General features: G+C 46.1%; 3 protein-coding genes and 1 pseudogene across 4 annotated transcripts; 3 read left to right on the forward strand and 1 right to left on the reverse strand.

The window, feature by feature from the left end:
- Positions 1 to 9,331: 9,331 nt before the first annotated feature.
- On the forward strand, positions 9,332 to 36,253 carry Ppp1r2 (protein phosphatase 1 regulatory inhibitor subunit 2). Of its 2 annotated transcripts, XM_059277866.1 has the most exons (7): positions 9,332 to 9,432; positions 10,803 to 10,972; positions 20,643 to 20,750; positions 23,883 to 23,960; positions 24,535 to 24,629; positions 31,752 to 31,922; positions 35,540 to 36,253. In XM_059277866.1, the coding sequence occupies exons 1-7, from the start codon at positions 9,430 to 9,432 to the stop codon at positions 35,584 to 35,586; spliced, it is 672 nt and encodes a 223-aa protein (XP_059133849.1). In that variant the 5' UTR covers positions 9,332 to 9,429; the 3' UTR covers positions 35,587 to 36,253. The 2 variants fall into 2 exon arrangements, with proteins under 2 accessions (XP_059133849.1, XP_059133851.1); XM_059277868.1 differs by lacking the exon at positions 9,332 to 9,432 and having other exon boundaries at positions 10,575 to 10,972.
- A 46,177-nt stretch (positions 36,254 to 82,430) lies between these two features.
- Acap2 (ArfGAP with coiled-coil, ankyrin repeat and PH domains 2) lies at positions 82,431 to 203,404 on the forward strand. Its single transcript, XM_059277763.1, has 23 exons — positions 82,431 to 82,818; positions 126,623 to 126,680; positions 135,197 to 135,316; positions 136,074 to 136,127; positions 148,561 to 148,619; positions 150,665 to 150,848; positions 153,842 to 153,886; positions 157,976 to 158,071; positions 160,412 to 160,486; positions 165,768 to 165,880; positions 174,849 to 174,900; positions 176,823 to 176,923; positions 178,124 to 178,229; positions 182,205 to 182,413; positions 182,750 to 182,819; positions 183,726 to 183,817; positions 185,246 to 185,406; positions 186,300 to 186,392; positions 188,649 to 188,836; positions 189,705 to 189,814; positions 191,793 to 191,903; positions 193,793 to 193,854; positions 199,306 to 203,404. Exons 1-23 carry the CDS (start codon positions 82,766 to 82,768, stop codon positions 199,404 to 199,406), a joined length of 2,313 nt encoding a protein of 770 aa, XP_059133746.1. The 5' UTR covers positions 82,431 to 82,765; the 3' UTR covers positions 199,407 to 203,404.
- LOC131922829 (zinc finger and BTB domain-containing protein 14-like) lies at positions 131,274 to 133,625 on the reverse strand (annotated as a pseudogene).
- A 4,633-nt stretch (positions 203,405 to 208,037) lies between the features above and the next one.
- Xxylt1 (xyloside xylosyltransferase 1) lies at positions 208,038 to 349,113 on the forward strand. The gene is made up of 4 exons (XM_059277542.1): positions 208,038 to 208,538; positions 241,478 to 241,625; positions 290,728 to 290,860; positions 346,274 to 349,113. Exons 1-4 carry the CDS (start codon positions 208,038 to 208,040, stop codon positions 346,668 to 346,670), a joined length of 1,179 nt encoding a protein of 392 aa, XP_059133525.1. The 3' UTR covers positions 346,671 to 349,113.
- Positions 349,114 to 576,716: the final 227,603 nt, after the last annotated feature.

Below are 576,716 nucleotides of genomic sequence, written 5' to 3' on the forward strand. Positions count from 1 at the left end.
ACCAGAGAAACTTCAGGCTACACAGATAGAATCACCACAGACCACATCAAGGAGCTCAGGTTTCAATCTGAAGGTGGAGAGTGGTTCAAGGATTTAAATCTTGGGGGGAAAAATTAACTAGGATTTAAAAACCTGAAATACTAATTTATGAATTCACATTGAAAAATTAAAAAAAAAAATCTATTCCTACTCAGCAAGTCAAGAGTCTAGTGTCCTCTGGGAAGCAAACACTTGCCCTCAGGGATGGCTGCTTTGAAGAGGGAAGGCTGTTGGGTGTTCAGCAGACCACGAAGCCACCTCACTCGTCACACACTGAGGAGTCACTCACCGCTTGGCCAGACATCTCCCCCGGGGAAGACAGTTCTGAGCTGATAATACTGAGCGACTGCAGCAGAAATGGATGCAGGAGGGACAGGAAATGATGGGACGTAAAGCTGGGAGGACTCAAGAGGAGGCCAGGACACTGATGTGTTACAGTGTGGAGCAGAAAAAGCAAAGGCTGGGTCTAGGAGATTTTCAGGAGACAGAGCTATGTGGATTTAGTGATGGGGATCAGGAGTCTAAAATGACCACTTGGGCGCTCAAGAATGAGATTCCAAGGAATGCAGGCATTTGTGTGGGGAGGTGGCTAGCTTAGGACCTGGCTCTGGACGTAGTTTATTGCTGTTGAACATAGATCCTGTATACCCACCAAGCTGAGACTCAACCTGTTGCAGTCCCCAAAGGGGCCACCATCTCAGTCATCACTAATCCAGTTGCATGTGTGGCTCTAGATGACATGGCTCCTCCTCAATGTACATGATGGTTTCCATTTGCCTGCTCTTCACATCCTATCCAACGGTTAGGGGATGAACAGCGTCCTCCTAAAAGATATATTGCAGCCCTCATCCCCGGCGCCTCTGAATGTGGCCTTCCTGGGGTCTTGGCACACTGAATCAGGTTGAGATGAGGCTATTAGAACAGGCCCTAACTCAGTCTTACTGATGTCCTCACCAAAGGGGAAACACCACACGAAGGCAGAAACACACAGGGAGAATTTTACACAACGATAAAGGCAGAGATAACAACAAGGCATGTGCCAGTTCAGAAGTGACGGGGATCTGTGGTCACCCCCAGGAGAAGCTGGGAAGAAACAACAAAGAACTATACCCAGCCAGTCACGGTGACACCCATCCCAGCACTTGAGGCAGAAAGATTTCCAAAGGTTCAAGGCCAACCTGATCTATATAGTGAGTTCCAGACCAGCTAGGGCTATACGGTAAGACCCCTTTTCAAAAACCAAAAATAAAACAAAATAATAATAATAAACCATCCAGGAGTGTGGCCCACCTGCACTGTTGTGGAATAACTGTTTTGTACACGGTGATGGGAGCTGGCTGGCAGGACAGAGTATTCTGCCTACGCTACAACCTTGATTTCAGGGAAGCCTTCAGAGCTATGAGGGATGGCGTTTATGTTTTTAAAATAATATTTGCATTTTTTGATATCATTTATATCATTTCCCCTTTCTCTTTCCTTCCCCAAAAAGCCTCTCATGTACCCTATCTTGCTTTCTTTCAAATTCATGGCTTCTTTTGCTTTGTGCGTGTGTGTGTGTGTGTGTGTGTGTGTGTGTGTGTGTGTGTGTATGCGTGTGTGTGTGTGTGTGTGTGTGTGTATGTGTCTGTATGTCTGTGTGTGTGTGTGTGTCTGTATGTCTGTGTATGTGTCTGTATGTCTCTGTGTGTGTGTGTGTGTGTATGTCTGTGTGTGTGTGTATGTGTCTGTATGTCTGTGTGTGTGTGTGTATGTGTCTGTATGTCTCTGTGTGTGTGTGTGTGTCTGTATGTCTGTGTGTGTGTCTGTATGTCTGTGTGTGTGTGTGTGTCTGTATCTCTGTGTATGTGTCTGTATGTCTGTGTGTGTGTGTGTGTGTGTGTGTGTGTGTGTGTGTGTATGTGTCTGTATGTCTGTGTGTGTGTTCTCAGGGCTGACCTTTGCTATTGAACAACCAGCTGACATGCTCTTCCAAGAAGAGACTATTTCTTCTGCTCTCAGGCTTCCTTAGTTGCTGCTGTTTCTCGTATAAGGTTGAGGCCTCTTGAGGCCCTCCCATCCTCCAGCACGTCTGTCGTCGTCCTTGTTCAGCTCATGTTTAGACAGCCACGTTGGTGAGACTTCACAGGCATAGCTTCTGTTTTGTTTTTTGTTTTTTTTTTAATCAGAATGCGTGCTTCTTAACCTGTAATAAAGTTTGTTAGCTGTTGCTGTCTTTTGTGCCCGAGATCTTTCTTGTCTTTTAAGTCTTTAATTGGTGGAGAAAACAGACTGGGTCAAGACCCCTACACAAAAACAATACCACACACACATCTTGTAGGAAATCACTCGACACAGTAGATAGTCAAAAATGTTTCTTAAAAGGAGGGAAATAAAAAAACAAAAACAAAAACTTTAACTAAAGTTCTTTTGGGGGACTGGAGGGTTGAGACAGGGTTTCTCTGTGTAGCCCTGGCTGTCCTGAAACTCAACTCTGTAGACCAGGCTGGCCTTGAACTCAGAGATCCACCTGCCTCAGCTTCCTGAGTGCTGGGATTAAAAGCATGGACCTCAAAACATGCATCTGCCTGTCTGCCTATCTGTCTGCTGTCTGTCTGTCTGTGTCTGTGTATAAATGGACATATGCATGTAGGTGCCAGAGGAGGCTAGAAGATGACATCAGAGCCTCTGGAGTTGAAGTTACATGCTATTTCAAGCCACCTGATGAGGGGCTAGGAACTGGATTCTGGTCCTCTGGAAGAGCAGCAAGTGCTCTTAGTCACTGAGTCATCTCTCCAGCCCTGGAATTCTGTTGCCTTTTAAATGTTCTCCATCATTCAACCACCCCAGGATCTCCCAGAAAATCCCCCAAATAAAAGACTAATACCTGGTACATACCTACGTGAATCACACAACCCCATATTTATACAATGGCTACTCTCTGATTGGTTGGTGCCAGCCCATACCACATTTATTACCATATATTCTGCACAGTGTCCCCCATAGAAGTAGTCTGGTGTTGAGGAATGGAGCCAGAATGTGCAGCAGAAAGGGCAGAGGAACATGGAGATGCCTGAGGATGATGGTAGGGACAGAGGCTGCAGTCCAAGGTGGGCTGGAGGTGACAGGATGGGATGTCTAGTAAGTGAATCCTGCTTTAGGAGTGAAAGGACTTGTCTACCACACCACCTGACTCCTAAGAGCTAGCCAGGCTGGTCTAACCGCTCCCCAAGGCAGTTGTCTTAGGAAGTGCTTGGCTGGGTCCCAGAGCCTGGAAAGATTGAAAGAAGAGTTCAGTGAGTGTGGTGGGGGAGCCAGAAACACTTGTGGTTACACTCTGCTTCAAGCTCTCACAGCATTGATTTAATTGAATTATATTCTAATTCATCAAGAAATGTAATTTCACACTTAAGGATGCTAACTCGATCCTTGGTTCTTCTGAACCATGGCCAATGGAATTGCCACTAACCAGCACAGCTGAACAGTGTGTCAAGAATTCAGAACAGAGGCTAAGGACATGTTAGCAAAGTGTCTTCTACACGAGTATGAGGACCTGAGTTTGGACCCCCAGTATCCACGTAATTCTGTAACCCAGTGTTCAGGTGGTGAGCAAAGACGGGCAGATTCCAGGAGCTCATTGACCAGGCAGCCTAGCACAATCAATGAGCTCCAGGATCAGTGAGCGGCCATGTCCTAGTTAGGGTTACTATTAGTAACTATTAGGTAACTATTAGTTAGGGTTACTATTGCTATGATGAAACACCACGACCAAAAACAACTTGGGGAGGAAAAGGTTTATTTAGCTCACATATCCCAAGTCACACAGTCTGTTCAGGGAAGCCAAGGCAGGGACCATGGATGCAGAGCCATGGAGGGATGCTGCTCACTGGCTTGCTCCTCATGGCTTGCTCAACCTGCTTTCTTAGAGAACCCGGGACCACCAGCCCAGGGTGGCACCACCCATGATGGTCTGGGCCCTCCCACATCAATCATTAATTAAGAAGACGCCCTGCAGGCTTGCCAACAAATCTGATCTTATGGAGGCATTGTCTCAGTTGAGATTCCCTCCTCCTGGGGGACTTCAGATTGAATCAAGTTGACATAACACTAGCCAGGACAGACCTTGTCTCCAAAGATAAGGTAGAGAGTGATTGAGGAAGACAACCAGTGTTGTCTGGCCTCTACAGGCATCATACGTATGTGTACTTACATGTTCATACATACTGATATGAGCGTGTACTATACCATATACCTACACACACATGCACACAAAAAGTTTGCCAGAGTATTAGGGGTGTGGTAGACTTTCACAAAATTAAGGCAAAATTAATGTTGACTACAGGTCTATCTTGGACAGAGTTAGGCTCCCAAGTAGGGGATCTGTTAATGACAGACAGCTAGGAGGAATAATCTGATTGCCTTTGAGATGGTAGTACAGGTGCCATGTTATTTCACATGGGTTTCTTTTTCAGGGGAGGTGCTGGATATTAAACCCGGAGCCTTGTGCATGCTGAGCATGCATTCTACTACCAGGACACACCCTCAGTCTCCTTTGGCCTCAGTTTTCATTCAAGACACCGGAAAACTTCCAAGTATAAGAGACAGAAAGGTCAGTTCTTCTGTGCCCTGGAATGTTCTGGAGATATGAGAAAGATGTATTGGAAGCCATTATGGAGAGGGGCTGTTGAGATAATTTATTAATTTATTCCCCCAATTTCCTAGTACTTATTGAGAACTTCTGTGGCAGACATCACGTTCATGAAGTTTGTCTGTTGGAGAATAATGGAAGACAAAAAGGCCACTGAGAGAAATGGACTCCAACAGAACGCTAACAAGAAAGATGGAGAAATGCAGATAGTTCCTGGGGATCTCATGGAGGCAGAACCAACCTGGCTCCTGTGGAGTCGGAAGGAAGTGACTCTTGAATAAGGTAACCCTAGGGTGGGAGCTGGGGACACTATTTCATATAAACTAACAAGTTGCTCCTTCACGGAGGAGGTGATGGACAGGGGGCTTCCGTTCTCTTCCTTTTAGGTTCGGAACCCTCTCTATAAGGGCGCATTTGACAGACAGCACAGACCACTCACTTTTGTGTATCTCGCATTTGACAGACAGCACAGACCACTCCCTTTTGTGTATCTCTCCTGCCTTTGTTTACTACGTTTACAAGTGTCTTTTCTCATGTCAGCCAGGTGGGGGCTTTGTTCTGTGTTCTTTGTTTTGAGAAGTGGGGTCTCAGGCTGGCTTCTCACTCCCTGGATGAAGCGGTCCTAATACCTCGGTTTCCCTCCTGCTTAGGCCTGTAAGTGTACACTATCACATCTGGCTCAGTCAGGTGTTACTGAGAGTGTTACGTGCTCGATAATGGATTCAAGACCTTCTGTGTTTTGGGGTACTGGCACCTTTTGAAGGAGAACACAACCAGTGCAGAGAACACAGGGAAAGGAAGTGTGCACTATAAGAAAAGAGTCTGGGATGGTTAAAAACAAAGGAGAGAGAAAGAGGGAAAAAAAAAAACCCAGGAAGTTGGGCGGGTCGGGAGTTGGGGGTGGATCTGGAAGGAGTCAGAGGAGAGAGGGAGGGAGGGATGAATATGCTCAAAATACATTGCATAACATTCTCAAAAATTAATAAAACTATTGTTTTAGAGAAGAAGAGAGGAGCCTGGAAAAACGCATGAGGCCGGGTTGGAGGGGGGCCCATGGAGTTTTGACGTTAGCCCATGTGATGAGCAGCCGCTAGAAGCTTAGTCCTTGAGCAAACAGAGGAGGCAGAAACTGGTGGTCCTGACCTTTAACACGTGTATGGGGAAGCAGTTAATTTATAAAAATCCTTTTGTAACCCAGTTTCTTGAAAAAATACGAGAGTAGCATAGAAACAAATGAACCAAGAGGCGGAGTGTCCGGACCTCACAAATGATCAAATAAAAGAATAAAATTACATATTTGAGAAATTTCAAAGCAGGACAAATGCAAGCACCGTAGCTTTCCTTCTATAAACAATGACCACATGGGCTTCAAAGCATTTAATGTTCTCCCTGAATTATTTAGACCCACATCACATGGATTCTGGGGGTTGCTGGTGTTAATTTTATTGTGTGTGCACACGTGTGCTCTCGTGCACACATACATGTATGTCATAGCACGCATGTGGAGGTCAGAGAACAGCTGGTGGGAGTCAGTTCTCTCCTTCCACCATGTGGGTCTCTGGAGTCAACTCAGGCTTGGTGGCAAGTGTCTTAACTCACTGGGCCCCTCACCCAGCCCTGTGACTTTCATGTGAGGAGGTGGGAAGGGTGCCGGGGATGGAACCCAGGGCCTGGTCTGTGTTCAGAACACGCCCCCCATCCCCAGAAACACCCCAGCCTCTGTGTTTGGAGTCATAGTCTACTCCTTATCCCATCATGAGTTTATAGAATGATAAAATGCAACTGAATCTGGCCAAATTGACGCAAAGAAACTTTGCCTACTTTTTTCAGGAATTTACAAATCAAACCAGTGAACAAGTATGGAAAATTTTCAATTACAGAAAAACAAAATCAATCCAAAAAAAAACCAAAACAACAACAACAACAACAACAAAAACCCAGACCGGAGTGATTTCCAGCCAGCACAAGATAAATTCAGTGTTGCCAAAACACAGATTCCCATCTCTTGCTAACCACTCCCCAAGTCGCCGTGGCTTATTCTTCCTCTTTCCAGTTTTGCTCTCATGGGCCTTGAAAAAGACTGCTTGTCCCGATTCTGGGGACTTGGCTCCTTTTTGATGGGTCAGGAAGCACCTAGAGATTCCTGAAAGCTGTGTCCTGGCCACTCCCAAGCTTCTGCGGCATTCTGTCTTTGAAGGGCAGCAAGCAGGGTCTCACAGAAGCACATCAAAGCTATTTTTCAGGCAGAGAGTAATTAATCTTTGTTCTTGGCACCCTTTGGGACTCTGTCTCCCTTTCTAATACTTTTTGTATTTTGATCAGATAATGTTGCCCCTGCAAAATCTGTGATCTTCCAGCCCAGGGAGGAATTACCTGAAGAGAAAAAGGACACTATGCTATTCCTGGCAAAGAACCACTACTGATTCAGTGGTCATTAAGTCATAACCTCTGGTATTTTTCAGAGGCTGGGATGGGGCACTCTCGTGGACCTGGGGTAGATGGCTTAGGCTGTCAGGATGGAACCAGCAGCCACTGGAGCCATTTCCAGCTTTGGAATTTAGGATTCTGCTCTCAGTGGCAACTCCAGTGCTGTTGACCTTAGCAGTCCATTCCAAGACAGAAAGCCGACCGACTCAGCCACGTGCTAAGGGGGTTATTAAAGTTAGAGCTCTTCCCCTCCCATGAACTGCCTCGGGTCAAGCAACCACCATAAAATCTTCAAACAAGAGCAAAAATGACGGGCAGACAGTCCTGTCCAATGTTTATTTTTTAAATTACATTTCATTTTGTGTGTGTGTGTGTGTGTGTGTGTGTGTGTGTGTGTAGGTCAGAGGACAATTTGTAGGAGTTGGTTCTCTCTTTACCATGTGGGTCCTTGGGGATCAAGCTCAGGTCAGGTTTGGCAGCAGGCACCTTACCGGCTGAACTGGCCCTAATTTTTTCTAAAATGGTGTTTGTGATTTGCCTTGAGCTTAAAACAAGAAACAGAATCCAAACTGGGAGATTCCATCTCATGGCCATCCGGCAGGAAATGGAACACAACTACTATCAAATGTGGCACTTGTGCTGTTTGGTCCAGGTGACCTCCAGGTGACCTCCTCCAGGAGCCACCTTCACAGGAGGGGCAGGGAGGGAGATCTTTTGGCTACACTGAGGAATAAACTCAGTCAACTGAAGAACCAAAGCACCTCCATTTCAAGCAAGCCCCTCACCCCAGCTTGAAACAGGCCTGAGTTCCAAGATTCTCAGAGCTGCTGACATAAGTCCCAGGACAAAGTCAGGATGTTTGAAGAGCCATCTGGTAGCAACTGACTAACCATAGAATGCCCCAATGCCGGAGATGGTCAAAGTACAAAGTCAGGATGTTTGAAGGACTATCTAGTAACAATTGATTAACAACAGAATGCTCCAATGCCGGAGAGGTAATCTATAAAGTTTGACAAACAACCGGTTAAAACTACAAAGTAAGATAACACAGAAATTCTGAAAAGCCCCTAAAACTTGAGCCAATCAATATTGTACCCATACTTGCACCCCTAAATGATGTAGCCTTGTGGTTTTTGCCTTTAAAAACTGAGCTTGCAGAGGGGCGGGCACTTCCTCCAGCCTCCACTGTGTCGGGGTGCTCGACCGAGGTCCCTGCTGAGGCTTGAATTGAGGTAAACCTTGCTTTTGCATTTTGGTGAGTTCGTGTCTCTGGTGGTCTCTTCGGGGGTCTTGCACCCAGGGCACAACATCAACCATTCTAAAATACGAAGAAAATATGCACGGGTGCTCATCATCTTGTAGCCAAGTTTCCATGCTGTTTTCCAGTTAAGGAACTTTCATCTGTATTCACTTTTAGTGGAATCAAGCATAGAACAGAATAAAGCAAAAGTCTAACTTTGATGAGGGGAGGATTTTCCAAGTCTCCACAGAGAACTCGCCTTCCAGTCCAGTGGCTTTTAGCTTACTGTAATAAAACTCATTATGTCTAGCTGTGGTAGCCCTGTTCATTAAAGGGCTTCCTTTCTCCAAGCCAGGCAATGCTTAATTATGAGCCCAGTCAGTTCAGTTTGGTCAAGCAGGAACAAAGCGAATGACCCAATAATTATAAACATGAAGAAAAGTTTTGTGTCTTCTCTTGAAAACAAGATCATCATTGCTGAGCTAGGCTCTGACAGACAGGAGGGGCCATGAAAGTGCTAGAAGGGGAAGACACAGTATGCTGCCTCCCAGGCTGGAAACACTCTTGCCCCTCCCTGGTTTAGACCCGGCTGGCAGGCTCTACTGGGCGATCTCAGTCTAGGAGGGAGGAGGGAAGCAGGAATCATTGGACTGGGAACAGAGGTGGGCCCCAAGCCAAGGACTGCCGCCATAGCTTTGCCTCAGAAACCCCAGGACACACTCAGCTCTATGACCAGCAAAGCCACTTCCCTCCTGACCTGCCTGCACACTTCCCTTCCATTATCTCCATCTGCATCCCTTCCTTTGCTGAGGCCTTCCTTCCCCTGGCAGGAACTCAGCTGGGGCCAGCCTGGAAAATCTGAACCATTTTAGGAAACCTGACGCTGTTGTCAGGAACAGAGTCCCAGAGACAGCAAGCTGAGTATTGTCTCCCGGACGCCAAAGCTGGTCTCATTCTGACATTATTACTCAAAGTAGAACCCTGCCTCTCCCTCCTCAGCAGACAGAAGTTTCAGGAATCCCCTCTGTCTAGGCTTCCTGAGTCAGAGTTGGGGGCAGGGAGGGAGTTCTGGCTTCTCCAGTGGCTGGATAACCATGTCATGGTATGGGCATCCCCGTGACAAAGTCCCTACAAGACACCTCGTAGTCTCTGAAGGTCCCATGGGGTGGGGTGAACCTGATGAGGTGGCACTTCCATGCGCCTGGGTCTGCTCTGGCCTGTCACAGGTCAAGGTCTGATCAGCAGAGAGTAGAGTGAAAAACAGCTGGATGGTGATGGAGGTGGAGAGTGGAGGAGGTGGGACAATGTGTCACACTGAGAAGCTTTTAGTAACAGCTGTGTACTGGGGGCCTGAATTCTCAAACTAAGTGCAGGAGACTGGGGTCTCTCTGAGGGCACTGAGAGTTTGAATCCGGGGCAAATGGCTCCTCTGACTTCTGGCACCCTGTTGCTCCTTGTCTTGTAGAGGCAGCACTCCAGGCTTCCATTACCTTTCTTGTGTTCTTCATGTCCTACAGACAGGCTGTGTGGAAGCGGCAGTGTTTATTTCTTCTCTCTGTCCACAGCTTCTCCAACGGTAGAGAGGGGTCAGGTCATTCCAATGTAGGCGTTCTATGATGCCTTAAAAGTGACTATTCTGTGGTTTCATAATAGGTCTCTGAGGGCCATTCCAATACTGATATTCCATGATTTTATAATACGGAGTTGAATTATTATGAAGGACTGGGTGTGGTGGCACAGGTCTTTAGCACTCTGGAGACAGAGACAGAGGCAGGTGGATCTCTATAGGTTCGAGACCTGCCTGGTCTACATAGAAAGACCCTGTCTCATTAAAAGAAAAGAAAAAAAAAGAAAGAAAAGAAAGTATTACAAAGGTTAAACATAAATGGAAGCTACATCGTTCACAGTCAGCTAACGACTCTTATCTTTGGGGAGTGAGTCACCGTTGAGTCTCAGTTTTCTGGTATAAAACAGAAATAGCAACAAGGCCTCATAAGGCGATGGCGATGGGAGAGAGTGCCTGACCGCCCTGCAAATCTGTGCAGCAGCCAGTGGGACGCTTTGCTGAAGATTTACACACTCGCTGTGCGCTGGCAACCAAGCCCGGCGAGCACAGAGCGGCGGGGCGGGGCGGGGCGGGGCGGGGCGAGAAGGGGCGGGGCCGGAGGGCTGGCTTTGTTCTCGCCCCGCCCCGCTCTAGATATCGCGAGAGGGCCGGCCGAGCTCGGCTTGGGCGTCCGCGTCGCTCCCGCGCTGGGGCACTCGTCCGGCCTCGTCCGCGGGCCGCGGTCTGCTGTGCCGGCGGCTGAGGGCCGCCCGCCGCGCGGCGTCGGCTGTGGCGTTGCGGTCATTGTGTCGTGACGGTGACGCCCGGTAGTGGTTTCCGCGACAGCGGGTGGCGGCTGCTTTAGCCCGGCCTGGGCTCCGCGGCCGCCTGGAGGGTCTCTGCAGCGCCCACCCCTTCTCCTCCAGGACCCCACGCCAGCAGCGACCCTGAGCCAACAGCCGGAGCGACCGGCAATGGCGGCCTCGACGGCCTCGCACCGGCCCATCAAGGGAATCCTGAAGAACAAGACCTCTGCGGCTTCCCCGGTGGTGGCCTCGGCCGAACAGCCCCGCCGGACCGTCGAAGAGGAGCTGAGGTGAGAGCCGGGAGGCCGGCGGACGGGCGGCGGACGGGAGCCGGCCTCGGCCCTGCCCCTCCGGCCGCGGGGTCGGGGCGGGGGGGAGAGGCCGGAGCCGGCAGAGGCTCGGTCGGCAGAGGTGGCGTTTGTCGTGTTTTTATTTGTTAAGTACATGGGCACGTTGTAAACCTGGCTTTTGAACTTTGTGCCCCTGGGGACACTAAAGAAGCAAATTGAAGTTTCAAAGCGTTAGCTGTTAAGCTTTTTATGATTCGGTACCCTAAGCCCAGGGGAGCTAAAATTCTGCGGCAGAGGAGTTACTTTCTTGACCCTTAACTTTCAGTCTAGTGAGGCTAATGAGATCAAAACAAAATTTTTTAAAAAACCATAAACACAAACCCCACTAAGCATCTTCTCGCATTCGACTTCCCAGTTCCTGGTTTATCATCTCCGCACTAAGTGAAACCAAAAATTTAAAAGTCACTGATGTAGATTTAATGGAAAGTTATTACTGCGAAGTATTTTTGTACCTGAAGTTAGAGTTTTGGTGCTTTCTAGTTTTGAGTCCAGTCCGGCGTATCTAAACTCTGAACTGTTTCAGAGAGAAGCAACTTAGGATGTTGACGGAAAGCATTGTGTGTAATAGTAAATACCTGGAAACCACCCAAGGTCCATTAGTGAGAACTGGTGAATTATTAATTATGGTACATTGTATAATGGAACAATATACCAGCCTGAAAAAAGGTGTTTTGGCTACAGAGGAAACTACCCAGGCTTCAGTGCTCAATGAAAATACTGTTACAGTACAGTGTCTAGGTATAACTATACCTCTGGGTCAGGCGGTAAGGGGACTTGGATAGTATGTATGAGTTACTAAAAATGTGAGTAAGAACTCTTGCATTCGGAAATAAAGCTTTAGGAAAGTTACTGAAATTTGTAGTAGTAGCATCCTAAAATGAGGATGCTGATGAAATCTTAAGTCTATTAGAACTAGGGCATTCCTGTAATAAGGATCTAATTTAGAATCTTAAGAGTGAGTAGCTGGGAACAGATTTTAGGAAGTTCAGTTTAGGATTGTGGCCTGCAGAAACTAGAAAGGGCCTCTGCCTTGCCCGGCAACACCCCCACCTCCATTCTTTTGGTTTGACTCTTAGTTTTCTTTCACGTGCAACTCCCAACCTCTGCTTGGAGTAAGCTGCTTTAACAGGATTTGACAGTGGTTGTAGGTTATTGGAGAAAAAGAATGCCCGAAACATAACAATAGCAAGAAGATCAAGGTGTTTAAAAATAGCCACAGCTTGAATATTAAGCAAGAGGAATGGGGTTCTCCTTGACTTTCATGTTATCCAGGTGAGCTTTTTTCCAACTACCAAGTGTCTTTTTTTTCTGCCCACTTGACTTCCATGCATTCTTAAATGTGATGTACTGTAATCTAGAGCACCGTGCTATAGGTTAGCCTCCCCTGACTCCCATGGTTGCCCGGGATTTGCATTCAGATCCCCCTCTCCCCCCATTCCACTAAATGAGACTGATTCCATTAGATAAATTGCTTCTTCTGAAAGAGTTCCTGGCAAGGCAGGTTCACTTAAAAAGGATTTTATAAGCTAGTTGATTGCCTTGACTGTAGTTGTAACCATATCTTCAGCAAGAGCTATCAAACTCGAATTCATTGAAGTTTATGGTATATGGTTCCAGCTGGTAAAAGATAAGCCTTTTAATAATCACTGTTGGAAGATTGTAAAGCAAAAAAAACAAATTATAGAACTGTGTTATTGTCATAATTCATGCAAGCAATATTAATAGAGTCTCTTAACAGAAATAATATTATAATTTGAAACAAACTTTTTATGTTTATGCTTAATTTAGTTAAAATCAATACCCCCAGTCTGATATTTAAAAAGAATTAAAACAAGTGGCTCTTGCAATTGTGATATACTTAGAATCCAGAAACATAAAGGTCGCATATCAGTCTAACTGGAAATGTTAGAGCAGTGTATAACACAGATAGCCATCATATTAATGTGGAAACAGCCAGAGATCTAAGTTGATTGCTGTTACTCTAGTAATTTTAATTGTCCCACAGATGCTAAGCATTGTTGCAAGCATTGAGTCTTTGATCCTAAGGAAAATAAGGGGTTATGTTCTCTCAAGCCTCTGGTCATAAATTGTCATTATCTGATCATTACTTAACCTTGTTTTATGTGTTTCTACCTAAAGACACCTTATTTAATATATAGTGTTTATTAGCTTTGAATTCATGGCCAGTAGCACTCATGCCCAGATGAAGTTTATCCATTGTAAGTGACAGCATGGCCTTGTTGCACTTAGGGACACTGGGCAAAACTTCACATTCGGGAGCCACTCACCAGCAGAAATAGTCAAGTTCATAGTACTAGGTAGACCAAAAATGCATACTTGTGGCTAGGATGTAGCTCAGTGGTAGAGTGTGCCTCACATATGCAAGACTCTAGGTTTGAGCCCCAACATGGAAAGAGAAGGGAAAAGAAGATACACACTTGTATGAAGTATGAGCAAAGCATGTGATATACATGTATCCAAAGGTCAGTGAAACCCATCCTTTTGTACAGGGAGTTGAGGAATGTATGTTAGTAATTAGAAAAAACAAATAACACAGAATGAGAGCTGACAGCAGCAAGCAGAGCCTTTCCATATTTGGCCACAGCTGGCAACATGTTCTGTGGACAATTCAAGTTTTTCCTACTCTGCCTATGTCTGTGAGCATCCAGGAAACCACCTTCAGTATTGTTCAGATTATATATAGATGGGTTCCAGTAAGGAAATTCCCAATTAGAGAGCCTGCAAGTAAGAGGGAAGCCTGCCTTTTGACATGCTTGTATCATGTAAAATGCAATCGCTTCATCAGTATCCCTCTCACCTGCCCCTAGTTACTGAAGGATATTATTTTATATAGCAGTTAATTACTGAGAGCATAATTCATACTCACATGCATACTATTATAATTCTTAAAATGAATATAGGGGTTGAGGAAGATGGCTTAGTGGGTAAAGCATTTGCTGTGCCAGTGTGAGGACCCGACTTTGAATCCCCAGCACCCATGTAAGAGCAGACAGGAGAGCATGCTCATTTGTAAGCCCAGTGCTTATGTAGGGAGATGGGAAGCAGAGGAAGGAGAACCCTGGGGTCCCTAGAAGCTTGAGTTTCAGCCAGCCTGGCGTACTCTGGGAAAAAAGGGTGCCATCTCAAACAAGGAAGGCCAGGACTGACACCCTGCTTGTCTTCTGACCTTCACACACACACACACACACCACCCGTACTCAACAGCTACAAAGTTTTGTTAAAAGGACAATGTATAAGTAAAGTGAGGTTTGTAAATTTTACGTTGGGATTTCAGAAATTTGGTAAATTCAACTTTTAAAATAGTCTTTAGTATTTTGATTGTTTTTATTCAGTTCTTTTCAAGACTGATCAAATCATTATTTGGAAATTTGTTTGTTTTTAAATGATTTATTGCATTGTTTTTAAAATAAGATCTCACTATATAAACCCCAGGCTACCCTTGGAATTGCAGTTCTCCTGCCTTAACCCCCAGAGATATAGGATAACAGGTACACATCAACATATCTGACAGGTGTTTTTATTTTCTAGTTCTAATTGAATCAATAACTTATTTCCTGTAAGTGGTGACATTTGTCAAGTATTAGTTAATTAAAAATGGATACACTCTACAGTTCCACGTATTTAGGCAAGTTAAGTACAAGCACATTGCAACATGGCACCACACTGCTCAACTGTTTTGAAAGCCGCTGTCTTCTCCTCTGACTGTGGAGTTCCCATGGTTGTTTTCAGGATACTTCCAATGTATGCACAAAGGCCTAACCTAACATCTAGAGCAAATGTATATGCAGTTCATTGAAAACATTGCCCCACTGAGTCCAAGAAACTCTCACCAGGAAAAGAAAAAAGTCCCTAACTGTGATTATAAGATGCTATTCATTGTAAGGTATATTTTTCAGATATGAGTGAGAATGTTTGTTCATAGTTATTAAAAGTGTGTTAAATGTTACTATATCCTGTCTTAGGGAGAAACTGTAGTTTTGCCTAATCTGAATCCTGTCTGCTACTATTCATTGATTTTATTAGTTCTGGCTATCAATGAATTACACATTTTATCTGTACATTAGTATAAATCTTAAATTAGTTAAAATACTGACCAGGACTTTAGTCCTGTCTTGTTATAGAAATGTAGAATCTGATTTTTCATGCCTTTTGGGTTCTTTTACATAGTCTGCTTCAGAGTTTGCTAGCCAGCTCAATCCAGACTCTATTGTAGATCTGGTAAATTCAACTTTTCAAAATTGTGCTTGAGGGAGGGATAATGACCCATACACATAATCTCAGTACTTGGTGGGGGGGTATGAGGAATGAGAGTTCAGGGTCATCCTTAGCTACATATCCATTCAAGGCCAGTCTAGGCTATGTGAACCCCCTATTCCCCAAGGTACTGGAATTCCATTGCTATAATTTAAGATACAATTATGTCCTGACATTGTCTTTCTGTCTATTCAAGTATGTGGAGTGTTAAAGTCAAAGCTTAAAATTAAAAGGTTGTTTCCTAAAAGTTGCCTTTTGTTTGCTTCTGCTTGCTTTATTGTTAAGTCCTAGTATAATTTCAGTTGTGATATCAGGCTTCGAAATCTTGAATCTTTTCTAAAAACACCACCAGCAAAATCAAACAAATAAAAACCTGTTTATTAAAATTTGAAATTAAAGTTTAACACTTTGAAGCAAAACCTGGCTTGCCACTCTGAGCAGAGCCAAAAGTATCAAACAATCAAGCAGAAACAACAAGTATTTCTGGGAGGCCTTTGAGATGGCAACATTTGAACTAACAAAGGAAAGAAATGGCTGTTACAGGGTAAGATTTCAACAGTCTGCCAACTGGTCACCCAAGGGCACGGAAACCAGCAAGTTTAGCTACCACAGCAGATCTGCCATGTCCTGGTACCCTGGTTTTTATCTGGAATTTCTGACAGAAAGTGTCCTATAGTTGAGGATGATATTTTAACTGAATCCAGATTTGCTCCTTGGGTTTTTATAGTCTGCCACTAACATTAATTCCACTGAAACCTTAGTAATGCTGATTTCCATGCCCATGTCTCTATTGACAGTTTCTTCTCTTCATTTGTTTTCTACCTAAGAATTCTTAGCAATTTTGAGCTTGTTTTACAGTCTTAATTTTAGTGCGTCCCCCCCACTTTAATTTCAAGATAGGCTTTCTTGGATTTGAATTTGAGCATTTCTAAAGATTTTTTTTCTCCTAATTTTGTACTGAGGAAATGAAGATGAGTACAGCTTTAAATATATAAGACTTTCAATTCCATTTACAATAGAACATGATAAATGGAGACAGACAAGAAAAAGTTGGGATTCAGATTTATTATAATTGTAGGTCAGGTAAATTCAACTTTCATGTGTAATGTGCTTTTGTTAATCTGAAGAACTTGGAGTTGCTGTACAAAGGATGTAAACAATTCATACAAGTAAAGTAAGCATTTGTCGTTAGATAATAAGAGATAAGTACAAAACAGCTTTTAAACACTACCTTTTTTTTTTTTTGGTTTTTCGAGACAGGGTTTTTCAGTGTAGTTTTGGTGCCTGTCCTGGATCTCATTCTGTAGACCAGGCTGGCCTCAAACTCACAGAGATCCGCCTGGCTCTGCCTCCAGAGTGCTGGGATTAAAGGGGTGCTCCATCACTGCCTGTCTAAACACTACTTTATACTCAGTAAAGTTAGAAAAGTACAAATACCCAGTCTTAGAAATGTTTTGGTAATGATTGGTGACATTATAAATGGTCGGTTTTTTTTATTTGTTGGTTGGTTTTGTTTTTTTGGGGGGGGGTTGTTTTGTTTTGAGACAGGGTTTCTCTGTGTAGCTCTGGCTCTCCTGGAACTCTCTTTGTAGACCAGGCTGGCCTTGAACTCAGGTCTACCTGCCACACCCTCCCAAGTGCTGGGATTAAAGGCATATGCTGCCACCACCTGACATAAGTGATCTTAAAAAAAAAAAAATTTTTTTAAACTTTTTTAGATGCCAAATACCTAGAATTGTGACTATTTAGAAGGCTGACATAGGAGGGTCACTTGAATCTGTCAGTTTAAGACTAATGTGCATAGCACAGTAAGAACCCATGTAAGAGCGGGCGGTGGTAGCACACGCCTTTAATCCCGGCACTGGAAGGCAGAGCCAGGCGGATCTCTATGAGTTTGAGGCCAGCCTGGTCTACAGAGCAACATCCAGGACAGGCTCCAAAGCTATTCAGAGAAACCCTGTCTACAAAAACAAAAACAAAACAAACAAACAAACAAAAAGAACCCATCTAAAGAGAAAAAGACTATTTTAGCAAATTATCCTAAAATCATCAGCAAGTAGAATGTATGAAAATATATGTTTTTGTCTGTTTTAAATAAGAAAGTGTTAGATTACATCTAAGTACCTAACAGCTAGCTTACATCAAATATTACTCAGTTATTAAAGGCAAAAAAATTAGCTTATTATAACACAATATATATAGTTTATATATTAGTATATATGTGTTTTTAAATATATATTATACCAACTTGTATTTATATATTATTTAATATATAGAATGGCAAGAAAATGCAAAAATCCAAATTATTAATGGCTTAGGGTACTGAGATTATACTTACTAATTTTATTCTAAAATTTAAGAAATATAATTTCCTCTTGTATTCTATATTTTTCTTTATATCATCATACAAAACAAATTTACAGGGTGTTGGTATCTCTTCCCTCAGATTAGATACACCCTTTAAACGCCAAATATCCATCTAAATTGCATCTTCTTTTAAAAAATGTGTGAGAGTATTTGTGTGTGTGTGTGAGAGAGAGAGAGAATGCATACCCACGCTTGAGCATGCATGTGCAAATATCACAGTTTACAGGAGTTCATTCTTGCCTTCCACCTTTTTGAAGTGCAGAGTCAGTTGCTCTTGCTTCTACAGGTTCGTTTAGGAGATTCTCCTGTCTACATCTCTTGTCTTAACGTAATGCTGGGATTACAGATACCTGCCACTGTCTCTTTTTACATAGTTCCAGCATTGAATTCAGGTAGCTAGGCTCATGAGGGCTAGTGTTTTACCTACTGAACCATTTCCTTGCCTCCTCCTTTCTCTTTCTACCCATGTAAGATGACGTTATATTTAGTGCAGCATTGTTAACGTCATTTAGGAATACCTTGTTTTGTTTTGAGATTAGAAAGCACCCAGCTAGATTGTTAATGTTTTGTAAAAATACTTTTTAAATATATTTAATCATAATTCACATCCAGAAAATTGTTTTAAATGTAAACTTAGAGCTTAAGAAAGTACTGTACATACCGGCAGTAATCACGCAGGCCTTTGATTCCAGCGCTCAGGAGTCAGAAGCAGGCGGATCTTGTGAGTTTGAGGCCAGCCTGGTCCACAGAGCTAGTTCCAGGACAGCTCCCATGAAAAGGACAGAGTAGTATGTGTCTATTTTCATGGTGTTGAGGTGGAGGCGGAATGGATCCCTTGAGCTTGCTCTTCAAGTGTAAATCAATTATTTTTCATTATTAGTAATAAGGAGCTACTCAATTGTTTTTCTGTCTTAAATCTTTTTAATTAAATTTATTTTAGATTTATTTTTGTTTTTCAAGTGTATGGGTGTTTTGCCTGAGTGTTTATCTGTGCCATGTGTATGCCTGATGTCTTTGGAGGTCAGAAGAGGGGGTTGGATCCCCTGAAACTGGAGTTAGAACTGAGCTACCATGCTAGGAATAGAACCTGGGCCCTCTGGAAGAGCAGAAAGTCATCTCTCCAGTCCCTCTGTGTAGCGGGCTTTGTTGGACTGCCAACCACCTCCCAAATAAGACACGGAGACTTATTATCAATTATGAGTGCTCAGCCTTATCTTATGCTTGTCCCACTAGCTCTTTTAACTTAATTTAACCTGTTTCTCTTCATCTGCATTTTGCCTCAGGGTTTTTTACCTTTCCTTCTGTATGTCCTACTTTTTTCCTGCTTCCTCTGAGACTGGCTGACTGGCCCAGGGCATCTCTCTTTCTCCCTTCTTCTCTCTCTCTCAACTGAGCCTAGATTCCTCTTCCTACTTATTCTCTCTGTCCACCAGCCCTGCCTATCCCTCTACTGCCTAGTTATTGGCTGTACAGCTTTTTATTAGACCGATGAGGTGCCTTAGGCAGGCAAGGTGAAACAAATGCAACACATCTTTACATAATTATCAAATACAGCATAAACAAATTTAACACACCTGTACATAGTTAAAGTAATATTCCACAACTCTGTCTTAATTCTTTAAAAGTATGTTTCTTTTCACTGTGAGCTTCCTTGGAATGTGTCCATGAACCGACTGGATTATTTGCTTCCTAAGCAAATAATATTTAATGATTTCTAAACAGAAATTTGTAGATGGTAGTTCTATTTAGCAAAATAAAATTTCTGGAAATGCAGATTTACCTAGAAGTAGAAAGCCAATGTAATTGCTTCAAAAGTATTTATTCTTGAACTGGAGATGGCTCAGAGTGAAAGCAGTTGCCATGCAACCCTGACAGCCCGAGTTTCCCAAGTTTCCTCCCTTAAGCCCACATAAAAGATGGAAGGAGAGGACTGACTTCTTCAGCTTGTCCTCTGACCCCTCACTTTGCCCCCCATTACATATGCACACAGTAATAATAATACAGTTCTTTTTGTTGTTGTTGTTGTTTTCAAGACAGGGTTTCTCTGTGTAGCTCTGGCTGTCCTGGAAATCACTCTGTAGACCAGGCTGGCCTCAAACTCAGAAGATCCTCCTGCCTCTGCCTCCTGAGTGCTGAGATTAAATGCGTGTGCCAGATACTCAGCTCCAGCCAAATATTTTTGAAAATTGAGTCCTCTTATAGGACAAGAGTGGATGAAACTGAGCACGAACACAATTGACACTTCCTTTCTAAACTCATTCTCTACTATCTTGTTTTAGAATTCTCAACCAAAGATTTTAGATTTTAAAATCATAAACATTGTTTTTATTTTCTGTGTGTGTTTGCTTCCATGTATGTGTACTGCATGCATGCCCTTGGAGGTTTTCTTTATTTGTTAAAAATTTTAGCCAGGCAGTAGTGGTGCATGCCTTTAATCCCTGCACTTGGAGGGTAGAGGCAGGTAGATCTCTGTGAGTTTGAGGCCAGCCTGGTCTACAGAGCAAGATCCAGGACAGGCTCCAAAGCTACACAGAGAAACCCTGTCTTGAAAACAAAAAAAAAAAAAAAAAAAAAAAAGAAAGAAAGAAAAAAAGAAAAATTTTTTATAGCAGGGTATAGTGTCATAAGTCTCTTATTCCAGCAGAGGCAGACAGCTCTCTGTGAGTTGTCTGTGAGGCCAAACTGCTATACATAGCAAGTTCCAGGTTAGCCACTCCTACATAATGAGACCTTGTATCCAAACACACATACACTCATGTGTATATATGTGTGGTGTATGTGTATAAGCACTTAACTACAAAGATAGGACAGTGAGGAGGCTTTTGTTTCAGTTGTTACTTTTTATTTCTATAGGCCAGTTAAAGACTAAGTATGCCATAGTATAATAGTATTTGGAGTGCCTGATAGAAATTATGAAACTTTATTTTTAATATGGACACTAAATGCTTTTTTTCCTTTTTAATTTCAGTAAAAAGTCCCAGAAGTGGGATGAAATGAACATCCTGGCAACATATCACCCAGCTGACAAAGACTATGGTTTGATGAAAATAGATGAGCCAAACACTCCTTACCACAAGTAATGTGACATAGACATCCTTTCTTTCCGTGGCTTGTTTCCGTTTGCCTTGGTACAATTTCTAAACAACAGAAACTGTAAATCTGTTTTAGTTGTTGCCAGAGTGCTAGCTAATGGTCTACCTGTTAATAATGTGTAACTGCACACTGTTGTAGTAGTGAATATTATTGCACCTGGACGGTGGTTAGCTGCTAACACACACACATTAGTGAGTTTTGTGTTCTCTTTTCATTTCTGTTATTTATGTGGACCTGGAGCTGGAGTAGAGGTGGTGTGAGCAACTTGATATGAGTACTGAGACTTAATCTCAGGTCCTGGTGAGCAGCAAATGCTTTTGACTGCTGACCCATCTCCAGCTCCAAAGTTTGTCCTCTTTGAAAGGAAGATGAGACTTGAGGTTTTTTTGCTCCCCAAGTAGAAATCAGAGGTTTTCTTTGCAAAAAGGGGAAAACTACATGGAAGACAGATAGTTTGGTATAAGTCTCAGAATTTTTATTTTGTATTTATTTTGAGATATGATCATATATTGTATTTCAGGCTGGCCTGGAATTTACCATATATCTCAAGCTGGCCTTGAAGTCAGAGTAGTCCTCCTGCATCAGCCTCTTGAATGCTGAGATTACAGGGGGTGAACCACCAGGTCCAGTTAGAATTTTAAACTACAATTGTAAAATGATATTATATAGCAATACCCAAAACGAGACAAAAATAATTGTAATAATAAGCATTATGAGACAATACAGATTCTAAATAAATAGGACACTTAATTAAGATTATGGCTTAATCTGTATTGTAAAATTAAGATTTCCAGGAATAAGATATTTTATCAAAGTAAAACCACATAAATCTCTCTAAGTTGTGTGCTTTTATTCTAACTATTGATAGAGTTTCATGTAACCTAGGCTAGCTTTGAACTTGCTATGTAGCCGAGGAAGATTTTGATTTTCTAATCCTCTTGCCTACATCCATAGTAGTAGAATTACAGGACTATGCCCAGTTTATATGTTACCATGTGATTAAACTCAGGGCTTTGTGAATGTCAGATAAGAGTTACATCAAAAAAAAAAAAATGTTATCTTTTAAATTAACAGAACTTAGGGAGATAGTGTGATGCTAACAAAAACAGTACGAATACACATAAAAATGTTAAAAGTCTGTGACAGAAAGAAACAGTGAAACAGAAGATACAGATAATAAAACTAAATAGTAGTGAGATTGGAGGAAAGGAGTATGTGGAAGTTTGTGCCCCTTTTCCTCTTAATTACAGGGTATACTTTAATTTATATCTCAAACCCTTTATCAAACCAGACTCCAAAGTTGGGATTTTCTTCCTTCTCAGTCAAGCTGGTAGCCACCCCTCACTTCTGTTAATAGAGGATAGTTGTCCTAAACTCAGATCAGACATGACTGGGGGGTGGAGATGGGGGAGTTTTTTGTTTTTTTGTTTTTGTTTCCTGTTTCCTGATAACATTTAAAATGTAATAAATGTGAATGGTAGACATTTGATGTTGCATTTCATTTTGTTTTCCCTCCCCCCATATATCCTTAGTGTCGAGCTGCAGAAAGGTAGCTTGGTCACTAACAGGCTTGTGTATACATAGAGTGCTTAGTTAGCTTTATCAGTTCAGCACTCAGTGTTACCATAACTTCCATGAGATTGTTTTTTATCTTAGAAATACGCACAATTCATTTGTAACCTAGAATTTTCTGTTGAACATTGCTATAAGTCAACAAAGTATATTTCTTTATCCTACTCTACTTAAATCCTAAATGTTCATGGGTTTATTTTATGTTTCCTTGGATAAATATATAAACCAGCAGGTTTTTATTAATTAGGTCTTTAGGGTCTGTATAAGTTTGCTTTCTCTTTGCTGTGACCAAGTACCTGGTAGAAAAAAAACTTAAGAGGAAGGATTTCCATTTCTCTTGATTCGTAGTTTCAAAGGGTCATAGTGTCTGTCCATGGTTGCTTGACCCCATACACTCTGGCCAGAACATCATCACAGAGGGAATGTGTGGTAGAGAATTTTAAAAATGTTACTTCGTTTTTTGGGAATTCCATGTGATGTATTTCGATCATATTCTTTTCCCTCCTTAATTTCTCCCACTTCCCGACTCACCAACTTCATGTTCTTTCTTTAAAAAAAAGAACAATGAAATCCAGTGACCTTTTTCCTCAACTAGGTCCTACCTCCTGCCTTGCACAAATTTCTAATAATGCCATCCCCTGGGCATTTTGTTTTGTTTTGTTTTTCTCCCATAGATTCGTTCGTATATCAGCTATTCAGTGAGACAGTTGAAGGGATAGGAACAAGCTACAGATGAGCCCACTAAAAATCTCAGAGTAGAAGCTTGTGTGCACTGGGCACTCTTGATTCTGTCACACTGTACAAGAGGGATAAATCCTGCATCCTGCTCTGGAAGCTCTTTGGGAGCCTTTCCACAAAGGAGAGGCCACTTGGCTCTGTTTCTATGCATTTCTTAATCCAGTGAAGTAGGCAGTCAGAATTAACCACCAACAGGATCTGTTTATTTTTCCTAGTCTTATGTCTGTGTAGACCATTTCTTCCTTAATGGTGAGATATAAACACAAATTCTAAAACGAGCTCAGCATTTTCAGTGCCTAATTGTAATTCCAGTAATCACAAATTTAAGACCAGCTGGGCTACACAGCAAGAATGTTCCGTCTCAAAATATTAAAACCAACAAGTGGGTTATTTTGCATTATTTGTCCATCTGCCTCATTGGATAGAAAAATTGACCTTTTTTTTAGGTCCCCCCCTCCCCCCGATAATTTTGAGTTTTCAGTATTTTATGGTTGCTTTGTTCTTTTCTTGTTAAGCTTACTTTATCATCTTTTATTCCTGAGAATTGAACTAGGGCCCTTATACATGTCTGGCAAAGACTACCACTGAGTTATAGTCCCAGCCCAGTGCTATGTCTAACTACATGTATTGAGTAGAAACTATTTTAAAGGTAAATTTCAAAGATGACAACAAACTTCTAAATAAGTTGTTATTTTAATTAAATAATAAAATTGTGTTTTCAATCTTGGTTTTCTAGCTATACAATTTTATTTCATGTATCAGTTTTAATAATGTGCTTATTAATAGAAAATGCTTGTCATCCTAGTATGATAGGTGATGATGAAGATGCCTTTAGTGATTCGGAAGGCAACGAAGTTATGACTCCAGATATCTTAGCTAAGAAGTAAGTACTAAAGCATTTCCTTTAGAGGGAGTTTTAATTGTGCTAAGTCAAAGACATTTGCTGTGTCCTGCTTGTATATTTGTAAATGAAAGGCTACGCTTACCTATGTTTGGGGGTTTATTGACAGTTGAACCCAGGGCTAAGTGTTAAATACTTGCTGAGTAAGATTCCTGGCCCCTAACTAGATTTGTATAGCAATTATTACATTCTTGTTTCTTAATTAATATCAATCTAAGCAGGAGGTGGCAAGGTTAGAATGCCTGAACCTGGGGATACTTCCATCTGTTTTTCTCTTGTGGTGATGTTTTTAAACACCCTGACACCCACATGGTAAAGATGTGAGAAAGGCAAAAATAAGTTCCTGTTGTGCACTGATTTCTAACAGCCACTCTGCTGTCCTTGTTGCTTACTGGTCTCTACATCCATCCTACATTCTCTTGTTTTCTTCATCACTTACAGCTAGAATATTTGTTGATTATTTTGGGTTATTTTTATGACTCAAGTTGAATGAGACGTTTAAATAGTACAAGTACGTCACAGTTACTCATTTCTTCTCTTCATAAATATTGTGTAGATTAGCTGCTGCTGAAGGCTCGGAGCCAAAGTATCGGGCTCGGGAACAAGATAGCAGTGGAGAGGAGGATAATGACCTCTCCCCTGAAGAGCGAGGTAGGTTATGCCTTCAGCATGGTGCTAATAATTGTGTTTGTTTATTTATTTATTTATTTATTTATTTATTTATTTATTTATTTATTTATTTATTTTGTTTTTTGAGACAGGGTTTCTCAGTGTAGCCTTGACTGTCCTGGAACTCTGTAGACCTGTAGGCTGGCCTCGAATTCACAGAGATCCACCTGCCTCTGCCTCCTGAGTGCTGGGATTAAGGGTGTGTGCCACCACTGCTCAGCAATGCTAATAAGTTTTGTTAAAATAAACCTGTTTGAAAGATTGGAAGATTACTTTCATATTTGGGAAGTGGTGGACAGGGAATAGAAAGCAATAGAAAAAGAATCTGTAATTCAGATTCTACATATGTGAGTTTTTCATATAATAGTTTTCCCCCCTGATTAGAAGAAGTTGGAAGAAATACTACAATTTTTCAAATACTTGCAAATATTCCTTTCTTTGTATTTTTTTAGTGCCCGATAAAAAGAAGGTATTTATTAACTACTTATGAAACTAATGCTTTTAGCGTCATTGAGTATTTGAATGATCTTCAGGTGGATAGGTTGATTGCCTTGTTGTTTATGCCTTTTCTGTTTTAAGATAGTAATGCAGGGCTGGGGATATAGTTCAGTTGGGAGAGTGCTTAACTAGTGTGCACGGAGTCCTGAGTGTGAGCCCCGGCGTCCAATAAACTATGTTGTCTGTAATCACAATACTAGAGAGATAAAGGCAAGAAGATTTAAAAAAAAAAAAAAAAAAGACAGTGAAATTGATGCAGAAAACCAAGATGATAAACTATAGAATGAAAATCTGTATAGGTCTCGTGAAGCACATAGTAGTGATATCTTAGAAGAAAAGCTTGAGAAGCCCTCATTGCAGGATGGAAGAGGTTCTTGTGCTCCAGAAAGAACATGCCTTTGTGTATTTTTGTTTGCATGCAACACTGGTCAGATAAGAATATGTTTTATCTTGCTGTTTTTTTATACTTTTTGAGCCATATGAATGTATCATCTTTTCAAGATAAAATTGGGCTGGAGAGATGGCTCAGTGTTAAGAGTGTGTACTGCTTTTCCAGGGGACCCGAGTTCAGATCCCAGCACTCATGTCACATGGGTTACAACTGCTGTTAACTCCATCCTTGGGCACACAAACCCAATTTAAAAAATAAATCTTTTTAGTTTTTCAAGACAGTTTTTCTCTGTATAGCTCTGGCTGTCCTGGAACTCACTCTGTAGACCAGGCTGGCCTCAGACTCAGAGATCCTCCTGCCTAGTAACTGGGATTAAAGGTGTGTGCCACCAACACCCAGCTAAAATATAAATATTTAAAATAATATAAAATACCCAGTTGGCCATTGGTGCCTGCAGGTTCAACACCTGCAGATTTAACCAACGATGATTCAGAAACATTTGAGAGAAGAAAAATGAGCCCATATTGAACAAGGATAGACATGTCTTTCTTGTCATTATTCCCTGACAATATAGCACAGCAACTATTTACATAGCATTTAACCTAGAAATGACTGAACATAGAAAGTATGTGTGAAGGTTGTATGCAAATATTACACCATTGTACAGGAAGCATTTGAACATCCATGGATTCTGATGTCCTTAGTGTCCAGGATCCAATCCTTCAGGTACTGAGGAACAACTTATACATAGTTGTCCCATTCTCTCTTTTTTGGGGAGTTGGAGGGGGTCAAGACAGGATTTTTCACCCTGACTATCCTGGAACTCACTCTGTAGACCAGGCTGGTTTAGTGTGCCACCATCGCCCTGTGTGTCCTATTCTCTTTGAAAAGAAAATAATCAAAAGCTGGGGCTGTAGTTCGGTGGTAGAGCCCTTGGGTAGCACTAGTGAAGCCTGTTTGGCGGACTCTCACTCAGCCCAAGCCCATTATCAGCATTAACGCGAATCTGACAATAAATAGCACCATGGGCCCTTGAAGAGATTTCAAATAAAAATTTTTAGGTTTTTCCATATTATTCTCCCAAAACTTTTATCTATTAAGGGTGGGGGTTCTATTAACCTACATTATCAGTCTCATTTAGAGTAATTATCCATCAGTTTGTAATTCCCTGAGTCAACCTGCAGGGGGTACCATTTGACCTATTAATATAATTTTATTAAGTGATTTCCTACTGGTAGAATTACTAAATTATAGATGTTTTTCACTTTAAATAATTACATGTCTGAAAAATATTTTGAATTTATAGATCTTTTTGTTTGTTTTTTGAGACAAGGTCTTACACATTAGCATAGTCTGGCCTTGAACTTACAGTAATCCTCTGCCTGGGCCTCTCCAGTACTGGGCTTATAGCAGACAGTAAACTCTACTTTTTACACATATATTTGCTATTTATGTGTATGTGTGGGCACTTGAGCCAGCACATGGGAATGTCAGAAGACAGCTAATAGGAATCAGTTCTCCATCATGTGGGATCTGGGGCTTGAATTCAGGTCATTAGGCTTGGCAGCAAGCACCTTCACCTGCTGAGCCGTTTAACCAGCCCAGATATTCTTTTTTATTTTTGTTGTTGTTGTTTTGTTTTGTTTTTAAGGCAGGATCTCACTAGATAGCGCTGGCTGTCCTGGAACTCATTCTTTAGACCAGGCTGGCCTCAAACTCACAGAGATCTGCCTGCCTCTGCCTCCTGAGTGATGGGATCAAAGTGCTCCACTACACTTGGCTAGCCCAGATATTCTTAAGATAAATAAATCTAATATATAACACAGTAATTCAGATTATTAGCTGTGGATTCTGAGAAATACAATTTTATGCTCCAAGTCTGATACTTTAAGTTGCCTAATTTCCCAGAGCCTCTAGTTCTTATTTCCTAAATTGGGAAATATTAAAAAAAGATTTTTTTTTTTAGTTCTGTGTTTGGCAGTATATGCCTATGGTACTAGAAACTCAAGAGGCTAGGGCATGATGATCTATTGAGCCCTCAAGTTCAGGACCAACTTGGGAAATTTAGTGAGACACCCCCCCCCCCCCCTTGCCCATCTCAAACAAACAAACTTTAAGCTGTTAGTGATTTTTTTTTTTTTTTTTTTTTTTTTTTTTTTTTTTTTTTTTTTGATTTTTCAAGACAGGGTTTCTCTGTGTAGCTTTGCGCCTTTCCTGGAACTCACTTGGTAGCCCAGGCTGGCCTCGAACTCACAGAGATCCGCCTGGCTCTGCCTCCCGAGTGCTGGGATTAAAGGTGTGCGCCACCACCACCCGGCAATAATAACTCTTAATAAAGTGAAATACACAAGATAGTCATAAAAGTAGATATAAAAACAATAATAGCCTTGTTGAGTTCATATAGTTCATAAGACCTAAATGTGCTTTTATTTTTTGTATTGTATTGCTTTGCCTTATAGAATTGCAAAACTAATATTAATAATCAAATGAGAATTAAGGGATTCAGTCCCCAGTACTGCATAAACTGGCCGTGGTGGCACAGGCCTGTAATGCCCAGCTCTAGAGAGGTAGAGGAAAGAGTATCAGAAGCTCAAGGTCATCTTTGCTTCCTCATGTATTTGAGGCCAGCCTGTCAAATAAAGAAGAAAAAAAAAGGATTGAGACCACTTATGTTACTTTCTGTGAAATGAGATTTTATAGATTGTGTGTGCATATGGGTGTCTGGGGAGATTGTCACTCTTCAGGAGATACCCACCTTATTTTTTGAGAGGATTTCTTACTGGGACTGGGACTCACTAATTAGGCCGAGCCATATGACCAGATTCTGCCTATCATAGCCGCCTAGAAGTAGGGTTATGAATGTGCAACACCATGCCTAGTTTACTTGGGTGCTGGGGATCAGATTCCTGCTTCTCTGGTGAACAGTTTACCTATTCACGTGACTTCTCAGTTCCTATTTTACAGAGGCCTTTGTTTGTTTTTTATATGCTTTGCCTATATTTATATATGTGCACCATATAGAAGGCATTAGATCCACTGGAAATGGATTACAGACAGTTTGAGCCACCGTGTGGGCTCTGCAAGAATAGTAAATGCTAAAAACCAAGATATCTCTCCATCCTCTGTACAGATTTTTAAATTATATAACTTAGAATAACAAAATTCTTTGACTTTATATAGTTCACAAATAAAAATACTACAATATTCGCCTAGGAATAACAACCTAGGAATTAAATATATAAGCATTATGGAAGCTGAGAGTGGTGGTGAACCTTTAATTCACAGTACTAGGGATAATCCCCAACACTTGGGAGGCAAAAGCAGACTGATCACTATAAGTTCAAGGCCATGCTGGTCCAGATAGAATTCTAGGCCTGCCAGGGCCACATAATGTGAGACTTTGTCTCAAAAAAAACAGACCAAGCAAAATACCATTATGAAACGTTCTCTTCCTGGTCACTCACTGTTAAGACTGTTTGCCTGATATACTTGAGCCCAGAAGTCAATCCCCAGTACTACAGAGGTGGGGGAGGATAATTTTATTTTTAGTGTGAATATGAAAAAGTAGGCTACTCATATTCTCTGGATGGTCTGAGAACTGTTTCAGGCATTTAAACGTATTACCAGGGCCTACTTAGTATATATGTACATAAAATTACAAAAATAAAAATATCACAACAATTACTTGCCTTTAATGTTTGATGATCATTATAACTTATACTATGTATTTCATCTTTTTAAATATTTTGTGTCTTATAAAGAGTAATATGCATTTGTAAAACAGATTTATATTGAAAAAATAATAATAGAATACACAAAAACTGTATATAAATTATATCATAAAAAAGTTGACAAGATAGAAATCAGAAACCTTTGGCTCAGAGTAGATAATTATATCTCACTACCTTGAAACTAAATTTTTTGTTTTGTTTTGTTTTGTTTTTCGAGACAGGGTTTCTCTGTGTAGCTTTGCGCCTTTCCTGGAACTCACTTGGTAGCCCAGGCTGGCCTCGAACTCACAGAGATCCGCCTGGCTCTGCCTCCCGAATGCTGGGATTAAAGGCGTGCGCCACCACCGCCCGGCGAAACTAAATTTTTTGCAAAGTTGAAATGATCACTGAGTCTGTCCTGGATAAACTTGGATATATGATCGTGTTAACAACATAGGAAGTGCAGAAACAAACTTACTTTAAATGTGATTCATTTTTGCAAAAATATATTTTAAAAAAAAGTCTAGCTAAAAAATGTTAGTAATCTCTGGCTGTCTTGCTTTGTTTTATTGTGGTCTGAGGATTAGATTAATGAGTACTGGGCAAGGAACCTTGCCACCTCTGTCTTCCATTTTTGAATGAGAAAATTGGAGGTAATTTTCTTTTAAAATTTCTGAGTATGTATTACTTTGATGAGTAAAGGTGTGGGTGAATATTAGCTTTGTCTTCATATCATCTGGATAGTTAAAGATGTCTAACTGCTCTGGTAAATGCCTGCATACCTAGCTACTAAGAAAGCTGAGATAGGACCAATGGGCCTACGGTTTCCAGATCAATCTGAGCAATGTGGGGAGATGACCCCCATCTCAAAAGTGGTTCGTTGCCGGGGTGGTGGTGGCACACGCCTTTAATCCCAGCACTTGGGAGGCAGAGCCAGTCGGATCTCTGTGAGTTCGAGGCCAGCCTGGACTACCAAGTGAGTTCCAGGAAAGGTGCAAAGCTACACAGAGAAACCCTGTCTCGAAAAAAAACGGGGAAAAAAAAATGGTTTGTTGGTTTTGGGTTTTTTTTTGGGGGGGGTTGGGGTTTTTTGTTGTTGTTGTTCTTGTTGTTTTTGAGATAGAGTTTCTTTGTGTAGCCCTGGCTGTCCTGAAACTATTCACTCTGTAGATCAAACTAGCCTTGAACTCAGATCTGTCTGCCTCTGCCTCCCGAGTCCTGGGATTAAAGGTGTGTGCCACCACCAACTGGCTCAGAAGTATTTTATAAGTAGAGAAAAAGAAGTAATGATGTGACAAGATCTTGGTAATAACACTTGGAGGAATTGGATTATAAGAATTTTGAATATTCTTATTCTGGTGATAGCTGTGCCATTTTGAGATTAAAATTGTTAAAGCAAGGATGATGGAATTTTAAGTCTTTTCATTAACAGCTTTATTAATTCATTTTAAAGTTACTTTTACATGTATGATTATTTGCCTACATTTTATATGTGTACTACATGTGTGTCTGGTGCCCAAAGAGGCCAGGAGAGGGCACTAGCTCCCCTGGAACTGTGAAGTTACTGATGGTGTGAGCGCACATGGTGGGTGCTGGGGACTGAACCTGTCTCTGTAAGAGAGAGCAAATGCTTCTAACCATGGAGCCATCTCTCCAGCCCCTTTAGCTATTTTTTATATTTGTGTTTCAGTGTAAATTTATGCATGTGCCTGCTATAAGATGTTTGACTTTTTATATGGGTGCTTTAGTTCAAATCTTCTTATTTCTTTTTTTCTTCATGAACAGTTCAGTAAAATTCTGTTAGTAAAATGTGGCAGTTGTGTTGAATTGCTACTAATTATGTTTCTAAAGTCATAGGAGTTTTTTAAACAGATAAGGATTTATAAAAGGATTTTTTTCTTAGTGAAAGTAGAAGTCATAATCAGGTGTGATGTGTGCCTATTTTGTTTGTATTGGTTTGTTTACACATTTTGTTTGTTCTGTGCTCAAGTGTGTGCTTGCTCAAGTGGAGGGCAGAGGACAACTCCCTTTGCCATGTGGACCAGATGTGCTGCTGTCTCTCCAGCCCTGGTGCAGGCCTATAATAATAGCATTTGGGAGGCAGAAGAATTAGGAGATGTAGGGCATCCTGGGCTGAATAGAGAAACCTGGGGGTTTGTGCATTCTTTGTACTTAGGATTATAGTTTACCTTTTGCCTCCCATTCATCTATTGCTACAGAGTTTTCTTATGTCTTTAAATTTTCTTCACAGAATTTCTAATGACTTTTCCATTCCTATTCATCAATTGAGGTGTATACTTGAATCATGAAGTAAATATTTTAGATTTTGTGGGTTGTATACTCTTAGTACAGACCACCTGACTCTGCCATTTGAGCACACAATTTAAGTGAATATGACTTAAGTTATATTGGGTCTTGCAATAAGACCCATTGACACAACAGGCCTGGACCAGTCCCAAAGTCGAGACCTTCTAAGCTCACAGTGCACTTTCAAATCTTTTCTAGAAAAGAAACGACAGTTTGAAATGAAAAGGAAGCTTCACTACAACGAAGGACTGAATATTAAATTAGCTAGACAGTTAATTTCAAAAGACCTGCATGATGATGAGGACGAAGATGAAGAAATGTCAGAGACTGCGGATGGAGACAGCATGACTATTGAAGAGCCAAATCAAGGTCAGATGCCTTAAACGTGTCACTCTCACTGGAACTGTGCTTCTCTGGGCCTAAGATAGTGAGTGGGCTTCATTTGTCGAAACTTCTGGAAAATTCTTCAGAACATTTTGCTGATTTACTTTATAGTGTCAGTGTTTCTACAGTTTCAATCCTTGGACCAATTTCAAAATGAATTTTATGCATAAAATTAATTTGATAAAACCATATATTATATTTTTTTCTTATTTACTTGGCTTTAAGTAAGGATATTTTGCTTGACTGTATGAAGTCATGTTTAGTTTAACAAGAAAATCTCAATTAAAGCTTAAAACTTCTTACCTGTTTTTGTTGTTTTGTTTTATGGTGTTAAAAATTGAATCCAGAGCCTCACACACACTTTTAGAACTCATTTAAAGAAAGCAGTTTTTGTTTTGTTTTGTTTTCTGTTGAGTGCTGTTTATGGGTATTTTATGTGGGTTTTGGAGTTTTGCTTTGGGTGAGATGGTCTTGTCCTGTGACACAGGCTGGCCTTGAAATCACAGCAGTCTTCCTGTCTCAGTCCCGAGTCCTGGCTGACAAACATTAACCCCCATGTCTTGCTCAGAAGCCTGTTTTGATAGAAAAGGTTGTTTTGACATTCCTCCAGGTATAAAAGCGTGTCATCTTTGCAGTGTTGGTGGTGATTTACGACACTGACTAGTTTTGATAGAAAAGGCTGTCTGGACATTCCTCCAGGTATAAAAGCGTGTCATCTTTGCAGTGTTGGTGGTGATTTACGACACTGACTAGTTTTTTAAATTTCCTTTTGTTTCCCCTTAAGTTTAAATTGAGATAGAGCCAAGCGCTGTGAAGCCCACAAGAACTTCACTCCACCTCCCTTGGCCCAAGCACTGGGTCCAGGTGTCCACCATCACATCCAACTTTTCCTTTTTTCTCTCTTTTTCTTAAGTCTTAGACTGCTTTCTGCAGCCTAGCAGTAGCAGTCGTAGGAAATATATTTTATTTCATTTGTCTTTGAGGTATACGATCAAACCCAGGGTCTTGTGTATATCTACCACTGAAGTGTCCCCAGGCCCTAGTTCTCATCAGCTCTTATTCTGTGGACAAAGGAGAGCCAGGTACGGTAGTGCACATGTGTAATCCAGCACTGACGTTGGCTCCAGGATTATCGCTGAGGGTTCAGACCAGCCTGGATTCTAGAGCGTGGCTGGTCTCAAAAGTGCAGTGACTCTTCTACCCCATTACTGAAGATGTTGTGTGTATTCACTTCCTTTTCTTCGTACTGAGAAGCTGGTGAGTTTTTGTGTCAAAATAGGAGTAATTCTGTGATAAGAGATGGTAAGTCATTGTCTCGTTATAGTGTCAAAATAGGAGTAATTCTGTGATAAGAGATGGTAAGTCATTGTCTCGTTATAGTGTCAGGATTGCAGTGTTTAACTTGAACAAACTTTATCCTAGTAACTTAAATTTTTCTATTATCTATTTTTAATTGAGCAAATAATAGGGGCTGGGGTGTACTTCAGTGGTAGAGCATTTACAAACATATGATGTTTCCTAATTGCCATGAAGTCTTTGTTTCCTGCCCAGTCCATCAAGTACTCTGGTAACTTCTCATCAGCTTCATTCAGACATTAACTTTTGCTGTCAGCTCTCAGTGTGTGGTAACAAGTTAGGAATACTCATTTGCTGCTGAAATTCTCTACCCAACTCAACACAGTAAAGACAAGTCAATCTCTCTCTCTCTCTCTCTCTCTCTCTCTCTCTCTCTCTCTCTCCCTTTCCCTCTCTCCCTCTCCCTCCTTCCCCCTCTCTCCATAGCTTTTTTTTTTTCTTCAGAAACATTTTTAATTTATTCTATGAGAATTTTATATGTATTTTGGTCACATCAGCTCCCCAAGTCTTCTAACTCCTCCCGGACTACCTCCAGCCACATCCCCTCCCAACTTAATGTCCTCTCAACCCACTGAACCCAGTTAGTGCTGCCTACGTGTGCATAAGTGTAGGGTCATCTCTTGGAACATGGACAACGTGTGAGATCCCACATCTCTGAAGAAAACTGACTCCTCCAGCAGCCATCAACGGCCAGTAACTCCTCTGTTGGGGTAGGGGGTCTTGTGACCCTCCTCCATCCACACTGGAATGTTGACTGGCTTGATATTGTGCAGACATCCACAGCCGCTCGAGTGCCTGAGTCTGTTGGCCCTGTCAAGTCCAGAAGAGACTATTCACAGCAGTCCTCCCCAGCTTTTAGTTCTGGCCAGTCTTCTGTGTTCCCTGAGCCTTGAGGCAACAAGATGTCCCTTTTAGGGCTGAGCACTCCGTGGTCACTTGCTCTCTGTACTTGGACAGTTGTGAGTCTCTGTATTAAGCACTCTCTCCTACATAAGGAGGCTTCTCTGATGAGGGTTGAGGGCTGCACTAACCTGTCTAATGGCTCTTGAGAATTAACTGCTCTTTTGTTTATCTCTGCTTAGAAGACATTAAACTTCATAGGTTATATATGTAGGTTATTTTCCCAGGTAAGTATACCAGAATATAAAGTTTTGTGTTGGTTCCTGAGTTTTCTGAAGTAGTAACTAAAGTACCCTCACATGGGAGTGTAACTTTATGGCATCGTAGAAGTACACAAGGATGGGGAAAACTCTGTAGTAAGGCTCAGTGAGACAAGGTTCTTCCCTTCTCCTCTTTGGCTCTTAACACTTCTTAACCAACCGTTAGAGCCTCCATGTTCTGTAAAAGGTACTCCTTTTTAAACGTGGGCAGCTGCCTTCATCTTCCCTCCATTCTTCTTTTCCCTCTTCTTCCTTTTTTCTTTGTCCCTCTGTTTATTTGTTCCCATAAAGAGAGAACTGTGTAGACTCTGAAGTTACTAGTTTATAATTATCAGGTTACGTGAATTTTTTAGTATCAGGTAGTTAGTTGGAGCTATAAAACTTAACTTTCTTCCTATGATTACACACCAGTGTCCGTTCTGAAGCCTATTTGTCCTGCCTCCACATATATTCCTACTTTTATAATATTCAATGGTATGTTTAGATTCTTCCAGATCAGTCTCATTTAGCCTACATGAAACACACCTTTACTGAGCTGTTTAGTTTTTATATTTGCGCAAGGTGGCAGTGGTGGTGCACACCTTCAATTCCAGCACTCGGGAGGTAGAGCCAGGTGGATTTCTGTGAGATCCAGGACAGGCACCAAAACTACACAGAGAAACCCTATCTCGAACAACAAAAATAAAAATAAAGTTTTTATACTTGTTTATTACCCATGCCAGGGGAAGAGTTTCAAATTGGGTAGTTAATTTCAGAATTTGTCATAGTTTTTCTTTGATAAAACCTGAGGAAACAGCCTAAGAGGATTGCAGGGAGGGGATCACAGTCTGAGTTTTCAGTGCATGTGAGTAGACTATCCCATGGGCCTCTGGTGAGGCAGAGCGCATCACGGAGACCAGGAGCAAGGCAGGCCAGGGCCCGGTGTAGCTACTGGGATAGTGTCCTGCTCCTCTAGCTTAAGCTCGGCCTCCTTTCTAGTACCTCTCAAAGTAGACTCGATCCTTCAGCACATGAGCCTGTAGACAGTTCATATTCAAACCATAATAGCAAATTATACTGATTTTTTTTCTCCTTTTATCTTTGCAGGATCTACCACAAGTGACCATCTGCAAAACAAATCACAAAGTTCATAAAAGAAATGTGTTCAGCAATGCAGTCGTTTGTCCAATACAAACCTTGTTACTATACTACACTGCTTCTTGTTCTCTACAATTCGTGACTTATGTACCAAAATACACACCAGTTACATATTGCCAAGAATTAAGTTATAACCATAGAGACTGATTAGATGGAAAATGCCTAATTAATACATATATTCTTGTGCCTCATAATTCACCAGAAATACAGTGTAATGTCATTAGTCCAAAACTGCTTTACTTTTGTAAGAACACTGGTTAATTTGTATATGATATTATATAGCTTTTTATGCTTTAGAGATTAAATAATGTCATTGGGGGAAGCTAATTTATTTTTGTCACTTCTAGATGAAGGTACCTCTTATAAAATGTTTGAAGGTTAGTTTGATGTTTTTTCTTCTTTCAATCAAAAGCCTACTGGTACAGTGGGATATATTGGTAGATAAATATTTAGGCAGAAAGATATTTTTTGACATTTATCTTTAGCTTGTTTTGGCTAATTGAGAAGGAGTCTTAAGAGTTACTGTTCATTTTCTGATTGATGACCTTTAAAATTCCTGTTGATTTTCTTTGTTCTCGAAAGCAATGAACTTCTTTTCATTCAAACTGGTTTCCCCCACTCCCAACCTCACTCAAATAAATGACCAGGTTCAAGTTGCACTGACATCTGCTCTGCTTGTTTGGGTGCGCTAGGCAGACTTCAGATGAGGTTTTTATACCATGTGCTATCCTAGCCATCCCTTTATTTATAGACCTGTCTTAACCTGCTCTTGTTCCCTACGCCCTTCTGCCTGTGCACAGACAGTTGTAAAGATTGTATTCTGGGATGGCAAAGGCTGTTGGACATGAGAAACTCTTCTCTCACATAGTCTGTCATTGGCTGCAATAATGAAGTCTCACTTGGACACCTGCTAGTTCTAAACATGAAGGAATAGATGAAGTAGCCATACCACGGCAGAAAGGACAGCTAAGCAGCCTGGTCTCTCTGTACCTCTCTGACAGCTTGGTCAGGAAATTGTTAATATTAGTTCATTTGACTTTAGACCTTAGAAAACAATTAACTGAGGCTCTTTTGCACGATGAAAGAATTATATGTAATCAGAATATGATTGTTCCTGAATGTACAAACAGAATTATGCCTGAACGTTTTTAAATTTAAAGGTTCTGAGGAGTCCCTGCTTTAAGGGACTATGATAATGCACACTGACAGATGAACTTGGTTCCTCTAACATGGTAAAAATTATTTGGATTTTTTTTCCCCTGAAAGGAAAAGTGTAGTTCCTGTGTGTCTTGGTTTAGTGATGATTTTCTTTGTAGTCATTTATTTGTATCGCAAGTTTTTGGTAGCACCAAATGAATCTGTTGTATGACAGACTTTTAAAATAACTTCTGTATATTATATATATGAAATGGCTTTTATTGAACAGCTATCTTCCACTTTAAATTTATGGAACTATCATGATGTCAAAATAAAAAAGTGGGAAGAGTCTTTGCTGTTAGAAGGATATGCTTATTTGGAATGTCTTTTTTCTTTTTTTAATGGAATCGAACAAGAGTAGCTCTGAAATGTTAGTACAATATTCTGACCTAACATTTTAGCTAGTGAACTACTGATGTACACACTAAGAAATGTATACCTCTTCTTTGTAAATTAAGCCTGTTTGTGGGGTGTGGAAATTCAGTCTGTATATATGTATGTGAATATGTTCATGTACCCAGACCTCTGCTTTTAGTTTGATCTTTTTGTGTTCCTTTCAACTTGTTTTTATTTGTGTGTGTGTGTGTGTGTGTGTGTGTGTGTGTGTGATGGGGAAGGGGGGGCTGTGCCTACAATGTGAGTCTGTGCTCCACTTGCAGTCAGTGCCTCTGGGAGCCAAAGGAAGGTGTCTGTCAGATCCCCTGTCACTGGAGTTAGAGACAGTTATGATCTCTCAGGTGGGTGCAGGGAATTGAACCCTGGTCCTCTGGAAGAGCAGCCAGTGTTCTTGATTGCTGAGCCATCCCTCCAGCCTCTCCCTCTTATTGTGCACTTAGAAAGTATCCACCTACTCTTTATATCTGTAGAAAAGGCCTGTTGCACAGTGAAGAAAAGGTGAAAAGGCTTAAACATCTGATTCTTCGTGTTTCTATAAACTTCCGTAACTTAAAGTAAGATTTCTGGTTTCCAAAGATAATTACTCAGAGGCTCTAATATAATAGCATGTCTGTAAGATTTTAGGTAGTCAAATGCAACTAAATAAAAAATGTTTCTCCGGGGAATTAGAGAGATGGATCACTCAGAGTGCTTGCTATGCAAGCATGACCTGAGTTTGGATTCTCCAGCACCCAAAAAGCTGCATATGGTCGTACATGTCTAATTCCAGGGCTAGGGAGGCAGAGATTGCTTCATCCCTGGAGCATGCTAGCCAGCCAGCCTAGCTGAATTAGAGAGCTCCAGGTTCAGTGAGAGGCCCTGTCTCAGAAGATAGGATTGAGGGTGATTGAAGGGACACCTAGAATCCATCTCTGGACTCCATGAACATGAACACAAGAGCATGAAGACACACACCACAGAATACTCAAATCAGGTCATTAGTTCTAGTTGACACTGTGCTGGACTGCTGAAAACATAATGAGTTTTCATAGGCTAAAGGTGGTGCTGAAGGGGATGAGTATCCGCCTAGTGTGTTTAAAGTCCTGGCTTTGATTCCCCATCACCAGTGGAGTGGGGGTAGGGGCTGGCCTGTAAGATAGCTTCAGTGGGTCAGAAAGCTTGCACATAAGCCAGATAACCTGAGTTTTATCCCCAGAGCCATGGTTGGAGGAGAGAACCAACTCCCAAAAATTGTCCTCTGACTTCACATGTGCCCATGTGCCATGGCATGCAGCCTGCTTGCTGGGTCACAAGAGTGCACATACATGTACTCACTTGCTACTGGGTGTGTAGTTTTGTAAATTTTTTTAAACTTTATTTTTACTTCCTCTACTTAACACTTTTTTTTAATCACCTCAGTGTAATTGTTAACCCATCACAAAATCAGTTGGGACAATAGTTTAAAACATGGGCCATAGTAGTGTAAATGGATTGTTAATTTAAGAGTAACTCTTAAGTTGAAGGTATAGCAAAATGCTATTTCCCCTAAACTTTCATTTTTAAATATTTCCTCTTTGTTGGAATGCACTATACATATTTTAATGACAATAATATAAGATTGGCCTGTGTGTCGATTTTTGTTTGTTTTGATGCAGGGTTTCTCTGTGTAGCCCTGGCTGTCCTGGAACTTACTCTGTAGACCAGGCTGGCCTCTAATTCTCAGATCCACCTGCCCAGTGCTGGCATTAAAGGCATGCACCACCACCACCACCACCACCACCACCACCACCACCACCACCACCACCACCACCACCACCACCGGCGCCCACCCTGGCTAGATTTTCTTTTCTTTTTAGCCAGCTATCTTGATATCATAGTCCCTTAACCAAGTTTAGTAGATACAGGGTAGATCTTGGATAGTGGTGGTGGTGAGTTTGTTCAGTTGTAGAAATGATACCAGGAGTTGGGTATGGTGTTACTCCCAGCTACTTGGGAGGCTGAGGTGGAGGATCACAAATTCAAGCCTAACCTGGGCAACACAGACTATGTCTCATGAAGAAAAAAAAAAGTTTGAAATTTTTTAAGAACTACCAATTATATGAGAACCTGTTTACTCTTGCCCACCATTGCATTAGGCTCCTTATTTCTTTTCTTTTTTCTTTTTTCGGTTTTTCAAGATAGGGTTTTTCTGTGTAGCCCTGGCTGTCCTTGAACTCACAGAGATCTGCCTGCCTCTGCCTCCTGAGTGCTGGGATTAAAGGCATGTGCCACCACCACCTGGCTAGGCCCCTTATTTCTAATCCTCAAAACCACAGGACGCAGGCATTCTACCCTTTGTAAGTGAGGAAAATGTTCTCATTAAAACTATTCAGTTTCTGACTCTTGTCTCTGCCAAATGGCAGGTTTCAAATCCAGAGCTAACCAAATTTTATGATCTCTGGGATTGCACCTTACAAATAACCTTAGGTCATTGGTGCAAGCTGTCTCCTTTGGGAGGAATGTTTCTCAAGTAGTTTTGAGTGTCTGTGTTTGGGTGGGTGAGTGTGTGTTCCTGTGAGTCTAGATGCTTGTTCACTTGGGCATGTATGCGTGTAGAGACCAGAGGTCAGTTATGAGTGCCATTCTTCAGGAGCCATCCAGGTTACTGAACTGGATCTCACAGAGTAGGTGTCTTGGCCAATGAGCCCCAGGGGATTTGTAGGCTCTCTGTTAGTGCTGGGCTTTAATAGTGTATGCCTAGTGCTTGGGCTCTCTCTCGCTCCCTCTGCTTCCCTCCCTCCCTAATATGGGTTCTATAGCTCAAACTCGGGTTCTTGTGATTGCAAGTTAAGTATTTCACCCACTGAGCTATCTCCCTGATGGTTTTTTAAATCTGAAAAATAGAGAATTTCTTTAGTAGGTGTGTATATAGGAATATTTAGGACAATTGGAAACATGTATGTGTGGTGGCTGACATGCCTGAAATGCACTTACTGTTGTTGTAGTCCACATACTTTTTAACTATCCTGTTTCAGATCACTCAGAACCATGACTTCTTTTTCCATAGAACCAGTATTTTAAATTCAGGTACCATGTTGGCTTACAAAAATTAACATACAGGGCTGGAGAGATGGCTCAGAGGGTAAAAGCACTGGCTTTTTTCCCAGGGGTCCTGAGTTCGATTCCCAGCAACCACATGGTGGCTCACAACCATCTGTAATGAGATCTGGTGCCCTCTTCTGGCCTGCAGGGATACATGGAGACAACACTGTACACATAATAAATCTTTTTAAAAATTAATGTAGCACTTTTCAAGTGTATTTTACAAAAGCCCTACCCTGCCTTGTCTCTCAGGTAACATCCCAAGCAAAGGGCTGGGCTCTGCCGGGCTTCATAGAAGAGGAAAGTGAACTTCAGGGGAAGGGTGGTCGGCTTACATGTAGTTTGCCAAATGTAAGACTTTAGTTTTCTGTAACTTAGGCAAGAAACTGTAAAGTGGGTTTCTGGGAAGGAAGGGTGGTCGCTGGCTGGTTACAGCCATTGTAGTTTAGTGCTGGGGACCATGTGCTACTCACTGGGAAATCATGAAATGGCCAGGTTCTCTGCGGGTGATACTCCTAAGCCTGGTTAGTTGGACTTTTAGCTCCCATATTTTAAAATTGGGTTTGACTCATCTTGGTTTTTATTTGAGGCATTATTGGGGGAGGTAATGATGAGACTAGGTAAGTGAGGGTGGATTTGGCAACTGTTCAGGCAGCATTTTATCACAGCTGCCCAACCTGAGATTATTTTCAGTGTGAGTCTGCCAAGCATTTCAGTTGTTAGCAATGGGAGTTACTGAAATTAGAAAGAGAACTGTAAATTATTATTCCCCTATTTAAGTCTTTCTAGATTGATGACAGTGTTGACTAGAAATAGATTGTGCACGCTGATTTCTTTTTTTGTATCTTTATGTCACTTGACCTCATCTTTAAGAAAAAAAAATATCAAAAGCTTTGCGGTATGTTCTGTTTAAATAAAATAGTTCAATGAGAAGTGTGTTACCAGGAAAGAACTAACAAACATGAAAGCGTAGATGCCTTCATTACACTCTAAAGTATTCCTGGCATAAGCAGTTGCATAAAGTATTCTCGTGTCTCTATGTAGAAGGGACACTGAGTTGAAAGCTAAGCACTTTGCCTGTTGTGGTGCACCGTGTCGAGCTAAGTGGAGAACTAGGGTTTAAGAGTCGTCTTAAAGGTTCTCAAGCTTACATGTGCATCCCTGGCAAAGGGAGGTGTGAGCACTTGCTCACTCTTGCAGCCTTTTCAGGCTGCTTTTTCAACTTGGTCGTCATTGTTTGGAGTTTTCTGTTGTTGTTTTGTTAAGACAATCTCTTAGCCTTAGCTGCCCTAGAGCTTGCTATGTAGACCAAGTTGGTCTCACTCATTGAGATCCTCCTGCCTCTGCCTTCTGAGTACTAGGATTAAAGGCCTGTGCCGCCACATTCCAGCAAGATGGGTATTTTATAATTAGCAAGACTGCTACTTAGCAGATTTTCATGCAGATTTCCTTAAAACTAAATTAAGATATCTTTAGTCACCTACCACAAAATTGTTACTAAGCAAAAGAGAACATTACCATAAAAATCAAAAATTGCAAGTCATTTGTTAGTACCACTGCCTTATATAAAATGTTAGATCTCAGCAGTTAAAGTACATTTTGGATTGTTGCCCATAAATTTTCTGTCTAATCTCTAGGTTGGGTTATTGAGGGCCAGGAGGTTAAGAAGGGGGTCTTGGTCAGGGCCACAACATGGAAGTCCATTCTAGTTTGGAACAAACTTTTCTAAGATAATTTGGAGAAACAGTACCACTCCCCAATGAAATGACTATTTTTCCTGGCAAATTGTAATGTCTGTAATCAAGTATCAGAAGTTGTCATCCTGCTTTTTCTTCTTCCTTTTTTTTTTTCCCCCTTCCTGAGACAGGATTTCTCTGTGTAGCTCTGGCTGTCCTGGAACTCGCTCTGTAGACTAGGCTGTCCTCGAACTCAGAGATCCACCTGCCCCTGAGATTAAAGGTGTGCACTACTACCCTGGCTTGTTATCCTACTTTTAATCTAAAAGTATCCAGGGGTGGTGGGGGTGGCAGGTGACTGAATTGTAGCATGAATGGATCTAAAGTAGTACGTACAGGTTTTTATTTTTAGTTATGTGTCTGTGTATGTGCCAGTGAGTGCAAGTATGTGCCCTTGGAGGACGAAGGAGTCACCTGGAGCTGGAGTTAACAGGCAGTTGTGAGCAGCCCACAGGTGCTGGGAACTGAACTGGGGTCCTCTGCAAGAACAATTAAAGCTCCTAACCACTGAGCTGTCTGTCCAGTCTCATTTTTATTCTAAACTTTAAACTTAGAGCTAAACCAGAGTTATGTAGAAATTTATGTTTTGAAATAGCAACACAGGCATAAAGGTCTGAGGAGAAAGGATTTTAGTTTGGTTTTTCCCTTTTGCTACGTTTATTTGGAGGCAGACATCCAGTGCATTGTGAAGATCAGGGAACAGTTTAGTTCTCTCCTTTCTACCATATGGGCCCTGGGTATCAAACTCAGGTAAGCAGGATTTGGTGGCATACACTTTAGCTGCTGGGTCATTGCACCCAACCCCGTTTTGTTCATTTTTGACCAGTCACTATATAAGCCAGGCTGGCCTCAGACTCACTTTCCCACCTTAGCACCCTAAGATAATACATGTGAGCCACTATGCCCAACTAGGAAGTTTGTTTTTAAGAACACTTAAAAATGTTTATTGAGGTACAGAATATGTGCTGGGAATTTTACTAGGCTGTGTGTATACCGTGGTTTAAAAAAAAAAAGTTGGTTCTTAAAAAAACATATACACACATACATACGTAAACATAATTACTGTGAGCAAAGGCAAAGTACTACATAAAGTATACTATATATACTATATATGCTGTATATAGTATGTATACTATAAAAGGCTATACAGGATGGAGGGCTAGAGTTCTGTTGCTTCCATAAGTCATCTACTCCCATCACCGGCACCATGTCTCAAAATGAGCTTTCAAATTATTGACTGCCTTGTCCTTCTGTACCATTGTCCCAAAATTAGTAACTTGGCACTACTAATTAATATTCTCAGCCTTGACTCATTTTTCCCTCAAATATGCAAGTGAAATTCATGAGTAAGCCTTAGTAATTCTCCTGCCATCATATATCCAGATTTCTCCTCCCATCTGCTGTGGAGTTCTCAGTCAAGCTGCCGTCATACTTGTCTCCATTCCCATGATAACTTTCTGATTCCCCCACTTTCTATTCCTCTAGTCCACAGAGCAGGTGTTGCCAAATTAATCCCTTCATAACTGGTGGAGACTTAAGATAACAAACTACCACCCCCTCTTAGGTGTTCAAGACTCCTGTCCTACTTAGTAATGATTTCTGCTTTTGTCTTTAGTTTCTCCAGTTCCCCAAGCTTTCCCTGTCTCGGGACCTTTTAAGGTCCCTTGCCTGAAATAGTCTCTATTTCCCCCCTAATACTTTACTTCCTGAGGTTTAAATATAACTTTCCCAGAGGGTGACATGCCCTATTACCCACCTCCCACCTAGAAATATCTTTCCTACTGATCTGCTTGGTTGTTGCCTGTCTTCCTTACCAGGTAGAAAGTCCCCCAAAGGCAAGGATTCGATTCATTTACTTTATTCTTTACTGTCCAAGCTTTGTATGGCTCAGCTCAGTTAAGTGTCTTGTTCATATGGAACAAGTTAAGTGTCGAATGCATGAGATGATATTTGTTTGTGGTTTACATTTCCCTTCCAGTTGCCCTTTCGTTGTTTGATTTGGGAAATGACTGATCAGATTCCCTGACCCTTTACAGGCGGCACCTCAGGTAAAAGGACTACCATGTTGGTTGCTGGCAGAAGAGAGACTGGAATCCAGGCACCTGGACTCAGATATTGAGCCACTGTGGCCCTGTCCACGCTTGTTGGTTCTATTTTATTCATAGGAGAGAATTAGCAATAATTGTGTGTACCTGAAATTCTAGCACTCTAGAAGTAGAAGATCAGAAGTTCAAGGCCAACCGGGATGACATCACACAGCCCTATTTCAGTAAGAATTGACTCATTCAAGCTAATTCCACCCAGGGAAAATTTCTCAGAACAACTGAGACCTAGAACTAAAACTTGATTGTCAGACATGAGAGAGCGGCGTTTCTCAGTATTTGCAAGCCAAAGGACTGCAGACACGGCTTTTCTTGTCGACTCTGGTTTATTCTGAAGAGCACTATTTTCTACATGAGATGCAGACTTGATCTCAAGAGCCCGTGGAAGAGATTTCTCAGATGCAAGCGCTGAGGATAGTCACTGGTTTCTATCTGTGGGCTTTGTGAATATTTTTCTTGGTGCCAAGAGGCTTTCCTTCCGTTTCTTTTGTTTCTGGCTCTTAAAATTGCCAAACCTCACATGTGTGAAAGATTGTTACGCACATGTAACATCCTTTGAATTTTGTTCAGTCTACCTGTCTTTGGAAGGCCCTTAGCACTTTTTAAAATTTGTGTGTGTGATGTGTGTATGAGTTTGTGTGTATCACACGTGCTGCAGCTGCACATGCACACAAATGCACATACTTGTGGAGACCAGAGATCTGTGCCAGATGTCTTCCTCAGTTGCTCTCTACCTTTTTATTTTATTTTGAGACCAGGTCTCTCACTGAGCCTGGCACTTACCAGTTCAGCTCATCTGACTAGCCAGTGAGCTCCAAGGTTCTTGTCTCCACACCCACCATAGTACTGTAGTTATAGCTGCCCAGCTTTTACATGGGTACTCAGGGGAAATATTAAGTACTATATAGTCCCAATAGAGCATTCTAGGAAAAACAAAATTAGGCAAGCAGTTAAAGGTTGGTGGTCACAAGGATTCAGGGGAGGATGAGTTAGTGGTGTGTAGAGGATTTCTAGGGCCATGAGATCATGCTGTGTGATTCCGTGGTGGTAGATACATGTTGTTTTGTGTTCCTCCGAAGACCATTGTTTTGTCTATTCAAGTTTGCTGTGGGGCTAATGTCTATTCAAATCATAAATCCCCCCCCCCCATACTCAATGGTACTATGTTTAGAAACTGGTCTTTTCTAAAAAACGCTAGGGGCTATTGGATGCTCTTTTCTTAGTGTGCGCTGTGTGCCTGTCTTTTATGGCATGGTAGCTCATTTCTTTTCAGTGCTGAATATTTCATTGGATGATGGACCAGAGTTTATTAATGGCATCTTGGCTGCTTCTAGGTTTAGATGCTTAGGAGTGAAGCTGCTCATAAGTATCTCTGTACAGGGTTGTGTGGCGTGTAGGTTTTGAACTCCTTTGGGTCAGTGCCAAGGGGCACAGTTACTGGATCTCCTCACCAGCCTTGCATGGTCATTACAGTGGCCCCACGTCCTTGCCAGCTTTGGTGTTGGCAGTGTTCTGGATTTTGACTGATCTGTGGATGTGTAGTGATGTTTCATAGTTTGTGTTTCTGTGATGACATCCTGTGGACCATCTTGTTACATTTGGTTTTGTTTTTAAGCATGAAGATTCCATATAGGAATTGTTGGTGAGATGAGTGTCTTCATGTTTTGGGCCAATCTTTAAAGTCAGGTTTTCTTATTGGTAAGTTTTAAGAATTCTTCATAGATTTTGAGTAACTTGTTTTCCAGATAGGTCTTTTTCCAGAAGTATTCTCCTAGTCCACAGTTAGTCTTTAATTCCTCTTGAATGAACTTTGAGAACCATTAGCACAAACACTGGCTTTCTCTTTTACCCAATACCTGAACATAGGTAGCATCACCTGTATTAATGATTCTGCAGAAACAATAAAGACAGGAGGTAATGTGTTGAGGTGATGCAAAGAAAGGGGACCGTGTACAAACTGTTGGTGGGAGTGCAAATTAGCATAGCCGTTACGGAAAACACTAGTTTCTTTCAAAATTTAAAAAGTAGAACTGCCATGTAATTCAATGGTTCTATATATCCAAAGGGAATGGAATCTGTGTGGTGAAGAAAAATGTGTCTCTGGGCCAGTGAAATGGCTCAGTAGGTAAAGGGGCTTGCTGCCAGGCCTAACATCCTAGGTTTGAGCCCCAAGACCCATATGATGGAAGGAGAGGACCAACTCCCCCACCTTGTCCTCTGACCTCCACTGGTTCAAGTGGAGGTGCATGCCTACACACACACAAAAGAATAAATATAAATTAAAAGTTAAAAGAGAACCTGCCCTCTGGTGTTCATGATAGCATTTTTCACAATAGTCAAGATATGGAATCAACCCACGAGTCCATGTACAGAAGAATAGATAAAGTGGTGTGTGTATAAAATGGAATACTATTCATTCAGCCTTTTAAAAGAGATCTAGAACTGGGAGTGTAGCTGGAAGTAAAGTATGGGGTCCTGAGTTCTGTCTCCACTGCTGGGGTTGGTGGAGGCAACACCATGAATTAACCTGAAGTGTGCTAAGTGAAATAAGCCAAGACAGACAAATAGTAGGTGATCTCATGTCTATAAAAATGTCAAACAGAGAGTAGGTAGAATGGTAGTTACAAGAACCTGGCATATCAAAGAATACAATGGAATCTTCACCTCCTTCCTTTCCCTCTTTAAAGGTTTTTTGGTACTTTTTTTTTTTTCTTTTTTAAAGATCCATATATACAGTGTTCTGCATGTATGCCTGCATGCCAGAAGAGGGCACCAGATCTCATTATAGATGATTGTGTGCCACCATGTGGGTGCTGGGAATTGAACTCGGGACCTCTGGAAGAGCAGGCAGTGTTCTTAACCCCTGAGCCATCTCTCCAGCCCTTTTTGGTACTTTTATTCTACATGTGTGCATATGTGTACACCACAGACATGTGTGGAGGTCAGAGAACAACTTAGGGCCATTAGTTCTCTCTATGCATTGTATGGGTCCTTGGGGCTTGAACTCAGGTCATCAGGCTCAGTCACAAGCACCTCTACCTGCTAAGCCACCTTGTCACCTCCACCCCACCCCCGTTTAGAACAGGTTCTGGCTGTTTTCCCAGGGTTCCTGGAACAGCAGTTGCATCCCATTCCACCTGGCTTTCATACAGATTTTAATTAGATGGAGGAATATGTTCAGGGGATCTATTGTACAACATAGCTAACATTAATAATATTTTATATGCTTGAAATTGCCAAGAGATTATAGCAGTGTTCTCAGTGCACACACACAGACACACACACAAAAGATACATGCAGTAATGGCTATATCAGTCAGCTTGATTTCACTCCACACTGTATACATATATAAAAATCATGTATAACGTAATCATAAATATATATGGTTTTCTTAAAGAACATTTTACTCATTCTTTTAGATTGTCTTCTGGATTTGTTATGTAAAAGCAAAGGAATAGTAAAAAACACATTGGCTTTGCAATTACTTTAAATAAGATCCTTTGGCAGCACTTGGGAGGCAGAGCCAGGGGGCGCTCTGTGAGTTTGAGGTCAGCCTGGTCTACAGAGTGAGATCCAGGATAGGCACCAAAACTACACAGAGAAGCCCTGTCTCGAAAAACCCAAACCAACCAAACAAACAAAGATCCTTTGGTGGATTTCTAGCCAGAGGATGTACTTAGGCCAACGAAAGATGTAAATTGGGAACATAGCTCAGACATTCGGAGGCTTTCCTGAGTGTTGGGTGAAGCAGGTTAACTGCCCTAACAATAGGGCCACCACAAGTCCTCAGCACACTTGGGATGACCCAGGCCGGCTGTGACCTTGCTGAGAAGGACTTCACTGGCATTGAAAGTAAAAAAGCCAGATTGCAGGACAAGAGGAAGCGTATAGAATGTGAACACAAAGATTGCAAGGGTGGATAGCTTTTCAAGAAATTCAGTTATAAAAGCCAAGATGGGAACAGTAGATGGGGGGTGGGCTTGTACATTTTTAATTATATTTTAGAACACCCTTGGGAAGTGGCTCCTCTACTTTTGTATGTAGTTATAAGATAGTGTTTAAATATTAATCACCAACAATAAGCATTTGAAAGGAGACCTATGGAAGTGCCTAATCAATAATCCAGCCCTCCCATCCTTTGAAGTAGCTACTTAGTGAATATCTCATTGAGGCATCGATCATTTAAGCATGTTCTTTCATCTAAATGCAGTACCTAAAACACATCATTGTTTTCTATAGAGTGGGCTTATGAGATTTATATTAATATTTTCCATTATTTCCATGTTATTTACCTTCGAAAGATCATCTATTTTTAAACCTTTAATTAGTCTCCAGGCAGATGGCACAATGGCTAAGAAATCTCTCTCAGTCACAGGCTTTGGTGTGTATTATGTTCTTTGTTCACACATCTTAAGTTCCTGCATTCTAATTTTAGTTGCAATACAAATTAAAATGTCTACTGTTGTCAAAAAAAAAAAAAAAAAAGCTTTTTAGAAAAACATTCAAAATTACCCCCCTTTTTGTTGTTAAGTTTTGGACAGTAAGATGGCAAGGCTCACAGAAAGTGGGTATCCCAGGGCTGCCTCATGGAACATTTGAGCACAGAACTAGACAGCTCAGGCCTAATTTTGGAACACAGCAGTCAAAGCAAACTCGTTCAAAGGCTGTCTGAGAAAAAGCAGGTCTCGAGTTCACATTCTTCTGTTTACCAGTGTGTCCAAAACTCCAGCCTTCCACACCAAACAGTGCCGCCATCCTGTAGAAGAGTGACTCCCCGACTCCCTGCCAGCATGCTGCATAACAAGCCCTTGATGCTCTCCCTTGACCCCTCTACTTACAACCCCTGATAAACTGTCAGTCCCCTCAAAATCTCACCCCAGAGCCCAGCAAAATGCCCGTGAAGTAAAGATGCCTGCTGCCAAGCTAGCGGCCCTCTCACCTCCACGTGCGCACTTTGGCACATTACACACACACACACACACACACACACACACACACACACACACGCACACAGTTTTTATTTTAGAGTCTCTCGAATCTCCTTGTATGGCTTCTCTGTAGCTCCCCTCCCTCCGAGCCTTCCACCTTCCATTACTCTATCCCTCCATCTCTCCTCTGCTAATCTTTACCATCTATTCCTGGATGGTAATGACCTTGTTAGAGCAGATACGATCATACAGTCAAACATTCCCAGGTTCAAAGCTCCTGGCTCCCTTAGCCAGCAGAGTACAATAGAAGTCCCTTATACCCTGGCTTTGGTCCATCTTTCTAGTCCCTTTTTTCTCCTCTCTCTGTGTCCTCTGAGTTGGAGAAAGCTCAGCTGTTCTTCTTTTCTGTAGCATAGCCCAAGCCTTCTGTGTCTGAACATCAACCCTCTAACATTCTGGTCTTGTAAGTCAGATTCCACCTCCTACATTCAGCCTTTCCATATGTGAATCTTGGTTCCTTTGAGTTCCTGCTACATTATGCTTATTTCTCCCATTTCATGTCGTTCTCTGCTGCTTGTGTTCCTGCCGTCTCTTTCCTGAGTCTGTCTTAACTTACTCTTAACACATGGAAAGGTAGACAGGGAGTGTTGATATTCTCAAGTTGAGGTATATTCATGATTAAAGCATTAATATGTGGTTCTGATCTATAAATGATGGAGCCTCGTTAGCAGTTTACAACTGCATGTAGAGGGTCAAGAAAAAATTTTGCCAAGATTATTGTGCCTTAGACCTATTTCTGGACTACATGTAAGAAGACATTCTAGGGGCTGGAAAGATTGCTCAGTGGTTAAGGGCACTGGCTGCTCTTACAAAGGACCCAGGGTGCAGAGTACCAAGTACCCATATATCAGTTCACAACCATCTGTAACTCCAGTTCCAGAAGATCTGATACCCCTCTTCTGGCCTCTGTGGGCACTAACATGCACATGGTGCACATACATGCATTCAGGCAAAAATACCCATACACAAAAATATTTGGAGGAAAAAAAGACAACATTGTTCTTCTTTCTCTAGTCTCTAGATCTGGGCACCAGGCAAAATCCTGGATTGCCGAGCTATGCCAAGCTGCTTCAGATCCAACAGAAGCACCCATTCAGTTCTATTCCAGCTGAGTTTTTCCTCCTCAGGCAAGGCCTTACAGTATTCAGAGGAGGACAGGGCCTAGTGATGCATGGCTCTCTGCTCAAGGAGGACTGGAGTAGGTTTGGCTTGAAGAGCTGACTGCTTCCAAATGCTGGTCAGCAAAAACACAATGGTATTTTTCTGTTGCTCAGTGACATGTGGGCCCATGGAGATGAAAATGTTCATTTCAGTAGATGTGTGGAGTTTTCAGAAAGAAAGGTGTCAGAACACTGTATCTTCACTCAAAATAGCTTTCTGGAGGCACTGAGTGCCTGGATTTAGAAAGGTTAAAAATAAAAAAACAAAACATTTTTACATCTTTTCAAACAGTGGTTAAAATAGACTACTCTTTGAGGCTCGGCACAGTAGCTCAGGCCTATAATCTCAGAACTGGGGAGGCAGAGGCAAGAGGATTACCTACAAGATCCAGGCCAGCCAGAGCTACAGAGTGAGACCCTGCCAAAGAGAGAGAGACCCTGCTTGTCACGAGGACTTTGCACACTGTTCGAGATAGTTTTCTTTGTAACCCAGAACATCAGTATGTCGTGTCCTCCGTTTGCATAAATTCCTGGGAATTTTTCATCTCCCTTTCTCAAGTGATTGATTGATTGATATTGGAAGGCTTGTTCAGCAGTATTTTGTTATCCACATGCATCTTGAGCTGGTTCTGAAGAGAATTTGGTTTTGGCTGGTATTCAAAGAGAAGGCTGGGATGTGGAGCACACGCCTTTAATCCCATCACTTGGGAAGCAGAGGCAGGCAGATCTCCAAGTTTGAGGCCAGCCTGGTCTACAGAGTGAGTTCTAGGACAGCCAGGGCTACACAGAAACGTGTATCAAAAAGCCCAAAAGAAAACAAACTAACAAACAAATTCTAAGAGAAGAAATAGAAAGAAAGGTGAGAGAGTGTCTGGGCTTTAGAAGGGCTTTGTTCTACTCTGCTTCCTGCTCTTTTTGAACAATTTTATTATTTATTTCACGTGCATTGGTGTTTTGTCTGCATGCACGTCTACAGTTGTGAGCTGCCACGCGGATGCCGGGAATTGAACCCAGGTCCTCTGGAAGAGCAGCCAGTACTCTTAACCACTGAGCCATCTCCCTAACCCTGGTTCTTGCTCTTACACATTAATTTCCTTATTGTATTCAAATAGCAACAATAATGCTCTGCTAGCTAGTGTGAGAGAGAAAACATCCGCAAACGGAATGGAGTGGATTGCAGGGATGTACTCACTTGTGAAGACAGTGGCAACAGAAGTGGGGCCGCATGTTACCACATGAAACAGGCTCCAGTGCTGAAATCATCTTCCATGAAAACTAGCACAGTAAAAGTGAAATATGCACAGGCCCTTTCGAGGGAGCCAATAGGCATGGGACCCCGCCCCCTCTTCACTTCTTACCTAAACTCCATGAATTAAGAGTGAAAGGGGAGGAGCTTCATCCCTAGGGAAGGGCAGTTTGCTCACTTTCCATGTGAGCACCTTGGTGTCTGAAACTCTGGGGAGGCTTTGTTTACTATTTGAATTCCACGACACGACGTAAAACTATTCGTTAGCCTTTCCATTTAAAGAGCATTGCCAGGCATGGTGGCACACACTTTTAATCCCAGTACTCCAGAGGGAGAGGCAGGTGAAGTTCTTAAGTCTGAGGCCAGCCAAAGTGACAGTACTAACTGAGGAGGGCTGGAGAGAGGTTTCAGTGATCCTAGGAGCACTTACTCTTCAGAGGGCCTCAGCTCAGTTCCCATCACCCACATGGCAGCTCACAAGTGTCCCTAAGTCCAGTTCCAGGGGATCTGATGCTCTCTCCTGACTTCCATGGGCACCAGACCCACACATGGTGCACAGACATACATCCTAGCAAAAACACTCTTATACATGAAGTAAATATAAACAACTAAGGGCCCCGAGCAATGGCTCAGTTGGTAAGAGCACTGGCTGCTCTTCCAGGGGATCCGGGTTCAGTTCTCAGCACCCACATGGCAGCTGAAAGAGATAAATAAAAACATTGTTCTTTTCTTTATATTGCTATATAAATTATACATTTAAAAGTGAATTGCATGCTCTGAAATAAGCCCACATTAATGAATTCAGTTCACTGAACATCAGTTACTAATAGTAAATGGCTAACACTGAGCACTTTTTTTTTTTTTTTTTTTTTTTTTTTTTTTTTTTTTTTTACTTTTTCGAGACAGGGTTTCTCTGTGTAGCTTTGCACCTTTCCTGGAACTCACTTGGTAGCCCAGGCTGGCCTCGAACTCACAGAGATCCACCTGGCTCTGCCTCCCAAGTGCTAGGATTAAAGGCATGCGCCACCACCGCCCGGCTAACACTGAGAACTTTTGTTCCAGAATTTGTCCTAAAGGAGACACACACACACACACACACACACACACACACACACACACATTTACGCTCCAAAATAACCGGAATAGAATAGGTTCTATTATCACCACTATTTTACAAACAGGGAAGCTGAAAATGTGTAAATAACCTGTCAAGGCCACGCACAGTAAGTAGCATATCCACTACTCCAGCCCAGAGAGTGTTCCGGGGTCTGTGATCTTGGCACAGGTGGACCATACTACTGCCCAAGTCATCACCGTTACAGCCGCCCATTCTCTGTGGCTGCCTGTGTTTGTTCCCACTGTGTTCTCACAGAGAGCACACGCCACGCCTCTGCTTGATGTGCCCACCAGCGGCATCTGCCAGTGTTGCCACCCACCATGCTTTCTTCTGCTCACTTCCTCTTCTCCTCCTCCTCCTCCTCAGATATCCCAAGCTCATCCCCTCCTCGGCAGTAGAAACACCCCATCTGGGCTGCCCTGTTCTCCAGTTACTGTCTAATCTGCTCCCTCAATCTATTCACTGTTACCTCCTTTGTCGCTTAATCTCATGCCTCCTGCTTTGTTTTCCTATGTAGTATATTATTATTATTATTATTATTATTATTATTATTATTATTATTATTATTATTTTGAGGAAGGGCTTCATGTAGCCTCAGTTGGTCTTGAACTCATCATGTAGCCAAGGCTGAGCTTGAACTTACGGATCCGTGTCCAGTTTCTGCAGCGCTGAGGATCAAAGGCCAGCACTCCACCAGCCGAGCTGTATCCTATTTTTGAAATGACTTACTGTTTGTTTTTGCCACTTTCTGTGAGAAGGCAAACCAGGCAGGTGTGTGGAGGGGGGGTGTTCCTCATGTGACTAGAGCTAGGCAGCTCGCAGATGTCAATCAGATGAATAAACTTTGCTTTTTTTTTTTTTTTTTTAGGAATCCAGAAGTAGACAGTGTTGTGTACTTTTTATAGTTGAGCTAGTCTCTGAAAGATGAAATCAATACCTCAAATGTATTGACTAATAGATGGTTGGGACTAAAAGGGAAGCGCAAGCCCCTCCCCCTCAACCCCAGGCCTGGCCTGGCTTGCCTGATGTCATCTGTTTATTTCTTCCTTGCCTTTGGGGCGGTTACAGACTCTCTCTGAAACTGCCCTCTGCTTCAGTCTAGCAGCCAAGCCACAGCGACGCTGGATCTTAGAGTTTGGAATTTTTAGATTAGTGTGGCTCTAACTTTTTTGTTGTTTCAGAGCCCAACATGTTCTTAATCTGTGGCTAAAACCTTGAAATATACAAACCGGTCATTTTCTCATGCCCTGTGTGGCTAGAATATTTAGCTAAACCCAAATGTCCGCTTCATCTGAATGAATTCATTTTCCAGTATGGGATGGAGTTCTGAACGAGTTCATCTTTCTGGGCCTCGGCTTCCTGATTTTGAGGATACTAATAGTCACTACTTTAGAAGACCGTTCTGATGGGTAAATGAGATTGTGGGAAGCGCCTGATACATACAGAAGACGCAACACAGTGCGTCTGAGCTCTGTCTCTCCACTTGTGCCGACACCTGGTCAAGGCCTTGACCCACTCCCACCCGGGGCTACCCTTATCTCTAAACTGGTCTCCCCATGAATACTGTTTATTCCCCACAAAGGAGCAATAGTAGACCCCTTAAAACTTAAGTCAGGGAGCTGTGGTCTCAGGTACTGTTAAGCCAGGATGCTGAAGTGGGAGAATCTCAAGTTTGAGGCTAGCCTGGGCTACATAGCTTTTAGCTCAGAAACAAAGATCATTCCTCCTGGTTACAGGCAAAGGAATCGAACCTGGATCCCAAAGGTGCCATGCCCTAATCTCTGGAAGCTACCAATGTATTATTATCAGTGTATACTAGACATCACTTGACCACTGAGCGTTATCCCGGCCTCTGAGAGTATAACCTCATATAACCGAAGCACTTTACACATGTGAATGAGAGTCGGGGGGTAGGGAGACTATTGCAGTTCATTCAAGAGGTTCTTCTAAGTGGATGAGCCTTCCTGACCGTGGTTAGGAGGAGCTGTAACCGAGCTCCACTGTGACTACCTCTAAAGATGGAGGGAGGGGACCCCTGGAAGCTGAAAAAGCAAGGAGGCAGATCTTCCCCTTGGAGTCCAGAAGAAACACGGCCCTGTCAATGTGCTGATTTTATCTCCGTTAACTTCTGACCTCTAGAATTGGAGAATAAGTCTGTGCTGTTTTAATTCACTAAATCTGTGCTAACAGCAGGAACAAACACCTAATGTCCCCATCTCCTTCAGAGCCCTCCGGTGGCTTGCCAGATCATACCGGCTTTTAAAACTATGACCTCCAGTGCCCCAAGTCCCTGGCTTCATTTTCACCGGGGCATCCTTGTTTCCTCTGCTCCAGTCACACTGGCCCCTGGCTGCTCTCGACACTCTTAGAGGTTTCCACTCAGGCTCTGTGCACTGGCTTCCTCTTCCTGGACTGATTCAGCCCTGGGAATCCCAATGCTTCCCTTGATTCCTGCTGGAATGTCACTTCTATGAGCCTGTTCCCTGCCTTATAATACAAAATAGCCACTTGTGCCTTGTTCTGTGACGTGTCCTGCTCACCGCCCCCCTTTGTGACTGAACCATCATTTAGTTCTCTCTGCCTCCCCCTTTACAATCTCCAAGCTTTTGGAAGCAGAGATCTTGCTTCCTATGCTACTCTATCGCTTTGCATCCTAAGTGCTCAGTAAATAATTTATTAAGGGGATTGAATGGGTGGATGAGAGAGACAGGAAGAAGGGAAGAGCATTGTGGGAACACAGGATAGCTTGAGGGGAGGGGTGAGAGACCCAGGAGGAAGACCAAAAAAGCCCAAATGGGACTTAGCTGAGTGAAATGAAGACAGTAACACCACAGACAGAGGAAACTGCGTGTGTGAGGCCATTTCAGTGTCCAGAAGGCCGGAGTACACAGGGCAGTATGATGAGGCTGTGTGACACTATTTTTAAAAGCTGGAGTGTGGATGGAAGAGTGACTTCCTGGCCACCAGGGCAGGCTGTGGATCTGCTTGGGCTCAACCCTGTCCCTGCCCCTTCCATGCTGTGGGGCCTTCAGTACTTACCTGCCATCTCCGTCAGGCGGGGATGCTGGTGACCCTGAATGAGTAAAGCATGAGGTCTTAGGTGCATGCTGAGAGAGTGCTATAGTGTGAATTTACCATCATGGTTATTGCAAGAGAGATGTTGATGAAGTTAATGGTTAGGGTGACCTGATAGGACCTAAGGGATTGATTTGTTTCTTGTTTGTGTTGTTTTGTTTTTCGAGATAGGGTTGCTTTGTGTAGCCCTGGCTGTCCTGAAACGAGGTAGACCAGGCTGGCCTCGAACTCACAGAGATCCGCCTGCCTCTGCCTCCTCCTGAGTGCTGGGATGAAAGGCGTGCGCCACCACCTCTGGTGGTTTTGTTTCTGGTGTGTATGTATCTGTGTGTCTGTATGTCTGTGTGTGTCTGTATGTGTGTGTGTGGTTTTTGTTTGTTGTTGTTGTTGTTTTAAGTCAGGGTCGTGGTACACAGCCCAGGCTGACTTCACACTCACAATCCTGCCTCCAGATCCAAAGTGCTGAGACTCCAGTTTTAAAGGCTTAATAGAGCTTCAGAATGGAGAATGGCAGGGAGGGAACGTAATTGGCGTCTGAAAAGAGCTTTGCAAGGACTATGAGTTCATCTTTGAATAAAGAATGATGAGCTCCGTTTTCAGAAAGTCTCACTACAGAGCTGGAGGTTTGATGGTGCCGTGTGAAAGAGGACACGAGCCTTTCTGATGTGAATGGTGCTTGAAAACCACAGGTTGTGACTCATGGGCCACAGACCAACTCGATGGGTCAAAAGCAGCTTGGCAAGAGCAATAACAGAAAACAGAGCATGGGGTTTGGAAAGAAAGTCCTGTGTCTGGCATCTCTCTGTCCATCCGCATGCCTGCATTTCTCCTTATATATGCATATATTGCACCTGCTCTCGTGGGTCACTGGGATGTGCATTTCTGGCCAGAAGCCGAGGTTTCACAAGTGTGAGAAACACTGCTCGAGGGAACCTGTTCTGCTTCTTGTCCTGCAAGCTGGCTGCGTCACCAGAGTCTTTTCCGGGATCTCTGACATTCTTGCCATTCTGTGAAATGACGATGGAGCTGTAGGAAATCTTCCCTCCTTGGGCGTCGGGCCAGATGTCTTGCCAGGGCCACAGTGAGTTAAGAGACAGAGACCAATCGCTCCTCGAGGGTTGGCCGTGGGGACGCACCGGCAGAGCACAACCCTCACGGCACAGCAGCCGAGGGAGGCAACTCCAGATTCCAAAGTACTCTGTGTTTCCAGAGCAGGGAGTGGGAGGAAGGATGGGGAGGTGTGAATCGCTTATCTCCATAGTGCCACCCACCCCACTGCCTCGGAGAGTCACGCAGTTGACAAGCTGCCCACCACTCGTTGGCAATGTCCCTGTCTACCTTGCCCCGCTTCAGCTGCCAAGCATGGAATCACCTGGGACGGAAAGCCTGGGAAGGAGTTGCAAGGTCCATCAGAAAGGGGAGTTCCCCACGTACTGTAGTCTGTGGAGGGAGGGATGACTCTGCCTAGTCCTTTGCAGCGTGGTCCTGGTGCCCCCCACACCTGTTTATTTAGGACAACACACCACTGGCACTACCTCGCCTATTTATTTCACTCTGATACATCTTCTAGTTCCCTGAGAAAGGCAAGAGAGCCAAGCCTCAGGATTATGAAGGACCAGAGCCGTTGGTAGCTGGGACCAGAGGAGCCGGCGAATTTGTTATTTGAATCTAGTATTTTCCTTGTGGTGTCTGGTCAAATACCTGTCAGATACTATTTAAGAGAGAAGGGGTTGATTTTAGCTCATCACTTAAAATGATGCTGTGCATCATGGTTGGGAAGACATGACAGAGTTCACAGAGGCGGGAACTCGATGCAGAGCGGGAGTCCAAGAGCTCACTGGAACCAGGGCTGGGTCATAACCTTCAAAGCCCTACCCTTAGTGCCCTGCTTCCAACAGCCAGGCTTCACCTCTTACGGGTTCCACTGCCTCCCAAACCACAACCACCAGATAGGGACCAAGTTTTCAAAACATGAGCCTGTAGGGGACATTCCAGATTGAAGTGATGTGACCACAGGCAACTTGGAGGCATAGGGGTCTAGGGTGACTCCTATACCTCTGGTCATGTTTTCCCTGACAGTTTATCCCATGTGCTCACTGTTTTTACTAACTGGAAACATCTCCCTTCCCATTGCATCCCAGAGCCCACACATCTGCTCTTCCAGATGTGCAGTTTTGGGCTCAAAGTATTTTGGCAAGTATGCATTTTGGTAATGTCAGCATTTGAAATGTCAGCATTAGACTGTTTTTAACCGAGTACGGGTTTCTGCTTCAATGTCAAGGCATACACCCCTACCCCCAACACACACCAAAAACAAAGGAGTCAACATAAAGAAAATAGAGTGTGGGGTCTGGAGATGTAGCTCAGTGCGATAGCATTTGCTCAGCAGACATAAAAAGCCTTGCATCTCATCCCCAGCCCCACAAAGGAAAGCAAGTAAATAATTAAATAAATAAATGCATTTGGTGTTTACTCAAAAGAAATACCCAAACGTCCCCGTGACCGTGCTCCAAGGTCTTGCACAAACATGCTCCAGGCCACGGATTCAGCATAAACACTGGGTTTCTGCGGAATTGCAGCCTAGCTGAAGAAGAGTTACTCAAGAAAGTGTTTTCTTCCTTCCTGACAGGCTGCTAGGAGGTTTCTCCTCAGTTAAGTTGAATCATTGCACACATTGTCTTCTCTTTGTCCAAAATGAAAGCAGAAAACAAGCCAAGGGCCTTGATATAACTTTTAACCATTTCTCCGCATCATTGTTGTAAATGCTTATGATATTTGATTTTTAATTTTTTAAAATTTGTTTTATCTATTTTTTTTTGTTTTTTGTTTGAGACAGGGTCTTTCTATGTAGCCCTGGCTATCCTAGAACTCACTATGTAGACCAGGCTGGTCTTGAATTCACACAGATCCATCTGCCTTTGTCTCCTGAGTACACCACCACACTGAGCCCTTTTAAATTTTTTAAAGATTTATTTAGTTTAGTTTATGTGTATGAGTGTTTTACATGCATATATGTACACACAACATGTACATGTCTGGTGCCCTCAGAGGCCAGAAGAAATCATTGAATGCTGTGATGGTTTGAATAAGAATGTCCCCATAGGCTCATGTAGTTGAATGCTTAGTCGCCAGGGAGTGGCGCTATTTAAAAGGATTGGGAGGTGTGGCCTTTTTGGAGGAAATGTGTCACTGAGGGTGGGCTTTGGGGTTTCAAAAGCCCATGCCTACAGATCAGGATGTAGCTCTCAGCTACTGCTCCAGCACCTGCCTGCATGCTACCATGCTCCCTGCCATGATGATCATGATCTAAACCTCTGAAACTGTAAGCAAGCCTCCAAGTAAATGTTTTCTTTTATAAGAGTTGCCTTGGTCATGATGTCTCTTCGCAGCAATAGAGCACTGACCAAGACAAATGTCCTGGGACTAGAGTTAAGGGTTGTGAGCTGCCTTGTGGGTGCTGAGAACTGAACCTGGGACCTCTGGAAGAGCAGTTAGTGCCCTGAACTGTCAGACCTTCTTTACTTCATATTTTAAAATTCATGACATATGCAGAATCTAAATGGTGAAAATAGATTAACTTAAAAACTCTGTGATCCGCCAGGCGGCGGTGGCACACGCCTTTAATCCCAGCACTCGGGAGGCAGAGGCAGGCAGATCTCTGCGAGTTCAAGGCCAGCCTGGTATACAGAGCAAGTCTAGGACAGGCACCAAAACTAAACAGAGAAACCCTGTCTCTAAAAAGCAAAACAAAACTCTGTGATCCATATTTATTGGAGTAATAGTTTTAAAAACTTTATCAGTTGAAAATGTTTGCTCTTATTATAAAAAGTATTGTGTATGCAAAAACAAAACAAACAACAAACAAAAAACAAAGAGACATGCTAGGCATAGTGTAGCATGAATCCTAATTGGGCTTAATAAAAACCCAGAGCCAGATATCGGGGTAAATGCTGAAAGATCAGAGAGACAAAGGAACAAGCCACAGCCACCTCTCACCTCACCAACTCCTCTGCTGAAAAAGCAAGAGCTCCTGTCTCCTCCCACCTTATATTCCTTTTCTCTGCTATATCACTTCCTGTCTCAACCTCCCTAGTGCTGGGATTAAAGACATGTGTGCCTCCCAAGTACTAGGAACAAAGGCATGAGATCCCAAGTGCTGGGATTAAAGGTATGTGCCACCACTGCCTGGCCACTATGGCTAACTAGTGTCTGGCTTTGCCCTCTGATCTTCAGGCAAGCTTTATTTGTTAGAGCATACACAGAATATCACCACAGCATAGCAGCTCATGCCTGTAAACTTGGTCTTCTGTAGAAGAGGCAGGCAGATCATGAATTTGAGGCCAGCCTGGGCTACATCACAAGATCCTTAATAAGTGTTAACACTGCCCTCTAGATGGACAAATAACATAAAGTAACATAGTAACAAAAACAAAATGACATATCATTCCTAACATTGAATTTATTTCCTTCTCATTTCTTTTCTAAAAATAATAATAGGCCACAGGCCACTCTATGGCTGTGCTGTGATTGTCTTTGAGGCTGAATCTAAGGCCTTGTGCCTTTGGTCTCTAGCACTCCACTAGTCCTGCCCTGAGAGACTGGATTAGCGACTATATTAGAAATTTAGCATCCACCCCTTTTCTCCTTTGTTAACACCACGGTAGCATATACTTATGTATGTTTGTATATCCTTTTCTTAGGATAAATTCAAAAGACATATATACATTGCTGGGGAATGTCTTTCTGTACACTGTGAATAATTGTTGTTCCCACTGATAAATAAATAAGCTGCTTTGGCTTATGACAAGGCAGCTTAGAGGCAGGTGGGAAATCCAAGGAAAGAGACAGGAGAAAGGCAGAGTCTAGAAAGACACCAGCCTGCCATTCAAAGAGCAACATGCCAACAGATGGGTAAAGCCATGGGACACATGGCAAAACATAGATTAATAGAAATGGGTTAATTTAAGATATAAGAGCTAGCCGGGCGGTGGTGGTGCACACCTTTAATCCCAGCACTCGGGAGGCAGAGCCAGGCAGATCTCTGTGAGTTCGAGGCCAGCCTGGGCTACCAAGTGAGTTCCAGGAAAGGTGCAAAGCTACACAGAGAAACCTTGTCTCGAAAAACTAAAAAAAAAAAAAAAGATATAAGAGCTAGCTAGCAAGAGGCCTGCCATAGGCCATACAGTTTGTAAATAATATTAAGCCTCTGAGTGATTATTTTATTTTTATAAGTGGTTGTGGGACCACAGGGCTGGGTGGGACTGGAGAAAACTTTCAACTACAATACATATTCTGAGGTTTTGACATACATCACCAATTTGTTCTTAGGGTCCTGTGCTGCCCGAGCCTCGACCTCACCAGTGTTTGATGTTTTTGCCTGTGGTGTGTCCTAGAATACAATCTATCTTCTCACGTCTTAGAACTTTCAGGACTGCCTAGGAGTCAGGCTCCTCTTCCCAAGCCAAGCCCTTCTTCACCTCTTTGCTCTGTGTGTGAGAAGGAAGTCTAGGGGCTTGCATTGCCTGCCCTGCTTTGCAATAAGGAAAGCATGTATGTGGCCGAGGTGCCAGTTGGTGGCTAAATGTGATATGGTAAAAATGGAATTGTCTGCCACACCCTGTGCCATGTGGTAGGAACAGTGGTGAGTAAAACAGTCCCTGACCTCAGGAACCTGATAGTCTCATGAATTACAGTTTGTCATTTTTTAAAAAGTGCTTTTCCCATATCATGTACAAGAATCAATTCTAAGTGGGATAACATTTTTAAGAGAACATAATTTTTAGGAGAGTAACAGAATGTTTAGGGGAATGTAAAAAGGAATGTCTTTGAAGCTAGGTGTGAGGATACACACTTGTAACCTCAGCACTGAGGAGGCTAAGACAGGAGGACCTAGAGATTAGTTCAAGTCTCAAAAAAAAAAAAAACAAAAAACAAAAAAAAACAAACCAGAAGCCGGGCAGTGGTGGCGCACACCTTTAGCCCCAGCACTCAGGAGGCAGAGGCAGGTGGATCTCTGTTTGTGACCAGTCTGGTTTACAGAGTAAGTTCCAGAATAGCCAGGGCTACACAGAGAAACCCTGTCTTTAAAAAAAAAAAAAAAAAAAAAAAAAAAAAAAAAAAAAAAAAAAAAAAAAAAAAAAAAAAAGAGATTCAGCTGCAGGGGCACAAATCATAAAGGAAAAAGATATTTTCGTACATCCAAATTAATTATCTCTGGTTACCAAAAGGTACCCTAAAATTATTCGCAGCTAGAAGAAGATATTTGTACCATATGTAATTGACAGGAGGTCAACACCTGGGACTTGGAATGGGGCTTAGTGGTCGAGCACTTGCCCAGCACATGGGAAGCCCTGAGTCAATCACTGGCATTTCAAAATGAACAACAAAACCAAAACAACAGAGAAGGGATGATGTCAAGGACACAGAAATGTTCTACAAATGGAGAAAAAACCACAACTGTGCCAGGTGTGGTGGCGCACACCTTTGATCCCAGCACGTGGAGGCAGAACTACATGGAGCTCTGTGAGTTCAAGACCAGTCTGGTCTACATGGTGAGTTCCAAACTATCCAGGGATGCCTAGTGCTACTCTGTCTCAAACAAAGCAAAATTTCTAATTTAAGGGGCTGGAGAGGTGGGTCAGCAGTTAAGAGCTGGTGATGTTCTTGCTGAGGCCCTGGGTTTGGTTCTAAGTACCCACATGGCTGCTCACAACCATCTGTAATTCCAGTTCTAGGAAATTCGTCACCCTCTTCTGGCCTCCAAGGGTACCAGACATGCAGATGGTGCACAGAAATACATGCATGCAAAACACTCATACACATAACATACATTTATGTACACACACACATACACACACATACACACACACATACGCATGCACAAACACACACACACACACATATATATGCCCTTTACTTCTCCCTTTCTTTTTCTTTCTTTCTTTCTTTCTTTCTTTCTTTCTTTCTTTCTTTCTTTCTTTCTTTCTTTCTTTCTGATATAGAGAGAGCACTTCCTTAGCACACATGAAGCCCTGTTTGATCCCCAGCACCATATAACTGGAGCATGGTGGCATACATCAGTATTTCTAGCACTCTGGAGGTAGAGGCAAAAGAATCAGAAGTTCAAGGTCATCCTCAGATATGTAGCATCTTTGAGGCCAGCCTGAGATTCATAAAGACCCTGTCTGGAAGAAAAGAAGAAAGAAAGGAAGGAAGGAAGGAAGGAAGGAAGGAAGGCAGGAAGGAAGGAAGGCGGGCAAACAACTGGGTCAAGAAAGTGTTAAGCTTGAGACCTGAGTGTGGGTCCCCAGCTCACATTAAAAGCAGAACATGGTGGCATGCACCTGTAATCCCAGAGCTGGGAGGGCAAAGACAGAAGGCTCCACGCAACTCCAGAACCAGCAGCCTAGCCTCATTCAGGAGTGCCAGGTCCCAGTAAGTGGCCCTGTCTTTAAAAGGTCAATGTAGATGGCTTCTGAGGAAGAATACCTGAGATTGACCTCTGGCCTCTGTGTGCATATGTATGACACACACACACACACACACACACCCGAAGGACAGAAATAGCTATTTCACAGAAACAACACAAATAACCAACAAGCATTTGGAAAGGTTTTCAATCTCATTGATATTTAAGGAACATACATTATAAAATCAGTATCTGTGATATATGTTATAAGATGTAAACTCAACACTATGCTTTTTATACATGAGATGGGTGAGAGTTAAAACATCTGACAGCACCAAGCGTTAGTGAGCATCTGGAGTGACCTGAATTCACAAAGTGTGGACTGAGTGCACACTGCTTGCACACTCAGCAAGCAGACAAGCTGCCTTCCTGAGGACATGACCCGGAGATGCTCTTATAAGTGTGCTCAGGAGACGTGGGCCAGAATGCTGACAGTAGAATCGTTTCTGAAGGGAAAACTAAAAATAAAATACATTCAAATAGCAGGGAAGAGTAACGGGAAGAACTCATCTAGGAGTCAATCTCACGAACACGATTTTGACTGCAAAGCATAAAGTTATAGGAGAATGCATGAAGCCCCGGGTCCCTCCTACAAAGTGGAGAAGTGGGCAGAAACAAAGAATACACAGATATCTTTTATGCACATGTAAAAGTAAAAACAGGGGCTGGAGGTGTAGCTCAGTGGAGTTGGGGGTAAGTGAGGGGAGGGGAGAGAAGGAGGAGGAAGAAAAGAGAGAAAAGGAAGGCGTCTTCTATTACTGTAATGAGACTTTATGACCAAGGAAACTTATAAAAAAGGAAGTGTTTATTTGGGGCCATGACCATCACAACAGGGAGCATGTGGCTGGCAGGTCCACCTGGTGCTGGAGTAGAAGCTGAGAGCTCGAATCTTGATCTACAAACATGAGGCAGATAGAAAGACACTGGGCCTGGCCTGGGCTTTGGAAACCTCAAAGCCAGCCCCCAGTGACACACCTCCTTCAACAAGGACACACCTTACTGTGGGATGTCTTTCTGTATGTTGTGAATATGTGTTGCTCTGATTGGTTGACAAATAAAGCTGTTTGGCCAATGGTGAGGCAGAATAAGGTTAGGCGGGACAATCCAACTGGAGAGAGAGAGGGGAAGAGGAAAGGAGAGGTGGAGGAGATGCTGCGAGCCGCCGCCAGGAGAAATAAGATGTAAAAGTAAAGTACCAGTAAGCCGTGAAGCCACATGGCAACTTATAGATCAATAGAAATGGGTTAAGTTATAAGAGCTAGCTAGTGAGAAGCTCGAGCCATAGGCCATCCAGTGTGTAAATAATATAAATCTCCGTGTGTTTACTTGGGACTAAGCAGCTTTGGGACGTGAGTGGGAGAGATTTGTCCCGACTGTGGACCGGGCAGGACACAGGAAAACTTCTGACTACAACACCTCCTAATCCTTCCCAAACAGTTCCACCCACTGGGGACCAACTATTTAAACCTATGAGTCTATGGGGGCCATTCTCATGAAATTACAACCAGTGAGAGGGCTCAGCAGAAGATGCTTGTCATCCAGCTTGATGGCCAATGTGGTAGAAGGAAAGAACCGACCTCTACAACCTGCCCTCTGGGATTGCAGGTGCAAATCATGACATGACTCCCCCAGTAAATAACACGCAATTTTAACAATCAAAAGAAGAGAAAGAGAAAAGAAGGATGAATATAAGACAATAGTTAGCTCCCAGGGCTTGGTGGGGAGAGGGGTTAGGGAGGAAGTCATGGAGAGGTTCAACAGTTGAGAAGGTTCTACTATACAAGCTGGGTGGTGGGAACAAGGTATGTACTATATTACTCCTATGTACACACACACACACAAAAGCACTGAGGATGAACACAGTACATGTGGGAACCTCTAGACTAGTGGTTCTCAATCTTTCTAATGCTGCAACTCTTTAATACAGTTCCTCCCTCATGTTGTGACCCCCCAAGCATAAAAGTATTTTATTACTAATTCATAACTGTAATTTTGCTATTGTTCTAAATCCTAATGTAGCTGGGTGGGAGTGAGGAGCCTGCCTGACTCCATTTTGAAGGCAGGAGCAATTATGCTGTGTTTTTAAAAATAAATTTCTATTTACTGTGAGTAACAGAAAGAGTTGAGTTGCTCTCTGTTTCCTGAAACCTGACCTTCCCCAACTCATGACCTTGATTTGTTTTTGAGAATACCCATATCCTCCCTGACCCCCTAGCCCCTCCCTAATCACATGGTCGGTAACTACATGATGTCTTTTTTTATATTTTTTTATTGCCCCATTACCTCCCTTCTGTAAAACTACTCATGATTTTACTCCTTAAAAAGGGCCCAAGAGGTGGATTTGAGGCTGCTCTCTTTAACCCAACTTAGGAGGCAGTAGCTGGCCAGCTCTTGGGTGCATCCCAATAAAATCAAGCTTGTGTCAAAATTGGCTCCAATTGTGGTAGTGGTCTTATTCTTGTGTTTGGGGTTAACAGTAGTGCCACATGGCTTTAATCCCAGCACTCAGGAGGCAGAGGCAGGTAGATCTCTGTGAGTTCGAGGCTAACCTGGTCTACAGAGTGAGTTTCAGGACAGCCAAGGCTATACAAAGAAACCCTGTCTTGAAAAACCAAAATAAATAAATACCCCCCCAAACAACAACAAAAAATTAATTGTAGTATAAATATCTGATATGCAAGATATCTGATATGAGACCCCTGTGAAAGGGTTGTTCAACCCCCAAAGGGGCCATGCCCCACAGGTTGAGAGCTGCTGCTCTAGACAATTACTATTTCCTGATAAAAAAGGAATGGCAAGAAACCCTAATACATCTATGACATCTACTTGCAACCAGGCCCTGTCTACACACAGGGCACAAAGACCAGTGTCAGCATCTGCCCTTGAATTCACAGTCAAGGAGGACGGTGTGGTCAGAGTCGCGGAAGCTTACCCAGGGACATTAGGAGGGCAGATCGGATGCCCGAACCCGGAAGGAAGGTCTCCTGGAGAAGATCCTGAAGTGGCCTGAGGATGAGCAGCGGGCATTCTGCTGCAGAGCTATGTTATGGGAAGCAAACCTAGGCCTCAGACATGCCAGGCAACCACAGCTTCCCAAGTTACCCCTGCAGCGCAGAGGTCAGCGTTTAGAGAGAGAATTTAGGTTGAATGAGGTCACAGGGTGGCGTCCTAATCCTAAATGACTGGTGTCCTTATAAGAGGAGGAAGGGCTGAGCCACAGAGGCATGCATACAGGAAGGATCACTTGAGGATCCAGCAGAGGCCATTGCAAGCCAAAGGGAGAGGCTCAGGAGAAATCAAGGTTGCCAAAACCTTGATTTTGAACTTCTGTCCTGCAGAATTAGGCAATAATTTCTGTTGTTGAAGCCCATCTGTGAACGCCCTTTGAATGCCCTAAATATTCAAGGAGTCCTTCAGGTCACCTAGCCCAGTTTCCTTGACTCTACCAAGCCAGAAGATGACTGCCACTCTCCCTCTCACCCTCTCAGACACAGGGAGAAGTGTTTTCCCTAGTTATGTACTTGGCCATAGACAAGAGCAGCAGCAGCAGCAGCAGCAGCAGCAGCAGCAGCAGCAGCAGCGACAGGATCCCCCTGGGGACAGGAGGGGCAGCTGCGTGTTGGTTCCTGAGGCTGTGGCAGCGCTGGGCAGGTTGTGGCGTCTGGAGCAGGTGGCGGAGGCACAGCGTCCTCAGGAATAGCTCTGGTCTGTAGTTACAGGCTGCCACTGCCTCCCAGGACCTCAGACCCAGATCTCTACCCTCTGATGATCGTTCGTAAAGCTTTAAACATTTACGTTAATTACATGTTTTACATAAATTAAATTTACCCTATTTGAAGTTTGAAGTCTGATGAGTTTTGACAAATGTCCACATCTGATATTTACCATCACAGCCAAGATATAGAACATCTCCATCATCCAAAAATTCCCCTTGTACCCTCATAGTCAATCTTTGCCCACTCTCCATCTAGACAACATCCTCTGACATGTTTTTAGTTGCTATAGATTAGTTTTGTGTTTTCTAGAATTTCATAGAAATTAGATCCTCAAGTATGCACTCTGGCTTCTGGCTTCTTTCATTCAGCATAACATTTTTGTAATTCATCCATCTTATCCCACTTAATGGCTGGATAACATCCCACTGTATAGATGTACCACAATTTGTTTATCCCTTTGTCTGTGGATGGGGATTTATCCTTCAGCTTTTGATGTGGTTGTTTGGTACATCTGTAGGCCACGGCCACAGAGGTGTGAGGTCTGTTGGTTGGAAGTGGTGGTACAAGAATAAAAGTGGGACAGTGTGAGAGACAGACCAAACATAACTGCTGTGTGCTCTGCTGGGAAAACAGTGGGGTGATACCATGGTGAGCTTTGGCGTGATGGAGAGATCAACTTTTAAGATAGCTTTTACTAGCAGAGCAGTGGCTAAGTTGGAGAGTGTGAGATCGACCCAAGGCGATGCTCCTGAAGTTGGAAGGCAGGTGTCAACAAAGAAGAAGCTATGAGGATCTGAAGACTGGTTAAGTGGGGCAGTTATGGGTGAGGGAGACTTCTGGAAGAGCAGCTAGAGAGCAGACAGCAGCCAGATGGAGAGAGGAGGAAGTGGACTGACAGTTGTTTCCCGTGTCACAAAAGCAAACAAAGAAGGAAATTAGGGGGCGAGTCCTTGGAAACGGGGTGCCTTGGAGCCGTGGAGCTGCAGTTGAGCAGAGAGGGAATTTCCTTCCGATGTACTGCCAGGAAGGTGTTTGAGAGGAAGTAGGAACAGCCATGTTTGCTCGGTATGGGCCCCACAGTAAGAAAGAGAGCCAGAGTCAGTCAGTGTTCAGTCTGGGCCCTGTTACCCTGGGCCTGCTTTCCCACCTCAGTCTCTTGGCTTCCATGTCTTAAACACTGGATGTTTCTTTCAGTTCTGGCCTCTAGTTAGTGAGCACCTAGTACGATTAGGCTTCTACCAGGTCCTAAAAGGACCTGTAGCCAGCCCTTGGGTTTCAACTTGGAGGCTGTTCATTCCAGTCTACTCTGAGTCTCGTGCCTAGGGTTTGGCCCTGGAAACTCTGATTCAGTAGGTGAGGCTCTCACATCTGTACGAAGACAAAGGAGCAGTGGGTCCAGTAAACAATACAGACGATTCTGTTACACAGTCACGCATGGCAGATGAACAACACATTGTTTCTTCCATCTTATTTAGTTGTCTCTCTCTTCCTGGCAGACTGGCATCATTAGCTGAGTTCATAATCTGGTGGGTAAACACATACAAGTGCCTGAGTAATGACAGGGATTTGGATGAGGAGGATATCTCTGGGGAGGACCGTCCCTGATTATTCCATTCTTTCAGTGTTTACTATGCCCCTAGTAAGTGAAACCCAAGGGCTGGCAATATTCAAGAGCTCAATGTAAAAATAGTGTAATGGTAACACCGCCAAGCCTAGAGCATGCAGGACATGTGAACCCAAATCTCATTACTTATTGGGGCAGGGGGGCAAAGGGTTTATTTGGCTTATGTATTCCAGGCCACAACGCGTTGAGGGAAACCAAAGCGGAACTTAAGACAGGAACTTGGAGGCAGAAACTAAATCAGGGGCCATGGAGGAATACTGCTTACTGTCTTGTCTCCTAGCTGGTGTGGTTTGCTTTCTTAGGTACCCCATGACCACCTGCCCAAGCACGGCCCCGCCCACAGTGGGCTGGGCCTTCACATCAATCAAGAAAATGACCCACAGATTTGTCCACAGGCAATCTGACGGAGAATTCTTCCTTTTTAATTTACTTTTATTTTATATTCATTGGTGTTCTGCCTGCATGTATGTCTGTGTGAGGGTGTCAGGTCCCCTGGAACTGGAGTTACAGACAGTTGTGAGCTGCCATATGGGTGCTGGGAATTGAACCTGGGTCCTCTGGAAGAGCAGCCAGTGCTCTTAACCGCTGAGCCATCTCTCCAGCCCCATGGAGGTATTTTCTTAATTGAGGTTCTTCTTCCCAGATGACTCTAGCTTGTGCCTAGTTGACAAACAACAACAAAACCCAGCCCGGACACTAGGTAAGTTCTCTATATTACAGTGCATCTCCAGCTCTTAGTTTTTCTGAGACGGGGTCTCATTTTGGAGCTCAGGCTGGCTTGGATTCCCTGTCTAACCCAGTTAGCCTTGCTTGGATTCCCTATCTAACCCAGTTAGCCTTGCATTCTCAATCTCCTCGCTTCCGACCTCTCAGTACTGGAATTACTGGCATGTGCCACCACACCCAGCCTTGACTAAGTTGATGGCTAATACTGCCCCCAGAGAAATTCAGAATTTAGGCCAAGAGATAAAACCTGTTTCCTCTGGTTGGCTGGGTAATCTTGGGGATGGCTCCGGCAAAGTCAGACGAACTGTGCAGATGAAGCAAGCCACGACGATGTGGAAAAGGCAGCCAGAAGGGAACACCTAGCCTGGCTTTACAAGCCTTGTTACCCAATCCTCGGGGTCCATGGAAAACCTGCCTTCCCTGTTCTGGAGGCTACCTCACCTATCATGGACCTTTTGTTTGGGGGTAACTCGTAACTAAACAAACCTTTTCAGGACAGATGAAACCCCTTTATTAGGGATAACTCACATGAAAACAAAAGTCTTTCTGATACAGATGCATGATTTAATCACTCATGTCTTCAAATAAAAATGGCCAGCTGAAGTGCAAGTTGGAAGATGCAGGGCAAGAGCGGATAGTGGACAGCTATTCTCAGACGAGAATGGAGGGTGTGGTGTTCTGAGTTAGGAGCGGCAGGAAGATCTGCGCTTTCCTCCTAGACAGCTGGGCAACAAGTACGGAAGACGGGAACGTAAATAGGCACGTGGGCCGGGGAGCCACAGAATGCTCCTAACGACGACCAGTCACGGGTGTCTACAGACCAGGAGAGGAGTGAGCCATAGTTCACAGGAGGCTTGAGGAGAATGACAACACATTTTGAGAAAAGCGCCTTCCCCGGTGCACCACGGATCTGGCCACAGATCAGAGAGCTAGCCAGAGCAGCCAGCATCCTGTTCCTAGTGGTGAAAGCAGTGACGGCCGGCCCGGCCGCAGCTCCCACAGCCTAGCGACCCTGCCTGTCTACTCTCTTAAAACAGAGCCGAAGAACTGCAGAAATAGCCGGGGTGCGCAGCTCGGTGGTGGAGGGCTCGCCTGGCGCGTGCAACACACGAACATCCCTCCCACCTCGCCCCTTCCAGTTTTGTTTCGTTTTCACTGAGTAGAAATGGGCAAAGCTGAAGGAAAAATGGACTGAGGCAGAGTTGGGTGTGGGAAATGACCCAGGAAATGAGGCGGAGTGGAGGACAACAAATCCAGAGGGGCTGAAAGAGAGCACTGGTGGGGGAGGGACGGGGGCGGGGTGGGAAGGGCACCCACTGGGGGAAGAACTTAACACGGGGAGGTTGAACTTCTGTATGGAATGCTTTAGGTGCAGCAGGGCTTGAGGTGGGGACATTTAAGGCTCCTCTGAAGTGCATATTTGGGGACAGGAAGACCATCTCTTTCCCACCTGCTCATCCAAACCGGAAACTTGGCGTTGTCTTCTTTTTTTGGCTCCTCCCTTGGACTCAGCATTGGACCCTTCTGATGGTCCTTCCCAATGGCTCTTGATTATCACTGTATTGGTTGAAAACCTCGGAATTGTTTACTTACCACATTTCATCTCTGCCCTAGGAACCCTGTCCCCTCAGCCCACTCGCCTTCAAGCTGGGATCAGACTAAGTGACTCTGCTTGTCTCTTGAGTGGCTTTTACTCAGAAGGCAAGGCTCCTGTTTCCCTCTCCAGCTTCCTTTCTTCTTCCCCAAAGGCGAGCGCTCTATTTATAGCTCCCAAAGACCATGTGCACCCCCCTGCTTCTGGGCTTTAGTCACATAATTCCTGTGACTGAAAGTCCCTGAGGGACCTGCCTTGTCCTCCTCCATTCTTACTTTTACAGGATTCCTTGTATCTGCAGATAAGTGAGCACCCCATTCCTTTCCCCAGGAGACATTTCCTCAGCGTTAGTGTATAAGTAGCCCTGTGTATACTCTGGGCGGAGAACTCACCAAGGCCTGTAAAGCTCTGGGGGGGTGGGGGAAGACTTTATTTCACACAGAAAACCCAGAACTTGAGGCTGGAGAGATGGCTCAGCAGTTTAAAAAGCATTTGTGGCTCTCCCAGAGGATCCGAGTTCAGTTCCCAGCACCCACATCAGGTGGCTCTCAACCATCTGTCACTCCAGCTCCGGGGGATCCGATGCTTCTGGCTCCCGCAGGCACCTGTACTCATGTGCACATACTCATGTCTAGGCGCACATACCTACACAGAATTTAAAATAATAAAAAAAAATTAATTCTTTAAAAATCCCCAGAGTGCTGTGCGGTGGTGGCGCACACCTTTAATCCTAGCACTTAGGAGGCAGAGGCAGGTGGATCTCTGTGAGTTCGAGGCCGGCCTGGTCTACAGAGAGAGTTCCAGGACAGCTAGGGCTACACAGAGAAACCCTGTCTCAAAAAACAAAAACAAACAAACAAACAAAAACCAAAATATCTCCAGAATTTAAGATTAAGTCGGATCAGAGAACACGCCCAAGGATGTTATGAAATGAGAGAAAGAAGGAGAAGATGCCGAAGTTACCTTGGCTGATGGCAGGAGCTGAGGTGGAGCGCTGTGAGTCAGGGGCCGAAGTCCTGAGCACGGGTGTTTACTAGCTGTTTTACAGATACAGCTGTCAACATTCTCTCAGAGAAATCACCCTGTTAACCTCTCACCTGCCCTTCAGCCCTAAGCCCTACCCCCTATATGAAGGATTAGTTACATGATCCCATTCTCTCTTGGCTTGCCAGGGACTGGCAACCCTTTGTGGCCTGATGCTGAAAGGTGAGCCACCCTGCTGGGATTTTTCTCTGGAGATCTGGACATTCAGCAGCAGACTGAAGTGCTGAACACCGCTGGGAGAAAGGGCTGAGAGGCCGAACCAGGAACCCAAACACCTAGAAGTTGCTAAGTGGCCCTGAGACTTATTTGTATGACCTGGGCAATGTCTTCTAATAGTTTAAAAGGGCTGTCAACATTTGAAAATAGGGAGTTAAAACCTAGATATTTGGTATCTTATATAAAATCTGAACGTCTGGTATATTAAACACTGATGCCAGGTGGTGGTGGTACACACCTTTAATCCCATCACTTGGGAGGCAGAGGCAGGTGGATCTTTCTGAGTTCAAGGCTAGCCTGGTCTACAGAGCTAGCTAGGGCTACACAAAGAAACCCTGTTTCAGAAAACCAAAACCAACCAACCAAACAAACAACAACAATTAACCACTGACCAGAGCTGACCATACACAGGACACATTCTTTCTGTAAACGTCAGCTTCTGCCATCCTGAACTGCTTATATGAAGCCAACTCCATCCATTCACATTGCCTGTCTGATATCCAGTCTGTGGAGACAGCCAGTCGCAATGATGTATTATATAAAATATAAGTTCAAGGTAAGTACTACCTAAAGAACAGAAAGGAAGGGCCTGTAGAAATGGTTCAGCAGTTAAGAACCCTTGTTGCTCTTGAAGAGGACCAGGAGTCTGTTCTGAGCACCCACATGGGAGCCCAACCATCTGTCACTCAAGTTTCAGAGAATCTGATGCCCTTTTCTGGCCTCCAATGGTAGCAGGTATGCATGTGGTGCACATATATACATGCAGGCAAACATGCATACAACACACAACATAGAGAGAGAGAAAGAGAAGAGAAGAGAAAGGAGAGAGAGAGAGAGAGAGAGAGAGAGAGAGAGAGAGAGAGAGAGAGAGAGAAATTCTTACTGGCCTTAATAATAAAAACCCAGAGCTAGATATCAGGGTAAATGCTGAAAGATCAGTAAAGGAGCCAGCCTCTAGAGAGACTTCTTACCTCTACCCAATTCTCAGCCTGAAAGGGACTGAGCTTCCCCACCCCCAGCCCTGCCTTATATTCCTTTCTCCGCCCAGGCCATATCACTTCCTGTCTTAACCTTCCTAGTGCTGGGATTAAAGGCATGTGTGCCTCCCAAGTACTGGGAGCAAAGACATGAGATCCCAAGTGCTGGGATTAAAGGTATGCGCCACCACTGCCTGGCCTCTATGGCTAAGTAGTGGCTGGCTTTGCCCTCTGATCATCAGGCAGGCTTTATTTGTTAGAGCATATGCAAAATATCACCACAGAGAGAGAGGTGGGGTGTGGAGAGAGAGGATACAGATCCTAGGAAAGAAAAAAATAGTCCCCAGAGGTACCTGGAGTCTTGTTCCAGTATCTGACCACAACCCCCTCCATTGTAACCCATCTTCTTTACATAAATAACAATGCAGCCAGCTAAGCAGAGGCAGCGAGTCACAGGGGATTGGAGGCTGACAGCAGTGAGGAAAGCAAGATGGGGACACAGTCTCCAATGAGAAATTCTTGCATGAAGAGGGGATGTAAAGTGTAAGTTAAGAAGTGTCAGACTCGGGGCTGGAGAGATGGCTCAGTGGTTAAGAGCACTGGCTGCTCTTCCAGAGGTCCTGAGTTCAATTCCCAGCAACCACATGGTGGCTCACAACCATCTGTAATAGGATCTGATGCCCTCTTCTGGCATCAGGCATATATGTAGAGCACTCATACATAAAATATAATTAAATAAAATTAAAAAAAAAAAGTGTCAGACTCTTGCTGCCAACACGTCTGGAACCAGGAACACACCAGGAAAGAGTAAACAACCTCTCCTCAAGCAGATTCATAGTGAAAAGTTCCTTCAAAGGAAACCAGGGGCATTCTGGGAAAGGCAAGCTACAGTGTTCAGGGTTCTAGAGGGTTGGCAGAGAAAAAGACTGAGGCAGTCTAGATGAATAAATTTGGGAAAGGTTTAATGTTTGACTATTTACATCCTTTTATTATTATTGTTTTTGTTATTGTCATATTGATTTTTTTTTGGGAGGGGGACAGGATCTCATAATATAACCCAGGCTATCCTGGAACTCTCTATGCAGCCCAGGTTGGCCTCAAACTCATGATCCACCTGCTTCAGGATCCCATGTTCTTGGGTTACAATCATGTACCATCATATTCACCAACTTATATTTTGATATAGTGTGGATTGGGCCTGGTGACTAACTTTAATGGTGTGTTGGAAAGAGAAGGGAAAAGACTCCTAAGGAGATGAAATTTGAGCCATGTGATTTTATTGGTGGTCGTGGTGGTGCTGGGTATCTTACAAGGGGCCTGGTGAATGCCAGGCAAGTGTCATACTGCTCTGTCCTCCCCACTGATACTGCAGAAGCAGACAGCCGCAGTGCTAAGCAAGTTCTCAAGGGAAGGGCTGGCAGTTTGTAGTTAAGAGTTTGGCATTATGGAGCTTGTACTTGGTCTGAGTCACCTGGAATGTTATTTTTATATCTTGGGTGTTGGGGAATATTATTTTAATGTGTGTTGCTTTTGTTTATGTTGCATTTGTTTAACTCTGTGAAGCTGTGTTACTGTGCCTGTCTAAAATATCTGATGGTCTAATGAAGAACTTAACAGCCAATAGCAGTGCAGGAGAAAGGATAGGTAGGGCTGGCAGGCAGAGAGAAGATATAGAGGGAGAACTCTGGGACGAAGGAGCAAGAAGAGAAGGAGGAGGACATGAGGGGCCAGCCATCTAGCTACACAGCAAGCCACCGAGTAAGAAACAAAGAAAGATGTACAGGAATAGAGAGAGATAAAAGCCCGGAGGTGAAAGATAAATGGGATAATTTAAAGTTAAGGAAAGCTGGCTAGAAACAAGCCAAGCTAAGGCTGAGCATTCATAAGTAAGAATTCATCTCCATGTGTATTTATTTGGGAGCTGGGTGGTGTGTCCCCCAAAAGACCAAAAACAAACAACACTACTTGGGGCCTCACTTTCCATTATTATGAGGATAATAATATTGAGTTTCTTCTAATCTCAGCTCTACTGCTCCTACCTTACCCCATTTTTAACATCTCTTCATTTGGGACATTTCTTACTGTTGATACCTCAAAATGCTGGCATGATCACAGTGCAGAGAAAAAAATTGTGACAGTGTTCTCAATAACTGGATATATGCAAATTTAACCTTGTACAGAAAAAGATGTTCATTTGCTAATTAGCTGAATTATTTGCATTTGTGGGATTGTGCAGTTGAAATATCTATCTGTCTATCTATCTATCTATCTATCTATCTATCTATCTATCTATCTATCTATCTCCAACATACAAAAGTAGTGAGTTTCATTGTGACATTTTCATACATGTATCATTTGTTCTTATTCACCTAAACGCCACACCTGTTGCCATCCTTCATTCCCCTCATTCTTGACTCCCCTCTGCTCCCAGTTCCTCCTGCTTTCATGTTACATGTTGTCCTAGTTTGGATCTCTGTTTCTGTGACCAAAAAGCAACTTAGAGAGAAAAGGGTTATAGGTACAGGACCACCTGCCTAAGGGTGGCACTGCCCACAATGGGCTGGGCCCTACCACTTCAATAATTAATCAAGAAAATGTCCCACAGATTTGCCTACAGGTCAGTCTGATGTAGGTGATTCTTCAATTCACATTCCATCTTTCCAAATGACTCTAGCTTGTATTAACTTGACAAAAAAATTAACCATCACAATTGGCCTCTTTTCAACTTGACACACAAACACATCACTATGAAACTGTAACCTTTCTGTGGGGCATACATGGGCTGTAAAGAGGGTGCTCAGAGAAATTCAGATAAATAGAGCTTAAGCTTTAAGGTGTTTACGCAGAGAGTGGATACAAATAGTGAGAAAGAAAGTTAGCTCAAGTTATTTATGCTAAGATAAGATACTAAAAAAACAAGAGATAGTGTCAGGACATAAACAACTTGTAAATAGGGTACCCTTTAAAATGATTGGTTGGTTCCTTCACCCCCTCCTAGGATTTGGAGGTTTTCTGGTATAAAAGAAGCTTACTGCCTATCAATAAACCAGTTCTTGCTTGACTTGACTCCCCGCTGTGTCTGATTGTCTCGTCTGATTGTCTCGTCTGATTGTCTCCGGGTAAGAGGGAGGCTGGGAAACGGGCAAACGGGCACTTGCCTTTCCTCAGTTCCAGGCCACCTCTTCACAGGTGAGTTCCCGGTGGGGCAGGTCCCCACACCTTTCCTTTCTTGTTTATTCCCAAGATGTCATTTTTTTGTTTTTTGTTTTTTGAGACAGAGTTTCTCTGTGTAGCTTTGGAGCCTTTCCTGGAACTCACTCTGTAGCCCAGGCTGGCCTCGACTTCACAAAGATCCGCCTGCCTCTGCCTCCTGAGTGCTGGGATTAAAGGTGTGCACCACCACTACCCGGCCCAAGATGTCATATTAATATTGATATCATATTAATACAATATAAACACAGTAGCTTTAAAAGTCCCACCATCTTTAAAATAATTCAAACGCTTTAAAAATTTTAAGTCTCTCAACTTTGGTCTTTTGCAAAATAAAAAATAACTTACTTCCCACTTTCTTAGTCTAAGTGGGAATAACCAAGGCACAATTACAATTAGATACAAACAAAACCCAAGTAAAACAATGTAAACAGCTAAGTGTCTGATGTCTGGAACTCATCCAAGATCTTCTGGGCTTCAGTGAACTTGGGCAGTTCTGCTTCTCTAACTTTGCCAGCCACAGCACATGTGGTTTGTCCCATAAGGTTAGGCTTACTCCACTCCACATGTGTGGATGTTTTTGGTGGTCATCCTACCATCCTGACATCTATCTCCAAAATGCTGAGCATCTCCACTACAGCTAAGGTTGCACCTTGACCACTGGCCTCCTGGCCTCAGTGCAAGCTTCAGCTGCTCTCTACCCTTCAATACTGCAGATCTTACGTCTCCAAAATCAGTACCACATAGGAGACCCTTACGTATTACCAAGTTCGGCTGCCAGCGTGAGATACTGCCTTGCATCTGCCTTGCCTCCTCTGGACCACAGCTGCTGTGTGCTGACCCTGAGGAAATACTTCCCAGAAGATTTTTGCCTCGGGATGCTGCTTCCTTATTAGTCACGATTTTTCAGCTCCACCTAACCAGCATCAGTTGTCCCAGCAGTGCTGGTCTCTTGTAATCACAGCTGATCAGAAACCACAGATTCTTAATTACAATGTATCATATAAACAGTCCTGCTAGGCTCTCTATTTCCCTCTGAAACTCACAGCTAAGTGTTTCTCTCACCTGCATTTTTCTCAACACTATTTATCTTTCAAGGTCCCATAGAATGGCTCATTAAGCTTTGAGCACTAATGACTTTTCTAGTCCAAAGTTCCATACACTTCCACAATCCTCAGCAAAACAATACGGCCGTGGCTGTCACAGGAAGATCCCACTCTCTGGAACCAATTTGTGCCTAGCTTGCATTCTGTGGTTTGGTAGAACACCATGACCAAGGGCAACTTAGGGAGGAAAGGGGTCATGTGGCTTACAGGTTGCAGCCCCCCCTCTCCCGCACCCCCACACTGTTAAAGAAAGCCAAGGCAAGAACCTGGAGGCAGGAACTGAAGCAGAGAGAAGAGAGAACCTTGGCTCGCTGGCTTGCTGTCCAGGGCTTGCTCAGCTGGCTTTCTTACACAACCCAGGACCACCTGCTTAGGGTGGTACCACCCACAGTGGGCTGGACACTCCCCCATCAATCATTAGTCAAGAAGATAGATGCCCCACAGACTCACCCACAGGGCAATCTGAAGGAGGCAACTCAATGGACAGCCCCTCTTTCCAGATGCCATTGGCTTGTGTCCAGTTGACAACAACAACAACAACAACAGATAAACGAACGAACGAAACTAAGCAGCATACATATACTCATTACCTCCTCTTGCTTCCCCTGCCCCTCTCTTTCTCCCCCATTTCTACTTTCTACATATATCAGGTTGGTTTCAGGAAGCACACACACACACACACACACACACATATGTATCTCCAGAAATGACAAGTCTTGACTCACCCCCAGCTGGACTATAGGATTTCAGGTGGTTAGACAAAAGTCAGCATTCCTCCGGTACTTGTGAAACAGGTTCCCATCTGTCCACCATAAAGAGTCATTTCCCTCACCTCTGGCAAAAAGGGACATGTAGTTCCCCATTGACATACCTGTGGCAGCTATTAGCATCTCAAAGTCCATGCTAGCCTCCAGACTCCTATAACTCCTATTCACAAGTACCCGTTATGCATTTCACTGCCCAAGTTAGCATCCGGGTTCCTCTCACCTCTGCACCTACCCTAAACTCCCAGGCCTGCTTCACCTCACAGGCTTCTCTCTTCCCAGAAACCTTCGAAGTTCCAGCTTCCTCTGCCATTCTCCCTTCTCTCGCAGATAGCCCTGGCCATGTCCACTCTGCTGCTTTCTCTCTGCTCTGGACTCTTCCAGACGCCTCTGGATATTTCCCCCCAATCATGGAGTGGCCATTTTTGTGGTTTCTTTACTGTGCCCCCTTCATATACAATATCTAGGAATGTAGATTCTGCCTATGAAAGAAAATACTGTATTTGTCCTTATGAATCTGATTATTTCAGTTCTATACCCCTGAGTAAGTCTCTGCAGAGTAGGATGTTGAGTCCTTTGGGCACAAGCCAAGGATGTTATAGCTGGGCATATGGTAGATTTATTTTTAGTTTTTTGAGAATTTTCCACACTGATTTCCAGAGTGGCTTGCACAGGTTTGCAAGCTCCCCAACGTGAGTCAGAGTTGTCCTTTCTCCATCTCCTTCCCTACATTGGTTGTTGTTTTGTTGATCTTAGCCATTCTGACTGGGGTAAGATCAAATCTCAAAGTTATTTTGATTTGCATTTCCCTGATTGCTAAGGCTGATGAATATTTTTTTTTTGGAATATTTCTTAACCATTTTTATTTCTTCCTTTGAGAATTCTCTGTTCAGATCCATAGTCTACTTTTTTTAAATTGGGGTGTTTGTTTTCTTAATTCTTTGTTTTTTGAGTCCTTCATATGGTCTGGATATTAATCCTCTGTCAGATGCATAGCTGACAGATGGCAAACATTGGCTCCTATTTGTGGGTTTCCTCGATACTTGATCGATTTTTTTCCTTAGCTGTGCAAACATTTTTTTTTCAGTTTAGTGAAGTCCCCCTTGTCTACACCTACATCATGTAGGTGCTGCCTATGTCTCTATGCTTTCCTCTAATGGTTTCAGGTTTCACATTGAGGTCTTTGATTCGTTTAGAGTTAGTTATTGTATAAGGTGATAGGTACAGTCTAACTTCATTTTTAATATAGTGATCTCAGGTCCCATCCATTGACAGGCAAATATCATAATTTCTTCCTTACCCTCGATTCATCAGTTGACAGACCTGGAGGCTAGTTCCATTATCTTGGCTGTGTTAAGCAGTGCCTCAGTAAACATGAGTGTGCAGGTCCCTCTGTGGTGTGCTTACTTAGACTCTTTCGTATGTATACCTTGGAGTGGTATAGGTATATCATATCATTTTATGGTCATATGACAGCTCTAACTTAGTATTTGAGGACCTCCATAATGCCTTCTATGGTGACTGCACCAAGTTTACATTCCCACCAGTGGTGTATGAGGTTCCTCTCCTTCCAGATCCTCAGGAGCACTTGTTGCAGTTAGTTTTTTCTTCCTTTCTCTCTCTCCCTTCCTTTTTTTTTTTTTTTTTTTGGAGACAGGATTTCTCTGTGTAGCTCTGGCTGTCCTGGAACTCACTCTATAGCCTAGGCTGGCCTCAATCTCACAGAGATCAGTCTGCCGAGTGCTGGGATTTAAGCTGTGAGCCACCACACCCGGTGTGGTTGGTTTTGTTGATCATCATTCTGACTCTGGTGAAAAATAATCTCAGTGCAGTTTTGATTTGCATTTTCTTGATGACTAAGGCTACGGAGCACTTTTTTCATTTTATTTCTCCCTTTGAGGAATGTCCATTTGGTCCATTATCCTGTGTATTAATAGAACTTAAAAAAATTTGTGTTTAACTTTTGGAGGTTTTTTCCCCCTTTAATTAAAATTTACATTTCTTTTTTTAAAAGTGTGTGTGTGTGTGTGTGTGTGTGTGTGTGTGTGTGTGTGTGTGTGTGTTGGGGCTAAAGAGATGGTTCAGTGCTTAAGAGTTCTTGTTTTTTCAGAGGACCCACATCAAGTAGCCCACAACTGCCTGTAACTCCAGCTTTGGTGGATCTGACACTCTCATCAGGCCATTGAGGATACCAGAACACAGGTGGTATACATTTACATGACAAGCACACATACATTAAAAAGGAAATACAAATTAGTGTGTGTGTGTGTGTGTGTGTGTTGTGTGTAATGCACACGAGTGTGTGAATATGGACATGAACTTTCGACAGCATGTGTGCAGGTCAGAGCACACACAGCCTTGGTAACTGGTGCTTTCTTTCCACTATGGGATCCAGGATTGTGCTCAGGTTTGGTGGCAAGAGCCTTTTCCTGTTGAGCCGTTATGCTGACCCTCGAGTTCCCCCTTTCTTTTTATAGATTCTAGATATTAATGCTTGTCATGTGTATAATTGACAAAAGTATTTCCCATTCTATAAGCTGTCTCTTTACTTTGCTGTTATTTTTAATTTTTAAAAATAAAAAATGCCATGTATAAGATTTTTGGGGTATGTATGTGGTACATGCATGTATGTTTCTGTGCTCATGTGTGTGTTCATGCATGTGTGCTAGAGGTAAATGTTGGATGTCCTCCCATCTGCTACTCATCTTATATTTGGAGATAAGTTATCACTGAGCCTGGAGCTCCCCAGTTCAGCCTTTCTCCACCCACCAGCCCTAGGATGACAGCACATGCCACCATATTCAGCTTTTCACATGGGTGCTGGAGATCCAAATACAGGTCCTTGTTATTGTGTGGTAAGCAGCTTATGGACATTGCTCCAGACCTACTGTCATTATTTTATATGTAGATGTCCAGGTTCCTCAGCACCGCTCATTGAAGAGGCTGTCCTTTTATTCTAGTATGTTTTTGACATCTCTGCCAAAGATTTGGGAGTGTAGGTATGTGGTTTTCATTCTGGGTCTCGGTGCTATTCCACTGCTCTACCTGTCTTGTTTTGTGCCAGTATCACAGGGTTTTTGTTACTATGTCTATTTTTTTTTTTTTTTGAGACAGGATGTCACTATGTAGCCCAGGCTAGCCTCATACTTAAGATCTTGTGCAGCTGAATTTAATTGGACCCTCCAAATACCACTTTTAAGGGTCTTGCAACAGGATGATGTAACTTACTGTATATGCTGAGTAGTTGCCACAAATCATCAATGCAATCAAATGTAGTATAAACGGCTAATTCTCGGTAAAATTACAATTCCCGAAAAGATTAGCCTGACCAGTTGATATATTTGAGGGCGCTGAACGTTTAACAATCAGTAATTTATAGCTATCAAGAGGACTATGTAGATCAAGAAGACCTCTGCAGATCATAGAGATATACAATTCAATTAAAAAAAAAGAAATAAAATTTCTAATGAAAGAAGAAACATATATAATGCTTGTGTGTTCATTGAAAAGTTTCAGAATTATGCTGGTACTTTCTAAGTGTGGGAAGAGATCAAGGTGCGACTGGAGGTTATGAAAGCTAGCACACCACCACTTTCTAACACAGGCAAATGGTCAAAGGTTATATAGACTTCAGATAGCAAAAGTGAGCCGGCTGAGGCTTGACCTTTGACTGACCTGAAAAGAAGACAGTAGTGTAATTATGACAGCCAACACTTACTGATTACTGTGTGACACTGTGTCAACTGGACAGTTCTTATCAGATCAGCGCTGTGTAACGTGGGAAAGCTAGGAGATAAGACTAGAAGCTGCCTCCAGGTGTTCATAGCCACTGGGTTAAAACATCCAACTTATGCATTTTTACAGATACACCTATACTTTTAAGGGCGATTTGAATATAGTTTAGACATTGTGCTTCCAGGGAACGGTCCCTGATTATACGAAAAAGTGTAATATGGAAAGATGCAAGGAGCAATTTCCAAATTATTAAGCGGTGGACCAAAAATGTGAAAGGTTATCAAAGGTGCCCTCAAGCCTCCCCTGGCCTCAGTTTCTCTAAACTGAAAGACTTAGTCTAGTCTCTTCCTTGTTATAATTTCTACTCCCAGACCTCTACAGATTGCTGCCAAAGCTGCTTTAAAGAGTACATCTTCCTTTTAGACCCGAGGGAGGGCTGGGGGGCGGTGGTGGTGGTGGAGAAGGGGGCGGGGGGAGCGAGGCAGGCCACGTGACTTCCTTCCTTCCCAGGGCGCCTGCGTGGCCGGCCTCCTAGCAACCCGTGCATCCCGCCTAACGACACCCGCGCGCCGCGGTTGGCTGTCGCCGCGGCCGTGCACCTCCCGCGGGCGGTGCTGCCGGAAGCCCCTCCCGTGGCCGCGGCTCGGTGGCTGGCTGGCCGCGGCTGTCACTCCGGGGCGTTTTCCCCGGCCGGCTCTCAGCTGGGGCGGAGGAAGAGGCGGCCTGGGCCTGCCGAGCCGTTGCAGTCTCCGCGGCTGCTATGCCCAGGGTGCGCGGCGCCCTCCGCAGCTCCGCGCAGCGCTAGAGGCGGCCGAGCGCTCGCCGACGCCGCCCGGGATCCCCGGCGCCTCCGCTCTCCCGCTCCCGCAGCTCCCGCGGCTCCTCCGGCGTCGCCTGCGAGGCCAGGCAGAGGCAAAGATGAAGATGACGGTGGATTTCGAGGAGTGTCTGAAGGACTCGCCCCGCTTCAGGTAACCCGCCGTGTCGCCCCGGTGCCTCCCGGAGCCGCCTGTCCCGGCGGCGGGGCGTGAGAGCGGGTCTTGGGGAGCGGCCGCTGACCCCGGGATCGCTCGTCCACCCGGGGAGCATTTGCTGGCTGGCCACGATAGTACTCGCTGGCTGCGGGAGCACCGACTGACCCCGGGAGCACCCACCAGCCCCCCGGCAGCACCCACCGACCCCGGCCCGGTGCATCGTCGGCTCCCGGGTACACCAGCAGATCCTGGGTGCACCGCCGACCCCGGGAACACCAGCCAGCTCCGGGAGCCCCGCGGGCCTTCAGTCCGCGCCTTCCGACGGGCAGGGCTGCAGCCTGTCGCCCGCAGTCCGAGGCGTGGCCGAGAGGGGACGTCGCCTCTTCAGCCTTGGCTCGCCGCCGCCGCCGCCTCTCCCGGAGCCCGGGCACCGCCGCATCGCTACAGTCGCGTCCCTCTCTGGCGCTCTTCCTCTCCCCTTCCTTCCGCCGCGCGTCGGCGCCCACCTCCCCACCCCCTCTGCGCGCCAGCTTTTCTGGGCATCCTTGCGGGTCACTTAGTTCCTCTTCCCGCTTCTCGGCGGCCCTCGGCCCGGGAGGAGGGGGCAGGGGCCCCCAGGGAAGCGTTGGCGGCGGATCCGACGGAGGGGCTGGGGTGGGGGCTTTGAACCACCTATTCTAGCCACCCTTGACCGCCACGGTCGGCTCTGCTTTCCGTGGAAGCTTTTGGAAGAGGTGCGGGGCCGAGGGGCTAGGCAAGTCAGCATTTGTGTTTTGAGAGAACGGAAGTAGGAGGGCCCCAAGATTGCATTTATGTTTCTCTTCCCGCGGCCTGGAGGGCCCTGGATCACAGTCGGATGCTCCCAGTGGATCTGTCACAAAACTGATGTGGTGGCATTTGGATTCACATGGGCTGGCCTGCCTTCCACGTGAGAGGCGGCAGTACTGAGGGGGGGTCCAGAATCTGTGCTGTTTCCTTTTGGAGCGTTGTAGGAAACTCTGGGTTTGGAGAATGGGGCTGTGCTTTACAGTGAATTGGAGAGGGCTGCCCTTAGGCCTAAATGAGACCTTAAAACTTCGGTTACATTTTTTGAAAGCTTCCTCTGAGCATTGATGTGTGTGTGTGTGTGTGTGTGTGTGTGTGTGTGTGTGTGTGTGCGCGCGCGCGCGCCCACCGAGCTCCCTGCCAAGCGTGCATTGTAAATTCTTGCACCCTCCGGGAACTAACTGTTCTGAGCCTTCTGACTGTTAATTTGGCATCCCATTCTCCTCTCCAAGAAGAGGAAGGAGAAGTGTAGAATGAGGGAACTTAGAGGAAATTTAAGGACGCGTTGTCTTTGTGCTTTTCTAGGTGTAAATTTTATTTGAAGCTAGTGCTTGTAAACAAACACAGCCCCGCGCTTGATTTTGTTAATGTTGTTACCATTAGATTTTGACAGTTTTATGTTCTGGTTGAATTGAAGGACCCTGGTGACCCAAATAGATTGTTTAAGGGCAGCCTTGGAGGTTAGCTTTCCTGGCTGGGCAGCAAATGAAGTAATTTTAAAATAATACCTTGGAAAGTTTTGCTTATTGTGAAATTTTTGCTTAGGTGATTCAGGTGTGTGTGTGTGTGTGTGTGTGTGTGTGTGTGTGTGTGTGTGTGTGTGAAGGGCCAGAGATAGTCATTGGGTGTCTTCCTCAGTGGCTTCCCACCTTGTCTTTGGAGACAGTCTCGTCCTGAACCCCAGGCTTGCTGATTCGGCCAGACTGGCTGGCCAGCAGTACCTAGGGATCCTCCCAGCTCTGTCCCCCCGGCGCTCGGATTATAGGTATGGCGGTACACCCGTTTTGTTTGTTTTTCTTTAAACATATGTTTTGGGGAATCAAACTCAGTTCCTTAGGCTTGTGTGGCAAACACTTTCTCCACTGAGCCTTCTCCTCAGCGGTCAGCTGTTTATCTTCACAGGAAGTAACCACAGTATTTTTCTTTTTAGAGAATGTAGCTTTGTGTTTCCCTGGTTTCAGAGAAATTTGATTTGGAAAAAAAAAAAAAAAAGGCAAGTTGAGGGAAGTACTTTGGGTAGGCTTCTAGCCTTTGATGTTGGCCACATGTCATGTGACACTTTCTTTTTTTAGGTAACCATTGAATATAAAAGAAGAATTAGAGATACCAGGTTGTTATTGTGTGATATGGTGAACTTTTTTGTTCACCTTGATTGTAATGTTTGCCCTATTTTATGTAGATAGAGATTTCTAAGATTTCTAGCCTCTGGTATTCCAATTATTGTCAGCTGCAGACTGGGAACGGATACAAGGTTCCAAGAGCTCCAGCATCTTGTATTCATTTTGGGGCCTAGATTAGATTTACAACAGAGAACAATGCCAAGAAGTTGACAGCCCGTCCACATGATAACTGTAGTTTTTCTGTGACTCTGCCGTGGTGTAGATTTGTGCTGTATCAATAGGATATTTCATTAATATCCACATCATGTATACATTGGATAAAGTTGATTTAAGAGTATGTGTGAATTTGGAATGCTATATTGGAACTCATATCAAAATAGAGCATCTGTGAGCTGTGGGAATGGGTGACTGATGTCTATATGTCCATCTACTTAGGAAGGTGAGGCAGGAGGATTGTGAATTGGAGGTTAGTCTGGACAGCAAAAGCCCTGTTACCTGGGCTGAGGAGACGGCTCAGTGGGTAGAGCACTGACTGTGTGATCCTGGGCTGAGGAGACCCCTCAGGTAAAGCACTGACTGTGTGATCATCGGGGATTGTAGTGTGGCTCCACAGCATACTTTAAATGCTGGGCTGGCAACCTCAGTGCTTTGGAGGCGGAGATGGATCCTCTGGAACAAGTTGGCTAGCTGGATTAACAAGCAGGTTAGCTAGACAAGCTGAATCAGAGAGCTCTGGGATCAACTGAGAGACCCTACCTGAGAATAAGGTGGAGAATGATGGAGGAGCATCAACTTCTGGCCTTTATGTGTACATACACATATGTGCGTGTGTGCTTGGACACACATACATCAACCTATGTAAATGTGCATACACACATGCACACCACTCACATATACACTTGCAAACAAAACTCTGTTACTCGCTACTACCAAGGAAAACAGGAGACATTGTGAGGACTGATCTCTGACTTTAATTAATTGAAAACATTTCCCCCCTTACTCACATTGGGGCTTGAGAGACAGCTCAACTGTTAAGAGCACTGGCTGCTCTCCAATGGACCTGGGTTTGATTCCTATCACCTACATGTTGGTTCAGAACTGTCTGTAACTCTGGTTCCAGGGATCCAGTGCCCTATTCTGGTCATGAGGCACACATGTGGTGCACAGACATACATGCAGGTAAAATACCCATACACATAAAATCAAAGTAAAAAAGAATTAAGGGCAGGTGGTGGCAGCCCATGCCTTTAATCTTAGCACTTAGGAGGCAGAGGCAGGTGGATGTCTGAGTTTGAGACCAGTCTGGTCTACAGAGTGAGTTCCAGGACAGCCAAGAATACACAGACAAACCCTGTCTCGTGGGGGAAAAAAAATCAGAACAGAAGTTGTAGAGCCTCACATTAAATTTTATACTTTCAGTATTGAATGTATTTTATGTACTTATCTACCACCAAAACCAAAAGCTTATGATCCAAAATGTGAATTTCAACTGTACAGAAGTTCTTTGAGTTTTGTAGACTTTGGATCCTCTTATTTTGGTGCGTGGTGCTTTTATTTATTTGCAGGTTTTTAAATAATAAAATTTATAAAATAAAAATTCTTTCACAAAATGAATCTTTTTTTGTTTGTTTTGTTTGTTTTTCAAGATAGGGTTTCTCTGTATAGCCCTGGCTGTCCTGGAACTTGATCTGTAGACCAGGCTGGCCTCGAACTCACAGAGATCCACCTCCCTCTGCCTTCCACTGCTTGGTTCACAAAATGGATCTTTTGGCTTTTAAATATGGCATTTTTGTGTAACTACCGTGGATGCTACAGACTTAATGCAAAAGTCAGATCTTGTTGAAGAAAAGATGCGCCACTACTCAAGGTTGAAACATTTATTTTCCTGTTAAATTGCCGAGGAAATAGGAAGGGTTCTATTGAAGTGGGGAGAAAGGATGCTGTTGTGACTTCTGATAGTCTTGAACACACTCGGTGCTTTCTCTTGCATTCCAGTGCTGGGTATTTTGATTTTTGCTTAGTAGATTGGAGGGCACGCTTCATTGTATAATTTTGGGTTCTATTTTTAGCTTTTAAAATACCAGCTTAAAGGTCAAAATCTTGCTATAAAAATCTGCAAGAATGTAAATGTATCCAAGTGTATCTTTTTTTTTTTCAAGAGGGAATATTTGAGAGGCAGAGACGTTTTAATTAATATTTACTGAAGTTTGAATTTGTGCCTGAAATTATAAGTAGTTTCTTGTTTGAATTTTCAGAACTCGTAATCCAAATTGTTTCTAGGCTCAGCATGTTGGTGGCACCACTGCAATTTTCAGTACTCGGTGCCAGAGGCAGAAAGAATGTGAGTTTGAGACTAGCTAGGTCTGTGTAGTGAGATCTTTATGTGTATGGGTGGTTTGTCTGTACGTGTGTCTGTGTGTCACATGCACTCTGTGCTGTCAGAAGAGGGCATTGGATCCCCTGGAACTGAGTTACAGACAGTTGTGAGCTGCCGTGTGGGTGCTGGGAATCGAACCTGGGTCCTCTGGAAGAGCAGCCAGTGCTCTTAACTGCTGAGCCATCTCTTCCAGCCCTCCCAGATGTATTTTGAACATACTTTGGTTCACTTAAGAAGTGAAAACGTTTTTTGAGGTAAAAATTGAGAGGCCAAGAGTAATGGTGTGGCAGGAGGATCTCAGATTGCAGATCAGCTTGGGCCATACAGTAAGACAAAAGAAACAACGTCAGGATTAATTAACACTTTCCGGTTATGAAATATTTATTATTATCCACCTTATGCATAAGGGTGTTTTCCCGCATGCGTGTCTGCACCATGTGCATGCATGATGCCTGTGGAGGCCAGAAGTTGTTGCATCACCTGCAGGTGGAGTTACACACAGGTTTTAGCCACCACATTGGTTGCTGTGAAGAGGGCTCTGGAAGAGCAGTCAGTGCTTTTGACCAACTCTGAGCCATTTCTTAAGCTCCTGTGAAGTGATTTTTTCCTCTGAGTAGTGTTCCTATACAAACATAATTACTTCAGTAAGCTTTTAGACATCAGTCTTTGTGTGATCTTTTAGTCTTTAACAATATCTATTATGCACTCTCCTGAAGGTTTTTGTTTAGAGATTATAGCTCTGATTTGATTCTTGTTCAGTAAACTAGAATAAAAATTTTTTTTTTTCTTTTGAGATAGGGTTTCTCTGTGTAGTCCTGGCTGTCCTGGAAGTCACTCTGTAGGTTAGGCTGTAAATCTGGTGACAGAGATCCACCTGCCTCTGTCTCCCAAGTGCTGGGATTAAAGGTTTGTGCCACCACCATCTGACATAGAACAAACCTTTTAACAGTTTTGGATGAAGTTTTAATGGGTGAAACACGTCGCAACAAAACAAGGCTGCATACACCTTAGTGCTGTTTGCTGTTAGTTAAGCTGGTCTCAATCCTGGCTGATTTGCCATTTTATATCCCGTCTTTATAACAGGCAGACTCCTTGACAACCGGTGCCTTATACAGTAGAAATAGAGTGGACAGAAGGATAATGGGAAATGTGCTTTTTAATCTCAGACGTGGTAGAATGAAATTAACACTTTATATACCAAAGCCATGAACCCTGATGTTCCATATTGCAGTTTCTAATTTTTTCACTCAATTTAATCAACTTAAGTTGACATAAGTACATGCAAACTTTTTGGATATACCAGACATCATTCTAGATCCTTTCATAGCTAAAATATTTCATGCAGTAGAATTATTACTATTATTTTTTTTTTCAGGCAGAGTCTCAGTATGTAGCCCAGACTGCAATTCTCCTGCCTCTGTCTCCCATGTGTTGGGATTATATGTGTGTATTACCATACCTGACTAAAATTAGGAATCATCTTCATTACAAAAATTAAAAAAAATTAACACTAGACTTTAATGTTAAAATGCGTTAAATATTGAATATTTTGACTTTGCTAATGATATGGACTTCTAAAATGATGGCTCTGTGCTGTGGGATGGTCTGTATGTCAAATGTGTTGCTGATTGGTCAATAAATAAATCACTGATTGGCCAGTGGCCAGGCAGGAAGTATAGGCGGGACTAACAGAGAGGAGAATTGAGAGAACAGGAAGCTGGGTGAGGGAGACACTGCCAGCTGCCGCCATGACAAGCCGCATGTGAAGATGCCGGTAAGCCACGAGCCATGTGGCAAGGTATAGATTTATGGAAATGGATTAATTTAAGCTGTAAGAACAGTTAGCAAGAAGCCTGCCACGGCCATACAGTTTGTAAGCAATATAAGTCTCTGTGTTTATTTGGTTGGGTCTGAGTGGCTGTGGGACTGGCGGGTGTCAGAGATTTGTCCTGACTGTGGGCCAGTCAGGAAAACTCAAGCTACAGTTCTGTATGCTAATAAAAATAATTTTAAAAATTGATCCAAGGATTCAGTTATCCTGATGAATCTTGGTCTGGAAAATACTAAATGGGCCAGCTTGATAGCCTAGCAGTAAAGGTATGCGTGTCTGATGACCTGCGTTGGATCCTTGGAACCCATGTAAAGGTGGGAGGAGAGAAGAGAACTCCACAAAGTTGTCTTCTGACTTCCACATGTGTGCCATGGGCACAACAACCCCCCACTGTGTAAACACAATTATAAGAACAATAAAATAGAAAATAATAAATGGAAAATTCTAGAAAATATGGACTAAAACATTTATGCTGTATTTTGATATTTTGTGTGTGTTTGTGTGTTGTATGTGTTCATAAAGATATGTGCATATGTGTATGCATTCAAGGCCATGGTGTTGGAAGCTTCCTTATTAGTTTTTATTAGTATATATTAATTATATGTAATAATGGGTTGTTTCATTACTGTCATACATGTACAGTTATCTTGGCCCGTCATCTGTTTTTACCTTTCCGTATCCCCCTTCACTCTTGCTGATCCCCTTTCTTTTCACAGCCGGCTCCTCTCTACCTTCAGGTCTTCTTCTGGTGACCCTTAGGGTTGGCCACAGGCACACAGCACTGTAGCATAGGCTCCACTGCTGAAGAAAACGTCTCTCCTCCCCCAGAAACCATTAACTGTAACTCAGAGAGTGGTGGGGCCTCGTGAACCCCTCTGTTCTCCGTGACAGTCCCCCTCTTGGGCACATCTTGTGCAGGTCATCACAGCTAGCCTGCATTCACGAGTGGAACACCACACCATGTCCAGAAGTCAGCATTCCATATTACTCTCTCCTTCCTCTGATTCTGACATTTTTTCTGCTTCTTCCTTGAGCCTTAGTGCCGATGATACAGATGTCTCATTTCTGCAAGTTACTTGAATTTTTATCTCTTTGACCAATTATGAATCTCTACAGTTACCACTGACCTCTGCAAAACAAGACACTTCTTTGAGCAAAGCTGATAGTAGCATTATCTGGAGGCGTCAACATAGTTATTTTGATTGGCAACTTGATGGCCACATTGTGTCCGTTTAGCAGACAACAGCAGTAACTCCTCTCTTAGGGCCTCTGGCATCCCCAGCCACAGGCTTTCCACAGTACCAGATAGACCAGATAGGAGTTCCCTCTTGTTTCCTGGGCTTCAAGTCCGATCAGAAAATGGTTGGTTGCTCCGTGACAGACATGCTGTTACTGCATACTGAGAGCAGCTTACTGACTGGTTTGTGGATTAGTAGACTGGTTCACAGCTGAGTAGGACTGTTGAGGGCAATTCTCCCTCAGCTTCTTGCTGGCCAGCACTCTCCAGTCCAGTCAGAGCTTGATTTCTGTTTTGTGACAGGGTGTGTCACAAAAACCACAGACACAGAAGCCAGGCTCACCAGGCTCCAGGTTGAAGGCAAGGTTCTTTGGGGACTTGGCACGAAGGCCATGGAGGACCCAGTCTGCATTTTGTTCATGGTCGGAGAATTAAAGGCGTTGATATGGCAGAGGGAATTCTTCAGGCAGGTTAGCGTTCGGCTGTGGCGTAGTTAATGCTAGCTGCTTTTAGCCAGGCTAAACTTTCCTTACTCACTGTGAAGTGCTTCCTTTAAGGGACAAGGCAGTGAGGGTTGAGCGGAACAGAAAGACGAGACACGTGCGGTGTGGTCGGAAGGCTGGTGTGAACGTGGTGCTGAGGAAGGATGGTTCCTGAAGAGGTTAGGACAGCTGCGAAGCCACCAACCACTCTACACTGGGCTACAGAAAAGCCACCCCGAGGGCTTCCCGGGAATTGGCTAGGACTTCCACCATCGCATGCTCAAGGGCGTAAACAATTAACTCATTAAGAACCTTCCACTTGGGATGAGAGCGTTGCCCAGGCCCATGGCTTGCAAAGAGCAGTCTAGGGAAGTGTTTTCCTGTGTCTCATTTCACTGTTCTCTGCTGCCCAGGAACTCAGAGGCCAGCGCAGCCAGCGTCCAAGGAGGTACCACTCTGGCTGGTCATTATCCATGTGATCCTAGTTGTAGGGTCATGGCGACTTCCAACCAGATTTCACAGGGAAGGCTGGGAGGCCGGGTAGACAATGTGTGGCAGGGTGGGAGTCCACGCAGGCAGATTGTGTGGAGTTGTGAGGGTAAACCCCAGGCTGCAGTGTAGACTCTAGGATGCTGGAGCTAGCAGCATCCTGCACTTGTTCTTTTGAGTAATGTGGAACTATTATGACGCTCGGAGGTAACTGAGTTAGTTCATTTTACATGAGATGGCCATCAACTCTTGGAAGTCAGGGGCAAAATTTTATGCCTGGGCGTGAAATGCCCTCTGGAAGCTTACGGGTTGCATGCTTGGACCCTAGCTGGTGGCAATAAGTTGAGAGGTTGTAGCAACTTTGTAAAGTGGAACCTAGGTAGAGGAAGTATGGGTGTAACTTGGAAGGCTATACCTAGTCCCCAGTTCCTTCCTCTTTGCTCTGCTTCCTGCCACCGAGATGAGCTGATGTGGTGGGCGGAGCTTAAATAAATCCCTCCTCCTCTTGGTGGTTTCACTTAGCTCTTTGATAACAGTACCAAGAGCGGTATGAATGAGTCTTCTAGCTCTAACTTACTTTACTCCCTGTGAAGTGCTTCGTTTAAGTGACAAGGCAGTGGGAATTGCCTGAGACTGTCTGGACTATAGGCACAGAACTGTGCCCAGCTTACAGAATGCTTTTTAAAATAATTAAAACACCTTTACTCTGAAACTGTGAAGGTAAAAATGGTGTGTGTGTGTGGTGGTGGTCAGAACACGACTCGTGGGAGTCAGTTCTCTCCTCTGTATGGGTTCCAGGGATTATGGGTTGTTGGTTATTTTTCACTCTTTGTTCTTTGCTCTTTTGGAGGCCCACTACCCAGCTCCCAAATAATCACACGTGGAGGCTTATTCTTTCTTAGGAATGCCTAGCCTTAGCTTGGCTTATTGCTAGCCAGCTTTTCTTAAGTTATTCAGTCTATCTTTTGTCTCTGGGCTTTTTCCTTTTCTTCTGTAATCTTACTTTCACTCTTACTCTGTGGGTGGCTGGGTGGCTGGCCCCTAGCATCCTCCTCTCCTTGTTCTCTGGCTCCTTCCTCCTTTTCCTCCCAGATTTCTTCTCCCATTTATTTGCTCTGCCTGCCAGCCCCACCTGTCCTTTCTCCTGCCTCTCTATTGAGCATTCAGCTCTTTATTAGACCATCAGGTGTTTTAGACAGGCAAAGTAACACAGCTTTGGAGAGTTAAACACATGCAACATAAAAGAATACAACACATCTTTGCATCATTAAAACAAATGTTCCACAGTATAAACTAATGTAACATATCTTAAAATAATATTCTACAACAATTGCACTCACATTTTTAGGTTTAGTGGTAAGCTGCTAATTTACTTGATGAGAAATCTTGCTGACACTTACTTTGGTTTGTGTTAAGAGTCTCACTCTGTATTTTATGCTGGCCTAGAACCATAGTAATTCTCCTGCCTCAGCCTTTAGTGCTGGGATTACAGATGTGAGCTACCATACCTGGCTAGAAAAAGAATTTTTTTGTGAGTTTTGCTTTCATATCTCACCCAGCAGAAGTTCCAGACATTGGGCTGGTGAGGTGGTTGAGCAGGTGAAGGCGCTTGCCACCATGCCTCACCACCTGAGTTTGATTTCTGAGAACTGGCTCTCCTGACTTGTCCTTTGTCCTCCATATGAGTACATACACATAAATAAATACACGTAATAAAATTAAAGTTATAGACATTATCTAGGTGCAGCAAACACCTAGTTACAGTGGGAGGAGGCTTGTGGGTGGAACTTGAGCAGAGAATGTTTTCTGATGGTTGCAGAGAGCCTGGGCAGACAGTGTTTATTTAACATAGGACTTGAGTGGTAATCCCTGGAAGTGAGTGACACCGAGCCATTTGACTGCAAATAAGAGACAGGCACACAGATTTAGGTATGTGTGAGGACTGAAAACTAAAAATCACCAGAGGCTGCATCTGTTGATGAAGAAACTGTGGACACATTTTCAGTCCCGTTGAAGATACTGGATTAAGGTCCCATCAAAAGCAAGTCTTCAGTGGCGACGCTAGGCTGTTCGGGAAGAAACTCAATAGAAGCAAGTGTTGAGGAGCCTACATTCTTGGCATTTGTTCCTCATATTCACTACGGCACTGTTGTGCCATTCATCTTTTCCGCCCTGGCATGCAGACATTGAAGACCCTCCACACCACAGGAAGCAGCAGGACTACAGTAGGCACTTTGAGAGAGCACATTCATATAACTTTATTTTGTGTGTGTGTGTGTGTGTGTGTGTGTGTGTGTGTGTGCGCGCGCGCGCGCGTGTACCCTGTGCTTGCCTGGTGTCCAAGGAAACTGGAGAGGACACCAGATCATCTGGAACTGGAGTTACAGGTGGTTGTGAGCTGCCGAATGGGTCCGCTGCAAGAGCAGCAAGTGCCTTTAACTGATGAACCTTTTCTCTAGCTCCCATATGACTTTTATTATCATGTAGTGTTATGATCATTCTATTTTATTTATTTTTTAAGAAAGATTTATTTATTATGTATACAGTGTTTTGTGTGCATGCATGCCTGCGCACCAGAAGAGGGCACCAGATCTCATTACAGATGGTTGTGAGCTGCCATGTGGTTGCTGGGAATTGAACTCAGGTCCTCTGGAAGAGCAGCCAGTGCTCTTAACCTCTGAGCCATCTCTCCAGCCCTCATTCTATTTTATTATTGTTATGCTTCTGTGTCTAATTTATAAATTAGACATGCAAGTAGGTGTGCATCGTGGGAAACCATAGAGTACTTGGCGAGTTTGGTGCTGGCTGCAGTTTTAGAGATCCACTGGGGATTTTGTTTCTCTTTTTCTTTCTTTCTGTACTGGAGGTTGGATCTGGGACCTCACACAGGTTAGCAAGTGCTTTGCTATTGAGCCATGCCCTCAGTTCCAGCACTCGGCTCTACTCTCCACTTGGATAATGGAACATAGTAGATTGATAAAATTCCTTCAAGTTGCAGGAGAGCAGTAAAGCTCTTTTTAAAAAGGATTGTGTAAGCTGGGCACAGCTCCCAGTGCCTATAGGAACAGTTACCAGGAAGGTTGGGCAGGAGGAGCTGTCTGAAATGACGTCACAGGGAAGGAGGCGTGACTGGCAGGCATACTTTTTGTTTGTTTGTTTGTTTGTTTTGGTTTGGTTTTTTGAGACAGGGTTTCTCTGTGTAGCTTTGCACCTTTCCTGGAACTCACTTGGTAGCCCAGGCTGGCCTTGAACTCACAGAGATCCGCCTGGCTCTGCCTCCCGAGTGCTGGGATTAAAGGCGTGCGCCACCGCCTCCCGGCATACATGTTTATTTAATGTGTCCGACTAAAGGCAGCTGCTGGTGAGAGCACTAGGAGGAATAGTAATGGCATTTAATTGTGTATTTTACAAATTATGATCAGAGAATATACCGATTTATTTACTCATAGGAAACTAAACTTGACAGGACTAACCATTTTGGTTTTTGTGGCATTAGCCAGAAGTAGGTGTAAGTAAACAAAACTTTTCCTGTTGACATTTTTTCTTTTAAAAATGGTTTTTAAATTACAGGTGTTTTGAGTTACTTTAATTTAGCTTTCTGTTCCATGAGAAGCTTTAATAGTGAGCTGAAAAATCCATCCCTTTGAGTTTTTCTTTAAAGTGTTTATAATGCAAGGAGACTATGTTTTAGAGGTTGTTTTCACGTAGGTGTTGTGTGTGTGTGTGTGAGAAAAACACCATACCTTCCTGCACTTCGTCTTTGCATCAGTATCTTGCTATGGCTGTGATGAGGTCATGTACCACCATGCCCGGCAAAACAAAACGAAATAAGACAAAAAACCCAAAACGACTTGCTTTGGCAGCACTCTATAAATGCAACTCATCCTTAGCCCTTCTCCCTCCATTTTTTGGATATAGGGTCTCCCCGTGGGGCCCAGGACAACCTTGAACTCAAAGTCTTCCTGCCTTTCCCCATCCCCTAACACTGGGATTCTAGGCATTCTTGATGCCATTTTCTTTTTCTTTAAAAAGGAGTTAGAATAGTCTAGGCATGGTGGTACATGTGGTAAATCTCAGCACTCAGGAGACAGAGGCAGGTGGATGTCTGTGAGTTTGAGGCCAGTCTGGTTCACATAGTGAGTGCCAGGCCAGCCAGGGCTCCATAGTGAGACCCTGTCCCCAACAAGAAACAAAACAAAGCAACAACAAAAGGAAGGAAATAGTAGAAAAGGTTATTAAATATCAGTTAGTTCTCTTTCCCACTTTCCCACTATTATGTCTACTGATATTTCTAAATTGTAGCTGTGTTCACAATGTCTGAGCTTAGATAATATGGCGGTTATCGCTATTTTTCAATGCTAAAATGTTTTGTTTGGCTAATAAAATTTCCCTTATATTATTCATTATATATATAATGTTATCTAAAAATTGACAAATAATAATTGTATGTGTCTTCAGGACACAGTGTACACACACTTGTATAAACACACTAAAATTTAGTGATCAGATCAGCGTGGTTGGCATACCCGGCACCTCAGACATCATTTCTTTGTGTTGGGAACAGTTAAAATCTTCCCTAGTAGGTATTTGACACATTGTTTCATGTTGTTCACGCTAGTTGTCCTAAAGCGCAGTAGGACATTCCCCTTACTGGTTAGCCATCCTTTCTCCATCTTGATACATTGTTGCGTTTTAGTAACTGTTTAGGAAATCCAATACCTTTGAGCTATTATCCCTGAGCCACCTGCCTGAATCAGAATAAATATTTAGAGAAAAAAATGTCCATGGACTCATGCTTGTAATCTCTGACCTTGAGAGGGTGAGGCAGGGCCATTGTCTTAAGTTTGAGGCCAACTTTGGCTATATAGTGCGTACCAGGCCAGCCTTGGCTATCTAGTAAGACCCTATCTCAAAAGAGCTAATTCATTTCTTCCCCCGAACACCCCCAGCAAGCTCACAAACAAACACTGAAGAAATTTTGGCTTGTAAGTGACTTTTGAAGACTGGCTGGTCTCAGTAATACACATTTATAATCATAGCACTGGAGAGGTGGAGGCAAGATCAGGATTAAAGTCTGTCCTGAGCTACAGGGTGAGTTCCTGCTCAGCCTCGTGCCCTAGTTTGCTGTTCCCCAGGTGCTGCTTTATGCAGTCCCCACATCAGGGTGGTAGCGCTGTTCCAAGGAACTGTTGATTTGGAGAGGCAAAATCTTAAAGATTAGTACATACTTTAAATCGCCATCTGGTGAGCTGATGTGGTGTTTAACAAATCAACTGAAAGTGTGTCAAAACAACTCTTTTATTTTGCTTATGATTCAGGAGTCAGAAGTTTTGGAAAGAGCCTGGCTGGAGGGTTCATCTCTGACTCATCCCTAACATCCTCTGAGATGGCTGAGGCTGGAAGATGAACCTCAGCATGGCTCCTTCATTTCGTGTGGCTGATGTCCTGGCATTCTTGGATCCCTCTGTCCTTTCCCCACGACATTTCCTTTGTCTCTTTCCATGTACTTTGGCCTTCTTATTGCATGCTATTGCTAGTGTAGCTGTATGTTCAGAGTAGTTTACTTCTAAGGGGTAAGATAGTTAAGCGGTTGAGAGTTTTGCCTGGACCAGCAATGTTAATGTTATCACATTCTCCTAAGGTGCCACCCCGCTCAAGGGGGCAGAGAACTGTAGTCACTTTGTGTATGTGTGATGTTGGGGATTGAACTTCTGGTCTCATGCATGCCAGACAAGTGCTTCGCCAGCAGGTTCTGTCTCCAGGCTTCTGTTTCTACTTTTTATTTTGATATAGAGTCTCATTTGCCCAGACTGGTCTTGAATTTACTCTATAGCTCCACGGGTCTTGAACTGTCTGTCTCCTGAGTAGCTGGGATTACAGACATGTGCCACCAGGCCCTGCTGGACTCTTCATCTTAACTGGGGGTGGCAAAGTCATGTTGCAGGTGGCCGATACTGTTTTCTTGTTGCCACAGCAGAATACCTGAGAAAGTAACTGAAGGACAGAAAGAGGGCTTTATTTCGTCTCACGGTTTGAGAGGACACAGTCCGTCACATGGGGAAAGCTTGGCTGGGGTGCTAGGCGGCTGGTCACGTTGCACCCACGGTCAGGAATCAGAGAGACCAGTGCTGGCATGTCATTGCTGCTTTCCAGCCTTAAGCTACGGTGAGGAAAATTAGACTGCAGTGAGATTGCATAAAGCAGGACAGTTAGTTTTGCCGCTGATATCCCCTTCGTGTTTCAGCGTAGCATGTGGCCCTCACTGGACGGAATTACCATGCCTTTGGACTTGACTTGCAGCCTCTGTAGTGTGAGCCAGACAACTAAAAAACTAAAAAATGAAACTTACGCACACTAAAGGAAGAGGCTTTGCCTATCAAGTTGATGACTTTAAGAGTTCCCAGTATTGCCAGGCATGGTGGTGCACGCCTTTTATCCCAGCACTCGGGAGGCAGAGGCAGATGGATTTCTGAGTTTAAGATCAGACTGGTCTACATAGTGAATTCCAGGACAGCCAGGGCTGTGTTTCAAACAGGACTCTGTTTCAAACCCCACTCCCTTCCACCTCCCAACAAAATAAAACCAAAACAATAGAGTTCCTGGTACTGCAAAAGGTATCGGGAAACGATTCTCACACGGGAGGAGAGAGTGTGGTTTGACAGAACTTTTTTGAAGGACATACCAGTAAAATACCTCATAATTTAATAAAAAATTATTATTGTTATTTGGTGTGTGTGTGTGTGTGTGTGTACACCTGTGTGCACCTGTGCCATGGTGTACATTAAGGAGTCAGAGGATGATTCGTGGGTTCTGGAGGTTGAACTCAGGTCGCCGGACTTGCATGGTGAAGCACCTTTACCTGCTGAATCATTTTGCTGACTCACAATTTAAAGTACATATATTTGGGGCCTGGAAAGACGGCTTAGTGGGTAAAGGTGATTTCCATCAAGCCTGACAAACTTGACATGATCCCTGGGACCCACATGGTGGAACGAGAGAGCTACCTCCTATGCAGGCTGTCCTTTGAACACACACAGACATTTAAAATGAATAAAAAGGACATGTTTTGATTGGTATTTTTATATTTGGGATTACCTTACGAGTAAGAACAGGGTAGGTGTGGCATGTACAGTTAGTGCAAACAAGGATATTTGTGAGAGCATTATTAATCAGGGCAGAGGGAAAATAATGCAAAGTCATGGAGAACGTTGGCAAAGTAGAATAGTATTTAGCTATTAAGGTAGACTAGTGCAAGGCCCCTGACTTGATCCAGTACTGCAAAAGGGAAAAGCAGCAGCAGAAGAAAAAGATGGCTGATATGCATGAAGTTTGTCACGTAGACTAGACCCCCCCCCTAAAGCCCCGTGTTTATTCCTCACAAGCTATTGAGGTGTCTGACAGACAGCCTAGTGTACAGACGTGAGACAAAGGACAGATGTGACACACGGGTTTTAATGAAGTGGTAGAGAGGGATTTTGATTTCAGTTGCCCCTGATTCTGAGTAGAGTCTTACCTCCAGACTCGGCCCCTCGGCCCCTCGGCCTGATGGACATGCAGGGGTCACACAGGACTCCTTTGCAGACTAGCCCAGCTTAGTGCCCTTCTGTCCCTGTTTGGAACTTCTGAATAATTTTTAATTATTTAATTTTTGTATGATTTCTTGAAAATTATGTCACCCATAATTTCTACCCATGAGCTTAGCTTTTACATTTTAAAAAGTTAAAAAAGAAAACTTATGGGGGCTGGAGAGATGGCTCAGAGGTTAAGAACACTGGTTGTTCTTCCAGAGGTCCTGAGTTCAATACCCAGCACCCATATGGTGGCTCACAACCATCTGTAATGAGATCTGGCGCCCTCTTCTGGCCTGCAGGGATACATATAGGCGGAACACTGTATACAATATAAATAAATAAATCTTAAAAAAAAAAACTTATAATCTATGAACACTATATAGAATTTCAGTGGCCGTAAAGCTACATACTTTCTATAGCTACCCCTACCCCTACATTCCCTCCTCTCTCTGCCTCCCATAACCATGAGGTTGAGTGCAGTTAGCTCTCTGTATTTCTGGGTTCTATATGTAAGTGTCTGTCTGTCTGTCTATCTGTCTATCTATCTATCTATCTATCTATCTATCTATCTATCTATCTATCTATCACCACAGAGTGAAGATATCTAGAAGAGAGAAAATTGTGTCTGAAACGAGCATTTTTCTTGTCATTGTTCCCAAATAATATATGACAACTATTTACATATTAAATATTGTAAAACATATGTGTGTGTATGTGTGTGTGTGTATATAAATGTTATATACAACATCATTTTATATCAGGGCCTTGACCATCTACAAAATTTGGAATCTGCAGAGCCAGGATGCCTTTGTTTGCTATTTGGTGCTTTGCATTAACCTTATCAGCTTCTGCTCTAAACCATGCATTGTCACAGTGTTTTTCATGAAAGCGTGAGGATGTGGATCTCAGTTTATATGGAGGATGCACATAATATACAGGAAAAAAGTAGATTAAGTAAAAGAATGCATGATATGACACTCATAGGTTCAAACATATAACAAAAATTGGAGGGAGAGAGGAATGAGAAAGGTTGATCAGGGGCCACTGTGTCACAGTGAGGGATGACATTATTGTGCTGTTGCACAGTAGAGTGACTGAGGACAGTAATGTACTCTGTTTCAAAAAGTCAGGAAGTATTTTGAATGTTTTCAGGATGGAGAAGTGGCAGATGTGTGAGTTGGATCTGTTTAACCTGATGTAAGCACTGAACTGCAGAGGTGTATCAGAAGAGAACTTGGCACCTCTTTTGTACAGCGGTGCTCCTAGTTTATGGTTTACTAGCCCTCGCTGTTCAAACTTGGATCATCATATCAGATCAAGTCATAGCAGAATCATCATTCTTGTCGCTTTTCCCAGCTCCAGCATTGGCCTTTGTACTCCCCACTCCCAATTCTGTTCTTCCCTTTCCTTTCACTGTTTTCTTGAGGTCTTTCTCTCTCCTTCAGACATGTCTTGCAGGTGTGTTTGGGCTCATTTTTATTGGCATGAACGTAGGAATCATAAGTACTGCTGATTGTCTTGCTACCACCAAATAGGTTCTGAATCCCAATCCACAGATGCCACCTGGTGTGTCTTGCACAGTTTGGCTAACTTAAATGTTTGTCTCAGTGCTGTTGCTGGTGGAGGACACTGTGACAGTTTGTTCCCTCTGACGTCGCCGCTTGGTCACGGACTTCCCAGTCTGGTGATCACTGTGTTGTCGGTGATGCCTGTGAGACAGCCGTGTTTGCTTCTGGGGGTCATGTAGCTTTATGGTAGACTCCTGCCAGCACACAGGAGCCTCTGGTGCTCTAGGTTTGATCCCGGCACACCCCATCCCCAAAGGAAAGACCGCTAACATGCTTTATTTCTGAGAAATGGGAGCATGAGTCTGGATGTGTTGTGATTCCTGTCCCATCCTTATTCTTTAATTTCTTGGTGGGGATTGAACCCAGGGCTTGCACATGCTAGGCAGTCGCTCTGCCCTGTTCCCATTTTACAGTCTAATCTTTACAGAAATCAGTGCAGTAAGTAAAAACCAAAAACTTGTACTGGGAGAAGGTGTCCTGTCTGTGTTTTGGGTGTGGGGGTTCTGGATTCAGGTTCTCAAGCTTGTGCAGCAAACACTTACCTGACCCACTAAGCCATTCCCCCAGCCACATGCTGAGGATTTCAGGCAAATTCTTTTAGTGTATTATAGTATGGAACAAAAAGATACAACCTTGAACAAAATGAGTTGTACAAGTACATTCTGAAACAATATGGGGAAGTTAATTATGAAATGGGTATGAGACAGTAAATTATTTTTAATATTGTATTTGTTTTACTGGTTAGTTTTTATCAACTTAATATAAACTATAGCTTCATCTGGAAGGAGGAACCTCAATTGACAAATTGCCTCCATCAGATTGGCCTATGGGCATGCCTGGCATTTTCTTGATGGATGATTGATGTAGGAGGGCCCAGAAGTCCACTGTGGGTGCTGCCACTCAGGGGGCAGGTAGGTGGTCCTGGGTTGTGTGAGAAAGCAGGCTGAGAAAGCCATGGGAAGCAAGCCATTGAGCATCATATCTCTGTGGTCTTTGCATCAGTTCCTTGGCTTCCCTGGGTGATGGATGGTATCCTGTGAGCTGGGTAAACCCTTATCTCCCCAAGCTGCTTTGGTGGAGGTGTTTAGTCCTTGGCTTCCCTGGGTGATGGACGGTAACCCATGAGCTGGGTAAACCCTTACCTCCCCAAGCTGCTTTTGGTAGAGGTGTTTAGCATCACAACAGAGAAGCAAACTACGGTATTTGGGAATAGTGAGGAGATTCTGCTACAGTTTATTTGTTAGAACTGAAAAGTGATACAAGGACCATATGAAACAAGTATAACAAAGTTCAGATAATTGTGACAATTAGGTAAGTACAAGGGAATGCATTGTTACTTCTCTATTTTTGTGTCCTTGACTCATTTTGTAAGGTTACAAAAGACATAACTCTGACACTTCATATTTGACACACAAAAGTTCAACCAGAATGTTGAATTGTATGTGAAGATTTCCCCAAATATTTATTACTTTTTTCCAGAGGAATTTTTTTGTGTGTGTGTGTATGTGTAGGTTGTCAAGATGTATATTCTAAAAGTACTTATTCTTAAATATTTGTTATACAAAGAATTCTCAGCAAAAACTATTTGTTTCTGAATCTTTTGAAAAGAAGCCCAACGTCCAAAGTTTTGGAGTAGTTATGCTCTTATAGTATTTATTAACCCCCTCCCCTCAAAAGACCCATACCCTTTTAAGTATGGCAGAAATCTAGCTGTTACAATAGAAAAGTTCTATATGAGTTACAAACCCATTTAAATCAAAATGCCACTCAGAATTGTAGAACGCCATTGTAGAGGTCTCTTGCTTGTCAATCAGCCATTGTTTGCAGTGTGTAATCTTTTCTGTGATTAGAGCACAGATGCATCGGTGCCGCCGCCGCCGCCTTGCTATGATCCCAGCAGATGTAAACAATAGCTTCTCTTTTGATTGGGATCCAGCAGCTGTACTCTGATCATAGGGGCTGGAAATGGTTATTGAAGTAAAATGTGACAGTATTGTGGAGGTTTATTTGATCCTAAGAAACATAACACGTGGCTTGGTATCTACCCAGGAACACCCTCCACTCAGTATTAAGAATGTTCTTGTATGTTCGTTCTTTTATCCATCCATCCATCTATCTATCCATCCATCCATTCATCCATTTATTGTTTTTGAGAAAGGCCTCTGTAGTCCATGATGGCTCAGGACATGAGATCCTCCCGTCTCTGTTTCCTGTGTGCTGGGATTAACCGGCATGTGCCACCCTACTTGTCTCTTATTTTTGTTTAATGGGTCACTTGAGAAGCCATCCAGGCAGTCAGATAGGCAGTTCTGAGTCAGAGTGTTTGTCAGAGTCATATGGGAAGCTTTTTCCAGAACACTTTGGGTCGATTCAGAGCTACTGAGTCAGAGTTTTGGGGTGAACCAGGCTCGGCACAGATAGCTTGGACAAGCTTTGTAGGTCATTCCGATGTCAGCCCCCAAACACTTTGCTCTATCTATTAACCTAATACTTACAGGAAAAGCATACTTTTCTACCTGCTATTTATACTCTTTTTCTTATCTTGTCACTATAGAACAAATATTTTTCTTTCTTTTTTTGGTGTGGGGGTTGATACAGGGTCTCTCTGTGTAGCTATGGCTGTCCTGGAACTCTCTCTGTAGACCAGGCTACAGATGCTAGGCAGCTCTGTTGTAGCAGTGACAGTGATTTGTTGGTTTTCCTCCTTGTTAGGTCCTAGACAGATGAGTATTGCACATCTTTGAGGTTTGTCCTATGATTCAGCTCATTTACATGGGGACACTTTGACGCTTTAGGGTCATGAATTATTTATATGTTTTTTTTTTTTTTCAAGACAGGGTTTCTTTGTGTTACAGCCCTGGCTGTCCTGTAACTTGCTCTATAGACCAGACTGGCCTTGAACTCACAGAAATCCACCTGCCTCTACCTCCTGAGTGCTGGGATTAAAGGTGTCATGAATTATTAATGTTGGCTGTCACTACAGATTCTGTAGGTATTAACAATGTAATAATGTGATATTATTTTATACCCATATTTATAGTTGATTTAAATATATATGATATGATATTATGTTTATATTCATAATACAAAGAATTTTATGCCTTCAAATTTGGCAAGGTATTAGAGTGTTCCTACAAGTTGTAACTTGAGAAAGTTTAGTCATGAAGGAAAAGATTTTGTTGATAGTTCTATATCCATTTAAAAATGGCATTTATAGTTTAAAAATTAGCAAGCAAGAAAGTAATACCTGGTGCAGATGTGACTTTCCGGGCGAATTCTAACCAAACATTTAATGACACAGTGATGTCAGTTCTACACAATTCAGAAAGCAGATAAGCTGGGAACCACTCCCAACTCTTTCTGTAACGGCTGTAACATTCACAGTTACAAGACAGAAAACAATAGTCCTCACAGCTTTGGAAATTACAACTGAAAACATGTAGAAAGATAGAATGTCCAGTGGGGTTTGCTACAGGAATGTGAGTTGAGTATGAAGTTCAAAGCCAGGTGGTGTGATTGGCTATGTTAGCAGAGAACAGAATCAGATGATCATTTCGTACGCTCAGGAAAATGCCTTTGACAGAACCCACTGTTCCTGATGGAGAAGCTCAGGCAGAAAGAAGTTCTAGTAAATTAGGAATAGAAGAAATTTCTAGCCTGATAAGTGCATCTATGGCACCCGTACAGCTGACATCCCTCTGGGCAGAAACGAAATGCTTTATTCCTTAGCGAGGAACAAGGTTGGTGTGTGTGTTTCCACCACTGAATTCAGCATGCTAGAGGTTCCAGCTGGTGCAGGGGGGCTGGGAGGAAGAGGAGGGAGGAAGTAGGAGTTGTTGTTAGCAGGTGATGTGATTTTATATGTGATAAATTTGATAGAATCTACCAAAAATTGGCGACAAACTCCTAAGAGTTTGTAATAACTAAATTTATGTATACTGGTATTGAATAGTTAGAAATTGAAATGTAAAAATCTCTTCTTGTGTTTCTTAGCTTTTCGTCACTGTAACAAAATCCCTGAGAAAGACAAGGGGAGACATTCAATTTGGCTTATGGTTTCAGAGGTTCCAGTCTGTGTTGTTCCTGAGTCACAATGAGGTGTAGCATCACGTCGGGGCATGAGGAAGAGCAGAACTGCTCACCTCATGGTGACTGGGATGTGTGTCCTCTCTGAGCTGCTTCTGTGGTCTAGTCCACACTTCAGGAATGCCATAAGGTTATGAGTCTGCCAGTGGATCAATCCATTCTTGATGAAGTCACATCCGCAAAGCACTGGGGTCCAGCTTTTAACTTAGGACCTTTTGGGTGGAAATTTAAAACGACATTGCAAGCATGAGGTACAAATGGGTAAGACTTGCAAACCCCAGTTAGAAGCATTGCTGAGAAAATTCAGGAGAGATGCACTATGATTGTGAGTGAAAGATGAAATTTCATTAATGTATCTGTTTTTAAAATTTATTGGCTGGAGAGATGGCTCAGTGGTTAAGAGCACTGGCTGCTCTTCCAGAGGACCTGGGTTCAATTCCCATGACCCACATGACAACTCACAACTGTCTGTAACTCCAGTTCCAGGGGATCTGACATCCTCACACAGACATACATGCAGGCAAAACACCAATCAATACACATAAAATTAAGGAAACAAAAACAAACTCAAGGCACTCATCAACACCCCCCACAAAGCAGAAACCAAAACTTAAATACATAAGCAAAAGACCAATAAGACAAAAAAGAAATGCCCAAAGAGAGCAATATGAGACACAAAGTCTACAAAAATACAGTTGAGTTCATTTAGCCAGGTGATGGTGGTGCACGCCTTTAATCCTAGCATTTGGGAGGCAGAGGCAGGTGGAGCTCCAAGTTCAAGGCCAGCCTGGTCTACAGAGTGAGTTCCAGGTCAGCCAGGGCTACACAGAAAAAAAAAAACAAAACACTCTCTCTCTCTCTCTCTCTCTCTCTCTCTCTCTCTCTCTCTCTCTTTCTCTCTTTCTCTCTCTTTCTCTCTCTCTCTATGTGTGTGTGTGTGTGTGTGTGTGTATGTATATTATATGTATGTATAGTGTATGTATATATGTGTGTGTGTGTGTGTGTATGTATATTATATGTATGTATAGTGTATGTATATATGTGTGTGTGTGTGTGTGTATGTATATGTGTGTGTGTATCCATGTCAGTGTATATATATATATGCAGTGCCTGTGGAGGCCAGAAGAGGGCATCAAATCCGCTGGAGCTGGAGTTACAGACAGTTGTGAGCAGCCCAATGTGGGTGCTGGGAACCAAACTTGGGTCTTCTGGAAGTGCAGGGAGGAATCTCCAGCCCCCAGTGTATCTATTTTCTGAGACTGGGGTGTCGCTCAGTGCATGAGGCTTGATCTACAGAATTGAAAAACATATCAGACCTTCCCAAATTGTTGTGTGTATTTCATGTACTCCAACTTTTTAAAAACAGTAATTAATGAGTAGATTCTGAAATTCACCTAGAATAGCCAAAACACCTTTGGAAAAAAGGAACAAAAGAGTGCTTTCTGATTCTAAGACAGTGTAATACTGTGACAGGGCAGGGGTCAGTGGAGCTGGCTAGAGAACAGAACAGTTCAGACAGTCTATAGAAATGTGACAGGTGAGAACACTGGGATGTTAGATGTTTGCAAATCATATATGAAATCGAGAACTTCCAGAATGTATAAAGACTTCTCAAAATTTAAGAATAAGAAAACAATACAATTAAAAACTGAGCGGGGCTGGGGATTTAGCTCAGTGGTAGAGCGCTTGTCTAGCAAGTGCAAGGCCCTGGGTTTGGTCCTTAGCTCTGGAAACAAACAAACAAACAAACAAACAAAAAAAAAAAACAGCCGGGCGGTGGTGGCGCACGCCTTTAATCCCAGCACTTGGGAGGCAGAGCCAGGCGGATCTCTGTGAGTTCGAGGTCAGCGTGGGCTACCAAGTGAGTTCCAGGAAAAGGCGCAAAGCTACACAGAGAAACCCTGTCTCGAAAAACCAAAAAAAAAAAAACAAAACAAAAAAAAACAAAACTGACCAGAAGTTTGGAACAGGACACTTCGCTGAAGTTCTAAGAACAGCAAATATGTCTGTGAAAACTGTTGATCAACTTTATTAGTCATCATGGATGTACAGATTAAAACCACCCCAAGAGGAATGACCAAAAATGAATTCAGCCTCCTGTGCCAGGCACGAGGGATACCTAGAACTCAGGGATGGTGTTAGTGGGTGTGGAGAGTAGCAAAACCACTTGGGAAAAGCAGTTGAGAGTGTCTTGAAAAATTAGAGCCAGGCCTGAGGATTTAGCTTTGGTGGAATGGTTGCCCAGCCAGTGGGGGGCCTGCGTTAGAACCCCAGCACTGTCCCACTCAGAGATCTCCACTTAAATGATGCATCCACTCTCTTCCTAGCTGTTTACCCAGGAGAAGAGAAATCATAGATCGATGGTTGGGAGATGGCTTAGTTGGAAAGATGCCTGCCATGGAAGCATGAGGACCGGAGTTTGGAGTCCCAGTATCCACATAGAAAGCTGGGTACAGTAGTGTGAGTCTGCAGTCCCGGTGGGCAGAAACTGGCCGCTCTCTGGAGCTCACCAGCCAGCCAGACTAGTGGATTGGTGAGCCCCAGGTTTAGTGAGAGACCCTGTCTCAAATAAGGTGGGAGTGACAGAGGGAGATGCCTGACATACCCATGAAGAAGTACACCTCCCCCCAGAATCATATATCCTGCAGAGATTTTTGTGGGAATGCTCCTAGCAGATTTTTTTTTTAAAATAATAGCTAAAAACTGGAAAGAATGCATGTCTCTGTTGTGTGGTGGATGTATAAACAAATGGCTATCTCCAAAATGGAATATGTCACTCAACAATAAAAGGACATTGTACTGTCTACACAGTGGATGGATGAACCACAAAATAAGTGTGCAGAATGAAAGAACCCCAACCACAAAGAATGCATATTAATTTACTTCTTGAGCATTGTGGAAACTTAAATTTATGTATCCTGGGCAGGGATGGGAGGCAAAGATCGCAATAGGCCTCAGGAAACTTTTGGAGTGATCTAGTAAGTTCATGACTGAATTTTGTGGATTTGTGGATGTATATATATCTAAAAGCTTACCCAATTATACTTTAAACATGTTCAGTTTATGTCAGTTATACCTCAATAAAGCTATTTATTAAAAAGATTTAAAAACCTCGAAGAACGGTAGACTCTGGCTGCCGTGGCCCTCAGTGGTGAGTGTCTAGTCTGCTTTTCTCTTGCTGGAGGGTATTGGTTGTTTTCAGTATTTCTGCCCAAAAGTTTCTCAGCATCCTGGGATGGGACAGTTCCATGGTACAAGCCAGCCTAGGGCAGCTGGTTCACATCTTCCGTAGGAGGCGCTCACCTGGACCCGCACTTCAGACAGCTCAGCCACTTGTGTTTGGAACCCTCTTTCTGCTGTGTGGACCACTCCAGTCAGATGGTAGTCTAGATTTCCCATGTAGAAACAATCAACCCACAGAGTGATCTCTGGAGGATGGCTGTCAGCCTGTGAGATCATGAAGGGAAGGAACCTGTCCGTGTGCTTTAATTTGGGAATGGTTCTGAAAGTTCTATGTAAAGAGACGGCCTCACCCCAACTTCCAGCTCATCTTTGAACTTTCCAAACCTGCCCTGTTCTCATCCTTGCTAAAGAATGGTCTGGGGTGAGAGGTCTGCTGTGTCCTGCTGTGCTAGTTTCATACCAACTGGACGCAAGCTGGAGTCCTTTTAGAAGACGGAACCTCAGCTGAGAAAATGAACCTCAGCTGAGAAAACGCCATTGCCGCTGGATTGGCCTGGGGACAAGCCTCTTGACTGATGATTGATGTAGGAGGGCCCAGCTCATTGTGGGTGGCGCCACCCCTGGGCTGGTGGTCTTGAGTGCTATGAAAAAGCAGGCTGAGTAAGCCGTGAGGACCAAGCCACTAAGCAGCATCCTCCATGGCCTCTGTATCAGCTCCTGCCTCCAGGTTCCTGCTCCAGCCTCCCTGGTTGATTGTCTACTGGCTGTAAGTTGAAAGGAGCCCTTCCCTCTAACGTGCTCTCTGTCATGGTGTTTTATCACAGCAACGGAAACCCTAAGACAGCCGTGAAGCCATGCTCTGCCTCTAGTCATCAGATCTGCTGAGGGCCTCGTGTATGTAGTTTAGCATCTCACTTGGGGTGATGGCCGTAGTTGGTAGAGATTTCCTTGGAGCCTCAGCTAAGGCTGTGACAGACATTCAGTAAGGTGTAACATTAATGGTGTTGATAGGCCCTTCCCGACTGATTTGAAGATTTGTGCTGTATTTGGATCATTACAGTTGTGAGAGCCCCACTTTGGTCTTTTATTTACTACAGTATTGGATGGACATGGAGTCCTTCCTGACGTGCGGGATTGTAGCCAGTTCCTAGTCTCCTAGGAGGCGGCTTCCTAGTCCTGTCACTTTGGTTTTTATTACTGTTTGTCCCCACCCCCTCTTTTTAAGTCGGTGCTGTCCGGTTTACCTTAGGGTTCTGTCTTTTATAAACTTGCAGAGAACTTGAGTCTCAGTAACAACTGTTCTTTATCATCAGAACTTGATTGCTTTCTCCTTCTCCTCCTCTGCTCTGCTCTGCTCTGCTCTGCTCTCCTCTCCCTCCTCCCCTCCCCCCCTCCTCTCCCCCCCCCCCCCCCTTTTTCACAATTCCTTTAAGTACTTGAGAGGGACTACTTTGTTTTTTTAAATGGAAGAGTTAAAATGCTTATTTTTAGGATGCCTCGTAGCTCAGAGATTTTAGGATTCTCAAAACTCCTTTGAGAGAAGTAGGATAGATAACATTTGTAGATGCAATGGATAAGTAAGTCAGATGTAAAGTGGGTGGACCAGTGTGACAGATTCACGACGGAATCAGAACACAGGCAGTATCAATCCCACTCTGTGTCTGGGCACTGAGCCTTAAGATCTGCTTTTCTACCAAGGAATACCATTGACTTATTACTGGGATTATACTGGCAGATATGCAGGAGTGAAGATTATATTAAATCATGTATTAGATATTTATATTCTTTCCTTTATATTATGAAGTAGGGAGTTCTCAGTAATACATTAATCAGAAATGACCATATGCCATATTGTCAGTAAACTTATAGGAACCCCAGGCTAACAGGTTCCTAATTGCGTGTGTGTGTGTGTGTGTGTGTGTGTGTGTGTGTGTGTGTGTGTGTATGTATGCTGTTTTTGAGGGGGACAGGACCTCTCTATGTAGTCCTGACTGACCTGCAACTTACTATGTAGACCAGGCTGACCTCAAACTCACAGAGTTCCACCAGCCTCTGCCTTCAGAGTAACGGAATTAAAGGCGTGCACCATCACACCTACTGTGTGTGCATTAAAAAAAAACAACAACACAGGACGCAGAAATGTATCAGTGTATCTTGAACACTGATGTTTTGAAAGGGAAGTTTGGAGTGGTTGGTTGTTAGGCTTCTGCACTCCTGACAGTGTGAACAGCCTTCACATTGTAGTCGTAGGGAAGCCGGTATGGTGGGAGCCAGCCACATTAACAATTGCAGGTATTATTTTGATCCCGAGTCTCTGAAAGAGTATCCAAATGCCTTAAAAAGGAGAAGTGCCATAGATTAGCATCATAACAGAAAAGTCTTCCCAGATGGCTCATCACTGAATACATTTTCATATTGTGATTTCTTCCAGATTTTGGGAGACTCCTCTTAAAGAAGGTTATATTTTTGATATACGATACCTCTTTTTTGAAATACAAGTTTTGGAAAGATGTGCGTGTTGACTTGTAAGGCAGACTTAGCGTTTGGGAGTTTGGTCAGCAGTCTGTTTTAAGATCAGATGGTGAGAGGAGTGAGATCATTTCCTTTTTACACCTGTCTACAGCTCTCCTCTCCTGGGCTGGTGGCTGTGTAAATAAATCAGTCTCCTGTTGTGCAGACATGGGTTCTGTGTTCTTGGGACATTTAGCTTGTGGACTGTAGTCAGACAGAGATGGGTGTATATTCTGACCCTATTCCTGGGTACCTCTTTCAGTTTGTGATATTGAGGTCTGATTAAGTATAAGACAGATCTAATGAAAAGTAATGAAGTAATAAAAAAAGATCTTTGAATATGTGTGGGTATGAAATAACATTAGTAATTTTCCTGTATGTCGGGAGGAAGGAAAATGTAGGGGAAATCCCACTTAATTAATAACAAAAGATGACAAATAAGTAGAGGCAAAATTAGCATGCAATATTTGAGACGTTCCAAAACAGCTAGAAGTTAACTTGTTGTCACAAGGTAGAACATGACCGAGGAATCATACCTGTTTGTGTAAATTCACCACTGTGGAAGTATAAATCCTTCCTGGATTAATTTGTAATAAGTGTAATAGCAGTGTTCTAGAGTTTAGATGGAGACTAAATATGTGAGCAAAAAGTCCTAAAAATTAACACCAGTGAACACAATGTCCCTAAGCAGATTTAAAATGTGGTGTTAAAATAATAGCAGTGAGCAGTGTCCTTAACCAGATTTTAAATGTGGTGTTCAAGTACAGAACTTGATCACAGAACAGATGAAAGAATTAAAAAACAATCCAGACTAGACAGAATGTCTATACATTTAGAGAATGTTGAAAATAAATGAAAAGGAAAGGTTGTTACTTGGTAAATATGTGAGAGGCGACTGAGTGGGCTTCATGCATTATTCCAGAATGGGTGTTAGATGGAGTAATGAGTTCTGTGTTGAAATTGAATCTGTGAACAAACTGTATGTCAGAACCTTGTGTCCTTAGAATCAGGATAGTTTTCTAAAGCATGGTACCAAAGGCAAAGCCTTGAAATAGATTTGGCTATATCAAAATATTATCCATTTCCTTAGCAAATAGACTATGGGAATTTGGAAAATGTGAAAGATTTAAAATTCTGTATTTTAAAAAAAGTCTTGAAAACTAGGCATAGTGGCTCACACCTTTAATCTTAGCAGAGGGAGGCAGGCAGATCTATGAGTTCAAGGTCACCCTGGTCTACACAGTGAGGCCCAGGACAGCCAAGAGCTACCTAATGATACCCTGTCTCAAAAAACAAAAACAAAAACAAATACAGCAACAACAAAAAGTTGTGTAATTCCAGTTAAATGTCTAGATCTACCAAGACAGAAAACCTGAGGGTGCCTAGGTCTTAGGGAAGCAGGGGCTGAGGGGAAGAAATCCCTCATGGATCTGGGAGGTCTATTTAGGGTTATGAGAATGTTCTAAAATTAGATGGTGGTGGATGATCAACTCTGTGCATATACTCAAAGTTATTGAATTGTATGTTTTAAATGGGTGTGGAATTTGAATTGTATCTCAATAAAGCATTTAAGTTTTCTTAATTGGAAAAATATCACAGATGATGGACTAATATCATAGACAGTTGAAATATCTGACTAGTGAACTAAGAAATGCTTCACTTTTTGTATTAAGTAAACATGCAAATTAAGTCAACATTGAGATGCCATTATTCAAAGTCTTGCATTTGACAGGTGTTGAGAAACTCCTGGGTGTGTGATGGTTTATGATCCCAGCTCTTGTTCCCAGCTAACCAGGAGTTGGAGGTGGGAAGTTTTAGCCTGAACAGTTTCAAAAGAGTAGGACTGAGATGTAGGTCGTTGGTAGGTAGAGCACTTCCCCAGCACTGAATAGAAAATGGCTAATTCTGCTTGGGTGGTGGCACACACCTTTAATCCCAGCACTCGGGAGGCAGAGGCAGGTGGATCTCTGTGAGTTCCAGGCCATCCTGGTCCACAGAGTGAGTTCCAGGACAGCCAGGACTACACAGAGAAACCCTGTCTTGGAAAACCAACCAACCAACCAAACAAAAAAGCCCATCCTGAGTGTCAAAAGTTGAAGACCTTAGCACAGGAGCAAGCCTGTTCTTACGCAGGTGATACAATGTGAATTGACTCATCTGTGTGGAGAGGCTGGAAGGGCGCGGTGGCGGCCTGTCACTATGTGAAAAACCCTTGCAGCATCCGCACTCACGACACAGCAGCTCCACAGCAGGAATGTCCTCAAGGCTGTTTCCCTTCGATCTGCTCAGAGTTCCTTCAACTTAGTTAAGTTCATCGTCTCAATTTCTTTGGCCTGAACATCACAGTGAAGCCTTGGTTCTCAGTACAAACTGCTTTATAGGAATTGGTTTCTTTTTGGCTCTGAGGATCAAATAATCGGAAAGCGCTATTGAGGTGGAGCCCGGCCGCGGCTGCTTTCCCCTTTAAGAAGTTGTTTGAGACCACCGTGAAGATGTGTTCTCAGGCAAGCTGAGCCACAACCCCACGCGGGTTGAATGCCGTTGTTAGGGAACAGAGCATCCAGGCATCATTTCTCATGAGTTCAACATCCGACACGTCCCCTGAGGACAGTGTTAGGTGGAGTTTTGAAAGCAAAAAGAAACTTGCTCGAAATTGTAATTCTTGCTTTTTGAAGAAAATTTAACTCACTAATCCATCAAGCTAGGATTTACCCCTCTAGTGTCGAGCAGGACTCCGTTCCTGTTCTTGTGTAATAAGAACTATGGAAAGGGAATTTAACATCACATTAAAGGGATCAAATTGAAGTAAAAACCTGGATAACGTGGGCGCAGATGAGAGAACCCCCTGTGCTGTGTGGATAGTGGGGACTCACTGTAAGGAGTATTTAGCGGGGCAAAGGTGGTTGGGAATTACCAAGGTGTAGGCTTCTAGTCAAGAGAACGGTAAGTTCAGAGTTGGCCAAATGTAGGGAGAGTGTAGATGGAGGCGCAGTCGTGAGGACCAGCTCGTGGGCTTTTTGAGTCCTGTTGAAGACTGACCTGAAGAGAGTGGAAACCCGGGAAATGTTAAATCTTGGGCAGTCAGGACTTTCTTTTTTTGGAGACAGTCTCACTGTGTAGCCCAGAATAGTCTTGAATTCATGGTCTTCCCTCCTCCGCCCCTCAGCTGGGGTTACAGGTGTAATCTTAATTTGTGCTTTTAAAGAACATGTTGACGTGGTTGCCAAGTGGCCTAGGGGATCAATGTTCTTGTGACTGTGCCGCTGGCCCACACGATGGAGGACAGCCAGCGACTCCGCTTTCCTGTGACCTCCATATGTGCACCGTGGTGTGTGCACACACACACATAAATGTAAAAAAAGTGCAAACAAGCATGTTGATTGTAGTGTGCTGGCAAAATTAACGGTTTGGGGCCAGGAGAGCCTTTACAAGGCAGTTGCTGCAGGTCAGTGGAGGAAATGATGGTTAGCACCTGGGAGAAGTAGGCAGGAAGTAGAGAAGAAGATGCGATGTTGTCGTGCATGGACATCAGCACCATGGAGGAGTTCAGGGCTGTCCAGATTTGTGTCTTGAGCATCTGTATGAGAAGACAGGAGAGCAGGTTTGGAAGCCGGTGTGTTGGCTGTTCTGGGAGGGGGATTTTAGTTCTGCTTTTCTTGCAGGTGAGGAGAATTCCCTTTTACATTTAAAGATTTGCTTTTGCACTTCAGATGCTTCAAGGTTTTTAGCGCCTGCTAAGTCTTTCCTGGAAGAACTGCTCTTTCGTTGGCGATGATTTGTCCTCCACTGTTAAAATAGTGAGAGCTGACGAAGTTGGTATGTGTTCTTTTAGTTCATCTGTTTTTGTAGTGGTTAGGAATCTCTTCTCTGTTTTCTTTTCCTTTCGGGGCTGGCTTCAAGCTCAGTTGTACCAAACTCTCGGCTCTCCTGCCTCTGCCTCCTGAGCCGGGGACTGCAGTCCTGTGCCGCTACACTCCTCTCTGGAAGTCTTTGGGAGGACGTTCCTAACTGTAGAATCTCTTCTCCTGGGGCCATTTAGACTATTCCCTTTTTCTCAGGGAAACGTGGTGTCACTCTCACAGTGTGATAGCCTACAACACGTGCTAACACGACAGGTATAGAGTGGTATTTTACCATTTTAAAAATTGGTTTCTTAACTGATAATAAGGTAGAACATCTTTCTGTGTTATTGTCTCCTTCATGTTCCCTCTTCCTAGGTTGTCTGTTTGGTGGTATCCTGCTGCACTTCTCTTGGCTTGCTTGTCCTTTTCCCTGTGACTTGTGGACACATTGTTCAAACGCAATGCTTTGTCAAAAAAAATCTCTCCTCGGGACTGGAGAGATGGCTGAGCCGTTAACAGCACTGACTGCTCTTCCAGAGGACCCGGGTTCAATTCCCAACACCCACATGGCAACTAACAACTGTCTGTAACTCCAAGATCTGATACTCTTACATAGACATGCATGCAGGCAAAAACACCAGTGCTAATAAAATAAAAATAAAATAAATTAAAAAAAGTCTGTCTTCAAAATCTCTGTTTTGTATTCATTTTTTCTTTTTTTTGGAGCTGAGGATCAAACCCAGGGCCTTGTGCTTGCTAGGCAAGCGCTCTACCACTGAGCTAAATCCCCAACCCTGTATTCATTTTTTATAGTGTCTTTTAACCATAAGATTTCATTTTTCATGGCTTGGAAAAATTAAAATTCTACTGCTGCATAGAAAACATGTTTTGCATGCCTTATTTTTATAAACAAGTTTTCCTTTCATATATAGAAAACTGTCAAGTGAGTAGTATTAAATGAAGTTCTACGTTTGGAAACTTTTAAACATTATAACTGTTGGTGACACAGACGTCAGCTGATGGTTCTCTGGTTGCTCCTTACTCTTGTAAGCAGGGTCTACCTTTGCTGACTGAAGGCAGTGTTTACTTTTTAAATAATGAACTCAATTTTTTTTTGCTAGTTTTTTTGGTTCACTGCAAAATCAAGCAAAAAATGCAGAAAATTCCTATATACCCTCTGCTCCAAAAAAACACACCCTGTGCCAGAGGATACATTTGTTAAAATCGATGAACACTTCAATGTGACCCAAAGTCCATACTTCAAATCAGGTTCACTAATAGAGTTTAGGCAATTTTATAATGGTTTGCATCTACCACTGTGGAATCATACAGAATATGATTTGCGCTCTCTCTCTCTCTCTCTCTCTCTCTCTCTCTCTCTCTCTCTCTCTCTCTCTGTATATATATATATATATATATATGTTTTGCTATTTTTACTAAGTGAAAAATCCTATTTATACCTCTGCTTTATCTCCTTCTCCAACCTCTGCCTACAACTGGTCCTTCCACTGTGTCCATAATTTTACTTTTTTTTTTGTTTCTTTATTTTGTTTTTGAGACAGGATTTCCTCTGTGTAACAGTCCTGGCTGTCCTGGAACTCACTCTGTAGACCAGGATGGCCTCGAAGTCACAGAGATCCACCTGCCTCTGCCTCCCGTGTGCTGGGATTAAAGGTGTGTGCCGCCATGCCCAGCTTCATAATTTTACTTTTTAAAGGAAACGTTGTTTAGAATCTGAAGTATGCATCCTGTCCTCTTTGACTTACACCACAAGTTTGTCTGTGTCTTTTGGGTGATGGTATTGGGGTGTGAACCAAGGGCCTTGCGTGTGCGAGGCAGGTACTCTGAACTCTGTCCTTAGCCCTCTCTTTACTTTGTGTTTTGATAGAGGGTCTCACTGAGTTACTCATTCTGGTCTTGAACTTGCTTTGTAGCCCAAGCAGAATCTGAATTTATGCTCTTGATGTCTTAACTGCTTGAGTAGCTGAGAGTACAGGACCGTGCTGACAGGCCTGGTTCTCTGTGTGTTTTCATAGCTTGCTAGTTCATTTCTTTTTAGTGTGACTCACAGCCCACTGCCTGGGTATTCCACATTTTCCCATCCACCTAGTAAAAGACGTGACGGCCGCTTCACGGTTCGGCACTTTGAACAAAGCTGCTAGAGCATCCATATATAGGCCTTTGATGGGGTGGACACGAGCCTTTAGCTCCATGGAGCATGGTCCCAGCGTTGTGTGAGTGTGCTTGATCTCATTAGGAACTGCTAACTGGATTTCCAGGTCTGTCTCCTCTGTGTTGCCCCGAGCCCTTGCCAGCCTCCGATGCTGCAGTGTTCGGTTTTGATCACTCTCTCTCGTAAGCGTGTTGGAGTCTCCTGGCTGTTGTTTATCATACACTTGCCATCTTAGTATCCTCCTCCATGAGCTGCCCCCTCAGGTCTTTTGCTCATTTATAATTGGACCTATTTTCTCCTTACTGACTTTTAACTGCTTTTTATATTTTGGTTAACATTCCTTTATTAGTTTTTTTCTTTCTTCTCTGTACTAAGGATCTATTGCACACGGCCTTGGGCATGCTAGGCAGTTGCTCTACCGCTGAACTATATCCCTAGATCAAACAGTCCTTTTCCAAATAAGTTCTTTGTAAATATTTTTTCTCTGACTATGGTTTGCCTTCCTGTTCTCTTGAGAAATATTTACTTTTAAATGAATGACAGGTGTGTTTATTTGTGATCATAGTTTCTAATGAATTGATGAATGTTTTTACATAAGAAATCAAGACTGTGTCTGGACATGATAGTTCACAGCTGCCTGTAAATGTAGTGTTTACTATGCAGAAGCAATGATTGCTGCTTTGAAGCTGGCAGGGGCTGTAGGTAAGACCTTGACTCCAGGAAAGTTATTCACCCACTTACCCACCCACCCATCCGTCTCTCTCCATCTTCTTCAGTACGTGGTTTGACCAGTAAGATTTAAACCAGCCAAGAGTCTGTAAAGCTTAAGTAGTAGTTCAGATTTTCCTCTGTGAATTATGTTAAACACAAAATATTTAATCTTATGGGTCACAGAAATTCTTGATGTTTCAGCAACACAGTTAATGTGATGATTGCATGAGGTTGAGAAAAAAAAAATTGTGTGTCCAGTCTAGGCTGGCCTCAAACTCCCAATCCTCCAGCCTCAGCCTCCCAAGTGCTGAGATTATACTCATGTGCCACTACACCTGGCTTATTCTCATTTAGTTTCACGGGCTGCCATAATCTAATTACTATATTTTCTTGGAAACTTTAAAAATACTTAATCTCACCTTAGGAGTACATTTTTGTACTTCTAAGTGGGCCATCAAATACCAGACCCAAAGTGTTTTCCGTTTTGAAAGCTGTTTTTGTAATCATCTTAAAACCCACCGTGGCTGGAAGTGGCGGTGCACACCTTTAATCCCAGGACTCTGGAGGAGAGGCAGGTGGATCTCTGTGAGTTCTAGGCTAGCCTGGTCTACACAGTTCTGAGATAGCTAGGGCTACACAGAGAGACCCCATCTCAACAAACAAACAAACAAACAAACAGCAACCACAAAACCCTCAGGTTAACTTTGTTCCTCCTGTAACTGTGCGGTTTGTGCACATCTGCTTGGCGGCCCCGGTTCCCTTTACTCTGCTGCGCTGTTTTCTCTTCTGCACCACACAGTGGCTTTTTTTCCTTCTTTGTCAGGTACCTTCACATTCTCCCCTTAACCTTTCCTGTCCCCAGCTTTTTTAAAAATTTATTTCTATTTTTATTTTATGTGCATTGGTGTTTCACTTGCATGTATGCCTGTGTGAGGGTGTCAGAAGGCCTGGAACTGCATTACAGACAGTTGTGAGCTACCATGTGGGTGCTGGGAACTGAACCTGGGTCCTCTGGAGGAGCTGCCAGTGCTCCTAACCACTGAGCCATCTCTCCAGCCCCGTATAATTCTTAACTCACATCTCCATCTTAAACATCTTACCTAAGCTCTGGACTCTGTTTTATCTACCTGTTTGGTCTCACCACTTATATACTGAGGAAGTAATTCGGGATAAATCTAAAACTGAGTTCTAGAACTTCTCTCTGAACTGGTGCCACTCAGTTTCCTGGTTTCGTTTGTTTGTAACTCTATCCTTTCTGTTTCTTTAATGAAAGCCTTGTCTCACCCTTGATTATACATTACCATGCACTTGTGCACACATGCATATACTTGTATGTTACACCCAACTCATCAGGAAATCCTCCTTCCTGAACTTTCAGGCGATGCCCAGAATCTGGGGAGTTTCACCATGGTGGGTGTTGGTTTGATCAGCCTCTTCTCTGAAGGGTGTGAGTGCTGCAACCTCCAGCTAGGCTTTTTGCTTCCTATTTTGTTTCTTTACACTCTTCTACCCAACAGCCAGACTGAGTCTTGTTGCCTCTTCCCCGTTCAGTCATGTGCATTCCTCCCTCTGGCCTGCAAGGCTCTCAGTGTGACGGGTTCTCCATTAGCCCTGTGTTCTTCGTTTCTTTCTGTTCCAGCCTCGTTGCCTTCCTGCTCTTCCTTAGACATACCAGGGCTGCTGGATTGGTTGGTTTTCTAACAGCTCTTCTTGATGGCTACTACCTCACCCCAGGCCTTTGATCGAGTGCCACTTTCTTGGGGAAGCATCTAGATTACCCTGTTTAAAACTGGAGCCCAGGCCACTTCTTCTGCTCTGCGTGCCCCAGTTGATTATCGTGCTCATGGTTTCCTGCCTGAGTTCCCTTAGGATGGTGTAGGACGGCAGGGGTCACTGCTGACTTACTGATCCCACTGTAACAAGTGGGCCCTTTCCTTTGCCACCTTCTCCGTGGCATGACATTAACTCCCATGGTGATTAACCTGGCATCGCTCCTGCTGGAATTCACTAACTCCCTGAACAAGAAAGACAGGCTGTTAGGGGAGGAGGAAAACATGCAGATACCTTCCTGAACTAGTATTGGGTTTTATGAGGAGGAAAAAGAAGGTAATCTCATACCTGATTAAAATGTTTCTAGTATTTCTTTAGGTTGGTGCCCTATCAATAATGGATATTTGCCGTTGTGCATGATAAACATCACTGGACATAGCTGCCGTCTGCCACGAAGGGGACGTGCAAGGTTTGGCTGTAGAAGTCCCATGCCTGTCCTGGAGAGGAGTGGAGGCCTGGGGACAAAAGCCCCTGTGTGTCTAGTTCTCCTTCCAGCCCAGCCTGGCTGTGCAGAGTAGAGTAGTCTAGATAATAAACACAAGCTCAGCCTTTATTTTCTATTTTATTTCTTTTTAATTTCGAGTTGGGATTTACAGAGTGGTTGATGCTTGTGTAATGACTTGCGGATGTGGTCCTGTTTACCTACCAACTGCTTGTGTCTCACTCTGTGTGTTGGCTTGCTTGCGGTTTGGATTGTATTCCTCCCCATCCCCTGTGGTTTACTGTGGATGATATTGACAGGGGAGGACTTGAGAGATAAAGAACTATGCTTCATAAATTACAACTGCTTTCTTTTGAAAAATCATTTTTTATTTTGGGGAAGTGACAGGGCATTTTGTAATCTGCATGAAGTACATGATTTCTTCTCCTAAAATGTTGTTGATCAAACAACTTTGAAAAATTCCACCGTTTTTGTATTCCTACGTTACATGATGTACACAGGGGATCCTCTGAGGGAGAATGAGTTGTTAATACAGAAAAGCCTTCGTAATTTATAAGTCGTTTATTTCATTCATTCATCCATCCGTCCATTTGTCTGCTCATAACTAATTCTGTTGAAAGCACAAGCAAGAGCTTGAAGGAAATTTTGCTTGGGAAAAAAAAAGTCAATTTAGGTTTTGGGTTTGTTTTGAATACTGTCGGAGCAGAACGTTAGTTCTTAAAGTAATACAGCAGGTACACCCAGGCCGATCTTCACCTTTTATGGGTGATGGAATGCAGGCCGAAGAGCTTCACATATTTTATAAGTATTCATAGTCGACAGAGTGAAAAGTTGCTTCTCACTTTTAGCTCATTTTCTGTTTGTTTTTGTTTGTTTTTGTTTTTTTCTCATTTTAGAGTTTCTCACGGAGCCTGCAGGTTTGGTTGGTTCCAGTTTGAGGGAATAGGAGTAGTTACAGTCCTAAGATAATGAGGGAAGGCAGACCTTTTAATTCCATTCTCTGGGACTTAAAAAAGGTTTCAGAGCAACTTCTATTATTTTGTAGTGCGTAGGGATCAGACTCGTGTGTAGAGCCTTGGCTTGCTTTCGTTCTGACCCCAGTATGTGTTTTCCTGTGTCTGCATAGGCTCTGAGGGTTTCTGAATGCCATGTCAGCATGTCATGGTCTTCTGTCTGAGACTGAAACTGGAAGAGGTTGGGAGACCTTGGCTGCACTCAACACTGTCATGAAGATGTTATCACCAGCTGCTCATTTCTGAGGCTGTGCTAAAGTTTTCACAAAGTCTTCAAAATCAGCCACACGTTCTACCTTAGACCTTGTTATCTGTAGTTTGTAGATGAAATGGAAGCCTAAATTTAAATTTGTTCATAGAGTTAGTAAGACACAAGTCTGCGTTTATGAAAACTCCGTTCCCTTGCCTCTCAATATAACACCTCACAGAGATCTGGCAGAACGGATCTGGAACTTTATTAGGTATGTAGTGACCATTCGTGATATGAATGATTTAATGAGATTTTTCTTTTTTACAGATGGTTGTGAGCCACTATATTGTTGTTGGGAATTGAACTCAGGACCTCTCGAAGAGCAGCAAATGCTCTTAACCGCTGAGCCCTCTCCCCAGCGAGAGATTTCTTTTTAAGAAACAGCTTTCCAGCCTTTATGCTCACTGTCACGGGGAGCTGTGTCTTGCTGTGAGGACTTTGTGTTAACTCTTTTTTGCCATTAGCCACAGGGCTGCTTTGGATCAGTGAGCTGTCCTTGATCTGGCCATTGTTCTTTCTTTACAAAGAATAGTCCAGTATTGCTCAAGTTGGAAAAGGCTGTTGAGCTCAAAGAGGAAGTTGGCTAGGGATGATATTTAACCATGACACACAGCAGTTCTTTTGAGTATAAATGCTTATTCTGTACATATGTAATTTATTGGAATAGAGCTACTCTATGAAACAAGAACTACAATGTTAGTTTCAAAATCTATACATTATATGCATGCACACACACATACATATGCTACTGGTTTTTTATATGTGGCGTTGGGATCCCATCCAGGGCCTCGCCCATGATTGTGAAGTACCTTATTAATGAGCTACATGCCAGCCCTGTGCAGTGTTTTGAGTATTTATCATTACTTTATGTTTGATAACTCCTTAGCAAGTAGTCAAGGCTTGGAATCTTCCATCTGCCTTTAATTGCTGAAGGACATTTGTGTGCTTATTAGTGATCTTGAATATCTTGTTCCTGCATTTTTTTCATTGCATAATTGTGTGACCTAGTTTGACTAATCCATTGAAAGAATATTGCCAAAGTTGAAGTGAAGGGTGGTGTTAATGCTTTGCCTTAAAATAAATAGCTTTGTGAAAAAACAAAAACAAAAAACTGTGTTTACTTTTTTGTTTAGCCTTCTATGTTTGGGATGGAATCCAGGATCCTTTCTTGCACTTCCTAGCAAACAACACTCTACCCCAGAGCTACAGACCAAGATTGATTGTTTTAAAAAGTGTGAGCGTGTGTGTGGGAGCATGTGCATGTGTATGTAGGAGTGTGTGTATTTGTTCATGTGTGTAGGAGCATAGGCATACATGAGTATGTGTGTGTGTGTGTGTGTGTGTGTGTGTGTGTGTGTGTGTGTGTGTATGTAGGCTGGAGGACAGTGTTGGGTATCACCCACAGGAAAGCTGTTTGCCTCTTTGGAGATAGTCTTTCTCTCTGGCTGGCCAGTGAGTCCCCACACCTGCCTGGCTTTTTTTTTTTTTTTTTTTTTTTTTGATGGCTGCCCTGGATCTTGCTCTGTAGACCAGGCTGGCCTCGAACTCAAAGAGATCCACCCGGCTCTGCCTCCCGAGTTCTGGGATTAAAGGTGTGCGCCACCACTGCCTCTGCCTGACATTTTTGTGTAGGCTTTGGGGATCAAATTCAGGTGTTTATGCTTACAAAGCAACTGCTTTATCAATAAGCTGTCCCCACACGCCCCCTATGGAAGAAATGGAGCCTGTTGTTTTGGCCTTTTTAATGTCTGGCACTTAAAAAGATGTAATGCTTAGCAGTATCTGGACGAGCTACAGAGGAATGATAAGGAAGGCCGTATAGATTTGCTTATTATTTTATGAAGTACATGATTCAGAATGATTCTTTCGCACTAGTGAATAGAAGCAAAAGGAATCAGAGCTCATCTGAGAGCACAGGGCAAGGTGAAGAGAAGCTGCCAGTGTTTGTCACACTGTGACTGATGACAGGGACAGTCTCTTACAGCCCCCTCCCACTCCTTCCCTTCCCCTTTTAGATATGATAGGATGTAAGGGTAGATTATTGAATCTACATTTAAAGAGCAACAATTTGTTTGAAGTGTTTTACATTGCTATGGATTTTAGTTCATTGATACATGATACTTTAGTTTAAAGTTAATTTTGTTATACTATATATACATTTCTACTCTTGTTTAAGGTATTATGTTTATGCAACTCATTTAAAATTGTAATGTATAATTAAGAAATACAGATTAATAATTAGTCATCTATGATAACCAAACTTAGAGTCATGTTAGTTAAGTTTTCTAGGTATACATAGATAAGTTTCAATTAGGTAGGTAATCTTCAAACACTTTAAAGACCTACAGAATATGGCATTTAAAATGTTTTAAAAACTTAGACTTTCTGGAAAATGAGGCATGTCTGCTCCTGGCAGCACCAATTTACTTCAAAGAAGAAGATGGGCATTGAAGACATTCCATATGGAGTTTTCTTCTTGGCAAAATAGTCATTTGGGCAAGAAACTGCTCTTTCCTGGACTGCTTGACAGTATGTTGTATAAACTGGACATATAGGACCCATAGGAAAATGACCACTAAACTTTGCCTGAACAGGGTGAGATGGTCCTTCAGGTTCCTGCTTCACAGAAGATACTGCCAGACACTCTGCAGGACACAGAGGAAAGTGACTGATGGACTTTGCCAATAGGCAAAACAATCCTTCAAATTTCCTGCTTCAAAAAAAGTCTGCCAGAGACTTTAGGCCTGTAGGCTGAAGATGGATGCCCCAATGTTGCAGAGGAACTTTGGGTGATTGTCCAGGCAGCCAGATGTCTTTGTCATTTCTAGATTTTTGGAAGTTGCTTACAATGCACTTCCTGTTTACTTAGGTAATATTATATCCTTCAGGGTCTTTGATGGAGTTGAAGACTAGATAGTTATAGTTTTCCGTAGTTATAAAAGGTAAATTAAATATAAAACTTTAGACTCACAAATATAAGATAGATGATAGAATATTTTCTTTAATTTTATCAAATAGAAATAGACTAGATATTGTAACTGTAATTCTTGCTTGGTAATTGTTTTATTATATATAATTTTACTATGTTAAAGTTAAACCCTTCCTTTTTGATTAGACAGAAAAGGAGAAGTGCTGTGGGATGTCTTTCTGTACACTGTGAATATGTGTTGCTCTCATTGGTTGATAAATAAAGCTATTTGGCCAATGGTGAGGCAGAATAAGGTTAGGCAGTACATTCAAACTGAAGATGGCGACGAGGAAGGGTGGAGGAGTCAGGAGAGATGCCAGCTTGCTACCCAAGAAGCAATAAGATGCCAGCAGACTGGTAATGCCATGGCCGTGTGGCAACATATAGATTAATAGAAATGGGTTAATTTAAGATGAAAGAGCTAGTTAGCAAGAAGCCTGAGCCAAAGGCCATACAGATTGTAACCAATATAAGCCTCTGTGTGTTTACTTGGGACCGAGTGGCTGCAGGACTGGGCAAGACACAGGAAAACTTCTGACTACACCCCCCTTCACATATTTATTTAGTATATTTTATTTTAATGGTCTTGCTCTATTACCCAGCTGATATGGACTCCTGGGCTCTATTTTCTGTCTCACTCTCAGTAGCTGGGACTACAGAACATTCTACCAGCACCAGCCTTAACACTTCTGTGCATTTTATAGATAAATGTGTAGGATTACACAGTGAAGTGAGATTGAACAATATATAAAATCTTATCAATCTGTAAGTATATGTTTAGTAGGGACCAGTGATTTAATCAAATCTAACGTTGCTCATTTTAACAAATAATAATGTGGAAATTGAGTTAAGTTCAAGGTTAAGATGTAGCGAAGCTCCTGAAAATCAGTTAATGTGCTTGCTCCTGGGATCAGCAGGTCTGAGGGGCTGCTCTGCTGGAGGCAGCCCTGGAGAGAAGTGGATAGTGGTAGAGATGTGCTTCAGGGATTCAGGGGACGTTTGTCATGCAGCAGAGTGAGTGAGAGTCAAGTCCCAAAGGAAGCCGCTTCTTGAGGAGTTTTGTTGTCTGAATATAATGTCCCATTGTTGAAAATGCTGAACTAATCCAGGGCTATACTTAGAATGCAAAACCTTCTTTACAATTCCTGCTGTCCAATCCTGGTTCTTCTGCATTGTAGTTCAGATTAGTAAATCTGCTTACAGATAATGTTTTATGTGTCTCAACAGTTTTTTTGGGGGGAATTACATTATCCTAATTCTGTAACTTTCTTCTGTGTCCTTGAAATAATTTAATCTCATGTATATATTTCCCTGTCAGTAAGATGAACTTCATTTGTATATTTTGAGGTGAGGCTGTTGCCCAGGCTGTCTTAGAACTCCCAGGCTCAAGCTGTCCTCCCACCTCAGCTTCCTGAGTGCTGGGATTCCCTGCATGCATTGCAGCCTCATCTAGGAACTTGCTCCCTTACCTAAAAAGAAGACACCATTATTTATCTAGATTTTCTTGATTATTGGGCATCTTAGTTTTCAGTCAATTACAGCATCCTTATAGAGATATATTTATTTACTCTCAGGTGTGAAGTGAGTTTAAATGATGTATAGGTGAAGGAGAAGGGTTATATTTTCCAGGCTGATGGAACAATGTGTAGTTTGAACAACCCTTGAAGACAGTGGCCAGCTTGTCGGCCAGGAAGAAGTATTCTGGCTTCTGTGCTGTGGGTATGCCGCCTCCTGTGTTCTTGAAGCATATGCAAGAAGATCTCATTTATAATGGCACATGCTTGCTGAATAACTTGCATTTTTTTTTTTTAATTTTGAAGATTTAAAAGCTTTAAAATTGTGTGTCCTTAGATGGAGCTGATAAAGTATTTGTTCAAAGGTCACCCAGGGTAGCTATGGAAATAGGAAATAGGGTTTATATCCTGGCCGATTTTGTTTAGTTCATTGCTTGAGAATAGGAAGGTAGTCTCCCATTACTATCCAATTAAAACAAATTTTGGTTAGTTCCTAAAATAACTGTTGGAGAATGGCTAGGACATCACGTGGGTCCATGAGATGGCATGGGGCTGTGGTTGGAGCCCTGTGGTAGAATGTCTCCGTGACATGCCTGAGGGTTTGGATTCCATTGCCAGCACACACAGAGAGCATATGTAACTTACGTTTTATTACACACCACTTTTAGTGTAAAATCTTACCCTTAAGGCATTTTAATGGTAGCTGTCTAACTTCAAACATTTCCAGTTTTGGAGTGTGGCTTGTGGTGGTCTCAGTTGCTCTCTCTTTGTCATTGAGAGCAGCTGCCTTACTGTTTACTTTCTTCTTTTTGTACGACCTGACCTTAGCTGATTTTTCTGTATTAAAACAACATTGACAGGGGAAAATTGTCTTTATGAGTTATCTCTCACAGTAAAGCCTCTGTGATTGTTAGTGCCTTGCTCTTTGGTTTCATATACTTCGCTGTCTACAAATCAGAGTCAGTTAAAGCTCAACTATTAAAATGTTTTACTCTCTTTTTGAAAGTAGGCTTTTGGATGATTTTATTTGATTAGTGTTCTTTCTGTATTTTCTGGTATCTTGCTTACATTCTCTTACTCATTTTTAAAAACACACAAAACCGTTCAGATTACTGTTATTAATTTGAATCATATTAGTGATTCAAAGTGAATTGGCCTGGGGATGGCAAGATGGCTTGGCGTTAAGACCACTTGCTCCTCTTCTGGAGGACCCGGATGCGGTTCCCCACATGGCATCAGAAGCCTCAACTGTCTCACCTCCAGCTTCTGGGGGTCTGATGCCTCTGGCCTGTTTGGGCACTTGTGTATTTGTGCACATACCACACCAGACACACATAACTACATGTAATTGAAAATAAATGTTAAACTACGTTAGCCTATTGTATTCTCTTATTGGTTTAAACTATTATCTGTGCCATTGCATGATCATTACATTTACATAAAGGATACTTTTTAACTATTCATATCTATGTCTTCACTTAGAATGAAAGTTATTTTTCAAGAGTAAAGTATGCCTTTAAAGAAATAAACTAACCTACTTTATATTTAATTCTCCTAGGGCTGCCTTGGAAGAAGTAGAGGGAGACGTGGCAGAGCTGGAACTAAAACTCGATAAGGTAAACTTTGAAAAATATAATTCTTATTTTCCACAATGAAAGGTTCGTGCCCACAGTAGGAGTTGGCTTAGTTGGGGTCTCAGTGTGAGCAGGTGCTGCCACCCTGATTTGACACCCGAGGGGATGAAGCCTGGGGACATACAGTAGCTTGCCTGTTCAGTTAACTGTCAGAACAAGGGTTTGTGTCCACATTGGACTCCAGAAGTCACAGGGCCTCCTTTACAGTGTTGGAAGTCTGTTTCTGTCCTCTCCATCAAAAGATCTCATGTATCATTTTTGATACTTAATGGATTTTATGGATAACCTGACGATCCTTGTCCTAAGTTGAGGTGTGCTCGGTTCAAATACAAATAAAATTAAAGTGTTTATTCCATTTTTAACCTACTTCTAGAATGCTTAAAATACTTAATGGTTATATAGTTATATTTTATGTAAGAGTAAACCTAGGCTGATTCCCATCCTCGCTGTTGTTACTGACAATGGTTTTTGGATGTGTATCCATGAAGCATTATCTGCTGCATACCAGGCAGAAGCGTTTGAGTGAGAAATACATGGCCTTTGACCCATCTGTTCAGACTTTCCTTCGTAACTGCTGTTCGGTGACATCTCTCCAGGTTCCTAGATACAGGCGTATGCATAGATTACATACCTATCCTGACATTGATTTCCTATTGTACAGTTAAACGGTATTGCTGTGAAAAGCAGTCTTTTCAGACCTTATGGTACATAGGCATCACTTGGGCATCTTTTGTCGGGGTGGTGCAGATCCTGATTCAGTCAATCTTAAACCAAAGAACATTCGAATCTTAAATTATCAAAACACTGGGATTCTAGAGTCTTTTTTAACCAAAGGGGACTCAGAGAGTGTAAAAATGTAGCAGTGTTTAAAATGTTGCCCCCTGACCCTTGACTTTCTTCTCAATGATCCATAGTTATTTTCTATGTTTCTCTTGGTTAAAATCTTGACTCATAAAATAAGTGTACCTGTCCAAATCCTTAAGCAAATTCTTGGGGGCTCTGGGTATTACAGGGTAGATCACGAGGCACAAGGGATGGTGATTTTGGAAGAAGAACTTATAGAGGTGGTGCTTTCAGTTCACGGATTCATAATTTTGTGCAGAATAAGTTCCGCTTATGGCAGCACTATAAATCATACCAGAGACAAACCGAACTTGCTCGATGGCTCCGTAGTTCATGTTTATTCTGCATATATTGTATTGCATTTTGTCTTGTGAATAGTGCTCCAGAGTGGCGGTGCTCATGGGTCCATTCATCCGTTCTGCGTGGTGTTCTGATGTTTGCAACATCACAGTGTCTCACAGTTGCCATCCAGATCGGCTCTCTATGTCTACCGCATCTTTTCTTTGGTGTGCTTGGTCCCTGTTGGTGACGTAGACCCCTTTAAACCTCAGGTCAATTTCCACCGAACTTTGTTTTTTTTCCTCTTGCATTGCATCATTTCTTGAATGCACTTTCACTTAAACTACTACAGTATTGTAATTTTTATTTTGTAGCAGAGCCTTGAGCTTGAAAGCACAGAGCCTGGAGCTGCCTAGTTTTGCACGAGGCTCTATCATGTAAGTTACATAGTTTTGGGAAACTCCTCAGCTTTCTAGGCCTTGGTTTCTTATTTTCCAAACCGGGGAGAGTAAGAGTATGTCTCTCTCACAGGTATTGTAAGAATGATATGAGCTAGTTTATCGTGGGTAAAGTGCTTAGCCTGGTTCGTGGGCATGCCTGGTGCATGCTGTTTATTTTTATTTTCTTTCTTATGTGTGTGGATGTTTTAACAGCATGTTTGTCTCTGCACCATTTGTGTGCCTAGTGCCCATGGAGGCAAGAAGAGGATATTGTATCCCTTGGACCTGGAGTAACAGTTGCCACGTGGGTGCTGGGAATTGAATTCAGATCCTCTGGAAGAGCAGCCAGTGCTCTTAACCGCTGTGCCATCCCTCCAGCCCCAACATGGTGAATTCTAAATAAACAATGATAGCCTCAGCAGACAGCTCCTGGGTGATGTAGACAGTCTTAAACAGCAAACAAACAAGACACTCTTCTGGCCTTGCCCTTATTGGGCAGCCAGCCCTGTGTTTACTTAGTTCTGATCTTCAGTACTGTGCTGCAAAGTTGGATTTATCCTCAGTTAAACATGGAGGAGTGAGAGGAGAGAGAGATTACTTACTCACTAGGCAATGAGTTGTTTGTGCTTCTCTCAACTGGCAAATGCCTATGGCACGGTAATCCTTAGTGAAAACTTGTTGGATGAATGAGTTAGGCTCCCAGCCTGACATTTTAGACCAAGTTGATATTTATGCTTAGGTAAAAACTCTCTTTTTAGCTTTTCATTACTCAGTTATATTTTTATCCATCACTGCCATTTAATAGGCAAATCTCTGCCCTTTCTTTCTACATCACCAAGTCAGCCTTCATCCTGGGCAGCTACAGTGTGGTTCCGGCTGTCAGCGTCCATTCTCCTGTGATGGTGACTTTGTGCTGATTGCATCACATATGTCTGTGGCCATAGTCTCTGTCTCACGGCCCGGCTGCAGAGTAGTGATAATCCACGGTCTGATGTCTCCATCTCTTCAGTTCTCAGCCTCAGTACCACTCTGTCTTAGGCCCCCTGCGCCTCTGGTCTTCTAGCCTGCTTTTTTTTTTTTTTTTTTTTTTTTTTTTTTCCCAAGACAGGGTTTCTCTGTGTAGCCCTGGCTGCCCTGGAACTCACTCTGTAGACCAGGCTGGTCTCGAACTCAGAGAGATCTAGCTGCCTCTGCCTCCCAAGTGCTGGGATTAAAGACTTGAGCCAAAATTGACCAGCTGGCGTAGATGCTTTTAATAAAATGAAATTAATATATGTTTAAAAAGAGAACTCTTAAGAACCAAACGAGAATGTTAAAGTTGGCATTTTCTACAAGTGTGTAAATCCTAAAATAACTCACTAGTACCCACAGAGTTCACTAGTCCTTACAGAATACAGTTCAAACAGTTGTTGACATTTCAATAGATTCCTAAGAAAATGGTTAAAAGAACCATTGGTACAGCCACATCCGAAACAAAGTTTATTACTAATTTTTTACTACAAAAAGGCAACCAACTTCTATATAAAACTATATACAGCAGTGAAATATAAACATGTCACATAAACATTTGGTCCAATAGCCTTTAATATTGATTAAAAGTCGATGAAAAGTATTTAGTTCAGTACCCCCCCCCCCAAAAAAAAAAAAAAAGTACAGCTGTCTTTTCCCTGGAATCATTAATACCAGCACTGCTGTTTATACACCTACAGGATTTTTTTTGGTGATTTAAGTAAACGCATTGAACCTTCTGTGTGAGTGAATTGTATGGTGTGGAGCATCCCCAAAGCTTGTGGGTCTGTAAACTGCAGGCGCGTCTGCCCACACATTTCTGTTTCTTTTTTTTTTTTTAAATAAAGATTTATTTATTTATTATGTATACAGTGTTCTGCCTGCATGTGTCCCTGCCCTCCAGAAGAGGGCACCAGATCTCACTATGGATGGTGGATGATTGTGAGTCACCATGTGGTTTCTGGGAATTAAACTCAGGACCTCTGGAAGAGCAGCCAGTGCCCTTAACCGCTGAGCCATCTCTCCAGTCCCCACATTTTTGTTTCTTATCTTAAATTTGATCTTAAATACAAACCAATTTTAGAATCAGTAAGATTTTTGACATAGAAAATCTTGGATTTTTGCATCTGGAAAACCCTTGTATCTGGGACCGAGAGCCCTGTCTCGTCCCCTCCTTCCCCTCCCTCTGGTCCACCCCACAAACGCCTGCTGGTGGGGAATGGTAACACTGCACAAGTGAAGACTCGCAGAACTCAGCCCTAACCCACCAGCATCCTGGTCCCTCTCACCAGTCCTACGGTACCAGTGACCTACAGCCTGTGAGGTGGGTTCAGGGCTGACGCAATGAGGAAGAGCCATTCCAGCAAAGCAACCGTCATCTGTTCTCAGAAGCAGCGAAAAACTGCGGTATAAAAAAGAAATCAGCAAACCAAACATAAAACCAACAGCATCCTGCATCTCCAACCGTGGGCAGTGTTCTTGGTTGTTACCCAGCGTTTTCTGCTTCTATGTGAAGTACTTTTCTCCGGTTATCAAAATGCTGTTCTGACATATGTCATAAACATTGAGAAGATTAGGAAACACCTTGTTCAGTCACTCTGTGATGCACTCACATGCCTGGCAAGCATAGCGGAATTAGGAATGAAACAGGTTGCTTGCTGTGAGCTGGACACAGGAGTTTTCAAGTAAAAGCCGTCAGAAAGAAGAGCAAGAGGGCTGTTAATACTGGGTCCTGAAAGGTCCTGGACCTGTTTGGTGAGAATTTAGGAACGGAATTGCCCTGGGCAGTTTTAAGAACACCTAACCTGAACACTGCCATAGGTGCAGACAGTACAGCACTCCTTCTTAAGGTGCCACAGAAGTGGTCGCAAGTGTTAACTGACTGCAGTCTCTACAACGTCAGTGTCCTGTTCCCTGCACAAGTGTCCCTGACCCGTCACAGCCACAGGTGATTGTCTCCAGCTGCTGCTCCGCTTCAGGGGCCATTGCTGCTTCCAGCAACTGTTCAGCTCTCTCTGGATGGCACCATTGGTCTGTGTCTCCTGTCATGGTCTTTGAGGTGAGATTTGTGTTTGAAGGCTTTGTCACAGATGTGGCATGCAAACGGCCTTTCATCGCTGTGAACCTTTTGGGTTTCTCTGAGTCAGGGACACAGATGAATGACTTCCTGTTCACCTCAGCTATATGGCTTAGTCCCCGTGTAGACTTTCTGGTGTTCTTTTAGGTGGGCCTGGGTAGCGAAACCTTTTGTATGCATTTCACAAACAAATGGCCGATCCACCGAATGGAACTTGCAGACTTCTCCGTCTGCCTTTGTTAGGAAAAGTCTTACCATGTGCCTAGCAGGCAGTTTGCTCCCGATGGCGACCATACATCACATACTCCAAAGAAGTCACTGGCAGCCGCTGTCTACCCTGGAGTCTGACCGTCTTTTCACCTCACTCACCTCATCAGTAAATGCTAAGGCTCGAGGCATCGGGGACCCCAGATCTTTGGATTCTCCTCACTGCTTAGCTCTTTCGGAATTTCTTTTTGAACGCTGAGCATAGTTGTGGGTGACTTGCTGTCCTGACGTGGGGAGGGAGAGTTCCTTCTGCTGTGTCACTGGAGGACCGTCATCCCGCATCATCATCCTGAGCATCTCCAGTGGCAGTTTAGTCGGACCCCATGCCTTGACCATTATCTTTATCCTAGACATAACACACTTCTGAGGACGGAGTTCATCCAAAATCTGGGTACCAAGAATCTGACCCAGTGACATTATCAACATCCTCCTTTTTGTGGAAATCTGTGCTGTGTACATGTATTTCAGGACCTCTTCAAATATATCAGAATGAAGGCAATCTATAGCTAACTGAAGAGTTGCTACCTCAGAAACAGAAGTTTATGATCATCGTCCTTAGATATATGTGTAGCAGGAATCTTAGAGAGTCTTATTAATAAAATCAAACCCAGGGCCAGTTATTGGGGTGAAATGCTGGATGGTCAGAGAGACAGAACAAGCCACAGCTAACCTCACCTGGCCAACTTCTCAGCTGGTCTTGTTTCCTCAGACTGGAAGCTTCTGTGTCCTCATCCCAATGGCTCTCAGCTGAATTGCTGCTCAAAAGCCTGAATGCTTAACCAGGCCAAATGCTTCTAGTTTCTGGTCCTCACGCCTTATATACCTTTCTGCTTTCTACCACCACTCCCTGGAATTAAAGGCTTGCTTTCTGGGATTAAAGGCATGATGAGTCACCATGCCTGACTGTATCCTTGAACACAATGGATTTCTGCCTCTGGATTGCTAGGATTAAAGGCGTGTGCTACCACTGCCTATCCTTTATGTTTAATATTGTGGCTGCTCTGTCTCTGACCCCAGATAAGTTTATTAGCATGCAAAATATTTGGGGGAATACAATACCATATATGCTTTTAGACATACTGATGAAAATCTCCACCAATAATTTAGGCTATTTTGTGTGTGTGTGTGTGTGTGTGTGTGTGTGTGTGTGTGTGTGTGTGTGTGTGTGTTCGTTCCCAGATAGGGTCTCACTATGTAGCCCTGGCTGTCCTGGAACTCACTCTGTAGACCAGGTAGGTCTCGAACTCACAGAAATCCCTGCTTCTGTCTCCCGAGTGCTGGGTTTAAAGGCATATGCCCCCACTGATCTGCATCAGGCTATTTCATTAATACCTTGAACATAAAGGTCTTCAGATCAGAATAACTGTGATTCAGATACCGGATATTTCTTATAAATGGAATTGTGAGTCATTTAGCCGCTTAAGACTGGCTGCTTTCACTTAACGTATGTTGCCAGGCGGTGCTAACGCACACCTTTAATCCCAGCACTCAGGCAGAGACAGGCGGATCTCTGTAAGTTCGAGGTCAGCCTGCTCTACAGAGTGAGTTCCAGGACAGCCAGGCTACACAAAGAAACCCTGTCTCAAAACATCTTCCCACCCCCCAAATGTATGTTTATACTTTTTGATGTTTGAGGCAGCATGCCATTTTGTTGTCTAGGCTGGTTTTGAACTCCCACGCTAATGATTTTCCTGCCTCAACCTCTGAGGGCTAGTACTGTAAGCACCATCATGCCTGGTGGACTTTCCCTTTTCTGAAGCTTAATGATGTTGTCTGCCCCATACCTGGGCTCTAAAGGAAGTGCAGTCTGTTTGGGAAGGCTACCGATTCTTGATGATGTCGTCTGCCCCATACCTGGGCTCTAAAGGAAGTGTAGTCTGTTTGGGAAGGCTCTTGATTCTTGACATGCCAGCTGCCATTTCTTCCCTGCAGATCGCAGGCCTCCTGTAGCCTCCTGTGGCCTCCGCTGTGGCCCTGCGTGGCTGGCTGCTGAGACTGACACATGCCCTTCATTCTGCTTGGTGCGAATGTGTCTCTTTCTTTCTCCTAATCTAGAAACAACCTGTCCTTTTGCAGTAATAAAAGGATCTGTTTCTGTGCAAACCCTCCACGCCTGGCTCCTTTCCCTTCTCTGCCTCCTCTTTGTTTCTTATAAAGCGGAACAGAGGCAAGCAGCCGCCAGGAAGCTTGCTGACAGGGAAGCCGGCTCTGCCGAGTAGTTACCCCGCACCCGGGCTCGCTTGCTGAGGTATTTTTGTGTGCTGTCTCTCGATAGAAGTGTCCTGTAGGCTAGTGCCGTTGTTCTCATTCCACGGGTAGACATACGAGTTTGTTAAGGCTAAGGTCACCTAGACCCACTTAGATGGCATTAGGATTTGAATTTAAATGGGTTGAGCTGAAAATCCTGTTTTAATCATGCTATACTATTAGCCTTTCCTTTTATCTTAATATTTTTGATATTTAATTTGTTGAGTAACATTACCTGCATGGAACAAAATTCAAAGACTAAAGAAGTATACCGAGTGAAAGTTCCCTCACCGTCTGATCCCTTTGCTAGAGGAGTACTCTGACGTAGTTTCTTATGAAATCTTACAGATGTCTTCTAAGCATGCAAAATAATTTACATGTATTTTATTGAAACGTTAGTACTTTTGAAAATCTATTTTTTTTCTTAATCTGTTTTGGATGCTATTAATTTATCACCTTTTGTAGGGCTGTCTTTGTTTTTGGTGCCAGGGATTGAATTTGAGCCTGTTGCCTGCGAGGCGACCTCTACAGCTAAGCTGCCCTCCTAGCGCTGGCCTTTTCTGTGTTTTTATTATATTGCGGGCACATATCACACTCGTATGTCACGTGGATGAGTTACAATGAAGACATAATGAGGGAGGGAGGGAGCAGGGAGAGGCTGATGCAGGCTCAGTCCCGAGGCTGTAGTCAGTGCCTAACACAGGCAGTGGAGGACTGCTTCTTTTCCTAGTAGTTTCCGGCAGAGGCTGATTAATCCTGTCATACGTCGGCTCTGATGGGGTGATAGTGAGCAGCATGACTGACTAACTTACAATACCGGTTTATGCACCTTTACTCTGGTGTACCACAGATAAACGTTTTAGTTAGATTGTCATCACACGGCTGCCCACTTACCCTTCTCTTTCTTCTAGGGCATACTGTGTGTGTGTGTGTGTGTGTGTGTGTGTGCGCGCGCGCGCGCACCAGGAACTGAACTCAGGGCTTTTCACCTGTGAGGCAAGTGCTCTACCACTGAGCTCCATCCCCAGCCCCTCTTCTAGGAGGATTTAATAAATACTATGGGCTTAAATATTACCAATTTGAATTTGACTTGATAAGAAGCATATTGTTATCACACGGCCTCTGGGGCCTAAAAGGTTGATTTTTTTTTTTTTTTTTTTTTTTTTGTATAACTCTTCCTGTGAATTGACCATCTAAGGCAAAGGACAATTCTTTCAACACTTCCTAGTTCTTGATGAAATGGGATTTATAGTGAGTAGGCTAACTCACGTAGCAAGTGCTAACACTTGTTTGACTAAGTCATTTTCCCTCCTGACTCTGTCTCTCTTCCTTTGCAGCTCGTGAAGCTTTGTATCGCAATGATTGATACCGGCAAGGCCTTTTGTGTTGCAAATAAACAGTTCATGAATGGGATCCGAGACCTGGCACAGTATTCTAGTAATGACGCTGTAGTTGAGGTTGGTATCACTGAAATTACAGGCACAGGGATGAGTGTAACAGAACGTCGCATGATTATGCATCCATCTACCTACTGATGGTTCTAGTGAGCTTAACCGGAGAAGGGCTGCCATCCCTTGGAGCCATGCTCCCCAGTTCTGTTTTTTGAGGTAGTTATATATTACAGTTTGATTTGTTGTGGGCATGTGGAGCATCACTGCCTTAACCTTGCTTCACAGGATTCAGGTTTGCATTCAGATAGGTGAGCTGACGCAGCCAGTGGTCAGGAGCAGAAACCGGTAGTTGATAGTGTGGTGAGCAGAATATTAGCCTACTCAGAACAGGACCAGCTGTGTGCTTGGAGCTGTGTGGCTTCTGCCCGGCCTATGGTCCCGAGTTAGCTTGTATTGCTCGCTATACTCTAGTGCTGCTGATGTTTCTTTCATGATGAAAACTAAATTGTGAAGAAACAGGTATATTTGGATATTTGGATATTTGCTAACAGGGGCGCACTATTGATGCTTTCAGACATGTTGTAGATGGGGCAGTACTAATTCTTTGATTTTTCTTGGCCTTAACATGTTCCCACATGTAGACTTGTGGTGGACAGGACCTCTGCAGAGCATGTCCAGTGAGCCATTGAGATTGTCCTTGGAAGTAAATGTTGTTGTTTATAGGATAATTTGATTTTTCTGTCAGAAATGCCAAGTAATATTTTTATGACTACTTTTAGTAGCTCTTAAGTGACTTGATTTTCCTTTGGTTTCTTCCTTACAGACAAGTTTGACCAAGTTTTCTGACAGTCTTCAAGAAATGATAAATTTTCACACAGTAAGTATCAGTACGTAGGTGATGCCATGACTGTAGGCACTCATGAGTGGCAGTCTTTTATGAGATGACTGATTTGATGACTTGATTGGGCTTTATATTGGGGTGGAAATAAAACACCGTATGTGTGTGTGGTGGGGAGGGCCGAGAGTGAATTCACTTTCTTCATTTCCAGTTCTAGTATAATGAGTTTAGTGAGCATTGCGTGTATGACCACGGTTGTTTGCTGGAGCGTGTGCAATTTGCCAGTGGCTACACCACTGAAGAAAAATGATGCTCTCCCATCATAAACTTCGTATCAGAAAATAATACCCACTAAAGTTATTTCTCCACTTTGAGTTCTGTGTAGTTTTTTTTTTTTTTTTTTTTTTTTTGGAGGGGATTGGGTTAATCTTATTGTGGCTGAAGTTATAGACAGTGTTTTTTTTTTTTTTTTTTTTTTTTTTAATTGTAGTTAGCTGTTTCAAAAATTGGCACATGCAACTCTCTGCCTTAAAAAAAGATGTTTTAAGCCGGGCGGTGGTGGTGCATGCCTTTAATCCCAGCACTTGGGAGGCAGAGGTAGGTAGATCTCTGTGAGTTCGAGACCAACCTGGTCTACAGAGCAAGATCCAGGACAGGCACAAAGCTACACAGAGAAACCCTGTCTCAAAAAAAGAGAAAAAAAAAAAAAAAAGATGTTTTATTTCTATTTGTGTTTTATGTGTATGAGTGTTTTGCCTACATGTGTGTGCATGCCTGGTACCTGCAGAGGTCAGAGGAAGGCATCAGACACCCTGGAACTGGAGCTACAAATGGTTGTGAACCAGTGTGTGGGTACTGGGGATCCAACTGAGTCCTTTCAAGAGGCAGCCAGTGCTCTAACCACCGAGCCATCTCTCCGCCCCTGACCCCATCCTGACATAGTAGTCCAGTTCCACAATCTGATTTCTGCAGTCCTAGGAGGTAGTTTGGCTTTAGCGCCTCCCTGGTATCACGGAAGCAGTTGCTTGTTGTGTGTGATCTCCAGTGTGCTGTTGTGTGTGGTCTCTAGTGTGTTTGTTGTGCTGTGTGTGGTATCCAGTGTGCTTGGTGTGATGTGGTATCCAGTGTGCTCGGTGTGCTGTGGTATCCAGTGTGCTCGGTGTGCTGTGGTATCCAGTGTGCTCGGTGTGCTGTGGTATCCAGTGTGCTCGGTGTGCTGTGGTATCCAGTGTGCTCGGTGTGCTGTGGTATCCAGTGTGCTCGGTGTGCTGTGGTATCCAGTGTGCTCGGTGTGCTGTGGTATCCAGTGTGCTCGGTGTGCTGTGGTATCCAGTCTCACAAAAGGACATTGTTTCTTGTCTTATGCTGCAGAAGCTTAGCGCATACATATCTATAGATGTATCTTTTCACCTGTATATCTTTTTGGTATGAATAGTCACTTGGAGTTGAAGTATTTGTCACCATTGATTTATTTAATATCTTTTTGAGACAAAAAGATTCAGTTTGAGGGAGATAATTTTGAACTACTGTATTTGTCTTCTGGGTGTAATTAATGAAAAATTGTTCAATGTGATGCAGATAGACCTGCTTAGCAGGTTGTATGAAATGAATTATGAAATGCAGTAATGCATGCCATACGTCCAGAAGGTGGTAATAGTGTTTGTATGTATGTGCATACAGTTCTATGTTGACATGTTTTAAATAAATTATATTGAAGTATAAAAAATTATTTAGTAAAGAAAACAAAATATTAGTTCACTTTAGTCTAGTGTTATTTGCATGTATGATTAGAAAGTGGAATTTTCAAAAAAGATTTTGAGACTATAAACCTATACTACTAAGAAGATTTAATATGTGTATTTAGTTTCATTTGCTTATGTAACTTTTTCAGTTACTAAAAACAAGAAAGAATGAAACTTTATGAGGAAATGCTTGGGTTAGCTCTCATCCCAAGCCAGGTGAGAATCCCGAGGAGTAACAGCTGACATAAAGACCAGTTCCCTCCGGTAGAGTCACCCAGCATGGGGTAACGATGCCGAGGAGTCAGCTGTGTGCACTGTCACTGTTAGAGGAAATGGAGAAATAATGACAAGCGGTGGTCGTGAGTTGTGACTAAAAAAATTCAAAATGGAAACATGGAGGGAGAAAGGAATATAGCTTTGCCCAAGGAAAAGTTAGCAGAGGAAGTCATAACAACATCAAAACAGAGCTCAGCAGCTGGAAACCCCAGCCGTATCAAGTGGCTTTTATAAAACATAACCATCAGTGTCTTGTGTGGCTGACAGTGTCTCAGGGCGTTTGACCAGCACGCCCTTGTTTATGGGGCGGGATGTGAAGTGGCAGCTAGCCTAGCTTCTGCTCTTGGTTTTGCTGTTGGCTTGTCTGTCGCTAGGGGAGTCGACATGTCTGGTATGAAGACTGGCTGGCATTGGCTGGGTGTCTAGCGCCTCTTCTTTTCTTTTTTTAAAAAAGATTTATTTATTTATTCATTTATTTTATGTATATGAGTGCTCTGTCTTCATGTACACCAGAAGAAGGAATCTGATCTCATTACAGATGGTTGTGAGCCACCATGTGGTGGCTGGGAATTGAACTCAGGACCTCTGGAAGAGCAGTCAAGTGCTCTTAACCGCTGAGCCATCTCTCCAGCACCCCACCTCTTATTTCTTAAGACCAAGGTCTAGAAGTCACATTGCTTCCTCTTCTGCTGCAATCTTTTGATCAAAGCAAGATTCACAGGCAGGCCAAGTTCAAGACAAGAGAATAAAGTCTAACTCTTGGTTGTACAGTGACATGCTTCTGCAGGCATGGGCATGGGAGAATTGTTGGTAGCTTCTGTATATAAAACTGTCTATCACAGTTTTAAACATCTAATGTGTGACATTTGTATGTATGTAGTAAATTGGTCTTCATTTATTAATGACATTTATATCAAAATTCTTTTTTTTTTTCAAGACAGGGTTTCTCTGGCTGTTCTAGAGCTTGCTCTGTAGACCAGGCTGGCCTTGAACTCACAGGGATCCACCTGCCTCTGCCACCCAAGTGCTGGGATTAAAGGTGTGTGCACCACCACCGGCTGAAGCTAGCTTCTTGGTTAAGGATGAGAGTTCACGTCTACTTCCCTCTCTTAGTGCTGGGATCCCATCTGGCTTGGACCTGTGTAGGCCTTGTGCATGCTGCCACAGTCTCTGTGAGTTTATGTGTACATCAGAGATCCTGATTCTTAAATAGTGGTCCCTGGCCCAGCAACCTCAGTATCACCAGCATCACCTGTAAACTTGTTGGACCTACAAAGCCTCGGCCCCAACTCTAGATATGTGTCATCAGAGAAGCCAGCAGCCAGTTAGAAAGTCACTCTTGGAGCCCACTATGGCTCACAGGCCAAATCTATTCCTTGCTTTTATTATTGATTTTTCAGGTCAGGTTTTATTGGAACACAGCTTTGTTCATTTTTTTGAGTTTTACATTTATGGTAAGGTTGGATAATTGTGATAGTCAGTGCATATCTCAGGATTAAAACACTCATGTAGAGCCCTTTATAGAGGAAGTGTGCCTTGTGAACTTGTGCCTTGTGAACCTCTTAATTTTTGTCTCATTCTGGGGCTCTGAAACCCATCAAAGAGGCTGCTTTCTGCATTAGTGGGCATCATTTAGTAATTTAGCTGCCTTTGGTAAACTCTTCTTAGTGAACTCAGGTGTGGGCCAGGCTGCAAACCAGCCTAATTAAGATCGGAATCTCTAGTAGTCAGGACTAGGAATCCAGCAGTGTGTGGCTGGTTTGTCTGACTGTCTGTCTGTCTTTCCTGCTTGTTCTAATCTTCAGTTCAGTGTGGCCATAGAAACTAGCTACCTGGAGACTTCAGTAAATGTAGATTTTGGTCCTTTCTCTTCACTGTTCCCTGTCATATCCTCCCCCTTTCTCTCCCCCTACCTTCCTCCTCCCTTTCCTTTTTCCTTTTCCTTCCCCTTCCCCTCCTTCCTGACAGGGTCTCAGATAGTCCAGGCTAGCTCAGTGCTCACTGTATACGGAGGCTGCCTTCCACTTGTGAGCTTCCTGGTTCTGCCTCCCGTTCACTGCTGGCTCCTAGGCCTGCTCCTACATGCTGGGCAGTGATTCTGTTTCTGAGAAGTCTGAGTTGGTGTTGCACTCTCAGCCAGATCAGGCTGGCCGCGAACTCATGGCCCTTCTGTGTCAGCCTCTCAAATGCTGGAATTTCAGGTGTGTGCCGTCAGGCCTAGCCCTCAAATGTAACCATTTGATTTTAATCCATAACCCAGTAGAGAACCCTTGCCTGAAGACAGAGGACAGGTCTGTAGACACAGGTTAGCATGGGCAGAAGATGTAGAAGAAGTGAAACAAGTACAAATGTTTGTCACCTCTTGGAACTTGTAATGTGAATCTTTGTTGTTAGTCGAATGGATTTTGAGTCAACTAGGAGATACTCCGCTGGGCAGTCTGTAAAGACCTTTTAGATTTAGCCGAGAAAGGAAGGCTCACCCGAGTGCAGGGCTCCTGTCCCTCAGGCTGAGTGAGGTTCTGGACTAAATAAAGAGACAAAAGCAGATGGAGCACCTAGCATCTTTTCTCCTTCCTGACCCAATTGCACCTCACACCCCTGCCACCAGGGGGAGCCACGCATTGCCTCACACCCCTGCCGCCAGGGGGAGCCACCCATTGCCATATCCTGCTTCCCACCAGAGCAGAGTATAAACCCTTCCTTCCCCGAGTCTCGTAGTCACATGATGAGAAGAGTCACTAAGACAGGAAACTAGAAGTGGGACTGATACCTGGAGGTTTTCCTGTGTCCCACCAGGTCCACAGCCGCTCAGACCCAAGTAAACACACAGAGGCTTATAATTAAAACTGCTTGGCCATTAGCTCAGGCCTACCACTGACTAGCTCTGACACTTAAACTCAGCCCATTTCTGTTCATCTATATGTTGCTACGTGTTCCATGGCTTTACCTGTGTGCCATTACATGCTGCTCCCTGGATGGCAGGCTGGCATCTGCTGACTCAGCCTTCCTCTTCCCAGAATTCTCCTTGTCTGCTTATCATGCCTATACTTCCTGCCTGGCTACTGGCCAGTCAGCTTTTTATTAAACCAGTGTACAAAAGCGTTATCCCACAGCAGGGACTGTTGCAGTGAGAAACCTGATCATGTGATTGGTAGGCTTTAGGACTGGTTTGCAGGAGGGATAGGGGAGCACTGAGAACTTCAGGCTAGAGAAGCCACACAAGCAGAACTTACTGGACCTTTCAGAATACTGATCTCGATGTGGACATTAACGACCGTCATGAGATTTCAGAGGGAATCCAGGACTCTTGGGGATTGAGCTAGAAGCCGTTCGTGTTGTATTTTGGAAAGCAACCTGATTGTCCTGTGCCATGTCCTGAGAACGAGAGTGAGACTGACTTAAAGAACAGTGGCCTGACGGGATTGGAGGAGGACATTCAAAACAGCGCAGCATTCAGGCTGTGTCATGGCTCCTATCACTCCTCATTCAAGTTGACGGTGAGAGGGCACACACAGAATGGAAAGGTATGAAAGACGTGTAGTTTGCTGAGAAGTGTAGCAGATTTAAAGTCCTGGATAAGCAGGATGTGGAGAAAGCCCTGTGATTGTTACAAAGATTGGCACAGTCGAGGGGTGTCCTGACGTTTTGTACTGGGACAGTAGGTGAAGACCCCACCATTAAAGGCTCCACACAGCCTGTGGAAAGGAGAAAGACAGCTGAGTGCCCACGAAGGGCTTCCCTGCTTGAAAACAACCTTCGAGGGAAGTGTCTGTTTCCCTAAGCTCAGCCACCCAGGTAGTAGGGGTCCAGCTGTGGTAGAGGGGTCAGACCACATCTTGAGCTGGAAGCAGAGCTTGCCAGCATTGCCCACACGGTGCTGATTTTGTTGGCATGTAAAATCCAAGGATATGGGGTCATGGAGTCTTACAGGGTTCCAGGGAAGTGCTGAAGCAAGGTTGGGTCCCATGCAAGGAGGTCCTTTCAGGGGTGAAGTCTAAAAGTGGAGACCCAGGATGTGGGGGATGCCAGGATCCTGGTACATCAGCAGGAAAGAGCTGCAGGGACCAAGTGGAGCCTCTCTGAGAGAACTGGGGGAGCAGGGCTGTCCGAGGCCACTAAAGCCCCAAAGATGCCAAGAGCCCTGAATATTGTACATGGTGCTGCAGGGTTTTATGTTTCCCCAACTGGATTTTGGTCTGATTTTTCCTTGCTAGGTCCCTATTTCTCCGTTTTAGAGTGAGAATACTTCGTCTCATTACATACTGGAAGTAGTTAACTTGTTTATTCATTTTATAATGTCTCAAAGTTAAGACATGCGTTGAGTCTTACGGGAGAAAGTAGGCTTTTGAATAGTGAGTGTTGGAACTGGGAAGTCTGAGGAGACTTGGGAAGTTAGATGAACGCATTTTGCACTGAGATGGCCATGAGCCTTAGGAAGCTGAGGTGGAATGTTTTGGTTAAAAGTGACGTGTTTGGGTGTCAGGTCACTCCTTATGATCAGCGTGACCAGATCTAGCGTCACATTGGAGGGACTCCTTTGGGCAAGTCTGTAAGGGTGGTTTCACCAAGGATTGAAGATCCGCCTTGAATGTAGGTGACCCCATCCCATGGCCTGGGGTCCAGGAGTGACACAAAGGGGAGAGGAGAGACAGAGCTGAGCACCACAGTTGTCTTTTTCTGCTCCCTGACTGGAGACACAGTGTAACAAACTGTCTCGTGGTCCTGCTGTCATGGCTGTGTCTTAGGACCATGCCTTTCCTGCTGTGATGGAGAGGAAATAAATTCTTCTCTCTTTCAGTTGGTTTTATCAGTTATTTTCTCACAATAATAACAGTACCATAGAACAAGGAACGTAACCACTGAGGATTACAGAAAGAGTCTTCTTGATTTATTTTAGCTCTTTTTATTACAGGCCTAGTGGGATTGCACAGAAGATTCAGTGACCCTACAGGGTCAAAAGCCATTACCCTGCCGCTTCCTATCGATTCTGGAAAGGACGATAATGATTTTGTGTCCTGTAGTCATCAGGCAGGAGTGGTGTGGTCCCTGGATAATACAAATAAAAAAGACTTTTGAACACTTAGTCTCGGAGTCAGTGATTCCTGTGTAAGTGGCAAGAATGGGAAGCAGGTCTCACGCTGCCTGTAGGTTTGTAGACTGTTTCTTTTCTCCTGAAGACTTGCTGAAGTGACTTGTCTACCATCTGTGATGTGCTTCTCAGCGTTCATCTCTTCTTGAGCACAGCGGAGAGAATGTTGTTCTAGGGCCCAGGCAGGAATGCAAAATAGCTTGAGCGTGAGCACTGATTTTCAAGTCCTATGTTATTTTCTGTAGTTTAATGGGATACCGTGACATTTTGTTGGTTATTTGTTGTACACAGTTGCTCACAGCAATAGTGTGAAATTTCTAAAAATGGAAGTGAGCCTTAGCTTTCTCTTGGTGACTCTTGTAAGTTTAGCATCTGCAAAGAAATGTCTACCTTAGCAAGGTGTAGATTAGTGACCAGGAAGTGAGATGAGACTCCAGTTGACTAATTGAGGCAGTTCTTTTGTTTTTGTTTAGTTTTGTTTTGTTTTTCGAGACAGGGTTTCTCTGTGTAGTTTTGGTGCCTGTCCTAGAACTCGCTTTGTAGCCCAGGCTGGCCTCGAACTCGCAGAGATCCGCATGCCTCTGCCTCCTGAGTGCTGGGATTAAAGGCGTGCGCCACCACCGCCCGGCTTTCAAGGTGGTTCTGTACACAGCTCAGCACCGGCAAAGTTCGTCCTTAGGTATGTCTTGACATCGGCAAATAGGAAACAGCTTTATTTGGTTGCCCATGCATTAGCAGCCTGGTCCTCACTGTAAAGGATGAAATACAAATGTGTAGGCCAGCCAGGTGTGATGGCATATGCCTGTGCACCAGCATGTGATGGTGCCTGTCTGTGAGGGGAGGCTGAGTCAGGAAGACTGTGCTTGAAGGCAGCCTGGGCAACAAACAGAATGAATTTCCAGTCACCCCGAATTACACAGTGAGGTCTTGTTTCAGAAAGATGCAAACAAGTGAGGTTAATGAGTTTCTTAAAATACTTCTCCTGCTATTCAAACGCATATGAATTTTTATTTTGGGAATGCAGTGTTTTGGAGGATATGGATGATACGTTATAATTTCGAAATACGTTTTTCCCCTTTGGAATGCGTTTTACAGCTTTGCTGTGGAATAGTATACAAATTGCATCATTATAAATTCTGGTAAGCTGTGACATATTTTGTGCCCCCGAGTTTCCTTTTGCTTCTCTGTAATTCCTTCTCTCTTCCTCCAGCCTCCTCATTCCTGGTCAGTTACTGATCTGTAGTCTATCATAATTGATTAATTTGTTTTCTGCTGTTCTAGTAACTTTCTTAGTAATTTTGAGACTCAGTCATACTGTGTGTGTAATAGTTGATTTCTTGTTTTTGCTCAGTAACATTGTGTCATGTGAGTAAATCACCATTTGTATACCTACCATTTCATGACGATGTTATCTGCTACTGCAATTAACCTCAAACTTAGAGCTTTAGATAACGAACCTCTATTCCTTCATAGTTTTCTGAGTTAGGAGTTTGGGAGAGGTTCACTTGGGTGGCTCTGGCTCGATGTCTTTCAGGAGATGCTGGCAAAGTATTGGGGCTGCGGCCTTAGTCATTTTGTCCTTATGACATCGAGTCTGTTACTCTCCAAATGTGACCCAAGAGCAAGAGCAAAGGAAACATCAGCAGCTTTCATGACCTAGTCCCAGAGGTCATATTGCGCTTCTTTCGTTACTGTTTGGAAGAAGCAAGAGACAGCTTGCACTAAAGGAGAGAAGAAATAGGGTCTGCTTTTGAAGCAAGGATCTCCAGTGAATTTGTGGATGTTCCAGGTGAACTAGTGTGCCCTTTAAACATAGCTAGCTGGGTTGCCCAGAGGGGTGGTGTTACAATCCAATTGGAGGCCAGCCTGGGCATCAGATCTATCTCAGGAAAGAAAAAAAAATGTGCCCCATGTGGTGGCACACACCTCTAATCCCAGCTCTTGGGAGGCAGTGTTGGAGGCCAACCTGGAATATATAATGAGTTCCAGGACAGCCAGAGCTGCATAGTGATCCTGTCTCGAAAGAAAAAAAAAAAATCTTAAAAAAAAATTGTGATCTTATTTCAAGTGTACCACATTGGGCCATTGTATCACTTTTTAGTTTTGGCTATTACATATACAGTTGCTTGGTGCATACCTATCTACCTACCTAAACACGTACATATGTATATATCTGTGTCTGTAGATAAACATACATTGTGTGTATATAAATGTCTAGGGTAGCTGAATAGAGAAAAGGAAAAGGAACATGGCTGCTCCTGGGTATGGTGGAGGAGAAGGATCAGCATAGATATGATGTCAGAGAGCATAGCCAGAGGCAGGGACATCAGAGTCCAGAGTGGTTGTGACTCTGAGCCAGGTGAGGAGAGGGGGAAGGGGAAGGGAGTGGGGAGAGGGGAGCCAGGTGCAGCAGCCAGGGGGCACAAGAAGAGCAGATAAAAAGGACCAGCTGACCAAATGGTGGATTATGTAGGGAAGGGCAGCCAGGGCTGGGCTGGAGAAGTTGAGGGTATGGGGCAGGGTATGCCAGCCAGGAGGGTCCTGTCACAGGTAGAGACTGAGGGATGCAGAGAGAACCTGGAGGCCAGCTCTGCTTTGATATGTGGAATAGGCACCTTGTCCATTTGTCCCAGGTTTGAAAGCTGACAGTGATGTTTCTAGGATGGCATTATGTGAATTATTTCTACATGCGAAGGAATTGGGTGCTAAGAGAAAAACCACAGAAAAGTAATTTCATTTATGAATGTTCATTTTAAATATTAAAATTTCTTTTGCATATTACATTCTTTAAAAGTTTAGTATCATAAAAGCAAGCAAAGCCTTCAAGCTCTGGAGGCAGTTTTCCAGAGTTGGTTGTACCTGTCTCCCGCAGCAGCGGGAGAGCCGCAATGGTGTCGCTCCTCTGTCAGTGTGTTTATTCTGTAGAGTTGCTGGGTGTCGCTTCTTGGCCGTCCGCCTAAGATCAGGTAGAAATGTGGTGGTTTCAAGTTGCTTTTCCTTAATTTCTTTTTTGCTGAAATGTCCTCTTTTGTACTTTAAAGAAATCTCATGCTTTGTCATTTTTAAATTTACGTGTATGAAAACTGATGTCCTGTGGCGTCTGGCTTTAGAGGGTTTGACAGTGTGTACGTTTGTGTCTCGACACTCCACTCTGTCACACATACACCCCAGCACACCCTTATGTTTCCCCTCCTCACTTCCTGTTAACGTACGTTTCTTTTCCCTTCTCTACTAGGAATTGCTGCTCTCTGTTTCTACAGCTTTGCTTTTTCCTAAATGCCGTATAAATTGTAGCTTGTGAGGGGTTGTGATAGGACTTACTTACCTAGCCAAGTGCACCGAGATTCATCTGTTTGTATGCATTTCAGGATGTTCCCTGTATGACTGTCTTAACGTCTTTCCATTTCATGGTGAAGGGCATTTAAGGTGTTTCTGTTTTTGGCAGTTGTGAGTACAGCTGCTGTAGAAATTTACCTGTAGCTGTTGATGTGAACCTACATCTTTCTCTTGGATAGATAGGAAGGATAGAGACTGTTTGGCGCCATCCAGGCCCAGCTTGACCTTACAGGATATGGAGGTTTTAAATTACAGATTTTTTTTTTCCCTAAGTCTGCTAATTATTGATTCCTCTTTAGTGAACTTTGGTAGATTTTGTATTTCAGAAAAAAAAAGTGCCCCTTTTTCTATTGTGTTACTAGGTTTATAATTGGTCCCCAACCACACACATTATCTTCTTAATGTCTTCCTGTGCTGAGGTCATACCCTGCCTCCTAAAATCCAAAACTTGTGCCTTTTTATTTCCCTTCTCATTGCTTTGGCTGTGAGATGTGTTCGTATAAGTATTCACCCTTCAGAGCAGAGTAGAAAAAGAGATTTAGTGAGCCTATCACAGGAGTATAGTGGGTGTAGCATTAAAACAAAAACTGCCTCTTTCTAAGAGACAGTGGGCTGTTGAAAGCATCTCTAGCACAGCTACCTTGCAGTGTCCATCATACATACGGTCCCTTCACTGTGAAGGAGGGCAGTCCTGATCAGCTGCTGTCTGATTCCCAGCAGAGCATGGGTTTATAGGGCAGCAGCTCCTACTTGCATTTTTTAATTGACGGCATCCAGTCACTCTGACATCCCACCTGCAGTTACACATGCTTTCTCTTTAGGGATGCTTTCTTGAGCAGTCTTGTGGAAATTCCCCAGTGGGGGCCTGGTTCCCTTTCTGTTTTCTTGATGTGGCCTTTGCTATGCACTTAGCAGTTTTATAATCACAGCCTTGCATTGGTTTTATTGATTTTTCTTTGTCAATTTTCTATTTAGCTCCATTTTGATTTCTGTTGTTTTCTTTCTTTTGCTTACATTGAGCTTAATAGGATACAGGTGGAAAAAAAAAACATTTTTCTGAAGGAAATTGGGCAGACATAGTAGAATTTTAGATTAGAAAACTCCGTTTTCAAACTCTGAGATTGAAGTAATTCTGAAAATTATGAAAGTACTTGGAATTTCTTTTTCTTTTTTCTCCCCCATTATTGGCTTTCTTTTCTTTTTCTAACTTTATTTTATGTGCATTGGTGTGAAGGTGTCAGATCCCCTGCAACTGGAGTTACAGACAGTTGTGAGCTGCCATGTGGGTGCTGAGGATTGAACCCGGGTCCTCTGGAAGAACAGCTAGTGCTTTTAACTGCTGAGCCATCTCTCTAGTCCCCAGTACTTGGAATTTCTATAGTGAGACCTACCAGTGTTAGGTACGGGGCATCATAACACTGGACAGAATAACTTCTCCCACTGGGGAGTTTTCACAAGACTGCTCAAGAAAGCATCCCTAAAGAGAAAGCATGTGTAACTGCAGGTGGGATGTCAGAGTGACTGGATGCAGTCAATTAAAAAATCCAAGTAGGAGCTGCTGCCCTGAAAGACAGAGATTTTGTCTTCTAGTCACAGCTGTCCCCCGACCCACAAGACTGTGTAATGCTGGATGGAATTCAGTACACCATTGTCTGTCTTCCCAAGTCTTCCCCAGTGAAAACCCCAGCTGGAGGTATCACCAGAGCTCAGCATGGTTTCGCCTGAGGTGGAGAAAGAGAAATTGTTGTACTGTTGCGTTGTCTTCCAAATTTGAAGTAGAATTAAGGAAATTGTTTTATTTTAGTTTGCTTTTCCCACTAAATTTCTTTTCTGTAGTGAAGAGAAGCAAGTTTTTGTTGTTGTTGTTTTGAGACTGGTAGAATCTGGCTTAAAATTGGCTTCAATTTCTTCCAACACTTTCTTTCATATTCTTCACTAAGAAATAAGGAGTTACTGGAAGTGGTAAGGAGCTGTGGTGTTTATGTTTCTGGTTCCTTTCTAACATTGAATGCTATATTTTATCTTCTAGATCCTGTTCGACCAAACGCAGAGATCAATTAAGGCACAGCTTCAGAACTTCGTTAAAGAGTAAGTCAACTGTGGTTCAGAGGGCAGAGAGTAGGCAGCCAGTGGTTGCTGGGGGTGGGTGGGGGTGGGGGTTTGGGGCACGGCTAACGATGCTAAAGGAGAAGGAGATTATTGTCTCAAATTTCTGAAGAGACTGGCTTGTTTGCTTTGGGAGATGTGCTTCATTTCTTTTGAGTTTGTGAGGGAATCAGATTCACTTTCCATGTGTATTTAAATAGCTCTTTTGGTTAGAGTCCAGAAAGTTTTCTAAACATAGATAAAAATGTAATTTAAAAGCTCCAAGGGTGGTTGACATACTTACTGTATTGGAAGGTAGTTGTCTCATCTCAATGTGGTATTTTCTTTGAAGAGAGGATAATAGATGAGAAAGATCCACTAGAAGAGAGTCGTCATGTTTACATAGGAAATAAAATTGAAGTAGAAGTTTAAAAAGTCCAAACTTTTCAAGTGAAGGAAAACGTGTTTTTCACATTCGTAATTAGTTTTCACCTATGATTTCCAGCACAGAGTTTATAAATGTCAGTTCATTTTGGTTCAATATTTAAAGATATGTAAGGGACATTATACTATATGAATAGTGTCGAATATTAACTACTGCTGTTTTGAGTAGTTTTGGGCTTGGGTTTTCAGACAGCGCTGTGGGTGGAGCCCCTGCCGTACATTAGGCCAGGCTCTGCGGCTGAGCTCCAGCCCCAGCCTAGGTTAGAATTATCCTGCAAAGATGGCTCACAGCTCGGGGGTGTTTCTTTTCATTTAATGAGTATTGGTGTTTTGTATGTATGTCTGTGTGAGGGTGTCAGATCCCCTGGAACTGGAGTTACAGACTGTTGTGAGCTGCCATATGGGTGCTGGGAATTGAACCCGGTTCCTCTGGAAGAGCAGCCAGTGCTCTTAACTGCTAAGCCATCTCTCCAGCCCCTCACAGTTCTGTTTTTCAAATTATTTCAGAATGCTTTAACATTCAGAAAGTCTTCTTAGATACATAAAAACCTGTGGGATGTTTTCAATCAATTATACAGTCTTTCTTAGACTATGTATTTTATTATAGTTAAAGGTCGTTTGTCTTTAGCTTACTTTGTCACACTGTAGTAGTAGTGGAGCAGAGAGGTATTGTGTATCCACCTGAGACCACTGCACCTTTTCAGACCGTTACATGGCCTGTCAAGAGCCCTTACTGGGAATTGAACCCGGCTGGCTCTTTATAAATTGGTCTATATGTGTGTTTAAACAGTTTATTTTTATCCTTTGTGTGTTTTACTAAATGTGTTAATTGTTCCTGCTGCTTCCATTTTTTGGGGATTTTGGGCAGAATCTTGCTCTGTAGCCCAGGCTGGCCTGGAGCCAACAGCCCTCCTTTCGTAGCTTCCGAGAGCTGTGATTGCGGGCGTGTTGCCCCGAGGTGGGCTTATGAATGTTGTTTCTTAAAAGCAAAAGTTTGTCTTAAAATACTTCTCATATTATTAGGGTTTATCTGGAAGGTAAATGAATTTTAATCTTTGGTAAGGGCCATTCACATCTGCATCCCTACACACATTCTCCATAGTAAGTCTTACACTGTTGTTTAGAAACCAGTATCGTGGTTAAACCATGTGCATGCTTTGAATTTATCTTTAGAAGAATTATCTTTCTGTTCTGCTGCATTCATTTTTATCATCATTTCCATTTGGAATCATATAGAATAAAATAATGAAACATTAGCTCACTTTATGAGCATCTATATACACAGAATGATGAGTACCTGTAAGCCAAAAATTAGAAATCTGCAGGGTCCAAACCTGAAACTTTTGGAGCTCTCATCTATGAGTGTTGGATTACGGAGCAGACTGGAAGTCTCTATGAGTAACCCTGAGTCATGGAAGCCCCAGATCTGAACGTCCTTTGTCCAGGCATCTCAGGTCCATGACAACAGGAACTCGGGAAGGATGCACACTTCAGCTGGATGAGCTCATGACTGCCAGTGTCTGAGGAAACATAAGCAAAGGAACAGTAGTGTTACAGTCTAAGGTTATTTTGCCAGAATTTTGAAGAAAGTTTTGTTTTTTTAGAGATCTTAGAAAATTCAAAGATGCCAAGAAACAATTTGAAAAAGTCAGCGAAGAAAAGGAAAACGCACTGGTGAAAAACGCCCAAGTTCAAAGGAACAAGCAGCACGAAGTGGAAGAGGCCACAAACATCCTCACGGCCACGAGGAAGTGCTTCCGGCACATAGCCCTGGACTACGTCCTTCAGGTACGACCTCGCCTCGTGTCTTCCAGAGGAGCAGGGCCTTTGAATGATTGTGCCAGGAAGAATAAAGAATGCTTTTCCTTTAAACTTACGATTAAAATATTTTAAATGTTTGTAATTTACTCGTTTTTTGAGGTAGCTTAGCCTCAGGCTCCCTGTGTAGCCTAGGCTGGCCCCTACTTGATATCTTCCTGCCTCAGTCTTTAGAGTGCTGGGCTGTAGTGGGAAGCATGACATTTTATGGAAGACTTTCAGCTGTCTTTGTATGTCTTTGTGCACACACAGGTATGTGGATACAGATCCTTTGGTTCTGGTTCCTTTCTCCTTTTCCCTTAGTTACAATATCCTATACACACTTTATTCTGTGGTGTTTCTAGTCCAGTGTAATTGATATTTGACTACCAGGCAGAAATAGTGCCGGTTTTTACTGGCAACACTGGAAATATCTATCTGCTTTTTCAGTTTTTTCAAAAACTTTTGTTAGCGCTTCTAAACATAAGCCCCAAACAATAACTTCTCAGGAAACCCACTGTGAGAAATGCTTTTCTGGGTGAAGAGCCTGCTTCCCCTTGCCTCAGCAGCCCTCGTGTGAACAGTATGTTTTTAGTGGCACCAGCTTCACAAACTGCCAAAGGTTTCTGGAGTTCATTGGCTGCTTTGGAAGATGAAACCCCAAGACCCTTCGGGGAGAAAGACTGTGGCAGGGTTCCACCCGGCACCACCAGGAGAGACTGGAAATGTGTCTTTATTTATCTTTTTGTATGCATACATTCATGAGTGTACATCTTTGCACACGTATGTGTGTGTACTTTTAGAGGCCACATGACCACTGTAGATGTCATCCTCTGGAATACTGTCCACCTCCTTTCAGACGGGTCTCTCATTGGCCTGGAGCTCACCAATTAGGCTAGCCTGGCTGTCTAATGAGCACCCTCGATTCTTTTTATCTGTCCATTTTTAGAATTACAAATAACTCATTACCATGCCTGGTGCACCCCCCCCCCCCCCCCCCCCCCCGAGACAGGCTTTCTCTATAATGGAAAGTTTCTCTGTAGCAGCCCTGGCTCTTCTGGAACTCACTCTGTAGCTCAGGCTGGCTTTGAACTCACAGAGATCTGCCTGCCTCTGCTCCCCAGTGCTGGGATTAAAGGTGTGTGCCACCGCCGCCTAGCTCCATTATTTTCAAACTTAAACATAATAATTGTGTATTTCCTTTGAGTTTGTCTGACAGTACTAAATTAGCCTCCATGCTCACTCCCTTCTAATTATGAGTATATTTAATTTTTCTCATGAGAATTCTTGGATCATTTTATTTTGTGGCCAAAGTAGCTGTTTCAGAGAATAATAGGTAACAATACCCAGAGTGTAAAGTACTTCAGCTCCTGTAAGCATTTGAGTTGACCCTTTTTCTTGAGTTTGCATTTTTTTTTTCCAAATAGAGAGGAAAAAACAGAAGCAAAGCAGAAGGCCGAGTCTGAACAGGGGCTCCCCTCAGCCTGCGCTCAGCATCTGGGGGTCAGTGTGCTTCTCAGAGCTGAGCAGGCTGTGAAACAGACATGCAGAAGAAACCAGTGAGAGGGAAGGAAGTTAGCTTGAGGGTCATTTTTGGTCTGTTTTTATTTTTCAGACTGTGTTTTACAATTCCCTTATTACATAGACAAAGAGTTCAGTGAAGAAAACATTTGGAAGATGTTCTGTTCTCTTCTGGCGACATTAACAAAGAGTGAAGGGCCTCTTTGGATCAGTGTTTTATTTAAATAAGCTGGTTTTTAAACAACAGCAAAAATATTTGTTAGGAATTTCTAGAATTGCAAAAGATTCTGTTAAAGCTCCCCCCCCCCCCCCCCCCACTATTTAGCCAAGGGTAACTTTGAACTCACAATCCTCCTTCCTGGGGGTTATAGACATGCTCCCTGACCCCTGGTTGGTGAAATCCTGGGGATTTGATCCAGGGCTTTGCTCTTGTAGGCACGCAATCTGCCCACTGAGCTTCAGCTCTACCCCTGAAAAATCTTGTAATTTGCTGGCATTTCAATAAGTTGATCATAATTAAAGTACTTAAATCCATTACTTTACCATATGTTCATGGAGTGCTTACTATATTCTCCTTGGGGACTAGAACTGAGAAGAAGGTCCTAATCTCATGGAGCTTATCTCTTAGCTGTGGAAAAGACATAGTAAGAAAACACAGAGTAAGCACTGGGGAGGGCAGAGGCAGGAGGATCTCTGTGAGTTCAAGGCCAGCCTAGTCTACATCATGAGTTCCAGGACAGCCAGAGCTACCTGGTGAAACCCTGTCTAAAAAATATAAAAACAAAAGTAGTCATAAATGTTATCTGTAAGTAGGACTGATGTACTGGATAGCGAGTCAGGTACTGAGTTAGACCTGTGTAAGAAGATGGTGTGTAGTTGAAGCCCTGGTTAGTAAGAAAGAGCCATAAGTCATGAGGGCAGAGCATCCTGACGTGGAGGCAGAACAGCCAGGACCAAGGCATCTGGGGGACAGCGATGGGTCTGGCAGGGTCTCAGCACAGTGGCCTTTGTCGACATGGTAGGAGGTTGCAGATGTAATATTTATATTAGAACATCACCGTGGTACCTGTGTGGAGAAGAGATTACATGGGGCCAAGAAGGGAAACAGAGGGAGTCCAGGAAAGATAGAAAGTGGTAAATGGTGATAATTTGCACCGAGGCTGTGGGTGAACCTTGATCTTCAGGTAGATGAGGAGGGTGAGGAAGATGGACATGTCACATGTTCAAGTGTGAAAAAGTTCCATGACAACGGTACTGTAATTTGAAGAGCTGGTGTCTGCACTGAGCTCAGTGTGGCTGAGTATTCGTTGGCATGCTTGTCAAAAGGTGTTTAACGAGGGAAAACACAAGCTTTGCTTTCCTTTTGTTCTGCGATCGGTCGGACAAGCATGTTTGGAGTCCTGTATTCCGGGTTAGTGTTTAAAGTAATTCATGGATGATTAATCAAGCTTATCTTCCCTCAGATTAATGTGCTTCAATCAAAGAGGAGATCAGAAATCCTGAAATCAGTAAGATCTTAATGACCCGCTGTTCACTGAGACTGTCTGTGTTTGTGTCCCCCCTGTGCTGTGATACTGAGACTGTGTGTTTGTGGCCCCCCGCCCCCCTGTGCTGTTCACCAAGATTGTCTGTGTTTGTGGCCCCCCCATACTGTGATGCTGAGACTGTGTGTGTGTGTTCGTGCCCCCCCCCCCCGTGCTGTTCACTGAGACTGTCTGTGTTTGTGGCCCCCCCTGCTCCCCCAGATGCTCTGTCCGGGCTCTTGGCTCCCTTTGCTTTCCGTTTCTAGTTCCTGTGTCGTCTGCTTCAAGGTACAACTGTTTGTGAGTCTGTTACTGACGTACGGCCTGCTCCCCGGAGACAGACTCACCGTTGGCTCTCTCCTCTCTTATTCTCATGTCATGTTTTATGTGGTCTCGATACCTAATAACTTCCGGAAAGTAGCTGGAAGTGGTGGCGGGAACCTGTGAGAATATTTCAAGATTGTTTTGAAACTTATCAGATATGATTGTCACCTTGAATTTTCTTTTACTTGTATTTGCTTTTATTTTTTATTTTTTATTTTTTTGTTCCTTTGTTTTCTTTTTGTTTTTTCAAGACAGGGTTTCTTTGTGTTGTCCTGATGGTCCTGAAACTCACTCTGTAGACCAGGCTGGCCTCAAACTCACAGAGATCTGCCTGCCTCTGCCTCCTGAGTGCTGGAATCAAAGGCGTGTGCCACACTGCCAGGCTGTCTTTGCTTTAGATAGTTTCTTTTTAAAAATATTTTTTGGATCTCTTTATTTTATATGTGTGTGTATGTTTTGTACACATGTATTTGTACTACATGCATGCTGGTGCCATCAGAGATCAGAAGAGATCAGATCCCTTGGAACTGGAGTTACAGACAGTTGTGAGCTGCCATGTGGGTGCTGGGAATTGAACTCAGGTCCTCTGGAAGAACAGCCAGTGCTCTTAACTGCTGAACCATCTCTCCAGCCCTTGCTTTTAGACATTGTCTACACAATATCTTTCAAAATCACACACTTCTCTGTGGTTGTGTGTGGTATTTAGGCATTTCAAATGTTTGAGAGTGAGGACTTGTATGAGTCCTATGGTTTGGAGAGTTCCCAGACTGACGGTGGGGCTCTTTGCTGCCTGTTCTTCATGTACAGTCACACAGCTTCTTTCTTTGGAGCTTTTGATCCTGATGGCCGTGTGGTTTTACTTACTATTGGACAATGTACATGCTGTGCATTGTACATTCTCCCATGGCAGAACCTTCAGAGTCGTTTCTCAGATTTTTTGCGGAAGTTTTGTTCCCAGTTGCTGTTGTTGAGTTCTTAGACCCTCGTCTCCACCTTGCTCTTCTCTAAAGCTTTGTTTGATTCAAGTGGTGACTTCGCAGGTAACTGCGTTGTACTTGTTCCATACAAGGTGGCTTCCCTCCCCACCCCAGGGTTTCCAGATGGCCAGTCATGTGGACACAGGCCTATCCTATCATGGCCTCTGTGGGCAGGCTGGAAATAAAGGGCTGGTTGATAAATACGGTGGACTTTGCAGCCCTGTGGTCTCTGTTGTACTTACCTGTGTCCTTGTAATGAAGACTTGTCAATGAGTAAATGATTGGGGCGGGGCGGGGGGGGGGCTGTGTTCAGTAAAACTTTATGCATGAACACAGAAGTTTGAATATCATATAATTTTCACATCACTTTCTTGTGTTTTAAAATTTTTCTCTCTCAGCCATTTAAAAGGTTAAAAATGATTCTTGGCTCATGAGCCATCTAAAAACAGAGGTATAATTTGCAGGTCCAAGCTAGCCAGCCTTGAATATACTGTGGATTGTCATCCTTAGTGGATATTTAAGTAATTTTTCATGCTTTTGACATTACAAACATTTAATTGTAGTGGTCATCCTAATAAATAATCTGATTGCTGCTTTATTTGCATTTATAAACAAAGGATTACTTAAAGAGATGCATTTATGTGTTTACTTATTTAAGTGTGTGTGTCCCCATGGTGGACGTGTGGAGGGTCAAGGGACACCTTTGGAAACAGATTCTCCTTTTCTACCATGGGGGTGTCGGGTCAGTGGCCATCTTCCCTGAGCCGCCTTGCCATGCTAGTTAAAGTTTTCAAATCTGGAAAAGGCTTTAAAAAACACTACAAATGTCCAGGCTTCTGAGCTGTTTCCGCGGCTGTGGTGAGAGCAGTCATTTCTCTGCTGATGTTTCCCAGCCGTGGACATTGTAGTCCTGCCTCCTTCCTTCCCCAGTGGTGTGGGAGACAGAACATGAGCGTTCCAGAGTTTGGTCACCTTTTCCATGTATTTTCCTGGCTACTTACGAGACGTATGTGTGTCCTTTTCTCCTGTTCTGTCGAATCCTTCATTTTTTGTACTGATTTGTGTCATCTTTTATGGATTCACATCACTGATCACTGTGTTTTCCTGGTTTGTTTGTTTGTTTGTTTATTTATTTAGTTTTTGGAGACAGAATTTCTCTGTGTAGCTTTGATGCCTGTCCTGGATCTCGCTTTGTAGACCATGCTGACCTTGCACTCACAGAGATCCACCTGGCTCTGCCTCCCAAGTGCTGGGATTAAAGATGTGTGCCACCACCACCGCCACCACCACCACCACCACCACCACCACCACCACCACCACCACCACCACCACCAGCCTCATTTATTTTTTTTTTAATATGCTTAGTATTTATTTGGATGTATACGTATATTACATTTTAAAAAATTCTTTTAACTTTTATTGATTCTTTGTGGATCTCACATCATGCACAATCCCACCCACCTCCCAGTCCCCTACATTCGCCCTCTGCCCCCACAACCTCTCCCCAAAACAAAACAAAATTTAAAGGAAAAATAAAAAAATCAAAACAAACAAACAACACAAGCAGGAGAAGAGGCTTGTCGAGGAAGCTGTAGTGTGCCCTGGTGTATTTTACATTTTTATATAATCTTACTAATCCCTCTTTATAATTCAGTGATTTGAAAAATATTTTCACACAGTTGTATAATCATTACCATTATCTAACACTATAGTAATTCTTATATGTGAGTTTTTATCGTTAATCTTTGAATTTTATTTAACTAGTTTTTATTTTGAAAACAAAATTTTCTGTGGAGGATTCTTGAGTAACAACACTCTTACAACGTACTTTAGTTTTCAGAATATTAAACAGGTATGTGTTCTTGCTAAAAAATAAAGCAGGTCTCAGGAGATCCTTCGTGTACATTTAATTATATAGAATTCCTTCCCATGTAAAAACTTAACTAATAAAAACAGGGGTGTCTTTTCTTTTGTGGATTAATAAAATACAGAAAAAGCTGGGGACCCCCACCCCATATTTAATGTCAATTTTGAATCTGTGGGATGATATAAAGAAATTCCCAGGGCCACTGAGGTGGCTCAGCAGATGTAGACATTTGCTGCTGAGCCTGATGATCCGAGTTCGGTGGCAGACTGAGAACTGTTTCCTTTGTCCTCCACGCTCCCCAGGCATATGTGAACACACACACACACACACACACACACACACACACACACACACACACACCCCCCACACACACAAAGTTAAATAAATAAATAAGTAATAAATAAATAGCTTTCTAAAGACAGAGGAGTCACTGTCCGTCCCACTTGTATATATTTTTTGGACCAGTGAGAGTTTTCCAATCTCACTGGGGCCTGGTGACCCTGGTGACCCTGGTGACCCAGGTGACCCTGGTGGGTTAGAGTGTTAGCTACTGTTTATATTTCTTGTCTTTTCATGTCTTTTTTGCTGAGGGAGTTGACTTGAAGGACCACATAGACATCTCAGAATGTACTTAAGGATTTCTAGGAAGACAGTGAGGCTATTGAGACTATTATTGAGATCACCCATGTGAGTTACAGTGTAACAACTGTAACTACAGCTGTTCTGTGTCAGACACTGGGTGTTTCTCCTAGAGAAAATGTTATTCTCTTTGTATTTGCAAGTATGCATGAAGTTCTCAAGAAGAAACTACTCAGTTTTAAGTAGATACTTTGGGTTCTCGTGGAGTGATCATCAAGCTTTCTGAAGCTTCTAGCAGTGCATCTGAAGCCCCTCTCTCCCCGCCAGATGCTGTCCTTCATGTACGCACATCTGGCCTTCTTCCATCAAGGGTATGACCTGTTCAGTGAGCTTGGGCCCTACATGAAAGACCTTGGAGCACAGGTAAGCTCTCGAACTGGATTTCTCCGTTCTGTACCGTTTGTCGACGTTTGTGTTTCTAAAGATATTTAGCACATTGGGAAACTGGCTTCTCATTTGCTTAAGGAGTTTGACACTGTAGCACATTTACATGTGGGTTAAATACTGAGCAAGAAGTGGTCTTGAAGGTGCAATGCCTGTGTTAAATGTTGAACGTGAGGGTGCTGCACCTGAGACTTGAAGTAACACTGCTCTCAGGTGTGGGGCATGGCTGTGATCCCAGCACTTGGGAGGCTGAGGCAGGCCGAGGTACAGCCTGCTCTTCTGTAGTGCAAATAGCAGGATTTAGTCCTCTACCTTTTAAATTTGAATAATTGAGTCACTGACCTAATTTGCTTTTAATTAACACATTGCTCTTTTTTATTTTCAAAAAATTATATTGGCTACTTGGGTAATGAAAGTCTTAGAATCCCATGACCATTTATTATTATTTCACAGAACTGTGTTAAAATATGTTTGGAACCTTTTTTTCCCCCTTGGTGACACTGTGGCTCAAACCTAAGGCCTGTACATGCTAGGTGTGTGCCTTACCACTGTCTTGGCCCAAGTCACTTCAGAGGGTGTTTTTTATTGAGTGATGAGCCTTCTTCCTCTTGATTTAATAGTATTACTCTGTAGGTTTTTCTTTCCCAGGGTACTTTCTGAGGTGAGGGATTAAGGAAAAAATTGAATTTAGAGAAATAAGAGAAAGGTAAGAGTGGAATGGGAATACCATTCAATGACCAAAGTGTGTGTGGGAGGCGAGGAGGGATAGAGGATGGTATTGTGTCCAGAGCATAAGCCATGAATTACATGCATTCTGGTTTTTTGTCTCTTGCACTGGACTGCTGTTCATCTCCCTGCCAAATGCTCTGTGTATATGTCAGTTGAGGTTGGGTTTGTTTGCAATCCAGCCTGAGGGTCCTAGGCCTTCTGTAAAAGAATCTTATTTCTTCTGTGTAAAATCAGAAGCACAGGTTCATGGCCATTTGTGTACGGAGTTAGCCTCATGGTTAAAAGTGACTTATCGGCCTTAGCCATCATTCTCAAACTCCAGCTAACAGAAGGGAGGAAAGGGAAAAGAAAAACACGTTGTCTGCCTAAGGACATTTCCTAGAAATTGTGTATGTCCATTCTGCATACATCTAGTGACCTGTGCTCAGTCACTCACCGCAAGGAAACCTGGGAAACACAGCTTTGTTGCCAGAAAATGACCTGGCAAAATTAGGTGTGGGGTGGTTCCCATTGTTAGGGAAGAGGAGGAAATAGATCCTGGGAACATTTGAGCTATTATAGTACAGGAGAGGGTCAATGTGATGTACAAGCATGTAGCTAAGTCTTGGTCCAGGCCTGGTGGGAGGCCTTGTCAGACTTTCCTGTGTTCTGGCACTCTTTGCATCCCATCGTCTTGCATTAGACGTCGTTTATAAGACTCATGTGAATTGAGTTGTAGTTAGCTAGTGGAAATGATTATTTGTTTTTAGGTACTTATTACTTTCAGTTTTGGGTCCTTTCCCTTCTAAACCAAGGGATTTTGCAGGCCTTGAAAAAACATGTATTAAGCCACATTTTCTGAAGTGGTCTGTTTAGATGTGGCCAATTAGGGTAATCTTGTAATAGCTGAGTAAGTAGGAGATAACAGTTGGAACTATGGGATTAATATTCTTTTATTATTTTAATTTAACCTTTCAGAGCCAGGTCTTTACAGTGTGTACCAGTCTGGTCTTAACTCCTGGGCTCAAGCAAGCTTACCACTGCATCTCCCCGCCCCCCCACCTTCCAGCTGTCTTATTAATTTGGCCAGTTACAGATGAGTTTATAACATAAGGAAGACAAGTTGAAAACATGGTGTATGGGGAGAGATGGCACGTATCTGTTGATGTAAGCTTGTGACCTTTGCCCTACCTAGTTCAGCTGCATCGCCTTTTGCTAGTGTTGGAATAAAAACAAATTGTGTTTTTGTGCGGTGCTTTGTTTTGTTTTGATTTGTTTTTATCTTGTCTGCAGCTCCAACATCTTCTAAGTGGGTCAGCAGACACTTTAGGTCAGAGTCATCATTGTCCTCAAGGATAGGGTACACCACTGCAGTGCTCAAGACAAGGCTCCAGCTCCGGAGCCTCCCCTAATTAGGATAGGAGCTTTCCCAAAAAGGGTTTAATACTAGGAAAATGGGAACTTCTACTTGAATGTGTAGCCAAAAATGCCTTTTTAGGTTAACTTTAATCGGGTGATTTATATTTATCGGCAAAATGACTTGGAATATGGTTTTAAGAAAGGCCTTTGTTTCTCTGAATTTTAAGTCTGTCATTTTCTTCCTCCCTTTAGTTGGATCGACTGGTTGTGGATGCAGCAAAGGAGAAAAGAGAGATGGAGCAGAAACATTCTACTATCCAGCAGAAGGTACAGGCAGACCAGACTGACTTCTGTTCCCGGGAATGGTAGTGTGTGCAGCCACCACGGTTACACAGACCCTCCAGTTGATCGTTACAGTAAATCCTCCTTCCCGTGAAAAGTCAAGTGTTGTAGATGTTAATGTGTGCATCTCATTATCTTTTCAGATCAAAACGTTGCAGGCTGTGTTCTTGAACCAGTTTATAAGTACTGCTAATCTGTCAAGAGCTTGACTAAAGGTTACACTTTGTTGCAATTTTGAATATTATTGGTGGTTTCATTTAGGATACAGACAACCACCTGCCAAAGCGTGTGCTAGAGAGAGAGAGAGAGAGAGAGAGAGAGAGAGAGAGAGAGAGAGAGAGAGAGAGAGAGAGAGAGAGGAAGGGGGCATGTGTGTGTGCTCATCTGTACACATATGTGCATGTGGTGGGGAGGGAGAGGGAGAGAGAATGTGTGTGCTCTCTCCCTCTCCCCCCTCCCTGTCTGTCTCTCTCTGTCTCTGTCTCCTTTTCTCTTGGTTACTAACTTCCCAGCTGCACCCACTCCAGGGCAGCTCAGCACATCCCCTTTGGGCCCTCACTGCTTGTTCAATTGCCTAAGCCTAGCTAAACTACTTTTGACCAATGTTTTTAAAAATGAAAATTCAATAGTAAATTTGTACTTATTTCTTCATACAAAAGTTGATTGTGTTGTATCTGAAGCATACCTAATAGGACTTTATCTGTGATAGTCTGATGGATTTGTTCAGTGACCCAAGCATGAAAGGCAAATCAGGGATTGAATAGTTACATAAAGTTGTGACAAAGTTCCATCTGCATGCTCTAAGAAATATCTGTTCTCTTGATAATAAGCAATTGGGTCATCCTTGATTCTAGATTACTTAGATCAGACATAGAAGATGTGAATGGAAAAAAATGAAGCAAAGTCAGTAGCAAGTGTAAGAAAAATTATTAATGGATTATTCATGCTCAAAGGAAAATAACACTTAGAAAAGCAAAGACTTTTCTCGTAGGCCATCTTTAAATCAGTTACTTTTAGTTATTAGAGGATGAGGCTAAGTCCGTATTTCCTTTTGTTTAAAGACGTGATCTTTGTGTACTGCCCAGCCTAGCCTCAGGCCTTCTCTCTCTGCCTCCTGTGCCTGGGATTACAGGTGTGCGCCGCCATCCCAGCTTCAGTTGAACTTACAGTTCATGTCGCTCTCTTCTGCCGCTCTAGCTCTCTTCCCAGAGTCTTACTGTGTAGCTCAGGCGGGCCTTGAACTCATGATCCATCCACCTCAGCCTCCTGAGTACTGGGATCACAGGTGTGCACTACTGTGCCTGGCTCGTCTTCGTGTCTGTGGTATACAACATGGCGTTTTGATGAGTAGCTTGTTTTAATGGCATTACTGTCAAACGATTGCTAAAAGTGGAATCAATCATTTTTTAGTAAAATGACAAATTATGTTTCTAGAAATATGTGATTATTGATTAAATTGGATATATATATTTTAATATCTTTAACATATACATAGTTCAGCGTTCTACTGAAGGCCTCAAACTGGTAACTTATCAAATCTGAGACTGTTTGACTTTCAACAATACACAACTGTTTTCCTTTAAGAAAATAATGCTGTTTTTACTCATTGTGAATCCTTTCTCTGCCCCAAATGCTGACACAGGCTGCATTACAGGTAATAAATAAATAAATAAATAAATAAATAAATAAATAAATAAATAAATAAAGTCAACTAAAATGTAAGGGAAAGCATTTCTGATCTACTTTTTAAGGTGTTTTAACAATTGCATTGATCAGTAGCGGTTGTTAAATAGTGATGCTGTGGTGCCCCTGGATTCCTGCCCATGCCTTTGCGTGTCTTTGGGTAGATGTACACACGAATGGAGTAGAGCTGCTGTGCCCGGCAGTGTGCATGTGCTCACCGTGGCCAGGATGCTGGCGGGCAGTGCTCAGGTTCCCACTGCCCTCACCACTGCACCGTGGAGCTGGATATCACACGGTGGTTTTCATTTATGCATCGTTAGTGGCTAGTGAACTGTCCCTTTCGGTCATTTGTGGCCCCTGTTTGTGAAATGTCTGTTCTTTTTTCTTCCTTTTCACTGCCGGCCTTCCTAACTGACGGCCGAGTTCTTGTATTCTAGATACATGTGATTTAGGTTCTCAGGGTGGCCAGCCTTGGGTCTGGTGCCTTTGTCCCTTGCTCAGCAGTTCCCATCTCAAGAGCATGAGTACCTCTCCCCCGTAGGTTTGCTTTTCACGTTTATATCTTTGCTTGGTTTGTTTGTTTCTGTAAGGGTGCTGGGGATTGAGCCTCTGACCTCCTGTAGGATGGGCAGGTAGGTGCTGTGCCCCTGAGCTGTGTGCTCCTCTGCCCTGGTATTCAGCTCTTTAATCCCCGTGTACCTGGGTTCCTGGGAGAGTGGGTAGAGCATTGCTCTTGGTGAGTTGGTGACCCTCTTCCTCCAGTGCTCTGTGCTGCAGCCTGTGTCACCTCCATCCCTCTGCTGTCCGAGATGCTTTCTGGGCTGTCTTTCCCGTCCCCTGGTCATTTTGTCTTAATTATCAGACACATTGTTGTCTCAGCTGTTACAGCTTTATAGTAACTCTTCATGTCTGAGAAAGCAAAGCTCCCAACCCCTCTCTGTGCAGACTGAGGTTTGTATGCATGGAAACCCCAGAGCTTTCGGGGGACTGGTGAGATGAGCGCTTGCCACGCAAACCTGGTAGTCTGGTTCAGTCTCTGGAACGGAGTTGTCCTCCGCCCTCCATGAGTACTGTGACATTTGTTAGTCTTCCCCCCCCACCCCCCGTCCCACCCCAGTAACACACAGCAGTAGTTAATTCTTTAAAAAAAAAGGGGGGCTTTTGGGATTTTAATTGAGGTTATATTGGATCTGTGAGATTTTATAATGATGTCTACATCACAGTCTTATTCTACCTTCTGTTTAAATTTTCTTTAGTGATTTTGCATAAGGTTCTGTGATTTCATACCTCTGGTTAGACTTATTCCCAGACAGTTACATTACAAATGTTCCTGTAACTGGTACCTTTAGAAAGTCACTGTTCATCTCTGTTGTATTTGGGTGAGATTGATTGCCCTGTAATGATTTTATACCCAGCCATCTTACTAATGCTGTTCCTGTATTGATTTTATACCCAGCCATCTCACTGATGCTCTTGGTACTGATTTCTCTCTGAATTCTTTTGAGTGTTCTGTGTGCAGTATCCTCTCCCTAAGTAATGACAGGACAGTGCACTTCTTTCTTTCTACCCTTCACCTTTTCCATGCTCTGGTTGACTAGGACCTTTGTGATAGATAGTCTTGAATGGTAGTGGTGATACGGTCCCTCTGCTCTCACTTGCGGGTTCAGTGGGGAGGCTTTCATCCACTCCTTTCACTCACTCTTCTTAGTGGAGCCTTCTGTTTCCTGGGCCCTGCAGGAAAGCACAGGTTCTCCTGAGAGGCCGATGTCTTGTTCTGTTGACCTCTGTCTTCCAGTTTTCCTTTTTCCCAGTTGCCTTTGAGTGTTCCTTCCTAACTGTCAGATCATGAATGTGTTCGCAGAGGTTCCAGCAGCAATATCGCATTCGCTATTCCTAGCTCCTTACACATGGAACCTACTGCAATGTGTCACATCTGAGTACTTTATTAAGGGACATCGATAATAGAAGACTCATAAATCTCAAAAAGTAGTTGAGAATACACATTTACAGTGCATTGCACATCCCAGGAAGTTTTGTTTTATGTTTTAGATTATTACTGCTTTGGTGTTGAGAGTCTAACTTGGCCTTGCATATCTTGGACAAGCACACTACCACTGAGCTGTACTCCTAGCCCCATTATTGATGTTCTGAGTATCGTAATGATTACTAAGAGCCTCCAGATGCTACAAACAAAACATTTAGTCCTCCCGAGAAACTAAAAGCAAAACCACCATGTGGACAGCTGTACCACCACTCCTGTACCTCAAGTATATAAGGGAAGCACATCGCAGAGACACCTTCACACTTGAGTTAATTGCTGCTGTTGACAGTGGCCTAGAAGTGGAGCCACCCAGGTGTCTTCACCAAGCATATGGCTAAAGAAAATGTCACATGTGCATGCACGTGTGCACACAGAGTTTCATTTAGCCTTAAAGGAGAATTAAAACTATGTCATTTGCAGGAAGACGGATAGAATTCGAAACAGAATAGGCAAGTATCAGAAAGATAAATAAATTCTTTCTTGTATGTGGAATCTAGTCTGATATATTAATACTAAGTCCATGAAATCTATAGATATGAATATGTCATAATGAAACCTATTCTGTGCTGATTTAAAATGTAAATGTAAAAACAAAATCTAAAAGCACGAGAACCCTTTAAAGACGTTATAAAAGTCAGGGCTGGGAAGACGGCTCATTTGGTAAAGTGCGTGCTGTGTGAGCCTCAGGACCTGTGGTCAGATTCTAGTAACCCTGTAAAAAGCTGGGAGGAGTGACCCACACTGTAGTACTAGTGCTTGGGAACTGGAATGAGTCTTGCTGAATTGGTGAGCTCCAGGTTCAAAAATTGAGGTAGAATGCAACAGGAAGAGACTTCATGTTGACCCCTGGCTTCACACACATATACATGCATGGATGAACTTATACATATGTGTAAAATACACGGATGTTGCAAAAGTCTATTACTGACTTAATGCACTCTGCTGTGCATGATGGCTGGGATATATGTGCTTGGGGCAGAGTACTTGTCTGTTGTACCGAGTTCAGTTTCAATACCATACATGCAAGTACACATGCATGCACATATGTGCACATGCACATATACAGAGTTAATGTGAATTTAAAAAAATAGATGTACATATAGTTTTAATGAAGGAACTAGTGTTTTCTATTTTTTCCAAAGAAAAAGTCTATAGAAATATAATGATTCATTTGTAGATTGGCTTTTTATGTTTAAAATTTGAAAGATACCAAAATTTTTAAAAATTCTTAATTCAACCTATTTCCTTTTCATGTTTCAGCATATTCATGTTAGAAAGCCCTGGGACGATTCTTACTTGCTTTTCCTCAGGGCTGGTTTCTCCCAGCTAAGTGTCATCCGGTCTCTGCAGAAGAGCTGTGGCTTCCAGGGCTGGAGAGGCAAAGTTTGGTTCCCAGCACCCTGAACTGCTAAGACGTTCAATGGTTGTGTCCCTTCCCCTGTTCTTACGTAAAGCTTATGCAAGCGTTGTAAAGCTCTTTTCCCTGGATACGTTTCTTTCTCTGGGAATGCAGTTGTCTGAACTCATGTGTGTCTTGTTTAGGACTTCTCCAGTGATGATTCCAAGCTAGAGTATAATGTAGACGCAGCGAATGGCATTGTCATGGAAGGGTATCTCTTCAAGCGGGCCAGCAATGCCTTCAAAACGTGGAACAGGTAACGGACTTCAAACGTTAGTCTTGATTTTAATGTGTTTGCCATTTTCTGCCTTTCCTTGTAATTGGCAACTCTTTTCCCCCAGAACTATCTAAATTCTACAAATTCCTTATTAACTTTCTTTAATACAGTCCACTGAATCCTAAGAGTCAGGTGAAAAGTGAAAACACAGATTTTTAAATTTGAAACTTAAGGCTTAAAGGAGAAAACTAGAATTTTTAATGCTTGGTCTATAATGACTAAATTCTCATTATATATATATATATATATATATATATATATATATATATATATATATATATATATTTTAAATTAAGAATTTACTTGTAACTGGGTGGTGGCAGCCCATGCCTTTAATCCCAGCATTTGGGAGGCAGAGGCAGGTGGATCTCTTGAGTTTGAGGTCAGCCTGGTCTACAGAGTGAGTTCCAGGACAGCCAGGGCTACACAGAGAAACCCTGTCTCAAACACCCCCTCCCAAAGTAAGAGTTTACCTGTGGGTCTTAGGCCCAAGTGGTCCTGATCTTTTGGCCTTAGTAATAACACTTAAGTAGGATATGGGAAGTCATGGTAGCCAGTATTTCTTTATTATAAATGTAATGGCTAGCAAAAGAAATTTGAATTTCTGCTGAATTATTTTTTTTAATGTCTTAGAATGGAATTATACCCAGCTGTTGTGGGGATACCTGTAATCTTACCAGGAGGCGAAGGCAGGAGGATTTTGAGTTCCTGGCCAGCTTGGGTTGCATAGTATGGCATTATTTCAAAAATTGCAAAACAAAACAAAAAAAGAAAATATAAAATATTTTACTGTATTAATATGGTAAGTGAAATAATTTCACACCTAACAGCACTGACAGGTTGCTTGCCTCAGGGTCATCCTTCTGAATGGTAGTGATTGATCTTTTACTCAAGGATGCCTTTTTTTCCTTCTTGTTTAAGTAAAAAAAGAACAATTTTATATTAATTGAGAAGTAGTGTTTATGTTCTGGGTAAATGACTTGCTGTTGCAGGCTTGGCTGGAAGGTCTGCTGTATTAGGAACAGGTTATGCCTTCACCCAATGACGGAGAAGGTTGCTCCTTAAGATGAGTATGACTAAAATAATTAGGGTCTCCTCAGTAAGTTCATGTGGTGTACGTTTTGTTCATTTAAATGGGAACCTCAATGCTGTATTGAGACGGGTTCTGATGACACTTACTTAGATTTCTTGGTGTTGAAGTTCAAAAACATTCAGTGACATTTTTAAATGTCAGTGGTTTATTGAGCATTTCTCTAGTGTTTGATGTTGTAGAAAATCTAAATGGTATATGGTTTTATTTGAAAAAGATTTTCTTTATCTGACAATGAATAAATGGGAAAGAATTAAGATATTTAATATTAAGCCTTTGAATATGAGAACTTTTATTTTTGGTTGTGAGCCTAGCCTTTAACGGCTGAGCTATCCCTCCAGCCCAATGTAGAACTTTTAAATAAGACTTGGGTGCTGGAGGACCAGCTATAGTAATCTGGGTATCAGTAATGCTTCTAGTTATTATACAGTGAAAATGAGAAATTAAAGTTGTTTCATGAGCTGAAATGTAAAACCGTAGTCCTTTTATGTCCTTGGCAAATTCTGTAGCTAGTGTAGGAAACTAGAAACAACCAGTACATAGTAATTTTATAAGATTATTCAGCCAATGTGGTTTTATAGTATAATGTTAGAGTTGAAATTTAACCTTCAGATCGACACCTCCTTAAAGCTTAAGAAAACGAAAGCCAAAACACAATAAATCCCTAGAAACATAACCATTATGTTAACAAGAGGAGAAATGGATTTCCTTGGACCACTTCGTGAGAAGTATGATCTCAGACCTCAGGCGAAGCACAGTCAGTTTCCGTGGGGAGTTCCATTGCTGTTCAGAGCAGTAGAATAAAACCAATCAAATGTGGACCTTTTCATTTATTATTATTCATCCTATAAATCACATTAACTGGCATTGATACTAAAACAAAAACTAGATCAAGTATGGAGCAGCTGTAGATCCCCCAATGTAGATGTGCTAGGGGTGAGGGATGAGAAGGGATGCAGGATGAGAAGGGATGCAGGATGAGAAGGTGTGCAGGATGAGAAGTGATGCAGGATGAAAAGGTGTGCAGGATGAGAAGGGATGCAGGATGAAAAGGTATGCAGGATGAGAAGGGATGTAGGTTGAGAAGGTGTGCAGGATGAGAAGGGATGCAGGATGAGAAGGTGTGAGGGATGAGAAGGGATGCAGGATGAGAAGGTGTGCAGGATGAGAAGGTGTGCAGGATGAGAAGTGATGCAGGATGAGAAGGGATGCAGGATGAGAAGTGATGCAGGATGAGAAGGGATGCAGGATGAGAAGTGATGCAGGATGAGAAGGGATGCAGGATGAGAAGGTGTGAGGGATGAGAAGGGATGCAGGATGAGAAGGTGTGCAGGATGAGAAGGTGTGCAGGATGAGAAGGTGTGCAGGATGAGAAGGTGTGCAGGATGAGAAGGTGTGCAGGATGAGAAGGTGTGCAGGATGAGAAGGGATGTAGGATGAGAAGAAATGCAGGATGAGAAGTGATGCAGGGTGAGAAGGTGTGCAGGATGAGAAGGGATGCAGGATGAGAAGGGATGCAGGATGAGAAGGGATGCAGGATGAGAAGAAATTCAGGATGAGAAGAAATGCAGGGTGAGAAGGTGTGCAGGATGAGAAAGCGTGTCCTCAGAGACGAAGCTGCTGTGGAAAGGGCTGCCTGTGGCCGTTGGAATCAGCAAGGACATGGAGATTTAGCAAGATGACTGGAGTAAAGAGGGATTTATTTTTCTCATGATTTTATAGTCTGAAAGTTACGGATTGGATGGCTCTGTAGAGGGAGCTTGTGTTGAGGGGATGTGTTTCAGCAGCAGAGCTGTGTGGCTGAGATCTTATTTTGAGACGGGAAGCCAAATGACCAATTCCTGACAACATCTGTACTTCAGGAGACCATCACTGATCTCTTGCACAGGCAGCGTCCTCAATGATGTGGTCACCCAGCACAAGGCCCAGGACAAGTCCCCACCTCCTAAGGATTCCACCATCCTAGTGGTACCACACTGAGCCAGATCTAGTGTAAACCTTTGCGGAGTGGGGAGGTGGGCAGATCATATGCAAAATGTAGCAGAAAGGAATGATGTGAACAGGAGAAGAAAGAGCAGTCAGTAATGAGGCTTATCAAATTTTTTTTTTTTTTTTTTTTTTTTTTTTCGAGACAGGGTTTCTCTGTGTAGCTTTGCGCCTTTCCTGGGACTCACTTGGTAGCCCAGGCTGGCCTCGAACTCACAGAGATCCGCCTGGCTCTGCCTCCCGAGTGCTGGGATTAAAGGCGTGCGCCACCACCGCCCGGCCGAGGCTTATCAAATTTTTAATCTCGGGAAATGCAAATAATTTTCTTTCATCCGTGTTTGGTTTAGTGTCTTCCCTAGTTTCCCATCTAATTTATTCTAATACATTCTGCTCCTCTGAGTAAGACTATATATTCCTTTATATTAAAAACACCTCAGAGGCTGGGCGGTGGTGGCATACACCTTTAATCCTAGCACTCAGGAGGCAGACGCAGACAGACCTCTCTGAGTTAGAGGCCAGCCTGGTCTACAGAGCAAATTCCAGGATAGCCAGGGCTACATAGAGAGAAACTCTATCTCAAAAAACCAAAACAAAAACAAAACAAAAAAAACATAATCTACCTCTTCAGATATTAAACTTTTCTACTCACTGCTTAAGTATTTTTTAAAAAAATATTGTGTGATTAGTTTCAAGGAAAGTTTCCTTTCTGCAGCTACTATAGGCACCAATCATATAATGACGCATTTGCTCTTATGTGTAATTTTATGAAATTATGTCATATTTTCAGTATCAGCTATCAAAGATCTTCATCCTGAGGGATATGTGAATGTGATTAAGAATTCCCAAATGTTAAAAAATCTCCTTCCTGTTTCATAAATTACAATTCCACTTTAAAAGCAGTGTCCAGTCTTGTGTAATGTAGCATGATAATTATGTTTTGTGTGGGAGAGCAGATGGCAGAAGAATGAAAAGTTTATGTCCTGTATACATTGCCAATCATGTTCCTGCTAGATCCTAGATTTCCTGTCTGTGACATCTGAACATGTAAATATATTATACTGTTAGCTCTCTTGTATGATCTCACACTTAAGGACTTACCCAACTGAGAATCACCAGTTTTGGGAAAAAACAACTCTGTACTTAACATGGAGTTGTTGTTGTTGGTTTTTTTTTTTTTTTTTTTTTTTTTACTTGTAATTACTCTTTAAGCAATGCAATGATACTATTCACACAATATTTACATTACAATAGCAGTTGTAAGTAAATCTAGGGCTGATTGAGCTCAATTAATTCAAGGCCCACATGAGAAAATCACCTGAGCCCAGAAGAGGGCAGCATGGCAAGTCTTTCTGTCTTACACACACACACACACACACACACACACACACGCACACGCACGCGCACGCGCACGCGCACGTACACTCACACACGCATGCACACCACACATACGCATACACATGCTCTCTCTGTCTTTCTCACACACACGTGTACTCCCTCCCCCCCCCCTCTCTCTCCCCCTTTCCCTCTCTCTCTCCCCTCCCTCTCCCCTTCTCATCTGTCTCCTTCACACACTCATACTCTCCCATATTGTGATTCTATGCAAACGCTGCATTTATCTCAGAGGACTTGAGTATCTGCAGATTTCGATATGTGTGACTGGGTCCTAGAACCAAGCACTACATGGACACCGAGAGGCTGCTTTGTTTTTCTGGGGGTGCATGTAAGGTCTGCCACAATGCACTTTCTTATTAAGTTATTTTCTTGGTCTTGCAGTTTCAGTTCAGACTTTAAACACTGGAACCTATGTTTCTATTTTGTGTCTCACAATGAATTTGGAAAGGAGGAATAACAAGGAAAATATTAATATAATTTAGCACTAAATTGGAAAGGCCAATAAAGAAGCAGACTCCTTTGTTGGACCAGAAAATATAACCCAGTGCAAAAAATGGATTATACAAAAATTTAAAACAAAATGTTGTATATACTGCTGGTACTAGTAGTACAGATACAAGGTTTTTATTGGCTTTTTTGTCTTAAAGTAAGAAGTATATACGTAGACTAAAAATGAGTCTGCTGGGTAGAGTGTGCATACCTGTGGTCCCAGAACCTGGGAGGTGGAGGCAGGAGGATTAAGGGTGCAAGGTCAGCCTGGGCTTCACAGCCAAGCCCTGTTTCCACCTTCTTACTCCCCTGAAAACAGGAAGAGCCATATTTATGTGTGACCTTAGAGTCTGTTATCATTTGGTGAAGACAGACGTGGGCAGGTGGGAGGTTTATCGGTCACCATTTTATGATGTTTGAAATTCTTAATTAGTAACCCCCCCTTTCTTTCCAAGAAATTTTTATTTGCTTAAGGCTTCTGTAGGTAAACATGTGGTGATGTTCCTCTTACCTTCCAGGCACAGCTTATTAAGGTGTGGCTCGATACTACCTGTATTTTCTAGTTGTGACCATAGAGGCAGATAGTCAGAATAGATGTATAAGGTAATAGTAATAGAGTAATTCAAATACTATAATTTACTATAATATAGTAATTCAAAGTAGTTCAGTTTCTTAAGAGTTGAAATTCTACAAAATGCACATATTTCTAATACATGAATAAAACACACGAATACTTTGCGTTGTTAGTTGTTAGCATAAGCTTGTTTCTTTAATTTTTGTCTCATTTTTGTACCGTGCTGGTCCTTTGCTTATTTGCGCAGTTGCATTTTCTTCCTTTACACCTTTCCCTTTTGTTTTAACCCTGCCCCATTTTTTCACATGACAGGAAAAAGCCCGATCATATCAGGTACCAATTAGCTTCCTGCCCTCCCTTCTCTTATCCAATTTCCTCTGTAGCACGAGAAAGCCTTATTAACCCGTGTTCATTTGGATTACTTGCAATGGACAAAAAAATCTCTTTATGCTCTAAATTGGAAAGAAAACGTAAGTGTTTATTTGAGGAAGAGAAGTGCACCTTTTAACTGCTCATGTTCTCAGTTGATCTGAACTGGGAAAGGACAGTGGATGTGCTCACAGTAGGTGCAGATTTAGTGGTAGGAATGCCCGTGGCTCATGTCTTTTGACATAAGGTAGCAAACTGTGTCTAAGATGGAGCGGCGGCTGGGATGCTTCCTTTGGCAGCAGCTCATGTGTTGAGGGAATCCATCCTGAGGTCGTAGGTTCTCCTTACCACTTTATTTCCAGAGAAGCAACAAACTGAATTGGAAATGAACCAGTGCCTGAGGCCTTTCAATTGTATTAAATGTGTATCTATCTAGCACCTAAATATGAACCTGTAACTTAATGTAGTTTTAGTTATAAAGCTTCTTTAGATTTGGAACTGTGACTTTTACCAATATTTTTGATATTAAGATCAAACATGGTAAAATATGTTTGATTTTTATAAATTTATTTTTCCATTTGGCCTAATTTTTGTCATCTGGAAGTTCTCCTTGATATGTAATAGTATTTTTTTTTAAATAAATGAAATATGTTGGTCTAAATTATACTAAATTGCTTTTGAGACAGATACAAAATGCGTTTTACTTCTCTTATACTTAAGAAATTAGAAGCTGTCTTCTACTTGTAGACCATGACTGTTAGCACGTGCTTTCCAAACCTTGTCTCTTGGCTCTAGTTACATTTTGTAGTACTTTAAATGTATCTGTACCAAGTGCTCCAAATACTAAGTAGTTGTGTGTGTATATGTAATTCATCTAAGAGCTGTTCATCACACTTTCCCTTTCTTGGAGAGAGAACTCAGTCAGTAAAGTACTTGCCTTGCACATAGGAGAACTCGAGTTTGATCTCTTATTACCCACATACAAATGCCAGGTGTGGTGGCGTGTGCTTAGAATCCCAGCACTGAAGAGAGAGAGAGAGATGGATCCCTAGGGCTCGATGGCCAGCTAGTCCAGCCCAGTTTGTGACCGTAAGAGACCTTGTCTCAAAGGAGTTGGTCAGTGCCCTAAGTACGATCCCCAAGGCTGTCCCTGGACTCCACATGCATGTGCATCTGTGGGCGTGCACACGAGCACATACACGCACCCCCCAGATGTGCACGTGTATCTGTTTAGTTACCGTTAGGCACCTGGTTGAAGTTCTGGTTGCTGTTAGATGTGTGTTTCTGATCGTATCAGACAAACACATCTTTGTAATTCATTTTTCCCTGCCTATGATGGATTATGCTTTCTGTAAGGAAGTAGTAAATGAAGAGAAATTTGTACTGTCCTTTCTAGTATTTTACACAACCTGGTGATGTAAGAATGTCATCCAGAAGCAGATAAACCTCAGGGAAACTGAACTTCAGAACTAGATATGCTCGATAAGGTTAATAACTGGAGGGAGCAGTCTCCAATGGAACAGAAGCATTTATTTATCTGGTGTATTAGTAGTAGTGTTTCTAGGGAACACTGCCCTAAGATGGCCAGGTTAAAAAAAATAATTTTTGAGGACCTCAGAAGCATGAAAAGTTTGCATTTTTACATGGATATCTTCCTATTATTTAATAAAACTGTAGTTTTTCTTAAACTGTGTAAGATAACTACTATGATATCCAGCCCATACATTTTTATTAATATAGTTCACCCTCCTCAAATGAATTTTAAAAACAACATTTTAATCAGATCCAGAGATTGTCTCCATTGCATGTCATCCCATGTGGCAGGGTGCACCATTTGGTTTGTGTAAGAATTTCCTCTAACATTTCTAACCGGCTGTCTGTCCCCAAACACGAGCCTTGGACGTTCTTCCTTTTCTGGTCTGTTGATTTGCATTCAGTGGCACCCCACTTTATTTTATTTAGATGCTTATTTAACAAACTCTCTCAATGAAAAAGGTGATACTTTTTAAGTGGCAAGAAAACCCACCCACCCAGTAAAAGGCCTAAAACCCCAAAGGTGTCTTCGGGGCTCTTTCTCAGCTTTGGAAAAATAAGTAAAAATTTAAAAATAGAAATTCAAAACACCTAAATATAATTTCTGGTAATTTGTATTACTGTCAATGAAAAGGTAGAATCTCTATCTGCTAATAGATTAATAACTAATGTTTATATTAAAAAATCATCTCATATAAAACTAATTTAAAAATAACAGCTCAAATACTGTTCACTTTTCGTGCTTGGTGAGAAGTTTTGCTTCCTTTATGAATGGCTTTTGACTGATTTTTTTGTATGTCTTTAGTTCTTTTTATTATTTTAATAAATTAGAATTAGTGCATATGGCTTACATTGCCTAGCCAATTTTGTAAAGAAGATTATGAGCAAATTGTTTTCCTAGTAACTTAACAGTAATGAGGCAAGCCATTTAAACAGTTGAGGGGTCATGTATGGTAATAACATTATTTGACTGAGAAGTAAGAATTCTTACTTATATGAAATAAGGTGTGATCATCTCCTCTTCAATACACTTCTAATGATTAGTCTCTGTTTTGTTGATCAGATCAAACATTTGCTGAATGAATTAGCTTCTGAAGGGTTGAAAATAAAGCCCCTTTTATCATAATGTTTTACTTATATAAACGAACATTTTGTTTGTAGTGTAAGTTTTCTTTGTCATAAAAGTAAATATTTGAGGGAAAAGATATTATTTTGACACCTCAAAAAAACTTGTAAGTTTGTGCTTTTAAAATAGTTATGGTCTTAGCAGGAAAAAAATAAAAGCTTTTTTTAAGATATAAAGTTATGACATAGAATGAACCTAAATACAGCAAATTTATCTTACTACCCTGTGATTTTAAGATGCTTATTCTTAGTTTTCAGTAGTTGTCTCATATGCCTCAGTTTACAAAAGCAAAGTAGTGCACTTCTCCAAAGACTGTCACCCTCAACAGGTGTCCCCTTTCACTTCCCACCGCACGAGAGCCATCTTTAATCTGTCTGTCTTTATCTAGACGCTGGTTCTCCATACAGAACAACCAGTTGGTTTACCAGAAAAAGTTCAAGGTATGTACTTTGTTAAGCAGTACAGTGAAAACTGGTTTCAGTTCTTTATCTCTTTGACTTGGTGAACACTGAAATCCATAAATGTCCATATGCAAAATTCTGAAATTACTGTCTATTGGTTTTATGTTTGAATATGCATAATTTGTGGAGTGGAAGCCATTAACCCTTGATCCTGATTGTGAATTCTTTTTAAAAAAGACTTATTTTCATTTGTGTGTGCGTGTATGTCTGAGTGCAAGTTTGTGCATGAGACTGTAAGTGTCCCCAAAGGCACCAGATTATTTTAAAGCAGGGTCTCCTTATGCAGCCCTAGCTGGCCTGGAATACACTGTGTAGACCAGGCTGGCCTCGGACTCTCAAAGAGATCCATCTGCCTCTGACTCCTGAGTGCTGGGATTAAAGGCGTGTGCCACCATGCCCTGAATTATTTCTATTATTTTTAATTATGAGTATGTATGTATCTCTGTACATGTGAGTGCAGGTGCTCACAGAGACCAGTAGTGTTTGATCCCCCTGGAGAGGGAGTTACAGGTGGTTGTGGGCCAGCTGATGTGCGTGCTGGGAACCCAGTTCTGTCTCTGGGAGCAGAAAGTACCCTTAATGACTGAGACATTTCTTTCGTCCTTTAATCATGAATTCTTCTAAACTGCTCCCTCTTTTTGCTTCTTAGAATGTGTGTGGGTATTTTGCCTGAACAAATGTCTCTGTACCATGTATACAGTGCCCACAAAGGCCAGAAAAGGCATCAAATCCCTTGGAACTGGAGTCACAGATGCTGGGAACCAAACCTGGAAGAGCAGCCAGTGCTCCTAACTACAGAAACATCTCTCTTCCCCTTTTTATAAGGATTTTATTGTTATTCTTAATTATGTATGTCTTGAGTGTGGATTTGGACACTTGAGTGCAGCACCTGTGGAGGTCAGAAGGGGGCATCAGATCCCCTGGAACCGGAGCTGTGAGCTGTCTGACCCAAACTCCTGTCTTGTGCCTGAGCAGCACACACGCCTAACCACTGTGCCATCTCTCCAGCTCCAACTGAAATTTTAATTCCTAGCTTTGAGATGTTTTGTGTACCAAGATTATACCTTCATTTTATTTTATTAAGTCCTTCTGTTAGTTACATGGCAAGAGTAACCCTGACATCCCATAGTGATATTTTGGGGTTGCAGACAGTTTGTCTTTTAGAACACAGTATCTTAGGACCAATGGTGACAGTATAGAAAGCTTTAGAATGACATGTCAAAATGTACGCTCTTAGTAATGTAGATGGGAGCCCTGTGCTTTTACTGCTGTGCTGTGTGTCTGTTTTCTCACCTTAATTCAAAGTGAGGGGGTTTATGCATCGGGACGGAGTGCTTGGGTGGCTTGTGAGAATGGTAGACGCTGGAAAGAGAACCATTTGTTAATTGATAGGGTGCTTTTCACTTAGCCTTTGAGTGATAGATAGTCTGTCAACTGTAACTGTCAGATACCCACTTTGCCTGTGAGATGGCCGCACTAATTACAGGTTCTTGTGAACTTTGGAGTTAATCCATTGGTGCGTTTTTCTGATTTTTGTACTAGCATTTTAATTAGGAAATGATAAAATCTTTTCTCTTTCTTGTAAGAATTTTAAGAAGAAGTTTTCAATTTCTTGTTTCTCATTGGGATATTTAAAACATGATCATTAAAGGCTTCTCTTTGGGAAGAAAGTAGCTTTTCTGTGTGTGGATGGGACCCCAAAGAGTAATGGACATCAGTCATCAGTGGGGTGGAAGAGGTCCAACAGGGAGATGGTTTTTGGTTTTTGTTTGTTTGTTTGTTTGTTTGTTTTTTTGAGTATTTATTAAGTGCCAATTGCGGGCCAGTCCTTCCTCTAAATGATTGCATGGGTTGTTGTGGTCGTGCCAGGTGGTCTCACTGAGCTTACCTCCCTGCTGCAGGACAGCCCCACCGTGGTGGTAGAGGACCTCAGGCTGTGCACCGTGAAGCATTGCGAAGACATAGAGCGGCGCTTCTGCTTCGAGGTGGTCTCTCCAACCAAGTAAGGCGCCTGCAAGATTCGAGAATTGTCTCAGAGATTGTTCCAGATTTGAGAACTCTGATGATTGTCAGTGTAACAGAAGAATTAATGCTTTAAAAATGAATTCCAGTAGCAATTACAAATGTTATATCCAAGTGTTTAGATAACTTCTCTCCGTGTATCATGTTCTTTAATATCTGTAGAGATTACTTATTTATTTACTTAGTGGGGCCGTGAGCATGTTAGGTGTGCACATCTACTGAGCTCTGTCTTTCCTGTAAACATATTTATGTGCCCCTTATGGAAACATATGGAAACCTGGTACACTTTTTTGTTTGTATCTTGGTGATAGTGAGAATTGAACTCAGGACCTTAAACTTGTCATTCTCCTGTCTCAACCTCTTGAGAGGCTGAGATTACAAGCCTATGGCACCAAACCTAGTCCATGTGAAAATTTTTTAGATATTACGATGAATTGAAAGTGTATGACTTTCAATTTCAATTTGTACCCCACTTTAAAAAAAAAAGCAATGTTCTGCTTACATGGTGGGGGGAAAAGGGGGAGAGAAGGAATATGAGAGAACATTCCTGCACGCGCGAGTGCACACACACACACACACACACTTTTCCCTCTTTGAGAGAATGTCCTTATGTAGTCTAATCTGACCTCACACTTGCTCTAATAGCTCAGGCCTGGGACTCAACATTCCTGGCTTCAGTGGTGGTATTGCAGGTGTGTACCACTGTATGTGGCTCATTTATAGTTTTTAAGTTTTGGGATAAGTGGTTGTTTCTAAGAGGCAATTTTTTTTTTCCATTTGTGCCTTGATCTTGTCGCAATCCTACTTTGTCCTAAAGATGGATGAATGTTGAAATCTTCTTTCAACTAAAATTATTTTTTTGCTAAAAATCAGTACTGGGCAGCTAGAGAGATGGCTCACTGGTTAAGAGTACCAGCTGATCTTCCAAAAGACCAGGGTTCACTTTCTAGAACACAGATTGGTGACTCACAGCTGGCCGTGACTGGAGGCCCTGCAGGTCTCACGCGCTCTTCTGGCCTTTGAGGATATCACACACACGGTCACAGACTTATATTCAGGCAAAACACTAATACACGTTAATTTTTTTAATGCACTGAACAGCACAGTGAGACGAAATGAAGTGTGTGGATGTTTTTCCTTCTGATTTGTTGTCTGACAAAGCGATGCTGTTTCCTCATAGAAGTTGTATGCTCCAGGCGGATTCCGAAAAGCTTCGCCAGGCCTGGATTAAGGCAGTTCAGACCAGCATTGCCACTGCTTACAGAGAGAAGGGCGATGAGTCCGAGGTCAGTAGAAGTGCTGTCAGTATGCTGGGCTGTGATGCTAAAGGTTTTAAACTTCACCTGTAACATGCTTGTGGCATCCTTTTTATGGAACATGAGTTCGTGTAATTGAAGTGTTTTAAAATTTTAGGCTCAAGTTCCTTTTGTTTACCCTTTTGTGTGTGTCCTCCATCATCTCCCCCCCCCCCCTTCTCCTATTCACCTTTCCCCCTTTCTATGGCCTCTCTTTTATTCTTCTCGTTTGACAGATCTAAGACAGGTTGGCTTAGGACTCACGATGTAGCTGGCGGTGACCTTGAACTTGCGATCCTCCTGTTTCTACCTCCTGAGAGCTGGGGTTACAGGCATTTGCTACCACACCTGACTTTAGGCTATGCTTGGGCTCAAGCTCAGGGCTTTGTGCATGTGATACAAACAGTCTTCAAACTGAGCTGTATCTCCAGCTCTTACCTATTCTTTTCTTTCAGTATCTCAATATATCTTTATTTTAATATTTGAATGTATATCCCAGATTGAAATAAAGTGTTCCCATGTTAGTGGGTTTCTCCTAAATATTTTGATATTTTTCATTAATAATAAAATTTCGCTAGTTTAAAATTTTATTTAGTTTTAAATTAACACTAAGTAAAATGCAAAGAAGGGAAGCCTATGCTGTCTCTTAGCTGAAAGCTTCCCAAAGAATCAAGTTCTTTGGAGAGGCCATGGATGAAGCCTTGAGAAAGGAAACTGTTCTTGGGTCTTTAGATGAAGGCTGAGGTGTAGACTTAGTGGTAGATAGCTAACAGGGTTGGTTCCTAAGTTGTATTTCAAAGGTTATCATGAACAGCCTGGGGCTCCCAGGAGTAGACGAGTCTAGAGGCTTCCTAAGCAGGCACTGAGGGAACTCCTTACTCTAAGGAGTTGGTTTCAGAGAAGGGATTTCTTCAGTCTGTGGTTTACCTGGACACTGTTGAATACAGATGATGAGAACATTGGCTAAGGGCATGCTGGTGAAGAGAGCCCTCAGTATTGTCTGTTACCAGAATCATCTCTCTGTCATCCTAAGCGGTCCGTGTAGTATAGTCACTAACCTGGGATTGTCTCACACGGTCATATCCTAATGTTCCTTGCTTTCTCTTGACCCATCTCTTTCTCCTTCTTGAATTAAGAGCTTGAGGACCTCCTTCAGTGTTTTCCAGAAAGCGTGGCATTTGTGATCCCATACTCTCCTGAACAGTGCTTTAATTTGTCTTTACATTTCTTTGGTAGTTTGGGTAGGTATAGAAGCTGTAGGTTGGAAACAGTTACCCTTAAGAAACAACATTCTGCTGGGTTGGTGGTGGCGCACGCCTTTAATCCCAGCACTCGAGAGACAGAGGTAGGCGGATCTCTGTGAGTTTGAGGCCAACCTGGTCTACAGAGAGAGTTTCAAAACAGCCAGGAGTACACAGAGAAACCATTTCTTGGGGAGCGGGCGAGGAGAAACAGCATTAAGTTATGTCTTCTGCTCTTTTGTTTTTTAGTTTCAGGGTTACTTTTTTAAATTACTGATTTTTCCTATTTCTTCACTCCAATTCTCTCTTTCTGGAATTTCTGAATTAACATTCTTTTCTCTTTTTGAATATTGTTAACCAGCTAACATCTATTTAATTTTCAAGAATTCCTTTTTGTTCATTGACTGTTTATGAATCTGTTATTTTGTCCTGACACAATACTAGAACTGTAATTATTAACTTTCACTTCTTAAAAAAAATTCTCATTGTCTAAGTTCCATCCCTAAACAATAAAGTTGTGTTGAAAACCAGGCATATTTATTTTGTTTTTTAGAATCTTTTTTATTCTTTAGAAGTTTGTATATTATAGCAATGTATCTTGATCACATCCACCCACCAGTGCTTCCCTCTAGTCCTCCGAAGAGACCCCCACTTACCTTTCTCTCTCCCTTTGATTTTGTTGTTAACAATTCTCTGAGCTCATTTGGTGCTGCCCATGTGTCCATGGCTGTGGCTAATGTGTGGCTAACTCCTGAGGCATGAGTGATGTAACAAGAGCCACATCCCCATCTTTCCTTAGTGGCTGTCATGGCCAGGAGCTCCTCTGGTAGGGGTGGGGCCTCTTCCATCATCCATGTGAGAATTTAGACATACGCAAGCAAGCCAGATTAGGTCCAGGTGTGCGGAAGCAAGCCAGATCCTAGCCTTAGCCAAATAAGGAGCACCTGCCATCGGGAAGGCAGAAGCCGGATGCCGGTGCCATCCTTGCGGCGCGGCCGTACACGGCTCTCTACAGCCACAGCCTGTGACATTCGGGGTGCCTCTGGGCCTCCCTGACCAAGAACTCTTAGGGAAGGATCCTGAGTCATAAATTTAAAAAAAAAAAAAATTTTTCCTTAGATAATCCTGTAGACAGCTAGATTAAGAACTGTTTCATAGGTTTTTCTTGGCTGTCTTATAATGTATCAATGATTATAAGTTAAGACTACACACTGAACACCTAGTTAAGATTTTGTTGAATATAAGGTTCTCGTAAGTTTGGATTGTGTGTTGAGCAACAGCCACAGTCAGGAATTTTGTTTCATTCTGTTTTGTTTTTTGAGACAAGGTTTCTCTGTGTAGCTTTGAAGCCTGTCCTGGAACTCTGTAGCCCAGGCTGGCCTCGAACTCACAGAGATACTCCTGCTTCTGCCTCCCGAGTGCTGGGACTAAAGGCGTGCGCCACCACCGCCCAGCCTAGGGCTGGGATCTTTAAGCGGATACTGGCCTTATTCTCTGAAGACACTAGGAACTCCAACTCCTGAGCTTGCCTTGTTTGCTCGGCCCTTCCTACTTCTGTGTGTTTCCAGAAAAGACAAAAGTCAAATTCTATTTCCAGTGCTTCTGGGCTAGCACACTGGAATGTACAGGGTGGAAAGCTTTTGACCCTGGAAGGCTTTAGACTGTACCTTTAATTACTTAAAAAAAGAGCCACATCTTTGAATTTGGTTGATTATTGCTGCATGTAAGCCAATGCTTTTTAAATACTCTATTATTAGTGTGACTGTACACTTAAAAAAATTAGCTTTTTGCATATCATTTTTGCTTTTGGTTCACTATGAAGATGATATATTTTCTACCTTTTCACTTTATCATAGTTATGAACTGTAGTAATTAAAATAACTTGCTTCTGGTTAACACCTTTGGTGAATGTGGCACCAAATACTTTATTCTTTTTGTTTGCTTTCTGTAGCTAGAGTTTTCCTGCCTGGCCCACAGTCAGGACAAATCTCTGTCACCCTCCAGTCCCACAGCCGAGTAAACACAGAGACTTACATTGCTTACAAACTGTATGGCCGTGGCAGGCTTCTGCTAACTGTTCTTACATCTTAAATTAATCCATTTCTATAAATCTATACCTTGCCACGTGGCTCGTGGCTTACCGGCGTCTTCACATGCTGCTTGTCATGGCGGCGGCTAGCAGTGTCTCCTCCCACTTTCCTGTTCTCTCAATTATCCTCTCTGTTAGTCCCTCCTATACTTCCTGCCTGGCCACTGGCCAATCAGTGTTTTATTTATTGACCAATCAGAGCATTTGACATACAGACCATCCTACAGCAGCTTTCTTCTTTGAAAAGAGCCTTCCTGTGTAGCTTAGGCTCTCTCTGAGCTTCTGGATACTCCTGCCTCAGCCTCCTAAGTGCTGGATTTTTATGATTGAGTCTTAATAATATTATGTCTCCCACTCTGTCTTTACTACCTTTCTCTGTGTCCTCATCTCTTGTTCTTTATATGTTCAGTGTCAGTAATCACATAATTGTTAATGTGTACATTTCCCCTTCATTGATGACGCCTATTCATAAGAACCCCAGTCTTTCCATTCTCCAGTGCCTAGAGTAATGCCTATCCAAATAGATGTTTAATTTATGAGCTAGAAGCTTTTGCTTGTAGTATATAACATGTAACATGTTCTTACAGTACTTTACAAAACACATTAAAATTACCAAATGATTCTCAATTCTTTTAGAAGCTGGATAAAAAGTCATCTCCATCAACAGGAAGCCTAGATTCTGGAAACGAGTCAAAAGAGAAATTACTGAAAGGGGAAAGTGCACTGCAGCGTGTCCAGTGTATCCCTGGCAACAGCAGCTGTTGTGACTGTGGTCTGGCAGACCCACGGTGGGCCAGCATCAACTTGGGCATTACCTTGTGTATTGAGTGCTCTGGGATTCATCGGTAGGTATGCTCACCCAGAGTAGGAGAGTTCCTTTGGGTTAAATACATGTTGTAAATTACTGTGTTTTCTTGTTAGTGGGTCTTTTCCAATTCCCTGATTTAATTAACAGTTTATATTTGCACATTTTATAAAGTGGATAATTTTAGTTAGTAAAGTGTTTTGAGAACTTTGGTTCATCATTCATTATTAACCAGAGAATCCATCCGTATTTATATGGGGGAGCCATTTGTGTGTGTGTGTGTGTGTGTGTGTGTGTGTGTGTGTGTGTATAAATATGCAAATAGTGACTCGATAACTTTTTATTAAAAATAATGCAATCTTTTTTCCCTATGTAGGAGTCTTGGGGTTCATTTTTCGAAAGTACGATCTTTAACTTTAGACACTTGGGAGCCTGAGCTTTTAAAGGTGAGATCAATATTTACATGAAAATATTTCACAGGTGATTGTAGATCTCCTCTAGCTGGGATGAACTAGCGCAGTGAGGAAGTGAAGGCCGAGTAGAGAAGTAGGTGGACCAAGAGAAAGAAAATCTAAAAAGATTTACAGCATTTGACAAGGAGTTAGTGGTGTCTGGTGATAGAACTCAGGTACAGGTTGAGTCCATAAATGATTTCAATGAACTCTATATTTGATAGATTTTAATCTTTCTATAAAGTGGGAATGAGGGCACTTTAGAAAGATGTCTAATTTTAATTTTTGTCCTTGCATTGGCCAGTGCTTGCTACACCTTACTGTATGGGATACTTTATTGTGAAACTTCTTGCCCAACCACAGACCTAGGCGCAGTCAGTGGTTATGATATATAGATAGACACATGATAAATATGGCTTTCATTTAGAGATTCGTTATTATTTTTAATTATGTGCATGTGTCTGAGCCTGTGTGTGGATGTGTGCACTAAGTGCCGGTCCTTGCAGCCAGTGTGAGTTCTGAGACCTGAGTGTGAGTCCTCTGCAAGAGCAGTGTAAGCCTTTCAACCACTGAGCCATTGTCCAGTCCTGATTGTAAATATAGCTATAGATGTAATATATCTGGGTGGATGGATGGGTGGATGGATGGATGGGTGGATGGATAGATGGATGGTTTCTGTTAGGTCCCTGTTATAGGAGTGATAATGTTCTGATAAAGAATAGCAAATGGGTAATAATCTCATTCATTGGCCCATTTTAACTTTACATTTCTTTGTGGAATTAACAATTACAGTATATAAAGAGGAATTAGTTAATTGTACACACTTAAGGACTTTTTAAGTTTAGCTTAATATTAGGACTTTTAATTTATAGCTTGCTTTCTTGTTTTCCTGTGAAATAGCTTATGTGTGAATTGGGAAATGATGTTATAAATCGTGTTTATGAAGCTAAACTGGAAAAAATGGGAATAAAGAAACCACAGCCAGGACAAAGGTACAGTTGTCTTAATGTGCTACTCTCTTCCCTAACCAGAAATACAACCACAGTTGACATAAGACATTGTGATGGAGTGTGTGGAAGTCACATTATTCCTTCTGGTTAAATGTGACTGTGTCTTTCTTCAGTGTGTTCATCAGACCTGTACTGTAGCTGTACTCATTAGACCTTGGCACCTCACTGAGCAGTCAGTCATCTGTAGTCTTTAAATGACAAGGAATTGTTTTTTTTAAAAAATCTCTACATAGAAATGCAAAGGCTTTTTGCTATTAAAGCAGTCCAAAGTTCTGTTAGTGGGGGGCATTAAGAGGAAGCGCGGCTCAATCTCAAGCATTAGTTCGGTTCCTTAGCACCTGTGTTATAAGCAGGGCATGGCAGTGTGTGCTTGTAATCCCAGTACTGGGGAGGCAGAAGCGGGGTATCCCTTGGGCTTGCTGGCCAGCTAATCTCAAGGGACTAGTAAATTCCAGGTTCAGCAAAAGACTATGTCTCCAAAAATGAGATAGAGAGTGATTGAAGAAGACACCTAATGTTGACCTCTGGGGTCCACGTGCCTGTGTGTGTACACCAGCACACACACATGTGCATACACAAACATGTACATGTTATCCCCCCCCCACACACACATAATCTGTTCGAATGTCTCAAAGATCAAGTTTCTACTGTCTACTCTGAATCATTTTTCTGATCTGACTTAGTTCAGCAAATGTTGACCACACATGGGTGGCACTGTGAGGCTTTGGAATCAAAGGCAAGAAAGGCAGTTTGGTTGTGAAATCAGAAAGAAAAATGATAGAACAGGCATATTTCATGGTTATATCTTAAGCTAACAAGAGAAATGACATTTTCCACTGTAAGTCTGGGATGCTGTATTGTTTTATTATAGCTATTAAGTTATGACCACCAGTAGTGATTATTCAGGATGTGACAGCATCTCCAGTAAAAAGGAATTAATGTTAATTTCTATATATTTTTTAGTTTTCTTGGTAATGTTTTAATGTAGAACACAAGGGAGCATGTGTACAAATACATGCACACAGAGAACCACAGAGTGCTCTGTAGCTGTCAGTTTTCAGTGGGCCGTTTTATTCCGTCTGACTGCGAAAATAGCTTCTTATTTAGCAGGAAAACATGTTGTAGAATGTTCTATGTTACCTGTTAGAGAGTCACTTAAAAAGCTTTTAGAAGAGGGTGTCAGAGTCCCGGGAGCTGGAGTCACAGGTGGTTGTGAGTGAGTGGGAACCAAACTCAGGTCCTGTCGGAGCAAGCAGCAGGCACTCTTAACTGCCCAGCCAGTTCTCCAGCGTCCCCCGCCCCACCCCATTTACTTTCAAGTGCTATTAGATTCAGTGTCTAGTGGCATTCATTCAGTATTAGCCATGCTAGGGGCTAAGTAAAACATCATGGCATTTTTCTGTTTACCAGACAGGAGAAAGAGGCATATATCAGAGCAAAATATGTGGAGAGGAAATTTGTGGATAAATACTCCATGGCATCATCACCTTCTGAGCAGGAGAAAAGGGTTATCTCCAAAAGCTGTGAGGAGCAGAGGCTGGGCCATGTCAGAGCTTCCGTCCACGGCGCAGGTATTTACCTTGGATCTTTTCTTAAGCTGAAGCCACTTTTTAAATCTTACAGTTACGGCCATTGTAGGGTTTTTTGTTTTGTTTTGTTTTGTTTGTTTTTTGTTTTAAATGCTAGAAGCCTGTACACATTCTAAGGGAAAACTGGATCTCTGTGTCTTTAAGACAGTTCAGCTGAGATGGCCCCATGGTTCCCATTCCTAGGTACGGTCTATACTGTGCGGAGCACAACTGCTGAACAGCAAGGGGAGATGGGATTGTCAGTTGATGATGCTGAAAGCCCCGAGTATCTGATTTACTCCCGATTTCCTTCCTATGTTCTCCCTACACTTCCCCAGTAACGGTGTTTCCTGCCCCCTTCTCACGGCCTGCTTTGTGCTTTGCTAACTTGCATGTCCCCAGTGGCTGCTGTAAATAGCGACGAGGCCAGGCGGGAGTCTCTGTTCTGTCCTGATGAGCTAGACTCACTCTTCTCCTACTTTGATACTTCTTCAAAACTGCGTAGTAGTAAGTACTGTTGTGGAGCATTCATTCCAAGTCTGTGCCAGTGGTCATTGTGCGGTGTGGCCATTTCTCTAGATGTTTTCCATTGTCTCAGGATTACACATCACCACAGTCATACAGTAAAGTAAGCTCCTCACTACGCCCAGCCTTTGTGGGGTAATGAGATGTGTTAGAACTCTGAAAACACGTTTATTTTCAGGCTTTGTGATTGATTTATGTTCCAATAAATTAAATTACAAAAGGATTAAAATTGCAGTAAGTTGATTATGCTGGTGGTGGCCAAGTTCATGTTTCCGTGTACCAGCTCATTTTACGGTCTTGTTGGTTGTGGGAGACTGCTTTCTGAGTGATGTGAACTTTAATCACTAGCTCTTTTTTGTCCCTTAACACAGTTAAAAGTAATGACAGTGGGATCCAGCAAGGCTCTGATGATGGACGGGAGTCTTTACCTTCCACCGTGTCAGCCAACAGCTTATACGAGCCTGGTGAGTTTTGATGAAAGTCAGTGTTGATTGGTGTAGTTTGTTGGACAATGCATGTAGCAAATGTCAGTTCTCTTGTGGGTGTGTTTGCATGTGTGTGCTCCTATGAGGGCCAGAGGTTAATGTCTGGTGTTCTCCCTCAGCACTCTCCACTTCCTGATGGGGATGGGAGGAAGTGTAACTGATGTGTCAGTGTGTGATGTGTGTGCACGTACTGTGTGCCCATGGGAGTGTTGATGTTCCCATTCCTTTGCCTCTATAACTGACCTCTCCTGTCCCATCATAGTCTCAGTCCCTAAACACCATTCTGCTTCCTGTCATGATAGCAGAAGGTAGCAGTTTTCTAGTTTAGAGAAAGCAGATCATACAGAATGTACTCTTTTGGGTTTTTTTTGTTCAGCATACTTATTCCAAAAATAACTATGCCATTATTCTTATCAATTGCTCATTTCTTTTGTATTTCTATTATTTTTCCCCCAAACTTTTACTAGAAGATTTAAATTTACCTAAAATGAGAATTTTTGAAATATTAACGACATTAGGATCACTCTAAGGATGAAACTCACTGGAAGTAGTTAAATGTGTAGAAATGTCAAAACCCAGACTACCACATTTTCTGCAGCATTGCTTAGTAGAAGAGACAATGTATCTGGGATTAAATTTTACAGCGGGGATTATGAGTTTCCCAGATACATGAACATGTCCCGGTGCGTTGGTGCCGCAGGGAAAGGCGTGGCTGCCAGGCCTTTCAGCCCGAGTTCAAGCCAGAGGCCCACTTGGTGGGAGGAGGGAACTGACTGCCAAGTTATCTGATGACCGCCACACTCACACCAACCCACCCCCAAAATACAAAACTTTAATGTAATGAAATTTCTCATAGATGTTCAGTTTCAAATCTAATCAATCGTGACTTTAGATTTTAAATGGAGCAGTTTTCTGCTGAGAATTTTTTCCCTTGTCCCAGACCACCCTTGGATTTCCTAGCATTTGCCTTTTCTCTCTCATGTAGGTATTTCTATATGAACAATTAGGAACTAAGTTTTCCATATAGCAGAGAACATGGGATGTTTGCCTTTCCAAGTCTGGGTTATCTTACTTAATACATTGTCTAATTCCGTTTGTTCTTCCACTTTAGTTTTGGGGACAGGTCTCTCATTGAACGTGGAGCTCAGTGATTTGGCAGTGAGCTCCAGGGATCTGTCTGTCTTTGGCCCCCCCCCCCCAAGCACTGCTATGACAGCTGTCAGCCTCTGACTGGCTTTTTACCTGGTTCCGGGGACCTGGACTCAGGTCCTTTTGCTTGTCTGGCGAACATTTCACCCCATGGCCGTCTCTCCCCTGCTCTAAATGTCCATTCTTGATTAGATCATTTCTCAAGTAGGTGGTTAATCTTTTTAGAAGCTACTAAGGGAAAAGCAGTATTGTTTACGGAGAAAGCTATTGTTTCTCTTTATTTTTGGATTCTTTCCCCAGTCGGACATTCATCCAGACTTCATGGTGTATGCTAGGGTTTTTAACCTGTACTGCTAGTCCTGTCCCCTTTGTCACTGGCTTCTCCTGGGCTGTTCCTGTACCAGCATCTCCCTCCCCTTGGATTCTTCTTCTCATCATAATTCCTTTTTGCCTCCTTCCGTGATTTCAGTGTGTTTAGTCTTACAGAATTCTTTGGCGAATAAGCATTCTTTAAAACGTTTGAGTTAGTTATTGTGTAAATTGTGATGATTACATCATCCTAGGAATGTTTGAACTATTAGTAAATTCTTTAGGAGTCCAGGCTTTTTGGAAGATAGTCAATTTTACCAGCAGCTAACATATTCCCTGGATACTGGCAAGGCCACAAAAGCCTAGAATACCAGTTGATGTTATTCCATGAGAAGGTTGAATATTTGGGAAATGAATAGTCTGTAAGAAATAATAATATCTTGAGAAATAAATGTGAACGTCTCTCATATGCTCCTTGGGGTAGATGAATGATTTCCTATGTCACAATGTTTCCATTGTGAGTTTAAGAGTTCACTTTCAAAATTGAAGTAATTGTAGATACTATGAAGGTGTCCTAGCCGCTTCTCTGTCCTGAGGTTATCTGTTGTAACTGTTTAAATTTACAGCGTGCTGGCCTTTAATTGTCTTCACTTGGCTGTTCCTGCCGTTCGTCCAATAGAACTCTTTCTTCCTGCAAATTCTTTCTGTCTTGCTAAACAGTTTGCCTCCTGTGCTAAGAGTACATTCTTATTAATGTATTTGTGCTTTGCTTTCCAGAAGGAGAAAGGCAAGAGTCTTCTGTGTTTCTTGACTCTAAACATCTTAATCCAGGACTTCAACTTTATAGGGCTTCATACGAAAAAAACCTCCCCAAAATGGCTGAGGCTCTGGCTCATGGTGCAGATGTGAACTGGGCTAATTCAGATGAGGACCAAGCAACAGCACTCATCCAGGCTGTTCTAGGGGTATGAATTAATGCATTCAAGCTGTACTAGGGGTGTGAATTAATGCATTCAGGCTGCACTAGGGGTGTGAGTTAATGCATTCAGGCTGCACTGGAGTGTGAATTAATGCATTCAGGCTACACTAGGGGGTGTGAATTAATGCATTCAAGCTGTACTAATGGGTATGAATTAATGCATTCAAGCTGTACTGGGGTTGTGAATTATTGCATTCAAGCTGTACCAGGGGTGTGAATTAGTGCATTCAAGCTGTACCAGGGGTGTGAATTAATGCATTCAAGCTGTACTAATAGCTGTGAATTAATGCATTCAAGCTGTACTAGGGGGTGTGAATTAATGCATTCAAGCTGTACTAATGGGTGTGAATTAATGCATTCAAGCTGTACTGGGGGTGTGAATTACTGCATTCAAGCTGTACCAGGGGTGTGAATTAATGCATTCAAGCTGTACTAAGGGGTGTGAATTAATGCATTCAGGCTGTACTAGGGGTGTGAATTAATGCATTCAGGCTGTACTAGGGGTGTGAATTAATGCATTGATGTTTTCATTGATCTGGTAAAATAGCAAATATCGTAAATTCTAAACAAAGCATCATTATTGTTACTATTCTAAGAGGGGTTAGAAAGTAAAGAATTCTCTCATTAGTGATTTCTGTCTGTCACTTGGTGGCTTCTGATTTTGGGGAGGTGCAGCTGGAAGAGGATCTGATAATGCAAGGGGAGGGGAGTGGTGTGTTTTGATGGACTTCAGACTGTAAACAATTCTGTGTTAATTAGTTCTTGGAAAAACAAATCTACCGTATTTCTCTGCGGCCTCCATACAGATGTGCTCTTTCTCATCCGCGTTTGTACATTGTCCTCTTCTCTTTAAGGGCTCTTTGGTGACGTGCGAGTTCCTCTTACAGAATGGTGCTAATGTGAACCAAAGAGACGTCCAAGGGCGGGGTCCACTGCACCATGCCACTGTCTTAGGACACACAGGGTAAGTAATCGTGCTTAAATATATAGGTAGCTTTTATCTGAAAATTTACTTTGAAATAATGTTATTTTTTTCAGGTGAAGGATATTATGTAGAATTTGTAATAGAGTGCAAAAGTTAAAGATTCTCATTCGGAAGAAAAGCCATAATCAGTGTTCTAGCTGGCTTTCTGTTGGGATAAACAGCATGACCAAAAAGAACTTGGGCGAGAAAAGGGTTTATCTGGCTTACACTTCATGTCACAGTTCATCATGAAGGAAATCAGAGAAGGGACTTGAATCTGGAGCAAGAACCGTAGCAGAGACCACAGAGGAACATTGCTCACTGGCTTGCTCAGCTTGCTTTAAAAAAAAAAAATTATTTAAAAAATGTTTATTTTTTAAATTATGTGTGTACATACACCTGTGTGCGGGTATATGCGTGAGTGCAGTGTCTGAGGACCAACGGTGTCCGGTCCCCTTGGAGCTGGAGTTACAGGTGGATGTAATCTGCCTGATGTGGGTGCTGAGAATCGAACTCAGGTCCTGTGCAGGAACAGTGTGTGCTTTTAATTGACAAGCTGTATCATCAGCCCTCAGCTTGCTTTCTTATGCAGTCCAGGCCTACCTATCTATGGAGAGCATCATCCACAGTGGGCTGGGTCCGTCCAAATCCATAAGCCATCAAGGCAGGTCCCTGCAGACTTGCCTACTGGGCCATCTGACGGGGACCTTTTCAACCAAGGTTCCCTCTTTCCACAAGACTAGTTTGTGTCAGTGGACAATAAGAACTAACCAGCATAACTAGTGTACAGATATAAACTAACCAGCATAGCTAGTGTACAGATATAAATTAACCAGCATAGCTAGTGTACAGATATAAACTAACCAGCATAGCTAGTATATCAATGTAAACTAACCAGCATAGCTAGTGTGCAGATATAAACTAACCAGCATAACTAGTGTACAGATATGAAATATAATGCTCACTTTAATCTTGACATGTCAATAAATTGACCAGTTTACTTCCTGCCTCTGTTACTGACATGGTATTTTGTCTGTTTCCAGCTGAAGTTCATGTTGTTCATATGCATGTATACATACATTATCTGCACACACTATGTTGGGAGAACTTCTAACTTTGGGATTTCTAGGTTTTACTTAAGGTACTTAGTTCAGGCATTAACTAAGTTCTTACTTTGGGTAACTGATGTTGAGGCTGTAAGCAGTATACTCAGAATAGTAATGCCATGGAAGTGGGCTTCCTGTTAGAGAGTGCTAATGAGGTAAGATGTTGGCTTTATTCAGATGGTTGGAGTCATTTTAAATAAGATATCTCTGAGTTTCTAGTTATTCCTGGAGAAGCAAGAAGCTGACTTTAAGCATATTTTAATTGCATCTTTAATTTCGTTAGCACTTGTTTTTCTTTATTAGAAGAAATTCAGTTTAGTTACTTAATTATGAAAGCTTTTCTACGTTAAAACACGGTAGTGTTTGCTTCATTTTTTAATATTTGCCTAAATTGTAATAGCTTTTCTCATTTATTTCACGGACTCCATTTACTCAGTCTTTCTCATGCTGTTAAAAGTGTGAATTTCTTGAAGTTAAGAATGGGGGGGGGGTACTGCCTGCTTTCTTCTGGTGTGTCATGATCATCATGGTGTGTACATTGTCTTAGCTTCCTCCATTCATAGCTAGCGTGGTATTTTTCCTGTTGTCAGCATCTGTGTATGACTTTAATGATATTTGTGGAAGATAAGTACTGTGATTATATGTCACACTTTGTTATATAGCACCAGATTATCTAAGATAATGAAAATTATTTGGGACTTGTAAAGATCTCAGTCAGCCTCTATTATTGAAGTCTGTTTGTTGAATACTGTAGATGTATTAAGAATTTTCTAATAAAATGTTATTTAAGTTAGGTAGAACTTTTTATTTTGAAGGTGAATATGGATGTTTTTCATCTTGGCACTGTCTGAGAAATGCTGTACCCTTAACAGGCAGGTATGTTTATTCCTGAAGCGAGGTGCCAATCAACACGCTACTGATGAGGAGGGGAAGGACCCTCTGAGTATCGCTGTGGAAGCAGCCAATGCCGACATAGTGACCTTGTAAGTGTCTCCTTTGCACTTATTTCCCGTACTACATGTTGTTTGTATAGATAGTCCTGGAGCTCGCCATGTAGGCCAGGCTGGCCTTGAACTCACAGAGCTCTTACTCCCTCTGCCTCTCAAGTGCCGGGATTAAAGGCATGCGCCATCATGCCCAGCTCTGCGGGAGATTTAAACTCAGTGTTTTGTCTGTGCGGTTCCTTTAGGGACACTGGATGTGGTGAGCACTTTGAAATGCACAGGTTCATTTGTTGCTCACAGTAACTCTACGAGGACACTATTCTCTTATCCTCATTTTATAGTTAAGGAAGCTAAACCTCAGGTAATTTGAAAAATGAATAAATGTTAGAGCTAGGACTTGACATCAAGAATTTTTGCTCTAATGCCTGGACTCTTTAGAAACAGGAGCCATGGCTCCCCCAATGCTCTTTCCCCTTTGGCACAGTCCCGGGTTGGGATGGGTGGAGCAATGGGTAGTTTATTCTACTACTTTGAGGAGTAGAGGCTTATCATTAAGCTGGAGGGACAGCAGTCTTAAACAAATGTTCCTATGGACACTTGATTATTTTGAACACAAAATAGATGTTTTTGAATGTTTGACATATGTTTCTGTGACCTATTAAAGAATCTGTGGTTTTCAGTTGATTTGCATGGTAGGTCAAAGTAGTATGTCCACTTAGAAATGTGATATTGTCAACTAGACTTCATTTCATGAAGCTGACGGAAGCCGGCCTTAAATCATGTGACTTTTCCATTCTGGGCTAATGGAAGCTGAGACTTGGTGATCCCTCTCCTCTTGAATAGAAACATGCCTGTTCATGATGCTCTCAGTTCAAAGAAACCTTGTGGCTTCTTTGAGCTCCTCAGCTTCCAGTGAGAATTTTCGGCTGGCCATGCTGCAGCTCTCCCAGCCTCTAACCAAATAAGACACAGGCCATGGAGGAGTTATTGTCACTGTGAAGGCCTCCATCAACTAGCAATCAAGAAAATGCCCTACAGACATGCCCACAGGCCAGTCTGATCCAGACAATCCCCAATTCGAGACTTTCCCAGATGACTCTGGCCCATATCAAGTTGACAGCTGAAGCCAACTAGGAGAGCGCCCTTTCGGAGCATCCACATAGCAAGGAGATGCTTGGGAGCCAGCCTTAGTTCACAGGGTGCATAGGGAGCAGACGGGAAAGGTCAGTGGCGAATGCTGCCGCTGCCTGATGGAGCACTCGGAAGAGTGAGCGAGCTCTGGGAAGCTGCAGACGGTGCAGTGGCCTCGGACAAGCAGCACCACAGAGAGGACTTTCAATGTTGCTTGGTTTTTGTCTTCAGAAAAAGAGGAAATACTTGTTTGCTTAATCCAGTGTTACCTGTCTTCCATTGCCAGGATAAGTAGCCCCCAAAGAATACTCACACTGTATGAGCAGTATGGTAACCTTGGGGAAATTTCGGTACTTACTGCCATGCTTATATATCAAAATGTATTTCCGTTATTTAGAAGGAACACATTGCTTATGTGTTGGGAACTGTCTCACTCAAGGTAAGCTAGTGAACTATGACAGGCTATTGCTTCCATACTGCAGAAGCATTCATTTTATCCAGTTGCTATAGGAGCGAGGCGTCCTCTGAAGCCTGTAAGAGGCAGGCTGTTGGAGGTATAGGCACCTGCCTTAATAGGAAGTCCTGTACTGTCTTTGCTCATAAGAATGACTCGAGGAGGGATACATCCAGTTATTTTTGTACTACGGATCGCTGGTCTGATAAACTGGGTTTGTTTTACTGGACAGATGCTGATAAGGGAATAATTCTGTAATTCTGCCAGTTCATGTGCTATGTAACGCATTTGTTTATAAGTACTTGTGTTACTTCCTCTAAGAGTTCTTCTTCTTGAATTTTAGGTTACGTTTAGCAAGAATGAATGAAGAAATGCGGGAATCAGAAGGACTTTATGGACAGCCAGGTCAATATTCTACTAATAATCACACTGAAATGCAGTATAAAAAATGCATTCAGGAATTTATCAGTTTACAATTGGAAGATTCCTAGTTCCTTAGCTAACTAATGTGATGTGATAGAGATTTTATGATGTACTTGTAAATTGTGAGTTGTTAGCTGCTGTACTGTACCTACTGAATTCTTGGGTGGCTAATCCTGGACCTTTACACACTCGGACATGTTCCTATTTTAGTTCACTTTCCTCACTGTACTAGTCGGCTCTGGCTGCTGACGTCCTTCTCGGCTGTACAGACGTCTTCCATCTGCACCATATGCATTCCAGCGCCGTGAGCGCACGCTGAGCACACTATTCTGCCGCAGCAGAAGAGCAGTTTCCAAAAGAGTTCTTTGGTTTTGTTTTTATTTTTTTTATTTTTATTTTTTGAGACAGGGTTTCTCTGTGTAGCCCTGGCTGTCTTGGAACTCACTCTGTAGACCAGGCTGGCCTTGAACTCAGAGATCCACCTGCCTCTGCCTCCCGAGTGCTGGGATTAAAGGCGTACGCCACTACCGCCTGGCTTCAAAAAGAATTCTTGTTAGCTGTCCAGTGAATATAACAAAATGGGTTTCTTTTTGTTATTCAGGGAATTTATATACATTGTGTTCAGGGAAAAAAATTATGTGTTTTGTATATAAAAAGTTAGTGTGGAAAATACCACGACAAAGTTTATTGATGAGTTTTATATTCTAACCTAAGAATGAGTTGAAGATTTAAAGTAAAACTTCGCCAGTAAATTAAAAGTCCACAATGGGTGTAGAATTAGTTGCAAAGGCTGAAGTTTATCTGTAGCTCTGCCCCAGGCATTTGTACACTATTTGCTGGGGTAAATAGATGTATTTAGAACAATGTTTGTGAACCTGATGGTGAAGAAGACTTACTAAAAACCTCTTTCCATGATGACTTCATTCTTTATCTCGAGTAGTTTTCACTGGTGAGTCATGGTATGAAGAAAGGACAGAAAAATGGATCAGATCCTTCTGTTTGATGGATACATGCTGGTTAGACAGCGTCACGAAAAGGATAGTGCATTCTGGTGCATGAGTTTGAGTATATGAATTACTGATTCATATGCATATCACTAAACATTTCAGGAACTCGTGACTGAAGTACTTACAGACATTCACTTTGCAATGAGCATATTTGGTTTTATAAAAATTGATATTTATATTATTATTTTTAAAGTGGCCTGGTAAAATCCTTTCTCCTTCCTTGAACTATATTTTGAACTTCTGTACTTTATGTTAACTTCAGCCACATACTTGATTTTGGCTATAATCTATAAGTATATCAGTGTGAGGCCATTATTTTCTCAGAGGACTTACTTACTGTTTATTTTTGGCCTGATGTAATAGGGAAGAAAAAAGGACCTGGATCAGATGCACGCTTCTAATCTAGGGTGTTTGGCTTTAATCCTATGGATCACTATGAGTCAGGATGTTCTGAGATGTCAGTGTGCTAATTATGGGTGAGACTCAGCGCTAAGTCTGGATTTCACCCATTTGTTTCAAAGTGGAATGTTAGATCTTAAATAAGTTCTAATTTTGTAACAGATATCTTTAAATGATAGTATTACTAGGCCATTTCTGAGGCCTTTGTGTTTAAGCACTTTAAATAAAAGTTTATCAAAGACACTGAGCTGACATTTGTGAGGTAGCAGTGAAGTACAAGATTGTAAGTTAAGGTACATTTGTATTTCCCTGAAATTGTAAAGGTCAGTGTTGAGCCAGCTGCATCTTCTTTAAGATGCTTGCTATGACATCCGCCTGGATGGTGAGTCAGAGGTCAGAGGTCAGAGGTCAGTGGTCCACTTGCTCTGCAGGTGGGAATTTGCAAGGGCGGGACCTTTCTTTTTGCTCCACTCCAGACCTGCGCAGATGGCTTGAGATCTTCTTCCGCTGTTGTCTTTGTGCAGGTTTATATGTAAATATAGGAACTTCTAGGTATCGATAGGAAAATCATTTTTCTCAGTTTTCATGAAAATAGGAAAACAGGTTTCACTTTAAAACTTTTTTTTAAAAAAAATCCGCAAATTTTAATTTAGAAGTTAAAAATTAGAATTCTGCCAACCATGCCAGATTAAAAATAAGATTAAAAAAAAAAAACTGTTTGAGAAACATCTTAAAAAGAATTGGATTTTAGACTCAGTGTCAGGGTCCCGAGTTTGACGGTGAATATTTTGTTTGCGGGTTGTGGTGTGCCGGCCCAGCAGCTGCTCTCCGGTGCTCCCCGAGTCCTGGCAGAGCAGGTCTGCTGGCCCCGACAGCAGCAGCCCTCCATTTTCCCTCTGCATCTCACTCATTTCCCTGCAGACTGCGCCCGGCCTCTTCGCTGGCATCCTAGCAACAGGAAGGAAGCAGCGGCAGAGCGGAGCGGTTAGTTTGTAGGTACAGAGCCTGTCGGTCTTTCGATAGTGACAGTTCTGCTAGTTAAAGGACCCAGTAAAACGCTTGGCAATCGTGGACTCATTTGTAGGAAACCCTGTTTCTGAACTTGTGTCTGTAGTCCCATTTTTCTTGCAAGGTAGTATAAGAGCATACAGCTTCTGAAAGGAAAGGTGGGTTCTCTTTTAGCAGCCTTTTAGACCTCGTAGGAGGCCTGGCTGGGTGAGGGTATTAGCACACCTTGCTCTCAGTAGTGAGAAATCAGTTATGTGTTTTCCTTTTCTGGCACTGGGTCTCATGAAGGCTGACAGATTCTCAGCCCGTGGGCAATCAGTGCATTACAGGGCGCCACTTCTGGTCATGTGAGTGTATGGCTTCTGGGACCTCTCCAGTCATTTGTAGAAGGAAATGTTCCCAACCAGAAGGGGCAGGATGATGCCTAGGGCCCTTTGAGAGTGTCCGTTTCCGTAGTGAGTTCACTGAACTCTTTCAGGCATGCTAACTGCTGTTGTGGTAAATATTCTGAGTAAATACCAAAAACTAAAGTGAGTTTTAAACTGCCAGTGGAAACACAGCAGTCTATATTTAAAAAATTCAGAATTGTTCAGGCACATAAAAAACTCGAACTTTCTGAATGAGGAAAAGTATGATTAAATGATTTAAAGAATATGCTTAGCTGTTTTTTGTAGTAAGCTGTTCAGTGTATTAATAGGAAGATGTATCCTGGAACCTGGTTTATGTGTTCTAGTTCAGAGAAATTAGACTTGCCTTGGGAAAATTTTCAAGTGATTAAAATCTCCTCAAAGTTTAGGTAATGAAGTTCACTCTGTGTTGACTGCTTTAAGGAAGTCACTGTCGTTGCTTTGGACAGCACATTTTGAGGTCTAAGGAAGGTAGCATATTAGTAGTGCATTATTAATTTTAAAAAATTGAACTTAATGAGTTTTGTGTGTGAAGCTAGAAACTTCCTTTTGTATTGTATGGACTCTTAAATGTTTGCAGTCGGTGAAACCAATGATTACTACAGCACCAACACTCTGCTTCAAGAACACATTAATTCAGTGAATGAAAGGTCTTTGAATTAGTTTTGCATGGTACAATGGTACTGAAAATGTACTTGTGTGATATGTACTAGGCGATTTAAAATCAAACACTAGAAAACCATAAAGAAAAACAGCTTGTTACACAGAATATGCATTGCTGAATGTAGAAGCCATATATCACCATTGTACTGCTGTAATACTTGAGAACACTCATCTGGTGCTATCTGTGAATGACTTGGCGTTAGCGTCTGCTAGACCCTTCTCCTGTTTCTTCCTGAATATATAATGTGTGCCTTTTATGTTACTTCTGGTGTTGGATGGTAAAATCAATGTAGTATTTTTGTATTATAATCTGCACTTTACACTTTCTTGGAAAGTAAAATTCTAGACTATCTGAATAGTATTTTAAAAATATTTGTAATGTTTACAATAAATATTTTACATATTTTAATTCAACATCTAAAAAGAGAACAAATTAAAATATTTTGTATGGTTTGTTAATTGTTATTTAATGTTGCGCTCCTCTCTGTTTCTTTGATGTCCTGTAGGATGGCCAAGCACAGGGGTAGTTTGTAGTGTGTCATGCTGTAATCGGACGGTCTGCCCAGTTCCAGCAGACCAGCCTTCCATTTGCTTCCGCTCTAACCTCCAGCCAGCCTGTTCAAATTCTCTTCTCTCTGTATTTTCCCCTCTTAAAGTAGATTGAGTAGGGTTAGCTGAGTATTTAATGTCATGATTCAATTCCCCAGATTTTAATATATTGCTTTTTACATAGACTGAATGTCAAAAGTACTAAATATTAAGAGTACTATAATCTTTTTATTAAAATTCTTATGATTTTAGGTCTTTTTACTAGATTTTTATCTGCCCCCCTCAGTATTTTTCTAATTCTCTAGCTTTGGTATGACCTCTGTGTCCTCTACAACCTTGCTTTGTAAGACTTGAGGAGTTTACTGTACTGTTAACAATACTGTAATAATGAGATTGTTGTAAGATGGGATGCAAGGGGTCTCAGAGGAAATAATGATAAAACCGTGTGGTGACAAGAATCACATAAAACAGTATTTTATGCTCAAGTGAGAATAGAATTGTGCCAGGAGCCTGTACTAACATAGTGTTGGCAGGAAGCGTCGTGATGAGTAAGTCATCCTGAAAATAAGATTTCTCCCTTTGAGGGATAAATATGTACGTGTGTGTATATAGTTCCTCGGTAAGGAAAGTTGTGTCCAGCTTGCCGTAAAGTCCTTCTCTATAATCTGCGTCTCTGTAAGAGTGTTGAGTGTACACACATGTTAATTCCTCCAATTGTGAATAGATTCTTGGGTATCCTTTCCCGTTTTGCATAGCGTTCTTGCTCATAAGTCTACTGACAGTGTGGAGCTCTGGTCTTGTAGTCACTTTCTGGCCTTTTGACTTAATTAGTTTAGTGAGCAATGGATCAGATACCAGTGTTCTAAACCTTAAAGTATATATGAACTCCTTTGTACAAACAACAGTTTCAGTGGAAAGCACTTGGAGTTGAAGATGGTGTAGAAAGCTCTTCCTAGCTGTTGACCAGCTTGTCTCCTTAGTAACCTGCATCCATCAGAACCTTAACTAGCATTTGGCTTTAGTCATTCCTTTTCACTTTTATCCACTTGAGTATTTTCTTATCAAATGTGCTGTGTGCTTCATCTCGAGTAACCTCTCCTGCCCTGTGCTAATGGATGTTTCTTCACATTGCTTTCAATGCTCGCCTCTCGCTCCTCCCTAACTCTGAGCTCCCCCCACGGCGCGGCTGAGCTGCTTCTCAGGTATAGCTTCCCTTTCTTACGTACTTTTCTGGCGTTGTTTTTAGTTGGCCTTTTCCCTTCCAAAAATGCTCTTGGAACAAAACTTTATTGTAATGTAATATAATAAATCTTAAAATAGTATGAATAAAAACGGATGTTGTTTTATCAATACCTTAGCTGTGTAAATTCTAAAAGTGTCTTTATTTTACTTTTGTGCAGGTGATGAAACTTACCAGGACATCTTTCGTGATTTTTCTCAAATGGCATCAAATAATCCAGAGAAACTCAATCGTTTCCAGCAAGATTCACAGAAGTTCTGAGCCTTTTAAGAGGGGAAACTATGAAATTCGGTGAATTCCTAATGTGTACAACCAAAATCTCACCCCCCCTTCCTTTTTTTTTACTGCTTTAATTCTGCTTGATTTTGGTGGACATTGAATTGTTTGGAAAAAAATGGTACCCATTCATTGGTATTTTTGTAAATGAAAACAGATCTCTCATAATTGGGAAAGGGAGAAATCCACTATAGTTCCTCTTTTATTTAAGAAGAAAAAAGCCTATTAATGGGTTGTGCTTTTATATAAAGTTGTATCCAGATCTAGACCATCATCTCTTAAGTTCTGAGATGCTACACTGTTAGGGCCCTGCACCCTTTGCCATGGGTGGTACACAGTTCCCCCAGGAACATTCAGTCATTATGCCTGCATCAAGTGGGAGCCAGTTCTCTTGTCTGTATCAAGGATGTTTCTTTTCTATAGCTTCCCTGATCGTTGTATGTGTGTTTTCCGGTAGCTTAGCTGTGGTACCCATGGTATGTGATGTAATTGCGAGGACTAGTGAGGCTGCTCCTCATTTGCTCAGACACGCCATTGCACTTCCGGACTTGACAAACATGGCTGCTGCACAGTGGACCACACGTTAGTCTTTGCACTCATTTCATCTTATGGTGCAGAGGAGCGCTTACTTTCTCTTCTGTCAATCACCACACCAGCTTGGTTTTTATTGTTGGGTTGGTTTCCTAAAACCTTGACAGATCATCAGTGCAATAAAACGATTTCAGAAGTTGACTATTGCAAAATTGGGCTTTCATCAAAACAGGGTGATTTCAAAGATAATGTAGGGCATTTTTATATTTGGAATTTATCCATTTTAAGATATATATAGATATAGATATAGGTATATCTATATCTATATATATATTTACTGTTATTCCTGGTGGAAGATGTAAAGGAAGAAAAAGCTAATTTTTTTTCTGTTTATAATAAAATTTACCAGCAATAAATTCCTTTTATTTTTTCTACATTTATCTTATTTACTATACAACAGTATACATTCTTTTAAATTGTATCCTGTATATAGCTTTAGAATTAAGTAAAATATGTCATTGACCTTTGAGTTCCAAAATTATGAATATGTGATACAGTTTGGTCAGATTCCATCTCTGATTGACATGTCTTGTCAGAGTATGGAATGAATAAGTAATTACCTTGTGGGTCATTTCCAGCACTGTTGATGACGTTCAGTCTTTTAGAAATTATTTGTAAGTAGCATTGATACTCAGCTTCACAGAACATTTTTAAATGTATATAAAATTATAGTTAATTAAATAAAAATTTTTAACATTTTCCCCACAGTATGTAGAGCCTTACTTTGATTGAATATAAAATCAGAATCTAAGCAGAAATCATATGGAAATAAATTCACAACACAGATATGGTCCTATCGTTCAGTCAGATTGCAAGCATGCAAAGCTTATGAAGTCACCACACGTTAGGGATAAAGAGCTATTGTGATTTGTTTCTGAGGAAGTGCTAACTTCCACAGGATGAAAGGAATTTTGTTTCTCCTATCTCACCTCAAGCTTGCAGACCATCTGGCCTTGTAGGTATTTTGTTAAAGACAGAAGTCTAACTTCAGCTGGTGTGTATTTTAAAATTTATTGTCCTAAAACATGTTCAAGGAGGACCAGGCTACAGAAGGGCAGAAAGCCTGCCTTCCCTCCGCAGTGCTCATTCTCGGTGACTGCTGGAGCCCTTGCCTTGTCTGGAGGTGCTGATGGGCTTCCCTGTGGTTCAGCTGCCAGGAGACTGTCCTCCGGGCCTCCCTGCCTCCCTGCCTCCTGTCAGAAGTCCTTGGTGTGGCGGTCAGTAGTGTCTGCTGCCCTTTAATGGCTAGTGTTTTTGAAATAAGCCTTAAAGATTCAAGTATATTTGAAATGCCTTAAAGATTATTGTGGTTCTGAGTATCGTTAGAAGAAGCTACACCTTTTCGTATTGCATGGAGGCTGGCAATGCAAGAATATATTTCTACGGCTTACTTAATTTTCTCAGTGTGCTGAGAAATTGAATAGCAGAAAGGAATGGAATATAGCAAGGCTTTAAATTCATAGTTACACAGTAGCTTGGCTTTTTGATGAGTTTTATTGTATTCTCTAATAGCCCTATGTGGCCTGTTGTGAAGTCTTCTGTGCATTAGGAGAGAGGAGTAGACACAGTGCCAGTCGCACACTCAGGCTGCTCTTTCTGATTGCTCTGTTTTCTCTCCAGGACAGACATGCTGAAAATAGTGTGATGCTTTATTATTAGTCTGTTCACTCTGTCTCATGCTCTCAGTAATGTAAACATTGTATTACTGCCAAGGTAAGAGTAGGGCGCTATGAAGATCCATAAAATGCAGGGTTAACATGGGCGTAGATAGAGGTGATTGAGTAGCCATTTACTGGGCCTCATTGCAACACTTACATGTTGAAGATTTCCAATTTATTTTTATTCATTTTTAAAAGTTTCCAGCATTACATTGTGCCTGATTAATTGATGCTGGTGTTTGCTGTAGTGGAGTGAATTTTGGTGTTTACTGCCCCCAAAGTAATCCAGCTTGCAACTTGTACTTTAGAACGTCATAGGTGCATTTTGGGGGAAAAAAAATTATACATTCACATTTTAGAGAATTTAAGTTTGTGATCATGTTAGCAGTATTTAAAAATAAAATTTTCTGCATATTAGATATGATCATAAACCAAGTTGTTTTACTTAAAACTGAACTCGCTACCCACTTGGAATAATTGAACATTCCTAGACCACTCATTCTCAAATTTTTTTGTGTGGTTGCATTTTGACCATGGCTAGAATTTTTTTAAATGAAATCTTATGTCCATAATAACTTCAGTTTATATCCTTCTTGGATCCAGGGCTCCTCACAAGTGAAAGGATGAAACAAAGGGAAACTCTAAAAGCTCCCCTCATGTGTGTTTCATGACTTAGAGTGTTCTTCACACTACCTTTCCTCACCTGCTGCTCACAGGACTCCTAGATCCTAACCACGAGCATCAGCCTCGTCCGTCCGTGTCTCCATCCGAGCCCACTCCTCTCGTTTTACAGAGAGCGTCACTTCCTTTGCTAGCTGGAGGCCGAGCTGACCCATGACCCAGGTCTGCCGTAGCTTCGAAGCACTTGTATCATGGAAGGATTTGAAATCACTGTACAGCAGCAGCTTTCCCTGTGTTTGATAAGAAACTCCAAATACTCTGGAGAACCTCATGATGAAGTTTGAGGGACTAGATTGGAATTTGAAAGCATCAAATTGTAGAAAAGTCTCCAGATTTTACAATAGCAAACATTAATAAAAGCAAAGTATTATAAAGTTAAACTCATCATTTATTAACTTTTTGATGTTTTCAAATGAAACATAACCATGGAAGGGACTTGGATTCAGTTTGGCTGAGTCCTAACACCTAGAAGGATAATTTTTGTGGGTGTCTTTTCCTGTTTACATAGAGGGGGATCATGTGGACAAAGAGAGATTGAATTAAATACATTTTTTCTTTGCATTGCTGTTCTCACTATCTTATTGTCTAGATTTTTCTCATTCTCCAGTTTCATTTTGGGTTATTAATTTTTGACAGGGAAAGCTTGCTGCGCTATCAAGGTTGTTAGCACCATTTAATACGAAGGCTAAAGGTTAACTTTTGGAAATGACCAGCTCCTTTTTAAGTATCTGTTTACGTGCGCTTTGTGATATTTTTGGATCATTCCGGTCATAAAGACTGATCACGTGTACTATTTCTTGCTACCTGTGAAAAGGATTTTAAGAATGTATAACCAACACTCCATTAGTTTTTATTAGTGTGTAGAAGATTTGTATCTAATTCATGAATGTAGTTTTACTGTAGTTTGTCATTTGTAAATGGAGCAAAGTACATTATCTTTATAGTTCTTCTAAAATGTACATTATGTAAGAATTGTAAATATACTTGATTACTTTGTATGCTGAAAATTTACAATAATAAGTCAATAAAAATATCTCACTTCTGGCACAGTTACTTGTATAAATGCCCAGACTTCTTTTGAACTATGTGGTAGCCAGGCTAACATCTGTTCCAGTTAAGGTCCAATCTGCTTCTCTGACCCTTCCAAATAATGGTGGTCCATGTTGATCCTGGTCGCTGATTACTTCCATTCAGAAATTCGTTTTGATCCTTTAAATATTTCCTTCTCTCTAATTCCAGAGATGCTGCAGCCCCGCTTCATGAGCTAAAGACCACAAGAGACTTTTTTGGGCTCCTCCCTGCTTCTCCCCATTACAGTTGACATGTTTGTTGGCGTTCCTAATCTTGCCAACACACCCACGCTCTGTCCTTTCTGCAAACACCACCCTGCTCCTGTGTGAATGGGACTGAGGGAAGGAGAGCTGAAATGGGGAACTAGATGTGAATGAAGCTCGGCTTTACTTCTCCTTTGACATTTAGTTGAGAGCAGATGCAGACTCTTGAGTGATCTGCCGTCTGAACCTGTGTCTCATTTTCAGAGCAGTCTAAAGAGAACCCACAGCAAGTGTTTTAAATGAAGGCAAACAGCCTGTGTCTTTCCTTAATTACAAAAAACAGTATGTCTTCACTGCCAAAATAATGGGTAAGTAACTGAAAGGGCTGGGTGCTTTTAATCTCAGCACGTTGGGAGTTAGAAGGAGGCAGGGGAGTTGGAGGTAGCATGAGCCTGACCCCACACAAGCAAACAGTCAGTAACATCACTCAGATAACAAGACCAAAGTAAAAGAAAAATCATCTATCTTGTGCTGTCCAAAGTGGAATCCGCTAGCTACAAGCGGGTTTTTATTTCGTGTGCTTATGTGTGCGTGCCTACGTGTTTGTGGGTGCGTGTATGTGCAGGTGCGAGTGAACACGTGCATGTGGAGAACAGTGCATCCTCGGGCACCATTCCTCTCAGGCACAGTCTACCTTGTTTATCTGAGGAAAGGTCTCTCGTTGGCCTGGGGCTTGCCAGTTAGGCTAGGCCTGATGGCCAGGGTGCCCCAAGGATCTTACCTCTGCCTCGCCAGTGGCGGTGCTGGGATTACAAGCGTGTGCCACCATACCTGACTTTTTGACTTGGGTCCTAGTGACCAAACTCAGATCCTCCTGTGCTTGTGTGGCAGCCACTGTATTGCCTGAGCTTTTTCCCAAGTCTGCACAAGTCCCTGATAATCAAAATTGGGCAACAGCAAGTTCAGGTTTCAGTCACAGTGCCTGCCCCATCTTGAGAGCTCAGGAGCCATAGGTGCCTAGGGACAGCTGTTCTGGACAGGGGGTTATAGATTAAGTTCTTTTTGACTACTGCTGGTGAGGAAGCTGCCACCGTGGTATAGAGGCCCTTCTAGACCTTTGTGTCTTTGTGCAGTCATACAGCTGACAGTATTGCTCTGTGATCTTCTTTGACTCAGATGGGGGGTATTTAAAAACCTTGGTGAAAAATTACGAAGGTACCAATGTAATTTCAGTAGTCATGGGCTCATGGCGGCATCACTTTTGATTTCAACTCCCACTGACATTTCTCCTTTTCTGGATTTTTTTTTCTTTCTGAACCAAATTCAAAACATTTCACCAGCGGATCATTCAGTGTGAATCTCTGAAAGAATCTTGTGTAACGATGTATTCACTCCTTAAATTGCACAGAACTACCATTTTTCCAGTTGTCTCAAGTATGGTTTTCCCAAGTCAGTCCACAAATGTTCACACAATGCAGTTGGCTAAATGTCTCTTAAATTTATAGGTTTTTCTCTACATTAAAAAAAGTTGTCCACATGCAGTTGCTGAATACACCAGTTGTTTGTGTGTTTGTTTTTGAAACAGCTTCGAACTCGCTCTACAGACTAGGCTGGCCTTGAAATCAGAGATCTATCCACCTACCTCTGAATATATCACTTTTAATGACTGCACTATATTACTTGCCTAAGCATTTCATTGATGATTACTCAGTACCCATCTTTTAATATCATAAATCTAGCTCTTAGAGCTAAATATTTTATCTTGAGGTAGGACCTCAGTCACACAGAACCACAACCATACAAGGCAGCCTGAAGCCTACTAGCTAGCTCTGAACTCACAGGCACTCTGCTGCCTCAGCTTTCCAAATTGCTGGGATTACAGGCTACCACCCCTGGCCTCTTATGGCTAAATATTTTAGTATGTTGTTATTTCCTTAGGATAAATTTCTAGAAGTGAAAATGCTGATTTGACAGGTAAGGATTTTTAAGGCTTGTTTAGTATTTTGGAGGCTTGTTCAGTAGTGGAAATATTTTGATTAAAAAATAATATCTAGAGTCTATTTAAGAAAGATGGTCTAGGTCGTGTATAGGTGGCTGTATAGAACCGCTAAGGATGGTTCAAGCCTGTACACTCGATGAAGGTGTTTAGAGACTGTAATCCGTGGTCTGAAGTAGATATGGAAGGTGCTCTACAGGAAAGACGAGCTGTTTAGTATCTGGTGAGAAATGTATTTTGGCCAAAGTTAAACTTAATCCTAGAGTTACTGTGCATATCAGGATTTTTGTCCACACGGGCATATTACGATACACCCAAGCACATACATTTTAGCTGGGAAAAGGGCACACATGGGCAGCTGGCAGTATTTTTTACCTGCTGTTTTCCTGGCTAGAAGGCATGCCGTATAAGGGGAGGGCCTGGCTTGCTTCAGCGCTCTATCCTGGATGCGCTTGCGCTCGGGGTCAGCAAGTACGCTAGGGCAGCTTAATAACTCGGTGGCTGCCACGGATCCACTGCTGTGGTTTTTGTCAGCAGTATACTTCAGGGAACCACAACTTTCAATTTTCCTAATGGGCACAGAACAAGGCATGACGGGCTACCACGTGGGGAGGAGATATTTTAGCATGTTATGATCTTTTTAGAGTTAAATTCCTGAAATGAAAATGGCTGGTTTGGTGAGTTGAGGTTCATTCAGCATAGCAGACATCAGGCCGTGGAGATTTTGTGCAGAGTATTTGAGTACTTACTGACTTCTTAGGTAAAATTTAAGTTGCTTCATTTCTTTTGCATGAGTTAGAGGACTCGATGTCTGAAAGAAAATAAATCATTAGTTGAAAAAAATGTAGAATAAGTGCCAGAAGGAAAGACCCTGCATTGATGGTATGGGTGGAAACTAAAAGCACAAATTGCACAATTATGTTATTTAGACCTGCAGTATTAGACATTTGGGGTAGTATGTATAAATACCCCAGAAAAGTTATGGTTACTAATTTTTTATGTCTGTTGGATATTTACATTTATTTTGATACATTTAATGTCTCTGGAATATCATTTATCCCGTGTGAGGCACTTTAAAAAATCTATTGTCTTTCATGTCTGTGGTGGTAGTAATATAAAGCTCTTCACTTTATATCCCGGCATAATCGTTCTCAGAGCAACCAAGTAACTGCTGGGTGTGTACTAGTTTGCAGTGGTACAGCTGGTCTGGACTTTCCATCTTATGTCTCCCAACCTTGGAGGCTTGGGAAAATACAATGCAGAGCTTGATTTATGCTTTGGGAATCCCATGTTTTTGTCACTTGTAAATACCTGCATATCATGGAGTTGTGGGCATCAGATGACTACCAACCAGCTGGTCATTTTGCCATCTGGGGTCCCTCGGGCCTATTTCAGACAGTGGATGCTTTTCAGCTCAAGTGGCAGAGGGCGGAGGTGGAAATGACTGTGACGCTGGGACAGTCATCCACACGGAGAGAGCAGCATGTCCTAAGCGTAGACTTTTCGTGCGTTCTCACCTCTGCCTCTTTCAAACATGCAGAAGTTTACTTCAGAACTATTGGTGTATCGTCAAGTCTTAGAAATTCATTTGAAGCGAATGAATTTTTGTCCTTCTGGTATTGTCTGACTGATTAGGGTTAAAATGGCTACAGGCTAGTTAGGCTTCTTCAGTATGCCCCAGGTAAAAGTTTTCAAAAACTTTCTGGGACATAACAGGCTTTCTGTTGAGTGTTTGAAGCCTATTAAACAACATTGATGCTCCTCGGGGGCTCTCTGAAGGGACTCTGATGATTGACAGTGAGGTCCCTCTGCTGGCCACCCATATTCTCTGGGTTATCCCAGAGGTGCGAAGCGGGATGGCGAAGTCATTTTCATTAGGGGTGTTGTAAGCTTCTGTGTGAAACAGGAAGGAACTTTCTGGTTTAAATGTTTTGGCTGGAACTAGTTTCTTAAAAGGCGGAGGAGGCAGCTAAAGCTTCTAAAAAAAAAAAAACAGTAAGAGAAAATGTGGAGAGAGCAAAGTTAGCGCTTTTGAGCTCAGCATTTATTTACATAAATCCTGCGTTGGGGTGTTTGTTATTTCAAGACCCAGCCTAGCAGGTAGGTATTTCCCTCCCTACCCCCTCGAGCCCAGCAGGTAGGGCTAGTAGCTGGCCGATCCTGTCCAGGCTCTAACCTTCAGCCTGCCCGTCTCTAGCCTGGCAGCCCAAATAGGAAGGGGCTCTCTGGATCCGAATCCCTGGGAACCTAGGACCTAGAGGGGCCTGCGATGGCCCCGCCTTTCAGGCATCCGCGCTCACGATTGGCTGCGGGCGGCGCGGCCCCGCCCCCACCATGGCCGCCGCGGGCTGCCCGGCTCGGGGCCCTGGAGCGCCGGTGTGAGCGGTCCCCGCTGCTGGGCGGCCGGCTCCGGCGCATGGGCCTCCTCCGGGGCGCGTGCGCTCGGGCCATGGCGCGCCTGGGCGCGGTGCGCTCCCACTACTGCGCGCTGCTGCTGGCCGCGGCGCTGGCGGTGTGCGCCTTCTACTACCTGGGCTCGGGCCGGGAGACCTTCTCCAGCGCCACCAAGAGGCTGAAGGAGGCCCGCGCCGGGGCCGCCGCGCCTACGCCGCCGGGGCCGCTCGAGCTGGCCCGGGGCTCGGCGGTGCCGGCCTCGGGCGCCAAGGCCAAGAGCCTGGAGGGCGGCGGCGCGCCGGTGCCGGTGGACTACCACCTGCTGATGATGTTCACCAAGGCGGAGCACAACGCGGCGCTGCAGGCCAAGGCCCGAGTGGCGCTGCGCTCGCTGCTGCGCCTCGCCAAGTTCGAGGCGCACGAGGTGCTCAACCTGCACTTCGTGAGCGAGGAGGCCAGCCGCGAGGTGGCCAAGGCCCTGCTGCGGGAGCTCCTGCCGCCCGCCGCCGGCTTCAAGTGCAAGGTGAGCGGTGGGTGGTGGTGGTGGCTCATGTTGAGCAGTCTTTGGCTCCGGTGAGCGCTGTCCGCTTCCTACGCCTGTAGTCTGTCCGAGTCCCTCCACCCTGCCCTGCACATGCATGCCCAGCATGCTGGAAATCGGGTCTGGGGGCGTGTCCTAGAGCCAGACGGGCTCAGCCCAAGCAGAAATGGACCTGTAGTGTTAACTAGTCCGCCTCCCGCTCCATTCAGCACCACTTCATTCACTGGAGCCTACCCCGTTTTGCTAGCTTCACAGCGTTCAGAAGAAGTGCCCTAACAGTCTACATGCCTTTCAATATTCTTTGGCTTCTGAGGGTGGAATTGTTCATTTCGAAGGCACCAGTAGTCATCATTCTGAGCTAAGTGTGCTGGACGGGGTCTTGGGGAAGCCTCTAGAAGTATCGAGGTTAGACTGGAATTTCTCAGTAATATTCAGGGTATTGCAGTCGTTTCGGTTCTTGGTGGAAACCATCGCGCGTCCTCTCTGTGTCCTTTTCCTTCCTGCCCTTAAGGACACGAACCAGTTAGATAAGCTGCAGGTTTCTCCTCAAGAGGAAGAGAAAGCGCTAAGAGATGCTGGTGATATGAGCCGACCAGCCTGCCTTCCCTGCAGCTGATTCATCACCTGCCTTTGTTTGTTCAGGATTGGGCTCTTGACCTAGTGCGCTCGTTACCCTCATCGACTTACTTGTCCTGTTTTGACCCAGAGGGGGTCCAGAGTCTGATTAGTGGGTAAGGGAGTCGGTGATCTTAAAGGATGGAGCCTGATGTTGGTAGAAGGGCAGTGAGGCAGAAACAGCATGCCCTGTGCCTGTGCCTAGCTGGGTGACAATCGGGAGCCACTGACAGAACCATGCTGGGTTCAGGGGTCCATGGCGTTTTGGTGTTGACTACGGTGCCATGTCCCCGTTGCTTGGTGAGGCTCTCTTGTCAGGCTGGTTTTCTTCTTTGACTTCACCTCTCTTTCCCAGAAATGTGCCTATATCCTCATTTTGTTTTTTATTATTTTATGCAGACCAGGCTAGGAGCTGAACTTGCAGTCTCCTGAGTGCTGGATTGCAGGTGTGCATAGCCCTGGCTGGTTACCTCATGTCCTAACTGTATTGATTTTTTTTTTTTTTTTTTTTTAAGGATCTCACTGGTAGTCCAAACTGACCTGGGAACTCACTGTGGCTCAGGCTGGCCTCAGACTTGTCGCAGTACTCCTGAGTGCTCTGCTGTTTCACACCTGGCTTCCTAACTCTCTTGACTTGGCCTTACACAGCTATCCTGTCTGCCCAGAATGTCCCTTCTTCCCTCTTGGGGAAACTTCCATGCCTGATCCTTCATAGCTTCTGCTTCTCCTCGGAGCATTGAAGATGTGTTTTCTGCACTGGACAGATGTGTCCATCAGGATAACTGCTAAGGTCAGGAAAGGGTACCTGGGCTGGAATTTCATCCTGTAGGAGGTCTGGGAGCTTCCGGCTGGAGAGGCCCTTGTTTTCCATTTTGACCAGGCTTTCCAGAACCCATCCTGCTTTACTTACCTGGAATTTCCAGAGCTAACTCAGCTTGTCCCTGTTTAAACCTCAGGACTCTGACATTGGAGAAACTTTACTATTTCAGAGAGAAGGCCATAGGGCCAATCTAGGCAGCTCTTGGATTTCACCAGGTCACCTTGAAGACCAGCATAGTTATGGCCACCTGCTGGGGTAGCAGCTTGGGTCTCTACATTTCCAGATCTGTTCGCTCCCTTCATCCCCAGCTGTAGCCTGCTGTGGTCCCACACTACTGCCTTCCGGCCTGCGTGCCTAAGCTCACGTCATTCCCAGTGTTGGGGTGCTTTCTCCATTCCGAGTCCTGCCTCTCTTCCAACACCATCAGCTCCTTGGAGGTCTGCGAGGAGCCTCCATCTGCAGAGCATGTCTTCATCCTTTGCCTGCTGGTCCTTTCCTGCTGGGCTGTGCCATGTCATGTCCTGCCCCTACACAAGCCCTGTCACACAGCTGGCCTCAAGATCAGGATCCGGCCTTGGAGTCCATATTTCCTGCTCTGCGGGGTGTTTCTTGCTCTGTGGGGCCCAAAGCTCGGAGCTGCTGCAGATGACCTGAAGGGACTGCCACCTTCCCCGTTGAGGTATGAAAGTGTGGGCCAGTGGTTCTAACCCAGTAGTTCTCAACTTGTGGGCCGTGACCCCTTTGAGGGATCCAACAACCCTTTCACAGGGTTCTCCTGAGACTGTTGGAAAACATAGATATTTACATTACAATTCATAACAATAACAAAATTACAGTTACGAAGTAGCAACGAAAATAATTTTATGGTTGGGGGGGTCACCATATTAAAGGGTTGCAGCATTAGGAAGGTTGAGAGCCACTGTTCTAAACACAGCAGTAGGCAGGTAAAGGTTTATCATTCTCGGGGTCACATTGCTCCCGTTGCTCACGAGTTCGTATTTTGTGAACCTGTCTCTGTGATGAAAAGTCCCTCTCCCCAAATGCAGGCTTGCTTCACTACCTGTGATTTAATTCTTCCTAGGTTTGGACGCTCCTCACACCACAAGCCATTCATTCCTGCCTGCTACTCTGCCTGGAGTGGGCTCCAGCTCTGTCCTTCAGGTCTGGAGTGGTAGGCTGGTGCTCTAACGCTGAGCCCCACCCCTAGCCCTGCCTACGAACGTCTTAAGAACACAGGCCCTGATGTGTCTTAGATGCCATGTCCCTAGCCTCTAACACCATGCTCTCTGTATGTGGTTATTTCTTATACAGGGAATTATTTCTTTCAGCCTGGATTAGGGGGAAGAAAATCAGAACTTCTCAAACAGGTCATATGAGCTGGAAGGGATCTTCAGGAACAGGCAGCAGAAGTAAAGAAACTGGCCAGGGCCACTGGGCGGTGACTGGCCTTGAGGTGGTCCTGAGGTGGCAGAGCATTGGGACTACTGTTTCTCCCCCTTACAGGTCACCTTTCTCTTGTATGACAAGGGTCAGAGGACAGCTTACTCCAGGAGATATTGTGTTGGAACCATGGGGACGGGGGAGGTGCATCCTTGGTACACAGCCTTCCAGAAACAGCCTGGGGCTTGTCCCAGAGAGGACCCTGGGACCCGTCATGTCCACGAGATATCCTCAAAGCTGGCAAAGGGCTTGTGTCCATGCTCAGTGTTGCCTTCCCAGGCCACCTTCAAGTGATAACACGGGAAGTAGATAGAGAAAATTATTAGTAACTTGGGCTACGTTTTGGTTAATTAAATAGCTATTAGGGGAAATATTCACTTAATTTTCACAAAATGAGAAAAATCTCATTTTGACTGTCACAGAAAAAAATTTCAAAAATTTGTTAGCTTTTTATGTTCTTCCTCCTGTGGAAGTACTTGTAACTAAACGTCTAGACCTGCCATGTCCCAGGTACCAATGTAGGCTGCTTGGATGGTCTGTCTTCTTACTCCTCTAGAGTCACATGTGCTCACTAAAAATCCAGACTGTCCTGGGTCCTTCCCCAGTCCCTGGTCCAGACTGTCCTGGGTCCTTCCCCAGTCCCTGGTCCAGACTGTCCTGGGTGGTGCCCAGAATGTGCATTTAGGTGGAGAGTGCAGGCATTCCTGGGGTGAGTCTGATGCTCTCCTGCTGACTCAGAGTCAGCTCAAGCTCCCTGGCCCCCGCTGCCTGCCCTGGGGGGCAGTGTGTCTGGTATAAAGCGGGCGTTCTCTGCCTGTTGACTGACAGCTCCCTTCCAGCCCAGCCGCCTTTGCCAATGTGGGAGTGGTCCTGCTGTCACCGAGCCACTTTTACCATATCATTCCCGTTCAAGCCTCCTGTGCCCCCAGCCCCTCCCTGGCACATCCAGCATCCTGGACCCCTGGCGCGGGCCTTGGTTTCTTCCTCCAGTTTATCATCCTAGAGCTTGAAAAGGGCATGTCCCTTTCTGTGGATCTACTTCTGAGCCCCTTTGTCCCCCTGCCAAATGGAATCCCTTATGTGTAGAACTTAGGTCAAGACCCTTGGCCCCCTCTCCCCCGCTGTATGGGCTCTGTAGCCCATGCTGGCCTGGAACTCAAAATCCTGCTGCTTTAGTCTCCTGGTGCTGTGGTTCTAAGTGTGCACCATCACACCTACCTAAGACTAAGCTCTCCCATCAGCTTTCCTTGCTGTATGGGATTCGACAGGGTACCAGGAAGTCTGACAGGAAACTTAACCACACTTGGACTGACTTCTCATTTAAGTAGTCTGGAGGGGGGCATTTCTGGCTGGCCTGAGAGCCTCAGCAGATATGAGGTTCCTTCTGGATCACTGTCTCACCCTCCCCAGGCTAAGTCCCTGTCTTCATGCTTCAGGATGGCTGTTGAAGCTTGAACTAGCAAATCTCTGTTGCTTTGTGTTTAGCCCAGTGTTTCTGTGGCTTTGCTCTTGGATCCAGCTTTGCAGTGTGGCCCTCCTCTGCTGTCTCCTTGGAAAAACCAGCACAGTGAACAGACCTGAAAGGCAGCCCCACCCCCTGCAGAGTGTGGACCCTCTGGTGTACCGCTCCTTGTAGTCTTCTCCTGCCTGTCGCCATGCTGTCTGCTCCAACATCACCGTGCCTGTTCTGAGCCCCTGTTCCAAAGCATCCCCATCTTTCCTGTCACCTGTGTATGTCTTTTGTGGCCCATACTTATTTGTCTGACCATCTATTCGGCAGATGTAGAACGCTTACTCTGGGCTAGGCACTGCTCTGGCTGGGTCCCTATGAACCGGAACAGCCCCCCTCCTCCTCCCTCTACCCCCCCAGTTCTCACTCTGGAGTCTTGGAAATGTGTGTGGGATGGACTTTAAACAGATAACCAGGTAAGAGAGTAAGTTTCATGGAGAAAAGCAAAGCAGGACAAGGAGCTAGAATGTATTCAGATGTCCAGGGTGGGGACTTGGCTGTCGTGTGGAGGTGGCAAGGGAAGGCTCTCTGGTGAGGAGATGTGGGAGCAGAGACAGAAGGGGAGAGGACTGGGAGAGGGGGCTGAGGTGCCAGTGTGCCCGGATGGCTGAGAAAGTAACTGACCCATGGACTTGTTTGTAGCCTTTCTCTCCTGCTAGAATATTCCTAGAAGGCAGGGATGGCCTTACCCTTTTCATCTGTCAGGTTTGGGGAACTCACAAAGGATACCCCCATTCCTGAGTCAGAAATGGTCAATGCCCCTTAGCTGGCAACATGAGAGACAGGACAGCCACTGCCCTCCCTGCATGGATGGGCAGGCAGAGGGAAGGCAGGCCAGGACAATTGTTTCTTCCAGTCGTCCATGAGCCAAGCATCATTGCTCATCTGCAGTAGGAGCTTGTGGGCATGATGGAGAAAAGGGGTGTGAGGGCAGGAAGAGGTCCTGTGGCGGCTTCTGTCTGAACAGCAAAGCTGCAGCCATCCTGGGGCTTTCTTTTCTGTCACCTGTGTGGTCTCAGCCCAGTGCCTGGAGTATCCCAGCCTTCTGCCAAGTGGACCAAATCCAAGACATCCTGAAGAGGTTGCAGGGATCTCTCTTCAGAGCTCAGCATGTCCTGGGCAGGTGCTCAGTAGTCACTAGGAAGGACCAGGGAAATGTGTGGGTGGACTGAGGTATTCCCGGGGCTGTGTTTATAGTCAAAGCAGAACTGAGTGACTCAGGCTGAGGATGGAGGAGTGCTTGCCTAGGCAAGGGCCCAGCTCCAGTCCCCAGCACTGAAACAAGCAACCCCCTTAAATTAAGAGTGCCTTGAAAAGAACTCTTGCTTGGGACTTTGAGAGAAGCCCGAGCATGACGGCCCTAGAGTATGACGACCCTAGAGTATGACGGCCCCAGAGTATGACGACCCTAGAGTATGACGACCCTAGAGTATGACGGCCCCAGAGTATGACGGCCCCAGAGTATGACGGCCCCAGAGTATGACGGCCCCAGAGCATGACGGCCCTAGAGCATGACGACCCTAGAGTTGGCAGTCTCTTTGATAAAGCTAATGGCAGACAGGTGACGTCGAGGCTGCAGCTGCTGCTTGGGCCTGTCACAGCGGTAGACACTTCACACTGGTGACAGTCGGGGAAATAAGTGGTCAGAGAAGTATGTCCTGAAGTGAGTGGTCCTGAGGCGAGCTGGCGTTTAGAGAACAGTCACTTTTTCTCAGATGACTCAGTGGGACACTCTTAATTTGTAACGCTCTTGTGAAAGTACCCAGAGTAGTGTGTGTGCCAAGGTGTGTCTCTCATGGTAGAGTTTATTACTGTGGAGCTCTAGGGAGGATTTTGTATAGTGCTGCATCAAGTGTGTGATGGTTAACATTGATGCCAGCTTAGGGTTTAGAATCACCATGGAAACACACATCTGGATGTCTATTAGGTTTACCTGAGCCTGTAAGTCCCACCTAGAGTGTGGTAGCACCTTCTCATGAGCTGTGGTCCTGGATTGGATACAAAGAGGAGAGTGAGCTGAGCAGCATGCATGCCTCTCTGCTTCCTGACTGCGGATGTGATGGGACCAGCTGCCTCCCATGCCTGCCTCCATGCCTCCCCGCCATGACATGAGCCAAAGTAAACCTGTCCTTCCTTAAATCGGGTTTGTCAAGTATTTGTGATAGCAGCATAAACTAGCAAATGCAAAGTGCAATAAACTCCAGATGATTTTCAAGTTGTACTGAAATCCTAAGGCAAAGCTCATACAGATGATGTAATAAATGTGATTTGTAAATTCCGTGCGAGTCATGTACAGATGCAGATGTCCTGGCTTAGATTCTCTGTTAAGCCATTTTCTGAAAGGAGACAGACAGACACACACCACACACACACACACACACACACACACACACACACACACACACGGCATAGGCTTTTGAAGCCTCAGAGCCCACCCCTAGTGACACATTTCTTCCAGCAAGGCCACACCTACTCCAAAAAGCTGCACCTCCTAACCCTAGCCCTTCTCAAACAGTCCACCAGCTGGTGACTAAGTGTTCAAATGTACGAGCCTATGAGGGCCATTCTCATTCAGACCACCACAACTAAATAAGGTACACTGTAGATACATAATTTACCATCTTAAAGCAAAGCAATTCAATGACTTAATTCCATACATTTTCATCATCTCAGAAAGAAACGCAATGCTCATTACCAGTCCCTCCCCTTTCTCCTTCCCTCTTCAGTCTCCAGGAAGGAGTGCTGGTCTGCTGTTTCATCCATTTCCTTGTTCGGGGCCAGCAGGAGGCTCAGCCGGTGATAGGCTGAGTTTCCTTCCCAGAACCCATGTAAAGTGCAATAGAGTTGTTCTATAGGTTAGTTCTCTCTGACCTCCGCATGCGCTCCATAGCACACACGCCCAAGCCCACATCCATCACACTCTCCTCTAATCTTCAGAAAGTTAATTATGTACACATCCATGGGTCTGTGTGTGGCTGTGCACATGTGAGTGCAGGTGCCCTTGGAGGCCAGAGGTGTTGCATCTCCCTAGAGCTGGAGTTTCAGGTGGTTGTGAGCTGCTCAGGGTGGGCGATAAACGTCCAAGTCTGGCCCTCTGCCAGGAGTAAGCAGTACGTGCTCTTAACCACTGGACAATCTCTCCAGCCCCTAAAGTTTATACAAGTTAAAAATTCCTAACTTGAATGTTTATTGGAAATGGACTATATAAAATTATTTCCATATATGGATTGGGGGGGTTGCCTTTCACGCACCATAACATTCTTCAGGTCCACAGTGGAACACACCAGTTCTTCATCCCCTTTGTAATTAGGTAATATTCCATGGTGTGGATAATTCCATATTACGTGGTTATCAGTTGATAAGGGTTTTTGGTTTCCACTTTGGGCCGTTAGGAATAGGCCTGCTGTGAATGTTTTGGGGGTAGACATATTTTAGGTCTCTTGGCTATAACCCAGGAGTAGACTGGCAGGTCTTCAGAACTGCTCCAGGCAGTGTGTGGGGCCTGTTCTCCATACTCTCACCTGAACTTGTTTGTGGTTCTGATCTTAGTCACTTGCTGGGTTTGACTTGGTTTTGTCTTACGTTTTCCTAGTGACTAATAGGAGACGATCATGTGCTGATTAGGGCAGTTGTAGAAATGTGTGTGGCAGCGTTACACACTTACTGTGCTAGTTAGTGTTTCCATTAAATTGTTTCCCGAGGCGGGGAGAGGAAGGAAGGAAGGGGAGGAGGGAAGCTTTACTTTGGCTCATGGTCCCAGGGATTTCAGTCTGTGGTTGCTCAGCCTATTGCTGTGGGTCTACGAAGAGGCAGAGCTTGGTGGTGTAGAGGTGTGGTGGGGGGTAGCTGGGGGGGGAGGGAGCATACAGGGAGAGAAAGAGGGGAAGAGACAGAGACTGAGAGAGGAGACGGTTCAAGGGCACATCCCCAGGGACCTACTTTTTCCAGCTAGGCCCCACGTCCTACTTTCCCACACCTACCAATAATACCATCAATTTATGGATTATTCATTGGTCAGGTCAGAACCCAAATGATTGACGCACTCCCGAAGCTGTACCACCTATGAATATTCCATTGTAAGAGGATTTCTCCTTTTCTTTTTCCTTTCTTTCTCTCTCTGCCTCCTCTTCCCCCTGCTCCTTTCTCATGTAGCCCAAGCTGACCTCAAACTTGCTATGTAGTCAGAATGGCCTTGAGCTGATTCTCCTGCCTCTGCCTCTTGAGTGCTGTGTAGCAATTTGTTTGACTGTTTACAAGATAAGAACCTGAGACAATCACTATGTCTGACACACCCGCCAAAAGGAGCCTCCCCTCCCCTTCCCTGGGGCCACTGTTTCTCGAGTCTGGGGAAACTGATCCATCCTGACCAGCTGAATGTAAACCCTGTCCCTGGAACCAACATCTGACGAATTGGACAGTGGGCCACAACATAGATAAGACCTGCCACAGTACTGGAATTATATAGACATGGTACTCCCCTGCCCCAGCACTTAGAGAAGGTATTTCATATCCAAACCCCAACATTCCATTCCTAGTCCCCCAAAGGCTCATTTCTTTTCTTTTTTTTTGTTTTGGTTTTTCGAGACAGGGTTTCTCTGTGTAGCTTTGCGCCTTTACTGGGACTCACTTGGTAGCCCAGGCTGGCCTCGAACTCACAGAGATCCGCCTGGCTCTGCCTCCCAAGTGCTGGGATTAAAGGCGTGCGCCACCACCGCCTGGCCAAAGGCTCATTTCTGGCTCATACTGCAAATGAATCCGTTACCAGGAGTCTCCATAGGCTCAACAGTTCCACTTTGCTAAAGAAAAATAAAGTGAGTTTCAAAGTCTCTGAGCTTCAAGGCAAACTCTTAGCTCTGAGCCCCTGTAAAGTTTAAAAGCAGGTTACATACTTCCAACACTCAATGGAGTAGGGCAAACATTTCCATTCTTGAAGGGAGAGGAGGGATGGGACCACCGTGACCCCAAGCCTGCAGGGCAGCATTTCAGGCATGAAGGAGCATTGAAGTACCTGTGAAGCCCTTTCCCCAGCACGCCCCCCCCCACCCCCAGGCCATGGGACATTGCTCCTGGCATGGCTGTGCTGGCTGTTTGTGGCTTTTCCTGGCCAGTGGCCGGTGTTCTTGGGCCTCTGACTTCCTAAAGTCTCCATTGGAGCATAGAATTTCGTGTATGGCCCTCTCAAGGGCTGCCCCCACAACCAGCATCACATGGAACATGTCAACATCTGCCTTCAGCTGGAGCAGTAGCTGTCCCCTTGAATCACAGCTTTGAGAACCTGGATGGCCGAATGTCATTTCGCTACACCATCTTTCGTGAGCGGGGCAACCAGGGAGTCTCTTCTTCTCCTTGAGACCTTTGAGCCTCAGTGGTAGGGCCAGCTCTGAGATGCCCTCAGACAGCTTTCCTGTTGTCCTGATGCCAAAGTATTTCGTTCGCTTCTTTAAAAACTTACTTACCGTATGTGGGGGTGTCGTCTGGGTGTGTACACGCCACAGCGGACGTGTGTGGAATGTGTGGATCCCAGGGATCAAACTGAGGTGTGAAAGCCAGTTCCTTTACCTGCTGAGCCATCTTGCTGCCCTTTCTTTTTAATGGGGCTCATTTCTTCAGCTACGACACCTTTGACCTATTGTTGAACTACAACTTTTTCAAAAGCAAGCCTGCCTTTGCTTCAACTGGCACTATAAAATACAGGCAGAACACCCCGCTTTGACATTTCATTTGCTGGATTAATTATTATGCCATTTAAGACTCAATTTCACTCAAAATCTCTGGGCATGGACAAAATGTAGGCAGATTTTTTTCTAGAGTGTTCTATGACTAGCCTAAATGTAAGAGATAACACCTCTGACTCACCAGGGGATCCTCATCCCTGTCTGAAGCCTCGGGACTTACTGGGCATTGCTGTGGGCATCTGTTCTGAGTCCACAGGATGACCAGTCAGCTCCTCCCCGAGACACTCTCAAGGTCAGATGCGGTGGCCGTGCCCCTACTCTTCAGGGCCAGGTTCCCTTTAGCCACACTTCGTCACTGTGGCAAAACACCCACGAAAACCAGAGGGAGAGGTAGTTAGTTAATCACCACCAGTTTCGGAGGCTCCTGCTCCATCGTGCGGGGTCTGAGGTGAGCGTTATGACAGGAGAGTACATAGTAAGGTCGCTTACGACAGAGATTGAGGGCAGGGGGCAGGGCCGTGTTCCCAGTGACCTACGTCTTCATATGCCCCCTGCTCTAGTCCCCACCACCCCATATAATGACCCCAGGTTATGGTCAGGGCCCTGAGATGTGGTCACTTACGGGGAACCAGCTCCCACATTTATTTACCCCAGGGACTCTTGAGGGATGAGGGATAAGAGCCTTAGATAGAAATAAAGGGGGGGGGGTGTTGGAGATTTAGCTCAGTGGTAGAGCACTTGCCTAGCAAGCGCAAGGCCCTGGATTCAGTCCTCAGCTCTGGAAAATAGAAAGAAAGAAAGAAAGAAAGAAAGAAAGAAAGAAAGAAAGAAAGAAAGAAAGGAAGGAAGAAAGGAAGAAAGAAAGAGGGGAGAGAAACAGCTAGAAAATACAGGAGAGCCTCAGGTGGGCCTGGATCCTTATCCGCCTGCCCAGAACTTTATTCCAAAGGGCTTTTTATGACAATGCCAGGGGGAGGGGCAACAGACCTGTCCCTTGCTAGATACAGCCAAGTGTGGACCGTTCCAAGTGCCGGCACTCAGGCCCGTGACCCAGTCATCCTCTTTATGCAGACTTGCTGGATAAAGCCACCAGGAAACCTAAATGGGCTCCAACAGCCACTCCCTAAAGTCCTACCTCAGAACACGGCTTTGGGGATTGAGCCTTCGACAGATGAGGTTTAGGGGATAGTTCCTGTCCAAACCATGACTACCCAGATGTAATTTACAAACATAACAACCTGTCAACTACTTTAGCTCTCCCCTTCCTACCCGTAACATTGAAGAACACGGTTGCTGGGCCTGGCAGTCCGCGGTACAGCTTCCGTGTATACTGCCTCTGGTCTCTTAGATACTGTATCTAGCCTAGGCTAACCCTTGTCTCCTGCTCGAGATGTGCACTGGAAGGCCATTGTAGGACTTTGGAGTCTACAGTTTTCTTGGGAGTCTGCCTGAGGAGCATGGCACAAGCTTCCGAAAAGCCTGGGCAGTAGAGGGCCACTGTGTATAGTTTGCCACTGGGGGGCGCTGCGGTACCGTGTTGGTGCTCTCCGTGCCTGGCCTTTGGGTCCCCATGGAGGGCTGGCTTTCACCAACCCCGCCCCTGGGCTCTAGGCTGGGGGACTAAAGAAGGCCTTTCTGTCCAGTGTAAACGGTTGATGAGGCTGTTTGAAGGTGGTTAGTGGGCCTCCAGGGCAGCTGGGTCTGGCGCCCAGGTAGAGGGAGTGCAGATAGGAGGGTCATGCTCTCCTTGGTCCTGGCTCTGGGGCGGAGCACGGTGCTGCCCAGCTGGCCTTGTAGTGCCCCCATGGGGGCGTGCCCGTTCATTGTTACCCGAGGCTGGATCTGCTTCAGATGTGGGAACTGTGTCTGTGGAGACAGGTGCTGGGCCTTCCTGGCAGGCCCCTTGGCTTAGCTGCAGGAGTTGCAGATCATTGGTTGTCAGTGTGTTGGGAATCTCCTGTCTCAGGTTCACCCCAGTCCTCCTAACCCTCCTAACGGGTGAAGCAAGGAGGGCCCCCGCTGTCCTGCTGACCCACAGGTCTCCTGCATCCTCATCCTGCCTGGGACATCACAGGCTGAGCTAGTGACCCCAGCTGCTTTCCTCATACCCTCTGGGTTCAGAACGTTGCTTTGGCCCAGGGCCACTCACACTGCTCTGTGAGAAGCGGAGGACCCATCAGATGACCATGGCTTCATCTTCCACGGTCTGCCCAGGCTGCGGAGTCCTTCACCCCGAGTTCCCAGCCCCAGGAAGCACACTACCTGTTCTGAACAGCTGAGCCAGGCCATGTCGGCTGGTGCCGCGCTTGCTGTTAACTTAATGTGCTCCAAGTTAAAGTCGCTTGTTCATTTATGGGAGTGATTACTGTTCAAAAGCCCCAATTAAACAGTCTCCTCTGGTGGAATGAAGTGCCCGAGTCTGGCTTCTGTAACCCTCCCCAGGGGAGGCCTGGGGCTGGAGAGGAGGTCCTCTCATCTGCCCTCTCCCTCCCTTCCTGGTCTTCTCAGGTCCTGTAGTGGGGTGGGGGTGGGGTGGGGGGACGACACTCTGTTTCCCACACTTGCTCTGCACTTCTGCCTCCAACAGTCCATCCTGGGTCCTCCAGGGAAATGCTCCAGGGCAAGAGTGTGTGGCTCAGAGCCTAGGACTTGGGTTCAAGTCCAGCGTGTGACATTTAGGAGCAGCTGCCTGTAACACTTCTGGGCCTCCACTCTTGACTCTCTCTCAGGAGAAAGCGGAGACAGCACACAGGACCTTCCTGGCATTCAGCGAGGGGACGACAAATTGGTGGCTGTACGTCTGTCTCCTGAGTAGGTGTGTGGAGAGCAGGGACTTCCCAGCATCCTAGAAGGCATATCCACTTGGAGGGTGATGCAGCGAGCTGGCAGGAACAGCATGCGCCCAGGTTTACTTCAAGGGGTCCTTGTGTTCTTTTGCGTCCCCCCACAGTTCCCTAAACGACAGTGGTTCTTCCTGTTCTGTGTCCTGCCCCCACCCCAGGGCAGTGCTTGTCCTGGAGCAGGAGCTGGGTGCCTTGCTGGGTACTCTGTTGAATCCATGCCCTCTCCTGTTAGCTAGCACTACCCAGGCCTGTGGGTGCTTGGCCCATGAGATTAGAGAAACGGGGGAGGGGAGGAAGAGGGCACAGACTGTACCCCTGTCATGGACGTAGACACATCTTTGCCCGTGGAAGGAAGAGGTTCTCATCCCCTCATCCACCTGGCTGTGGGCACAGGCTCTGCTCTGCAAGTGTCGGCCCGCCATTGTTCCGGAGTCGGAGTGGTAGAGCTGGAGTCTGCGCACTTGCTGTCTTGAAGGCCGTGTGGCTGGACCTGCTGCACCTGTGAATGTTTAGCTTCTGGGAGGCTCCAGCCAAACCTGTTCTAGTAAACTAACAGAGGTGCTAGGTGATGTTTGCTTTCCCTCTTCCCAATGTCTTCGGTTGTTTTCTTGGTCTGAGTGCACACACCAGTTATTCATGATACTCTGGAGGATTGGCCAAGTGTAAGCTGTCAGTGGTTTAGAAGGTCATGGCACCAGGAAGACCGGCATTCCTTCATACATACCCACGTACTTTCAGGCATGTTCACAGTCCCAGCTCCTGCCCATCTCAAGTGGCCTTAGGCTTCACACTTTGTAGCTCTTTCAATACTGGGTGCATGAGACAAGGTGTCAGATTATCATGGCAGTCTGGTGTGTGTGTGTGTGTGTGTGTGTGTGTGTGTGTGTGTGTGTGTGTGTATCGGGGGGAGTAACAGCTGAGTCCTGCCTGAAAGGTCAGCTTCTTGGGGTCCTGGCAAGGATGCAATTCTAGCAGGGATTCACTGGTTGGTACACAGGACACCTGCACAGGATCAGGCTTTGGTGTCCTAGGCCACCTCTTGTCTGAGGGAGCAGAAGAGAAAGCAGGGGATTCCTAGAGTGACTGGGGCTGCTTGTGAGGATGCAGAGGCTGCCTGAGGGAGCAAGGGCCTTTGAGGATGCCGTTCATGGTAAATTAGCAAGACACTTGTTCATCTTGGAGAAAAGGGGGGGGGGGGCAGGCCCCTAACTCCTCTTCCTGGCAGAGGGGATAGGGAAGGGGAAGGCCAGCCTGGGTGAGGGAGTGTTTGTTGTCTGAGTTGGCAGAATCGTCCAGCAGGAGGGTGCCAGAGCAGGGAGAGACAGCTGCATGGACTGTGCCCAGGGATGCCTGGCTTGCATGCAGGTCTTCCTGCCAACTTCTGGAGTGATCACTTCACACTCCTGCAGCTTGGCTCAGGGGCCTCCTCTCCTGGAATCTGTCCAACCCTTTGCTCTCTGTAGTCCTGTCCTTCCCTAAGATGCTGCTTTTTTATTGTGTTATTAGTGTGGGGTCTCACCCACCTCTGACACCCCATACCCATTAGTCCCTTCTCTAACCTCTGGTGTACCGAGCCTGGCCTCTTTGCCAACTGCTAGAGGGCGGGGCTGGCTCTTATATCTGTCTCCATGGAGATGTTAAGACAGGCCTGGTGCAGCATGAGACTCAGTGCAGGCTGAATGGGCTGCAGAAGTAGATGCAGGCAGGTGGGCAGGGAGGGTGAGCACTGTGAGGTAGCCACAGGAAGTGAAGGGGCTGCTGGGTAGTGGCACATCTCAGACATCCTGTGAACGCTATTCCTAGGCATGTGGGATCATGCTGATCAGAGAGGGAGAGACATCAGCTCTCCCATAGGGATTGCACCACCTGAGATCAGCCAGGACGGTGACGGTGTGCTTCAGAGACTTCTTTTTAGGTTTTTGGACCCCACTGCTCCTCCTGTGTCCTTATGAAGAGATCCTGATGCTGTCGGGAGGGAGCTGGGGAGGCTCCTGACCTGCCCAGAGCTCTGCTGGCATCGATGCTTTGGCAGGCCTTCAGCTCCTGCCTTTGGCCCAGACACTGGTGGACAGAGTCTGCCCAGGAACTGCTTACCCTGGGTTCCAGGTCTTTCTCTTCTGGCTTTCATAAATAGGCTTCCCAGTGCGTCTGAGCTTTAGTTCCTCACCTGCCAGTGATGGATTAGTGCTGTGGATATTGCTCTGTATAAATAAAATGCTGATTGGCCAGTAGCCTGGCGGGAAGTATAGGCGGGACTAACAGAGAGGAGAATTCTGGGAACAGGAAGGCTGAGTCAGGAGACGCTGCCAGCCGCTGCCATGAGTACCAACATGTAAGATACTGGTAAGCCACGACCCATGTGGCAACTTATAGATTTATAGAAATGGGTTAATTTAAGATATAAGAACTAGATAACAAGAAGCCTGCCATGGCCATACAGTTTGTAAGCAATATAAGTCTCTGTGTGTTTACTTGGTTGGGTCTGAGCAGCTGCGGGACTGGCGGGTGACAGAGATTTGTCCTGACTGTGGACCAGGCAGGACTGGAGAAAACTCCAACTACAGATTAGTTACTTTTCCATTACAGTAACCAGTACCCCAGATACTCAGTCTACAAAGAGAGGGTTGTTTGCTTGTTTGTTTGTGCAGGGAATTGAACCTCGGGCCTCTTGCATACTAGGCAAGTGCTCTACCATCAGGCTCTGTGCCCAGCCCAGCAAGGATTATTAGAGAACAGGTTTCGCCCTTCTGTCCATGATCAAACACAACCGGTTTTATAGGTCTCCGGTGGGGTGTCAGATGGCGACAGCAGGGAACACGGTGTGGAACCTGGTTCCCTTGCTTGGGAATTGAAAGGGAGGAAGAGGAAAGGGCTGGGGGTTCCCACAAAGTCCCAGCGTTCCCTTCAAGGACTTAAGAACTCCTGCTGTGGGCTAGGAGATGGCGCATTTGGTAAAACGTTTGCTGGGCAAGCATGGAGACCTGATTCCATATCCCCAGCACTCACGTAGTAACCAAGGTGTGGTTATTTAACCTTTAACCTTAGTTCTGGGGAGGCAGGGAAAGGAGTATCCCTCGGGCTTGCCTCTACTATCTGTACGCTCGTGTGCACACACACAGAACTCCCACAGAGTCTCAGCTCTTCAGAGTTCTAGCATTTTCCCCTTGTGACACAGGCTGACCAGCAAGTTCGTCACATGGGCCTCTGAGAGTCCTTTATGCAGATGGTGGTGGAAAGGTGGGGACATTCCAGCCCTGAGTCACTGTGCAGCTGACTTACTGGTGGGTCTAAAATGGGTACTAGGAAGTACTTGCAAGCACACGTTCTTCTAGAATTTGTTCCGAAAGGAGGTTAGGAGGTGAGGGGAAGAGGCTGTTGTTCAGCTCTTCCTGGGATGGCTCCTGGAATGACCCGCAGAGTCGTCATTGCTGGGAGATTTTGGTGGATTTCCTGGTCTCAGTCCTGAGGAGATGAGGGGTATGGAATCGCCCTAGCTCTCTCTGGTGCTTGTCACCTCTACAAGAATCACAGCAGTCCCACACTCGAATGAGCCCCTGAGGAGCAGGCATGCTGGAGCCCACCTTGGGCTTGCTCTTGGTCCACAGAATGCTTGTCTTAGTGTAGAGGTGTTCTCTCTTCAAGAGAAGTTGTCCAGGTGAAGCCCTGGCCCAGGGCACGCCGAGGGCTTGCCCAGAGCCATGGGCAGTGAGCAGCGGAGCTGGCCCCTGACTTTCTGACACTTGGGCATTTTATCCTTCCTGAATGGCTGTTGATCTGAGTGGTTCCTCCTTATCCTTCTGAAGCAGGGGATGCTCTGTGAGATGTGAGGCTCCAGTAGGACGGTGACTGGGGTGCCCTTTCATATTGCTCAGAGGCTTATACATGAGACATTGTCCCCTCACTAGCGAGTCAAGAGTTACCGGTAATTTTTGAGTTCCCAGAGCCAGGACTGGAAGCCCTCATTCCTGCTCCAGCCTGTAGAGCCAGGGGAGCCCCTTTGCAGTGTGTCCTGTATGCCTGTGCTGTTTGGGGTGCTGCCTCCTGCATTTACTTGACAGCAGGTCACAGGAGGTCTGGGTTGGAGGAAGTCTAGTACCTTCACGTTACCTATGAGGAAGGAAATTGGACCCAGGAAAGGCCAAGTGGCTTGCGTGAGGTCACTTTTCTATTGCTGTGATAAAAATGCTTAACTTAGAGAAGAAAGCATTTACTGTCTCAGAGGGTCAGGGTCCATGATGGCGGCAGGGCAAAGGCATGGCTGCAGGGACAGCCAAGAGCTCCCGTCCGGATCAGCAAATAGAGCGGAGGGGAGAAGGAGCACAAGAGAGCGCTTGGGGAGTCACATGGGTCTTTTGAACCCTCAAAGCATGTTCCCACTGACACACCTCCAACAAGGCTGCCCCCCCCCCCCGATCCTTCCCAAATAGTTCGACCAGCTGGGGACCAAACATTCAGATGTGAGCCTCTGAGGTCCATTGTCATTCAAACCCCAACCATCACGTAGCTGGACAAGGGAGTCTGGGACTCCATGGACTCCCTCTCTCCCTGCCCACCTTCTCTTTGGTTTGCTCCTGAGCCAGCTCTGGGTGGTACTTAGCTCTACATCTTCAGCTTCTGTCCCTGGTGCGATGCGTTTGTTTAGTCTCACTCACCTGTGGCCGTTCTGCAGTCACTTGTGTTTGTGCGCATTGAAAGCTGTGACCTGTGCCCCTAGAGTGGCAGCCCGTGGACTGCACTTGAGGGGCTGCCTCAGATACAGGTTCGGCCGTTCTGAAGGGTGCCGCTGTCTACTTCCCACTCTGGCCTCTGTGGGACCTGAGCCTGGGGTGGGACAGCTATGTGGAGTTGGAACCCACTGCCACCTCCTGCCTGGTCCTGCATGGCAGCTGCAGCCCAGGCATGCCTGTTGATCTGATCTGTGACACCCAGAAGCTCTTCTAGATGCTTCCTTCTCTGATGGTGTGGTGGTTAGCTTTACTGTCAACACAATCTAGAACTGCCTGGGACGGGAGTCACAGGGAGGGATTGCCTAGATTGGCTTGGCTGCTGGGTGTGACTGGGGGATTGTCTTGATCACATTAACTGATGGGAAGCACCAACCCACTCTGGGTGGCACCGGTGCCTGGCTTTGGGTCCTGGGCTGTATTAAAATGGAGGAGGGCTGCAGAGATGGCTTCGCAGTTTAGAGCACTTGTTGCTCTTCCGGAGGACCCGGGTTCAGTTCCCAGCCCCCACATCAGGATCACCTGTAATTCTAGCTCTGATACCCTCCTCTGGCCTCCATGGGCACTTGCATGCACAGCATTCACACACACAGAAATACATACATGTACAGATTTTAAAAATAGCTTAAATAAACCTGAGTGGTAAGCATGGATGTGTTTATCTCTCTGCTCTTGACTAGATGAGATGTGACTAGCTGTGTGACATTCCTGTCACCGTGACTTCTCTGCTACAAAGGACTGTGACCTGGAACTGTGAACTAAAGCAAACACCTTTCTCCTCTGGGTTGGAGTCAGGGTATTTTATCCAAGCAACAGAAACAAACTGGTACAGAAACTGGTACTGAGGTGTGATGAACCCGGCCATGTGGTGGTAAACCTTGAACTGTGTGTGTGTGTGTGTGGGGGGGGTGATGCGGAGACATTTGGTACGTTGGGCTAGGAAAGCCTCTGGAAGTGGGAAGCAGGGCTTAATGAGCCATTCTGGTGGGCACTTGGAAGACTGCTGAGCGAAAGGGACAGTGGAGGTCCAGCTCATGAGGCTTCTGAGAGGAGCAGGGAATTGTAGCAAAAACAAACCCTTTCTCTCCCAAGTTGTTTTTTGTCGGGGTGTTTCATCACAGCAGCAGAAATGGAAGCAGGGCCGCTGCTCTGCTCTCCAGTTCAGACACCTGCCTGGAGCGTCCACACCGCCCGCCCTCCTGCATGTCTGTTCCTCTAGGGGTTGTTCTGATGCTGATGCTGCTGCCCCTGCTCTGTCTGTCTGCCACACTAGTGAGAGGCAGAGGTGGGGAGACCTGGGGGTAGGAATCACGTTGGTTTCTCTCTCCCTCCTATGTGGACTCCTGTAGGAGTGGTATGCATTTGCTGAGGACTCTGGTGTTGGCACAGGTGGGCTTGGCTCAGCTTCTGACTGTCCCTCATCCCTCCAGGAGGCAATAAATAGTTATTCTCCTTCTATGAATGGCTTCCTTGGCTACACAAGGGATGCATTGATTGAGTAAACAAATGTGTGAAAAGGACCTGTCCATGCCCAGCACTCAGTAGGTGTTTGCCGGGGCCCATCGGTAAGGCTGTCCTGTCTCCTGAGAGGTCTCTCCGGTTTGTGTCCTGTTCTGGGGTAGCTGTGCTCGTCCCTGGCATATGCCACCACATGGCTTTGCTCTTCACATTGCTCGTTGCTTTTCCTTATTGGTTGAGATCTTATAGTAGGTCCCAGACCTAAGCCTGGCTGTGTGGTTTGCCTACATGGATCCCCAGTCTGCTGTCATGTGCATAGAAGCCCCATGCCACGTCCTTTAGACGTCAATTGGTGTCCCTGTTGAATAAGAATTATACAGTGCCTGAGCCCAGGGGCCATCTGAGAAGTGTCACACCCTGTGGTCCCCAGGTTTGTAGGTGGAATAGGAACAAGCTTGAGGCTGAGTGATATGGCTCCAGAGCACTGGAGAAGTTATTTGAGGCGATGTTCCTTGTTGTAAGGTATACCTAACAGATGGCGGTGTGCTTTGCTCCCTAGTCATTGGTGGGGCTGGTCACTGCTGCCGTGTGTGCCATGGCCAGAGTCCTGGGTCCCCATCATCTACTAGGGCATGCTGGTGGGAGTGCTTGTTGAGAGTTCATGGGGAGTCCTCTGGGTAACACACTGTACAGCCTAGTTACTGTCCACCCTGTGGCCCATCTCTGATGGTGCTTCCTGGGTAGAGCTTGTCTTTGGACTCTGGGACGTCCTGGAGAATACTGTCTTCCTCCACCTGTCACAACTGAAAACTCAGCTTGGCTGGGACCTTTGGGCCTCAGCAAAGTATGAATAGTGAAGCGTGAACCTAATTAATCTTACTAAATAAAAACCCGGAGTCAGATGTCGAGGGTGAAAGCTGAAAGATCAGAGAAGCAGAGCAGCAGCCACTAGAAACTTCTTACCTCTACAGATCCTCAGACTGAGTGGGGTGCTGAGATCCTGTCTCCACCTCCCTAGTGTGGGAGTAAAGGCTGCACCACCACCTCCTGGCTCTGTTTCTCTTTTAGACTGATCAATCTCATGTAGCTCAGGGTGACCTTGAACTCCTGATCTTCCTGCTTCCTCCTCCCAAGTGCTGGGATTAAAGATGTGTGTCACCACTGCCTGGTCTCTATGGTTAACTCTATGGTGGCTAGCTCCACCTTCTGATCTTCAGGCGAGCTTTATTTGTTAGATCGCAAACAAAATGTACAACAGGATAGCCAAAAGGTGAGTTAAGTTTGGTGAGCAGTCTTTGCCAAGGACCTAAAGGTATTTGTAGGTTGGTTCTGTCTACTCTTTCGTCATCCAGGCTCACAGAGAATCTTGACTTTGACCAGAAGTACCAGCAGTGGAAGTCATTCTCTCTCAGAGCTGGAAGACATCTAAGAACAAATGCAAAACAAAATGGTTTCTTTTGTCGAAGTTGGAAGCTCTGCCTTGAGCATTGGGAAAGGAATTGGAAGTTGCTGTTAACCTCCTGGTTTCTACAGCTGTTGGCATCTAGTCCTCTTGTGTGACACGTGCAGCATCTGGACTTGCTTTATGAAACTCCTGAGGGATTTGTTAGAGCCCGGAACTATGAGAGAACAGCTCACTGGCCCATGAGAATGTTCTGCTCTGAGGGCTTGGCCTCAGACCCCAGGGTGAAAGAGGGTTGTGAGAATCCATGAGAAGGTGCAGAGAGAGGGCAGTGGACCCTGGAGAGCCTTTTTGACCTGCCCCACAGAGGGTATGAAGCTGCTGAAAGGCCTGTTCTCATAGACCATCTTCATTCTCCCATGTGCCCCTCAGTCCTGTCCCTTGCTGGTGTAATTTTGATGTGGTGGGGGACTTTAATCCGCTTGTTTCACTTCTGGGACCTGTATGCTATGGTGTAGGCCGTGGTGTTTCTGATCATGTTGTCTTGTTTCATGCTTATTGTTCATGGAGTATGTTGTCACCTTTATTTTATAAGCTGTTCTGTGAGTTTCTGACTTTTTGAGACAGGATATCAAGATATATTAGGCTTTAAATGAGGACGTCTCCCATAGGCCCAATACATATAGGCATTCACAGCTCACAGTTTGGTCATTGACCCATCACTGAGGATAGAAGCCCCAGCCAGGCAGAGTTCAGCTTTGACATAAGGGAAATGATGCTCTCAAACATGTTTCCAGATGCTGACATGTCCTGCCATTCAGAAGTAAAACACAGCTATAGGTAAATCTCACTCTGTGTCTTCCAGCCTCTCCTTGAGGGTATCCCGTCCCAGATGAGAAGTTGGGCACTTTGTAGAATTTATTTTCACTTTCATTTCCATCTCACATATATGTATACATGATATATACTTATTATGTGTGCTGGTCAGTTTTTTTTTTTTTGTCAACTTGACACAAGTTAGAGTTATTTGGGAAAATGGAATTTCAGTAGAGATAATGCCTATCTGATTGGTCTGTAGGCAAGTCGGTGGGGGCATTATCTTGATTAAATTGATGTGGAAGTGTAGCTGGAAGTTTTCTTGTGTCCTGCCTGGGCCCTGTGGTTGGGACAAATCTCTCCCACCTACGACTCGAAGCCACTTGGTCCCAAATAGACACACACAGGCTTATATTAATTTTAACTGCTCGACCATTAGCTCAGGCTTACTATTGACTAGCCCTTACACTTAAACTCAGCCCATTTCTGTTAATCTATACGTTGCCACGTGTTCTGTGGCTTTACCTTGTGCCATTACATGCTGTTCCCTGGACAGCAGGCTGGAGTCTTCTGACTCAGCCTTCTTCCCAGAATTCTTGTCTGCTTATCCCACCTGTATTTCCTGGCTGGCTACTGGCCAATTAGCATTTTATTTATCAACCAATCAGAGCAACACATTCACAGCATACAGAGTGATGTTACCCATCATTTCCCCTTTTCTTTCTATTTAAAAGGAAGGTTTTAACTTCAACATAGTAAAATTACATATAATAGAACAGATATCAAGCAAGAATTACAGCTACAATATCTAGTCTATTTGTATTTTGTAAAATTAAAGAAAATACTCTGTCCTATATTTGTAAGTCTAAAGTTTCATATCTAATTTATCTTTTATCATAACCAAGGAAAATTATAACTATCTAGTCTTCAACTACATCAAAGACCTCAGAAGGATATAATATTACCTAAGTAAACAGGAAGAGCATTGTAAGCAACTTCCAAAAATCTAGAATGAAAGAGACAACTGACTGCCTGGACAGTCATCCAAAGCTCTTCTGCCTACATTCTTCAGCCTACAGGCCTAGAGTCTCTCAGTTGCTTCTTTCTGTGTCCTATAGAATGTCTGGCAGTTTCCTCTGCTAAGCAGGAACCTGAAGGACCATTTTGCCTTGCAAAGTTCAGTGGTCACCTTTCTACGGGTCCTACATGTCTGGTTTATACAACATATCATCAAGCAGCCAACTCAGGGACACTTTTTTGCCCAGTGGCTAACTTTTGCCACAAAAAAAAGCAAACTCTATAATGAGTTTCTTCAATGCCTATTATCTTCTCTGAAGTAGATTGGTACTGCCAGGAGCAGACATGTCTCAATGTCCAGAAAGTCAAAGTTCTTAAAATGTTTTAAATGACATATTCTGTAGGTCTTTGAAGTGTTTGAAGATTACCCACCTAATTGAATTATATCTATGTATACCTAGAAAACTTAACATGACTATAAGTTTGACTATCATAGAAGACTAATTATTAATCTGTATTTCTTAATTATTCATAACAATTTCAAATGAGCAGTACAAACATAATACCTTAAACAAGAGTAAAAATATAAATACAGTATAACAAAATTAACTTTAAATTTGTATCAATAAACTAAAATCTATACCACTGTAAAACATTTTAAGCAAGTTGCTCTTTAAAAGTAGGTCCAACAATTCACTCTTTTATCCTATCATATCTATATCCTATATTTCCATATCATATCCCCCTTTCTTTTAGAATGATATTGACTATGACCGATAACAATTTGTAACCAAAAACCTAAACAAAGACAAACACCCATAATCCATTTTTTGGGAATGTGGACATAGTTTTCTAGGCTACTTCCTGCTGATAGAGGGCGCTGGATTCTTATGGGGATCCTGAGAAAATTAAGAATTATGGTCGAGTCTTGACTGGAGTAGTCTGAATCAGTTGCCTTGAAACTGTTCTGGATGTTAGATCATCTGGGCCATGGTGTCATCGGAGACCTTTCAGGGTGTTTTGGCTAGTCAAACCATATTAGTCTGGAAGCAATCCACAGGTTCTCATCTTCTGTGGAAACAAAAGCAGAACCTCTTTTCCAAAGCAACATGTCCTTAGACATAGATTTTGAAATCAAGATATCTTTAAAATATACATATTGATTTAACTCAGCAGCTTTTACAATCAAATGTCTTTCTGCAGTTAAAAATCCCAAAGACAACACAATCCAGAATCTGTGTATTATCCATCTTTATGTGGCTTATTTTTATACTACCTTTACTGTCTCTTTAAAGACTTTATTTTTTAAAACTATTTCTTTATATAACTGTCTATATTCATTTTCTTCTCTCTTCCAAGCCTACGCACATTTTTAACACACTGCAAACCCTTTAAAGTCTTGTTCCATCTGAATGTGCCTTACTGTGAATCTATTGCTTTAAACTGCAGCATTACTAGGACTGAAATGGCAGCTTTGGCTGCTGGCTCCGCCCACCTCAGCTTCCCAACATGGCAGAACTACATTTACTGCCAGCTCTGGGAGCCAGGCTCACCACCAACTATGGGAAGCAGTGGGTCTATGCTTCCATCCAGCAGCGTGGAGCCCAGAAACCTTTTTTTTTTTTTTTTTCTTTTTTTCTGTACTAGTAAAAGCTAAATCTGTCACGATGCAATGCACTGTGTGGCTTGGAGACGCCACTGTATACTGCGGTGGAAATCTGCCATGCTTCACTCAAGCCCACACACCGTTGTGAACCTGCCATACTGTCTGAATCTAGAGGGTTGAGTTGGTGGTGTTACATCGTTGGCCTCCCCTTTAAGGTGTGAGCTGTGAACCCTCTTGCTTTGTGTCTCCATAGCTTGTAAATTTATGATCTTACCCAGTTGCTGGCTTATCCTTGTCACATAGAGTGTCCTAGAGTAAATACATGGTGTGGAACTTCTTGCCTCCCTGAAAAAATATAAAACTCAGATATTTTCCTTTTTTAGAGAATTTTTCTGAAGACTCTTCTCCTGCTCTGCCTGTGCCATCCTGCCCAACACGACTGTCACGTGATTGCCATCCCTCTTAATAAAGTTCCCTTTTAGATTTTAAAGGAAAACCTTCCTTTCCTTTAAGATCCCATCATATTGTCTCTGATCGAATGGACTGCCTTTTTTTTTTTTTTTTTTTTTTTTTAAATACTCTCCCATCTCAAGGCCTGATGATGGTTTCCCTGGTCACATCCTAAGGCCTGATGGTGGCTTCTCTGATCACAAGGCTCTCTCCTGGTGAAGCTCATATCTGAAGAGTAACTTCATGCCAGCTCCCTTCCTGAACTGACCACCGAAGTCTGACCACACCAACAATGGCTGGTGTGACACCATGTCCATGTCACCCCCTTTGATCTTGCCGTTACATTTAGCCACAGGCTGCTAGGAATGAGCCTTCAGAGACCAGCCGGCCTGGCTGGGGACCTGGCTTGACAGAGGCAGTGATCTAGGGTTCCCCATGACCTGCAGTCTCCTCCCTGAACCACAGAGCACCTGTGCTCAGCTAACTGGACTGCTTTCCCAAAGCCTGAGGGATGTGCTCAGAGTCCAGCAGCATTGGCAAATGCAGATTTATAATGACAGAGAAAAGCTTGGGACTGCAGCCAGCCCTTGAGACAAGGGGATGCTGCTTTTCCTGATTGGTGTGCAACGGCATCCCATTTTTCTGCTCTCTACAACGTAACAGCCAGTATTTACTGTGGGCTTTGTGTGTCCAGGCACTGACAAGGAGCCTGGTTTCTCGGTGAAGGGAAGAGGTAGACAGACAGAGTGTCCTGACCTAGTGGAGCTTACATTCTGTGGCGAACGAAGATTTAAAGCGACTAAAGCTGTCCACACTGTTGCCTGAGAGAAGTGAATAGGGTTAGGTTTCATTTCATGACTGTTCTACAAAAAGCAGAGAATGAGCTGTCCAGTATGCAAGCAGCTCAGGAAATGATCTGGGAGGTCAGCAGGGTAGGAAGGGTCAGGAGTATGGAGCCCTTAAGAGGGCTCCCTGGGCAGGCAGAGGAGCCCCACTGAGAGGTGGTATTGGGCAGAGGGCAGATCTGATTTTATAGCTAGGTGCAGGGTGCTGGCACTGGTCAGCAGCCTGTACCCGCTCCTCACATGCAGTGGTTTCTGGGCCTCCTTGCCACCTTGGCCGTTGACTTTGGACGCTTTAGTGCTTGACAGCTGCCTCCCTGCAGCATGATTTCTAGAGTTGCATTTGTCTGTGTGTGGCACCAAGCAAGAGGCTCTGCTGTCACCTTCCTTCTCAAGGTGACTGGGGTCTCTGTACTAGGATCATGTGGGCTGGTATGTAAGTGAATGCCCCGGCCTCATCCCAGATCCTGATTCTGACTCTCCGGGATCAGTGCACATGGTTTGTAAGCTAGCCAGGCCCTTGGTGAGAGCCTGTGCCCGCTGCAGCTGGAGACTCTTCAGGGCAGCAGGTGGAGCTGTCAGCTTTGTTGGAGACTTACGGTTCCCTGGTGGTGGGTTGACTTTCAGTTACCCATCATCCCCGAGACCCTTCTCTTTTTGGGTTATATTTCTCCTTGCCCTTGTCAAAAAAAAGGGGGGGGGTTCTGAGTGTGGGAATAGGACCTGCTAAAACGTTGGGAATCTCACAGGATTTCCTGGGAATGGCCAATGGTGCAGAAGTACGAGAGGAAATGGGTGCAGGGAGCAGACAGGCGTGCTGTCCTGACTGGACACAGTGAGGACAGGGCTCTCACTCTTGAACTGTGAGGGAGGGAAGCAGGCTGTGAGAACAGCTCTTTGAAATGCCTTTAGAAATGAGATGAGTGGGCTCTGATTCTCTCCAGCCGCCTGAGCCTCTGTCAGGCCGAGTCACATTCATGGAGGAAATCTTGCAGAAGTGGTAAAAGTCACATGGGGGTTCGAGTGTGTGTGTGTGTGTCACAGTGTGCTTCATTTCTTTTCTCGTAAAATCTGTTCACTTTTACCTTCTCCATTTACAACTAACAAAGGCAGGCCTTGGTTCTCTCATCCCAGGGGCCTTTGTTTCCAAAGTCAGTTATTGGTGAGGGCAGCATATAGCCGTGCATGACCTGATGGTGTTTGGGGGACTCTTAGAGAGTAAAGACGGAGAGATCAGTGATCTCCTGCTCTCTCCATCTGTCACTCACACAGCTGTCGCTCCCTGGTCCAGGAAACACCTCTGATGGGATTTTAGAAATGACCTTTAAGAACCAGGCACAGTTACCCTGAAGCAGCTCACAGGTAGGGTATAAGATTTACTAGACAACATCCTGACCAGTAGGCTAAGGGTTAAAAAAGGACCATGTTCCTCAAGGTTTAGAATAGTCCTGGGTACTAGAAATTTCTCTTCTTTAGGTATGTTCCAGGGACAGGAGGATCCCTGGTCTAGAACAGAGCTGCCATTTTCTTGGGTTTTCCTTGGAGCAGGTCCTGTGTGGCCGCTGTTGTGTTTTAGGGTGTCAAGTTGTCTCTCCTGTCTGGACTCATGATTTCTTCCCGTTCCTTTGCTCATTCTTCCCCACAATTTCAGCAAATTCTCGGCATTTGCTGAGCCCCCGCCGTACGTGATGTACGTGATATGCCTTGCTGACTGGAGCATGCCCAGCAGGGAATAGCAGACCGACAGGGTCCTCTTCATAGTCCCTTTAGCCTGGCCGGGAGCTGGGGAGGGGCGGAAGTAAATGACTAAACAGGTAAAAATTTGACGTGTCAGGTGGCGATAGGTGTTCTGGAGAAAACGAAGCTGCTGATTCACTGGCCAGAGCAGATTGTGTGCATGTGATGTGAAAATGTGTGTGGTGCGTCTGTGTTATTGGGGCGGGGGCTCTTAGCTACATTTTGTGGTGAAGAAGAGATCTTAGCATCATATACTTTGATACCTAAATGAAAAGATCCAAAGGAGATGGCCAATGCAAAGACTCTGAGGTTGCAGGTGCTTGCTCTGTCTGTGGGACTGGAGGAGTTTGTTAGTACATTTTTCTTTCCCACGTAGAAGTAAGCCAATCAATGAGGTCTATTTTTTCTTCAGAAAATCATTTTTTCTCCAGCTCTTGTTGGAATCGATTACTAAGCTCTCGAAGATTAGTCATGCATTTGTTGAACTGGCTAGCCTTGGGTGGTGGGTATTGGGGGGACATCAGCCTGTGTTGGGCCCCCCTTCCACCTACCCACAACACTCGGGGAGTCGTTCTGTTGTGCTATTCTCCCATTTGTCCTGAAGAGTGTTTCTGGGTCAGGAGGATAATGGATGACCTGCCCTCCCCGTCCCATCTCCCGTCCTCCCCCCTACCCCCTCCCCGCCCCCAACATACCGGTCGTTACCATCTTCACCAGAAACAGTTGTGACTACTTGCAAGTGACCCTCAAAGCCAGGCCTTATAAAAGGAGGGAGTGTGGAGGGCCACTGGACTCTTCCCCGAGATTCAGCCACTCTGGCATCTCCCTCCCAGCTGTAGGTAATTTTGCCCCAGTTGCTCATGGTTTGGGAAAGTATTAGTCTATACAGTGTGGAAGGCTGGCTGAAAGGGGGCTCCATTTACGCAGCTGTGGCAAAGTCTTCGCACTAGCTCTGGGAGACGCGGCTGCTTTGGGGTCACCCACGCTCCTTTAAGTAGCTGCTCACCCTGTCATGTCAGGAAGCACAATGAATGCCTTGGTTCAGCCAGCTAGGCTTGGGGCGGATCTTGACTTTGGTCTATTGTGGGTGCCCTGTCTGGGGTGAGTACATGTGGCGTTCACATCTCTTCAGGAAAGGTTAACGGTCAGAGGGAAAGCAGCTTCTCTTTGGGACTGTGTCCAGTGCCTGTCAGCAGGAAAGACCTACCTGTCTGCTTCATGTCATCCCAGGTGGCCTTCTGGGGAAGGGAAGGCTGTCAGCAGGGACTGGCTGGGAGAAAGATTATTTCCCACTGTGGAGTCCATGTCCCATAGTGGCTTTTCCTGATCCAGACTCCTTTAGGACAGTGTCTCTGTCTCTCTCTGTCTCGTGTGTGTGTGTGTGTGTGTGTGTGTGTGTGTGTGTGTGTCATGGGCATATGCACACATGTGTGAGGAGGCCTAGGGTTGATGTCAGGTATCCTCCTCAGTCAGCTCACCTTACTTTTAGACAAGGTTTCTCACTGAACCAGACTCACTGATTTGACTGAACTGATGGTCCCAGGGAGCCCCCTTTGTTGAGCAGTGCAGCTCTGGGCTGGGCCTGGCCCAGGGAAGCTCAGTGGGTAGGCTGAGAGTACAGGGTACAGGATGGGATCTGTCACTTCCTTCGGCCTGTCTAGGACACTGAAGGCCCGGGTAGCTGCGGTTCCTGCCTGCGGTGTCTTGGGTCCGGTATCTGGAGATTCCTGCATGAAAAGGCATTCTAGCTGTGCTGAAAGCAGCAGTGACATCCTCTGGACTTAGCAAGCACCGCTTTGTGCCTTATCAGAGGCTGGGGGACGTCTGCCAGGACCCCATTCTGCGGACATGTTAGGGTGGTGGAGTATTTTGCCAGGGTAGTCAGGCACCTAGAGCATCCTGCCATTGACTCCAGGACTGTGATTTGAGTCTCTTGAGTCTCTGGAAGAACTCTCTCCACATCACCAGAGAGATTCCAGACCAGATTGGGGCCTGTGACATGGTAATGTTGTGGGATTGTGTTGCCTAGTTTTTATCAACTTAACACAAACCTAGGCATACCTGGGAAGAAGGAATCTCCACTGAGGAACTGCCTCCATCCTGTGGACTGGTGGGCATGTCTGCGGGGGCGTTTTCGTGATTGCTAGTTGATAGGGAGGGCCTGGCCCACTGTGAAATGTGCACGGGAGTCTGGGCTGTGAGAGATGTAGCTGAGCAGCCATGGCTAGCAAGCCAGAGTGGAGCTTTTGTCTGTGGTTGCTGTTTCAAGTTCCTGTCCTCAGTTCCTGCCCAGCATCTATCCCTTGATGGTGGCTGTGACCTGTAAGATGAAAGGAACCCTTTCCTCCCCAAGTCGCTTTGGTCACGTGTTCCTCACTGCAACAAGGAGCAAACTGGGACAGTGTTGTTTGCTTGTCCCCCACTGGTGGCCAGCTCTGTTGATGGCAGAGTCTAGATGTTGCTGCAGCATCCTTCCCATGCTGCATATGAACCCTCTGGACAGTGGAGACACTCTTGTCATTGCCGCGGGAGATGGATGCTGTCGCTGCACCAGGGTTGGTTGTGCTATCATTGCTCTTCTCCTAGGTTGTGGATGACCTCCTCCCATGCTGCCTCTGGCTGACTGGCCCTGCTGTCTGCCTGTTCTTCTGGCAGCCTTAGGGTTTCCTGGAAGCCACGTCTTCCTGTGCCCAGGGCCGGCTCATTACCTACCTCCTTGGCTCTAGCTGTGTCTGGCTCCCAGTGGGTTTGTCGTTCAATAAATGAGTTTTCCTCATTTGAGCTGAGGGCTTGGGATGCTTTAGGTCCTCAGGGAATGTTTCCAGGAGCGCTGGCCTGGCTCCTCTGGCCCTCTGTGCCAGTGAGAGTGTCTGCTCCTGCCTGGCACAGGATCAGCTGTGGCTGGCTGTGCTGGCCTTCAAGGCTGGAAGTGATAAGAATGCGATTTTCGTGGTAGAGTGAGGCCAGACACCCCCTGCCCCCAGAAAACCATCCTTTCTGAGTCGTTTTCCTAGAGCCCCTTACGGTCACGGTGTTTCCTTTATACATATTTCATTTCGAACAACAAGCTCTTGGGGGACACTGAGTCTAAGAATTCTTTGTCTTTACTGAATTTAGATTTGTGTCTCTTAACGGAATTCATTAAAGATAAAAGGAGGCAAAGGGACTTAATGCAGATTTAGTCATTGTTCCTGATAGATGGACGACTGAGTAATTATTGGTGTGAAATATTGTTATGAACAAATCCTTGAAGTATCACCGAGCAGAGGAAATTAGTGAGAGGTTACAGTGTCTGATACGGCTGACTAGAAAGCCACCTGCCTGGTTGCTGTGAGCGTGGTAAGTCATGTCGCGGGGGCACTTCCAGCAGCTTCTTCAGGAGCTCAGACTGGGCTCCGTCCTGCACACCAGAAGTGGTACACTCTGGTGACTCGGTCAGTGTCCCCAGGCATTGCTGTTGAGTCATGTGACGGACTTGAGGAAGAAGCTTTTAGGCTGAGTGTGGGTAATGTTCTGTAATTAATAGGGTTTGAAGTTTTCAGGTGTGTATATGTAAATAAAGTGACAAAAGTTGTGAGTGGTGACCCAGCGTTTGTTGTCTGCGTCCCTGTGAATCACGGGCTTGCATTGGCAGAAGCCGCGTTCTGACTGGCTGACCCACCGCCTTCAGTAACCGGCATGTGACACTCCCGGTCCCCTAGGCTCTGTGGCAGTTCTTCCTTAGCTCTGGAGGCGGAGCTTTGCAGCCCTCAGCCTGGCACTGGGGCCTGCACTGGACCGCATGCTCCGTGGTGTCCAGGCGTGAAGCTGTCTGAGGAGATCACAGTCTGCAGACCCACGTCCTCCTGGGAGACTGGGCGTTTTGATTCACAGTTGGTGTCTGTGGCTAGCTTCCTGCTGTATGAGTGTATCCATGGAATATATTCATTTTCCTTTAAGTAGATTTATTATCTGAAATATTCATTGGAGCGGGCTAAGCAGTACGGCTCTTGGAACAAATGTACTGAGTCCAGTGTGTCCTTATAAATCTATTAATGCCGATAGGATACAGTCGTTGCCTTGGAAGCTTAGGTGATATGAGGCTGGTGGGGGAGTAAGTGGGCTGCCGACAGTACTTTGCCTCTCTGCACTTGGCTGTGGCTGAGGCAGGCCCTGCCCACATCCCATGTATATTCCCGTAACACAAACGCGCACGCACACACACACACCCCACGGGCCTGTTCCCCTGTTCCTTTTCCTCTTTGGTGAATGTGGAGCTGTCTGCTTCTTGAGAACCCTCTTTCAGCATCTTGCCTGACTCCAGCCCCCAGTGATGGCTTGGAGGTGTAATGAGGGTATGCTGGGAAACCTGCCCCATGACTGATATCTGTTCTGTAGGGAGAGATTCAGGGGACTGGGCACAGGCTGGGACAGGCTGGGAGGCTGAGGGGTGAGAGCATCTTAGCAGCCCTGAGGGGGAAGCTTGTCCCCAGGAACCCTAGTGGTCACCACAAGGGTAAATGTTGCTATCCTGTGTCACCCACGAAGAGACTGAGGCTCTTGCCCTAAGTGTGGTTCCTTCAGGTTGCAAACCTGTGTCAGTGGCCTGGCCTGAATGTAGCCAGCTGTTACAGGGCAAGAAACACTCATAGCCAGTGAAGCCCCATGTGAAATGGGGTGCAGGAGGAGCCTGGAGCATCATGGGAGGCGAGAAAGCTGGGAGGAAGACTGGGAGAGGGAGTTCCATATACGGGGGTGGGGGTGGGGCTGGAAGAGCAAGTGGATGTTTATAAGACACAGGTCATAAAGGGGCGGCTGATGGGTGGGGTGAGGGTGGTGGTTCAGTTTTGCTCAGTCGTGAGGCCGGGGTGGGGTGGGTGGGTGGAGCTAAGAGCTGCCACCGTTGCAGGCCTTGCTGGGGGATTTGGACCCGAGGCAAGTGAGCTTTGGAGGTTTTGAAGCTAAGAAGAGAGATACAAATCTGTGTATCTGGAAAATGACTGAGGTGCAACAGAGGATGTTCTGAGGTGATGAAGTCGACCATGCAGGGAAGCCACAGGGCAGTGCCAGAGGCCACAGAGAGGTGTGGGAGAGAGATGTAATTTGGGATTAGAGTTGAGAAGTAGCAAGAACTGGCCTAGCTGAGAGGCCAGAGAAAAAGAATGGCCAGAAAAGGAATGAAGGAAGAAAACATCACCTCGGAAGGAAAACGTCAAGAAATCTTAACCAAGCTTTTACAGACAGCTGCAGGATTTAAAGTTGTACAGATCCGACTTTAGGGAGCAAAAAGACGCGATGAACTAAATTGGGTTTCCTGCTGGACTGCGACAGGGTCCTGTTCTGTAGCACAGGCTGGCCTTGAACTTAGAATAATCCTTCTGCCTCAGCCTCTTGAGTGCTAGAACTCTTAGGAGTGATCTGTCATCCCGGCTAAACTAAGGTCAGTCATGTTTTAAAAGTTGAAAGAGACTGAGCACAGAAGTAAACCTGAACTGAAGGAATACAGTTTAGAGAGGAGTAAGAAATCTTAGAATTCTAGACAAAAGCAGAGCCACTGGAGGGAACCAGCGATGCAGGGCTGGGCACATGACCAGAGGCTCCGAAAGCTGGGCGTGTGGTGACATGGGAAACCTGGGCAGAGCCTTGGGCAGTGGGGATGGGAAATAGGCATGGAGTCGGCTGTTTGAGAGGGTCTCAGTGCCCTCTCCTGACCTGTCTCCTGATGGCGTGGCCACTATCCACACCCGGGAGCTGGGCCCCCGCCCGCCCTCCCTAGCCTGTCCGTGGCCTGTCCCCGACAGTGTCCCTGTCATAGCCAGCCCCTGTGTTGCCCAGACCCCCTCCTCATTGTCCTTCCCCACCCCCTTAGCTCCTCAGAGATCTTGGCTCCACCCTGTGTCTGCCTCCTGGGCTCAGGTGTGTTCTGATGTCTAGAACTGAGGCAGACGACTGGCTAACTCTTGGGGTTTTCCTGCTCCCCGCTACAGGTCATCTTCCATGATGTTGCTGTGCTGACAGACAAGCTCTTCCCCATCGTGGAGGCCATGCAGAAGCACTTCAGTGCTGGCTCGGGGACCTACTACAGCGACTCCATCTTCTTCCTGTCAGTCGCCATGCACCAGATCATGCCCAAAGGTAACCTGGACTGCCAGGCACTGGCCCTGGGGTGGCAGACTCTGTATGCACTTCTGGGATCAGTATGGCTGGTGCCCTGTTTGTGAGGAAGGCAGCGGCTCAGGGCCCTCCTTAGAGCCAGGTGCAGCTCTGTCCACTTGCTAGATCTCCTAGTCCTGTGGATGACACTTAAACCCAGACGCTGTCGTCTACCTACAGCTCATACAGTCACTCAAGTGGTCCTGTGACTGACACATAAACCCAGACACTATCATCTACCTACAGCTCCTACAGTCACTCAAGTGGCAGAGCTAGAGTTTGAAGTCATTCCATTGGCTGATTTAGAGTCCTGCCTCTCCAGATAGCTTTGTCCCTTCAGGTGACCCACAGGAGAGCTCTCTGTGAATGCCCGGGGCAGGTGTAGTTCCTGTTCCCTTAGAGTCCAAGATTGGGTGCTGGCCGCTGCTCTGCCCCCAGCCATGGACATGACTTTGGCTAAGGCACTTTGTGTCGCTAGGTCTGTTTCCCCACCTGTGAAATGAGGGCCTGAACCAGTCAGGGCGCTGCTTCAGCCTGCCTTCTGCAGACACCGGGCCTGTAGGGATGCTCCACTGTGGGTCATTCTCTCCCCATCCCACCTCTCTTGACCGTGACCCTGGTCCACTCCGAGAAGCTGTCCGTCACTAGACCACCGTCCGATGTGCGTTAGACTTTGGAGGAAGAGTCTGTCTGTTCACAGGGTTCTGTGGCTGGGCAAGTGTGCAACAGGTACCTCGATGGGCCGGAAGTGCCTGGCCAGTGTGTCGTCCTGCAGCTGTGACTGGTGTGACAACAGGATGTCAGGAGGAAGCATGGCTGTCCTTGCTGAGTCCCCTCACTCTGTCCACCAGCAAGTCCCTGGGCTCTAGGTCATTTTGTGTTTTGGGGTACCCAGGGTGGGGGAAAATGCAGCTCCTTTGGTTTTCAGGGAAGGGAAGGTGCCTGTTACCCCAGCTCCCCAGCTACGTGGGAAGGCAGGCAGGCAGTGAACCCCAGAGGATGCTGCTAGTGTCCTTTCCTCTGGCTTTTCAAAGGAGACAGGCAGAGAGGAGTGCTAAGCCGCGTCCCCAGCTCTGCTGAGGGTCATGTCTACTGCAGAAAGCTGTGGCGGGGGCTTTGCTAGAAACCTGGTGTGGGGCATAGGCCATCTGAGCTCTCCATGGCAGCTCAGGACCTTCAGGCACCTACCTCAAGTGGAAGGAGCTCTTTGAGCCCAAATTTCTTTAGCCAAATGTTAACGTGTTTCCAGAGATTTCTTCTTGCATATGCCCAAGATCTCCTTGTAGGAAGAGTCACTAGGTGTGACTAAGTCTCTGTGGTCAGAAAGCCAGCGAGCAGTGCTGAGATTCCTGGGGTGTCTGGGCCGTGTTCTGCCAAGAGTCGGCTGCTGCAAGAAACGTGGCCATGTTGCCACCATGGTCTGGGCCAGCTGAGCAGGTTGTCTGGAGTCCCTGTGATGTTTGAAGGGATGCTTTGTTTTCAGACATCGTGAACGCTGTCCTAGGTTGGTTCTTTATTGCTGTTCTTTGTGTTTCTGTGTTCATCATAGACGTGAGTGCTGTGCCTTGGCTGATGGCTTTGTTCCTGTGTGACTGCTGTGTGGTTGTTGAGTTTATTTCTGGGGAAAGTGAGAAGGGGTGTGCGGGGCCTGGGAGGCGGGGTTAGCCTGTGCTCCCAGAGCCATGTGCTCGGACTTGGTGATCGGAGTTCCAGAGTTGCCAGCTGAGTCTCTGTGAGCTGTCCGCCAACCTGTTTGTTTGTAGCGTTAAGATCACCCCGTGTACCTAGAGAACTGAAAAACACGTGTATTTTTTCCTTGTGCTGGCCTAACGAGGTCCTCATGTGTACTAGGCAAGTACTCTACCACTTGAGTTACACCCTTCTCTTCTCTTCCGATTGGAAAGTAAGATTCATCTATAAAATAGCTGAGAAGGATAAGAAAATAGAAAAAGTTTTGTTTTTACACTACATGGTATCAGCATGGCTAATTCCTGCTATTTTCTAGTATTTCCCTGACACATAGCATTTTAAAGATTTGGGCAAGATTTGTGGTTAGATTGGGGGTTAGATTTGTGTTCAGGGCCTCTTGAGTCTTCTTGATGCGCCCAGATCTGAAACTGAACTTTAGTTCAGCTCAGAGCACAAGCAGGCAATGGGTCAGCGAAGCCGTCGGTGGCCACCTCCCCATGCCATGTGTAAGTCCAGTCTTTGCAGGCTTCCTCAGGTGGTTCTGGAACCAGCTGAGGCTTGGTTCACTGTGTGCTTCCCTGTCCTGCTGGCTCACCGCTTACCGTTGGCTTTTTTTCATATTATAAATCAGACCGTGGCAGATGTCTACACGCAGAAGGTGATCTTCTCTCCTTAGGACTGTTTCCACAAGGCTGATGTCTTCCCCAGGGTGGTGTGTCTAAGCCAAAGGTGATCCTTCCAAAGGCGGGTGTGTCAGCCCCGAGCTGTGTCAGCCCCAGTGCCCCAGGTGAGCTGGGTCTCCTGTGCTTTTACTCCAGTGTCCAGACCGGTGTCCTCTACCTCGTCGACCTGAACAGTCCAGGGAGGCTTCTGGGTCCTGCCCTCCACCCCTCCTCCGCTGTCACCCTCCAGAACGGCCTGGCTGGGATAGGGATGGAGAGGCAGCCCCATGTTCCATGCATTAACTGTCCCCTGGAAGCAGTGTCGGGAAAACCACATCTGCAGAGTGGTTGGTGCCCCAGGAAAAACGGGAGGGTAGGCCAGGTGTGGCAGGCTGGCTTTGATTTTTCTCAGTCTTTATTTTTCTTTTGCTTGCTCAAGGGCTCACATGTGGCTAGCTGGCCCGTCCTGCTGCTCACACTTGCTGTTCCTCCGTGGACCTGTGGCCACTCTCCGCTCCTCGCTCATCCTCAGGGCTTTGCTCTCTTTCTGCCCATGGTGTTACTTTTGTCACCATTGAAAGCATCTTATGCAATAACAGATAAAATCTGTGCCTAACTGGAGCTGCAGGGAGCGAAGGACAGCCCCTGTGGGCTCACTAGTGTCCCTGTCCCATGTGACCCGGCCATTAGCTTGGCATAGTGACGTGCCAGGGAAAGCAGCTCTTGCAGGCTGAGCTTGGATGTGTGGTTTGTGGAATAGCAAGGTTTCCCCGGTCAGGGCAGGCGGATACCTGACAGTCAGAGCCTTCGTGTGATCCCCAGGAACCCTTCCTGGCTAACATGTCCCCTTGGAAGGCACTCTTGTCCTGGGTCAGTCAGTGTCATTTGCCTTTGCCGAGGGGGTGCTGCTTGTGTGCCGAGGTCCAGCTACTCTATTGGGTCAGGGCGTCTTGCCAGACTGCTGTTTGGGCTCAGGTTGAGTGGGGCAAGTGGTGTGGCCTAGCAGCCGGGGCGGATGGCATGAAGATCTGCCAGTTCTGGGGGTTTCAGAAGAGAATGAGGTGTTTTGCAGGAAGGCTTCGTGGAGGAGGTGGTACTTGAGATGAACCTTGTAGGATGTTTTTTTTAACCTCATGGTAGTGATAGTGAGTTGGGAAGGCTAGGGGTTGTTTGGGAAATGTGCCTACTGTCCATATCGAAGAAAGCATCAGGCTACCTGCTGGACAGTAGGGAGGTTGGGGAGGAGACCTGGGGAGGGTGGTAGAGGACTGGCTGGCTGTGAGGGGGCTTGGCCCTGGGAGAAGGAGATAGCCTTTACAGCGTTCTTGATAAGGAGGGTTCTGAATGGCTTTGTGCATCAGGAAAGCTGACAATTCTTCAAGGTACAGACGGTGGCATCTAGTTACATACCTTTCTATGTGTCTGTGGCTGGGCACTGTGGGACCTGGCGAGACCCAATGGGGCCTGTCTGGCCTCAGCAGCAGACCTGCTAGAGAGCGTATGCACATGGGTGCATGGCTTCTTTATGAACATCTGCGTGTGCATGGAGGATGAGGCACGCAGTCCTGAAACCTGACAGCCCCAGTATGCGGTCTCTGTTGCCACAGATCCCAGGCCTGGAGCGCTTTTGCACTGTCCGCCTTGGGAACATTTATATACTTTTTTTCCCAGACAAGGTCTTATTCTCTGTAGACCAAGCTGGCCTTGAAGTCAGAGAGATCTGATTGCCTCTGCCTCCTAAGTGCTGGGATTAAAGGTAAGTGCCAATGCTTCCAGCCTCACTTGTAGTTTTTAAGTGCTCTGTATTAGTCAGGGTCTCTAGAGGAACAGAACTTATAGAATGAAAATATATATAATATATAATAAATAATATGGGATTTATCAGAATGATTTACAGGCTGAGGTCCAGCTAGTACAACAATGGCTGTCTACCAATGTAAGGTTCCAGAACCCAATAGTTGTTCAGTCCATGAGGCTGCATGGCTCAGTTGGTCTTCAGTGTACGTTGGAATCCTGAAGAAGTAGGCTCTAATGCCAGTGAGGGAATGGACTTGCCAGTGAGAATGACAGGAAGCAGGCAAAGAGAGAGCGAGCTTCCCTCTTCCTGTCCTCTATACAGGCCGACAGCAGAAGTGTGGCCTTCTAACCTCAGAGATCTGGGATTGTTGTGCCCAGATCACAGGGACCCCAAAAGACACCACAGAGACTGAATCCCATATGTAAAAGCGAAGAGCCTTTATTTCAAGCTCCGAGCTTGGACTCTCTGTCAGATACAGCGGTGAGAGCAGAGAGCCCAGAGCCCAGGCAGGGTGGGGTTTTTATCATAGCAAAGGTTGGGGTGAGGGGATTTCCAGGGTTCAGGACGCTGATTGGCTGACATTTGTCTAGGGGTCTAGGGAATGTTTGGAATGTCAGGTATTTCCTCTGGGTGGGATCAGCTCATGGCTTTTCCTGGATCCCCGTGTTGCCTGCCACTGAGCCTGCCAGTGTCTCTTATAGTCATCGGGGTGTGATCTCTGGGCCTTTCTGCTCCTTGAGGTGCCTGACATGGATCCCCCTTAGTCACTCCAGCTTTTCTGTTCCCTTCTTGTGACCACTCTCCCCTCTGGTCCCTCTCTGCCTCTGTCCCTGGTCTCCTGATCTGTTTTGCCTCATTGGGAGTGTGTTAAACTGCTCTCCCCTAGTGAGCACTTCTGTCTGGCTGTGCTGGGCCTCTTGGCAGTAATCTATGTGGAATATATTTTTGCTCTATTTTCTTTTCTTTTTGGATCTATCTATCTATCTATCTATCTATCTAACTGCCCTGTCCAAATGGAGGCTCCACAGGACAGGAACTTGCGTGTGTTCCCAGTATTGAGAACAACCCATATATAGGTCAGGCATCCAGTAGGTATTTGTCAATTAAGTTATAAAATAAATAAACTTCCACTAGGCGTACATTGTGAATTACTTGGTTATGGCACCAACCCATTGCCTCGACCATCTTCTGAGCCATTGTAGATTCATCTGGATATGCTAGCAGCCAATCAGATTCTGGACGGCTCTTGCAGGTGGGGAACAGCCAGAGTTTGAATTTCTCAGAAAACCATTCCATGAGGCCCCACTAGAGGACACACTCTGGACTCTGGGTTCTGGTGAGCTGGGGAGCCCCCGACTGCCAGTGTTAAGCATGGCGTGAGGGAGGACATTCTCATATGGAAGACAGCAAAGGAGAAAAACAGACACTGGGCACTAGCCTAAATGAAAACATGTGTGTCCTGAACAAAGGTTGTGAACATGTGTCCACTGATTCCAGGGAAGGCTGTTTTCTGGCAGCTGCTCTGGAGCAAATTAGGGCATTTGGTGCCTCTTATTCTGATGGAGGACAGCTGAGAAGATTTTTCATAAATACTAAAAATAGTAATGTGGTTCAGACTTCTTCTTATTAATTTAAGGCTGGAAGTTGATTCTCAGCTGATGGAAACCATGGCCATGTTGGCTGAATAGTGACATCTTGCCTTTAGTTACTCCATAGGTTTCTATGTTTGAATTTTTCAAGGTTCCAGCTGGTTTGTATTAGTTCCTTGAGGTTAATCAGCTGGTGTTGTGTGCAAGGTACTGAGGCCAGTATTGGCTGCCCTTGGGGTGGGGAAGGGGAGAACCCAAGTGAGGGGTGGTTACAGCAAGCGCTCACAGGAGTTGCCTCTGCCTTGTCTGCACTTTGGAGGAAGCTAGGGACGAATTTTCAGGGAGAACAGACCAGACACTTGTCAGTTCAGTCAGTAGTCTGAGGGAGAGCTTTGGGGGTGGGGGGGTGAGGGGCAGGTGTCAGGCTTTGAAGGCTGGGGGCCAAGGCTGAGAGATGGTAGAGCAGGCCTTTGAGGGCATGGTGCTGGATGGGCAGCCTGGGCTTCAGCCCAAATGGCATCTGGTGCCTCTTCAAACTGTAAGAAATATCAAATAAGAATCTTTTCTATTACATACTATAAAACTTGTGTTTAGGACAAGGAGTTAAGATACAAAATTTCCTATTAAATGTTATAAAACTTGTGTTTAGGACAAGGAATTAAGGTATTTTTATCTCCCCCACTTTATAAGATTTGCAAATGTTTTAATCCTCCCCACCCAGGAATTCAGTGGTCAAGAGCAGCCCCTTCCCCACTCTACTTCATGTCTGACGTGCCAGTTCTTTTTAGACTACCCAACTGATTGTGAGGTCAGACCCAGCCAATGCGGAAGAGGCAGCCACCCACTACCTTGGAATGCAAACCACTTGGTTTGTAAAATCATGTCCTTCCTCCATGGGCTTGCTCTTCGGGCACATCATCCTAAAGAAGAGTGGAGTCTGTGTGTCCAGGCGCTTCAGTTGGGGTGGTAATTTTTCTCTGTGATCCCACACTTACTTCTGACAAGACAGTGTTGAGCTCCAATCTGCCCAGTGTGGTCACCACATACCACTGGAATTGTTTGCTCTATATTTTCTCTTTGTCTCTGTACAGTTTAGACGTCTGGGTCTCTAAAGAGAGTGTAGGCAGAGTTTTCTGTGTCCTGGCAACCGTTTCCAAATAACCACAGAGAAACTTACTAATTATAAATGTTTGGCTGATAGCTTATGCTTGTTACTAACTAGCTCTTACAACTTAAACTAACCCTTATTTTTTTTATCTACCTTCTGCCATGTGGCGGTACCTTCTATCAGCACAGCATGTCCATCTCTTCCTTGCCCTTTGTCTCCTGATGACTCCTCAGACTCTGCCCTTCTTCCTCCCAGTATTTTCTCTGCCCTGAAAATCCTGCCTAGTTACCAGCCAATCAGCTTTTTATTAACAATGAGAGCAATACATTTTTATAGTGTACCTGAAGGCCACAGCATTTCTCCCTTTTTGTCTAAATAAGAAAGGAAGGTTTTAACTTTAACATAGTAAAATTATATACTACAAAACCAATTATCAAGTAAGAATTACAGTTACAATATCTAGTCTGCAGGAGGCCATGGGAGTATACAGCAGGTGACAACTAGTATTTAACAGATCGACCCACCAGACCCACCTGATGGTGAGCCCCACCTAGCAAGGCTATGGAGTCACTGACTGTAAATGACTGGTTGTTTCTGTCTGTAAATTTTCTCATGTGCCACTTCATTTCTTCCCTAATAACAGCTATGGGTATTTTCTCTACTGCTTGTGTGTTTATCATAAGAATATATTCCATCTTTGGGCACACATACTTCTGTGGATGGTCAGGAAGATGATTTCTGCTTAAGCTGTATAATTCTAATAATATTAGAATATTTTTCATAATTGTTACAGGAAAGTAATAGTATTTTCAGTCACAAAGACAGCTAATTTTAGACTTCAGAACATATTCAAAGCAAACTGGTCGCCCTGGAGACAATTACAGTAGGATGAATTCCCAGGTGTTGTTTAATCGCTGATTCAAGGTCAGACTTGAAGCGACTTTGGTAGACATAACTCCCTGCAGTAATTGACTTTTTGCATATAGTCCCAGCCTCAGTTTATGTTACAGGCTCAAGGTTCAGCCAACTGTTTATTTTCTGTCTGGGAACCCTCACCAACTTAGAGCTACGTGCATGGCCAAGCGTTACTCACTGGCCAGTCAATGTGACCTATCTAGCCTGAGAGAAACTGTGACTTATGTGTTATGAGAATGGGTCAGACCCTAAAAATGTAACATGTAATTTGTTCAAAGTTGGGCAAAGAGAAGAAGAAGAGATGTGGGAGTGTGCATGTGTGTATGTGTGTGTGCGCGTGCGTGTGCATAAGAGCTGCTGTGGAAAGAGCTGTACAGTGTGAGTGAGTGTATATTAGAGTGTGTGTGAGTGTGCAGAAGGAGGAATGTGAGAGTGAATGGATGAGTAAAGAGTGAATAAATGATGTAATAACGTGAAGGAATGTAGCAGAGCAGAGAGAAGAAATGTGTCTGGAAGAGAGAAGTGGAGCTATTTAAAAAAGAGATGTCAAGGAAAATGAATAGAAAAGAGATGTATCTGTGCAAAAGAGGTATGTAGCTGTGTGGAGAATATGTGTGGAATGTAACTTGATGGTGTGGAGAATGTAACAAGGTGGAATGTATCTCTGTGGAGACAGAGATTTTCAGAGAATGAGACTTTTTAAGATGAAGTAAAAGAGAAAGTTAGTATCAGAAAGCGTGTATGTTTCCTTATTTACCCCTTAGATAGAAAAAGTCTAGCCCTTGATCCATTTGTGGACTTTTTTACATACCCTGGAGGTGGCCTTGGAGTAGGCTCTACAAAGGCCAGCAATACCAGTCCATTTGTATTTGGCAAATTTGGAGAAAATTCTCTATTATTTATCTTGTCTTTGTGAGTCTAAAGTTTTATACCTAATTTATCTTTTTATCATAACTAAGGAAAACTTTAAGTCCAATTATTTAGTCTTTAATTCCCTCAAAGACCCCAGAAGGGTGTAATATTACCTAATGATAAGGACATCTGGCTGCCTGGACAGTCACCCAAAGTTCTTCTGTAATGTTAGGACACCCAACTTTGGCCTACAGGCCTACTATATCAGACAGACATTTTTAAGAAACAGAATTTTTGAAGGACTGTCCTACCTTGTCTTGGCAAAGTTTGGCAGTCACTTTCTTTTGCGTCCTGATGGTCCAGTTTGGACAGTATACTGTCAGCAATTGAGGGAAGGGCAGTTTCTTTGCCCAGATGACTAGCTTTTGCCATAAAGATAGCAAACTCCATATGGAGTTTCTTCGATGCCCATCATCTTCTCTGAAGTGAATTGGTGTTGCCAGGAGCAGACATGTCTCACTGTCAAGGAAAGTCTCAGGTTATTAAACATATTAAATGCCATATTCTGTAGGTCTTTGAAGTGTTTGAAGACCATCTTTCTATCTAAATATATCTGTGTATGATCTTGAAAAACATATCTAACATGACTGTAAGTTTGATTGTTATAAAAAGTTTGACTATTATAGATGACTATTAAAGTGTATTTCTTAATTATACATTATATTTTTAAATGAGCTATATAAGCACAATACCCCAAACAAGGGTAGAAACATACATGCAGTATAACAAAATTAACTTTAAATTTTTATCAATAAACCAAAATCTATACCAATGTAAAGTATTTTGAGGTTAATAGTTGTTTTTTGGATTAAAATAGATCAATAATCTACCCCCCCCCCGCCCCCACACACACACCATTCCTATGTTAGGAGAGTGTTGCACAATATAGTACCTCAGCTCCTCTTGTCTGGCCCATTTGTCCTTCAGTCTTGTTTCTTCCTGCCCTCCCACATTCATCGTGGTCTCTATCCTTTTAAGGTAGCTTCTTAAGACGTAGTAACCTGTACACTTTGCTGTCCCACTTTCCAGGCTGGCTCATCCTTTTCTTTTGGCCTGGTCCCTTCCTTCTGTCTGCCACACCCACCTCTTGACCACGTCTCTGCCTGCCTGCCTGCCTAGTACCTTCTGGGACAGAGCCCCCTGGGAGGCATGTTAGCCCTGAGAGGTAAAGGAAATGTCTTTGCTACTGCACTGAGTTGGGGAGTTAGGCATAATGCTGATTGTAAGTGAGGGCACAGTGAAACCACCAAACTGGACCACTCCATGGGTAGAAAGAGTAGTTTATTGGGAACTAAACTGCCCAGGCTGTTCTCTCTCAGGGGACGGGACAGAGAAAAGCAAAATGGCAGAAAGGCAAGCAGATTTTATATGACAGTCAGCAGTGGGGAGTGTGAGCTGATGTGGGCTCTTGGGATTGACCAGGAACTAGAGGCTCTGGGGGTGAATTAGGGGAGGCTCCAGATAGCCAGAAACCCACCTTTAGGCTTCTTCTGTTTATGCCCAGCCAGAGTCCTTCCTGTTTAGGACATTGTCACCAGCACTGCCATTTTGGGGGGCCACTTTGGACATAAACATGGGGTCTGACAACTTTTGGTGGTGGCCTTCCCCAGGTGCCATGCATTGTTTTCTGAGACAAGCTCTTCACTAGGACCTGAGGTTTACTGTTTAGACTAGACTTCGCTGGCCAGTGAGATTCTCCTGTCTTTGCCTCTACAGTGCTGGAGTTACAACTCTGCCACTGTGTCTGACTTTTTAATTAATCAACTAATTAATTAAAGATTTTATGTGTATGATTCTTTGCCAGCATGTATGTCTGTGTACCACATTCATGCTGAGGAGTCCAGAATAAGGTATCAGATCCCCTGGAACTGGAGTTAAGACAACTGTGAGCTGCCATTTGGGTTTTGGGAATTGAACCACGAGCCTCTGGAAGAGCAGCCAGTGCTCTTAACCACCAAGTCATCTCAGTAACCCCATGCCTGCCTTTTTTTTTTTTTAAGGTGTTGGTAACCCTTTATTTTTACCATGTTGTGCATTTTTTACATTTATGAATTAGCATATGCATGTGGGCACATGCATGCCACTGTGCTTGTATGGAGGCTAAAAGACAATTTGTAAATCAGTTTTCTCCTTCTATCATGTGGATCCTGGAGATCAAAGGCAGGTCCACCAGCTGGGTGGCAAGCACCTTTACCTGCTGAGCCACCCTACCAGTCCATTATGCACATTTTCTTACTATTTTGAGACAAGTCTGTGCAGCCCTGGCTGGTTTGGAACTCACAAGATCCACCTGCCTCAGCCTAAGATTAAAGGCGTGCATTACCACAGCAAGTCTGTTATGCACTTAAAAGTCTGAAGAGTATTTTTGGTAACTTTTGGTTTCCCCAGCATATGCACGGTGCAGTGCAGTAAAGAAACTGGAAAAACCTAACAGAATTACAAATAGCAACGTTCCGGTCTAGAACCGCTCCCATCTCTCTTAACCCAGGGGTCAGGTTTATATATGATATTACTGTCATGTTTTGTGGGGATATTAACAATTTCACTTCCTAAGTGGTTTTAAGAGTTTTTTCCTACAAATTTTAACACAACTTTAAACCATGTCTTTTCACTAACTCTGCTTTGTCACACACTGGCAGCTTCTTTACCATGTAGGAAGACCAGGTACTGCATATTTGGACTTGTCGTCTATCTTCTGTATACATGACATATCACAAAATAAGACACACAGATAAAAGGGACCATGGCTAATCTCGCATTACCAAAACTTACATTAGTATTAGGCCCTTCGTACGCTTTCTTTCTTCCTCCCTCCCAAACCAGCACAAGTCTGTGTTGCTCAGGGCTGGTTTTATCATTCCATCTCCAAAAGACAGCATTTCACCACAAGTTTAAACGAGAATTTACAGCATGTATTATTTATTACATCTACCTTTAACGTACTTTGTGCACTTCTAAACACCTAGAAGGACTAGATGTTTCAGATGAGGACATAAATTTGTCCCCTATATGCACAGTAGTGTGGAAACCACACACATGTAACAATGGTTAGATCTCAAAGTGTCTTCTGCTGAGAGCATTCTGGTCTCCGTCCTTCTTTTTCTCCAGCCTCTCCCCTGTACCACATGACATGGGCACCCATCACTTGCATACTTTCACAACTCTCTTCAGAAGACAACCTTGCTATGAACTTTAACAGAGTATACAGGATGTGTTAGTTCCCTAACTCTACATTTGTCATACATTGGCAACCTCTTCAACACCTAGAAACTAGAGATCATGAAATGAGGACGCCTTTGTCCCCTCTGTACACTATATACAGAACAGCAACGTTAAGTGACATGTATCTAACATGCAGGGTGATGGGTAAGCTAAAGATGTCTAGCACACTAAGGGAATCATTTTGCAGTTTCTTCCTCCCACCTCTCTCTCTCTCTCTCTCTCTCTCTCTCTCTCTCTCTCTCTCTCTCTCTCTCTCTCTCTCTCTCTCCCCCTCCCTCCCCTCTCCCTCTCCCTCCCTCCCTCTCTCTCTCTCTCTCTCTCTCTCTCTCTCTCTCTCTCTCTCTCTCTCTCTCTCTCTCTCTCTCTCATACAATGACATATAGACCTCACAAACCAGTTCAGAAAGGGCCATCACGAGTTTCCCATTCCTGAGCATTACTAATGCTTTCATTGTTAGTGAACATTCTTGACCCAGGAAAGGGCATGGGCTAAGGCCTACAGGAGCTAGTTTGAGGCTGGTCAACCTCTTGAGCCTGAGGGCTTGCAGGACAGTCTTTGGGAGCCCACCAGCATGGCTGCTGGGAGGAGATGTGAGGGTAAATTCTGCCGAGACTTTATCAGGGTGGCAAAGGATTTATTGGTAATTATTCATTTTAATTTTATGTGGGGTATACAGCCATGAAGGCTGTTTTGAGGACTTTGTATAAAATCCCCACTCTTTCTCCAGCAATAGTGAGAAGCCCGAGGCAGCGGCTCCTGGTTTGGTCTGGACTCCTCCTGTCCTGCCCACACGCCTTCTCTTTGGGCTGGGCTGCATCCGTGTGTGCTGTTGACTCCCTGGGCCAGTCTGAGCACTCCGCCCTCGGCCCTTCGTTGTTCACAGAATCATTTCAGTCCCTGGTGGTGTGGCAGGTAGATTCATTTCCCAGCAGCCAGTCTGTATCAGCTGGTTTTGATAGAGGTTTCTTCTTTCTCTGTACTTGGCAAAGTGCTGACCAGTGTTTACTTCCTAACTTGAGATTGTGTTTTCAGCTTGCCATCTGAGGCCTCTGTAGATTTTTCGTATTTTCTGTAACGAGCAATGGTTTTAGTGTGGAGAGGTGGGGACATTTTGCTCCTTGTGATGAAAGATTCAGTGTGGGTGCAGTGACCTTGTGAACATGGAACTTTGCTTTGGTGACAGGAACATTTGTTTTTAAAGGTTCTGTTTTGTGTTGTCCAATGACTGGGAACAGAGGAGCAACGCAGACGGGGTTAAATGCAGCCTTGTCACTTAGCAGACTCTGTGTGTGTGTGTGTGTGTGTGTGTGTGTGTGTGTATGTGTGTGTGTCTGTGCGTATTTATGTGTCTCGTCTGTGAGTCTGTCTGTGAGTGAGTATGTGTGTCTGTCTGTGCGTATTTATGTGTCTCGTCTGTGAGTATATGTGTGTGTCTGCCTGTGTGTCTGTTTGTGAGTGTATGTGCATGTCTGTGCATATTTGTGTGTCTGGTTTGTGAGTGTGAGTGTGTGTGTCTGTCTGTAAGTGTGCCTGTGTGCAGTTTAGATGATGTCCGACATGTAAGTGTTTGATACTGTATGTGTTTGCTGGTATGCTCTTGCTAGTGTGGTTCAGTTGGAGCTTTACTACATGCAGTGTCCTTACTCCCAGACACTTAACTCTTTATACCTAGTACCCTTCCCTACCTGAGATAGATGGCCCACAATGGCTTCTTGTGCCCTTGGCCTGTCTAACCCGGGCAACTTGCTCCTGTTCAGCTTTGAACTTCAGGGAGGAGAATGGCAGGAACTCGATCTGCATGACCATTGTGTACTACTTACGCTTTTTATGAATGGCTTGTGCAAATTAGTGCCTCCTGGATCTGCCTGCCTACCTTCCCAAACATTTTTCTGGGATGTTTCCATCAACAATCACTCCATAGTCAGGAAATGCAGACAGAATTGGGTAAACCTGGTGCACACTATGGTCCCAAACCCCAGCTGAGTAGTTATTGGATTATCTTCTGTTGTGAACTAGTCCTCCTTCTGCTAGTTGATTTTATGGATAAGGGAAAGTAGAGGTCAAAGCCTGTGATTAGTCTGTAATAGCTTCTCTCTCCCTTCTGTGTAAACAGTGGGTAGAGCCAGCGTGGAGTACCCTCTCAGCTTTGTTACTGTAGGGCCAGTGGAGGAGGTCTCTGGGTTGGTTTTTTTTTTTTTTTTTTTCCTTTCCATTTGTTATTAACACATGGTAACTGTACTTATTTATGGGATAAATGTGTTGATCTGGTCCATGGCTTTATTATGTAATGATCACAGCAGTCATTAGCATACCCATCATTTCATACCACTATTATCTCTTCCTAGTAAAGGGTTAAAAATCTTCTTCTAGCTTTTATAGAATACTAAAGAACTGCTGTGGTTAGAATGTGATTGGTCTGTCTCCCTGTCTTAGTCAATGTTCTATTACTATGAAGAGACACCATGACTATGGCAACTCTTTGCATTGAGAAAGCATTTAACTGGGGCAGGAAGCATGATGGCAAGCAGGCAGACATGGTGCTAGAGAAGGAGCTGAGAGCTCTGCATCTGGATCTACAGGTAGCAGGGAGAGAAGCCACTGGGCCTGGCTTAGGCTTTTGAAACCTTAAAGCCTTTTCCCAGTGATACACTTCCAAACAGGCCATACCTTCGAATCCTTCCAAATAGTGACACTCCCTAAGCATTCAAATATATGAACCTATGGGGGCCATTCTTATTCAAACCATCATACTTCCTAAACTAATACAGGAGTTTATTACCCAGAGTCTTATGCTAATGATATTCTAAGGGCAGAAACTCAATCTAGCTATAGTGTTTAGAGGTTTGGGGTATTCGAAAATGATCAAATTAGGCCGTTATTGTGGCGCTTCCAGGACCTACTCAGCACTAGTGATTTAGTAAGGACAGGGAGAGAGACCGCAGGTGAGATTCTATACATGTACCTGCCAGGATAGGAGGGAATTGGGTCGAGAGGGAAAGAAGGTGAGAGCTGGGAGGTGGGCTGGAAGTTGTTCACAAGCATCTATAATACGCTGTTTCAATAATCAGCCTGTAAAACTGTGAGTCAAGCCGGGCGGTGGTGGCGCACGCCTTTAATCCCAGCACTCGGGAGGCAGAGCCAGGCGGATCTCTGTGAGTTCGAGGCCAGCCTGGACTACCAAGTGAGTTCCAGGAAAGGCGCAAAGCTACACAGAGAAACCCTGTCTCGAAAAACCAAAAAAAAAAAACAAAAAAAAAACTGTGAGTCAAGTGAACCTATTTATTCAATACAATTAGTCTGCTTATGGTATTTTATTATAGTGATCAAAAGCTGACTCATACAGGAGGGGAAAGATATCTATGATGAAAAGATTATAAGATAATAATGACATATATAAATAAATGGTAATATATCCCATGTTCATGGATTGGAGGAATCGCTATTATTAAAATGCCCATACTATTCAAAGCAATTAAAAATTATAGTGCCACACACATCAGAATACCATCTCTAAACAAAGGCTTGGTCTGGTCCTTGCATGATGGCAGCCTGTTCGTCAGGAGGCAAGGTGGTGGGAGATAAGGAACTGCATTAAGAACTTTCAAATGTTTTTAAACTGGTGCCTGCTGATCAGAAGCTGGCAGACTATCATCTGCAGACTCCTCTTCCCAGGAAGCTGACTCAGGCGTGGTTCTGTAGAGTAGGTAAGGGTTGAACACAGGCTGGTGGTGATCCCTTCTCACAAGTTTGGGGCTGGTGTTCACGTGAGGCACAGCTCATCAGAATCACTCTGTCATGAGAGGCTTTTCAGTTCTGCCTATCTCAGAAATACAATGATTAGATGATTGTTGTCAGAGATCATTATTTCCTCAGGCTATTCTTAGCACTTACTAGTTTGCCTTCATGTAGGTCCTGACACAGTATGCCGTGGATAGGCTATGGGGCTGGAAAAAACACATGGGTCAGGAGAACTTACATAAGCTGAAGGATACCAGTGACATTTTTTTTCCCACAGAAACAAACGTAATCCTAAAATTTGTGTGCAACTTCAGAAGACTTACAAATAATCAAATTAATCTTGAGTAAAAAGCCCTAAAAACAAACAAGCCACAATGCAGGAGGCATCGTACTACCCAACTCCAAACATCCTACAAATCAATAGTAACCTGAAGGGATTGGGACTGACCTAGGAACAGACACACAGACCAATGGAACAGAGAGAGCTCAGAGCGAAGTCAGTGCGCTTACATCTGTTTTCAGGTGAAGACAGTCTGTTGGACAAATAGTGTTACATGACAGTTTACGCTCATACTGAAGACAGCCTAGACCCACTCTCTCATCGCCTGTACAAATCAACTCAGAACGGACTAAAGACATAAGTGTAAGACCCCAAACTATGAAACTGTACCAGAATCCAGGTTTATTTTTCTGCAGCCTCTTGGTTTGGGCTGGAGGAGTGTGAGCCTTTTTGGAGAAAGCCATAAGCCATGTCCATGCTGATAAGGGTAAGCAGGCTGAGGACTACACTTGGTGAGTGGAGGGGATGGCCTTGACATGGACCAATGGCTTCCCTAAGTATCAAAGAGTTGTGTTGCGATGCGGTGCTGTGTAGTGGCCATCATCTGCTGCACAAGTGTGACTCGTAACAGTGTATCTTTGCTGTAAATAAGTATCTGTGGTGGTTTGGATGAAAATGGCACTATTTAGAATTGTGGCCTTGTTGGAGTAGGTGTGTCACTGTGGGGGTGGGCTTTGAGGTCTCCTATGCTCAAGCTATACTCAGTGTCATACATAGTTCATTTCCTGTTACCTGTGGTTCAAGATGTTGAACTCTCAGCTCCTCCAGCACCATGTCTGCCTGCATGCTACCATGTCCTGCCATGACGACAATGGACTAAACCTCTGAACTGTAAGCCACCCCAATGAAATGTTTTCCTTTCTAAGAGTTGCTGTGGTCATGGTGTCTCTTCCCAGCAACTGAAACCCTAACTAAGATAGTATCCCAACAGAAAATGAAAACTAGCTGCTCTCGTTTCAAGTTAAAGGCTAACCGGGCTGTGAAAGCAGATTGCCAGTTCCATGCCAAGATGTCCGGGAAATAATTGCCATGCTGCATAATGATTTCTTCAGTCAGAGGTGGTTATATTGTGAGATGATTGGCCAGCTCTGGCCTTAAAAAGGACATACCAGGCCTTACCCCAAAGATTTTCCATCTGCTAACTCTCTGTCCTTGGTTATGCTACTTCTTTTCAAAAAACTTCCATGAAGTGACAGTTAATGACTTGTTTAGCTGGCAATTATAGACTGTTTAGTCTGTCTCACCCAATATTCCTCATTACTTTGGCGTTTTAGTTTCTGCAAAGCACTTTTTAATAAGCCTCATTTTCTTGTCTGATATGTCTGTTTAATTTAAAATTTTTGAATACGGTTCAGCCCTACATCTTAATGTAATGGTAAACTTACACAAAAATTCCAAGTGTGTCGTCTACGAAGAGTCATAGATTGAAGGCAAAGGCCTCATCCGTCCTCCTGTTTCCATGGCGCCTGCTTCCTGCTGTGGTCTCTGCCTGCCCTGCTCTGTTGTGGCTGCTGAGGGAAGAGCCCTCAGAGGGATCTCTGTGTGTTAGGACTGCTGATCCAGGGCAGTGCTGTGGATGGAGAGGAGGCTGGGGGCCTTACGAGCTTAGGCATGGGGCCAGTGAGTGGCCTGTGGCTGTTGAGTGCTCACTGTGTGGTACTCAGCACCGAGGGATTGCCAGTTTCTGGAGCTGTCTGTCCGGTGAGTACTCACTAGCCTCAGGCAGTGGTTTATTTTCAGTTAATCAAAAGCAAAGAAAACAAACCTGTTTCCCGTCACACACGCCGGATTTGAAGTGCTGATGGCCACGTGTGACTGTGGTCACTATGTTGGATGGCACAGGTATACGGCAGACCATCACTGCACACTGCTGTTGGAAGGTACTGCTCAGCAGGCCGGGGAGGCTTCCTGGATGGTGTCAGAGCGGGCACTCAGGACCTCTCATGCACTTCTACACGCACCATTTTACAATCAATGGGATTCAGCTTCCTGGGGAAGGGAGGAAAGCAAACAGGCTGTAGCCCTGGACAGCCGTGAGGAAATGGCAGTGACAGGCAAGGACACCGAGACAGATTCTAGACACATTCTAGAATAGCCCAGCAAGGAAGAAAACATTCTGTAGCGTGGAGGTCGTGCCAAGCGCGCTGATGACTTTTTGTCAACTTGACACAGACCGTTTGGGAAGAAGGAATGCTAGCTGAGAAAATGCCTCCATCATCTTGGCCAGTGGACAAATCCATGGGCATTTTCTTGATTGAAGACTGATGTGGGAGGGACCAGCCCCCTGAGGGCAGTGCCACCTGTCCCTGGTAGGAGGTGCTGGGTTCTATAAGAGAGCAACTGAACAAGCCATGGAGAGCAAGCCAGTAAGCTGTGGTCCTCCGTGGCCTCTGCTTCCTGTTGATAGTGCAAGCTGAACGAAGGTCCTTCCTTCCAGAGTTGCTCGTGTTCGTGGTGTTTATCCTAGGACATGTAAGACAAGCTAGGGACCCCAAGCCCCAGTCTCCTGGGAGCTCTCTGGATACCTTCTGAGCATCAGGACTAAGTCTGGACCCTGGCGGGTATGATTGTCAGAGAGGTGGAGCTAGCTGGGCAGGGAGGCCGGCATCCTAGTGCAGATTACTCAGGATGCACAGCTGCTCTGGAGAACTGTGGGTGAATTGGAAAGGTTGGTAGGAGGAGGGCCATTCAGGAGTCGAGGGACCAACACACAAAAGCTTTTATAAATCCCTTTTATTACCACACAAAGTGGCCTTTCCCAGGGATCTGGACCTTTTTAAGAAAAAAGGAACAAATAGGAAAAAGATGGATGTTCATGTTTAAAAGCTAAAAGAAGCTCTATCCTGTGGAAGAAATTCGGCCATGTCTCAGTGGGGCTTCCTAACAAGAAGGATTCCAGCTGCCTAAGACCTCCAGCCAGGGGAGGAATCCATAATGATACCACCCCAGGAGATGTCACCCAGGGCCATCTTTACAGAAAACTCGAGGGCATGAGTGTCTCAGTAACAATGGAGACAGGACAGTGAGGAGCACAGTAGTAATAATGGCTGAGGGGTGTCTGCTAAGGCCCAAGCACTGTTTCAGTGGTTTTACATAAACTCAGAGAACATTCATGAGAAACATCGCCAAGTTTATTATTATTGGAGAGTTCCCCACAAAACATGGAACTATCATCATAGCAGCTGCTATAGTTTTTATTTGAAAACAATTTCCAGGTTGGGAAATGGCCTAACTTGTAAAGGACTTGGTGCCAAGCATGAAGATCAGCCCTTAGTGTCCATGTTAAAAACAACAGTGGGGCTGTGGGTCCTATGATCCTGCAGTAGGAGGCTCCCTGGGCTTGCTGGCCAGTCTTGCTAAAAGGAGACCTGTTTTCAGAGAGAGACCCTGTCTTAAAGAATAAGGTAGGGTGCAGCCAAGAAAGACACCCGACATCAGCTTCCATTTGCACATGTATGCATGGACATAAAAGGGTTCCAGAAGAACTGGCACATAGTTATGTTTTTAAAAAGTGCATTTATTGAAGTACAGTTTATATCATAGCGTTTGCCCTTTGGAAATGTACAACTCAAGGACTTTAGATAAAATTTACAAAATTATACAATTGAATCACAACCCAGTTTTAGACCCTATCCATTATGGCAAAATGTCCCCTCTTGCTTCTCTGTGATTGATCCCAGCTCCCCACTTCAGCTGACTTGTTTCCCACACATCCTGACCTGTTCCTGGCTGTATAAATTTGCTTTTGTTGGAAATTTCATGTAAATGGGCCCATATAATCTTTTCATGTAGATTCTCACCATATTTTTTTTTTTTTTTGAGATTCACTCATGGTGTGGCATGTATTGGTGGTTCATTTCCTCTAAGCTGTTGCGTAGTATTCCATTGTGTAGTGTTCCACTTTTAGCTCATGTATTCATGTCAAGTGGACATTCTATGGCCATTTTGAATACTGCTATTATGAATATTTGTTTGTGTGTCTGCATGATTCCAGTTTCATTTCACTTTTTTTAAAAGATTTATTTATTTATTTATTTATTATGTATACAGTGTTCTGTTTGCATGTATCCCTGCATGCCAGAAGAGGGCACCAGATCTCACTACAGATGGTTGTGAGCCACCATGTGGGTGCTGGGAATTGAACTCAGGACCTCTGGAAGAGCAGTCAGTGCTCTTAACCTCTGAGCCATCTCTCCAGCCCTCATTTCACTTTTCTAGAGGAGAAAAATTGTTGTACGGGGAACTGATGTTTAACTGTGTGCGTGTGGTGTATGTGCCCATTCATTTTGAAAATCTATACTGGGGACTGGAGAGATGGACCAGCAGTTCAGAGTGTTTACTGCTCTTGCAGAGGACCCAGGTTTGGTTTTCAGCACCCACATGACTGCTTTCCACCACCTGTAACTCCAGTTCTAGGGGACTCAATGCCCTCTTCTGGCCTCTGTAGGCTCCTGCACACGTGTGGTGCGCATACAGTCACACCTACATACAAATAAATAAATAAATAAATATGGGACATAAGATCTTTCTCATATGTGATTCCCAAGTATTTTTCACCATTTATAGTTTCCCTTTATTTCTTTTTTTTTTTTTTTTAAGATTTATTTATTACGTATACAGCATATATGACTGAAGGCCAGAAGAGGGCACCAGATCTCATTACAGATGGTTGTGAGCCACCATGTGGTTGCTGGGAATTGAACTCAGGACCTCTGGAAGAGCAGTCAGTGCTCTTAACCTCTGAGCCATCTCTCCAGCCCTTCCCTTTATTTCTTAATGATTTATTTTGAAAGACAGTTTCTTTAAACAAAGTCAAGTTTATAAACTATTATTTTTTATAAGTAGAACCTTTGTGTTATTATCTAAGAATGCTTTGCCTCTGGCCACGGTCAACAGATTTTCTTCTTCTTCCCATTTTTAGAGTTTTTATACATTCAGCTGTTGCTTGCCTGGGTCTGTGATCCATGTTGAGTTCATGTTTGTGCGTGATATGAAGCCAAAGTCTAAATATCCCGTTGTCTTACTTGTATATAACTCACCGGGTTTTATGATGAATTGTGGTGGGGATGAGCGATATGAAGTGTGTTGACTATGGGAATGAAAGGCTGTCTGTGTTCCCAGGTCTGTCCCGTTGCTTTACAGGCCTGTCATTGTGTCACCGACACACCGTCTAGATTGCTGTGGCTGTGGATGTTTTCTAATTTTCTCTTTTCCAGAGCTGTGATGGTTGTTCTGTGTCTTTTTCATTTCCAGATGCATTTTAGAATCAACTTTGCATTTTCTAATAAAAAGTCTGCTGGGATTTTGGTAGGAATGCATGAGTTTCTGGCTATGAGCTAAATTCTGCCGGTGCTAGGGACAGCTGGGTTAGAAAGACAGGTGGGACCTTCATGTGCAGTGAAGGCGGACTTCCCCCAGGTACTAGAGCAGGTGGTGGGAGATTGCGGCTAGGTGGAGAGCCACCAGGGAGAGCTGCAGGAGCTGCAGGATGTGGGTGGTGGGCAGGGGAGGTGTTAGGGAGAGGGGGTGTCATTGAAGGTGGGGCTGATGGGCCAGGAGGCAGTGGGAGAAGATGCACAGGCTGGAACTGAGGGGCTGTGAGTGCTTTGGGGTTGGAGGGAATGTGCTGTGTTCCAGGAACTGAGGCCTGAGCAGTATGACCAGAGCACAGGGACCTGCAGTCTAGGACTGCAGGGGCAGATGCTAGGGGCTGGGTAGGGGTGTGTAGTGGGCTCTGCAGGGCCTGGAGAGCCAGGCTAACGACGGAACAGTGGGATTTGCACCTGGTGATGGGTTTGGACCAAGGGAGTGACATGGTTTGTACTTCTAACAGGACTTGGTGCTTTTCAGACATCCTTGTGTTGGGTGGAACTCAAAGAATGTTCTGGCTGTGAGGATCCCCAGGGTTTATGTGAAAGCTCAGTAAGTTTTATTTGTGGGATGGTGTGTGTGTGTGGGGGGGCGCTTGAAGAAGGGAATTGTCAGTAGCCTGAAGAACTTGGCAGACGACAGCTGAGGTAGCAGGGAAGAGTAGCGCAGACCTGTGAATCCTCACACTTGGGAGGGGGCTGAGATTGGGGTCTGAGTACAAGGATTGCTTAGAGCAGGAAAATGGAGAGGAAGGGTTCCTGGGCCTGGAGCAGGAGTTGTCCAGGTGAGTGAGGAAATGTGAGCAGTGAAGAAAGAGGATGCTTTCCCGTTGCCTCCCTCAGTGTCTACAGACTGCGCTGGCCCAGCTCCTGTTACCTCAGAGCAGACTTCAGCTCCAGGGACATCGGAGCACAATGTCACCATAAATGACCTCATCACCATGCTCATTTAGTGTCCTCAGACTCTAAGGAGGGAAAAACAGATCTCAAGCTTCATAGTTGTGTTCTGCAAGCAAGACCCAGAAATACTAGTGGCTTGTCTTCTCCTCTGGCCATTGTGTCCTCGTGATGTTGGCTTAGAACATGTCCTGGCATTATCTGTCTCTTCCCATTGCACCGCAGATATGTGGAGCATCACCTTCCACTAATCAGATCATCACAGGGAATAGTCCCCAACTGGGCTGGTTTTTCCATTCTTTATTCTTCTGAGTTCAGAGACGGGGCATTCGAAACCCCAACCCCTCCTCTGTTTCCAGAAGGCCCCTTCTCCACAGGATCCGTGTACACTCTGCCTGCCCCCCACAGTGCTGGAGGTGGAAGCCCGCACCCCACAGGAGCTCACAGAGGCTCTGGCACTCGGCTTGCATCCCCTCCCCTTGCTTACCCTTTGAGACAAGTTCTGAGTTACCCAGGCTGGCTTTAAAGTCACTCGGTGGCCCATCCGGGCCTTGGACTCGTGACCTTACTGTGTCCGTCTCCAGAGTAGCCAGGGTTATGGCCGGCCCCACCAGGCACGGCTTCCTGCTCTTCCTCTTCCTCTTCCTCTTCCCAGCTATCTTTTTTCACATCAGGAGATGTAAGGTCATTTGAGGTGCTGTTGCTGCTCTATAAAAGGTAGCTGCTCCTGAGAGTTTCCTGGCCTTCTGATGTGTACCATTAAAACACATAGATCATGTTGTTGATGAAGAGAATGCTTTGACCTAAAGAGAAACTTCATATTTCCTTTGCCTTACTTTTTTTTTTTTTTTTTTTTTTTTGGTTTTTTGAGACAGGGTTTCTCTGTGTAGCTTTGCACCTTTCCTGGAACTCACTTGGTAGTCCAGGCTGGCCTCGAACTCGCAGAGATCTGCCTGGCTCTGCCTCCCGAGTGCTGGGATTAAAGGCGTGCGCCACCACCGCCCGGCTCATATTTCCTTTGGATCTGCAGCAAATGCTTGCTTCAGGATGCTCTCCCAAGTCACTCTGCCCACGATAGACTCATGTACTGGAAGTGTATGTGTGTGCTGCATGGGTGGGAGGGGGTCTGTTGCCTGTCGGGTGAATCCTGAAGGGAGAGTGGCCTTGTCACTGAAAAAAACCTAAACTAAAGAGACTTACAGGTTTCTTAGAGGGGTGTGTGTGTGTGTGTGTGTGTGTGTGTGTGTGTGTGTGTGTTTCTTTTGAACCTTCAGGACCAGGAGTCTGTGTAGTAAGTTGGCCTGAATTCTGGTGACAGCCGCGAGGGAGGATTGAGTTCTGCTCCTCACATGTTAAGTCCACCGCCATTTGCCCAGCCCTCGGTGTACTTTTTCTGGTCTTTCTGAGTTACAAATTCAAAGGGGAGTCAGCTGAGGTGCAGAAGACTCAACTTACTGTGCCGAAGGCTGTTGTTCCTTATTCCATTCTTAAAGTTTGGGAAGGTGAGATCTGAAAAGGGGCATGATGTGCAATAGAAGGTCGAAGCACTTGCCATGCTAACTGTTGTTCCTTGGAACTGAATGGACACACCCTATTTGTGTTGTGTGTGGTGTGTGTGTGTGTGTGTGTGTGTGTATGCAGCAGGACATATGCACATGCATGCACATACAGGGACCAGAGGAAGATATTGGGTAGAAAGTGACACCCTCTTAAAGGACCCATGCTGAGCTCTGTGGGGGAGGGCTTGGCATAGGACTCCACTTTAGATGGTTATCTTCGCTCCTGGAGGACCTCAGAGGACGAAACTGCACACTCCTTGGCCTCACGGAACTGGGAAGTGCTGTACACACCGGCCTGCTGGACGTTGTTGTTTGTGTTGGGTGTGTTGTTTTCCTTCTCCTCCTTTCTAGATTATAGATCCAGCCTGTTTGTAAATAGAAAACTCCTTTGATTACAGGTGTGAGATGACGTTCTGCTCCCAAATCTAGATGTCTCACAGATCGCCCAGGGCCACAGTCAGGGGAGGTCTCAGGCTTTCCCAGTTGTTCTAGCCATTCCATCCTCATATTGGTTCCTGTCTCGTCTTGTGATCTGGAGAGGATAGGGTCTAAACTGATCACCAGTTACTCTCTTCTGGTTCTAGAGAGAGTAATAATTGGGTTTTAGGTCCTTTGACAATGATACGTTCTTACTGTTTACAGATCCCAGTCTGGGGCCACTGAGCTCTCTGGATTCTGGAAAAGATCCCACTTATTTGAATTCCTAGAACTGGAGCCTTTGTGCAGTGGCCACAATAGATGGAAGCCAGCATCTTGGGGTGTCCAAGAGTTAGGGCCAGCTGGTGAGGGGGAGCCCAAGACTTTAGGGCTGTTCCACAGTGAGTAGAACTGAGTACAGTTTCCAGTTCCCAAACATGAAGATAAGCTTCACCACTAACTGGCTGTGTGAACTCCATCATTTATTTGTCCTGCCTGAGTTCTGGTTTCTTTGCTGTAAAATGAGGATAATACGTACTTTCCAAAACATTCTAAGAACTTCACTGAGTTTTATAGAGAGTAAATGAAAATATGGTATGCATATATACACATATATAGCAATATTATATATATCAACATAATTACTTTTTCTGCTTTCTGCGCAGAGTTTGAAATCTTTCTATTCTTGAAAGACACTTGGCACATCGGTTGGTTTGCAGTAAATACTGTCTTTCTGGTCCAAGGCATTGTCTTTCCCGCTCTAGCCTGGAAGTTTTATTTCTGACCTTTTATGGAGAGGTAGTTGTCGTTAAAAATAGTTGTTGTTATTGTCTAAAAAATATGTGTAACATAAAGGGATGAGAAATGTAAGGTCTTTTATTGTTCTTTTGTTTATATTTCCTTCCTGTCCTGGTGACTTTGGGGATTACTGGCTTCAGTCCTGATGGGGAAAGCAGACCTTGGCTTCTTGCTGAGTTCCAGAGCCGGGAACCAAGGCATCCTCCCCTGCAGGACTAACGGCAGGTAGGGTGATGTAGTACCCTGCACTCACCTACACGCTGGCTTTGTAGCTTTTAGGCTTGTCCGCTGCATTGATGAACTGATTTGCCCCATTACTTGTTATTCGGTTTCTTTAGAGACTGACCGGAGACTTAGAACCTTCAGAACGGAAGTGCTGCAGGCCAGCACCTTGTCAGTGAGTTGCCACTGGTGTCAGCAGGACCAGTGTCATGACAGGTGACACGGACTGAGCAGTCACTAGTTGCTGGCCATTGTTCTGGTCTCTGTGCCCTGTTCCTGTGAGCACAGCTACCGGTTAGGGGAGGAGAGCAGAGGCTGAGATCCCATCTGGAAGTTGAGAAACGCAGCACCTCGGGGTTGAGCAGCTTGCCCTCCGCACTTGGCTGACGCAGTCCTTGGAAAGTTGATGATTAGGTACCGGGGCACTAATTAGTTAGCTAATGAATGTGCCGACATACGTTGGGTTTCTTTCTGTCTCTGGTCTGGAATTGCACTGGGGAAGTGGGAGAGCTCTTGAAATGGAATGAAAGTATATTTGTCACAGCACTGTATGGGAGCTCTGTGGGAACAAACCCTAAAATCCTTGAGGACCTCACCGCAGCCCACGTGCCTGTGAGTTAGATGCTTTCTGCATAGTCCCCTCCAGCTGCCATGTATGGTACAGTAGCTAGAGGGACTCAGACCCGTGGTACCTACCCACTGGGCCCCAGCCTCCGTCCTGAGGAGTGAGGGCAGTCGCAGCCTACATCTCAAGGATGTCATGGTCACCGGGTGAGCTTGTATTTAGAGAAAGCTTAAGACAGTGTTCACCAATACACTCTCATGATTTAGTTCATCATCTATTTTTCCTCTCAATTCCGAGATGTTCACTAGAATAACACAAAGTTGGCAAAACCAACCAGCAAGCAAAGACTGGGTCAGGGGAGGACAGACAGAAGTTAGGAATTTAGGCCTCACAGAAAAAGACAGAAGGTCCCTGCAGTTGTGAAGGATGCTCTTTGGTGGGAACCATTGTTATCACTCAGTAGCCATCATTAGCACGCAAAAGGAGCAGTGAGTCCTCAGGAGGGGAAGCTTCCCGAAATGTATTGACTTCTGGAGTAAAATGTGCCCTGGACCCAAAGCCCAGCCCACAGACGGTGTGCCATACATCGGGCGCCATACCCCGGGTGCACCTCTGTTAGCTTCTTTCTCTCGTGAACCCCATAGTTCACCCTTGAGATTTTAGTCTGAGCTGTCTTTATGGACATGACTTGGCATTTGATGTCTTTGTGAGGGGCTGCCTTCATGTTCAGGTAGGAATACCGTACCATTTCTATAGCTGAAGATTGCAGATGCCTTTGGCTTTGAAACCTGTCAGAGCAAAGTCCTGTGACAGGCTAGGATTGTTGCGCTTTCCCCTCAAGAGTGCACCTGTGACAGTCGCCTAGCTAGGGAGAAGCTGCGGGTGCCTGTCTGATCGACCTTTGGAGTGGGAAGGGCATGCGCTGTTGGGCTCCTGAGCCTGGTCACGCTTGTGGTGGTGCTTGCAGTGGGCACTAGTGATGGTGGCTGGTGCTCTGGGCAGGCAGGACCACTTCGCAGAGGCTGACCCTTCCTTAGCTGCTTGCTTATCTCCAGGGCTGCAGAACCAGGAAGAAGGTCCAGCCCCCGGAGAAAAAAAGAAACAGGAAATTGTTCAAAGGGATTGATGAAATGAGAAACGCAGCAGGAAATGGCTGTGAAAGGGGGGGCGGGGGAGGCTGCAACCATGGAAATGTCCTGAGGACCGTGCTGCTGAAAGACAGTTCATTCCCCCAAACCTTTGTGACAGTTCCCTTCCTGGCCTTCCGGAAGCCTGGCCATGGTCTGCTGTTACTGAGGGACTGTGGGTGACCTCCCGCCCCTGGCTTCCTAAAGGTTCAGGAGCTAGAAAGGAAGCTGTGTGGATCAAAGCTCAAGTAACCCAGGAGGGCTGCGTAGCACACAGCACACAGCAGTCTCCTTCCTGGGCTGTCCACTGCCTGGGGCTCCTCCTTCAGCTCTCCATCCCTCTTTGCTCCCCCCGCCCGCCCCCCACCAACTCCACCCTGCCCAGCTGGAGCCTGCTGTGTGCTGGAGACAGGGAGAGGAAGGGAGAAGTGAAAGCCCCCACAAGCCACCCCAGTACGGAGTGCAGATGCGGGGCTCTTTAAACAAAAGCCACACCTAGGAAATCATTTGGTAATTGTGGCTTGCTTTCAAATTTGTGCCACATCTTGATGTGAAATTTAGAAGAATCACCATTTTTGCTTCCCTCAAGGGAAGGATGAAACTGCTTAGTGAGTATAGATTGGGCTGTTTCTGTTTCCCGGGTCTTCCTGTTGTGGTGGATTGTGAGTTTATAACCTAGCAACGTGCATCCTGCAGTTTGTTTCCATTCCTGACCTCCTCCAGCCACTCACTGTCCAGCCGGTACACCTGTGCACGAGCACCCACAGCGCTCTCAGACTGCGGTGGGATTAGGGTTGAGTTTCAGGAGTACACGCCTGAACCGGTCACGTGCTTTGCTGCCAGGGTTGACTACTCCAGTTTCAGTAGAGGGAAGGGAGCTGCCGAGTTGAGTTAGAGAATTTTAGAGGTAGGAAAGCACAATCCCGTCATCCGTTCCTAACTCTCTGATCCCAGAGAGTGGGTTGTTCAGTGTCCTTAAAGACAGGTTGCTGCTGCCACCAGGAGCAGTGTCTTCTGTCTGCTTCCTTTGGACGTGTTTTGACTTTTGAAAGTTCCTTATAAAGTTGTCTGAAGCCTGCTTTTGCATTCAGATGCTTATACCAAGTCTTGACCCCAGCAAAGAAGCCTAGATACTTTGTTCCTGAGATTCAAAGGCAGCATCCAGGTGGGGGGGGGGGCGGGGGGGGATTTTCCTTGTGTATTCTCTACTGGAAATCCCTCCAGACTGTTCACTGTCTGGAAGCCTGTATTCGGCCCTGTTCTCCTCAGTTGTAAGGCCCAGGTCTGGCCACAGCCTGGGAGGGGAACACTGTGAGAGACAGTAGCATTTTTCCCCTGTGACGACATCTGCCTCAGCTGATGTAGTGCAGAGTCTACATGATGGCTCCTCCCTGCTGGAGACACAGTGCTTGCCTGGCATGGCCCCTTTGCCATGGCCACTCTGCGCAACAGTGTGGACTCTCCTCAAATTTTGGGTTGAGTGTTAAGGCCATGTAGTGGGCTTTCTGGGCAAAGTAGGGTGGGCTTCCCAAACTGGTCTGAAAATAAGAAAAAGGGAAGGAAGGAGGAGGCTAGCCTAGGATTATTTTATGAATAGAGGTTGGGGTTGGGTTGAGGGTCCTGCAGCCCCTGCAAAAGCTGGGGTTGAGAGGTTGGAGCCTACTGCTTTCACCAAAGAAGGTCCAAGAGGAAGAGGCAGGGGAGGGCTTAAAGCTGTAAGCAGTCAAGTGTCAATGAACGGAGTCACTGGCAACACTGACCGTTCATTTATTTTCTTTTGACATGAAATTCATGTATTCTTAAGTGTGTGGTTCAATTGATTTTGACCTGTATTAGATTTATTTATTTACATGTTCTGTAACTGGTGCTGGTTAAGATATGCATCATCCCATCTCCTTTACTTTGGAACTTGCCGCAGAGATGGCTCTCTTCCTCTTGGATTTGGGTACTGATGAGCGCAGTGGTCCTTGCTCACCCCATTCAGCATCACCAAGTTTGGTCTGGCCCTGAGACCTGCCTCTCCAGCCCTGTCAGAAACAAACTCCTTGACTCTTGCTATGTACACCTCTGCTTTGGGACCACAGCGAGTGGGGGGTGAGGGGAAGGCCAGCGTTTCCCTCTCTTCTGTCAGGTCCTTGATGAAAACTGTTAGTATATGCTGAAGAGCGTTCTAAAGTCACACTGGTTTTGAATAGTCGGACCAATCCTCATCTCAGATCCTAGGCGCATGTGCTCTGTGAGGTAGGATGTGTTGCTATGGGAATTGCGCCATTTTTAAAAATAGCTAAGATTGTCATTCTTTAGTTTTGGCTGGCCTGAAACTCATTCTGTAGCCTGAATTGGCCTCAGGTTTGCAGCAATTCTCCTGTCTCAGCCTCCCAAGTGCTAGGATTACAGATTAGGCAAGATTCACCACTCCAGGTGGGAATAGCGACCTCCATGTCCATTTATTGAAAATATACTGTTATATCAGGCCCAACCTAATCTTCTGTAGCACAGGGCAGTGTGGCTGTGCTGAGATGCAAATCAGTGTCCGCTGTAGCTCTGCAGCTCATCCCCGGAACCCGAGAACTGCAGAAGTAGAGGGAGCTTCATGTCCAAGATGAATTAATGAAAGAATGCTGGCGTGTCCGGGAGACAGTGTCTCCTGATCGCTCTGTGAATCACAGACGTAGGACTTATGAGCAGGATCAGCTTCTTGTCTGGGTCTGTGCTGCTTATTCTCAGATTGAAGGGGTAGAAGGGGGCATGCAGCTGTCAGAGTTGCCAGAGGGGCTTTAACCTTTGACATAGCCCCCTTCTAACCGGGATTATGGACATACCCCAGGGTGGGCAACGGCGCCTCTTCTCCCTTACAGGTCATTACTGGAGAGGGTTCTTGTTAAAATGATGCCATCTTTTAGACATGTGGGCAGTAAAGGATTTTCTTGACTTTTAGCTACTACCCATATGCTAATGATTTGTACATTGAGAAGGCTGGGCTATGCTGTGCTGTACTGACAAATGAATTCTAAAGTCTCAGTGCCTGTGTGTGTACATGTGGGCATTTTTTCCAAGCAAATTTCACTCCAGTGCAGTGACTTTCTATGCACCTTCCAAACCAGGATCCAGACCATACCACCTAAAACATGTGGCTCACTGCCACACTGCTCACCTTACACCCACTGCCTCTGTTCACAGTCCAGTAGCAGGCACTAGTCCTGTGGCCACCTGATTGAAAGTGGAACAGGAGAGCGTGGTCTGGGTGACCACCCAGTCTACCTGAGACCTGCTAGTTAAAAAGCCCTAACTTCACCCTAACTGTCACCAGGAATTTCCATCTGAATGTCCCGTTAGTGTGTCAAAGCTGACGTGTGCCGTACACACAGCTTGTCTTCTCTCCCAGGCCTGCCCTTTCCTCAACTTGGGAAATGGGTTTTCTTGAACCAGAAACAAAGGAATAGTCTGTGACTTCCCTTCTGCCCGAAGATTGTCACTGGTTCTTTTCCCCTCAATCTCTTGGTGGCCCCTGCTCTCTTTAATCTACGGGGTAGTGCCCCACCATGCATGAGTTCTCAGGACTCAGATTGCATATGGTTTCCTGCATGCATTTCCCTAGTACGCTCACGCTGCAGGATTCCATGTTCTGCCTCCATGGCCCCTGAAGACATAGCCTGATTTCCCTGGAGTTGTTTTCAAGTGTGTCACAGAACAGTCTATTTATGATTGTGTTTGTGTGCACGCATGCACGCTGAGCCATCTTGCCTGCTCTAGAATTGTTTTCATACTTAACCTCATGACATGCCGTGCTCCTTAATTGGGGTGGCTCCTTCCTAGGAGGGCAGTCTTAATGTGTCTTACTTTTCAAAAATAATAGTTGTTGGATGTACCAAGCTCCATGCCAGGTAATATATTGCTGGATCATGGGATATAATCAGAGAAATACATAATTGGATAATTTTGTCATGCAAGCATGGACTGTATGTTCACAACTTCAGCTTTCTCAGACTTAGGCTACATAGATCAGACAGTGTACTAGGCTACGAACCTAGGTTACAAGTTGTAGTACTGAATGCTTTAGGCCATATTTGCATATCCAGACATGGAATAAAAATACCAGGAGATAGGACATTTTCAGCTCCACTGTAACTGTTGGGGCAGACAGAGCGTAGAGTCTCATGGAAGAGGGTTTCTGTAAGTGATAACAAAGCAGTGTGTCATCGCCCGTTGAGAAAAGCCCCCAAACAAGGAGAGCGTGTGGTGTGAGAGGACTTGGGATTTCTCCCTCTGCCCTTCTGGGGGGTGCTGTTGAAGGTTTGGGGGTTTCTAGAGGAAGATAGGGATGGGAGTTGAAAGGTTTCCTGAAAGCCAGTGGCAAGGCTAGCATGAGGCTAGCCTATGTGAGGTAGACAGATGGGGCAATCTAACATCTTCACTTCAAAAGGACCGCCACAGAAGTGTCTGCTCAGTCTAGTGCCCAGCATACCACTCTGCTCCTGACAGAATGGAGGACCAGAGGCCGTGCTTAGCAGTGGTCCTGCTAACAGTCAGCCCAGCCTTGTGACCTGGGAAGACCCCAGTGGTGGGTGATAGCTCTTCACTTCTCCTTCAGGGGAGGAACTCTGCCTTTGTGAACAGCAGGAGTGACTTCCAGGCTTTCTGAGCAGGCCATGGTTTACCCCAAGAGATGCCTTCAAATGACATTCTCCTGGAGCACATTCTCACTGCCAGTCACTGAGTCTGTGGGGACGGGGGGAGGAAGGGACTTGGGGCGGCTCACGGACATGGGAGACATTGAGGAAGGAGAGTGGCTCAGCTGTAAAAGGATATTTAAGTCATTGAGAAAATAGGAATCACTGAAGAAGTATCATTCCCGATGAGTGTGTGGGTACATAGTGCTGTCAGGACAGTATCTGAGGTCAAGTGCCATCTTCCTGGTGCCGTATTGGCTGGAGGCCATTAGGATCAGATGGGGCCTCTCAAGTCACAGATGGGGAAGTAAACTCGGGAGTCATATTGGGTCAGACCGTGTGTGGCTGAGGCTCTAAGTCAGGGCCAGCTCTGAGTCTCAGCACAAAACTATGACAGTTGCTCTGCTCTCTACCACCGAGAGTGCTGCCCTGAGCCAAGGGCCATGGCCAGCTACCCACAGACTTCCCTGCCCCTTTTACCTTCCCGTCTAAGACCAGGCAAGAATAGATTAGGCCCCAGGGAGGGCAACCATGGTGGCGTGGAGGGCATTGGTTCTCCTCTTGTTTCAGAGCACAGTTCCCGGCAGCACACACAGAGGTAGCCATATGAGCAACAGTATGTCTGGCTTACTGGAGAGAGCACCACACTGTGCCATGGTGGCTGTATGGCCCAACCTCGTGTGGGACAGTGCTATGCTATGAAATACAGTACCTCCATGTTGGGCAATCTGAAAACAGGGAAGTCTCTGTTCAGGGACCTTGGGTAGGTTTATTGGTGCCTAGGGAGGAGACTAGATGGCCCTGGGTGTAGGTGCTCAGGTTTGTCCCTGCCCTCTGCCCATATATCCCAAGGACCTTGTGCTCGTCTGTTCTGAACTGTGGCGTTGTTACAACCTTATCCTGACAACTTCAGACCTCCTTTTCTGCCTGGAGAACTTTGCCAATGTGTAGGCCGATGCCGTTGACCTTACGGCCTGTGACTTTGTTGGCTTCCTGAGAAGGTGTTACACTAGGATCCTCATAATTGGTAACGTGTGCTTCATCCATGGAAAGATGTTGGTTTCCAAGCTGGTGTTGGGTGTAGTTGGTGTACTCTTTGTTCCTTGGGGGCCAACCACCCAGCTCCCAAATAAATCACATGGAGTCTTATTCTTTCTTAGGAATGCTCAGCCTTAGGTTGGCTTGTTTTTTGCCAGCTTTTCTTAAATGATCCTGTCTACCTTTTGTTTCTGGGCTTTTACCGTTCTATATACCTTTCTTTACTTCTTACTCCATGGCTGTCTGTGTGGCTGGCTGGCTGTTGCTGGAGTCCTCTATCCATCTCCTTTTGCTTCTCACTTCCTCTCTTTTTCTCCTTGTATTTATTCTCTCTGCCCTCCAGCCCCGCCTATTCTCTCTCCTGCTTTGCTATTGGCCGTTCAGCTCTTTATTAGATCATCAGGTGTTTTAGACAGGCAAAGTAACACAGCTTCACAGAGTTAAACAAATGCAACATAAAAGAATGCAACACATCTTTGCATCATTGAACAAATGTTCTGCAGCATAAATAAATGTAACACATCTATAACTAATCTTCCACAACAGTTGGGAGATGAATGATGCTCTCCAAATTCAAATGCTGAAGCCTGAACCCCAGTGTGATGATATTTGGAGGTGTAGCCTTTGGGAGGCCATTTGGGGTAGGACGTGGCCCTGTGGGGTCACAGTCCTTGTGGAGGAGGAGACACTGGGGTGCTCTCTCTTTCTGCAGAAGCACAGAGGAAAGACCGTGTGAAGATATAGTGAGAAGGTCACCATCTCCAAACCCGGGAGAGCAATCCCCAGGCACTAGCCATGGGAACCGTGATCTTGGACTGACAGTGCAGAACTGTGCTAATATAAGGGACCGTTGACTAGGCCACTGCGCTAGTGTTTGTAATAGAGGCCAAGCCGACTGGGTTGTCTCTATCACTGCTTATGGCTCTGTCTGGTCCTCTCTAGGCCTCAACACAAACTTTCTCAGCTTATTCTTCTATTGTTACCATTTCATAATTTCCACTTGTGTAGAACCTTGTGTCTCTTCCTCCTAACAACCGAGTGCAGGATGTTTTATGTAGTATCTTCCCCAGACTGGGTAAGCTCCCCATCCCTCCACTCCTCCACATATCCGCTCTTTTCTGTTTTCAACAGCCGGCTGAGAGGCTGCCTAGGGTAGTCCGGCACCACTTGTCTGCTATCACCGCTCGAGATGGCTATTTATCCTGGGCCCAGCTGGACACAAGTGTGTGGGTGGGATGGAGGTGGAGAACGGGCTCCAGTGGGCTTTGTCTACCCTCATTATGCCTGCTTCGCCTGAATAGGCAGCTGTTCTCAGCTCAGTTGGCGAGAGTGTGTTAATAACACAAAGTGAAGCCAGGCTAGCAACAGAACCCGATTGTGACGGCAGGGCCAAGAGCGAGATCAGGGAGGGAGAGAGAAGGGTGTTCCTTAAGCCTTCTGGTGACTTCTGTCCTTGAGAAGGAGCACCTGCACCCTCTCTCCTTAGACTCTTGCCCCAGAAGTGGGGTCACAGACCTAAAATTCAGGGAGACGCAGCTCTCTGGATTTGGGTGCTCTATCCCATCCTTCACATCGCTCATCTGAGGGACATAGTTTGGAGGGCCCAGGGTGCTGCTGGAATCACACCTGGAGAGGGAGATGAACAGGTTTTCCAAACAGGTGTTGGTGAGCCCAAGGGTTGCCTCATTCCTCCTCTCTGCCACCTCTCAGCACCATCCCTGGATGAATTGCCACCAGTTCCCTGGGGCACCAGCTCTTTCCTGCTGTCTGCAGTGGGCCAAATAACGTCCAGGACGGAGGAGGGCATATGCATCCGCAATCTGACTGAAAGAGTGCAGGGTTCCCGTGGTCACCAGGGAAGCATTCTGTGTCTCAGGTCCATGAGGCGTGTTGCTTGCTGTGGCTGTTGGTGCACTCAGAGGGTCTAGCTCCGAACACCAACCCCCCAGATCCATAGAGAACGGGGAATTCTCCCTCTCTCAGCTGCACCAGCTGTCAGCCTCCTGAGGAGTAGATTCCTCCTGAGCAGACTGATTTCTAGCCACTTCTCCTTTCTGTTTCCATTGTTGCATTGCAAGCCCCCCAGGAGGTGCAGAAGGGGGCAGGGGGGGGGGTGTCCTCGGTTTTTCCTAAGGAAAAGAGAAGGGCTTGGCCTTGGGTAAAAAGCCACTGTTCATTGTGAACAGAGTGTTTACACAGTCCTTGTTCACATTACAGGAATGTAGTACCCATCTGACTGGACGAGGTAGGAAAGAGATTTTCAAATAGAAAACAAAACTCACGTTGGCCTTGACCGAAAAAGACAGCTCCGTTTTCTTCCGCTGTATGTCCAGTGTTTCTTGTGTTCGTTTGAGTCATTTGGGAAAGGTCAGTTCTCCCTTCACTGGCATTGCCAAACTCGTCACCTGCATATTTGCCCTGCAGGACTCCAGCAGTGCTGCAGAGCTCTTGTAGATTATAGAGGTACCTCAGCTCTTCACAGCTGTGTGTGTGTGTTGGGGGGGGGGGGGGAGGGTATCTTTTTTTTCTTACCTAACTTGTTGAGAGAAGGTCTCGTCATGAACTTGGAACTCAGTTTGTAGCTGCAGTGGCTGGCTGTCCCTAGGATCAGCCTAGCTCCGCCCTCAGTGCTGGTTTTACATGTGTGCACGGTCACACCTGGCTGCTCTTCAGGCGTACTGAGGGTCTGGGGGTTGAAACTCAGGTCTTCACACATCACTCACAATTTACCCACGGGGTCATCTTCCCAACTCTGGAATATTCTCGAAGTGAGTTGCTCTGTCCTGTATTCAGGAACCAGACCCTACATGCAGACCTGTGGAAATATTCCTCCTTTGGTGTGGAAAGAAGTAGAGAGGTGCGTCCTGGTCCCATCAGAGTAGTATAGACTTAGAAACACAACACCAGGGACCTCCACACCGACTGCCAAGAATAGGTTAAACGTTGTTTGTTTCCATAGGAATGCCGGAGTTTTTCCTTCAGACAGGCATGCAGGAAACTAAACCACAAGAAAGGCCAAGTGGAATTTCTTAATCCACCCAAAACAATGAAATGTGAAGTGTGGGTTTATGGTTGGAAAGTGACCGGATAAAAATAGCATGGACTAACTCCACAAATCTCCGTCTTTGAGCTCCTGGAGCATGTGTGTGTGTGTGTGTGTGTGTGTGTGTGTGTGTGTGTGTGTGTGTGTGTGGACTGTGGGAAGAGCCCCGTGCTTGGCTGGCAGCCTGCTTTCCTTTGGGAAGCCTGGCATTGCATAGCATCTCCTGCCCAGGCCTGGTTTCTCTCAGTGCTCGGCTCTAACAAGCCTGCCAGTGTCTCCAGAGCCTGCTTTAGAGTTGGGTCTGTGTTTAGACGGTGGCAACATTAGCAGTCACCTTCAATCATCCTTGTCTGGAGTGAGGTTGACATGGCATTCATGTCTGGTGGAGGAGGGGCCTCCCTGGACACAGAGATTGGATGAACTTTCTGGTCATGGTCTTGCACCCTCACCTGCCTCTGAGGTTGCTCCCTCAATATTAGGCGCCTGTTGGAGCTCTGGGGACACAAACTCACACTTGGGAGAAAGATTTGTTTCAGCAGATGTGGCTTTTGTCACTGAGACCAAACATGCTGCCATTGCCTTAAACTTAAAGATGTGCCTGTCAGGGGTTTGGGGTGAGCGCGCACCCCAGTTAAATCAGCTCCAGAGAGGAAAGCAGGTGAGAGGCCCTCCCGCCTGGTGTGGGCATTTGGAAGCGCAGTCCACAGCCTGTGCTGAAGCGGGAAGGAGGCGGCAGTTTCTACATGGTCTTGGCTTAGGAAAATGAATCCTAAAGAAAGCCAAGGTCCTGTCCAAACCTTAAATCTGATAAACCTGATAAACCTCAGGTATTTCTCTGAGGTAGTTAATTAAGGTCTTTTAAAATATTTTAATTTGAAGGCAACACACACCATTTTGAGAAGATGAAACATATTTACAAAATAACTAGACATTTCCACAGTAACATTTTAGCATATTTTCAGCTAGCTTCATTTGCATGTATAATATGTGAATCTATACATTGCACATATATTTACATACAACATCATATAATTTTAGGGATTGATTTATTTGTGATTACAGAAAATGAGTATGTATGGTAGAAAACTTGGAAAAGTGTAGTAAACTTAAAATAGTCTAGAACTCTGTTACGACCAAGGGTAGTTGCTGCAGATGACCGCATGCTCTCTGTCCCTGAGTTGAGCCGCCTCTGTCACTGGTTTATGACAAGTAGGATGCAGTGGAAGTGGTCCTCCGTAACGCCCAAGATTAGGTACTGAGAACTCTGGTTAAGTCTGGGTCTCTTGGAACACTTGTCCTTGATGAAGCCCCTCTTGGAACCCAGCAGCCATACCAGATGCAGCCGGAACCCTGGGGACAGCAGTGGGGCTCACAGTCACAACTGAGCCCAGCACCAGCTGCTGGCAACGCGCTTGGTCACCTCGGACACCTGGCTGGCCACCTCGTTGATGGCTGCAGCCCTGCTGCTTGGTCACTGTGGACACTTGGCTGGCCAACCTCGTTGATGGCTGCAGCCCTGCTGCTTGGTCACTGTGGACACTTGGCTGGCCAACCTCGTTGATGGCTGCAGCCCTGCTGCTTGGTCACTGTGGACACTTGGCTGGCCAACCTCGTTGATGGCTGCAGCCCTGCTGCTTGGTCATCTTGGACACCTGGCCTGGCCAGCCTCGTGGATGGCTACAGTCCTGTTGCTTGGTCACCCCAGACACCTGGCCTGGCCAGCCTCGTGGATGGCTACAGTCCTGCTGCTTGGTCACTGTGGACACCTGGCCTGGCCAGCCTCGTGGATGGCTGCAGCCCTGCTGCTTGGTCACCTCGGACACTTGGCTGGCCACCTCGTTGATGACTGCAGCCCTGCTGCTTGGTCACCGTGGACACTCGGCTGGCCAGCCTCGTGGATGGCCACAGTCCTGCTGTCGTTTGTCCACATGAGACTCCATGAGAGCATCCACACAGCTAAGCCTCGTTGACCTGCGGGATAATTGCTCTCCAAAGTCATTGCTGTTTCCAGTTGGTGCTTTGCTACAGTGCAGTGATAGATACCTGGCAAAGCGTGGGGCCAGATTTAGAAGTAATCCCAGGTGAACAGAATGCTCAAGGCAAAAAGATGTCTGACTTTAGAGCCAGCTGGGCTCTGCTCTGTGACTGTAGGCTGGTTTTTGGCTGCTGTGAACTGTAGTTTTCAAACGTTTGTAAAAATGGAAAGGAGGGCATTGGAAAACATTCCACTCTGGCACAGTTGGTACTAAGTAAATGTTAGCTGTCGCTTGCTGATACTAAATGGCCATGAAGAATGGTGAGCAGAGCACAGCCTGTCCCCTCAGTTATAAAGCGGATGCAGGCTGATCCTGGCCATGATTACTCCCTCACGCTGTCACACAGCCCAGTACCAGGATCGGCCATATCCCGTGCTTGCTGGGTGGTAGTGAGCGGAACCATTGCTCTTCTGGCCAGGGCAAGATGGAAAGAACAGCAGAGACTATGCGATGAAAATCCTGTGTTTGCATTTTTGAGGTTAGGCAGAATGCCTTTCATTCCCGAGGCTTGCACTTCGCACAGTGCAGTGCTTGGCGCACTGTGTGACTTTGTGGCCTTGGCTGGCCGTCAGCGAGGTCAGTACAGTGCAGTATATTTGTTCTGACCAACGTATCTGTGCTGTTTTGAGTTTACCTCAGATCTCCCAGGTTCATAGTTCACTAAATAGAGCGGAACTCATTGTATAGCATCTTTAAGAGCCAAGCATGGGGAAGAAAATTTGGTCTTGTGGTTTCTAAAAGTGTCCCCGACACACCTTGCCCCCACTGACACTGACTGGCGTGAGAATGGACAGTAGCCATAAGCCTGGTGCTGCTGGAGATTTTCCAAGAGGGTCTCTAGCTCTTATAGTCCAATGATGGTCCAAGTGCCTGGGACCATCGCCCTAAGATTCCTTGTCCTGTTCCCCCATATCAGGAAGCGTCAAAACCTCCTACCAGGAAGCCTTTGCTTGCTACCAACTGCTGTAAATAAGGAATCCTCAAAAGCTAGCTCTTCCTTGCTGTAGAATGCCAGCCACGAAGGAACGAAGGGGGCAGAATGCTGCCATGGCATCTGTAGAGTTACGATGTGCGTAGACAGACACCGCAGTGGGTAAGACCTGGCATCTGTAGAGATGTGTGTAGACAGACACCGCAGTGGGTAAGACCTGGCATCTGTAGAGTTGCCATGTGCGTAGACAAACATCCTCAGTGGGTAAGACCTGGCATCTGTATAGTTACGATGTGCATAGACAGACACCACAGTGGGTGAGACCAAAGAGGTTGAGACCTTGTCAAGGAAGGGCACTGTCACAGTCTCAAAGTGTTTCTCTACAAAACACGCATCTCCAAAGACAAGAGAAGGCACATTGCAGGAATGAGAGGTGACATCATTAATGATGGGACAAACAGACCAAACAGGACACAGTGACATGGACCCAAAAAAAGTGCAAACTCTGGCCCTGATCACAAGGAAACATCCCCCAACCCAGACCATGCTTGATGCTCCTTAAATTGTCCCAGGTGCTGGAAGACAAGGAAGAAGGCAGAGAATTAGGGAGCTGTGACAGCTGTCTGCAGGCAGTCCCGGACCAGGAATTTTATTTTTGTTTTTTGACAACTGTCAAATGTTGACTGCGGATTTGATGGTACTGAGCTGTTGACATTAACCTCCTGGGTTCAGCTGGTCCCTATTCTGGGTGTCTTTTTCCTGTGGAGTTTGTGCTGAAATTCTCAAGAGTTTAAAACCTTTTTATTTCTTTTTTATTCTCTTGTTTTCAATTGTGGTATGTCAGTTTGGCATTGTACATTAAGTCCCTCATTAGAATTAAAACAAGTAACTTAAATTTTAATTAAAATAAAACAAAAACCAAATTAATTAAATTATACTAAAGTTTAATTAAACCAGGGAGTGAATGAATTCATGCTTAAGTACAGTTTGATAGAATCTTTTCAGTTATGGACGGTGCTGTGGGAAGTTATAAAGGGGTTTCTTGATGGAAATCAATGGGGCTCCTGCTTCAGAGGAGAGCAGTTGTGGTTGAATGAAAATTGGAATCTGACTGCTGGCACAGAGCCAGGCTCCGTCTGTTTGACCTTCTGCACCATTTTTGTCGGACTCAGAGAAGTTGCACAGAAAATTGGGGCGGGGGGGGGGCAGTGGGACTTCGCACTATGCTGAGAACAGGAAACTGCAGAATGGGACAGTAAGCCCTGCTGTAGGGTGTGCATGCTGTAACCCAGCACGTAAGTACTTCATCATCTTATAGAAGCTCGTAGCCATTGCTTTAAAGTATAGTATAAAATATAATATAGTATCTGTTACTATTATAGCATGACATTTTGGCAAGAGACTCAAAGCCTGAAGAGCCATTCACTGCTCAGTTTTCTGCCTGTCATGGGTGATTAGGTGTTGCTAAGGAAAACATGAAAACTGATTTTTCTCCTGCTTTAGAAGACGAGGGAATGGGTTCCAGCAGTAGCCAGGGACTGCCCAAAACAGCCCCTCTCTTTCATTGGTGAGAAAGTGGCCCATGTTGGTCCAGTCCTGCCTACCCTGTGGACATACCTCAGTGGTATCCATGCTCTCCTGGCTGCAGGAGCTGCAGCTGTTCTTGGCCTTGAGGGTGACAGTGGTGAAGGACTTCAAGGCACTGGAGAAGGGTGAGTCCTGTCGTAGAAGGAACACGGGCGGCCCAGCCACCCGAGAGAGCAGCAGACTGGTTGTTCTCACTGGGGAGGACTGCTGTCCAAACTCAAGCTACCAGAGGTACAGAGGCAGCAGGGTGCCGAAGCCTAGGAGGCAAACTGTGTCTTCCCCAGGCGTCACAGTGAGGGGCCTGCGGGTGAGCATCCATGGCCAGCACACACTTAAGCAGTGTACAGAGTGTGGCTTTCCAAGGGAACGAGGTGGTGCTGTGCAAGACGTCCCCCATCAGAAGCAGCCTTAGGAGCTGCCTGGCATCTCTGTGGAATCCCATAGGATTCCAGAAGCAGCTCTGGGTTTGTGATCCTGCTCTGAAGGCCCTGAGATCTGGTTATCTCTGGCCTGGTCACCTGATGAACACCTGTTTCTGGTTCTAAGAGACACAAGTACAGGAAGGTAGGGGATGAAGTAGGAAGGGGAGAGGGAGGAGAGCAGGATAGGATCCGCGAAGGAACTCAGCGGAAGCCCCTCCCCTGAAGGGATCTGGTTGGAAGGAGGTGTTGCTATTCTTGACCATGCAACCTTGAAGCAGTTCTGAGCTCATCCCATTGGTGCACCTGATCCAGGGTTGGTGTAAGGATTAAACTGGCTAAAGCCTGGGGGAGTTTTAGGAGCTGGGATCGCACTTTGAGAATTGCAGCTCACTACAAAGGTCCTGAATTAGTCTTGTTTTTGTCATGTGAGTAAACAGAAGGGCCAGGGCTGTGGTAGACAGACCCTGACGGACCAGCTGGGCACAGAGGCAGGAGAGAGTCAGCTGCCCTGTGGGATGGAGAGCCGCAGATGGCAGGGCGAGACTTGTGCTAGCTTCCTGCTTTTAAACTAAATCTTTACTGTGGTGAAGTTCTCACTGCCAGCTCCCCAGTGCCAGCAGCAGTGGAGGAGGTGGTCGGAGCAGGGAAAGAGGAAAAGCCCAGAGGGTTCGAAACAAGGGCCCAGGACTCCACCGAGAACCTCAGCCCGGGAATTTGGAAAGCCTAACAGGGCTGATTTGGGCAAACCAACAGCAACTGAACCGTTATGTCAGCAAACATTTGTTAAGTTAATCCAAAGAGAGCTGGATTCTACAGCTTCTGTCTCCAGAGGGTCCATGAAAAAACCCTGTTGGTAGTAAAGAGAAATACCAGGCATCAATCCATCAGTTTAACAACTCCCGTGAACGAAGTGAAATGTGCTCTTGCCCCCAAAAAGGAGAACTCAAGCCTTTGGACACACACGCGAGCGCGCGCGCACACAGACACACACGTTCATTCCCATTCTCTCTCTCTCTCTCTCTCTCTCTCTCTCTCTCTCTCTCTCTCTCTCCTCCTCCTCCTCCTCCTCCTCCTCCTCCTCCTCCTCCTCCTCCTCCTCCTTCTTCTTCTCTCTCTCTCTCTCTCTCTCTCTCTCTCTCTCTCTCTCTCTCTCTCTCTCTCTCTCTCTCACCAGAAAGATACATATGGAAAGGCTCACAGGTACCGTGGGGCCTCCATACTACAGAAATGGCAGTTTTACAGGTCACAGAATATGTGTGTGAGCTATAATTTCATGTGAGCAATAGAAGTGAGAAGTTTGAGACCAGGTGTTGTATCTGCCATTGTTGGCCCCGTTCAAAGCAAATTCTGTTCTATACTCTACCTAGAGTGCTGAGCGGGTGGAAGGAGACCGGTGGTGTCCAACTGCAGGGCCCAAACCCATGTCTTCCCATAGCCGTTCTTGGTCTACAGAGCAGGGGCTGAGAGCTATAAACACGCCATGGCTGAGCCACAGCCAGCACCCAGCTTTCCATGCCCCATTCCCGAAGACAGAGTTTGTTGTGGAGCTAATATATCAAGTTGACTGTGGACATTAATTTCAACTCCCAGGCCTTTACCAGGGTTGCTCACAGGGTGCATAAATCATCCTGAGGTGCTCCTCCCTGGGAGGTGCAGGCAGCTGTTAATGTGGAAATCATAGATTCATGTACAGAAGGCTGGGCCTTCCACAGACCAGAGCCTGTGTTACTGAGCGTTGGCCGTTCCCTGGCATCCAGGGGTCTGGTGAGCTGGACGGTGTGGGGTGGGGTGGTGGGGGTGAAGACTTTGGAGCCCAGTGTATTTCCCAAGCGTGACCACCGGACTTCCCCTCCACAGCTTCCTTTGTTAAGTAGAAATAATAATATCACTCTCAGCCTGCCTTTGCACCATCCTGTAAGTGCAACCGATTTGCACACGTTGGCTTTTGCCGTTGAAGATTTCCAACTTTGCTGGCATTAAACCCCCCTTTCCAAGAGTTTCTCCAGTGGTCTTTGCTCAGCGAAGGGAAATCTTCACAGCCTTCAAACTCCTCAGAGATGAGGGTCAGATCGCGTAGGAGGTGGGGACCCCTCCTCTGTAGAGATCTCAGTCACTAGGAGGTGTCCCCTGCTTCCTCTCTTCAGTTGGAAGCTTGCTTTGTTTAAACAATAGGCTCTAAATAGAGGCCTGAGTGTGATGAGTCAGACAGCCAAGGAAGGTCCCTGGCAGTTGCTGCCTTGCTGGGCTGTCTGAGGTAAGTTGCCATGCCTCCCTGAGCCTGTGGTTCCACCTTTGGAAGTGGGAGGTACTACTTCCTTAGTAAATCAGCAAAAGTAGAGACCCCAGCATGGGCCAGCACTGGAACCTTCTCCTGCTTCTAGAGAGGAAGTGTGTGTGTCTGACCAGTGCCCAAGGTCCTGGACTGGCATATTCTCCGATGTTTCTTTAAAGCAACTATTCCCATGGTGAGCCAGCTGTGCAGCAGCTGGAGTTTCTATTGCAGAGGGAATCATGAAGGGTTTTTTGAGAGTCAAGGCCAGAGCCAGTTGGAAAGGACCCAAGTTTCCTGCTGGATGTGAAAACCAGCAGAGCCAATGCCACCCATTAAGTCCCCTCAGGGACACATCCATCTCACGCTTGGACAGCGCCCCCAAAGGCGAAGCCAGGCTGGTAAGAAGCAGGACTGTGCCCCGCAGTCTCCCAAGCATCGCCTCTAGGTTCATGACCTCTCGTGGGTGGGGGACGTCTCTGTCCCTTCAGTTGCTCTCTGGCTCCTGCAGGCCAGAGGCTCTGCCCACAGCAGTTAAAAAGCAGCAGGTGTGATAAGCCAGGGGGCACATTGCAGCAGTGTTCCAGGCCAGGGAAAACAAGCTGCTCTCCAGGGGTCTGCTTCCAGAGCCACCGGACCCTAGAGTCACACATCTGGACAGCATTTCCCTCCCGCAGACCCTCGGTGGCCGCTGGGAAGCCAGCTGGGGCTATGAGCAGTGAGCTCTCCCACATGCTATAAATGCTTGTATCTGGTCAGCAGAAGCAGATTCCGAACAGAGGGGAAGATGTTGGTTGGCCTGTGAGCCTGCTCATCTGGGAAGGTCTTTCTCCTCTCGTGGTATTTCCCACCATGGAGGCCGTGCCTACCTACACCACTCTCCTCATCCCTTCCTGGCCCTTTGTGCTGCCTATTGTTGTGTTTGTGCTAGCGTGTGTCTGCCAGGAATTGTTTCTGAGGACAGAGAAGGGAGGGGAGAGGAAAGGAGTGAGCTCTCTCTCTCTCTCTTTCTCTCTCTCTCTCTTCCTTCTGGGGCTTTTTTCTCTTGTTTGTTTTGGGGTGTCATTAAGTATTCAGTCTGGCTTGTAATTCCATCCGCAGTCAGATGACATGCTTGTGGCTGACTTAATTGGAAGCTGATGATGACTTGCTCCGAGCTCATTTCCACAGGGGATTGTTGAGTTGGGACTGTCCCAGCCAGTCTGGATGTCATGACTGAGGCCTTCTGTGGCATAGTCCCACCTTGCCTACCTTGCCTGGCTTGGCCTTGAACCCTAGCAGCAGGCATTGGCTTGCAAAGCCCAGAGACAGTCAGAATCTCTGGAGAAGGACTCTAGGACCAGCTGTGATGGTAGTGGTGGGGTCACAGAGGTCGAGAAAGGCACATTGGTAGCCAGAGTGCTCCATCTGCCCTTCTTTTCCAAGCTTAGTAGAGCCAAGTTCTAGTTAGAGCTATCTCTTTGGCCTAAGACTAGTCAAGAGAGTGAAGATGAGCAGGCATATCCCTGTGAACATGGAGCCCACACCAGAGAGCACCCCCCTCACCCCACCAGATTCTTCACCTCTTCCCACTGTGACTTGACATCCTTCAGTGGCTTATCAGACTCTCATCCACCATAAAGACCACTGTCTGACACCCTGACTGCCACCCCACAGTGGGAATGCCTGATAGTCCTCCATGCTCTGTCTTCCCCCAGGAGGCCAGTCAGCCAGTGGCAGACCATGGAGCTCTCCCAGGGAGAATAGTCAGTACAGGTGTGCTCCTCAGATGCTGGGGCCACCGAGAACTTTGCTCTCCCCCAAAAGGAGACAATCCCACAGGTGCACATCAGTACCTGAGTTTTTACTTATGTGGCTCCAACCCCTGGACAGGTCTGTGAGCATGGGGTCTGCCGGGAAGGCTCAGCTCACGGGATGCAGAAACAGATACTTTTCCAGTATAAGTACATGTCACTACAGCAGGGGCCTGTGTGGTGGGCGTGGTCAGAAGTGACTTTCTACCGGCTGTGCCAGGGGTCACACACCTGGCAATGAGATGGTATCTCCATGGGCATCCTTGGGTCTAGAATGTTCAGTGTGGCTTCTGCCTCCCTTTGAATTGATCACAACTCAGGTATATTCCTAAGGATGTAAAGACTGCTGGTTTCTCAGATGCCAAGAGGATATGGAGGCTGTGGAGACTTTCCCTGAAAGCTGGCTGGAGCCGTGTTGGAGTGTGAGGGTCTCATTTCTATTCATCTTCAGATTTACATGATTATGGCTGATGGGCATACTCCATGACACATTGTTTTGCTCTCTAGGATTTTGTGGTCCACATTAGGAGAGGATGGATGAGTTTAGATAACCAGAGAGCGTCAGTGAGGTAGGTAGGGATTTGAGTTCTGGGATCAACTTTGCTTCTTAGCTTGAGGGTCTTGACATATCCCTTGTCTTGATGGCCCTCACTTTTCTGAGCTATAAAATGGGTAGGTTGACCTCAGTTATTACCAGGCTTTGTAGTAGGACTTTCTTGTCAGATTTTCCTTTGGGGACCTCCAGCTCCCAAATAATGACATGGAGACTTTTCATGAATTACCAAAGCTTGGCCTTAGCTTGGGCTTGTTCACAACCAGCTCTTATAACTTAATTAACCTGTTCATATTAACCTACATTCTGTCACGTGGCTCATTACCTTTCCTCCATGATGTGTGTCTCCTCCTCCACATCTTACTGATGAAATCCTAGATTCATCCTGAGTTCCTCTCTCTCCCTGGAAGACCCGCCTATTCTCTCCTGCCTAGCTATTGGCCATTCAGCTCCTCATTAAACCAATCAGAAGGCGCCTTGGCAAAGACAGCTTCACAGTGTACAAAAAGATTATCCCACGAGGCTTCCTCTCCAGGGCTGTCATCTCAGATTATCTGTCCTCCTTTTTGTCGACTTCTCACAGTATTTGGACAGGGACGTCCCACCAGCTGTTCTCTCTAAAGTCCTACCTCACACACCACAGCTTCCATTCATTCTTTGATTTGGGGACTGTTGTAGAATATTATTTCAAGGTGTGTTGCTTTTGTTTATGTTGCATTTGTTTAACTCTGTGAAGCTGTGTTACTGTGCCTGTCTAAAACACCTGATGGGCTAATAAAGAGCTGAACAGCCAATAGCAAGGCAGGAGAAAGGATAGGCGGGGCTGGCAGGCAGAGAGAATAAACAGGAGAAGAAAAAGAGAGGAAGCGAGGAGTGAAAAGAGAGGAGAGGAAGAGTCCAGGGGCCAGCCACACAGCAAGCCACAGAGTAAGAAGTAAGGAAAGGTATAGAGAAAGGTAAAAGCCCAGAGGCAAAAGATAGATGGGATAATTTAAGAAAAGCTGGCAAGAAACAAGCCAAGCTAAGGTGAGCATTCATAACCAAGAATAAGACTCTGTGTGATTTATTTGGGAGCTGGGTGGCAGGCCTCCCAGAGAGTAAAACCAACAACAACAGGGACCATCATCTCAATTAGTCCTTAGTTTTATGTGGTCTGGCCACCATCCCCCACCGTATCTCCCTGAGGTCGTCCCCACATAGAAACCTCTTCTTCTCATCGTCTTTCTGTGTTTCCTATAGACCTCCCAGATGCAGTTCCCACAGGGAGACGGCTCCGCCAAGACTAGGGTCTGGGGAGCAGGTCTGATGAGCTGCACGTTCCTCCTAGGCACCAGCCTCTCTTCCGCGGTGACACTGGCATCTTGTGTCCTCACTTTATAAAAGAATGGCCTTTGGTTGGTGCCCATGTGACGGTGCAGGCTGCCCAGAGCTGTGGACTCCCTGAACAGATGGGGGTGTCCTTTGCCCAGCCTGGGTCTGGCATTCTGCCCCCAGGTGAAGGGTCGTTCCATGGTGAGCTACACCAGCTTTCCTTTTCAGCTAGTTACCTCCCTTGGCTGCAGGGCTGACGTGGGGAACACTGTCTCTCTGGGGGCTGTTTAACAAATGAGTTATAATCCGTGCTCAAGCATCTCAGATTTCTGTGTTGTGGGGCTACATTGGACCCTCCTAGCCATTCCCTAAGAGCAGGGAAAGTGCTCAGGTCATGGAGGGCTCATTAAGACAGGAACTCTACCAGTGAGGGAGAAAGGGCTCTTGAGGAAGTCTCTCCAATGGTCCTTCAGTAATGTAAGTACTAAAATTGGACCAATGCAGAGGTTAGTAGAGCCTCTAGTAAAGAAGCATCCCAGGTCTGCTCTGCCCTCCTCGTGCACACCATCCTCTAGGGATGTGCTTCTAGGAGGGGGCAGTGATGGATGGCTGGAAAGGCTGGCCATGTGGGATAGATGAGACCACGATTGCCCGCCAGGACCTGCCCAGAGCTGCTGCAGAACACTAAGACTGTGATGCCTGGACATCCAGAGGATGCACACGGCAAGGGATGGGCTTTCCTGTGCACTGATGCTAATGGCATCTGTCTCAGAAGTGTTTCGAGTACAGTGAAATTACTGTAATGGCTTTGTTTTCTTCCATTGGGGGAAAAAAGATACTAGTTCTTCTTCTAAAACTGGGACTTCTACCCATTAGTGGTTGACAGAAATCTCTGGGGAAGTGGAACTGAGACCTTCCTTACCTTCACAGCCCTGTCAGCCTCGCTGGCCAAGCCCTAGTCCCCACCTTCGTCATTCACAGACTCAGGGGACCTGACTTTACAGCTGGAGATGCTAGTGTGTCCTGTCTGTCTCCCTAGGTCTCTGCTTTACTGTATGTAAGGGCTACTTGAGATCTGGGTGTGAATGCTCATGCCACAGGCAACGGACCAAAAGAGAAATGACTGGAGAAAATGTATGTGGTATGGGGTGTCTCTAAGTCCAGATAGCCGACCACTGGTAGCTCCACATCAGAACTTAGGGGCTGTGACTTTCACCCTAAGACATTCTTTTCTGGCAAACATTGCCTTTCATCAGTGTCCTTCCCCTATGTCCTGGGGCTGCCTTGTAGAGCAGCAGGACTCCTGTGGCCTGTGTCTACTCTCCACCCCTTGGCTTAGGGCCGCGTCCCAAGGCCAGTAGAGTCACTGCTAAGGCTTCTAGACACAGACTCCCGGGTTATTAGCAATCAGCTCCGACTTCTAGGCTTTGGTTTTGCCATTGTTTGTGGACACTGGCGTGTCTTCACACTTTGTATGGGGGTCGCAGTGTGGTGCTGGCAGCCTTGGGGTCCTTATTTGCCTGGGCAGACCTTCCTTCCCCAACCCTCTGCCGCAGAAGGCAGAACAGCCTGCAACTCTTGCTTTGCTCTGTCCCGAGTAGCTGGATTCTCGTCTGTTGTAACTGACTCTTTTCTGTTGTAGGAAAGTCACATAGAGTGTCAATTAGGGCTTTGTTTCTGCATCACAAAGGAAAATAGAACAAGTAACAAATGAATCCGTTTTTCTCACATCGGAAGTTGTGATTTCTCCATAAACCAACTTAGAGAATGGCCATTGCTTCCCCGAACACCCTTGAGTGTTTGTTTGTCCAATGCCGATCCTGCTCCACAGGTAGAGGCCAAGTACCTAAGGGGTGGTCTGTGTCCTCAGAGAGCTGTGACGCCCTGCAGCTGAGCAGACAAGGAAGGGTGGCTGAAGGCAAGAGGAGGCGCGCCAGAGCTCTACGGTGGGCATGGACATTACTTCACCCACCCATTCCTGCCCACACTCAGGACCTAGCCCAGATCTCTCTCTCCCAAGAAGTCTCACAGAGGTTTGCAGCACATTGTATCCAGGCCTGAGATGGTAGTGTCTTTTATCCCTCTTGTGTGTCAGCCTTTGACACTTGTGCCCCCAAGTGAAATCACCTGGATGCCGTAGCTTTACACAGGGTGTCCATGGTGCATGCCATCCAGGACAGACACTTTGGGAGTGAAACACACCCTTGGGTTTGAACAGAATGGATGCTGCGTTAGAGAGGGCTTCTGGTCGCTGAACATTCATTCAACAACTACAGCAACAAGCCGGTAGCCTTCTGGGTTCTCTTCTTTACTTTTTGTTAGGTGCCAAGTCTCCCAGGATGTGGGCCTGTGTCTGTCATTTTTTATTTTGTGAGGGTCATTATGCATCCCAAACTGTCTCAGATCCCAGTCCCCCTGCCCCAGCCTCCCGAGTGAGTAGCTGGATTACAGAGGTATGGTCGCATACCTAGTCTTACTGCCCTCTTTTGCAATTACTCCTCCAGAGATCCTGCGGATCATTCAGCTGGACCTTGACCTGAAGTATAAGACCAACATCCGAGAGCTCTTTGAGGAGTTTGACAACTTCCTGCCGGGTGCTGTCATCGGCATAGCCAGAGAGATGCAGCCTGTGTACAGGTAGGTGCCGGCCATTGGAGGTTGCAGCCTGAGGGCCCCTCCATCCTGCCCTCTCTCTTCCCTCTCGTGGCTGCTTGGGTGCGGCAGCATGTGGTCTTTCTGTACTTGGAAGCGTGTTGGCACTTCCGGCTGACAGGTCATGGCACTGACAGGGAGGGGGTCTGCTCCAGGGCTGGAGAGGCTGCCTTCTTAAGAGTGGGGGATTCTGGGACTTTTCCTTCAGAAAGCCCAGTTTTCAGGTTGTTGACTCTGGTTAAGCTCTCAGGGTTAGAAGCCTAGGCTTCCTCTGACAGTGGTGTCAGGATTTCCCCTCCAGCCTGGAGAGCTGGGTTTTCATTGACCTCATGTCACAGCGGCTCTGTCACACCGAAGGAGAGTGGGTGGACAGTGCAGAGGGGGCAGCAGCAGCAGCTTGGAACACAGATGGGCATGTGCTGATCAGGGTAAACAGGCACTTTCTTCCCAAGGTGATACTTCCCGACGTCAGTATCACAGAGAAGTTCCTGTAGCTGAAGCCGGGAGACGAGCTCAAGAGTGTTCTCTGCACCGCTTAAATGTTCTTGACAGCAAAATGGCTAAATAAAATGTATCCACGCAATTGAGTACCGTGTAGCAGTAAAAAAAAAAAAAAAAAACCACACACACACACACACACACAGTAGCTGGAGATGATGATAGGCAAAACAAAATGGCACTCTACTCAGGCAAACACAAGTGCTGAAAATCACAGGAAAAACCAGAGATGCTCTCCAAAGCCAGCACCGGTCTTGGGGACAGGGGGAGGGGTGCGGTGGTGCTTTGTGCCTCCCCCTCCCCGACCTCTGCGATGGTTATGCACATGTTGCACATACATTACGTTCAAAGAGGGAGAAAGAGGTAAGACTAGCAGAAGTAGGTTTGGGTTCCAAGCTAGTCCCGCAGCTGAGGCTTTGGTGTTCCACGTTGTTGACTCACCCTCCCCACCCCCACCTCTGACTGATTGACTGGCAGCCTCCCTCAAAGCCAGCTCTGGTCAGGTTTGCTCCAGAAGACCTGGAATTCTTCTTCCCGGAGCTCCTGGGGCCCTTTGTTCTGGACGCCTTCATGCTGGCTCAAATGCCGGGAGCTAGAAGTCCCCAGAGAGCCAGAGAGCGGCTGGCCCTGGCATCTGGTGACTCAGCGTGAGTTTTCCCCCACAGAAGGAGGGCAGAGACAGGCTGGGTTTAGTGGTGGCTCTTTGCGAGTCTCAGATCACACAACAGGAAATTCCTGCGAGGGCCTCAAATGAGCTGAGAACTCCTGGGGCTTTGTGGGCTGGTTCCCTTACATAATGCTGACTCAGGTTCCCCAGAGGAATACCTGCCATGTTGCCTACAGAAGGCTGTCCCCACGGCAGGCAACAAGAACATTAAATGTAAAGTCCTGGGTTCCAGTCCTGAGACCTTGGCACCCCTTTAAAAAGGGGAGCAGAGACTTCCTCTTCCTCCAGCTTTGGTGCTCAGGGCCCCTCCACCCTGCTGACCTTCTGCCACTGTATGCACTGAGCCCATCCTGCTGAGACCCAGGCCCTAGGACATTTAGACTGCCTGGTTACAGACTGTTACATCAGCAACATCCGCAAGACAAGGTTGGCTCTTCTCTTTATAATACATTAAAACCTCATCACACTTGTTACAGATCATCTTGGCCAGTTTGTTTTCTGCAAAACTAGGATTTTATAACGGTAGAACTTAAATCACTTCAATTATCTGGCCTTCCCCAAAGAAACACCTGAAAGGCGGTAGATTCCAATGAAGTTTCCCTTACTTTCATTATGTGCAGTGAGAACCATGAGAACCTGCTACTGGCAGAGTCTTAAGAATGCCACTCAGTCAACAGACATTGACCCTTGGCCGTAAACCATCCCTAAAGGTCACTAAAGACAGCAGATGAGTGTCTGCACTCCTGTGTCCATGATCACCTGTTACAGTGTATGCGCTTGGTGTTTGCTGGGCTGACAACGGTCTGGCTGGTGGCAGACCATGAGTACGGCTTATGTGTTGTATGTGTGTATATGCACATGGCCTTCATCCATATGGAAACCGGAGAGCCCAGGGACCTGAAAGATCACTGATAGTTGTCCCCTGCTTTGGAGGATTCACCTGGCTGGGGATCAGGAAGGGAGGCTGGGGGTTGGGTGATGGGAGGGGAAGGTAGGGAGAAGAGAAGAGTCTAGTTAATGGTCCCTACACAAGTACAGGTGAAGCTGAGCCCTTCTTCTGAGTGGACACTGGGCCCCTGCTCCTTAGACATGGGCAACACAGTTTATGGGGGACCCCCAGCCCAGGCCTCAGTCCTGTCTACTGCCTGCAGAATCTCTCCCCTAACAACTGGTGCTCAGAGGCCTCCCTAAGTGGCCTGATGTGCCGTGGACAAGTTACTTGTTATAAGCGGGATCTGAAATGGGTAACAAAATGCTGCAGCCCTGGGTGCAACGTGACTGGTTAAGCAAGTGCACTTGGTTCTGGAAATTCACTGAGCAGGAATAGGCTCCAGTCGCCCAGCTGTGTGAGTTTTATAGTCACTTGTCCCACAGTTACTATACTTCAAAGGACACACAGCAAGTCATTTTTATGGTGGCTTCCCCTCTATTGTGAGTCGTGAAATGTCTCAGGCTTCCAGGAGGGTGGGGAGAAGTGTTTCCCACCATGCATTTGACAAATGGCTTTTTACATTTTTTTCCCCACAAACACATTGAACCGACTGCTTTCTGGACAGGGAAATGCTGGAGTATGGATAGAAGGTGCTTTCCTCCCGGTCCCTGGTACAGTTTGGTCAAGTCATCTGAGAATCAAGGTCATCTTGGGTAGAATGTTGCCCTTCCCTCCTCTGACCTTTCTGTGCATTTTTGTCTGAACTGGACCCCCATGAGCTTCTCTGTGGTGCTCTGTATGACTGGGGTGAGTGGTCAAAGGGGAAGAAACCCTGAGGCCTGCTCTCCAAACCCACACCTGAAGTTTAGAGACATGGACTTTAGTTTAGAGGGATGGCTTCCTGTGAGTGCATTAGACATGCAAGAAGCACTTGGGCCTTCTTTATGTGCATCCTGCAGAATTTAGTGTGACGTCACAGGAACAGCTGATGCAGCTTATGTAAAGGCATCAAGTTGGACTCAGAAGCTAGTTAGCTGAGGGGGTGCTGCAAGTCACAGGATCCTGGTTTTCCTGTGTGTGCCGCAGAGTTGTCTGTCATCTGTCTGCCCTGGAGCTGGCTGCCTGAGGAGCCTCTGAATGGCAGATTTGTTGGTAGGGACCAGCTTCTGGTGCATCCACCAGCCCCACAACAGGCCACTGTGTCCTGGAACAAGCCCAGGCGCCCATGAGGCTGTGGCCAGAGCAGCAGGGGGCCCTTGTCAGTTCATGCCCGGGAGCCAGGAGTTGGCTTTCCTGTCAATGTTGCAGTATCCCTTCCTCAGCCTCTTGGACCACACAGCTGCTCATCCGGGGCCTGTGGCAGCCTGCCTCCTTCCAGATGCTAGGATGGGCAGGTCCATCTAGCTTCTCTGCACTTCCTTTATTCCTTCCCTGAAACTGGTACAGGACTCTCAGGGGCGTGCTGGGTAGGAAGGGAGGACATGGACAGATCCCCACTGCTGCTGCTCTGCAGTCATGTGATCTTGAAATTAGGTAGTGTCTCTGAGGTTAGTTTCTTTAGCCAGAAGTGGAGAGTAGAGGACTGTTCACAGCAGAGCTGATGGGGATTTCGTTAGATGATGTATTTATGGTTCCTGGCAGGCCCGTGTCACCCTGAGTCCTAGCTCAGCCACTGATGAATGCTGTGGTGCAGGGGGAGTCACTTAGCCCCAAGCCCGTGTTCCCCTGCATGTGAAGTTGGGGCTAAGTTAATGTGGGTAGTGCCCTGCCTCTGTGTTTGAGGAAATTCTTACCTGCCATACAAGCCTGCTTGCCTCTCATTTGGGGAGACCGAGAAACTATAAATTCTAGCTTCCTTGTCACTAAGATCGTGTGGATTCCGTGTTCTCCCTGTCCCTCCTCCCCCAAAGAAGTCACTCTCATCAGTTCAGCATCTGCGCACACACCAGATTGCCCTCTTACTGCCCACTTTAAACAAGGAGGCAGGGGTAGCTGCAGAGCGGAAGCTGACCCACCCTGTTACAGGAACACGACTCGGTCTACAGTGACAGGAGACTTTTAACATCCCAAGAGGGTACTGGAAACCCAGGGGGTAACAGAGAAGGAGGTGTCCTGTGGAGTCTCTGTGGAGGGAACCAGGATAGGTGAGCACTCCAGCAGACACCAGCTCCTGCCTCCACACACCAGCCTGCCATCTGCCGCCTGCTGCCTGCCTGCGTGTTTACCATTTCCCTGTGGTGGATGAGCTGGCTGCTCTGCTTGCTTCCAGAGCTCAGACCGGGCCTCTTGCCCTTGTTCTGTCTCCGGCCCATGGGGATGTTAGTTTCAGGTTTGAGCCCCATGTGTCTTTTCTCCTGGACTAAAGATGTGGAATAGGTGTTAGTGTGGTATGGTAGCACATGCCTATAATCTCAGTACTTGGAAGGCTAAGGCAGGAGGATTATGAACCCAGTTCTGTGGCTACAAAGCAAGTTTGAGGTCAACTTGGGATGTGTAGACGGATCCTAGTGAAGCCAACCAAACAACAGACAAGCAAAAGGTAATTATTAAAAAGAAATGAAATCTATTTTCATTGCTTACACAAGGATTATGTTGTTGTTTTTAATCTGTAAGTTTATTATTGTGTAAGTGAACTTTCTGCTATTTTTATTTTTGGTTTTTTTTGAGGCAGGGTCTTGAGAAAATGCAGGCTAGCCTCAAAATTGCAATCCTCCTGCTTCAACCTCTCCAATGCTGCCATTACAGATTTATGCAGCCAAGCCCAACAACTCCTGCTTACATTCTTGTGAGTTTGGTTTGTGTCCACATAACAATATGCCGTGAGCACCCTGTGCTTGACTCAGCCTCCGTTTGTTAAACGTTGCTAGCTTCCTGAATAGTTGTTTTTTTTTTTTTCCACTGTTTATTCTGGTGAACTTTTAATACATACAGACGTGGACTTCATTCTAGTGCTCTGACTAGTCCACAGTTCTTACCATGGAGTCCCAGTGTGATGAACGGCAGATGAACTCTTCCTTATACACTTCTTCTCCCTAGGTTATTTTGACGTAAGCCCCAGGCATCATGCTATCAAATCTGAAAGTCATTTCAGCCTTCTTTTGTAAGGCTCACTTGCTGGCACTGGCCTCGAGCTGAGCAGTGACGTGGACTCTCTGCTGTCTGCCAGTTCCTCAGCTGATAGGGGACATCTCACCTGCTGGCATTTGCTCTGTCTCTCCACATTGTCTTGTGTCAGGATGCTCACGTGACTGGTGCTTCTGGAAGGCTTCCTGACTGACATACAGACATGTGGCACTTCTTTCTCAGAACCATCCCTTAGCATTCGTAAAATAGGACATGAAGATAGAAGGTCAGTTCTCTGTCCCTGACACTGGCAGATGAATTTCCGGGCCCCTGTTCTTGTGTTTGTCTTTAAGAAATAAACGGAGAATGAGCCAACCAGTTTCCGTTAAATAAAGTTTATAGTGGAACCCAGCCTCAGGTATCTCACTGTAGCCTTGAAAAATGGGTGGAAACATATACCAGCACCATGCCAGAACCATCTTCAGAGATGCATCTTGGATGAACCACAAAGACGTTCTGTGTAGGGACTATAAACTTGGCTAAAGGGCCCTCAGTTTTATATTCTGCCTCCAAAATGCAGAGAACCAGTGAGCTTTCTTCTGAAAGGTCTCTCTAGTCTCTCTGGTGGTCACATCTGCTAGAAATGCACTTGCAGGCTTGGGCTTTGAGCCCACATAGGAAACTTATTAGGCATCTCTGGAAGGTCTGGCTATGCAGAGAAACTGGACCTGTCCTCCAGAGGCTTGTAGCCTAGCAGGAGAGACCTTCTCCTGGTGGACTCTGGGAATGCTACAGCTGTACATAGCAGAAGGCTGTCCTTTTGAGGCCTGTTTTCCTTGGCCAAATATCTCTCTGAAGAACCATATTAGCAACCTAGGCAGCATAAAAGATTGGGGTGTGCGTGTGTGGCATGGACGGCATTGTAGAGTCACAGTGGCCTGTGTGTAAAAGGGACCTGTGGCAAACAGCATGTGGAAAGGACTAAGTATGATGGGCTATGTGCACAGGGTGTCTTAAGATGGCTCCATGGCCACCTCAGACACAGGTTTCAGTTCCGTGACTTCATTTCTCCTGGTGACAAAGTGGCATGGAGATTCAGTTCCCAGCCCCTGTACCTCCAGGTTAGCAGCAGACTTGGTTATTACAAAGACATCAAGTGTTCAGACTGAGCTTGGGTTTGAATTGAGCGCCTTGTAACTCCTTTATAGAAGCCTTTTACTATTGATTACGGAGAGTCCCTGGACTCCTTCCTCTGTTTGAGAATGGCCAAGTTCACCCCACCCCCAGCCCATATAGGAGCTGAATATGTGAATGTGTTCGTTCTTAGGGGACCTGGCCCTCCCAGCTGTCCCCATTCTTGGAACTTTTGTATCACTGCTATGTGAGAGAAGGAGCTAATGCTGGAGCTAGAGTTGCTTACACACGATGAATGGTGTGCCTGCGTGCGTGCTTGCTGGTCTCTGGCTGTGCAGATGAGCTCTCATTCTGAGGCTGGCCCATTCTGATGGACTTTTGCAAGTGGGAAGTCATAGAGACGTGCGTGGGACCTCGTTAATGTCATCACTATGGAGAAAGGTGCCGTGCACATGGCTGCTTCTCTGCCTCCACTTGATTCCCCTTGGCCCTGTAAAAATACTTACTGCCCCCTTAATAAAATGAAGCCCAGTGTCTGTGGGGAAACCCTTTCTCTGCTGCCAGAACCACCCTATCTCCACCGGCCCAATGCTCGTGAACTTGGAACTCTAAAACAGGCAATATGACCCCAGCCCTCTAAGGCTGTCAGTGAACAAGATTTTTATGTTCATAATAGTGTAATTGCAGTTCATTTTAGAGAGCTGGAAGATACTGTTGAAGCAAGACGGAGGTATAAACATTAGTCTTCCTATTTAGAAGGAATAACCAGAGTGGAGGAGGAACACCCCTGTGTCTTTGAACTGCTTCTTCTGTCAAGATGTTAGTAGGGTTTGGGAGGACTAGAGTATGACCCTGTCTACAGCCGCCTCTCCAGATAGTCCTCATGGTTTTTTTTTGACTGTTGTCGAAGATTGAGCATCGTACAATGATCAAGCAATGCACTCTTTCTTATAGGGAGAAGTGGAGTCCTTGGCCTGTTTGGCCCAAAGGAGACAGAAATGGCTGGGAACAGCTGTCTGATCTGCCTTTGCTAGCCAGAAGCCAGGGAGCTCTGGGAGCACAGAGCTCATGGACTGCATGGGGCTAGCTGTGGAGGGCAGGTGCCTCCCGACATCTGTGCAGACCGTGCTGGAAATCCCCGGTCCCCAGGCAGTCCCACACCGAAGATCAGATGGGGTGGACTATTGGTGGTGGTGGTTGGTGGTTTTGTTTTTAAAGTTATAAAATGAGAGGACATCTGATTAATTCCCAGGATAAAAAAAAGGGGTGGTGGTGATAATCTGGTGAATATAACTTTCTGTAATTGGCAGAAGGGGCCTTCTGTGACTCAGAACTCAGGAGACAGCCTGGAACAGTGTAACTGCAGGAAAATACCTCCAGGAGGTAATACAAGTTTTTGAAGATAAAACAACAAAACAGAAGAAGAGTGGAGAGGGGAAAGAGAGCGATTGATTGAAAGTCCTCCTCTGACTGAGGGTTGAGTGGTGTGTCTGAAGATTTGGGTTGGGCGTTGTTTTGGAGTGGGTTTTGTGTTGTTGTTTTTCACATGAATATTGGGCCAGTGTTGTCGCATCTGATTTTTCTTTTTAAAGAGATTGGAGTCTTTGTTGGGAATGTTTAAATATTAACAATTAAGCAAGCACTCTACTAGCCAAACAGCACCCTGGTGTGCCAGATGGAGCCCAGCCACTGCCAGGTGGATCTGATAGAAAGCTCGCTCTTGCTACCACCCTTGGCCAGGGCTCCTGAGTGCCTCAGGTAGCCAATCTCAGATGCTGGTGCTGATGGTTTCTGGGTCCACTCTGTTTTGGTTCTTCAAATGTTTTCTCCCATTCCTTCAAATAGTTGTTGATTTTTATTGATAATTTTTAAAATTCCATAAAATTTTTTCTAAGTAACCTCAGACCTAGCTAATAACAAGCACCAGACCAAGAAAAATTCCTTTCCAGGAATGTAGTTCTGGAAGAAAATCGAGAGTGAATCAACAGACTCTGCATATAGTGGAGCTTGCCTGTGTTAGCCTTAACCTGTATATGAGCATCTTCCTGTTGAGGTCTGAAGATGTTCTGGGGAAGGAAGGGAGGAGCAAAAGCTGCAGTGATGGCAGCAGATTTATGTTCTGCTTCTCATCACCCTCTCATCTACGGCTACAAAGCAGTCTGTGCAGACTTGGCCCATGGATGCCCGTCATGCATATGGACATGGGCCCAACTTCACTGCCTGCTCAGCTTCGATAGTGAGATTGGCTTAGGTTTCTGGCCCCTGCGCCTAAGGCCTAGGTAGCGGGCATCCCTAGGTTCTTTTCTGTGTTTCCTGAATGAGGAAAGTGTAGATTTGAGAGGCCATACAGCCTCATATCCAGCTCCCGTGCATCCTCTTTGGGATTTGTAGCATGTATCTGCATGTAAGGATAATACAGTCTTTCATTAGAACATTTAAAAGCATTCTAGCCCCTGCCCTGGTGTTTGACCTCATGGAATGACCTCACACCTCTGTCTTTGGTCATTTGGGAGAGCCAGATTTCTGCTACAGCCTTCTCATGTCTCTGCAGCAAAACAGTTTTGATTACTTTTCCTCTCTGGTGATGCTGTGATCAGTGTGGGATTGAAGAGTGTTGTACATGGCTGGTCTCACTGATTCCTGGGAGTTTTGAACATCAAGATATCTTAGTGGTGAGGGTTTGAATATGAACTGTATCCAGGTAGGCCATATATGGCATCTACCAGAGGGTACTGGTATGTGTGCATCATGGCTTAGATGACAACATCTTACCATTACGGATGCACTATAATACTTCTGCTTGCAACCTTTCTACCCATCCATCCATTAATCTGTCTGTCCTTCCACTCATCTGCCTGTCCTCCCATCTTCATCCCTAGGAGGTGATGGGATTTATTGTAGGTACAAGCCCCTTTGAGTCTCCCTGCCTCTTCACTGCTCAGGAACCCCCTTTAGTCTGAGTTCTAGAACCTGCCTCTTCACCACTCTGGAACCTCCTTTGAGTCTGAGTTCTAGAACCTGCCTCTTCACTGCTCAGGAACCTCATTTTAGTCTTGAGTTCTAGAACCTGCCTCTTCACTACTCTGGAACCTCCTTTGAGTCTGAGTTCTAGAACCTGCCTCTTCACTGCTCAGGAACACCCTTTAGTCTGAGTTCTAGAACCTGCCTCTTCACCACTCAGGAACACTCTTTAGTCTGAGTTCTAGAACCTGCCTTTTCATTGCTCAGGAACACCCTTTAGTCTGAGTTCTAGAACCTGCCTCTTCACAGCTCAGGAACACCTTTTAGTCTGAGTTCTAGAACCTGTCTCCTCACTGCTCTGGAACCCCCTTTAGTCTGAGTTCTAGACCCTGCCTCTTTACTGCTCAGGGACCTCACTTTAGTCTTGAGTTCTAGAACCTGCCTCTTCCCCACTCAGGAACACTCTTTAGTCTGAGTTCTAGAATCTGCCTCTTCATTGTTCTGGAACCCCCTTTTACTCTGAGTTCTAGAACCTGCCTCTTCACCTCTCAGGAACGCCATTTGTCTCTTTTCTGCAAAACTGGAACATCTTCGCTGGGAATCAGCATGGGTTTTCCTGTGGAGGTGTGTGGGGGGGTGCCCACATGTCAATCTCTAGAGATGGCAACCGCTGGTGCTCTGCCTTCCTGCCTCTTTCCTGTCACTGAGCTAGCTGATGCCCCTCTCTGCTAAGTGAAGGCATTGGAGGAAGCGGAGGGGGAGGAGGAGGAGGAGGAGGAGGAGGAGGAGGAGGAGGAGGAGGAGGAGGGAAGTAGATTTGGGTAAGTGACTCAAGGAATTTCCTTCCTGTTCAGCTTCCTTTCTTTTTTCATAGATATCATTGTTTTTTGAGAGGTGGTAGTCCAGGCTGATCAGGAACTCATTCTGTAGCCCTGGATGGCCTCAAACTTGCAGCAATTCTCCTGTCTCAGCCTTACAAGTGCTAGGATTACAGGTGTAAGCACCATACCGAGCTGCTTCTCACCGTAGAATTACCGTCTCAGGAATGGGATACCCGAGGGTATCTTATCTCATTTGAGCATCTCCCCTACAGCATCCATGATTTATCTGGCCTCTGCTTAATCACGTCCTGCTATGGGGACCTGATAACTTCTAAAGCAGTCATTATTTTATTGCTGGACAAGCTCATGGGAATGCATTTCTTTTTTAAAAAAAATATTTTATTTATTTTTTATTTTATGTGCATTGGTGTTTTGCCTGCATATATGTCTATGTGTCAGTTCTTAGAATTATAGATAGTTGTGAGCTGCCATGTGGTTGCTGGGAGTTGAACCCAGGTCCTCTGGAAGAGCAGCCAGTGCCCTTAACCACTGAGCCATCTCTCCAGCCCCCGGGATTCATTTCTGTATGTTAAATCTGAAAGTCTGCTTCCCCATGTCTGCTACTCATTGTCTCAACTTGTGGTCTCTGAGGTCACGGGAACCATGTCTGCACTCCTTCCTGAGATGCTCTTGTTTTCTCTGGGTTATCCTTTGCCAGGGCTGATAGTCTCCTTCAGTGCCTGGTCTCGGGAGCACTGGCCAGTTGGAAATATGGATGGACAGCCTTCTGCCATGGCACTATGTCCCGGAGACAAGAAAGGCCTCTCTAAAGCAAGCCTATGCATATACACATTTCTTTTTTTTAACCTGGGTAGCAGGGTCTGAGTTTGTTTCTCCCGAGTCCCATCCTGGCATCCCGGAGGCTGACATGGTCAGTTCCTGATACACGAATGTGTGTGTATGTTCCCAGCAGCACTCATCTCCACCAGCCTGTGCTTGAGCCCTGTGCTTGATTTGTTGAGGCATGCCAAGATATGGCTGCCCATAGCACAGTCCCCTGTGTCCATTCCTCACTTGCATTCTCTCCTCTCTTTGAAGGATAAAATAGAATGAGATTTTCTGTGGATCTGTTGTTCCTTTGGTTGATGGCTTGGCCATCCCCACAGAAGCATGCAGCATGTCCTGTCACCATTCCTAAGCCATTTACCCCAACATGCTGCCTTCTCTCCCTGCTGTCTGTGCAGGATGGATACCGTCCAAGTTTCCTGCCAGGTATGAGCCGTACGTTTGATTGTTGTGAGTTCCAAGAGCTCTGCCCGCCAGAGCTTCCTGACAGCTGGAACTCAAGGCTGTGGGACAGTCGGTATACCTTCCGAAGATTTTCTGCGGCTGCTCTGAGACCAACTGAGTGATGCGGTTGTCATTTAACTTGAATTTTATATTGGAATAGAAGTGAACTAAAACGCTGGATACCTGTGGTGTGCGTCTAGACCAACCTACAGAGGTCTTGAAAACCTTGGGCTCGGACCACAGAGTTCTAGTGTGGCTTTGTTCTGCAGGGGCCTTGGAGAGCCTGGCCTACTGGGAGGTTCTGGAAGTTGGGGGTCTCATCATCCATAGTGGAAGAGCCCAGCTGCCATGTTGGAAACTGGGATACTCCTTCTCTTTTCTCAAGACTTCTGCTGAGGGCATGCTCTGAGTCCAGTGGGGAAGTCAGGGGTAGAAGCTGGAGTCAGACTGCCTGGGCTCGAACTGCAGCCCTGCCCCTCACCTACCTGTGTGACTTTGCCCTAGCTCTTTAACCCAAGTGTGCCCTGGATATTGTCTGTGTGCCAGAATGTTTCTCAAGGGGATGCTGGGCTACAAGAGTTAAATGAACTAATACTTGTCACATAAAAGAATGCCAGGCATGAATGTTGGAGGAGTACTAGAAAAGTAAGGGTGCTGGGCCTAAGAGCCTTTTAAACAGCAGAATCTGCCTGTGACTGTTGTCTATAGCAGAGATACTTAAACATGGAATGCTTCTGATTCTAGAGACTGAGCAACTGATTTCCATGGTACAGATGTGTTCCACTACTAGATGTTGTCACTTAAGAAATTCTCTCTCCTGAAGGACTTTTGGTCACATGTTTGCCTACCACACTTCCAGAACTTTTGATCACCTTACTGTAGAAAAAAGAGCCCTCCGTGGGCCCTCTTCGCTCCACAGGGCTGGCCAAGCCTTCTTGCAGATGTCAGCTGCTCTAGCTCTATGCCATTCAGGAAAATTAATTTTCCTCTTTTTGTCCCAGCAGCCATCTGCCAGCTCAGCAGGAAGGGCCCCCAGCTTCCGCTGCCTTCCTCATATTGCTCCTCTGTGATCTGCCTGATTCTACCAGGCCCGGGGACGGTGCCACGCTGTCATCTGACTACCTCTTCCACCCCAGGCAGGGCTTTGGGATGACTTATTCTAAAATTAATCTCGCTAGAACTCAAGAACATTCAGTTTGCAGAATGTAGCTGCTTCTGTATTCATTAACCAGAAAACCCAGCTTTGACTAGAAGAGGATTGTGCTGTGACCAGATTCTGAGAGAAGCAGCTCAGAGGAGGAAATGCCCTGTTTCCGCTCCTGGCTTCAGTCCGTCACAGCAGGGATGCGTTAGTCTGTAACTGTGGCCAAGAAAGGGGGGTGGGGGGGGAGAGGATGCTGGCACTGGGAGGGCCCAGCCTATGGGATGGTGCCACCCACATCAGAGGCACCACCTCACCTTAGTCCCCTCCGAACCCTCCCAGACACATCCGGGGTGGTAGCAGTCATGAGCCTCTAAGTAAAGAAAGAATGAAAACATTGCACCCCCCGGCTTTCAGCTCTTACCTTGAGAAGGCTCGTGACATCATCTTCCCAGTGAAGGCTGATGTGTTAGTGTCCCCAAAGGCCTTCTGTTCCCCTAGTTCCGCTTAGATTAGTGGTGAGCAGAGTCTGCTTTGTAGCAGTGCTAACTTACACTTAGTGACTGCATCACACAGGACAGTCACTGTCCCAAGCACTTGGATGTTTAGTTCCCGGACTCCATGAGGTCAGCACTGTTTCCATCCCGCTGTATAGACGAGGAAGCAGAGGTACATCACCCTGGGTTGAAACTGTGGACTTCTAACCTGGAGGCCTGCTCTTGACCTGGTGCACCCTGGTCCCCTGGGTGTAACAGGTTCACAGTGGTCCCATTGAGTCCTTACTTCCTTACAAGTGAGGCCCTCACAGCCGAGGGCTCCTCTAAGCCTCACAGCTTCCAGCAACATCTTCTGGCCCTGCTTGATTCTGACCCCCTCTCTGGACATCTCTTTTCATTTCAGTCTCTGTCTGCTGAGGCCCATGGAGGATGGACAAGAGATACAGTGTCCCCATTTTACAGAATTTGTACAAAGTCATAAATCTATGAAAGGGGGCGGGGCAAGCACCAAGCACACATACTTCCTTTTCCCTCTGATGTCATGTTAACATCTTTTGTGGTAAAAATAGTTTGGGTGTGTCGGGGTCACTGATAACACTCTCGAGGCAGGGAGGTCTGTGAAAGAGGAGATGCCCATTTCTCACCTGCATGACTGATGTGTGACTGCAGGGAAGGCAGAGTGTGAAAATGACCTGGGCGGGGCTTCCTGGGAGAATCTTCTTCTGTGTGGAGTGGAGCTTGAAGAGATGCATTTTCTGCTGCAGCAGATTGCAGAGCCCTTCTCTGTGACTGCTGATTTGTGCGTTTTGCTGCAGTTGCAGAAATAGCTATGCTATCAATAGCCAAATGCTATGTGTCCACTTAGCTCAGGCCAGCTGGCTGCAAAGCCAAGGCTGCCCAGGCTTGTGAGGTGTTGTGAGGATGTGGGGCCAGGATTGACGAAACAGCTAACCACCTTGCAGATGCTAAGGCGGAACACTTTTGTGGACACAGAAGACTGTCTGGAAGTGGGGGCAGGGCTAAGAGATCTTCTCGGCCTGTTTTGTTCTAGTTCTGGGGTGACAGTAGTGTCAGGGTCAGATCTTTGTTATTAGATGCCTGTACTACAGTCAGAGGTTCCCAGTGATGGAGAGGAACACGCTACAGAAAAGGAAGCCTTTCCTTTGTCTGTCTGAGCTCAGGCTGCAGTAAAGGGAGCCAAGTGGCACATGTTGAGAGAGGTCCCCACATGTTGAGAGCGGTCCCCACATGTTGAGAGAGGTCCCCACATGTTGCCACTTGGAGAACTCATGGTCCTTGGTTGTGGTGTTGAATTTGTAGGCTCTGAGCTGAGCAAACCTTGGCACCTGCCACATTGGGCTCTGCCATGCCTCATCCTTTGCAGCTCAGAGGATAGAGCCACACCTGGTACAGCGTGAAGGCCCCTTGTGCTCTGGTTTCAGCCTGGTCTGTCCACCTTCTCCCTTCTCTTCCCATATTGCCCTCTCTCCACAGCCTGAAATGGTGTTCACTGAGAGCTGTGATGACGTGAGTATATCTATTCACATTTTCAGAGGTGCAGATGTTCATCTAATGCCTTCGGGTAGCCTGTGGGACCGCAGCTTCCTGCCTCTGGGGACTCCTAGCCAGGCATGTCCTTCACCAGCTCCAGATTAGGAGCACCTCCCCCCAGCTGCAGTCCCTTCTTTCCCGGAGCACTTTGCTTATGACTCTGAAGAAGCATCTGTTTGCTCTGCCTGCTGTCTCCACGGCTCGGTCGTCAAGTTCTTGAGAGCTATCGCTGTCCACCCTTATCCATCTGTCTCCCATCGCGCCACCATCCCGGTCACTGATGGATGACAGCAGCCTGCACAGCCCCATCTTTGATGGAGTTGTCACCACCTGAGACAGCCACGGAGTGGTCTCTGCAGGTGCTAGTGAGTGACCCCTACCTGTTGGAGGGATGCTGGAGCTGTGCCCAGCAGCCCTCAGGAAGGACACACACATCTACCAAGAAGTCCTGGGGATGGAGTACTACATTATACTGAATATTTCGGGGTGGACAGAGTATCAGGAGAGACATCCAAATGGCCAAAAGCTCATGACAAGAGGCACACCTTAGTCATCAGGGAAATGTGAATCAGATCGACAGGGAAGTACCATCGCCTGCCTTCTAAGATGGCTGCAGTGAAAACAGGGCGGCAGCAAGTGCTAGTGAGGATGTGGGGAAGCCGAAGTCCTGGCTGACGGTGTGAGGGCCGCAGAGATGGAGTTACTGTAGAAACGGTCCACAGTGTGGGGAAACCGAAGTCCTGGCTGACGGTGTGAGGGCCGCGGAGATGGAGTTACTCTAGAAACCGTCCACAGTCCTCAGAATCAAGCGTGAAATTACCATTGCGCTCCTACGATATACTCTCCAGAGAACTGAAAAAAATACATGCCCACATAAAACTTTCAGTTTGTGTGGACATTCATGTTTGTGTTATTAATAATAGTCAAAACGAGCAGTCCTGTATCTATCAGTTGATCAACATAGAGACAAAATGTGCTGGGCATGGTGGTGCACGCCTTTAATCTCAGTGCTTGGGAGGCAGAGGCAGGTGGATCTCTGAGTTCAAGGCTAACGGGGTCTACATAGTAAGTTCCAGGACAGCCAAGGCTACATAGTGAGACTTTGCCTCAAACAAATAAACAAAATCCCCACTTATTTATAAATAAAGGTTTGTCCATTTTAAAACACGGATGAACCTCAGAAGCATTAAGATGCCTTAAGCCAGACACAAAAGACCACAGTATATGCTTCTGTTACAAAATGTCTAGAAGGGGCCAGCATGGTTGCAAAGGCAAGTGACTTGGGGTGATGAAAATGTTCCAGAAGTATTTATGTAGTAGATAACCAGCTCTGGGAATATGATGAAATTCACCAAGTTGTGCATTTTACACAGGTGAATTGTATGTCAATAAAACTGTAATAGCACCCCAGACCGTAATAGTGAGGGCAGGGGAAGGTGTGTTCTGCAGTCTTGAGACTTCAGTGCCTATCCCAACTCGGCTTTTCATGGAAAGAGATGTCCTTTAAGCCACCCCTCTCCACCTGAACTCACAGCCTTTCTTACACACTGTGTTTTTTCCAGAGGTGAATGAATGTAAATGCCAAGAGAGCTATATAAAGCCATCTTTTAAAGATGAATTTTCATGATTCAGCTGCCTTTTTACTTCCCAAGAAAATTGAAGTGACTGCTGGCATTTGGCTTCCCACTGGGATGCTGCGCTAGCCCTTCAGTATTGGCACATTCATTTATAAAGTCAGTCCGTCAATGTTTCACACCAGCATTTATGATGTGCCAGGGTTCTCAACTCTGAAGAGGCAGGTAAAAGTCTCTCCTGCCAAGGAGTGTAGTTCAGTGGAGGAGCAAATCGGGTCAGAGGGAACAGGCTAGTGGCTGTGATGGAGGTCTCCAAACACATCGGAAAGTCCTTGCACTCAGCCACAGGTGATAGAGAGAACCAGGAAAGTGACTTACTAGATGGCAGGTAAGAGTTGGTCAGGAAGAATGGGAATATTGGGTCAAAGGGGCTGTGTGGACTTCAGGGACTATGCGAGTTTAGGCCGGGTATCAGGTGTGCAGGTCTGAGGTCTGGCTGGAGAAGACAGGGCTTCAACCAGACAGAGGCATTTGGCCGTTACCCTGCAATGCCTGGGGAGGCTATCTTCATTATAGGAAGGTTGGTGGTGGTAAGATGGAAATTGGATTGGAAGTGGTGAAATTGTCCCCGGGTGGACCCGGAGGAGATTTAAGGGAGCTGGGTAGGAGGAGGATGCGTGGAACTGAGGACATGCATTGCCCTAAACTTTGTAGTGGATGATGAGGATGATACCTGCTTTTGGCATAAGAGGCCCTGAGGACAAGACAGGTGCTTGCTACTCAGACTAAACCATCAGTGCCTACATAAGCAGACCTAGACCATATACTGGAAAGTAACGGGAAAGTAGCGGGAGTGTTCCCAAGTCAGCCAATAGCATGTGGGGTGTCATGGTCCCTGACCACACCAGGCTGTCTCAGGAGGGACTCCGGGAAGAGAAAGCCTTGTTGGTGTTGAAGCTTCTAACGGTGCTGGCAGTCCATCATGCCACACAATGGAAGGTCCACAGTTACCTCTTTCCTTGGATCCATTTGAGACATTTCAGAATTCACCCGTTAGATAATTCCAGAGCTTCCATTTCTACTTTGCTATTCCACCCTCTCCATGTCTCCTCTTCCAGGTCTGATCTCTGAATGCTCAGATTTCCTGGGGGGCTGTGTTAGAGAAGGCTTTTCCTGAGGCAAAGATCTACTGGGACCACCTATCCCAGTTCCTGGGGTGCTACCCCCCAGGCCTCCCATGCTGCAGAAACCCCCAGGGAGAACAGTTGGTCAGGTGGCCTCGGGTCCCATTGTAGCAGTGGAGCCAGAGCCTGTGAAGACAAAAGAACAGTTTCTCTCTGCTTCCCTGGGAGAGTGTTTGGGCCCCTCTGCTTTCTAGTGTCATACTGCATCATGCAGAGCCAGACCAGCCAGGAGGAGCCTCGTACCCTATTGCAGTGATAGCTAAGAGGCAGCCAAGCAGGAGGCTGAGCTTCCACTTGCCAGTTCAGGCTGATGGGTGTGGGGCTTGGAAGGCCTGTTTTCTTCAGGGAAGGGTGTTGGGATAGAGGAAAAGAGGAAGAACCTTCCAGGGCTGCTTTTCTGTGACTCTTTTGCTTAAGAAGGCATTCTGTCTGTCCCTGCCTGCTTTCTTGCCCTGATGAGCCTTTGCCAAGACCGTCATGTAATCAAGGAATGTCAAATTGAAAGGTACAGTCTGGCTCCCGGGCTCCTTCCTGGAGAGCAGAAATCCATCTTCCAACACCTCCTGTCTCGGGCTTGGGGTGAGGCTCAGTACACTGCCTCCCCAAGCATCTCAAGGGGCCTCCTGAGTGTGTGTGTGTGTGTGTGTGTGTGTGTGTGTGTGTGTGTGTGTGTGAGAGAGAGAGAGAGAGAGAGAGAGAGAGAGAGAGAGAGAGAGGTGGTCATTTGTCACTACCAATGTTTCTCATTTGTGGACTGCAAAGCAGCTGTTCCTAGATGAAGTTTTCTGGTCCTTCCTCATTTATCAAGGAATGTCACAACGCTGCCAGAAGCTTGCTTCCATCAGAATTTTAATTTATATGTTTCTATTTGTTTTATTATATCTTAGGCCCCATTGTAAAGTTTTTAAAGGGGCATAGAGATAGATACAGGTATATTTAACATATGCAGGTGCATTAAATTTTAAAAATAGCAAGAAAGGAATATGTCTTAATTGCTTTCACTGAGAATGTAGCTTAGTATTTAGTGTCTTGAGAAGCCAAGCAAAAGCTTCAACGATGAAGTGTGTTTTGTAGCATAAGCCTCCCTATGTGACATGCCCCTGAACTCAGTAACTACAGTAGACAGTCCTGGAAGAACTAGGGGACCCCTAAGGACTGCTTCCCTTAGGACCTGCAAGTCCTCACAAACAGCTTAAAAGAGGGAGCAGTGTGAACAGCAGGCAAGTGACCGTGGCCATGGTGGTGGTGTGGGGGCCTCTGTGCCCTACCTCATGTCCCTTTGAGGACAGTTCTGGGAGGGGTGGGTACAGAGCTCTAGACTCCTGGCTTACTAAGTACATATACCTGGAGCATACCCCTGTAGTGGCATGTCCTCCTTCTGGAACCTTCCTTCTATTTTCTAGGAACGCCCCACAGCTAGGGTACCCACACCTAAGCGTCCATCTCAGATGCCATGCCAGTCCCACAGCACAGTGATCAGGAACGGGCAGAAACCAAACAGCAGACCATCCCCATGACCCAGGGCCGGCCAGGACTCTGTGGTGTCAGCATCCTAGGAACAGTGTGTTAGAAGGGGCCCCTTTCCTTCTAGCCAGCTTAGTCTGCCTCAAAGGCTGATCCAGCTCTCAAAAGCTACCCGGGCTTCTCAGCCCCTGGCTCCCTTGGTCTAGGCAGGCATTTTCCTAGGTCTGCTTTCCTCCACACTGTGACAACGTACCCGGTGGAAACACTCTGGGGAAGAAGGTGTATTCGGGCTCACAGTGTTGGGGGATTTCAGTCCATTCCAGGGGGAAGGTGAGGTGGCAGAGGCAGCTTCTGTGGTGACAGGAGTGTTAGGTGGAAGCTTGTGTGTGACGAGATGGACGGGAAGCAGAGAAAACTGCCTGAAATGGGGCGGGTATGACCTTCAACGGCCTAGTGCCCGACTGCTGGTCTCTACCTGTAATGGTCCCACAGCCTTCAAAACTAGGGGTCAAACCCTCAACCCATGACGAGCCTGCAAAGGACATAATGGGACATAATGAGGTCTGTCCCATTCAGGGTACAGGTGCCAGGGGAAGGCCATCAATAGTTTAGCAAGAGTGCTCCAATGAGTCCATTAGCCTTTGGCGACAGCAGCCACACCTTTCTGTTCCCATATCCACACAGGAGGCCACTCTTCTGCTCTCCGGTCACTTCTTAGGAGAAGCATCTGTGGTGTAATTGGCCCTCTCTCTCCATCTGCAAGCAAGGTCTGTGGTCTAGACCTACACTTCTCAGAGTGAGTTCCAAAGAGCCCCAGTTCCCAATTGCAGATCATGCCTCTGAAAGAAAAGGATTTCGTGATCAAGCAATCCTGGGAAGCTTGGATTATGTACACAGTTGCCCCCACACCCATACACACAGGAATGCTAAAATCCATGGATGGCCAAGTCCCTTATGTAAAATGGCATCGTTTTCCTTATAACCTACCACTCCCCACCCCACCCACACATTAGGTCATCTGAAGGTAGGTATAATTCAGCATGGGGCAGTGCTGTGTCTGCAATGGGTAGGTTGCACTGTTTAAAGACAAGGAAAAAAATCCGTGTGTTCAATACAGTACAGGTTTGGGTTGTTTGTTTGTTTGGTTTTTCCTCTTCTAGTTTTCAGTTTGCATTCGAATTAATCAATGGACACTGAACCTGTGAACGTGGAGGAGTCCCCCAGAGGTTCAGATATGTGAACACTTGGTCCTCAGTTGGTAGCACTGTGTGGTAAGGTGGAGCAGCCCCCTGGAGGAAGTGCATCTCTGGGGTGGGATTTGAGAGTCCACACCGGTCACCTCCAGTCTTCTCTGCTTAAAGCCTGTGGTTGGAGGGGGGACTGATCCCCTAGCTTTCGGCTTCTGCTGCTGTGCTTGCCAGTGGTTCAGCGTCGCCCACAGCTGTGATGGACTCCTTGCCCTTGGGAACCCGAAGCCAAAATAAACTCGTTTTGTCTTTGTTTTTCAAGACAGAGTTTCTCTGTGAAACAGTCTTGGCTGTCCTGGAACTCACTCTGTTTAGACCAGGCTGGCCTTGAACTCGGAGATCCACCTGTCTCTGCCTCCTGAGGCTGGGATTAAAGGCATGCCCACCACCGCCTGACTCAAAATAAACTCTCTTATATGTGTTTTATCACAGTAACAGAAGAGTAACTGATGCATTGTTCATTAGACCCAGGTCACTTCTGTCCTGAGACACTTGTTTTTCTAAGGCCATAGGATCTGTGGAATCCCAGGGCCCCAGAGTTTTGAAGGACACTCTGCTCTGTGTGCTGTTGGTTACGTCCAGGCCAGGGACCAGCACTTAAAGCCTCACTCTCTGGCAGTGGGCATGCCAGGGTCCAGGAAGGCCGGCTGTGGGTTCCTTGCAGTAGGTTTTGGGGGTGATTTAAGATACTCACAGTTGCGGCCCTGCCTCAGAATCCACTATCATGCTTAATTGGTCTTAGAACTATCAGCTCGCCAAGCCATCTGTCACAGGAAACTTGAGCAGTGCTGCAAGTCCATTAATAATTCAGCTGACGAGTGTCTTCAGACACAGCCCTTCCAGTCTCTGAACTCCCTCATCATCATCTGCCTCCAGAGATGTCCTGTGAGAGTTCTCTCTTACACAGAGATGCTAATGATTCACACAGTAGTACTTCTTGCTCTCCCAGAATCCCCTAAACCTCAGCAGCTGGAAGAAGAATGATTGATGTAGGCTAATCCCACTCTAATTACATCAGCCACCTTGGTGAGGGTGGGTTTGGAGAGCAGGTCAGTCAGTGACCTGTTAGTGTTTGAAGATGTGATCTCTTAGCTTCCTGCATCTGCCACCAATAGAAGGTTGTCCTGGGGAGTGGATGCTGATGGCATGCTTCAGGCAAGCCCTTTGTTCTGGAGAGTAGGGGCTCATCCACTGTGAAGAGTGGGGACCCTCTCTATTCTTTCCTTACCTTCAGCATTCAGAAGAAGGGGCTCTTGAAGTTTGAGTCTTGCCTAAAAATATTGGTGGAATTGTTCAAACTGACTGGATCTGGTTCTCATTCCCATTTAGTAGACTAGTGGGTTGTCACCTCTGAATGAGAACATGGGCATCATCTGTTGATGAGAACATGGTCTGTTTCACTGGACCAAAGTGAGAAGAAAGAGTCAAGGTCACCTCGATGGTCTTTTGCAGAGCTAGGGAGATGCCCAGGCTCCTGACTCACAGCCCCAGTTTCTTGTGTCCGAATACCTGAATTCAATGTCCTTGGACACGGTGGTGGTGCTCTTATTTCCCTGGCCCTGGGATGCCAGGGGGAGCATGTTGATAGGCAGGCAGGCAGGTTTTCTGTATGCTAACAGTAGTTAACAATGTAAAATAACGACTTTCCTTCCTCACAGCTTTTCCCTGCCATTTTGTGATGTTTGGCAGTTGCCTCTTCAAATTCTCCAGCTCTCACTATGGAATTGAGCTTTTAGGCCTTTCTTTGAACTTTGAGCTTGGGTGGTACTTGGCTATTGTTCTGTCCATAAGGCTTAGGCAGATGTAGCCCACAGGGCCAGGTGGTACTGTAAAGGGAAGGCCACATCCTCTGGTAAAGAAGACACATGGGACCAGTTCAGGACCTAGCAGTGGAGACCCTCAGTGGCTCGGTAAAGCTTCTTGTGTAAAGCAGTCTGGAGGTACAGGGAGGAGGGGCCAGTGAGATGGCTCAGGGGGCAAAGGTACCCACTGCCAAGCCTGACGGACAGCTTGAGCTCAGTTCCTGGACCACATGGTGGAAGGATAAAACCAGCTCTTGCAAATTGTTCTTTGACCTCTAGACACATGCTGTGACACAGCTTCACCCACACGCCCACTTAATGAAAGAACGAATGAATGAACTAACAAATAAATACGGAAGCACAGGTGGCCTGAGCCAGGAGTGGGCTCTAGGCATTTAGACCCCAAAGGAGCGTCTCAAAGCTAAGGTAGCAACAGTGGACACAGCTCACAGGCCCTAAACCTGTAACCTAGCCCCCTGCCCCTGCCAGAAAACCTCGTAGAGTGGGAGCATGCAGAGCTGACTATGTATGCATTGGGGAAGTGAGTCCTGGGACTCTTAGCTCTGTGGAGCTTAGCTGGGGCAGCATGTGGGAGCCATGCCAGTCAAGGCCTTAACCCTCCATGTTCTAGCACAACCGCTGTCCAGAGCTGGCCTCACCCTGCCCTCAGCGCCCAGAGCCTAGACAAGGGGATCTGAGCATAACCTGAGGGAGCCTGAAGGAGGAACACGGCAGTAGGTACTGAGAGTTTGCTTTCCCGGGGACTGGGCCCAGCGAGGCAGGTGTCTGGAGCATGTGTAGTATTATCAGGTGCTCCCTATGTGCCAGGTGCCATGCTCAGCACGTCATGTGCAGTGTCACGTGATCTTCACCATTCGTATAGGTTTGATGTTTATGTTGCCCCATTTTCCTGATGAGAAAATAAAGACGGGTTGTTCATACACGCACCTAAAACCCGCCCAAGTGCCTGATGAGGTAGAGTCAGGATTCCAAGCAGGGCCAAGACTCCTAACCAGGCTTTTCTCTGGCTGGTTAGAGGCCCTGGAGCAGCAGAGAAGGGCAGGTATTGGGAGAAAAATTCCCTAGGAAGATGGGACTGACCTTTGCTGGACGTGGCTCTGTCCTCCTATGAGAGATCATCCCGTCCTTGGGGCCTTGCTGTTTGCCTTAGAAATCTAAACTTTTCAGAAAGGGGAGAGAGGCTGACCATGTGAGTGTTGACTGGAACATGAGCCCAGAGAAGCTGCCAGTGCCCCAGTCACCCAGCAGGAATCCTCAACTGCCCAGCAGGACCTTCCCACCCTGAGGTCCCGAGGTCCAGGGACCAAGCCTGCTGCCACAGTTGTCCCTAAGCAGCCAGCTGGCAGCCGATGGCCCCTCCTGTCCCCTCCCTCCTTCAGCTGGAACCCCTGCCTTGCTGCTGTAACTGCAGAGCCAACTCCCCAGTATTGTTCTTGGATGCCTCCCTGTGATCTTAGGACCTTTGAGAAAAGAACAAACAGCTAGGAAAACACGGGATAGTTGAAACATGTTTGTGAATTCTGTGCAGCGTGGAACAAAAGAGGCATTCTGAGACTCAGCATTGTTCCAGCTAGTGAGGGCAAAGCAGCCTTTGAGGTCTGCTCTGGACTCTGCTCCAACTGAAATACAGCTAGGGACGGACGCTGCCTGTCTCCCCAGTGCTGGGCGCCTCCCCGCTGGAGGGGCTGGAGCTGGTTTAGACCCTAATCCTGCAAACCTCCCGCACTTTCTAGCCCATTCCTTTGATGTGTCAGTAGACAGCAGTCAGTGCCATCGCCCGGCCGGCCGGCTGCTTGAGTCAAGCCACCGAGCTCTTACGAGACACCTTTAATTGTCTGTGCTCAGCAGAAGTAAGGAGGCCATACTTGTAGAGAAATTATGATTCTCTTAGTGACAGGGTGGTTCTCCTTGCTGGATCATGTCTCCATTTTATCAAAACAAATCTGAGGCTTCAAGCTGGGAACTGGCGTTGTGGGCTGCCAGCAGAGCCTTGAAGAAGTGCAGCACCCCTCAGATGCCGCTGAACTGAGGGGACTGAGACTAGAAACCTCATCCCACCTCTTTGGGACCCACCAGGGACCCACTGTTGTCTTTGTCCGTGAAAGCTTTCTCTAGGAATGTCTCCAGCCCAGCCTCTTGAATCCTGAGGGCAGAGGTTTAAGTCTGCGGTTCCTGACTTTCCTTTCTCCCTGGAGGCCTAGGCCAGTCTGTAAAGGTGCTAGCCTGCCCAGGAGTGGGTGCCAGCCCGCAGCCCCCCAGCAGTGATCATGAGGAAGCTGTGTTCCGCTTGTCTTCTGGAGGACAGCATGCTTGCACCTGGTCATCTTCCCTGCCCAAGTCAAGACTGTGCAGGCTCAGTGATGTTGCAGTGGTATAGCCTGGAGCCTAAAGCATTAATATTTCTCCAGGAAGGTCTGTGTCAGGGTGAAAACAACCTTGGGTCTTGGTGCCAGAGAAGGGTGGGAAGGAGCCCAGGATGGATGCAGTTGTGCCCACCCATGTTCTGTGACGGCAGTGGAGGGGCAGTCGGCTTTCTTTTTTTTTTTTTTTTTTTTGTTTTTGTTTTTGTTTTTGTTTTTGTTTTTGGAGACAGGGTTTCTCTGTGTAGCTTTGCGCCTTTCCTGGGACTCACTTGGTAGCCCAGGCTGGCCTCGAACTCACAGAGATCCGCCTGGCTCTGCCTCCCGAGTGCTGGGATTAAAGGCGTGCGCCACCACCGCCCGGCTCCAGTCGGCTTTCTTTAGAGGATGACATTTCCCCTTGAGGTTTCAGAAGAACCTTCAGGCTGCCTCCACCCCCGTCCCACACTATCCCATGTCTCCTGCACACGCTTGGAGGTAACACCAGTGTTCCTTGGGGCGTTTGCCTGTCCTGTCCAAACTGCTGTTTCTGAGGACCAGCAGCTGCCCTGGCACCAGGAGATGCAGGAGGTGGTGCCCAGCAGCTGCCCACAGGAAGAGTGGGACTGTTGAGCTAAGGTGAGAAAGCCAGGGTAGCATCTCTGTGTCCAGTGAGAGAGAGAGCGCACATTTTCCGAGTGATCGTGGTGCAGGCTGGAGCGGAGTAGATACCTGAGGAGAGCAATTCAGCAGCAGGAGAAGGAACTCTCTTGAAGGCATAGTTCTCAGAAATAGATGTGTTGTCCTGATCAGAGGGAACTACTCCCACAGAAACTTCCCCGTGTTACTCTTAGAAAACTGTGGCACAGGGCCTAGAGAGCGTCTCCCTGAGCACTGTGGCCCTGGGTGGCCATCTTTATGTGCTGAGGCCTCTAATTAGAACCCTTCCCTATGGCCTGTAACAATGAGAACTGAGCCCAGCCCAAACCTCAGAGAGGAAGAAGGCAGCCTTCCCCCACCCCCCCCCACCCCCACCCCCGTTTCTGCTGCTGTGGACCTCAGCGTTTCTCCACGTGCAGAGGGTGCTGACGTAGTTGTAGTTGCTATTGGAGGGGAACTGCTGACTGAGCACATCTGGTCTGTCAGGGCTGTGGCTGTTCCTTCCAGATGGTCCTATGAGAGAGGAGAGAAGGTAGCGTGGATGACATCTCATGTCCAGATTCAAGAGAACCTTGCAGACAGTGGGAACGGTTGGCAGAGAGCAGCTGCCTTTGTGAATGGAGTGAAGGGGGTGGGCGAGGAGATGCCTTATTTCCATGTTTCCTGTAACCCCCTTCCCCTCTTCCCTTCCACATAACTCATTGTAATAACTCAGAATCCTCTACACATTTATTTTTGCTTATAAAAATCATCTACAGTTGTAGTCATTTAAATACACACAACATACATGTGCAAGCTCCCTTAAATAACACAGCTGGAGTCCCATTAATCACCCTCCCCCTGAGTGTTGCTTTTCTGGCTCATCAATACTTCATAAAACATCTCTGGAGTTAGCTGGTACACCTCGTATTTCATTCTTATTTATTCTGCAGTATGGTAGCCTATATTTTATTCAGTCATTCTTATTTCCGTGAGCATTCACTTTGCCTCCGGTTTTTTATTTAATTTATAAGTAATGTCATTATTTATAAATGTGTTTGTGTGTCTTTGCGAATTACTGTTTTCATTTCCCAGGGGCAAATTCCAAAGAGTAGGGATATTGAGCTTAAGGGTAGGTGTATTTATAATTTTGATAGATGGTTCCAGATTGTTGGTCCCATAGACCACATTAGTTTTCATTTCCATTAGCAGTCTGTGCAGCCATCTCTTCCCTGCCCACTCTAGCTCAGCTGTCATGTTCTGCTTAGTGCTGGCCGGACGTGTGGGCAGTGGTACCTCATTGCTCTGTGGATTTCCACATCTCTTACTCCAGTGAGTCTCAGCGTCCTTCCCTAAGACAGTCAGCTGTCTGAACTGTTTTTCCACGAATCTCCTGTTAGGTTCTTTCTGTTCATCTCCCAGTGTTCCTGAAGTGAGAAACCGTGGGGCCAGGGGTGTGTACAGATGTGTTACCTCCACAGCCTTTAGCTGGATGTAGTGGCTACAGCTCTCAAAACTGCCTCTTCTCTTTCCCTTCAGCAGTTTTTAGAGGCCACAAAAAACAGGGAGTCACACCATGTCCTTCTAAAGGTAAGGACAGTGGAAAATTAAGTTAGGAACAGATGCGAGCCGATAGGTGGGCCTGCTGTTAGTTCCTGCATTTCTCTTTTGTGTGGCCTCGGACAAGTTCCACTACCACATGCTGCTGGGAAGTAAGGAGACACTTGGCCAAGCAGTGGTGGCGCATGCTTTTAATCCAAGATCCGCACTTGGAAGGCAGAGGCAGGTGGATCTCTGTGAGTTCAAGGCCAGCCTGGTCTACAGATCGAGTTCCAGAACAGGCACCAAAACAACACAGAGAAACCCTGTCTCACAAAAAACAAAACAACAACAACAAAAAAAAAAACCAGACACTTGAAGTTTTAACTGATATGCATGGAGTTTACAAGCTTGCTATTCAAGGTATGGGCTGGAGAGCAGAAACAGACTCTCAACCCTCCCCAGAACTGCTGATTCAGAGCCTACAGTTTAGTGGGCTCCAAGATGATTAGTGAGCACAGACTGATGGACTATATCACCCTCTCCCTTGGGTGGCAGGGTTACACAAGTTTAAGAAAAGTCACTATACCCAAATCCAGTTGCTTTTCCCTGTGGCTGAGGCATGTAGTCCTACCAAGTCCAGACTAATGAATGACCTGCCCCAGCCAACCACTGCCATACATTTCAATACTGGGTGTTGGGCCACCCTGACACTCAGTCCCCTGCACTCTTCTGTGTGACCCAGATCATTGCCAACACTGTTAACCTGTCCTCGATCTTTCTAGATGCTGGAAGCAGCTTTGACATCACTAGTTTTCCCATTGATCTCTTCCTATCAGATCTGCCTTCCCTCTGACTAAATACTATTGCTCACCCTCTTGGTAAGTGAGTCCTGCTGTGGCATTGACCTAGCTGACCTGTACAGACAGCATCCCTCCTCAACCTTGAGCTTGATTGTCTTAGCTCTCAGATGAGAATCTACAGGGCCATCTTCCAAAAAAAGTATGTGAGGAAGCTACAGTTTTACTCTTGACAAATGAATCTTCTGCTTCTCCTTTAAATAGCAGTGTTCCCAAACATCTTTGTACCATGGCTACCATGGCCTTTGAGAAGTCTGTCTTATCTGGTATGATTTATCATCCAGGGACCACTGTAGGAAAGAGAAAAGACCCAGGTATGTTAAAGGGGAGTTTAATCCTGGGAATTGGGTGTTTACCAAGGATTCCTGGCTGATCTTCTGGATCACTTCCACACTGTGCAGAAGCAGCTGCTGCCAGCCTCATAGCTGGAGGGTGACCTCTAATTGAGGTCCAGCGGTTAAGGCATTTAGATAAGAGGCCACTGTGACCACCCTATTTTTCTAATAGCCAAGGAGCTACAGCATGAACTCTAGGTTCAGGGAGGCCATGACTGGTCTTGACCAGCATGTCTTGACAGACAGAAGCTGCATTCCCACCTCGTACACCACATCTGATTTCTGACTAGAACTTGGCCCACAGCCAGAGCTGCAGCTGCCCAGAAGTCCAGCCAGTGTACATATCCCTGTTCAAGGTTTTCACTAGGATGATGAAAGAAGAAAGAAGCTAATCACACACCTCAGCTGAGTAGAATTTTGACAGTTAGAAATGGGTGCAGCCTCCCTCCAGCCCAAGGAGGTTACCGTAGACTCCAAGGGAAGCCCTGGTCTCTTCCCAGAACTGGGGGACTTCAGAAGCAGCCCCTGCTTTCACTCAGTCCTGACTGTGCAGTGACAGACCTGGCAGAGGGTCTACACTGCTGTATATACACTGTAGTATAGCGCCTGTACAGATTATATTTGTATGTATGTATGTATGTATGTATGTATGTATGTATGTATGTACAGACACACACACACCTTTATCGTGTAGAGTGACAACCTGGCAGAGGTCCTGTACTGCTCTGGCTTAAGGGCCTGTGCCATTTGTTTGAGCTCATGAGACTTGGGTCCAGCTCTGGTCTTCAATATTGAGCATGCGAAGTCCTCCCAGCATGGTAATTAACAGGAAGTAAGTGTTTGCTGCTTGGGACATGGTTGCATACTACATGGGCTTTGGGGGACAAATGCATTTCAAGTGCTAGAGAATTAATGATGATGTGAGTCTTGTGGGACCCCAGGAAAGGGTTTCAGCTAGTCAGCAGTCTGGGTATGGAAAGGAGAGCCTGGGGTGAGTTGGTTTTGAAATAGGGAAGGCGGTAGAAGTCAGTGGAGACCCCGTGCCTTGGGCGGTCCACTGCTGATTGCCCATCAGAGTCCCCTCCTTGTCCTCAGACCCTGGTCAGAGCTGCAGAACAGATGCCCAGATGACGTGTTTATGTCAGGAGGACGTGGAAGGAACTTGAGTATGTGAGGAGACTTGGCAACCTCTCCCAGCTCTCCAGGTAGTGGGCATCCTTCAGACCTCAGGCCCTCCACTGTGGGTGCACAAATGTGGCTCCGGTTTTAGGGACCACCATCCTGGCCAGCTAGATTCTGGAGCCCACTGGCAGAGAGAGAAGGTGGCGCTCTATGAAGCTGTCCTTGAGAGGCGTGGACTGGGTAGTGTTTCAGAGTAAGCTGCCACCATTGTGGCAACGCAGAATGCAGAGATAGTTCGCCAGCAGATTTTTATCTCACTCTGTTAGTTGGATCTTGGAGTGCTCATGGAATTTCACTCCCTTGGGTCTGGCACTCAAGACCTCATGGTCTGGCATACACGCCGCACTCTGGAGCCAGGTTGGACAAATGCTCACTGCTCCCGAAGGCTGTGCCCAGTGTCCACTGTGCTGTCTGTGTGTGTTATTCTTGCCACGGAGGTTTCTTCCTGGCTGATCGCTGTCCTTCACAGCCAGCTCAGAGTGCGTTCAGGACTGCCTGGCTCCTCGCATCCTGTCTGAGTGCGCTGGGCGTCTTTGAATCCCTTCCTGTAGTCAGACCCTTCTGCCTTTTCAGTGAGTCTTGGGAATATAGTGCAGGTTTCCCTCCCAGGGAAACTCTAGGTCTGTATATTGAGTAGATGACTAAAAAGTAAAGCAGAAGGCTAATAAAAGATAAGTGTGTGTATGTGTGTGTTTAGTCCCAAACCAGTTTAAGAAAGAGGAGTTTTACAAATGGAGCCATCACAGTAGTGTGGATAAAACCATGAGTACTGGGTCCACACAGCCTTGCCTTGGGTCTTCGCTCCACTACCATGTAACTCTAAGATTTTAGCAGGCCATCTAACTTCTTTGTGCCTCAGTTTCCACATCTGTTAGGAAGGAATAAGGATGATACCATCTCATAGAGCTATAGTAAAAATTAGACTATTTAAAACATGTAAGATCCGGGGCTGGAGAGATGGCTCAGAGGTTAAGAGCACTGACTCCTCTTCCAGAGGTCCTGAGTTCAATTCCCAGCAACCACATGGTGGTTCACAACCATCTACAATGAGATCTGGTGCCCTCTTCTAGCCTGCAGACATACATGCCGGCAGAACACTGTATATGTAATAAATAAATCAATCTTTAAAAAAAAAAAATGTAAAATCCTCTGAACAGATCCTGGCACATAGCAAGTGTAAATGCCCCTCAGCACACCAGCCATTCCAGGAAGGATTACATAGCCTTCCTACATACTTGTCAGAGATGGAGCCAGAAGTTGGGGTTGTCAGAGCCCTGACTGCAAATTCACCACCGTTTAAATCCTGTGTGTCTATCAGGCCGGGGTTTTCTTGAAAGGCTTCCATCCTTATTATGGAAAGAGAGACATCTCAGAAAGCTTCATCTACCAATAACCAGCTCTAGCCAGGCCCCATATGCTGTAGCTCAGCAGCTCCCAGATGTTCCCATCTTATAGGAAGCAGGCTCAAAGAGGACCAGTCCCTTTTCCGGGATGATGGATCAGACTCCAAAACCCATGATCTAATTAACAGAACTGAGGTGCATGCGTGCATATGTGGCCTGGCTTTGTCTTGCTCAGGAGTGAGCAGAATGGGTTAATGTGGGCTAATGGTCCAAGGTTGGAAACTCTAAAGTATCCAGTTAGCCTCACCACATGTTTGTCCAGTGCTCAGCTATAGTATCATATAGTATAGATAGTAGATATATATATATAATATATATAGTGTGTGTATGTGTGTGTGTATATATATATATATATATACACACACACACACACACACACACAGTATAGATCACAGAAGCCTTTTGCCAGGCTGTGCTCTAGATTCCACGGAGCCTTGCTTCCATCCTCTACTCGGTTAGAAAAGGTCTTGCAGGTTTTAAGAACAATTACAATGATTCTTCCCTCACAGCAGCTGAGCTAGTATACTGATTTTGGATTAATCTTAACACCAAGTCGTTTGCAAAGTACGTTTGCAGCAACTGTAATGCCAAGTACATTGTAGAAGAACTCGGTTCTTAAGATAGTTCTAGCCAGTGGCAGTGGTTTCTCTGCATGTGCAGCAGGCCCGCTCTGTTTGAACAAACACACATGAGTAGGTGAGTAAATCACAGCTATATTTACACATCTCCCTCAGGAAGCGTGTAGGAAGGCCATTCCCCTTCTACTTTAAACTGAGTCTGTATTTTGGAAAATTCTATTCTGTTGTAACAGCATAGATTAGCCTTGTCTGTCAACCTTAGCAGCCTGAAGATGGTAGATTGGAGAAAAATGTATCACGAAGTCAGCAGCAGAGGTGGTGGGTGAGTGGGGTGGGGATGGTACGCTGTATCCAAAGTGGTCACCACTGGTGTGTCTCTTTACCTAATATCGAGACACATTCTCCATGACAGGTGTACCCCTTTATAGAAAGTGCCGAGACATCCAGCGTCTGCCCCAGGAGAACTGAACTAGCTGGGTGGAATTCATGTAAGCCCAGCCAAAGGTTAGTCCAGTCCCCAGCTTGTCCCTTCCTCCTTCCATTTCTCTCTCTTCCTCTCTCCCCTCTTCCTCCCTCTCTCCCCTTTCTCTGTCCCTCTCATCTCCTAACAACTTATGTGGTAATGTCCTACCTCATGGCTTTATTGGGGGATAGGACCATTGACGGTCATTGGTTGAGGTGAGATCAGTAGGGCAGATTCTGAACCAACACAGCTGTTGCCTTTATAGAAAGAGGAAATTAGGGCAGACACTCGGATGGGGAAAATGCCACATGAAAATGAAGGCAGAGATCAGGACTTGGCTTCTATCAAGAAAAGGAAATGCCAAGGATTGTCAGCTAGCCACCAGAAACAACAAGAGGCCTGGAGCAGAGTCTCAGGAGGAGCTGCAACTGTAGAATGGGGGATTTCTGTGGTTTAAGCCATCCAGCAGGTGACACTTTGGAATGAATACATATCCCCCTGCTCCAGTGTGGAGAGCCTCTTGGCGGTACTGGGGTCTGCTCCTTTAAACAAGGCTGCTGTCTAGGGATGGAGATCTGCAACACAGCAGATCCAACAGAGCATGACTTAGGAGAATAGCCGGACAGGGACGACTTCTAATCCTGGGTCTGCACGTTTTTAGTTAAGCCTTCGCTGCCTGATCAGTATTTTGGAAATGGTGCTGTGGGGAAGTCTACCCACAGATGAGCCTCGTCACCGTGCCAGGCTTGCAGCCTCACAGCCACGCTGTTGTTCCTAAGGAATGCTTCAACACCAGTGTGGTAGAGAAGGCAGTCCTTGGATTGATTTCCTAGGGTGAAATACCGAGGTTTAGCTGTCCACGCCTGCGTGTGTGCATGCATGTGTGCATGTGAATGCACTAGAGTGCACATGGGCATTCATCAGAGACACATGTAGAAGAGAGAACAGGGGGAATGAGATTGAGTTTCACTTTGAATGTGTTTTGCAAACAGGAGACAGATTTCTTTTTTTAAACAAAAATATTTTTACTAAGTTGCAAATAAGGAAAAAAAAAAAGAGAGAGATTTAGCAGTTAATTGGATGTTCTTGAGAAAGACGTCAGTGGTACCTGGTTCCAAACACTTGGGTGTATCTGGTTCTGTGTTTTTGTAAGTGTAGTTTTTTGCATTTGTAGTTACTTTCTCTGCAGAGCTGTTTTCAATACGTGATTATATTTAGTGACGGAAAACGAATAGACACAAGCGGCCTGTGCACTGGACTTGTATCTGTGGCCCTCCGGGGCTGCCTCTCCGAGCCACTGAGATATCGTGACTGTGGTGTCCGGTCTATGGAATGAGGAATGAGACTCCACATGGCAAGTCGTGTGCAGAGCACCTATAGAAATATCTTCCTTGGGTAGGGCTGTTTTCAACTTGTGTTAAAGTGGTGTGATTCAACTGTATGAAGGCATATGGCATTAGTTGTATCTGCTGCACGTAGGGCCTTTCCCCAGCTCTGGCTAGCACCCACTGGAGAAGGGGGCCCCACTGTGGAAACTGAAACAGGTGATTTTTCCATGCCAGGGCTTAAATTTCCCCCTTTAAGAAAGGAGATGGTGTCGTCACCATGCCTGCCTCATGAGGACGTGAGACTGTGAAGGTGGCAGCCTTGATGGCCAGCTTGAACTGGGGCTCAGAAGGAAGCACTGGTGACAGTTTAGTAGGTATGTCCCCAGCCCCCAGACCTCTCTTCCTTCTGAAAGTGGGGAGGAGACAGCCTGCTGTCTCGCCAAGTGATGCTGCCGATGGAAAGCCATGCCAGGCAAACAAACCCAGAGCGCACTGTTCACAAGGCACGGGCAGATAGATGCCTCTGTGTGTTTGCGATGTGTTTTATTTCCTAATCCTGTTACCGACAGAAAGACGCTAAGAAGTCTCTACTTTTCTTACATACATCCAGGAGCAGTTTGTCTGTTCTCTGTGGGTGCTTGGCCAGGTGTCCGGGACTCTGAGCATCCCCTTGCCTTCCTCTTCCTGTCCTTCCAGGGGATGGCCCCGAGGCTCCATCCTGACCTATAGGAGAGTAAATGCAGAGAGGATCCCTCTGTGCCTTGGGGGCTCAAAATGGGAGCCTTCGACCTGAGCCCTGATTTGGAGGTAGCTGAACAATGGGGGAACAAATAAATGAAGTCTTCGATTAGCAGAACGGGGCTGCTGCTGTCAGCTATCCTGCTGTAGCTTCCTAGACAACACTCAGACGCTCCCTGATCTTCCTGTGCTGAGCACCCTGCTCTGCACGGCAGCACTGCAGTACCACCCACTGCCAGCAGGGGTCTCACCTGGGTTGCTCTGGGTTGTAAACAAGGAGAGTCTGCTGTGGTCTCCTCCCCCACCGTAGCCTGATTGGCTGAGCCCTGTAAACGTTCAGCCCAATCAGACTTGGATAACACTTTGAGTCACGGCAAACTGGAGATGATTGGTCCCATGGGCGAGGTGGAGGGGAAGGAGTGCACAGTAAATCACGCTCTCCCTCTGTGCAGAACATTAGTGGATAACACATGGAGGTCTTTTTGGTCTCCACAAAAGCCTTATTCCTTTTTGGAATTATCAGTGATTAAAGTAACTGTTGGTTATTTTCTGTCCCTTTATTAATAATGACAAGTTGGATACTGGAACTCATGTTTAGCTTAAAGCATTCCTTCCCCACAAGAATCAATACCTGTGTGGTTCAAATCAACAGCTAAATGCTGCATATATACCAGGGAAGTGTTGCCTGGCATTAATCAGAAGCCTCACAGTAAACACTGCCTCTAAAGGGGAAGCTTCAAGCTGACTCCGTCCGATGTGGTGTGCTGCCATAAAGGGAAGAGGAAGCAGCAAGTCCTTCAGTGCAGATGGCAGGTGTCACAGAGTGAGGACGGGTAAGCCCTGTGACGCTGGGACACTGCAGCCCTGTCAGGACGACCGTAGTGGTGTCCGGTCTACACAGTGTGCGCTCATCCTGCTCACCCCAACTGAGGCAGCCTAGCAGACAGGCCCTGCAGAAGTAGCCTTGCTGCCCAGAGGACGGTGTCGGAACCGAATTTCCACATGCTGCTTCTTTTTACATAAAGACTGCACTGGCCCACTCCTCGTTACCCTCTAAAGCTGCTGTTAGAGAATCTCCTGCTGTTATTGTCATCCGTCACTCGGCTTCCAGTGTGCTCAGACATTCATTGCTGGTGACTGGGCTTCTCCACTGTGGACTCCAGGTGACACGTTGCTGTGGAGCTTAGTGTGTCCTGTCATTTACTCCCTTCCTCTCCTTCCGTGTCTAAAGTTCCATTTCTGTCTCACAGCCCACGGCCTCTCGTCACATCTCCACCCCTCCCACACACTCCATGAAACACCGTGAAGGTCCCTCAGGTTGTCACAGTGGCACTGTGCTCCCAGAGTGGTTCATTGCTCAGTATGTCCCACGGTCCTAGGCACCTCTGTTCCATTCACCATGAGTCCCCTCTGAATGTGACTCCAGTTGTCTGTGGTCGGGCTTCGCTGTCACCTTGGTTAGATTAAGACGCACTGCCCTATAAAGGCATTTCCGGGGAGGGCTGAGGGGAGATGACCCCCCTTGAATGCGGGCAGTGCCGTTCCGTGGGTCTGACAGAATAGAAAGAGGGAACAAGAAGAAAGGAAGTCAAGTGTCAGCGCTGTCTTTCTCTGCTCTCTGAGCCGCTGGGATGCGAGGCGGCGTCGGGCTCCTTCTGCACAGCTGAGAACGCTCGACCATCGTTCCTTCCCCGTCATTATGTGCTAGGCCTTCGGACCAGGAGCAGACCAGCCCTTCTTCCTTAAGTAGTACCTTGTCAGTTTTCAGTCATAGCACTGAGAAAAGGGACTGATCAGTATATAAATATAATAATGTGATAATGTATAAAAAGTAAATCCTCGTGGGAGATAAACTTCATAGGACAATTAGTCTACATTTAAATAAAAGACTTACTCGGTGAGTGTTGAGAACATATGGTCACGTGGTTGAGTGAGAACCTAGGTGCTGTGGACGCATGGTAGGCCTGCCCACCATCAGAATCGAGATAGTCTAGGAACAGCTCCTGTCTTCTTTTAGTAGTCTGGGGGACAGTTTTATTCTGTTGTCTGGGGACACCATTTGTGTTGGTCACTTGACAGAATGTCACTCTTTTCTTTCACTTTCCCTTCACAGCTCTCTCTTGCTGCCTGTCCTGATGGATTTTAAAGGTGGTACAGAATGCGGCCTCTTCCTCTTGAGTCAAGGTGGAGGCAGGAGCATATAATCAATAATTCTTTTTTTTTTTAAAGATTTATTTATTTATTTTGTATACAGCATGTATGACCAGAAGAGGGCACCAGATCTCATTACAGATGGTTGTGAGCCACCATGTGGGTGCTGGGACTTGAACTCAGGACCTCTGGAAGAGCAGGCAGTGCTCTTAAATGAGCCATCTCTCCAGCCCTAATCAATAATTCTTAAAAGGCAAAAAGCATTTCTGTTGTTGTTTTGAGTTCCTGTCTTGCCTTACTTAGGTTCCTTCTGGGCTCTGAGCATAGAGGACTTAAACCTATGCATCTTTGGAAGGATCCAGAAACTATAAACACTGGCCAATGGGGTACAGTGTTTCTGCACTCCTCTTGTACTCCCAAATAAAACCATTTGATGTGGAAACTAAGCCCAGCCCAGTGTCCCCAAATCCCAGTCTAATAGCCTTCCCATGTAGGACATCCCATCTCTCTCTTCTACCCACCGTCCGTGGCACTGCCGTGTGCCAGCCTCCTATCAGGAGACCTGGGAGGACGGTGGACCATTTCCATTTTGCAGACACTTACAAATCAGACAAATAGGAAAGTATTCCTTCTCACCCACAGTCTAGGGTCACGTTCAGAAAGAAGAGAGGAGCATGGAGAAAAGGAAACCCTGTCCATTGCTGGTGGGGTGTACCCTGGTAGGGTCGGTATGGAAAGCAGGACGCAGTCTCCAAAGAAATTGAAATACAACTACCAGGTGACCCAGAAGTGCTCCTGGGTGTGTGCACTCGAAGGAAAGGAGGTCTGTGTTGTAAAGAAACCCGCAGTCCATGTTCACTGCAGCACTGTCCCCTGTGGCCAGATGATGTGGAAACAGCTGGAGTGTCCAGAGATGGATGTGTAGATACAGAAAGTGTGATAAATGTCCAGTGGAATATCCTTCAACCTTTAGAAAAGAGGTCATTCTGCTGTTTACCACAACATGAGTGAATGGAAGGCCCTTATGCTAAGTGATAGAATCCAGGCACAGAGAGAAAGACAGCTCAATCTCACTTATATGTGGAATCTTAAAAGCAAAAGCTGAGTTTGACACACAGATGGTGAATGGTGGAGGTAAGGTGACAAATGGGGGCCGTGGTGGAGGTAAGGTGACAGATGAGGCCGTGGTGGAGGTAAGGTGACAGATGAGGCCATGTACATCAGAGGGTAAGTAGAAGTAGAAGATAGAGAGGATAGGAAAGTCTAGAGGTCTAATATATACCATGAGGACCAAAGTTAATAATGCCATGCTGTGTTAAGGGTTTCTGCTAAAAGAGTATAGCTTAGATATTCTTCACACTTAGACACACACACACACACACACACACAAATGCACATGCATAAAATAAAAAATGAACAAATAACTGTGAGATGAGGAACATTAATTTGTGTGACTATGGTAATCATCTATATATATATATATATATGTAGATGATTACCATAGTATATATACTGTATACATTAAACACATACAATTTTAAAAAATCAATTCTTTGCTAACTGTTGGGGAAAATCAGACATGCTGGACATACATTCTGATGTATCCCAACTTCATATATTTAACTTAGTAAAGGGCCAGATGTTCTCATTTCTATTCAGGAAACATGCTAATCAGAGATACATTCCTAACCACCGTACTTTACTCAGATTGCACTGAAATGTATAGTATACAAGAGTGTCTCTGGGACTAATTAATGTTTTTAAATATTTACTTAAAGCACATAAAAATTGTATACATTTCTAGAAAAAAAAACAACCCATGGGATGGGCAGGTTTTGTAGCAGGAGATGTTTTGCTGGTTTCCTGTGACTGTACCCTGAGGTGCTCATCAATCTGTTTTCCCATGTGATCTGGGAGGTTAATGAAGGCAGCCGTGGGGCCCATTGTTATTTCTGGAGTGTGAATTGATTGGGCAGAGGAGGTACAGTGTGGCGGTGTGTGGCCAGGCCTTCATGGCTCTGGCCATGGCCCAGCAGACTTTGCAGACAGCATGGTGCTTCCATGCAGAGCTTCAGCGCCACCATGTACTGTGTGGTGGTACCAAAGCTAGGGTGCTCTGGGATTGTTCGAGACTCCTCACAGACACTGGACGGAGTCCTAGCTGTAGACCTTGCTTGGGAAAGGCAGGTTCACCCCTCCCTGTTTGCTGGTGAAAGTGTATCTGTCTGGACTGATTCCCTGCTCTGTGCCATGCACTGGGCTGGGCAGCAGTGATTCATGTGTGAAAAGACACCAGCTCTGTCCCCAGAGATCTGACAACTTAATAGGGCAGAGAGGCATTTGGGATCCTTGGAAACACCACAAAGGGGTTGGCCTCTGAACTGTGGGTTAGGAAAAAGTAGTGTGGACAGGGAGGGAGGCGGGCCGTGGTGGACAGGGCATGGCCAGGTGACCAGGCTTCTCATGTCCTGGGCTAAGAAGTTGGGATCAGGTCTTCAGAAAGTGAGGAGCATGCATCACTGTGACACCAGGGTAGAAGAACAGCGAACAACTGTCTCTTGACCAGATCTCCCTGTCTGGTCTGCCCAGCAATCGAAACATGGTGCTGTAACTACTTCCATTCCCAGGAGGAGACACTGTTGGAGACAAGACCCCCCATGCTGGGTGTGTAGACAGGAGATCCAGGGTAAATACACCCAGCCCTGGCCACGTGGCCATCAGAGGTCTACAGACTAGGGCAAGGACAGTGTGGCCACTCATTGCCAAGAGCACTGGCCTGCAGTGTGGCCTGGTGGGAACAGCAGTGGGGGAGGGGCAGTTCTTTCGCTGGCACCATCTGAGACCCTCCCAGACCTTTGTTTCTGTATCTGATAGTGTTTTCCTTTGCTTTGAGACCAGAAAAACCCTCCTTTTTATGCCCAGCAAGAAATAAATCTCCCATATTTACCAAAGCTACACTTAAAAGCAACTTTTTCTGAAGACCTTTCTACCTAGGAAGATTACAAATGCAGTCATGGCAATGGGTTCCACCTCACCTGGCTGTGACTTGGCTCAGTGGCCGGGAAAGGGGCCAACAGTGTATTTCACTTCAGCAGAAGGGCTGCGCCTGGACCGAGCACAGAGCCCAGCTGCTCTTGTGTTGGACGGCACTTGACAGTCTCTGTGACGAGACACCCCTGTGTCTCTGTGAGGAGCTCCCTGGGTGATGATGGACACGGAGGGAGCGTGGCCAGTCGTTGCCCAGATACAAGCCCTACACCTGCCGCAGACCCACCTCCTGCATGTGAAGCTGTGCAGAATGATGGGTTTTCTCTCAGTTTGTTATTTCAGTCTCCTGAGGCGGGTGAAAAAGAGGAAAAAACAACCGTTTCCACAGACAGCATGTTTGAGGACTTGTCTCTAGCCCACGTGTTCTTGCCCTTCCGCAGAACATTCCATACTAATTACACAAGCTGCTGCCCCAGTTTCCTGTTGGTGTCCACAGCTCTGGAAAACAGGTCTGTGGAGACTGACGACCATCTTATGCCTGTAGTGGACTGTGGTAGAGCTAAAGGCGGTCGACTTCAGGTGAGGGCAGTGTGTCCCCACACACCAGGCTCAGGCATGCTAAAGGAACACAAGGCCTCATAATGGCTTGTAGAGCTCAGACTGAGGACAGAGAGGCCTGTAGGAACCCGTGTGGCACTAGGAACACCGGATAAGAGAACGGCTCCCCATCCCCCTGATTCTGTGCTGAGGGTGGAACTCAGCCACAGGGGACTGTGTGACAGGAGGGATCTAGAGATCCAGTCCTATGTCTCGATCCAATGACTTCTTTTCCTCTGCCAGATTTTTGAGACAAAGTCTCTCTACACAGCCCTGGCTGTCCTAGAACTCATTACGTAGACCAGACTGGCCTCCAACTCAGAGATCCACCTGCTTCTATCTCCTGAGTGCTTGGATTAAAGGTGCGCACTACCACACCCAACTGCCTCTGCCATATTTTTAAATGCTAAAATATATGTAACATAAAATTTTGCTATTTGGAACAGCTCTAAGTACACAGCATTAATTCTTCTCAAATGTTGTACCACACACACACACACACACACACACACACACACACACACGTTTCCAAACCGGTTGTGTTACTCCAGACAGAAACCTTACCCTCTGTACTAGCTGCCCTCAGTTCTCCGCCCTCGGCCCCTGGCTAGCTCTGCTCTGCTTCTCTCTGATGCCTCAGCCCGGTTTAGATGTTCCACACACAGAGAATTGTATATTTGTCTCCTCTGCTGCCTTTAGAAGCCCCTGACACACACTGTCCCCACCTCCCATCCTGAGTCTGGGCCTTTGGTCCCATGTGTTCTTCCTCCTGCCCATCACTAACGCCCCTCCAGCTGGTCATTCTGTCTGGAGTGTTTGGATCAGGGCTTGCTTTCTGTCCTTGACTTCCCCATATGTGATTGGTGTGTGCAGGAGCCAATCAGAGGTAGCCATGCTGCCTCAGAGTAGAAGCTGAGGGTGTGATTTGTCTTTGTCTGTGATGGCCAGCCCTTGTCCGTACCTTGAGAGAAGAGACAGTGGAGCGTAGCACTATGAGGGGAGGTCTTACCATTACTAGCTGGCTGGTTTTGACTGACATCCTTCCATCCTGTAAGCCTCAGCTTCCTCATCTAGAAAATGGGTTTAATGATACCCTCCTTCCAAGCTTGCACAGACTGGACTCAAGTATGTGCTTATGTACAGGTTTTGTCATAATTATTACCATATTTGTAACCTATGTCACCAAGTTTCATAAGGATTCAATGAAATAACACAAATTGTTCATGAAGTAGCTGGCGGGTAATAATTATTTAGTAAGTGCCAGCCACCTGTATGCATGCATATGTGTTACATAAAAACCAGCATGGGGGGCTGGAGAGATGCCTCGGTGGTTAAGAGTACTGGCTGCCCTTCCAGATAACATGGTTTTAATTCCCAGCACCCACATGGCGGCTTGTAACAGCCTCTAACTGCAGTTCCAGGGCATCCAGTGTCCTCTCCAGACCTCCACAGGCACCAGGCACACAGAGCATGCATGCAGGCAGAGCACCTGTACACATCAATAAAAGTCACTCTGTAAAGCAACAGCCAGCGAGGCACAACTGGATACTGTTGCTGTCTCCAGTTCAAAGGGAGTACTGGTCCAGTAGCAAACTGCCCCCACCCCAAGCAGGGCCCACCGGCATTTCCTGTTTTCTTTCAAAGCAACAGAAATAGGAGCCCCAGGTGGTGGGAGACTGGATGACTACCAAGCTCCTCCTGGGGCCTGTGGCAAAGTCCAAGTCAGAAGCGCCGAGTGTGAGGATGGTGTCAGCGTGGGGAGCCCAGCCTTGGCATTTTCACTCCTTCCTTTAGAGGTGTGGAAACAAGTCCTCATGTGATAGGAGTCTTTCTAACCTCCAGCAGAGTATGTCCCACCCTGTTCCATCTGAGTTCAGATGACTCGTGTGGGGCCCGACAATGTCAGAGTCTCTTTTCTAAACCCACGAAAGAAAACTGATCCTTTATGAAAACCAAGCCTTCTTACCAAACTTGTGCTAATTTCAGCTAGAAGAAACAGCGCAGATGGTAAATAGCTTGAGAAGTGTTACTAAGGGGAAGCTGGAGGCGTGGCTTCCTCTGGGGAAAGAAGTGCTGACTCAGACTACGGGAGAGTTGGACTCCAGAGGAAGTGTGTGTTTATCTGTTACATGTGAATGTGCATGTACACTCGTGTGTCATGTGTGCAGGCAAGTATGTATGCACTGGAACAGAATGTGGTTTCTAGGAAACATGTAATGCCTCCCCACTCAAGAGCTAAACAGTGTTTCCTCTAGTCCCATGTATGCCCTGCTCACTATGGTCTGGATGGCCCAGTCTCCTTTTGGGTGGTCCTCGACTCGGCACATTCTTCCTGAAAGTACGTTAGAATAGCTTGAGTTTCTGGCTGTAGCTGGAGGGGTCGCCTATGTTTCTGCTTAGTGTAGGAGAGGCTCAGGTGGGAAGTGTTGGCTGCTCCTAGAGGGTACACTGCTAGATGTCCCTCACTGGGTTGCACTCTCTCGGGCCCCTGGCCATTCCCTGGCAACAAGCAAGGCCTTCTCTGAAGCTGCTTGAGTTCCTGTACCCTCGGAAAGGTGCAGGGGAGGAGCTTGTCCAAGTATTCTTTTCCTGTCAAAGCTGAGTAATTGGCTTCCAATGGCTTGTTTCTGTCAGGCTGTGAACTGTTAGGGTCCTGGAGAAGTCCCACAAAAGACCACCATCCACATATGCAATCAGCAGGAGTGTTTGTTGTTCCAGCATGCTGGGACCTCCATCCTACACAAAGGCAAAATGGCAATGACCCCAAGAGAAGCTTGCAGGCTCCTTGTTTGTTTGTTTGTTTGGTTTTTCGAGACAGGGTTTCTCTGTGTAGCTTTGCGCCTTTCCTGGATCTCACTCTGTAGACCAGGCTGGCCTCGAACTCACAGAGATCCGCCTTCCTCTGCCTCCTGAGTGCTGGGATTAAAGGCGTGTGCCACCACCGCCCGGCTTGCAGGCTCCTTTTAAGCACAGCTAAGGGGAGTTCCTAGGGCAGTTAGGTCATCTCAGATATGATTGGCTTAAGCAAGTGACAATCATATTAGTACATCCTAATTGGCTAGGGCTAGTCAGGGGCTGGTTAAGGCTACAGCTTTTCCATTTTGGGCAGGCTCTGTCCTTATTTAGTTCTCACCTTAGCTGCCATGGAGGCTGGCTGGCCTAGTCCACTGACTGGGGGGCTGGCCCAGGCCAGGTACATGTTGTCTCCCTCGTCCCTGCTGTCAGGGGCATTGAAGATTGATTGTCTTTTGTTTGTGGCTTCCTCAGAAACTGCTTGCTCAGTCTCAGGAAACTGAAATTGAGGCCTGATCTCTGACAGAAAACTGAGCAACCTGTTATGGCGTCTGCTCAGTCCTCTCACGAATCAGACTCAGTGGGTACCCCGTGTCTCTTCAGTGAAGGCTGCCACACCCGGGTGCCACAGCCTCTGCTTTTCCCCAAGAGTTGGCAGTGGTCTAGTGCATGCATCAGCACGTTGGTAACACGGGCACTTGATTTACCCACCCCCGACCACACATATGCTCAGAATCCAAGGGCCAGGCCTCAGGCCTTTCCCACTGTGACCACGCCCCTGAGCACTGGCTCTGTGTTCCACCTAGTATTGGCCAATGAAGGAAGGAAGGAAGGAAACCATCTTCCATCCCCAGCTGGGTACCAGGTAGTCATGTGATGCTTCATCGACTTTCCCAGTCTTCTAAGGCCTAACAATCCCTCCTCTACTGGGGAGCAAGCTGAAGCTCAAGGAAGAGAGGGTGCACTTGTAGGTGCCCCTGGGCATCAGGTCCTGTATTCCCCACACAGCCCTCACAACCCTTCAGTGATAGAATCTTTAGTTCTCCCGGAGCTGGGGCAGGACACAGTTTCTCCAGTTCCGAGTCCTCACTCTCTGCTCCTTTCACTATGCAGAAGTGTGGTCATGTGACACACTCTGTCAACACTGCAGATCCCATCTGCATTTTAGCCTATTCCCTAGACACACATTTCAGAGGCACAATGAAATTAGAGTGGTTCCTATGTAAGAGGACCTGAGAGGGAAGGGGGTCCAGGGAGGTTCCCGAGCACACATTGCTATGCCGAGGAATGAGCTGAGGCCTTGGGGACTTTGGGGAAGAAGAAACATTATAGTCAGAATGGCCTCCCAGGTTGCTGAGCGCCCCTACCATGCAGGCTTGGTGTTTCCTGGGTAGAACAGATGCAGGGCTGAGGAAGGACGACCTGAAGATAGGAGGAATTGACCTTTGCAGGGACCATGAACCCCCAGCTCCGGACCCCAGGAGGTGAGAGTCGTGGTGAGGGGGAGTTCTCTCAGTGAAACCTTTGTCCTTCTGTAGAGGTCTGTGAACATGGGACTGGGGGCTAGGCTCACAGATTTTCCAAGATCCCACAGGCACCCACCTGTGTATAAGATGGGGGCCAAGTCGGCCTCCTTCCTGTCAGCCCTTGGTCTGAGCAAGAGAGGCAAGGAGGCCTGGCGTGGCCATGCTGAGTCCTGTGCATGAAGTAAGCATCTGTTGGTCTTGGGCAAAGGCCAGGGATCTCTGGGAGGTTAGTAAGAGGCCAGGGAGGAGAGTGTAGAGGACACTGGCTGCCTCGGGGCCATGGCTATGGATTTCAGCAGTGCAGACAGTCAGGGCCCGCTGTTGTGTGGGGCCCCGTGGGGCCTGGCCTGACTGTGCTGGGCATGTTGGCTTGCTTTCTCCTCTGCTTCTTTCCCAAGGTGTGTCCACAGATGTCTTCATGCTTTTCTCTCTGGTGGAGACCTCAGAGAAGGAGCAGGTAGTGATGAGAACCCTGCCCTTCTAGTGCGCGCCCTCCCCAGCAAGATGGCTCTGTAAATTCTGTGAGGTTCCTGAGGGGGGCAGCCACGACGCTGCTCTGGCCTCAGGCTTGTGGTCATAGGTGTCACCACGGTGTGGCTAGATGCAGACACACTCCCAGCTGATGTGGATGTGAGCAGATTACGGTACTTCCTCCTTGGTTAGCAGTTCTGCAGCCTAAACTACTATAGGGAGGAAGAGAAGAAGCAGCAGAGAGTTCCAAAAGGAGGGTCATGTTCAGCAGAACATGGTGTTTTTGAAGAATTCTCTTCCTTGGGCAGTGGCATGAGCTAGTATCTAATTGTAATGCCAGCTTTGATCTGGGTTTTTAATTCCATACTTGACATTCACTCACATCGCCGTTGTCTGTCCTGGGTGAGCCCAGGCCGCATCCCTTGCTGCCCCACGCACTCTGCAGTAGTCACTGGCACTCTGGGAGGAGGCTAGGTGATTCTTCTCTGCCTCTCCGAGGAGCACCCCGACTGACACAGCAGGGATGCAGGAGGCTCCGCTGGAAAACCGGAAGAATACAGTCGGGCAGGACACAGCTGATGAGGAGCCCGGGAACATGCTGCAGTTTGGAGAGAGAAACATCTGCCTAGAACGTCGGCAGTAGGGGAATGGGCAAGGAGAGTCTCCGAGGCTGTGGGCATGGGTGAAGAAGGTGAGGTTGGCCAAGGTCAGGAAAAGGACCTTACATGTTTGCCTTGGGCCCTCCTGGAAGAAGGGCCTTACAGGCCAGCGTCAGCAGCTGCCCCCATCTCCCAAGCCTGGTCCTGAGATTGGAGGATGTGTGTAGTGGCAGGAGGGCACATGGGCTGCCACTGAGATGACCCCTAATGATGGGTGTCACACCATTAAGACCATAATGCACTTGAGTTGGAAAAGCCAGAGAGATTCTTCTTATACAGACTCGGGTACGTGGATGATCCTGACATCCAAGGAACTGGTCAGGAAAGGAGCTCAGTTCAGGCCTTATAGATATCTTAGGGACGGGGGACTGAGCTCCTCAGCTGTGACTAGGCTATGATGTTGGGATTGGGCACCTTCAGGAAAGACTCCACTACCACAAGGTTCCATGTTTTTAAGCCAAAATGAATGAGGAAGGAGGTTCCAGGGGGTAGAGAATACTTCCTCCCTGCTCGTTCCTCCTGTCCCAACACATCTCCTCAGACAGTGGCACTGAGGGAGGTAAGGTAGGTCAGACACCTTCTCATGAGACCACCTGGAAGAGAAGGAGGAAGGAGGCAGAAAACTAAGAAAACACACACAAACACACACACACACACACACACACACACACACACACACACACACACACACACTGAGCACTGTACCTATGGACACTAGGAAAGAAAAGTAAGGATTCGGCAGAAGTGTGTCCTTTCAGTGACCACCTCGTGCACTACCCCTGGAGAGCATGTGGTGATGTGCTCCTCATAGAGACCACCCATACCCCAATACTGGACATGTCAGGGGCTTTGCTGACAGTGGTAATGAGATTTGAAACTAAAGCAAGTAACCAAAACCCACAGAAGACAGCATACAGGCAGCACATCCAAGGAGAGAGAGATGATTGCTGGAGTTCCGTGACCACAACATCCCCTGGAAAGTTCTACAAGCTTCCTGGCTTAGAAATCCCAGTCTTGGCATGCCACCAAGGCTTTCAGAACACAAAAGGGTCCTCCAGCTAATGAGTCCATTGAACTGCCTTGGGAATTGAGACCCCAGGACAGGCAGTGATTTGGCCAGGGTCACCCACTGATGGGTATGGGAGCCCACACCTGCTCAGACAGCAGCAGACAGCGTGTGGGCTTGGCAACCACCCTGCTCAGTGAACTTGACGTGCGCCTGTGCTCCTGTGATCTCATCGGACATGGTGAGCACTGTACCTGCATTACCTCATGATGCGCTCTCAACACCCTTGTGTATAGTCAAGAAGCCAGGGGCGAAGAGAATAAAGTGTCTCTTCCAGAGTGATAAGCAGAGGACCATGATTTGAATGAAGTCCAGGCTGACGCCAGCTGCCCTACAGCCTTGCATTCCTGACCTCTTCGTGCACTGGGCATGGAAGGAGGCAGTATCCCCTCTCACTCTGCTCCATATCCATGAGTATGTTGCTTCTAGGAATCATTTTCCTAGGAGCTCCCACCCAGGACCATAGCAGAGTAAGAGGGCGCAGCAAGTGTTAACATAGAATTTGTAAAGATTTCAAGTTGTCACATTACTTATTTTATGGTCATTAAAAAAAAGCAATGTTGATACTACTCTTATAATCTTCATCTCTAGAAAAACAGTTTAAATTTTAAAAGGGCCAGTACCATGGCACAGCTGGTAACATGTAGACCACACAGACTTGACCAGGGCCAGTACCATGGCACAGCTGGTAACGTGTAGACCACACAGACTTGACCAGGGCCAGTGCCATGGCACAGCTGGTAACGTGTAGACCACACAGACTTGACCAGGGCCAGTGCCATGGCACAGCTGGTAACGTGTAGACCACACAGACTTGACCAGGGCCAGTACCATGGCACAGCTGGTAACGTGTAGACCACATACACCTGACAAGCTGACTTCCATCCTGGAGCCACATGGAGGTGGAAGGAGAGAACAAACTCCACAGAGCTGACCTCTATACATCCCCCCAACACACACACACATATAGACACATGGGTGCGTGGACACACAAATGCATGGGTGCACACACATACACACACACACACACACACACACACACACACACACAGACATACACACACACAAATAAAATTTTTTAGTTACAAAAGGGATCCAGGTGGCTGAAGAGATGGCTCAGTGGTCAAGAGCACTGACTGCTCTTCCAGAGGACCTGGGTTCAATTCCCAGCACCCGCATGGTACCTCACAACCATTTGTAACTTCAGTTCCTCGGGATCTAACATCCTCTTCTGGCCTCAATGGCCACTGCACACACATGGCATGCAGACATACATGCAAGTAAAACATCACACACATAAAAATAAATGAATCTTAAAAAGAGAGCAACAAACAAACCCAAACCAACCAGACAAAAGCCAACTTCTTTTCTTCTGAGTAGACCCCGGGACAGCAGCAGCAGCTGCGCTGGGGGGCTTGTCAGAGATGCAGCTTCTGAGTGGGAACCTTCATTTTAACGGGGTCCCGGGTGAGCCCATGTCCACACAGGACGTCTGAGAAGGGCTACTCTGTGACATGCTTCTGTGTCTGACATGTGGGGTCCTCAGTGTGTGTGTGTGTGTGTGTGTGCCGCCACTGTCTGATACCTTGACCATAACCCATGCACAGACGCGCAGTCAGTGAGCAGGGCATGTCTGCTTCGATGGAAGGGAAGGTGCCCTCATTCTCCTGGCTTAAGAAGTCATGGTTTGCTGAGGCCTTGCTGCCTACGCCCTCGCTTCTGAGTGAGGCAAGTCCCTGCACCCTCTGCCTTTTGAATCAACTCCCCTTTCAGTGAAAGGCACTAGTGTGGCTGGTGGAGTTTAACTAGGGACACAAGGTCAAATTCCACACATAGCCCTACATATTCCTACCACACACACCCGCATTCTGCTCATTGTCCTGGAAAACACCCCATCATGTGTCCCTGGCCCTTTCTCCTGTGACCTCCAATGCCTCAGGGCTGTTGGGAGCAGTGAGCCAGCCAATTCCAAAGGTGACACTGGCTGGGTCTCCACCCTGATGAACATCCCTCCCCTTGCCTAAATTCAGGGCAAGGACAGGATTGGGACTTTAAGCTGGGGCCAGTGCCCACCCAAGGCCAAGTGTTTGGGAGTCCTTGAAAACTAGTCCCTCTTTCTCCATCTTAGATAATGCCCTGGGGCTCCCCTCTTCTTGACAAACTCCTGAGCCTGCCCTCTCTATCTCCACTTCAGTTTTTCTCACTAGAAGTGGGAGACAAAGGCTCTCTTCCCACTTAGTCATTTAAATACTAATGTGAATACAATTAAAGGCTTAAACAGAGCCTGGTACATAGTAAGTGCTCACTAAACATTACCCATCAGCATCCTTTTCCCAGTGTTCTCTCTTCAGTCTGACTTGCACTGGGTGTGCTTTCCTGTCCTCCCTGTAACCTCTGTGACAAGGTGCCAGCTGCCTTTTCTGTGTGTTCCATTCTGTTCGTATCCTCTCCATTCCACATGCCCTGCTTCGTGGTCTCCCTTACTCCTCCCAAAGGGCACTGTCACCTCCTGGGCACTGTCAAGTTCTTACCATCTGTAGCTTTCAACACTGAAGAGGTGCCAGGGGCCGGCTTCGACTGGAAAGGAGCCAGGAGAGACTGCTGATCCAGGGAATGTGAACAGGTAGTTCCAGAGAGCCCCGGAGGCTAAGTGTGACATCCTGATGTCGTCACCACAGAGGGACCAGTTTCAGTGGCTGGAGCCGAGTGCCACTAGAGGCAAGGTTTCTGGAGGGTCTCGTGCCTGCCTCAGATGGCCAGGGTGAGGAAGGGGCAGAGGGTGCCCTGGTGGCAGAGCAGAAAGGAAGACAGTGGGTCGTGGTGATGAGCAGTGTGGGGCTCTGGATGGTAGAGAGGCAGCTGTGGAAGGACCAGGGAGAGCGGCAGCAAGCTTGGTCTCTACTCGGGGTGATTGCTGAGGTACTTGGTGTGATTCTATTCTCGTCAGCGTGTTTGAATGCCAGGCAGAGTGGGCAGTTAGCGCACACACACGGGCACCCCTCATCTCCTGGCACACAGTACTGTGTGTGTGCCACCTCAGGACTCTGCCAGCTGGAAGGCTGTCACCGCTGTGTACGCTACTTTTATCATCACTGTGACAAAATACGCCATAGAAGCAACTGGACTGGTTTTTGGCTCACGGTTTAGTGGTGGGGAAAACATGGCAGCATGTATGGCATGTAGAATCATCTCCTGCCTGGGGTGGCCCCTGTCTGAGGCAGCAGGAGGATGAGGCTTGCTCACATCTCAACAGACCAGAAACCAAAGATCCAGGCCAGAAATTGGTTAGGCTCTACCCCTAAGGCCCACCCCTAGGGGCCCATTTTCTCTCTCCAGGCCTTACACCTTAAAGTTTCCACAGCCTCACAGAACAGTACCAGCATTTGGGGACCAGGGGCACATGAGACTTTTAGGGACATTTCAGACTCAAAGAATAACAGGCCCTGAGACCTTACATCTCTACAAGTGTGAGCAAAAATAACCCTCTCTTTGAGTACAAAGATGAGAGCTGATGTTAATGGCTTGAGTGTGAAGGGCATCACGTGGGGAGGTAAAACCTCGAGAAAGACTGACTGCATAAGGAGAGGAGGTGGGAGGAAGGCCGGCCAGGGACACCCAGGAAGGCCTGGGTGGGCACAGTGGGGCCTGCAGATCCAACTACAAGGTCTGTATGGCCCTGTGCTCCTCTGAGAATTCTGCGGCAGAGAGGGGGGCCCAAGGCCTGAGTTAGTATCAGCTGCTCGGGGTTCAGTGCAGAGGACAGGCGGCTGGGACAGGCACTTCTTCCATCCACCAAATGTCTGGGCTCTGCAGAAGTCCATGGTGCCTTCTTTAACCCACGTGTCCAGCGGTCCGCTGGGCTTCCCTGTATCTTTCTTCCTCCTCTCCTTCCGTTCCCGCACCTCCCAGCCTGCACTTGGCCTAGCTCCTGTAGTACCTGGCTTGCTCTTCCCCTTTTCCAGGTCCTCCCCATGCAGCTCTCCCAGAATCTAGCCCATCTGTGCACTGTAGTTGTTTGTGGGATGCAGTGATGGCCGTCTCCCAACCCTGCCCACTGTTTTCCCGGCTCCAGGACAGGGTGGGAGAAAGGCCTGTGCCTGAGATTATGCCCAGGCAGGTAGGCACAGGTTGAAGCGCCTGCTCCCGGGTGGCATGACGTGAAGCCCCCAGCTTGTTAGCGGCTCCACACCTCCTGAGGGATGGTCAGAGCTGCAGGACCTGCCTGGGAGAGGAGACCTCAGACTGACGATGCCGTTCTTCAGGGCTCTGAGGTGTGTGGAGGGCTGTCTCGTGGCATTTCAAGCCTTGCTATCAAGGCTGCCCATCCTCCAGGATTCCAGCACCTGTTTCTGTAGCCCATGGAGATTGACTGGTCATAGTCTATGCGGCTGTGGGACCCAGACAGCATTGTAGGTCACCTTTAGCGTGCCAGACTCTGGCACAGGAAGCCATGTTGAAACAGAAACCTCCAGGTGGCTAGCTGGGTGGACAAGGGCTGGTTGCTGAGTTACCACACCCTAGCCAAGCTGGGCAAGCTGCGCAGGCAGGGAGGGGCGTTGACAGAGTCAGCCCTCCTGGGTTGAGCACAGTGGTAAGCAGGTGGCAGACAGGGCCACTCCTCCTGGGCACAGTGGTAAGCACTGTCTGTGTTTGCCTTCTACTCCCGGAACCCACTGGAGGTCCCATGAGCGAGTGTTATCCTCTCCCTGTCCCCAACCCAAGACCTAAGAAGCTCAGTGGCCCACACAGTTGGCTTTGAGTCCAGGCCTCAGAAGTCTGGACTGCAGGGCCCTCCTTTAATGCAGGAGCGGTTATTTTCTGTCTGTTGGATACCTGTACCTGGGGGTGGGGTGTCCTGTTCACTTCCCATGGGTTCAGTAGATGCTCTTAAGTGATGACAAGCTGCTGCCTTCAGCTCAGGTGTCCTGTGTTGTCCCGAGTGTCTCAGTGAGGACGGGGGCTGTGGGCATCTCTCTACTGGCTGACACATGCTGCTGCTTATCTCGTCCTGTGAGGCTTGGGCCCCAGACCCTGACTAGGGGCAGCAAGGGACTAAGAAAGGACACACACACACACAGGAAAGCTGGGATCTGGTGCGTGCACTCGGGTGGAGCCACAGCAACCACCGCCGGCAACTGGAACCTCAGTGTGTTTATTAGGCACAGCACAGGTGGAGGGGCTGGCTAGTCTTAGAGGGACTCTGTAAACATCCAGAGGAGGAAGCTGCTTTAGTTGCTAGTCTTCGAGCACACGGTCACTCCTTGGCACTGGGTCTCCCTCCCAAGGACAGCTCTGCCTTCGCTCCCGAGCTTCACCAGGCTCGGCTTTGCCACTGTGGGGCTGAAGCGTTGGACTCTTCAGCGTGGTGTCCGTCAACAGTTCACATGCACTCGGGACTTCCCTACTCGGGGCTCTGTCCACTCCCTACAGGCTCTCGACACTCATATTTCTGGACTTCTGTTCTTCGCTGTCCAGTCGCTGGCAACAGCCTCCTTCTGTCTCTCTCCAGGTCAGGGCTCCCCAGCGCGTCCTGACACATTTTCTCAGCCCATTAGGAGCAGCAAAGTTAAGGACTTGGTAGTTCTAGAAACCCATCCCTCCATGTTTTGAGCCTGTGGATGGTGAAATTAATAGAGAGATGAAGATGAGCCATGACAGTTTCCCATCTTCGTTTCTACAGAATTACGGGTGGAATTGTGCATTACCGCATGCCACCTTACATTACAGGTGTAAGTTGGTAACGGAGTCATTGTGGAGGAGGGTGACCCCTTATCCGGGATGACTGCTGAGAGAAGAATGGGGACTAGAGATACCCACACACAGGGAATCGCCCCCTGCAGGTGGAGGTCAGTGTCGGGCTGAAGACACCATCAGAAGCCAGGGCAGCATGAAGCAGGTTCTTCCTCACCGTGTGCAGAGGCGGCCAGCTCTCCACCACCATCTTGTACATCTAGCCCTACAGTCACGACAGGCTGAGTTTCTGTTAAATAGGCTGCCTGGCTTTGCTGCTTTCTGTTAGGACCTAGTCAGCTGATGACCTCAGAGCTCAGGGACATGGAGGGAAAAGTGAAAGGCCCGCTTTGCAGGTGGTGGCAGATGTGGCTCTCTGCAGAGCTTGGCTCTTGTAACAACAACACCCCAGTGCCCTGCATGACCCTCCCTCCCCAGCTGAAGGCCTCAGTGAGGCAGAGTTCAAAATCACACCAATCCCTAGGCTGGCTGTGGTCTGTTCTGTTCCCTGGTGTGCGGATGGGTGGTGGTCCTGATCCATTTAATGAGGTGTGCATTAGCTGCTCCCTCAGCAATTCTTCCTGCCTTCTCCCCAAGACCTCCTTCCAGGCCCTCCCTCCTTTGTGAGATTCTCTTTGGTCGTATTACAAATAGCTCAGCGACCCTGGAAACTTTTCTTATCCTCCTAGGCTGGGCCAGGGCCACAGAGGTACCATGAGTCTACAGAACATGCTGGCCAGAGAGGCTCGGTGGAGGCTATTCCTCCAGGAAAGCAGGCAGGAGAAGGTCAGGACTTAGAGTTCCAGAAAAGGAGGGCCTCAAGGAGAGCTCTGGTTTGTGTCTCTTACAGTGTCGACTGGGTCTCTGTTCTGCTGGAGTCCTCTCCTCTCCTGTCTGCCAGCCTGGTTCCACCCCTGAGGACTGGCCCACCTATGCCAGGGGCCCTTAGCCTGAGAAGCCGAGGGCTCTGCCTACCCCCATGCTGTCTACCATGTTGGGGATATGGAGTTTGCCAACTCAATTCCTGGCGTGCAGACGGAGCTAGTGTTTATAGCCAAACCCACATTTCCTACAAGGGCCTCCAACCAAGGTCGGCCATGTGCCACTCAGCTGCTTCCTCTCCTGCCATGCCCCATGCAAGGTCTTGGCTTTTGGATACCCAGCCCCTTCTAGGAATGTACCATCCAGAGGAAAGAGCTTGAAAGGGCTTCATTTGTATTTTTCCAACAGGCCTCCTCACTGACTTTTGGAAGGACTCATTATTTACAGTAGACCATCTGTGCAAGGCTTATTTCCCAGTTGAAAACTATTTCCAAAGAGAAGGGAAAAGCTTATCCATGCTGTTATGGCACCCGGGTGATCATGGGGAGTGGAACAAGACCACACAGGGAAGAGTGGATGGGTGTGAGGATGGATGGTCTATCCAAGAAACTTCTGGAAGATCAGGACTCAGAACCACATACCTGCATTCATACAGGAGACCCGTGGACATAGCTAGCCAGCCCCAGGCCCCTGTGAGGAAAGGGCAGAGTGGTTCTTAGGTCTGGTCCCCAGGCCCTTGGCCTTGAGTATGTCGGCCAAGTTCAGAAATGAGTTTGGAATTCAGGCGCTGCTCATTGGAACATTAGCCCGTGGAATCTGAGGCAGGCAGAGATAAAGGGACCGCAAAGATCAGAAACCCTGCCTAGCTGACCAAAGACCACAGTGTCCTGGAAGAATGTGAGAGGGCTGTGCAGTCTACCCCGAGCCCTACCTTTGTGGCAGCTGAGGAGAGCTGGCGCCACCAGCTCCCATGTAAGCGCTCACCCGCCACATCCCTGTCCGTTAACTCCAGCCTGTGCAGCGGCCATGGAGGCCGGAGAAGACAGCTGATCCATGTCCCCAGGGTTCATCTGGGATAGCAGGAGCACTTTGACAAGGCACACAGGTCATTCTGTGCTTAGGGAGGCATCAGTTCCTTTGCAGGCTGATTCTGCTTCAGCAGACACAGTGGGAACTTGTTATTTCCAGTTTCCTGCCCCTTTTGCCCATGATACATCAAAATGATCCCCCGTCCTGGCTCTTGGTTACAGAATGCCTCTGCGTTCCGCCTGATGTAGTCCTGGCCATGGCGTTCCTCGGGAGCCGCCTGGGTTATAGTTTCCCCCAAGAGATGTTCTGTCTCCTCTCCCAAGCCTAGCAAGGCAGGGGTCAGGCTACCTTTTGGCTACCCTTGATACAGAGAGGGAAAATCTGGGGACCCCCCAAGCAAGAGTATCCCCCTGACCCCCAGCTGTGAACTTGTGAAGGGTAAAACCCTTTCAGTGCCTCTGAGCCCTTGTGCATGGTGGATGTCGTGCTCGGTGTAGTGACTCTGTCAGTATCCTTACCTTGGCCTGCTCCCCGCTGCCAACACCAAAGGCCTCTCTTGGTCACGTCACCCTTCCCAAGGTCCTGTCATCTGGGGAACCTACATGAGGTAGAAGTGCCCAAGGACCCTGCCCCTCCAGCCAGCCCCTGATCTCTTCTGGGTCTTCTGCAAGGGAAGGAAGGAACAGTGGCCATGATGGAGCAGAGGTGAGCTCTCCATAGCTCTCTTCCCTCCTTCCTGGCTCTCTTCCTCCCTGCTAAATGCCCCGACCCCACCATTGGAAGAGGAACCCAGTTCGTGGATGGTGCAGCATCTACTCCCCGCTGGGTCTCTCCTCTACCTGGTAACACTGTGCTGCCCCAGGTCTCTGGTAGAATTGTAGCTAGCTTGTAACCTGACCCTGAAATTAACCACTTGGGGGTAGGGTAAAATGATGGAATGTTGTCTGTCACGCTGGTGGTTCCATCATGGCAGGCTCTGTGGCCAGGAGGACTTCAGCATCTCAGCTTGCTCCGAAGCTTATCTTTGCCAAGGTTGTTATCAGCAGGCAGGCGCCAGGTCAGAACCAGAACCCCGCTCATCTCACAGCCCGTTCCTGACCAGTCACTGACAATGGGCCTGTGTGCTCCACTGGTTGGTGTCCCAAGGGCATGCTTTTCCCTTACTGAGATCAAACTGTCGGCCGCCTTTCTGACATGTGAGACCACAAAGAAGGCTTGTCTGTCCCCTTGCTGGGGTCATGGGTTTGAACCAGAGAATGGGCGTGCTGCAGGTCTTGAATGCTGGGGCTATGGTTTGCTTTTGACAACAACTTGCGCGTCCTATCCTGTGAACTATGTGGTGCATTCCCCACCCTGGTGACCCAGGCTCGCCCTGCCCATCCTAGGCACTGCTGCTGGGTCTTGTCTGTGAGTACAGGTTTGGGGACATCATTCCCACCATCACCGTAGCACACAAGGTCTTAGAAAGGCTAGGAAGCAGAGTGACCAGTGCTCTAAACATGTCAATCACAGGAAGATTGCTAGATGTTTCCTCCCCCCTCCAAATGGAAGTATTTGGATAAAAGGCTGAGAAGGGTCATTTTTCTGAATCTGCTAGGGAAAGACCAAAATTGAGGTGGTATCTCCTCCAAGTGCCATAGTCCCACATGGCTCCATACAGTTGCTTTCCACCGTGACTTGTGGGTATATGCCTAGATATCATCTCTGGATCCCAGTCTCTACCCAGCCCCTCAGAAATGCTAGGCTGAGGGTCATGAGTGAAGCTCGTTCTAAAGCAGCAAGCGTGTTTGGTTCAGTCTGAGTTTGGCTGTCTGTGACCTCATCAGCCGTCATTCAGAACCTCCCCCCCCCCCCCCCCCCCCGTGTCTTCTCTTCAGACCGTAACGACAGGGTGGGGAGTTCTACCCCGCTGCTGTCCTCTGAACCGTGTGAACTTGCAGCCAAGGGCCTAGCTTTAGTCACTGCACAGCACCTGAGGGAGGAGCGATCCCCATTCAGCATGTCACGCAGTACCTGCCATCTCTACAGATCCCAACACGATGGCAGTGACGGTGATGACCTCATCAGCATGGTCATCCTGAGGTGACAGAGGATGAGAAGAACCTGAGACTTAGAGTGTTTGGAGGTGGGGCTGGATTCAGGCTCCCGCTGGAATGCCTGCTGGCGATGTGGTGCAGAGTCTGAACCTCAGAGTGCCTCTACTTTCGTCTCTGTGAAACGGAAGGAAAAGTGGTCACGGTGAAGGCCCAGGAAGCAGTCTGGCAAGCTCCTTCACCCCAAACGGGGATAATGATGGTTTGTTTTTCCCCTTCACAGGCACACATTCTGGCAGTTCCGCCATGAGAACCCCAAGACCAGAGTTGGGGACCCTCCACCTGAGGGGCTCCCTGGCTTCAACAGTGGAGTCATGCTGCTGAACCTGGAGGCCATGCGCCAGTCTCCGCTCTACAGCCATCTGCTGGAGCCTGCGTGGGTACAGCAGCTTACAGACAAGTACCGCTTCCGGGGCCACCTCGGGGACCAGGACTTCTTCACCATGATTGGCATGGAGCACCCCGAGCTCTTCCACGTGCTGGACTGCACCTGGAACCGGCAACTGTGCACCTGGTGGCGGGACCATGGCTACAGCGACGTCTTCCAGGCATACTTTCACTGTGAGGGCCACGTCAAGATCTACCATGGGAACTGCAACACCCCTATCCCGGAGGACTAGGCACGGGCTCACCCACTCTGCCCGTGGGGCTCCCGGGCCTGGGAAGGAAGGGTAGCTCTGCAAGGGTGCCCTTTGGGGTCCAGGTGCTGCAGGCCTCGCAGCTGGCCCCTCCCTGTCCAGTGGCCATCCAAAGAAACTTAGCTGAGCACCCTGCTGGAGCTCAGGCTGTTTCCCTTCAGGGCATCATGAAGGACAGACAGATACCTTCCGTAGGTGGTTGAAGGTACGGAAGGACAAGATCCCTTGTCTACATGGAGTCAAAACCCCTTCGAAAGAGCTGGCTTTTGCTAGATCACGTAAGTGTTAGATTGACGGCTGCTGTTCTGTGAGAAGAAGGAGCAGCGCTGCTCTAGGTCCCGGTGAGCACTGAGTGAGTCAGTCAGGGTTTTAACAAGCAGCCCAGAGTTTAAGCCTCCGAAGGAATGCCACAGTCCACATCCTTCTCCAGAAGGCTCTGTACCTCCTCTCCAGATGTTCACGCTGCTTGGTGCAGCCTTCAAGAGCAGCGTCTCTTTAGGTAAGGCCTCTTGGGCCAGCTAGCAGGCACGTAATAATCCCCTTATTGTACCCTCCACAGCTCTTCTCTCCACAGTGTATCCCAGGACCCACTTTCCCTTGTCCATCCACCTGCTCCGCGACCTGACTGTACTAAGGAATCAAATCCACCATCAACGAACAGAGATTGGCTGTGCTGAGGTGTGCACTAGAATTGTCCAGACTAGGGAGATTCACGCCAGGGAGCAGCCTAACAGTCCACTGATGCAACTAGGTGGACTTGGAAAGGGGGTGGCCTGGGGTCTCGCTGTGGTCTCTGGCGTGGAAAACAAACCCACACTTAAGTACCTATGGCACCTGCCCCTTCACAGCAGAGTGCGCCATTTCTTTCCTTGGGCTTGAGATGGGCTCTGTAACTCAGGTGCCCACGTGAAGCCACCACAGGCCATGCCCGTACAGTCCAGCTCATGTCCTCAAGCAAGAAATGTTAGATCCCCATTATATTTTCTTTCACCACAAGTGAGAACAGCTAATAAATAGTCTTTGAGAGAACACTTGGCTCGTGTTGGCTGTTCTCTGACCAGAGTCTCCAGGGGCCTGGGGCTCTGAATGAAGACAGGACCCACTATCAACCAGAGCGCCTAAAGGACCCACGGAAGGCCTGCCGAGTGGCAGTGGGGGTGCTGCTGTGTTTGGTTCTAAGTACAGACCCATTTCGTTCTGGCTATTGCTAGATCCATCTGCTGCTGGGGACGAAATAGCCCCTCCCCGTGCCCTGCTTCTTAGCCCAGACCTCACAGCTGCATTCGTGCCTGGTGAGGCGGCACACGCTCCCTCACTAGCCCTCTGCTGGGGCCCAATTCATCTGTTCTCCTGGCTCCTTGATTTCCTATTTATAGCTTCTGGTTATTAGATGCCTGCTGTGTGCCAGGCATCATCTTGAGGATTTATATGTGCTCTGGATAATCATGAAAACTTCAGCAAGTTCATTCCAGTTCTAAAACTTACATATGAAAACATGGACAGCCCTATGCTGTGGTGTTTGCTGCAGCTCTTTATTGTACAAAAATGTTGGAAACAGCTTAAAATGCTGACTAGGGAAGTAGATAAATAATGCATATGGCAACCATATAATGGAATATATTAAAAATCATTTTAAGGAATATTTAATGTACCAGGAAATACTTAATGCTAGTGAGTCAAGAATACAAAATGTAAGGTTGTATGTATGTCCTTTTGTTTTTTAAATTACACATGTGTGTATCTATATGTATTTGTGTACAAACAGGTACATACATGAAGTACGTATGTATGTATGGAAAGAGGGAGATTGAAGAACAAGCCTATTCTGTATTTTGTAAGTTCAGCTCCTCAAAGACCATACTTCAAACACATTAACAAAACAGTTATCTCAATGCGGGGAAGAAGTGGATTAAAAGCCAGGGAGTTTTTTTTTTTAACTCACAATAACAGCAGAATTTTTCATCAATAATTAAAGTGTTTCTAAAGCTACAAGTGTCTTCTGTTATTGCAAGAAAAACAGTAAGCCAGATACTCAGAGCACAACAGCATTACCCACTTACTCTGTGTGTGTGTGTGTGTATGATTGTGGGGCAGCACAAAGGACAACTTTGTGGAGTCAGTTCCCTCCTACATTTACATACTGTCTTAGTCAGGGTTTCTATTGCTGTGAAGAGACATCATGACCACAGCAACTCTTATAAAGAAAACATTTAATTGGGGCTGGCTTACAGTTTAGAGGTTCAGTCCATTATCATCATGGTGGGGAGCATGGCGGCATGCAGGCCGACTTAGTGCTGCCTACATCTTGATCAAAAGGCAACAGGATATTGACTGAGACACTAGGTGGTATCCTGAGCATAGGAAACCTCAAAGCCCACCCCCACAGTGACACACTTCCGCCAACAAGGCCACACCTCCTAATAGTGCCATTCCCTATGAGATTATGGGGGCCAGTTACATTCAAACTACCACAATTACCCACTGCACCAGCCCCCCATTTACTCTTGAGGTCCCCCTCAGGAGGTCCCCCTCCCCTGTCACCAGTGGCTTTGGCCTAAATGCCTCTGGTGAATGTGGGATCATAGACAATAGGAAACCCAGCCAGACTGGCAAAAGCCACTGTGGGTTCTTGGCTTGCCACAAGTGGTTCTGACAGAGGTTGGAGAGTCGGCTCTGCTTGGGGTCCTGTTAGGATTCATATTGTGCATACATAATTAACCTTCGTTGTCTAGTACATATCTGTATGCGTAAGTAAAATGGAAGTCCAGATGGCATTTCTGGACATACAAAATTTTATCTTCATTTATGTTAATTTCCATATTTTTCATGCTTATTTTGTAAAATGCATAATAAATGCTATACATTTAAACATTTTAATTACATTCATTTATTTAATGTGCATGTGTATATTCACAGTCACACACATACACTATTGTACTGTGCATGGGGCGGTCAGAGGACTTGCGGGAGTTAGTTCCTGCCTTCTACCCCGAGTATTCCAAGGATGAAACTCTGGTGGTTAGGCTTGGCGGCAGGTGCCGTCACCCGCTGAACCACCTCACCAGTCCGGTGTACATTTTAAACCATTCTCCTCTATAATTACTAATAAGTGTCATCCTGTTGTACAGATCATGGCTGGCCACGATTGGCGTCCCCGAAGAACAGCTGAGGCTGAGTGGGCTCTGGTCCTCACCTCTCCTGTGGCTGTCTCCCTTCTCTACAGAAAAGTAATCTAATAATAGCAGCACTAGCCTTGCTCCCGTTTCCCACATGATAGTAGTCTTTGTGCATACACAAAGCCCATGCTCCACGTGCGCCGATAACCTTTGGAAAGCTTGCAGGCTTGTGGATGCGATTCAAACAGACTACAGCATCCCCCACAACAGTGCATCATCAAGCCACAGAAGAGTGGTTGGTTCAGTGGCACCCAACCTGGGGTGCACCAGGGGTGAGTGGGTACTTGCTCAAATCTCCTCGCGTTTCAACAATAGCTAGTTGGGAAGTCTGACTCTGGATCTGGAGGTGGGCAGGGTGGTACAGTGAAAAGAACGCCACCTGGCTGCCTGAATCTACAGCTGCCCTCACTACCTGGGCCACCCCTGTTTCCAAACCCAGGGGCTAGAGATCTGGCAAAGGCTGTCTGCAGGAGGAGAGATGTATCAGGATTTGATAGTGTGAAGTCCCACAGGTGCAAGGAAAGGCTGGTAGTTATTAAATATTCTTTTAAAAATAATAAACTCCAGCTGTTGAGTTGATTACATGTGCTGCAGGTGACCAGCTGCCTGCAGGGGCCCACCTTTGAGTTAGTCGAATCACGCTGCAGACACCTACGAGGTAACTTGTTGGGCGATATTCGGGTAACTCTCTACCCTGACCTCAGTTTCTTCCTGCATAAAAACGAAGGGTATCTGAGGAGCACCTGTGCCCCCAGCCACATGTGGAACAGCAGTGCTTAACACGTGCAGTGCAGACCTTCCCCACCCACTCCCCATTCATCGGGGAGACCACAGGAACTCACATGGATGGGTGATGTACTCCTTCATCCCTGTTGTGGGCAGGCAGGGTGGAGTGCAGCAAACTATGGAAGACTGTTTGCAATCACAAAAGAATTACCTGTCCTCCAGGGGCTCCAGCCACCCTGCTTCACTCTCCCACCCGCTGGGCCAACTAAGATTTTGTCTTAACTTTAGGCTCCTGCGTCCAGCTACCAATGCGCCTCCCAGGCACCGCTTCTTTACAGGCAGATGGTCCTTCCACAGGTCACAGGTGGAGAAGCACAGAGGCTTAGGAGACTAGGAGGAGCTGCCCACATGAAGCAGACCCCGCCGCTCCTGGGGAGTGTGCCTGGGACTTATGCAGAGGAGGCTGCTGGGATGGGGCCGGTGGCTCAGATCCCAGAGCATCTCTACCCTGTCCTGAGGGGACGGTGCCACTACACAGCCACCTTCTAGACGTATGCAAAAGAGGACTCCCTCCCTCCAAGGCCAGGCGCTCCCCTCAGCCTCCCTCCTGAAGTGGAGGGTTTGCCCCAGCCCTTCCCTGGGCCTCACGTGTCTGGGCTGGCGACAGGGCAGTGGCCTAGTGGCCTGTGTGAGGCCATGATGATAGTCGGCAGGGGGCCTGTCTGCGGCGAGGGGGGGGGGCCCAGTTACCAACACTTCAGTTCGTGCCCAGACCCATTCCTGCACCCTGTGGGAATCAGTCTTCTTCCTCTTTAACCAATGTAACCTACTCCCATCCCCCAACAGACAGTTACTCCAGAGTGTGTCCCATGTATCTCTGTTTTCACTATGTGGCAGTCTTACTTGGTGTCTGTGGCCTGAATTGAAATAACTCACGCTTCCTTCCTTCATTCACCACAGCCTGTTGCGTGAGACTGTTCCTGGGGAGACAGGAGACAAATGTCTACCCACCCCAAATAGGGAGCCAGTGACAGGAGAACGTAACAAGTCCACCCAAGTCCAGCTTGGTGAACCGGTAGGATTAATGGTTATTTATAGGAGTATGGGTGAGGGGTTAGTTACCAGAAGCAGGTACAACTCAAAGGCAGCTGGATCGCTCCAAAGCCCACCCCGGCCTGGGTAAGAATGTCCCAACTGCTACAACCCCAGGAGTTCTGCTCCACTTGCAGACAGACGGGGGACCCTCCTCCAGGCAGCTGAGCTGGTCAGCCTCCTGTAGGCAGCGCTGCATCTTTTCTCCCAGGGGAGGGATGGCTCACCGCCTCCACAGCACGTGACTTACGTGACTCGGGAAGGTTTCAGCTCTCCCAGCTTGTAAGGTTTGTTCATGTCTCCAAACTCCAGAGCCTCCCTCCTCCCTCCGGGAGGGAAGACTTCAACTCAGAAGGAACCTTTTACTAAGGAGGCTGTGCTGGCTGGTTGTGTGTGTCAACTGGGCACGAGCTAGAGTCATCAGAGAGGAAGGAGCCTCAGTTAAGGAAATGTCGCCATGAGATCCAGCTGTAGGGCATTTTCTCAATTAGTGAGCGATGGGGAAGGGCCCAGCCCATGGTGGGTGGGGCCATCCCTGGGCTGCTGGTCCTGGGTTCTGTAAGTAGGTGAGCTGAGCAAGTCATTGGAAGCAAGCCAGTAAGCAGCACCCGCTCCACGGTCTCTGCAGCAGCTCCTGCCTCCGGGTCCTGCCCTGTGTGAGTTCCTGTCCTGACTTCCTTCAGGGATGAACAGCAATGCTGAAGTGTAAGCCAAATAAACCCTTTCCTCCCCAACTTGCTTTTGGTCATGGTGTTTCGTCACAGCAATAGAAACCCTAACTAAGACAGAGATGGCCACACTGCCTTTTTGGTCACCCCACAGAGGCACGTGAAGACCGTCTGCATGCTACCAGCCTCCTCCACACTTCTCACTCCCCACATTGCTTACCCTGAGGAATTCCCATGTCGTCTCCACCCATACACTCCCCCAGTCGTCTGTGTCGGCATCCCTGTCCTAGTTCCTCGTGGGCCAGGTGACCTGTTCTTTGTGTTGTAGACCCAGGGGTCAAACCAGGACCGTGAGGTAGGTAGATACTTCCATTTCTTAAAATTTATTTGTGTGTGCACTCATGCATGCACGCATGCACATGCAGGTACTGATGGATCCACTAGAGTTACAGGTGTATAAGCTACCCAACGTGAAGGCCAGGAATGGACCCTGAGTCCTCTGAAGGAGCAGCTAGTGCTCTTAACTGCTGAGCCATCTTCCTGTGACGAACACTTCCATTTCTGACCCAGTGACAATGGAAGCCTGCCACCCAGCTCCCAAATAAATCACACGCTGAGGCTTAGTCTTACTTACAAATGCCTGGCCTTAACTTGGCTTAGTTTCTTGTCAGCTTTCCTTGACTTTACATTATCCCACTACCTTTTGCTTCTGGGCTTTTCCTGTTCTCATCTGTAAATCTTACTCCATGGCTAGCTGGGTGGCTGGGTGGCTGGGTGGCTGGGTGGCTGGGTGGCTGGCCCCTGGAGTCCTCCTCCTCCTCCTCTGGCTCCTTGATCCCTCCTCCCAGTCTCCTTCTATTTATTCTCCCTGCCTGCCAGCCCCGCCTATCCTTTCTCCTGCCTCACTATTGGCCGTTCAGCTCTTTATTAGACCATCAGGTGTTTTAGACAGGCACAGTAACACAGTTTCACAGAGTTAAACAAATGCACCATAAGCAGAAGTAACACACCTTAAAATAATATTCTACTACACCTCCCTTTCCCTACCTCTATTTGTTTACATGTGTCTCTGTGCGTACACACATGTAGGTCATCAACATACTGCAGTCTTCCAAAACTCCTGACTAATCCTCAGCCAGCCCAGGCAAGAACGGTTTTACAAGAGGCACAAAGCTAAAGCTGGAGTCCATACGCGGTGACTGGAATGTCTGTGCTTACAGAACATGTGTGCTCTGGGGAGGCCGTTAATCCTCTTTTGTTCGGGCAACAGACAGTGACAGCCGGGTTGATAATCTTTCAAGGCTAAGTGCACACGGGCTTAGGGAAAGGAAAGGGCTTGGTCATGGTCACAGGCAGGCAGCTTTGTGGCAAACTTGGATCCATCACATCCTTGCTAACCTTTAAGGAGAATTATCCTCACCACCAGGAAGTCATGACAGCTTGTCACTCCAGCCTTCCCTCTTCCTGAGCTCAGTGTGGCTCTCCTCTACCTTTCTTCCCTGCCCAGGATCCCTCTGGGGCTGCAGCACCCTACCACCCCATGCTTTGAAATGTCCCAGGTGGTGATCTCAGTCTCCCGGGCACCCAAAGCACCTTGTGTCACAGCCTCCCCCTCTCCTTGTCCCACACAGTGTGTGGGTATACTTTCACAGAGAGGGCTAGCTTCTGTCTTGTCTTCATGCTCCATGAAGGCTCATCAAGGAATGGAAGGCCTGGTCTGTGTGCTCCCCTGGATGTGCCCAGGGTGTCACATGGCTCTCCTCCCCTGCCTTGCCTCCTTCTTTATATTTCTTCCTGCTGCTCTTCCATGGAACCCCAGCTGGAATTGGAGGAAGGCTTATTGTTGAACATTTTATTGAACTTATTATTTATTCTTTGTGGATTTCACATCATGTACCCCAATCCAACTCATCTCCCCATCCCTTCATATCTACCCTCTGCCCTTGCATCCTCCTCCCCAAAATAAAATAAAATAAAATAAAATTAAATTAAATTAAAAATCTCGTCATGGAAGGTATAGTGTGTCACAGTGAGTCACACATTACATCCTTTAGTCCATACATCTTTACTTGCAAATGCTCATTGCAAAGAGTCATCAGTTTGCTTTGTGGCCTCTGGCTTTTACACTATCAATACTGGATCCTCACTGGGACTGGAGGAAGGTTTATTTGGACCCCAGTTTGTATTAGATGTCGCTTGTTCGTCATCTGTCATATGTGTCTTCTTGCATGAGTCTTATGGGTTTTATAAGAAGAAGCAGCTATATATATGGGTGATGGTGAGCATGTTCTGAGGGCTGGAAACAAGGACCCCTGTGGTCCCTGGGTATGGCCTGTAGGAGGTATGGGGCCTGAATGGGAGGTAAAGAAGAAATGAATAGGGCCTGTCTAAACTGGGGTCCTAACCAAGTGTAAGTCCTGGAAAGGCCCCGGAGGAGTCAGAAGAGACACGTGGTAAGGTGGAGCTCGTAGGGGGGTGATCTGCAGAACCTTTACCCTTTTTCAAAAACACAAACTGATCAGCCTTACTCTTGGATGCTCTCCTCACGTGTGCATGGCTGCCGTCTAACATTGTACAGAAACCTGGAACTCTTGTGCCCCTCAACTACTGTACCTGCCTTCTCCTGGGCACCTTGAGGGCACGAATAGTGTGTCAGGACCACACTGCCTGGAATGCTGTGGGAGCTCATTAAATGTTTGACCATAGGAATAAGCAGAAACAATACCACATTCTCAGGAGGAAAAATGGCAGCCATGGATTTGGGGAACATGAGTAATGAGTAGATATAGGCCCAGGAGTACCTGCCTTACAGGGTCCCAGTGGAGAGCAGACGAGGAAGAGGTAGGAGTATCTGAGCAACCAGGCAGGTTTGGGGGCCGTGAGTGGGGGCCCAGGGACCAACACCATGGCAGGAAAGTTCCCTGCCCCATTACTGAACATCTGTGTTCCCATTTGTCCTGTCATCAAGCTCAATGATTTTTCTGGAACTTGGCAGCCTTCCTGATTGATTTGTTCCTAAGATTACTATGTGTTACATTTGTTTATGCTGCAGAATATTACTTTAACTATGTGAAGGTGTGTTACATTTGTTTCTGCTACTTTGTTAACAATGTAAAGATGTTTACATTTTTTTTATGCTGCAGAATGTTACTCCAACTATGTAAAGGTGTGTTTATGCTGCTTTTGTTAACAATGTAAAGATGTATTACATTTGTTTGTGCTTCATTTGTTTGACAATGTAAAGATGTGTTGCATTTGTATCTTGCCTGCCTAAGGCACCTGATTGGTTTAATAAAAAGCTGAACGGCCAATAGCAGGCAGGAGAGGGATAGGCAGGGCTGGTGGGCAAAGAGAATAAACAGGAGGGAAAATCTAGGCAGAGAGAGAGAGAGAGAGAGAGAGAGAGAGAGAGAGAGAGAGAGAGAGAGAAGAGAATGAGGAGAAAAAGAGGGACAGGCCCGGGGCAGGTAAAAATCCTCTGAGGCAAAACATAGATAAAGAGAAACAGATTAAAACAAGAGATAAGATAAGGCTGAGCATTCATAACTAATAAAAACTCTCCATGTCATGATTTGGGAGCTGGTTAGTGGCCCAAAAGACAAAGCTTGCTACAAACTTCTCCTGACCCCATGGGTCACAAGATTTCACAATTCACAAATAAGCTCGGGGGGGGGGGGGGGGGCTTCATTTCCACAGCCTCATTTTGCCTCACAGCAGTGCCCCTCAGGAAAGAGAAAGGAGAGGAACTATTATCACCTTGAGCAAGGATAACAGAACTACTGTCACCCTTGTGCATGTAGGGGAAAACTGAGGCTCATAGAGGTGAAGTTACAGGCCAAAGTTCACCCTACTTGCACACTGTATGTAGAACTGGCACTAGGACTTCTGATCCCAGCTGTCCTGTCACTCTAAGAGCAGGCTCCCGTGGCATCTGTGTGTGAAGATGCCATGGTAAAACCTAAGGCTTTGCACATTAATCTAAAATAGCTACAAATGTGTAAAATGTTCCTATTGTTTAAATCCAAATAAAACTACCAAACATTGCCAGGCATGGAGGCATGTGCCTTTAATCCCAACACTCAGGAGGCAGAGGCTGCCAGATCTCTGTGAGTTTGAGGCCATCCTGGTCTACACAGCAAGTTCCGGGCCATCAATGATTACATAGTGAGACCCTGTCTCAAAAACAAAACTAAACAGAAAACCAAACATGGCTGTGGATGCTGCTCTGTCTCCAGCAACCACATCCATAATGGATGCCTTCTGCATGAAGGTAGATATGATCCTTGGTCGGCAAATGTACCCTCTCATGGGAAGAGACAACAAAGAAGGAAGTAGGTGACTGAGCTTAGGATGTGGTGAGGGACACAAGATGCTATTTGACAGACAGTACTGGAAAGGTTTACATGGTTGGAGCTGGCCCCTTAAGGACTGAAAATGAGCAGGAGTCAGCTCTGGGGAGTCTGTGGGGTACAGCAAAAGGGAGAGCAATAGTGAAGGAACCAGTGAGGGGAAACACTGTTGGGGTGATCAGAAGATCAGTGTGCCAGATACAGAGAGAAGGATGGGGTGGGAGCGTGGCTCACAGAGATGCTGGGTCCTGGAAGAAGGAAGGAGCTGCTTGTTATGTAGGGAAGATATCGGAATTTTCCCAGGAGCCTGCCCCGAGAAAATCCCTCCCAGGGTCCTGGGGAAGACGCCTTGTCTGGCATGGGGTTACCTGAGGGAAAAGAATCTATGTACACCATGCTCTTTTGCCCATTACTTTATTTCTCTAAGACAAAATTCTATCTATACAGCTTCAGCTCTGTCCTGACACTCAGTTCCTCTCTGTACCTCCTCCTTCTGTCCTCTCATAGCCCTAGTGATAACTAAGCTCCTATGGTCCTCTCACAGCCCTAGTGATAACTAAGCTCCTATGGTCCTCTCATAGCCCTAGTGATAACTAAGCTCCTATGGTCCTCTCATAGCCCTAGTGATAACTAAGCTCCTATGGTCCTCTCATAGCCCTAGTGATAACTAAGCTCCTATGGTCCTCTCATAGCCCTAGTGATAACTAAGCTCATATGGTCCTCTCATAGCCCTAGTGATAACTAAGCTCTTATGCTCTCCACATTCATCTTCATCCTCTGTTCCTTCATCCTCCATCTTTCCCTCCTCTTCTCCTCTCCTGACCTGATTCAAATCCACCTACAGTCCACAAAACTTTTCCTTGCTCCTTACTCTCAGCCCAAGCCAGTCTGCCTTACCATCTACGGCGACTCTGCCTCACCAGGAATTCTGCCTCCCCTTCACTCCCACCTGGATATGCAAAAAAATCCTTTGTTCTGAGTCAAATGCTCTGGAATGCCATTTGGCCAGTCTGAGGACAGAAAGTCTGAGCTTCATTTGCATAAGAAACAAAGCCATACATCTACAGTCTGCCTATCTCCTAGGCTCTGTAGGGATGTTACCTAGATGTAGATCAGCAGTAGGTCTGAGAAGCTTATACTGTATGCCCTATGGCCTAGTAGTGTATGAGCACACAAGAAATTCAAGCAAGAAACAGCTGAATATTAAAGGCTGAATAACACCAAATATTCCTTGATAAATGGCTTCCCTCTAGAAAAGATTCCTTGATCTTTCTAGGCATAGTTTATTATATACAGTTGAATCTCTAATATATTCTTGCGGCTTGCAGCAGGAAGATATGAGGGTGTCATCAGGAAGACTGGGTGACAGGTATATTACAGTTCAGGTCAAGGTTCTGGGGGCTTGGGTTACAGACTCAGGTGATGGGGAGAGAAAGGCGGGATGTGTTTTGGAGGGGAGCATCAGGCCTTTGAGGATCAGAGCTGTAGGCAGGGTTGGGATGTGCAGTGTGCTGGCTAGATGCATGTCAACTTGACACAAACTACAGTCATCTGAGAGGAGGAAATCTTGATTGAGAAAATGCCCCGATAAGATCAGGCTGTGGGCCAGTCTATAGAGCATGTTCTTAATTAGTGATTGATGGGGGAGGAGGGCCCAGTCTGTTGTGAGTGGGGCCATCCCTGGCTGGTGGTCCTGCGTTCTATAAGAAAACAGGCTGAGCAAGCCATGGGGAGCAAGCCAGTAAGCAGCACCCCTCCATGGCCTCTGCATCAGCTCCTGCCTCCAGGTTCCTGCCCTGTTTCAGTTCCTGTCCTGACTTCCTTCAGTGATGGATTGTCACCTGAAATAAACCCTTTCCTCCTCCAGTTGTCTTGGTCATGGTGTTTCATCACAACAGTAGAAATCCTAACTAGGACAGGCACAAAGAGGAAGCTCTTCCAGGCTGTGTCATATGCTTTCAGCTTGACTTTACCAAGACAGAAAAGAGTTGGGGGAAAAAAAAAGGCAGTGTTGAGGGGAGGGGAACAAATGAAGTATCCCATTTTGGTTTGGTCTAGCTGCCTGTTGCAGAGTCTCACTATACAGCTGTCTTAGTCAGGGTTTTCATTGCTGTGCAGAGACACCATGACCACAGCAACTCTTAAAAAGGAAAATATTGAATTGGGGTGGCTCGCTTACAGGTTCAGAGGTTCAGTCCATTATCATCATGGTGGCGAGTGTGGCGGTGTGCAGGCCAATGTGCTGGAGCTGACAGCCCTTACATCTTGACTCAGAGGCACTAGGAAGTTGACTGATGGTCACAATGGGCATGGCTTGAGCAAGAGAGACCTCAAAGCCCACCCCCACAGTGACACACTTTCTCCAACAAGGCCACACTTCCTAATAGTGCCACTCTTTTTGGGGGCCATTTTCTTTCAAACCACCATAGTAGCCCAGGCTGGCTTCAAAGTTGTGATCCTTCTGCCTCAGTCTCTCAGGTGCTGGGATTATAGGCATGCGTGACTATGCCTAGTGAGTGTTCTGTTACTGACAGGACGTTGGTTACAGGTTCCTATTAAACACGTACAGCTCCCTAGCAAGCTGCCAGTTCTGGGGAGGGTTCAGAAGATGGGTCAGCTCTGGGAGTCAGTTGTATGGTTTCAGAAGCTAAATGAGGACACATTGCTTCCCCTTTACCCTTTGGAAATCACCCCCAGACTGTAGAGAACAAAGAGCTGAAGTAAAACTCAAGCCTGATAAAGTGAAAAGATGTCTATAGCTCTAAACCGTGCTACGTGGAGATAGGAAGTGGGCAGGAGAGTGATAAATGATTTGTCTGAGAAGAGAATACTCTCTATATGCTCAGGAGGCAGAGGCGTGGACAGCAAGGAGCTGGGCTACCTGGAGGAACAGGAGTAGGAGGCACTAGATGAGAAGAGAGGGAGGGAGACCAGGAGCATGGCAGCTGGTAACAGAAACAAGGAGTGTCAATGTGTCTGGAAAGTCGTCCCCACCCAGGTTCCCATTAGTGCTCTCCCAGTTATACAGGGGACGGGGACTTTAGTCACTGAATAAAATGAACCTGGAAGGTCAGGGCACAGGACAGCAATAGTGAAGCCCAGCTGAGCAAGAAGCTGGGCAGAGTATGTACTGAAGGCCAGGGCTGTCCCACCTGCCCTGCCAGCCAGGCTTTTATCCCGACAGACATTTCAAGGCACCCTTCTATTTTCTGTAGAAACTGAACTGCCCAGGAAAAAAGCTGTAACTATTGAAATTTAGGGGTCTAAATGGAAATTCCAGTGGACCATCTGACCATCCTTCAAAGAAGCCCCCGAGTCCCCTGATCCCACTTGTGCAACCAAGTTTCCTGTTGGCATTTGGCCATAATGGGCTGGCCAAGCTTCATCAGAAGTCCAAGGAAAGACTTCAGCACAAAAGGTGAGACCCAAACAGTCAGAGGAAAACTCACTCAACTGGAATACACAAAGGAAAAGAAAATGTCCAATAAACTGCATCCTCAAAAAGCTTAGAAGGCTGCATCCATGAAGAGCAAATGAATCCTACAAAGAACAGTCGGAACCATCATATGTTCTTGGGAATTAGAAATGACGCTAAGATGGGAAATTCATGGATGATGAGCAGGATCAGGTGATAAATTTAAGGAAACCCCCAAGAAAGCATCAGAGGGAAGCAAAAGTAGAAAACCGAACAAGAAAGAAAGATTTTCAAAACTCTGTCCAGCGGTGGTTCTAGAAAGAGAAACAAGAGGAAGTAGGGAAGTTATTGCCAAAGAAATGATGAAGAGTCGTTCCCAGGGCTGGCGGACATCACTGCCTCGTCCAGTGAATGATGACATGAAGTCAACATAAGATGTCAGACTATCAGGGAATATTGAAAACGTCCAGTCATAGACCAGAGACATCTTCAGAGACAACAAGATCAGGATGTTGGCTTCCCACTAGCTATCTTGGGGAACCTTCTGGAAGAAAACTACTCCCATAAGGAAGGAAAATAAAGAGTGCATGGGGGCTGGGAGGTAGCCGGGAGGTAGTTGGGAGGTAGGCGGGAGGTAGCCAGGAGGTAGCCAGGAGGTAGCCAGGAGGTAGGCGGCCACTCTGAGGACCCAGCTGCATCCAGGAAAGCAGCACAGTTGGAAGCTGAGGACGGGAGTCCTGGAGGAGATAGAACAGGTAAGATCAGTGATGAGTTCTACCATGCGATACCCTATAGTGACAGCCTTAAGTGCATAGAATGACCATAGATGGTAAAGAAAGCTAAGCAGATTAAAATCATCAACTCCAGGGAAATTTAAAAATAAATACATTCACTTGGCCTATGAGTGGAAGATATTAGCATAATCATATCAATAGAATACCCAATAAATAATAAGATATAGAATTTTTAAATTAATGGCTTAGTGGAGGCCTTTGCTGCCAAGGCTGACGACCTGTGTTCTATCCCCAAGACCTACATGGAGGAAGTAGAGAGCCAACATTGGCAAGTTGTCCTCTGTTCTCTGCATGTATACTGTGGCACACATGCACAAACACACACACACATACACACACACACACACACACACACACACACACGAATAAACAAGAAAAATAGCATAAAATATTTTGTCATTGTTTAATTATACATATTTGTATAATTAGTGAGCAATTAATAGGTAATATATGAAATAAGTCATCAAGGGGCTGGAGCAAAGGCTCAGCAGTTAAGAGTATGTTCTACTCTTGCAGAGGACCTGAGTTCTGTTCCCAGCATGCCTATCAGATTGATCACAACTGCCTGGAACGCCAGCTCCAGGGGAGCTGACACCCTCTTCTGGCCTCTGTAAGCACTGCAGTCATGTGCTCAAGCTGGCGCTCTCTCCCTCTCCCCCTCTCCCTCTTTTCTTCTCCCTCCCTCTCTTTCTCCTTCTGCCTCTGCCTCTCTCCTTGACTTAAGTAAAACTATTTACATTAAACGTTTAGACAAAAAGAAGTCACTGGTATTTAAAGGTTCAGGACTGGGTAGCATTCCTAAGCAGAGTGCAAACAGTGAGAAGCAGAGCCAGCAGACGACCCAGCAGACCCCGGGCGGGCTGGGGCTGGGGCTCCCCAACACTTAGATGCCGATCTGAAGATGAGCGGCAGAGCAGGGTGCTGTAGGGGTGTGAGAGCAAAAGAAACAACTCAGGCTAAGACTTTCTCAGGAAGCAGGAAGCTCCAAGAAGAAGACTCTCACACCTGCTAACATAAACTGCACCGTCAGTAGTCTTGGGGCAGTGTCCTTGGCCCTTAACATCTGTCAGCTGGAGTACCCTCATTAATATCCCTCAGATGGGCTTACAATGTAGGGTTTCTGCCCAGCCAATGTGCCTCTTACAAAAACATCTGCTTTGGAAATCCCCGCTTTAAAAAACAAAACAAAACAAAAGCCCTCCCCTGCATCTGCAGCATGGGCCTCTATTCTTGGCTGAGCTGATTCAACATACCCGAACTGCAAGTCTTTGTGTTCCAGGATAAATGCTACTTCCTCTGACCTCGGTGCCAACCTTCTTCAGTTAACAGGGAAACAAAAGAGTCAGGGGTCAGAGGAACCAGGAGGATCGTGGTTCAAGCAGGAAGGAGGGCTTGGCTGATACCTTGGACCCTGCAAAGATTACTAAGATTGAAATGATTTGGGGGCCATGAGTGTAATGGAATTTTAATCTGTATCCTTTACACATAGCTTGCCAGCCTGGCCTTTCCCCTCAGAATGGATTTACAGTCGTGACTGTCATTGTATCACTTGTGACCTTTCAACTCCTGTCCCCAGTGGAGAAGAGCCTTCTGGTGTGTGCCACAGGTGTGCTCTTCTCGGGGCCAACTGGGTATTCCTTAGGAATTTTGTCATCCCTTTAATAAATACCACCATTATTAAAAATTAAATTGCATACATCTTCAATTCAATAAAGTCTCTTTACATATTTTATAAGTGTGGTGCTGAGGCTTGACTCCAGGGCCTCATTCATGTTAGGCCAATATTCTACACTGAGCTACCTCCTTAGGCCTTGCCCCCAACTTACCTTTAAAACAAAGATAATATTTGAAACATAACTATTTTTAGTTCTTTTCTGCATTTGTGCTTACCCATGCTCCTGAGGTTATATTTACATCCGTGTGGTGGTGGTACAGGTGGTCTGTTGGGGCCAGGTATTTCCAGGTTCTTGGTGTCTTGTTCAAAGAATTGAACACACACACATACACACACACACACACACACACACACACACACACACACACATACACACACACAAAGTAAACAGCAAGGAGAACTTTTTTTTTTTCAGAAGCAATGGAAAAGTATAGGCCACATACCCCAAGAGAGAGCTGAGTCTGAGTGAACACTCACTAGCACCCGGTTACCATTTGGGGTTTTCTTTTACTGGTCCAAGAGAAGGAAGAGTTGGTTGCTAAGGGACAAGGGACTGGTGGGTTTCCTGTTTTGATTGACATGCTTGAGTGATGTAAGCCTTTGTTTACTGTGAATGTCCCTTCCCATAATGCATCTGATTTTAATCATTTGCACACCTAATTATGCATAGACATAAGGTAATAAATGGATTTTCATCTAAAAGTTCATTTTGAGAACAGTTTGCTTTTAGTTCACTGCCCCTAGTTCCCATTACAGATCACAAAGCAGGAGTGGATATGAGTGCTGGGAAACTCTGGGTTTGAGGGGCCTGATTGCTTGTTTGGAGAGGGGTATGCGTGCAGCTTGTCCAAGGTTGCTAAGTGCTTTGCTGGGAATACAACAGGGTGTTGCTGAAGTCAAGTGGAGTCTGGGTTGCTAAGCTATCCCTGCACCTGCCTACCTCAGTGGGAACACTATATCAGAGTATATTAGACTGTCCACACTGGTGACAACAGTTTGGTAACTTGAAATTTGGGGAATATTTATACCACAGAAACTGACAAGTGCCACAAGCCAGGGCTTTATATTTCAGAGAGCCAGTGATTTGGTCTGTACTAGCAACCCACTGCTCATACAAGTCTTCTGCATGTTTCTCTTCCATGTATAGATGGATGGATGGATGGATGGATGGATGGATGGATGGATGATGATGGACGATAGCATGGTGACTTCACTTTCTGATAGTACCTGGAGCCTAATGGCCAAGTTCCCAGGCTGGGAACCTGCAGAGCGTGGGCATAACAGGATTCTAGCCTGACCTAGCCCTGTGGTTGGCTGAGAGGCCTGTCGATGACTCTTGTCTGAGCATGGAAAGGAGGCAGCTTGCTTTGAGGAGCTGCCCATCTCCTTCCTCCATGCTTCTAGAACAATAAAACATCTCCTACAGAAGGTGGGATGTCTTCCTTATGTCTGCAGGCGGAGTAGGCTGTGAGCAGTCAGGACTGTACCCCCACACTCCTCAGACTCGCAGAGCTTTGCAGGCAGCCAGGCTGAGGGAGGAAGCCTGCACAGCTCAGGCCAGAAGCTCGTTAATGTGAGGTGCAAATGATGAGAGCCGACAGGGCACCATTAGCTCCTCAGCGTCTGCCCCTGCTGCAGTAGCAGCTGCTGGGAAGCCCCTAGCACCCGTTTCCACGCCTCGTGAAGTGGAGAGGGTTCTAACCTCAGCTCAGCTTTTAGTACTCTGTATGCCTTAGTGAATATTATTTCACCGTTCTGAACTTCAATTTCATGTCTATAAAGTAATGGGATGAAGTAGAGGTTATTTTATGGGGGAAAGTAGAATTTTATGGTCAAAAAGATTTCTTGGAAGAGTGTTTAAGAGCTATGCTCACACTGGATCCCTTTCTTGGACACTCTCAGTGCTCCAGAGTGCATTAAAGGAAAAGATCCATATTTCTTCTTTTTTTTTAACCTAGCACACTCAAAATCCCTTTGACCACAGAACTTTTTAGGAGAGCTGATCCCCAGAAACAGGACCCCCACCAGCTTAGGCATCCACTCTGATTTTTATGAGCTACAAGGGTATCCCGAGTATACAATGTCAGAGACACAGTCACCCCCAGGAGTTCAATGGTTGGAGAGCCCTCCAGCGTGATCCTGGGATGTGGTGGGACATGGCTAATCCCAAGAGGACCACTCACCTGCTGTGGGCTACCAAGAGCTACAAGGAGGTAAAGCCTTGCTCTGGACAGTCTCCTGATGCCTAGGCGAGTGCCCCGAAAGGGCTGAGATCAAAGGCCTGACATCTAGTAGCACTGTGAGATGGAACTAAATGCCCATCATGGCCTCTGATCTGAGGCCTTCTAGTGCAATGGGGTCCTAGCTGGAGTCATCTGTGGGGGTGTGGAAACAGATCATTTGGCCTCAGACTCTAGGCTTCCTAGTTCTGTGGTCCCCAGTGGGCCTGAAAATGTGTCTAACAAGTCCCTAGGTAACACTGCTGACCTAGGACTTAGCTAGGTGGTAAAATGTGTGTTGAGGTCACAGGTGATCAGTGGTCAGCACCATCCAGAGGGAGGCCAGACCTGCCGACTTATCAAAGCCCCAGCAGTCAGGGATGAACTAACCTGCAGCTCCTCCCGTGCGGAGGACCATCTCACCATCTCTCACGTGAGCCTGTATCAGGTGGGACCTTTCAGTTTTTTTTTTTTTTTTTTTTTTTTTTTGTTTTGTTTTTTTTTTGGTTTTTCGAGGCAGGGTTTCTCTGTGTAGCTTTGCGCCTTTCCTGGAACTCACTTGGTAGTCCAGGCTGGCCTCGAACTCACAAAGATCCGCCTGCCTCTGCCTCCCGAGTGCTGGGATTAAAGGCGTGCGCCACCACCGCCCGGCGGGACCTTTCAGTTTTGAGTGTGAGTATGAATGACTCAGTCCCCAGCCCTGTTCCTGTTCCTGTTTGTAGGAGCAGCTTTCCGGGACCCCCACTGTGTACAGATAAGTGAGACTGGGTGGGGGCAGGGGGATTCCTTACTCTAGACAGCAGTCACTGTGGGTAAAGACAGATCCTCCTGGGACAGGGGCAGGAGGAGGGAGGACACAGGGAGAGGCTGAAGACACTAAGTGCTTCATATTTGAGGGTGAGGAGAGAGTAGACATTGCCCCTGTCCCTTGAGAGGCTCGGGGGACCAAAGAGACCCCTCAGGATCTCTCTTGTATCATTTTCTTGTGCCTGACCTACCCAGGAAGTGAGGGTCTGCAGGGTCTCAGGCAGCTGTGTTTCTCTTTAGGCCCTGGAATTCCAGGAAGAGGAAGCGTCCTATGGCGGGGTAGAGCCTGCTTGTTGAGAACAGGAAGTCAAGGTAAGGGACCACAAAGATGGACACAGGATCATAGAGCCTAGGTTCTTCCTAGTCCAACTTTTTTACCTTACCAACAGAAAACAGAGAGACACATTCAAGGTGCCCTGGAGCCTGAGGATCCTGGCTAGCAGGTCGAGGTTTCCTCTGTCGGAGCAGGGTACCTCCACACCTCTCTGTCTCCCACAGACATTCCCCTGCCTCTTACCAGGGCAGGGAGGGATGGCAGGCCTCTAGGATACTGAGGAAGCGAGCCTCTTAATGATATTCTCCTCAAGCCACCCTGTTCTTTCTCTGCACCTGTGTCCGCTGCCATGACATGGTCCCTAGTTTATGTTCTCCGACATAGTATCATCTAGTTCCCAGCTTGTTCCCATGCATCAGAAAGATTACACACTTGTGAGGCGACCCAAGGCTTCTGAGAGAATGAGGAGAGCCAGAAGCTTGCAGGTCTAGTGCTTCCGACTTGAATGTGAGCGTGGACTGTTTCTCTTCACCGTGGAGGATGGGCTGAGGGGTAGAAGAGAATGGAGGGAGGAATAAGAATGGCTCTGGAAACTTCTACAGCATCCAGGACCGGCCAGCAGGTGAGTGGGCACACCTTGGAGTTCTTCATCTGGGTCTGGGTTGACTGGCCGTGCTGAGGGGAGCAGGGAGAGATGAGGAGCCCATGACAGCCCGGGAGCTCAAGGCGGTCTCTGAGGCTCTGCTGATTCCAAAGAGCAGAGCCAGGTAGTCCAGGGACAACCCTCTTTACCTTGTTCACCCCCCCAGGAGAACCCTGAGACACCCCTCGGAAGTAGCTGAGACATCACTGGCAAAACCCCCACTGTATCCCTGAGGGCAGAGCAAATTGTCTTTTTTTTTTTTTTTTTGCCTGTGTCCTGTAAGATCCCCAGGGGTCCCAATACTTCCCATGAGACTTCTGCAAGCCCAGACTTGTGCTCTCAAGGGCATTTTTGGGAGGCTCCTTCCTCACATGCTTCCTCTGTAGAAATGGCCGACATCTCAGATTCTTCATCCAGGTGGAGCATGTCAGGCAAGAGTTTCACCTAGATGGTAGATGTCCTCATGACCAGTGCAAGCGGCAGCTGGCGTGAGGTGGCCTCTCTCTCCGTGGTGTTGGGTTTAATAACTTCAGGCAGATGGCCAAAGCTCTCTCACACAAAGGTGCCCTTTGTCTTGCAAATCACTCTTAATTCGTAGGGGAGGCTATTTGAGTTGGTGTGGATAGACGGTTCCCCGGCAACCTCTTTCCTGCTGGCCTTAGCATCCGTTGATGAGCTGATCCCCACCCGTGGTTGCCATGTGTTGGAGTGCTAGGTCTCTGGGTCCTTCTGGGCTATCAGCTGGTAATTTCCTGGCAAGAGGAACCTTCCTTCCCCCACTGTTACTTCTCAGACCCACAGCCCCGACCTAGCTGCATTGCTGATTACCTAGGAGTGACCCTTATAGATGCTGTACCTGCCCCCAGACAGACTTGTTGGTTTGGGTGGAGCTTGGGTCTACACACAGAGGTGTGTTTAAAGCTCCTGGTTCTGTTGTGTAGACATTGTGCTGATCTCAGAGCCGTCACTTAGCTGAGGCTGCAGACCGGAAGCCTTCTGGAGTCTCTAAAGGGCTCCTGGATGCAGAGGTGCCAGGCTTTCAGGCCAGCAGAGCCGGGGCGGGGAGGCAGTGCAGCCAGAATATGGTTGCTGTCGGTTTTCCTGAAACACTTAGAGGGAGAAATCTGAGAAATCAAGTTCATGTTCAAAAGCACTTAGATGCTGGAGTCCTGGGAACGGTCTTTGAGGAAGTTGTGGGCTGAAGTTAATAAAAAAGTAATAAGTGATCTCTTTCATGTGTGTGGTGCGGCTCACTGTTCCGGGCGGTTCTCTTCCCTCTCAACCCGCATTTAGAAACATTGGGAAGGCAGAGAGGAATGGGAAGTCAGCAAAGAGGCCAGAGCCACACACACCCCACTGCCTCTGACTTGTCATTCTCCAGGTCCCCTGTGGCTACACAGCCAGCATCCTGCTATCCCTGCACAGAGCCTTGTTTAAGACTCAAGCGGGGAGAACACTCATGTTGACTTATGATTCTCATTTGTTTTAGGATTACTGTTGCGGCTGGCTTTATTCTTGTTTGAATTAACATAAATACACATTTGTCAAGAACAGTGGGCAGGCAGAAAGCTCAAGGGGCCTTGGGTTCTGGCTGGGGTGTAGGAGTGGGAATTGGGTTAGGAAAATGTAAGCAGAGTGTGTGGGCCGTGGGACAAGCATGTCGAGTACATGCCAGCTTCAGTGTGCCAGACTACAACAGCCAGTGACATTCAGAAATCTGGGAGTGATGGGCCTGGCCAGGCACCTGTTTTTCCTGAAAAGGGAGCGGGAGGGCCTTTTCTGGACACCCAGGGCATCCCCACTGAAGGGTTGCGGCCACAGTCAGCGGCTGGCCTAGGAGGTACTGCAAGGGCCTCTCCCTACAGGCCAGCTCACCCTTAGGAATAGCCCAAGCTGCTACATCTTTGGTAGGAGCTGTCTCCTCCTGCAGCCCTTCAGCTCTGCTATCCAAGGCAGGCCTTGCAGAGACCACCACCTGAGTTAGTGCTTAGTTACTTAAGTTAATTTGCTTTGTTTTCTGAGACAGGGTTTCTTTGGGTAATAGCCCTGGCTGTCCTGGAACTCACTTTGTAGCCCAGGCTGGCCTCAAACTCACAGAGATCTATCTGCCTCTGCCTCCCGAGTGCTGGGATTAAAGGCGTGCGCCATCACTGCCTGGCTGAAGGACATCCTTGGATGAAGCAGGATCAGGTTGGCACCTTGAAAAGTCAGTTGGGACCTTCAGGGTCCAAGAACAGCACTGTCCTCCAAGAAGTGACCTCCTAAGGGGACCCCTTGCCAACAGGAGGATAGCAGAAGGGGGACAGAGTCCCCAGCTCTGGTATGGAAGGACCTTCTTATTGGGGGGATTTATTAAGGCAACTCCACATAGTTAAAAAGGAGGTTTATTTTGGGGTAACTTATAGCCGGTAAAGGGGTTGGTTACAGGATCCGGGAGAGGTGGAGTGCAGTCCAGCGGTGTTCTCTGGAGAACTCTGCTTGGTATATCATCCAGCATCCAGGATCACAAGGAACCAAGAGAGCCGGCACATCCGGATCTGGGGTCTTAAGGGCTCCTGTCTTGGCCCCGCCTCAGGGGCAGGTCATAGGTAGGTGTGGCAGTTACTGGAAGGCTCACTAGGGGCACTACTTCCAGGTCAAAGCTGGAACAACTACCCACTACACCTTCTCCATTTTAGGACAAAGCGTGTCACAGTCTGTTCCTCCCCTGGCTGTAACTGAAGTCAAGGTGCCTCTCTGCCTGCCTGGTTGTCTTCCTTTCCTGCCAGGCCTGTAGCTCTGGACTCACCCATGGCTAGTTCAGGGTTCTGTCTGTTGCCATCTTTCCCTGTGGTCTCCTTTTTGGACCCAACCACAAACAAGGGTCTGAAGGCTGGTGAGCATGAGACCAGTCTTGCCACAGCCCATTGCTGTAAGGACCCTGATGAGCTGCAGGCTCCAGAAGGAAGAATGGGGATCTCGAGCTGTAGTGCTGAGTGACCCTGGGCAGATCATTTCCCTGTCTCTGGGCATCCAACTCCCCATCAGTTGGAAAAGTGCTACGCCTGGCCTTTGAATCCCGTGCAGCTCCGTTGAGTGAGTCTGGGGAACGAGAGTAGCCATCTTCGTCCTAAAGGAGAATCTTCAACTCTTTCCTCATTCGCTACTGGGACCCTGCAAATCTGGGGCGATGAGTTTTCCTCCTACGTAGCAGGGAGCCAAGAATTCATTTTAATTCTCCTCCCTCTTCATCATAAAAAATGAAATTGCTGCCTAACCCGAGGGAGTGTTGTGAGGCTTAATGGAATAATCCTGGCAGAATAGTCAGGCCGTGAAACCACTCCCCGGAATGCCTGCCTGGGCTTCTGGGTGGGGTGGGAACTGAGGGCCGTCCTGGGATCCTCCCTCCATCCTCTCAGTCCGGGCTTCCCTGCCAAGGAACCCGGGCTGCAGCCTTCCCCACTCCCACTCCTTCTCATCCTGCTGTATGTGCAGAGCCTAGATCCTGACAGGTCTTTTCTGTGTTGTCCACCCCGGTTCGACACCCTCTGCAGGCCAAGGCTTCCCCTGGAAGGACCTTCCCACGCTCCCCTCTTTCTCTGTAATGTTTCCCCATGTCCTGCAGAATGTTCACAGCAGAAACTCAGCTCAGAGGAAATGGATCCCTGTGGTGGAGGAGAACTCACGGTATTTACAGCAAATGGATTTAGCATGCTTTCACCAAGCACCGGCTGTGGGGCTCAGCTCTGGAGGGAGGAGACAGGGTGCTCCAGCCAGTGCTGGTGTAGCAGAGCCTCAGCAGGCAGGGGTGCAGGCACAGCCGTGTACAGTTCAGAGGCAACCAGTCACCAGCCAGGGGCTCTGAGTCCTGCCTTCCTCCCTGGGCAGTTTGTGCAGATCTAGGGTTGTTCTGCAGAAGTAGTGAAAAGGAACACAAGAACAGGTCTGTGGTACTCAAACAACACAACCCACCTGTGCCTCGCTTACCGAGGCTGTGATGGTGCAGGGGACAGCAAGGATGGTTTTGACTGGGGTGTTCTGGACATGTCACCTGCAGGTGATGGGGTTTGAACCTGGAAAAACGATATCATTTGTAAGTAGGTTTGACTATAATGGGATCAGGATCCATTCCTGGTGCATGAGCCGGCTTTTTGGAGCCCAGTGCCTGTGGTGGGATACCTTTCACAGCCTGGGTGCAGGGAGGAGGGGCTTAGACCTGCTTCAGCTGAATGTACCAGGCTCTGCTGTCTCCCCATGGGAGACCTTGCCTTGGAGGAGGTGGGAAGGGGGGGTGGGTTGGGGAGGAAGGCTGGGGGGTGGGAGGAGGGAGGAAAGGGGGATCTGTAGTTGATCTGTAAAATGAATAGAATATTTAATAAAATACAAAAATACAAAACTCAAAGTTAAAAAAAAAAGTTTGATCGTAAGTATTAGAGAAATCCTAAGGAACAGATGTTTTTGAACAGAGCACAAGACTATTTCTTCCTAAAACTATCAGAAGACAGACCAAGTCTGCAGCTTTATGGGTCAGGGACACATAGTTGCCATTTGTCTTCTTTCTTTTCTAAATATGATGTCATCCCCAAGATGACGTCATGATCAAAATGGCTACTACACTCCAGCCATTCCAGCCTCATTCCAACTGTCAGTAAGAATACGAAGGAAAGCGAAAGGCACATCAGTTCCCTTTAAGAAAATGTCCCCGGCGGCTGTCAAGATGGTTCAGCGGTTAAAGGTGCTGCCACCAAACCAGACAACTGAGTCATTCCCTAGACACCACACCATAAAATGAAGAGAACTGACTCCCATGAGTTGTCCTCTGACCTTCACACATGTGCTGTAATAGATTTCTGAATGCATGCATGTGTGCACACATGCACACACACACACATACATGCACACACACACACACATACAAATAAAATGTAAAAAAAAAAATTTAGCTAGGTGGTGGTTGTGCATGCCTTTAATCCCAGCACTCAGGAGGCAGAGTGATCTCTGTGAGTTTGAGGCCAGCCTGATCTACAGGGCAAGATCCAGAACAGGCACCAAAACAACACAGAGAAACTCTGTCTCAAAAAAAAATTTTTTTTAAGAAAGAAAATGCCTTGAAGTAGCACTTATCTATTAGTTAAATCTTACTCACATAGGCACATCTATTAAAAGAAATTCTGGGAAGTCAGAATTTATTTGGAGTGACCCTGTTGTCAGCTAAATAGTCTACAGAAGAAGGAGAGCACAAATACTGGGTGCCAGCCAACGGTGGCTGCCAGTGGTGTGGGTCTGTGGAGAGAGCTGTACCCCGAGTGCAGAGTGGAGTGGGGGTGCGGTGCTGTTCTAACCATCCTCATGGGAGTCAGTTCATCTGTGACTGACCCCCAGTGCAGAAGGGGACATGGGTATATGATGCTGATGCCACGGGCTGGATGACCTCTGCCCCTTGCTCATCCTCCAGCCAAAAACCCAAAAGGTTTGGATTTTCCTGGGAAGGACCTGTCTTGTCCAGGGTCCCCAAGGCAAATCTCAGTTCCTGATCCTGCCTGAGTTCCCTTTGTACAATCCTGGGACTGCCTGTTTTATTGGGCTGTTGGCCAAAAGGGCAGCAACATCTCTCATTTAGACTTTTCTTGGACCATGTCCCTGTGAGCAGTGCTAAAATCACCCAGCACCTGGAGCTCCCCCCTCCACTCAGGCAGACCTCATGGTAAGTGTTTGCAACCCACCTTGTGTTCAATGCTGGACCAAGACTCTGGAGGTGTAGGGGCCATCGCTGTCTTCCTTTAGTGAGGACGTAGGCCAGAGCAGGTACCCCTTGGGTATATACTGAAGGAACACTGGTGAATATTGGTTGTAGTATTAAGGCAACTCCACATAGTTAAAAGGGAGGTTTATTTTGTGGGGTAACTTACAAGTAAAGGGATAGGTAACAGGGTCCGGGAAAGGTGTAGTGCAGTCCAGTGGTGTTCTCTGGAGAACTCTGCTCAATCTACCTCCAGCATCCAGGATCCAGGAACCAAGAGAGCCGGTACATCCGGATCTTGGGTCTTAAGGGCTTCTGTCTTGGCCCCACCTTGTAGACCTGACAGTTACCAAAGCCTCAATGGGGGTAGTACTTCCAGGTCAAAGCTGGAACAGCTACCCACTACAGGTGAACATAGGTTGCCCCAACTCTAGACCTCCCACTGAATGAGAAGATCAAATCCAAAATGTCTGCTCTTGGCAACATGGTGGTGGTTCCAGGGTATATGGATGGACTCATGAGACTGTGACTGAGCTGCGTCATTCTGGGCAGATCTCTTTCAAAGTGCCAGAAATGGCCCGGCTTACAGTCTTCTCAGGGCAGCCCCGCTTCTGGGGCCTGCTCTTCCCAAGACCAGGTGGAGGCAGGAAGACGTTGGCTCAAAGCAAAAGGGAAAACCACTGATGCCATCTGTAGGCAACCAGGCTCACCTGGCTGTGGCTGCCACTGCCTGTTGGTCCCTGATATTTGTGATCCCCTCTTCCACAGGATTTTTTTTAGCCAACTAAGCACTTTGCCTCCAAGCTTGGTCCCAGCTCCTCAGCATTTTATCTGCATGAGACACCCACTCTGAGATCTAAGTATCTTGGGGCGGGGGAGCTTACAGGAACAAGCTGTCTCAAGTCAGCATGGACATGGCTCCATCTCCAAGCTCCAGGCCACTGAGCCCTGTGGGAAGGCAAGCCATTCTTGTTTTTCACAACATCGGAGACAAAACCTGGGGTTTCCAGCATGAACTATGTCCCCAGTCCTCTTTTAACTTCTTATTTGAGACAGGGTCTCAATAACTTGCCCAGCCTCGACTTGAACTCACTCTATAGCCTAAGCAGGCCTTGAACTTGTGATCCTCCGGCCTCGCTCTCCCGAGTAACTGGAATTACAGCTGGAAGGGGCATTGAACAAGAGAGGAGCAGATGTGAAACGGAACGGCAGTCTACCCTTTCATCTAGCCTTTTCAATCCAGGAAGGCCTGAAACAGTCTCCCACGGTCCTCTTTCCCTGCCAAAGATGGCAGCCGACATTAGGAGTTACACTGGGGCATGGACGTCAGCTGTCCATCTCATTGTGCCCTAAACACGAGTCCCTGAACCTTGAAGGCTAATGTCACAGCATTTCCTGCAGCAGAAATAAAATGATCGATCGTCAGATCCCATTAACCGAGGCCCTGCTCTGCCTGTGAGGTGAGGACCAAACCTCCCCATTGCTTTGAAGTGCACCTTTCCTGTCTACCCCACCGTCTTGGGGTCTGACGTGCAGCTGTGTCTGCCCAGGGTCTGTGGAGACACTTCCGGGTCCACCTGGCCATGTCTCATCCAGATTCACTTCTCTGGCTCTGCAGTTGCTGAAATGTAGCAATTTAAGACCAAGCTTCCCCGAAAATTCGTGGGGGAAGGTCTACCCAGGACTGTTTTTATATCCCAACAAGAAATAGGACTGAAAGGTACCAGCTGAAGACTAAAACCCCCAGTTGTGGACTTCCCTACATGTTTTGCACCTTAACTTTTTACTGATTTTTTGTTGGTTTGTTTTATGAGACAGAGTTTCTTTGTGTAGCCCTGGCTATCCTGGAACTCCTTCTGTAGATGAGGCTGGCCTTGAACTCACAAAGATTCATCTGCCTACTGAGGGCTTGGATCAAAGGCGTGTGCCACCACTGCCCGGCCTTACTGATTTTTTTGATGCCTAAGGAGATGATTGGCATCTCGTTTTTTGAACTGGGTAGTTGAGGGCAGAACCTGATGTGGAGGCACACACTGGATACATTTGTGAAACACTTGCCAGTTTCAAAGTCTTCTTCTATCAAAGCGAGACTCCAGAGGACAGCAGATCAGAGTCTGGCCAGACCCACCAGCCCTCAGGCAAGTTGGAAAGTGCGTTTAGCTAGCTTCCATGAACAGAAAGGCTACACGGCTCACTGTAAGCCATGGACTCGGCCATCCTGGCTCCTAAGTCCCACCTGCTTCCTCGCCTATCTGCTGCATGGCTGAACCTTCTCTCTAGCGTTCTAGAGCTGGGGAGGCCAGAGTGCAATGACTCTTTACCAGTGGTTCTCAACTTTCCTAACGCTGCGACCCTTTAATACAGTACCTCTTGTTGTGGTGACCCCCAACCATAAAATTATTCCATTGCTACTTCATAACTGTCATTTTGCTATAGTTATGAATATATAAACATGTGATATGCAGGGTATCTGATACGCCACCCCCAAAGGTTGAGAACCACTTCTTTGGACAGACGGACAACAGGAGCATAAATAGATGGGCAGGGCCATGAAGGAGAAAGGGCAGCAAGCCTGTGTTTTCCTTGTACAAGCTCCCTTAGAGGACCTGGAATTGTCATCCATCTGGGGACGCCATGCATGTGCCTTCCCAAGGCCAGGCAGCAGCAGACACTGTCCTGCTCCTTGCTGACAGCATCCTCAACTCAGTGAGAGACACTTCCTCTCTGCCACTTATATTCCTAATACAAGGTCAATGACATGTAAATAGTTGTGCTGGATTGGTTGGAGCTAATGGCAAGGTGAAACATCTGCATATGTTCAGTAAAGACGCAGTTATTTTTTTCCCATTCATCCATTCATGATTGGTTGAATCCATGGATACAGAACCCACAGATGTGGACAGCCAATTCTGCTTCAGTATCTCAATTAGCCTAGGCACACCAGAGCCACCTGACTGGCCATCTACCTTGATCAGAGATCTTGTGAAAATCTGTTCCTTCTCTCCAGGAGCTTGCAGCCCATTGGTGGAATCCAGGCTACAGAGCTACAGATAAGGGAGGAGTCAGTACTTGGGTCTCCAGTGGTCTGTTCATTTAGTCATCTGTCCACATATGACATACCACAGGCCAGCTACTGAGGCTTGCGGGCTGCACACGGGCCTACCCCTTGTTTCTCAGATGGGAAGAGGGGAGTCCACAGAAGAGAAGGACCATACTCTAGCATTGTGAAATATTCCCTTACACTGTGTGAATATATGTCACTGTGATTGGTTTAATAAAAAGCTAAATGGCCAATAGCTAGACAGGATTTTGGAGGCAGAGAGAATACTGGGAAGAAGGTGAGAGACCCAAGGAGTCATGAGGAGATACAGAGGAGACAGGTAGGAGATGAGGTAACAAGCCATGAGCCACGTGGCAGCACATACATGAATAGAAACGGGCTCATTTAAGTTATAAGAGCTGGTTAGAAACAAGCCTAAGCTATCAGCTGAGCTTTCATAATTAACGTTAAGTTTCCATGAGTTGTTTTTTTTTTTTGTGAGCTGGTGGCCCAAAGAAAAAATCTGACTACATTCCAGGGTGGAGGACACAACTCAGACCTGCGCCTTCCCTGCCTCTTTACCCACACATATCACATCCCTTTCTACTGTGTCCTGGAAGCAGCTTTAAGGAACTACAGAGGGTACCGTATTGACAACCGCACAAAGGTCAGGGCACAAAGCCATGCAAAGCCGGTGTCTGCAGCGACTCTGGGAGCGTTACTGGAGGGGTCTGCACCCCTGTGGACTTGGTTCTGGTTTGGGTGAACCCTGGAGTATCAAATTGTTAGTATTGATTTATTCAAAAACACAAGGCTGTATGCACTGTGATTTTGAGAAAGCCTTACATCTAAATCACCTAAGTTACTACAGTAAATAAGGTTTTCGGTTGTCTCTACGTCTCTGTGGAAGCTCCTATTTCCCGACAGTGTTTCCGGGAGCTTTGCGGGGCTTTTCTGCAAGATGTGTCAAGGAAAACCTGAGGGCCCTTTTAAAGCCAGTTTTGAAGTAGCTAAATCACAGACTTGCCTACTGGTCAGCAGGGTTTCCTTGCCTTGCCTTTGTCTGGGCACAGGCTAGAGGTAAATGAACTTGGACGTCTCTGGGTTTGTTCCGTGTTGCTGGGACATAAGAGCCTTCTCTCCTTGAAAGCAGATCTTATGGTCAGGGTCCCCAAACAGCTCCTGCCAAGCCCCACCCCCACCCCCCGGGCTGCAGCATAACCCCTGCCAGGGCCCCTGGGAGACCCCGGCTTTAACTATCACATTTGTGCCTACAGGAAATTCCAGGCTTTTCTGGAGACCATCTTAACTACTTGCAATCTTGCCCTTTGACCTGTCTGGCCTGGCTCGTCCCTAGAGGAAAGTAAAGTAAACAAATAGAATTCTGTTTGATCACACACAAAAACATTTATCTTTCAGCAAGAAGCTTCCTGAGGAAGCTCAGTGAAAGGCTTAGGAATGAGACACTGCTGTGTCAGTGCAGGAAGGCTGTATGGAACCCCAAGGTAAGGGACACGGTGGACCATGCTGGGCCAGGCTTCGGCTGAGGCCTAGATACCACATGGGCACCTCAAGGCCCTATCTTTCTCCCCCAGACCCTCCAGATCTATACCACCCTGTGGACCATCAAAGGTCCAACCTTTCTGCGGCTCCCCAAGTTCAGGAGGAAGCGGCTGTGCCTACTGAGGTCAGCAAGTTCCCCCCATCCAGGAAGCACAGTCTTCCTCAGGACTGTTGGGCAGTGTGGGGTGGGGATTGGGCAGGGATGCCAAATTTGGTGCTGCCTGTGGGTATATTCTCTGCCTTTTCAAGATCTTGAGGTGGGGAGGGGATGCCTACACTCCTTAGGTACAAAACAAAAAAAGTCACTTCCCTCTGATGCTGTCACAGAACAGCAGAGGTCCCAGATATTCTCTTAGGAAGCTCAGGACCCCCCAAGGCCTGCTGGGAAAAGCATTTACTAGCCAGCTAGTAAGAAGTCATGGGTTTCTCTCCTAAAAGCCAGACAGTAGACACCTACTGGGAGGGTCCCCGGGCACCATTAGCTCATCACATTGAACAGGGATTGCACACACCCCGTTCTACCCAGCCTTTCTTCTGCTGTGTGTCCAGATCGTATTTCACATCTCACCCATCTTCATCTGTGTGGCTGCTGTAACACAATCCACCAGACTGCAATTGCTAAACAACACGTATTTATCTCCCACTGTTCTAGGTCCGGAAGTTCAAGAGCAACGTGTTAGAAGATTGTCTGTCTGGAGGGCTCACTCCCTGTGCTGTCTTCACGTGGTGGTGGTGGTGGTGGGGGTGCATGCTCAGCCCTCAGGGCATAATCCCTCCCAACGCTCCACTTCCTAATAGCACAATAATGAGAATTAGGTTTAACCATGAATTTTGCATTGGCAATAGATAATCAGGCCAGAGCTCCGGGTCCTCTTAACATTTGAAATCACAATCAGGGCCTATTAGCCAGCTCTCCACCACTAGAACAAAATCAGAGACAGTGAACTTAAAAAGCAAAACTGCTTTGGCTCATGGCTTTGAGGTCCCAGTAGATAATTGAATGGCCTTGTTATTTAGGGTCTCTGATGAAGGCACTGGATCAGAATGGTGGGGAGCACCGGCTAGCAACCCCCTAAGCCAGGAAGCAAACAGCAGAATAAGAAAAGGAAAATACAGAGGTCCCAGAATTCCCCTTGAAGGCACATATCCAGTGACCAATGACATCCTGTTAGGCCTCACTTCCTACAGGTTCGTCACTGTAAGGACAATCTTTTAACACATGGTCCTATGGGGACACTTATCCAAGTCCCCTGACCAGGCAATAATCTGATATTCTGAAACTGTTCTTTGTGAAGAAGCTATTTCACTGAGACAGTTAGATCCTGTCTTTCCTGCCTCCTGCCATCCATCCATCCATCCATCCATCCATCCATCCATCCATCCCAGATGCCTTAGAAGCTGTATTGTGATGTGAAGAGGATTCAAGCTGTGTCTAAGGGGACAGTGGCCTCTTCAACTAGCCCCCATACCCACAGCAGGAGGCAGGTTGGGCTGCAGTGGAGAGCTCCATGCGTGTTTTCGGATCACACTTTACCCCACGCATCAAACACCTGAACAGTTCAGAACAAGAAACCCAGACCACAGAATAATAGTTGACATAAAGAGCAGAGATCTGGAATGTGGTAAAATTGGGCAAAATGAGCTCAGTGGGCACAATATATTTTTAGAGAATGGAGTTCATTCATTTAAGGAGCTTGAAGGACAACTAATGTGTTCAGTACAGAGAGTAAAAGCAGCAGCTGTTCCATGGCCAGACCACATAATATCACCAGAAGTTGCTAGAGCATCCTCCCACACCTGAAACAGCATGTTGGGATAGGTGTGGCTTGCATGTGGTCACAGAGCTGAAGCCAGTCTGTCTGATGCCAGTTTCTGCCTGGGGAAGCAAGATTCCTTGTTTCTATCAGATTCCTTTTAACCAGGGCAGCTAGAGTGTTCACACATCCGTGGTTGTAGCCTTCGAACACAGCGGTGTTGATTCAGCACCTACAGGGTGAGGTAAACCGTAACATGGTTTGTTAGCATTCTGGGAATTAACCACAGGGAATGCCCAGCAGCTACATCTCAAGATACTTGTTGAGATCTCTGAAGGAAAAAAAAAAGAATGAAAAAAGGAGGAATGACTCCTGCGAGGTGTGGTGGAGGAGGAGAAGGTTTATTGTAGACATGAGGGAGAGCATAGCCAGAGGCAGAGACAGAGACACCTGGGAGAGTCCAGAGTGAACAAGACCCTGACCTGAGCCATGGCGGGGGCGGGGAGCGAGGCGACCAGGAGACCAAGAAGGAAAAGGGGTAAAAAAGGTTAAGAAAGAAAGGAAAGCAAGAAAGAAAGAAAGAAAGAAAGAAAGAAAGAAAGAAAGAAAGAAAGAAAGAAAGAAAGAAAGAGAAAGAAAGAAAAAAGAAAAAAAGAGACCAGGTGACTAAAATGGCTGTATTATATAGGAAAGCAAAGTTGAGGGAAGGGCAGCCCAGGCCCTGGGTTCGAGAAGTTTAGGGTAGAGGTATGCCAGCCAGAAGGGTCCTGTAACAGATAGGGACTGAGGGATGCTGGGAGAACCTGGCGCTTTAATATGTTAAAGAGGCACCTCAGCCCTTTATCCAGGCTTGAGACCTAACAATCGGCATCCCCTTTGTCTTGCCGACAGACGGGAGTGACTCTAGAACTGGACCAGACAGGACGTCTGGTGGTTGGTGTTGCACTCCTGGTCTTGTAGGGATGAACAGTGTGACCTTGGCAAAGTCACCCTTCTTGCAGCAATTCTGCCAGTGGTACCCCTACAAGAGAAGAACGCAGCATCCAGACGCATGCCCAAGTGCTCAAAGTGACTCTGCCTGTGAGCACGGGAGCCTGAAGAGCATGACAAGGGTAGCAGAGAGCAATGTCCCTGGTTGCGTCCAAGCAGACTGACGACGCTCACGTCTCCTGGTCCTAAACCAGGGCCGCTATGTAAGAGCAGTAGTGCATGGCAGAAGCCATATGTCATCCCTGAGTTTAGCTTACACAGAGACAGGGGCATCCTTTTTTCTTTCCTTTTTCTCCCTCTCTCTCCCTGATTGCTCGCTCCAGGGGAAGCTTTCTTTGAGCAGCATGCCGGACTTAGATAACTCTCCACAGCCATGCAGGGGAGCCATCCTATCCACTAGGCCAGGCTATGGCCTCAGTAAACCCTCAAATAACAGCAGGCCCAGCCCCCAGCTCAGCTACAATGTCCCCAGAGGCCCTGACCAGAACTACCAGCCCAAGACAGTCCAGGATTCCCAGTTTCAGAAACCAGATGAGATAATGGCATTTTTTATTTGTTTGTTTTTATTTCTATATAAGCTGCTAAATTTGGAGACCAGAAGAGAATTTGTTACACAGCAATAGATGACTAATATGTCTCACACCATAAATCACGAGGTAGTTAGAACAGAGGAACAGGTCTGTGTGCAGTGATAAGAAAAGAGTACTAAAATGTGTTGTTAAGAGAAAATAAGTAAAAACTGTAGAAAAACAGACAGCAATATTTTCTTAATAATCTAAAACTCCATTACTAGAGTAGAGAGGTGGCTCGGGAGTTAAGAGCACTTACGGCTTTTCCAGAGAACCTGGGTTCTGTTCCCAGCACCTAGGCAGCAGCCCACAACCATCTGTAACTCCAGATCAAGGGGATCCGACACCTTCATTAGGCCTCTTTAGGTACCAAATATGCACGTGGTGCACAGACATACATCTGGGCAAAACACTCCTGCACATAAAAAAATAAGCCTTACAAGCCTTTAATAAGCCTTTAAAAAAGTGCCGGGCGGTGGTGGCGCATGCCTTTAATCCCAGCACTCGGGAGGCAGAGGCAGGCGGATCTCTGTGAGTTCGAGGCCAGCCTGGGCTACCAAGGGAGTTCCAGGAAAGGCGCAAAGCGACACAGAGAAACCCTGTCTCGAAAAAACAAAAAACAAAAAACAAAAAACAAAAAACAAAAAACAAAAAACAAAAAACAAAAAACAAACAAAAAACAAAAAACAAACAAAAAACAAAAATGTATTCATGTATTTATATACATGAATCTACCTGCGGTAAATAACTCATTGTGCTGTGCCAACTATTAACATTAGTTCATCTCTCAGTAAGAAAATAGGGAAAAAATGCAAAGAGAAATTTAATTTTTATTCAGTGTATTACTATGGGTTTGATATAGACATACAAAATTTTTTTATTGTGATGACATGTCATGTAATTTATATACAACAGAAACATTCTTAAAACAAAGGAGTTAGAGTTCATGATCACTGGAATCTTTTTGAACTTTGATGTCTTATTGTTCTGTTAAAATAGTCACGTGACTACAAAGGAAAAGAATGAAAACACATTTGCTGCTTCTACAGACAGAGGTTTGGAGAGTCGGGCTCTGGCAGTGATGGGCGGGGATGGGTCCCCTCATACCTGCTACTCGGGGGATGGGTGAGGCTTGGGAAGGCTGTCTGGGATGAGAAGAGAGCAGCGAACTAAAACTAAATCTAAAATCTCAACTCCCTCGGAGATATAGTACTTCTGCTTACAGGCATTCACTTTTTAATATAAGGCACGTGCTAGAAAAAAGGAGATATGTTTATTAATTGAAAGCCTATATTATAAGACTTAGTAAGTAATGTTGGTTTATGCTAGACTCAAGAGTGACCTGACCCTGGACTTTCAAGAACAAAAACTTTGAAATAACCTGTGTGCCCACAGATAACTAAGTTGATGCATTTTCGTACTATGAAATACTTGGAGGCTATTGAAATAGACAGCTGGACTTAGTAAGTCAAAATGTGGAGAAAAGTTCAAGATTTTAAGGAAAACGCTTATGGCGTAATGTTACATAACATGACATCATCAATAGGCACTATCCCAGTTTCTAATGAATGGAAAAGTCTGTCGCTCTGGAGAGGGGGAAAAGCATAATATTGAGGGATTAATTAGAAGGGACCTAACCTTTAGCCATGCTGTTTGAATGTGGCTACATAGTAACAAAGCAGCCGTGAGCATGATGTAAGAAATGCATACACTATTTATGAGTCATTAAAAATTAATTTAGAAATAGCTGCTTGTCCATACCAAGAGAGACACAACGGGATGAGGAGACACATGGGCATTTTAAGAGCTGCCCCTCTCAACTCTGGGTGGCTGAGCATCAGCTTCAAATGGCTTTTGAAAATAATGGTGCTGGCCCTACCACAGCAGGGGCTCTGGCATAATTGGTACTGGCCCTGGCCCTGGAGTTCCGGTGGACACTCGGGGGCTGAGAAGCCCTGATGGAGGATAGGGGCACTGAAAGACGGTTGTGATGGCAGGACACGAAGGAGCCCTAAGGATGTGGTACCCTGGACCAGATGCTAGAGCAGAAGAGGGATGCTAGTGACATCCATAGGAAGTCTCTAAGCAACCCGGGTACCACGCGGGCCCACCTCCTAGCTTACTCTGTGTGTGTGTGTGTGTGTGTGTGTGTGTGTGTGTGTGTGTGTAGTCACAGGAGATGGGGGCATGGGGACACTGGGTGAGGGGAGTGGGCTCAATAACTCTCCTGTAGTCTGAACACGGTCCTTTGTGCTTCCTGGTCCGTGTTAGCTCAGGAGACTCCTGGGTGAGGCAGGAAGTGGCGCTTCTGTGTGTGTGTGGGGGGGGGAGCCAGCAGGAGGGAACTCACCTGGGGCTCAGCCCAGCCCACAGGCCCTGCCTGGGGATGAAATGTGACTGCAAATCTCACCCCATATCGAGCATCCATCTCCCTCAGGATTCTGAGATCCAGTTCTGGGAGCTATCCTGGGAAAGGCTGCGTGCTCTAGACCAAGCGGGAGGGCTGGAAGGAAAAGGCCCTAGGGTAAGTGCAAGACCTTGGAGTTGGGGAAGTTCAGTTCTCAAAGGCCCAATGAGCTCACCCAGCAGATGGGGAGGAGGAAGGCTGGAGGGCCGGGAGGCCAGGCCTGACCTGCAGGGAATCAGGGTAAGGGTCGGGTAGCCTTGGAGTCCAGTCTAGGACCCTTCTGTCACTATGGTTTTACAGTTGTGCTTACCAGTCAAGTGTCTGTGGGGGAGGCTGCAGAGGTCTCCTCCCTTTGTGTGGTGCTGGGAATCAAACCCAGGACCTTGACATGCTAGACAAACCTACTCTTTATCTCAGGATTTGTAAGACCACTAGGATGTGGTTTTAAAGAAATCTGTAAAATTCCAAGCCAAAAAAAAAAAAAGTTAGTTTAAAGCTTGTAACAAACAAACACAAACAAAAAAGTTCCAATTTGGTGGTTTCACTATACCTTCACTTACAGTCCCCAAGTTGGTACTGTGCATCCCTCAGCCTGCCAGGAACCCTCCCCCCCAACCCCCCCTCCCACCCCCGATTTCTGAGTCTGAGGATACACCTGCCTGCTCAACCCTGCACGTCTCACCTGGGGTTGGTGTGAGGAAGAAAAGGCTTGGGGAAGAAGATTACATTTAAGCTCAGTCACAGTAAAAGGTTCTGATTTATCTTGCTTGGGGGAGGAATCCATGATGCTGGCCCAAGGTTTTGAGTAGGAGTGCTCCAGTAGCTTGAATAGTGGTTCCTAGCTATGCAGAGAAATCTCCTGTGCCCCTTCTTGGATTCTGGTTTTATTGAATTTGGGCCATTTTTTTTTTAAGTGCTTCAAATGGGTTTAATAAACAGCCAAAGTGGAGAACCTCTGGATTGGCGTGAATGGGAACTGAACCCTGTGGCCAGTGGGTGGGATTAATTACGTTTGCTAAGTTAAGGTACTGTCTAGAAAAGAAGTGGCTGCTTTGCCATGCTGCACACTGTCAGCCAGTTGCATTCAAGTGTCAGTATAACAAAGACCCGTGTTGTGCTTTCCATAGCTGCTTCTGTGGGAGGAGCACTGATTGGGCTAGACCTGGGTCATGTGTACAGCCTGTGTGGAAGGGTAACCCTGTGGAAGGGGCTCTTACTTTTTTTCTAAAGATTTATTTATTTACTTTGTATACAGCATGTATGACTAGAAGAGGGCACCAGATCTCATTACAAATGGTTGTGAGCCACCGTGTGGGTGCTGGGAATTGAACTCATGACCTCTGGAAGAGCAGTCCGTGCTCTTAACCTCTGAGCCATCTCTCCAGCCCCGGCTCTTACATTTAAGAAAGGAGTTCTGTTGTAGGAAGGTCACGATATTAAAGGCTAAAAGGATTTGGCATCAACAAAACCTACAGCTAGCACAGGCCGTTTCAGAGTTAAGTAGCCCACCAGCTATTGCTGTTCTGGGCCATTTCTTGCCTTTCTCTTTGAGTTGACTCAGGCCATGTCTCCTGTGCTGAGCAGGAGACACCAACACGAAATTTGATGACAGACAATGATCGTTGCGGTTCCAAAAGAAGACATGTGAGTGGCCAAGGGTGTATGAAAAGGCTCAGTGTCACTAATCAGAGAAATAGAGATCAGAGCCCTAGTGAGATACTGTGGTGGAAATACCCGAGACTGGGTCATTTACAAATAGCAGACATTTATTTATTTCAATTCTAGAGGCTGGCAAGGTCAGGGGTCAAGGGACCTGCATCATGCACATGACTTCTTGTTCTGTCATTCCACAGTGGAAGTTGAAAGGGCAAGAAAGCACAGGATAAGGGTACTGAACTCATCCGTTCCCTGAAATACATACTTGTGATGTCGCTATAGTGCCATTAATCCTCATGAAAAATGGGAAGGAGTGATGAGGTGGGATTTGAGACAATGGGAAGACACTTGGGAAGCTCTCGGGAGGGGAATCAGTTGGAGGGTGATAAGGAATGCAGAGAAGCCTGTTAGAATGACTTATCATGAATTCATAGGAAATCTACACCCATCCCAGGGAATCTCTGCCTCTAGGTGGGGAATAGGTCATTGCTTTTGCCTGGAGGTGGGGGTGCGAATGGGGACTCCCATCCCTGAGGCTGTTAAGAAAGTAACACTTGTATAATCCACTGGTCGTGATATTATGAAGAAGATGTCTGAATCAGAGGGAATAAATAACCTTTAGTTCCCTCCCGACCTTGAGACTTTTATGATTTTGTAATTCTAAGCATCTGTAAGGAACTTAACAAAATGAAATTGCTTCCATCCTATTCAAATTGTAGTGTCTTGCCTTTCAGCGTCCTGGAGGGAAAGGACTTTAAAAATGCTGCCCCCTTGGAATAGATGATGCGATCTGCGCGCTCTCATTCCGGGTCAGTTCTCTTAAGCATCAGTGTAATTATGACTGAGCAGATGTGCCATCGTGCTGGCTGATAAGTTTGCTACATTTATCTCTCTCGAGCAGGCGCTGTGGGATGGCTGAACACAGAATGTCATTTTGATGCATAGCCTTTTTTGTTTGCTGAGGACTTTCTGGGTTTTTTATTACGGAAGTTACATTCTCCCTGTTGACTCTGAGTTATTAAAGTGTTGTACCTTTTTTTAGAGATTTGTATTTGGTTCCTTATATCTCAGAAACAGCTTTGCAGAGTTGGCAGCAGAAGGGGAGGAGATGTTCTAGATGGTTCTGCCTCCAAAGGTCCCACCAGTCTCTACCTGATGGTAGGATGTCCACCTAGGTCCTGGGCACACTATGTGTCCTGGAATAATAGAAAGGGGGACAGATGGTCCAGTGTTGTGAAGTTGCTCCGTACCTGCACAGAGCTAAGGATGTCCCAGCCTGGTTCTCAGAGCAGTGTTTTCAATAAGGATTATGTTAGAAGTCACATGACCTCCAAGCACTTCCAGATCTACTGTAGTTCCAGTTACCTGCTCCAGCTTCTTTCATCACAATGACGTCCATCTGGGGACCAGTGGGCAAGCATCAGCCTGCTAAGGTGACCCACAGCCCCAATAAAAAGTCTTTGCTGTAGAAAGTCTCCCATCTTGGGCAGCTCATGACATTGTTCCAACACTTTAAAATATTTCCACGTGGAGCTGGGCCTCATGCTACAGTTCAGCATAACAACGATTGCTTCATTCCTGTCCTGTGCCTGGTATCAGACTAGGGGGACAGCAACACTTCCTCAGGTCCACATGTCGGGGAAACAGGAACCGTGTTCTTACAGCAGAGGGATCCCTGGCCTGTTTAATTAAACAGGTACCAGTGACGCACCATGGGAAGACAGGGATTAATGAAATCCTTCAATCTTTCATGCTCGAGGAGGGAGCCACAGTGAGCCGCCCAAAGGACATCAGTTATGTCGCTCGGGATTGTGATTCCAACTACTCTGGAGGCTATGATAGAGGGGTCATGAGTTCAAAGACTAAGTGAGCTAAAGAGGAAGTTTGAGGTCAGTCTGGGCAAGTCATTGAGACTTTGTCTCAAAAATAAAGAGTAAAAAAAAAAAAATGGGCTGGGGATATGGCTTAGTTACAAAGTACCTAGTACATCCAAAGTTCCCCAGTATGACAACAAAGTGAAAACTATTTTCTTGACTTTATGTTCCATTTGAAAATATTGGGACTAAAATGAGACTCTATCTAATTGTACTATTCTTGGCTGCTTTCATAACGGATATTAAGCTTTGAAAAAAGACCCACAACAGAGAAGGAACCACGTAGAGAAGAAGAAAGAGGGTACTCAGACAGCAATGAAAATCAAGCCTGCTCTGGTTTAGACCACCCCTAAGATTCTCCACCAACTTAAAACAGTACAGTTTTAGGGATGTTTCCCAAATGGATATTGAGCAGATGGACAGGAGAGGGGTGAGCTGATTGCCATAGGGTCCAGGGAGAGAATGGACTACCGGAAACACGCTGCACACACCTGGACAGGGCACAACAAGAGATTCTGTGAGTGAAGAGCTGAACGGCTGAGTCTAAGTCTGGAATGATCAGAGTGACGAGGCATCTGACGCCATGTCACATCGCTGAGATGATCGTCTGGGATGAATGGCTTCTGCAGGGGGCAGGGTGGACGGGGAGGGTGCCACCAGCTCCTGGTGCTGGGGCTCTGGCTTTCATGCCCTCTCAGAAATAGGAAAGAAGGTCTTTTTTGTCTAAGGAAGGGAGCGAGGATGAAAACCCGCTTCAGGTGGTATCCTTGGAAGGTCATGCCTTCAGGGAACGTGCAGGTTAGGAAACACAATGACTACTAAGACAACCACCTCTCTGCTAGCTCAGCAAGGCAAAAGGAAAGCAAATTTTCCTCTGTTGGGTCCTCAGTGAACCAGGTATCTCACATAGATTAGGTTCAAATCTGTACAGAGGCCAACAAGCCAAAGCCTTCATGTAAAAGAGGTCCCAAATTAATTTGATTCGCCCAGAGAATAAAAGCAGCAGTCCTTTTCTGAAGGATGACACCAGGATTTGTGATGGGAGGAGTCTCAGGGAACGCAGTAAAGATGAGAACATCAGCACCACCCAAGAGATGGATGATACGACGACCAGGACTCGAACCGGGAAACTGGGATTTGGGAAGGAAAGGAAGACCGTGAGCTTGTCTACATTAGAAAAAGAATGTGCACACGAATGGCACAGGTATAATGTTGGAGCATTGCTTATAAAAACAAAGCAAAACAGACACAAGGGAAACGTGGACACAACCCATGCCTTTCTTTAGAGGACCGGTCAAAAAACCTGGTGCAAACCAACATGGAAGAAACACCCACATGTTAATGTGAACCAAGGGATGCATTGTGGTTAAAAGCAAACCGGAAGAACTATATTTATACTTAGCCATTTGGATCTAAGAAGTACCCGCATATGTGCATGTGAAAATAATTTAAATTTGTGTTTATATTAACACTGAATAACACTAGGGAAACTAACACCTGGTACCCACTGAGATTGAGGGATCGGTACTGTGGGTTACTGGGAGGAGGTGTGAGACTTCTCCATGATCATATCCCGTTACTTCAGTCTTTAAACCACAAAAATTTAGCCGGGCGGTGGTGATGCATGCCTTTAATCCCAGCACTAGGGAGGCAGAGGCAGGTGGATCTCTGTGAGTTCGAGGCCAGCCTGGGCTACCGAGTGAGTTCCAGGAAAGGCACAAAACTACACAGAGAAACCCTGTCTCAAAAAAAAAAAAATTATCAACTACCCAAAAACTTATTATGTAAATTTAGAAAAGTAATAAAGCTAAAGTGTAAGATTGGGATGGACACCAGGTGTTGGAGATGGCTTAGTCTGTAAAGCACTTGCCATATACATAGGAAGACTTAAGTTCGGCTCCCTAGCACCCATGTAAAAAGCTGAGAATGTGAGTTCACGTCTGTGTTTGTCAGCAACATGGAAGTAGGTGCAGAAGGATCCCCGAGGCTTGCTGGCCAGCAAGAAGAGTGGCATCTGTGACCTCTTGGCTCATTGAGAGACCTTGTCTAAAAAATAATGTGGAAGGTGATTGAGGTAGACACCCAGTGGCAACTCTGGTCTCTGCATGCAAATGCACACACACACACACACACACACACACACACACACACACACACTATGATTCCACATAATAAGCAGATTTGAAAAGGAGCAAATATAAACTAGGAAAGAAATGGAATAGAGAGGTTAAAGGTGGAAGAAGTGTAGAGGACAAGATGAGAAATTTAACATATGCTTACAGGAGTTCAAAAATAGGATAGAGTGAGGATAACAGACGATTTATGGAGACAATGGCTGCACATTTTTATGAACTCAAAGCACAGTGGTTGCAAGCAAAAACGAACTCTACAGTTGGAGACATCGTAGAAAGGCTCAGAATAGCGAAAATAAAGATGAAAATTTAGAAACGGCTCCTGAGAAGGACACATGACTGACGAGGGAGAAAAGCACGCGGAAGCTGTGAAGATCGAAAGCCTGTGGAATCCTGCTTCAAGAATGAGAGCGCGCTGACATCTTCAGATTCCTAAGGGCTAATGACAGCTCCAGTCAACCCTTCAGTGTTTCAGACAGAGGGAAAAATCAAACTAGGAGGAAGGAGGAAATGCGAGAAGTTAGTGGACAGGGAGAAAGCAGAAAGAAAAAATCTAAACAAGCAATGATATGAAAACAATCACGATAAAAATAGTTATAAACCACAGTAAAAGCAAAGTACACAAATGGTGTCAGAGTAAGGATCTCAGTAGGGCTGAGGACAGGCAGAGACAAGGGAGACACCCACCTCAAGAACACAATATAAACGGGGCGGTGGGGGTGCACGCCTTCGATCCCAGCACTCAGGAGGCAGAGGCAGGTGGATCTCTGTGAATCTGAGGCCAGCCTGGGCTACAGAGTGAGTTCCAGGACAGCCAGGGCTACTCAGAGAAACCTCGTCTTGGAAAAAAAAAATTATATATATATATATATATATATATATATATATATATATATATATATATATATATATAAAAGTTTTCCTGGAAAGATGGCAAACATGTCCTCGCCCTGGACAGGGCACCAGCAACAAATTCCTAGTCCAGTTCTACCAAAGTCTAGCTTGGTGAACCAGTGAGGTGACTGGGTTTGTTTTCTGAGCACAGGTGACAATTTTACAATTTTACCAGGATAACTCAGTGGCAGGAAACTCAGTATCTTCAAGAAACTCTTACGGGGGTGGGAGTGGGGGGGTAGGGTGCTGGAGAGATGGCTCAGTGGCTAAGAGCACTGACTGCTCTTCCAGAGGATCCGGGTTCAATTCCCAGCACCCACATGACAGCTCACAACTGTCTGTAACTCCAAGATCTGACATTCTCATACAGACATACATGCAGCAAAACACAAGTGCAAACAAAATAAAAATAAATAAATTATTAAAAAAAGAAACTGTTGCTGGGCAGTGGTGGCGCACACCTTTAATCCCAGCATTCAGGAGGCAGAAGCAGGCAAATCTCTGTGAGTTCGAGGCCAGCCTGGTCTACAGAGCAAGATCCAGGATAGGTAACCAAAACTACACAGAGAAAAAAAAAACAAAACAAGGGGCTGGGAGATGGCTCAGGGGTTAAGAACACTGGCCGTTCTTCCAGAGGTCCTAAGTTCAATTCCCAGCAACCACATGATGGCTCACAACCATCTGTAATAAGATCTGGTGCCCTCTTCTGGCATGCAGGCATACATTGCAAGCAGAACACTGTATACATAATTAATAAACAAATCTTAAAAAAAAAAAAGAAAAGAAAAGAAAGAAAGAAACTCTTCCTGGAACCACAGGATATCCATAGGTAAGAAATGAAATTGGACCTCTACCTCACTCTAAACATAAAATTAACTCCAATTGGATCAAAGATCTACATGTAAGAGCTAAAGCTGGTAATCTCATAGAAAACATGGATGTAATTCCTTCTGACCTTGGATTAGACAAGGGTTTCTTATACAAGATACCAACAGTATGAGCAACAAGAAAACACAATCAGATATCGACACAATTCAAGACTTTTGTACTGTCAAGGGCATCAACAATTAGGTGAAGCAACATCCCAAGGAATGGGAGGAAACAGTTTCCGATCACATAATTACTGAATTGTAGGTGGGGCATATAGAGAACTTGAAAAACTTAGTAATGGGAGCATTGCCATTTTAAATTGGTTGAAGATTCTGAAAAGATTTATCTCTAAAGAAGATATAAACATGGCCACTAGACACAGGAAATGTATCAAAATCTTTAGTGTCCTAGTCAACTTTTGCATCAACCTGAGACAACCTGGGAAGAGAGAACCTCAACTGAGGAACTTCTTAGATCAGATTGGCTTGTAGGCTTGTCAGGTGTTGTCTTGATTGGTGACTGATGACTGATGTGGGAGGGCCTAGTCCACTGTGGGTAGCACCATCCCCAGGCAGGTGTACCTGGGCTGTGTAAGAAAGCTAGCAGAAGTGGGGTAGTGGTGCTGCATGCCATTAATCCCAGCATTCTGGAGACAGAGGCAGGTGGATCTGAGTTTGAGGCCAGCCTGATCTACAGAACTAGTTCCATGACAGCCAAGGCTACACAAAGAAACCCTGTCTTGAAAAACAAAACAACAACAACAAAACAAAAAACAAAAGAAAAGAAGAAAGGATGGAAGGAAGGAAGGAAGACAGGAAGGAAGGAAGAAAGGAAACTAGTAGAACATGAGTTTGTGAGCAAGCTAGTGAGCTCAGCTAGAGGCTGAATCAGCCAGCAGGTTCTTCCATAGATTCTGCTTTGAGTTCCTGCTTAAAATTCCTGCTCTGACAATTCTATGATGAATTGTAACATGGAAAGGTAAGCCAAATAAACCCTGTCTTTCCCAAGTTACTTTCGGTCAGAGTGTTTTATTACCACAGCACAGAGTCGAGCAATAGTCATCAAGGAAATATAAAAATCATCACCACAGTGTCTTAGTCAAAGTTCAATTGCTGTGAAGAGACATCATGACCATGGGAAGTCTTATAAAGGAAAGGATTTAATTGGGGCTTACTTACATATTTAGAGGTGTAGGACATTATCAGTATAGCAGGAAGTACAGTGGCCTGCAGGCAGACATGGTATTGGAGGGGAGCTGAGAGTTCTACATCTGGAACCACAGGCAGCAGGAAGAGAGAGAGAGAGCAACCGAGCCTGGCTTGAGCATTTGAAACTCCAAAGCCCACTCCCAGTGACACACTTCCTCCTACAAGGCCACACCTCCCTCCTAATAGTGCCACTCCCTGGTGACCAAGCATTCAAATCTATGAGCCTGTGGGGGCCATTCTTATTCAAACCACCACACACAGGGAGATACACTTCACATTTATTGGGTGTCTAGAATTAAAAGTCAGGCAGTAAGTGTTCAGGATGTGGACAAATCGAAACCATCTGATAATACTGGGGGACATAAAGTAGTGTAGATGTTTTGGAAAACAGTTTGACAGTTCCTTAAAAAAAAAATTAAGCAGAGTGATCATGTGATCTAGAAATTCTACTCTCAGGTGTATACCAAAGACAAATGAAAAGATGCACGAATAGTCATGGCTTTATTATCCATAATAGATAAACATGAGAATAATCAACTATTCTATCAACCAATAAATAGACAAATTCTGTACATTAGAATATTATCTGTAAAAAAGGAAAAGAAAGCTGGGTAGTGGTGGCGCATGCCTTTCATCCCAGCACTTGGGAAACATAAACAGGTGGATCTCTGGGGGTTTGAGGCCAGCCTGGTCTACAGAGTGAGTTCCAGGACAGCCAAGGCTACACAGAGAAACCCTGTCTTGAAAAAACAAAAATAAATAAATAAATAGTAAAAAAAGAAAAAAGAAAAGAAAAAGAGAAAAAGAAAATCTAAAACAAGTAAGTTAAAGAAGCCAATCATAATATTCTTCTGTTTGTAGGAAATTTCCAGAGTAGATTAATATACAGTTACAGAAAGTACATAGATTGCTACCACAGTCTGGAAAGGAAAAGAGAGTGTTAGAAAGAAATGGGAGGAAATTGCTGGTGTAGAGTGTATTTGGGGCAGGGGGTGACAAAACGTCCTACAGTTGGTTGTGATGAGGATCACACTGCTCCACTGATGTCTTAAAACCACTGAATTGTACATGTTAAGGAGATGGATTTTATTTTCTATGAATTTTCTCTCAAAGAAGCATTTGTGTTAAAAATTGGCCTCAAAGATATATCTATTTCTAATAGACTCTAAGTCCTACTGCAGTAGCCCATGCCTGATACTGTAACATGAGTCAAGATCCCATAGCTGGGTAGGTCATAGGCTCTGGGGGAGAACCTTCTGCTATTTATTTGCTAAGTGGACATAAAATCAAATTGCATTTGAATACTAATCTTTATAACAATTGATTAGTACACCTCTCAGTCCTCATCATAGAAGCTTCTCTATGGTGTAGACAGCAATCAAAACAGAGACTCACAACTGGTAGGAGTACAAAGAATAAGGGACTGTAGGGTGCTCAGCCCTAAATGGGACATCTGTATCACACCCCTCCCCACAAAGCTCAGAGATCATCTCAGGAGAGGGGGAAGAAAGATGGTCAGAATTGGCCTGGCATGATGGTGCACATCTTTTATTCCCAGCATTTTGGAGGCAGAGGCAGGAGGATCTCTGTGAGTTTGAGTCCAGCCTGGTCTACAAAATGAGTTAGGACTACATAGAAAGACCCTGTCTCAAAAAACAACCAACCAACCAACTAACCAACCAACCAACCAACCAGCTAGACAGCCAGCTAGCCAATCAGCCAGCCAGACAACCAGATGCACAGCCTGCCAGATAGCCAGACAGCCAAACTAACCAACCAACCAACCATAAAGACTACCAGAGTTGGAAGTTGTGGGAAACTGCTGCAAAATAGTGTTTTGGGGATATGACAGAGCCACTGCACACGTGGACGCACAACAGCTGAGACTGTATGCATAAGACCTGCACAAGATCAAGCCAGACAAAATCCCAGCATGAATCAGGGAGGTGCTCATGAAGTCCCCCTCATAGCTAAGGAGCTATTGGCAGTTGATTGCTGCTGGGGGAGGTAGAGTCAGTTTTCTTCAGAGATATGGCCTCTGGTAAATTGCTCATGTGCCAGTGGATGTCCTATACCCATGTACATGTTGGCAACACTAATTGAACTCAGTAAACTAAAAAAAAAGAATATGTGTGGTTGGGAGGGGAAAATGGTAGTGGGCATGGAAAGGTTGGAGGGGAAGAAGTCAGGGGTAGGTTTGCTCAAAACACATTGTATACACGCATGAAATTCTCTACATAAACATTTGTTTTAAAAGATGGCCTGAGAATTAGTGACCTAAGTTTGTAATTCAAGAAACCAGAAAAAGTACGCAGGAACACACATAAGAAATGGAAAAAGAAATTAATAAAGGTAAGGGCATAAACAATGAAGTAGAAACGAGACACAAGAGTGATCTTTGGAAAAATTAATAAGGTAGACTTGCCTGTGGCAAGACTGCTAAAGAAAACACAAAGGGCAGCCCAAATGATTCTCCTCTGAGACCTCACCTCACCTCAGGGTGTTGTCAATACTGCAAAGACGACAAGGAGGTATTGGAACAAATTTGCATTCTGTTGTCTCAGAGCTGAGGGAATCTCACTTTTTAAACATGGATTAGTTTAACGTAGAGAAGAATAGTGAAGGTATATAACCAGAATGAACCTAGACATAGGGAGAAACAGGAAATAGCTGTGGCCCCATGGCCTGGCCTGCAGAGAACACCCAACACTGTTGGGCCCTGAAGAGGCACGCGATGGACAGTGGATGGCTTGGCTTGAGTGCCACTTTCCCAAGTTCACAGCATTAGTGCAGCAGGGGCTTCACGACCACACCTCCTTCTTGTCTCTGGCTTGCCTGGCTCTGTGGTCATCACCCAGCATACCTAATAGCTTTCTCCTGCAGCACACTTCCTGATGCCCTTTTTGTTGAGAATGTTGGTCCAGATGATGTCTCTGGCTCTTTACAACCCCAAGGCTAATGATTCTCAATTGTGTTATCTCCTCATAGCTGCAAGAGATGCTGGGTATAGAGTCTTTGGTAGCAGTCAGGTACCCCACAAGCCAAGTGTCTGGGAACAATCTCAGGTAGCAGTTTTCATGCTGTTTTACGGAATACTGGGCTCCAAGAAGGTTCTCAGGAATCTGTGAGAGGTGAAAAGCAGCTCAGTCAGCTGTCTAAGCTGTTGTCAGAAAACAGGTATCAGCCTGTCCATGTCTGAGGTCTTTGCTGAGACTCAGGACCAAGAGGTCATCCACTATAAGCCAAAGCAAGGGTTACCTTAGTTACCATAAATGGTAGTGCTCAGGGTTAGGCTGTGTTTGTATCTCTGAGTTTTAGTAGCACACATGACACAATAATCACTTAACACAAGTCACCTTAATACCATCTAAAGAGTCTCAGAAGCCAGGTGTGGTGACGCATACCTTTAATCGGGAGGCAGAGGCAGCTTTCCGAGGCAGAGTTCAAGGCCAGCCTTGTCTACACACTGGGTTCAAGAATAGCCCAGACTACATCGTGAGACCCTGTCTCAAAAAAATAAAAAATAAATAAGTAACAAGTTTAAGAAGGATATGGGCAAATCTCAGATGTGGCTTTGGACAGAGGTTTTGAGTTGTCTGGGGTTATACCAAGTTCTTAATCCTGAGCAAGCTTTATGGCAAGAAAGACAATGCAGGGTGTATGTATGGAGGAGAGGTATTTGAGTGTGAGTGAAGAAAAGGCCAAGGTCTTCAGGTCTAGCTGATGAAAACATACAGCTAAATGGACAGGGAAGAATCAGTGGTATTTGGGGAATGAGGACAAGGGAAAGGAAGGAAGAGCTGAGTCAGCATCCCAGGGGAGGTGGCAGGTGGGAGAAGGGAGAGATCCATGTGGCTGGCAGGGCTGGAACCCTGATGGTGTGTGGATCAGTGTGAGGACACCCTAACTTGGGGAGTGAACCCCTTCTGTGAGATCTTGAGTGCCCCCTACAGGTGTCCAGAGTCTTCACAATAATCTTGGGACTGGAGAGGAGAGAATGGGTTGTATGAAATTAACAGTCCATTCCAAGCCTTCCAGATGCATCAACAGCTCTGTGTTAGCTGCTGGAAGGTTCACAGGAAGTGGACACCCAGGCCGGACTGGCCAAAGAGCCTTCTTTAGGCCCCTACAGTCCACCCTAAAAACACCCCTGTAGCAGTTGTGTTTGGGGCGTCTCTCTGGAGTGAAGCATCCACGGAGTGCATGAAACTGCTCTGTGATCATAGACGCTCTAGATGCAAGATACTATCAGGAGACAAGGCTTGGCACCAAGGCCTGGTGGGTTCGATAATTGGACCCATCACACAGTCTGTTAGTTTGGCTCTATTCCTTGTAAACTGTGCTCTGAGTATAAAGCACACTTATGAAATGCCCCATTCATTTCCTGTTGGAGATCCTATCTGAAAGCAGGCTCTGGCCTCCTGGAGGCACAGCTGGTTCTCACTATGCCTTCCCTCTCCTTAAGATGCGGAGAGAACCACGAGCAAGGAGCAGTTCATAAGACAAATTCTGTAACTATGTTTTCCATAGATTTTTCTTAAGTATATTTCCTTGCTTGCATAGCCCTCTGGTATAAGATATCAGACCAATCTAATACCACATTGTCTTCTAGCACATATTTTGGTTGATCTGAGAGATTGTACTTCAAAGTTCTGAATATGATCCGAGTCACCATGAAGGCCTCAGTTGTAAAATAGCAGCTGATTCAGATCCGGGAGTTGTGAAGCTGGCTGGGATCCTTCCCCTGCTGTGCTAAGCACTCTAGGAAAGAGATGAGGCTGGGAGTCAGAGAGAGGAAAGACGGTACATCGTGGCCTTTGCCAGCAGCCCTGAGATAAGATAATGCTTCATATCAACCAGTCCACAGAAATGATTACTAGGGCTTAGTTCGGCTTCCAGCTATCTAGCCTATTAAAATCTACTGTTATTAAGCAGGGTCCACCATACACTCCCTGTACCAGGGCTGTCAGGGCTGTTGCTGAACAAATCTGGTTGAGATCCTGTATGCTTCAGAGAACACCAAAGCTAAGAGGTAGGAGCTTTGATCCACAGTTCACAATGACCCTGAGTTTGGATATATGGGTTGTTGCTGGCATGACCACGTGCTTCCTAGGTATAGAGTGGACTGGGCACCAACCAGGAGACAGACATTCTCCCCTTCCGCTGCTCCCCAGAGGCAGTACAAGTAGACAGGGGATTGGCCTGGATTACAGAGCCCTTGGGATTGCTTGGGAGGCTGGATGTAGAAACAGAGGAAAGGGGGGCTGGAGAGATGGCTCAGAGGTTAAGAGCACTGTTTGTTCTTCCAAAGGTCTTGAGTTCAATTCCCAGCAACCACATGGTGGCTCACAACCATCTGTAATGAGATCTGGCGCCCTCTTCTGGCCTGCAGGGACACATGCAGACAGAACACTGTATACATAATAAATAAATCTTAAAAAAAAAAAAAAGAAACAGAGGAAAGGGACTCTAAAATAACAACCTCTGGCATGAGCAAACTGTGTCGGGCGGCCTGTCCTCCATCGTTGGGGACAAGTGAGGCCGACTGGTCAGTTCTCAGATCACTCTGTTTCTCTCTCCTTGTATTCTTCATTATCACATCTGTCCACTCTCAGTGTCTCCCTTGGACCAGTGACAGGGATGTGCATCTGAGGACTCAGAGGAGTCACTTTCTGTCCCCCCTGTCCTGTTCTCACTAAGGGTGGTTCTGAAAGGGAGTACTGGCCAGTGTTACCTCTACCTCCATGTCCTTGGCACATGGTAGGGTTCAGCAAATGTTTGCTAAATGTATTAGTTCCTTTTCTGTTCCTGTGAGAACATACCACGACCAAAAGTAACTCAAGAAAGAATGCTTTTATTTTAGTTTACTCTCATGGAATTTTAGATTGCTCTTACGTCACTCACTCCCTCATACCAAAGCTCTCATTTCCCTCCAAAGCTGACAGAGGGGACAGGCCCTGAAGGCTAGGCCCCAGCTTCCTGAAACATCAACACCCAGGGAAGGGGACCTTGAAGTGCCTACTAACTTTGGCCACTTCTTGAGTTCTTTAGAGGAAGTACCAGGTACGCGTGGCTGGAGTAACTTCCCTGCTGTGTCCCTGAGTGAACAGGAGGGTACCCATCTAGAGAGGATGGGACTGGGAACTGTGAGGCTAGAGAGGGTAGCATGGCTGGGCGGCCTGTAGCTGATCCTTCTGTAACCTTGTTTCTCCCTTCCTGTCCTTGACCATCTCCCAGGTCACTGTCGTCTGGCTCCGACATGCTAGGCACCCTCCCTGCCATTTCTCTATTCTAGGCTGTGTCTGCCCTGCTCTGTGCTGCACCCAAACAGACTTACTGGAGCTTTAGGCTCTACAGAAGCTCTTCTGTTGAAGAAGTGAATGGTTTCAGGGAATGATGGGCTGGGAAAGGCATGGTTTCTACGTATCCACTGAACATATGGATGGGCAGTAAAGTGTGAAAATCTTACATGTGTGTCTCAGTGAATCTGCACAGTCTATACTGGGGGGTCTACCCCCCAAGACTGGGTGATATCACACAAGACTGGGGTACTCCCAGCACGACAGAAGGCTCTATCCCCCATCTGCCCTGCTCTTACTACTTCCTGGATTTCTATTTCTATCTATCTATCTATCTATCTATCTGTCTGTCTGTCTGTCTATCTATCTATCTATCTATCTATCTATCTATCTGTCTGTCTGTCTATCTATCTATCTATCTATCTATCTATCTACCTATCTATCATCTATCTATCTGTCTATCTGTCTGTCAGTATCTGTCTGCCTATCTGCCTATCTATCTATCTATCTATCTATCTATCTATCTATCTATCTGCCTATCTATCTTTCTATCATCTATCTATCTATCTATCTATCTGCCTATCTATCTTTCTATCATCTATCTATCTGCCTATCTATCTACCTATCTATCATCTATCTGTCTATCTATCTATCTATCTATCTATCTATCTATCTATCTGCCTGTCTGCCTGCCTGCCTATCTATCTATCTGTCTGTCTGTCTGTCTGTCTGTCTATCTGTTTATCAGTCTCTCTCTGTCTATTTGTCTGCCTATCTGCCTATCTATCTATCTATCATCTGCCTATCTATCTGTCTATCTGTCTGTCTATCTATTTATCTGCCTATCTATCTATCTGTCTGTCTGTCTGTCTATCTATCTTGACACATATTAGTTGACATGTTCTTTTAACAAAAGATTTATTTTAATAATGTGTGTGTGTGTGTGTGTGTGTGTGTGTGTGTGTCCAAGGAGGCTGGAAGGGGGCGTTGGATCCCTTGGAGCTGAAGTTGGAGACCTTTGTGAGCCATCTGATGTAGGAGATGGGGTCCAAATTGCAGTCTTCTGATAGAGCAATAAGGGCTCTTAACCTCCGAGCCATCTCTCCAGCCCAAGTTTTGTTTTTACCTAAAAATTATTTTTGAGGTGTGTGTGTGTGTGTGTGTGTGTGTGTGTGTGTGTGTGTGTGTGATGTGTATTTGTTAGTGGAGGTATGTAAAGGGTGCTCACACACATGACTGTGCACATGTATGTAGACCTGAAGCTGTTGGTGGGTGTCTTTCTTTGATTGTTCGTCACCTTTATCTTTTGAGAGAGGCTTTCTCCCTGAACTTGAAGCTCGCTTTGGTTAGTTGACTGGCCAGTGAGCTTCAGGGCTCTGTTTCTGTCCTTGCCCCTCAGTGCTGTGGGGCTGTCATTTGGCACCGTGCCTGGCTTTTTATGTGGATTCTGGGATCCAAACCCAGGTCTTGCACATCAGGTACCTCAGCGCCATCTCTGTAACCTCCTCTCTAATATGGTTTTGATGAAGCCAGTTGCCCGTGTGTTCCTGATTTAATTTGATAAATTTATGGGCAGTCAGTTTTCATTTGCACAAATAAGTTATTTTTCAGCCCAGGTCTCATGGTTTGTTCCAGACACTTGTACAAACAAAATTCAGGATTACTCTGCCCTGGCATTGCACTCAAAGTGGGCAAGATGCTGCCTGGCAAAACGGAGTCACACAAGGCAAGGCACAGCCTGAAGTATGCTGACCTGCTCAGTATGGAGTAACTCCGGGCAGGCATTGAACGGTCAGTCTGGTCAATGAAGATGCTTGACCATCCACCCGAGGTATGGCTGGCGGACACTGTTATTCGTTTACCTTTCCGTGCATGGCTGCTGCATGTGGATTGGCACTGGAGGCTTTCTATGTGTTCTTAGTTCAGACAGGAAAGAGAATGCAGACAGGTAATGGGCAATGGACCAGCCCAGTGCCTTTCAGGCAGGCAGTTGTAGTGGCAGCCGGTGATGAGAAAGAGAGAAGATGGTTGTAATGTGAAAGCTTTCTTACAAATAACACACCCCCCTTCCCCGGAAGAGACCCTGTGCTCTCCTGCCACTGGGCCTGGGTTTGTGTCACATCCCGAGTTTCTAGAAGCCGTCTGGCTGTAGCCCATCATTCAGCCCTCTGGCTCTTGGTTCCCTCTTGTTTGGAACAGGATAGTCATACTCTCCTCCCAGATCTGTTTGAAGACTCAATAATATGATGTTTGTGAAACATAATTTGTGGAAAACAATTATGCCCTGGGCTGCTGCCAGTCTGCACAGTTGGGAGTTTGTGGTTGGTCTGGTGAGTTTTTGGGGGTGTGTGTACAGTGGGCTGAGTTGTGGTTCCTAAAATATATGTCCATGTTCTAATTCCCGGAACTTGGGAATGTGACCTTATTTGTATAAAGGGCCTTTGAAGATATAATTGATATGATATCATTGAGCATTGAGGATTACTTGGGGGGGGGGGAGGCGCTGTAATGTCAATCATTATCCTGGACAGACAAAAGAGAAGAAGTTGTCAAGAAGAGAACATGGCCTTTTGAAGAAAGAGGCAGAGATGTGGTAGTGCAGCCATAAGCCAAGGCATGCCTGCAGCACCTGGAAATCAGAAGAAACAAGGAACGAGTCTCTCTTGCAGCCTTCTGGGAGCATGGCCTGGCGGCATGTGGATTTCCGAGGGCTAGCTTCCAGAGCCATGACAATAAACGCCTACTGCTCTAAACCCGTTCATCTGTCATTGGTTATACAGCCCCGACAAAGGGATGCAACGTCGTCACCTGCTGTACTGGCTAGTTTTACGTCAACTTGACACAGGTGGAGTCATCAGAGAGGAGGGAACCTCAACTTTTGAAAATACCTCCGTAATATCTCACTGTAAGATACTTTCTTAATTAGTGATTGATAGGGGAGGGCCTAGCCCGTTGTGGGCGGGGCCTTCCCTGGACTGGTGGTCCTGGGTTCTCTAAGAAAGAAGGCAGAGCAAGCCAGTAAGCAGCTCTCCTCCATGGCCTCTGCATCAGCTCCTGCCCTCGACTTCCTGCCCTGTTGGAGTCCTAGAAACAGAGACCCTTCTTATCTTTGCGGTCCTCACCTCCAGTGGCTCACTGCTCCACCCTTCCCCTCCCAGCGGCACTGTCTCTGAGAGGCTGTGAGAGGCGGCACCTCCCCTTGCCTGGGCCATCATTGTCTGCAAGCTTAGCCCCAGGGGTGAATTGTCATCCTCTGAGCACGAGACAACCACTATGACCAAGAATTCACAACTGTGGTACCTGCACTGGGCCCACACAAGATTGGCCCCGTCAACAATCAGTCATGGAAGTGGGAGGGGCCTATGGGGGTCATACCCCTCCCTGTTGGACTATTGGCTGAGCTAAACCAGGCTCCAATGAACAGTGTCAAACCCACGGTCACACAGAGGGTCTGGTCAGACTCAGCGGATCACAAAACAAAACAAATAGACGTCAATGTGAGAAGGAGGTTTGGAGGGAAGAGTCCAGGTGGATGAGGTAGTAGGAAGATGGGAGGTGAGGTAAGAATGGCCAGTCTGCATCATGCACATGTGTGGAATTGCCCAAGAACAACCTTAATAGCATTTTGGAAAAAGAAGGTAACTTATTCCAAATATCTTGGGCTACCTGATCTGCATAAATGAGCACAAATTTCCCCTCCTCTCACAAGGACAAAAAATGGTCAACCTACGAGAGGAAAATGTACCTTTTATAGCCCATAATCACATATTCATTGGGGAAATGTACTAAAAATCCTTCCTCTCTTCATTGACTCCAATGTGATTTTTCTATAGTCCTTCTGTAATTACTGCTATTTTTCGGTAATGTTATTAAGACTAAACGGGCCACTACTTCTCAACTATGACATAAAGTCAAGTATGAAGGTGCCTCATTAGGCAGGGCAAGGAAAGGGGAGGGGACCGGTTGCCGGGGGAAGCTGGTGATGCTCAGGTCCCTTTGCTGGCTTGTCTGGAGTGAAAGGATGCAGGGGCTTTGGGGTAGGGGGCTTTCTCAGTGCTTGACATCCACCTACCCAGCATCTCAGACCCATGCCTGACCCATGTCAGGAGTTTCTGCCTCACCAGCATCCATCATTCTTTTAGTCAACATGGGTCATGGCACGCCTGGACGGACCATCAGGGAAGGCTCACCGTAGAACAAGGTCTGGGTCTGGAGGCAGGATCAAGAAAGGAAGGGATATACTGAATGAACATTCTGGAACGTTTCCTGTCCTCAATCTCAGCTTTTTGCTCTCCTAGATGGCTGTGGCAGGGGGGATCACTATTCTTTTTCCTAGAATATTATTTTAAATGGAAGAGACTGTTTCAGAAGAGCAGATCGGTGCTAATTTGAACTACCTGTGCCTGCTGCTAGCACAGCTGTTCCTGAGGTCCTTAAATTATTCATAAGGAACAGGACACGGATTGCTGTGAGGTTTGGGGACGAGAAGCCTGCATACATCTGTTTAGGTTATGCACTGTGAAATTCTGAGAGGTGTCACTCAAACAGACTTCAATGTGTACCACCCGCTCAGATGGAGGTGGGTGGCCCTGCTGTAGAAGCCTGGCCACAGCCAAAAGAACAAAGAGGGTGTTGTTTCCTACCCCCCGGGAGAGGGGAGGCACTGGTGTGGATGGGCTCTATGTATTCCAGCGATGTAGGCATGCTCCACACATCTGCCTTTTGCAGATACGGTGTTTAGATGGCAACCTGGAACTATCCACTGGGTTCTACAGTCCAAGCAAAGCCATGCCACTTTCCTGAGGACAAGAGGGACCTTTGCCCTGGGAAATACAAACCAAGGGCCTCAGAGAGGAAAGAGGTCTTTGGGGGACCCAGAGGGCCCATGGGAGGGAACGTTGAAGACTGATACGTGAGTCTAGGTTCAGAGCTTGTAGACAGAGCTCAGTGTGTCTCACGCAAGCTGGTGATCAGGTGAAATCTTTCACTCGTGATGATTTCACATTGATGGAATCCCCTGACCCTCATGGCAGGCACTATGCCAGTACTACATCAACTCATCTTCACAGGAACTGTTGAAGAAGATACTTCTAGGAGTCTCATTTTAGAGATAAGGAAACTGATGCATGAGATGTTCCAGAACTTAACCATGATTACATAGAAGTGGACAGAGGAGCTGGGCTTTGGACCCGGTACATAGCAAGTGCACGGAGGAGCTGGGCTTTGGACCCAGTGCCAGACCTGTCAAACATTATCCTCTTTCTCTGAGCCCCAAGGTTACTGGCCAGCAGTTGATGTTTGTCTAAAAAAGTGGGATTGGAGGAGATGAGATGGGTTCTCAGACCTGTCCCCAGACACCCCAATCTAACCATCTGTAATTCTTCAGCAGCGATTTCTGTTCCTTCCACTTCTCTCTAACCCTGCCCTCATATTAGTTTTCACGTCATACCCTTCCTTTCCAACTAGATGGGTCTTCATTGGGGGAGAAGAGGAGGATTTCTCACATCCATGATGGTTTTATATCCACCAATTCTGGGGCTTCCCCTTCAGATTGCCGTCAAGTGTAGTGGGTAGCCATTCCAGCTTTGATCTGGAAGTTCCAACCCCCATTGAGACTTCAGCAACTGTCACGCCTACAAGGCGGGGCCAAGGGAGGCACCTGGAGACCTGAGATCTCCTGCACTCGGTTCCTGGACCCCTGGACGGGAGAGGTGGACCAAGCAGAGCTCCAGAGAACACCGCTGGACTGCGATACACCTTCCCCAGACCCCACGACCTACCTATCCCTTAATTTGTAAGTTACGCCATTAAATAAATCTCCTTTTAACTACGTGGAGTGGCCTTAATAATTTCCCCAATAGTCAAGTTCATTGCCTCCAAGAAACACAGGCTCAGATCACTCATCACTCAGTGCTGACTGAGCACCTCTTTTGCCCCAACCCTTAGGATGCAAACACAAATGAACCATGGATCCTACCTATCAAGAGCTCACAGTCTGACTGGGGAGGTGGACCAATGAGTAGAGAAGTTACAGGACAGACCACGTGTCCCTTAGAAAAAAGCCCTCTGACTTCATATGCAAATGAGTCCCCTGGAGATTAGGGTGACAAGTCTGGGATGGAGCCTGACTATTCACCCTTCTAATTAGTTCCCAGGTGCTGCAGCTGCCTCTATTACAGAGAAATGCCCTTGGTGTGTATGCATTCCGGATGCTCCAGAGATGGGGGGTTGTGGTGCTGAGAGGTTGATTAGGAGCTCAGAGAAGAAAGGATGTTCTGCTAGAAGTCTAGGGAAAATGGACCGACTCCTGGAATGACTCACCAAGAGCCACTCAGGGACAGGATGGCTCTGGTTCTACCCACAAATGCGTGTTCTGTCTGCTCTGCCTTGATGTGCTCTGAACAACTCATTTGCTCCTGGGAAACGTGGAGGTTCGGCTCAGAGTTGAACTCTGAGATCCATTCCAGTGTCGTGATTCACACCCAAAGCAATAGTCTTAGGCGCGCTCCTAGAGCCCGGGAGGCAGGGTGTCCAAGACGTGATGGAATTCAAATTGGTCATTTCACAAATGCAGAAACAGGTCCCAAGATGCAGGTGAGAGTGACAGGTGGATGAATAATTGTAGAAGGTCACATGTCAGTCAGCAGCCAGACCTCAGAGTCTAAAGTTCACTGTGCTACACTGTTCGAGAAAGCTCCGTGCCAAAGCAGCCCATGGAGACCTCCCCTGTGGACCACACTGCCTTTCAGAATGAGACAAAGAGCACACCGGGGAAGACTTCAGAGCCCTTCCAGGAGGAAGCAGTAATAATGAAAATTAAATATTCCCAGCCTGCCAAACTCTCCAGGAGGAAAATTACAAAGCCCTAGTAATTAACCATCTCTAGGAGTTCATGGTAAACACAGAGTCAGTCTCGCCCCTCTCTTTCTCTCTTAAATCTCGAGTGATTGGTTCTGAGCAGATCGGCTTCTCTGGTGCTTCCAGCACAACAAGATGCAAAGAGAACTTGGCCCTCCAAGTGTACATGCTAAAGGTGACATGCCTGCCATGGCCGCCAGCTGGACACATTCTCCACGGCAAGCCTGCACAAGGGCTCATATGCTCATATCCACGTGTGCCCCGGGTGTATGCATGAACAGTGTGCCTAGTTCTGCATGCCTACATATACTCCTGAGTCCTCAAAAGTGCTCAGGAGCAAAGCTGCATCTAAGAGCAGGTGCTAGGCACAGAGTATGCCCCCGAAGATGCCCATGCAAAACTCCAAAGAGCAAGCATCATTCTCTGCAAGGTGAAACAGAATCCCTCTGAAAAAGAAGCCGCACCTTGGCCCCAGAGGATTAGCTGGGTTTACCTTGTATGCCATTTTAATTAATACAAGGCAGCGTTGGCAGATGGAAAGCTGGGGCTGGGGTGACATGGATGCAGAATTTCAAATATGTCAACAAGCCTTCATGGACACTGTGATCAGAATGCTTTGCTTAAATAAACAGGTGCAGGAAGACATGCCAATAAGCACAAAGTGTTTCAGAAGCTTATCCACCTGGAGATGACCTCCTCCTCCGGCCACCCTTGGCCACCTGCCAGGATAATGCTGGAGTGACAGGGGGATTAGAAGTTCCTGCCCATCCCCGGCTCTGCCAGTCAGTGAACTCACACCTGTTGGCCCTCAGAAGGCCCCCTCCTTCCGAGATTGCACCCCCATTGCCCTCTCCATTGCAGGTGTGAGTTCTGTAGACAGTTGCGGAGCTTCTGGAAGGACAGGAGGAGTTGTGAGACCCAAGGCAGGTGAGTTTGTGGACAAAAGCCTTTGCCCTCAAGAAGCCCTCAGCCAAAGCTAGGAAAATAGACCTAAGCCCAGGAAACTCCAGTTCTTGTGGGTTGAAAGCTTCTCTGTACTTCAACTCCACAGCGTCAGTGAGGGAGGGCCCAGTGGGATTCAGTGATATGATTTGTGTTCAGATTATGACCTTGACCAGTGCTCTGGGGAGAGGAGAACCTCTGGGGAAATGCGGGAGGCTTAGCTTAGGGGGTCTTTGGGGCTGGTCTTAGAGGATGGGAGGGATATCAAAAGAGAAGCTTGAGAGAAGAGAGAGGAAGACACACCCATGAACAGGGAGTGTGTCTGCCTAGAAGTGAACCAACTGCCCGGCTGGGGTGTCTGAGTCTGATAGTGAGTGGACTAGATGAGGATGGAGAGCATCAGTGTTGGGTGGGTCCTACAGATCCTTGAACTGCCTGTGGAGGAGTCTTCCTATCCTGGAGCAATTAGAAGCCAAAGAAGGTCACTTCCATGTAGATCAGCTTTGGCTTGTCTGATTAGCAGGAGGGTGGAGGCATGGAGCTACCAGGGGCAGAGGAGCAGTGATGTGACCAAGGAACATGTCCTGTCTCGGCGACTCTGCTGCCATCCTCTAAACTCTCAGAGTCCACCACAGACCATCAGATTCAAGCTGTGGTGCTGGGTCTAAGTCAGGCTGACGTCACCAAACTGTGTTTTGACATTCTGTTGTTGGCAGGTCCTGGGAGCCATAACAAGAAGTTAATGTGCTTTTTAATAGATGGTGGGAGTTTGCTATGATGTTCCAGAGAACTCTTTTTTGAAAAGCTGAAAATTTGGCCTTTGAACTAGGAAGAGCTGACCTTTTCCTAAATATCTGGTCGCTCTTAGTCTTGAAACTGGTTCCATTTCACTTCTGCACTGGAAGTCCACAGGCAAACATTTGTCTTCTCTCTCAAAGTGCAGAATGCTTTATCACGCAGCTCAGCCTCATTTCACTTATCTCTCAATTTGCTCTTTTTTCCCTGTAAGTTTCCTCCACTGAGGTTTTTAAAACCTCATGTAAGCTGCTAGGAATCACATGAACATGAAATAGAGCATTAGAAAATGTGAAAAAAATAACTAAAAGTCATTGGCATTCATGGTGGTTTGAATGAGAACAGCCCTCATAGGCTCGTATAGTTGAATACTTGGTCCCCGTTTGGCAGAACTGCTTGGGAAGGACTGGGAGGTGTGGCCTTGTAGGAGGAGGTGTGGCACTGGCAGGGTGGGGGTGGTTTCAATGTCAGGCCCAGTCTCTTTCTTTCTGCCTCATGCTTGTGGATCAATACGTGGACTCTCAGCCACTGCTCCGGCTCCATTCCTGCCTGTCTGCTGCCATGCTCTTCCTCATGATAGTCATTGACTCTAGCCCTCCGGAACTGTGAGCCCCAAATTAAACACTTTCTTTAAAAATTGCCTTGGTTATGGTGCTTTATCACAGCAATAGAAAAGTAACCAAGGCATGATTAAACTGGAAGACATTTTAAAGAAAAAGCAGTCGAATTCCTTGCATCACAGAGAACTCAATAAAGACATCAAGAGGAATGTGTCAGGTGCCTTAGCAACCCCAGTGCTTGGGTAAGGATCTGAACTACTCTACAGAAGGATTCTTCCAACTGTCTCCAAGCAGCCTCTGAAATAGCCTTGCCAATCTGGCTTCCCCTAAGAGAGTCTCTGCATCTCCAGCCCAGCCCACTGAACTGGCAAAACCTCTATCCAGAGCCCAGGGAAAGTGAGCATGTGTATTAAAAATGTAGAAAGTGAGGACGTGACTGCCCCAAGGTATGGCTGAGGGGAAAGTTTTTATTGTAGTTGTGGCAGAGAGTACAGCCAGAGGCATCTGGAAGAGTCCAGAGCAGGAAGAGAAACTAGTAGACCGAACACGGCCATGTGGGGGGCAAGAGAGGAAGAAAAAGGACCTGCACTTTAAACCCTGAGGTGAGCTGTGTACACAGAGAAAGAGTCAAGGTGGGGGTGGGGGTGGGGACACACACACACACACACACACACACACACACACACACACAGAGAGAGAGAGAGAGAGAGAGAGAGAGAGAGAGAGAGAGAGAGAGAGAAAGAGAGAGAGAGAGAGCGCGAGCGCCAAGAGAGCACATGGCTGAAATAGGAACTAGAAGCCCGTGAATTGGGAGAGGTTTGGGGTAGGGGCTGTGTCAGAAGAAAGCCACAGGTACTAAGTGAAGCTGGAGGCAGCAAGTGTTTGATATGCTAATAGGCACCACAATTAGCCATTTGTCCCCAGTTTCTGTAGCCTGTTTTCATAAGATCGTTGTGACCTGCACTTTAAACCCTGAGGTGAGCTGTGTACACCGAGGAAGAGTCAAGGTGGGGGTGGGGTGGGGGTGGGGACATGCACACTCAGCTTCTTTATCCAGAGGAGGTGTTAGGGAGCAGGCTTCATAAGACCTTCAGGAATGAGGTGGAGAGGCTATGTGTGTGTGTGTGTGTGTGTGTGTGTGTGTGTGTGTGTGTGTGTGTGTGTGAGAGAGAGAGAGAGAGAGAGAGAGAGAGAGGGGGGGGGGAGAGCTTCTCTCTTTTATTGATAGCCAGGACAGCCCCCGAGCTTCATCTTGAAACTGTGAACAACAGCAGTTACCATCCATTCCCCAGGGAAGTGGTCCCCAGCTTGAGAAGTAGGAGGAGCCGCATTGGCAGAAAGAAATGAGTCTTTCCTCCTTCCTTCAGAGAGCTATTAAAAACAAATTAGACTCTGTCTGCTGCCTACAAGGCTGGCAGCCAGCCTTCGGACGGGGTGCTCTGGGTTCCCTACCTCTGAGCCCTCTGGTTCTTGGGTTGTACGCTTTTGCTGACAGTTGGGTGTAGCTGTTGGTACTGTTGTTGGTGTGGACTTAAAACCAAGCGAGCTTCTGCTGGGCTTGGGTGTCCAGCCCAGCTCCGTGGCTCCTGAGTGTTCCCCCGTTGGGGTCAGGCAGCTTGGTTGCTGTTGACTCCCACTGTGTACTCAGAGCTGAGTGTGAGGTCTGGCTAGGCTCTGGGGATCCTGCAAACACTCCTCTGCTTCCTCCAGCTCTTGGCTGCAGCCATCACCTTCTGGGAAGCCTCCAGCTTGACAGGAAGGTACAGAATTACTCACCTGATGTTTGTGTCCTCCAGGGAAGTGTGAGCACCGGGAAGACTGCAGAGTGGGGCTGTCCCCATCACTTTTCAGTCACTGATGAGTTCAGTGCCTGGTGAGTCCATACTACTCACCAAACGCATCGTAGCGAATGTGCAAACCGAGTGGGTCAGTCCTAGACATTGTTGTTGTTGTTTTTAAATACAGTTTTAAAAGACTTATTTTATGTATGTGAGTGCTCCACCTGCATGTACAACCTTATGCCAGAAGAGGGCATCAGATCCCACTATAGATGGTTGTGAGCCACCATGTGGTTGCTGGGAACTGAACCCAGGTCCCCTGGAAGAGCTGCTAGTGTTCTTAACCACTGAGCCATCTCTCCAGCCCCCAGTTCTAGACATCGTTAAGCATCTATTTTACTTCTCCTTTGAATCAGACCTGGTAACCATGGGCTGGGGTGGACTGGGGAAGAGCTCCCCCTGTCATTAGTTCCCCTTGTGTGGGTTACTACCAGGCCTATGTCCTCAAGCTCTTATGGGAGGGGACCATGGAGGGTGAGCTCAGAGCCTGCACAGAGCAGCCAGACAAGCTGTGGGGCATGAGTCATTTCATAAACACAACGGCCAGGCAAACATAGTTTGCAATGTGTTTGCAAGTCTGAAATCTGTGGTTTGGTTTGGTCTGGTTTTTTTGAAATATTACAAAGCAAATGAAATAGAAAGAAATTTGAGGGGTCAAAATGTATATGAAAACTTTTGCTACTGATAGCAAATTAGAAAATACAGAAACACGAATCAGAAAATATCTCTACCCATCCCGGCACAAAGCAGATGGCCCCACAGTGCCTGTCCTGGTGCAGTTAGGATGGTCTCAGGTGCCGTTGGTGGGAAGGAAATCACTAAGCGTTTCCAGTCAAATCCAGCCCGCCAAAAAAGTTTCCAGGGCCTCAAGAGAAGGCTCAGTGGTTATGCATGCTGGCGGCACCTTCAGAGGCTCTGGACTCAGTTTCCAGGACCCATGTCAGGCAGCCCACAACTGTTGTAACTCCAGCTCCAGGGGATCTGATGCCCTCTTCTGGTCCCCGCAGGCACGTGTACACACACACACACACACACACACACACACACACACACACACACACAGTCTTTTTAAAGAAAGTTTCCCATCAGGCCAATGGCTCTGCTCTCCTTCCCACAATGGCGGCTGTAGAGAAGCAGGCTCTCCCACATCAGAAGGACGCAATGGGAAAGTTCTGCACACAGGACTTGGAGTTTCTTTCTAGCTGCTGAGGTCTTCACATATGTTCCTGGTTGCTACAGTCTTCAGTCGGTGCCATGTCATCACCAATCACACAACAAAGCTCTAAATCATGCGCGCACGCGTGCACAGGGGTCGGGGGAGGGGTTACTCCTACTGTAAATTCTGGAATTCTCGAGAAAGATAGAGACCAAGTCCATCACTGTCTGGACTAAAGCAAGCTGTGCCTGAGGCTGGCCAGCTGGCTGTCTCGGCCTTAGTGGGGGGAGGGTGGTGTTTGAGAGCAGCCCCCGCCAGAGATAAGGTGTTCACAGGGGGTGAGGAGGTTGGCGGTTATCTATTGTTGAAGGCAAGGAACAGACAGGAACTGTTTTGGCTGTGAACAGAACTCTCAATGAGCAAGGTCTATTTTCGGTTTTGGTATTCCACTAACCTGTGAGGTATATTTTCTTTCAGGTTCAGTCTTACACCTATATGTATGATGTTTCTTTATTGGGTTCTTTAGTTGTGTTCTTTGAATTGAAACACTCCCTAATGGAGGAAGGCGCCTAAGACTTAGGAGGCTAATGACGCGAGGCTTGGCTTACCAGGTTTATACTGCCCCTTCCCCAGGTTGTAACTGGTGAGCCATGGCTGGTGAGCAGGTGTTGCTCTTCAGTGGAGTGGCCTACAAGGTGAGCAGGGAACTCCAGGGATGCGGCTTCTGTCAGCGGTCACCCATGCTAGGGTGTGCTCTTTGGAGATGCCTGTAGCATGAATCTTAAAAGGTCATATTAATAAAAGCAAACATGGAGTCAGGTACTGGGGTGAACGTTGGAAGATCAGAGAAACAGAACAGGCCACAGCTAACCTCACCTCGCCAACTTCTCAGCTGATCCTGTTTCCTCAAACTGGAAGCCTCTGAGTCCTCATTGGAATAGATATCAGCTGAACTGCTGCTAAAAGCTAAGCTTAAAAAGGCTCTAGTTCCTGGTCTTCATGCCTTGTATATCTTTCTGCTTCCTGTCATCACTTCCTGGGATTAAAGGCATGTGTCACCATGTCTGGATGTTTCCAGTGTGGCTTTGAACTCACAGAGATCCGGATGGATCTCTGCCTCTGGAATGCTAGGATTAAAGGCGTATGTGCCACCATTTTCTGGCCTCTATATCTAGTGGCTGTTCTGTTCTCTGATCCCAGATAAGTTTATTAGGGTGCACAATATATTCGGGGACACAATATCACCACAGATGCCACCACCTTTGTGTCACCTATCAAATGGATTAATTTTCTTTGGTCTGCCAGTTGATGCCTGTATGAAAGGGTGTAGCAAAGAAACCACTCGTGGAAATGGCCACTCTGTGATTAGAGAAAAGGTTTTTATTGTGGATAAGAGAAACATCTAGGGGCATCTGGAAGAGTCCAGAGTAGAGAGAAAAGGAAGCAGATCGGACATGGCCAGGGCTAGGGAAGTGGGGTGTGGGAAAATCATGGGGGTTATAAGAAGAATGAGTAGCTGTGGGGGTGGGGGAAGTGTTCTGGTGGAAGCTCCCCCTCAGCCCCTGGCACCCTGGCATCCATATACCCAAAGAGTCTGGAATGTTCTGGTGGAAGCTCCACCTCAACTCCCCTCCCCCATCTCTTACCCCAAACCCACCCCCTCAAAGCCCGCCAAACACTGCTCCTCCCTAGAGATGCTCCAGACCACTCCCATAGGGTATATAAGCTGCATCCCAGAAAACAGGCATGTGGCTTTCCTGTCTCTCATCCTGTCTCCTCTCTTGGGGGCTGGAGAATCACCCGGGAATGCTTTACCCATTAAACCAGGGCTTTTTCTAAATTGGTCTGATTTAGTTTGATTTGGATTGCTACGTCGGCAGAGAGGCTTATCAGGGTGCAAAAACCTTTCTGGAAGCCTGTGAACTATAGCAGGCTTGGAGTGTAAGGTAGAGGAGGAGATGAGAAGGGCCAGGATGTGGTTCTGAAATATATAATGGGTACTTGTGAATAGGGACCGAGGGATTCTGGAGGCCAGCATAGGTTTTGATATGTCAGTGGAAATCCATATGTCCCTTTCTGGCAGGCAGGAACCCATTCCACATGTTCCTGAGGAACGCTGGCTATAGACTTTTTAAAAGCGGTCCTTCTATAGTCCAGCTTGAGTTGAGCAAAGATGTCATCTCTGGACAGATGTACTTCCTGAGACCTAGTAGTGCCCTTTCTGGGGTGAACAGGCATTTGTTTATTTCCTCCCTGAAAAAGGGACATCCACAGTTAAATTACATCCTTAAAGCTAGCCACCAAGGTCTGTTATTCCCTTATTTGGCCAATTCCTCCCAGAGGCTGACTACCAAGGTCCTGCTATCAAAGTATTGAAGTCCAGCAATCAAAAGATCCCTTTGGCTCACCTAATTAACATGCCCAATTAAAATGAAACACCTCATCCTAACATGAGGTGGGGTCTGTGTGTGTGTGGTCCTCTTTTTCCTTTATAAACTGTCATTTGTGTATGGGCCATATTTCTCTCCCCTCTATTGTCTCATATTCCCTGCCCTTTGTATCTCTGGGGAAAATAACTCTCCTTTGTGCTTAGAACTTGGTCTTGGGGTGTCTTGTGCCAGTGCTGGTCCTTTTAGACCTGGTCTTGATGGAAGATACAGCGCTGCCATACACAAGATGAGGCCGTGCATTGAGGGCTTAGTCTCTATTCTGTGGTGCCCTTGAGAGAGGCGGAACCTTGGAGGTGGGGCCTAGTGGGGAGAAGTTAGGCAGAGGAGGTATGCCCTGAAGGGGGAAACGGGAGCCTTCACCCCACCCCACCCCACCCCTTTCCTCTCACTGCTTCCCAGTGGCAGTGAGCTGACATGTGGTCCTGCCATGACGGGCCAGTGTTAGAGGCCCCAAAGCAGCGGAGCCAGCAGACCTGGACTAGAAGCTTTGAAACACGAGCCCCAAACAAACCTTTTCTTCTTGTACATCGTTTTCTCAAGATTTTTGCCCCAGTGGCAGTTGAAGTTGAAAAGTGAGAGAGACCCCACCGCAGGCGGTGGAGGCCTGTGGAGGGAGCCCCGGCCCAGCTTGAAAGTGACACAGCTTGAAAGGTTGAAGAGGTCACTTGAACCTGGGTGAGGGTTCCTTGTTGATTCTGCTTCCCTTCATTTTGTTTTTATTACCAGCTTTATCGAGGTCTGTTTCACAGATCATAAAATTCAGCTATTTAAAGAAGATAATTCAGTGGTTTTTAGTAACTTTGCTGGGTGGCACCACCTCCACCGTAGAATTTGAGAGCTTCAGGGTGACCCCAGTCAGAACCACAGGCACATTTCCAGGTCCCTGCTACCCTACGCCCTTCCCTGGGCACCCACTAATCCGTTTGCTGGTTCTCTGATGGCATTTAGATTTACATTCTAAAGGCTGCCAGCCTCAGATCAGGGTAACAGTGGGAAAACTGCAAGGCCCAAGTTTGTTCCCTAGAGACAGACTTTGCCATCCCAAAGGCGACATGGCCAGGGGCTCTGCACCCGCCAGGCACACGGGTTCCACCCATGTCAGGTAAAGCATTTCTTTCCTTTGCCTCTTGATGGCTGCCTTCCTGGATTCCTTCCAGCCTCTACCTCATCCAAGTGGACGCAGCCCTGCCCCTGACTTTGACAGTACAGACGGTTGGTTCTCTGGCTGGCCATCATGGCAGGCTGGGTTGGGGAGTCCCAGCAGGGCTATGCTAAGGACCCAGAGGCCTGCCAGAGAGCTACAGAGGATGTGGTGTGACCTTGTACTTCTGTGATTTCTGCCCAATTTAGGCTTGACAATTTTCATGTTCAAAATGAGGGAAGCGTGGCTGCAGGTGTGTCTGTGGGTGTGCTGTAGGTGTGTCTGGGTGGCAGAGACGTGCTATACGTGTGTGAGACCCTGGGATCAATCTGCAGAAGGACAAACAAGAAAGAGGCTTGAGCAGATCACACGTGTTCAGCCTGCCTGCCTTTATGTACGAGGGTAGGAGATGCTGTGTATGAGATTCTTCAAGATAACATTAAAAAAATGAAAAACTTTCAGATAACGTAAGGCCAGTGCAGGAAAATTACACAACATGATAAAACCCAAAGTCAGCTCTGAGGCCTCCCTTGAGTAGTCGCTGCTGCACCGGGCCGGGCCCAGGGACATCCTGTCTCTTCACTGGAGTCTAACTTTTGCAGGATTCTGGTGGCAGGAAAGGTGCTTTAGAGCATCAGGTTGCCGCCTGGCTCTTACTGGTCTGGGCTGCCACTCTGGCTTAACCCGGCTGCTTCTGGGATTCAGACCCAGTTGCTTAACCTGCTCTCTAATTTCCCTTTGACCGTGGGCCAGGCTTGGTCTCTAGGATGGTCCTTGTGTCTGCAACATCATCTGCTGTGTGAAGCAGGGCCAGCCTAGAGCGATGAACACCGAGAACCACTCCAGAGTGTCTAGGCAGCAGGTTGCGGCACGTCCCAGGGTAATTCAATTTTGTACAGAAGCTATGCCATTAATCATAAATTAATGACCCTTCCAACTGAAGCAATTAAGAAGACCTAGGATTAAAAAAAGAGCTCTCTATTCATTTCACATCTGTCTAATTACCCTGAAGTTCATGGAGCCTAGGAGAATGTGAAAAATGGGCTCCATTCTGCTCCTTTCTACTTGGCATTTTTCTCTAGGGTTGGCTTCAGCCCAAAAGGGGAAGAAGCAGCCTCTGGAAGTGTAAATGCTTTTGTGTGAGCTGCTGGGCCAGAATCAGGGGTCCTGGCTTGCTGAGGAAAGCATGGGGCTGGCTAGGTGGGAGCTGGGATGGGGACAGCCTGAGCCATTGGGTCCTGAGAGGCAAACTTTCGTTAGGATTGAGAATCAGAAGTGTGGGGATGGGGAGGAAGCTTCTAGGCTGCTTCACAGGGGTTGGAGGGAGCATCTGAGCTGAAGTGTGGGGATAGTTGGATGAATGGGGGGATGTCACAGGCTTCTCCTGCCTCCGGGGTACCTTGTCAGGTCCCTTGGGTGTTCTTGCTCACTCTGGGAATTACACATCCTCAATCACAGTTTGAATATGAAACAAAATTTGCCTTGCCTAACACCCGTAGACATAAAAATAAAGGAAACAAATATTAGTGAGTTTGCAAAGCCTTAATTAAAGTGACTGTCTTAGATTTTCCAATACTATCTGAAAATAATGGGCTAGATCAAATGCCTCTAAGGAAGACAGGGAGGAATTTGGTTGATATTCATCTGGTAAGTCAGAATAAGACTTTCGGATGTTCTTTCCAGAAAATAAACAACAGCAACTCTAGAGACTGGGTAAACTTTTAAGTCAAATGTTGTATATTGGAGGCCCTGTGATATTTCATTTAAGCAATAAGGGAGGAAAAGTGGTAGGATGGGGGCTGGGTAGCAGAGAGAGAAAGAAAGAGGCAGACAGACAGACAACACACACACACACACACACACACACACACACACACACACACAGAGACATAGAGAGAGACAGAGAGAGACGGGGCCGGGGGGCGTTTTAAAGGCATTTCTCCACAGCAGGCTTCTGAACGGGCATCACAGATTGACCAACATGCTTGTCCTGTCCCTCATGTGAAGGCTCTTCACTTTTCTGTGTCTCCCTCTCAGGCTAAACTTGCCCTTCCAATCATCGTTCTGTGATTGGGGCTGTGACCCCTCCTTGTCCTTCTGTGCTGGTCTGTTGTGTTCACTCCCCAGTGACAGAAGAGGAGAGGAATCTGGGGACTCACAGCAGTTAGAACCACAAGACAGCTGCACCCTTTCCTGTACTAGTCACCAGTGTCCAGGGGATCCGTCCCAGTGATCCTGAGTTCTGTTCTCCAGTGACAAATATCCCCTGGTGGTGCACATCTTTAGTCCCAGCATTTGGGAGGCAGAGGCAGGCAGATCTCTGAGTTCAAGGCCAGCCTGGTTTACTGAACGAGTTCCCAGGACAGCCAGGGCTACACAATGAAACCCTGTCTGTAAAAAAAATAAAAATAAATGCAAGTGCCAGACTCTTACAAGGATGATAAACTGTCTAATTTAAGACTAGGAGAGTGTGGGCGGTTTCTCAGAACAGGTGACTGACTGACACAGAGTTTGAAATGGTGAATGACTCGGTTGGGCATTGTTCCCAGTACTTCATCTTCTCCTCAGCCCTACCAGGAAGCTGCTACTGTGCCCACTTTGATGGAGGGAGGAACTCCAAGAGATTGCAAACCATTCCCAAGAGCACACATTCACAACAGAGTGGGCTAGGGTTTGATCGGGAACACTGACACTACAGTATGTGTGCTGGAGGTCTGGCTCCCGATTGCCACCGACTCCGTCTATTCCTGCCATCTTTGGCTCTCAGTTTTCTCATCTGTAGGATGGGTTGGCAGTAAGCGGGCTAAAACATCCTGGCTTTCTGTAGTATGTTAGTTTCCCTTCAGTTCATTTTCATTGCTATAATGAGATACACGAATCAGGTCATTTCTGAAGAGAAGAGGGTTCGTTCTTTAGCTCACCATCTGGGAAACTAAACGCTCCAACAGACAGAATGGCATCAATTCCAGTGAGGGCCCTTGGCTGATGGTAGGAATATGCGTGGGCAGAAGGAACCAGTTTCAAGTCAGAAAGCAAAATAATAGCTCAGGGAGGGGATGTGGGAGGAGCTAGGGGATGTGGGAGGAGTTAGGGGATGTGGGCGGAGTTAGGGGATGTGGGAGGAGTTAGGGGATGGGGAAACTATGATAAAAATATACTGTGTGAAATTCTCGCCAGGCGGTGGTGGCGCACGCCTTTAATCCCAGCACTTGGGAGGCAGAGCCAGGCGGATCTCTGTGAGTTCGAGGCCAGCCTGGACTACCAAGTGAGTTCCAGGAAAGGCGCAAAGCTACACAGAGAAACCCTGTCTCGAAAAACCAAAAAAAAAAAAATAAAAATAAGATGCACCTTACTTGAACACTGGGGTCTCTCAGGAAACCCCCAGCCTCACGCGCCTCCTCCTCAACACTTCCTGAGTGCTGGTGCTTAGGGGGTTGCCTGTGGTCCTCTTGTTGCCTGTTGAGGTGCTGACTGGGGGTTGCCAGTGTTAGGGCTGGGCCTGAGGTTGAGGGGACCGGAGATCATAGCTGGGGACAGTAGCTGGCCAGAGAATTATGCGTCAAATTAGAAAGCAAACGCCCAAAGAGGCTAATGGGATTATCCCAGATTTCCCAACTGGTTGGGGGTCAGCCTGGAGCCCCCATCTTTGGCTGCTGCTGCATCTAGGCCTGGGAAAGTCATGTGACTTGGCGCTCATGCCCAGGGTGCTTATGATATGGCTGTCATGTACAGGAGACACTGGAGGGAGTGGCTGTGGCCTGTGAAGAGTTTGGCTAGATAAATCCTGACTCACCTTGATTCTAGACGACCTTGGTCTGGGGATTGCTGCCTCAGCTGTCTTAGTCAGGACTCCTTCAGTGGAATGTGCCAGAAACGCAATCCACACACAATTCACACTTGCTTAAATACATAGGAATGACTTATGGCTCCCCAAATTAGGAAGTGCAGGTGGAGTAGCCATTAGGAGTGACTGGACTGTCAGCCCCCAACCCCTTTCTCCAACGCTCAACCACATTTTCTACTCGGAATGTCGGTAGGATGGGGGGGGGCAGAGAGGGGCCCTCCTGCAGAAAGCATCATTAAAACCCCACCCCCCGGAGGCTGACCCTGAAGGAAAGAACCACAGCATTTATAGGTTCCAAGGGGCAAGTCGTCATACAGCGGCTTTAAGTCACATGCGCCTGCCTCTGAGACCAGCATCATGTCCGGACCACAGTGGGGTAAACGTTACTCTCACTGAGCATTAAGTGTCAAGGGTCTGTAGGGGAACAGCTTTGTCAGTGAGGAGGTACTGTTATCCGAGAGGGACTAAGAAGGCTCTTGAGAGTGTAAAACAATAGGTAGTCACTTCGGATACAGCGTCAGTGCCCAGTCACCAGAACCGAATTCATATAAGTTAGGGAAAGTTAGGTAGGTAGCTTAAACGGCCAGGGAGAGCCCAAAGGCAGACAGGGGAAGGGGAGCTGCTATGGCTGAGAGAACCAGATTTGGAAAGACAGGGGAGGGCCCTTCAGAGCTGGGACTCAGACTTGAGGAAGGGGCTCTGGTCAGTCAGGACCGGCTCTGGCCTGGTCAGTCCTCTAGTTTAGACCCAGGAGCAGAGGACACCAGCCAGATGTTTCTGGGGGCCTTTCTAAGGGCCCAGGGGTGGGGGTGGGGGACGCAGCCGAAGCTGAGAAGGGGCCTGGCTGCTGCAGGTTCAATCCGCCTGAGGCCAGCCAGGAGAAAAAATAATTGCTGGGTTGGCGCCCCCAGAAACAGGAAGCCTGCAGGAAGGAGACAGAGAACAAACAGGAAGAAAGAGGTCCTGGCTCCCGCCTCCTGCCTGGCAGCCTCCCTCTGGTGCCCCCTGAGGCAGGCACTAACAGACCATTGGCAAAGTGGAATTATGGGTGCAGAATTCTGGCATTACCCATGAGGATGTAGAAGGGATGGCTGGGAGCACAAAGTCAGTGACTAACTGTCCTCAGTCCTTCCTTCTGTCCTCTGGTATGTGTAGCCTCCAGAGCAGGGTTCATGGGACAGTCCTGAGGTCCAGGACATACCTAACTTACCTGTGTACCCCTCCCAGGGCCTAGTACGCATTCCTCCCTCGACATAGGTAACTCTGCAGCCTTCTCTACACGGCCTCTGGAGTTTCTGTCTTGTTTTCCCCAGGACTAGGATCCCAGGCTCTCCCTGTGGTCCTGCATTGGGGCCAGGAAGTGAGTGTTGAACCTTAGCTTGGACAACCCAGGACAGGCTTGGCCCAGACTCCGTGAATATGCTTAAATTCCCTTCCTGTCCTTACCCATATTCTGAGTGAATCACCAACAGGAACCACACTCTACCGTATAAGGCACTGTGTGGCACTGGGCAGGTCACTGGATCTTTCAGAGTCTCTGTTTCCCCAGAATGCCTTCTTGGTCCCTTGATCTGTGTACAAGAAGCAGGATGAGACTCTTGGGACTCTGCATCTTGTCCGTCTTCTCCTCTACCACCTGCTACTTACAGGAGTGATACTTCAGCATCACGCTTCACGATTTTGCTTTGAAGGTGGTCTGTATCAGAAAGCAGAGAGACCGGCCTAACTTGGAAAAATAAAACACACACACACACACACACACACACACACACACACACACACACCCCAAACAAACAAAAACTGAAAATCGGTGATCGGGTCTTGCTGGGCAGAGATGGTAGACAGCCCAGGCTGAGGCTGGGTCCCTGGGTGTGGAGACAGAGAGCAAAGGAAGAGAGAAGAGGAGGGAGGTGGAACCTTTGCATCTACCCGAAGGAGACCACAGACCAGGTGTGTGCACGGTGCCCTGGGCTCCTGATGAATTCCAGAGCAAGTGAGCCTTTGAAGAGACTCCTTAGGCAAGCCTCCTAGCCTCTGGTCACTCCAGGGCAGGACAGCAGGTGCCCGGTAGGGGTAAGAGTTTGTGAGAAATGAGATTAGGGCAGTGTTCAGATTAAACACCGGCAAATGTAAGCGGTGCCTCTGAGTGCCTTCACTGAGGCATGAGTCTACCCACAGTACAGATTTGTGTGCATGGTGACCCTCTCTCCTGCTAAGCTCAGTTCTTTCAAGTTGGCCCAAGTCTGGTGGTACCTAGAATTCTCTCTGAGGCCCTCAAGTTGAGTGAATGTTAGGAGGGCTTGTGTGGTAATATGGCCTAGACCACTGTGGAGTCACGGGTCAGTGTGTTCAGGCCATGGCCTGAGCAGTAAACAGATGGGCCATTGCCCAGAGGTGAGCGGAGCAGATCTGAGCACAAGGCCCTCTGTGTCAGCCAGAGAAGGGATCAGTGAAGAGTTGGTTATTGGGTCCTGAGGACTGGCAGGTGTTCTCAGACCCACTTGGCACCCTGCCAGCCACCTGCTTCCTCGGACTTCATTTAATTTTCCCTTGTTGAGTGCACATCTTAGGTGAAGAATGATTGGGGATGTTTTCTTCCTTCCTTTCTTTTCATTTCTTCCCATAGTGTTTTGGCAATGAGCCACTACTGTGGACAGATTCCTGGCGACTTTTACAACAGGAGCTGGTGGGCTGGGGTGGGTATCATTGCTCTGAGGTTCTCAAGGCAGTGAGAACCAGAGCCTCCCCGTCCTGCACATCTCATTCATCTGCAGCTCACTGGTCTTCCTCAGTTTCCCTCCTTTCCTTGGAAGTGGTGGGGTGCTGGCTGTGGAGAGGTACCTGAGCTCAGAATGCATTGTCCTAGGGTCCTGACATACAGCGGAGATAGAGCAAACTTCTCTCTGTCCCTGCTTGATGCTATCCAGCTTCCCCAGCTGCCCGGGAAGATGGAGCCACAGCTGTCTGCTTGCCTGTGTCTGAAACCTGTCTCTTAGCCTTGGATTAGCCCTCCATAGAAACACAGACATGTCCAACCATCAGGGCCTGGGGTTGATGAGTGTGATGTGAGCCTTACAAGCTGTGTTAGTGGGAGGCCATATTGGTTTCCTGTGGCGATTGTAATAAACTATCACAACCAGGTGGCATGAAACAGCAGAAACTTCCTCTCTATGTTCAGGAGCCCAAAGTGCAAAATGAAAGCATCAGCAGGGTCACTGTCACTTTGTCCCTTTCCTCTTCCCATTGTCTGTGGCTGTTGATGGTCCTTGCCTTCCATTGCTGGTTTTGTTTTGTTTTGTTTTGTTAACTTGACACAAGCAAGTTTCATCCGAGAAGATGAAGGAATTGCCTTCATCAGATTACCTGTAGGGAAGTCTATGGAGCACTTTCTTGATTAGTGATTGATGTGGGAGGGCCCAGCCCACTGTAGGTGGTGCCACCCCTGGGCAGGTGGTCTTGGGGTGTGTAACAGTAAGCAGTGTTCTTGCACGGCTTCTGCTTCAGTTCCTGGTTCCCACCTTGAGCTCTTACTCCGACTTCCCTCAGCGATGAGCCATGACGCGGAAGTGTACGTCAAATACCCTCCCCAGGTTGCTTTTTGGTTATCGTGGTTATTATAGCAATAAGAGAAAGCCAACTAGAGTATAGTCTCATCTCTTCAACTGTCTGGCTAGTGTCTTCCCATCTTTCCTGACATATCTTTATACTTCCTCATCTGAGTGTAGTCAAGTCTCCCTTGTCCTCACTCATTACGAGTGAGGACCCCAGAGAAATGTCACTCCACCTCAGCCCACTCATTAGGTAATGTAGAATTGCCCTAGTCTCAAGAGTTTGAATTCAGTCAGATGACAACTTGTATGGGTCTCGGGGTTTGGGATGTTCATATCTTTTTGTGGAAGCCAAAGAGGGATAAGATGGAAAGTGTGCGTGGGGGCGGGGTAGGGGTGGGGGCAGACTTGATGCCTTTGGTCACTGCCAGGAAGCTGTAGCTTGATGCCACCATTCAGTGGAGGAGAGAGTATGTTAATGTAGATCCCTGCTTTTTAAACTGTGAATGGTGACCCTGTATGGGGCTGGGTAAACTGAGTGTGGAGGTCACAGCAAAATTAGCAACAGTGGAAGTTTCTGGAACATGCAATGACCAAAAATAGATCCAGAATCAAACGCCTAGTGAATCCGAGATGTGTCTGACAGCACACACCCATGTTACGTGGTATGACTTCACTGCAGCCTTGATTCTACACACACACACACACACACACACACACACACACACACACTGATTGTGATGTCACACACCACATGGCACCCACAAACACTGCCTGAAGCACCTCGGCTCAGATTGGAGACAATTGCACGTTATGAACTGCTGTGTTTTTACTGTACATAGAAAACATTTTGCTTTCATGGAAATAACAATGACTACTTAATAGGAAACAAAACCAAAACAATTTTAATTATTTTTCCACTGCCATTCCTCAGCATGCAAGTATCAAATCAGTAGACCTGTGCATTGGATTGTTTTAGGATGTTTAATTTTAAAAGTTGCTCTTTGAGTTGCTGGCTTGCATTTAAACTTGCCTAGTGAATTCTGGCTTGGGAGTAGACAGGTTTGTCAATGACTTCTGAGATGGTCCTAAACATCTGCCACTTTGCACTATGTACTTATATAAAGGGTCATAACTAACGTTGACAATTTTAAAATCCAATGCCATTCAACTCTGAGAAATGTTGAAGATGTCAAATATCCAGTCATGATTTAATTCTTTGTGTAAAAATAATCATATCCACCTCACCAGAATGTAAATGGTAAAATTTCATGTATGTCAAAGAATTGTTGTAAATAGATTTTTTTAAAAAAATTTTCGAGACAAGGTTTCTCTGGGTAGCCCTGGCTGTCCTAGAACTTACTCTGTAGACCAGGCTGGCCTCGAACTCAGAGATCTGCCTGCCTCTGCCTCTTGGGATTAAAGGTGTGCACCACCACTGCCCAGTGTAAAATAGACTATTTCTAATTTATGTTCAGTAAGTGTTTGATTTGTATACTTATTTTAACTTTTTTTTTTAAAGATTTATTTATTTATTATATATACAGCATGTTTGCCTGCAGGCCAGAAGAGGGCACCAGATCTCATTACAGATGGTTGTACGCCGCCATGTGGTTGCTGGGAATTGAACTCAGGACCTCTGGAAGAGCAGCCAGTGCTCTTAACCTCTGAGCCATCTCTCCAGCCCTGTATACTTATTTTAAATACTTATTTTCTTAGGTTCACACAGTTTCTCAGGAGTCACAAATGGGAAGGGTTTAAGAAGGCCTGATGTAGAGGAACTCCCAGAATTCAGGCGTGCTTTTTACAGAATTCATAAAGATTTTGCTCCATTGTAAAGTTGAAGAGAAATCATTAAATCAAGCCATGGTGTTAGAGATTGCCTGTGTTCTAATTTCTGTGTTTTAAAACCACCAAAATAGACGCTAATCAATCAATACTTAATTAGACCTTACAAACCTCTTTGCTCACTCGTGGCTGAGTCCCTGCTCGACCAGGGTATATTTCTAGATAAGACCTGCAGAAAGGACATTTAGTTATAAAGCTCTCTAGGGTGGGCTCTGTTGACACAAAAATCCTTCTCTTCCCCCAAAGGAGAAAAGAGGGTGTTCCAGAGTCAAACGTGAGAGACCCTGGGTGGGAAACACAGATTTAGGTTATCCCAAATTCCATGTCCCAGCATGGCAACTGTCTGAAGTTTTTTATAGTAACAGAATGAAGACAATCACAAGGCAGTTTTCAAATGCCGTGGTGGAAGCCTTAGGTTGGCGGTTACAGCAGAGCAGAGGGACCTCTGCTATAGGCCTCAGACGCTCTGACCAGGTTCTGAGGCTTTTGGTTGGGGGAAGCTTGTGCTGTGGTCGTACACTCCTAAGATGTTAGGTCAGACACAGATGTGGGCAAGGAATGGCTACAAAAGGAGATCAAGGCAGCCCAAGATAACTTGTAATTAGGCTCTGGACCTGCAACATCCCAACCTCTCCACAGCCATTGATGTCCTGATCTGTTCATCAGTCCTGCAGGGGTTCAGTAGAAGGTGCAAACTCTTTCAGGGACGTGAGTTCACAGCCCTTTATTCAGTGGCTTGTGTCCTTGAAAGAGGAAAACAGACATGCCCATGTGCTTGTGTGTGAGAACATGGTGAGGAGACATCGTCCTCGAGCCAAGAGAGGCATCTCAGAGGAAATGGATCCTGCTGATGTCCTGGCCTGGATGCCCAACCTCCCAAGCAGAGAGGGCAGGTCTCTGTAGTTTAAACCGCTGTGGTGTTGTGTGATGCCAGCCCTGGAAGACAAGTGCACCTAATCCTTCCCCCTAATTTATGTTCAGTAAGTGTTTGATTGGTATACTTACTTTAATACTTATTTACCTAGGTTCACACAGTTTCTCAGGAGTCATGAATGGGAAGGGTTCTTCTGGGCCCCTTTGGTCCACACATGGATTGTCTTTTAGCTTTAGTTCTTTCACGGGGGGTGGGGGTGGGGGGGTGTCTCTGGGTCTTAAGCAGTCTCTGTATGTCTCTAAGGATATGTATTTCACCTCGCTCTGGTACCCTTGCATTTTCTTTCATTGTTTCCCCAAAGGGACATGGTAAAATAGGTGAGAGCTTGCTTACAGGGCCACCTGCCCTTTAGTACTGGACAAGCAGAAAGAAAGAGAAGAATGAGCAGCATCACAATCCCCCATAAGGCATTTTCCTTAGTGTGTACAGGTGTCAACCATGGACTCAGGATCCATGCTGGTGATGGAAACTACCTTTGATCTCACGGTCACTCTCAAAGAAGGTGATCCGTACTTAAGGAAACTGGCTTTGATTGCTCGTTCCTTTGTGTGGGTGGACTCTTGTGTTTGGTCAGTACAGGGCTCCTTGCTTCTCCTAATCTGTGGAAAACTCCTCTGGCATTGTCTTTGTAAATTCCACCTCTTCCTGCTTCTTTGCTCCGGGAGCTCCTCAGGCATGACGAGCTTCATGGGTTCCCGCATTCCTCTTGATTCTCCATTCTGCTCTCTTGTTTCAACTCTTTATACCTTTGTCTCATGTTTTCTACCTTCTTGTAGCTTGGTAACATCCATAGCTGTTGTGGAATATCACTTTAACCAGGCAAAGAGGTGTGACATTTGTTTATGCTGCATTTGTTTAACCATGTGAAGCTGGGTCGCTTTGCCTGCCTAAGGCACCTGATTGGTCTAATAAAAAGCTGAATGGCCAATAGCTAGGCAGGAGAGGGATAGGCAGGGCTAGTGGGCAGAGAGGATCAGTAGGAGGAGGAATCTAGGCTCAAGAGAGGAGAGGAGAGAATGAGGGAGAAAGAGGAGACACCCCAGGCCAGCCAGGCAGGCAGCTGCCAGCCAGATCCGGAGTAGGACATACACAATGAAAGAAAGGTAAAAAGCCCCAAGGCAAAATGTAGGTGAAGAGAAATAGGATAAATTAGGTTATAAAAGCTAGCTAGAAACAAGCTAAGGCCTAGCATTCATAATTAATAAGTCCGTGTGTCTTGATTTGGGAGCTGGAGGCCCAAAAGAAAGCCTGTTACACCTAGCAGGAATTTCTGTTTCAGTTGTATAGTGATTATCTGATCTGATCATTATTTTAAAGAACCAATTATCGTATTGTTCATTTCTGTAATTTTCTCTTTAGTGTGTGTGTGTGTGTGTGTGTGTGTGTGTGTGTGTGTGTGTGAGTGCATGTTCCTTGGGGGGGGGATGCTTTGTGTGGGCAAGTATGAATGCACGTGTATGCATGTGCATTTGGTGTAGCTGGAGTTTTCTCTCTTGGGTCCCGCCAAGCCCCGGCAGTCTGACGGCCCACTTATAAAATAAACACACAGACGCTTATATTATTTAAACTGTGGCCTAATGGCTCAGGCTTCTTGTTAACTGTTCTTATATCTTAAATTAACCCATTTCTATAAATCTATACCTTGCCACATGGCTTGTGGCTTACCGGCATCTTCACATGCTGCTTGTCATGGCAGCGGCTGGCACTGTCTCCCTCTGCCTTCCTGTTCTCTCAGTTCTCTGTTAGTCCCACCTATACTTCCTGCCTGGCTACTGACCAATCAGTGTTTTATTTATTGACCAATAAGAGCAACACATTTGACATACAGACCATCCTACAGCAATTTGGAGGTCAAAGGTAGGCACTGTGTGTCTCCTCCATCATTCTCCACTTTATTCACTAAGGCAGGCTTTCTTGCTGAACCCAGAGTTGTGGTTTGGGTGGTCTAGCTAGCTAACCCTGAGGATCCTGTCTCCACCTCCCTAACCCTGAGATTGTAGGTGGGCTGCTCCACCTGCCTGGCTTCAGATCGACTGCTCTGACCTGACTCTTACGAGCATGCTGGGTATCTGAACTCCAGTCCCCAAGCTTGCAGGGCAAGTGCCTTGTCCACCAAGCCATTTCCTCGGGTACCTCTTGAAATCCTTTCATTGATCTTTTCTGGTATCTATTTTTTTTTCTGTCCTGCCAACATATTCTTTATTTAATCCCTTTAAAATGTCAAGGAGAGCTATTTGTGTCAGTTCATGTTCTCATAGCTGGGGCCCAACATCTTAAAGGAACAGCTTAAGGGGGAATTGTTTAACTCATGATGTCAGAGAGTCCATCCCCAGCCTTTGTTCTGTTGCTTCTCGGCCCACGGGGACAGGGAACATAATGACAAGAGCTTGGGGACACGTGGAGGAGATGGCTGCCCACCTTGTGTCAGAGAGAGAGAACTTGGCGGGGGAGAGAGCTGCCTAGAGATGTTCCAGCACAATGACCAGCTTTCACTGCTAAGGACACTGAGCCTCAGAAAGGGGGAGTGATGAGCCAAGGTCACACAGTGGGTAAACAGTGTAACCTAGGGGGAGGTTATGGGACCCACCCGGGTCTCCCCAATTCCACTATCAAGTCTTCTCTTCCGGTCTTCTTTCCTGGAAGTCTCAGATCAGCTGCGCAGCTCGGGGAGGTCAGGGCGCAGCAGTGCTGGACATTTCTCTGGTCCTGGTCCTGCAGGAAGAGGCATGGAGGAAGGCAGGCCCAGAGGTGAGGCTGGACAAGGCACAGCTGGCACCACTCAGCATCTGACCTACAGAGGCCGCGCCTCGAGCAAAGCCAGAATGTAGGAATAGGAGTTCCCAGGCTCTGAAGGCTGGACGTGCTGGTGCTCCAGAGAGAAGTCAGGGGGGACCCAGGTCCTTGCACTCACAGATGTGGGCTGCTGTAACACTCAAGGAGGGGCTGAACTGGGGGCAATGATCAGTCACCCCAAAAGGGTCTGAGTCATTTTGTACAGGTTGACATATGCCTCCATTGTACTACCTAGAAAGGGCTCTGGCATGAAATATATTCATGAATTCATCTCCACTTTTTGGGAGCTCATTCAGGTATGGGAGGGAGGGAGGGAGGGAGAGAAGGGTGGAGTGAGAAACAGAACACAGTATCACTGATCTGCTGAAAATGGCCAATGTGGAGAAATGTTTTAGTTTGGTTTCTATAGCCATGGTAAACACCATGATCAAAGACAACTTGGGGTGGAAAGGGTTTATTTCATCTTATAGTCCATCATGAAGGGAACTAAAGGCAGGAACCTGGAGGCAGGAACTGAAGTAAGAACCATGGAGGAGTGCTGCTCACTGGCTTGCTCCCCGTGGCTTGCTCAGCCTGCTTTCTTGCGCAACCCAGGACCACCTGACTAGGGGTGGCAGCTCCCATAGTGTGCTGGGCCCTCTCACATCAATCATTAATCAAGAAAATACCCCGCAGACCTGCCCACAGCCAATCGGATAGAGACGATTCCTCAACTGAGATTCCCTCTTTCACAAAAGCTAGCCAGGGCAGGAGAAGAAGGAGCCAAATTAAAAAAAATGACTATTAATGTGTATTGACTGTGCATATTAATTGATTCACTATGACGTTTCCGCACTCGTGGGAGTCTATTTTTACTCAGTTTTACCACCGTTTCAATTCTCTGTCGACAAACCCTCCCTAGAGCCCATGAGGAACATTTGCTGACTCCTGCCTGGAGGCCCAGAGTCTGCAGGGCTGGCTGGTCAGGATTGCCCTCCATGGAAGGGTGTCTAGGAAAACAAATGTTGCCTGTCCCTGGTGTTGACAGGGAAAATAGCAAGGGAAAACACTGGCAAGCTGCCATGTTTCAGCTTGTCCCCTAAGGTGGCAGGCAGGGCTCAACTGTGGTCCAGCATCTTGGGAACGCCTCACTGATCCATGGAGACTGCCAGACCCTTGCCAGAGCTGGCTGTTTTGGTCAGTACACCTGTGGCCAGGACCTACCTTGACAGAGCCAAAGGGTTTGTTGCTAAAGAGGCAGATCCACTAGAGAGAGAGAGAGACAAAGCATATTTGAGGGTGGGCGTGATTGGTGATTCTTAGAGGTCCTGGAGGGACAGACACCGGGGCTCCTTTTGTTGTCCACATTTTAAACTCCAACATGCTTGCAAAAGTTAGCATTTGCCCGAACATTCTCACCCCAAATCTCAACGCCAACTGAAAAACTCCATTATACAGCCCCAGATTGATTGCTCCTGCCGAAATAGACTTATCGCCAGTTACCCAAACCAGACACTGCCCTTAGTGAAGCTGAATATTCCTGTTGAACGTGCCAGTAAGGAAACCAGACGAGTTCAGTGTTGGCTTGGCTGTTTGGGCTTTGCATCCTGGCTCTGGGTGAATCGGTCCCTCAGCACTATGTTAACTGGCATATGCTGGGGTGGCCCGAACTCACCTTTGGGATGGAGACGGGGAGGGCCGGTGTTCCTGAGTCAGAGTTCTAGACGATGAGAAGGGACATTGTGCTAAGAGGCTGAGCTGTAACTCGCCCTGAATGGTCCCCTTGAGGCTCTGCCGGCTTCCTGCACTGTTTCAGCTGCCCAGACTCTCCTCTGCGAGCGTGAGAAGCATCAGCCTGACTGACAGGAGCCCACCCTTGGGTGATATTTATCTTCTCTATCTGTAGCGCTGAAGGACTCTGAAGTGAGGGTTTTCTTTCTCCGGGTAAAAAGGGATGCTGAAGAATCCCAGTGAAGACTATTTGTAAAGGTTGATAAGTTCATTTGGGTACCAGGAGAAGTCAGGACATGACGGCGTGTGAGCGGCAGCTGCATCTGCTAAGGCTGGGCTTGTGGGGAAGACAGGAAGCTGGGCTATGTGCTGACAAGTGTGACCCTGGGAGCCACTGTGGGTGGAAGCGGCGGGGGAGGATACCCAGTCAGTACCGGCACTGGATCCACTGGGCCGTGGATCCACTGGTGCTGTAAGGGCCATATTTTGAATTGATGAAGCAGACAGGGCTCTCCAGTGACTCTTGCTTCTGTTTACCATGATTCTCTGTACAGCCAGAGACCTTTGCCACCCAGCTTCATCTAGGCTGCTGTGCCCTGGTGCCTGCAGGGATTGTTTACAGAGTGTGCTACAACCAGTTTGTTAGCGGGATGGCAAGATCTTGTAACTATTTAGGTTTCTCATACACAACCCAGTCTCAGGTTGTTGCTACCTCATTAAAGTCTAACGGTTGCTCCTGCACGCCAGTCAGTTACAAGTAAGGCATTCTCAGGAAAGGAAAAAAAAAATAATAATCTGTTGCTAGTCAAGCTTCTTGATTACGACAGCGGAAAGCATTTATGCACGTGTGAGCCCCAGAGAAACGGGCATTGGGAGCTTTACATTACTGGGCAAGGTGGAGAAGCGGACTTAGGAAATAGTCAGAAATAGAAAGGGATACAGTTTCTACTTCCTAACTAAGGTGCTGCCTAGGCCAGGCTGCTGAAGATGCCCGGTCACAACTGCTGGGAAATAGCCAACACTGTCACCACCTGGGACTCTGGGCATTCATGATGGCTGCGTCTGCTGCCCTGGCCGCAGTCCCTGGACGGTGTCTGCTGTTGCTGGAATGTTCTGCTGTTCACCTTTCCGGTGGGTCCCAGATGTGGGGCCACCAAGCTACCACAAAATAAGCAAATGTCCACTACGCTTAGTCCCTACCGGAGCACAAGATTTTGTTGTTGGTTTTGTTTGAGATGGGGTATCATCTGGTCCATACGGCTCATATGAGGCTGACCTTGAACTCCTGTCCTTCCTGCCAAGTGCTGGGATAACATGGACTGCCGTGCCTAGCAACATTCGGGTTTTGTTTTAATTATTTCTTTTACCTTGAGCATATGAGAAGTTGGCCTGGGCTGACCTGGGAAGGGATAAAAGGAATACCAACCAAAGTGTCCAGTGAAAAAACAGCATCAAAGCGACAAGAAACACAGCCCAACTTTAAAGACAATAGTCAGACTAAAAAAAAAAAGTGCAGGCTCTAAATAGACATTTCTTTAAAGAAGGCATACAAACAGCCAAGCGTCACAGGAAAAAGGTTCAGCATCACTAACCATCAGGGAAATGCAGACCGCAATGAGATTTTATTTCTGATTCACTCCAATGCCCGTAATAAGAGAACAAGGATTGGCAAGGGTGTGGAAAAATTGGAATCTTCATATATTGCTGGGGGGAGGGTGGGGGATGTAAAATGGCACAGCCATTTTGGAAAACGATTTGTATTTCAAGAAAATAAATAGAGTTATTATATGACCCAGTGATTCAATTCCTAGATATGAATCCAGGAGACGTGAGCGTATTTGTTATTTTGGCTAAAAACCTGTACATGAGTGTATATGGAAGCATCATTTACAATGGCCAGAAGGTGAAAACAACCCAGATTTCCATCATGATGAATGGAAAAACAAAATATGGTATATCCATATAGTGGAATATTATTTGACTGCAAAAAGGAATGAAGTACTGATGTATGCTGCAGCTAGGATGAACCTTGAAAGCTGTGAAATAAACACAAAGGCAACATATATGATTCGATCCCCCCCCCCCCCCCAGAGCTGAGGACCGAACCCAGGGCCTTGCGCTTGCTAGGCAAGTGCTCTACCACTGAGCTAAATCCCCAACCCCTCGATTTCTATACAATATCTAAGATATGCAAATCTCTAAAAAGACAGCAGATTAAGGGTTTCTTAGGATGGGATGAGGTGTGGGTCTGAGACCGAGAGCCAAAATACATAGAACTTATTTTTGAGACAATGAAAATGTCCTAAAATTGGCCATGGCAAAACTTGCATATAACTGTGGATCTACCAAAAATAATTGAACTGTTGACCTTAAAGGGAAGAATTATATAATATGTGGACTTAACTTCATAAAGCTATTGTTCTAAACAGGAGAAATACTTGCTTACTGCAGAAGAGTAAGAAGGAGGAAGACATAGACTTGACTCAACATTATCCTGGCACATCCCCTCTTATCCCCCCCCCCCAGATAAAACTTAAAAAAATATTTACCATATCTTTTAGAAAAGTACCTATTCCCTCTATCCAGCATCTGTGTAATGTCAGTATCTCTTAGCTTTATGACTTTTGGTAAAATATAATTTTTAGTGATTTACAGTATGTGGGTATCTGGTAAGCTTCCAGAACACTGGTTGATTACGCCTGAGCATTTCAATTTGTCTCTTCATTTTGGTCTCTTCGTTTTGCATGCTGCCAAAACTCTTTTAAAAAGGAGATTAATTTATATTTATTATGTGTAAATGTTTGCCTGCCTGCATGTATGTGTACTTAATGCCTCCAGAGGCCAAGAAAGGGGCATTGGATCCCTTGGAACTGGAGTTACAGGCTGTTATGAGCTGTCACATGGGTGCTGAGAATCAAACCCAGGTCCTCTGGAAGAGCAGCTGGTGCTCTTAACCTCTGAGCCATCTCTAGTCCCAAGATTCTTAATACTTACAAACAACTTGTTCAGCAAAAGAAATTTGCTCCCTTAAAAGACGTCATTTAAGGAGCTGAGCTGGCCCAGCAATTAGCACAGGCTGCTCTTCCAAAGACTGAGGATTTGATACCCAGCACCCACATGGTGACTAACAGCTGTCTGTAACTCTAGTCCTAGGGGATCTGACAACCTCTTCGGGTTTCCCTGGTGGGCGTTGCACTCACATGGTGCATAGACACGTGTGCAGGCAAAACACCCAGACATATTTTAAAAAATCACTTAAGAGGGAGGCACAATCGTCTGCTTACTCGCCCCCCCAAAAAAGAAAAAAGAACCCTGGGTTCTAATCTAGGTTCCCACTTCCTCTGGTTGTGATTTTCCTTCTCCTTCTTCATTTCTGTTGAAAATGGCTTTGTGCTGTAATATATGCAGTCGATGGATGCTGGAGTTTTTCCACCTGGTCCATGGGTTGATTGCTATCCGATAACATTCGAGACAACATATTGAATTCCTTCAAGACATAAATGCATGCAGACAAAAAGCACAGGTGACGGCTGTGGAATCAGAGGCCGGGAAGCAGCTGCGCATGCCAGCTGTGCTGACCGGGCACAGCTGCACAGGAAGCATGCCAGCTGTGCTGACCGGGCACAGCTGCACAGGAAGGCAGCTGGGGGCAGGTGAGACGCTACCTAATGGGGGCGTTCTGGGTGGCCCTCAGGAAAGGGGTGCCTCCTACAAAAGGAGGCAAAGGCAACTTTAAAAAGAGGAGAACTGGGTGGTGGTACTCACATATGATCGATCCCGGCACTGGGAGGTCCAGAGATAGGACAGCAAGCTCCGGGCAAGCCTGAAGTATCCGGTTATGGTCACCTGAAGCGCTCCATACAGAGGAGAAAAGCACAGGGTGCTGGGCTGGGGCTACAGGCCCAGGTGACCGCAGCAGTGGGAAGGTGGAGAAGGTGAGGAGACACTACAGTCTTCTTTCCCCAACTTACCTTCCAGGACACACTGTACCAGGTGCTCCCGACGGGAGATGATGGATCATCTCCAGCACCTAGGCCAAGAAGACCCCAAAGACGCTGACATCAGGTGCCCCATTCAGGAGTGACAGAGTCGGATCACCTAAACATGACATCCACAGCCTGCAAGCTGCAGGCACTGTGGTGCCAGTGAGCATTTTTGTGCAACACCCTGAAACAGGGTCGGACCGTGAGGACTGTTGACTCCCTGCTAGGAAGCACACTCCTTTACTGATGAGTGCACATTAATTTCCAAGTTAATGTCTCCTTTTGCCTCAGTTTTGCTGTTATATCTCAAGGGGAACCTCCCTGCATGCATTTCCTAGTTGATAACTGGGTATGTCTGCATGAAAGTTATTATTTTTTTGGGGGGGGGGCGTTCTTTATGCATTCTACTACTCAACCCAGGTTTTTTTTATTCATTCTAAGAATTTTCAGGTCAAAACAATTTGCAGATTATGACCACTGCATCCCCTTTTTCTTTTTCCCGTCTTTCTTTTGGTTTTCTGCTTTGGTGCCACATTTCAGAGGAGTGTGAATTCCTAGGGGATTGAGCAGCATTCTTGCCTGTCCTTGACTTTCAAAAGATTGCTCTGAGTGTTTGAAGTTGGTTCAGGATGTTTTTTTTATTGTGTGAAGAAAGCATTCTATTCCCCATCTCCCCTCCCCCCCCCCCCAGGGATCAATGTGAATTTTATCAAACATTTTAGCCCTTCCTGGAGATGCCCATGCTGTTTTTCTGTACTTATGGATGCATTCTGCTGAAAAAAAAAAAAAAAAAACCCTGTACCCATTTTTAAGTGGGTTGATTAGATGTAGTGGTGGAATCATGAGAGGATACAGGCTTTCTGAGGTCTATGCCCAGTAGACAGCATTCCCAGCACACCCTCCCTTTCCAGGTACACCCCTCATTCCAGAGTCACTGCAGGCTCCCCCAGGGTGGGGAGGTCATTTTTATCTCTTGCCACTGAAAATGTGGACCCTGGACTGACAGCTTTAGCCTTACCAGGGAGCTTACTAGAAATGCAGAATCTCAGACCGCCTTCAGACCCGGTGATTCAGAGTCTGACATCTGACAAAACACCTGCGGTACTTTGAATGAAAATGGTCTCATGGGCTCATAGGGACTGGCACTATTGGGAGGCGTGGCCTCGTTGGAGGAAGTGTGTCACTTCCTTTGAGGTCTTTGAGGCTTTGAGGTCTCTGAAGCTCAATCCAGGCCTAGTGTGTCTCCTTCTCTTCCTGCTGCCTGCAGATCAAGATGTAGAACTCTCAGCTCCTTCTCCAGCACCATGTCTGCCTGCACGCCACTGTGCTTCCCACCATGATGATAATGGACTAAACCTCTGAATTGTAAGCCCCAACTAAATGTTTTCCTTTATAAGAGTTGCTGTGGTCATAGTGTCTCTTCACAGCAATAGAAACCCTAAGACATCCTCCCTGATCCTGTTCGGAGCTTTGCTGTACCTAGTGATGTCCATCTTTTCTACAAACAAGAAGCCAACCCAGAGCTCTCTTTAAGTCTTTTGAACTAGTTTGTGTCTCAAGAAAACAATAGGTAATCTGCCACCCACAGATGCTAGCCAGCAGGTGTGGAGATGGTTTAATCTGACAGCAGAACTGATGAGCCACTAGGCCTGTCTTGAGGTTCTGAGACCTCAAAGCCCGCGCCCCCAATGACACACTTCCTCCAACAACACCGCACCTACTCCAACAAGGCCACACCTCCTAATAGTGCCCCTCCCTATGACCAAGCATTCAAACACAAGAGCCTATGGGGGCTATTCTTTTCAAACCACCACAGAGGGTAAGGACAGGTCGCACTGATGGGAAGTGGAGAGAGTGAACTGGTGGTCTTCAGCAGGAGCTGTCTTCAGCAGGAGTCACAGCCTCAGGATGGTGCCATGCTGCCTGAAGGAACTGGTGCCACAGTTCTCAGGGATCTCCTAGGAAACCAGCAGAGTAGACAGCACAGCTGCCATCTCAACTGCCGCCCCCCACCCCAATGTGAGAAAGAGCCAAGACACTGAGTTTCTTCTCTACGGGATGGAGACTGGTTGACCTGAAAAGAGCTGGTTCATCTAAAGCAGTTTGACACCCGTCTCTCCAAGTGAGATCGGAGGCGATCACTTGAGACACTGATAATGAGCATGACTTGGTGGGACAACATTGATAGCACTGGATGGGGGACCAGAGTGGCATTAACAGGTGCTCTAAGAAAGAATGGAGATGGAGACACGGGAGCAATGACCCCGCTAAGGAATGGTGGTAGTCTTTGGTGCCTGGGGGAGCAATCTTGACTGATGTAGATAAGGAAGGGACTAATACAGAGAGGCCCCCACTACTGCCCAGGGTTATGCTATGCTGGGAACGGTCTTGTGGATGGTTTGAGTGCATTCCCCCAGGGGTCATGTGCTGGACGCTCAGCCCTTGGTGTGGCAGTGTTGCGAGATGGCAGAAGTGTGAAGAGTTGGGGTCTCATGAAAAGTAGCTAAGGCATTGGGGCCAATACCTTGGGAAAAGATGAATGTGGTTGTGTGGCATCCCAGTTCACTTCTGTAAGAGTGAGTTGTTATAAAAAGGGCGAGCCTAGGGCTGGAGGTGTAGTTCAGTGGTAGAATGCTTGCCTAATATGTATGAGACCGTAAGGTTATTCCCAAACCCACAAAAATCAGTCACTCAATCAACCAAGCCTCGTCCTCACCACTGTTTTCTGTTTTCGTTTGTGATCTCTTCCTGTGCTCCTGTCATGATGCCATCTGCCATAAAGCTCTTGTCAGAGGCCAAAAGATGAAGCCATCCAATCTTGGATTTCACCCGCCATGACTGTGAGGTACATAAACCTTTCTTTGCAAAGCACCTAGCCTCGGGTACTTCCCAGGTGATGCTGACACAGATGGTTCTGGGATCGTCACTCAGAAAACGTGGTTTTGGAGACGGCCTTGGTGTTAGAGATGCCCGACCTCAAATACATCCTAACTTTACATGGGGGTACCCAGGGCCAGACACTTTAAATGCTCTCTCATGAAATCTAATGCTCTGCCAGGGTTAAGAGCTGCTGATGTGGTATACTGGTCCTCCAAATAGAGAGGTGGAGATGGTGGTGTATTGGGATGGAGATAGTAAGTGGGAATAAGGATGGTATGTGGAGATGGAGACAGTGTGTGGGGATAGAGATGATGAGGGGTAGGGATGGAGATGATGGTGGGTAGGGATGGAGATGATGGGGGTAGGGATGGAGATGATGGTGTATAAGGATGGGGACTGAGTGTGGTGATGAAGATGGTGGATAGGAATGGAGACGGCATAGGGGAATTTCTGTATCATTTGGCTCTTTTCTTTTTTAAATTGTGGAGGTATGTTTATTTTTTTAAAAAGAATGTGCATACTTTCCAAACTATACATTGCTGCCCCATTAAGGCTCCATTCGGGCCCAGGCTGGTCTTGTGAACTAACCTTACAACTGTAGGAATACACCACACTTCCATAGCTGAGTGTCCACCAAAGGCCACCACTGGGGGATGGCCCTCCAGAAAGTAGAGCCCAGTGGGAGGTCCTTAGGTTACTGGAGAATGGCAGTGAAGGGGCTGAGGGACACTGGATTCTTCTTCTTTGCTTTTTGGTCATGAGATGAGCAGCTGGCTCTGCCGTGTGCCCTTGCTGTGATGTATGGCCTCACTAGAGGTTCAAAGCAACGGGCCCCAATCCTTCAGTAGAACCTGGAAAATCTAGAACCATGAGCCAAAACAAACCTTTTATTTTTTTGTAAATTGTCTCAGGTATTTTGTTATAGTAACATGAAGCTGACTAACACAGACACTAGAGTCATAAAAGGACCAGCTAACCCCAGAAGAATTAGATACAATTTAAAAAGCAGAACTAAGGTCAATATTTTGTTTCCAAAATTGTGATTGCTATCCCCAGATAAAGAGAATATCGTGATTGCTATCCTCAGATAAAGAGAATATTGTATCCTCATCAGAGAAGGATACTATGTAAAACACTAAGAACAATAAGAGAGATTCAAAGCGTGGTTAAATAACGGACAGGACATAGAAGCAATTTGCTATTTGGAAAGGAAATCTTCCAACACAGAACAAATGTACAAAGGTAGAAAATGTTAGTAAAAAGTCAAGAAAACTAGAAAATGGACCAAAAGTTCCAGTGTTTATCAGACAAGGCTTTTAATGGAACTTTAATAGGATTAATTTTAGATTTTTAAAAATAACATTATTTGCTGTGCGAGGATATGTATGTATGTGAGTGTGGGTGTGGTTGTGTAGCCCTGGCTGGCCTCAAGCTCACAGAGAGCCACCAACACTCTGCAGGAGTTCTGGGGTTAAAGGAGTGTGCCCCCAGGCCAGGCCACATCTGATTTTGAAATGTGAGTTCTGGGAATTGAATTTGGGCCTCCAGGATTACAGGGCTGGTACATCTACCTGCTTGACTGTCTCCCTGGTCCTCAGATTTAGTTTTAATAGGTTATTTTAAAAACAGAAGAGCTATTTCCTAAACTAAGAGAAGGAGTAGTCTTCAGACCAAAACAATACACAGAGTGTCAAGTAGAGTTCATGTGGACACATTCTGACGGTGTGGCAGAACTCTGGGGGTCAACACATGATGCCCATAGAGCAAGGGATCATGGGAAATGAGATTCAGCCTAGTGTGAAGTACCCATCAGCTCTGCTGGGGGCTAGACGCCTGTGGCGTAATGTCCTCACATCCGAGTGTGAGTGGACTATAGTATATGAACATGCTATCAGACTGTCAGCAAGAGGTTAGCACCCCTACACCCCAAAGGTTTTCTGTAGGTGAGAAGTGACGAAGTCGCTGTATTCGTTTCCTGTGGTTATTGTGACAAATAGCCATAACTGAGGTGGCTTTAAAAATATATAAAGTTATTGCATTCTGGAAGACAGAAGATCGAAATTGACATCATTGGCCAAAACGAAGGCACCGGCAGGGCCATGCTCCCTTTAGAACTACTCCTGTCTGAACTGGCTCCCAGGCCAGGGTTGTTTTTGTTTGCTCATTTTGTTTTGCTTTATTTGTTCATTTGTGTGGTATTTATTTATTTATTTACCTTGTGACCTCTAACGTACTAGGTTGCCAAGACTGGCCTTGAACTTCTGACTTTCCTGCCTCCGCCTCCAAGTGCTGTGGTTAGAGGCATGCACTGCCATGCTTTGCCGGTGTTCCCTGACTCGTGACAGCATTGCTCTGCTCTTTCCAATCTCTCCCCAAACCACGCCACACCATCTTCTTCGCTGTGTTCGGGGAAGAAATCCCCGTCCACTTCTCTCTTATAAGGACAGCGGTGATTGCATTTAGGATACTCTTTTATCTCAAAAATCCTTACCTTAACCCAGTAGTTTTCAACCTGTGGGTCAAACCACCCCCACACAGAGGTTCCATATCAGATATTTGTGTTATAACTCATACCAATAGCAAAATTTCAGTTATGAAGTAGCAACAAAATAATTTTGTGGTTTGGTGGGCTACCACAACATGAGGAACCGTATGTATTAAAGGGTTGCAGCATTGGGAAGGTTGAGAACCACCGCCTTAATCATTCTTGTGGGAATCCCCTGCCCCTTGCCGCGGGAGTTGATAGTCACAGACTTCATAGGTAAGGATGCGAATACTTCCAGAAGGCCAGTTTTTAGTCTACTGACCAGCCCCATGCCCCAAATGAAAATAGAATTTGAAGAATTGTTCTGGCAAACCTAAAAGGGACATTTGAAAGAGGATGGGAGACGAGACAGGGGACAGCTACAGCTGCTCCAGATGTGGAGAAAGCTGAAAGGATGCAGTGTCTCCATGTCTGATCCCTGGTACATGCGGAGGTGAACAATGGAGGTTCAATATGGTAATGGGCTTGTAGATAACATCATCTGTAAAGTCTCGTGAAATGCCATTTGCAAGCAGAAGTCCCGAGAAGGCTGAGTCTGAAGACCCAGGCCCCAGGGGAGTTGAGGTTGTGGCTTCCAGTGTGAGGAGAGGCCGAGGCCGAGCTACCGGCGGCATAAACCCTGGGCTGCGAATCTGGAGATCCCGTAGAGCTGGGGTGGGAGGTGAGGAGGAGACGGACGTCTCAGCTCAGGAGGAGAGAGTCCGTTTGTTCTCCTGTCTCCCCCTTTTGTTCTGTCTGGGCCTCTCCAGAGTGGAGGATGCCACCCACGCCAGTGAGGGCGAGCTTTGCTTTGACCACTAGATCAAACGCTAAATCTCTTCCAGAAACGCACATTCTCAGTCACAGGCGTCATGGCACAGCTCTGATGGATTCTCCAGCCCAGACATTCAGGCAGACGCTGCCCTCCCAGGGCAATGACCACGAGCCATTTATAAAGGCAGCTTCCACATAATCACGCCACTGTCTGTGCAAGGACACGACCTGCCACGCAGCCAGAAACCTGCGCTCCACACCCTTAGCCTCCGCAGACACCACCTGGGAAGAGATGAAATTTGTTTTTCTTCTAAAGCATTCAACTATGAGTGGCCATGTATCTTAGTCCATTTTATGCGACCTGAAGCTGGGTGATTTACACTTCACAGAAAAATACTTTTCGTGCTTCTAGAGGCTGGAAAGCACAAGAGTGCGAGACTGGTGTCTCTGAGGACTTCTTGAAGTGTCATCCTGTGGTACAAGGTGGAAGACAAAAGGTCAAGAGAATTAGAGTGAGGAGAGCCGGAGAGCAAGAAGGGGCTGACATCTCATAGCAAACCTATTCTTGTCAGTGTGGTGGCTCAAACCTCCACTACCCCTGCACCTGGGAGCCTCAGGCAAGAGGATCGCCCAGAGTTCAAGGCTAGTTTTGGCTATAGAGTGAGACCCTGCCTAAACAAAAACCAAATAACTGTTGTAGCAATAACAAGCCCACTCTCGTGTTAATGGCAGTATTCCACGCAGGAGGGGTGAGAGTGCATGTCTTGTTGTCTGTAAAGGTCTCATCTTGGAACAGTGTTACAGTAGGACCAGCTTTTCAACACACGAACTCTGGGGAACGTGGTCACCAGAGCACTGTGTTCTAACAGAACCCCGTGTTTCAAAGAACACCACCATGGTCTACTTTTCAAAGCAAGGCCTGTGGTGCCGGGACCCAGGGGAGCGCTCACTCCTTCGTCAGGAACTCTGAGCTTAGTCACAGTCCTCAAGGGCAGGCCCACAGAGACTTAAGGGACCCAACTAACACAAATGTACTGCTGCGGCTTGTCAACTCACAGGCAAGATCAGTTCTTCAAAGTGACGTCAGTGGTCAGATGTCACTGGTAGTGGCTTAGTGTCTTTCAACTGCTATCCTTTCCTGTGAACCAGAGGTGGTCCGGTGGCACTGAGCAACATGGCCCCTTGATAAAAGCGTGAGAGTGCCTGAAGTGAGTGCTGAGATTTGAGAAAGCGGGAAGGCTCTGGACTGTCCTAGCCAGGGTTCTATTGCTGTGTAAAACATCATGACCAAAAGCAAGAAAGTTTATTTGGCTAGTGCTTCCCAATCCCAGCCCATCATCGAGGGGAGCCAAGATCCAGACTCAAGCGGGACAGGAACCTGGAGGCAGGAACTGAAGCAGAGGCCGTGGAGGGCTGCTGTTTACTGGCTTGCTCAACCTGCTTTCTTATAGAGCCCAGGACCACCAGCCACAGTGGGCTGTGCCCTCCCTCATCTATTATTAATCAAGAGAATGTCCCGTGGGCTGGAGAGAGCAGGTAAGGAGCGCCTGTTGCTCCTGCAGATACCGTGAGTTTCATTCCCAGCACCCACATGGTGACCCACAACTGTCTATAACTCCAGTTCTGGAGAATCCGACACCCTCTCCTGGTCTTCGTGCATTTTGGGAACATACATGGTACAAGCAAAATACTCATATACATTAAATTTGATTAAATTAAAATTAAAATAAAAAACCCTAAATTATGGTGATATTTTATTTGTACTAAAATGTGATTTTTATTTGTATGTTAATAAATAAAGTTGCCCAGGGGTCAGAGCTATTAGCAAGCCATAGCAAAAGCCGGGTGGTGGTGGCGCACGCCTTTAATCCCAGCACTTGGTAGGCAGAGCCAGGTAGATCTCTGTGTGTTCAAGGATACATCCAGCATTGGAGACACACGCCTTTAATCTCAACACCAACCATAGAAGACCTGGAGGTTTGTACAGACAGGCAGTGATGAGGTGGTCATGTGGTTGGGTTTACAACCAATGAGAAGGCAGAACAGAAAGTCTTTATAAAGACAAACACACAGGAAGTAGCTCTCATTTGGAGAGGTAGGACCACCACGAGAGGAAGGGTAAGGTTTTTAGCTCTTAGCTATTGCTCTGACCTCTTGGCTTTCTTCTTTACATTGGTTCTGTGTTTCTTATTGAATAAGATGGTCACTTCTACACTAAATGCTCCCTTAGACTTGCCTATAGGCCAATCTGATGAAGTCATTTTCTTAATTGAAATTCCTTCTTCCCAGATGATCCTGGCTCATGCCAAGTTGACAACAAACAGACAAACAAACAAACAACAAACCCAAAACAAATAAAACAAAAAAACAAAGCACAGTTGAACCTCATAATTTTGTCTAATTCTACCAGTTTGCTCAGATACCTGGTAGCCACATGTTTACTATGCATGACTAAGTAACTGAAATGGGTGATTTATCTTTCAGGGTGACCACCCCGTGGCTCCTCTCATCAAGGATGGTAGGCAGTGAGCTGACTTCCTAGGTCCCATGACCTGCCCCTTCCCTGGGCTGTACCTGGTGTCCTTGGGTAGGTAGTTGTGAGGGATGTTTCTGTTTTATAGTCTCTGTAAGCCTGGAAGCTCTGTGGAGGTAGAGAGCCTGTCTGATCACTTCTGGGTGCTCCCACTCCAAGAACTAACCTAATAGCTGACAACATACAGTTAGGATTGACCAAGTTAGGATTAAGAATGAAGGAATGCATGAACGTGTTCTTCCCATTGTCCTGTAGGGCAAGGGATAAGGAGCCCAGGGCTGTTAGACTTAGGTGTGGAGACTGGCTCGTCGTCGTCTCTCCTCCTGCTGTGACTCTTCTTTCTTTGGCTTCCTAATGGTTAATAGTCACTTCTATAATCTCTAAAAACCCACATTGATGAGGTCGTTCACTTTTCCATTGTATGTAATACCCCCTCTTTGTCCTGTGGGGTGAATTCTGTGGCTTACTGAGGTAGAACCTAAGCTTAGTGTCAAGTAAGCTTAGTTGATAGCCCACCACGAGAGGTGTGGGTTTTGTGTTTGCCAAACCTAGCAGCTGCCTCTTCTGCCTGGTCATTCTATTGGTCCCTCTGAACACTTAACTTTGCTCACTCCTGGTGGCAGAGCTTGGGACTAGCCTGGAGGCTTGTCCTGGGTCATCAATCGTCATTTCCCCGCTATTAACAAGAGGGCCATGTCTAAATCTGTGCCTTGGTCTTGTCCTATCTCTGGATTCATCTTGTTTACTTGTATGTAGCAGGATGCTGAGCCCTTGGGAGTGAATTGTGACCAGAAGAAAAATGTCAAGGCCTTTGAATCAGAGCAACCAAGACCAAATCCAAGTTCGGCTACATTTTTGCTTTGGCAAGTAACTGACCTCTTTGGACCTCTGTTGTTCATCAGAAATGGATTGCTGGGAGAATTTGAGGCCATGATATGCTGCAGCACTCAGGGCAAAGCCTGGGAAGTGGAAGGACTCATCGATGAGTGCTAAACAAAGCCTACAAGATCTTGGGTTTGTAGTGAACTCCTGTGCCCTGCACCGTGGCTCATCTGTTGCAGGATGATGTCAATTATCAGCTAGACTTTCCCCTAGCTGAGTGGCACTGGGATCGAGTCTTCAAAAAAACAGGCTGCTCCATAAGATCCCCAAAGAAAACTGCAGAGACACCCAAAGCCACAGACACGCGGATCACATAACAGAAACACGAAACTTGGAAGCAACAGGGCTCTGCCCAAAGACCCCCATCCCTCAGTTACTGCCTCAGTCCCTGAATTTAAACATATTGAAATGAATAAAACGCCTCAGGAAGTTTACTGATAAAAATGATGGATGACCCGGACTAGTGAGATGTCTCAGTGAGTAGAGGCACTTGCCTCCAAACCTCACGTCCTGTCAATCCCCAGGACCCACATGGTGGGAGGAGAGAACAGACTCCCATAGGCCCCCGAGAAGACAGTACCTCACATTCTTTTCCTCTCCAAATGACTCTTCTCCTCCCTTCCCTTATCACCCATTCTGAAGCTCCACGAGCCTGGAGCCTGCAGAGCAGCCAAGACTCCATTTTGCCTGTGGGTTTGTCAGCTGAACAAGGCGGCAAGGCCAGAGACGGAGAACCAGGATCCTTTTTTTTAAAACTTTCACTTTTATTTTATGCATATGGTGTTTTGCCCACATGTATGTCTGTGCACCCTGTGTATGCGTGACCAGGGGATCCCTGTCACTGGAGCTACAGACTGTTATGAACTGCTGTGTGAGTGCTATGAGTTGAACCCAGGTGAGAACCAAGATTCTGAAGCCCCTCAGTACATCAATGAAAATGGGGCAGGGGAGACAGAAAAGGGGGAACCTAATGGGGACCATTATGAGTTATCCCCAAGATTCTGTCTAAATTTCTGAAGTGGCTTTAACAAGTGGCCCAGGGAGAGATCAACACAGTTGGAGTGTGCATCTGCAATCAGACCCTACCATTAGCAGCAAACTGCTGTAAGAAGCCCTAAGAAATGAGTGCTAGGGCTGGAGAGATGGCTCGGTGGTTAAGAGCACTGGCTGCTCGTCCAGAGGCCCTGAGTTCAATTCCCAGCAACCACATGGCAGCTCCGGCCTGTCTGTAACTCCTGTCCTGGGGGATCCGACACCCTCACACAGACATAGATGCAGGCAAAACACCAATGTACATAACATACAAATAAATAAAGTATTAAAAAAAGAAATTATTGCTAAAATAAGGGGCACATAGAGAACTAGCATGATTGGTGGGAGTCGAAGTCAAGAACAAACAGGGTGAAGACTTAGAAAAAGTGTGTGTGTGTGTGTGTGTGTGTGTGAGAGAGAGAGAGAGAGAGAGAGAGAGAGAGAGAGAGAGAGAGAGAGAGAGAGCGCTAGCTGTGTTTATACTCCCAGAACCACTGGGAGGCAGAGTGGCGTGGTGTGTGTGGGGGGAGAGGGGGAGCTGGGAGAAAGTACAGTTCTGGAACCAAGCCTGGAAAGTGTGGGAGCTGCTTTGACCCGAGGTACATCCCAGCTATTTTGACCATTCTGCTACTACCCTAGGCTTCCCACCCCTTCTCTTCTGGACTGACAACATCCTCCTAACTGGTCATCTTGCCTCAGCCTGGGCCCACACTCATTTTCACACTCTCCCCTGCCACCCCCGCCCCCCTCTCCCTGACTCCTCCGCCTACCCTAATCAGCTCCAACCATTCCTATGCCTACCGGCCTCTATCGTATTCCATCTTCTTTCAGGGAATCAGGGAATGAATGACAGAGATGAGAACTTGATGTGTGCCCATCACAGCCCAGGGCAGCGAGGGGCGTGGGCCTTGGGCATCAGGAGCCAGCAGCCCTACAAAGCAGGAAGGACATGGTGGATTAAGGCCCATGGCATCAGAGAAGAGAAGCTGGCCTGGATTAGGAGAGCTGCCTACTCCTCAGCGAGAGTGACTGTCAGCCTCTAGGACCTTCTATGCCTGGGTGACATGATTCCTAAGTCCTTTAGCCCGCCCTCTCCCTTACCACCACCCGCCCCGGCTGTGTTTAGAAGCATTTAGGACATTAGTTTTGCTAGTGTGTTGAGAATCTAAACCAAACGACATCTGAATGAGGGAAAGGAAGCCGTAGAACCCAGCAACACTACAGACAGACAGACAGACAGACAGACAGACATTTTCTGCATCTTGGTGTTGCCTACCCTGGGCCTTTGCTGTGCTCGCAGGAAGTCTGGCTCAGGTCTTCTCAAGCTCTTCACAGAGTTGCTGTAATTGGAAGAGCGGGGACACACACACACACACACACACACACACACACACACACTGCAGGGCCTGACCTGAAGCTCTTTTCACAAGTCGACTTGGACATGGTTTCTAGGCTGCCGTCAAGACCAAGAGGGTTAGTGATAACTGCAGGAAGCGGGGTGGGGTTGGGGGTCATCTCACACGTCCAGGGCCGGCATGAGTCACCCCTGAATCTCCCATGCTGGACCATGACACTTCTAGTATCTACACATGATGGGAGCCAGGCTGAGCTCCAGCACCAATACAGAAGAGTCAGGGGCCCCTCAAGTGGTGTTCCCTCTACTGTAGAGCATGTTTACATATCATTTGCATATTATGTAGAGCGGCATAGTTTCTTCTTTAAGACCCCAAGGACTAATACAGAGACTATTAAAAACTAGTAGTACAAAAGTGCATTGATTAATTATACACACAGCTAACACAAAAGCAGTGAACAGTACATACAGAGGCTAAAAGATGGTTTAGGATAATGATTATGCTAGATCTGTAAAACTGATTGCACACATAACCAATGTTGTTTTTAAACAAACAAAATAACAATGGGTTGAAAATGAAAATCTAGGGAGAAGAGGGAGTTTGCAGGGTGGAAACTGGCTGGTGTCCAGGCAGAAAGCATGAAGCACCGTCGGGCTGGGATCAACAGGACAGTGGTTGATGGTGTGTGGCTGCAGGGACAGCCCCTGGGGTCACTGAGTACCACAAACCAGTTCACCAGCAACTGAAGTGCCAGCAAGGGCGGGGGCCGGAGGCAGAGTCTAGCAGGCAGGGGTGCTGAGGGCTGATGTGAACTGAACGGTTGCCAGGTGCTAGCTGTCCGCTGAACGACACCTGTCTATTGATCTGTGTCATCTCATACAATCCTTTCGGGGAGGCTAGCACGTGACTAGCATGACCACTTCTATTTATAGATGAAGAAACCAGTGCTCAGAGAGCTGAAATTGTCGGCAAGATGGCTCAGCAGGTAAAGGTACTTGCCACCTAGCCAGACAGCCTGAGCTATGTCCCTGGAACCCACATGATGGAAGGAGAGAACCGACCCCCACAGGTTGTCCTCTGACCTTCACATATGTACTGTGGTGCACACACACACACACACACACACACTGTAATACAATTTGAAAAGAAAGAAAGAAAGCTAAAATAATTGTCCAACCTGCAGCTAGCTGCCTAGATGGTCAGGCAGTGTATGCCTGACTGCCTGACTCTGCAGCCCGTGTGACTGACCTGTGTGAGGCCCTGGGTCAGCATAAAAGCATGTTTTAGTCTGGCTCCATTCCATGTCCTTTAAAAAGGTGAAGGGTTTTGCTTTTTGTTTTCCTTTCGGTGGGTGGCGGGGGGGGGGGGGGGATACTGGTAATGTGTATTTACTGACTTGTGCCCTAAAATAGTGGCGATTTCCATTTGTAGGAACTAAGATGACTAGACTTGCTTGAGAGATGTTTACCCTTGACCTCTGAGGATGACTCCTCATGGAACCAACCACTGAAGCCAAACCAAGGACATTCAGCAAATACCCTCGGGTGCTCGGAATGCATATGTATTCTACAATTCTCGGAGTCCTCAGACATTTTCCTCTTGGCAAGCAGGAGTGATGGGCTGGCACTGAGGACCACGTGCAGAATCTGATGTGGCCTTACACAGCCAGCAAGAAGGAAGCCTGCTCAGTGTGCTCTCTAACTGCTGCCTGAAGTGTGCAGTGAGACTGGCTGGGTTCCAGCTTTTCTCACTCTGTGTTTGGAAAGCTTGTCTAAGCCATATGACTCCAGTCATGACTTATTAACCATGCGCCAGGTGTCAATGTGATCATTCCCTGCTTTGCCTCAACGCAGGCTTCTCAAGACAAATGATCTCTTGGGGATCTGCTAACTGCTGTAATGAAGACCCCAGATTCTAGGTGCTTAGCGCAATGACAGCTTCTTGGTCACAGCTGGGCAGGTAGGACGTGGAGGGCTCTTCCAGGCACAGGCTGCTGCTGTCATGCGGCTTTCCCTTTTCCTAGGGTCCTGTGAAGACTAGGAAAGGGATCACAGTGGCTTAGGGGCCAACTTGTAAATGTTGCAACTATTCATGATCCGCTTAACTAGTTTCCTGGACTCATAGGTGTGAGGGGGCTGGGGCATTCCCATTATATGGTAAAATATATGCCTCCCTCCAATGCCTGTCACACCCCACAGGCTGAAGCCGTAAGCTCTAGAACCTCAGAATGCGGCTGTGGGTGGAGACAAGGCATCAGAACAGCTGATTAAATTTGAATGAGACTGTTGAGGCAGGCCCTAATTCAGTGTGACTGGTACCCTAACAAGAACAGATCTGGGCAGCCAAGAGACGCTAGGGACAAACTAATACACAGGGGAACAGCCATTTGAGGGTAGTATTAAGACAGCTGTCATGAGCACTATACATCAGAGACACAGATGGATGTGTTTTGTGTCATTTCACACTGTCACAATTTATCTAGTAACAGTAAACTCATGAGCCATGTTGGCGTCACTGGCTGCAACTTGCCAAGTAGCTCTGGTTCCCCTTGACAGGCATAGGCTCTTTTATCCTAATCTTAAATACTAAAATGAATTCTTAGATCACACATTACGCATCTCACGGTCCTTAGAGTTCTTTTTGTAACCGTCACAAAACAGTTACAAAAGGGTTAAAGAAGGCGTCAGAATTTAAAGTGTTCAAAAATAGGGAGGCAGGCAGAGAGCTGGTATGGATGCAGTCAGTGCAGGTGATTGGACAAGACACCGAGGATCCTCTTAGAGAGCTTCTGGGGTCTCAGAACCAAGCTACAGGGTGGCGGGATTAAGTCAAACAGCAGAGGGACAAGACTATGGAGGTCACAGCATCAAGGTACAGGACAGGAGGACCATGGAAGGGAGGGGCAAGACCAAGTCCAAGAACAGATGGATGGATGGAGAAACAGCCATTCAAGTAGGCTCTGTCAAGCAGTGGGATGCAACTGAGCCAACACCCTATGGACAGTTGGTAGTTCTCTGCCTGTCAATGCCTTGATGCACATGCTAGGTAGGCCCATGATAGGGCAGTGGGGCCAGTGTTATCACCGGCATGGTGTTAATATCTCCTCTTCATGGGTCCAAGTAGGGGTGTCCTACCTTTCATCTGTCTGGTGTGTTTGGGAAGTTCTTAGGCATGACTTTGATGCTGTGGTTTTAATTAAACCTATGTACTGTGGTTTTGATTACACTCACGTGCTGACGCGAGTCCAATGTGCTTTGAGACGTTTCTGTGTGATATCTTTCAAGAACAAGCTGTTTGTCAGTCTGTGACTCACAGGTGGTGCTGGGCAGGTGGTGGCCACGACATGCACCATGACACACAGTCACCTTGTCTCTTCATTTATCCTCAAAAAAAGAGCCAACTGCCCCTTGTAAAATGGAGTCACCCCAGGGCAAGGCACAGCCTGAAGGCCACTGTTCTGCATACTGTGAAGTCACCAAGACCTAGGAACACCCGATTTCCATGGTAGCAATCTACAAGCCAAACTTTCTGACCCTATCACCTTCGACTTCTGGCCTCCCAAACTGAGAAAACAAATGTCTATAACACACCCAGGCTGTAATGTTTTGTTTCAGCAGCCTGCACTAACTAATACAATATTTGCAGTGGGAACTCAGCGAGGTCAGCTGTCCATGCCACCGTCCCCCAACCCCCTTGTCCCCTCCCCGCCCCACCCAGTGAGGACAAGCACAGCTCCCAAGCTCCTGCATCCAGCTGAACATTTAGGATCTTCGGGTCTGTTGGATGATCCACAGCTTTAAACACAGGCTCCTGGCTTCGCTGGCAACACGATTCCTTCAAAACCTTAGGCCTCCAGTAGATCTTCTTCTAGCGAATTCCATGTAGTAACTCCACAAAGAATTTTCTTCTGAGTCACAATTCTCAACCCTGTCTAAGCTGGGTTGGCTCTCTGGCACCATTCTTTCTCAAATTTAACGGTGGCTACCACGAGGCTCCCTGGCTTTGGAGAAAGGTATAGTCCCTGAAATGATTTTTCTTTTCTTTTTTGCCTCAGGACTTACTCACTGTACCTTGTTGAGAAGAAAGATTCATTGGGCTTCTTGCACATAATCTCTCTCTCTCTCAAAAAAAATTAAGTGTCTGGGAAAGAAACTTGCGTTGTTACGAGCCTCTGAAATTTGGAGATTATGACAATAGTCAGTAGACCCTTACTAATACAGGGCTTCATTTGATATGGAGAGGTAAAAACCGAGCCCAAAGGAAGAAGTAGGCCAAAAAGAGGTCCTTTGTCCCCTCGCTTCAGGACATGAGTCCCTGACAGTATTCCATTTCCTTCTCACAGGCTGACCAATTAGCTCTTCACTGCATCTGCTTTATTTTTTAGTGTCTTGCTGAATGCAGTCCACAGGCAGCACCAGGGCTAACCTTCTTGTTTTCTGTTTCCATCCTCTTCCCCTAGGCGAATGACTTCCAGGTTATCACAGGCAGCGCTGGGATCTCTAACATAGATCCCTGCTTACCTAGTTTTTTGCTGCTCCTCTCTAGCGAGCCTCATATGGTCATTGCGTTAAAGCAGAGGTTCTCAAGCTGTGGGTCGTGACCCCCTGGGGGGGTTGTCCAAAGACCGTTTCATAGGAGTTGCATATCAGATATCCTGCGTATCAGATATTTATGTTACAATTCATAACAGTGGCAAAAAATTACAGTTAGGAAGTAGCAATGAAATAATTTTATGGTTGGGGAGGTCACCATAACATGAGGAACTGTAGTAAAGGGTCACAGCATTAGGAAGGTTGAAAACCACTGTTCTAAAGGAAGTTTTCCACTCCAAGAAAAAAAAAATTCTTGTATTACTCAAGGAAGGGAAATGTTGAAACAAACAGCTATTAAAGCTCAGTGACCATAACAATTAATACAGAATCAAATGTCTGTCTTCAGTGCTGTGGGATGCTCTGTATGTTAAATGTGTTGCTCTGATTGGTTAATAAATAAAACATTGATTGGCCAGTAGCCAGGCAGGAAATATAGGCGGGACAAGCAGAGAAGAGAATTCTGGGAACAGGAAGGCTGAGGCGGAGAGACGCAGTGAGCTGCCGCCATGACAAGCAGATGTTAAGATACTGGTAAGCCACAAGCCACGTGGCAACTTATAGATGAATAGAAATGAGTTGATTTAAGATATAAGAACAGCTAGCAAGAAGCCTGCCATGGCCATACAGTTTATAAGAAATATAAGTCTCTGTGTGTTTATTTGGTTGGGTTTGAACAGCTGCAGGCCTGGCGGGTGAGAGAGATTTGTCCTGACTGTGGGCCAAGCATGACTGGGGAAAACTCTAGCAACAGTCTTTCTCATGTCATGGTGTGCTACTGACTGGCTCAGTGACGAAGATGGAAGAAGCAAGAACCATGCTCCACGCTGTCACTCAAGGGCCCAGGCTCCTTCCATTGTGTGCATCCAGAACTGGATAAAGCACTGGACTCCTTCCTGGTTTGGGCATCTAGTTGGTAGATAAAGGAAGAAAGATCAGAAGGAAGCTCATAAGACTCGCAGCTTGCTAAGGCTTGCCTGTTGGTAAGAGCCTTCCTAGTGAGTGCTCTTAAAATTCAGTCCACTCAGCCCAGGAAGAAATGGTGACATATATACAGTGTGCAGGAGCATCCCTGTACAGCCTTGTTTTCTCCATGCTGCTGATGTTATAGACACAGGGGTAAGTTGCTCAGTTCTCCCTGTAATGGAGATGTCGTTACTTCTGCTGCAGGGAGTGCTGCCTGCTGGGACTTTTACCTTTCAGCCCTCTCAGGTGCAAAGTCGCTTCATCCGAGATGAAATCCTTTCTGCTGTGGTCCACACTCAATGACTTAGCAAAACCCAGCTATTTTGACCCAGTCGGGACAGCTATGGCTCCTGTGGGATTTTTAGCCAATGTTATGGGTTTCTCTGCACTTTTCTCTGTGTCCGTTCTGACTGTCCCCTTCTCCCCACAGCTATTACTCTGGAGGCCACTCACCAAGAAACCTAGACACAGACTGCTTCTTCAGAGGGCCTATCCTTCCCTAAGGTAAATACCATAAATATTTCCATCAGAGCTCTGTTCCAATGTTAGATTGTTTTCCTTCCGTGGTGCTGTGGTTCCAGTACCCACAGCAGTGCCAAAAGCACACCACGTGCTCATCCAAATGTATTTCAGTTGAATATTTATTTAAATACACTTGGGTACTTGTCTTCCTGGCCAGGCCATGACCTCCTGAAAGACAGGGACGATATGGTCTTCTGTGTGTCGTCAGCTCCTGGCCAAGTGCCTGACACTTCACTGTTACTCTATATGTAGCAAATGTGTGACTAAGATGAAGTGCTGGAGAATGGTGGGAAGACCTCCTTACGCCACATGCCAGGCCAGTATTTCCATGGAGGGCAGAAGACACCGGTGGTGTTGAGGTATAAGTGTTGAGTGACTTACTCGAGATGATATTTGCTAAATAGATATTCTTTTTTTTTTTTTCCTTTGTTTTTCGAGACAGGGTTTCTCTGTGTAGTTTTGGTGCCTGTCCTGGATCTCACTCTGTAGACCAGGCTGGCCTCGAACTCACAGAGATCTGCCTGGCTCTGCCTCCCGAGTGCTGGGATTAAAGGCATGTACCACTGCCACCCCGCGGTATTCTTTTTATTTCGTTTGGGACGGCTGGTGACAATTATTGAGGAATAATGCTCCAGCCACCATGTCCTCTTCAGTGTCAGGACCCTGAGTTAAAAGAATTCTACTGAGCAGAGCGAGTTAGAAGCCTGTGTGGGCACTGAGAGGCGACATCAACTTCAACCTATTTCCTGAGCACCCCTGGTGGTGGGGCCTGGCAGGAAGGACTGGAGAGAGAAGCTGGTGAGGAGACTGGGCTCCCTGGGATGCTCATGGAAAAGCAGAGGAGACAAAACAAACTCACCGTGAAAACTCAAACACTGTTGGCACAGGAAGGGAGACAAACAAACGCACAAATGCTGTCCGGACTTGGCCTCTGAGGCCGGAAGTGAACCGACAGAAGGCTTTGGCTCTGAGTCAGAGACATATGTCATCCACGTGGCCTTCCACACTGCAGACACAGAGAGAAAGAGGGATAGATAACGGCTTCAGGTGGGTTAGAAATAAAAATGATAGGTGATGGGTGACCGCAAGTCTAGAAAACCAGAAGACATGAGAAAATCAATAAGAGAAATTCTGTAAAGGAGGAGGGAGGCAGGGGAGGTTGGAGGAGGGAGGCAGGGGAGGTTGGAGGAGGGAGGCAGGGGAGGTTGGAGGAGGGAGGCAGGGGAGGTTGGAGGAGGGAGGGAGGGGAGGTTGGAGGAGGGAGGCAGGGGAGGTTGGAGGAGGGAGGCAGGGGAGGTTGGAGGAGGGAGGCAGGGGAGCTGGGAGCTAAGGAGAAGCGGGGAAGGAGCGTAGAAGAGACCTCTGGGCACACACACCGTAGAAGGTCCTCTCCAGAGTCTCAGATTGGCCTCCCCCCAGCCACACACACATATCTCCTAGCTTCATTTTGAGTTCCAAAAGCTGCCAGCCCTTGGCTCTCAGAGCCTGTTCTCCACAGGCCAAGGTCTCCCCGGGGCCTCCCAAGAGCCCTCCAGCAGCAGTGGCACTCTGGCTCGGGGGGGGGGGGGGGTGCGGGGGGAGCTATGTGGAGAGCTGGGCCCCCTCTGAGAAGGTTCTACTTGACTCCCATCTCCACCTCCCTTCCTTTACCTCCCCTACCCTGTGCGACCCCACACCTGACAACCCTGAGCTGTCGATAGGCCGATCAAGGAACCCAAGCCCGTTCAGTGTCGCCTGCAAACGGTGGACAGTGTCATCTCGCTTGACTGGAGGCAGAACCTGAGAGAAGTGAAATTCAAAGTAGAGTATAGGGAAAAGGACAGGAGGCAGGAAAAAATAACTCTTTAAATGAAAAAAAAAAAAAACGGTAAGATAAGACTTCTTATTGGGGTTGGAAATTTGTTCTCTGGTTACTCTCAAAATAACACTCTTAAATGAGAAAAATAAAATGAAGCAGGTATTCTTCAGAGAGCAATGAGCACAAAAACCTAAAATTAATTGACCCGAGACCTTGGATAGTATAAGGACAATTTAATGAGAGTTTGCTAAGTGCCTTTCCTGATAAAATGGGAGGGAGACAGGAGTCTCCTCAAATAGCTGCTTCCTCCCTGGCTACAGCTTCCTTGCTCCTCAGAAGAAGGGCTGGTCAATAAATTGTCCCCAGAGTCACCAGGTGGCAAGCAGCCACCCAGCCTGATTGCCAGAGTGATCACACCGGGTGGGACTCGGCACGTGTGTCCTCACGCCACGGCTGCTGATTCATTAGCGTGAGGGCTGAACCCACCCACAGCCAAGTGTCCTGTCCTCTCGACTCCACATCTCCACATGCAGGCTGTGGCACACACACACACACACACATACACACACACACACACACACACACACACACACACGCATGTGCATACACACAATACACTTATGCACACACACATGTGCATACACACAATACACATGCACACACACACATGCATGTACATGTGCACGCACACACAAATTGTTTAAATGTCAAAAAAAATCAATGTAGGCTTAAGCATAAAGGTTAAGAGAAAGGTGCTCGGAAAAAAGCACATACACACCTCAGTGTGGGTCTGGGCTCCCTAAGAGATCGTCGGAGAAAGTAAGACATGCCACACGTGTGGTTCTGGAGAAAGGAGACGCGTAATGAACGGTCTCAGCATTAGCCGTATACACCATTTTGGTGGCTCTCAAGCTACATCTCCAAAGATTTCTAGGAAACTCTTCTTCTATCTTCTGACAGTGAGGGGCTCCAGCGGTGCCTGGGAGGGAGGCACAGTTCGACAAGGTGGACCTTGATTGCACTCGGGGCTAGTGCACATCTTCTTCCTGTAAGGGGGTGTTTCTGGTGAGAGGTCTAGAAAAATGCAGGTTTACAGCTGGGAAGGGAGAAAGGCGTTAAGCAGACGGTGCTAGAGCTCTTGCTTTTCTCCTGGCATTCTTGGGTCAGGGATTCACTTCTTTTGTCCCCCCGAATTTTCCTGCCTCCGTCTCATTTGTGAGAGTCCTTGAAAAATGTCTGGGAGAGGAGTGAGGCCATCCCTGAAGTCGTATGTACTAGGGCTCATTGGTTCATTGTTTCTTTAGCACTCTCATTTGAAAATATTTCTATATAAAAGAAATATTGCCCCTATGTCCAGGAGCCTACACAGTGAATGTTAATTGTGCTGGAATTCTTGATTCTCAGCCGGCAATGAACATTAGCTATCCCGCAGTGAGGGGCTCCCCTCTCCCCATGACTGGCCTTTCCATCCCTGCCTCAATACTCACTTCAGAGTTAGTCCAGATTCCCAGAAGAGTGCCCTCTCTTCAGATGTCAGGCACAAGGTCCAGGCAGACTCTCTAGCTATCTGGAGTTCCCATAATCTCCTCAGAGGTTCAGTAATTCACTAGAACAAGTTACGGAGCTCAGGAGACACTCGTGGTCAGCAGTTTACTGTAGAGCACAGGTGGTGTGTGTGTGTGTGTGTGTGTGTGTGTGTGTGTGTGTATGTGTGTACTTGTGTGTATGCATGCATGCATGCTGGGTAGTACAGACCTTCCATGGCTTTCACACTTTCTTTGGACACACCCTCTCCCAAGATCTCCTCTACAACCCTGTCTCTAGCCCTCTCCCCTCTGTGGACATTAGGGTGGGGCTCAAGTCTCTGACCCTTGAAGGATTCCTTCAGTTCTGTTCTGGTGACCAATCTTTCTATATTGGGCCCTGTATTGAGTCACCTCATTAGCATGAACTCTGGTGGCATTTTTTAAAAAGTCATTACGCATAACAAAGCATTCCTTATCACACAGGAAATTCCAAGGTGCCAGCAACCTGGGGACAAAGACCTGATAACGTTTTTATTATGCCCTACAGCTGAAGCCAGTGCAAGCCAAAGGTGAGTCAGCTAGGCTGACAGCCCGAAGACTCTCCTCCCAAGGCACAGGGAAGGGTGGAGAAGGGTGGAGGGGTGGGCCTGAGGGCCAAGCAGAGAATGTCCAGGACACCCTGTAACATATGCACCTGCCATGTGGGGAACCCGGATGCCCCCACCTTCCCACAGACCAGATGACGAAGGAGACAGATCACTGCAGCGGACTGTGAAATTCACACTTCAGGCACATCAGAGGAGCACTGTCCTACTGCCCGACCTGCATGCCATGGAGGCCTCACAGCTGCTTAGGGGGAGACAGGGTTGGGCCCCTGGTGCCATCCCTCCTCCCAGATCGATGAGGGTGGGCTGGTGCTGTGTCCTTGACTGAAGGTCTATGCCCTACGCTATGCCCTCCTGCTCTGGCTTTTGTCCCTATCGCTGTAGCCCATGGCTGTTAAGTCCCTTCCTGGGTTGTGATTCTCACTGAGCCGCTTCTGGGGCCAGCTTCTTTCAGGCCCGCGGGAGCATCCCAAGGTCACAATCCCAACTTCCAGTTTGCGGCCCTGGATCTCGTTTCCCAATCTGCTCCTAACCTGTGCTGCAGAGAACCGCAGCTCCCGCTGGGCTGGGATAGAAAGGGAAAATTATGGGGAGCCGGGATGGGAAAGTAGCCATTACCTCAGAGTCTGATTGAAGCCTCTCACCAGGTGAGAATCAAGAATCTCAACACAGTTAACACTTGTTTAAACTGTCCAGGCAAAAACAACAGTTCTCAACTCAAAGGTAATAAGAGAGTCTGTTCTGGAGCAAAAATAGGAGTGACCGTGGCCCAGGAACATGGAGCTGGTGACCGTGGGTTCCATGCTCCAAAGTGGAAATCGTTTCATGGAGTTTTTATGGTAATAGTACAAAGAAAATTATAAATCAAGGTGGTTTTAAAATGCATCAGTGGAAACATTAAGTAGTCAGAGTACAGTGGAGAAATCTCAGCTGTAGGCATTAGATGTTATCTGATGGCATTCTTAGCCCTGGTATGGTGGAGAACAGAGATCTGTCAAGTTACTACATTGTAAGGGTTTTCATCTGTTCTTAGGCTATCAGGCCTGGCTAGGAGCAGGATGCTAGGTCTGGAACAGCCAGGGTAAGGAATGGCTGTTAATTAGGCCGATGATCACATTAATTGTAATTAGGCTTGAAACTGCCAGGTTTCAACCTCTCCACCTCTTTGAAGTTTTAATTAGTTAATCAGCCAATGTAGACAACTTCTTTCCAGGAATTCTCATTCATGAGGCCTTTATCCTTTCAGGAACCAGCTGTAGACCAATGATTTTTCCAGGAATCTCACAAGAAACCCTATTTACAGAAAGAGATGTGTCTCAGACTTCCAAACAACCCGAGTGGCTCCTGGTTTTACATTATCAGATGGCAATCCCATCCAAGCGTTTAGAGCCATCCTGTAATCTCGCTTATCAACAAGAGAAGGAAAAGAACAACATTTTAAGGTGTAACTTGAGAGCCTGCAAAGTGGTGTACATGGCTAATGCCAACACACTGAGTTGGGACTGTTTCAAGGAGCCCATAGCGAGTGCACTTGGATCTATCTTATTCCTTCCCAGGACACCTCTCTCTGTTATCATCCATGCTTAAAATCTTTGTTAGAAATCTTTTAACATAGAGAAATTAAGCTGGAACTGACCTGAAAACTCCCTCCCCATTGATGAGTTTTCCTAGTGATGAAAGGTGCCAGGAAGGCTGCTGTGGGAGAAAAGACATCAGTGGCATCCTGCAGCCCACACTGTGTGTTACATCTAATACTGACCCACCTGGCAGCATGGTCCAACCGAGGTAATAGCGGCATGAACGCTGTGGGGGATAACAATGCCTCTGCATTGGATTTAAGGCCTGCTCCAGAGAGAGGAATCCCAGCCTGGCACCATTAACCTGGCCAAAAGCCTGTGGCTCAAGAAATCACAGGCCCTAGGGAGGAACCCATTTCTCTTCTTTTGTTAAACGGACACATTGTCAACCACTTTCTAAATGTTTATGTTTATACACACAGTGCTGCCCTCAACCTTAGTTCGGGAAGCTTCTCTCTGTAGTGGGCAGCAGTTAACTGGTCACAGTACTGAGAGTGAGTGTCTATTGAAGGCTTATCCCTAAATGGGACATCTCTATCAAACACCTGCCCACCACCAGGAGACTCAGGGACCACTGCAAAGGGGCAGAAAGAAGATAAGAGCCAGAAGAGGAGGAGGAGGAGGCTATGAAGGAGGAGGCTGTCTTTGGGATACAATGTAATCATTCTACCCATGAACTCACTGCAGACGCAGTTAGCTGCACAAGACCCGGACAAGACCAAGCCAACAAGAACAGTCGACATTCCAACTAGCAGGGCTAAATGGGACTCAGTGGGTTATTAGAAAGAAAAGAAAAGATGTAAATAGGGAAGGGGGACATGTTGGATGTTCCTGGGGGAGTGGGAAAGGGGAGTCAAGAAAGATGCATTGTTTATATCTATGAAATTGTCTAAGAATGAGTAAAATATATTCTATTAAAATATCTTCTAATAAACTACAACTTTCCTTTGAGAAGTTCCCAGCCATGATGTGTGCTTTTTCCTCCCTTTCCCTAAGCGCCTTTCTATTTTTTTTTTTTTTTTTTTTTTTTTTTTTTTTTTTTTTTTTTTGGTCTGTTCGTTTGTTTTCTTTGAGACAGAGTCTCACTGTATGTCTCTGGCTAGCCCGGAACTTCCTATGTAGACTAGGCTGGGCTCAAACTCACAGAGCTCCTCCTGACTCTGCCTCCCAGGAGCCAAGACTATAGGCTTGACCACCACATCCACATTTCTAGTTTTAATACACTCCAACTGTGCTTCATACTGGCTGGTCCTGAAACTCTTTTCTGCTGTAAAACTGAGCATCCAGTTTTACCTGAGCTGAGGTCCCCAAAAGATGGAAAGGACTCCTCAGACTACAGCAGGTGACAGTGGGGCTGTATCTCTGTCCCTACCATTCGTGCCCTCTGTACTTATTCCACTAGGAATAGTGTGCCCATCTCCACTTGCCCACACCTAGCCTCTCCAAACCCACCAACTCCTTCAGGACACCCTTCCCTCCCATTTCCTTTCTGCTGGTCCCCGCCTTGTAGAGTCTGCCAGTTGTCCATCTGCAGACCTCCGACAGTGACCTAGCCCTGTGCTCACTTCCTTCCCATGTGTCTTCCCAGTGGGCCTTCATGACGTTCTTACTACGCCTGGCACTCAGCATGGAAAGCAGGAGGAAATGGGCCGCCCTACCCTCATAGAACTTCTAATCAGCCTAGCCAGGGGACATAAAGTGATCAAATAACCACACAGAACTGTACACTTTATCAGGGCAAGTGCTGCTGCGGAGTAGAACCAATAGCCCAGAGAAAGTACATAACCAGGGAATTACCTGAGTCACCCCAGGCAGGGAAACCTCCTTCAAGGAAATGTCACTGAGCTGAAAGCTGAGGGAGGAGCAGGGAAAGCTAATCTGGGAAAGAGGTGAAGGAAGGATATTTCACAGAGGGCGTGGTGTACGAGAAAGCCTCCTGTCCACATCCCTTCTGTTACTGTCTTCTGCCTGAACCGTTCACTGTGATCTCTTTGAGACAGCTCTGCTTCTGGTTTGATCTAAGCTCAGTCCAAGGACTGTTCTTGTAGGAACTCAAGAAACCCTTAAGCTGAGTTACACTGAATTATGCTGGATCTGGTTAGAACAAGAGCAGCCAGATAAACCTTCATTGCCTATCTGAGCTTAGGCACAGGGCACAGGACACGGGACACAGGACGCAGGACGCAGGACACAGGGCACAGGGCACAGGACACAGAGACTTTTTCTCTAGCTCCCTCACAAGCCACACTCAGGTCTCAAGTGCAGACTCAGCCCCTCTGAGCCACTGCTGGTGTCATCTGTGGCTCATGACAATAATTGCCAGGGCCTTACAAGAAAGGCTGAGGGCAATGGCCAGAGTGGAGAGCACTTTCTAGACACTGTCCTTGCAAACAGTGACCAGAGGATGCCATCTACTCTGGTGACCCACACATCAGATTAACTTCAGCTTTGAGAAGTCCTCTGACCTTGACAGGCAAAATCCTCACCTCAGGGCTACAGGGTGAGAGACAAAACTCAGGGTCCCAGGACACCAGGGAGGCGCTAAGGCCCCAATTCAAGTCAGAACCATTCAGGTCATGAGCATTTAGGTGGAGGTGGAGGTGGAGTTTCTCTGTGTCTCAGCAGCTGCTCCAAAATAACCATTCAGAGACTTAATATTAATTATAAATGCTCGGTTGGTAGCTTAGGCTTGCCAATAACTAGCTCTTACAACTTAAATTAACCCATTTTAACTCATCTATGTGCTACTCCTGGCTTATTTACTTCATCTATGAACTTTCCATGTTGCTTCTTTCATGTCTGGCTCGACTCCTCTGACTCCACCCTCCTTCTTCCCAGCATTCTCTCTGCCCCCCAAATCCTGCCAATCAGCTTTTTATTAACAATGAGAGCAACACATTTTCACAGTGTACAAAAGGATTATTCCACAGCATTTAGACTTTGTATTTGACCAGATGACCGTCTGCTAAAAAGGCATTCTTGAGGGCATCAGGGAGGCCTCAAGTAAGCACATCATTTACATATACCCTGAGTGTAGAAGGAAAGGGGCAAGTTGGGGCTGGCTCTTCTTATTCTGAGATTAGCACTAGGCACAGTTGTCTTAAAACTTGGTACCTGGGGGTAGGGAGTGGGGGGTGGTCAGGGCTCCTCATACAGGAAGACAAGTATTAGGATGAGATGAAGAAAGCATACAGCCTTGCAGACCTTGCAGCTCTGTCCCCCAAAATATCAATAGGCTCTTCCCATGTCACCTGAATGGCAGCCAATAATCAGGCTTCCAACTAAGACAAGGTTGTGGGGCTTGAATTCCTGGGAGCCCAGTGGATGCCCCATGCAACAAGTGCAGGGTAACCCCAAACCGCCTATTTTCTCTGATTACCTCCCAGAGAACCCCAAGTTCAGCTCAAAGTTGCAGTAATGATTACCACCAACTGCAAACTCCCCCAGGCACTCATGCTAGCCATTCTGGCCCCTGCCTCCTTCCTAGAGCATTCCTGACTCTGCTTATGCGCCCTGGAGTTTCTGCCCCCTCCCAGCACCTGCCAAGTCCCAGTTCTCCACAGGACCTTTGGGCATCGTTGAGATAAAAGTGAAACAATCACATGGCTGAGGAGCATACCTCACTCCCCGCCACGCTTGTGGCTACATGTGTACTAGTGGGCTCGGTCCCCCAGGACTCACCTCTGAGTACCGTAGGTAGGTCCCCATCAGTTCTTCTTTCCCCCTGATCTGTGAACCAGCGAACACCAGGGTGAGCGGTAAAGGCTCAGCCCTGGGTGCCCCGTGGCTTGGTGGGTCCCAGCATTCAGGAAGCTGTGAGTTACAGTGACAGAGATGTCATCCCTGCAGTCTTTGTCCCACAGAGGAGGTGGAGGCCTCCTTGTCTCCAGAAGATCAGAGTTGGGGGGAGGGCAGCGACTTTGGGGCTGTCAGCATTCCGAGTGATCATGAATCCCTAGAAAGATGGCACTGAGGTCACTGTTTGGGGGTGTAGCGAGCACATACCCCAGTTACGGGGGAGGAATAATCACTCTTGATTCAGACTTGTATAACACTCATTTATTCACACAGTAAGATTACAAGCAATATTCATCCTGTCTTCCAAATGGAAGCAGGAGTACCTCTCTGGATATACAGGTCCGGACTCGCCACGTCTTTTCCTCTGGATCTTGGGTCAGCCTTCCTCAGGTCAGCCACGTCTGCACTGGGCACAGGATCTCACGTCTCTGGCAGAGGAGAGTCGTCTCACGCGAGGGCCTGACGAGCTCTGTTGGTCGGGTCTGAGGCTTCATCTTTTATATTCTTTCCTGGCTAGGTTTCTAGTCTTATCCCTACTTTCACACATAGTCTATAGCTTATCACTACTCCATTTGTGGTTTACTTACATCATTCTATTGCTTATCACTCCTGACCAGGGTTGTTCACCCTAGGCCTTACATGTGTTCCTTACATTCCATCCCCTGATGCCTGAAATGTCTTCAACATAAAAGGCATCACATGAGGTCGCAGCCTGGGAATTTACAATATATTATCCTAATTTGTTAATCCTAGCATTCTTATCCTTCTCATTCTAGGTGGTTTATTTTTATGTTTTTTCTCTATATATGCATTATATAACTTCAACCAAGTGCTATAAGCTGCAAATTCTTTTAACACATCTATAACAAAATCTCTACACAATATTCTAGTACATATGCTTTGTAAATACATTGGTTCTCCTGTTTCCCACTGTGGGTCATTCAGGAAATCTTTATCAATGCTTATTATTGCTTCATCAGGATTATGTTTTAGCCATGTTCTATATGTTTCATATAGTCTGTGATTACCGCGGCCCACATATGCTGCAGCTAAAGCGGCGCTTATATGTAGGGCTGCATCCATGTTATTTCTGTGTATTTTATACATTCCATTCACCCTATATATACTAGATTGCATGGTTCCATAATATCTCATGTATCCATCTCCAATTAATCTCATATCATGTATACCTCTTTCTATTGTCAAGTGGAACGTTAAGTGCATCAAGAGCATTGGGAGGTTGTCTACCTCACCTGGTTCTGATAGGTAGAACATTGCATATTTATGGGTGCAGTATTTGCATCCCTGTATCGTTCCTGCCATAGATAATATACCTATTCTATAGAAAATATCAGACAATGGTTCCATATATTTTTGGTATGTGGTATATAGTAAATTACTCATTCCATTTTTACTAAGTAAATCGAAGCGTCTGCCTGATGGATTCCAAAGTGGGTTTCCTGTTACTTGATTCCTGTAAGACATCTTAAGCATGGAGTTATTATCAAGCACTTGATTTTTTCAGACAAACATAAAGCAATACTTATCCCTAAAATTACTAAAAACCAAAAGGTTGCTAACTTTATCCAATGCCACCATGTGTAAATTGGTGTACATATTAGATCTAATCTGACTAATCTGCCTAAATAATCCCAAAAGCTGCATTTCTGCATCTGTTTCGCCCAGTCCTTGTGTATGTATGTATTTGTTCTTAACAGATTCACTAGATTGTGTGTTTGTGCTTGTGATGTATGTATGGCTGCATCTTGTTCTTTAATTTTGTTATGTATGGATTCTAGTTGTTTCTGATTGAAATCTGCAATGTGTTGTAACTCCATTGCTTGTTTTACAAATGTTTGGTGATGTTCTAATTCTGTTGGGTCATTAAATAAGTGTGAGCCATCAAAATAATGTTTTTCTTCTAGTGTTAATGTGGTCACTCTTTGTTTGGTTATGTTTTTACCATCATAATTAGTGAAATTCATTTGTAAGATGCTACAGTTGTGTACCATATAGCATCCTGATTCTGTAATATTGAATGTTGTGATATCCTCATTCATTGTGGTTTCATTAAGATTTATGCAGCTAACTAAAGTAGGTAAATATTTAGCACATATCAAGAAAGTGTAATCTCCTGTATCTTCTAGTGACTGTGTGATAGTAGTTACTGCTAATTGACTAGTTTCAAGTGTGCTTTCTGGTAGATGTGGATAAACGTATGTATTTGCTCCTAATGATATGGAGTCTTCTAATGGTATGTACACTGGTGTGTCATTCATATTGGTCCATAAGTAATGGTCTATGGGTACTAAGTATTGGTGGTTCCATTCTGATACTCCTGTTCTTTCAGTATATAGCTGTGGTATCGCCTTGGAATGATATGCTGAAAATGAATTTTGTAAGAAGATCTGTACTAAATGTATATTGCATAATCCATCTGTACATGAGCTTTCATATTCAGGGTTTAGTATACTTTGATATTCTCTTGTTCTTCTCCCTAACCCTGTGCTAAATAAACTATTTAATTCATTATTCATATTACTGACTTGAGTTCGATACATTTGACACATCATCATGTTATGGTTAGTATTAATAAGTTTTGCTTGATAGGAGAATTGCTCCTTATAAAGGTCTTGTGACATTTTTATCTCGCCTTGCATAGTTTGTATTAGTGTATGCATGCCATCTATAGAATTTGATATAGCTGCTAAAGCTTCTGCTGTTTTCTTATTTACTTCTTGTATGTGGTATATTTCTGCCTTTATTGGTTCTATCATTGCTGCTGATACTCCTCCACCCATTATTCCACCTAAAATTGCTCCTGCCATAAAGGCTGCTACTGCCATTGCTTGTAGTGGTTTTCTTCCTACTCTTGTCGGTGATGAGTAGTCTAAATCGAATCTAAAATTCACATCACTACAATATTCTATAGGTGGTTTCAGTGCTGTCAAGTCTATTGTAATTTCAATTTTTCTAATCCTAGGGTATAAAACTAATTTAGCTGGACTTTTTAGGTCTGGTATAATAGCTGGTGCCTTGAATACTGTTGGGGTTCCTTCTGGTGGTATTAGGTATCCTTTTGGAAAATGAGCTGTATATAATCCAATATTTTCTTTATTTGGTCTAGTCATATTTCCTCTAAATATAATTAATGGTGTGTTGGAATGTTCGCTGAGAAAATCCTTATTTCTTGATATTGGGAGATAATATATTTTATCCCAATATTGTGTATGTGATTTCATCGATCCTCTAGGTTTGTGTGCTACCCATTCAGCCTTATTCCATTCTTTATATTGTGGATTTGGCATTAACATGTAGAAATAATATGGGAGATTATGGTGCTGTAATTCAATTACTCTATCCATTTCATAATCCAAAGTTTGCCAAAAACTCCCTGATCTAGTTATCCCATTTTTATAATGTACCACTAGGTCATCTGGATCCATAACCTTATTGATTCTCATAGCCTTTGCCATTTGTACATATGGTGGGATATATTCTACCTCCCTTATACCTGTGAAGTTGTATGCCCTTTGTTCAATTGCCCTATTAAATATGAAAATATTTTTTGCTGCTACTTCATCTGTAGTAACATTGGCACTGACTTCCCAGGGTATGGGCATGTCCAGTAAGTCTTTAGATTCGTGAAACCAGCAAATTGATATCTTACTGCCACCTAGCATGTTATGTATTTTATGTTTTGGTTCATGTATCATACCTATGGTTAATATTGGTGTGCTGTCAAATTTTGCTAATGACATATGTTTGTTTATTATGGTAATTTTACCATATATATTCAAATTTATTATTGTGGTTGCTTTATTTGTGGTACAGTTAGTCCATACTGCTGTATTATTTGTTTCGGTAAAGCATGATAATTTGTTTCTTAGGCTTGTGGCACCTCGTGTTAGTGATTTTGCTAAGGTTAGGTTAAAAAGTCCCAAATTGCTCGCTTGCGTAAAATATGTTGGATATGACTGTTGGTCATCATTAAATCTCATTATTGCCTGGACCTGTTTAGTAGCTGTTATATTTGCAGTACTGTCCGCAAAAATTCCTAGCCATGGTATTTCCTGGCCTATTGTATCTGTGATTGCTATTAGATCTTGTACTGACCTTGATGTTCTTCCAGTAAATAAAGGTCCTACATGTAGGTCCACTATGGTTTTCGTATTGTTGTTTTGTCTAATGTTTGTGTTTGCTTCGGACATGTTGATACATGCATATGCAAAAGAGTGTTTTTCCCTGTGTAATGTGGAATTTACTGTAAGTATGCAGATGTGTGTTGTGGTGTCTGTGTTGCAATCATATTTAGGTTTCATTGTGTGTCTCATTGAAGCCCAAGGTTGTTGTATAATATCTGTAAGTATGATTGGGAATCTCCAATGTTCTACTCCTAATTGCAGTATTTTTGTCCAGTCATCCCATTTCCATTCCTTTCCTTTTACTGACGGGTTATCTGTGCTATATAATACAGAAAAGTTACCATAGAATGGTAAATTGGGATAGTCTGCTACGCATAACCAGTTAGTACTATTTTGTCCTGGTACATCTAGCTTATGTTTTTTAATGTATCTCCATAAGTTATTGGGACATCTATTTCCCCAGGGTTTGGGTAATGGTATTATTCCAGATACTACTGGCCATGGTTTTACCATTTCACCATCATTGCATACTGTCCAATTCATAGGGTTGCATGGGTTTATAGGTGTTGTAGTTACTTTAGGTGTCGTTGAATATGTACTAGTAGGGTAATCACCATCATAGTAATCATCATTGTAATTATATACTTGTTCTTCCCACCTTTCTGATATCTTATTATACAGCATACCTATCTCCTCCATTTGCTGTGCTATTACTGGTGCGAAATATTGTCTCACAAAGGAGCTATTCATGCCTAGTTCACAGTCAAATTCTGGTTCTGTCTCTATTCCCATTGTATTGGTCCTATAGTGTGAGTTTACCCTTAATGTGTTTGTTCTGATATGTGAATTCTTTGTCCAATACATGTTGTATATGGCTGCGTGATTGGTAATGTTGGTCCATAATTCATTGTAATGGCATTTTAATGGGTTCTGCTCATGAATGTTGGTGTTAACATCATCCCCTGATTCTAGCATATATTCTTTGTTTGGATGGTATATGCTAAGTGCCATTCTATATTGATCACAACCCTTATACCAGGCATATGTTAAACATGCTGCATATTTTTGCCAAAAACTATGTGTTTTTCCTATATAATGTGTAAATCTTCTCTCTGCTGACCAATATAGTGGTAATTTGCCTTCTAGATCATAAATTGTTGGAGTAGCAATGGTATTCTGTTTCCTAGTGCCCACTTGTATAACATGTGGTGTGGTGGTGGGTCTGTTTGTTGTGGGTGTACTGTCCAATAGGGATGGCATTGGTATGCTGTTATTGCCATCACATCTGCTAACCTGAGACAGACAAATGAGCACACAGAGGCCCCAATAGCATATAGCTTGCTTGCCTTTAGTGTGTACATCACCTTTGCTATTCTTATTGCCTCCTGTGCAGATAGTGTATCCAGCATACCGTGAAGTTGGCTGCTCTGGATGCTGCAGAAGCGTATCCAGGATTGGTATTGTTGACTATGTTGTATGAGTAGCTTCTTTGGTAAATGATGTTACAGAAGGGAAAAACAAATTCTAAGATTGGCAGTACTATGTATACTGCAATAGCTATTAGCCAAATTGTCAGGAGGGTTGCTCTTATGAATATCACCTCCCTGACACACATTTATGCTATATCCTCCAGCCTGGCTAATTTCAAGTCCTTTTTACCTTGAGTTATCCACACGTTGTTTCCTGTTCCTGGTGCTATTATTTCTGCTGGGGATAATTTGTTATTCTTCCGGTTCCTGTAAAGGCAATTAGGATTCCTTATTACTTCTCTATCTATAACTGTAGGATAATCTATTGTATGTTGTTTTTGTATAGCTTCTTCTATTGGTGACTTCCTATTTATTCTGGGTCTGGTATTCAATTCATAAGTTGCTATTTTTATTGCTAATGACAGTGGTATTCCCTTATGCATCTCTAGCTGTTTTTTAATCATTCCGTTCCATCTTTCTATTGCTCCGGCTGCTGTCGGTGTATAGGCTCTATGGAAGTCCCATTGAATGTTTAAGTTTCTAGCCATTCTTTGTGTTTTGGCTCCTGTGAAATGAGTTCCTTGATCTGATTGTATTATATCAGGTGTTCCATATGCTGCACACCATCCCCAGACTGTAAGTATCGTCGTGTTTTGATCTGGGTGTGTGCTTTCTCGGGCCATTCCGAGACCTGTTGTTATGTCTACTAGGGTACAGCAATATTTTCCCTTGAAGCTGTTTAACGGTCCTATGAAGTCTATTTGTAGGATTCTATTAAAATCCATTCGGTGTCCTATTATCCCTTGGTAATTGTGTGTTAATCTTGTCATAGCCTTTGGGCAATTGTTGCAACTATTGATTGCTTTCCTTATTGTCTGCCATGTTATCTTAAGATTTCTTTTATCGAACCAACTTTTTAGTGCATGTGTACCTATATGTCCTAACTGCTCATGGATTTTCAGTATCTCTTCTGTACTTATAGGTATGTCCTTAGTTGATGGTCTTACCTGTATCCATTCTCTCTGTATTTTACCTTTTCCTGTTTCTGGATCAATGTTTGCCTTCCATGCACCTTTTAATTTTATACTTAATGCTGAAGCTAGTTTGTCTACTACTTCATTGTTTTTACTTGTCTCATCCTGTTTCTTGGTATGTGCATCTACATGGTATACTATGATTTTGATTAGTCTGCTTGCTGCATCCAATTCCTGCCATGCTGCCTTTGACCATATGTCTTTACCATTAATTTTCCATCCATTATTTCTCCATTTACCTGACCATACTGCTATGCCATTTGCCACACACCATGAATCGGTGTATAAATAAATTTGTTTATAATTGTCCTTTATGGTTTGTCTTATCGCCAATAGTGCGGCTATAACTTCTGCATGTTGGGCTGATTTATCAGTGCCCTGGTCTGTAATGACCATTCCATCCCCAGGTCTATAGGCGGCTGCTTTCCATCTCACTTTGTTGTTCACCGTAGTTGCTGATCCATCAGTGAACCAGGCATTAACCAGGGAGGGATCGTACTCTCTAGTCCCCCAATGGCCCATTGGTACCTGTTTCTGGGGAGGGGTTGAGGTTGGGAAAATGTATCCCTCTGGAGTCATGGGCCTGTCGGACTGAAGTATCGACTCCGATACCGCTGGTACCGACCCCTTTGCTGACAGAGGTGTTGATCGAAGGAACTCCTGAAGGTACCATTTCCATTGAAGTACCTTTCCTTCCATGGGTAGTCCAGCCCATGCCTCTCCTGGTGCCTTTACCCAGTCCAAAATGGGTATATGTGACCGGAGAGTCACATGGTTCTCTTTGAGCAGTGAGTGGATTGTCCTGAATGCCTCGTAGGCTGTCCATATGGTTCTTTCGAACAGCGAATATTTGTTCTCTGACCATGGGAATTTCTTGCAGTAGAAGCCTATTGGTGTTTCCCTGTCTTTATTTCTTGAAAATATATTCCAATTACCATAGCCCTGCATATACAAGATGTCCACAAATACGTGGTCACCGGGCTGTATATAATATAGGTGGCTGTACTGGTTTATATATTCCAGTACCAGTTTAATGGCATTTTCACAGTTTTGGTCCCATTCAAAATCCTGTGCTTTTTTTGTTATTTTATATAAAGGCTGTAATATGATCTGTAGGTATGGGATATGTTGCCTCCAATATGCAAATAGGCCAATTAGATGTTGTACCTCAGTTTTATTCTGGGGTCGCTTAATTTGTTTTAATTTATCTATTACTGTTTCGGGTATTGTTGGTCCTTCTGCAGTCCAATGTACCCCTAAGAATTTTACTTCTGTTCCTGCTTTATTTACTTTTTCTAGGTTTATAGTCCATCCTTCATTTCTTAAATGTTGAATTAGTTTCTCTAATGTACTTTGTACTTTTTTCAATGGCTTGTCCTGCTATCATTATATCATCTACATAGGTATATATGTTACATTCTGATTCTGGTTCGAAGTTCTTTAATGTAGTTGTTAAGGTGTTGTGTGCAATAATAGGACTGTTCAAATACCCTTGAGGGAGTCTCAAGAATTGATATTGCTGTCCTTGCCATGTAAATGTAGTAAGTTCCCTAGATGTTGGGTGTAATGGGATTCCAAAGAACATATCACTTAAGTCTATAGTTGCCATTGCCTTTGGAGCTGAATTTTTAATTCTAAGAAAGATGTCTTCCACATCGGGAAGTTGTCCTGGAAGTTTGGGTGTTTTTTCATTTACTCTCCTGAAGTCAACTGTAAATCTCCATTTGCCATTAGGTTTCAACACCGGCCATACCGGGCTGTTATAATTAAATGATTGAGATTTCTCTATAATGCCTTCTTTTAGCAAAGTTTGTATAGTCTCTGTTATTTCCTTAATACCTCCTTTGATAGGGTATTGTGCCGTGAAGGTCGGGGGTGTGTGTGGTAGTTTAATAGGTTGTATTTTTACTTCTGCTAGGTTACATCTGACCTTAGCTATTCTCTTATTATTTAGAAAGTCTGGGAATAATTTTCTTATTTCTTTAATGCCTAGGATATTACAGGGTGCATTGAAACTAGCTGCTTCAATCTCATATTCCTTATTATATAATTTGAGTCTTAATTTTATTACTGGTACTTCTGTTTCTGCTGCTATTCCCTGTATTATAACCCTTTTGTCAGTTTTAAAATGTTCTGTAAATTCCGTTATTATACTAATTTCAGAACCTGTATCTATTAGCCATTTTACTATTCTCGGCCCTTTGTTAGTTATTATAGGTATAGCTACGAATGGTCTACCAGCCGGGTTGATCAGGTCCGTCTTGGTATGTAGCGTCTGGGGGGTCCTGTTCTTGGGGGCCTGTGGTTGTTCTGATTGAAAAATTTTGGTCTGAAATTTGGTTTGAAATTTCGATTGCCTAAAAAAAGTTTTGGTTGGTATGTCTGTCTCCATGGGTTGCTCTGTGTCTCTCTCCATGGGATATTTTTCCTTCCTGTCAACCTTCTAATCGGATTCCATGGTTTGTTTGCATTCTGTCTTATGGGCATTTGATTAGGTTTTCCAAATGGTCTTATGTTTGAAAACCGTGGTGTAACTTTCTTCTTGTCCTGTTTCTTATTAACATTAAATGATACTACCTTGTCTATGTCCATTTCCCTGTAAGATTTAAAGAATTCCATGGCATCTGAGATGGTTTGACATGCTTGCAGGGGTCCAGCTAGGCTCATTTTAAGGTGTGCTGGAGCTCCTTTAATAATGATTTTTTTAAATTGTGGTGTAAAAGGTGCGGCTTGAGGTGTGGGTACCTGGTTGTATATGAAATATAATATACCTAATTTTCTACATTGTTTTATGGCTTGTGCGTATGTTGTCCACTGTGCTGCTGATTCAAATTGAGTGAGGTCTAGTGTTGGAAATGCAAATCTCCAAGCTGCAGTAATCCAATCTAATAGTGGATGTGTATCGCCTTTTGATGTCTCAATTACATGCTCTAGAGCTTCCGATACTGAGGGGTTCTCTACTATGTTTCTGATCTTTCTCATTTCTAGATCAGTTAACATGACTGTGTCAGCTCCCTTTTCCCACAGTCGGCACATATATTCTGCATCTTTCTGTCCATTTTGGGCATAATCTTTCCGTAATTCTGAGATCTCCTGAGGAGTATATGGCCTGATTTCCTCAAACTTCATTCCCATTTCAAATTTGGGATGATTACTACCTCCTCCAGTGCTGAAGGGGTTCAGAGCTGATATAGTACTTCTAATAGGAGTTCTCTTACTTTGGGTAGAGACAGGAAATGATGGTACGGTGTTTCGTCCGTTCCATCCAGGAGTAGCGCTACGCTCCTGTTCCTTCCTCACTATGTTTAAGGCTAGCCTTTTGCCCATTAATCTGTCCTTATCAATATCCTGCACTGTTTTCATAAGCAGTGCCGTAGTTTGTGCCTTGCTACATCCCTCTAATTCTTGTTCTACCACATCCGGATTTGTTAATGTGTTAGTCACATTTACTGATTTCATGCCGGCCTTATTTTTAACCTTGGAGGCTACTTTCCCCCACTGTTCTTCAACCTCATCTTGATATTCTCTACCTGTCACTGGGGAGATGTTAGTTTTCTTAAATTTCTTAATTAATCTATTCATTGTAAGTGGTATACCAAGCCGTACAAAAATTTAATTAATTTTTTCCTACGGTACCACTCCCAGTCACTAATTCGTTTAGACTGATTTAAGGAATCAGTTATCAATTTTTCAAATTTTAAATCCGCAATCCTTTCTATCCTTTTGGCCAGCCAGCGCCTCATTTAGCTCTTTCCCAGCACCTTCCGCTCTTCCCCAGGGGTCTGGGTTGGCATCAAGGTGTCCGGTATTCTTTCGGTACTCCGCACCCTTAGGGAGGGTGGTGTTTCCCGTCTGCTTCTGATACTCTCTCTCCTACCAGTTCTTCCTCCTTGGACCTTCAGATTTTCTTTAGGTCCTCAGAGTTGACTTCGAGGAGTTGATTTCTCAGAGCGGCTTTGAGGTCGCTTGCTAGTTTATTTGGTTTCCTGTAATTTGTTACTCCACCAGAGTAATAGCCAATTCTTTTGTATTACTTATTTTACATTCCTCAGTGCTCAGTGGTCAAGGAGGCCTTAAGCCCAATATCCTGCCGACTACGCCAACTGTAGCGAGCACATACCCCAGTTACGGGGGAGGAATAATCACTCTTGATTCAGACTTGTATAACACTCATTTATTCACACAGTAAGATTACAAGCAATATTCATCCTGTCTTCCAAATGGAAGCAGGAGTACCTCTCTGGATATACAGGTCCGGACTCGCCACGTCTTTTCCTCTGGATCTTGGGTCAGCCTTCCTCAGGTCAGCCACGTCTGCACTGGGCACAGGATCTCACGTCTCTGGCAGAGGAGAGTTGTCTCACGCGAGGGCCTGACGAGCTCTGTTGGTCGGGTCTGAGGCTTCATCTTTTATATTCTTTCCTGGCTAGGTTTCTAGTCTTATCCCTACTTTCACACATAGTCTATAGCTTATCACTACTCCATTTGTGGTTTACTTACATCATTCTATTGCTTATCACTCCTGACCAGGGTTGTTCACCCTAGGCCTTACATGTGTTCCTTACAGGGGGAAACATATAACCTCCACCAAGGCTGCCTCCTGGCAGCCGCTGTGGCTGGAGAGGCGAAGGGCATTTATCAAGAGGGAGGCATCGTCCAGAGCACTTTCACAGCTGCGTCTCCCAAGAGACAGCACATCTGAGCTACCTTCTTCAGCCTCTTGCTTTCTGGCTTGCCTTGGGAGGTCCCCGTTCTGGGCAGAGGCTGGCCCTCAAACCTCTCTTCTAGTCTGATGAGGGAACAGTCTCATGGTGACGACATCAAGGAGAGGTACTGTGGGTGGTCCACAGCAGAGGACAAAGCTGCTCTGTGAGCCACCCTTCCTTTGGGGGAAGAGAGGTCTTCTCCATTTACAAAACCATTCTTCCCTGCCACCAGCCAAGGCAGGTGAATAATGGGGGGGACCCGTGACAGTCACAGCTCTATTCCACGGCTACCACATTCAGGCATTGTGCTGGAGACTGGGTACTAATGATCCATTCATCTTCCTGACTGTGCTGGGAAATGGTTTCTGTTCTCATTCTCATTTAAAACTTGGGGCAAAGAGATATTAAATAAGCTGTCTAAGATTACACAGATTAAAAAGTATAACTTGAATTCGGGACCATCCATTTCAAAAGCCACTGCTTCCTATACTTAGAACCATCCTGGGAGTGGCTAGGGAACCATAAGTGAGGCCTTCGGGAACAGGGAGCAAGCGACCGCAGAGAGAATCCATCTCAGGACAGCAGTAAATGTCTGCAGAAAAGCACTGTGGGAACAGACAGGCACCAGACCTGCAGGGGCCGAGATCTTCCTGAGGGCTGTGTTGATGTGGTGACATTGGACGGGGAAGCCATTGTCGGAGTCACAAGGCCTTGGCTTTGTCCTGCTCAATGATGTCATCTCTGGCATTGGGTCTACGTCCTTGTCTCCAGGACTCGGTGTTCAGTTCCATATAAGAAAGTAGATCAGGCAATGGGATAAGGCAGCAGCGTAGTAGTCTTCCTTTGCACTTCCGATGGGGGAGGGGGAGTTAAGTGTGGATAAAACTCAGCCCACCCAGTTCTTACCCAATATCTGCTGTTTCGCCCAGCTTTTTGCTGCCAACCCATCCTGATGGCTCTCTTCCCAGTTTCCCAATCACAGACCTTGGATTCCTTGTAAATTCCTGGGCAGAATTCACAGAACCAACAGCCAGTGGGTCATTGGGCAAAGCCTCTAGCCGGATATCTTATCATCCTCCGGCTGGTGAGGGCCACACTTGTTTTGTTTGGGCTCTTAGTGTGTTCCAGCCTGGGTGGACCAACAGGAACAGGCTGACTGACTCACAGACTTTCTATGTGGCCGTTTGGTTGGAGTAACAAAGATCAGTTTCTGGAAGGTTCAGCACATCTGTATGGGAGGGAGATTTAGTCTCAAAGTGATTCCCCAAGCAACTTGTGCGTTGCCTCTTGTTGATGATGGCATCTTCTCTGCTCTCTCTCCAGCAACTGACTGTTCTGCTTCCCCTAACATTTCTTCAGGGTCGAGAACTCATTACTGCTCCAGGACAGAGGGAGGCAGCTCCTTTGTGTTTCCACAGCCTGACTGTAACTGCTCCAGCACAGACTGCCTAGAAAATCAGAACTAGGGAGCCAGGACCCTTTGCCTAGCTTAGCCAGCCAGAGGCTCAGCAATAAATCCTGGGATCCTGCTACTCACTTTACAGACAGAAGCGCTCTTCTAGGATTAGGTCACAGGGGCAGGAACTTATCCTAATGACCTTGACTGAGCTCTTAGACTCCAGGAACTCCAATAATCTGTGTGTTGCAGCATCTCATGTAACTCAAGCCACTCTTGGGCATTTATGTGACAGACACCACTCACTGAACACATGAAGCGACTGAAGCCGCAAGAGATGAAACCGGGTCCAAAGTCACAGTAGCTGATTAATGACGGAACCAGATTTGCACTCAGCTTCCATTTGAATCTGTATTGGTTAGATTTTTTTTTTTTTTTTGTCAACTTGACATAAGTTAGTGTCACCTAGAAGAGGTTAAAAAAAAGAAAGAAAAGCCCAGTTAAGAAAATGCCTCCATTAGCCAGCCCTGTAGGCAAGTCTGTGGGCATTTAAAAACAATTATTTATTTTTCAGGTGTATGAATGTTTTCCCTGCATGCAGTACAGTGCTCTCAGAGGCCAGAAGAAGAAGTTGTGTGGGATCTTCCCTCCACACACCCTGGATTGGAGTTGCAGACGGTTGTGAGCCACCATGTGGGTGCTGGGACTTGAACCCAGGTCCTCTAAAGAGCAGCTAGTGCTCTTTAACTGTTGAGCCATCTCTGCAGCCTTTTTGGATTACTGATTGATGTGGGAGGGCCCAGACCACTGCGGGTGGTGGTGGTGCCACCCTGGTCGGTGGTCCTGGGTTGTGTATGAAAGCAGGCGGGGCAAACCAGGGAGTAGTATTTTTGCTTTAGTTCCTGCCTCTAGGTTCCCTTGATGCTGAACTATAAACCGAAAGCCAAATAAAGCCTCTCTTCCCCAAGTTGCTTTTGATCATGTGTTTATCCCAGAAACAAAGAGCACACGAGGATGTCGTCTTTTCAGGGACAACTGCTAATCTTTGAAGTACTGGAGGACTGTGTCTGGCTTCAGAGGAGGTACCAGTGCTGTATTTTCCTGGTGGAAGGGATTGACCGAGGGCCAGCCAGATGGCTTGGCAGCTAATGGTGCTTGCTGCCCAAACTGATGACCTGAGTTCCTTCCTGGGTCTCTCCCATGGTGGAAAGAGAGAATTCACTCTCAAGAGTTGTCCCCCGACCTCCACACATGCAATATGCAATGTGACACACAACACACACACACACACACACACACACACACACACACACACACACACACACACAGAGAGAGAGAGAGAGAGAGAGAGAGAGAGAGAGAGAGAGAGAGAGCAGTTTAAAAAATCTTTTTAAAAAGAATTTGATTGGCATTGGCATTCAGATGTACCATAAGCTCTGAACCCATGTAAAATTCTGAGGGTGAGTTTGTGTAAATAAAATGAATCTTCAAGGATTGCCACCAGGGTCAAACGCAAGTCAGAGCGTTCAGCTGTTTCCCCCAGCGGTTTTACGTGTGGTTATGGCCGGTCTGGATGGCATCTGCTATTCTCATCAGGAGGGCAATTTATTCCATTTCCCAGTTCATATGATCACCAGCTGAGATCATGAGAAGTTGGAGATGTACAGTGTGCCAGAAAAATCTTTTTAAAATTTGGAGCAGAGGATACCACTTATCAGGAAAAGAAATTAGTTCTAAGATCTTACTTAGAACAGCAGAAGGGCTGAAGGGATCACTCAGTGGTTAAGGGCACTAGCTGTTTTTCCAGAGGACTGGAGTTCAGTTCCCACCACCCACATGACAGCTCACAACTGTCTGCAACTCCTATCCCAAGGGACTCAGTGCCCTCTTCTGGCCTCCATGGACACCAGGCATGTACGTGGTACACAGACATACAGGCAGGCAAAGCACCTATACATACAGGTAAATAAAACCAATTAAATAAAAAACCCAGAAAGAACTCTTCGGCAGTTATTTAAAATTAATTTTCTCTACAGCTAAGCCTTCTGCTAGCTCAACGTCCTGATGGAAGAGTTAGCTGGGAGAACTAGTCTATCTGGAGAAGTTGTGGAGACTTAAAGGCTTCCAGTGTTGGCTTAATTAGGCTTTAGAGCATCCCCAGGCACGCCTGTCCAAGCCTGTGTTACCTCCTTCACTGTCCCTGGAGAGCAGGTGGGAGGTGGGGGTCCTCCCTGCATCTGGTTCCACTTGCTTTCTCCAGCACACGCTTCTCCTTGGAGGTGGGATTTCTTCACTGTTGGGAGACGGTTCACTGAACCATCCTTCACATTTCTCTGAAGTCAGATTGGCCCTTCCTGCTGCTGCTTGATGGGGCTGCCTCCCGGAAGACAGAGTCTGCGGAGTGCAGGAAACAGTCGCCCTTTGCCTCCTTAGCATTCCCAGAAGGCGACTTTCACAGGACCGCGGTGCAACTCCATACACAGTGCTCGTGCTGCTGGGCTCTGGCCACATACTTGATCGGCTATGCTTTGGATTTTTTTTTTAATGTGTACAAATGTTTTGCCTAGCTGGGCAGTGATGACACACACCTTTAATCCCCACAAGGCAGAGGCAGGAGATCTCTGTGAGTTCGAGGCCAGTCTGGTCTACAGAGTGAGTTCCAGGACAGCCAGGACACAGAAAAACCCTGTCTCAAGAAAACAAGACAAACAGACAAAAAGCCACAAATGTTTTGCCTGCATGTGTACACTGCATGTGTACACTGCATGTGTGCACTGCATGTGTGCACTGCATGTGTGCCTGGTGCCCGAGGAGGCCAGAAAAGGCTCCAGGTCCCCTGGAACTGGATTTATGGGCAGCTGTAAGTTGTCTTGTGGGTGACTGGAATGGAGCCTGGCTCCTCTATAGGATCAGCAAGTGTTCTTAACCATTGAGCCATCTCTTCGGCATTGTGGCTTTCCTTTGTGTATCATTTTAGCGTTTCAAAAGAGATGCAACAGACCGCTGCACGCAGTGATTCCCCAGTGGGATCCATGGAGACTTAGAGCTATCTTCAAGAACTGTTAGATTGATGAATGTATTCTCATTGGATCACTTTAAACCACAATGCATGAGTCAAAGGGCACTTGTTTTTAGTGGTTGTTTTGTTTTCCTGGGAACTCAACCTTTAGCATTAGCTATATATTCTAGGCAAGAGTTTTACCACTGAGTTTTAACCTCAGCCCTCTTTTTGTGTTTTTATTTTGAGACAAGGTCTTATCAATTTGCCCAGGCTGGTCTTTCAGCTTTATTGCTCTGAATAGCTAAGATTACAGGCTTGGCTCATGTTAGTAGTTTTGATACATGTTGAATCGCTGTCAAGAAGATTACATCAGCATTAATGTGTGCTAAGAGTCAATATATGTCGGATCTTCTGCCCCATGTACTTGTCAGGGTAAGATAGCCCCAAGCTTTCATCTCGCCAATCAGAAAGGTGACAAGGGTGTTGGGTTGTGTAAATTTTTATTTATTAACGAATAACAACCAATACTGGTGAAGATGTGGACAAAAAGAAACCCGTGCACACTGCTGTTCAGAATGGAAACTCGTCAAGCCATTGTGGAGATCAGTACTGAGGTTTCTCCAAAAACTAAAAATAGGTTTGCCCTGTGAATTAGCGAACACACTCCCTAGGACTCCGGGTGCCAACCCACAGGACTCCACGTCGGCATGTCACAGAGGCGCCTGCACTTCAGTGTTTATTGCTGTGCTATTCACAAGAGCTGAGTTATGAAAACAGCCTAGGGGCCCAACAGAAGAGGGACGGGGAAAGAAAATGTGGTTTAGTTTTCAGCCATCAAGAACAAAGCTAGGTTGTCTACAGGAAAAGGGAGACAGGTGAAACAGTGAGTGAATTAAGCATCTCAGAAAGACAAGTATTACATGTTTCCTCTCATCTGTGGTTCCTAGATTTTGTATGAGTACATAAAATCACATACATACATACATATATATATATATATATATATATATATATATACCATATAGATCAATATCACATATATGTATATTTATGACATGAAAGTATAAGTAATGCTACCTACAGGGACAAATGGGGCCAATGGGGGGGACAGGGGAGAAAAGGGAGAGTAGGAAGCACAGGAGCCTTATTAATTTGCTTCCTCTTCCTCTTGCATGTGTGAACCAAGAGCAGTGTGGGGAGGAAAGGTTTTATTTGAGCTTACAGTTTCTAAATAGTAAGAGTCCATGAGAGTGGAATGAAGGTGTGGGGGCAGGAGCAGGAAGCCGAGACTTCTTGAACCACAAACACAAAACATAGAGACAGCAAACTGGGAATGGCGTGAGGCTTTGAACTCTCAAACCCACCTCCAGTGATGTGTTTCCTCCAGCCACGCCTCTCAAGCTTCCCCAAACATCATCGCCAGCTGAGGACCAAGTGTTCAGATCCGGAACTCTGGAGGACCTCTCTTTCAGTTCCCGCAGAGGGGAGGTGCTTTCAACATACAATAAATACTTGGTTGAAACTTTAAAAATAAATTATTAAAAGACCAATTTGCATTTCTTTAGTTAGGGGCAAGGCTGACCATCTTATATATTTATTGTTGGGTTCTTTCGGTTTTTTTTTTTCTTTCCCCTCTTCTGAGGATCAAACCCAGAGCTTTATACACACAAGCAAGCACCTGGCCAGTGGAGCTACAGCTTTGGCGCCTGGTTTTACTTTCCTCTGGATTTTTGACCACGTCCTTTGCCCATGTCTTTGTGCAACTGTATGTTGTCGTTTTAGTCATGAGAACTCTTGATCTATGGTTTTCATAGACAAACACTCCCCAGTTTATGGGATCACCTCCCAATCAGCCCATGCTAAGTTGAAAATGTCACACATGGAAGATGTCCTTAGCATACCAACGTTGACAGCTAGACAACACAGGGCACCTTCCCCTATCTGCTGTTTCCCCCGGGAATGCTTGCCTGCCCCAGAGCGTCAGCTTGCTTTTGCCATCCAGCATCACAGGGACAGAGAGTTTTGACTTATTTATCTACCAAGTATGCCACGTCCTGAATGGCTTGGGTCCCAGAACTCTGGCTAAGGGTGGTGAGGGAATGAAGGAAGGACAGACACACAGACATGTGTACAATGAAGGATCAGGTGGGCTGCTCTACGGCTACCACCACCGTGACTGGCACAGCACAGGGGGAGGGGTTGGCTAGTCTCGGAGGAAGTCTCTGGCTAGAAAGTGTGCAAGAGGAAGCCATAGCTGCTCACCTTTGCACACACTGATCAATCATCTATAAACACTCAGACTGGGACTCCCACAGAAAGCTTTGCCCATTCCTCTTGAATGTATACCAGCTTTGCCAATTGCCTGTGGGCCAATTGGTCTTGGAGTCCTTAACAGGTGGTACCCACGTCAAAATACATATTCACTCAGGACTTTACTCACTCGGGGCTTCCTCCTCTAGCCATACAAGTGTCCACTGAGTTTCTTTGTGCCATAGGGGCTCCTTGTCTCTGTGTTAGAGAACTTCAAATTGTCATTCCTGTAATGAATGTATTTTCCATTCACATATTTCCATGTTAAACTTTTCATGGTGGTGGCACAATGTCCTGTATGGGCCATTTAAAGGAAAAGGTTTATGTTGGTAAATGGCTTCAGGTGTTTTAGCCGATAGTCCTTGGCTCTGCTAGTTCCGGGCCAGCCACACTCCTTGTGTGAGTGCAAGGCAGAGGCCACTCAGCCCCTGGTGCATAGGAAGCAGAAAGCAGGGAGGAGGAGGAGTGTGGCTTGCTCAGCCTGCTTTCTTATACAACCCAGTGTTGTGGAATATTAGTTAAGATGTGTTACATTTGTTTATGCTATGGAATATTTGATTAATGATGCAGAGATGTGTTGCATTCTTTTATGTTGCACTTGTTTAACTCTGTGAAGCTGTGTTACTTTGCCTGTCTAAAACACCTGATGGTCTAATAAAGAGCTGAACAGCCTATAGCGAGGCAGGAGAAAGGACAGGTGGGGCTGGCAGGCAGACAGAATAAATAGGAAGAGAAATCTAGGCTCTAGAGAAGAGGAGGAGGATGTCAGGGGCCAGCCACCCAGCCACGCAGCCAGCCGCGGAGTAAGAAGGAAAGAAAGGTATACAGAATAGAGAAAGGTAAAATCCCAGAGGCAAAAAGGTAGATGGGATAATTTAAGTTAAGAAAAGCTGTCTAGAAACAAGCCAAGCTAAGGCTGGGCATTCATAAGTAAGAATAAGTCTCTGTGTATTTATTTGGGTGGCAGGCCCCCAAAGAGTAAAAAAAACAACTACAACCCAGGACCATCTGCGCAGGATAGTATCATCTATAGCGAGCAAGCACTCACACATCAATCACTAATCAAGAAAATGCCCCAAAGACTTGCCTATAGGCCAGTCCTATGGAGGTATTTTCTCGGTGAAGGTTTCTTCTTCCCAGATGACCTTAGCTTATGACAGAAAAAAGGAAAAACTAACCAGCACAGAAGGAAAAGACTGGGTTCAGCTGTAATCTTCAAAGGCACACCCACATGACCCACTCCTCCAGTGAGACCATACCTCGTAAAGTTCCCATCACATCCCATAATACTGTCAGCAACAGGAAATTAAGCATGCTGCACATGAACCTTGGGGACATCATAGTCACACTATAACCATGCCGCAGTTAAACATATGCATTCCGGGGCAGTCTCCCATGATCCATTTTTTTCCCATGCCCCTTTAAAGAAAATACTTCTTATTTTCAGTTGACACACTGTAACTCGTACTTAGTTCTGGGGTACGTGCAGCGTTGCAATCTGTACACACAATGGGTAGTGATTAGCTAGGAGCAACTGGAGAGTCTATCGCCGCAGGCATTTATCATTTTTTTGGCACGGAGAATCTTCAAAATCCTCTCCGCTGGCACTCTGTCTGGAATTTGTCCCTCTGCTGGGACTGCAGAGGCCTCTTCACTCAGCTGCTGAATGGCAGAGCAAAGAATGGATGAGACGCACGTCTTACTGAGGACACACTCAATCAGTGAACCCTATTGGCTCTAGTGTCAGCCCACTGGTGAAGGCCAGTCATCTTCTCACTCAGATGCAAGGGAGGCTGGGGAACACAGTCCTGGGAAAGAGCCTGCACTGCAGAACAGCATCATACCCCAGACCTGGAGCATCAGTCTGGGTCACACTAGCTGGCTTGGACACCAACCTGGAGAGACTGGGAGGACTTGAAGCCCATCCTTTGATTCCAACAATGACTATGTCTCTTTTTTTTGTTTGCTTACTTCTTTTCAGGGTTTAGGCATTGAAAAGACGCTACAAAATACTTCACGGCCATTCCAAGCTCTCGTCTGTAGGTGGTCTTGGCTGGAGATTTAGAACGTGACCTGAGGGATGTTTAAGGAATTTGAAGATATTTGAGGGAGCTTTTCCCAGGATTGAGGAGCCAAGCTGGTTATTCCTATGCTTTTGGCCATGCCGAGTGAAAAACTCTCTTATCTAATGACTTTTGTAGCATCTCTCTGACATACTTACTTAGCCATCTCTCACATTCTTTCTTTATGAAAAGTTTTGTACACGGTTGGGCTTAATCAGAAACAGGCTTTGCTGTAGGCAGAGTTTTTCTGTGTCTTGGCAGCCATTCCCAAATAACCAACACAGAGACTTAATATTAATTATAAATGCTCAGTCGATAGCTCAGGCTTATTACTACCTAGCTCAAGGAATATTCCACATTTTGCAATAGGTTAAATGAAGTTTTCTAGAAGTTAAAAATGTGTCTTCTCCCTCAGCTTTACCATTGGGGCAATCTCCAGATGGCACTCTCTTTGGGGGAAAAAAAAAAGTCACAGCACTTTGGCCTTAGCCACCAGTAGCCTGCTAGGGCCACATCAAGCTCAGGAATTAGAAGGCCTCCAGAGGCATCCTGGCAAATGTGCTCCCCTTTATGGAGCTAAATCAGCTTCCCTTCTGTTCCATCTTCATCCTGCACTCGGGGTTACACAGAACCCATCATCTCTCCTAGAGAGCTGATCAATATTTATTCCATGCTTCTTGCACACATTCATTCATGTTAAATATTGTACCGTGCTAAGAGGAGCCCAAGATGGGATGAGTCCAGCACCTAGCCTCAGGAAGTCCCAAATCCGCATTATGCAACGACCTTCTCAGAATGGACCTCAGCTAAGAACTTGAGCCTGGTACCAGAAAACCTGCTTCCTGGGAGAACTGGCCTTTGATTATTTTGTCTTTCTCTGAGTCAATGCTTACCGTAAATCTAGTCTGCTTCTGCATCCGCTTGAGTCCTTTCCACCGCCTTCCCAGCCACAGGCACCCAGAGTGTGCTAGAGATATGCCAAGGTCAGGAATTTCACCACTGCCTCAGGTGCCTTGGTAAAACGGCTTCCTGTGGAGATCCCTTTCTGCTCTGCTCATCCCTGGATTCTCTCCGGCTGCACAAGGTGGACCTGCTGTGGGTTTTCTCTGCAGAGATTGATTTTTCCCTTTCATTGTGTCCACCATAAAAGTCCCTGGATTCACCCCACTCGGAACTCCACCCAAGGTCATGTGCTCTCCACACGTGCCTTTTTCCAGGACTCTGCCTCTCAGCTCACTGACCATGTACCACGGGATAGCAAAGCATATTAAAACCCAGCCTGACTAGATGCCATTAATCAACTACGCGTGGGAGGGACTGGAAGGGATTCCTGGCAGGGACCTGGTCTTTTCTCACTGTTAATGACTTTCAGGAAAGAACTGAATACATTTTGGGATGGCTAGAGATGGGACTGAAAATGTGTTAAATGTGGTTTCCCAGAAGTCTTAAATGTGGCTCTTCCTCTTGCTTTGGCATTTTTGAGCATCCTCCAAATGACGTTGCTGGAGGGGGGGGGGGACAAAAACAAAACTCCATGAAATACATATTAAAGTTGTAGCTGGCAGTAATGATATAGCATCCGCTTCGTTGATTATTATTTGCACCGGAAGATTGCTGTGAGCAGCAGCCTGTGAAAACTTTTGCTTTGCCTTTGGTTTCTCTTTGTGTCCCATTTCGAGTAATTCCCCCTCACACCCTTCTGTCTTGGGGCCTTCAAGGCTGGTTTAAAAAAAAAAAAAGACAGACCCCGAAGAGCTCCATGGAGCCAGCAACATCCTGGAAAACGGGGCTGTGAGGCTAAGCTCACCCCTCCCCCGCACACCTCTTTCCAGGAAGGAGCTGCCTGGCCAGGACAATGACGTTGGCTTGCAGTCAGTCACGGTCCAATTTTCCCCACTCCTTTCCTCTCTCCTTCTGTCCCGTGACCCCGAGCTGGGGAGAAACTGCCCCGTCTCCCCTGTCTCCGGAATGCTGCCCTCATCCACCATGCATTTAGCCCGTGCCCCAGGACTCCGCGCAGAGCTGAGCTGAGTCAAGCTTCCTCCCCAGCTCCGAAAAGAATGTCAGCCAGGAAGCTAAGCTATCCAGAGAATGCAAAACACAATATTTTAATGGGATCATTTTTCACCCCATGGAAAGTAGAATTGGTGGTCTGGCTATCTGTAAGTTAGTTACTCCTCTTCACAGCTGGAGCGATTTCCTGACGGTGACACACTAAATCCTTAGTGCTTTTCCACCACAGAGAGCTGTGGCTCCTGTCTGCAGGAGCTGTGCATCAGCAGGGCTGCTCCAGGGGAGGCTGTGCTGTTGTTAACAGAGGGGCCCTTCTGGAGATGTTTTTCCTGCAATGATGCCAGCGAGCCGTGCTATGATCCAAAATTGCTCAAGGTATTGGTGTTTATTTTTAAGACTTGGGGCCCAGTCTTAAAATGAAAGTGTAATGTTGGACAAGGCACAGGGGCTGCTCTGGAGCCCTTTGTTGGCTCCAACACACATGGATAAAGTTGCCTAGAACATTTACACCCCGTCCCCATTAACTTTTAAAAAAAATTTCATATATATATATATATATATATATATATATATATATATATATATTTTTTGTCTGCATATTAGCCTGTATACCTTATACCCATGGATGCCAGAAGAGGGCATCAGATCCTCTGGAACTGGGGTTATAAATGGTTGTCACCCACCATGTGGTGCTTGGGATCAAACTGGATCCTCTGGAAAAGCAGCCAGGACTCTCAACTGCTGAGCCATCTCGGCAGCCCCGATTTTACTTTTAATTGATAGTCTTCCCACGGTCAATGCCAAACCCAATCAGAGCAATGGAGATACAGTATTCACTGTGAAACAGCATTTGAACTCCGATCCCTGAACTGAGCGTAAGTAAAATTCGACAGTTTTGCATTATCTGGGATGGACTGCTGAATACATTTTCTTCTTTGTTGAAATAACTATGCAATATTTATGTCACCATAAAGATGCCCAAATTAAACAATTAAAACAATGAAGTTGAGGGTGCAATTCATATCCCTGGGCTCCAAACACCTCACTAGTAGAAATCGGAAGGAAAGCAAGATAAAACAAACACAAAATTCTTTGTTAGCAGTCCTGGCTTTCCCAAATGAAATGGGTCTATCCATGTGTACCTTAAAATCTGAGCTTTCACCTAAAACAGCTGTCCTGGCATGGAGATCTTATGCAAAATCTAACCAAGTCAGGGAAATGCCTGATCCCGCTTTTGGAAAAAGAGAGGCCTTAGTTGAGGCCAGACTTTCTTCTTAACATGGAAATGCGTCTTTAGTGTAGTATTTGACACTACTGTTGTCTGTTGAGGGGGAAAGACAGACAGGATGAGCTGGTTGATCTTGGAATTCACCTTCTGGCCTCCTCCATTTTGCTGCCTGCCCACCTAGGAGGAAAGCAGAGCATGGCGAGCAGGGTTGGAGGGCAGGATGGGAGCGAAGAGGTTGAACACATGCCCTTAAGCTGAGCGAGTATGGGTGTGTGACTTCCAGATGCCCAGCGGAGTGTTAGTGGGTGTTTGGCCTTAAGATTGCCTTTGACCCCTGCTGCACAGATGTTGCTTTACCAGTTTGGAAGAGGACCAGGACCACATCTGTTTGCAATGTCCCACCACCCCCACAGCCAAGTTCACAGGAAGTCTTGTTTCTCTCAGGACTTCCCACTACGTTTGTCCAAGAATTCTCCAGTTTTCCTAGCCTGAAGGAGCATGGTGTAGACAAGGAGAAAGGGAGGGAACCCACCAGGGACCCCTTCGAAGACCCTGATGTCTCCCACACTAATCAGTGGGAGCTAAGGACATGCTGGGGGATGCTCAAGGATCCTTTGATTTTTCAAGGCCACAGCTTCTCCTGGCCAGCAAAGGAGCCTAGCGGGTGGAGGTGGGGGCATCTACTTGGAGTTCCTTCCTGCCAGCTGGCCTCAGACCCAACCATCTCAGCCCAGTGCAAACCTTCAAAGGAAGGAGTCGGGGTTGCTCTCCAGCTCTGTGACCTCTCTGAGTTTGCCAGCTCCTTCCCAGAGGTAGGCCGTAGTGGGCTGGGGGAAGGAGGTGCCTGTGTTTGTTTAGGAAAATCTCCAAGTCTGTGAACAACTGCAGGTTTAACTCCTATCGACTCCTAAGGAGAGTTCCACGTCGCACTGAGAAGGTGTCATAAGACTAAGGAGAGCTGCGATGGTCACTGGCCCCAGAGAGTTTGAGACCCCGGGCACATTTTCTAAGATGCAACATTTTTTTTTCCAAACAATTTGGCCTCAGCCTTAGCTGTCTATCCCAAGTGACACCTGGAAGCAGCTGCATTACTTTCGGGCAAGCATGGTGGACTTCAGCCTGTGTGTAACCGGCCTACTACTTTCTCTTGTCAACATTTGGTATTACAACTTTCTACTCCACAGAGAAGGTTCAAGAAGCACAGGATGTGCACTTACGTACACTGTATACTTCGCTCAGTATATGGAACAAAGCGACTGAGGAGTGAAGACCTTGGGCTGAGGAAGTGGCTCAGGGCAAGCATAGGGTCTGAGTGTGATCACAGTCCACAATAGAAAGAAGAGAGAGAGAGAGAGAGAGAGAGAGAGAGAGAGAGAGAGAGAGAGAGAGAGAGAGAGACATGCACACACACATACATACACAGAACAGAGAGAGACAGAGACAGAGAGAGAGAGAGAGAGAGAGAGAGAGAGAGAGAGAGAGAGAGAAGTGAGTGCCATGGTAGTGCATGCTCGCAGTCCCAGCACTGGAGAAGCAGAGACAAATCCCTGAGGCTTGCTGGGCAGGCAGCCAAGCTACTGAGTGAGCACAGTGAGAGGTTAGGTCTCAAAAGAAAAAAAAAAAGGGATACACAATTGAACAAGAGTGGCATCTGAGATTGATCTCTGACCTACACATATACACAGCCATGCACACACACACACACATATACACAGCCATGCACACACGCACACACATATACACAGCCATGCACACACGCACACACATACACAGCCATGCACACACGCACACATATACACAGCCATGCTCACACGCACAAGGAATTAAGTACAAAAAACACCCACATGCTTTTCAGCTAAATTTAAATATTTTGCTTCATTTGTATTCTATCAAAAAATAGACACACAGGGTACTGCATCTGCTTATATATTCAAATGTGCACATACAAATGCACACGCATCTTTTTTAATCACGTGAGAATGGGCTGTAGTCACGATGTCACTTTTAGGTATCACAAACTAACTACAAACGGGAATCCAATGTAATAGGGTTGTTAATATTGATGTCAATACTAATGTCACTTTGAGGACATTTAACCTTGATATAAAAATGTTACCAGAGACAGAGCACATATCAAGTTTTCTGAAGTCCATTTTATATATATATATAATATATATATGTATACATATACATATATATGTATATATTTTAAGCATCTAGGGTCTGATCAATCACATGTTGTATTTAACTGCCATTCATTTTTAATCTTTTAAAATTTATAATAATCCTCTGAAGGTTGTATTTTTGTTTTTGCTTTAAAAAAAAAAAGAAAAACACAACATTGACATTTTTCAGGAATCCAGGCAAGCTGTTTTGAATTCCAGTGCTTCTTTCTGCTGGCTTCCTTATGCTCTGCTTCAGAGCAAACATTTTTGGCAGGCGTAGGGCCTAGAGGGTATTGTTTGCTTCCCATTGTATTCATAGAGGGGACCTGTCTGTTTGCCTCATTAGGTTAAAGTTTGATATGGGCTCTGACAGGGATTGGGGAAGAAGCCGTTGTGAAAACTCATTCTCCAGAACAAAGACCTGTTGTCTGAGGAAAAGGACGCCCCACAGCCTTGCTCACCAGGGAAAAATGTGTCTCCTACTCAAGCCCCTTGTCACCTGTGGTGGACGCAGTGGGAAGAAAGGTAAATGTCTGTGAGAGTCACAGACCAGGGACAAAAACCTAAAAATTATATGTTCGACACTTTTTCCACCACACCAAATCACAGTGAGTCATAACTGGGAGAGTTAAAGACACAAATCCTTTATGAGGAAGAGATAAAAATCAGGACATTGGAGGAATCCGAAGCCTCTGGCATCTACAGAACACATTAAACACAGCCCAGCTTCCAGCCATTTTGGCATCGACCCCCTGCCTGAAGGCCTGTTACCTCAGCTCCTGTTTACAGCCACTCAATAGTTCAAAGGTCTGCTTCAAGACAGGAAAAATATAAAGGCTAAAGACACAAACATCAGAACCAGACCCAAGTACCACACAGCCTCAGGAACTGTCAGGGAATTGAAAAGAACTATGACTACTTTGTTAAGGGTCCTAGCAGCAAAAGGAGACAACCCCCAAAACCAGAGCATCTGAGCTGAGGGATGGAATCGCTAAGACACAAAAAGCAGAAACATTAGGAATTAAAGGCATTAATCATGAGTGGAGCATGCCTTTGATGGGCTCATCAAATACTAGATATGACTGAAGAAAGAATTAATGAGCTTGAAGCTAGGTCAATTCAACTTACTGGAGAGAAATACAAAGAGAAAAACATAAAAGAGACAATCTAAGACCTGTGGGATAATTATAGAAGATATAATGTATGTATAATTAGAAGGCCAGGAGAAGAATACAGACCAGAGCTGAAAAACATATCGGCAGTAATAATGGCCGTGAACTTTCCCAGATGAAGGCCAGACCCCGAACCGCACATCCGAGGGGTACAGAGTCTACCAAGCAAGGCAATCAGTAAAATCCACACTTACTTCATTCCCAAGAAGAACCCGAGACCAAGAGACAACCTTGAAGAAATGAGAGCTACCTATAGAAGCAAAAAGATAATCATTTTCAGTGGACTTCTCAGAAATTGTCCAAGAAAAAGAGAATTGGCTGAGTTATATGAAGCGTTGAAAGAAAAATCTCACTAGCTTAGAATTCTTGCTAGTGAAATTATCCTTCACAAGTGTGGGGGGGGCTGGTGGGATAGCTCAGTGGTTAAGAGTGCTTGTTGCTTTTGCAGAGGACCTAGATTTGACTCCCAGCACCCACAATGTTGCTCACAACCAACCGTAACTCCAGTTTCATGGGCTCTTCTGCCTTCTTCTGTCTTCTGTGGGCACCAGGCACACACATCGTGCACATACATACATAATGGTAAAACATATACATAAAATAAAATAAGCAAATATTAAAAAATGCTTAAAGTGAAGGAGAAATACAATTTCTTTCGTAAATAAAGACTAAGGTGAGTTTATCACCAGTGAGAAATGTCAATAGGAGTTCTTCAGGGAAAATAAAAACAATATAGGTCAGAAACTCCCAACTGCATAGAAGGAAGAACATTGGAGAAGGCAAAGCAGAATCCTCAGCGTTTCTTATTCTTAGTTGGTGTAAAGGACAGCCATTTATTTAAGGTGGAAATGATAACCGTGCATCGGGTGATTATAGCACGTGAGAAGCCACAGCCAAGGCATCGGGAAGAGAACAGGTGTAGTCATTACTTTCCTATTGTCATGATAAGACACCACGACCAAGGCAACGTACAGAAGAAAGAGTCTATCTGTGCTTATGGTTCCCGAGGAACGAGAGCCCGAGATGGCAGAGCAGAGGCGGCTCACATCTTTAATCAGGAAGTGGAGAGAGCGCACTAGAAATGACAGTCTTTAAACTCTCGAAACCCGCCTCCAGTGACACACTTTGGTCAACTGAGGCCACACCTCCTGAGCCTCCCCAAACAGTGCCACCAACTGAGGACCAAATGTTCACATTCCAGAGATAACGAAGACATTTCTAATGTAAACCACCACAGTAGGGAATTCTTAGTTTGAGATGCCACACTGAGAACTTGAGGCAACGACTGAACTTTTAATAAAGATAGTTGATAGCCTAAGAAAGGAGATGAAATGAAGTAACCAAACGCTCACTATAACCAGAAATTTATAAAAACGGGCAAGTGTACAGAGGACCCATGCAACAAGTGGAAAATCTTTGCAAACACCATGGCTATCAGTTCAGCTCTATCCACGACCATTTTAAAATGGGAACAGTCTGAATACACCACTGAAAAGAACAAGAGTCAGGTTAAATAAAAACCCAAGATTCAGGGTTGGAGAGATGGCTCAGTGGTTGAGAGCACTGGGTGCCTCTTCAGAGGTTCTGGGTTCAAATCCCAGTACCAACATGACAGCTCACAACCATCTGCAATTCTAGTTCCAGGGGATCCGAAGCCCTCTTGACTGGCCTCTGCAGGCACCAGACATGCATGTGGTGCACAGAACATATGCAGACAAAGCACTCATATGTATAAAAAATCTAAAAAAAATAAAAAGTACGATTCAACTATGTTAAAACCCCACAGTTTAAGTATAAAGACTCAGATGCAGTAAAAGCAGGACAGAAAAGGGTGTGCAGTGCTAACACTAATCAGCAGAAGCAGAAATCCCTGCATTAATTTCCTGTAAGGCTCACCTCAAGGCTTAGGGAGACAGCTCAGTAAGTACAGGGCTGGCCATTCAGTCGTGAGGACCTGAGTTTGATCCCTAGCCTGTGGGAAAAGCTGAACGTGGTGGGGCACACTTGTAATCTCAGGGCTGGGAGACAGGGACAAGTGGATCCCAGAGGCTCACTGGCCAGTCAGCCTAACCTAAGGTCCCAGGGAGAGACTCCATCTCAGAAGGAGGAAGAGGGAGAGGGGGAGGAGGAGGAGGAGGAGGAGGAGGAGGAGGAGGAGGAGGAGGAGGAGGAGGAAAAGAAGCAGCAGCAGCAGCTCCTGATTGACCTCTGTCTTCCACATGAACATAAGTGTACCTAGGTCCATACACACATGTGTACCTGCACCTGCACTTTCCAATAACACATACACACACACACACACACACACACACACACGCACACACACACACGCACACACACAGGAGTGCAGTTCAGAATATAGGAATTAACAGAGACAAAGAGGGACACTTCGTAATGACAGAGGGATTAATTCTCCAAGATAACATAACAACTGTTAATACGTATGCATTTAAGAATAAAAGTCAAAATACATGATGCAGAGATCTGGCAACCCCAGAAGACATTGACAAAACCCACGACTACAGCTGGAGACTTCCACACATCTCTTCCCCGACTTGATAGATGAAGCAGGCAGAAAATCAATAAAGATAGAGTTGACCTGAACGGCACTATCAATCAACTTGATCTTATTGACATCTCTAAAATATTCTCCTGAAACAGAAAAATACGCTTTCTTCACAAGTGTGCCTGTGACATTCATAAAGCGATACCATGTCCATTCCAGAGAACACACCTAAACCATAAGAGAACAGAAACCATGTAACACGTGTTCTTAGACCAGAATGAATCAAACTGAAAACCACCGACAGAAAGCTAGCTAGAGAGTCCTCAGTATTTTGAAGACTGAGCAATATACTTCCCAATAACACATGAATGAAAAAGTCTCGAGGCATTTAAAAACGCTGTAAATTAAACAAAAAGGAAAAAACTACTAATCAAGATCTGCGAGATGCAGGGAAAGCAGGGTTTTTAGGGAAAATTATAGTAGTGACTACAGAGAGAAGAAAGGAAGGAGTTCTAAAATCAACGACCTAAGGTGAGAAGATGAAAAAAAAAAAAAAAAAAAAAAAGGCAGTCTAAACCAAGAAGAAAGGGACACGTGTTAGAGCACAGGTCAGTGAAGCCGAAAACAGTGAGAAAATAAACCACCGAGTCTTTGTAGACATCAATAAAACTGATAGACCTCTAGGAAGACTGACTAGCAAAAAGAGAAAAAGACACAAATTACTAATAATTAGATATAAAAACAAACTCACCTGCTGATTCCACGAATATTAAAGGATAATAAGGAACATGCCCTTAGCCGAATGCACGTCTTTAATCCATGCGCTCTGGAGGCAGAGGCAGGCAGATTTCTGAGTTCAAGCCCAGCCTAGTCTACAGAGTGAGCTACAGGACAGCTGGGGCTACACAGAGAAATCCTGTCTCTGAAAAAACAAAAACAAAAAAACCCAAGAAAACAAAACCAAAAAACAAGCAAACAAAAAAATGAAATAAGGAGCATGCCCTCAAGTTTGATGATATAGATGAATGAATGGATTCCTTGAAATACTCAAGCCAGGTGCAGTGGCACACACCTGTAACTCCAGCACTCTGGAGGAGGCAAGGGCGGGGACACTGTGAGTTCAAGATCAACAACAGAGCAACACTCTTTCTAAAAAGAAGCAGGAGGCAAGTAAACACCCACTAAAATGCACACAAGGAAAAATAGAAAGCTGAAATGGCCTGAATCTATTGAGGAAAACAGAATAGCATCTTCCAAACCAGAGAAGGTCCTGTGGACCTGTTGGTGGATTCTGTGAAAGATTTAAGGAAGAAAGTTCTTCAAGGGCAACTATTTCTCCAGCATCTCTTCCAGAAAACGTTTGGTTCATCAGTTGTAACAAAGTATCCAATATTAATAAACGATGCGATAAGAAGGTAAATCTGGTGTGGGACATAGAGTTCTTGTTGCTGTCTTCATAATTTTCCTGTAAATAGAAAGCTGTTCTAAATAACTGTTTATTTTTTACTTTTAAAAATATTTTATTTTATGTGTATGTGTGTGTGCCATATTATGTACACTATGTGTGTGCAGGAGCCCGTGAAGTTCAGAAGAGGTGTTGAATCTCCTGGAACTGGAGTCATGGATGGTTGTGAGCCACTATGTGGGTGCTGGGAACCACCTGGGCCCTCCGCAAAAGCAGCCAGTGCTCTTGACCACTGAGCCTTCTCTCCTGCCCCGGGAAAGTTAATTTCTTCAGAACTGAAGTCCTGAAAGGAAAAAGCTGGCAATCCAGAATTCTGTACCAAGTCCCCCAAATACGTAAGCACATCTTTCTTTCTATTATACCATGCCCACACATCCACACATCCACACATCCACACATCCACACATTCACACACACACACACACACATATATATACATATATATACACACACACATACACATATGCATATACACATGCACACATACATGCACACACACACACACACACACACACACACACACCCTTCAAGTACAAAGAAAAAAATAACAATTTCAGATAAAACAGAGCTAGGAGAGCCCGTCACAAGCAGATCGGCATTCTAAGCAGTAAAGGCATTTCTTTGGGCTGAAGGAAAACAATGGAGTAGAAGAACAGGTCCCCAGCATTCTTTAACGAGGACCAGAAGGGGTGTCTATGCTGGTTATAAGCTCGGATATTCTTCAAACTGTTACTTTTCATTCTTTTAAAATGTATCTTATAGCTTACCACAAAAGTGTATAGTATTCTATTTTGGGGGCGAAATACAACATAAAATGTGAAGGAAGTTAAAATCAGTATGGACTGGGAAGAGGCTTACATTTAAAAACGGGGTGGGGAGGGTAAAGGTGGGGAGGCCGCGTCAGTTATGAAGTGAAGAGGCAGAAGCTGTGAGAATCAGTGTGCAGAGGAAAACCAGCCCAGGCACACAGCAGAGCCCGGAGTGGGGCAGCGATTCCTGCCCTCGCACCTCTACGCACCTCTACCCACCCCTGTCCCGAGCGAGGCCTCAGGACAGCAGAGCAGCTGGAAAAAGGAACAGGAGGGTCAGCACCCTCCCTGCTGGCTAACGACATGATTGTTTGTGCAGCAAGCCCCTGGGGATCTACTGGGTGGTAATAATAACTAATGAATGGATTTAGCCACGTTTCAAGATAGAAAGCTAATATACAAAATTAATTACATACATATCAGCAAACAGTTGGGAAATGAAATAAAAAAAAATTTCATTTATGATGGCGCCTCTGTATCTATAAATCACTGAGGTGTTTATCTAACAAAACATGTCCAAGGTTTCTATGCTGAAAATGAAAAGTTAATGAAATTATAGAAAATATAAGTAAATAGAAAGCTATATCATATTTTAGCATTGAAAGACTTGGATGCTGAGAGAGAGAGAGAGAAATAGTCTTCCCCAAGGCAGTAGTATGCCAAGTGGTTGTCCAACACCAAATAAAAATCCAATACCCTGAAAACACACACACATATATATATATATATGTATATATATATACACACACACACATATATATATATGTAACATTATACAGACTGAGCAAGCTGTATTTATGTATTTAGGAATATGTATTATGTATATAGGTTTGTATGTAACAATAATTAATAAACAAAGAGTCCATGAGTTTTAAAAAGAGCAAGGAGGGGCATATGGGAGCATTTGGAGGAAGGAAAGGGAAGGGGGGGGATGATTTAATGATATCATAATCTCAAAAATACAGGAAATAGTTAAAAAACAACAATTGAAAAACCTGATAACATTAATACTCAAATCCTCTCTAAAGTGACGTATTTACCACGATAGCAACACAATTTCCAGCTCTATTTTAAAAATTACAAATTGGCAAGATGGTTCTAGAGTTTACTTAGAAATGCAAAGGACCTCTTAAAAAACAATTTTTATGAAGATAAAAGAGACCCTGTGGGACAAATGGGGGCCTTTGCTTAGGAAGGATCGACCTTTTTGAGTTTGCTCCTGGTGGAACAGTGTGGAGGGCAGTTTGAGAAGGAGCCAGGTCTCCAACGCATTAGGGGAATCTGAATGCTTAGGAGTTTGTATTCCTCCATCAGGCGAAATTTGACAGCAGTAATGTCGGCTCCTTGCTGTGGCAGCTCCCTCCTTCCCACTCCTCAGAGTCCACTTAGACGCCGAGGCACAGTGGAGAAGCTCCTGGAGACGGCAGAGTCCTCGTTTTAGCTATCTGCCTATCTCTGCCTTTTCTGGGTGGTTTGGATGGAGGAGACTGCACCGTCTCTAGCCCTGAAGTTGACTCTCCTTGCCAGTGGCTGGTGGATGGGAGGACATGGGACCCATCTGAGCTTGACCCCTGAGTCCTTCAAGGAAAGGGCCTGAATATAATCAGTCTCCCATTCCTGTGTGGAATAGCCTTGCTATCATTTCACTAATGTTTAGACTTCAAACTCATTCTAATTCTTGTCTTGAAAAGTCCAGCTAACAGCCGTGCTCTGGCCTCAAGTAAGTGGGTAAGGGAAGACCCAGCTCATTGTTCAAAGTTTTAACAGAAGAGCTCAGAGACCTCCTGTGTACTCTGCCTTCTGAACACATCTAAGACTATAAATCAAACTGAAAAACACTTCAGTGAACCCTGTTTAAATGTCATTTACGTCCCCAGGCCCTTTGGATGTCTTCTCTTAAATAAGCTGAATTTGACTCTCTGGTCTTATCTACAATTACACTATGTTCTATTAATCTAGGGTTTAAAACACAATCCTGTCATTTCCTGCCTTCAATTACTTTGCTGTTTTAATATTGTTTCACTCTAATTTCTAAGCCTACAATAACCCTGTGATAATTGGGACATTGTCATGAAGAGCAGTGGCTGGGGTGGGGTGCGGTGGACTGTCAAAGCGCACAGCTGTGTGGACAGTTCCTTGATGAGGTGGAATTCTGCAATCTGCCAAGTGTACAGGGAAAGGGTCATGGGCAGCGTGAGGATGACCATGGTCTGGCAAGAATCTAAGCTAAATGGGGGGGACCTTTCCCTGGCATAGGGTGCCAAGGAAGCCCTGAGCAAATATGTACTGAGCAGATAAAGTCCTGAGGGAATGTGTATTGTTGACCTGGGCACGGTCGTGTCAAGGACCAAGGGCTCCACGGGAAATTGGCAAAGCTTTCCCCAGGTTAGGCTCAGCAAGACAAAGACTTCCTCTGGTCCCAGTGTGAGTGTTGGAGATCGACCAGTGTGGCAAAAACTAGCAACTGTGGCTTCATCTTCCCAGATGTTTACAGCCTGAGACTGCTGCCTGCAGAGACCTCCTACCGGGACTAGCTAACTCCTGATAAACACGCTGAGGTGCTGAGGTTCTGGGCTGAGGCGTAGCTGACGCCACTCCCACCTGAACCCAGCTTTTCTGTCTCTGTGTCTGTGTTTCTTTCCTTTCTTCATCCCCTTCTCAGGGTTCCAGGACCAAGCCACATGGGACATGGCACCCTGGATTGTAGTTGATTGATTTTTACTCTTTCACTCTTTTGGGGACCTGCCACCCAGCTCCCAAATAAATCACACATGGGGGCTTATTCTTTCTTATAAATGCCTGACCTTAGGGTTCGGGTGGAAGCCTCACCTCAGCCCCCTCTGCCACCTCTCTCTCCCCAAACCCTGACTCATTTCAGAAAGCTCACCAAACACGCCTTCTCCCCAAGAGATGCTCAAGACCACTCTCAGAGGAGTGCCCCACCTCCCCGCTGAAAATAGACATGTGGTTTTTCGGTCTCTCTTCCCTGTCTCCTTTCTGGGGCCAGAAAATCATCTGGGAGCATTTTATCCATTAAACCTGGGCTTTTTCTTAATTCGGTCTGATTTGGATTGCTGCGTCCAAGGAGAGGCTTATTGGGCGGCAGAAACTTTCACTTAGCTTGGTTTATTTCTAGCCAGCTTTTCTTTAATTATCCTGTCTATCTTTTGCCTCTGGGCTTTTTCCTTTTTTCACTTCTGTGTATCTTACTTTCACTCTTACTCTGTGGCTGGCTGGCTGGCTGGCTGGCTGGCTGGCCCCTAACACCCTCCTCTCCTTGTTCTTGTCTCTTGATCTTCCTCCCTTCTCCCAGATTTCTCCTCCCATTTATTCTCTCTGCCCTCCAGCCCCGCCTATCCTTTCTCCTGCCTCGCTATTGGTCATTCAGTTCTTTATTAGACCATCAGGTGTTTTAGGCAGGCACAGTAACACAGCTTCACAGAGTTAAACAAATGCAACATAAAAGAATGCAACACAGCTTTGCATCATTAAACAAATGTTCCACAGCATAAACAAATGTAACACATCTTAAAATAATATTCCATAGCACTGGATGCTGTCTCAAATAATGCTCTGTTCTCTTGGGATATGAGCGAAGCAGTGTCAAGTGTCTTTAGGGATAAGATACTAGGACTGAATAAAACCGAAGACCACAGGAATTTGAAATGAGTTTAAAATTAGTGTAAAGGCCCTCTGACAGCAGATAGTATAAATCAAATTGATAAAAGATGGCAGTAAGACTGATCAGAAGGATCCAGTCCTCTTTAGGGACCAGAGCAGAGGCTCGTGTGTGTGTGTGTGTGTGTGTGTGTGTGTGTGTGTGTGTGTGTGTGTTAATTTTTTAAAATATTACTATTTTATGAGTGTTTTGCCTACATGTATGTGTGCACACTACATACCTATCCAATTCCCCTGGAGGTCAAAAGATGGCATCAGATCCACTGGACCTGGAGTTAAGGTTGTGAGCTCCGACATGCCTACCAGGAATCGAACCCAGGTCCTCTGGAAGAGCAGCAAGTGCTCTTAACCACTGAGCCAATACTCCAGCCCAGGTTTTCATTCATTTTTATTTTATGTGTTGAGTGCTTTGCCCATATGCATGTATGTACACCCCATATGTGCCTGGTGCCCTGGAAGTCAGGAGAAAGCACTGGATCCCCTGAAACTGAGGTTACCCTTGTGAACTACCTTGTAGAAGCTGGGAACCAATACTGGGTCCTCTGGAAGAGCAGCAAGTGCTCTTAACTGCTGAGCTGTCTGGCCCCAATGGATTAGATTTTTTTTTTTTTTAAGCACGGCTGAATGCGATTGAAAATGTTCATTTTGTCCTGAGCTTTGTTTATTACAAGTACCCGGAACTCTTTTGTCCTGTGAAGGAGTGAAATCACATGGGAAGTCCACTCACACCCTTCCCTCTCTTTGGCAATCCCGGTGGAGATCTGTGGGCTGAGCATCCCCTCCTGTGGCACCTGGCGGCCTCTGAGGCCACTCCAATCACCGCAGCTGGAGCCGTGACTGCCATGACGCCTGTTCCATGATGGCTCACCTTAATTGGGACCACTCCAGACAACCCCTGCCAGCTGCGGAGGGCAGCCCTGCAGCTGACAGGTCTCCATGACCTTTAGATGATTCTGAAGCTGTTCTCGCCCAAGATGGGAGAGGGAGTGCCTCTCAGCACCCAGCAAGAAGCCAGTGGAACGTGAGGTAGACCTTATGCAAGGCCTGTGACTGGGCCCTACATTCAGATCTGTGATTAATGGAGCCTCCAAGGGTCAGAGGTGGCTGTCTATACAGCAAACACTTGTCCAAGGCCCCCTTGGGAAGGATGGAGGTGGGATTCCCATTCTCCTGGAATGCAACGTGCAGGAAGCCACCTCCCTATCGGAAGCCTCTTTCCTCTGTTAGGGACTCCCTCTTTTCCTCTGGGTGTCACGTGATCTTTAACTCCAGGAAGATGATGCTGTCCTAGTGCTGTGGGATGGTCTGTATGTCAAATGTGTTGTTGATTGGTCAATAAATAAAACACTGATTGGCCAGTGGCCAGGCAGGAAGTATAGGCAGGACTAACAGAGAGGAAAATTGAAAGAACAGGAAGCTGGGTGAGAGAGACACTGCCAGCCGCCACCATGACAAGCCGCATGTGAAGATGCCGGTAAGCCACGAGCCACATGGCAAGGTATAGATTAATGGAAATGGATTAATTTAAGCTGTAAGAACAGTTAGCAAGAAGCCTGCCACGGCCATACAGTTTGTAAGCAATATAAGTCTCTGTGTTTACTTGGTTGGGTCTGAGTGGCTGTGGGACTGGCAGGTGACAAAGATTTGTCCTGACTGTGGACAAGGCAGAAAAACTCCAGCTACAAATGGCGTCCAACGTGGTGGCAAGAGTTTCCACCTAAAAACTGAAAAAAAAGATTCTAAACCAGAGCTAAAAACAGCTTCCTAATTGTCTCTCTCAAATGAGCGGCAGCTGCCGGTTTGAGCTACTGGCGGGTTCCTAGCGTGCTCGACCTGCAGTATGGCGGGAACGAGGCCTCTGCAAGTGGCACATTAAGCTGTGTGGTGGATTTAGCCTTTGCTAGTACAAAACAAAACAAAACAAAAAAAGAGGTTTCTGGGCTACACGCTGCTTTGATAGAAGCATAGACCCACTATTTCTGAGAGTTGATGGCTCCCAGAGCTGGTGGAAAATGTACCACCGCCATGTTGGGAAGCTGAAGTGGGCGGAGCCAGCAGCCATAACGCCAGCGCCGTTTCAGGCTTAGAAGGCTACAGTTTAAAGCAACAGGCTCAAGCTAATATAAAAAAATAAGCCACGTAAAGATGGCTACCACACAGAAAATCTGGATTATGTTCTCTTTGATATTTGTAACTGAAGAAAAACATTTGATTACAAAAGTTGTTGAGTTATGCCAAAATGTATATTTTAAAAGTACCTTGACTTCAAAATTTGAATGTAAGGATATATTGCTTTGGAAAGGAGGCTCTGCTTTTGTTTCCACAGAAAGCCAGAGGCTATGGATTTGTTCCAGGTTAAGATACATCAGGTTTGACCAGCCAAGACCACCTGAAAGGTCTTCGATGACACCAAGGCCCAGATGATCCAACATCCAGAATGGTTTGAAGGCAACTAGCTCAGATGATACACCCTCATGGACTACTCCATAATCCTAAAATATTCTTTGTGTCCCCATAAGATACAGCGCCCCCTTCCAGCAGGAAGTAGTAAGAGAAGCTACGCTCACATTCCCAAATATACCAAGCTGACTTTGGAGATGTGTAAAGGTTAAAACCTTCCTTTTTAAGAAAAGAAAAGGAGAAGTGCTGTGGGATGGTCTGTATGTCAAATGTGTTGCTGATTGGTCAATAAATACAACACTGATTGGCCAGTGGCCAGGCAGGAAGTATAGGCAGGACTAACAGAGAGGAAAATTGAGAGAACAGGAAGCTGGGTGAGAGAGACACTGCCAGCCGCCACCATGACAAGCCGCATGTGAAGATCCCGGTAAGCCACGAGCCATGTGGCAAGGTATAGATTTATGGAAATGAATTAATTTAAGCTGTAAGAACAGTTAGCAAGAAGCCTGCCACGGCCATACAGTTTGTAAGCAATATAAGTCTCTGTGTTTACTTGGTTGGGTCTGAGTGGCTGTGGGACTGGCAGGTGACAAAGATTTGTCCTGACTGTGGGCAAGACAGGAAAACTCTAGCTACAGTCCTTCACTAAGCATCACCCTCTCCTCTAAATTAAAGTCCTTGTTCAGCGCCCCTGCGGCACCCTCTGTCTCTCCTGAAATTACTTGTTCAATATCAGTTTGTATTCCACACGGGACCATAGGCACCAGGAAGTCGAGGACTGTCCCAGGTGCCACTCGAGATACTAGACATAGAGCCCGATACAGAACAGGTGCCGATCGATAATTTGTTAAACGAAGTTGATCAATTTGGGGGAAGATAGTGTCATGGTTTAAATAGGTTACCTCAAAAACTCAAGTGTTGACTCTTCCTAGGTAAGGCGATAGAATTAAGGCACACGGCCTTTAAGAGATGGTTAGTGACATGGGGGCTCTTTACCTCATGGGTAGAAAGAACTCAGACCCTAAAGGCTCCCCATGGGTTTGTCTGTCTGCCCCTCCACCCTTGGCCATGTGATGACATGGTGTATGTCTTCTCCAGAGGGTGACAATCACAAGGTTCTATCTTGAAGCAAGGAACAGCCATCCTCACACAACTGAACCTTCCAGTACCTTGATCTTGGATTCCCAGCCTCTAGAACTGAGAAATTAATGTGTATGTGTGTTGTGCAAGTGTGATATATGTTCACGTGTGTGTGCAGGTACGTACACCTGTGCATACCCAGAATCCAGAGAATGCTGGGTATCCTTCTCTGTCATTCTTTGCCTTATTTTCTTGAGACAAAGTTTCTTTCCTACTGAACCTAGAGCTAAGCTGGTGAGCAGTGAGCCCCAATGATCCTCCTGGCTCTGTCCCCAAGCCCCCCACCACAGAACTGTGCTGATGGGAACGTGCGCAACCATGCTCGGATTTTTATGTGGGTTTAGGAGATTTGAACTCAGGTCCTCACACTTGTGCCGCCAGGGCTACTACTTGCTGAGTCATCTCTCCAGCTGGAGAAATCAATTTTTGTTCTTTCCAGGGTACCTGGTCTCCGAAACTTTGTTATAGCAACACAAATGGACTAGACAAATGAACTGGTGGAACACGAAGGATCTGGGAACCAGGAAGACACTGTGTGGCAGTACAGTGGTGGATACATGTCACTGTAAATGTTCTACATCTGTAGAATATATAATGCCAGGAGCGAGTCCTAATGGACTCCGGGTAACAATTGTGTGTCAGTGAAAAGATGCTCTTCCCACAAATCCAGCACTCTGGTTGAGGATATTGATAATGAGAAAGCTATCTATGCACACGTGAGGGCTGGGAGTGTGTGGACAACCTCTCTACTTTCAGCTCAGTTTCACTGGAAACTTAAAATTGCTCAAAAAATTGAATCATTAATTAAGAGCGAGATGCATAGCACTTATCTCCACAGACAAGGCATCAGATGCCCAGAGAAATCACAAGACTCAGAGAGGCCATGTAAGTTGACTGGCAAGATGGGGTGCATATGCAGCGTGCCAACACATCACTGCTCTCCTAAATGGGCTGTTTTGGCTCCCTCCTAATTCGAGAAATCCACGTATGTCTGGGAAGAAGACTTATTTATTAAGGGATGAAATGAGGATCACACACTGTGGGAGACCCACTCCCACTTTTTTCCCCAGGGTACTCTTGAGTAAGGGGTAAGAGATTTAGATAGAAATATAAAGAGGAGAGAGACAGAAACACAGGATAGCCTCGGGGCTCCGTCTGGTTCTTCTAAAGGGCTTTTTAAAGGAATGCCAAGGGGTGGAGCAAAAGACCTCCCCCCAGCACAGCCAAGTGCAGACCCTTCCAATCACCTGGTAACCATGCATGTGGTCAAGCCATCCCCTAATGCAGCCCTGCTGGGTAAAGCGAGCTCAGATCTCACTAGGAAACCTCTGTGGGCTCCCACAACACACTCACGAATACAAAATGAAGCGACGCCATTGTCTCCCGGGGAAAGATGGGGACAACTCCAGACCAGTTGCAGAACCATGCTTCAGGAAGCCTTCCATGTCCAAGAGTGCTCAAGACTCCCTCCCTCTTCCCTTTTAAGAGGTCACACAGGCAGACAAGAAGCACCACCTCTATCGGGCTGGCTAGCCTAAGGGCATGGGCAGAGTGAATACCAACTACACCCTCCGACTGTCCCTGAGCAGAAATGCTGGCGTGGAGGGGCAGTCAGGCAGAGGTTCATCAGCCTCACTCCCATGACGGCCTCCGGTTTACTCTGCCCCGTTACCTTATTAGGGTGTCTTTTCTGACTGCTTATTAAAGGTTAAAACTATGCTGCATCACAATGCCCAGATCCTAGCCAAAGAGCCCGCTGGCCCCTCTGGGGTCCGGGTTACCAATGAGCTACACACACCACAGCCAGTCCAAGGTCTTTAGAGGAGCTGTAGAACTCAGTGGTCACAGCACCCTTGGTGCTAACTCCTGGTTTTAGGTACAGTGAATGCATGCTGCAGAATTACCACAGTGAAGATTTAGTGGAGACAGAAAGAAACTGAGTTTCATGAAAAATAATTACTGCCATCAAGTTGATATAATTACTTGCACTGCTTTGTTGAGGCTGAGATCCAATTTTATTTATAGGCTTTTTTTTTTTTTTTTTTTTTTTTTTTTTTTTTTGCTATGGTTTAAACTACACCCAAAGAATAAAAAGCCTGTTTTAATTTATTTCCAGGTTGTCCTTCTACCCCTGACTGGAGCCGCAGACCAACAAGCTACATGGCTGCGCCGGGCCTGGCTCTGGGCACAGGACCTGCCATTGTCCCTTGTTCCTTGTCCTGGAGGAAGGAATAAATTTGGGTCTTTACTGTCAGGATTCCACTCTGATTATCTTTCTCTTTGACAAATCTCTGTTCTTCCTGGACACAGAATCCAAGGGAGATATTAACTTTAAAGACTTTGCAAGGAGAAATGGGGGGAGCAGAGTAGGAAGAAAGTAAGTGTGGACATTCTTTTAAAGATTTATTTGTATGTATACGTATGTACGCGCATTTGTGTATATATGGTGTGATATTTTGTTGCTGCTCTAACAAATAAAGCTTGACTGGAGATCAGAGTGTGGAAGAGGCCAGGCAGTGGTGGCACACACCTTTAATCCCAGCACTTGGGATCTCACGCCTTTGAATCCCAGTACTTGGGAGGCAAATGCCTTTAATCCCAACACTGGGGAGGTGGAGACAGGAAGTGATATGACTGGGAATGGGAGGGGGGAGAGAGAGTGATAAGGTGGGAGGAAGACAGGAGCTTGGCCCTTTCAATCTGAGGATTCCTGGAGGTAAGAAGTCTCTCTAGTGGCTGCTTCCTTACCTTTTCTGATCTTTCAGCATTTACCCCGATATCTGACTCCAGGTTTTTATTATTAAGACCAATTAGAATTCGTGCTACATCATGGCATGTGTATGTGGGTGCTCACAGAAGCCAGAAGAGAGAGTCCGATTCCCCAGAGCAGGAGTTACAAGCAGTTCTAAGCCACCCAATATGGGTCCTGGGAAACAAACGGGTCCTGGAAGAGCTGTGGATGTTCTTAACCTCTGTGGTTCTCCAGTCCCATGAACGTAGCCTGAGAAACACACACACACACACACACACACACACACACACACACACACACACCCCTCTGTTCTAACCCCAGGTCTCATGCTAATTGCCCAGGTGCCATACGTAGCTCATTGCACTTTAGATTCTGTTTCTGGAAGAGGCAATATCTAACTTGGAGAAAAGTTAAGAGAATTACATGGGGTTCATGTGAGCCATCCAGTTGTGAATTTGACACTAGATGGTGGTTGATTAAATGTTATTAGAGGGTGGAAGGTGGATGAAGAATGGTTCTCCTCCTTAAGTGCCAGAGCCAAAGGAACGGGGGGGGGGGGGGGGGGGACACAGAACAGCAGCCATCTTACGGTCCTAAGAGAGAGGAGTCCCTTATGGTGTGAGCAGGGACTGAGCACGCTCTGTCAAATGTTCTTCAAAGATCATAGCTGAGAGGCTGCATGGCACCTGACCCAAGGGCGGGCCTTCTGTAGGTTGACATGTAGGCATTCTATGAGATGGCTTAGCCCCAAAGGCTAGCTCAAACTAGATAGATGGATGCTTACCTAGATGAGCCCAGTAAGCACTCTTTGATTGGTCAGTACGATCCAGCAAGAAGCAGACATCCAAAGAGGAGTAGCCATGCACACACACACACACACACACACACACACACACACACACACACACACATCCCTAATCTTTGTTGTGACAAAAGTGAAAGTGGTCACCTGAGCACCAGGACGATCTCAAGGCTGCTGCAGGTGGACAGGTGTTTCAGGCATTTCATAAGGGGTTTCTTAGACTCGAAATGACCTTCCAGGTACAGAATTGTTTCCAGGTCCATGGGGCAGGCCCTCAGCTCCCTGGGACAGCGTCTTTGCCCCTTGCCTCTGAGTTGCTTTGGTGGATAGCCTTGATCAGCAACGCTGCTGTGTTAATTATCTTCAATTCTCATATAAGTATAAAAGAATTATTTTCTTTTTTCTCCTTTTCTTCATGTTTGGAGTTTAGAAGACATAATTTTTCTGGAAGACTGTAGAGAAGAAATCCCTTCATGGAAACGTTAACATTAGGCATATTGCTAATTAATCATAGTTAGGATTAAGGGAACAGGTGTGGGGAATCCTAAATCCTGGGCTAGAAGTCTGGTGATCAGCTTAACATTTGTTGGAGTCTGAGGATGGGTGTGGGTTAAGCTTGTCTGGTTTGTTTGTTTGTTTGAGACAGGGTCTTGCAATGTGGTCTAGGTCAGCTTTTAAGTACAGATCTTCCTGCCTTGGGCTCCCAAGTGCTGGAGTTTAGGCATAGCACCATTACCCCACCAACATTAGTTTTCTAACCAGTAAATTTACCTCGATGTTTGAAGGTTAAATTTGTTAGTTTGGGATTACATATTGTTATCATAATACCAAATGTGTTGTTGCCTTGAGGTTATATGAGTTGTTTTGAGGGTAAATGTGTTTGTAAAGCTATTAGCACAATATCTGGTTTATAACATTTATATACATTCATACATAATAAATACATGCAACACACACACACACACACACACACACACACACACACACGCGCGGAAAAAATGTATGATCTGTCTCATAGAAAGACAGGCAGATTAGGTTTAAAATTGAAGGCATCTACATTAAGAAAAATATAAACAAATAAATGAAATTAGTTTTCACAATACATTTTACCCAATAAATTCAAAATACATGTTATTCCACACATACTCAATATATAAGTTACTAGTGGGGTGTTTATGAGTTTCTGGTTTTTGTTGTTGTTTTGGTACCAAGTCATCAAAATTCAGTATATTTATACTTACACTAATTTGAATACAAAATTTTTACTGCAAATACCTCATCTGTATTTAGATTTCATGAAATTTACAGATGTTCGCAGAGATTCTTATGTTCAAGGTGTTTTAAAAAAGCACTTTAAAGTTTCCCAGTGATGGATTATTGAAAAGCCATTTTTCTCTAACAATCATATTCACTTCATCAAAACAAGCTCATCTTTTTCTAGAGCACAAGTACAACTTAGAAAGAAAAATATTGGCTTCAAAATTTTCTATTCATCTTAAGTAAGTGGACCACAACTCCTCAATCGATTTAGATCAGACATATGGCAGAAACCGAAAAGAAACGTTAAGTTTGCAAAAATCAACAAAACAGACTTCAGATTTTCTTTTTTGAAACAAAGTCTCACTATGTGGCCCTGGCTGTCCTGGAACTCCCTCTGTAGACCAGGCTGGCCTTGAACTCCACCTGCCTCTGCCTCCTGAGTTTTGGCATTAAAGATGTGGGCACCACCACATCCACAGTCTTGGAAATTCGAGGCTTAACCCATTCATATATGGTATGATAATGTTATAGTTTCTGTTTGATTATTTTTTAATAAGTATTCCTTTGTTTAGGGCATTTTTTATTTATTTATATTTCAATTAACTAATTAATTTTCTAACGACAGAAAGTTTTGACTGGCCTGTATTCACTATGCCTCAAACTATGACAACTTCCTGCCTCAACTTCTCAAGCGCTAGGATTAAAAATGTGTGTCATCATGCCTGATTAAGACAATCTTCAGTTAGAGTTAATGCAACAATCTTTTTTTTTTTAAAGATTTATTTATTTATTAGGTATACAGCATGTATGACTGCAGGCCAGAAGAGGGCACCAGATCTCATTACAGATGGTTGTGAGCCACCATGTGGTTGCTGGGAATTGAACTCAGGACCTCTGGAAGAGCAGTCACTGCTCTTAACCTCTGAGCCATCTCTCCAGCCCCTTAATGCAACAATCTTTGTAAAAAATTTTCTACTGTTCACGAATAAACACTGACAAAGAACTCAAGATCATTGAGCTAATTTCCTTTCCTCTTCATTTCCCTAAATTGGCAATAATTCACACTTGTGTGTATTGCATGAAGAAAATAGCCTATCTGTAACACTTTACAAGAACTCTTGTTAGAAAGCTAAGCAAAAATATATCCATAAATGAAATTAGAATTCCAATCATGATTAAAATGTAGATTTTAATTTAACATAACTGACCCCTCTGCCCTGATAGGTGAAATTCTTACATGATAGATTTTAAAGAGTCAAGTTTTTCTCTATGCAGCCTATAAATAGGCATTTCTTTGTAGATTTGGAACTCTAAAAATGAGTTTATTTATTTACATGAGTGTTGTTGTTTGTTTTTTTTGGCTCTTTTGGGGGGAGCCCGCCACCCAGCTCCCAAGTAAATCACACAGAGGCTTATTCTTAATTATGAATACCTGGCCTTAGCTTGGCTTAGTTTCTAGCCAGCTTTTCTTATCTTTAAATTAACCCTATTATTTGCCCTTGGGCTTTTCCCGTTATTTTACTTCTGTAAATCTGCACTCTTACTCCGTGGCTTGCTGTGTAGCTGGGTGACAGGTCCCTGGAGTTCTTCTCCTTCTCTGGCTCCTAGGTCTTAGATCTATTTCTCCTCTCCTCCCAGATTTCTCCTTCTATATATTCTCTCTCCCCGCCAGCCCTGCCTATCCTTTCTCCTGCCTTGCTATTGGCCGTTCAGTTCTTTATTAGACCATCAGGTGTTTTAGACAGGCACAGTAACACAGCTTCACAGAGTTAAACAAATGCAACATAAACAAAAGTAACACACCTTAAAATAATATTCTACTACACACGAGTGTTTGCCTGCATGTATGTATATGCAACATGATATGTGACTTGTGCTTACAAAGGCCAGAAGAGGACGCCAGATTCTTTGGAACAGGAGTTACAGATGGTTGTGAGTGCAGGGAACCCTGTCTGGATCCTTTGTAAGAACAAGTGCTCTTTACTGCCAAGCCATCCCTCCAGCCTGTCAATTTGGAACTTTTGAGGTGAAATGTACAGAAAAAAAAAAATAGCAGGATTGTACCTTTTATATTCTATAACTCATCTAAGTTAAAGAAAATGTTAAGTAGTGGAGAAATGACAATTCTAATATCCTAGGGCAAAAGAGCAGAATTTAAGGTAAATTCTCCCCTCACTTTTTATTTATTTATTTACTTATTTTTGCCCCTTTTGTCTTCTTGGTCCCCAGCTAACTGATGGTACCCACCCATGTTTGGGGGCAGACATCTCCAGTCAACCTGCCCACTCCTATGGCAGCCTTGAGAAACACCATCATGGCTTCACTAAAAACCATGCTTCACCAGTGTGCTGGCAGATTCGTCAACTTGACACAAACCTAGACATAAATGAAAAAAAGAATATCATTTGGAAAAAGAAATGCCTCTACCAGATTGGCCTTTAGGTAAGCCTGTGGGGCATTTTCCTGATTAATGATTGATATGGGAGGACCCAGCAACTGTGGGTGGTGCTGCTCCTGGGCAGGTGGTCCCCGGGAGAACGGACAGTGGCTGAAACTGAGCTCAAGAAGGAAGTCAGTGAGCAGCACTCATCTCTTCTGTGGCCCCTGCTTCAGATCCTGCCCAGCTTGAGTTTCTGCCGTGGTTTCTCTCAGTGATGGCCTGTGACCCAGGACATGTGAGCCAAATGAACATTTTTTTTTTTTCCTGAGTTGCTTTTGGTCATGGTGTTTATCACAGCAATAGAAACCTAAGTAAGGCAGTCATCTATCTAAGTATCCCTTAGTCCAGTCAACTGACGCCACACGGATCATCACACTTACTCTGTCACCCAAAGCTTATAGAGTCTTCTCTGTCCCCATTGTTCTGAAATTCCACAGCGATGTGCCTGGGATGAGCCTGGTTGAGTTCATTTTCATGGCATTTAGTCTAGACATTTATGTTTTTCTATTCTAAGAAAATTTCTTAAACTTCTCCTTTGATGATTTCTTCACTCTCTGTCTTTCTGAAATTCTTATTATCTGGGTAGTAGGTCTCACAGATTGATCTCTTTCTTCACAAAATATGTATTGTTCTTAGCTGGGTGCGGTGGCCCATGCCTTTCATCCCAGCACGTGGGTGGTAGAGGCAGGGAGTTTTAGGTCAGCCTGGTCTACATAGTGAGTTCCAGACCAGCCAGAGATGCATATATAGTAAGACCTTATCTTAAAAAAATTAAATATATTATATTATATTATATTATATTCAGGCTGTACATAAACAGAGCTGTGTATATTTCCTTATTTTCCATCTCTGTATTTTGGCTCTACTGTCCAATAGATTTCTTTCCCTTAGCTTCTGCTGAGTCTTTCATTTCTGCTTTCATGGTCTTAAGACAGGGTTCAACCTGTTTTATGGGCTCCTGGTTCTGTTTAACGAGTGCTATGAAGGCACTAAGGACACTTTCTACTTGTATAGTCCCCTCATATTTGTTGTGGGCTGTCGCACTAGAGACTTCCCACCACTGCCTGGTGATCAACACATCTCTTTGCTGTCAACACATCTCTAAAAGAGGATCCTTAGCCATTGCTGTGGCTTGAATGTGTTCCCCAAGCTTCACATGCCCGTAGATGTGCCAGCCTCCAGAACCATGAGCCCAGCAAACTTGTTTTTAAAATTAATTTCCCAGCCTATGGTATGAATTTAACCAAAGCTTAGGAATCAAGGGCTCCATCAATGGTGCTCCCTATCACAAGGCCACCAGGCTGGAGAGGTCAGATATCAACATATTTTCATATTTTTTCTCTTGAGCTGTTCTATATTAATATGTTTTCATATTTTCTCTTGAGCTGTTCCATTGCCTCGGAGAGCACTGTTCATCTCCTGTTTGAATGACATCCCTTTGGGGATTTCCTGGACTCGAGGAGCTGGGTAGAGAAGAAAGTCTGTAAATCCAACCTATGCTTTGCCAACGTTCACTTTGTTGCTGGTTTTTGGTCTTGACCTCAGCTGTCTTCCTGTGGTGCTGACTCTCTTCTCTTGTTTATTGAGAATCGGCCGCCAGGCTTCGGCAGAAGGCAGGACTGCTGTGTGGAGCAGGGACCAATCTGAGGTCCATCCGTTTATCATACAACTCTTCACCATGCCCCCCATTCTAGCCCTCCCTCATCTACACTTACTGAGGTCCCTGGTCCCACCAGTTCTTGGTTCTTCTGAGCATCCTTCAATATAAAGCCAGGCTGTTCTTGGTTTCTCCAGTGGCTGTCTTCAAGTTCAGCTTCCTCAGGCTTCCCCTACTCCTCATCCATCTGCTTTCCCACCTCCGGGATGTTGCTGGTGTCTCCCGTCCTGCTCTTTGTCCTTACGCCACTATGCCTTTTATATTTTTTTCTGTTCGTTATTTCAAAAGTTATTTATTTTATGCACATGGGTGTTTTGCTGGCATGTATGTTGGTGAACCATGGGCGTTGGACTCTCCGGAACTGGAGTTACAGATGGTTGTGAGCCACCATGTGGGGGCTAGGAACAGACCCCACGTACTCTTCAAGAACAATAAGTACTCCTAACTGCTGAGCCATCTCTCCAGTCCTTGTACTTCTTTCTCATTTTTTAAGTAATATTTGGGATGGAGAAAAGGTTAATACATATATTCAACACATCATTTTAACCTGAAGTCCTGATCATATTTTATTTTAAAATATTTCAACAAATACTTCTCCTAAACAGCAATCCACTCTGTTGCATTTAGAATAATATTTAGTTAGCAAGGCCATATTTCACAATCCTCAAAACTGTTATTTTTATGGCAAGCAAGGTGACCTTTGAGGTGACAGAGACAATTCATCACCAGGAAAAATGGGGCCTGATCTTATTACAAAATCTCAGGTTTGGGTCTTTTTTAAATATTTTGATTTCCACAGAATAGTAAAGATTCGCTATCTGGATGAAGCAATGGTATTTGTCTCAGAAATGCAACTGGGAAAAGTCTGGTGGCTGGCTGGAGGGGTCAGGGCTGCTGGCTCTCCATCAGGGTTGGACTTACCCACCGATTGCTTTAGGAACAAGAGCGTGACTCAAGTTCACCAGGGGGACTGACTGCATGTCTCACGACGTGTGTGTGTGTGTGTGTGTGTGTGTGTGTGTGTGTGTGGTGCGAGGGTATGAAACCCCATATGCATCCCTAACCACTGAGCAACATCCCAGTGCTTGCCAGGAGCCTGTTGGACCAAGTTTTCTTGCTTCTAAAGAGAGATGCATGCATATGAAAAGAGACATCTGTCAGTGCCCTGGATACTGTTGTTTCTGGATGTCCTACCCAGGGCTGTGGCAGCCATCTGGCAGGCAGTCTTAGGATCCCAACAGAAAAACAACAGCCAAGGAAAAAGAATGAAAAAAGTGTGTTCCTGATGACATTATTGAGCCGCAGATTGGCCTGATCTTGGGCTTTGCCTTGCTGTGAATTCCAGTTATGGATGGTGATATATGTCCTTGTGCCTGAGCCAATTCAAGCCAGGGGTCTTCCATTGTTTGCAATGGAAGCATCCTGGCTCCATGTGCTGCCAAAGTACAAGCCGCATTCCTAGGCAGGAATGCATTCGCTTTTCAAAAAAGTATGTAGAACTGCTGATTTATGGTCTCTGTTCAGATCATGAAAATTGGTTCAAGAAGAATGTGTTTAATATCTGGGCAGATAATGAATAAACACGTGATTTGCACTTGGTTGGGCCTGAAGGTTACTTTTCCGTAGGTTTTTATTTCACTGTTTTGCATCTGTCTTTCCATCAGACAAGACTCTGTCCCATTTCTCCATCGACTTGAATCTCGGTCCATGGAAAACAAGGCAAAAAATGGAAAGTGGTGAAATAAAATTTCATCAATAATTGGGATAGATGAGGCTATTATTTTTAATTGCTTGTATCAGTTTTATTATTTTTTGAGGTTTTCCTTTCGATGGGATTTCTTTTCTGAAGATGATTCCAAAAAACACTAATTGAGTTTCGAGGCTATAAATTATCCTCTAAAAGAGAAAATAAAAATGTCTCTTATAATGAACCAGCTTTAGCAGAAAGTACCTGGTGCAGGGATGGCAGACGGTAGGAGAAAAACCAGGTGAACAAATGCTTTAAATTAGGTGTGTTAATTCCAAAGGCAAGAATAAGACCATCACCACAATTTGAGCCAAATTTGAAGCAAGCTTGATTTTTATTTGGGGTGCACCCAAGAGCTGGCCAGGTACTGCCTCCTACGTCGGGTTATAGAGAGCAACCTTGAATTCATCTCTTGGGCCCCTCTTAAGAAATAAAATCACAAGTAGTTTTACAGAAGGGAGACAATGGGGCAATAAGAAAATTTAAAAAAATCATTTGGTCATCCACCATGTGATTAGGGAGGAGTCAGGGGGGCCAGGGAGGGTAAGGGTATTCTCAAGAACAAATCAAGGTCGTGGGTTGGGCAAGGTCGGGTTCCAGGAAACAGAGAGCAACTCAACTCTCACAATAAATAGAAACTTATTTTTAAAAACACAGCATAATGGCTCTACCTTAAAAATGGAGTCAGGTAGGCCCCTCAGGTTCCTCCTGCATGATGGGCAAGAGCCTGGGCTTTAAGCGTAGAGTCGGTTCAAAGCCTGGCTCGACCACTGATTGGATGAGTAGTGGTGGATGAGTTACCTAGCCTCCCTGTGCCTCCAGCTAACTCCTGTCAAATGAAGGCAATACCTGCCTCACGAGTTCTTGAGTAAATGAAGTAAATAAAGAATATTGGATAGTGTTTCTCCCATCTCCAGCATCATCCACTCAGACCATTTCCTCTTGGCCTCACTCTGAGCCTGGAAAGTACTTTTGTCCACTAATATTTGGATCTGTTTGTCCTTCTACTGTAGGAGGGAGGTCTCAATTTTCATCTTGAGATTCTTACCCACTCCGAGGCCATCTACTGCTCGTTCCAATAATGCATGTCTGTTCCATGTTCTCCAAAGCTCCTCTGTCACTCAAACAAGCCTAGACAAAGTGCCCAGGAGAAAGCAAGTCTTTTTTTTTTTTTTTTAAATATTAGTTATTTGGGTGGAATGTGTTGGGTTGGGAGTCCTTGGAGGGCCAAGGAAGTTGCCTTTGCAAATGGTGTCTCTAGACCCTGAACAGAGATGGACACAAGGAGATAAGACATAAAGGTTTCTTTTGGCTCACAGCTTCAGAGGCACATAGTCCATGGTCATCGCCTGGAGTGCTCAGGGCCTGTGGTGAGCATCACGGCAGAGGACACCTGTTTCTTCATGCCGGTCACGAAATGAGGAAGGGGCAGAGGTCACAGTACGCTTTGGAGAAATGCTCCCAAGGACCTAACTTCATGCCACCAGGCCCCACCTCCTAAAGGCATTGTGACTTCTCCAAATCAGCATGGCCTGGTAACTAAGCCCTTAGCATATGGGTTTTGGGGAGACATTTAAAGTTCAAACGTAATAGAAGGGGAGAAGAGAGCACAAGCAAACCACCCTGTCCTTTCCTTCCCAGAATCCGACACAGTCAGCAAGCACTGTGGATGTAGCAGACACAGGTACTCACTCTGCATCCGACACAGTCAGCAAGCACTGTGGATGTAGCAGACACAGGTACTCACTCTGCATCCGACACAGTCAGCAAGCACTGTGGATGTAGCAGACACAGGTACTTACTCTGCATCCGACACAGTCAGCAAGCACTGTGGATGTAGCCTACACAGGTACTCACTCTGCATCCCGCCCCATCCATCGGCTCACTGCGGGACTCCTCCCGTCACAGCGACGCTCACCCATGCTCTTTCACTGGAGTTTCTGTTCACTGCCCCGTCACTCTGTGTGAACCTCATCCTTGTGCCGTACAGGCAGTGTGTAGCCTGATGAGCACAAATGTAGAACTGGACTCCTAAAGTTGCAGAATTAACGAACATACCTCTCTCCAGGGATGTCTTATTTTCTTCATGTCGGTAAGAACGGAGAAGACCCGATCACCTTCAAGGGCTCACTCAGTGACCATCTCCCAAAAGAAGGGAAAAAAATGATATGAAAAAGAGTAACTGAACAGCTAGACCCTTCCCATAGTCTTAGTTCAAACCCTCCTACCTCAAGGTCATCACCTAGTGGCTGTCTTGTGAGGGCTGAGTACTCTGAGACACTAACCCTAAGCTGGGTGTCTGGTCAAGCCCCGCTTCCTCCACTTCTAACAAAGGGCAGCTAGCGGACTCCAGTACACAGGGCAAAGTGAACCAGGTCTTCAGTTCATCAGGGGATATGGCTGTTTTTGGGGAGATCAGCCAGCTACTTCCTAAGGATGTGCAATGGTGACTCATGGCCTGCTTCCAGGAGAGAATAAGCCAGAATCTATGGCCAACATTGAACAATAGCAGCAACATCGTCTCCTAGAAATGATGGGCGTCATTGCCTCCAGAGGAAAAGGAGGTGGTCCACCCAGCTGCATCCTACAGCAGGCCCTCTTCCTCTCTTCCTCTCAGGTGGGCAGCCGAGTGAGCAGGAGGGGCTGAAGTGTGGGGGAAAGGTTGTCATTTATTCCACAGTCGGAGATCCTGTAAGCGTGTTGTATCCGTGTGGCCTTCTGAGCCTTGGGGCCCTCTCGTAATGAAATGAGGCTGTTGTGTTACGTAACCCTTAAGTCTCTTCAGAGCTCAGAAACTCCTGGATGCTGAATCTTGCAGAGACCTTGCCGTGCCCTGGAGGTGTTCCTAACCCAGAAGCTCGATGTAAACTTGGAAATGAAACCCATGGAGCCCTAAGCAGAGGCATGATTCTTCCTGATTTCTGTCTCTCAGCTGGAGTCAAAGCTGGCCTCGTGCCCTAGCCGTTGCTGGCTTAACTTCTCTTATTCACCGTTCACAACTATTGGTCAGAACCCCGGCAGACACTGGGATTTCTAGGAAAGAGGGCCCTGATAAACCTTCTGATGTGGACTTCATTGTCCGGGCCTCTCACAAGACACAATGCTGTAAAGACGGAGGAACCTGAGGACTGTTCAAAGAGCCGCTGCAAGGGCAGGAGGTGACATCACTGGCCTTCACCCTCTTCAGACAGACCCTTTGTTGCTGTCCTGTCTCCTAGCTCCACTGAACACCCATGTCTCACACTCAGTCTGATCAGAATGGAACTCATTGTCAAGACCCCTGCAAACCTGCCCGTCCTTCCTTGCTCTCTACTTCAAAGCCGCCACCATAAGGGTCATCCGTGCCCTCCCTAGCATCTGGACTCTTTCCTATTTGGAGGAAATCCGAGTTTCAGGATATTTCCACATCTGCCCCCAGTGCCTGTGGAATATGCATATAACATGGCATGAAAATTCAGACCATAGCTACAGGCCTTCAGTTCCTGAGCACGGCACGAGGTATTCATGTAACGGAGGAGGGTGGATGTTATGGTTTTCCTTTTGTGGTGGGAGGCAGAGTCTTAGTATGTGGACCGGGCTGGCCTCAGACTCACAGAGATCCACCTGTCTCTGTCTTCTGATTGCTAGGATCAAAGGTGTGAGCCACCATCCCCAGTCCATTGTGACTGTTCTTGGGACCCTCTTCCAGCCTCTGTTGGTTGCTGTCTTCTCCGTAGTTTTCTTTCCCCGCCTTTCCATTGACCTGGTGAGATCTAATAATTATACAGCAGGTAAATCCTTTTCCTTCTTTGAGATCCAGAGTCCGTGGGTTCACTGTTTGAAAGTAAATCCTGACTTGTGTCCTTCTCACCCCCCACTCCCCAGGTCGGTGGGCTGGGGGTCCTTCCTGATTGTCCCCGTAACGTTCACACCACTGTCCCTAAGGCCCAGTGGTTCTACCTGACCTGTCACCCACTACCACAGGAAACAGGTCCGGATTATGCATATCTATATCCCTGCTGTTCCTTTGGTGAGTCCTCTGGCCCCAGGACGTTCATCAGGACCATCCGCTTTGGTCACACTTCAAAGTCCAGGGGCAGACTACCATCCAGGGTTTTTGGTAGAGAGCGAAATGGAGAAAACTGGAGGGTGGGAAGGTGCTGGGTGAGTCCGGGAAGAGAGGGATGAAAGAAGGCAGGTGTGTGGCACAGGTGTAGCTGAAGAACTCCCATGAGGCCTTGCGACCAGGGCAGCCTCTCCACTCACACCGCTGATCCTTATTTTTCTATGCTCAGATCAATGAAAACATATTAATTACCCTTTAAATGGAAATAAATTAACTTAAGAAGATGCAGTTTTATCTTGCTTTTATGGCAGCCAAGTTCCCCGAGGATGTGTTAATTGATTTGAAATCTAAATCAGCCTAATGCACTTGGGCAGTTTGCCCGGTGGGAGTTAGCAGTGACTCCTGTAAAGGAAACAGCTTTATGCTGACTGGTTTTGCACATTTTTATCACTGTGGATGAGGTCAGCACAATTATGGGTGGAGAAAGCCCATTAGCACCACATCCTTTGGGCGGTTAGTAAATATTTATTGAGCATCTGCTTTATTCAAATACTGTGCAAAGCACCACTGTGCAAGGCCGGAACTCAGCTATGGCCCTGAGCACTCTGAAATGCCTACTTGAGGCTTTGTAGAGTGTCACCATCCTGCCAGCCCTCCCTGACTAGATCTCACTGGAGCTGACTCTCACAGGTGGCCTACAGGAACCAGATAGCGGGATATCAATGAGCTTCGTGGAAACACTAGGAGATGGAGCGAGGACAGCCACAAAAGGGGCCAGCGTGGCTGGCCTTGTTCTCTTCCGCCTCGCCAAGCTGTTCCTTCATGAAGACACAGCTTCGTATGGGGAACTGGTCTCAGAGTCTGTGGAGATGGTTCTAGTAGCTTCCCTTGGTATCCTCGTCTAGTGTTGTCAGCTTTCGCAAATAAGAATACAAGACACTTTAGTGAATTTGGATTTTAAATAAGTTGCATTTGTTTTAGTGTGTGCCCTGTTCAACAGTTGGGGCATGCTCACACTTAGAACCACTTCACTGGGTGTCTGTGTTTTACCTGGCGACTCTTCCACTCCCACTCCAGAGAGTTACCCTGTACCCCAGTAGTTCCCATCCCTGATCTGAAGCAGCGCCTACCCTACAGGAGTGCGGAAGCAGCAGCCTCCTGCCTGAAGAGCATCCCAAGGGAGCCTGCCCACAGCTGGGCTCCCCAGAAATGAAATTCAGTTCCACCACCCGCTTTGGTGGATTAACTACTTTTTGTTGTTGTTGTGATAACATATCTGGCAAAAGAAACGTAAGCAAGGGTTGGTTTTGGCTCAGTTTGAGGAGGGACTCTATCAAGACAGGAGGCTGTGGTGGCAGGAGTGTGAGGTGGCTGGTCACTTTGCGTCTACAGTCAGCAAGCAGCAGCGGGGCATGAGTGCATGCCGATACTCTGCAGGATGTCCCTCACTCCTCCTGTGTATTCAGCCTAAGCAGCCCTGCCCACGTGATGGGGCCGCTCACACGCAGAGTAGGTCTTCTGCAGTCAAACCTCTCTAGACGACACGTCCTCAGACATGACCAGAGGTGTGTCTCCTCGGTAATTCCAAACTCAGCCAAGTTGGCAATGGAACTTAACCATCACAGCTGAGCACTAAGAGGGCGCATCCTAAGGAGAATGCAGATGAAGAAGTCACAGTCGCACCTGGAGGGACCCAGAGGGCCGCAAAGGAAGAAGCGAGTATTCAAATCCTTCTCATACAAGGGAGAAGAAAAAAAAAAAAAAAAAAAAAACACCCCAAACGATTAGCTAGCAAAGAACACAGAGAGGAAGAGATCGCACTTAGGTGGGCGGGTGGGAGTCTCGCAGGTATCCTGAGGAAGGTGGCAATCACAGTCCACAAGATTCATGACACGTGTGTGAAATGGTCACCGTGTCCCCACAGCACTGGTGTGTATCTCTGAGACCCCTCAGAATTTGGGTGTCACGACAGAGCTCCCAGCGGCCCCAGGAAATCAGTTGCAGTTGACTTCCCGGATGAAAATGTGGGCTAGCCGTGACCCAGCAGAGAGCCTAAGACTGTGAGAGAAACATCTCAGAAAGGGCAGGCCAGCTGGGGCAAATGATATGTACTCCGTCATGCAAAAGTGATTGTGTGTTTCGAGATGTAGCTAGATGCTACATCTAGGGATCGTGGGGGGGTTGGGTGCAGAATGGAATAGCCACCCCAAAGGTCTACCAGGGGCAGGATAAGGGAATGCTTGGCATCCCGGGGTGCTCTCACTTCTATATGAAAGCTGGGACAGCTGTTCTTGCTGGAGACAGGCTTCGCTCCAAGGGCCTGCCCTGGGCACAGTCGCTGCTCACACTTGGAAGGAATACCCATCACACTCACTGTCAATATTTAGCCACCTGAATTTTGAAAAGATAACATTTCAGAGCCTCCTTTATGCTTGCCTGCATTGAATGAGGCCAAAGAAAGGCTTCTCATTCATTGCTTCTACGTTAACAAGAGTAAGTGCTTTCCAGAATGCAAACATTCACAGAGCAATAGCTGAGCCCAGCCCTGATAACGCCCTGGAGGTAGCTGGAGAAAAAACCCGCACTTGGATTGCTTGTTTGCTGAGCAAGTAGCTAAGAGAGCCTTCTCTGGGGACTGGTGGAGGGGCTCTTTGGCATGTGACAGTGCCATGGGAATGGCTCAAGAGTCAGAAATGGTACCCCAGAGCCGCCCAGAGCTGGGGGCTCTGGAGACAGAATAGCTGATGGTTAATTAATGCTCTCCAGCAAGTCAGACAGACGGCTGCAGCTGCCTCCAAGCTGGTCTATTAGCAGGGTTAGGCTCCTCTTGCAGGCCACGGCTCAGTGTGGAGCTGTCAGGAAATGTTTTTGAGAAATTAAAGTGGCATCGCTAAGTGGGTACACACACCAGGAGCGAGTCAGCCTGTTTCTCTCCTCCTCCTGCTCCGGGGGAGGAATGCATGACAGTATGCCTGTGTTGCTGCAGGAACTTAATCAAAGCTGCCTGTCAGCGAGAGCCAGCCTGCGTGTGCGCCATTTCAAGCCGGGCAAGAGCAGCTCTCAGAACCTCCTGGGTCCACTGCCCTGTGGAATCTGCCCCTTAGACTCTTCTGGATCCTGGGAGAAGAGAAGTGATACCACTGGAGAAGCTGAAGTCTGAGCTTTTACCTCCTGTTATTCTTCCTGGCAGGGGCTCTCTCTCCCCAGCTCTCCCAGTCTCCCCCACTTGCCTGCCTGGGTGCTATCCCCCTTTCTGAGGCCGCTGCTCTTAAGATCTGAACCTCTCCATGTTTTCACCTTCCCTGGGCCTCCATTATTAGGTCTAGCAAGCCATAGCTGTGTGTGAAGTGACATTGTTTTCATCAGACACTGTTGTCCACTGCAAGGGTACAAGACTCTACACTCTCCCCCTCCCTCTCCCCCTGCCCCCCCTCCCCCTCCCTCTCCTCTTCTCTTCCTACCAGGAGGCTTCATGGGAAACCACAGGAAGGGGTGTGGTGGCTGTGACTGCCCAGCTGAGAGCTGGATTGGGGAAAATCAGGAAGTCCAGGCTCCCTTCCAAAGCAAATTGGAAAGATCCGCAGCAGCCAGGGCATTAGACAAGCAAAAGTCCCCAAATGCGAGAGTAGCAGAGGATGTTTCATTTCTACGAGACGTCAAAACTTTTGTTTTGAAGCGCAACCCTGCCAGTGAGGACAGGTCATCCTACTAGTTCTTATAAGGCATGGGAAGACTCAAAGACAGAGGTCGAGAAGTGAAACTTAGGCCTCTCTCCTTCTCCCTGACCCCACCGTCCCGCTCATCGGAGGTGAAGTGTGAGCAGTGTCTGGGGCCAGCTAGGGCTGCAAAAGTGAAACCGCACATTCAATGAAACTCAGTAGTGTTTGGGATGGCAAGGGAGTGTGTGTGTGTGTGTGTGTGTGTGTGTGTGTGAACTCACAGGTGGCACACGTACATGTATGAGGGTAAGCCTGAGCCATAGTTCACTAATACAGACTCATCTATTAACCACCTGGGCTCAGATTCTAGCCCCTTTCCTTCTGTGTGCTAGGTTTCTAACTGTTTACTCAATTTTTGCTTCCTCGACTGTATCGTTTGTACATTATGAATAGTAATGGAAACTACCTATCTCTCTGTGCAGATGTTTTCCAGTTCGTGAAACATCTGTAAACTCAGAGGGTTGGTATTCTGTGCACACAGGCCTGTCCACTCACCTCCTCCTAGAACTAATGGTGACTACTGCATGCCTCATGCATACGAACCACTGTGTAGTTTGTGATGCTCACTCAGCCCTTGGGGGCATGCCACCCTCTCAAGAGGCACAGCAACTAACTTGTGGAGACTTGTCCATGGGCCTAGGAGCTGGAAGCTGTAGAGCTGGGGTGAAACACCACCTGTGGTGCGTCGCCAGGCTCTCAGACAGTGGTTCTCAACCTGTGGGTCATGGCCCCTTTGGAGGGGGTTGAAGGGACCCTTTCACAGGGCTCACTGTGAAGACCATCAGGAAACACAGATATCTACATTATGATTCATAACAGTAGCAAAATTAAGTTGCAAAATAACGATGCAAATAATTTTATGGTTGGGGGTCACCACGACATGACGAACTGTATCAATGAATTGCAGCATTAGGAAGGTTGAGAACCACTGCCCTAGAAACTGGAAGCAGCGGAGCTTGGTGGAAAGGCCACCTAGGATGCTTCTCCAGGCTCCAGGAGATGGGCTCAGCAGGGAACCCTGAGGCTGTGGCTGCTGGGCACAGGAGGCTCCCACACACCCTGAAGTCTTCCCTACTCCTTATGATTTTGAGGCGGCCACGGGGACAGTAAGCCACCCTCTTGCCCAGGCCTCCGGAACCATAAGCATGTTTAGTAAAGGGCTCCTTTCCCTCTCCTTCCCGTTGGGATGGCACAGTTCCTGTCTGTCTATCTGACGATTGTACTTGAAATGCTGTATCACTTTCCTGACAATGAGGTGATACACTGTGCACAGTGTAGAAAATATAAATAAGCAGAAAACAAAACTCAACAGCAGGTAGCAATGTTTCAGCTTTCTTGGAGTTCCCCAAGTAAAAATCACCACTAACAAAACTCTTGGGCCAGGGACTCCCCCTCAGGCCCCAGCTTTAGGCAGCAGCCAGCAAGCATAGAAAATACACCCAAATTCAAGGGTTGTTGGTGACAATGATGTTTAACCCGATTGTGACTTTTGTCATTAGACAACAATGGGACATCATAGTTTTAAAGGCTGTTTTTTAGTTTAAAAGTCAAGTTGCAAGCACCTAGCCTTTGGATGGAATCCCGTGAAGTTCTCGGAAAAGTGGGCATGGCCCCTGCGTCTGGAAATGCCTCTGCCTCGGTTCTTTGATGCTGTTATCAGTGGATTCTGCTATCGAGAAGACAAGCTGGCTCTAGGATTTCAGCAACTGCCACCTTGCGTCACAGAAGCCACGGAGCAGTAGGAAGACAGAAGCAGATAGACTGCAGCTGCCACGCTAGGCATTGAGTGTCAGAGTGGCTGTGTGTGCTCAGGCTGTGGAAGTGGCCTGATGTCACTTAGGGGAGAAGAGTCTCAGCCTTGCAGGGCCACAGGGTTTTGTTTTTACAGCCTGTTGGGCAGCAGAAATGATTGCAGGGAAAGAGGTTTGGCAAGTAGCTATGTGTAGCTGGGGCGCAGAGCTGGGTGTCTTTGGGTGGTGTGGCCGGTGAGTTGACAGAAGCCACAGATGTGGCAGGGGGAAGGGGTCTGAGTCAGTGTGTGCAGGAGCTGGGTGCTGAACCAGGGGCTGAGGCGTTTGTTTTGTGGACCCTAGAGTAGTGATGATTTATTCTTTCTAGGGCTTTGCCCCTTTCCTTGCCCTGTGGGAGGGCTAGTGAGCTCAGCACCAGTGAGATGCAGAGAGATGGACCCAGCCTCATAACACCCAGTGGCAAGTGCTAGGCTTTGAGTAGCTTGTGGAGGAGAAAAATAAAACAAGGTAGGCTTGAGAGATGGGGAGGCAGGGCTATCTCATATTTTTATCACCCCTCCTTCAGGGATTCTCTGAAAAGTTCTCATGTTTCTCTTAAGTAGTGTCAGTCTGCAGCCAAAACATTCATGCATATTAACACACACACACACACACACACACACACACACACACACACACACACACACACACACAGATACAGAGAGAGACAGAGACAAAGACAGAGAGACTCCTGGCTGGCTGTTCCTTCCCAAGAGTTTTAATATGGGAATGTGGAACATTGGAAGACACTTCCTGGGAAACGAGGGCACCAGGGCAGGAAGTGGAACCCTAAAGCATGCTTTGACCTTCAGCTTTCAGAAGATTTTCTTCTCTCTAACTTGAGGACCATGGAAGTGGAGGGGGGGCCATGCTTGCTTTGGTGATAATTCTTTGTATTTTCCTTGGGTGGTCTTAACCATCTGGATTCCATTGAGGTAAGGAATGCTCTCAGAAGCTCTAAGAGCTCTGGTGTTCCTGGAGTCCCCTAAATGGGTCACAGGGAGAGGGAAGGCCATGCTGGGCCTCATTCTCTGCCTGGTGCCCCTTACCCTCTGCTACTCAGGAAGAGAGCCAGGAAGTCCTGGAAACATCTGATCCTGCCCTGTGTGGTGGTCTCAGAGGAGCTGGCCCTGGGCTCTGAGCTACTCAACCTGCTGGGAATGGGAGGTGGTGAAGGATCTCTCCAGGGACAGGCCTGCCGAGGGAGGGGACAGCCAGTGACTGGCAGTGCCTTTGTCTTGGCCTCCAGCTTCTGTGGCTGGAAACAGCCTTGGAGTCACCCTATTGTGGTGATAATGTGTTCCCCAATATATCATGCACCCTAATAAACTTATCTGGGGTCAGAGAACAGAACAGCCACTAGATATAGAGGCCAGAAAATGGTGGCACACACACCTTTAATCCTATCACTTGGGAGGCAGAGATCCATCCGGATCTCTGTGAGTTCAAAGCCACACTGGAAACAGCCAGGCGTGGTGACTCACACCTTTAATCCCAGGAAGTGAGGGCAGGAAGCAGAAAGGTATGTAAGGCGTGAAAACCAGGAACTAGAGCTGGTTAAGCTTTTAGGCTTTTAGCAGCAGTTCAGCTGAGATTTCATTCTGGATGAGGACTCAGAGGCTTCCAGTCTGAGGAAACAGGATCAGCTGAGGAACTGGCAAGGTGAGGTGGCTGTGGCTTGTTCTGCTTCTCTGATCTTCCAGCATTCACCCCAATACCTAGCTCCGGGTTTGTTTTTATTAGTAAGTACCTTGAAGATTCATGCTACACCCTATCCTGGCTATTAGAAGGCCGTGTGGTAATATGGGAAATGGGCATGGCATTCACTTTTTAGCAGGTAAGGGAGGGAAAGGAGCCGAGGACCAGGCAGCCCCCCCCCCCCCAAGTCTCTGCTTACTTTTGAGTCTCTAAAGTCAGATTTAAAGCCTAGAACATTTGAAAGACACAGACAGGCGGACAAAAGCGGGTTCTGCCCACTGTGGCCAACACCAGTTGCATGCCAGGGCCCAGGTTTTCAGACCAGTCGGAACCACCAGTTTAGAACACTGAGCATTTATCAACACTCTATTAGTCTCCCTGGCTACCAGTCTGTCCAGCCTTAGGAAGCAGAGGGGAAGGCAGCTTTGAACCCAGTGGTGGTGGCTGGATGCAAGGATCTCAGCAGACTGGCTTCTGTGCTGGAATATGGTGTGCGTGCCCCTCCCACGGTTTCGTGTGGCGAAGAATTAACAAGGTGGCAACATCATCCATTATTTGCAGAGGTGGGGCCTGTAGGAAGTTATTTGAAATAAATAAGTTCATAGACAGGGCCTGATGATGAAGCCTAGTGGCTTTATAAGAAGAGAAACACACCGGATACGCACAGAATGTCCCACACCGTGTTGTCACGTCAAGAGGTGCTGAAGAAGGTGGCCGGGGTTGTGTTAGGAGAGCTATAGTATCCACAGTGAGAGAGGTACTGCCCAGCGAGGGCACTAGTCTTCTGGATCTCACCTTGAAGGGACGTGGAGAAGAGATCCACAGGAGAGCGGCCGGGAAGACGGTCTGAATGAAGACACCCTCAGAGGAGCAGAAGCTGAGGGAACTGAGAAGAGGGGAGCCAGAAAAGATGTGGATGAATGGGGGGCCACAGGTTCTGTCCTTTCTGTGGGCCAGCCCCTGGGAGATGTGTCTTGTGCTCCCCAGAAAGCTCAGGTCTAGGAGGAAATGACCGTGAAATCGATCTTAGCTCTCCAAGTTTGAATGAGATCACTGCTAGATCACTGTCTCACTCAAACCGCTGTTCTCAGGTTTCCTGGTCAACGTGGTGAGTGGCCTGTGGCATTATCCTGCCACAGCGGGATCCATCAGGTAGTCTTTCTTGATGGCATCTTTGTCCTGTGGCTCCAGAACACTGTCACCTTCATAAATCACCCCCATATGCTGTGCCAATGATCAGCATCAATGCTTGTGGCTTTGAGTTCAGCTGGAAGGGTTTCAGGATGTGTGAAGCTTGTCTCACCCATGTTCTGGGTCCCTCGTCACAGATTCTCAAAGAGAGAGTAGAGGAGGCATGGAGTCTAGGCCTGGTACCACCACTGCACACCTTGTTCCTGACCCTCATCTATAAAATGGGCCTCATGCTGTTGCCCAGACCTGAGGAGAATGATAGTGTTATGAGGTTTCTGTTACTATCACAAAATACCTGAGAAAGTCAACTTATAAAGAAGAAAGGTTTATTTTGATGTCTACATTCAGAGGTTTCAGTTTATGATCTATTGATTCTGTGGTTTGGGGCCCCACCGTCAGGTAAAATATCATGGTGGAACTCTGTGGTAGAGTGAGCCTGCTTCCTTCATGGTGCATGGAAGCTTCCATGGATGGTGCAAAGAGAGCCAAAGTGCCTGGCTGCCATTATTCCTTTCAGTGGCACCCCCATGACCTAACTGCTTTTCATTATACCTCACCTTTAATGTTTCTCCATCTCCCAATACAACAACCAAGCCTGGGGAGGGGAGGAGGCTCTTAACATACAAATCCTAACAGCTGATGCTCAAGGTAGATTCTGCCTGTGGATATTAGGAAGGAGTTTTTGCAGAGATTCTAATGCCATCAGATTAACCCTTTGTGTTTATGACAAGACGAAGACTCTGCCTCGAGGGATTCATGATGGTGACGGCCTTTCAGAGGGCAAGACGTTCACTGTGCGAGGAACACTCCGAGAACCTCTTTGATCAGACACGTCAGTACTTCACCACACTCTCAGCTGCCGTGTATGCACACCTGCAACTTTTAAAAGACACTCCACTGCAAAACCAAAGAGCCTCCCAAACTAAGGGGTGATGTACGTGCTCCCCACCCAGCTTAGCAAAGCTGGGACTCTGGAGAGGAAATTTTCCTCAGAGCTTGGTCCCTGGCAACATTGCTCCATAAGACATGTACAGCCTGCAGCAAAGCCAGGATGCATATCATAACATACGCATATGATTCATAACAGTATCAAAATTACAGTTATGAAATAGCAACAAAATGATTTTATGGTTGGGGGTCACTGTGGGAGCCCGTTCTCGGGTTCCTCGTGGCTTTACCCAGCAGGTCCGCATAGAGGATGATCAGGATCACAGGCCTGAGTGCAGGTGTCTGGGATGGTCTGCACTTGGCTGTGCTGGGGGAGGAGGTCTTTTGCTCCACCCCTTGGCATCTCTATAAAAACCCTGGGGCAGAGACAGTCGGGGCCCCGTTGGAAAAGGTTCCAGGCCCTCTCGAGGCTATCCTTTATTTTCTATCTGTTTATCTCCGCAAGATTCTCCGCAATAAATCCTTCTATGTAATATTTCCTGCTGCTCACACTCAAGAAAACTCTGGGGAACTGTGGGGTTGGTGGGTAAACGCCCCACAGGTCACCACAAACATGAGGAACTGTACTAAAGGGTCACAGCATTAGGAAGGTTGAGACCCATTGGTCTAAAGGGTCCGTCGTCTATGAAGACACAGCCACGTGTACCATGTAACTAGAAGTGAGAAGTGGGCTGGGCCTTCCCTGTCAATCACTAATCAAGAAAATTGAGACATTTTCTCAATTGAGGTTCCTCTTGACCTCTAGTGTCAAGTTGACAAAAAAAAAAAAAAAACAAAAAAAAAAAACAAAAAAAAAAAACAACCAAACCAAAAAAAAAACCCAGGACAGCTCTTAAGAGAGAATAAAATGAATGCGATTGTCACGGTTTAAATTTGCTTTGTGATCTCTGGTTTTCATCTACCCTGTTCACAAACAAAACAAAACACGTCTCTAATTCCCCCATACTCTTCCTGCTCCCCCATCACTCCCCCATCACTTGGCATAAGTGTCCTCCTCACCAACGATCCAATATTTGGTGCAAGGCAGTCTCATAAGCAAACAAGTAAATATATTTAGCGACATCCAGGGGCCACCATGTGTCACGGATGACAGTAATGGGTTATTAATAAGCTCGTTAACAGCTCAGAGCCTCCGTCTCATTCTGGGAACTAGCAACAGTTCAAGTGCCCGCTCTTGAAGGGGTTAAGGACAGCCAGTGAAGGAGAACACAGTAAATGCCCAAAGTTGTGGCTTGAGCTGTGTGGCTGACCCCCCTGCTACCTTCTCACCTGCAAAGCCGATCAGAGGTTCAGTTTTCGGGGTTAACAGGGCATTAATTCCACACTAAGTTGAAGTACCCTAGCCGCCTTGTTTAGTTGAGGAGAAAAAAGTCCTCTGTTTGCAGTTACCCCACATCGTGTTAGATCAGAGGCTTTCAGGCTGTGCCTGGCCCCGAGTGATTCCGTTTCCCAGAGTAGCAGCTCCCACTGTTTGGAGTGTAAGTGCTGGGGCAAAGGGACTTGGCAATTTTCCTGGACAAGGAAGTAACCACTGGATGCTGGACACACAGAACTTATTGGAACGAACCCCCCAGCTGTCCATCTGTCCAGCACAAACTGTAAGGTACAGATGGATGCGTAATTTATTTAAGCCAATTACAATGGCTGCCTATTAATGTATTAAATTAAACCAGGAGCACCCAGGCACATACATGGGTTCAGCAAGAGCACCTCAAAGAAGCTAGGCCTGTGAGTTTGACAAAGACAAAGCAGTGAGGGCCGTGCTGCCGCCGCCGCCGCCGCCGCCGCCGCCGCCACCTCACCAGGACCACGAAACTGAGTGGCAGCTAACACTGAGGTGTGAGAGCACCCGCCAGCTGCCACCAGGCCTTCCGGTAAATTCTTCATGGGATCCCAGACAAGGGACTCCTCCTTTTGCCCCCCAGGGCTCCAGCGCAGTGTGACAGCCCCCACTGGAACTGCCATTTGGAGGTGATAATTCTATGCCTTGAACCAGGCCTGCCTCGGCAGCTCGCCTCTGAGGAGCTCGGTGATGAGGTCAACATCTTTTCTAGACACCAGCAGGGACTGCCTTTGTGGCAGTCAGCTCTCCGCTTTCCCCTTCAGGTAGACGCATGTGCAGACCAAACAGCCATACACATAAAATAAAATAAGTCTTTAAAAATCAATTTAAAAAGAAGAGTAAGTGAGGATGTGGAAAGAGCTCAGAGGGGTCATTTCCGCATCTGCAGATTTGGGGCACTCACAGGGCTCCAGTGAGATGGAAGATGTGTGTGTAAGAGGAGAAGACGGCAGATCTGGGGGTGCTGCTACTCCCCTCTGTGACAGACAGCAAGTGTCTTCTCCCTCCCCCTCCTCCTCCTCCTCCTCCTCCTCCTCCTCCTCCTCCTTCTCTGCATCCCCATCACTGTGCCCACAGACCCAGTGGGAGAGGCAGAGAGACCCACAGTTACAGTCCACGTCAGTCCACATGTGGCAGGATTACGTGGTAAAGGAGTCCCTGTTATCTCTTCCATGCTGGTTTATCACCAGTGCCGGCCAGGCCGGGCTCTCTTGAAGAGGGAACGTGGATCCCACTCCAAGGCTTGCCTATCTTAGAATCAGTCCAGCCGTGTTCTCGCTTTCTGAGGCTTCTGCTCACACCCACTGCCCTGCTCTGGGCTCCCCTTCCTCACACCCAGCTTCTCCCCTGCTGTCCCTTCACCTGGTTGACTAGTTAAGCTCAGGGTGATGATCCAGAGCACAGAGCCTGGCCTGGTGAACAAGAAGCCCCTCCCCACTCTCTGTGACCCCTTCCTCCATTAACACCGTGGATACCCACTGTCTGCCTGGCACCTTGGCTGGCTCTGGGGACAGAAGTGGTACCATGGCTGCCCTTGGATCCTACTATACATAATCCCCGAATAAGAGCTCTGTGACCTTGGATAAGTCCCGTTTACTTCAGTGTGCATCTTCCCACACTTGTCTCTGGCAGCGAGGCATTCTCCACGCTGGGCTCTCTTGTGGTCAAGCTGGCCCCTGAGGCCTGAATGCCAGAGTAGAAACTGCAGTCATAGTAACAGCCAAGGACCGTCAGACGCAAGCCACTCCTCCCACGTAACTATAAAATACCACTTCCTCAGGTCCAATTTACTCCTTTTCTATTTTTATAGCCATTCCCAAAGCAAACCCTAGACATTTGCATAATAGACATGCGAAAGTTCACCAGCCAAAGCCTCAAACCATCCCTCAGTCAGCAGTGGAACCAGCTCCTCCCTCACCAAACCATGAGAGTCAGCCCTGCAGGAGAGCGTGGCCCAGCCAGTCACCAGAGGTCAAGCAGTGGGTGGGATAGACCATGGTCTGTCCCAGGGCAGAGTCCTCAGCAGGAACCCAGCACACATAAACTACCTTGGCAGCACAAGGCTACCTTCCAAAGACCGCATTCTCCAAATGCAGACCCTGGACAGGAGCCAGACCTGCCTCCTGCGGGACAGCACAGCCCCAGGTCACTCCAGGAGGCCCATCTGGAGCCACTGAGACATTGGGAGGGGTTTTCCAGGCTCCTCTTAAACCTGTGTTTGCAGAGCACACACACTGATTTCATTTATATGACGTGCTATAAATCAATAAAGAGCAATCTTCTATAAAGATGCATGTATTCACACTTTACACAAGAAAAAGGGAACAGAGTGTCCGTACCATTGTGTTGGATGACTGAGCAGGTGGAGATGGGTGGTGATTCCATAAAGGCCACCCTACTGGGAGGGGACCTGGTGAGGGTCCCTGAGATGGCTCACAGTCCCCAGAGAAGTAGTGTGATCTTGGGTACATCTAGCCCCACTCTCAGCTTTAATTTCCTGACTTGTGAAGTCAAATGGATGTTCCTGCCACTAATCAAATCAAATAAGCCCACAGGGATGAATGCCTTTTGTGAGGAGGGAGTCACGTGGATGGAGGGGAGTGCCACTGTGGTCACTGTGATCCGGTGCCCAAAGGGGACCAACCATGCAGTGAAGTTGCCTCCAGTACCCATCAGAGGCCTCTTCCTGTTTTTCTCTACTCCCACATTCCTTGGTCGAGGCCCAGAGTTGGCACCTGGCAGCCTGCCGGGTTGACCCAGCAGTACTTGGCCAGTTCATGACCTCAGATGTCCCTTGGAAGCTGCTGTGCTAAATCTGGTTTGTTCTGACTCCTCTTTGACATGTTAGTTTGCACGTGTCCTATGAATAGTGAGGAAGGGTGGGAGGGAGAGACTGGGCTTCCTTATAGCTCTGAGCTGAGGCCCTGGCTACAGAGTTCAAGTCTCACTAGGGACCAAGCTTGGACACGCCCAACAGCCTGGGGCCGTAATTTCAGAGATCTCCAATAGCTTAGGGTGTCTTCTGCAACAGAAACGGAGCTCCTTCCCCTGGGGCACACGAAGCCCTCACATGTCTTGACCCTCTACCCTGTTCCCACTGCTGAACCCTGATCTACCTACTTGAGATGGTTTCCGGGAATAAACTAATGAAAGGCAGCTCATTAAAAAGATGGGACAGGGCTCAGAGTCCCTCCAGGCCCCCGAGTCACAGCACAAATGAGAACCAGGTGCCCGGGTAGAAAAGTGGCTCACCTGGGTTGTGATTATGTGTGCTGTTGGGAGACTCTTAACAACCGTGCTCAGATGGGTCGCTGATCCTCAAGTTTATGAACGCCTGGTACCCATGAATGTGACTGTATTTCTAAGAAGAGTTTTTCCTGGTGTAATGAGCTTAAGTCACATGGGATCAGAGTGGCCCTAAACCCACTGACTGTCCTCAGAGGAAGGCAATGGGAAGACACCAACACACACAGGGTGAACCCCAAGTGAGGCTCAGGAAGGATGGTACCAACAGAAGCTGGAAGAACCCGGGAAGGAGTCTCTCTTAGAGCCTCCAGAGGGAATCTGGCCCTACTAACAACTCGATTCCAGATTTCTGGCTTCCAGAAGGCTGAAAGAATACGTTTACAGTTTTGTTGTTGTTGTTTGATACAGGGTCTCAAGTAGCCCAGGCTGGCCCCATGCTACTTATTTAGCTAAAGATGACCTTGAACTTTGGTCTCCCACCCTCCATTGTCCAAGTGCTGGGATTGCAGGCATGTACCATCACACCTGGCCTTTATGGTGCTGGGCCTTGAACCCAGCCCTTCATATGTGCAGAGTAACACTCTACAGCTGAGCTTTATCCCCAGCCCGATTTCTTTTGTTCTAAGCTGCCCCGTTGTGGTGCTTTGTCAGCGTGCTCTGGGAGGCAAGGAGCAGGCTGCAGTTCTTCCTGCTGCCTCTGAGAGAGGCAGGAGAAGTGTAGTGACTCAGGGCCCTTCCTGAGCCCCTTGCCAAGCCTGAGCTGAGCTACCTCCCGGAAGCGGTCATCCAATCCTCAGAGCAGACACGGAAGACCGTCCTATCCTCACAGCAACTGAGGCAGGGCGATTTCTTCCTAGCTGTGATTCTGAAGAGCAATACAGATACATGGAATGAAACCGCCACCTTCATAGTCCCCCAGCCTCGCTGGTCTTCTTAGTTTCTTGAATAAACCAGGAACTTTCTGATCCCAGGGACTTTGCATATACTCTCCCTATGCCAGACAAGCTGTTCAGTTGGGTAGCTGCTTTTCCTCAGAGGTCTCTGGAGGTTCCCCTGCTCACCACCCCCTCCCACCCCCCCACCCCCCATTTTCCGTCTCTGCTCATGGTCTGCCTCTTCTACATTATGGCTACAGCATGACTCTTCCTCCCTGACACGTGATCTCTAACGACAGACGACAGACCGTGTTGTCCACAACAGCCCAACCCCGGGCCCAGTATCCCACCTGACACAGGGTAGATGTTTTACTAGAGTGTGTTGAATGCCTAAGCAAACGCCCATTCCAGAGACCCCAGCTTTGATGAGAGAAGCCGGGTGGGAGGTGAACAAATTGCCATGCTGCCCTATGTTACTTGTGACTGCAACCAATCACCTGACAGGAAGCCACTTAGTTGGGGGAAGGTTTACGTGGCCCCCTGTTTGAAAGGGGATGTGGAAGGTGACTGCTTACATCCCACTGGCAGTCAGGAAGCGGAGGCCTTGGAAGAAAGCAAGGCTGGCACTACCCTTAAAGCCAGCCGATCGCTTGGGACCCTACTGTCTTCAGCCAGACCCTACAGGTCCTGAATGTTCTACAACCTCCCAAAATAGTACCACAGACAGCACCAAGTGCTCAGACATGTGGGACTCTGGGGGACAGCTCACATTCAAACCACAAAACATGCGCTCATGTTTTCCCTACCTACAGTGAAGACACAGAACCCATCAAGACAGTGGGAAGCCCACCTCTCTAAAGGCTCCTCAGGGAGGCAGCTCCGATTGCTCTCTGCCTGCTTTAAATCCTGCTGTCTCTGCTCTCAATGAGCGGTCTTTTCAGATTATCGGTTAGTAGGGGAAACTGCTTAATCTGTCTTGCAGAAATCTAGACGTCTAAATATTCACCGCCTCCTCCCCCAACTCATTGAAAGTTCAGCCTTTACTAAGTGGCTTGATCAACCTAGTGGGCCCTGAAGGAAGGAGCTGGGACAGGGAAGCCGGGGTTCAGTCCAGAGTCAGTCTTGGGAAGGGAGACCCGGCCCTTGCTCAGCCCTAGACGGGAAGTGAATGGAGCGCTAGAAGCAATGCTTTTCCTCATCTCCCACACTGCCCGTTTAGAATTTCATAAGTAATGTCTGCTCCAGGAAGGAAACGTAGCTGCTCCTTTATCTCCTCAGTTTCTTTGTAAAGCTCTTTCTGAAATATAAAACACACACAGAAATGTGGTGATGTTTTGTATATGCTCTAACAAATAAACCTTGTCTGAAGATCAGAGGGCAGAGCCAGTCACAGAGTGAGCCATAGAGGCCAGGCAGACCGCCCTGGACTACACAAGATTGATCCAGTCTAAAAGAAAAACAGAGCCAGGCAGTGGTGGCACACACCTATAATCCCAGCTCTAAGGAGGTGGAGACAGGAAGTGATATGGCTGGGCAGAGAGAGGAATATAAAGCAGGAGGAGACAGGATTTCTCTCTCTCTCTCTCTCTCTCTCTCTCTCTCTCTCTCTCTCTCCCTCCCTCCCTCCCTCCCTCCCTCCCTCCCTCCCTCCCTCCCTCCCTCCCTCCCTCTCCCCTCCCCCTCCCTCCCTCCCTCCCTCCCTCCCTCCCTCTCCCCTCCCCCTCCCTCCCTCCCTTCCTCCCTCCCTCCCTCCCTCCCTCTCCCTCCCTCCCTCTCTCCCTCCCTCTCTCTCCCTCTCTCTCCCTCTCCCTCCCTCCCTCCCTCTCTCCCTCTCCCTCTCCTCTCCTCTCCTCTCTCTCTCTCTCTCTCTCTCACTCTCTCTCTCTCAGGCTGAGGATTTTGCAGAGGTAAGAACTAGTGGCTGACTGCTCTGCTTCTCTGATCTTTCAGCTTTCATCCTGATATCTGACTCCGGGTTTTTATTAATAAGACCAGTTAGAATTCATGCCACAGAGAAACTGGACCCTCCATACATGACCCAGTTGCAATGATTGTTAGCAAGTGTTTACTGCCAGCCCCACTCCATATGTGCTGGATAATGGAATATGGTGAGCAGTCAAGCAGAGTTCCAAGTAGAGACCCAAGGAGACGTGGTGCTTCCTCTGGCCTTTCTTCATCCCTGCCTCTTATCTCCAGCTGGTTAGAGGAGGAGGCATGTGTGGGACAGCCCTCCCTACAACCCTCAGACAAGCTCAACCCAGGACAGCTGACTCCTAACCACCCACAAGCCAGCCAGTAAGAAACATGTGCTTATTGTCTGCACTGGTCTTGGGGGTGGCCTGCTATGACAGCAGCTGACCTCTTCATAATTTCTCATACATCCCATATGCATTTGTAGCTAGTATAGACCAGACAGAACATCTCCAGAATCCTTGAATCATAGCTTCCTTGGCTCCCATTGGTTACTGCACCCTAGGGAGCCACTAGCCTGACTTCTCATCGAGAACCTATGTTGGCTAATTTTTGTCAACTTGATATAAACTAGAGTCACCTGGGAAGAGAGAGCCTCCATCGGAATCGCCTCTATCAGGATGGCCTGTGGGCATGTCTACAGGGATTTTCTTGATTGATGATGACTGTAAGAGGACCCAGTATATTGTGGCAGTGCCTCCCCTGGGCAGGAGGTCCTGGGTTGATGAGAAAGTAGGCAGATCAGGCCATGGACTCCTCCAAAGTCCCTGCTTCAGTTCCTGCTTTGGAGACTTTTCCTGAATTGCCTTTCCTCAATGATGGACTGTAACTGTAATCCCCTTTTGTCCCCAGCTTACTTTTGGTTACAAGGTTGGTCACAGCAACAGTCAGCAAGCTAGAACAGGAGCTCCATGGGTTTTTAACTTTAAAGAAAGGAAATGTACGAACTATCTATCCTCATCTCTGCGTTCTTGGGCTCAACATCCCCGCTGTAAGATTTACTCATGGGTGCGGTTCAGCTCGCTCATCCCATTCTACTGTTGAGTCGTTCTTGTTCTCAGGCATCGTAAGTAATGTTGCTGTGAAGTCTTATGCTTGCGTATGTACTTTGGCTAACACAGTGGCGCATTCTGTCGGCCCTGTTCTAGGAGGAGAATTGTGGAAAGAGACATGCAGGTGGTATGTGTCGGCTGCACCCCACAGAAGCAGGGGCACATTCAGCTTTAGGAACTACCACCAGACAGCTTTCTTCAATTCTTCCATCAGTCCACACTCCTGGCATTCTCACTGGTCGATATCTTTGCCAGGGCTTGGTGCTTCCCACCTTTTCAAATTTAGTCATCTGATGGGTGTGTACCAAAGTTACACTATGGTTTTTCGAGCTTCCCAGATGACTAATAGCCTTAAACAAGTTCCCACATATTTATTGGCTTGTGTGTATGTGCCTGTGTGTGTTCAAGTCTTTTGCTTATTTTTTATTGGATTGCCTTTTTCTTGTTGATTTGTAGATGTTCTTTATATATTATTGAAATGAGTTCTACTACAAGTCTCACGGAAGTCTTGTGAGTTCTCAACCATATTTTTGTATTTTTGGATGAAGAGTTGTTCTTCATTTTTTTTTTTTTTTTTTGGTTTTTCGAGACAGGGTTTCTCTGTGTAGCTTTGTGCCTTTCCTGGAACTCACTTGGTAGCCCAGGCTGGCCTCGAACTCACAGAGATCCGCCTGCCTCTGCCTCCCGAGTGCTGGGATTAAAGGCGTGCGCCACCACCGCCCGGCTTGTTCTTCATTTTAAAATATAGTTTTATTTCATTTTTAAAATATAGTTGAATTTATAAATTTTATCTTTTATAAAAGTTACAGAATTTTTTTTCCTGCCTAGGAATATCTTTCTATTCTGGATTTATGAAGATGTTCTCTTGTGCTTTGTTTTAAAATCTTCATTGATTAATTGATATTAACATATGGTATGATGTGAAGTAGGAGCTTACACTATCCCCACCACCACCACCAACCTCCCCCATGAATATCTAGCTGACCCAGAGCCATTTAATTAAGAAGGCCACCGTTTCCCTCACTGCACTGTGGTGTTATCATTTTGCCTTTGAGAACTGGTGAACGGTGTTTTGAGAGCACGTTCTCAGATACCAGATTCTCATCCCGGATTCGGGGTGAGTTACTTCCCTTCTGAGTCTCCGTTTTCTCACCTGTGTCTTAAGGGAAAGAAACTTTTCACCTCAGCCTGGAAGCCATCAGAGGGAAAAGAACATCCAAAGCACTTAGCACCAGGCTGTGGCCCTGCTCTGTCTATCACCTCTGCTGTCATTGCCACGACCTCTGCCATCAGGTGACCTCTGCCGCCAGGAGCAGAGCTTAATTCAAATGGGATTTTTCTGATCCGGGCAACAAATTTGGCATCTATTTCCAAGTTTCTGCAACCCCTAATGCAGACCAGCTGACCAGCTGACTACTCCTGGTGAGGCCTCGATCCTCTCTGTGTCCCATCCTGTTCCATCCTGAGGCACCCTCCGTCTGGGCCACTGACCATTGCCAGCCCTTGTCTTCCTGAGCATTACATAAGCCTGTGTATCTGCTGCTCGTCCCCCGGCTCACTGCTGTCTTTTGAAGGCAGAGACCAGCTTCCTACTGGGCAGGCATGGCCCAACACACTCCTCTGGTTTGTTTGTGACACCCAGCCAGCTGCTGGACTGTCAGGCGGGGGGCCAGGGGATGCTTCTCTGTAGGACAACATCCTGTCTTTGTGCAACTGCTTTGTAGAGGGACAGCTGTGGGAGAAGCCCATTGGCTAACATCTTTGGCAGTGAAGTTTGAACTCAAAGCAAAGCATAGATAAAATAAACACCAGCCATTTCACACTCAACCTGGTTACAGTTATGTGACCTTGATTATTAGCATTGTCATTCTGGCACCTCTCCTGGGTAAAGAGAGTTCACAGTCCCGCTGACGCTAGAGTGACTAGATTGGACATAAGGTCCCCTGGGGTCGTGTTCTATCTATGGAAATGTCAATGGTTTATTCACATTTAAAGAGGGCTGCAAATGTCACCATTTGTGATTTTCAAAGTCACAAAAGCTAAGTGTTTTTCAGGGAATCTGGAACGAAAATGCTTGGATCTTTTCCAACCTGCTTGGAAGTCATTGTCAAGGCTGGTGCCTGGGCCTCCTCTGCACACTGCTTATTTGTTCTGTCTGTACACACCCATACAGTAACATTGTGTCTGGTCCTATGCTAACTTTGGGGGCAGGTGCTTAAAAAGACAAATGTTCTACCTTTGAAGTTGTTTTACTTAGATTACACTACAATGTACAGTGTTTTATTTTATTTTGTGTTTTAAGTATGCCTGTGCACATGGACAGGGTGGGAAAGCGTGTGAATGAGTGTATACGTGATGGGATAGGGAAGCGTGTGAATGAGTGTGTACGTGATGGGATAGGGAAGCGTGTGAACATGACGGGATGGGGAAGTGTGTGAATGAGTGTGTACATGGCAGGGTGGGGAAGCATGTGAATGAGTGTGCACGTGATGGGATGGGGAAGTGTGTGAATGAGTGTGTACATGACAGGGTGGGGAAGCATGTGCATGAGTGTGTACATGATGGGATAGAGAAGTGTGTGAATGAGTGTGTACATGCATGTGGAGGCTGTAGGTCAACATCCCGTGTCTTCCTCAATCACGATTTCACTGAACCTACAACTCACTGGCTTGGCTAGCCTGGCCAGCAAGCCCAAAGGATCCCGTCTTTCTCCCCAGTACTGGGATCTCAGGCAAGCACCACCATGTTGGAACTTTTACATCGGAGCTGGGGACCGGATCTCAGGTCCTCATGCACAGCAAGCCCTTTACTGACTGAGCTGTTTCCACAGCCCGACACGTATAAGATGGATAGGTATTTTCAGATCAAAAGCTTATCTTGTTTTTCAACACTTTGTGTTGTACCCCTGTTTCTACTCTTTCTGATCAAGACACTTGCCTTGGCCTCTGGCCTTAGGAGCTGTTCTCCCTGGTGGAGACTGTCCACCAGGCCCCTGCTGAGTAGGGTTGTTGGGTTTGGTTTGATAATTGATGTTTTCTACTTTGATTCCCACCAGGGGACATCCCTTTAGTCCTGATACTTCTTTTCAAGTTAAATCAAGTGGAAGTTGTCCCCCCCCCCAAGTCTTCTTGCCCAGCTTAGTTGGAAGCTGTGGTAAGCTGGGAACACCTTTTCCAACTGACCTTGAAGAGGTTTAGAAGTTGCATCTCTTTCAACAGAGTGAGTATTTATTGGGAGATTTTGGTTAGATGCCAAAACCCCTTCATTTTGCCTCCTGCATTTCAAAAGAGTTATGCGCGCCTTTCAAATTGTCAAGGTTTCCGTGCCCTGAGTCGGCTGCCAGCCTATGACATTAAACCCTCCGCTGCCTCCTAAGACAGATTTACATCAAATCACGTCACATTTGTTTGTCACTACTCTTCATGCCAGCAGTCTCCAAGATCTATTGAGTGATAAACATTTTCCATCGGTTAAAAAAAAAAAAGGTTAGCATCTTTTTCCCAGAATGGCCTATTTCTTATGTATTATAGAGAAAGAGTAAGAACATCCACATTCTCAGAAAGCTACTAACATGTCCAGGTGGGATTTACTGATGGCAGGACTCAGCCAGGGTCCATCTCCCCACACCCTCGACAAGGCAAGCCCAGCAATTTCAAAGTTCAGTGAATTCAGAAAATTCATAAAAACAAAGAAGTTTTTTTACTCTCTTCTCTGTTTCCTGTGAGGGATGGAATAAAAGACATTTAGTCTCTTCTAAGCCAAGTAAAGGGAGAACCATTAAAAACAATGGGGGGCATTGTGAAAAGGGGACCACAGAACCCACTCCTTAGCCCAGTGCTGGCTTGGCCACCTGAGGATGAATGGTATGTTGGGAGAGAAGTTTCTTGAGAGAAATAACAGCATCCTGAGGTGTTGGAGGAATAAGAAACATGATGATTGGAGGCCGCTACAGATCCAGGTAACCATGGGGGACAGAGGCTGGCAGCACTCTGTGATGCAGGATGACAAAAGAGAGCAGAGGTTGGAGCGACATGAGTTGATTCAGGCTAGCTGGGCAAGGATGCCTGAATCCTCCGCAGGCCAAAGGACTCATTGAGAGGACTGTCAGATCCATTTGGAGGAACATCGTTCACAGGGCCGCTGTGTTAGCTAGTCTGTTTGCCATTGCTATCACAAAAGACCTGAAGCATGAAGTCAAACAGCCTGACATGGGCTCTGTAAAGGGTTGCCTGAGTGTGTCACATCATGGCAGATGGCAACATGGTGGAGCCCAGGCAAGAGAGACAGAGAGAAAAAGAGAAACCAGAGACAAGGACAGACAGACAGACAGACAGACAGACACACACACACACACACACACACACACACACACACAAACGGAGGGAGAGACAGAGAGAGACAGATAGACAGAGATAGAGACAGAGACAGACAGAGAAGCAGAGAAAGGGACAGAAAGACAGACAGACAGACACACACACAGATCATATAATGAGTCAATAAGCTAGAGAAAGATTCAGGAGTCAGGCATGTTTTCTTATAACAACGGTCTCTGGTGGGAACTGACCAGACCCCCATAAGCACTGTGTTACTCTCTTCTGAGGGCTGTGCCTTCAATAATTCAATGACTTCGCACTAGGTCCCACCTCCCAAACACCCACTGTTTCTCCATATCACCACACCGAGCACCAAGCTCCCAACTCAAACCATGTCCAAACCACGAGAGCAGCTTATAAAGCCAGTAAGACTGAATTATAAGATAAAATAAAATAAAATAGGTTGTGGGCCAGGGGGAGCTTGTCAGAAGACATCCTCTTTGCACACTGCTGTTCCTGGGACACGAGAAGCATGTGGGTCTCCACAGAGGGAACGAGATGGAGGCCATCCCTTACGAGCTCACAAATGTGACCCATGAACCAGGTAGGATTGATGGATACCAAACTCAACAGAAGGCAAGGCAGCCAGAAGGAAACCATCATACAAGACAGCCTGTTGTCTGTCCATGGCCCTCTCCCTGCCCCCAACCAGGGGAGCTGCAGTAGGAGGGAGTAAAGGCATGGGAAACAGGTGGATGGACAGACAAACAGCCAAGACCTCTGTTCCTCTTCCCCAGTGAAGATTCAATTTGGCCAGGCCTAAGAAGAGTTATGAGTATTGAACTGGATTTGAAGTTGAAGTTTTGGCCTAAACTTTGTTAATATTTTGTTTTTAAATTACATATGTGTGTGTGTGTGTGTGTCTGTGTCTGTGTGTGTCTGTGTGTGTGTGTGTATGGTGGTACACATAAGTACATCGTCAGAGGAGGCCAGAGGAGGGTGTGTTAGATCCCCTGGAGCTGCCTGGCGTGTATCCTAGGAACTAAACTCAGGTCTTCTGCAAGAGCAATATGTGCTTTTAACTGTGGCGCCATTGCTCTAGCGCTGGCCTAAACTTAAAAAAAAAACTTGAACCTGAAACTACTTCACGGAGCTGAAAGTGACTGGGACACCGAAGTATCTGTCTGAGATGTCAGCAAGGCCGGGAGAAGGAGATGGCAGATGGGGTGCTTAAAGGCCGCAGCAGGAGAAATGTGAAGGAAATGTGACCCTGCCGAGATCAGCCAACCCGGTCAACTGAATCAGAAAACCAGCAATCTCTCCCCACCAACTTTGCAGGTAAAAATAAATGCAAATGGAAATCCCGAGGTGATTCTCTCGGTCAAAGCTCCTCATTCCGTTCTCTCAGCTGGACTCTCAGCTGTAGCTCCCATGCACGCTGGCTCCCTGGAGATTACCGCTCTGCCAAGTTCTGAGACTCTCAGGACCCGTGCAGCTGTTTGTCCCAGCCTCTTCTGTTTCTTCTTCCTCTTTCTTCTTCTTCTTCTTCTTCTTCTTCTTCTTCTTCTTCTTCTTCTTCTTCTTCTTCTTCTTCTCCTCCTCCTCCTCCTCCTCCTCCTCCTCCTCCTCCTCCTCCTTCTCCTCCTTCTCCTTCTTCTTCTCCTCCTTCTCCTTCTTCTCCTCCTCCTCCTTCTTTTCTTCTTTCTTTTTTTTATCAACTTGACACAAGCCACAGTTATCTGAGAAGGACACTCAACTGAGAAAATGCCTCCATCAGATTGGTTGCAGGCAAGTCTGTGAGGGAGGGACATTTTCTTAATTAATGATTGATGTAGGAGGGCCCAGCCCATCGTGGGTGGTGTCACCCCTGGGCTGGTCCTGAAGTGGTATAAGAAAGCAGGATGAGCAAGCGTATTAGTCAGGGCTCTCTAGAGTCACAGAACTTGTGGAAGGAATCTCTCTATATATACATACGGAAGGGAATTTATTGGAATGACTTACAGGCTGAGTCCAACAATGGCTAGCTGTGAATGGAAAGTCTAAGAATCCAGTAGTAGCTCAGTCTCACGAGGCTGGGTGTCTCAGCTGGTCTTCTGTAGATGCTGGAATCCCGAAGAAGTCGGCTCCAGTGCCAGTGAAGGAATGGATGTGCTGACAAGGTGAGGGCAAGCAGAAGAGTGAACCCTTCCTTCTTCCCTTGTCCTTATATAGGCTGCCAGCAGAAGGTGCGGCCCAGATTAAAGATGTACCTTCCAGCCTCAAGATCCAGATCAAAGGCGTGTTGTCTTCCTGCCTCAAGATCCGGATCGCAGCGAGGCTGTAGCTCAGTTGGTAGAGTGCTCACCCTAGTATGCAGGAAGCCCTGGGTTCAATTCTCAGCACAACATAAACCAGACATTGTAGTCACACCTGTAATCCCATCACTGGAGAGAGAGTCACAAGAGTCAGAAGTTCAGGGTCATCCTGGGCTACATAGCAAGTTCAAGGCTAGCCTGGATTACGTGTGACCTTGTTTCAAAAATAAAACAAAAACAAAAACAAAACAAACAAACAAAAAAGATCCGGATCACAGGTGTGCCCTCCATTTCTGGACTGTAGCTCTTTCCAGGTATAGTCAAGTTGACAAAACCAAGAGCTGCTATCACAGCAAGCCCTGGAAACAAGCCAGTGAGCCACACTCCTTCAGGGTCTCTGCTTCAGTTGCTGCCTCTGGGTTCCTGCTCTGAGTTCCTACCCTGACTTTCCTCAGTGATGGAGTGTGACCTAGATGTATAAGCTGAAATACACTCTTTCCTCTCCAAATTGCTTTTGGTCATAGTCTCTATTCACAGCAGTAGAAACCATCTGCCTGGATTAGTCACTTTCCATTCATGCAACAGTTCTTGCCTGTTCCCACAGGTCAGGCTCTGTGCTCCACTTTGAGAGTCATTGATAAATAAAACTAGTAAGACCCATCCATTGATAAGGTTACCATCTAATAGGAGAAAACATACTATGGATGTGTAACACACTATGAATGTGCCCCTACAATGGGAGTAACGGCAGTCAAAATGTGGCATGAGGGCACAAATTCCCTGGTAAGCCTCCTAAACCACTCAAGCAGCTGAAGGGCACATGGAGATTTGGACACAGTGGCACATGACTGCAATCCCAGCATGTGGGAGGCTGAGGAGAAAAGGGGAGCCCAGCCTATAGAGTGAGACCAGGTTTAAAAACAAAACACAAAGGCAGAAGTGTGTGTTTCTAAAGGGAAGTGAAAGTAGAGAAAGAAAAAGAAAGAGGGAAGATGGAGAGAGAAAAAGGAGGAGGAAGGAGAGAGAAGGAAAGGAAGAAAAGAGACAGAGACAGAGAGACAGAGACAGAGCTAACAAGCATGCACAGAAGATCCACGTTGAGTAAGGCGAACAGGCCCTGCAGGGCTGGGCTGTCAAGAGATTTAGTAGCAAATGTCAGCCAGAAGCGTCTTGGCCAGTGTGTGGGCATTTCAGAACAGCAGAGCATCTCTGAGGCACACAGGGCAGGGCGGTGAGTGTGTCTGGCCACCTGCCCCTGTCCCTAAAATGTCTGCACTGAGAACAAGCTTGGCAGAACTTGGGGGAATAAAAGGAGCCTCAGGATGTCACGGGATTGATTTAGATGTCTCTTTCAGACAAGCAGCCATTTGACACGGGGCTTCAGTGTTTCCTTGATCTGTTTGCTTCTCAGCTCGCTCTAAATCATGAGTGGTCATACTGCTGGACAGCTTCATGGGTGACTTTTTTTTTTTTTTTTTGGTTTTTCGAGACAGGGTTTCTCTGTGTAGTTTTGCACCTTTCCTGGAACTCACTCTGTAACCCAGGCTGGCCTTGAACTCACAGAGATCCGCCTGGCTCTGCCTCCCGAGTGCTGGGATTAAAGGCGTGCGCCACCACTGCCCGGCGCTTCATGGGTGACATTACATGCAGGAACCTCATGATGTAGGCATGAATGCCCCCTTTTTACTCACAGGGGAACTGGGCCCCAGCCTCGCTGTGCCCTTTGCTCGCGTCCACACAGAGCTAGGCTCCCGAGGGCTGTTTGTCTCACAGCAGTGTCCACACATTTTCCTCCACCCACAATATCTGCAAACACCATTCAGCATCTTGGGAGCTGAAACCAGGTCCCATGGCCCCCAAAGCTCGACACTGAAGAATGACTACATGCATGCATTCATTCATCCTAAATAAATATTTATTGAGTACTAATTAAATATTTACTGGCACCTGGGCACACAGTCATTAAATCATTGAGAAATAAAAGGGGGAGGGGCCGACAGAAGGAGAAAACGAGAACGCAGTGAGAGAAAGAAGTTAACTGGGCAGTGGGCTCCAGGCAGGGCCTGGGTGGAGGAGGGCAGTGAGCGAGCAGGAGAGGCCACGGGAGGTGGCCAGGGCCTGTTGTTGCCTCTCTGGGCTCCAGTATTTGAAGAACTTTCCATTCATTGCCCTAGGTAATGTGGGGGCATGTCATTTTCAAAAGTCAAGTAACCAAGTCATTCCCTTCCCTGGTGTGGCCTTTCCATGGCTTGAGTGAGTTCTGCCAGAAAAAATATGATGTTTTCCACGAGGGACAAATGGCTTTGCCAGATAAATGCATGGCGTTTGTTTAGTACTTACTGTGTGCAAGATACCAGCACAGCGAGTGTGGACCGACTGATTGGTTGGAGCAATCAAAAGAAATCTGAACGCAACTTTGAAAAATCCTGTGTTCTAGGCCCTGTTTTGCCAGAACTTACGGGGCGATTCTGCATCTGTTACTCCTTCTCTGGGGCCATAAAGATGCTCATTATTCAAGGATCACGGAACAGAAATAAAGCACATTTTTATGATAGTTCGGTTTATCAAGTACCTTCAGGGATTTCCCCACTCTTCTGACACCCACAATACTCTAATAAACCAGTACGCTTTCCCATTTTGCAGATTAAAAATTGAGACTCGGAGAGAGAGAGTGTGTGACTAACCAGGGTCACCCTGTTCCTAAAAGGATTGAAGCTGGAGCTCACAAAAATGTCCAGTGTTCCTTTCTTTATTATAGCTGCCACTCAGTTTTTAGGAAACACTTCTGCGGGACACAGTTTCCCCTTATTAGAGATTCCTGCCTTGCTTGAGTGGGAGGTAGGGAAGCCTGGGATACTTCCAATGCCTGAGATCCTCATACAAAGCCAATTCAGCTTTCGTGGGCATGGTGAGCCTGGGGAAGCCATTTCTAGGGGGAACGATTACTAATTCATGAAAGGGATGACTTGGGGCGTCACTGGCTTTTAATATGATCTTGTGTTACTGTAATAATTCAGTTTGGCACAGGGGTGTGGCGCTGTTTTGTCTACCACCACCCAGAACAATCCATGTTAGTGCCCAGGAAAAATGTGGACTCTACAAAGTCTTTGGGTCCCAGGCAGGCTTGGAAGGAGGTGTCTGACATGGGACCCAGAGGACTGTGTTTCGTATCTCCAGAGTTTGAAGCTTCTGATGCATTTAAAGCTGAATAGCTCCAGACTACCCAGTTCCTCAAGAACAGCATCAGATGCTGTCTTGGAAGCCTTTGTTAGCACGGGTTCCCCTTTGCCAAGCCCCTGGACATCTGCAGCCAGAGACAATGAGGCCAGCACTTGCTGAGAGGTGCTGGCACCAGTCTCCATGTTACCTGCTGTGTCTGTGTCAACCTGACACCTGATCTCATCACCTTGATCAGCAATATGAAGTGTCCGCTGTTATCCACAGTTTACAGAACCTAGATGCCCAGTTGGTCTACCCAGAAGGTGGCAGAAAGCCATGGAGTCAGAAGCTAACTCTGCTTGCTCAACATCCTGAGCCAGGCGGTCTGGACACAGGCTGCTCTGTTCCCACCAGAAGAAGACTGGTTCCTCCCGCACTCCAGGCAGAACAATCCCATTAACGCAGTCTGAGGTGTGTAGCGTTGTTGACACAGAATCAGGAGGAGTGAAATTAAACACCCATTGTGTTCCAGACCTTGTGTTAGGTCCGTGTCTTAGGTCTTTGGGGATAGAACACCTAGAACCAAATCGTGCTGGATTAGTTAAACTGTTTAGGGGTCAGTTTCACCTTTCTGAATCTTAGTCATATCTATGAAATGAGTGGAACAGTGGGCAAATACTTCATGATAGTCTTTGTGAGGATTACATGATATAATAAGAGCATGGTTTTCAATAATTTCAACATTATCACACATTCTTCATCATAAGAGTATGCTAAATGTCCTTCCTGTAACACAGTTCTTAAAAGGTCTTATTAAAAAACAACAACAAAAAAAACCTGGAGCCAGACATTGGGGTGGAAGCTGAAAGATCAGAGAAACAGAACAAGCCAGTCTTGTTCCTACCTTTATGAAATCCTCAGCCTCAAGAGAGAGAGTTTCTGTCTTCTCACAACTTATACACCTTTCTGTGTCCTGCCATATTACTTCCTGGGATTAAAGGCGTGTGTGTTTCCCAAGCAAAGGCATTAGATCTCAAGTGCTGGGATTAAAGGTGTGTGCCACCACTGCCTGGCTCTGTTCCCAGTGTGGCCTTGAACTCACAGAGATCCAGATGGATCTCTGCCTCCCGAGTGATAAGATTAAAGGCGTGTGCCACCACTGCCTGACCTCTATGTCTAATTTAGTGGCTGGCTCTGTCCTCTGATCCCCAGGTAAGCTTTATTGGGGTGCACAATATATCACCACACTTCACATATCTTTTAACAACAAAGTGTATAACTCTGTCTAAAATATACCCCATAGCTTCCTCTCACCGTCTTCAGAGCAAATCCTGCCTGTCTTTTTGAAAACAGGATTGCATTTTTCCCTTCTCAGCATCAGCCCCTTTTCATAACTCTCCCAAACCATCACTTTGCTTTAGTGAGGTTTGCTTTAGTGAGGTCATTAGGGCCTTCCACAATCTTGAGCAACATCCTCTCCCAATTCACGGCAAGTAGGCAACGGTTCACTTGTTCACTCGTCCTGTATTATTTAGCATGCTCTACGTGTCATATTGTGCATTATTTAGCACCTGCTGTGTGAGGTGACCTAGAGGGCACAGGTGTAAGATTATTTAAAGGTGCCATGTTGTTCTCAAAGAGTGCACAGATTAGGGGAAAACCTAGTGATAAGATTAAAGGCGTGTGCCACCACTGCCTGACCTCTATGTCTAATTTAGTGGCTGGCTCTGTCCTCTGATCCCCAGGTAAGCTTTATTGGGGTGCACAATATATCACCACACTTCACATATCTTTTAACAACAAAGTGTATAACTTTGCAAAGAGTGTTACATACACGAAAAACAGTGTCTCCAAGGAAGTGTGGCGACCAGGGAAAAGGGGAGAGCTTTCTGGTTGGGCACTACTACAGCTTGGCTACAGAGTATCTCTCAATGGCCCATGGACATGCCTTTCCCACGAAGGGTGTTGTGAGGGTCTGGGTTCTTGTTCCGCTTGGCTCCCACTCTTGATGTCACTGCCACGCTCTCCTGACTGACACCTTGCACAGACCCAAAGCAGTGGGGCTGACTGAGCCCAGAGCTAAAACTCTCAAAACTGCTAGGCAAGCAAACCGTGTCTCTTTATAGAACTTCTTGGGTTACTTTGTTACAGTGACAGGAAGCTGACTAATCCTGGCATGGGGAGGCATGGGGAGGCATAGGAAAGGAAACAAGACACCTGATTTAACCTTTCTGGAATCTGGATGACTTTGTTGACCTTTGCACTAGGAGTCTCTAAAGAGCGGGTGTGGTTCAGTGGATCCAGGAGGAGAGAGGGGAAACCCGCAGGACACAGTATCTGTCTATCTGGTTGGAGCTTACACATGTAGGTGACAGGAACGTGAGCTAATTCAGATGGTGCCAGAGTGGAACAGGATTGGACGTCAGGCACCATTGTATTTCATGGGATCCCAAAACATGTGTGGAAGGAGCCCAGCCCAGATGTGCCCTGCTAATCAGAAGAGGTAGAGACTAGAAGGAGGATTATAGGGCAAAGGCCGCTGAGAGAGAGGAGGGTGAGAATTGGGTTTGCACAAGAAATGCCCCCGATGAGCAGCTTATAGCCTGAGCTTCCGAGCTCCCAGCCAAGGTCTGCCCTGCAGGTCCTCGCTCCCGCTCCGTTCTCTGGACCTCACGTCCAGTCTCATAGCTGGGAAGGAACGGGGCCCGACTGCAGAGTCACGTGGCCTCCTCGGCCTCCGTCCCCCTTGATTGTGCTTGTTCTGGCTTCCTAGAGTGGCTGGGCAGGTGAGGGCTGCTAGGCAGTGGCCAGCACTTGTCCCTCCAGCCTGGCAAGCCACCCTGGCCCTCCACAGCTCTAGCCACGTTCCCAGCCCCAGCAGCAGCCTGGCAAGCCACCCTGGCCCTCCACAGCTCTAGCCACGTTCCCAGCCCCAGCAGCAGCAGCAGCTGCTGCAGCGGCAGGCGGGTTTCCTTTGGTGGAGCCTCACCAATCAAATCAGTCCTGTTTGCTTTGACATCACAAGTCTTCCTGAAGCAAACGATGCCAAAACAAAGAAACAGATCAGTGGGGCAAGAGAGTGAAGTCCGACAACCCAGAAGAATGCTCTTTTATGATGAAGGTGACTTTTATAAGTTCCACCAGCAGGCCTGGGGGCAGAGGGACTGCTTAGGAAAAAAAATAACGTCCCGTTTCTACCTCACTTTCTGGACCAGCATTAATGCCCGGAGGTCTCAGTGGGGTGGGGGTGGGAGGAATATAAATGTGAGCATGGGGAAAGGTAGGCTTTGTTAGCGTGATTTGGGGCTAGAAAGCCTTACCTTTCCTCGTGTGAGAGGGAGGCAGTTAACAACGGGACTCATAAATTTGACTGTACAAACAGTAAAAGCTCCGTGTCCCCAAACGCCATGGTTATTTCCCTTCCCTGGAAGGAAAGGGAAGTCACTTACAATCCTCTCAACAAAGGGGGGTGAAGCCATGATGGAAAGAAAAGAAGGAGCCCTCGGGCCCTTCCCAGGAGTTGCCTTTCCTGTTCTGTCCTTCCTGCCTGTGTCACAAATGAGGGACTCAGTGCCACACTGCCTTCCTCATCCAGTGGCTGCACGCCAGGCCCCAGTGCCCACAAGAAACGTGATTTGACCTGATCTAAGGAACAGTAGGGCTGCCAGCCTCACAGGGGCGCGTGAAAAGTGGCTGGAAGCCTTGCGGTTCCCTGGTGCCAAGGGAGCTCTTTCTTACTCAATATCCCTCAGGAGACCAGGGAGGCGCCCCGGCAGTCCCTGCAAATGGCGAACCCCATTTATAGCCCCCTTTCTACACCCAGGCTGCCCTCTGAGGAGTAGCAGTCTCAGAGTGGGTTCCTGGATGCTGCAGTGACCTCTGTAGCCAATTCACTCATAGCCATGGTGCCCAGAATCAAGTAGAGACTTTTAAGGATGATAGATAGCTGGGGCTAATGTGGCTTCTGGGAAGAGAACACATACCTGGGGTCATCTGAAAAATGACCCACAGAGTCTACAAGGCTGACAGAAGGGGTGAGCCCCTGGGGAGAGGACCCCTCCTTCGGGAAGGAGGAGCAAATCTCACAAAGACCCATTGTTGGAGGTCATGAAGGACCCTGACCAGTATCTGGGATTCTGACTTGGGCACAGGCCCTGGAGATCCATGCCTGAGCTCCATGGAGAGCTGAAACCCAAAACAAATGCACCCAGGACCACAGAGTCTGTCAGAAATGAGTCCTGGTGCACAAGAAGAACTGATTCTGGCTTCTCAAGCCAAAATGGAATAGTGCAAAAGGATGATCACGTGACCCACACCATGGCCAGTTGAACTACAGAACTGATGGAAATTGAAGGTCACTACAGTTGAGCACAGCGACGGAACCACCCTGGAGAAAAGGATGCTACTTCCCATGCCATGCCGAGCAGCTCAGCACGCATGCCTAACAACACCCATCTCGAACACTGGGTGCTGCTGGTACCACTGTCACCATGGCACCACCACCCTTCATGGCCACTGTCTGCACCATCAACATCACCCTAAGAATCGAACACTACAGCCTGCAACAATTTGAACCAGAACTTACAGGTCTCTGGGCTTCAATCTCCTCTTCCACAATGACAGTCCAAAGTAGCTAAGGGTTGAGCTTACCAACCAAAGTGACCAAGAGTGTCTCCAGATCTTGCCAAATACACCAAGGGAACAGAATTGTCTCAGGGACTACTGTTGCTCTACACCATCCTGCTTCCCACCTTCCACAGCTACCAAATTGCTTGAGGTGGGTGGAGGACTTTTCTGGATTCCACCCTCCCATGGCCACCTGAGAAAAATGCTTAGACCGTCCCTCTTGAGAGGCTGGGTTCTTCCCAGGAACATGAAGAGGGCCATCTTACATAACCCAAGATCCACTTCTCTTGGCCCTGTACAGCCTCATCCACTGTGCAAAATCTCTTTGACTTTCCCATGTTACTCATTTCCTTTCCTCTTCCCCTGGATTCCCAGAAGCTCCTTTCAGGTGCTCAGTGCCTCATCTGATGCCATGTGTGCTTTGTACACACACACACACACACACACATACACACATACATACACACAGAGACACATACACACAGACACACATACATACATATACACACACACATACAAACACACACATACACACAGAGACACATAGACACACACACACAGACACACATATACACACACAGACACATAGACACACACATACATACACACATAGATACACACAGACACACACACATACACACAGAGACACATACACACATACATACACACATACATACACACAGAGACACATAGACACACACACACATACATACACACAGAGACACATAGACACATACACATGCACACACATACACACACACAGAGACACATACACACATACATACACACAGAGACACATAGACACACACATACACACATAGACACACACACACACACTCACACACACACGATATAAACAGTGGGGTAGGACAAGCCCTAAGCCTGCATTGTAAGGAATCCCTCTGGGTGGATACTTGACTTGTTGACAAGATGGAAGGAAGACACTGCTCTTTTCAACACACAATGTTCTTAATTAGGATTATCACAAAGAGTTCACAAATTACTGATTGACTTTTCTGTAGATCCAAGACCAGGTCTTTCCCATGAGCACATGCATCGGGCTGAGGTCATGGTTCTCTCACAGTATATGTCTCCTACGTTAGTATGATTCCCAGTCCCAGATTATATCTACACCCTGCCTCTACTCTTTTCCTTGATTCTTCTCAGTCATGTCCTTTTGTTATAGTTTATGTTTCATTACTTTCTGGTGCGAGGCGAGGTGTGTCTAAACATCTAGCTGGAGAAAGTCTTTCTCTTTCATTTGAGATCAGTGTCTTCTAATGGGTTGTCTCTTTCCGAGTTCATGGGAACCTTTAGAAGGCAATAGTTAGATCACACCCATTTTGTTGTTCACCTTTCACACTCCCTCCCCTTGCACACACACACACACACACACACACACACACACACACACACACACAGAGTCTGCTGCTCACTACTATGTTCACCCGCTTAGTTTTTGAAACGTTCTTCATGGCTGATTCTCTTAGGCATAGAATAATATTTCCTTGTGTTCTTTTCTCTTTCTCCCCCTGCCTCTTCTTCCCCTTTTCCTTCTCTTCCTTCTTCCTCTCCTCTTCCTCCTAAAAGTCAGCACAAAGCAGGAATCTGGTGCTGTTCACAAAGAGATCTCTACTGGGCCCCTCAGTATTCATTACACTTTGGCACTGAATTCCCCTTTAACAAGAAAGAGCCTATGGTATGCTGAAGGGCAACTCCAGCCAAGAATAGGGGAAGTCAGGAGCTTTGGCCTCCAAACTGTGTGCGCTGTTAAGTTCTGTTATATAATCATGGCTCAGGTTGAGGGAAGAGGGGCCGTGACACATGGTCCCCTTGGTCTTTGTCTTAGTCAGGGTTTCTATTTCTGTGAAGAGACTCCATGACCACGGCAACTCTTAGAAAGGAAAACATTTAACTGGGGTGGCTCGCTTACAGTTCATAGGTTCAGTCCATCACCATCATGGTGGCATGCAGGCAGACATGGTGCTGGAGAAGAAGCTGAGAGTCCTATATCTTGCAGGCAACAGGAAGTGGACTGAATGTCACACTGAGTGAAGCTTGAGCAAAAGAGACCTCAAAGCCTGCCCCCATAGAGACACACTTCCTCCAACAAGGCCGCATCTCCTAACAGTGCCACTCTTTTGAGGGGACATTTTTTTTCAAATCACCACAGTCTTATTTGGGGCCTTATGATCCAGCCCTGTCAGCTCGTTGCCTTCCCTTTGATCACCCTCCTTTTTTCATCTGCACCCTCTCACTTCCTTCTCCTGCTGGGCCATGGGCTCCATGGAGAACATTAGTACCATGCTCAGTGAATTGTTCTGAGAGTAACCCCATTTGAATGTTCTGATATTAGGGGCCATTCAAGGCGCTCTGATGATCATTACCACCCTTGTAGATGAGGAAGGTGGGGCTTACACGTGATTATCAATAGAGTCTGGACCAGAAGTAGCATATGGTGCCAAGAAATCTCTGGGTGCAACACAGCCCTCACCTCAGGCCCTGAAGATGAACACCCATCATTGTTGCCACGGTCAGGTTCATGCTTTCTTTTGTTCTTACATATGTGGGCATCATCTGAGCATTCACTTGGGCTCTGCCACAGCCTGACAGGATTTTCCCTCTCTCTGTCAGTGAAACCTATCAGTGGAAAATGCCAAGAAGTTCTGAGCTGCCCTGGGAAAGAGTGAGTGGGCCAAGCATGGGGGACTGCAGGTTTCCACAGGCTCCCCCTTTTAAGAAACTGCCTTCGGGTTAGGCAGGGCTGGGCCCTTCTGAGGTGGGCTGCATCCATGTGTATGCATGGGGCATAGAAAGGAAGTGTAGGATCTTTCACATCGCTTCTTCTCTTGCTTGTAAGCAGTTCCGGATTAAAGTTCACATTCTCTTGGAAATTCCAGAAAAAACTAAACTTTAAAAAAGTTCTCATGAAATAATGGAGGAACTGAACCCACCATCCTGGCCTCCGGATACCCCTCACAGAAGGTGAAAGGAGGTGGTGTTGAATGACCAAAAGGTTAGATCAGTGTTTCTTCCCTTCAGTACTTCTCAGCCACCTGGGGACCACCTGGGGACTTTGAACAAATTCTGAGGACTGGGCTGTGGCCCCCTGATGTGCCCAGGCCATGGTGCACAGGGCCACTGGCCCTAGATCTAGATCAGCCACCTGGAGCTCTGAAAAGCAATTTTAAGTTTTGAGCTGAAAAGTCACCATCACCTTACTCCTGATGATTAATAAGATTCAGAGGGAAAAATTATCTGCTGAAAGTCACAGGTAAAAATGTCCTACCATTGATGGATGAATGTAAAAAGAAAAAGGCTTTGATTTGCTCGAAGTCATCCTTCAGGGTGGGTTTTTTCCTTCTTCTTGCCGCTGTGAGAGTGCTAAAGCCTTCTGAAATGAATTAGGTTCTAGCGGTAAAGGTTGATTAAATGCAGGACCTAGGGAGGAGCAGTCGGAATTGAAAACCAGAATCCTGCGGTTGCCTTGCCTCTTGAGCGGTTTCTATATTTTTCACAGATACTTCTGCAGCAGTATTGAACTCATTTATCCTCACCACTCCTCCCTCGCTGCCTTAACCCAGGCCTGGCATCTTCTTGCTGCCTTGTTAACAGTCCCCTAACTAATCTCTCTGCCACTGGCCTTCTGCTTCTTCCATCATTCTTTGCGTTATGTCCCTCGAGAGAGTTCTGGAGCAGGCCTTTGGTCATGTCACGCTCCAGCTTACCCCGCCCCCCCCCATTGTGTTTGATTTCCTCATCGCATTTAAAATAAAATGTGAACTTCCCAGTAGAAGGTATAAAACCATTTGCTGTCAGTACCCCCTCTCTTGCCCTCAGACTTCAGTTCACAGTTCACAGTCAAGTTGTGGTCTCTCACGTCCCTGCATCATCATTTGGAGGGCTGTCCCACAGGTGTCTCTCTCGGGGAGTTCCTGTGAAGTCCAATTTGGGCTGAGGACTTCCTGCCTGCTCCCATGGTGCCCCGGCAGAGACCTTGCCACTGTTCTGGTCACACTGTGTTTTGAGCATTTGTTTACTTGACTATACTACACTGTGACCTCTTAACATCACCCCAGAACCCAGCCCACCACCCGCCCACGGGCGGTTTTACATAAACAGGGCCAAGAGCACCCCCACCTCCCCACTGCCTTTCATCAACACTGGTGACTGGAGTAGTTAGTTTGCATGGGCCCAAGAAAATAAATCTTTGTCCTACATGGTCTCTCATTTCCCCCAAGGCTAATAAAATGCCATGGAAAAGTACTGCTGTCAGCTGGGGGTGTTGCCTTTTATACTGTGACACTCAAGGCGCCAGAGTCCTTGCTAAGTCTCATGCTTCCGCACCCCTCCGCGGTCCACACTGTCTGGGGCAGGTGCCCAGGAAATGTCCAGTTCTCAATTATGTTGAACTAAGAGTTTTGGGACACATTCTAAAATTTTTTTCTTTAAAGCCAAAATTTAAAAGTCTCACCTTTTATTGAAGATGCTTGGTACATTAAGTACTGTACCAACACTCACCATTACACCAGCCCCTTGGAGGTGTTCACCTGTAAAAACAAAACAAAACCGGGTGGTGGCTTCAATCCCAGCACTCGGGAGGCAGAGGCAGGAGAATCTCGGTGAGTTCAAGGCCAGCCTGGTCTACAAAGTGAGTTCCAGGAAAGGCGCAAAGCTACACAGAGAAACCCTGTCTCGAAAAACCAAAAAAAAAAAAAAAAAAAAAAAAAAAAAAACCCAAAAAAAAAACAAAAAACAAAAAACAAAAAAACAAACAAAAATCTCCAGTGTAAGGTGTTTACTAGGAGTCACGATGTAGCATATACATGGTACCTGACAAATAAACACTAGCAACTGTTGTTATAGAATAGAGAGAATGAATAGAGCTATGGTAAATATTTAATGAAATACACTGTCTCTAATTTATTCATTCATGTATCGACCCATTCTTTCATCCAATCAACCGTGCCTCAATTTACAAATATAGCTATGCCTAGGTCTGGGCTCAGAGTCACAAAATCAGACACAAGCCATTTTTGCATTACAGGGCTTACGTTCTACTGAGAAACACACATTCAATACACACTTGGAAGTGTTGTCGGAAGAATAAAAAGATGGTATCAACATGGACCCAAGACAGAGGGTGCCTCTCAGTCTTGACCTTGCTCGCCATTCACTCACCTATCTCCAGTTTCCAGCACAAAGCTAGATGAGTAGTGACATTGAATGTTTATTGAGAGGAAAACTAAGGGCTGCTGGTTGCATATTGTACCTATTTCCCCATTGTTTGTTTCTTTCTTAGTTTATTTGTTTATTTAATGCATGTGTCCTTATGGGTTTATGTTCACACACATACTTACATACTTACTACGATAATGTGTGTGTGTGTGTGTGTGTGTGTGTGTGTGTGTGTGCGCGCAGAAATAACACCAACAGAAAGTCTATAAAAAGACAGAGACAGGAAGGAGGTCTCTTGGCGGAGGGAAGGACAGGAGCAACAGTGAAGGGTAAGGTTTTTAGCGCTTAGCTATTACTCTGACCTCTTGGGCTTTCATCTCTGCATTGGCTCTGTGTTTCTTATTTAACAAGATGGTTACATCTGTGTGTGTGTGTGTGTGTGTGTGTGTGTGTGTGTGTGTGTGTGTATACACATATAATAAAGAAGGATTTACTGGAATGTTTTCCTAGGGCATCTCAGTTTACATTTACATCATCATCTGTCTTTCTAAGGCCTCAGCAGAAAGCAGGACAGTGAGCGCACATGGCATCAGTTAGGATGCACAGATGAGACAGTCAAGTGGCTGCTGTGAATGTCAGCACTCTTGGCCAGGTGTGAGTGTCTTACATCATAGCTCCCACGCTTAGGCAAAGGCACTTTCACTTTCAGTAAGGAAAAGTATCTCCATCATTTGTCCAGCCCTTCATGAGAAAGAGAAAGGACATTACACCAGGTGCCAGGTGTGATTTAACAGCAGAGGGTACCCGGACTGGGCTGCGGGTGCACTGTCACCCCGACTTGATGTCTCCAGGATAAGACCCAGCCAGGCCCGGCCAGGAGACCCCTGACTGATACTTGTTTGATTTCACAGGACTGGATTAAATGTGAGGGAGGTAGAGACCAGAAGGCAGGCTTTCGGATGTCACTGTGACCTTGGTTGGGGCTCATTCTGCTGCCAAGGTGAGTCACCTGGAAGACAGTGACTCCATCAGCTCTGCCAGGCTTCATGATACCTGACAGCGCTTGAATTCTGCACCAGCCGAGATGAGCCAACCATTGCCCTTCATTCTGCTGGAGCCTTTTGAGGAAGCATCAGAAGACCCAGACACCGGAGGCTCCTTTAAAAGCTGCTACACCTCCGTGCCCTCCAGCCAGAGGGCTGACCAAATGTCAAGGAAAAGATTCAGGACCCAGGCTGGAAGACCTGGGTCAAGTCTCAGATCAGCCACCACACCCTGCATGACCTTGAGCATGTCACCTTTCCCTGTGGACCCCTCTTGTCTCATCTACAGAGTGAGAGCTGGTTGAGTCCAGAAGGTGTGACTTTGGCATTCCTGGTATAAAATGCTCACAAAGAGTGATGGTGTCCGTGATTTCAAAGGGACAAGTCTCTAGGAAGAGCTGATCTGGCCAGAGAGCAAATCCCACTGCTTTCCCCCAGCACGCTGTAACTGCCACGTACTGGAGCTCTTGTGCTGAAGAGAGACCCTTCCCAGCATTCATGCCTTTCTTCAGAAAGTAATGGGCTAGAGGGATGGTTCAGTGGTTGAGGGTGCTCACTGCACAATCCTGAGACACGGAGTTAGAATCCCAGCACCCATGTAGCATGCTGGACTTCGTGTGCATGCCTGTAACTCCAGCTCTGAGAATAACAGGAAAGGAGGATCACTGGGCTTGCAAGCTTCCAGCCTAGCTGAGAAAATACAAGCCCTAGACTCAGGACAGACCCCACCTCAAAGGAATAGGTGGGAGCGATAGAGGGGTTCACCCAAAGTCTCCTTCTGGTCTCCACATGTGTGCACCTGTATATCCAAATACAATCACAGAGACACATACATACATGCATAAAATAAATAAGCAAATAAATATAAACATTAGGGAAATAAATTAATTTTACATTGTTTTGAATTTTTTAACGTACAAAAACATTACAATTGTGGAACCAGGACAAAGGCTGCATCTCAGAGGGGTTCTTGTAGAACCCAGTGACACTCTCCTATCTGAGATTCTAGGATGGATTGGGGAGCTCACCTTTCCTCTTTCCAGTCACTTCCCTCATCCAAAGAAACAGCATCCCTGGTCCCTGGGATTAGGCTTTCCATCAGTTTAAACCAGAGGGCTGGTTCTCTGCGTGCTCAGAAAGGGTGTGGGGCGTGGCATGGTGACCCTTGTTTGCTCGGGGTGTACAGACCAAGTGAACCCCGCTTTTCTCATCACCCCACTTTCCTTTTCTGTCATATGATGCCCGTATATGTCCATCTTCAAGTTCTTCTACCTGTTTGGATATGGGGAAGGGCAGGTGTGTGTGTGGGGGTGGGTGGGTGGGGGATCTGTAGAGTTATGGGTTCTCAGAATCAGAATGACAATACACTCCCATTTATCCAGGATATGTCTGCACACGTTACGTTACAGTCTTCTCCAAGGCATAGATGGAGAGCTTGGCACATGGCATGGATCACCTCCTCCCTCTTCTTCCAGGTGAACCCACAGAGAGCCTGGCATCAGGGTGGGTACTGACGCTTTGGTTTCCCCGATGCCTAAAGAGGGATATGGAGGGGCGGCTGCTGGATTTGGGAAGAGAAGAAGGATGTTCTGAGATGTTTCATCCAAACTTGGGCAAGCTCAAAATGGATCCTTCAAGCGAGCATCAGTAGCCAGAGCTGAATGAAACCAGATAATCTTAGGTCACCGCAAGTGGGAATCCACCTCTTCGTGTGGTATTTGTGGAGTTGCCCATCAAAACGACTCCTGCCACCTCTGTGGTCATTATCATCACCGTTACCGACAGATGAGTAGTGTAGTGTCCTGTGATGGACAAAAACAGCATTCACAACCAATATCTAATTTGTGTGTCATAATTGTCCTGTAAAGTAGGCATAGAAGTTTTCTTTCCAACCTATCTATCTCTCTGGGTGAAGACACCATACTCAGCAGCCCGTGGGGAGCCACATCTTGCCCAAAGCTACCTGGAAGATAGAGCACATAGGACTTGAACCTGGGTCTCATGAGGCCTGATCAGTGTTTCTTGGAAAGCATATTTAAAGCTCCTTGGGAAAACTGGGACCCAGGAGGGAGAGCTGCTGGGTAGACTAGCTCTCAGTTCACGCTATAGACAGAGTAGAGGCTCTGAGTCCGAGGGAGGTGGCTGGCTGATGGTCCTTATTGCTCCAAGGGAAGCAAGCAATTTTCTGGTTGACTTGCTTTGCTGATTACAAGTCAGCTGAATCTTCAGGTTAAATTAGTGTCACACACACACACACACATACACACACACATACACACACACACACACACGCACACACACATACACACATGCACACACACATACACACACACATGCACGCACACACACATACATATACACACACATACACACACATACACACACATGCACACACACATACATACACACATACATACACACACACACACACACACACACACACACACACAAATGGTAACAAAGATGTGCCTTCTGCTCTGTTCGGCTGGCTGGGGTCTATAGAACTCAGGGACACTCACAGGAGGGATCACTCCCTCTGAGGCCAGCCTTGCCCTCTGGTTCTCTTCATGAGACCATGAGAAGCCCTCTTATCCTCAGCAGGACCCCTCCCCATGGGCATTCCCTCCTCAGGCAGACTCTCCATGAATCAGCACACCAAAATCTTAAAAACAGGAGTGTGAAGGACCTGCAAGTCCAATTGTGATCATGGATACTTTTATCCCAGGCCTCCAGCAGGCATTTTGGACTCACCCACACTGCCCCTACATCCTTTCTGCCTCCACATCCCTCCACCAACCACCTACAGCCTAGGAAGTTGCCACTCCACAGGTGCCCACCTGATGCCTGGTTGGTGACTCCCACCTTTCTGGTGTGGTACCTTTCTCGTTGCCCCATACCCCACCCTAGGAGACCACCCAGTCCTCCAGACTTCTTCTACCACTTTCTGCCACCACCCACTTCCTGCCACCACCTCCCATACAGTCTAGACGGCAGGGTCATTTCTTGATGTGCTGGTCAGTTTTGAACAAATTGCCTCAGGGCATTTGGCTTCTGAGTGTGGGTTCTATGACTGGTCACCATATAATTCTTCCTGTTCACAGAATCCTGCCATGTGGGTGGTGGAAGGGACCTTGAACGGCCCCTGTTTCACAGCTGAAGTCACAGGATTGGAGAGGAAAAGCCAGTTACAGCCGCACAGCTCCCTGCCTGAACCACCTCCTTAGTGCTTTCTCTTCCCCCTTTCCTGGTCTCCCCAAATCTGAGTCGACCCCCAAAACAGGAGTAGAGATTTGATGCTCCTGGAGCCTGAGGTATAGGTAACAAAAGCGGATGTCTCACCCCAAAGGAGACAGAAGGATTCTCGCTTGCCACAGCATCATGACGGTTTTCGTCAGCCTAGGTTCTCAGTCTCAAAGATGAGTTGATGTCACTTTCCCAGTCCTAGCATGCTTCCAACCTCCTGCTGTCCCATCCATTCAGGCCCTCAGACTTCCCCTGCTTATCTGTTCTAGCCTCATAGAATTGCCTGATCGGTTTACCAAAAGGCCGTCCCTGTGCATGTCCCTCTTCTCTTCTGGAACAGTCCGGTGGCTTCCCGTTACCTGCTGATCACCCGCAGCTGGCACCACAGCCCTTCACGCTGGCTGCCAACATCATCCCAGCTGTGTTAGCTGAAAACTCTTTTCCCCAGGTGTCCCCCATTTTCCCCAAACACACCTCGTACTTCCGCCGTGTAACGCTTTTGCCCAGACAGCGGCCATTGTTTAGACAGTCTTCCGGTCTCTTCCAGAAAGGCTGTTCAGTTCTCCAGGCTGACCATAAACGCCACCTCCCCCTAAAACTTTCTTCCTCAACCCGTGAGACGCCTCAGAGGTCTGTGTGGTATCTTTCTTCCCACTCCTCAGACTCCCCGTTCTTTTACAACCATCGAGACCTGTGGCGTATGTCTCCACCGGGCTAGGGGTGAGAAGGCGAAGACCTGGACTTTTCCAGTTTGGCATTGGCTGTGCCCAGCTCTACAGCCTATAGGAGAGCTGTCTGCACAGTATTTGCTCAATAAATAAATTCTTTGAAGTGCACTCGTTACAAGGCTGTCCCTGGATTATCAAGGTTAATATGGATAATTAAGTTGAATTATTAACCTCCAAAATGATTACAATGAGTCTAGTCTGACCGCTGCCCTCCGTAGCGTCTGGCTCTAATGACTTCTGGCCTAATTACCCTCTGGAAGCTAGAGGCTTGGGTTCTTGTCACAGGAAAGAACCCTAGGAAACTAGCCCAAGAAACACATTTAGCTCCCTCACATCCGCAGTTGGCCAGAAGAAGGGCCGGAAGAAGGTACGGAACACGGAGGTGCGTGATGATTGACAGACACAGGCGGAGGCTAGCCAGGAGCAGCAGGCCCGTGAACCGGCCTGCACTCTGCCTTGTGTGGCCTTTAAAAACAGCGAGTGCCTTTGCCAGTGGCCGTGGCATTTGTTCGCATCCGGCCTTCCTTTCTGCCCCGCTCTGTGGTTCCGGAATAGCCAGCCAGTGTGCTGAGAGCAGTGGGACTGTCTGCATTTTAGACTTAGAACATCTCTGTCAAGCAGCCCACTTAGGATCCCGCAGACTTTTGTGTTCTCTACCACAAGTGACAGCCAGGCTCAGGCCCTCTGGGGCCGTTCCATCTGAGCCAACAAAAGCTCTTTCAGCTGAGAGATGGGTTGGGTCTCTGGGGGAGGGGGTGGTGGCGGGGAGATGCCAAGGCACAACTTGCCCTCCCAGAGCTCGTAGTCACAGCAGGCACCCTGTGAGAGCAAAACAGACCCAGAGGGCAATCAGGCTTGACCTCTCCATTCATAGACGCGGGTTCTCAGTGGAGCAAGACACAAACATTTAGAGAGCTGGAAATGAATTGATAGTGACTCTTGACTTCGGATGCGGACTGCAGCGGGGCATGCTCCCGACCCCACAGCCTCTCATCTGGGCAGGTCTCCACCACAGCTACACAGCATGTACCCTTCAGGAGGGTGTCTGAAAATGTGGGGCAAGTGTGGACTGAAATCCAGCCTGGAATCCCATAATCAAGCTCCACTGAGCATGGGACTGGATCTCCCCTCTACGAGGCATGTTTTTTCTGCTTTAAACAGAGGCATCTTCTGTAATATTTGACAGCTCCAACACCAGCAGGACCCACGTCCCCGGATGTGGCTATTTCCCAAGGGTCTACTCTGAGGAGACCATCATTAGAGCCCATGATGTGCTGCAGTTCCCTGGCTGGCTCCCCTGGCCTTTCCCCTCCTTGGACAGACCTTCCATTCAGTTCAGGATGGCTGCATCCGGCACGCCTGTTTCTGTGGTCCGAGAGCCTCCAGCAAGCTCTCCTCTTCCTCCAGCACTCTCTCCTCTTCCAACGTGGCATACTACAGGGCAGTTTGACGAGGCTCCTGAACACATCTTGCTTATTGACCTTTATTTCCACAGCTGTGTGGAGGAGGGAAGCAATCCATTGTTGCCCTGTAGATCCTGCCTCTCCACTGTTCCTCTCAGATCTCACGCCCTACCTTATCCCCCATCTACACCCTCACTGATTTTGCTCCCCTTCGGGACTCTCCCCTAGTCCTAATTACTCGATGAGGCCTTGCCTACCAAACCCAGTCAACAGACTTTCCGCTTCGGTCTCGGGCCTCATGCAAGCCACGCCGTCAACATGGCAGCTAATAGTGCCAAGGCCCCAGCGGGGTTTGTTCGGACTTCTTCCCCACGTCTAAGAAGCTACTGATTATTTATAAGGCTGCCTAACAGATCACCCCGACCACAGAATCTCAAACAACCCCCACTATTATCTCGCCATTTCCACGGGTTAGCAGCACAGGCCCCGCCAGCTGGTCCTCTGCTTAAGGTTGTACAAGGCTGAAGCCAAGCTGTCGGCCAGGCTGTGCACGCCTCGGGCAGCTTGACAGGGGGACAAGCCACTTCTAAGCTCCCTCAGTGGGGTGGAACTAGTTTTCTTACCCGAGGTTCCTGAGGCCTAAACAACTGTTGGTTCCTAAGGCCACCACACATAGCTTCTATCCCTACCGGCCCCATGCCACATTTTACGGTCAGACCGTCTGCCAGCCGGCTCCAGTTCACGTTCTCCGCTGTAATCCTCTCCAGGTTGGTTCACATCCCTTCCCCGCCACCTGAGCCCTTTTCAAAGCAGCTTTGAAGGCTCTGAGTCATGGCTGTCATTGATGCTTGGGTACCTGTGCGTCCCTGCACGTGACAGTGTCCTAGCTCGTCGTGATGGTTATGACTGTGTCAGAGGAGGCAGACCTTGCAGCCACAACCTAGGAAAGCAGTCCAGGCAACAAGGGGGGGGGGATGTGGAGCGGGGCCCTGTGGCTTTGCAGGGAGGAGGAAGAGAGAGAAAGGGAGGCTGGGTGGAAGGCTCATAAACCACGGCATTCCCTCTGCTGTAATTAGAACTCCAGCCACCAAGGGACTCTCCTGCCTGCCTGCCCTTGGGACAGAGCAAGGACTTTGGATGCTTGTGGCCCATGTGGCCATTGTCCTTTCATTCATTTTTTTCCCCCTGGGGACAGTATCTATCATTTGGTCATATTTTATTTATTTTATTTTATTTTATTTTATTTTATTTTATTTTATTTTATTTTATTTTATTTTTGGTTTTTCGAGACAGGGTTTCTCTGTGTAGTTTTGGTGCCTGTCCTGGATCTCACTCTGTAGACCAGGCTGGCCTCGAACTCACAGAGATCCGCCTGGCTCTGCCTCCCGAGTGCTAGGATTAAAGGTGTGTGCCACCACTGCCCGGCAGTCATATTTTCTTTTTCCTTTTATCACTTGAAGTCCGGTTTGGGCCAAGGAGCTCTTTCTTGGCCCGAGTTTGGTGATTTAACGCCAGTCCCCTGACCCCTGACACTTGGAACACTTTCGTCCCTGAGATCATCTTTCCGCTTTCCTCTCCTGATCCATTTTTCCCTGTAACCGTCCCACTGTGGACATTTGTGTTCTTGACCTGGCCGGTTGTGTCTTCCATTACTTAGGCTCCTAAATTTATTGTGTAGTGATCTTCTCCCCCTAAGATTTCTGGTAAACAGGAAGTGTTAGTTGGAGACACCAGCCAGTTCCATTTTGTTTTACTTTGGGACAGAGCCTTACTGTGTAGCCCGAATTGGTCTCAGAACAGAGATCTTCCTGCCTGCACCTCTTAGTGCGTTGGTTGTGGGTGTGTGTTTACCATGCCTGGCTCCGTCTCATTTTCTATTGAATCACTGTCCGTGCAGTTCATGATATATTTTCTTGGCCATGAGCAATTTCTCGGTTCTATTTACTTTTTTAATTCAGTAAACATGAGGTCGGGGCAACAGTGTTAGTGAGCCGAATGACTAAGAAAGACTCAGGCTCATTAAGCAGGCCTCTGAGGCGGTGTTTGACTCAGGGGTGGGCTTGCTCAGTTAATACTTGGTAAAATCGCCCTTCTAGAATCTTTAAATCTTAGGTCATGTCCGTTTTGCCCTTGATTTAGACAAATAAGCAGCTGCCTAAACCTAAAATGCAGGAATCTTTTGTTTTGTTTTGTTTTGTTTTTCTGAGACAGGGTTTCTCTGTATAGCTTTGGAGCCTCTCCTGGAACTCACTCTGTAGCCCAGGCTGGCCTCGAACTCACAGAGATCCACCTGGCTCTGCCTCCCGAGTGCTGAGATTAAAGGTGTGCACCACCACTACCCGGCTTTAATCTTTTCTTTCCCTGACCTCCACATCGCACTTAGCCTGGAGTCCAGTCTAAGCCAGCTGGAGTGTTTTTCTAGTCTTCTTCCCATCCCCCAGTCTTCCGCCTGCTCCATGCACTGTTTTGCTCTCATTCCTTCCTCTCTTGCTTTTTCCAACACAATCAGGTAAACGGCTTAACAAGCTAGATCCCATCACGGAGCTACCCTCACCAAAAGCCCCTGGCAATCCCCCACTACCTCCAAAGTGCAGCTCAAGCCCTCGCTGTGTTCCTGGGTTTTTTTTTTTTTTTTTTTTTTTTTGGTTTTTCGAGACAGTGTTTTTCTGTGTAGCTTTGTGCCTTTCCTGGAACTCACTCTGGAGCCCAGGCTGGCCTTGAACTCACAGAGATCCACCTGCCTCTGCCTCCTGAGTGCCGGGATTAAAGGCGTGCGCCACCACCGCCCAGCATGTTCCTGGTTTGTAAATCCCCATCCTTTGTCTTCTTCCCAAGGTCAAGTTCACTCCTGCCCAGGACCATGGCAGATGCATTCCCTCTGTCCGACATGTCCTTTCCCAAGCTCTTCACTTGAATGAATCCTCTTTGACCGTTAGTTCTCAACTTGAACGTCACATTTCCCAAGTGGCTGTCCATCTAAGAGCAGGTGTTTCCTGTTACCCATGTGCCTTTGCTGTTTTGTCCGCCATGTCTCTTCCCCTCTAGGCTGAAAGTTCCATGAAAACAAGAGAGACATGTTTTACTAGGTTCTGTGTAGCCAGCCCCAAGCTCAGTACCCAGCGCATGGCATTAGACTTAAAGTCTGTTAAATGAGATTTTAAGAAGGATGAATGAATGAGGTATCCTGGGATTCTTTCCATGTGGGTTCTCCCAATTTAATTTATATACCATTTAAGTAGCATATGCAGCCCCATTCCCTCATTGTGCATTTCCTGGGTACCTTCAAGTATCTGTAGGCCTTTTCTACCATGGTAACATCTTGTTCATCTGAAGGATGTTGTCTCACATCCTCTTGTATACAGAACTCATCTGAGAAGCTAGGAAGAAGTGAGAAGTCCTCTGCAGCAATCCCCAAACTTTGAGATTCCAGCTTTTGTGTCCTGCCACGTAAGTCTGATATTTTCTGATATTTCCACACATCTAATAGGATGAGGGTATGGGTTCAGAAACCCACAGCCGGTTCATTGCATCGATTTTGTTGCTGAGAAAGCATTCTGCCAACCTCCATCCAAGGCTGCTACCTTTCCTGCAAAAGATCTCCAGAGAAAAAGCATATTCAAAAGATGGAGAATTCTTTTTAATGAATCTCCTAGTCACAGTCCCAACCCATCCCTCACCCTCACTCCTACCCCGCTGCCTTCCCACCCTCTCCAGTCCATTTATCTACAGCCACATTCAGATATGGTATGGAACTGTGGGTCCGCTTTCCTTGGTGCCCTACTGGAATTCTGATGGATGCCTAAAGAGGTCCCCATTTCAGAGGGTTCAGGAATAGAGGGAGCGGAATGATGCCTTTATACCTATTAGATTGCTTGTCTAGAGCCTACCCCTCCAAAAGCCTCTGAGATGAGATCCCGGGAGCTCACTGATGAAGCAGGGAGCATTCTCTCCAGCATCCCTGGCCTTGTCAGAAGGGAGATACCGGTGACTACCATACTGAGGACCGTTCTACAACCTCTACAAGAAATGGAGCATTTGCTCTTACTGATTATTCGCCCATTCACATTTAGTGTCCCTGTGTCAGGCAGGCAATCAATACACAGGAGATATAGATGATGTCCACAGGATGATCTTGCCCTGAGAGCAGCTTTACGCATGGGCAGGCTGCACTGGAGCCTACCCTGGCTCTGACACCTTGTTACCATTTATTTACAATTTGCTCCCCTGTATCCAAGACACTCCTGCCCTGGTTTGTAGGCAGACAGCTCGCACCTCGCTGGTTTCTTCTAGCCCAGCTGGAACTGCTTACCTCTGTAGGTGGGGACACTTAGCCTCTGCTTTGTCCTGCAGACTGCCTAACGATGTGTTCCTCAGAGGCAGTTCCCTGCTAGCAACTGCTTCCTAGGGGTTGTCTTTGGAGTGTGGGGAGAGAGGGAGTGGTGGAGAGCATTCCAAATGTAGCGGTGGGGAATATGGGATATACACGCTTTCCCCACTGCTTGGCAATCTCACCAGTTTGTGCAGTTTGATTGGGCACGTTTGTAATACCAACACTTGGGAGGCAAGGTCATGAGTTCAAGGACAACCTAGACCACATAGCTTGACCTCTGTTGTTATTCTTCAGTGTGCTTATTCTCTCCCATGGATTCGGTGACCACTCATCTCCACCCCATGCTTGCTCTTGCCTCCAGATTATTGAACACAATGCACTTCCTTCCAGGTCTCCCTGCCTTCCCTTCCTTAATTCCTAGTAAATCTGGAAGATGCTGGACACCGCCAGGATAGGACACAGGTTTCTAGAAGGCTTAGTGTCTTCCATTATAACCTGCCTTCCCAGCAGCTGGACTGGGAAACCCTGCGGTGTTCCTGGGCCTACAGACACACCTGCTGGGCCGTTGCCGTGATGTGTGCTCATCGCCTGCATACCTGTCTGCTCCAACTGGAATATGAGACCTTGAGACCGTCTCTGCTGCATTTCTAGTTCCCAGCATACAGAAGAAAGAACCGTTAAGTGTTCCTTGCATCAATTTACTCATTAAGACGATGGTTGTGGTGTGATAAATCCTAGGCTAAGTGTCAGAGCTGGTCTTCCCATAACAAAAGTCCTCCCGAAGGAAGTCATGTGGTCAGAGTCACTTACACAAGAGGTTGTACCACTTCTCTCTATAGCACTGAAGTTTTCCGTGTGTGGATGTCTCCATGGTCCTTTCACCCTCCTCCAGTAAGACTTGCTCTTATTCTGGTTGATTGTAGGGATGCCAAAGGTCCATCATGTCCAAAAGACCCTCTTAAAAGCCCACCAAGAGCATGGGGACGTAATTAGAAGCAGGGGCTGTTTTGAGGACTTGATCCTCACAGCCTAATTGTCAACACCTCCTACTGACTTCTCCTTGGCCCTGCTGGGCCCTGGGTTTATTGCCTCCTAATTGGCAACCCAGGGCTCCTCTGGAGCTTTTTCCTACACCGCTGATAGGTTGCTGAGTTCCAAAGACTGGGGGTGGAAACATCTGAGTCAGGCCCTGAGAAGTATTGAAAAAAGTGTGAAATTCTGTAGAAGACCATATAGAGGTATGATAACCCTCTAGAGCCTACGCCCCGAGGCCACAAAATCCAGGGCTAGCACACGAGGCTGGGCGTCTGCAAATGTAGTTACGAACCAAGCCTGGCCTGGAGACTGGAGAGGACTAAGTCTTGAGAAGCTACGGGTTTCTCAAGTGTACGGTACAGCTGTCATTGTGACTAACGACAGGGAGATTTGCTCAAGGGGCTCGAAGCTCATCACAGGCACCGTCACACACTTTCCTGCTAATGGAGACAACCTCAGAGAGTCAGGAGGCACAGTGACTCAGTCGCAAGAAGGCCGGTCCCAGGAAAGATGAAGCTGAGTTTGCCTGGCTGGGGCTGCATTTTTAGCACCTTGCTCAAGGACAGCCATGTGCTAAGGGCAAAGATATATCAACATTCAGGTTCATCTTTTCTTTCAAAAGACAGACATTTGAAAATGTCAGCAACCACTGAATAATCAAAATATTTAACAAAATGACAGCTTCATATTTTAGAGCCCTTTTAAATTAAAAAAATTGCTAGCATATTTATCACTTCACTTGGCTTTCAAAAAGGAAGGAAGGAAGGAAGGACGGAAGAAAAGAAAAGGTTCGTGAGGGAACTGAATTTCGGGTTGCAGCACTCGCAAAGCTGAGAAGCATTGCTCGGGAGCATCACCAGGTCAGTTTTGTTACTGTAAAGACTGCAGAGCTGGTATAGAGCTTTCCTGTTTAAAAAGATGGAGGCCAGGATGTCACCTGACAAACTATAGGTTTTGTCTGTATTGTCCCCACCTCCTTTTTTTCCTCCACGGCTAATAACACAGTAGAGGTCAAATCAAGGTCGGCTTGTGGTGAGTAATTCGAAGTGCATCTGTCTTGTGGTGTGTTTTTTGTCCACGAGGTTGGAGCACGGTACAAGATGGCTGTAATAGGAAGCACGATGTGAATCGCAATCAGACCGCCAAAGACATAAAGCACATCCCTACAGGGGAACGGGGCACAGGAACTGAAAGGATACATTTGTGTTTGTTGCCACATAATCGACTGAAGCAAGTCCTAGCATGGCTTATATCATCTGGTGTGTCTCTGCTCACACAAAATGGTATGCACTCTTACAAGGACGTAGACAGTGGCCTGGAATAAATGACGGTCACCGAATGCTAAATGGCTCTGTGTGGTAAGATGAGATGGATGTAACGTTGCAGATTGTCTACCCTTAAAGCTCACTTGCCTGGCGGTTTCAGAGAGCAACAGTAGCTTTCAGACCTAATCTTCACATAGTGTGCAAAGCTGATTGGAGCCACAGTCCTCTCCACATCCAAGGAAACCAAACCTGGCTAGACAGCCCTCACGGTGAGCTTCCCCCTCCGAGGGCTCAGAGACAGTGCTCAAGGGCTCTGGATGCTGCTCTGGAGGGTCTCCTGGAGTAGAGGGCATCTCTGAATGACATGCAAGTCCGTGGTCCATGCAGCCTATCTCTCCCACATACTGAGTTCTGGGTCTCAGCCCTGGCTCCTTTGTCCCTCAGAAGGAATTTAGGACGAAAGACAGAGGTCAGGCATGTCTCTTCCCAGTCAGCTACGTCCTGAAGCACTCGTGGCCATAACCGTTGGTTATCTGTCTCAGCCACCTATAGAGATTGACCTTTGCCAGGGGCTCAAGGCATTTGGGTCCCTGAACCCCGGTGTGGCCAAAGGGCCCCTTAACTGGGAAGTGGCGGGCAGCCTCCTTGCTTTCTGAGCAATGGCTTCATTACCTGCAAAACTGGACTAACAGTATTGCCTCACGGGAACCCCAAGTGAGATGAGGTTTGTAGCATGCCTGGTGGAGAATAAATGGTCTTATGGCTCTGGAAGGTATCTAAATTAGGATTGCTTGTGATGAAATTCTGTGATGAAATGCTATGACCAAAGGCAACATGAGGAGGAAAGGGTTCATCTCACTTATACTCCCAAGTAACGGTCCATCATCGAGAGTAGTCAGGGCAGGAGCTCAGACAGGGCAGGAACCTGGCTGCAGGCATGAGCTGGTAAGCATGTGGGCTCAGTTTGATCCCCAGAACCCACGTAAAAAGCTGGGAGTACTTAATAAGCCCTGGGCCAGTGAGAGACCTCCCAAAACAAACAAATGAAGAAACCCACCAAGGTGGACAGGCCAGTAATTAAGAAACAATTCTTATTCAAGATTGTCTTCTGGCTGCCACATGCTTGCGTATGCATGTGTATGAGCACCTATAACCCCCCCCTCACCATGACCACCACACACACACACACACACACACACACACACACACACAGATACACACAAATATAAAATAAAATAAAATAAAAACTGGCTTTGGAATTAAGCATGGGTGCAAACGCCACCTTGTCACAAACTGACTATACAACTTTGGCTAAGTGAAACAGCCTCTCCCAGCCTCAGTTTCCCACTTGGTTTCTTCTGCTTTGTCCTGTCTGCCATCTGGAAGACCTCCAGCTCCCTCTAAGCAGCATTGTGATTTGTCCAAGGCCCAGGGAACCCAGGCTCACGTGAGCCTGGGTAGGGGTAGTTTTCCAGATGTGTGGGGACGGGGTGACCTATGGTTAGAATTCAGCACCCGTTCTTGTTTGTATTTTTACACCTCTGAAACTCTAAACCAGCTGTCTGAATCACTTGCAAACAGACCAAAGCTGTTTTCATGCGTCACACGAGGCCCCACAGGAGCCAGCCACGCCTCAGGATAATGCACTAAAAATATTCTTTCGGTTCTATTTTTAAGGCTCCGAGGGCTACAAACCACAGTCCGAGAAAGCAGAGTTCTTCACTGCGTGCACGCACAGGACGTCAGCTCAGAGCCCAATTCCCACTGGGACTATGGGCCAGTCCAGGAGCTGGACCTACCTCCCCCATGCTCTGTTTCCCTGACCACCTGGAATCTCGCTAAGCAAAGGCCCATGCTGCAAGTGGAGTCTGGACCTTCTCTAGGGGACTCTGCTAGGCACAGAGGGCTATGATACAGCCCACTAGGACGGGACCTTTGTGTCGGCTCTGTGCCTGTTTCCATACTGGACATTCTCTGAATCACTGAGGCTTCTGGCCATGAGGGATGCTGGACACTGCCCTACCATGTCTGAACAGTCATTTATAATTTTCAAAGCGTTTTCATGCCCGTTAGCTTCGCTGGTGACTGTAGTGCCTCTACCCAAGAGTTGTTATGACCTATAGGTGATCGATTGGGAAACCAAAGGAGAGTTTGTGCTCTGTTATCTCCGTAGTGGTGTGACAGAATGCAGGTGATCTCTGATGTGTCCAAAGGTGATGACCTCAAATAACCTCACACTGGTTCAGCATCTTCTTCCCCCTGCTCTTCTCTCCTGCCATAGGAACAACATCAGTCACTTCACTCATTCATTCATTCACTCATTCGTTCACTCACTCATTCTCTTGACAAGTATTTCCCTCAGTTCATAAGCTGAAGCCCTTCTGGATTAGGCTAAGACACAAATGACACCGTCCCTGTTCCAGGAGGTGACAACCCCAGGACAGAACCTCAAGAAAGGCTTCTTCAGAAGAAGTAATCATACTGTGGACCTGGGGACTGGCGAGCACCCTGGGCCAGGCAGGCACGTGAAAAGCCAGGAGCTTGTGAAGATGGACGGCAGAAGTGAGTAAGGGCAGGAGCCAGGGAACTGTGAGGGCTGGATGCTGGTCTGCGACAGAGCAGGGGCTGCGGGCTGCTTCTGGAGTCCAGCAGTTTACAGCAGAGGTCAGTGCAGTCACAGCTGGGTCTTAGAAGAGTCCCAGCGGTACCCCTGTGGAGGGTGGGGTAGTCAGTCTTCAGAGAAGGGAGCCAGCTTGCAGACCATTGCAACAGTTCAGGGGACCCAGGATGAGACCGAGGGAGCAGGAGCCAAGGGGGTCGACAAAGAAAGATTCAGTTCTAAAGGTAATTAAAAGTAGATAAGATGAAAGGAGGTAGGCTGTGTGGGACGGAGAAAGGAAGGCTTGAACCCTGATCGACTGAGGGCAGATCAGTGTGCCAAATGGCACGGAGAGGGCCAGGCAGAGGGTGTATTGAGAGTGTAATAAGCAGGAAGTTAGATACACAGTTGTGGAGTTCCAGGAAGAGTGCCAGCTGGGACACAGTTTGGAAGGAAGTGAGCTCTGGAGGGGGCCATAAAACAGCGGGTCTCTACCCTCATTCTCATCAACTGAAAAATACCAGTACCTCAGCGGGCTGGTGGTGGCGCACGCCTTTAATCCCAGCACTCGGGAGGCAGAGGCAAGCCGATCTCTGTGAGTTCGAGGACAGCCTGGTCTACAGAGTGAGTTCCAGAACAGCAAAGAATGTTACACAGAGAAACCCTGTCTCAAAAACCCAAATCACCCCCCACAAAAAAAAATATTAGTATCTCTGCTCCATTAGTAGACTGCATGCCTGAAGGCAGGGACTCGAAGTGTGCTTCATGTACTTGGTTCTAAATCCCTGGCTATTTCACGGGAAAGTTCAGGAATGCACATGTGCCCATGCAATGATATTTCCATACACATGGAAGTCTAGGCGTATGCTTACCTCGGGGTGGCCATGAATGCCCACTCTGGGTACTTATCTCCATTAAGATCTCTCTGCAGGGCTCTGCCTAGCTATCCTGCGAAGCCTGCTGCCACATCCCAGAGAGAAGCTCCATGGCCACAGAGTTCTGCTCTCTGCACTTTCTAGCACATTCAGTCTAGGTTAGGGAAGGCCACACGCAGGGCAGATTCTGGAGCATGAGTGTATGGCATGTGGTTAACAGTGAAGACATTTGCCTTGAGTTTTGGGATCTGCTCCAGAGAGCTCACTTTGTTTGAGCAGCAAATTTGATTCTAGGGAAGCTACCAAGAATAGACGTCTTCCCAGCCCTCCGCGTTCCCACCGTGGCTTGCCCTCATTCCCACAGCTGGCAGAGCGGGTGACTCAGTTTCAGCCCCAAGTTTGTATTTCCTGATCACGTGATCTATAAAAGAATGGCCAACAAAACAGGCACTCTAATATTTGCTGGCTGACAACACTAATTCTTGTTTCTATTAACAAACACAAAGAAAATATTTGCAAGAGAGGGAAAAAAAATCCAAATCAGTACATTTTCGTTTGTAAAGGAATTTTTTCCTAACACTTGAATTGCTCCCTCTAAACGAAAACTTGCTTAACTCTAGGAATGATGCTAAGCATGTGGAGGATGACAATATGCTGTTGTGACATAGTGTCGTTTCCATCCCTGGGCAAGCTGTTGCTGAGCACGGTCCCTCCCATCTGTGAAACCTAGGCAGGAACCATACCTGTGCCTTCCATATCAAAGTGCCCACATGCACTGCACAATGGTGTGTGACGAGTACCAACTTGAGCCAAGTCAGCTTGAGGCTGAACTTCCTAGCCACTTAGGGCCTCTGGTTTAGGAATGCATCTGCCCAACAAGGGGTGTGCCAGTTTCTGCCCATTTTATCTTTTGTTCTCCTCAACCACAGATATGACCTCTGACCCTCAGGAGTCTCTTTGCAATAGTCCTGGGCCTCTGGACTTCCACTTTCCTATACCCATGACCCTTCGGATCCTGACTGGCCGGACAAAGTGGGAGGGTTCTCTGCCTGGTGATGAGAGGCAGGGACCCCAAACGACGACCATATAAAGGGCTTCTGCAAACTGATCTTTCTAGACTATGAATTGCTTCTAGCCCTCCGCTGTTCTCTAATTCTGAGTTTCCTGAGGTTTTGACTGATTAAGGTCTTTATCTCAACTGGTCTGTTTGTGTGGAGAGGGCTGGGTAAACATGAAGTAGGAGCTGGGAATGGAGAGGGACAGAGCCCCAGGGATAAAGCCGGCAAGGACAGCTATCCAGAGGAAAGGGAACCAGAGCAGACCCTCAGCAGACAGGAGCAGGAAGCCTCACTGGGCCTGGATGGGAGGTGGGAGAACTCAGAATGAGCACGGTGAGGAAGAAGACGGGGAAAGAAGGGAAATGACGGACCTTTCTAGTCCCTGGTTCATTCCAACCTGGAACAATGCCAAGTCTGTCAGAACACAGGCTTTGGGACACTCACCAAGTTCTACAACTTCAGCCCTTACCTGGGGACATGGCCCTCTAAGTCAGGAGCACCAAGAGGCAGATTCTTCAGTGATGACGTCAACACACACACACACACACACACACACACACACACACACACACACACGGAGGATGAAAGCTTATTGACTGTAGCAATTTCATCAGACATAGTACACACCAGATGGGAACCAGCTCCTATTTCCCTTAGGTCTGAAGAGCAGTTACTCCAGGAGCTGTGAGGAAACTGAGACCTTGGAGCATGCAAGGCTGAGGGAGGCAGGGGATCTGTCTGCAAGCACCTGAAGGGCTGTCTTGAATGTGGAAGACAGACAGGTTTGCTGATTCAGAGCCCAGAGGGAGAGATTTTAACAAATTCACCAAAAAAACCAGAAGAGAAAGATGAGCTGCTGCACTGGTCAGCTTTCAACACCACCACAAAGCGTCAGACACAGGCTGCTTATGAAGAAAATGCTTTTATTTAGTTTACAGTTTTGGGGGATTCAAGGGCATGGTACCCACATTGGCTCATTCCGGAGTCAGGGTCATGGCAGAGACCAATGGCAATGGTGGAAATGTGTTGTCAGGACAAGTGGACACATTTAAGCCAAGAGTCAAAGACAGGGATAATGAATGGCCAGATTCCCTCCTTTAGTAACAGCTATTTTGTGAGAACTACAGAGGGTCATGTGAGACTTGCCTCATATCCCTAGTGACTGAAAAACACCCCCAAAGGTCCAGCCCCACAAAGACTCTGCCACCTCCAATAGCCCCACTACAGAGACCAGCCCTCTAATCATATGGATCCTTGAAGGACACTCAGGCCGTTACAGCTGCCTTGGAAGGTGGTGAGGCCCTGTCAAGGAGACCTAAGCAGAAGTGTGGACCGTCTGCAGGAATAACCCAAGGATCTTGAGTTAATGAACACTCTGACCATGCCTATAGCCTGTGAGTTGAAATTTGGTCCAGCGGCTATCTGGTTGTTAGAACTCGGCTGTCTGGTTGTTAGGACTCACCGTGACTCTCTGGGACTCTTTATACCTCGAACAAGGTAAGCCACCCCCGCCCGCAGGTAAGTAGGACCTTCTCTTCTCTAATGACCTTAGCTCACAAAAATACCCAGGACCCTCACCGCGGCTAAGTCATGAACTTAGGTCTCAGTCATGACATTTGAAAGAAAACAAAAACGGAAGTTACACAAACAGGCGCAGCAAAGCACACCTATGCTTAAAGGCATTCTTAAGTAAGGGGAAGGTGATGGAAATTACAACTCCGTCTGATTTAACCCGTGTGTAGACTGGAATTTTGAGTGCATTCCTTCAAAGGATATGCAAGGACACATGTTTCATCCCAGGCCCCGCCCCCAGGACGTCTGATTTTTTTCCACCTTCTCTTCTGTAACAGGGCATGTTACTCAGGGATTACCAAATGTGTGGGAGTTATAATTCCTGATAATGCCTGGTTTGATTGTGCAAACCATTTGCCTACTCCCTCCTAAAAATATTCTCTGGGGCAGGCGGAGACACGTACATGTGTGAACAGGTTAGACAGAACATGTTTCCCTGAGGTCCAGGGGACAGCAACATGTCCAGTGGCCTTTGACCTTAGGTCTTGGGTCAGAAGTCTTGAATGAATCCAGATCAGCAGGCAAGAGCTGCTGGGAGAAACCGTAGAGCTGAGTGGCTTTTAGCAGAGTGGGGGAGGGGTTCCCTGTTATTCCCTCCTTACACTTCACCCCTGGTACCAAGGCTACGTCTCATTGATGAGGAGGAAGCCATGATTATTTTCTGGGAAAAAAAATGAATAAGAACAGGACACTCAGACCAGGGAAATAGGTAAGCTAAGCCCAGATCTTTACCTCTCCCTCAGCTCCTCCAAATCCAATGCCCCAGTCTCATCCCCAGCTCTGCAGCAGACCTTCTGCTGTGACCTCTCTGCACTCTCTGTTCTCATTCCCAGGGGACTAAGCAGATCCTGGTGGGTCACTCTGCTTTTCTCCCTTCTGTGAGGCCCCTCACCCTATACCCTGCCCCATCCCATCCCATTCCTAAGTTGTCAGCTCCCAATACCCAGGCACACACACTTTATCTGGAGCCTCTTAGTGGCCACACCTATCAGCCTTCTCAGCAGGTAACATGCATCCACACACTCCCCTAAGAACCAGAGAGGAAAGAAATTGGGACTAAAACACTCACCCAGCAAAGACAAGGCCAGACAGCAGCACCTATAACTATAGTCATCCCAATCCCCGATGCCAAGACACCAGCACAAAAACACAATCCATAACAGCCAGGACAATATGTCTCCACTAGAGCCCAGCAGCCAGACCACAGCAGGCTCTGAATGTTCCAATGTAGCTGAAGCACAAGAAAAAGACCTTAAAAGAGCCTCTATGAATGTTATAGAGGTCCTTCAAGAGGAAGTGAATAAGTTCTTTAGAGAAATCTCTGAAAACACAAACAGTGGAAGAAAATGAAGAAAACCATTCCAGACCTGAAAGTGGAAACAGAACCAATAAAGAAAACCCAAACTGAGGAAAATCTGAACAATCTGAAAACGAGAAATTGAGTAATGTAAAAAGAACCACAGAGGCAAGCCTCAGCAGCAGAATTCAAGAGATGAAAGAAAGAATGTCAGACATTGAAAACAGACACAACAGAAAAAAATTAGTTCGAGAGAGGGAGGAGAGAGGTCAGACATTGAGGACAGACACAATAGAAGAAATTAGTTCAAGAGATGGAGGAGGGAATGTCAGACATTGAAGACAGACACAATAGAAGAAATGGATACACCAGTTAAAGAAAATGTTAAATCTAAAACATTCCTGGCACAAAACATTCAGGAAATCTGGGATACTATGAAAAGACCAAATCTAAGAATAATAGGAATAGAAGGAGGAGAAGAAGAAGAAGAAGAAGAAGAAGAAGAAGAAGAAGAAGAAGAAACAACTCAGGTCAAAGGCACAGAAAACATTTTCAACAAAATCAGAGAAGAAAATTTCCCTAACCTTAAGAAAGAGATGCCTGTCAAGGTACAAGAAGCATACAATACACCAAATAGATTGGACCAAAAAAGAAAGTCCCCTTGGCACACAACAGTCAAAACACTAAACATACAGAACAAAGAAATAATGTTAAAAGTTTCAAGGGGTAAAGTCCAGGTAACATATGAAGGTAGACCTATTAGAATTACACCTGACTTCTCAATGGAGACTCGAAAAGCCAGAAGGACCTGGACAGATGTACTACAGACTCTAAGAGATCACAGATGCCAGCCCAGACCGCTATACTCAACAAAACTTTCAGTCACCATTGAAAATAAGACATTCTACAACGAAACTAAGGAAATCCAGAGAATTAAAGTATATACTTTAAAAACACGTCCTCCAAGCTGGGCAGTGATGGCACATGCCTTTAATCCCAGCACTTGGGAGGCAGAGGCAGGCCGATCTCTGTGAGTTCAAGGCCAACCTGGTCTACAGAGTGATTTCCAAGACCGGGACCAAACTACACAGAGAAACCCTGTCTTGAAAAACAAAAAACAAACAAACAAAAAAACATGTACTCCACCAAATTAGAAAAGCCAAAAGATATGAATAATTTTCTCAATACATACCATTTACCAAAGTTAAATCAAAATCAGATAAGCAATTTAAGCAGATTTAGAGGTTCCTAGTGAAATAGAAACAGTCTTTAAAAGTCTCCTAACCAAAAAAAAAAAAAAAAAAAAAAAAAAGCCCCCAAAGTCCAGGGCCAGATAGTTTTAGCACAGAATTCCACCAGACTTTCAAGGAAGAGCTAATGCCAATACTCCTCAAGTTATTCCACAAAACAGAAACAGAAGGAACATTGCCCATTGATACCCAAACCACATAAAGACCCAACTAAAAGAGAGAGAGAGAGAGAGAGAGAGAGAGAGAGAGAGAGAGAGAGAGTTACAGACCAATTTCCCTCATCAACAACGCAAAAATACTCAATAAAATACTTGCAAACCAAATCCAAGAACACATCAAAAAGATCATCCACCATGATCAAGCAGGTCTCAACCCAGAGATGTAGGGATGGTTCAACATATACAAATCAATAGACGTAATCCATCATATAAACAAACCAAAACCCACATGGTCATCTCATTAGTTGCAGAAAAGCTCTTTGACAAAATCCAACACCCCTTCATGATAAAAGTTCTGGAGAAATTAGGGATACACAAGACATACTTAAACATAATAAAGGCAGTTATCAACTCAAATGGAGAGAAACTCAAAGCAATTCCACTAAAATCAGGAACAAGACAAGGCTGTCCATTCTCTACATGCCTATTCAATATAGTACTTGAAGTCTTAGCTAGAGAAACAAGACAACTGAAGGAGATCCAGAGATTGCAAATTGGAAAGGAAGAAGTCAAAGTATCTTTATTTGCAGATGATATGATCATAAACAAGTGACCTGAAAAATTCCACCAGGAAACTCCTTCAGCTGATATAGACTTTCAGCAAAGTAGCTAGATACATCTAAATGGATAAAATTAACTCACAGAAATCAATAACCTTCCTATGTACAAATGAAAAACGAATTGAAAAAGAAATCAGGAAAATAAAACAATTTACAATAGCCATAAATAATATAAAATATCTTGGGGTAACTCTAGCCAATCAAGTTAAAGACTTGTATGATAAAAGCTTTAAGTCACTGAAAAAAAAAAAGAAGATGGAAAGGTCTCCCATGCTCATGGATTGGTAGGATTAATTTAGTAAAAATGGCCATCCTACTAAAAGCAATCTACAGATTCAATGCAATGCCCATCAAAATGCCAACACAATCTTGAAGGAACAATTTTCAGCTTCATGTGGAAACACAAAAAAATCCAGGATAGCTAAAACAACCCTTAAATAATAAAGGAACTTCTGGAGGTACCACCATCCTTGATTTCAAGTTTTATTACAGAGCTATAGTAATAAAAATAGCATGGTATTGGCATAAAAACAGACACATTGATCAATGGAATCGAGCTGAAGACCCTAACATAAATCCACACACATACAAATGTCTGAGTTTTGATAAAGAAGCCAGAAATACACAACAGAAAAAAGAAAGCATCTTTAGCAAATGATGCTGGTAATACTGGATGGCTGCATGTAGAAGAACACAAATATATCCATATCTATCACCTTGTAAAGAAATCTAGTCTAGGAAGATCAAAGACCTCAATATAAAACCAGATACACTGAACCTGGTAGAAGAGAAAGTGGGGAATAGCCTTGAACATATTGGCACAGGAGATGACTTTCTGAACAAAACACTCATAGCACAGACACTAAGATCAATAATCATTAATAAATGGGACCTCATGAAACTGAAAAGCTTCTATAAGGCAAAGGACATTGCCATTTGGACAAAGCAGCAGCCTACAGAATGGGAAAAGATTTTTACCAACTACACATCCTGTAGAGGGATAATATCCAAGATTTATAAAGAACTCAAAAAACTAGATCTCAAGAAAACAATCTGATTTAAAAATGAGGTACAGATCTAAACAGAATTCTGAATAGAGGAAATGCAAATGCCTGAGAAACACTTAAAGAAATGTTCAATATCCTTAGCCATCAAGGAAATGCAAATCAAAACTACTTTGAGATTCCATCTTATACCTGTCAGAATGATTAAGATCAATAACACAAGTGACAGCTCATGCTGACATGGATGTGGAGCAAGGGGAACACTCCTCCATGGCTGGTGGGACTGCAAACTTGAATAACTGCTGTGGAAACCAGTGTGGTGGTTCCTCAGGAAGATCAGAAACAATCTACCTCAAGATCCAGCTATACCACTGTTGGGCACATACCCAAAGGATGCCTAGACATCCCTCAACAGCAGAATGAATAATGAAAATTTGTATTACATTTGGAATAATACACAATAGAGCATTACTCAGCCATCAAAAAAACAAAAAACAAAAACATGAAATTGTAGGCAAATGGGTGGAACTAGAAAAAATCCTACTGAATGAGGTATAGAACCACAGAGGGTAGTGTAGAGTAAGGAACTAGAGGGTACAGAGCAATCTTGTTAGGAAAGGGAAATATGAATGGACAATTATGGATGGATGGGGGATGGAACAGGAGGACCAAGGGGGAGGGGGAGGGGAGAAGGTAGAGGGAGAGAATACAGTGAGACAGCTAAAATTAAAGGCCATTTGAGGGGTAGTATGGAAACCTAATACAGTAGGAACTTCCTAAAATATGTGCATATACAAAGTCAATCCAAATGAAATTGCCAAAGAATGAAGGAGATGGAGTTCCAACTGGGCGTCACTTGTTACCAAATGAAGCTTCCAGTCTTGGGATTGGGTTACATCTAAGTGAGTTGTTGGTTAAAGGCATCCCATAGGAATTCCCAAACAACCCAGGCTGTTGCCAAGACAACAGATTGCTCTCCACAAACTGACAGCAAGGCCCCATTGCTGAAGATAACACCCACACAATTCATTGAACATGGGGAAGTTGAGTTGGTGCCTACATGGAGCCTTCACCCTTACGTCCTAGCGTATTTGGTACAGGAAGGTACTCTGCACGCTACCAGTGAATTTCTTCAAGCAACCAAGCAAGTCACAAACCTTTTAATCTGTGATGGTGTCTTGCCTGCAAGACAAGCTAGGGCAATGGTGGCACAAAGCTTGTGGGTGTAACCAACCAAGATCTGATTCGACTTAAGGCTCACTCCATGAGATGGAACCCATACCTAACCCTGTTGGGTGTCCAAGAACCAGAAACTAGATAGCCCAGGGACCTAGGATGAAACCAAATACTACTGGCAAAACAAAAAACCGTAGTGATAAAATGGCTCCTAATGATATTCTGCTACACTTGTAGATCAGTGCCTTGTCCAGCCATCATCTGAGGAGCTTCCTCCTGCAGTAGATGGGAACAAGTACAGAGACCCACAGGTCAACATCATTCAGAGAGTGAAAGACCTTGGAACACTCAGCCCTAAATGGGATGTCTTCATCAAACTCCCCTCAGAGTTCAGGGAATGCTGCGGAAGAGGAGGCCAAAAGAGTGTAAGAGCCAGAGGGGATGGAGGACACCAAGGAAACAAGACCCTCTAAATCAACATGAGCAAAGCTCATATGAACTCACAGAGACTGAGGCAGCATGCACAGGGCCTGCACAGGTCTGCACCAGGTCCTCTGGGTATATATTACGGCTTCCAGTGCAGTGTTTTTATGGGATTCCTGAGTATGCAAATGCGTGGGTCTCTAATTCTTGTGCCTTCTCTTGGGCTCTTTTCCTCCCTTTGGTTTGTCTTGTCCAACTTTGGTATGATCTTTTTTATCTTATTATTTTGTTATACTTTATTACTATCTCTTAGAAGCCTGCTCTTTTCTGATGAGAGACAGAAAGGGAGTGGGTCTGCATGGGAGGGAAGATGGGGAGGAACTGGGAGGAGCAGAGGGAGGGGAAAACCTAATTAGGATATGTTGTATGAGATTAAGAACCTGTCTTCAACAAAAGGAAAAAGAAAAAAATTAAATGGGAGGCTAAGGGGGGACTAGAAACATTTCTGAGTAACCCCTGAGTAGGGGCAGTAGCAGGAACTCCACCGCAGTAGGTTGATCCCCAAGTAGAGAGCACAATTTAGCGTAGTTCACAGGACAGACAAGAGGGAAGGAAGAATGAATATCTTACCCCCAATAGACTATTTGTTCATGGGGGCAGCTTAGCCTTTGAAAGCCAAGGGCATGTCCACTTCCTTAGAACTGCAGTCACCACACACACTGTGAGACGCCGGAGGAGAAAGTGGCCCCTGGTTCACAGGCTGGGGGTGGCAGGAAAGAGGAGAAGGAGACAGCATACCACAGCTCACACCTCTTTCCCGTCTCAGATAAATGAACGCTTTGTTTGCTGCGGGGTTATTCTGAGTTTCCAAAACAAGGAGAAATGGCACCCGCCTGAAGACGTTGACCTCTGCGGATTCTGAATCTATCATCAGACTCTCAGGGAGGCAGAGGGGGGTTTGTCAGCGAAAAAGCAGTTCTCATGGTCCCACGGCTAGGCTCGTCAAATAGAAGACAAGTAAGACATGGAGGAGAGAGTGGGAGGTGAGAAGAGAGGGTAATCAGAATTAAATTATGTCATTTTTAATCATAAATTGCATCTGAAAGCATTTTACGGAGATATAATTTGAGACAGTAATTTCATTCTTTTTCCACAGCTCTGGCGCTTTCCTTGCACGGTTCATCAGAGCTGACCCTGGATGTTTTCTGTAAATTGCCTCCCAGGCCTGTACTGTGAGCACCATGCCTCTTCCAGCTAATCCTTAAGAAACTATCTGTTTTGTGACGCTTTCCTGGCCTGTGAAGGAAGAACAAGGCGATGAAGGAGTTCTTCATCCAGGAAAAGAATGAGAGAAAGTGTACTTGCAGTCCGCCTCACAGTAGGGTGTGGACACTGACTCTCTGCTCTGGGGACATGATGGGGTAAGAACACAGAAAACCAGGATCGAACTATACACCATGTGCATGTCCATTCCCTGCAGAAGCCTGAGCCTGAGAGGACAACATGGAGCCCAGCTCAGACAGAGTGATGCCGAAGTGTCAGGCAGTAAGATTCCCCACGACCCTAGACA

Source organism: Peromyscus eremicus, chromosome 12, assembly GCF_949786415.1.
Source record: "Peromyscus eremicus chromosome 12, PerEre_H2_v1, whole genome shotgun sequence".
NCBI lineage: Eukaryota > Metazoa > Chordata > Mammalia > Rodentia > Cricetidae > Peromyscus > Peromyscus eremicus.

Excerpts from the sequence above, each read along its gene's own strand:
- Ppp1r2 (XM_059277866.1), top strand. Across the intron at positions 23,961-24,534 it reads CCAGATATCTTAGCTAAGAA|ATTAGCTGCTGCTGAAGGCT; the intron begins GTAAGTACTAAA and ends AATATTGTGTAG. Across the intron at positions 24,630-31,751 it reads CCTCTCCCCTGAAGAGCGAG|AAAAGAAACGACAGTTTGAA; the intron begins GTAGGTTATGCC and ends AATCTTTTCTAG.
- Acap2 (XM_059277763.1), top strand. The coding sequence starts at position 82,766 with ATGAAGATGACGGTGGATTTCGAGGAGTGTCTGAAGGACTCGCCCCGC. Across the intron at positions 150,849-153,841 it reads CCCTGGACTACGTCCTTCAG|ATTAATGTGCTTCAATCAAA; the intron begins GTACGACCTCGC and ends ATCTTCCCTCAG. Across the intron at positions 191,904-193,792 it reads AATGCCGACATAGTGACCTT|GTTACGTTTAGCAAGAATGA; the intron begins GTAAGTGTCTCC and ends CTTGAATTTTAG.
- Xxylt1 (XM_059277542.1), top strand. The coding sequence starts at position 208,038 with ATGGGCCTCCTCCGGGGCGCGTGCGCTCGGGCCATGGCGCGCCTGGGC. Across the intron at positions 208,539-241,477 it reads CCGCCGGCTTCAAGTGCAAG|GTCATCTTCCATGATGTTGC; the intron begins GTGAGCGGTGGG and ends TCCCCGCTACAG. Across the intron at positions 290,861-346,273 it reads GAGATGCAGCCTGTGTACAG|GCACACATTCTGGCAGTTCC; the intron begins GTAGGTGCCGGC and ends TCCCCTTCACAG.